General features: G+C 39.1%; 51 protein-coding genes, 3 long non-coding RNA genes, 5 other non-coding genes and 1 pseudogene across 120 annotated transcripts; 30 read left to right on the top strand and 30 right to left on the bottom strand.

Moving 5' to 3' along the window:
- Positions 1–53,087: 53,087 nt before the first annotated feature.
- On the bottom strand, positions 53,088–53,634 carry LOC144005190 (uncharacterized). Its single transcript, XR_013279521.1, has 3 exons — positions 53,492–53,634; positions 53,285–53,381; positions 53,088–53,185 (listed from the first exon to the last, which is right to left on the bottom strand). It is a non-coding gene; the product is annotated as an uncharacterized LOC144005190 (long non-coding RNA).
- LOC144005187 (fascin-2-like) lies at positions 53,157–63,303 on the top strand. Its single transcript, XM_077503195.1, has 7 exons — positions 53,157–53,651; positions 54,662–54,760; positions 55,078–55,804; positions 61,874–62,030; positions 62,164–62,285; positions 62,830–62,997; positions 63,098–63,303. The coding sequence occupies exons 2-7, from the start codon at positions 54,668–54,670 to the stop codon at positions 63,301–63,303; spliced, it is 1,473 nt and encodes a 490-aa protein (XP_077359321.1). The 5' UTR covers positions 53,157–53,651; positions 54,662–54,667.
- A 1,412-nt stretch (positions 63,304–64,715) lies between these two features.
- On the bottom strand, positions 64,716–70,882 carry LOC144005185 (Fanconi anemia core complex-associated protein 100-like). Of its 2 annotated transcripts, none has more exons than XM_077503193.1 (9): positions 70,657–70,882; positions 69,721–69,874; positions 69,482–69,600; positions 68,439–69,295; positions 68,108–68,264; positions 66,369–67,191; positions 66,162–66,287; positions 65,127–65,213; positions 64,716–64,961 (listed from the first exon to the last, which is right to left on the bottom strand). In XM_077503193.1, the coding sequence occupies exons 2-9, from the start codon at positions 69,862–69,864 to the stop codon at positions 64,824–64,826; spliced, it is 2,451 nt and encodes an 816-aa protein (XP_077359319.1). In that variant the 5' UTR covers positions 69,865–69,874; positions 70,657–70,882; the 3' UTR covers positions 64,716–64,823. The 2 variants fall into 2 exon arrangements, with proteins under 2 accessions (XP_077359319.1, XP_077359320.1); XM_077503194.1 differs by lacking the exon at positions 70,657–70,882 and adding an exon at positions 69,981–70,012.
- On the top strand, positions 70,292–71,498 carry LOC144005189 (baculoviral IAP repeat-containing protein 5.2-like). The gene is made up of 4 exons (XM_077503198.1): positions 70,292–70,553; positions 70,773–70,882; positions 71,117–71,234; positions 71,311–71,498. The coding sequence occupies exons 1-4, from the start codon at positions 70,443–70,445 to the stop codon at positions 71,401–71,403; spliced, it is 432 nt and encodes a 143-aa protein (XP_077359324.1). The 5' UTR covers positions 70,292–70,442; the 3' UTR covers positions 71,404–71,498.
- Positions 71,499–74,074: 2,576 nt separating this feature from the next.
- Positions 74,075–77,872, bottom strand: LOC144005188 (uncharacterized protein C16orf52 homolog B-like). Of its 2 annotated transcripts, XM_077503197.1 has the most exons (4): positions 77,795–77,872; positions 77,245–77,587; positions 76,334–76,546; positions 74,075–75,063 (listed from the first exon to the last, which is right to left on the bottom strand). In XM_077503197.1, exons 2-4 carry the CDS (start codon positions 77,348–77,350, stop codon positions 74,879–74,881), a joined length of 504 nt encoding a protein of 167 aa, XP_077359323.1. In that variant the 5' UTR covers positions 77,351–77,587; positions 77,795–77,872; the 3' UTR covers positions 74,075–74,878. The 2 variants fall into 2 exon arrangements, with proteins under 2 accessions (XP_077359323.1, XP_077359322.1); XM_077503196.1 differs by lacking the exon at positions 77,795–77,872 and having other exon boundaries at positions 77,245–77,762.
- A 535-nt stretch (positions 77,873–78,407) lies between these two features.
- On the bottom strand, positions 78,408–83,818 carry LOC144005595 (cytochrome b-c1 complex subunit 2, mitochondrial-like). Of its 2 annotated transcripts, none has more exons than XM_077503918.1 (14): positions 83,677–83,818; positions 83,149–83,235; positions 82,698–82,847; positions 81,995–82,059; positions 81,847–81,903; positions 80,922–81,046; positions 80,742–80,839; positions 80,608–80,665; positions 80,438–80,533; positions 80,155–80,354; positions 79,991–80,071; positions 79,826–79,902; positions 78,860–79,013; positions 78,408–78,734 (listed from the first exon to the last, which is right to left on the bottom strand). In XM_077503918.1, the coding sequence occupies exons 1-14, from the start codon at positions 83,707–83,709 to the stop codon at positions 78,651–78,653; spliced, it is 1,365 nt and encodes a 454-aa protein (XP_077360044.1). In that variant the 5' UTR covers positions 83,710–83,818; the 3' UTR covers positions 78,408–78,650. The 2 variants fall into 2 exon arrangements, with proteins under 2 accessions (XP_077360044.1, XP_077360043.1); XM_077503917.1 differs by lacking the exon at positions 83,149–83,235 and adding an exon at positions 83,011–83,112 and having other exon boundaries at positions 83,677–83,815.
- LOC144005596 (dynein axonemal assembly factor 11 pseudogene) lies at positions 83,730–86,521 on the bottom strand (annotated as a pseudogene). Its single transcript, XR_013279621.1, has 2 exons — positions 84,672–86,521; positions 83,730–83,862 (listed from the first exon to the last, which is right to left on the bottom strand). The product of XR_013279621.1 is annotated as a dynein axonemal assembly factor 11 pseudogene (transcript).
- A 9-nt stretch (positions 86,522–86,530) lies between these two features.
- Positions 86,531–87,666, top strand: LOC144005599 (NHP2-like protein 1). The gene is made up of 3 exons (XM_077503921.1): positions 86,531–86,746; positions 86,920–87,040; positions 87,228–87,666. The coding sequence occupies exons 1-3, from the start codon at positions 86,744–86,746 to the stop codon at positions 87,488–87,490; spliced, it is 387 nt and encodes a 128-aa protein (XP_077360047.1). The 5' UTR covers positions 86,531–86,743; the 3' UTR covers positions 87,491–87,666.
- Positions 87,667–88,718: 1,052 nt separating this feature from the next.
- LOC144005597 (ketimine reductase mu-crystallin-like) lies at positions 88,719–91,525 on the top strand. Its single transcript, XM_077503919.1, has 8 exons — positions 88,719–88,983; positions 89,272–89,422; positions 89,492–89,554; positions 89,623–89,724; positions 90,771–90,954; positions 91,058–91,179; positions 91,274–91,358; positions 91,435–91,525. The coding sequence occupies exons 1-8, from the start codon at positions 88,817–88,819 to the stop codon at positions 91,500–91,502; spliced, it is 942 nt and encodes a 313-aa protein (XP_077360045.1). The 5' UTR covers positions 88,719–88,816; the 3' UTR covers positions 91,503–91,525.
- Positions 91,526–92,183: 658 nt separating this feature from the next.
- LOC144005598 (ras-related C3 botulinum toxin substrate 1-like) lies at positions 92,184–95,855 on the bottom strand. The gene is made up of 6 exons (XM_077503920.1): positions 95,491–95,855; positions 94,282–94,353; positions 94,079–94,196; positions 93,661–93,723; positions 93,413–93,572; positions 92,184–93,256 (listed from the first exon to the last, which is right to left on the bottom strand). The coding sequence occupies exons 1-6, from the start codon at positions 95,523–95,525 to the stop codon at positions 93,126–93,128; spliced, it is 579 nt and encodes a 192-aa protein (XP_077360046.1). The 5' UTR covers positions 95,526–95,855; the 3' UTR covers positions 92,184–93,125.
- A 4,749-nt stretch (positions 95,856–100,604) lies between these two features.
- Positions 100,605–134,207, top strand: LOC144005166 (cytohesin-3-like). Its single transcript, XM_077503159.1, has 13 exons — positions 100,605–100,969; positions 112,902–112,984; positions 114,129–114,193; positions 114,368–114,434; positions 114,567–114,685; positions 116,792–116,872; positions 116,963–117,075; positions 118,562–118,710; positions 118,814–118,925; positions 121,845–121,921; positions 130,238–130,309; positions 130,392–130,546; positions 132,462–134,207. Exons 1-13 carry the CDS (start codon positions 100,948–100,950, stop codon positions 132,532–132,534), a joined length of 1,188 nt encoding a protein of 395 aa, XP_077359285.1. The 5' UTR covers positions 100,605–100,947; the 3' UTR covers positions 132,535–134,207.
- Positions 116,950–133,446, bottom strand: LOC144005167 (uncharacterized). Its single transcript, XR_013279517.1, has 3 exons — positions 133,369–133,446; positions 129,919–130,012; positions 116,950–117,085 (listed from the first exon to the last, which is right to left on the bottom strand). It is a non-coding gene; the product is annotated as an uncharacterized LOC144005167 (long non-coding RNA).
- On the bottom strand, positions 122,042–122,114 carry trnav-uac (transfer RNA valine (anticodon UAC)). Its single transcript has one exon. It is a non-coding gene; the product is annotated as a tRNA-Val (tRNA).
- On the bottom strand, positions 122,764–122,836 carry trnav-uac (transfer RNA valine (anticodon UAC)). Its single transcript has one exon. It is a non-coding gene; the product is annotated as a tRNA-Val (tRNA).
- Positions 134,208–134,998: 791 nt separating the features above from the next.
- On the bottom strand, positions 134,999–144,711 carry LOC144005174 (ubiquitin carboxyl-terminal hydrolase 42-like). 5 transcript variants are annotated; one of them, XM_077503165.1, is made up of 18 exons: positions 144,525–144,711; positions 142,991–143,237; positions 142,479–142,685; positions 142,268–142,378; positions 142,016–142,115; positions 141,833–141,900; positions 141,677–141,747; positions 141,505–141,587; positions 141,321–141,432; positions 141,092–141,232; positions 140,787–140,887; positions 140,456–140,621; positions 139,002–139,643; positions 138,809–138,897; positions 136,789–137,718; positions 135,562–135,851; positions 135,421–135,486; positions 134,999–135,359 (listed from the first exon to the last, which is right to left on the bottom strand). In XM_077503165.1, the coding sequence occupies exons 2-17, from the start codon at positions 143,226–143,228 to the stop codon at positions 135,443–135,445; spliced, it is 3,393 nt and encodes a 1,130-aa protein (XP_077359291.1). In that variant the 5' UTR covers positions 143,229–143,237; positions 144,525–144,711; the 3' UTR covers positions 134,999–135,359; positions 135,421–135,442. The 5 variants fall into 5 exon arrangements, with proteins under 5 accessions (XP_077359291.1, XP_077359294.1, XP_077359292.1 ...); XM_077503168.1 differs by having other exon boundaries at positions 142,991–143,211; XM_077503166.1 differs by having other exon boundaries at positions 144,445–144,530.
- Positions 144,712–145,552: 841 nt separating this feature from the next.
- LOC144004650 (eukaryotic translation initiation factor 2-alpha kinase 1-like) lies at positions 145,553–153,321 on the bottom strand. 2 transcript variants are annotated; one of them, XM_077502018.1, is made up of 15 exons: positions 152,784–153,321; positions 151,158–151,325; positions 150,942–151,078; positions 150,659–150,699; positions 150,250–150,349; positions 150,084–150,164; positions 149,907–150,000; positions 149,779–149,827; positions 148,712–149,108; positions 146,751–146,859; positions 146,512–146,618; positions 146,343–146,451; positions 146,185–146,264; positions 145,891–146,124; positions 145,553–145,812 (listed from the first exon to the last, which is right to left on the bottom strand). In XM_077502018.1, exons 1-15 carry the CDS (start codon positions 152,950–152,952, stop codon positions 145,684–145,686), a joined length of 2,004 nt encoding a protein of 667 aa, XP_077358144.1. In that variant the 5' UTR covers positions 152,953–153,321; the 3' UTR covers positions 145,553–145,683. The 2 variants fall into 2 exon arrangements, with proteins under 2 accessions (XP_077358144.1, XP_077358145.1); XM_077502019.1 differs by lacking the exon at positions 152,784–153,321 and adding an exon at positions 151,612–151,717.
- A 13-nt stretch (positions 153,322–153,334) lies between these two features.
- On the top strand, positions 153,335–158,144 carry LOC144004648 (mismatch repair endonuclease PMS2-like). 4 transcript variants are annotated; one of them, XM_077502009.1, is made up of 16 exons: positions 153,335–153,354; positions 153,941–154,009; positions 154,094–154,236; positions 154,360–154,446; positions 154,514–154,616; positions 154,701–154,884; positions 154,969–155,136; positions 155,205–155,302; positions 155,364–155,463; positions 155,533–155,617; positions 155,969–156,121; positions 156,188–156,941; positions 157,065–157,232; positions 157,302–157,402; positions 157,508–157,677; positions 157,758–158,144. In XM_077502009.1, exons 2-16 carry the CDS (start codon positions 153,996–153,998, stop codon positions 157,899–157,901), a joined length of 2,472 nt encoding a protein of 823 aa, XP_077358135.1. In that variant the 5' UTR covers positions 153,335–153,354; positions 153,941–153,995; the 3' UTR covers positions 157,902–158,144. The 4 variants fall into 4 exon arrangements, with proteins under 4 accessions (XP_077358135.1, XP_077358134.1, XP_077358137.1 ...); XM_077502008.1 differs by lacking the exon at positions 153,335–153,354 and adding an exon at positions 153,432–153,778; XM_077502011.1 differs by lacking the exon at positions 153,335–153,354 and having other exon boundaries at positions 153,432–154,009; positions 154,097–154,236.
- A 775-nt stretch (positions 158,145–158,919) lies between these two features.
- On the top strand, positions 158,920–164,530 carry LOC144004651 (radial spoke head 10 homolog B-like). Its single transcript, XM_077502021.1, has 17 exons — positions 158,920–159,203; positions 159,278–159,353; positions 159,523–159,591; positions 159,699–159,866; positions 159,978–160,063; positions 160,213–160,333; positions 160,448–160,627; positions 161,109–161,211; positions 161,357–161,454; positions 161,651–161,837; positions 162,017–162,125; positions 162,284–162,363; positions 163,491–163,639; positions 163,726–163,830; positions 163,890–163,949; positions 164,055–164,100; positions 164,196–164,530. The coding sequence occupies exons 1-17, from the start codon at positions 159,076–159,078 to the stop codon at positions 164,318–164,320; spliced, it is 1,890 nt and encodes a 629-aa protein (XP_077358147.1). The 5' UTR covers positions 158,920–159,075; the 3' UTR covers positions 164,321–164,530.
- On the bottom strand, positions 163,019–169,711 carry LOC144004649 (disks large-associated protein 5-like). Of its 6 annotated transcripts, none has more exons than XM_077502012.1 (17): positions 169,572–169,711; positions 169,138–169,382; positions 168,835–169,016; positions 168,572–168,631; positions 168,407–168,440; positions 168,210–168,314; positions 168,068–168,139; positions 167,939–167,976; positions 167,509–167,855; positions 166,908–166,996; positions 166,670–166,830; positions 166,497–166,601; positions 166,308–166,425; positions 165,853–165,978; positions 164,979–165,245; positions 164,808–164,860; positions 164,182–164,663 (listed from the first exon to the last, which is right to left on the bottom strand). In XM_077502012.1, exons 2-17 carry the CDS (start codon positions 169,370–169,372, stop codon positions 164,553–164,555), a joined length of 2,103 nt encoding a protein of 700 aa, XP_077358138.1. In that variant the 5' UTR covers positions 169,373–169,382; positions 169,572–169,711; the 3' UTR covers positions 164,182–164,552. The 6 variants fall into 6 exon arrangements, with proteins under 6 accessions (XP_077358142.1, XP_077358143.1, XP_077358138.1 ...); XM_077502014.1 differs by having other exon boundaries at positions 168,407–168,437; XM_077502013.1 differs by having other exon boundaries at positions 164,184–164,663; positions 165,853–165,975.
- A 342-nt stretch (positions 169,712–170,053) lies between these two features.
- Positions 170,054–177,625, bottom strand: LOC144004827 (vacuolar fusion protein CCZ1 homolog). Its single transcript, XM_077502412.1, has 17 exons — positions 177,485–177,625; positions 176,895–176,970; positions 176,716–176,812; positions 176,477–176,574; positions 176,291–176,384; positions 176,110–176,190; positions 175,536–175,583; positions 175,281–175,364; positions 175,029–175,204; positions 174,876–174,957; positions 174,742–174,803; positions 173,612–173,723; positions 172,918–172,951; positions 172,720–172,837; positions 170,724–170,882; positions 170,523–170,650; positions 170,054–170,446 (listed from the first exon to the last, which is right to left on the bottom strand). The coding sequence occupies exons 2-17, from the start codon at positions 176,906–176,908 to the stop codon at positions 170,391–170,393; spliced, it is 1,443 nt and encodes a 480-aa protein (XP_077358538.1). The 5' UTR covers positions 176,909–176,970; positions 177,485–177,625; the 3' UTR covers positions 170,054–170,390.
- A 679-nt stretch (positions 177,626–178,304) lies between these two features.
- LOC144005284 (parvalbumin, thymic CPV3-like) lies at positions 178,305–182,723 on the bottom strand. Its single transcript, XM_077503384.1, has 5 exons — positions 182,557–182,723; positions 181,700–181,767; positions 179,246–179,378; positions 178,844–178,953; positions 178,305–178,535 (listed from the first exon to the last, which is right to left on the bottom strand). Exons 2-5 carry the CDS (start codon positions 181,758–181,760, stop codon positions 178,510–178,512), a joined length of 330 nt encoding a protein of 109 aa, XP_077359510.1. The 5' UTR covers positions 181,761–181,767; positions 182,557–182,723; the 3' UTR covers positions 178,305–178,509.
- Positions 182,724–184,670: 1,947 nt separating this feature from the next.
- LOC144004852 (parvalbumin alpha-like) lies at positions 184,671–199,958 on the bottom strand. 2 transcript variants are annotated; one of them, XM_077502483.1, is made up of 5 exons: positions 199,810–199,958; positions 188,815–188,881; positions 187,109–187,241; positions 186,661–186,770; positions 184,671–185,082 (listed from the first exon to the last, which is right to left on the bottom strand). In XM_077502483.1, exons 2-5 carry the CDS (start codon positions 188,873–188,875, stop codon positions 185,057–185,059), a joined length of 330 nt encoding a protein of 109 aa, XP_077358609.1. In that variant the 5' UTR covers positions 188,876–188,881; positions 199,810–199,958; the 3' UTR covers positions 184,671–185,056. The 2 variants fall into 2 exon arrangements, with proteins under 2 accessions (XP_077358609.1, XP_077358610.1); XM_077502484.1 differs by lacking the exon at positions 199,810–199,958 and adding an exon at positions 189,129–189,539.
- Positions 190,495–194,664, bottom strand: LOC144005184 (parvalbumin, thymic-like). Of its 5 annotated transcripts, none has more exons than XM_077503189.1 (4): positions 194,013–194,664; positions 193,803–193,935; positions 193,612–193,721; positions 190,495–191,681 (listed from the first exon to the last, which is right to left on the bottom strand). In XM_077503189.1, exons 1-4 carry the CDS (start codon positions 194,071–194,073, stop codon positions 191,653–191,655), a joined length of 333 nt encoding a protein of 110 aa, XP_077359315.1. In that variant the 5' UTR covers positions 194,074–194,664; the 3' UTR covers positions 190,495–191,652. The 5 variants fall into 5 exon arrangements, with proteins under 5 accessions (XP_077359315.1, XP_077359316.1, XP_077359317.1 ...); XM_077503190.1 differs by lacking the exon at positions 190,495–191,681 and adding an exon at positions 191,688–193,295; XM_077503191.1 differs by lacking the exon at positions 190,495–191,681 and adding an exon at positions 191,688–192,056.
- LOC144004848 (regulator of G-protein signaling 9-like) lies at positions 198,669–211,295 on the bottom strand. Of its 5 annotated transcripts, XM_077502470.1 has the most exons (19): positions 209,620–211,295; positions 208,753–208,849; positions 208,468–208,518; positions 208,294–208,400; positions 207,372–207,423; positions 207,246–207,304; positions 207,100–207,176; positions 206,903–206,984; positions 205,810–205,872; positions 205,561–205,590; positions 205,413–205,474; positions 205,163–205,276; positions 204,987–205,102; positions 204,824–204,911; positions 203,127–203,265; positions 202,972–203,054; positions 202,775–202,898; positions 201,250–201,647; positions 198,669–199,998 (listed from the first exon to the last, which is right to left on the bottom strand). In XM_077502470.1, the coding sequence occupies exons 1-19, from the start codon at positions 209,686–209,688 to the stop codon at positions 199,836–199,838; spliced, it is 1,974 nt and encodes a 657-aa protein (XP_077358596.1). In that variant the 5' UTR covers positions 209,689–211,295; the 3' UTR covers positions 198,669–199,835. The 5 variants fall into 5 exon arrangements, with proteins under 5 accessions (XP_077358596.1, XP_077358597.1, XP_077358599.1 ...); XM_077502471.1 differs by lacking the exon at positions 209,620–211,295 and having other exon boundaries at positions 208,294–208,398; positions 208,753–208,847; XM_077502472.1 differs by lacking the exons at positions 198,669–199,998; positions 201,250–201,647 and having other exon boundaries at positions 202,573–202,898; positions 209,620–211,254.
- On the top strand, positions 210,273–218,057 carry LOC144004850 (guanine nucleotide-binding protein subunit alpha-13-like). The gene is made up of 5 exons (XM_077502481.1): positions 210,273–210,786; positions 212,042–212,268; positions 215,295–215,345; positions 216,139–216,339; positions 216,472–218,057. The coding sequence occupies exons 1-5, from the start codon at positions 210,504–210,506 to the stop codon at positions 216,841–216,843; spliced, it is 1,134 nt and encodes a 377-aa protein (XP_077358607.1). The 5' UTR covers positions 210,273–210,503; the 3' UTR covers positions 216,844–218,057.
- A 257-nt stretch (positions 218,058–218,314) lies between these two features.
- On the top strand, positions 218,315–223,030 carry LOC144004849 (uncharacterized). Of its 4 annotated transcripts, XM_077502478.1 has the most exons (6): positions 218,326–218,548; positions 218,847–219,668; positions 219,778–219,876; positions 219,964–220,080; positions 220,151–220,187; positions 222,361–223,029. In XM_077502478.1, exons 1-5 carry the CDS (start codon positions 218,539–218,541, stop codon positions 220,177–220,179), a joined length of 1,077 nt encoding a protein of 358 aa, XP_077358604.1. In that variant the 5' UTR covers positions 218,326–218,538; the 3' UTR covers positions 220,180–220,187; positions 222,361–223,029. The 4 variants fall into 4 exon arrangements, with proteins under 4 accessions (XP_077358601.1, XP_077358602.1, XP_077358603.1 ...); XM_077502476.1 differs by having other exon boundaries at positions 218,321–218,548; positions 219,778–220,080; XM_077502477.1 differs by having other exon boundaries at positions 218,324–218,548; positions 219,964–220,187.
- Positions 221,872–228,887, bottom strand: LOC144004847 (BRD4-interacting chromatin-remodeling complex-associated protein-like). 3 transcript variants are annotated; one of them, XM_077502467.1, is made up of 12 exons: positions 227,172–228,585; positions 226,937–227,069; positions 226,785–226,848; positions 226,423–226,468; positions 226,247–226,295; positions 226,074–226,139; positions 224,532–225,656; positions 224,097–224,179; positions 223,824–223,969; positions 223,633–223,727; positions 222,753–222,855; positions 221,872–222,683 (listed from the first exon to the last, which is right to left on the bottom strand). In XM_077502467.1, exons 4-12 carry the CDS (start codon positions 226,461–226,463, stop codon positions 222,349–222,351), a joined length of 2,043 nt encoding a protein of 680 aa, XP_077358593.1. In that variant the 5' UTR covers positions 226,464–226,468; positions 226,785–226,848; positions 226,937–227,069; positions 227,172–228,585; the 3' UTR covers positions 221,872–222,348. The 3 variants fall into 3 exon arrangements, with proteins under 3 accessions (XP_077358593.1, XP_077358594.1, XP_077358592.1); XM_077502468.1 differs by lacking the exons at positions 226,937–227,069; positions 227,172–228,585 and adding an exon at positions 228,629–228,887; XM_077502466.1 differs by having other exon boundaries at positions 226,937–228,585.
- Positions 228,888–229,958: 1,071 nt separating this feature from the next.
- LOC144004851 (tubulin-specific chaperone C-like) lies at positions 229,959–231,166 on the top strand. The gene has a single exon (XM_077502482.1). The coding sequence runs from the start codon at positions 230,004–230,006 to the stop codon at positions 231,027–231,029; it is 1,026 nt and encodes a 341-aa protein (XP_077358608.1). The 5' UTR covers positions 229,959–230,003; the 3' UTR covers positions 231,030–231,166.
- A 1,423-nt stretch (positions 231,167–232,589) lies between these two features.
- Positions 232,590–238,956, top strand: LOC144005230 (peripherin-2-like). The gene is made up of 3 exons (XM_077503258.1): positions 232,590–233,481; positions 235,544–235,790; positions 238,165–238,956. The coding sequence occupies exons 1-3, from the start codon at positions 232,901–232,903 to the stop codon at positions 238,372–238,374; spliced, it is 1,038 nt and encodes a 345-aa protein (XP_077359384.1). The 5' UTR covers positions 232,590–232,900; the 3' UTR covers positions 238,375–238,956.
- A 4,222-nt stretch (positions 238,957–243,178) lies between these two features.
- On the top strand, positions 243,179–263,470 carry LOC144004965 (protein quaking-B-like). Of its 2 annotated transcripts, XM_077502724.1 has the most exons (9): positions 243,179–243,780; positions 244,828–244,976; positions 247,950–248,066; positions 253,013–253,156; positions 255,454–255,541; positions 255,749–256,033; positions 257,418–257,441; positions 259,154–259,231; positions 261,745–263,470. In XM_077502724.1, exons 1-9 carry the CDS (start codon positions 243,639–243,641, stop codon positions 261,765–261,767), a joined length of 1,050 nt encoding a protein of 349 aa, XP_077358850.1. In that variant the 5' UTR covers positions 243,179–243,638; the 3' UTR covers positions 261,768–263,470. The 2 variants fall into 2 exon arrangements, with proteins under 2 accessions (XP_077358850.1, XP_077358851.1); XM_077502725.1 differs by lacking the exon at positions 257,418–257,441 and having other exon boundaries at positions 243,182–243,780; positions 257,442–263,470.
- Positions 263,471–269,927: 6,457 nt separating this feature from the next.
- On the top strand, positions 269,928–272,320 carry LOC144004589 (mitochondrial import inner membrane translocase subunit Tim23-like). The gene is made up of 7 exons (XM_077501902.1): positions 269,928–270,357; positions 270,468–270,526; positions 270,607–270,700; positions 270,783–270,867; positions 271,099–271,157; positions 271,227–271,337; positions 271,457–272,320. The coding sequence occupies exons 1-7, from the start codon at positions 270,252–270,254 to the stop codon at positions 271,579–271,581; spliced, it is 639 nt and encodes a 212-aa protein (XP_077358028.1). The 5' UTR covers positions 269,928–270,251; the 3' UTR covers positions 271,582–272,320.
- LOC144004587 (chymotrypsin-like elastase family member 2A) lies at positions 271,836–275,688 on the bottom strand. Its single transcript, XM_077501894.1, has 6 exons — positions 275,520–275,688; positions 275,331–275,440; positions 274,258–274,352; positions 273,900–274,180; positions 272,124–272,287; positions 271,836–272,057 (listed from the first exon to the last, which is right to left on the bottom strand). The coding sequence occupies exons 1-6, from the start codon at positions 275,620–275,622 to the stop codon at positions 271,878–271,880; spliced, it is 933 nt and encodes a 310-aa protein (XP_077358020.1). The 5' UTR covers positions 275,623–275,688; the 3' UTR covers positions 271,836–271,877.
- LOC144004588 (alpha/beta-tubulin-N-acetyltransferase 9-like) lies at positions 275,122–285,154 on the top strand. 6 transcript variants are annotated; one of them, XM_077501900.1, is made up of 6 exons: positions 275,122–275,679; positions 283,234–283,343; positions 283,443–283,674; positions 283,744–283,803; positions 283,986–284,080; positions 284,425–285,154. In XM_077501900.1, exons 2-6 carry the CDS (start codon positions 283,308–283,310, stop codon positions 284,593–284,595), a joined length of 594 nt encoding a protein of 197 aa, XP_077358026.1. In that variant the 5' UTR covers positions 275,122–275,679; positions 283,234–283,307; the 3' UTR covers positions 284,596–285,154. The 6 variants fall into 6 exon arrangements, with proteins under 6 accessions (XP_077358026.1, XP_077358022.1, XP_077358027.1 ...); XM_077501901.1 differs by lacking the exon at positions 275,122–275,679 and adding an exon at positions 282,002–282,275; XM_077501895.1 differs by lacking the exon at positions 275,122–275,679 and adding an exon at positions 282,005–282,275 and having other exon boundaries at positions 283,534–283,674.
- Positions 277,378–284,601, bottom strand: LOC144004583 (uncharacterized). Of its 7 annotated transcripts, none has more exons than XM_077501887.1 (5): positions 284,457–284,601; positions 283,541–283,650; positions 283,166–283,352; positions 280,849–280,957; positions 277,378–280,146 (listed from the first exon to the last, which is right to left on the bottom strand). In XM_077501887.1, the coding sequence occupies exon 5, from the start codon at positions 280,135–280,137 to the stop codon at positions 278,191–278,193; it is 1,947 nt and encodes a 648-aa protein (XP_077358013.1). In that variant the 5' UTR covers positions 280,138–280,146; positions 280,849–280,957; positions 283,166–283,352; positions 283,541–283,650; positions 284,457–284,601; the 3' UTR covers positions 277,378–278,190. The 7 variants fall into 7 exon arrangements, with proteins under 7 accessions (XP_077358013.1, XP_077358015.1, XP_077358009.1 ...); XM_077501889.1 differs by having other exon boundaries at positions 283,166–283,323; XM_077501883.1 differs by having other exon boundaries at positions 283,541–283,655; positions 284,457–284,591.
- On the bottom strand, positions 284,808–287,858 carry LOC144004586 (leucine-rich repeat-containing protein 59-like). 2 transcript variants are annotated; one of them, XM_077501892.1, is made up of 8 exons: positions 287,688–287,858; positions 287,478–287,588; positions 287,275–287,334; positions 286,947–287,105; positions 286,753–286,857; positions 286,610–286,682; positions 285,244–285,468; positions 284,808–285,129 (listed from the first exon to the last, which is right to left on the bottom strand). In XM_077501892.1, exons 2-8 carry the CDS (start codon positions 287,577–287,579, stop codon positions 284,846–284,848), a joined length of 1,008 nt encoding a protein of 335 aa, XP_077358018.1. In that variant the 5' UTR covers positions 287,580–287,588; positions 287,688–287,858; the 3' UTR covers positions 284,808–284,845. The 2 variants fall into 2 exon arrangements, with proteins under 2 accessions (XP_077358018.1, XP_077358019.1); XM_077501893.1 differs by having other exon boundaries at positions 284,808–285,126; positions 287,688–287,857.
- Positions 287,859–288,377: 519 nt separating this feature from the next.
- Positions 288,378–292,594, bottom strand: LOC144004585 (5-hydroxytryptamine receptor 3A-like). Its single transcript, XM_077501891.1, has 10 exons — positions 292,479–292,594; positions 292,247–292,407; positions 291,585–291,629; positions 291,382–291,491; positions 291,083–291,252; positions 289,577–289,737; positions 289,302–289,512; positions 289,096–289,227; positions 288,871–288,941; positions 288,378–288,794 (listed from the first exon to the last, which is right to left on the bottom strand). The coding sequence occupies exons 1-10, from the start codon at positions 292,519–292,521 to the stop codon at positions 288,561–288,563; spliced, it is 1,338 nt and encodes a 445-aa protein (XP_077358017.1). The 5' UTR covers positions 292,522–292,594; the 3' UTR covers positions 288,378–288,560.
- A 1,526-nt stretch (positions 292,595–294,120) lies between these two features.
- Positions 294,121–302,244, bottom strand: LOC144004498 (5-hydroxytryptamine receptor 3A-like). Its single transcript, XM_077501677.1, has 10 exons — positions 301,589–302,244; positions 300,143–300,309; positions 299,315–299,359; positions 298,920–299,029; positions 298,688–298,857; positions 298,444–298,601; positions 296,167–296,377; positions 295,316–295,489; positions 294,673–294,746; positions 294,121–294,602 (listed from the first exon to the last, which is right to left on the bottom strand). Exons 1-10 carry the CDS (start codon positions 301,623–301,625, stop codon positions 294,387–294,389), a joined length of 1,362 nt encoding a protein of 453 aa, XP_077357803.1. The 5' UTR covers positions 301,626–302,244; the 3' UTR covers positions 294,121–294,386.
- A 319-nt stretch (positions 302,245–302,563) lies between these two features.
- LOC144004497 (5-hydroxytryptamine receptor 3A-like) lies at positions 302,564–311,737 on the bottom strand. The gene is made up of 12 exons (XM_077501675.1): positions 311,694–311,737; positions 311,520–311,615; positions 309,357–309,539; positions 307,885–308,051; positions 307,760–307,804; positions 307,579–307,688; positions 306,033–306,202; positions 305,035–305,195; positions 304,748–304,958; positions 304,498–304,644; positions 304,345–304,427; positions 302,564–303,447 (listed from the first exon to the last, which is right to left on the bottom strand). The coding sequence occupies exons 2-12, from the start codon at positions 311,524–311,526 to the stop codon at positions 303,229–303,231; spliced, it is 1,503 nt and encodes a 500-aa protein (XP_077357801.1). The 5' UTR covers positions 311,527–311,615; positions 311,694–311,737; the 3' UTR covers positions 302,564–303,228.
- LOC144004496 (E3 ubiquitin ligase RNF157-like) lies at positions 310,720–329,876 on the bottom strand. Of its 2 annotated transcripts, none has more exons than XM_077501673.1 (19): positions 328,965–329,876; positions 326,970–327,088; positions 323,886–323,974; positions 323,201–323,350; positions 323,000–323,117; positions 321,765–321,831; positions 321,640–321,683; positions 320,599–320,646; positions 320,453–320,524; positions 320,219–320,378; positions 320,027–320,139; positions 318,276–318,511; positions 318,097–318,199; positions 316,636–316,744; positions 315,999–316,216; positions 315,117–315,167; positions 314,991–315,039; positions 313,481–313,594; positions 310,720–311,984 (listed from the first exon to the last, which is right to left on the bottom strand). In XM_077501673.1, the coding sequence occupies exons 1-19, from the start codon at positions 329,050–329,052 to the stop codon at positions 311,857–311,859; spliced, it is 2,076 nt and encodes a 691-aa protein (XP_077357799.1). In that variant the 5' UTR covers positions 329,053–329,876; the 3' UTR covers positions 310,720–311,856. The 2 variants fall into 2 exon arrangements, with proteins under 2 accessions (XP_077357799.1, XP_077357800.1); XM_077501674.1 differs by having other exon boundaries at positions 318,276–318,508; positions 328,965–329,875.
- Positions 329,877–330,437: 561 nt separating this feature from the next.
- LOC144004499 (serine/arginine-rich splicing factor 2-like) lies at positions 330,438–333,067 on the top strand. Of its 2 annotated transcripts, none has more exons than XM_077501678.1 (3): positions 330,438–331,132; positions 331,436–331,736; positions 332,023–333,067. In XM_077501678.1, the coding sequence occupies exons 1-2, from the start codon at positions 330,798–330,800 to the stop codon at positions 331,710–331,712; spliced, it is 612 nt and encodes a 203-aa protein (XP_077357804.1). In that variant the 5' UTR covers positions 330,438–330,797; the 3' UTR covers positions 331,713–331,736; positions 332,023–333,067. The 2 variants fall into 2 exon arrangements, with proteins under 2 accessions (XP_077357804.1, XP_077357805.1); XM_077501679.1 differs by having other exon boundaries at positions 330,442–331,132; positions 332,507–333,067.
- Positions 333,068–337,371: 4,304 nt separating this feature from the next.
- LOC144005194 (uncharacterized) lies at positions 337,372–339,322 on the bottom strand. The gene is made up of 3 exons (XR_013279522.1): positions 338,826–339,322; positions 338,583–338,757; positions 337,372–337,515 (listed from the first exon to the last, which is right to left on the bottom strand). It is a non-coding gene; the product is annotated as an uncharacterized LOC144005194 (long non-coding RNA).
- On the top strand, positions 337,543–344,014 carry LOC144005193 (alpha-N-acetylgalactosaminide alpha-2,6-sialyltransferase 2-like). Its single transcript, XM_077503204.1, has 11 exons — positions 337,543–338,483; positions 338,647–338,948; positions 339,036–339,183; positions 339,855–340,125; positions 340,211–340,373; positions 340,448–340,610; positions 341,585–341,723; positions 341,794–341,897; positions 343,285–343,368; positions 343,489–343,588; positions 343,704–344,014. The coding sequence occupies exons 3-11, from the start codon at positions 339,047–339,049 to the stop codon at positions 343,938–343,940; spliced, it is 1,398 nt and encodes a 465-aa protein (XP_077359330.1). The 5' UTR covers positions 337,543–338,483; positions 338,647–338,948; positions 339,036–339,046; the 3' UTR covers positions 343,941–344,014.
- Positions 344,015–344,962: 948 nt separating this feature from the next.
- On the top strand, positions 344,963–349,744 carry LOC144005229 (alpha-N-acetylgalactosaminide alpha-2,6-sialyltransferase 1-like). Its single transcript, XM_077503257.1, has 9 exons — positions 344,963–345,060; positions 345,223–345,484; positions 345,550–345,712; positions 347,306–347,468; positions 348,834–348,972; positions 349,036–349,139; positions 349,218–349,301; positions 349,374–349,473; positions 349,550–349,744. Exons 1-9 carry the CDS (start codon positions 344,963–344,965, stop codon positions 349,742–349,744), a joined length of 1,308 nt encoding a protein of 435 aa, XP_077359383.1.
- A 3,453-nt stretch (positions 349,745–353,197) lies between these two features.
- Positions 353,198–359,533, top strand: LOC144005014 (alpha-N-acetylgalactosaminide alpha-2,6-sialyltransferase 2-like). Its single transcript, XM_077502855.1, has 9 exons — positions 353,198–353,370; positions 353,495–353,756; positions 353,824–353,986; positions 354,941–355,097; positions 357,838–357,976; positions 358,040–358,143; positions 358,222–358,305; positions 358,862–358,961; positions 359,038–359,533. The coding sequence occupies exons 1-9, from the start codon at positions 353,273–353,275 to the stop codon at positions 359,233–359,235; spliced, it is 1,305 nt and encodes a 434-aa protein (XP_077358981.1). The 5' UTR covers positions 353,198–353,272; the 3' UTR covers positions 359,236–359,533.
- A 2,752-nt stretch (positions 359,534–362,285) lies between these two features.
- On the top strand, positions 362,286–362,399 carry LOC144005631 (U5 spliceosomal RNA). Its single transcript, XR_013279631.1, has one exon. It is a non-coding gene; the product is annotated as a U5 spliceosomal RNA (small nuclear RNA).
- A 728-nt stretch (positions 362,400–363,127) lies between these two features.
- On the top strand, positions 363,128–376,517 carry LOC144004712 (E3 ubiquitin-protein ligase TRIM8-like). Of its 3 annotated transcripts, none has more exons than XM_077502160.1 (7): positions 363,128–363,274; positions 363,653–363,766; positions 366,216–366,993; positions 371,703–371,798; positions 373,370–373,635; positions 373,696–373,811; positions 374,780–376,517. In XM_077502160.1, exons 3-7 carry the CDS (start codon positions 366,406–366,408, stop codon positions 375,430–375,432), a joined length of 1,719 nt encoding a protein of 572 aa, XP_077358286.1. In that variant the 5' UTR covers positions 363,128–363,274; positions 363,653–363,766; positions 366,216–366,405; the 3' UTR covers positions 375,433–376,517. The 3 variants fall into 3 exon arrangements, with proteins under 3 accessions (XP_077358286.1, XP_077358285.1, XP_077358287.1); XM_077502159.1 differs by having other exon boundaries at positions 364,813–366,993; XM_077502161.1 differs by lacking the exon at positions 363,653–363,766 and having other exon boundaries at positions 363,155–363,274.
- Positions 376,518–376,691: 174 nt separating this feature from the next.
- On the top strand, positions 376,692–389,895 carry LOC144004940 (sideroflexin-2-like). Of its 4 annotated transcripts, XM_077502675.1 has the most exons (17): positions 376,692–376,790; positions 378,292–378,391; positions 380,676–380,775; positions 380,856–380,989; positions 381,720–381,760; positions 383,070–383,114; positions 384,213–384,440; positions 384,507–384,677; positions 385,261–385,359; positions 385,424–385,499; positions 385,599–385,684; positions 387,050–387,110; positions 387,196–387,262; positions 387,341–387,390; positions 387,470–387,519; positions 387,619–387,666; positions 389,279–389,895. In XM_077502675.1, coding segments are annotated over exons 5-17 (1,083 nt in total). In that variant the 5' UTR covers positions 376,692–376,790; positions 378,292–378,391; positions 380,676–380,775; positions 380,856–380,989; positions 381,720–381,758; the 3' UTR covers positions 389,379–389,895. The 4 variants fall into 4 exon arrangements, with proteins under 4 accessions (XP_077358801.1, XP_077358802.1, XP_077358803.1 ...); XM_077502676.1 differs by lacking the exon at positions 383,070–383,114; XM_077502674.1 differs by lacking the exons at positions 376,692–376,790; positions 378,292–378,391; positions 380,676–380,775; positions 380,856–380,989; positions 381,720–381,760 and adding an exon at positions 382,658–382,959.
- On the bottom strand, positions 378,413–381,720 carry LOC144004942 (ADP-ribosylation factor-like protein 3). Its single transcript, XM_077502678.1, has 6 exons — positions 381,491–381,720; positions 380,883–381,026; positions 380,642–380,758; positions 380,516–380,566; positions 379,133–379,318; positions 378,413–379,054 (listed from the first exon to the last, which is right to left on the bottom strand). Exons 1-6 carry the CDS (start codon positions 381,491–381,493, stop codon positions 379,007–379,009), a joined length of 549 nt encoding a protein of 182 aa, XP_077358804.1. The 5' UTR covers positions 381,494–381,720; the 3' UTR covers positions 378,413–379,006.
- A 1,183-nt stretch (positions 389,896–391,078) lies between the features above and the next one.
- LOC144004831 (metalloproteinase inhibitor 2-like) lies at positions 391,079–403,960 on the top strand. The gene is made up of 5 exons (XM_077502424.1): positions 391,079–391,469; positions 399,430–399,530; positions 399,618–399,726; positions 401,110–401,234; positions 402,564–403,960. The coding sequence occupies exons 1-5, from the start codon at positions 391,340–391,342 to the stop codon at positions 402,759–402,761; spliced, it is 663 nt and encodes a 220-aa protein (XP_077358550.1). The 5' UTR covers positions 391,079–391,339; the 3' UTR covers positions 402,762–403,960.
- A 4,269-nt stretch (positions 403,961–408,229) lies between these two features.
- On the top strand, positions 408,230–421,044 carry LOC144004543 (cytohesin-1-like). Of its 4 annotated transcripts, none has more exons than XM_077501776.1 (12): positions 408,233–408,548; positions 415,392–415,474; positions 416,251–416,315; positions 416,905–416,971; positions 417,579–417,697; positions 417,927–418,120; positions 418,197–418,345; positions 419,226–419,338; positions 419,746–419,824; positions 419,896–419,967; positions 420,048–420,202; positions 420,541–421,044. In XM_077501776.1, exons 1-12 carry the CDS (start codon positions 408,452–408,454, stop codon positions 420,617–420,619), a joined length of 1,272 nt encoding a protein of 423 aa, XP_077357902.1. In that variant the 5' UTR covers positions 408,233–408,451; the 3' UTR covers positions 420,620–421,044. The 4 variants fall into 4 exon arrangements, with proteins under 4 accessions (XP_077357904.1, XP_077357902.1, XP_077357903.1 ...); XM_077501777.1 differs by lacking the exon at positions 408,233–408,548 and adding an exon at positions 411,769–411,971; XM_077501779.1 differs by lacking the exon at positions 408,233–408,548 and adding an exon at positions 414,606–414,659.
- Positions 420,990–435,060, bottom strand: LOC144004542 (CDP-diacylglycerol--glycerol-3-phosphate 3-phosphatidyltransferase, mitochondrial-like). 2 transcript variants are annotated; one of them, XM_077501774.1, is made up of 12 exons: positions 434,917–435,060; positions 433,277–433,394; positions 431,292–431,493; positions 430,467–430,544; positions 427,128–427,227; positions 426,850–427,039; positions 425,471–425,649; positions 424,055–424,248; positions 423,485–423,776; positions 422,704–422,852; positions 422,491–422,611; positions 420,990–421,404 (listed from the first exon to the last, which is right to left on the bottom strand). In XM_077501774.1, the coding sequence occupies exons 1-11, from the start codon at positions 434,981–434,983 to the stop codon at positions 422,492–422,494; spliced, it is 1,689 nt and encodes a 562-aa protein (XP_077357900.1). In that variant the 5' UTR covers positions 434,984–435,060; the 3' UTR covers positions 420,990–421,404; position 422,491. The 2 variants fall into 2 exon arrangements, with proteins under 2 accessions (XP_077357900.1, XP_077357901.1); XM_077501775.1 differs by lacking the exon at positions 420,990–421,404 and adding an exon at positions 421,443–422,276.
- Positions 424,819–441,494, top strand: LOC144004544 (suppressor of cytokine signaling 3-like). Of its 4 annotated transcripts, XM_077501784.1 has the most exons (4): positions 424,819–424,856; positions 430,470–430,567; positions 435,762–436,059; positions 438,063–441,494. In XM_077501784.1, the coding sequence occupies exons 3-4, from the start codon at positions 435,931–435,933 to the stop codon at positions 438,570–438,572; spliced, it is 639 nt and encodes a 212-aa protein (XP_077357910.1). In that variant the 5' UTR covers positions 424,819–424,856; positions 430,470–430,567; positions 435,762–435,930; the 3' UTR covers positions 438,573–441,494. The 4 variants fall into 4 exon arrangements, with proteins under 4 accessions (XP_077357910.1, XP_077357908.1, XP_077357906.1 ...); XM_077501782.1 differs by lacking the exons at positions 424,819–424,856; positions 430,470–430,567 and adding an exon at positions 430,606–433,497; XM_077501780.1 differs by lacking the exons at positions 424,819–424,856; positions 430,470–430,567 and adding an exon at positions 434,469–434,849.
- A 9,881-nt stretch (positions 441,495–451,375) lies between these two features.
- LOC144005388 (uncharacterized) lies at positions 451,376–455,927 on the top strand. The gene is made up of 7 exons (XM_077503514.1): positions 451,376–451,938; positions 452,993–453,076; positions 453,165–453,253; positions 453,347–453,532; positions 453,608–453,745; positions 455,141–455,333; positions 455,410–455,927. The coding sequence occupies exons 1-7, from the start codon at positions 451,641–451,643 to the stop codon at positions 455,718–455,720; spliced, it is 1,299 nt and encodes a 432-aa protein (XP_077359640.1). The 5' UTR covers positions 451,376–451,640; the 3' UTR covers positions 455,721–455,927.
- Positions 455,928–456,545: 618 nt separating this feature from the next.
- trnal-uag (transfer RNA leucine (anticodon UAG)) lies at positions 456,546–456,627 on the bottom strand. The gene has a single exon. It is a non-coding gene; the product is annotated as a tRNA-Leu (tRNA).
- A 169-nt stretch (positions 456,628–456,796) lies between these two features.
- LOC144005059 (eukaryotic elongation factor 2 kinase-like) lies at positions 456,797–472,164 on the top strand. 2 transcript variants are annotated; one of them, XM_077502949.1, is made up of 20 exons: positions 456,799–457,054; positions 457,196–457,513; positions 458,224–458,482; positions 459,604–459,660; positions 460,596–460,696; positions 464,579–464,639; positions 464,724–464,761; positions 464,857–465,028; positions 465,098–465,247; positions 466,216–466,348; positions 466,418–466,545; positions 466,619–466,817; positions 468,084–468,142; positions 468,218–468,295; positions 468,417–468,473; positions 470,228–470,359; positions 470,419–470,607; positions 470,682–470,806; positions 470,921–471,099; positions 471,698–472,164. In XM_077502949.1, the coding sequence occupies exons 3-20, from the start codon at positions 458,240–458,242 to the stop codon at positions 471,805–471,807; spliced, it is 2,211 nt and encodes a 736-aa protein (XP_077359075.1). In that variant the 5' UTR covers positions 456,799–457,054; positions 457,196–457,513; positions 458,224–458,239; the 3' UTR covers positions 471,808–472,164. The 2 variants fall into 2 exon arrangements, with proteins under 2 accessions (XP_077359076.1, XP_077359075.1); XM_077502950.1 differs by lacking the exon at positions 468,417–468,473 and having other exon boundaries at positions 456,797–457,054.
- An 810-nt stretch (positions 472,165–472,974) lies between these two features.
- trnal-aag (transfer RNA leucine (anticodon AAG)) lies at positions 472,975–473,056 on the top strand. Its single transcript has one exon. It is a non-coding gene; the product is annotated as a tRNA-Leu (tRNA).
- Positions 473,057–473,058: 2 nt separating this feature from the next.
- LOC144005279 (DNA-directed RNA polymerase III subunit RPC5-like) lies at positions 473,059–482,978 on the top strand. The gene is made up of 21 exons (XM_077503363.1): positions 473,059–473,353; positions 474,334–474,425; positions 474,511–474,561; positions 474,684–474,761; positions 475,281–475,396; positions 476,306–476,388; positions 476,504–476,611; positions 476,715–476,764; positions 476,904–477,023; positions 477,105–477,190; positions 477,286–477,330; positions 477,423–477,514; positions 478,100–478,220; positions 478,290–478,371; positions 478,548–478,607; positions 478,727–478,884; positions 478,968–479,029; positions 480,069–480,532; positions 482,074–482,151; positions 482,279–482,401; positions 482,470–482,978. The coding sequence occupies exons 2-21, from the start codon at positions 474,387–474,389 to the stop codon at positions 482,524–482,526; spliced, it is 2,073 nt and encodes a 690-aa protein (XP_077359489.1). The 5' UTR covers positions 473,059–473,353; positions 474,334–474,386; the 3' UTR covers positions 482,527–482,978.
- Positions 482,979–484,216: 1,238 nt separating this feature from the next.
- On the bottom strand, positions 484,217–490,443 carry LOC144004977 (cerebellar degeneration-related protein 2-like). The gene is made up of 6 exons (XM_077502741.1): positions 490,199–490,443; positions 489,625–489,737; positions 487,979–488,127; positions 487,721–487,870; positions 486,235–486,463; positions 484,217–485,063 (listed from the first exon to the last, which is right to left on the bottom strand). The coding sequence occupies exons 1-6, from the start codon at positions 490,278–490,280 to the stop codon at positions 484,524–484,526; spliced, it is 1,263 nt and encodes a 420-aa protein (XP_077358867.1). The 5' UTR covers positions 490,281–490,443; the 3' UTR covers positions 484,217–484,523.
- A 540-nt stretch (positions 490,444–490,983) lies between these two features.
- Positions 490,984–508,434, top strand: LOC144004976 (neurotrypsin-like). 3 transcript variants are annotated; one of them, XM_077502738.1, is made up of 16 exons: positions 491,071–491,134; positions 491,395–491,478; positions 494,905–495,089; positions 498,290–498,332; positions 500,563–500,805; positions 501,737–501,875; positions 501,953–502,131; positions 502,401–502,548; positions 503,440–503,618; positions 503,814–503,955; positions 504,082–504,302; positions 504,471–504,612; positions 505,322–505,585; positions 505,778–505,900; positions 505,988–506,250; positions 507,070–508,434. In XM_077502738.1, the coding sequence occupies exons 3-16, from the start codon at positions 495,012–495,014 to the stop codon at positions 507,465–507,467; spliced, it is 2,562 nt and encodes an 853-aa protein (XP_077358864.1). In that variant the 5' UTR covers positions 491,071–491,134; positions 491,395–491,478; positions 494,905–495,011; the 3' UTR covers positions 507,468–508,434. The 3 variants fall into 3 exon arrangements, with proteins under 3 accessions (XP_077358863.1, XP_077358864.1, XP_077358865.1); XM_077502739.1 differs by having other exon boundaries at positions 491,113–491,134; positions 494,863–495,089; XM_077502737.1 differs by lacking the exon at positions 494,905–495,089 and having other exon boundaries at positions 490,984–491,134.
- Positions 508,435–508,762: 328 nt separating this feature from the next.
- On the top strand, positions 508,763–511,559 carry LOC144004978 (lymphocyte antigen 75-like). Its single transcript, XM_077502742.1, has 9 exons — positions 508,763–508,947; positions 509,099–509,260; positions 509,374–509,480; positions 510,318–510,447; positions 510,523–510,558; positions 510,627–510,794; positions 510,890–511,006; positions 511,092–511,199; positions 511,277–511,559. Exons 1-9 carry the CDS (start codon positions 508,887–508,889, stop codon positions 511,294–511,296), a joined length of 909 nt encoding a protein of 302 aa, XP_077358868.1. The 5' UTR covers positions 508,763–508,886; the 3' UTR covers positions 511,297–511,559.
- The last annotated feature ends 23,089 nt before the right edge of the window (positions 511,560–534,648 follow it).

The following is a 534,648-nucleotide window of genomic DNA, read 5'->3' as shown; positions in this document are numbered from 1 at the left end:
TGGGAAAAAAAAAGCCTTACTATACATGGTCGTTTTTTTGTGGGAAAAAAAAGCCTTACTATACATGGTCGTTTTTTTGTCGGAAAAAAAAAGCCTTACTATACATGGTCGTTTTTTGTCGGAAAAAAAAAGCCTTATTATACATGGTCATTTTTTTGTCGGGAAAAAAAGCCTTAGTATACATGGTCGTTTTTTCGTCGGAAAAAAAAAGCCTTACTATACATGGTCGTTTTTTTGTCGGAAAAAAAAGCCTTACTATACATGGTCGTTTTTTGTCGGGAAAAAAAGCCTTACTATACATGGTCGTTTTTTGTCGAAAAAAAAAAAGCCTTACTATACATGGTCGTTTTTTGTCGAAAAAAAAAAAGCCTTACTATACATGGTCGTTTTTTTTGTCGGAAAAAAAGCCTTAGTATACATGGTCGTTTTTTTGTCGGAAAAAAAAAGCCTTACTATACATGGTCGTTTTTTTGTCGGAAAAAAAAGCCTTACTATACATGGTCGTTTTGAAGAAAAAAAAACGCCTTACTATACATGGTCGTTTTGAAGGGGAAAAAAAAAGCCTTACTATACATGGTCGTTTTTTTGTCGGAAAAAAAAGCCTTACTATACATGGTCGTTTTTTTGTGGGAAAAAAAAAGCCTTACTATACATGGTCGTTTTTTTGTGGGAAAAAAAAGCCTTACTATACATGGTCGTTTTTTTGTCGGAAAAAAAAAGCCTTACTTTTCATGGTCGTTTTTTTGTCGGGAAAAAAAGCCTTACTATACATGGTCATTTTTTTGTCGGGAAAAAAAGCCTTAGTATACATGGTCGTTTTTTCGTCGGAAAAAAAAAGCCTTACTATACATGGTCGTTTTTTTGTCGGAAAAAAAAGCCTTACTATACATGGTCGTTTTTTTTTTGTCGGAAAAAAAGCCTTACTATACATGGTCGTTTTTTTGTTGGGAAAAAAAAGCCTTAGTATACATGGTTGTTTTTTTGTCGGAAAAAAAAGCCTTACAATACATGGTCGTTTTTTGTCGGAAAAAAAAACCTTATTATACATGGTCGTTTTTTTGTCGGAAAAAAAACCTTATTATACATGGTTGTTTTTTTTGTCGGAAAAAAAAGCCTTACTATACATGGTCGTTTTTTTTGCCGGAAAAAAAAGCCTTAGTATACATGGTCGTTTTTTCGTCGGAAAAAAAAAGCCTTACTATACATGGTCATTTTTTTGTCGGAAAAAAAGCCTTACTATACATGGTCGTTTTTTTGTTGGGAAAAAAAAGCCTTAGTATACATGGTCGTTTTTTTGTCGTAAAAAAAAAGCCTTACTATACATGATCGTTTTTTTTGTCGGAAAAAAAAGCCTTACTATACATGGTCGTTTTTTGTCGGAAAAAAAAACCTTATTATACATGGTCGTTTTTTTGTCGGAAAAAAAACCTTATTATACATGGTCGTTTTTTTTGTCGGAAAAAAAAGCCTTACTATACATGGTCGTTTTTTTTGCCGGAAAAAAAAGCCTTACTATACATGGTCGTTTTTTGTCGGAAAAAAAAGCCTTACTATACATGGTCGTTTTTTTGTCGGAAAAAAAAGCCTTACTATACATGGTCGTTTTTTTGTCGGAAAAAAAAGCCTTACTATACATGGTCATTTTTTGTCGGGAAAAAAAGCCTTAGTATACATGGTCATTTTTTTGTCGGGAAAAAAAGCCTTAGTATACATGGTCGTTTTTTCGTCGGAAAAAAAAAGCCTTACTATACATGGTCGTTTTTTTGTTGGGAAAAAAAAGCCTTAGTATACATGGTCGTTTTTTTGTCGTAAAAAAAAAGCCTTACTATACATGGTCGTTTTTTTGTCGGAAAAAAAAAGCCTTACTATACATGGTCATTTTGAAGAAAAAAAAACGCCTTACTATACATGGTCGTTTTTTTGTCGGAAAAAAAAGCCTTACTATACATGGTCGTTTTTTTGTCGGAAAAAAAAGCCTTACTATACATGGTCGTTTTTTTGTCGGAAAAAAAAGCCTTACTATACATGGTCGTTTTTTTGTTGGGAAAAAAAAGCCTTAGTATACATGGTCGTTTTTTTGTCGGAAAAAAAAAGCCTTACTATACATGGTCGTTTTTTTGTCGGAAAAAAAAGCCTTACTATACATGGTCGTTTTGAAGAAAAAAAAACGCCTTACTATACATGGTCATTTTGAAGGGGAAAAAAAAGCCTTACTATACATGGTCGTTTTTTTGTCGGAAAAAAAAGCCTTACTATACATGGTCGTTTTTTTGTCGGAAAAAAAAGCCTTACTATACATGGTCGTTTTTTTGTCGGAAAAAAAAGCCTTACTATACATGGTCGTTTTTTTGTCGGAAAAAAAAGCCTTACTATACATGGTCGTTTTTATGTCGAAAAAAAAGCCTTACTATACATGGTCGTTTTTTTGTCTGAAAAAAAAGCCTTACTATACATGGTCGTTTTTTTGTCGGAAAAAAAAGCCTTACTATACATGGTCGTTTTTTTTGTCAGAAAAAAAAGCCTTACTATACATGGTCGTTTTTTTGTCGGAAAAAAAAGCCTTACTATACATGGTCGTTTTTTTGTCTGAAAAAAAAGCCTTACTATACATGGTCGTTTTTATGTCGAAAAAAAAAAGCCTTACTATACATGGTCGTTTTTTTGTCGGAAAAAAAAGCCTTACTATACATGGTCGTTTTTTTGTCAGAAAAAAAAGCCTTACTTTACATGGTCGTTTTTTTGTCGAAAAAAAAAGCCTTACTATACATGGTCGTTTTTACGTCGGAAAAAAAAGCCTTACTATACATGGTCGTTTTTATGTCGAAAAAAAAGCCTTACTATACATGGTCGTTTTTTTGTCAGAAAAAAAAGCCTTACTATACATGGTCGTTTTTTTGTCGGAAAAAAAAGCCTTACTATACATGGTCGTTTTTTTTGTCAGAAAAAAAAGCCTTACTATACATGGTCCTTTTTTTGACGGAAAAAAAAGCCTTACTATACATGGTCGTTTTTATGTCGGAAAAAAAAGCCTTACTATACATGGTCGTTTTTTTGTCGGAAAAAAAAGCCTTACTATACATGGTCGTTTTTATGTCGGAAAAAAAAGCCTTACTATACATGGTCGTTTTTTTGTCGGAAAAAAAAGCCTTAATATACATGGTCGTTTTTACGTCGGAAAAAAAAGCCTTACTATACATGGTCGTTTTTTTGTCGGAAAAAAAAGCCTTACTATACATGGTCGTTTTTTTGTCGGAAAAAAAAGCCTCACTATACATGGTCGTTTTTTTGTCGGAAAAAAAAGCCTTACTATACATGGTCGTTTTTTTGTCGGAAAAAAAAGCCTTACTATACATGGTCGTTTTTTTGTCGAAAAAAAAAGCCTTACTATACATGGTCGTTTTTACGTCGGAAAAAAAAGCCTTACTATACATGGTCGTTTTTATGTCGGAAAAAAAAGCCTTACTATACATGGTCGTTTTTTTGTCGGAAAAAAAAGCCTTACTATACATGGTCGTTTTTATGTCGGAAAAAAAAGCCTTACTATACATGGTCGTTTTTTTTGTCAGAAAAAAAAGCCTTACTATACATGGTCGTTTTTTTGTCGGAAAAAAAAGCCTTACTATACATGGTCGTTTTTTTGTCTGAAAAAAAAGCCTTACTATACATGGTCGTTTTTATGTCGAAAAAAAAAAGCCTTACTATACATGGTCGTTTTTTTGTCGGAAAAAAAAGCCTTACTATACATGGTCGTTTTTTTGTCAGAAAAAAAAGCCTTACTATACATGGTCGTTTTTTTGTCGAAAAAAAAAGCCTTACTATACATGGTCGTTTTTACGTCGGAAAAAAAAGCCTTACTATACATGGTCGTTTTTATGTCGAAAAAAAAAGCCTTACTATACATGGTCGTTTTTTTGTCAGAAAAAAAAGCCTTACTATACATGGTCGTTTTTTTTGTCAGAAAAAAAAGCCTTACTATACATGGTCGTTTTTTTGTCGGAAAAAAAAGCCTTACTATACATGGTCGTTTTTTTGTCGGAAAAAAAGCCTTACTATACATGGTCGTTTTTTTGTCGGAAAAAAAAGCCTTACTATACATGGTCGTTTTTTTGTCGGAAAAAAAAGCCTTACTATACATGGTCGTTTTTATGTCGAAAAAAAAGCCTTACTATACATGGTCGTTTTTTTGTCTGAAAAAAAAGCCTTACTATACATGGTCGTTTTTTTGTCGGAAAAAAAAGCCTTACTATACATGGTCGTTTTTTTTGTCAGAAAAAAAAGCCTTACTATACATGGTCGTTTTTTTGTCGGAAAAAAAAGCCTTACTATACATGGTCGTTTTTTTGTCGGAAAAAAAAGCCTTACTATACATGGTCGTTTTTTTGTCGGAAAAAAAAAGCCTTACTATACATGGTCGTTTTTTTTGTCAGAAAAAAAAGCCTTACTATACATGGTCGTTTTTTTGTCGGAAAAAAAAGCCTTACTATACATGGTCGTTTTTTTTGTCAGAAAAAAAAGCCTTACTATACATGGTCGTTTTTTGGTCGGAAAAAAAAGCCTTACTATACATGGTCGTTTTTTTGTCGGAAAAAAAAGCCTTACTATACATGGTCGTTTTTTTGTCTGAAAAAAAAGCCTTACTATACATGGTCGTTTTTTTGTCGGAAAAAAAAGCCTTACTATACATGGTCGTTTTTATGTCGAAAAAAAAGCCTTACTATACATGGTCGTTTTTTTGTCGGAAAAAAAAGCCTTACTATACATGGTCGTTTTTTTGTCGGAAAAAAAAGCCTTACTATACATGGTCGTTTTTTTTGTCAGAAAAAAAAGCCTTACTATACATGGTCGTTTTTTTGTCAAAAAAAAAGCCTTACTATACATGGTCGTTTTTTTGTCGGAAAAAAAAGCCTTACTATACATGGTCGTTTTTTTGTCGGAAAAAAAAGCCTTACTATACATGGTCGTTTTTTTGTCGGAAAAAAAAGCCTTACTATACATGGTCGTTTTTTTGTCGGAAAAAAAAGCCTTACTATACATGGTCGTTTTTTTGTCGGAAAAAAAAGCCTTACTATACATGGTCGTTTTTATGTCGAAAAAAAAGCCTTACTATACATGGTCGTTTTTTTGTCTGAAAAAAAAGCCTTACTATACATGGTCGTTTTTTTGTCGTAAAAAAAAGCCTTACTATACATGGTCGTTTTTTTTGTCAGAAAAAAAAGCCTTACTATACATGGTCGTTTTTTTGTCGGAAAAAAAAGCCTTACTATACATGGTCGTTTTTTTGTCTGAAAAAAAAGCCTTACTATACATGGTCGTTTTTATGTCGAAAAAAAAAAGCCTTACTATACATGGTCGTTTTTTTGTCGGAAAAAAAAGCCTTACTATACATGGTCGTTTTTTTGTCAGAAAAAAAAGCCTTACTTTACATGGTCGTTTTTTTGTCGAAAAAAAAAGCCTTACTATACATGGTCGTTTTTACGTCGGAAAAAAAAGCCTTACTATACATGGTCGTTTTGAAGGGGAAAAAAAAAGCCAAGCCTTACTATACATGGTCGTTTTTATGTCGGGAAAAAAAAGCCTTACTATATATGGTCGTTTGGTTTGACTCGGCCTGGGATCGAACCCACAACCTCAGCGTCAGAGTGTAAACACTCTACCACTAGACCACGGGGCTGTTAGTCAGCTTACTGGAAAGAAGAGCAATGAGTTTAGTAAGTATGACTAGGAATTTAAAAAAAAAAAAAAAAAAAAAAAGCCTTACTATACATGGTCGTTTTTTTGTCGGAAAAAAAAGCCTTACTATACATGGTCGTTTTTTTGTCGGAAAAAAAAGCCTTACTATACATGGTCGTTTTTTTGTCAGAAAAAAAAGCCTTACTATACATGGTCGTTTTTTTGTCGGAAAAAAAAGCCTTACTATACATGGTCGTTTTTATGTCGGAAAAAAAAGCCTTACTATACATGGTCGTTTTTACGTCGGAAAAAAAAGCCTTACTATACATGGTCGTTTTTATGTCGAAAAAAAAAGCCTTACTATACATGGTCGTTTTTTTGTCAGAAAAAAAAGCCTTACTATATACATGGTCGTTTTTTTGTCGGAAAAAAAAGCCTTACTATACATGGTCGTTTTTTTTGTCAGAAAAAAAAGCCTTACTATACATGGTCGTTTTTTTGTCGGAAAAAAAAGCCTTACTATACATGGTCGTTTTTTTTGTCAGAAAAAAAAGCCTTACTATACATGGTCGTTTTTTTGTCGGAAAAAAAAGCCTTACTATACATGGTCGTTTTTTTGTCGGAAAAAAAAGCCTTACTATACATGGTCGTTTTTTTGTCAGAAAAAAAAGCCTTACTATACATGGTCGTTTTTTTGTCGGAAAAAAAAGCCTTACTATACATGGTCGTTTTTATGTCGGAAAAAAAAGCCTTACTATACATGGTCGTTTTTACGTCGGAAAAAAAAGCCTTACTATACATGGTCGTTTTTATGTCGAAAAAAAAGCCTTACTATACATGGTCGTTTTTACGTCGGAAAAAAAAGCCTTACTATACATGGTCGTTTTTATGTCGAAAAAAAAAGCCTTACTATACATGGTCGTTTTTTTGTCAGAAAAAAAAGCCTTACTATATACATGGTCGTTTTTTTGTCGGAAAAAAAAGCCTTACTATACATGGTCGTTTTTTTTGTCAGAAAAAAAAGCCTTACTATACATGGTCGTTTTTTTGTCGGAAAAAAAAGCCTTACTATACATGGTCGTTTTTTTTGTCAGAAAAAAAAGCCTTACTATACATGGTCGTTTTTTTGTCGGAAAAAAAAGCCTTACTATACATGGTCGTTTTTTTGTCTGAAAAAAAAAGCCTTACTATACATGGTTGTTTTTATGTCGGGAAAAAAAAGCCTTACTATATATGGTCGTTTGGTTTGACTCAGCCTGGGATCGAACCCACAACCTCAGCGTCAGAGTGTAAACACTCTACCACTAGACCATGGGCCTGTTAGTCAGCTTACTGGAAAGAAGAGCAATGAGTTTAGTAAGTATGACTAGGAATTTAAAAAAAAAAAAAAAAAAAAAAAAAAAAAAAAAAAAGCCTTACTATACATGGTCGTTTTTTTGTCGGAAAAAAAACCCTTACTATACATGGTCGTTTTTTTGTCGGAAAAAAAAGCCTTACTATACATGGTCGTTTTTTTGTCGGAAAAAAAAGCCTTACTATACTTGGTCGTTTTTACGTCGGAAAAAAAAGCCTTACTATACATGGTCGTTTTTACGTCGGAAAAAAAAGCCTTACTATACATGGTCGTTTTTATGTCGAAAAAAAAGCCTTACTATACATGGTCGTTTTTTTGTCGGAAAAAAAAGCCTTACTATACATGGTCGTTTTTTTTGTCAGAAAAAAAAGCCTTACTATACATGGTCGTTTTTTTGTCGGAAAAAAAAGCCTTACTATACATGGTCGTTTTTTTGTCGGAAAAAAAAAGCCTTACTATACATGGTCGTTTTTTTTGTCGAAAAAAAAAAGCCTTACTATACATGGTCGTTTTTTTGTCGGGAAAAAAAAACCTTACTATACATTGTCGTTTTTTTGTCGAAAAAAAAAGCCTTACTATACATGGTCGTTTTTATGTCGGAAAAAAAAGCCTTACTATACATGGTCGTTTTTTTGTCGAAAAAAAAAGCCTTACTATACATGGTCGTTTTTATGTCGAAAAAAAAAGCCTTACTATACATGGTCGTTTTTTTGTCAGAAAAAAAAGCCTTACTATACATGGTAGTTTTTTTGACGGAAAAAAAAGCCTTACTATACATGGTCGTTTTTTTGTCTGAAAAAAAAGCCTTACTATACATGGTCGTTTTTTTGTCGAAAAAAAAAAAGCCTTACTATACATGGTCGTTTTTTTGTCGGAAAAAAAAGCCTTACTATACATGGTCGTTTTTTTGTCTGAAAAAAAAGCCTTACTATACATGGTCGTTTTTTTGTCGGAAAAAAAAGCCTTACTATACATGGTCGTTTTTTTGTCGGAAAAAAAAGCTTTACTATACATGGTCGTTTTTATGTCGAAGAAAAAAGCCTTACTATACATGGTCGTTTTTTTGACGGAAAAAAAAGCCTTACTATACATGGTCGTTTTTATGTCGGAAAAAAAAGCCTTACTATACATGGTCGTTTTTTTGTCGGAAAAAAAAGCCTTACTATACATGGTCGTTTTTTGCCGGAAAAAAAAGCCTTACTATACATGGTCGTTTTTATGTCGGGAAAAAAAAGCCTTACTATACATGGTCGTTTTTTTGTCGGAAAAAAAAGCCTCACTATACATGGTCGTTTTTTTGTCGGAAAAAAAAGCCTTACTATACATGGTCGTTTTTTTGTCGGGAAAAAAAAGCCTTACTATACATGGTCGTTTTTTTGTCGGGAAAAAAAAGGCTTACTATACATGGTCATTTTTTTGTCTGAAAAAAAGCCTTACTATACATGGTCGTTTTTTTGTCGGAAAAAAAAAGCCTTACTATACATGGGCGTTTTTTTATCGGAAAAAAAAGCCTTACTATACATGGTCGTTTTGAAGAAAAAAAAACGCCTTACTATACATGGTCATTTTGAAGGGGAAAAAAAAAGCCTTACAATACATGGTCGTTTTGAAGAAAAAAAAACGCCTTACTATACATGGTCGTTTTGAAGAAAAAAAAACGCCTTACTATACATGGTCGTTTTGAAGAAAAAAAAACGCCTTACTATACATGGTCATTTTGAAGGGGGAAAAAAAAGCCTTACTATATACATGGTCGTTTTGAAGAAAAAAAAAGCCTTACTATACATGGTCGTTTTGAAGAAAAAAAAACGCCTTACTATACATGGTCGTTTTTTTGTCGGAAAAAAAAGCCTTACTATACATGGTCGTTTTTTTGTCGGAAAAAAAAGCCTTACTATACATGGTCGTTTTTTGTCGGAAAAAAAAGCCTTATTATACATGGTCATTTTTTTGTCGGGAAAAAAAGCCTTAGTATACATGGTCGTTTTTTCGTCGGAAAAAAAAAGCCTTACTATACATGGTCGTTTTTTTGTCGGAAAAAAAAGCCTTACTATACATGGTCATTTTGAAGGGGAAAAAAAAAAGCCTTACTATACATGGTCGTTTTGAAGAAAAAAAAAGCCTTACTATACATGGTCGTTTTGAAGAAAAAAAAACGCCTTACTATACATGGTCGTTTTTTTGTCGGAAAAAAAAGCCTTACTATACATGGTCGTTTTTTTGTCGGAAAAAAAAGCCTTACTATACATGGTCGTTTTTTGTCGGAAAAAAAAGCCTTATTATACATGGTCATTTTTTTGTCGGGAAAAAAAGCCTTAGTATACATGGTCGTTTTTTCGTCGGAAAAAAAAAGCCTTACTATACATGGTCGTTTTTTTGTCGGAAAAAAAAGCCTTACTATACATGGTCGTTTTTTTGTCGGAAAAAAAAGCCTTACTATACATGGTCGTTTTTTTGTCGGAAAAAAAAGCCTTACTATACATGGTCGTTTTTTGTCAGAAAAAAAAGCCTTACTATACATGGTCGTTTTTTGTCGGAAAAAAAAAAGCCTTACTATACATGGTCGTTTTTTTTGTCGGAAAAAAAGCCTTAGTATACATGGTCGTTTTTTTGTCGGAAAAAAAAAGCCTTACTATACATGGTCGTTTTGAAGAAAAAAAAGAGCCTTACTATACATGGTCGTTTTGAAGGGGAAAAAAAAAGCCTTACTATACATGGTCGTTTTGAAGTGAAAAAAAAGCCTTACTTTTCATGGTCGTTTTTTTGTCGGAAAAAAAAGCCTTACTATACATGGTCGTTTTTTTGTCGGGAAAAAAAGCCTTACTATACATGGTCATTTTTTTGTCGGGAAAAAAAGCCTTAGTATACATGGTCGTTTTTTCGTCTGAAAAAAAAAGCCTTACTATACATGGTCGTTTTTTTGTCGGAAAAAAAAAGCCTTACTATACATGGTCGTTTTTTTGTTGGGAAAAAAAAGCCTTAGTATACATGGTCGTTTTTTTGTCGGAAAAAAAAGCCTTACTATACATGGTCGTTTTGAAGAAAAAAAAACGCCTTACTATACATGGTCGTTTTGAAGGGGAAAAAAAGCCTTACTATACATGGTCGTTTTGAAGGGGAAAAAAAAAGCCTTATTATACATGGTCATTTTTTTGTCGGGAAAAAAAGCCTTAGTATACATGGTCGTTTTTTCGTCGGAAAAAAAAAGCCTTACTATACATGGTCGTTTTTTTGTCGGAAAAAAAAGCCTTACTATACATGGTCGTTTTTTTGTCGGAAAAAAAAGCCTTACTATACATGGTCGTTTTTTTGTCGGAAAAAAAAGCCTTACTATACATGGTCGTTTTTTGTCAGAAAAAAAAGCCTTACTATACATGGTCGTTTTTTGTCGGAAAAAAAAAAGCCTTACTATACATGGTCGTTTTTTTTGTCGGAAAAAAAGCCTTAGTATACATGGTCGTTTTTTTGTCGGAAAAAAAAAGCCTTACTATACATGGTCGTTTTGAAGAAAAAAAAAAGCCTTACTATACATGGTCGTTTTGAAGGGGAAAAAAAAAGCCTTACTATACATGGTCATTTTGAAGTGAAAAAAAAGCCTTACTTTTCATGGTCGTTTTTTTGTCGGAAAAAAAAGCCTTACTATACATGGTCGTTTTTTTGTCGGGAAAAAAAGCCTTACTATACATGGTCATTTTTTTGTCGGGAAAAAAAGCCTTAGTATACATGGTCGTTTTTTCGTCTGAAAAAAAAAGCCTTACTATACATGGTCGTTTTGAAGAAAAAAAAAGCCTTACTATACATGGTCGTTTTGAAGAAAAAAAAACGCCTTACTATACATGGTCGTTTTTTTGTCGGAAAAAAAAGCCTTACTATACATGGTCGTTTTTTTGTCGGAAAAAAAAGCCTTACTATACATGGTCGTTTTTTGTCGGAAAAAAAAGCCTTATTATACATGGTCATTTTTTTGTCGGGAAAAAAAGCCTTAGTATACATGGTCGTTTTTTCGTCGGAAAAAAAAAGCCTTACTATACATGGTCGTTTTTTTGTCGGAAAAAAAAGCCTTACTATACATGGTCATTTTGAAGGGGAAAAAAAAAAGCCTTACTATACATGGTCGTTTTGAAGAAAAAAAAAGCCTTACTATACATGGTCGTTTTGAAGAAAAAAAAACGCCTTACTATACATGGTCGTTTTTTTGTCGGAAAAAAAAGCCTTACTATACATGGTCGTTTTTTTGTCGGAAAAAAAAGCCTTACTATACATGGTCGTTTTTTGTCGGAAAAAAAAGCCTTATTATACATGGTCATTTTTTTGTCGGGAAAAAAAGCCTTAGTATACATGGTCGTTTTTTTGTCGGAAAAAAAAGCCTTACTATACATGGTCGTTTTTTGTCAGAAAAAAAAGCCTTACTATACATGGTCGTTTTTTGTCGGAAAAAAAAAAGCCTTACTATACATGGTCGTTTTTTTTGTCGGAAAAAAAGCCTTAGTATACATGGTCGTTTTTTTGTCGGAAAAAAAAAGCCTTACTATACATGGTCGTTTTGAAGAAAAAAAAGAGCCTTACTATACATGGTCGTTTTGAAGGGGAAAAAAAAAGCCTTACTATACATGGTCGTTTTGAAGTGAAAAAAATCCTTACTTTTCATGGTCGTTTTTTTGTCGGAAAAAAAAGCCTTACTATACATGGTCGTTTTTTTGTCGGGAAAAAAAGCCTTACTATACATGGTCATTTTTTTGTCGGGAAAAAAAGCCTTAGTATACATGGTCGTTTTTTCGTCTGAAAAAAAAAGCCTTACTATACATGGTCGTTTTTTTGTCGGAAAAAAAAAGCCTTACTATACATGGTCGTTTTTTTGTTGGGAAAAAAAAGCCTTAGTATACATGGTCGTTTTTTTGTCGGAAAAAAAAGCCTTACTATACATGGTCGTTTTGAAGAAAAAAAAACGCCTTACTATACATGGTCGTTTTGAAGGGGAAAAAAAGCCTTACTATACATGGTCGTTTTGAAGGGGAAAAAAAAAGCCTTATTATACATGGTCATTTTTTTGTCGGGAAAAAAAGCCTTAGTATACATGGTCGTTTTTTCGTCGGAAAAAAAAAGCCTTACTATACATGGTCGTTTTTTTGTCGGAAAAAAAAGCCTTACTATACATGGTCGTTTTTTTGTCGGAAAAAAAAGCCTTACTATACATGGTCGTTTTTTTGTCGGAAAAAAAAGCCTTACTATACATGGTCGTTTTTTGTCAGAAAAAAAAGCCTTACTATACATGGTCGTTTTTTGTCGGAAAAAAAAAAGCCTTACTATACATGGTCGTTTTTTTTGTCGGAAAAAAAGCCTTAGTATACATGGTCGTTTTTTTGTCGGAAAAAAAAAGCCTTACTATACATGGTCGTTTTGAAGAAAAAAAAAAGCCTTACTATACATGGTCGTTTTGAAGGGGAAAAAAAAAGCCTTACTATACATGGTCATTTTGAAGTGAAAAAAAAGCCTTACTTTTCATGGTCGTTTTTTTGTCGGAAAAAAAAGCCTTACTATACATGGTCGTTTTTTTGTCGGGAAAAAAAGCCTTACTATACATGGTCATTTTTTTGTCGGGAAAAAAAGCCTTAGTATACATGGTCGTTTTTTCGTCTGAAAAAAAAAGCCTTACTATACATGGTCGTTTTTTTGTCGGAAAAAAAAAGCCTTACTATACATGGTCGTTTTTTTGTTGGGAAAAAAAAGCCTTAGTATACATGGTCGTTTTTTTGTCGGAAAAAAAAGCCTTACTATACATGGTCGTTTTGAAGAAAAAAAAACGCCTTACTATACATGGTCGTTTTGAAGGGGGAAAAAAAAGCCTTACTATACATGGTCGTTTTGAAGGGGGAAAAAAAAGCCTTACTATACATGGTCGTTTTTTGTCGGAAAAAAAAAAGCCTTACTATACATGGTCGTTTTTTTGTCGGGAAAAAAAAGCCTTAGTATACATGGTCGTTTTTTTGTCGGAAAAAAAAAAGCCTTAGTATACATGGTCGTTTTTTTGTCGGAAAAAAAAAGCCTTACTATACATGGTCGTTTTTTTGTCGGAAAAAAAAGCCTTACTATACATGGTCGTTTTGAAGAAGAAAAAAAACGCCTTACTATACATGGTCGTTTTGAAGGGGAAAAAAAAAGCCTTACTATACATGGTCGTTTTGAAGTGAAAAAAAAGCCTTACTATACATGGTCGTTTTTTTGTCGGAAAAAAAAGCCTTACTATACATGGTCGTTTTTTTTGTCGAAAAAAAAGCCTTACTATACATGGTCGTTTTTTTTGCCGGAAAAAAAAGCCTTACTATACATGGTCGTTTTTTGTCGGAAAAAAAAGCCTTACTATACATGGTCGTTTTTTTTGCCGGAAAAAAAAGCCTTACTATACATGGTCGTTTTTTTTGCCGGAAAAAAAAGCCTTACTATACATGGTCGTTTTTTTGTCGGAAAAAAAAGCCTTACTATACATGGTCGTTTTTTTGTGGGAAAAAAAAAGCCTTACTATACATGGTCGTTTTTTTGTGGGAAAAAAAAGCCTTACTATACATGGTCGTTTTTTTGTCGGAAAAAAAAAGCCTTACTATACATGGTCGTTTTTTGTCGGAAAAAAAAAGCCTTATTATACATGGTCATTTTTTTGTCGGGAAAAAAAGCCTTAGTATACATGGTCGTTTTTTCGTCGGAAAAAAAAAGCCTTACTATACATGGTCGTTTTTTTGTCGGAAAAAAAAGCCTTACTATACATGGTCGTTTTTTGTCGGGAAAAAAAGCCTTACTATACATGGTCGTTTTTTGTCGAAAAAAAAAAAGCCTTACTATACATGGTCGTTTTTTGTCGAAAAAAAAAAAGCCTTACTATACATGGTCGTTTTTTTTGTCGGAAAAAAAGCCTTAGTATACATGGTCGTTTTTTTGTCGGAAAAAAAAAGCCTTACTATACATGGTCGTTTTTTTGTCGGAAAAAAAAGCCTTACTATACATGGTCGTTTTGAAGAAAAAAAAACGCCTTACTATACATGGTCGTTTTGAAGGGGAAAAAAAAAGCCTTACTATACATGGTCGTTTTTTTGTCGGAAAAAAAAGCCTTACTATACATGGTCGTTTTTTTGTGGGAAAAAAAAAGCCTTACTATACATGGTCGTTTTTTTGTGGGAAAAAAAAGCCTTACTATACATGGTCGTTTTTTTGTCGGAAAAAAAAAGCCTTACTTTTCATGGTCGTTTTTTTGTCGGGAAAAAAAGCCTTACTATACATGGTCATTTTTTTGTCGGGAAAAAAAGCCTTAGTATACATGGTCGTTTTTTCGTCGGAAAAAAAAAGCCTTACTATACATGGTCGTTTTTTTGTCGGAAAAAAAAGCCTTACTATACATGGTCGTTTTTTTTTTGTCGGAAAAAAAGCCTTACTATACATGGTCGTTTTTTTGTTGGGAAAAAAAAGCCTTAGTATACATGGTTGTTTTTTTGTCGGAAAAAAAAGCCTTACAATACATGGTCGTTTTTTGTCGGAAAAAAAAACCTTATTATACATGGTCGTTTTTTTGTCGGAAAAAAAACCTTATTATACATGGTTGTTTTTTTTGTCGGAAAAAAAAGCCTTACTATACATGGTCGTTTTTTTTGCCGGAAAAAAAAGCCTTAGTATACATGGTCGTTTTTTCGTCGGAAAAAAAAAGCCTTACTATACATGGTCATTTTTTTGTCGGAAAAAAAGCCTTACTATACATGGTCGTTTTTTTGTTGGGAAAAAAAAGCCTTAGTATACATGGTCGTTTTTTTGTCGTAAAAAAAAAGCCTTACTATACATGATCGTTTTTTTTGTCGGAAAAAAAAGCCTTACTATACATGGTCGTTTTTTGTCGGAAAAAAAAACCTTATTATACATGGTCGTTTTTTTGTCGGAAAAAAAACCTTATTATACATGGTCGTTTTTTTTGTCGGAAAAAAAAGCCTTACTATACATGGTCGTTTTTTTTGCCGGAAAAAAAAGCCTTACTATACATGGTCGTTTTTTGTCGGAAAAAAAAGCCTTACTATACATGGTCGTTTTTTTGTCGGAAAAAAAAGCCTTACTATACATGGTCGTTTTTTTGTCGGAAAAAAAAGCCTTACTATACATGGTCATTTTTTGTCGGGAAAAAAAGCCTTAGTATACATGGTCATTTTTTTGTTGGGAAAAAAAGCCTTAGTATACATGGTCGTTTTTTCGTCGGAAAAAAAAAGCCTTACTATACATGGTCGTTTTTTTGTTGGGAAAAAAAAGCCTTAGTATACATGGTCGTTTTTTTGTCGTAAAAAAAAAGCCTTACTATACATGGTCGTTTTTTTGTCGGAAAAAAAAAGCCTTACTATACATGGTCATTTTGAAGAAAAAAAAACGCCTTACTATACATGGTCGTTTTTTTGTCGGAAAAAAAAGCCTTACTATACATGGTCGTTTTTTTGTCGGAAAAAAAAGCCTTACTATACATGGTCGTTTTTTTGTCGGAAAAAAAAGCCTTACTATACATGGTCGTTTTTTTGTTGGGAAAAAAAAGCCTTAGTATACATGGTCGTTTTTTTGTCGGAAAAAAAAAGCCTTACTATACATGGTCGTTTTTTTGTCGGAAAAAAAAGCCTTACTATACATGGTCGTTTTGAAGAAAAAAAAACGCCTTACTATACATGGTCATTTTGAAGGGGAAAAAAAAGCCTTACTATACATGGTCGTTTTTTTGTCGGAAAAAAAAGCCTTACAATACATGGTCGTTTTTTTGTCGGGAAAAAAAAAAGCCTTACTATACATGGTCGTTTTTTTGTCGGGGAAAAAAAAGCCTTTCTATACATGGTCGTTTTTTTGTCGGGAAAAAAAAGGCTTACTATACATGGTCATTTTTTTGTCTGAAAAAAAGCCTTACTATACATGGTCGTTTTTTTGTCGGAAAAAAAAAGCCTTACTATACATGGGCGTTTTTTTATCGGAAAAAAAAGCCTTACTATACATGGTCGTTTTGAAGAAAAAAAAACGCCTTACTATACATGGTCATTTTGAAGGGGAAAAAAAAAGCCTTACAATACATGGTCGTTTTGAAGAAAAAAAAACGCCTTACTATACATGGTCGTTTTGAAGAAAAAAAAACGCCTTACTATACATGGTCGTTTTGAAGAAAAAAAAACGCCTTACTATACATGGTCATTTTGAAGGGGAAAAAAAAGCCTTACTATACATGGTCATTTTGAAGGGGAAAAAAAAAGCCTTACTATACATGGTCGTGTTGAAGAAAAAAAAAGCCTTACTATACATGGTCGTTTTGAAGAAAAAAAAACGCCTTACTATACATGGTCGTTTTTTTGTCGGAAAAAAAAGCCTTACTATACATGGTCGTTTTTTTGTCGGAAAAAAAAGCCTTACTATACATGGTCGTTTTTTGTCGGAAAAAAAAGCCTTATTATACATGGTCATTTTTTTGTCTGGAAAAAAAGCCTTAGTATACATGGTCGTTTTTTCGTCGGAAAAAAAAAGCCTTACTATACATGGTCGTTTTTTTGTCGGAAAAAAAAGCCTTACTATACATGGTCGTTTTTTTGTCGGAAAAAAAAGCCTTACTATACATGGTCGTTTTTTGTCGGAAAAAAAAGCCTTATTAAACATGGTCATTTTTTTGTCTGGAAAAAAAGCCTTACTATACATGGTCGTTTTTTGTCAGAAAAAAAAGCCTTACTATACATGGTCGTTTTTTGTCGGAAAAAAAAAAGCCTTACTATACATGGTCGTTTTTTTTGTCGGAAAAAAAGCCTTAGTATACATGGTCGTTTTTTTGTCGGAAAAAAAAGCCTTACTATACATGGTTGTTTTTATGTCGGGAAAAAAAAGCCTTACTATATATGGTCGTTTGGTTTGACTCAGCCTGGGATCGAACCCACAACCTCAGCGTCAGAGTGTAAACACTCTACCACTAGACCATGGGCCTGTTAGTCAGCTTACTGGAAAGAAGAGCAATGAGTTTAGTAAGTATGACTAGGAATTTAAAAAAAAAAAAAAAAAAAAAAAAAAAAAAAAAAAAAAAAAAAAAGCCTTACTATACATGGTCGTTTTTTTGTCGGAAAAAAACCCCTTACTATACATGGTCGTTTTTTTGTCGGAAAAAAAAGCCTTACTATACATGGTCGTTTTTTTGTCGGAAAAAAAAGCCTTACTATACATGGTCGTTTCTACGTCGGAAAAAAAAGCCTTACTATACATGGTCGTTTCTACGTCGGAAAAAAAAGCCTTACTATACATGGTCGTTTTTATGTCGAAAAAAAAGCCTTACTATACATGGTCGTTTTTTTGTCGGAAAAAAAAGCCTTACTATACATGGTCGTTTTTTTTGTCAGAAAAAAAAGCCTTACTATACATGGTCGTTTTTTTGTCGGAAAAAAAAGCCTTACTATACATGGTCGTTTTTTTGTCGGAAAAAAAAGCCTTACTATACATGGTCGTTTTTTTTGTCGAAAAAAAAAAGCCTTACTATACATGGTCGTTTTTTTGTCGGGAAAAAAAAACCTTACTATACATTGTCGTTTTTTTGTCGAAAAAAAAAGCCTTACTATACATGGTCGTTTTTATGTCGGAAAAAAAAGCCTTACTATACATGGTCGTTTTTTTGTCGAAAAAAAAAGCCTTACTATACATGGTCGTTTTTATGTCGAAAAAAAAAGCCTTACTATACATGGTCGTTTTTTTGTCAGAAAAAAAAGCCTTACTATACATGGTAGTTTTTTTGACGGAAAAAAAAGCCTTACTATACATGGTCGTTTTTTTGTCTGAAAAAAAAGCCTTACTATACATGGTCGTTTTTTTGTCGAAAAAAAAAAAGCCTTACTATACATGGTCGTTTTTTTGTCGGAAAAAAAAGCCTTACTATACATGGTCGTTTTTTTGTCGGAAAAAAAAGCCTTACTATACATGGTCGTTTTTTTGTCGGAAAAAAAAGCTTTACTATACATGGTCGTTTTTATGTCGAAGAAAAAAGCCTTACTATACATGGTCGTTTTTTTGACGGAAAAAAAAGCCTTACTATACATGGTCGTTTTTATGTCGGAAAAAAAAGCCTTACTATACATGGTCGTTTTTTTGTCGGAAAAAAAAGCCTTACTATACATGGTCGTTTTTTTGCCGGAAAAAAAAGCCTTACTATACATGGTCGTTTTTATGTCGGGAAAAAAAAGCCTTACTATACATGGTCGTTTTTTTGTCGGAAAAAAAAGCCTCACTATACATGGTCGTTTTTTTGTCGGAAAAAAAAGCCTTACTATACATGGTCGTTTTTTTGTCGGGAAAAAAAAAGCCTTACTATACATGGTCGTTTTTTTGTCGGGAAAAAAAAAGCCTTACTATACATGGTCGTTTTTTTGTCGGGAAAAAAAAGGCTTACTATACATGGTCATTTTTTTGTCTGAAAAAAAGCCTTACTATACATGGTCGTTTTTTTGTCGGAAAAAAAAAGCCTTACTATACATGGGCGTTTTTTTATCGGAAAAAAAAGCCTTACTATACATGGTCGTTTTGAAGAAAAAAAAACGCCTTACTATACATGGTCATTTTGAAGGGGAAAAAAAAAGCCTTACAATACATGGTCGTTTTGAAGAAAAAAAAACGCCTTACTATACATGGTCGTTTTGAAGAAAAAAAAACGCCTTACTATACATGGTCGTTTTGAAGAAAAAAAAACGCCTTACTATACATGGTCATTTTGAAGGGGAAAAAAAAAGCCTTACTATACATGGTCGTTTTGAAGAAAAAAAAAGCCTTACTATACATGGTCGTTTTGAAGAAAAAAAAAAGCCTTACTATACATGGTCGTTTTTTTGTCGGAAAAAAAAGCCTTACTATACATGGTCGTTTTTTTGTCGGAAAAAAAAGCCTTACTATACATGGTCGTTTTTTGTCGGAAAAAAAAGCCTTATTATACATGGTCATTTTTTTGTCGGGAAAAAAAGCCTTAGTATACATGGTCGTTTTTTCGTCGGAAAAAAAAAGCCTTACTATACATGGTCGTTTTTTTGTCGGAAAAAAAAGCCTTACTATACATGGTCATTTTGAAGGGGAAAAAAAAAGCCTTACTATACATGGTCGTTTTGAAGAAAAAAAAAGCCTTACTATACATGGTCGTTTTGAAGAAAAAAAAACGCCTTACTATACATGGTCGTTTTTTTGTCGGAAAAAAAAGCCTTACTATACATGGTCGTTTTTTTGTCGGAAAAAAAAGCCTTACTATACATGGTCGTTTTTTGTCGGAAAAAAAAGCCTTATTATACATGGTCATTTTTTTGTCGGGAAAAAAAGCCTTAGTATACATGGTCGTTTTTTCGTCGGAAAAAAAAAGCCTTACTATACATGGTCGTTTTTTTGTCGGAAAAAAAAGCCTTACTATACATGGTCGTTTTTTTGTCGGAAAAAAAAGCCTTACTATACATGGTCGTTTTTTTGTCGGAAAAAAAAGCCTTACTATACATGGTCGTTTTTTGTCAGAAAAAAAAGCCTTACTATACATGGTCGTTTTTTGTCGGAAAAAAAAAAGCCTTACTATACATGGTCGTTTTTTTTGTCGGAAAAAAAGCCTTAGTATACATGGTCGTTTTTTTGTCGGAAAAAAAAAGCCTTACTATACATGGTCGTTTTGAAGAAAAAAAAGAGCCTTACTATACATGGTCGTTTTGAAGGGGGAAAAAAAAGCCTTACTATACATGGTCGTTTTGAAGTGAAAAAAAAGCCTTACTTTTCATGGTCGTTTTTTTGTCGGAAAAAAAAGCCTTACTATACATGGTCGTTTTTTTGTCGGGAAAAAAAGCCTTACTATACATGGTCATTTTTTTGTCGGGAAAAAAAGCCTTAGTATACATGGTCGTTTTTTCGTCTGAAAAAAAAAGCCTTACTATACATGGTCGTTTTTTTGTCGGAAAAAAAAAGCCTTACTATACATGGTCGTTTTTTTGTTGGGAAAAAAAAGCCTTAGTATACATGGTCGTTTTTTTGTCGGAAAAAAAAGCCTTACTATACATGGTCGTTTTGAAGAAAAAAAAACACCTTACTATACATGGTCGTTTTGAAGGGGAAAAAAAAGCCTTACTATACATGGTCGTTTTGAAGGGGAAAAAAAAAGCCTTATTATACATGGTCATTTTTTTGTCGGGAAAAAAAGCCTTAGTATACATGGTCGTTTTTTCGTCGGAAAAAAAAAGCCTTACTATACATGGTCGTTTTTTTGTCGGGAAAAAAAAGCCTTACTATACATGGTCGTTTTTTTGTCGGAAAAAAAAGCCTTACTATACATGGTCGTTTTTTTGTCGGAAAAAAAAGCCTTACTATACATGGTCGTTTTTTGTCAGAAAAAAAAGCCTTACTATACATGGTCGTTTTTTGTCGGAAAAAAAAAAGCCTTACTATACATGGTCGTTTTTTTTGTCGGAAAAAAAGCCTTAGTATACATGGTCGTTTTTTTGTCGGAAAAAAAAAGCCTTACTATACATGGTCGTTTTGAAGAAAAAAAAAAGCCTTACTATACATGGTCGTTTTGAAGGGGGAAAAAAAAGCCTTACTATACATGGTCATTTTGAAGTGAAAAAAAAGCCTTACTTTTCATGGTCGTTTTTTTGTCGGAAAAAAAAGCCTTACTATACATGGTCGTTTTTTTGTCGGGAAAAAAAGCCTTACTATACATGGTCATTTTTTTGTCGGGAAAAAAAGCCTTAGTATACATGGTCGTTTTTTCGTCTGAAAAAAAAAGCCTTACTATACATGGTCGTTTTTTTGTCGGAAAAAAAAAGCCTTACTATACATGGTCGTTTTTTTGTTGGGAAAAAAAAGCCTTAGTATACATGGTCGTTTTTTTGTCGGAAAAAAAAGCCTTACTATACATGGTCGTTTTGAAGAAAAAAAAACGCCTTACTATACATGGTCGTTTTGAAGGGGGAAAAAAAAGCCTTACTATACATGGTCGTTTTGAAGGGGGAAAAAAAAGCCTTACTATACATGGTCGTTTTTTGTCGGAAAAAAAAAAGCCTTACTATACATGGTCGTTTTTTTGTCGGGAAAAAAAAGCCTTAGTATACATGGTCGTTTTTTTGTCGGAAAAAAAAAGCCTTAGTATACATGGTCGTTTTTTTGTCGGAAAAAAAAAGCCTTACTATACATGGTCGTTTTTTTGTCGGAAAAAAAAGCCTTACTATACATGGTCGTTTTGAAGAAGAAAAAAAACGCCTTACTATACATGGTCGTTTTGAAGGGGGAAAAAAAAGCCTTACTATACATGGTCGTTTTGAAGTGAAAAAAAAGCCTTACTATACATGGTCGTTTTTTTGTCGGAAAAAAAAGCCTTACTATACATGGTCGTTTTTTTTGTCGAAAAAAAAGCCTTACTATACATGGTCGTTTTTTTTGCCGGAAAAAAAAGCCTTACTATACATGGTCGTTTTTTGTCGGAAAAAAAAGCCTTACTATACATGGTCGTTTTTTTTGCCGGAAAAAAAAGCCTTACTATACATGGTCGTTTTTTTTGCCGGAAAAAAAAGCCTTACTATACATGGTCGTTTTTTTGTCGGAAAAAAAAGCCTTACTATACATGGTCGTTTTTTTGTGGGGAAAAAAAAGCCTTACTATACATGGTCGTTTTTTTGTGGGAAAAAAAAGCCTTACTATACATGGTCGTTTTTTTGTCGGAAAAAAAAAGCCTTACTATACATGGTCGTTTTTTTGTTGGAAAAAAAAAGCCTTACTATACATGGGCGTTTTTTTATCGGAAAAAAAAGCCTTACTATACATGGTCGTTTTGAAGAAAAAAAAACGCCTTACAATACATGGTCATTTTGAAGGGGAAAAAAAAAGCCTTACAATACATGGTCGTTTTGAAGAAAAAAAAACGCCTTACTATACATGGTCGTTTTGAAGAAAAAAAAACGCCTTACTATACATGGTCGTTTTGAAGAAAAAAAAACGCCTTACTATACATGGTCATTTTGAAGGGGAAAAAAAAAGCCTTACTATACATGGTCGTTTTGAAGAAAAAAAAAGCCTTACTATACATGGTCGTTTTGAAGAAAAAAAAACGCCTTACTATACATGGTCGTTTTTTTGTCGGAAAAAAAAGCCTTACTATACATGGTCGTTTTTTTGTCGGAAAAAAAAGCCTTACTATACATGGTCGTTTTTTGTCGGAAAAAAAAGCCTTATTATACATGGTCATTTTTTTGTCGGGAAAAAAAGCCTTAGTATACATGGTCGTTTTTTCGTCGGAAAAAAAAAGCCTTACTATACATGGTCGTTTTTTTGTCGGAAAAAAAAGCCTTACTATACATGGTCATTTTGAAGGGGAAAAAAAAAAGCCTTACTATACATGGTCGTTTTGAAGAAAAAAAAAGCCTTACTATACATGGTCGTTTTGAAGAAAAAAAAACGCCTTACTATACATGGTCGTTTTTTTGTCGGAAAAAAAAGCCTTACTATACATGGTCGTTTTTTTGTCGGAAAAAAAAGCCTTACTATACATGGTCGTTTTTTGTCGGAAAAAAAAGCCTTATTATACATGGTCATTTTTTTGTCGGGAAAAAAAGCCTTAGTATACATGGTCGTTTTTTCGTCGGAAAAAAAAAGCCTTACTATACATGGTCGTTTTTTTGTCGGAAAAAAAAGCCTTACTATACATGGTCGTTTTTTTGTCGGAAAAAAAAGCCTTACTATACATGGTCGTTTTTTTGTCGGAAAAAAAAGCCTTACTATACATGGTCGTTTTTTGTCAGAAAAAAAAGCCTTACTATACATGGTCGTTTTTTGTCGGAAAAAAAAAAGCCTTACTATACATGGTCGTTTTTTTTGTCGGAAAAAAAGCCTTAGTATACATGGTCGTTTTTTTGTCGGAAAAAAAAAGCCTTACTATACATGGTCGTTTTGAAGAAAAAAAAGAGCCTTACTATACATGGTCGTTTTGAAGGGGAAAAAAAAAGCCTTACTATACATGGTCGTTTTGAAGGGGAAAAAAAAAGCCTTATTATACATGGTCGTTTTTTCGTCTGAAAAAAAAAGCCTTACTATACATGGTCGTTTTTTTGTCGGAAAAAAAAAGCCTTACTATACATGGTCGTTTTTTTGTTGGGAAAAAAAAGCCTTAGTATACATGGTCGTTTTTTTGTCGGAAAAAAAAGCCTTACTATACATGGTCGTTTTGAAGAAAAAAAAACGCCTTACTATACATGGTCGTTTTGAAGGGGAAAAAAAAGCCTTACTATACATGGTCGTTTTGAAGGGGAAAAAAAAAAGCCTTATTATACATGGTCATTTTTTTGTCGGGAAAAAAAGCCTTAGTATACATGGTCGTTTTTTCGTCGGAAAAAAAAAGCCTTACTATACATGGTCGTTTTTTTGTCGGAAAAAAAAGCCTTACTATACATGGTCGTTTTTTTGTCGGAAAAAAAGCCTTACTATACATGGTCGTTTTTTTGTCGGAAAAAAAAGCCTTACTATACATGGTCGTTTTTTGTCAGAAAAAAAAGCCTTACTATACATGGTCGTTTTTTGTCGGAAAAAAAAAAGCCTTACTATACATGGTCGTTTTTTTTGTCGGAAAAAAAAAGCCTTACTATACATGGTCGTTTTGAAGAAAAAAAAAAGCCTTACTATACATGGTCGTTTTGAAGGGGAAAAAAAAAGCCTTACTATACATGGTCATTTTGAAGTGAAAAAAAAGCCTTACTTTTCATGGTCGTTTTTTTGTCGGAAAAAAAAGCCTTACTATACATGGTCGTTTTTTTGTCGGGAAAAAAAGCCTTACTATACATGGTCATTTTTTTGTCGGGAAAAAAAGCCTTAGTATACATGGTCGTTTTTTCGTCTGAAAAAAAAAGCCTTACTATACATGGTCGTTTTTTTGTCGGAAAAAAAAAGCCTTACTATACATGGTCGTTTTTTTGTTGGGAAAAAAAAGCCTTAGTATACATGGTCGTTTTTTTGTCGGAAAAAAAAGCCTTACTATACATGGTCGTTTTGAAGAAAAAAAAACGCCTTACTATACATGGTCGTTTTGAAGGGGGAAAAAAAAGCCTTACTATACATGGTCGTTTTGAAGGGGGAAAAAAAAGCCTTACTATACATGGTCGTTTTTTGTCGGAAAAAAAAAAGCCTTACTATACATGGTCGTTTTTTTGTCGGGAAAAAAAAGCCTTAGTATACATGGTCGTTTTTTTGTCGGAAAAAAAAAGCCTTAGTATACATGGTCGTTTTTTTGTCGGAAAAAAAAAGCCTTACTATACATGGTCGTTTTTTTGTCGGAAAAAAAAGCCTTACTATACATGGTCGTTTTGAAGAAGAAAAAAAACGCCTTACTATACATGGTCGTTTTGAAGGGGAAAAAAAAAGCCTTACTATACATGGTCGTTTTGAAGTGAAAAAAAAGCCTTACTATACATGGTCGTTTTTTTGTCGGAAAAAAAAGCCTTACTATACATGGTCGTTTTTTTTGTCGAAAAAAAAGCCTTACTATACATGGTCGTTTTTTTTGCCGGAAAAAAAAGCCTTACTATACATGGTCGTTTTTTGTCGGAAAAAAAAGCCTTACTATACATGGTCGTTTTTTTTGCCGGAAAAAAAAGCCTTACTATACATGGTCGTTTTTTTTGCCGGAAAAAAAAGCCTTACTATACATGGTCGTTTTTTTGTCGGAAAAAAAAGCCTTACTATACATGGTCGTTTTTTTGTGGGAAAAAAAAAGCCTTACTATACATGGTCGTTTTTTTGTGGGAAAAAAAAGCCTTACTATACATGGTCGTTTTTTTGTCGGAAAAAAAAAGCCTTACTATACATGGTCGTTTTTTGTCGGAAAAAAAAAGCCTTATTATACATGGTCATTTTTTTGTCGGGAAAAAAAGCCTTAGTATACATGGTCGTTTTTTCGTCGGAAAAAAAAAGCCTTACTATACATGGTCGTTTTTTTGTCGGAAAAAAAAGCCTTACTATACATGGTCGTTTTTTGTCGGGAAAAAAAGCCTTACTATACATGGTCGTTTTTTGTCGAAAAAAAAAAAGCCTTACTATACATGGTCGTTTTTTGTCGAAAAAAAAAAAGCCTTACTATACATGGTCGTTTTTTTTGTCGGAAAAAAAGCCTTAGTATACATGGTCGTTTTTTTGTCGGAAAAAAAAAGCCTTACTATACATGGTCGTTTTTTTGTCGGAAAAAAAAGCCTTACTATACATGGTCGTTTTGAAGAAAAAAAAACGCCTTACTATACATGGTCGTTTTGAAGGGGAAAAAAAAAGCCTTACTATACATGGTCGTTTTGAAGTGAAAAAAAAGCCTTACTTTTCATGGTCGTTTTTTTGTCGGGAAAAAAAGCCTTACTATACATGGTCGTTTTTTTGTCGGGAAAAAAAGCCTTACTATACATGGTCGTTTTTTTGTCGGAAAAAAAAGCCTTACTATACATGGTCGTTTTTTTTTGTCGGAAAAAAAGCCTTACTATACATGGTCGTTTTTTTGTTGGGAAAAAAAAGCCTTAGTATACATGGTTGTTTTTTTGTCGGAAAAAAAAGCCTTACTCTACATGGTCGTTTTTTGTCGGAAAAAAAAACCTTATTATACATGGTCGTTTTTTTGTCGGAAAAAAAACCTTATTATACATGGTTGTTTTTTTTGTCGGAAAAAAAAGCCTTACTATACATGGTCGTTTTTTTTGCCGGAAAAAAAAGCCTTAGTATACATGGTCGTTTTTTCGTCGGAAAAAAAAAGCCTTACTATACATGGTCATTTTTTTGTCGGAAAAAAAGCCTTACTATACATGGTCGTTTTTTTGTTGGGAAAAAAAAGCCTTAGTATACATGGTCGTTTTTTTGTCGTAAAAAAAAAGCCTTACTATACATGATCGTTTTTTTTGTCGGAAAAAAAAGCCTTACTATACATGGTCGTTTTTTGTCGGAAAAAAAAACCTTATTATACATGGTCGTTTTTTTGTCGGAAAAAAAACCTTATTATACATGGTCGTTTTTTTTGTCGGAAAAAAAAGCCTTACTATACATGGTCGTTTTTTTTGCCGGAAAAAAAAGCCTTACTATACATGGTCGTTTTTTGTCGGAAAAAAAAGCCTTACTATACATGGTCGTTTTTTTGTCGGAAAAAAAAGCCTTACTATACATGGTCGTTTTTTTGTCGGAAAAAAAAGCCTTACTATACATGGTCATTTTTTGTCGGGAAAAAAAGCCTTAGTATACATGGTCATTTTTTTGTCGGGAAAAAAAGCCTTAGTATACATGGTCGTTTTTTCGTCGGAAAAAAAAAGCCTTACTATACATGGTCGTTTTTTTGTTGGGAAAAAAAAGCCTTAGTATACATGGTCGTTTTTTTGTCGTAAAAAAAAAGCCTTACTATACATGGTCGTTTTTTTGTCGGAAAAAAAAAGCCTTACTATACATGGTCATTTTGAAGAAAAAAAAACGCCTTACTATACATGGTCGTTTTTTTGTCGGAAAAAAAAGCCTTACTATACATGGTCGTTTTTTTGTCGGAAAAAAAAGCCTTACTATACATGGTCGTTTTTTTGTCGGAAAAAAAAGCCTTACTATACATGGTCGTTTTTTTGTTGGGAAAAAAAAGCCTTAGTATACATGGTCGTTTTTTTGTCGGAAAAAAAAAGCCTTACTATACATGGTCGTTTTTTTGTCGGAAAAAAAAGCCTTACTATACATGGTCGTTTTGAAGAAAAAAAAACGCCTTACTATACATGGTCATTTTGAAGGGGAAAAAAAAGCCTTACTATACATGGTCGTTTTTTTGTCGGAAAAAAAAGCCTTACAATACATGGTCGTTTTTTTGTCGGGAAAAAAAAAAGCCTTACTATACATGGTCGTTTTTTTGTCGGGGAAAAAAAAGCCTTTCTATACATGGTCGTTTTTTTGTCGGGAAAAAAAAGGCTTACTATACATGGTCATTTTTTTGTCTGAAAAAAAGCCTTACTATACATGGTCGTTTTTTTGTCGGAAAAAAAAAGCCTTACTATACATGGGCGTTTTTTTATCGGAAAAAAAAGCCTTACTATACATGGTCGTTTTGAAGAAAAAAAAACGCCTTACTATACATGGTCATTTTGAAGGGGAAAAAAAAAGCCTTACAATACATGGTCGTTTTGAAGAAAAAAAAACGCCTTACTATACATGGTCGTTTTGAAGAAAAAAAAACGCCTTACTATACATGGTCGTTTTGAAGAAAAAAAAACGCCTTACTATACATGGTCATTTTGAAGGGGAAAAAAAAAGCCTTACTATACATGGTCATTTTGAAGGGGAAAAAAAAAGCCTTACTATACATGGTCGTTTTGAAGAAAAAAAAAGCCTTACTATACATGGTCGTTTTGAAGAAAAAAAAACGCCTTACTATACATGGTCGTTTTTTTGTCGGAAAAAAAAGCCTTACTATACATGGTCGTTTTTTTGTCGGAAAAAAAAGCCTTACTATACATGGTCGTTTTTTGTCGGAAAAAAAAGCCTTATTATACATGGTCATTTTTTTGTCTGGAAAAAAAGCCTTAGTATACATGGTCGTTTTTTCGTCGGAAAAAAAAAGCCTTACTATACATGGTCGTTTTTTTGTCGGAAAAAAAAGCCTTACTATACATGGTCGTTTTTTTGTCGGAAAAAAAAGCCTTACTATATACATGGTCGTTTTTTTGTCGGAAAAAAAAGCCTTACTATACATGGTCGTTTTTTGTCAGAAAAAAAAGCCTTACTATACATGGTCGTTTTTTGTCGGAAAAAAAAAAGCCTTACTATACATGGTCGTTTTTTTTGTCGGAAAAAAAGCCTTAGTATACATGGTCGTTTTTTTGTCGGAAAAAAAAAGCCTTACTATACATGGTCGTTTTGAAGAAAAAAAAACGCCTTACTATACATGGTCGTTTTTTTGTCGGAAAAAAAAGCCTTACTATACATGGTCGTTTTTTTGTCGGAAAAAAAAGCCTTACTATACATGGTCGTTTTTTGTCGGAAAAAAAAAGCCTTAGTATACATGGTCATTTTTTTGTCGGGAAAAAAAGCCTTAGTATGCATGGTCGTTTTTTCGTCGGAAAAAAAAAGCCTTACTATACATGGTCGTTTTTTTGTCGGAAAAAAAAGCCTTACTATACATGGTCGTTTTTTTGTCGGAAAAAAAAGCCTTACTATACATGGTCGTTTTTTTGTCGGAAAAAAAAGCCTTACTATACATGGTCGTTTTTTGTCGGAAAAAAAAGCCTTACTATACATGGTCGTTTTTTGTCGAAAAAAAAAAAGCCTTACTATACATGGTCGTTTTTTTTGTCGGAAAAAAAGCCTTAGTATACATGGTCGTTTTTTTGTCGGAAAAAAAAAGCCTTACTATACATGGTCGTTTTTTTGTCGAAAAAAAAAGCCTTACTATACATGGTCGTTTTGAAGAAAAAAAAACGCCTTACTTTTCATGGTCGTTTTTTTGTCGGAAAAAAAAGCCTTACTATACATGGTCGTTTTTTTGTCGGGAAAAAAAGCCTTACTATACATGGTCATTTTTTTGTCGGGAAAAAAAGCCTTAGTATACATGGTCGTTTTTTCGTCTGAAAAAAAAAGCCTTACTATACATGGTCGTTTTTTTGTCGGAAAAAAAAAGCCTTACTATACATGGTCGTTTTTTTGTTGGGAAAAAAAAGCCTTAGTATACATGGTCGTTTTTTTGTCGGAAAAAAAAGCCTTACTATACATGGTCGTTTTGAAGAAAAAAAAACGCCTTACTATACATGGTCGTTTTGAAGGGGGAAAAAAAAGCCTTACTATACATGGTCGTTTTGAAGGGGAAAAAAAAAGCCTTATTATACATGGTCATTTTTTTGTCGGGAAAAAAAGCCTTAGTATACATGGTCATTTTTTCGTCGGAAAAAAAAAGCCTTACTATACATGGTCGTTTTTTTGTCGGAAAAAAAAGCCTTACTATACATGGTCGTTTTTTTGTCGGAAAAAAAAGCCTTACTATACATGGTCGTTTTTTTGTCGGAAAAAAAAGCCTTACTATACATGGTCGTTTTTTGTCAGAAAAAAAAGCCTTACTATACATGGTCGTTTTTTGTCGGAAAAAAAAAGCCTTACTATACATGGTCGTTTTTTTTGTCGGAAAAAAAGCCTTAGTATACATGGTCGTTTTTTTGTCGGGAAAAAAAAGCCTTACTATACATGGTCGTTTTGAAGAAAAAAAAAAGCCTTACTATACATGGTCGTTTTGAAGGGGAAAAAAAAAGCCTTACTATACATGGTCGTTTTGAAGTGAAAAAAAAGCCTTACTTTTCATGGTCGTTTTTTTGTCGGAAAAAAAAGCCTTACTATACATGGTCGTTTTTTTGTCGGGAAAAAAAGCCTTACTATACATGGTCATTTTTTTGTCGGGAAAAAAAGCCTTAGTATACATGGTCGTTTTTTCGTCTGAAAAAAAAAGCCTTACTATACATGGTCGTTTTTTTGTCGGAAAAAAAAAGCCTTACTATACATGGTCGTTTTTTTGTTGGGAAAAAAAAGCCTTAGTATACATGGTCGTTTTTTTGTCGGAAAAAAAAGCCTTACTATACATGGTCGTTTTGAAGAAAAAAAAACGCCTTACTATACATGGTCGTTTTGAAGGGGAAAAAAAAAAGCCTTACTATACATGGTCGTTTTGAAGGGGGAAAAAAAAGCCTTACTATACATGGTCGTTTTTTGTCGGAAAAAAAAAAGCCTTACTATACATGGTCGTTTTTTTGTCGGGAAAAAAAAGCCTTAGTATACATGGTCGTTTTTTTGTCGGAAAAAAAAAGCCTTAGTATACATGGTCGTTTTTTTGTCGGAAAAAAAAAGCCTTACTATACATGGTCGTTTTTTTGTCGGAAAAAAAAGCCTTACTATACATGGTCGTTTTGAAGAAGAAAAAAAACGCCTTACTATACATGGTCGTTTTGAAGGGGAAAAAAAAAGCCTTACTATACATGGTCGTTTTGAAGTGAAAAAAAAGCCTTACTATACATGGTCGTTTTTTTGTCGGAAAAAAAAGCCTTACTATACATGGTCGTTTTTTTTGTCGAAAAAAAAGCCTTACTATACATGGTCGTTTTTTTTGCCGGAAAAAAAAGCCTTACTATACATGGTCGTTTTTTGTCGGAAAAAAAAGCCTTACTATACATGGTCGTTTTTTTTGCCGGAAAAAAAAGCCTTACTATACATGGTCGTTTTTTTTGCCGGAAAAAAAAGCCTTACTATACATGGTCGTTTTTTTGTCGGAAAAAAAAGCCTTACTATACATGGTCGTTTTTTTGTGGGAAAAAAAAGCCTTACTATACATGGTCGTTTTTTTGTGGGAAAAAAAAGCCTTACTATACATGGTCGTTTTTTTGTCGGAAAAAAAAAAGCCTTACTATACATGGTCGTTTTTTGTCGGAAAAAAAAAGCCTTATTATACATGGTCATTTTTTTGTCGGGAAAAAAAGCCTTAGTATACATGGTCGTTTTTTCGTCGGAAAAAAAAAGCCTTACTATACATGGTCGTTTTTTTGTCGGAAAAAAAAGCCTTACTATACATGGTCGTTTTTTGTCGAAAAAAAAAAAGCCTTACTATACATGGTAGTTTTTTGTCGAAAAAAAAAAAGCCTTACTATACATGGTCGTTTTTTTTGTCGGAAAAAAAGCCTTAGTATACATGGTCGTTTTTTTGTCGGAAAAAAAAAGCCTTACTATACATGGTCGTTTTTTTGTCGGAAAAAAAAGCCTTACTATACATGGTCGTTTTGAAGAAAAAAAAACGCCTTACTATACATGGTCGTTTTGAAGGGGAAAAAAAAAGCCTTACTATACATGGTCGTTTTGAAGTGAAAAAAAAGCCTTACTTTTCATGGTCGTTTTTTTGTCGGGAAAAAAAGCCTTACTATACATGGTCGTTTTTTTGTCGGGAAAAAAAAGCCTTACTATACATGGTCATTTTTTTGTCGGGAAAAAAAGCCTTAGTATACATGGTCGTTTTTTCGTCGGAAAAAAAAAGCCTTACTATACATGGTCGTTTTTTTGTCGGAAAAAAAAGCCTTACTATACATGGTCGTTTTTTTTTGTCGGAAAAAAAGCCTTACTATACATGGTCGTTTTTTTGTTGGGAAAAAAAAGCCTTAGTATACATGGTTGTTTTTTTGTCGGAAAAAAAAGCCTTACTATACATGGTCGTTTTTTGTCGGAAAAAAAAACCTTATTATACATGATCGTTTTTTTGTCGGAAAAAAAACCTTATTATACATGGTTGTTTTTTTTGTCGGAAAAAAAAGCCTTACTATACATGGTCGTTTTTTTTGCCGGAAAAAAAAGCCTTACTATACATGGTCGTTTTTTTTTGTCGGAAAAAAAAGCCTTACTATACATGGTCGTTTTTTGTCGGAAAAAAAAGCCTTACTATACATGGTCGTTTTTTTGCCGGAAAAAAAAGCCTTACTATACATGGTCGTTTTTTTGTCGGAAAAAAAAGCCATACTATACATGGTCGTTTTTTGTCGGGAAAAAAAGCCTTAGTATACATGGTCATTTTTTTGTCGGGAAAAAAAGCCTTAGTATACATGGTCGTTTTTTCGTCGGAAAAAAAAAGCCTTACTATACATGGTCATTTTTTTGTCGGAAAAAAAGCCTTACTATACATGGTCGTTTTTTTGTTGGGAAAAAAAAGCCTTAGTATACATGGTCGTTTTTTTGTCGTAAAAAAAAAGCCTTACTATACATGATCGTTTTTTTTGTCGGAAAAAAAAGCCTTACTATACATGGTCGTTTTTTGTCGGAAAAAAAAACCTTATTATACATGGTCGTTTTTTTGTCGGAAAAAAAACCTTATTATACATGGTCGTTTTTTTTGTCGGAAAAAAAAGCCTTACTATACATGGTCGTTTTTTTTGCCGGAAAAAAAAGCCTTACTATACATGGTCGTTTTTTGTCGGAAAAAAAAGCCTTACTATACATGGTCGTTTTTTTGTCGGAAAAAAAAGCCTTACTATACATGGTCGTTTTTTTGTCGGAAAAAAAAGCCTTACTATACATGGTCATTTTTTGTCGGGAAAAAAAGCCTTAGTATACATGGTCATTTTTTTGTCGGGAAAAAAAGCCTTAGTATACATGGTCGTTTTTTCGTCGGAAAAAAAAAGCCTTACTATACATGGTCGTTTTTTTGTTGGGAAAAAAAAGCCTTAGTATACATGGTCGTTTTTTTGTCGTAAAAAAAAAGCCTTACTATACATGGTCGTTTTTTTGTCGGAAAAAAAAAGCCTTACTATACATGGTCATTTTGAAGAAAAAAAAACGCCTTACTATACATGGTCGTTTTTTTGTCGGAAAAAAAAGCCTTACTATACATGGTCGTTTTTTTGTCGGAAAAAAAAGCCTGACTATACATGGTCGTTTTTTTGTCGGAAAAAAAAGCCTTACTATACATGGTCGTTTTTTTGTTGGGAAAAAAAAGCCTTAGTATACATGGTCGTTTTTTTGTCGGAAAAAAAAAGCCTTACTATACATGGTCGTTTTTTTGTCGGAAAAAAAAGCCTTACTATACATGGTCGTTTTGAAGAAAAAAAAACGCCTTACTATACATGGTCATTTTGAAGGGGAAAAAAAGCCTTACTATACATGGTCGTTTTTTTGTCGGAAAAAAAAGCCTTACAATACATGGTCGTTTTTTTGTCGGGAAAAAAAAAGCCTTACTATACATGGTCGTTTTTTTGTCGGGGAAAAAAAAGCCTTTCTATACATGGTCGTTTTTTTGTCGGGAAAAAAAAGGCTTACTATACATGGTCATTTTTTTGTCTGAAAAAAAGCCTTACTATACATGGTCGTTTTTTTGTCGGAAAAAAAAAGCCTTACTATACATGGGCGTTTTTTTATCGGAAAAAAAAGCCTTACTATACATGGTCGTTTTGAAGAAAAAAAAACGCCTTACTATACATGGTCATTTTGAAGGGGAAAAAAAAAGCCTTACAATACATGGTCGTTTTGAAGAAAAAAAAACGCCTTACTATACATGGTCGTTTTGAAGAAAAAAAAACGCCTTACTATACATGGTCGTTTTGAAGAAAAAAAAACGCCTTACTATACATGGTCATTTTGAAGGGGAAAAAAAAAGCCTTACTATACATGGTCGTTTTGAAGAAAAAAAAAGCCTTACTATACATGGTCGTTTTGAAGAAAAAAAAACGCCTTACTATACATGGTCGTTTTTTTGTCGGAAAAAAAAGCCTTACTATACATGGTCGTTTTTTTGTCGGAAAAAAAAGCCTTACTATACATGGTCGTTTTTTGTCGGAAAAAAAAAGCCTTATTATACATGGTCATTTTTTTGTCGGGAAAAAAAGCCTTAGTATGCATGGTCGTTTTTTCGTCGGAAAAAAAAAGCCTTACTATACATGGTCGTTTTTTTGTCGGAAAAAAAAGCCTTACTATACATGGTCGTTTTTTTGTCGGAAAAAAAAGCCTTACTATACATGGTCGTTTTTTTGGCGGAAAAAAAAGCCTTACTATACATGGTCGTTTTTTGTCGGAAAAAAAAGCCTTACTATACATGGTCGTTTTTTGTCGAAAAAAAAAAAGCCTTACTATACATGGTCGTTTTTTTTGTCGGAAAAAAAGCCTTAGTATACATGGTCGTTTTTTTGTCGGAAAAAAAAAGCCTTACTATACATGGTCGTTTTTTTGTCGAAAAAAAAAGCCTTACTATACATGGTCGTTTTGAAGAAAAAAAAACGCCTTACTTTTCATGGTCGTTTTTTTGTCGGAAAAAAAAGCCTTACTATACATGGTCGTTTTTTTGTCGGGAAAAAAAGCCTTACTATACATGGTCGTTTTGAAGTGAAAAAAAAGCCTTACTTTTCATGGTCGTTTTTTTGTCTGAAAAAAAAGCCTTAGTATACATGGTCGTTTTTTTGTCGGAAAAAAAAGCCTTACTATACATGGTCGTTTTGAAGAAAAAAAAACGCCTTACTAAACATGGTCGTTTTGAAGGGGAAAAAAAAAGCCTTACTATACATGGTCGTTTTTTGTCGGAAAAAAAACGCCTTACTATACATGGTCGTTTTGAAGGGGAAAAAAAAAGCCTTACTATACATGGTCGTTTTTTGTCGGAAAAAAAAAAGCCTTACTATACATGGGCGTTTTTTTATCGGAAAAAAAAGCCTTACTATACATGGTCGTTTTGAAGAAAAAAAAACGCATTACTATACATGGTCATTTTGAAGGGGAAAAAAAAAGCCTTACAATACATGGTCGTTTTGAAGAAAAAAAAACGCCTTACTATACATGGTCGTTTTGAAGAAAAAAAAAACGCCTTACTATACATGGTCGTTTTGAAGAAAAAAAAACGCCTTACTATACATGGTCATTTTGAAGGGGGAAAAAAAAGCCTTACTATACATGGTCGTTTTGAAGAAAAAAAAAGCCTTACTATACATGGTCGTTTTGAAGAAAAAAAAACGCCTTACTATACATGGTCGTTTTTTTGTCGGAAAAAAAAGCCTTACTATACATGGTCGTTTTTTTGTCGGAAAAAAAAAAGCCTTACTATACATGGTCGTTTTTTGTCGGAAAAAAAAAAGCCTTACTATACATGGTCGTTTTTTTGTCGGGAAAAAAAAGCCTTAGTATACATGGTCGTTTTTTTGTCGGAAAAAAAAAGCCTTAGTATACATGGTCGTTTTTTTGTCGGAAAAAAAAAGCCTTACTATACATGGTCGTTTTTTTGTCGGAAAAAAAAGCCTTACTATACATGGTCGTTTTGAAGAAGAAAAAAAACGCCTTACTATACATGGTCGTTTTGAAGGGAAAAAAAAAAGCCTTACTATACATGGTCGTTTTGAAGTGAAAAAAAAGCCTTACTATACATGGTCGTTTTTTTGTTGGGAAAAAAAAGCCTTAGTATACATGGTTGTTTTTTTGTCGGAAAAAAAAGCCTTACTATACATGGTCGTTTTGAAGAAAAAAAAACGCCTTACTATACATGGTCGTTTTGAAGGGGAAAAAAAAAGCCTTACTATACATGGTCGTTTTTTTGTCGGAAAAAAAAGCCTTACTATACATGGTCGTTTTTTTTTGTCGGAAAAAAAGCCTTACTATACATGGTCGTTTTTTTGTTGGGAAAAAAAAGCCTTAGTATACATGGTCGTTTTTTTGTCGGAAAAAAAAGCCTTACTATACATGGTCGTTTTGAAGAAAAAAAAACGCCTTACTATACATGGTCGTTTTGAAGGGGAAAAAAAAAGCCTTACTATACATGGTCGTTTTTTGTCGGAAAAAAAACGCCTTACTATACATGGTCGTTTTGAAGGGGGAAAAAAAAGCCTTACTATACATGGTCGTTTTTTGTCGGAAAAAAAAAAGCCTTACTATACATGGTCGTTTTTTTGTCGGGAAAAAAAAAGCCTTAGTATACATGGTCGTTTTTTTGTCGGAAAAAAAAGCCTTACTATACATGGTCGTTTTGAAGAAGAAAAAAAACGCCTTACTATACATGGTCGTTTTGAAGGGGAAAAAAAAAGCCTTACTATACATGGTCGTTTTGAAGTGAAAAAAAAGCCTTACTATACATGGTCGTTTTTTTGTCGGAAAAAAAAGCCTTACTATACATGGTCGTTTTTTTTGTCGAAAAAAAAGCCTTACTATACATGGTCGTTTTTTTTGCCGGAAAAAAAAGCCTTACTATATACATGGTCGTTTTTTGTCGGAAAAAAAAGCCTTACTATACATGGTCGTTTTTTTTGCCGGAAAAAAAAGCCTTACTATACATGGTCGTTTTTTTTGCCGGAAAAAAAAGCCTTACTATACATGGTCGTTTTTTTGTCGGAAAAAAAAGCCTTACTATACATGGTCGTTTTTTTGTGGGAAAAAAAAGCCTTACTATACATGGTCGTTTTTTTGTGGGAAAAAAAAGCCTTAATATACATGGTCGTTTTTTTTGTCTGAAAAAAAAGCCTTACTATACATGGTCGTTTTTTGTCGGGAAAAAAAAGCCTTATTATACATGGTCATTTTTTTGTCTGGAAAAAAAGCCTTAGTATACATGGTCGTTTTTTCGTCTGAAAAAAAAAGCCTTACTATACATGGTCGTTTTTTTGTCGGAAAAAAAAGCCTTACTATACATGGTCGTTTTTTGTCGGAAAAAAAAGCCTTACTATACATGGTCGTTTTTGTCGAAAAAAAAAAAGCCTTACTATACATGGTCGTTTTTTGTCGAAAAAAAAAAAAGCCTTACTATACATGGTCGTTTTTTTTGTCGGAAAAAAGCCTTAGTATACATGGTCGTTTTTTTGTCGGAAAAAAAAAGCCTTACTATACATGGTCGTTTTTTTGTCGAAAAAAAAAGCCTTACTATACATGGTCGTTTTGAAGAAAAAAAAACGCCTTACTATACATGGTCGTTTTGAAGGGGGGAAAAAAAAGCCTTACTATACATGGTCGTTTTGAAGTGAAAAAAAAGCCTTACTTTTCATGGTCGTTTTTTTGTCGGAAAAAAAAAGCCTTACTATACATGGTCGTTTTTTTGTCGGGAAAAAAAGCCTTACTATACATGGTCATTTTTTTGTCTGGAAAAAAAGCCTTAGTATACATGGTCGTTTTTTCGTCGGAAAAAAAAAGCTTTACTATACATGGTCGTTTTTTTGTCGGAAAAAAAAGCCTTACTATACATGGTCGTTTTTTTTTGTCGGAAAAAAAGCCTTACTATACATGGTCGTTTTTTTGTTGGGAAAAAAAAGCCTTAGTATACATGGTTGTTTTTTTGTCGGAAAAAAAAGCCTTACTATACATGGTCGTTTTGAAGAAAAAAAAACGCCTTACTATACATGGTCGTTTTGAAGGGGAAAAAAAAGCCTTACTATACATGGTCGTTTTTTTGTCGGAAAAAAAAGCCTTACTATACATGGTCGGTTTTTTTTGTCGGAAAAAAACCCTTACTATACATGGTCGTTTTTTTGTTGGGAAAAAAAAGCCTTAGTATACATGGTCGTTTTTTTGTCGGAAAAAAAAGCCTTACTATACATGGTCGTTTTGAAGAAAAAAAAAACGCCTTACTATACATGGTCGTTTTGAAGGGGAAAAAAAAGCCTTACTATACATGGTCGTTTTTTGTCGGAAAAAAAACGCCTTACTATACATGGTCGTTTTGAAGGGGGAAAAAAAAGCCTTACTATACATGGTCGTTTTTTGTCGGAAAAAAAAGCCTTACTATACATGGTCGTTTTTTTGTCGGGAAAAAAAAAGCCTTAGTATACATGGTCGTTTTTTTGTCGGAAAAAAAAAGCCTTAGTATACATGGTCGTTTTTTTGTCGGAAAAAAAAAGCCTTACTATACATGGTCGTTTTTTTGTCGGAAAAAAAAGCCTTACTATACATGGTCGTTTTGAAGTGAAAAAAAAGCCTTACTATACATGGTCGTTTTTTTGTCGGAAAAAAAAGCCTTACTATACATGGTCGTTTTTTTGTCGGAAAAAAAAGCCTTACTATACATGGTCGTTTTTTTGTCGGAAAAAAAAAGCCTTACTATACATGGTCGTTTTTCTGTCGGGAAAAAAAAAAGCCTTACTATACATGGTCATTTTTTTGTCGGGAAAAAAAAGCCTTACTATAAATGGTCGTTTTTTTGTCGGAAAAAAAAGCCTTACTATACATGGTCGTTTTGAAGAAAAAAAAAACGCCTTACTATACATGGTCGTTTTGAAGGGAAAAAAAACGCCTTACTATAAATGGTCGTTTTGAAGGAAAAAAAACCGCCTTACTATAAATGGTCGTTTTGAAGGGAAAAAAAAACGCCTTACTATACATGGTGGTTTTGAAGGGAAAAAAAAAACGCCTTACTATACATGGTCGTTTTGAAGGTAAAAAAAACGCCTTACTATACATGGTCGTTTTGAAGGGAAAAAAAAACGCCTTACTATACATGGTCGTTTTGAATGGGGAAAAAACGCCTTACTATACATGGTCGTTTTGAAGGAGGAAAAAAAAGGCCTTACTATACATGGTCGTTTTGAAGGAGGAAAAAAAAGGCCTTACTATACATGGTCGTTTTGAAGGGGAAAAAAACGCCTTACTATACATGGTCGTTTTGAAGGGAAAAAAACGCCTTACTATACATGGTCGTTTTGAAGGGAAAAAAAACGCCTTACTATACATGGTTGTTTTGAAGGGGGGAAAAAAAGGCCTTACTATACATGGTCGTTTTGAAGGGAAAAAAAACGCCTTACTATACATGGTCGTTTTGAAGGGAAAAAAACGCCTTACTATACATGGTCGTTTTGAAGGGAAAAAAAACGCCTTACTATACATGGTTGTTTTGAAGGGGGGAAAAAAAACGCCTTACTATACATGGTCGTTTTGGAGGGAAAAAAACCGCCTTACTATACATGGTTGTTTTGAAGGGAAAAAAAAACCGCCTTACTATACATGGTCGTTTTGAAGGGAAAAAAACGCCTTACTATAAATGGTCGTTTTGAAGGGAAAAAACGCCTTACTATAAATGGTCGTTTTGAAGGGAAAAAAACGCCTTACTATAAATGGTCGTTTTGAAGGAAAAAAAACGCCTTACTATACATGGTCGTTTTGAAGGGAAAAAAAACGCCTTACTATAAATGGTCATTTTGAAGGAAAAAAAAAACGCCTTACTATAAATGGTCGTTTTGAAGGAAAAAAAACGCCTTACTATACATGGTTGTTTTGAAGGGAAAAAAACGGCTTACTATACATGGTCGTTTTGAAGGGAAAAAAACGCCTTACTATACATGGTCGTTTTGAAGAAAAAAAACGCCTTACTATACATGGTCGTTTTGAAGGAGGAAAAAAACGCCTTACTATACATGGTCGTTTTGAAGGGAAAAAAACGCCTTACTATACATGGTTGTTTTGAAGGGAAAAAAACGCCTTACTATACATGGTCGTTTTGAAGGGAAAAAAAACGCCTTACTATACATGGTCGTTTTGAAGGGAAAAAAACGCCTTACTATACATGGTCGTTTTGAAGGAGGAAAAAAACGCCTTACTATACATGGTCGTTTTGAAGGGGGAAAAAAAACGCCTTACTATACATGGTCGTTTTGAAGGGAAAAACGCCTTACTATACATGGTCGTTTTGAAGGAAAAAAACGCCTTACTATACATGGTCGTTTTGAAGGAGGAAAAACGCCTTACTATACATGGTCGTTTTGAAGGGGGAAAAAAAACGCCTTACTATACATGGTCGTTTTGAAGGGAAAAAAACGCCTTACTATACATGGTCGTTTTGAAGGGAAAAAAACGCCTTACTATACATGGTCGTTTTGAAGGGAAAAAAAACGCCTTACTATACATGGTCGTTTTGAAGGGAAAAAAAACGCCTTACTATACATGGTCGTTTTTTGAAGGAGGAAAAAAACGCCTTACTATACATGGTCGTTTTGAAGGGGGAAAAAAAAACGCCTTACTATACATGGTCGTTTTGAAGGGAAAAAAACGCCTTACTATACATGGTCGTTTTGAAGGGAAAAAAACGCCTTACTATACATGGTCGTTTTGAAGGGAAAAAAAACGCCTTACTATACATGGTCGTTTTGAAGGGAAAAAAACGCCTTACTATACATGGTCGTTTTGAAGGGAAAAAAAAACGCCTTACTATACATGGTCGTTTTGAAGGGAAAAAAAACGCCTTACTATACATGGTCGTTTTGAAGGGAAAAAACGCCTTACTATACATGGTCGTTTTGAAGGGAAAAAACGCCTTACTATACATGGTCGTTTTGAAGGAAAAAAACGCCTTACTATACATGGTCGTTTTGAAGGAGGAAAAATGCCTTACTATACATGGTCGTTTTGAAGGGAAAAAAACGCCTTACTATACATGGTCGTTTTGAAGGGAAAAAAACGGCTTACTATACATGGTCGTTTTGAAGGAGGAAAAAAACGCCTTACTATACATGGTCGTTTTGAAGGAGGAAAAAAACGCCTTACTATACATGGTCGTTTTGAAGGGGAAAAAAACGCCTTACTATACATGGTCGTTTTGAAGGGAAAAAAACGCCTTACTACACATGGTCGTTTTGAAGGGAAAAAAAACGCCTTACTACACATGGTCGTTTTGAAGGAAAAAAAAAACGCCTTACTATACATGGTCGTTTTGAAGGAAAAAAAAAACGCCTTACTATACATGGTCGTTTTGAAGGAGGAAAAACGCCTTACTATACATGGTCGTTTTGAAGGGAAAAAAAAACGCCTTACTATACATGGTCGTTTTGAAGGGAAAAAAACGCCTTACTATACATGGTCGTTTTGAAGGGAAAAAAACGCCTTACTATACATGGTCGTTTTGAAGGGAAAAAAACGCCTTACTATACATGGTCGTTTTGAAGGGAAAAAAACGCCTTACTATACATGGTCGTTTTGAAGGGAAAAAAACGCCTTACTATACATGGTCGTTTTGAAGGGAAAAAAAACGCCTTACTATACATGGTCGTTTTGAAGGGGAAAAAACGCCTTACTATACATGGTCGTTTTGAAGGGAAAAAACGCCTTACTATACATGGTCGTTTTGAAGGGAAAAAAACGCCTTACTATACATGGTCGTTTTGAAGGGAAAAAAAACGGCTTACTATACATGGTTGTTTTGAAGGGGGAAAAAAAACGCCTTACTATACATGGTCGTTTTGGAGGAAAAAAACCCGCCTTACTATACATGGTCGTTTTGAAGGAAAAAAAAAACGCCTTACTATACATGGTCGTTTTGAAGGGGAAAAAAACGCCTTACTATAAATGGTCGTTTTGAAGGAAAAAAAACGCCTTACTATAAATGGTCGTTTTGAAGGGAAAAAAACGCCTTACTATAAATGGTCGTTTTGAAGGGAAAAAAAACGCCTTACTATACATGGTCGTTTTGAAGGAAAAAAAAAACGCCTTACTATAAATGGTCGTTTTGAAGGAAAAAAAAAACGCCTTACTATACATGGTTGTTTTGAAGGGAAAAAAACGCCTTACTATACATGGTTGTTTTGAAGGGAAAAAAACGGCTTACTATACATGGTCGTTTTGAAGGGAAAAAAACGCCTTACTATACATGGTCGTTTTGAAGGGAAAAAAACGCCTTACTATACATGGTCGTTTTGAAGGGGGAAAAAAAACGCCTTACTATACATGGTCGTTTTGAAGGGGGAAAAAAAACGCCTTACTATACATGGTCGTTTTGAAGGGAAAAAAACGCCTTACTATACATGGTCGTTTTGAAGGGGAAAAAAAACGCCTTACTATACATGGTCGTTTTGAAGGGAAAAAAACGCCTTACTATACATGGTCGTTTTGAAGGGAAAAAACGCCTTACTATACATGGTCGTTTTGAAGGGAAAAAAACGCCTTACTATACATGGTCGTTTTGAAGGGGGAAAAAAAACGCCTTACTATACATGGTCGTTTTGAAGGGGGAAAAAAAACGCCTTACTATACATGGTCGTTTTGAAGGGAAAAAAACGCCTTACTATACATGGTCGTTTTGAAGGGAAAAAAACGCCTTACTATACATGGTCGTTTTGAAGGGAAAAAAAAACGCCTTACTATACATGGTCGTTTTGAAGGAGGAAAAAACGCCTTACTATACATGGTCGTTTTTAAAAAGAAACACCTTACTAAACATAGTCATTAAAAAAAAAATGCCTCACTTTACATTACATGGTCATTTTTAAAAAAGAAACACCTTACTGTACAGTCATTTAAAAAAAAAAAACGTCTTACTATACATGGTCGTTTTTGGGAAAAAAAACAAAAAAACAAAAACAACGACCATGTATAGTAAGAGCCCCCCTCGCACCAAAAAGCAAAAGCCGCCTTACTATACAACATGGTGTCACGGTGGAAGAGCGGTTAGCACGTCCGCCTCCCAGTACTGGGGACGAAAGATTGAGTCCAGGCTTCGACCTTCCTGGGCAGAGTTTGCATGTTTCTCCCCGTGCATTCGCGAGTCTTCTCCGGTCTCGTCCAAAGACATGCATGGCAGGTGGATTGGGCGCTCCGAATTGTCCCTGGGTGTGTTCGTGTGTGTGTGTGTGTGTGTGAATGGTTGTCCGTCTCTGCGTGCCCTGCGATTGGCTGGCAAGCAGTTCAGGGTGTACCCTGCCTACTGCCCAAAGCCAGCTGAGATAGGCGCCAGCACCCCCTGCGACCCTTGTGAGGAGCAAGCGGTTAATTAAGAAAATGGATGGATGGATATACAACATGGTCGTTTTAAAAAAACAAAAAAACAAACAAAAACAAACAAAAAAGCCTTATACATTTTTTTAAAAGCCTTACTATACATTGTCATTAAAAAAAAATACTTACTATACATGGATGTTTAAAAAAACGCCTTACATTTTTTGTAAAAAAAAAAAAAAAAGACAAAAAAAAGCCTTATACATTATTTTTAAAGCCTTACTATACATTGTCATTAAAAAAAAATACTTACTATACATGGATGTTTAAAAAAAACGCCTTACATTTTTGTAAAAAAAAAAAAAAAAAAAAAAAAAGCCTTATACATTTTTTTAAAGCCTTACTATACATTGTCATTAAAAAAAAAAATACTTACTATACATGGATGTTTAAAAAAAACGCCTTACATTTTTGTAAAAAAAAAAAAAAAAGAAAAAAAAAAGCCTTATACATTTTTTTAAAGCCTTACTATACATTGTCATTAAAAACAAAAAAATACTTACTATACATGGATGTTTAAAAAAAACGCCTTACATTTTTGTAAAAAAAAATAAAATAAAAAAAAATAAAAAAAGCCTTATACATTTTTTTAAAGCCTTACTATACATTGTCATTAAAAAAAAAAATACTTACTATACATGGATGTTTAAAAAAAACGCCTTACATTTTTGTAAAAAAAAAAAAAAAAAAAAGCCTTACTATACGTGATCGTTTTAAAAAAAAAAAAAAAAGAAAAAAAAAAAAAGACTTCCTTTTAAAGTATTAACCAAAAGTGCATAGTAAACAGATAAATGAATGTATCATCGCCATGTTATTAATGTCATCAGTCATTCTTCAGACCGCAACCAAGGTCAGGAGGAAAGAAGAATATTGAGACATGTTGACGTTGTTTGTCTCACTTGCGAGTTTCTCTCAGCTCGTCGTGGTAGTTTGCCGCATACTCAGCAGATTCTACACACAAACGAAAATAAACTTTGGCTTGTGTTGACATCTGCAAAAGAATAGAAAAAAAAAAAATCATCTCACGTTAGACTATAGGCATGATCATGAGGATATGTTGGGTTCACATTCACGTATATGGACACACATGTATACACACGCACACACACGCACAGTGCACTGAGAACCTCCGGAGCCCGGGGCCTTGGGGGAGGAATGGTTAGCAACCTGAAAAATGCCCTCATCACAAAGGCCTCTGACACTAATAAATGAAATAGTTGAGGCAAAGGCATTAATCCATGTGGGTGCTTCTTTGTGTGTGTTTATATATACTGTGTATATATATGTATATGTGTGTGTGTTGTCTGGAATACAGATTCTTCCTCATCCATCTATAGAGACTCTTCAGACAGGTTCATACCTTTTTCAAGGTCAAATTCAAGCACATTTCAAGATCCATTTTTTTTTTTTTTTTTACTTTGCCGGCACCTTACAGCGGTGATAAACGAAAAATTTATGCATATATAGAACACAATATAACATCCATTCAATAATTATGATTGTTTCATAATAGCGGGAGATGAAATTAAACTAGACTAAGTGCAATTTCTAGAGAAATTGCGTGGGAATGCTGAAAGCTGAATGCTAAGATTTGAATGCATGTGAAGTAAATTGAGAGATAAATTATGAAATTATCACCTGCAGGTTACTGGACAATGCACTTTACCAACTGTGCCACCAAGCAGTGTCAGACACCTGGTAATGATAATAAGTTATATGTATGGAAGTGGGCGTGGAAAGTGATACTTAGAAAAAGTTCACTGTCTGTCCCATTGAAAATAAATGGGGAAAAGTTTACATTAAATGTCAAATTGTGCAAATACTGTAAGTAATCTGTTAGCAGACAATATATACCTCGGGAGGCGTGAATTTTTGAAGCTAGTTGAAATTTGAGCAATTATGTGGGAATTGTTACGCGGGAAAAAAAGTGTGGAGATTAAAAATCACAATAACATGTATGGGAATGCTGAAGCGTTCCCACAATAAAAACAATTCATGTATTGTTTGAAATTTGGTTTGCATGTTAGTCAGAATTACTTAACAAAATGATACCACTGTTGGAGAGAATTTAAAAAAAAAAACAGTAGTAGCAACTTTAGGTAGTTTTTTTTTTTGCGTACTTTTTGTGCGCTCTTCGGTTCCCAGGATGCATTGCGGTAACCCAATTTGGGCTCCTCTTTTTTTGTCATCTCGTCATTGTCTTTACGGGTTTCGTCTCTGTGTCCAAACAGTTTATATTTGGGTCTGTCTACGGGGAGATGGGGCAGAATTAATCTTGCCCCGAGCTTCAGGCAGCATCTCCCGTTTCGTGTTGCAAAAGAGGTGCGGGAGAATGTTTTGCAAGCGCTCTGCATAAAAGCAGCAAGCAAAGCTTTAAGGTGTGCGAGCATTTTTCAGCGAAGCCAAAGTGCATTTTACCATGATGGATAACGAGACCCCCATCCTTAATGCACACTCACACAAGACAGACCCCCATGAGAAATGAAGGAGAGGTGGGGGGGGGGTTCGAGGGGAGAGTCCCTCTTCCTCCTGAACTCATTAACCGTTGTCCTCTCCGCCCTCCCTCCTGCACTCCCCACAATAGCAAGCGGCGGCGTGCATCAATAACGCCGGTGACAGCGCGAGGGGGGACGGGTCAAGACAAGCAGGCGGCAATCTCCCTGGCAACCGGCGCTATGGCCGCCATAACAATCGGCCAGGACAGACCCTGCGCGGGACGTCGCGCGGCGAGGGCCGCCGCGTCCCGCTGATGCCGGACCAGAAGGCAGGTAAAAGCCGTGGCGCGCGCCTGCTGGCCGGCGGGGGGAGTGTGGGGGGAGGAGTTAGTGCCGATTTGCAGGCAGAGAAGCTAATAAGTTAACACTTATACATATTTTAGTTTGATAAATAAATAATAAAGTTACAGTTAAATAAAGTTTGGGGCCACTTAGTAACATGATATAGTTACATAAGAGTTTTTGATACATTTTTTTTTTTAGCTTTAATTCAGTGGACATGGTCCTGCTCCTTTTGGTGTACGCGCCTTGGCCACACGGGGACAGTATACACATATACAGATATACTGCACATGAAGAATATGGTCTCAATTCCATTTAATTAATTTATAAAACTAATACGTATAAAGCTGAATACAAGTAGAAATATTCTTTTTTGATAGTTTTTTTTATGGCAGTAACATTAAATTAATCATAAATAAATAAATAAATAAATAAACAAACAAACAAGGGCATTTTAATGTGACCCCCAAACCTTTGAATGGTTGCTTCCATTTTTTTTTAATAATATAATTTTTATTTGTATTTATTTTTGTTATAATTTACAGCATTTGAGGTGCCAAAAAAATGTTGATTTGCTAATATATATATATTTTTTTTAACTAAAATTGAGTTTACTCATTCACTCCCAGCCATTTTCACAGAAACAATCCCCTTCGCTCCCGAATGTTTTACTGGATTCTGACTGATTTTGCAAGGCCCACAGAATATTGTGTTCTATTGCTATAAAAATATGGAGTGTATCAAAAGAAAGATTTGAGTCTCTTCTTTCATCAGGGGGAAAAAAAAAAGTATGTTTTATCTGTTTTCGTTTTGCAGCAATTAGCATTACAATATAGCTAAGTTTCATCATTACTCACAAATCTATTTAGAACTGTGAGAAATTGAGCTTTTTTTTCCAACATGGCCCTGGTTGATCTCTTATACTCTGCTGCCACCTGCTGGCAGTTTGTGTAATAACTACCATTTCTTCAACCGTTCTTTGGTGTTGAGAGGCTGCATCAAAGCCTTCTGTATGAGTTAGCCAAAACAAAAACAAAAACGTATAAATACGTCTTTGGGAGACAAAACATTTAAAATAGAACGTATTTATACGTTTTTGGGAGCAAATGAGTTGATTTTTTTTTTTACATTTGTGTTGACTTACAAAATGAACTGTGAAGAAGTCGGGGGGGATCAATTTCACTCAACAAACATCAAAGTAATACTGTATAAAATGCATTTTTCATAAAAATATTTTTATGAATAAGCCATAGAGGACCTAGCATTTTTCTTAAAATAATACAAGGCTTTTCCAAGTAATACAAAAACTTTCATTTTACTACAAACCACACAAACTTGATGGTTTCAGAATCATGATCCCAATCATGTCGGCAAATATGTTGCTCGGTTTATGTTGTGAGGGGCCCCTCCACCCCCATAATGTTGTTGTTTTTATCATGCGTGTACGCAAGCTAATAACTAAAATGCATTCGATTAAAATAGCAATAATGTTTAAGGCCTTTAGGGGCAGTGTAGTCTTGAGAGCGTGCCAACAATAAATATCGAACATAATTGAAACTGGTAAATCTTATAAGGTCAACCATTACAAGGCTTTAGCGCTTAATAGACTTAAATCGAGCCGACTAAATCAGGCGATTAATTTTCATATACTGTAGATGCCGGTGCAGGGGAAGGTTTTTGTCTGCATCCGAGTTGGTGAAATCGGTCATGCTGAAGCTCTCCAGTGAATACCAACACGTACAACTATGATGCACAATTTTCCAAGACGTTTCATTAGCGAATGCTCAAGGTTCTACATATGCATTTTGTTTCATAGCGCATTTTGTTATTTTAATTGCCGGGTCATTGGAATCATCTTAATTCCCTGTTGCAACTGCAAAGTGCTGTGCATGTACACACGCAATACAAACTAAGCGGGAATGCGTTTGTATTCTTTCGCAGACTGAGTTTAGCTATTGACCTATTTGGGTAATAAAATAAAGTCATAACATGCAGAGAACACTTTTGTTTTTAGACAGTAACATCAAGCAATATTACAGTATAGTGCAAAAAGAATGTGACAGTTTGGCTTGTTGAGTGAGTGAGTGAGTGAGTGAGTGAGTGAGTGGATGCGCATGGATGTGAGATGGATGGCCTAAACAAAAGCAATGAATGGATGAATGAATGGAAGCATGCAAAAAGTGCAGGAACAGAAGGATGGACAAATAGGCATGTATTGATCTGAAAAGGAATAAATGAATGTGTATGGATGAACAGATGAATTCATAAATGGATACATGACAGTGTATGGCTAGTTAATGAATGCATGGATGGGCCGATATGGATATTTGAATGATTGGATGAAGCCACAACAAAAGATGAATGAATGATTTAGTTGGTAGTAGAAAGCATGCATGGATGGGCGGATAAATGACAGAATAGATGTTTACGATTACTGATAGGCCTCCACAGTTCAATAAATGAATGAGTTAATAAGTGATGAGTAGAAGACACACATGGATGAATGGATGAGTGCATGGGTGAATGGATACATTTAATCATGGATGCCTATGATGCAAACTTGGATGGATGGTGGATGGGGAGTGAAAAGAATACATGGATGGATGGATGGATGGATGAAATATTGGATGGATGGATGGAATATTTGATGGATGGTCTGAAAATGGATGGATGGATGGATGGATGAAATAATGGGTAATGCAGTTTTTGATAAATGAATGAATGAATTGGTGGATGGTCTGAAATTGGATGGATGGATGGATGGATGGGTGATGCAGGTTTTGATAATGAATGAATGAATGAATGAATGATTTGATGGATGGTCTGAAAATGAATGGATGGATGGATGGAAGGAATAATGGGTGATGCAGGTTTTGATGAATGAATGAATGAATGATTTGATGGATGGTCTGAAAATGGATGCACCGATGGATGAATGAATGAATTTAATCAATACCCATGATGCGGCCTACGGTGGATGATGGACATGTGGATGGATCGTGAAAAGAATACATGGATGAATGAATGAATGAATGATTTCATCGGTGATGCATGTTTTGATAGATGGTTAGATGATAGCCAGGATGAATAGGTAGTTATTAGACAGCACGCATCATGGACGATGGATGGATGGTTCATATAATGCGTGAAAGGATGCCCGAATGGATGGATGCTGTCTGTGGCTATAAAGTCTAATTGGATTAAGTTCTACTGCCTGTTCATCTTTACTAATATAATGACCTCATTAAAGGTTAGCGGTGTCACTCCGCGTGTGTGTCACATCTACATGATGTCACACAGACATAAATCATCCACTAAAACTGCGTGCGCTTCCTCAGGTAAAAGGTGAACATTTGGCGTAACAGACGAAAACGGAGTACCGGGACACGTCGACTCCGTGTTAAATATCACGCCGCAGTCGTGTTTTTCGTACTTTGTCGCCGTTAAAGAGGCTCGCTGTGACATGTTGATAAATGTGAAGCGAGACCGCGGCGGCGGGACGAGGAAGCGCGAGCGAGCCCACGGAGCTCGCGAGAGGGAGATTTCCCTTCCTCGCGGACGGAAAACAAGCAGGGGAGGGGCGCTGTGTGGGGGGACAGCCAATCATGGGCCGAGGTGGGTTTCGGGTTGGGAGTCTTAGCCAATGAACGCTGGGATGAGGGGTCCCAACCCCACGTGGGCTCTGATATGCCACAGGACAATATCGGGCTTTGGACCAATCGCAGCCGAGCAAGGTGTTAATCTTGCCGCCCATTGGCTGTGCGCTTGTCACGGTCTCCCTCACTCGTCACGTTTAGCCGGTTGATATTAACTCTTTCCTGTCACCCAGGAAGGAACCGCTCTGCCCATAAAACACAAGCCCGCACTGTAATAGCCAAATGTGAATTAATGAATGATCCAGAGGCGGTTTGTTTTTAGAAACGCAATGCATCAGTTCATCCGGACTGTTCCAAAAGCCTAGTTTGGGAAGGCGAGAGAACCGTTGGACAAGCAGGACCTTCCCCCTAATCATAATCAAATTAGCATGCAAGAGAAGCAGCGAGATTAAAAGCACATGAGAAATGCAAACGTAGCACTAGTGAAGAATAACCCATAACATTCAATTCACACATATTTTTCGCGGATCAAAACGTGCTTCATGTTGTGCAACCGCGATAGCCTTGTTTTAATTGCACTCATGGTTCAGGTTTGATTTGCTCTTGTAAGAACCCCGCCCCCATTAAAAGCCAAGCGTTAAAAGCAACCATTTAAAAAGGGGCTTCTTCCCTTCTCGGGGCTGTGCAGTCGCACAGGCACCAACAGTAACGAAACAAGCATCAATCTTCTTTCCCAGTTTTTTTCCACCACCACCAAGAGATTGTACAGTACAGTAGTGACCACCTCTCCCCCACCCCCGCACACAACTGCTACAATACAAGGCTGATACCGCCTCTTAGCGGTCGCTGTGGGTACTACAACTGTGAGAACCAAAACGGCAGTTTGAACTTGTTCGAATTTGTTGGACTCGGGAAGACTACAACTGCTAGTAAAAGGGTCAATACAATATTTTGGGAAATGGGAGGTCACTTTCCAGCTCTGTTTTGTCCCAGTGTATGCAAGGTCAATAAAGACATGTTGGTGAATTTAATGAGGAAGAATTCAAGATCATTTATTTAAATACAATGAGCCGCTGATTATTTGCAGTTAGCTATTCACAAATTCACATGATTAGGGGAAACCTATTCAAATGGAAAACTCACCTAGTCGCGACACTGTCGTTTTTGTGCCACAAGATGGCGCTAAGGCTAATCACAAAGTAGTCATTTCTGTCACGTAATTAGCTAAGTTTATCGTGGGTTCTTTGCTTAAACACACAAAAAAAAACTGAATCAAATAAATATCTATTTTTAGATTATCAGATAATGACGATTATATATATATTTTTTAATCTATTAAGATGTTGAAATCGCTCTACCATTTAGGAATGATGGTAATGTTGTGCCTGTCTGCCAATAAAAATATTGAGCATAATTTCTGTTGCCTGTTTTTGTGACATAAATCTGCTTTGCGGCGCAAAAGTCTTCACCCATTGACTTGTTTAAAGGGATGCTTTACTTATTTAGCCATTTTTGGCAGTCAAACATGAATATTTTGTCTATAATTAATTTGACACTTTCATTATTTTTCACATACAATTAGTACCTTTAAAAACACATTTTGCAACTTGACTGAAAATGACATCACAAGGGCTCGGGTAGCCAATCACAGCTCAGTTTGTGAACGTCACATGACCAAACCTAGAAAACAGATGAGCTGTGATTGGTCACGTGAACCCTTGTGATGTCATTTTCAATCGACAGCAAGTTGCAAAATGTGTTTTTAAAGGTACTAATTGTACGTGAAAAATAATGAAAGTATCAAATAAATTATAGACAACTTTTTATTGCTATAATGGGCTAAATAAGTGAAGTATCTCTTTTAAAGTTTGACGTGCACTGTAGCTCTGACCAAGGTGGGGCACAACAAAATAAGTGTTGTTTTGCAGGGAAAGGGCAAAGAAAGAGAAGAAACAACAACAAACAAGCAGCTGATCTTCCGTTCATCCAGTTCAGCGTTCAGGAGTGTGGGGCTATATTGTGCGTGTATGGGGGGGGCCTGCAGAAGTATAACGGGACGCTGCGGGGTGCGAGCCAGCCTCCCGCGGTCCCAAGTAATATCAGAATAGAAGTTAATAGGGGAGAAAAAAGGCCTGTAGGCTGTTAACTCCAAAACGGTCATTTTGAATTCTCCCTCCCGGTCACTCCCACTTCTCCCTCGTCCCGTCTTTCCCGTGCAATTTCATGCCATCATTCCACCATTCACCTTTCAGATTTCCCCCCCCCCCCCTTCTTTCTTCCCCTCTTCCCAGCCTCCCCCTTCTCCTCCCCCACTCGCTGCTCTGTGTCCTCCTTGGAGGAGGTGTAATGATAGCTATTTGAGTGTCATCAGAGGGCCGACGTAATGGCCTCTAAAGCACCATCACACGGTTGCCACGGTGAACCTGGCGCGGCCGCCCCGCACAATAAGAGGGGGAAGAGAGGAGGGGGACGGCAAAAAAAAAAAAAACATCTGGCTGGCTATCGCCAGGCGTCCGTGCACCGACAGCGGCGGGCTCGCCGGCACATCAGCAGACGATGACGCGGCCCCCGGGGGCCACGCGGCCTGAACTAATGGTGCGTGAGATAGAACACACATGAGAGGGAATTACAGTGGAAGCGATAATAGTAACAGTAATGAAAATAATGGCGCTGATGACAATAACGCTGTATGACTTTTTTTTTTTTTTTTTTGATTTGCGAGCCGTGATTTTTGTCACCTCAACCACACACGACAGTGTGAATGTTTGCATTTAATGAAAAGAGGATTCAAAGCATTCAAATGTGCGATGTGTTTCCTAATTAATTGCGGTTGCCATGCAGATCGGTTTACCACAGAGAACCAGAATCCCGTGAGTTGGTGGTTAGCATGTCTGCCTCGCTGTTTTGAGATTTGGGTTTCGAATCATGGCAAAGGTCCAAGACTTTACATTTCGGTCTTTAATCTGACCTACTGAGTATTTACACTATCAGCATTCCTATAATACAGTATTTGTAATTGTTCCATTAATTTAGAAAACACTTCTGTATTTATTTATCTCATTGAACAATTACTTGATTCATTCTAAATAATAAATTTAAAAAAAATAGTAAAATAGACACAATATTTTTAATTAAACAATTGACAAATTAATTTGAATTCGTTAAGTATGTGAAAAAGTCACAAATTATTATTCCATTATTAAAATAAACTATTTTCTGACATGCATATGGGAGATTTTCTTATTTACACTAGATATAAAAAGTCTACACACCCCTGTTTAAATGCCAGGCTTTTGTGATGTGGGGAAATATTTGAACTTTTTGGCTAACAACAACATTCATCACCAAAACGTCATACCTACCAGTTCAGCATGGTGTGGCTGTATCATGCTTTGGTGCGGTTTCTCTTCAGCTGGACCCGGCCCCTTGGAACAGTTCCACATTCCACGTTAGCACCCAACCTTTGCGCTTCTGCGAGAAAGAAAAAGTCGGGGAAAGCCTACTAGAACAGCTGAACTTTATTTGGGGTTAAACAGTCATACTTTAGGTGGTGACAGGTGTGTGCCAACTCCCAATCAACATGAGTTTGAATGTGATTCTGAAATTCTGAAGAGGGTGTGCACACTTTTGCAACTACATTATGTCAGCTGTTTATTTTTATTGTTTTGTTTTGTTTTTGTTTGTTTTTTTACCAATTGAACTGTATAGGTTATAGGTGATATGTAATAATTTACCTTGGTCTAATTTTATTCTATCACAAAACCTGGTATTTGTATAGGGGTGTGTAGACTTTTTTTTATTTCCATTGTAACTATACGATCCAGTAATGATAGGTGATAGGTCTTGATAGGTGCTGTTTTGGAGGCCTGGTCATATTCTACATGCAACAGTTAGTTATATAGGTATATATTAGGAGGCAAGGGCATATACATATATATTAGTAATATCATTATAATTACAATTTCTTACATTCTGCACAATGATTCGAGGTTCACATTCAGGTCAGGAGGAGTAAATCTTAGATGAGTGTTTACTGACCTCACGCACACGTTTCTATGTTTGGTGCGAATGTGCGTTGCCAAATAGCAGGGTGGGGCAGTGCCGGTAGATTAGCCAGGTTGAGATGATTGGGTTGTGGATTAGAAGGATTCGGGAACAGGCACGTCTGTTTACTCGGCGGAGAAGCCTAACAATCGGCTGATTGGCGAGGCTGATTACTCGCAGTGGGGGGGGGGGGGATTCATACACAAAAGTCTGCCTCTTGGTCCTATTAGAGCTGACCCGAAGAGTGTGCAATCAGAGAAGGTGTGTAACCAAACCCTCTGTGTTCGAGGGTAAGGGGAGCTCGAGGAGAGCAGGCACAAGGAGTGCTCTGGTTACTATCAGCTTGTGCATGTGCGTGCGTTGCTTCTACTTACCTGTCTTCATGCGCCACAGAGTGAAGAACAGAGCAAAGTTGAGAAAAAGAGCAGAGGAGTCAGAGCAAAGCAAGATTAAGTCAGGTGGGAACGGTGTCCTTTTGCGATGGACACCTTATGTTCAGGGAAAGGAGTCCTTGGATGGTTGAGGATGTTCTTGGGCACCGGTCAAACTTAAGCAACCTGGATTTCGAGGAGGGAGAAGAACGAGGTCAGAGGGCGCAGGAACAAGAAACGGCAATGTCAGAAAATGAGCAGAAGAAGACGGGAAAAACGGGATACCAAGCGAGTGAACCCTCGGGGTGAAGAAGTCAAGAAGGTGATCCGGGCTGGACGAGAACACGGCGGCGTTCAACAGGCGAGACGGGGGGAGGGCGTGCTGAAGACGAGGAGATAAGCAGTCGAGAGCAAAATTAGTCTACGCGGCACGAGAGACTGACGACAGGCTCTCGACGGAGGAGGTCGACCGAAGCCTCCGCCGCGTCTAACCTGATTAGGCAAGTCGAGGCTGGGAGGGAACGGCAGGACGAGGAGACGTCGAAAACGGAAGGCAGGAATTACAACAGGTCACTTGGCGAGAGAAGCCTCTTAAATCTGGGAGCTGGAACTCGAGCTGCAGAAACAGCAGAGAGGAAGCCACAAAACCACAGTAAGTAAATTAGGAGGCTGTGGCTGGAAAACTGTATCGTGAAAGCCATGGGTGGGGGCAGGAATTTGGCGGTCTCCGGAGTGCTTTATACACTGTACCTTAATGAATTGATTTCCTGTCTTAGCGATGTTTGCATTTCATCACTCCCCATGACATCACCTCCATGCTTTTTTTCTGCCCCTGTTGATTTAGCAGAGTGCTACAAAGAAAGGAATAAATCTAAATTAACTGCTAATTCTCCCCCAACAGCATGAGTCATTGGTAATTTTGTCGAATCGAGGAAATCTACCTTGTCAGCGCGGCAATTAACTGTAACAACTTCCATTAATTTATAAAATGGAACTTTATTTTTCTTTCTCACTATGGACTAAAACAATTATTTTAAGTTCGACAACTGCATCAAACAAAGGGCAGATGTAGACAAATTGGAAATAGCAGCATGAACGACTGACTGGTGTTCCTTAAGCCCATAAAGTTGAATTTAAATGTATCGTGCAGTTTGGACGCTTGCTCCAATCAATCAACTCAACTCTAGAGCGCTTTTAAAACAACCACAGCTGTTTTCTTAAAATGGAACCCAAGGGCAGCCGATACAATGAAAACAAAACAGCAGAGGACCCAGAATTGAACCCTGTGGAACACCGTACGTTCACATTGCACATATTCATCCGACCACTTTCTTTTTTGCTTGACAAAGTATGAAGGGTTACAATAATAAAGAAATTACATGACTTAAAACAACAGCACAAGTGGACCCTCCGCCGAACCCCTGAGACTGACTCACCAAACCCTCGGGGTTTGATCGAACCCAGTTTAAGAACCAATGAGCTAGACAGTCTCGCTATCTGCAAAAGAAGCTAACCCTCCAAGACCACATGCGATAGTCTGCTTCCAACTTTGTGGGAATGTAGGATATGAACTACAACCGAGATTGTTGTCCAAGCCCCTTTCAGAGGTCCGACATCTGACCTTACAAAGCTTGCAAACATCTTTCTTGTGGTTTTCTACAGGTCAAAATGCCGTCCAACGAGAATCACCCTCTGACGCTTCAGTTTGGTCTGATCAACCACGAAGGTCGTTACCTCACTGCGGAGACATTTGGCTTCAAGGTTTGAAAATAATCTTACACAAAACAGCATTTATCTGTTCAGTCTTACGTGCCTTTGAAAAAGCTTAAAAGTGTTCAAGTTCTTGCAAGGTGGAAAAACTATGCGGATCCCAAGGCCAGAGTTGTCCAAACCTTTTGCCACAAGAAAAGACCAGTGGCACAAATGGCCCACAGACTGGATTTTGGACATGTTTGCCTTTGACCATCGATTTCTCCTACATTTAATCTGAGTCAGGAGCTAGCCAACCTGGAGTCCAATCAATTACTAAGGTCCGACCCAAACGACAGGCCTAACACGAAGCTGTTTTTGTGTATCAGGTCAATGCATCAGCTCCAAGCATGAAGAAGAAGCAGATCTGGACCTTGGAGCAAGACTCCCAGGACACCCGGCTGGTCTACCTGCGCAGTCACCTCAGACGCTACCTGGCCTCCGACAAGGACGGCAAGGTGACCTGCGAGGCAGACAACCGCCACTCCGACTGCCGCTTCCTCATCGTGGCCCAGTCGGACGGTCGCTGGGCCCTGCAATCCGAGCAGCACCTCCGCTTCTTCGGTGGCTCCAGGGACCACCTGTCCTGCTTCGCCCAGGGCATCACCGACGGCGAGCTGTGGGCGGTGCACCTGGCACTGCACCCGCAGGCCAACCTGTTGTCGGTGGCTCGCAAGCGCTACGCCCATCTCTCGGTGGAGGACGGCGAGATCTCCGTGGATATGAACATTCCCTGGGGTGTGGTTGCGATCCTTACGCTCGTCTACCAGAACGGGAAGTACTGCCTGAAGACCTGCGACGGTCGCTTCCTCAACAATGATGGGAAGCTCGTGACGCAAAGCGGCAGGACAACAACGTACACGCTGGAGCTCAAGTGTGGAAAGTTGGCTTTCAAGGACTGTGAGGGGAAGTACTTGTCTCCCATGGGCCCCAATGGTACCTTGAGGTCCGGCCGCTGTTCGAAACCAGGCAAGGACGAACTGTTTGACCTGGAGGAGAGCCACCCGCAGGTGGTTCTGATGGCGGCCAATGGGAAATATGTCTCCATGAGGCAAGGTAGGTAAAACACAACAGAATTCCATCCAAATTCCAGAAACATGCACGTTAGGTACATTGAAGAATATACATTTTCCACAAGTGTGAATGAGTGTCGCTGTGATTGGTTGGCGACCAGACCAAGGTGTACCCAGCTTCTTGCCCAAAATCAGCTCAACTCCAGCTGTAGTTACCGAAAGAATCTACTTCAGGGGGCGGCCATTTTGACATTATATTTGTCAACTGAAAATGACATCACAGTGCCGAAGTGCTCAGGTATTGACTGTCACAGCTCACCTGTTTTCTGGGATTGATCATGTGACATTTGCAAAGTGATTTTCAGTCGACAGCAGAGGGCGTTATAAGGGCCGCCCCCTGAGATGGATAATAACAGGTGGATTTATGTGTTTAATTCATATTGCACAAACGCAATATTAATCAGATTGTCATGTTTGGGGTAGTGGGGGCAACATAGAAGGTATTATATTGTAAAGAAAATTTTCCATTTAACAATATGTCCATTAAGATTTGTCTTAGTCATATGCAAACATTATCACAAATCGATTGAAATGATATTTTTCATATTACTGTATAGTACAGCTACTCGTGTAAAATTGTGACTGAGCCCTACCGCAAATAATTGACCGCGTCCTGCCAAGAACGTTAATTAACGTGAACGGAAATCTCAACGAGTACCGCCAATAACGTTAATTGACGTCAACTATGTTTTGCTTTTTTTTTTTTAATGGGCACTGGGCAGCACAACATCATGTGCAGCTCTGGTTTCATGAATGAGTTGAAATCAATTAAAAAAAACAAAAAAACAAAAACAAAAAAACCGGTAACTCTGGCCAGCAGATGGCAGCATTGTATCTCTTTTCAATGGGCTCCTGTGGATCAAATTACATGAGATAACGGATCTTAGGAAATACGTTTTCAATGATGTCGTCAATGATCAATGCGTTACATTAAATCTGTGTTGTTCCAAAGTGTGAAAGCACACCATTGTTTTCCAAATCTTTTACCACATAATCAATCATAAATGTACGGCTTTTCGGGGGGGGGGAAAAAAAAATCTATCGCTTTCCCTGTGCTGGCTTTGCTGGCTAATTCCGTTAACACTCGTTGCTTTTTCCCGCTGGTCTTACTGAAACAGCTGCTTGTAACCTATATTGCGCGTATCAAAATTGTGTTGATGTTGCATTATGTATTTATGCTTTGGTCTTGTCACAGGGCAGTTGAAGTGGGTTATTTGATCAGCACGCGGACATGGCAGCGCGCCGCAACGTTGATGGATTACAGCTGCTCCACATCAGCTTCAAAGTCCATTCTTGACCACAACAAGGCCGCGTTTCTTTGATGCGTGCGCAAAACTCCAAAGATTGCAATTGCGGGGGTCGTTTTACAACCAAGTAGAAGTGCGCTACAAGTGGCTGCTAAGTGTTCCGTCGCTGATGGTTGAAAGGCGCGCGCCGGTCTGATTGGGGACGGATTAGCATATACTGTCAGCATGCTCGGCCGCTGGCTGCAGATTCTTGTCTGCGGGCTCGTGTTACTTGCTGGAACCCAATCTGGCTCCCGCTCATTGTTCCTGGTTAGCAGTGGGAGCAGCCGACAGAAAGCAAATGGCTGGGAGCGCGTTAAATTGATTGGTTGAAGGGAAGGGCCGCGAACGTCGGGAGACGTTAATAAGTGTAAATTTCCATCCTTGCATCATGCCTACAGTACATTTTCCTCTCTTCCTCCTTCCGCTTGTTTCACACAAACAAAAAAGCTTCATCTTTCACGATCACACACGCCCACACACACTAACATAATGTCCCGGTGTGGCGAGTGGGGAGGTGAAGTGTGTTGAATTATTGATGAAGTTAGTCCCCAGTTCCTGGAAGGTAAAGAGAGAGTCTGCTTTCAGAAACACAAGCTTCCCCCCTGGCCAAAAGCTTCTTCCCCTCTTGAGTCACCTAATCTAACCTAACCCACTGACCGCTGATTCCATAATAAAAAAATAAAAAATAAAAAAAATGCTGTGGAAAATCAAGGAAACGCTCAAGAAGTAAATATGGGGGAACAGCTTCCTCCATTTTGATTATTTATACTCAGAGTACTGAAATTGCAAATATATTGCATTGATTTTGTATTTATTAATCATTTATTGTATTTTAATTCATTTATTCATTGGTCAATTAATTTACTGCATATAATAAAAGGTAAAAAAATAAATAAATAAAATAATAATAATAATAATAATAATAATAATAATAATAATAATAATAATAATAATAATAATAGAATAATTATTCAACTTATTGAAATAGTGTATTAATTTAATACACAAAAAAGCAAATACTGAAAATCAATATATAAAAATATATTTTATATACTGTCTGGAATTAAATCATTTTACTTTTTGTTTTTTTGTTTTTTGTTTTTAAAACTTCATCTACGAATGTCCATCCAACCTTTAAAAAATAAATAAATAAATCAAATGTGACCCGGAGCGCAAGTTTTCCCCGCCCTGCATCGCAAACAAATACTTGCTCATAGCCCAGAGTGGTATTCATTTACCAATACAGTCAAGTGGAACGCAGCCCATTCCGCAACGCCGGCCGCATAGGAAATAAAGGAAATGGAAATACAGTTAAATTACAGGGACGACTCAAACTGTCGTGAAATCTGAACTGTGGGATATAAAAAGTGTACACACCCCTGTTTAAATACAAGGCTTTTTGTAGTAGAACAAAAACCTCAATAAAATAGCAAAAAAAAAGCCTACTAGAACATCTGAGTTTAATTGGGGTTAATTAGTGTGAATGTAATTGGACGTCAGTTACACACTTTTGCAATGAATTATTTTGGTCATTTTTACTTTCACTTTTAACAAGATTTTTTTTTTTAAATAAATTTTGAACTTTATGGCTTAGAGAACTCGGATTTGGGTGACTTTGGTACCAAGTGAACAAGGAATTGTTGAGTTAGCAAAGTAGAGCAGGCAAGTATACCTTTGCTGCGAAAGGAGCTGGAGGTTAAAGGGAAAGCGGACGAGAAAGTAGACGACGTGTTGTTGGGGGATTCTCGAAGGACTTAAGAACCGCAGTCACCTGACCTCACTTTGTGCGCCTCGTTGCTATTGGACTCAGTGAGTGCGGTTATATAAGAGGCCAGGCTTGGATGTTATTAAGGTAGATCTTGTAGATGATGATAATACTCAAATCATCTTTTTCTGTTGAAATGAATGGAAATACTGTACCATTCATATTGCAATGTCTGTTCGTTTGTTATTTGAGGAAGGGGCCTGTTGAGTAGGGGTGACGTCAGTTAGAGTGGGCCCAAAAAAAAAAAAAAAGTAAAAAGGAAAGGAGCACCATAAAAAAGCAAGACAGAATGCAGCAGAGAAGGCTAACAGATTGGGAGAAAGATGAAAAAAGGTGGCAGGGGGATAGCGGCATCAGCTTGCCATTAATAATAGATGCCAGAGCCATCCATGGCTGATGGATTAGTTGGGCCTGCTCCACTTTCAGACTGCAGGTAGGACAACGGCGGAAAGCGGAGCCGGTTCTGGGGTCGCATCCAAAACCGATGCAAAGATTCCATCTGAGTGCCAGAGTGTAAACAACCAAACTTAGCTTACCTACTTGAACCCCGATCACGGCTGACGGTGACGACGACGCCTCATTCTGTATGCTTGGCTGGGCCATCAGCACAGGTATTGATATCTTCAGACTGGTTCCTTAGATTTCAGCGTATCCAATCTCTTTCTGCACCCTTCTCCTTTTCCTTCTCCGTCCACGGCGCAGCGGCTGTGAGGTCCAGCTGAGCCCTGACGGAGGATCATTTCTGGCTTGAATTAGTGTGAAATGGACACATGGAATAGGCAGACAAAGCATGACATTGACTCAGGATGGGAGAGACTATACGAGAGGAGTCGCCCCCGGGAACGTCTGCTTTCAAGACGCACTTCATATCGACGATGAGTCACGGCGGCGCGCGACCCTCGCTGACGCCTGATTTATCGCGAGTTAATAAGTTGTGCATTAACGTGTCCAGGTTGCTCAGCTAGCATGACATCTTTGTTACGTGTCGTCGCACTCTCGCTTTTCTCGCCTCCGAATGCAATTGAAATGAGAAGAAAAATCAGAAAACAAATACAATCTGCTGAAGAGCTTTCAAAAGGGGGAAGGCATAGTATGCTATTTGCATCCATAAGGCATTTGTCGACTGCGTGATGGTGACTGTAAAATACAGCAACCTTATGTACACGTATTTTACGTCATAGGTTAATTAGGTACTTTTTGCAATCTATTGGATGAGCATTTAGTTGCTTGCCTGTCAATTGGTGGTGGTTTCTTGCATTTGCATATGTCGCAACCTCAAAATAATTCGGGGCAAAATGCTACGTGAAATGATTTTGACAATAGAAAAGTTTATAACGGTGAATAATAACATTAGAAATGTCATTATGGACAAAAGTTTTCATTTCCTATGAAGGTACGGTTCCACACAACTGCCACCAGGGGGCATTGAATAACAAACCACAGAAGTGGTAATCCACCAGACGTGACAGTTACGGTACAAAATTAAATCTAAGAAGTAATGAAAATTAATAAACAACAAGGTGGGTGAAGACACATAGCAAATACTACTTTCAGAAAGTATTAACAAACAATAAACCCCCAAAAACTATTCACAAAAAAGGCACCTCAACTCCTCCCAACTACACAAGGCTCGAATTAAACGGTTTCATATAGCGGTTAGCAAATGTAAATTAGCATTTTGCGCCTCATCACAACACAATAAATAGCAAAAGTGACAACCACGGATTACGGTCCCAAAAAGATTCGCTGTAGTCGGCAGGTCGAGGCAAGACTGGTGTCAAACCGCAGCAGCTAGCTAGCAACAAGCATCTGCTAGCTAACACAATGTGCTATTTACATTGCGGTTTCGCTTCTATGTCATAGTAAGCTACACTGTTTACAAATATCGTTCTAACAAAAGGGATTAAAAGGAGTAGTTAACAGAGGGAAAGAAAAGACAAGACAAGCCATGCTAATTGCTAAGCTAAGCTAACGCTATGGTCAAACACCGGAATTAAATTATGGTGTATAAGATAAGCAGTCATAGTAGTGTGTTGTATGTACTGTATATATTTTTATAGATTACCTAAAAATAACTATCATGGTACATCATTATCATGATATAAAATGGCCAATATCATAATAGATTTTTTTCCTCAATAGCGCCCAAATCTATCACGCATGTATACTTAGTATATGTTGTACAAATGTTACACAGTATTTTTTTTTTTTTTTTTTTTTTTGCGAAAAAGAAAATCACTCACAAATAATGATTGCATCTTCTAGTTTAAAAATGTCCGAGACCAACATTTGTCAAATAACCATTTTTTTTGCCCTTATATCAAATTTCCACTCTGAATAAATGCAATACATTTATAAATAATATTCCCTTTCAGACTTCCGGAAAGCCATTTTTTCCTTTCCTAAAATAGCTTATTAACGTAAATGCACTTTCATTTTTGCAGCTTGTTCTGCCTACATTTGATCATTCGCTTCTTGAGACTTGAGTGGCGTTGCCAATTATCTGCGCATCCTGCAAAGTGTGGACCTCTAAATCCTGCACTCTTCCGATTTTTTTTTTTTTTTTTTTTTTTGCTTTTATTGAAGGGATTGAGGGGCAGCACTCGAAAGCTGATTATATCCGAACCCAGCTGTGAAAGAGGGCAGATAGGCGGGCCCCAAAGGTGGAGTTACGGGGGCGAAGGTGGGGGTTCGAGGGGGTCAGGGGTGAATGAGGAAGAGAAGATTATTAGAGAAGGATGACCAGAAATAAGCGCGAGATAAGCGGGCCGTTGTTAAGGGATTAGGAATATTCATTGGGGATATTGTGTTATGCATCTAATTAAAGGTTTAGGCCTGCACAATCTGTCTGACTAGTGCTTAAAAAGCTTTGATAGGATCGTCGTGTTTCCAAGTCAGTGATTTTCAAACTTTATATACTGCAGCGCAAAATGTTTGGTCATTGTAACTGTACTGTACTTCATTACTTGCCACCACTTAGTTGCTTTCCCTGTCCCAGGGGTCAGCCTCGCCGCCAACCAGGAAGCTGAGACGGACATGGAGACGTTTCAGATGGAGATGGACAAGGAGAGCAGGAAGTGTACTTTTCGCACCAGTCAAGGGAACTACTGGGCCCTGGTGGCCTACGGAGGCATCCAGAGTACGGCCACACAAGTGTGAGTGACGCTCAACCCGTTTCAATGTCGCGTCTTCATTAAATCAACCAGTGGGCACTTTCAGCTTAGCTTTGTGTTTGTAATAGTCGGTCAGCCAATGGAAAAAACTTACGTTGTGCATTTTAAATTGCAGTTCAGCAAACAGCATGTTTGCAATGGAGTGGCTTGGCCACAAGATGGCGTTAAAAGCAAACAATGGCAAATATATCTGCGCCAAGAAGAATGGACAGTTACTGGCTGTCAGTGATTCCATAGGTGAGACTTTTTTTTATTTTATTTTATTTTTTAAACATACTTATTCCTCACACATACATAAAAATATAACGCAACCGTTCTTTGTAGTTGAGAGGCTGCAGCAATGCATTCTGCATGCTCTAGCATTAAAAAAAAAAAAAAAAAGTACAAAAAAAACGTATTTATATGTTATTGGGAGCAAATGAGTTAAGATGCCATTTCTTCCGGATCAATCAATTGATCAACCTGGAAAATGAGCAGAAAATGGACGACCTTTTTTGCTTATTAGGTTTTTTCACCGTCATGAAGAAAACTTTTGTTACTATTTTACTTAGTAATTAGTTGTCAGTTTCTTTTTTCTTTGCATTTCATTAGCATAGCAAACCCACCAACGTTTGACACTTTTCACGCCCCCTTTTAAAGGAAAGAAAGAAAGAAAGAAGGAAAGAAAGAAAGAAGGAAAAGAAAGAAAGAAAGAAAGAAAAGAAAAGATTATTTTGAGTATATGTTGTCGGCCGGGTAAAATCCCGTTACCTTTTGTAAAGTCTCTGCGGTCTTTTGTCAGGTGAGGACGAGCAGCTCAGTCTAAAACTGATCAACCGGCCCACGTTGATCCTACGCGGGGAGAACGGTTTCATCTGCCACCACAAAAACTCCAACACATTGGACGCCAGCAGATCCGTCTACGCCATTTTCAGCCTGCGATTCAGCAACGGCGCCTACCATATTCAAGGTCAGCACAAAATAAGCCCGACTCAGCAGAATATTTCGTTGTAACGGATGTCTAAAATTCACAATCCACCTCCGTGCGACGTGTTGCGTTTACCTCGCAGGCGCCAACGGCCGCTTCTGGTACGTCAACGGCGCCGGGCTGGTGTGCTCGGACGGCGAGGTCCCCGAGGATTTCGCCGTGGAGCTGCTGGAGCGAGGCCGCCTGGCCATCCGCGGCAGGAACGGCCGCTACCTGCGCGGGGACCAGGGAGGCACGCTGAAAGCAGACGGACTCGGCCTGAGCGCCTCGGCCTTGTGGGAGTATTAATAAAGAGGAGGGGAAAACATACCTGCGACCTCGCTGTTGTCGTGGAGACGGCAGCGTCTAGAAATTGAAGTTTGAAGTACAAGATGGATTTTGCAAATCCAATTAATTCAAATGGTTGCCTCATCATGATGAAACCTTTCGATTTTTTTTTTCCCCTCAAGTGGTGATGAGGTCAGGTTTCGGGAAACTGTAGATGCTACTGTACTGTACTGTAACTAACACTCATAGACTGCACTACATGCGAACAATAGAGTAATTGCAGCCCTCCCTGTTGTAGTTTAGGCAACTCAAACCAGTGTTATGATTACCAATGTCAAAGTGTTACCTTGTGCAATAATCATTTCTGAGGAAAAATGATGGATTTTGCCTTAATAATGTTTGGTTTTCCCTTTTTCTGTCATACAATAGTGCAGCTTTCCTCCTATTTTAGGTATGTGTTTTTTAACAGACTACAATTTGTGTGACCAAAAATGTCCCACAAACATAAGTCATTAGTTTATTAGAATTTATTTTTTTTTTTACTGTTTTTAAGTAAAAAAAAAAAAAAAAAATACATCTAGAGTTGACCAAGGCTATTAGATTTAACAAAAACTAACTATGACCAAAATTGGAGGAAAAAAATATTAACAAAATAAAAACAAAATTGCTTTTAATAAAACAAAAACTAAACTAAAAGTACATCAAACTAACTATAATTCTAGCGAAAATGACCTTTGCTTTCTGGATAATATCATACATTAGCCTTCAGGCTTCATTTTAAATGTATAGATTTCAGTATTGCTGTACATTTGATCTTTTTTTTTTTTTTTTTAATCTTACACTCAAAAAATACTACGCATATTTACAAAATAAAATAAAACTAATACTAAAAAAACTAAACCAAAAGAATTTAAAAAAATATATACAAAATAAAAAATATATAAAATGAAAATAAAAAAAAAACTAGTACGAATAAAACTAACTCAAATTAAATAATAAAAGGTTAAATAAAATACAAACTAAAGAAATTGATACGGTAATCTCTTCAGTCATTTTAGTGTAGTCTAGTAAAAAAATAAAAAATAAAAAAATAAAAAACACGACGTTTTTTTTTTCATGTCATCTTTTTGAAAATCAACTTTAGCATTTCTTCAAAAACAAAAAAAAAACAAAAAATACATTCGCAGTTTTCCACAGCCCGTCATGATTTTTGCTGACTTGACTAAATGGAGAAACCAAATTTACAGTATTATGCTGCCCCCTATTGGAATATCACAGTTTGGACCACCAATGCACTTTGTGTGTCAGTTGGATTTTTAAAATGTCAAGTCAATTTGTTATTTTAACTTTTTTTTTTTTTTTTATTGTGTCTTTTGTAGATACATCTTGCAAGAATTTAGCTGGATTTCTGTATTGAAATGATTGTACTGTAATTAGAAAAAAAAAAACTTTACTGCTGTAATAAAAGTCATGCCACAAACTCTTCCTTACACTCTTGTGCATGTATAAAAGTCAAATTGATGACTCTACTGGGACATCTGTTAAATAATAAGAAGAGAATGTTCATTTCCTCTGAGTTCTTCATAGACACTGAGAAGACATGACGTCACCTTTCCCGTGGACACGCCCTCGCCAAACGTGCAAGAGATTCGAGTTTGCTGGACCTGCTGCAGCATTTTCTGACGTTGGGATGGACAAGAACAGAAAGAATTATTCGGCCTGTCACGATTTGTAGATTTTTGGAGCAAGTTTAGATGGAATTGAATGAATTTCCGTCTAACCTAAAAAGTCAAATTAAGCAAATAATTTGCAAAGGGAGTTAGTTCGTCATAATGAAGTCTTACCTCGGCGCGCTGTAACGCCTCCCTCACACGTAAACTCTGGAGCTCGATTGAGGAAGGAGGCTTTTCCGGCACCTTCTGTAAAAAATTCTGCAAGCGAGTACATGAAACGTTTAAACTTTTTTTTTTTTTCTTTAAATCAACTTCCACATATGACTTTTGATTTGTATCATATTTGATACATCTGGTCACAATGCTTTAAATTTGTAGATTTACAACCGTCAAAAATATAATAATAAAACGGACATATCAAACATATTAGTATTTCCAAAAATCAGAAAGAACATTTCCCACTATTAATAACTCATTCACTCGCAGCCATTTTCACAGAAGCAACCCCGTTTCGTTCCACTGTTTTACCGGATTTTGACTGATTTCGCAAGGCCCACAGAATATTGTGTTCTGTTGCTATAAAAACATGGAACCTAACAAAAGAAAGATTAAAGTTTATTCTTTCATCAGGAAAAAAAAAAAGTATATTTTTATCTGTTTGTTTTGCAGCAATTAGCATTAGAATATAGCTAAGTTTCATCATTATCCACAAATCTATTTAAAACAGTGGGTAAAAAGAGTCGTTTGTAACCTGGCTATGGTTGATCTCATACTCTGCTGCTACCTGCTGGCCGTTTTTGTAATTACTACTGATTTTTTTTCTACCCGTTCTCTGCAGTTGAGAGGCTGCTCCAAGCCTTCTGTATGCTCTAGCATAAAAAAATGAGAAAAAAAAAACAAATACGTCTTTGGTACACTTAATACATTTAAAATAGAACGTATTTATACGTTTTTGGGAGCAAATGATAAGTGTAGGTGTCTCTCCTTCCTCAATTGAGAGAGCCATCATATGGGTGATACTGCCCTCTAATGGATTATCCGTGCAATGCATGTGTCAGATCATATACATCCGGGTTTTAATGGGAAAAAAATATTATAGCGCCAAATCCTATTTGTCGGTTTGACGTTGGATGCCACACATATTGTGTTTGTACTTCCTGCACTCTGTTGTGGGCGTGACCAAAATCCAAAAGAGAGTTATGTAACCTGTACTCGTCGCAGGACCGCATGGTGCATTCCGCAAACAGCTGCCAATGAGGAGCTCTCAACCTGAACCTCCACCAGGTCCTGGGGATCCTCCTGCCTCATCGCACTGTCCTCTGCGTTGTTAACCTGTACGAAAAGCCACACAGTCACAATGACGCTTTTGCCACTATACATATATATTTTTTTTTAATCAATTACGCAGGTGACCTCTTTTGCCGTCAGCTTGATGGTGGACCCGTTCGGAGCTCGTGCATGGACCACCGAGGTGTTGGCGGCCATTTTGTCTCCTTGCATCGTCACGCCCTCGTGGCCTTCACAGAGGAGCCAATCCAGCAGCGAGACGTTCGCAGGCTCTTTCGGGCTTCCCTCCGGAGGTTTCAACACGTCCCTCAGTAACCGCGACGACAGCTTAACGCTCGCCGAATGCCGCGCGTCTGCCGCTGCGTCCCCTCTTTCGCCGCAGCGCGATCTCAAAAACGCCCGGACGGCGTCATCGCGAGGTGGACATTTGGCAGCCGCCGGATCGACCGGCCGCAGGGCGTGCAAGCAGTCCACCATCAGCGTGTTCAACGGCAAACTGACGAGACCGCCTTCTGGCAGCGTTGCCGCCGCTTCCTCTCCGAGGAGACCTGACAGCGAGAAAACGAGAGCGCAGGAAACAGCGCAAGGCAACGGCGAGTCTCCTGAAGCAGCCAGCGGCAGGGAAATCTCAAACTTCTCGCCTGGGTGAAGGTTCTGGAAAGGGAACGAATAATGTGTGGAGGCGGAGTCGCTCATAGAGGACGCGGTGATGTTTAAAGTCCAGCCACGCTCCAGAATATAACAACTTCCATTCTCCAGCACGCAGTTCAAATTCAACGAGTCATTCTGAAGCAATTTGCTCCAGCTGGTAGTGGCGCGACATCGGATTGGTTTCTCCTGAACGGGTGCGAGCGTCTCGTTGTTTAATAAGATGCTGACGTTGAGCACCTGATTCAGGCTTTTCAGCGTTTGGTTTCTGGATTTGATTGACGCTTTCAGCACCGACGCTCTAAAAGAAAAAGAAGGCAATTTGTTAAATGAGAGTTTACACACAGTAGGTTGGCTTACATAGATTTGATTTGATTTTTCATGTCTCTGAGCGGTCATATTAGGGGTGGGAGCCTCTCGGTACCTCACCATAAGATACGCGACACAAGGCTCATAATATGATGATAACACGATTACCGATATATTGGTAATAAGTCCACGACAATCTATGATAAAACTACTCAAGACATCAACTGATGTTTTTTCAATGAGAAAATAGTTTCTTTTTGTACCCACACTGAAACACAATATTAAAACTGGTGACTTCTTCACAATGAGTACTTTAGTGTATTTTTATTTTTTTTTTAATAAATACAAATGTCTTCTGAACAGACAACTTTCTGTGAACAAATTTGTCTTGATTTAATAAATTTAATAATAAATGTAATTAATTTACTTAATTTAATACATTTGTGTGGCACTATTGTCATGCAACATGTCAGTCAAATAGTCAATTGTTTAATTTTATAAACTGACAATTTTTTGTGTAACATTGCGAAAGCAAATAAGTAAATAAAATTACTTAATATTAAATCCAATTATATCAATATTAATATTCTTTAGAAATTGTGCTTCAAAAAGTCGAAACATAAAATGTTTTAAAACTTTAAAATTGAAGATGTACATTTTTCATAAAAGCGAATGCAAAACTAAGTCAGACGCTGGACAGATAAATGTCTTAAAAGTAAGCTCATGAGTCTTCTTCGCCCAAAGACTTGCGTATATTTCCCTGCCACTCTTATGAGGCACTCCCCCTAGTGGCCCGCTAAACAATTGCTCAATAAGTAATGGAAAATGGATGTAAAAAGAACTTACATTATATTTTGAAGGACTCGTATAATATTTTTACATATAAAGGTTTTCAAATCATGACGTACCTTTCATATACATTTCCAATAGCTGACAGGACATCTTTGATGCTGCGGCCAACATGTGAAGAAGGAAGATGGGACACTTCTCCATCTTGCAAGCCAGCAGGCAAGCTAATCCTCTGGAGCTGCCCCCTGCTGGACAGTCCCAGCAGCTGAACTTTACCTGGTACAGAAATAGGAATATTTGACAGAAACGTCTATGCACACATGAAGCATAATATTCAGCGAGACTCACTGGTCATAAAACGTTAGCCATATGTATGTAATATAACCTTCACTTAATTTGACCTTTGGTGGCCCCTGAGTCAAAATTCAATGATTTGCTGAGTTTTCTTACCTTCAGTGTCCCTTGCATGTTCTGCCAAGGCGACAACTCTACACACGTTTAAACTGATGACGTTCTGAGAGGCAGCAGCTCTCTTTTGAGATCCCGCTTCTCCCTCTGCTTCTTTCGTGGAGGCCAGTGACAGATCCAGTACCAGCAGGTCTGAACCAGTGCTGTAGTAAAGGCGCCGTTTATCAAGACAAGCACACACCACAGGTCCGGGGACAGTCATCTCGGTAAAAACAACCCTGGCGCCTGCTCCTTCTGGACCTCCTCGCTTGGATGTCACCAACACAACTTTGCCTTGTTCGCCCAGTGCCACCAAACATTCTGCCGGATCCGTGCGGGTCCCGGCAGAGGCGCCGACAAAAACAACAGGCTGCTCCAGGCTGCGGAGGACTCGGAGCTGTGATCCCGGAACACGATGCGCGGCGAAACACAGACGGCCGTCCGGCAAACCGCAAAAAACAACCGGCGATTTGGCCAGGGCTGCGTCGACCCCAAATAGGAGCTTGAAGAGGACCGGCTCGAGGCAGACGTGACCACTTGGTAAGCTCGATGAGGATGGTGAATCTGCAGAGTGGACACAAAACAGCACCGGCCTCCTCTCGCTCAACTCATCTGTGCTGTGACACGCCGAGTCTGACACCAACGGCACTTTAAATGAACCGAGTGTTTCATAGCTGCTCAATAGTGACTCTGCTGATATTTTATAGTGCGTCAACAGACAGGATGCATTTGCCAGACGAAGGTTCAAGAGCACAGAGTTGAGCAGAAGTAGAGCTAATATCCCATCTTCTTTGATAACAAGATGCTTGGAGGATACTTTCACATGAGGCACAGTAGAAGATGCTTCCAGGCTTTGAACCCTGAGGTGAAGAGAGAGCACTTAACATTAAGGGAGTATTTTTCACCCCTGAATGCACTTCCATGCCACTATAATTACAAACATAACGTTTTGACATGAAACTCAGCACTATGCAACGTGATTAACAGCTCCAGTATTGGTCGTCATTTATGTGCAGGCACATGACAAATATATAAAAATTTCTAACCTGGTAGGCAAAGATGACAAACAGATGCAGTAAACGCCAATGCAGCAAGCCACGTAGAGGGTCTGCTTGCTTTCATTCACAACCAGGTCTCTCACAAGACCAGGAAAGATGAGGATGACCTGGAGGAGTTTAATTGTTAGTAGTAAATCTATAACTGCCTGCGGGGAAAAAAACGGTGGTATTAATCTGAAATTTGAGAAACCTTGCAGTAAAAAATAATAAAAACGTTACAAACTTGCCTTCAACTCTCTGTTTTGACAGTTGAAGACATAAACCTCGTCGCCTCCAATGCAGACGAACACATCAGATTCCACTCTCAGGGTGCTTGACGCCGAAGAAAATGCGAACTCCGTCAGCGTCTCAACCGAACATCTTCCTTCCATAACCGCAACTCTAGGACAATAAACATGTGTGTATTTTTCGACAATATCCAAAATGTTGGATTTAAAAATCAAATTTCTTATCTCTGGTGTCAAAAGTGAACGCAGGATGTTTTCACCGGAAGGGAAACTCGATGAGTTCCGCGCGTCGAATTCTGACCAATAGCAATTGAGAACATTCTTCTTCTCTTAGTATTTAATTGAAGTTGATAGGTGGCGCTTAAGTGCCTTACTGCTCCCTACTGGACGTTTTCTTAACCTTCCGCCAAAGTGCATTTGTTTGCATTTATTTGGAAATTGCCTTAAAATAATAATTTTTTTTAAGACAAAATCCAAAAATGACTATGGTGATTCTATTGCGTTTGCCCGTTGAAGTTAAATGCTTTATTTTGGTTCAACGCTAACCTGGCCAATAAGTCACCGCCAGCTCTTACTGGAGGTGGCGGTAATCGTAATACACTTCCGTGTTTGCGCATTTACGAAGAAGAAAGACGTCCAATCAAAACATGTTGTTGAAAGGCGACTGGAATTTGAAAACCGTAGGAAACAGTCGTTAACAAAAGATCGCAGTTAAATATAAAATGGAGGAGCTGTTTGTCGAAGAAAGCTTTAAAATGTTCATTTATGAGAATAGGCTGAAGACGTTTAAGGGTTGGCCGTTCGACGAAGACTGCAAATGCACACCGGAAAACGTGAGTATGTTGTCGGACCGTGAGCTAACAACGTTAGCTGTCGAATAGCAACACATTTAAAATGGGAATCGTTCAAAATCAGAAGGGTGAATCAGAGCCAAACCTGTTTCGAATAATCTGTTTATCATTTGCTTGATTTGATGATTAAAAGACCAAATCGCCGCGACAGGAATGTAATCAAATTAAAATGTTGATCATTGTGTTTCCATATTTGTCCAGATGGCAAAGGCCGGCTTCATCCACACGCCTTCGGATAACAGCCCAGACGTCGCCATGTGTGTCTTTTGCCTTAAAGAGTTGGAAGGTTGGGAGCCTGACGACGACCCAGCGTAAGATGGACACATTACTAAGCTGCTCCATGTCTACTTTTACACGCCTGTGCAGTTTTTATACTCTTTCTGACCTCTAACACATCAAAAATACTTAAGGAATGTCTACAACATAATCCAATTTATATTGCGTTTGTCCTGAGCTCACAATGTACACTTTTATTTTGTTTTTTAAGTGCCTTCGCTGTTTATTATTGTGTCCTCGACCGCTTATTTGTATCTATTTATTGACAGGAAAGAACACAAATCCCATTCACCTTCCTGCCACTTCATTTCCCTGAAGAAAAGGGTTGAAGATCTGACCGTGGAGGAGTTTATCAAGCTGCAATTGGAGAAGAACATCTGCGAAGTTGTATGTTGTGCAACACTCTTAATGCAATTATTATTTTTTGTCGTTTACTAAAATGTCTGTTTTCTTCTACTTGCAGGGAAAAAAATATAACGAGGCCGTCACAAAGTTTCGCGAGGCAGCCAGTGTGAAACGAGCAAAAATAGTTAAGTTGGCTACGGGTGAAGAGTAGTTAATCAGATTAAACTGTCTTTTATGGATCTGTTTATCCTTTCTTTTGTTGCTCTATGCATACATTTGTGCATTAAAACATTTTTTATTACCTAACCTCTTTGTTTTATGCCTGTTTTACTGCAAAAATGACATTCTGGACTTGTTTCATTGTTGCCATAATGCAGCTCTGTGCCCTTAAAGTGTCAGTCAACTTATTGATTGTGATGCCTATATGTCGTAAATCCATAACATCTTGTACATAAATGAAAGTGAAGGCTTCAATGAGATTGCTGCTGTGTTGTAAACTAACTAGTTAAGATCACAGCTTAAAAAATGCCAAAAAAATACCTTTTCTTTAACTACATGCGAAACTCATAATTCCATCATTTTCAGAAACGTGGCTCCACCAAAGAAAAAAAACTATCGTTGAAAACACATGACCATTAAATAATACTGGCATTCAGAGAAAAATTAAAGAAATAAAATTAATTTTAATGAAAATGTCGATAAATAGGTAGCTAACAAGCATGCCTAAAAAATTCTTGGATTCAGGGTTGAAACCCCTCCAGCCTTCCTTTGTGGGGTTTGTATGTTGGCACTAAAATTATAATTCATTCCAATTTTGTTTTAACCATATATATGATGACTTTAATAACCAGTTAATAAATACAATAAACTGGATTTTTTTTTTTTTAATTTCATTTACAATAAATCAACTAACCAAATGAGATTAAAGGATTAAAAATTCAAAATGAAGCACGTACACAATACAATCATGTTTGTATAATCAATTAAGATTTAGTAAAACAAAAAACGGTGAGTTTGTGTAAAATTATATATTGAGCTATTTTTGTGTTTTAAATTTTATAATGAATCCCTTATTTAATGCGATAACTGAATAACTGGTAGTATTATTGCTGCGGTCTTCGGGTGCCATTTAAAAAAAACAAAAAAACTACTGTGAATAAAATGCCATTCCTGTCCGTTTGTACGGGAATTTGCGCCCCCTTGTGGACTACTCTATATTTGAGATGCCATTTTCAAGCTCAAGCGGGGAACTGCCAATACGGCGTAAATAGGTTTGATTGGGTTATGTCGTTTTAACGTATTGATAAAGCCTTTCAAATGCACTAAAATGCGCAAACGTCCCATAATGCGTCGGGGGGGGGAAGCCGCAATTGCGCATGCGTTCGAACGACACAACTGTTTACCCCACATTGTCAGTTCCACGCTTCCCTCGAGAACAGACAACACTTGAACTTTGAAGCATGTTACAGAAGCTTATTTCCACATTTGCGACAACACATTCTTTCGCCCTACTTTGCTTGTTATTCTAACCAGAGCAACATTTGCAAACAAGAAGTTGCACACATTTGTTGCGCACGTTTTGTTCGTGACGAGGTCTGGGATGTAAAGTCTGTCGCTCGCATTCTTTTTTTTTTTTTTCCCCCCGTCTGCGCCAAACCCAATCAAAGGCTTTGTGTATTTGTCTGCGCCCAAGAAGAGAAGCAAATAAACGAGCAGATAAAGATAAATCCTGCCTCCATGTGCTCTCACTTCATCTCTTGGCTCGCTCGCATGAAACGATCGGCGGGTCTTAAAATAGCCACTTTTTTGTGTGTGTGTGTGTGTGTAGCATTCACGCGGAACGTCAAAGAGAACTTTGAACACACAAACACAACTGGCTTCCTGCTGCTGGATCTTTTCCTAAAGATATACTATTGCCACATCCTATGACGTTCCCATGGCAACCTTTTAAGATCCTGTGCAGACAAAAGGAGGGGGAGTAGGTGTGAGCATGTGGTGATGCTCTTCCTCATTACTGATACAGAAAACATAATAACCATTTTCTACTTGAGTTTGACTGACTCAATTCAGCCTTAGGACTTGCTAGATATATTATTATTATTATTATGGGAATGCTGAAGCTCACATGTTAGTTTTATTCTCCACACTGTTTTGCTGTGTAACAATTCATTATTCATATTTCAACTAGCTTCAAAAATTCACGCCTCCCAGGGTATATATCATCTTATTCCACATTACTTACAGTATTTGCACAATTTAACATTTAATAATATCAACTTTTGTATCACTTTCTACGCCCACTTCCATACACTTGTGCTCGGTGGCACAATTGGTAAAGCGCATTGTCCAGTAACCAGGAGGTTATGTCATAATTTATCTCTCAATTTACTTCATAAGCATTCTGCATGCATTCAAAACTTAGCATTCAGCTTTCAGCATTCCCGCGCAATTTCTCCAGGAAATTGCACTTAGTCTATTTATTATTATACTGTATAATGTAGTGCCGCTTTTATGTTAATGCAATTCCATTATTATTTTTTTTACTTACTGGTCTCCAAATGTGAGTTTATATGTTATATTATTGCTTTCAGCATTCCCACACAATTTCTCCAGAAATTACACTTAGTCTAATTATTATTATACTGTATAATGTAGCGCCGCTTATATGATAATGCAATTCCATTTTTTTTAATTACTGAAAAGTCTCCAAATGTGAGTTTTTATGTAATATATATTATATAAACCAAAATGGAGATTTTTGTTTTCTCCCGAATGACATAAATCAACACCATATAGGTAAAAAAAAAAAAAAAAAAAAAAAAAAAAAAAAAAAAAAAAAGGTGGGGTGGGGGGGGGGGGGGGCAGAGTCACATCAATTATGATACAGAAAAGATGTTTATTTTAGTGTTTAGGGACAGCCACTATTACCTGTAATACAGCGAACCACTACATATTCGTGGTTTGGCATTCGTCAATTCACCTATTTTCACTTGAAGAATTTAAGATTTAATTCTTTACAGTCTATTTAATTAGTGAAATGTCAGAGCATATTTTTATAAAGTACAATATTCTTGTGCTATTTTTTTTAAATGAATTACAAAATGTATTGGGGTTTTTTTTGCACCATATTAGTAGCATATTGGATGTGTTAATTGAGGCACTTCATTTAGACCGTGTCAATTACTCGCAGAATAGCAGTAGTTCACTGTATTCAAGTATTTCTACTACACAAAAAAAACGAACACTAAAATCCTCAAATGAAGCACAAAACTAATGCACATTTTTAAGGCAATTTGATCCCTAGACACGAATGGTGGCTACACACTGGAATATATTAGACCTTTTTACTTAAAAAAAAAAAAAAAAAAAAAAAAAAAGAATTACAAAACATGAAAATAAATACAAAAAAATAAATGAAATCAACATCACCGAATATTTTACAAATTGCATTGTGCTGCTCGCACAAAAAGCTCCTACAATCATACTGGCGTGTTTTCGTCATCTCTTTCCCTCAATAATACAGCCGAGCTCCTCTCAATGCGCTCTCACTCCCTCTGAACAAACAGATGGACGGACGGCTCTCCCGCTCCAATCGGGGGAGCATCGTGCCAAAAAAAAAAAAAAAAAGACAGTTTGCGTCTTGGGCCTCCAAATGGCAAAGAGTTCCCTCCCGCGTGTAAAGTACGTCAGCCGGGTAAGCAAACCTTCCCGGCGAACAGCAGGCCCACGATGGTGAAGAATATGGAAAGGACGAAGAGCACATAGGACGAACCCACCCCGGTGTTGTTGGGCAGCTTGTATGGCTGACCTCCAACCTCGTTGACGTAGAAGCCGATGGGGAAAATGAGGGCGGCCATACAGAACAGGACAACTGCATGGACATAAAATAAAATTAAATCAACATCTTTTTTTTTTTTTTGGTCTCAGGACCTCATATACTAATGCCATTACCACTAAATTAAAAAGTTGCATATTTTAGATTTAAAAAAAAAAAAGAAAAAAAAAAAGGTGACAATACAAAATTCATATTGTTTTGGAGAGAATTCTGGTCACCATATGGAGATATGTCCCTTTTCTAAAATGATCTGCTGATAATTTATTGCAAATTATGTCATGCACCCCAATTTGAGAACCAATGATAATCATATGAAAGGTAATGGCCATTATGAAAAAGTAAAAATAAAAAATAAAAAAATACTCCAAAATATAATTAACACTTTTATAAATCAGTATAATTTGATCAATATTGTTTAATAAAAAAAAAAATCATAGTATATTGTATTTTGACACGGCTTAAAAAAAAAAAAAATAATAATCACTTTTCCTTAATTAAAAAAAAAACAATTTGAAAGTATTTCCATTAGCACTCTAATGCCATTAAATAAATAATAAATTAAATAATTTTAAAAATTAAAAAAAATATCATTGCCCATGTAAATTTCAAACTGTCACCTAATGACAAAATCTGAATTGGGAATCCGGATGGAATCACACATTTATTGGCTTAGATAGCTATTTTTCTACGTTAAACAAAAGGCTTTTCTTTTTTAATTATTACAACCATCATAACAACTCCAAAAATTGAAAGTTGTAAACAAACTAGCCCGAGAAAATGAAATTTCATTACAGTGGCACCTTGACCACCAACAAGTGACTTGATTTCCTGACTTAAATTTGGCTCGGCTGTTTTTCAATGTTGCGAGCAAAAATTCAAGTGATGAGCACAAGATGGTGGCTACAAGACTTCACAAAAATTGTAAATAATTCTTCTTCTTCAAAAAAAAAAAAAAAAAAAAAAAAAGGTGAACTGTTTTCTTCAAGCTCTTTGTTGCTACTCCCAGTTGAAGTTTTCCGTAAAACAACGATAAGTTCACGTGTACTTCATCAAACCACATTAGTTAGAAAAATCAGCTAGCTAAATGCTAACAAAATGTAAAGCATCATAGACGGGCTAACATTGTTCGTAGCAACGTATGTTCTTCATCTTCTGTTAAAATACAAAACAAAACTACTATTACTGCAGCCTACTAAGCTTCTTCTTCATTCGTGGCACAAGATTTGAGTATTTGACTTACTCGCATGGTCACGGAAAGGATTAAACTTGTAGGTGGAAAGCGACGAAAGGTGGACGAGACACTTACGCCCCGTGAAGGCGATCCAGCGCGCGTATCGGATGACCTCACGGCGCCAGTGGGACATGACCAACAGACAGCAAGTGACGGTCAGCGAGAGGACGCCCAGTATGATGAAGAAAAGGGTGGTGACCCACTCCGGGGGCATGTGAGGGGGGATGCAGGTCCGATCTCGGCCGTGAATGGTCTGGCACTGTCGGACCAGACCGACAGTTAGAGAGCCTGAATAGCGAAGAAAAAGTATAGTTCAGTTACAGTTGTGGTTTATTTCATTTAAATTTTACAGTACTGGAAGTGTAACGTAATCAAAAATGTAAACAGATGAAGAATATAGATTTTCAGGGGTGGACTTTGCCAGCAAAAACACATTTTTCTTGCAGTTGTAGTTTGTTTGTAGTTCGATGTACAGTGAGCTAAGATGGCCAAAATAATGACATCATGACTCACATGGCATAGTGCTTTAATACTCCAGGTGGAAGGTCTCACACTCCCAAGAGACCTCATTAAAAGTCACACATCCTCAGTCATTAGACTTCCTGCCTTAATTATATACAGCTAATTAAGCCAAGACAAACGATGGTGAATTACTACTACTCGCGTTTACTGTATAAATGAATAAAATCCCAAACGTTGACATAATTTAAAGGAGGCATTATGCAAATTTTCACAGGGCTTTGGCACTACATTGTGGCATGTTAGGGCGTTTTGGAAAAAGCACAAAAACATCAAAATGGGTCAGTGAATAACCCAGAAAATCCGCGAATAATAATAATAATAGTGGACGTTGTGCGTGGTCAATTTCACACAGTGGTCGTGCATACGCTTCAGAAAAATATGTAAAACTCTTATTATTTCCCATAATCTATTCTCTTTAAACCGTCCTCACGTGGAAGTGGTGAAAGTTTTGCAACATGTCTTACCGGCTGACTCTCCGGTGCTGATCCAGTCCGGATTCGCGATGCTGGCGATGGCGAAGACTTCTGCAGCGAGGAAGAGACATCCTGATATCACGGTCAGTTTATCCATGTCCGCGGACAAACACGGGTGGTGCCGATGCTCCGGTCTTTGTGGGGTCGGTCCCACCTCAAAAGTGCCCACGGCTAGGTGTGGATCACGCTCATGGCGGTGAATCCCGGAGTGCGAAAGTGCTCCATCCGAAACAATCGGGTTTGATTTCTCCAGAGGAGCTTGCCAGCCCTCGCAGGAGGGACTCACCGCCCGGTTTCACGGACCGCCATGCCGGCAACTTTCTCGGGGATATTCCTCAGCAACAAGCGTGGATTAGTCACACAAAGTGGATGCGTTAGCCGCTACAATTATCCAGAAATGATATTAAATCCATGCAGTCGACTTTCCTGAAGCCCCCCCTGAAACACTCTCCCCGTTATGTTACAGAATAGTCGAAAACGAAATACGGTATTACCTCAACTTCTTTATAGCAAATATTTTTCAAAAACAGAAATTAAATACCTCCAAGCGCGAGGACGTTGTGGTTTTCGCCGTGTTCAAGCTGCAAAAAACAAACTCAAATCCAGCAAGCTTGCTTTCTTCGCGTCTGTCATCGGGAAATCTCGCGAGAACACACGGGAGGAGGTGCCCCGCGGCTACTTCAGGTACCTACAGATCTCTCGTTCGATAGGAGTAAACAAGAAAAAATATAAAGTGAAAATAATTGTTTGTAAAAATGAATAAATAAAAACCACTTAAAGCACAAAGTTTTTTTTTAAATTGTTACGTAAGTAGTAGAAAGCACAGATAACCATTTTCAAATGTAGGAAGTAAAAAACAAATAGTCAACAGAAAAATAAGCTCAACTGAAATACAGATAACTGGAAAATCTACTTCCGTATTTGTGACTTACCAGATTTAATGCAAGGTTGATCAACTGGTTGATGAACTGAGTGTCTCCGTAGTCACTTTAATCGAATTACAAAAAATATCGATGAAATATGAAATCAAGGTTATAAAAAGTCCTTTTTTTTTTTTTTTTTTAAATCAATGTTTTTATTTTATCCCTAAAAGTAAATTGTAAAGAGACCACAGACATCACACAAACATGCTTCAGCAAGATAACCCACAACTCTTTCCGGCAGATAGTTTATTCATTATTTTACATGAGCTATACAGCATAATGTAAGTGGGCGAATGAGCAGGAAATAATGTTGCGATGACCCCAAAACAAATCTTACATTAACGAGACCAAGAGGACATAATAGCTCTCAAACCAACAGCACGGAAATTGTCTTCCTATTACAGTGGAGCGAAGCAATTCTGCTTTGCTGCGAAGAGGTGAAACGACAAGCCGAGGAAGGAGGTGGCGGAGGTTTTAGATTTCGTCGACGAAGGGGGTTTTAATAAGGCTCCCGCTGGACGCCATGGTCTTCTTGCCAGACACAAACTTTTTGGCAGCCTGGAAATTAATGCGATAATGAGCATCATTAAAATGTACTTGAGTCGCTGAGGAAGTTAATTGATGTCATAAACAATGCTATGCACTCATTAGGTTCGCTTTCACTTTTTCACTCTGGGTCTTACGTTGGCCACGTCGGTGAGGGAGACGTTGTCGATGTTTTTGGCGAATTCCTCCGGGGATTGGTAGGAACCGCGAGCCAGCGCTTGAGTGCCCATGGCCTCCAGCAGACCTTCTGAAGTCTCCAGAGACATCAGCAAGTCAGACTTCAGCGACAGCCTTTGCAAAGAAAACAATAGTCTGTTAAAAGAGTTACTTTTGTACAGGGACCGGCCGATTAATCGGCCAAAACAATCGGCCAATTGGCTGGTTATTCTCGCCTTAAAACGTCATAGAAGAAAGCTGAAATTTCCGACGCTGTGAAAGTACCCTGAATGCACCATTTTCCCTGCTTAGCTTTAGCAACTAGTAAGTGCGTAGCCTATGTTATTATGGTTATTCTGTTATCCGTCCGCGTCCTTTTAACTTTTTAATGACACCGCAGGTGAAGTAAACTGTAAAAATAAATACACAACGTTAAGAATTACATCCACTGTATATTTAAATACTAAATATGCTTAGTTTTTAATACACTGCTAGCCTAGCGCTATCAGGAAGTTAGTTAATGCTAAAAGGAAGTTAGCATCAACTTCAGGAGTGTTTTTCCTTCAAATAACAAATATCAACACACAAATCTTGTGGGAACACATACCCACAGATGAGATAACACTACGCAAAGGCACAAATTCTTCCCAATGTGTGAAAAACTAACTTAACAACTTTCTTCTGTGCTCACTTTAAGTGTGTACGCCATGGATTCACGGCACCACACTGCCCCCAAGAGGCCAAAACGCACCAGAATAAGATTTGTCCTTACTGTTTTTTCCGTTGCTATTATTTTAGTTTATTCTTATGTTATTCTTACGTTTTTATTTTGTCATTGTCCTTTTAAGTTATATTATTATAAGGATTTATAAAATAAATAAATAAATAACATGTTGGAATGGTACACAATTTAGTGGGATGAATACTTTCATCTCGAGGTTTCTTACTTTGCCTGAGTGAGGTCAGCGGCTGTGATGCCGCCGTCAGCGACAGCCTTCACCTCGGCAACGGCGGCCTTGATGACCTGCGGAGCATGCAAAAATATTATTTATCGAATTCGGGAGGGGGTGGGGGTGGGGGGGTTTGCGCATTAGAGCAACGAATACACTCACGGCGTCGGTAGATCCCACTTGGGAAACTGTGTAGATTCCAAACAGCCCCGAGTCAGAGTAGGTAACGTTATAAGTACTTACCTGTCAAGATTTTTTAAAATTAATTAAAAACGAAAATTGTAGAAAAAAAAAAAAAAAAAAAAACTAATTTTATTCCAACTCACATCAAAGAGGTCAGCAGTTGCCTTGGCAACACCCTGCGTCAGTTTGCTAGTTGCATTGGAGCCCCTCTTGATGCGCGGACCAGCTCCCAGCAGGTGCTGCAGAACGCTGAAGGCGACAGCCTCACCTGTGCCTGACGCTGCCGCCTCGCTCACAACGGCGGAGTGGACCAGGCTGCTGCTGCTCGGCAGGCGGATCTCACCTGGACAGGGTGACAGAAATATCAGTAAAACGACAGCCACAAGATGGCAGCAAACCACATAAAATGTTAAACGTGAGGTTTACCTCCGCGATACCGAGCTTGGGCAGCTGACGTTCCGGCGCCGCCGCGGATGTTAAGGAACTGCTCACCTACTTGCTTCAGAACCGAATGATCCACACCTGAAGACAACAAATGAAGCATTTAGGTCCTTTGGTTTTGATTCATTTCGAATTCCAAGAGGAAATTCCCTTACCAAGTCCAACAAGCGCCATTCTTGCACTTGTGAAATGATTTTGGACAAATTGGTGCAGCTGAAAACAAAAAATGACGAGCAACAAAGTTAGACGTGCGCTTGACACTATGTGGAAGTACAACTACAATACTTACATGTTCAGACTGGAATTTGCCCACCATGTAGTCCGGACAGTACAGAGAGTTGCTTAGAGCGTTCTTGTAGGCGGCTTCATGGAGACTTTCAACCACCGCTGGGACAAAAAGGATGGACAGGAAGCACAATATTTTAATATTTTGTGTGTGAGACGCTTTTGAGGATGTGGACCCGCTCACCTATGTGAGGATTCTGTTCTGCTCGGGCCTTCTCAACCTTCAGCCTGGGTGTGAGCTCGGCCACCTCCCACGGTCGGAACTCTTGCGCCGTTGTCACATTGATCAGATACTCCATCACTGTGTCGCTATTCAACAAGGAGATGAAATTAAGTACAGTTTTTTTAAATGGGGGAAAAAATGTCTGTAGATGAAAAAAATGAATTAAAAAGCATTCATAATAAACTAAAAATCATACCAAAACGGGAAAAAACAAATGCAAAAAAAAAATACTGTGCTGTATAATAAATAAAAAAAACCAAAACAAAACATACTTTTATAGAAAAAATGGCTGTAAATGAAAAAAAAGAAAAAGAAAAAAAGACCATATATGAGGAACGAACATGTATTTACAATAAAGTAAAAATCATACCAAAACAAAAAAACACAAATAATAAAATATGCTGTACTGTGAAATAAGTAAATAAAAAATAACATACCTCTAAAAGGAAAAACTAATAATGTAAATGAAAAACAGATGAATTAAAAAGCATTTATAGTAAAAGTAAAAAAAAAAAAAAAAAGGGAAAAAAGTATACTGTGCTGTAAATAAAGAAAAATACATCCAATGAAAAAAAATGAATTTAAATGAAAAAAGAACATATGAATGAAAACATTTATCATAAAGTAAAAATCATACCAAAACGAAAAAACATACTATATATAAAACTAACGTGATTTTTTTTTTAATTAACGCAAATTTCCATCTATCGCGGGTAGTTCTTAGAACGTAACACCCGCAATAAATGAGGGAACTTACTATATTTGTATAAGAGTGATAAATGGCAGATAAATTGATTTTATTAAATTGAGTTTGTCAGGAATTTCAAAAATGCATGGAAATATGATTTTTTTTTTGGGGGGGGGGGAATGATCGATTCTTCCTCACATATCATCTCTCAAGCAGTCAACAGTGTAGATCATGTTCTCCCTGGTTGAAGACGCACTGCAGAGGCACAAATTAAAAATAAAAAAAATAAAAAATGAATAAATGCCTAAAACATAAACTATCTTGTTTGCTCTTCAATGCTACCTACGTTAGTGTCCCTCCTACTGCTTCGATACCACGGCATATCTTGAAAGCTGAAGCTCCTTTGGTGGTCTGGAAAAGAATAAATATTACTAAATATTATTATTAAGACATTAGATAACTTTAAATGGATCTGAATTTAAACTTAAGACAGTAAAAACATTTGCATAACTGTATTTAACAATACATTGTTCGATATTTTAAACAAATTTTTGGCGCACTTCAGCACCATCGGCTGAAATCTCAGTGTTGTTGGGTTTATTTAATTCAATGATAGTTTTTTCTTTTATAAATAAATGCTGTAATGTGAGTTTTAATAACATTTGTGTCAAGTCAAGGACGCCAAGTCAAACACTCCCATCCACCTTTTTCCAAATCAGTTAATAACTTGCATAATTTAAAATACAAAAAACAAAAAAAAACAACAAAAAAAGATTAATGCCATATTTTTTTGTGATTAATCAATGACTTAGCGCTTTAACTTTGACAGCATTAATACTAATACTGTTAATGATCTTGATGTGAACATCGTTTGTTGAAGAATTTAACTTATGAGCAGCCATTTATGCAATGTTGTTTCATGCTTTATGGTCTTCTAAATTTAGCATCTATAAACAATTACAAGCTTCTTTAGGGTACACCAATTATTCACATATTTCTAAATGTGAACAAATTCATTCTAGCCTGATGGCAGCTATATCACGTCGTACCAGGTTGGCGGCCAGTCGCAGGGTGTGGGTCACACCCTGGTTTTCGAGGGTCTCATAACGACAGCCGGCCTTAACAAACACACCAATCTTGGAAGCTGGTGAGTAGTTTTCCAGGGAGGCGATCACCAGTCCACTGGGCAGTCGGGTCACCTGGAAGGGGACACAAACGGACATTCTAGATCATTTCCATCATGTATGATGAAAGCAGCGTTGGATAAAAACTTTATCCAGAAACAAAGATTATTAGCAAACAAATGAATGTCTCAGAAGGATGTCGTCTGGAGCCAGCCTTCCTCCTCACAACATAACATACATGGACATCCTGGAAGGAGTGGGCAGGCCCTGGAGCGAGCTTGAGGCCAGGCAGGGGCTCCACAAGAGAGCTGCCTGCCCTGGCAGCTGCATAGAAGCGCCTCTGTGGAGAAGAAACACAACATCAACGATCACTGACCTGCACATCTTGAGGTTGAAATTTAACATGTTTGGCAGCCCTGGTGGTCTCCACCTTATGGGCAGCCTGCGCAGCGTAAAGCCTGGTCTGGAAAAACAGGAAATGGAAGGTGGGATAATACAACTAGCTACAAACAACAGTCCTCATATTCTCAAGTAGCCAATCACAAGAACGTTTTTCCTCTCCATCCGTTTTCTGCAGTGTGTGTCCTCATTAGTGGGACGCGTCAAAAACGTGAAGCATACCTTCACTTTTTCAATTCACTGAGTTTGGTGTTATTTTTTTTTGCCTTTTAGCCATCTATCGTCTATAACACATTGCGTTATTACTACAAGTTATATTATAACATTGGTGAAATTAAAGAGGTACTATCCTTCCGAGGTTCAGGTGACAGCGCCAGGCTTTTCCCACCGCTAGTCGGGACGTGTAGTCGGGGGAAATCGCTACACAAACGGCGTAAACAAACAGCGACAGAGAGAAAAGCGTTTCGATTATATTCCGGAGGATTGGTGAATTTATGGTCCTTACCGATAATTGAGTAAAACCCCGAATCCCCTTCATCTCCCCTCTCCTTCAAGACAGGACGACGAAGCAATATGGCGGCGTCAAAGTGCCCTCCTGAGCTCCACTTCTTCTTCTTGGTGTAGGTAGGTTGCATTACTGCCATCTACTGGTGTGGAGTGTGAATCAAGCCCATCGAGAATAATCCAATATCTAACAACAAAAATAGTCATGACTAAATTCTATCAATCAATCTATTGTGAATGACTTGCTTAAACTTAGCAATTCAATTCCAGATCGACAGGTGGCGTAGATGCACCAATAATACAATTACAAAATCAGCATAATCGTTAAAAAATATACTAATTTAATACTAATTTTCGAGTTGTTTAAATTGATACATTTGCATCTTTTTCAAATGGTAAAATAACGAAATTAATACATTTTGTTTCATCCAAATGAACTTGCATAATTATAGTGTTTCAAATAATTTTGTCTTATTATTTTTTTTTATGTTTAAACAGTTGTTTTGTACCAGAAAATCGTCCTGCTGCACTCCAACTTCACGTTTTTGCCAACAAAAATAAATATATATTATTACTATAAATTCAGTAATTGGTCTTAATATTTTTAAAATCTTAAACATTTTTTTGTTTTGTATCAAAAAATAATCGTTTGAATAATTGTGATTTCAATTATTGCCAAAATAATCGTGATGATTATATTTTCCATTATCGAGCAGCTCTATTTGGAACCGTCAAACTACAGGAAGAACCGACTTAAGTATTTATTTTTTTTGTTGTTGTTGTCATCTCGTTTTATTTATTTTTTGTCTGGTTTATTCCAAATCCTTGACAAACAGAAAAGGTGATGTCTTCAACGAATACAAGCAGACAGCCCAGTCAAGTTTGATTGACGAGTCAGAAAAAGACCTTGAGAAGTGTTTCGTGTCCACCAGAGACATCGCGTACTCAAACACAAGGCCAAGCAGACCAAAGTCATTGATTATTTATTTTCTGCACCTTCATATCGTCATCTCAGCATTTTCTTCTTCTCAACTTCTTGATCTTCCTTAAACATGATGTTCCTCAACACCCACACTGAAGTCAGTTCACCATTCTGGGACGAGGTTAGAGGTCAAATGAGTGGCGGGACATCAGGGTTGTCCACAAAACCCTCCGAGTGTTCGTCGTCAAGTGGAGCGACGACGGTCGGATTCCAGCCAGAAGCTTCCAGCGGCCCTTCGATGGTGTGTTGGCGTGTCACAATGTTGGCGATGTCCACGGTTCCACTGGCGTCCACTTCCAGCCTCTCTGGAAGGGAACGCTCTTTTTTCTTGCTGTCAGATGAGCCGCGGCGGCAGCGGTCGTCTTTGGACGGACGTGTGGCGGCTTTTGTCACCTTGATTTCACCTTGAGCCCTGGGCATGAGGAGCAGCAGGTGTCCCGTGGTCTGCGACCTCTGCGCCGTCGAGCTGTCGGGCTTGACCTCAGCCGGCAGGACCAGCTGGAATATTTTCCCTTTGATGGCGACTTTGACGTACGTTGGCTGCACGTCCACGTCCATCAGGGAGGTGTCCATGTGCCTGTACACTGCCAGGTCTAAAACGATCCTGTTGTTGTCGTCGTCTTCCGTCAGCGAGAAGTCCAGCTTGGGCTCATTGATGTTCAGGACTCGTCCATCAGCAGTTATCAGAGTCCTCGGGGGCTTCGCTTTCTTCTCGTTGCCTTTCTCCTTGGTCTTCCTCTTGGCCTCCAGGTGGCGGTGAGCCTCCAGGCGGGATTCCGGAGTGAAGGGACACGGCGTGTGCCAGAACTCCTTCTCCCGTCGCTCCTCATCCGACTCGCTCGCCTGCTCCTGCTTCTCCGAGTCAAGAGCACCACTTCCTGTTTCCTCGGCCCGCTTCCTGTTGACCTCCTCTTCCTTATCGCAGGCGTTCTTGATCAGATATTCGTCCTCCTGCTCCAGGACACGCCTCCTCAAATCCTCCAGGCCCTGATTGGCTGCGATGCACTCGGACCGGGTTACCTCGGTGCCATCCAGACACTTGAGTTGGGGTAGGGTGGCGACGACGTACTCGCGGTAACCTTCAAAGAGTGTGCAGGGGTTCCCCACCAGGAAGAGTTGACGCAAGTGGATGTTTTCTTTCAGGCTCTCCACGCTGCTCAGACGCCCCACGAAGTTCACCGTCAGATCCAGCTTTTGCAGATTCTCGCAGCCTTGCAGGTTTTCAATGACTTGTATGTTGTTTAAAGCCAGGTTCAAATACTCCAGCTTCTTGAGGCGGCCCACGTTCTCGATTCTTGGTATGAGGTTGTTCTGCAGGTAGAGGATCTTCAGATCGCTGCACCAGCGCTCGATGTGCTCGATCTTCTCGATGTCCTGCTGGTGCAGGGAGACCTCCTCCAACGAGAAAATCTCACACTCGTTGTGCTCGGCGCGACGCCGGATCAGATCTTCTGTGATGTGAACCATCTTTCGTCTCCGTTGTCTACGTTGCTATAGCAAGCAACGCCCGTGCTGCGTTCAGGTACACTGGGAAACACGGACACCAAACGGCAACCAACTTCCTCCAACATTTCTAGTCATCTTGCACGCAAATGTGCAATCCTGGTGGCTGCGTATTTTGTTTATAAGTTGCCCCACGATACAGTTGTTTTTACGAATAGCAACACGTAGGGAAACAGCCGAACGTCGCACATTCGCGTAATTATGTCATGTTGTTTCTGTCAACTACCACGTTGCTGCCACACAACAAACCAAAAGAAGTTCAATATCGGATCAATTTCACATCACGACGTTGTTTCACTCTGCAATGGACACGCCGACTAAAACGGGGGGGAAAAAACGAAAAAAAAACAAAAAACGCCCAGAGTAGTACCATTTCCGGTATCCTTCAGCATCGTAACTGCGCATGCGTACCAGCCTACACGTGAAGCCAACGTTTGAGCTCGCGACAAATAGCAACATTTGTAGCGGTGAAACCAAATCTTATTTTCGCGTTTTGTTGTTCCCCTATCCCCAGCAAAAGGGAAATACTCCTCCGTGAAGCATTTCGCCGAGAGGGACGAAATACCAAGAAGAACTTTTCACAATGGTGAGTAGCTTACAGAATGAAACCGAACAAGCTATTAGCATATTATGCTAACTAGTTACTAGCTAGATTCAAACGAGCTAAGATGAGCTCATTTTTAAAATCATAGCGGCACTATTGTTGCATTTGGCTTCATCTGACTGTGTGGTTATATAACGCGTGTATTTTGTGTGCAGTCCGAAGCCCCAGTTAACCCGAAGGCCTACCCGCTAGCCGACGCCACGCTCACCAAAACCATCCTGGACTTGGTGCAGCAAGCCTCCAACTACAAGCAGCTGAGGAAGGGGGCCAATGAAGGTGAGGGTCCTGGAATGATTTTAGGTTAATATAGTTCACATTTATCTCCTTGACAGTGACTTTACACAGTCTCAGTGAATACTTAAAATAAAAAGTAAAAAAAAAAAAAATGCACTCAACCAAGTTTGGAAATCACTGGGTTGCTAACGTTGAATACTAATATTATAACCACTGTTTCTCCCCACAGCTACAAAGACCCTGAACAGAGGAATAGCTGAATTCATCGTCATGGCTGCTGATGCTGAACCACTGGAGATCATCCTCCACCTTCCGTTGCTCTGCGAGGACAAGAACGTCCCGTATGTGTTTGTCCGTTCCAAACAGGCCCTGGGCCGCGCCTGTGGGGTGTCGCGACCCGTCATCGCGACCTCAGTCACCATAAAGGAAGGCTCCCAGCTCAAACCCCAGATCCAGACGGCCCAAATGGCTATTGAGAGACTGCTCGTGTAAAAAAAATAAATGCTTCACCATTCATAATGAAAAGGAAGTTCCACGTTTCAACTTAGATATTTTCAAGTTATGAATCATGTGAGACAAAAAGAGTTTCTAGTTAGGACCATTTATGCTTGTTTGTCAAGGCATTGCATTGCCTGATTCATAATAAATCTTTATTTTAATATTTTCAATTTTTTATTCTTGTTTTGTGACATTGCATGTACTTCATAATCAAATACCTTATGTGAAATACAATAAGTATTTACTTTTCCATTTGATAGTGGACTAAGTTAAAAATACTTAAAACACAGAGGTAAATCAGTCTGCATAAAAATATGAAAGATTTACATCACGAACATTAGTAAAACTACATAACTTTTTGGGTCCAGGATGAGTTTTTTTTAAATTATTATTATTACATCACTTTATCCTTCAATAAAAGATTATTCTTGTAAATGTTGTCCTATACTGAAATCAATTTTTATTAAAAATTTAAAGTGATTTTATCTAAATTGTCAGGAAACGTTTTTTTTTTCTTCTTAAAGAAAATGAAGTACAAAAAGCTGTATTTAATCATTTTTTCTAAAGTATTTCTTTAGGATAAAAAGTAGTGTTATGAAAATTAATTAGTCATGTTTTTTAGATAGTTATAATATATGAAATGTGACCTTAAAAAAAAAAAATACAACTTTGTACTTGTAATATTTTGTCTGGGTGGGAAAACTTTTTATTTTTTTTTAATGTCAAAAATTGCGTCAGTCATCAGCACTTTTAATTTGCTAATTAAGCTCTAAAATCAGTTTAGTTGTATATATTTTATTGGCCACTGCACTTCTTAAAATAACACGATTTACTGCAAATTATTTTGTGGACCCCAAGATACAGCTCAGCGACCTTATAGACCCCCGTTTGAAAACCACTAGGCTATACGCTCGTGTTTCAGCCTTCAGGAAGCAGTTTTTTCGGACCTTTGCCGCACTTGACACTAAAATTGAGCGAATTACTAAAAACGCGCTCCTAAAATGATTCTGTATGGAACGATGGATGATGGGAAACCCCATTCATCGTATTTCACCTCAAACATTAACCGTGTGCGTCCTCTGCTGTGAACATGTGGTACTGCACCCACCTTACTAATTTCTATCTGGATAAGTTTTGCATCGTGGATGTCAAAAGTCAATAATTTAGCTCCACCCACTTCTAGTCCAACCCTGATCTGCATAAAGCCAAGTGCAGTTCTCGAACGCAGCTCGCGCTCCACTCTAGTTTGGCCACGAATACAAAAAAAAAAAAAAAAAAAAAAACTCCCAACACGGCAAGCAGACGCCCTGTCCTGCAGCCATGGCCGAGCCACCAGTTGTCATTTCGGAACAGCAAGTTTCTCGTCTGTTACGCTACGGGGAGCTCGTCCCTCGTCTGGAGGAAGCTTTGGCTAAATTTTCACGAGGTGACTGTTCAGAGGTGATTCAACCTGTCAGGTCTACACTGTCTTTGCAGAAATTTAACGGGTAAGCTAGTATTAGCATGCTATGTATCAGAGTTTTTATTTTATTGACTTTCACCCCCCTTTATTTACTCCTTTCAATAAAAAGACGTGATGACAAACTTGTGAAAAAGTGTCCCTGTAAACACAACCCTCACATTTTCGTAAAACATTTTAAACTTCGACAATGTCACAATTTAGTAATCGTACCTGTCTACAGTGTAAACAAATAATAGGAAAGTAGTAATTATGTTGAGATAGATAAGATCCTAGGGATCTGTTTTCAATTATGAAAAAAAAAATGTCTGAACAGATACATGGGTTTGATGCCAACATACATGGAAAACGACGGAATCTTGTGCACAAAGTTTGTGGGCTTCTACAATAGGAAGAAAGGTTCCGACTTACCCGCGGTTCAAGCCACAGTGGTGCTGCTGGACCCCAAGAGAGGAAGCTTGAAGGCCGTGAGTAGCACTCGGGTGTGTGTGCGACTGCTGCACGTCACTTGGGTTGACATTCGCACCCATGTCCAGGTGATGGAGGGAAACGTCATCACTTGCATGAGGACAGCCGCCGCATCGGCCATCTCTGCTAAGGTTTGCGCTCTCCTTCTCGCGTTTGGCTTTTGAAGTCAGCCACTAAAGTGTGGAAATCATTTGTGCAGTTGCTGATGCCGCCCCAAGCAGAGGTGTTGGCCATCTTGGGAACAGGACAACAAGCTTTGAGCCACTACAGGATCTTCACTGAGATGTTTTCATTTAAAGAGGTACAAGGGCCCGACCGATTAATTTGACAATATGGCTCTTTTAAGATAGGCTGATTTTTTATTTATTTATTTTACACATTATCCCCCCCCCCCCCCCCCCAAAAAAAGAGCATATTTTTGTCTTGTAAAATTAAACAAATAGTAAAGGAAAAAATAAAAGATAAAATTAAACCTTTTTCCCCTTTTTTTTTCTCTACCTTGAAAGGACTGACTCAGCCTTTTTAAAAACCAAACATGACCCTTGAGCACAAGTTTGCCCACTTCCACTGTTGTCACATCAACGCTTGTTTAATAATTTACATCTGTAATAAAATCCAATACAAGAGCTGTAGTTATAAAAAAAAAAAAAAAAAAATGGTGTTGGTCAATATTGTGCATGGACAGTTGTTGATAAAGTTTTTCAGTGTATTTAACCAGCAAGTCATTCACCTTTTTTTTTTTTCTTCTTCTTCTTTTTAAGTCTTATGTTCTGACTCCCATTTATTTTGCATGTAATTCCACTGTCGGCCACTGGATGGTGGCACACAATTATGTCAGACTTTAAATTTGAAAGAAGAAGAGTGAAAATGGGAGTTATTTCAAGATAATTAAAATAATAATAATTATTAAGGATGTTAAGTCCTCTATTATGAGCCACAGCTGTAGGTTCATTTAGTAATGTCAATATTTGGGCATGATTAGTGATGTATTTTGTGAGATTATAAATTTATTTTGGAAAAAATGGGATTTGATTATTCTAAACACAGGGATCCTACACTAATATTTTTGTTCATATCCGTTGCTCTGTGTTTTTTAGAGTTTGTGTAAAGATTAAAAAAATAAATAAGAGCTGTAATTGCTGTAAAAACAGGCCAAAGAAAGTTTTAAAGAGTCGTGGAGAGATTGCTGTAGTAATAACAGAATGTAAGTTTGTTCACCATGATTCACTGCAGCTCTGTCTGATGTGCATGACTTGGGGAAAAAAAAAAATAGTAAATTGTTGTGTTTTTAAGTCAGAGTGGAATGTTTTTGACAAGGTTTACCTTAGCGTTGGATCTTCTTGAAAGGTGCGAGTGTGGGGCCACAGGAAAGAAGGGATGGACAAGTTTCAGAGCTCCATCAGTGGTCCCGTTCTCCTCTGCGACTCAGCGGAAGCGGCTGTTAAGGGAGCTGACGTCATAGTGACGGTAACCTCAAGTCAACAGCCGGTGCTCTTTGGAAAGTGGGTCAAACCGGGAGCCCACGTGGCAGGTGAGCAGCCACGTTAAGTCCTCTTTTTTTTTTTTTTTTTCTTTTCAGTTGCCAACCATAACCATAAAAAAATGTAAAAAAAATCTTGTCACCGATTGTGCAGTGGTAGGAGCTTGCAGGCCAAACTGGCGAGAGGTAGATGACGTGCTGATGAAGGAAGCGGTGGTGTATGTTGACAGCAGGGAGGGAGCCATGGTTGAATCTGGTGACATCATCCTCTCCAAGGTCAGTCAGTCATTTTTTTTTCTCTTTCAATTCAAGGACTTTGTGTTGTCCTTTTTGCTGGTAATGAAGGGGTGACGCCATTGTTGTTTTTCAGGTGGAAGTGTTTGCAGAGATCGGAGAAGTCATCAATGGAGAAAAACCTGCACTGAGAGAGAAGACAACAGTGTTTAAATCCCTTGGTGAGCACTACCTGGTACTTGTATTATTTACTTCTACCCATACAAAAGAACTAAGTGTTTTGTTTTGTTTTAACAGGAATGGCGGTTGAAGATGCAGTAAGTGCCAAGCTGGTGTTTGACCGGTGGAAATCAACAACCAAATAACCATGAAGTTACTTACCTCCAAATGTATTATGCATCCATTTTCTTTATTGTCTTGATTGAGGATCCAGAAGTGGGATACTATGGAGGACCAAAACTGCCAAAATTCAAAATAAATAAATGACTAAATAAATAAGTAAATGACTAAAAGTAAAAATAAAAATGAATATAAAAAAATATAACAAAAAAATTATATCTAAAAAAAATAAATATAAATGGAAATAAGTTTTTATTTTCACTTTTTGTCATTTATTTATTTATTTAGTCATTTATTTATTTTGAATTTTGGCAGTTTTGGGCCGTACTGCCAAGTCGAAATGTTAAATGACCGCCCCCTCATTTGAATAACATGTCGACTTGGCAGTAAGGCCCAAAACTCAAAATAAATAAATGACTAAATAAATATGACTAAAGAAATGACCAAAATAAATAGATAAATGACTAAATAAATGAGTAAAAGTGGAAGTAAAAAACGGATTAATTTCAATATATTGATTTTTTTTAGATAGAATTTTCGAATTATATATTTTTTATATTAATTTTCATTTTCACTTTTAGCCATTTATTTATTTCGAATTTTGGAAGTTTTGGTCCTCCATAGTATACAAGTGTACATTGTCAAACAACCAATCATCATGCTGCAGTACATTATTCAAATAATCCTAAAAATACAAGACACGCATCAAACCTACCATTTTTGTTGACTTTATTTACTTATAAAACATGAAATTATACCATATTAGGCAAAACTGTAAATCCAAGTGGGCACAACGATGCGCCACTGAAACAAGGAGTCCAGACGTCGACTTGATCATTGCTCATTTAGGGGATGGGGGACAATATGTTCAAAACTTACAGCTGACGATCACATTGTACGACACACTTGGCTCCTCATGATACACCGCAACGAGCGGGGATCTCAAGATAATAAAACGAGCTCGTGAAATGTTAATGTTGGGAAAACAACTAAGGTAAAAAGTTCAACTAACAAAATATCTGCATTTTTACCATTAGTATTCAAATACCGAACTTACATGAATGACTTCCATATTTACTCACCTTACGGCTGTTAAAACTACGCTCGTGGCCAAGCATTCAACAGCTTCTTCATAAACAGGATGCATTATGTATCAATTCCAGTAAATTAAAAAAGGAGTCAAGCATTTTTTTTTTTTACTGTTTGCCCACTTTAAAGTCAGTAGGTAAACAATAGGTCCTTCTTTCACAATTCACGCGAACAATAAAAAGAGAAATGACTTCAAATGTTTTCACTAACGCCTGGATGTGGCTTTCGGGAGTGCTGACTGAACCCAATATTTTCCTCTCATGGAGATGTCACGTCATGAAGGCCTCAGGAATTTCGATAAAGTAAAAATGTCCTACAAAAGGTCTCACAATTTACTTCAGAATCCCAACATTGAATAGAAAAGTGTTGCCTTATTTAAGCAGCCAATATGCTCTTGATCTTTTTTTTTTTTTTTTTTTTTTTTTTTAAATAAGGACCTAGTGTGATCTAACGAGCGTTGATATAACAAAAAAAAAAGAAGGGGGAAAAAAAATGAAGAAAACAGGGCTTCCCTCTTGGTGGGCGAGCTTGGGCTGCAACTGTTTCCTGTGCTCCTGCTTTTACAAAACGCTGCACTTCCTTCTCCTCTTCTTGACGGGCGGTGGGCACAGGACCGCCCGGATGGCTTCATCGAAAACTGTTTTAAGGCCGCGCTGCGTCAACGCTGAACACTCCAGATACTTTACGGCACCTGGTGGAAAAAAAAAAAAAAAAAAGTGGGTGGGTAGTGCATGAAAAGGGGGCAATGCTTCAATTAAAAAACAAATATTCAAACTTTTGTGCCTATGAAGATGAGGTAAAAAAATAAAAATAAAATGCAAACTGTACATCTGTGTGCGTCACTCACTTATTTCTTTCGCCATGGCCAAGCCCTGAGGGTAGATGATGGGCGCGAGTTTCTTCTCCTTGAGCTTCTCGATGGTGTCCTTGTCATCCCTCAGGTCCAGCTTGGTGCCCACCAGGATGATGGGGGTGTTGGGGCAGTGGTGTCTCACTTCGGGGTACCACTAATGAGCAAAGACAGCGGACAGTGAGCCGCCTCAAAGACAAACATAAGATGGAAAAGTGTTATTAAACGAGAGGCTGTATTCTCACCTTAGCGCGGACATTTTCAAAAGAGGCGGGACTAACTAGTGAGAAGCAAATCAGGAATACATCCTAGAAGGGGGAAAACAAAGTTAAAAAGTTGACAGTAAGTGTGATGAATGGGGATGGAAAAAAAATAAAAAAAATCAGGAATGTGAAACTTTTGCACAACATTGTAATCCTGCAGAAACGATGTGGTCACTTAAGACTGCCTCCCACTTTCTAAGGCACAGAGGGAGATTTGTAGTGAGGACAAAAGGCAGTAAACAACAGCTCCTTTCTCTAGCTCTAGCTGCTTTTCAGACTGTGTATAGGTACTATGGATACAAGGCTCCAAATTGCTGAGTGTGCACACTCTCGTCCGGGCCTGCGAATGACTCAAGACAGCCGGTGGCGTGCGACAAGCGAACAATGCGAGTCTACGTACGGTCTGTGGGTAGGACAGCGGCCTGAGTCGGTCGTAGTCCTCCTGTCCCGCAGTATCCCAGAGGCCGAGGTTCACTGGCTTGCCGTCCACCATCACATTGGCTGAATAGTTATCGAAGCTGTAAGAAGACATGAAAAAAAAAAATCATTTGGTTGCAAAAAAAAAATAAAAAATTGTTAAGTCTATGTTCTAGTGTGGCTTACACAGTGGGGATGTACTCTCCAGGGAAAGCATTGGTAGTGTAGCTGATGAGCAGGCATGTTTTACCCACAGCCCTGGGGGAGGGAAAAAAAAAAATCATCATCACTAAAGTGTACATGTTCTCCTGTACTCCAGCTTCCTCACACATTCTAAAAACAAGTTTAGTTCATAGAGGAAACTAAATTGTCTATAGATGCGTGTGAAGGTCCAGTAGTCGCTGCCTAATGCTAGATATGTGAAACACCATAGATGAGCTCATGAATTAGCATTGATATATTTGAACACAAACAGCGCAGCAAAATAAAAAGAAAGATGATAACCACAGGCATATTAAATTCTTGTACCCTGGCCCTTATTTTTTTAAACAGTCCAAATGCTAGAGTAAGCATAAGGAAGTAATGTTGTGATATATATATATATATTTTTTTTTTTACCATGACACGCATTTATAACAAGTTCGATAGAGGTTTGTGTTTTTTGTTTGTTTGTTTTTTTAGCAATATTTCATTAAACTTGAAACATGGTGTCACCGCAAGACAAAGGAATGATCAAGTATTGATATAATGTATCAGGAAATGCTTTGGTGAAAAAAAAAATGTCAAAGTGCATTAACCGTAAAGAAAAACATATTTATATTGTCTATTAGATTTGTGGAAGTTCATGCTAGATAATGCTCGGAATAAAAAATAAAAACAAAAACAAAAAATGGACACTAGGTCACAAATCAAAACAAAACAAAGCAAAACTTGTTTTGAATACTATAATATAATGTAATTGTCTTTTAGGGTGAACATGAAAAATCGATTGAAATCAGAGATTTCTGTGTTATTGTTTGTTTTGTTTTTTAAAGCCCTAACGCCCAACCCTAGCAACCCGTCCTGCGTCCAAAGGTTGCTCGATACGTCTGCTTGCTTTGATGAAAAATGCTGACAGCAAAATTAATAGTGACCGTTACACTGTATTGCCGCCCCATCGATAAACCATACATATAAAAATGTAATTGTGTGTCTAATGCATGATATGCTGTGTCAAATTTGTACTCGTGAGGATAAGTGTGCCTGTTGAGTTATCTGGAGCAACAGCTGTCGCAGCCTGTTAGCCGCTAACTGGGTCAACAACGTAAATTTAATAACAAAAACAACAACAACACAAGTAACCCTGTGATCATAGTGGGTTTTGAAGTCACCAAAAACAAATAAAGAAGAACTCACCCGTCACCCACTACCACACACTTAATGGCCTGCATCGGGGAGCGCTCCTCGCTTAGCACAGTTAGCTTAGCCGGCTAACGCCAGTCGAAAATCAACAAGTCCTTTAAAAAAAGAAAAAGTAAAGACGTGAACGTGACAGCGCTTGAATGGAAAAATAGTTGGATATCGAAGGAGATATTGGCACACTCCCGTAGTTTACACGTCAAGACAAAGTGCACAGACACGCCAAAGTTGGAAAAGTGAAGGCAACACCCAAGGACGAAAAAAAACTCTGGAGTCTGGAGTCGAGATTAAAGGGGAAAACAGCCCCAGTTTGTGCAGAGATGAAGCCGGAGAATCCCTGCGAGGCACATCCGGTCAAGCCAGGACAGTGAAATGCTGCCACCTGTTGCTTAGAACTGGGACTGCAGGCTCTGACGCCAATATTGATTTTACCCTCAAATCAAGACTAGATTTTTAGATTTTCTAAAATATTTTTTTGCTTCGTTTATTGACTCTTAAAAAATACAATCAGTTATTTTCATTAGTATTAAATATGTATTCATTTGTCTTTTTTAAACCCTTTAATTTCCTGTTTGTTAGCACAATGTGCAGGTCGGAAAGCATCTTTATTTATTTATTTTTTTTAAATACCACAGAACAAATAAAGCCATTTGTGCTTGGCAGACTAATCGTTTGGTGTTAAACCTAATTATCATGCTTGTTTTGACAATTTTAATTGTAACGCAATGAAAACTCCTACAATACTGTACATTTAAACAGTGTTTTGTATATTGGGGTCCACAGGAAGTCTGTTGTCATCTGATTGAGGAAAAAGTCAACATTTCCAAAGAGCAGCCAGAGATGCAGTACATGCCTGCAATCCATTTCCCCTGTTTCAATGAGCTCATGAAACAGATGGTTGAACCCAGCTGAGGCTGTTGCTGTGGAGCGGCAGTTGTCTCCAGGTCGTGCACAACCAAGAACTACTCCGAGCTAGGGGGTTTAACAAAAAAAAATATGTTTTTGGAGTTGACTATGACTATACTCTGAGCAACTCGGTGGCTCCGAGACTGCTTATGATGCTTTTAAAGGAGAAGTCAACCCCCAAAATGACGTTACAATAATATGTTCGATGCAGCCCCTCTAAACACAGTCTTCTGATTAATATTGTGTTTGTGAAATATGAATTAAGCAGCAAAATCTACTTTTTTTTTTAATCTATCTCAGGGGGCAGCCACTTTACTACTTCCTGTCCAGTGAAAATAACAAAACAGGTCACGACCAATCACGGCTCACCTGTTTTCTTAAGCTGAGCCGTGATTGGTCGTCACTCGAGTAATAACGACGAGATTATTATTATTTCAGTGTAGGCTATTTTTGTGACATTTTTCACATTGAGTTAATTTTTGTATGTTTTATTCCGAACATCCATCCATAAATGTACATTTCTAAACTTGAAACATTTATTCAAATTAATTTTTATTGAAATGAACAATTATTTTCAAGTGTCTTAAATTTGTAACGAACATGAAATGTCATTTGATGATTAATATCCATGAAGAATTATGTTAAAAAATAAAAAACTCTTGGAGCTACCTGAATGTTATTGTTTATTATTATTATTATTAGTATTATTAGTATTTTCTATGTATTTTTTTATTGTATTTCATTTTTTTCCAGGTTTTTAATTATATTTTAATATTTTATTTTATTATGAGACTCATTTATATATATATGCCTGAGTTTTATCATTTCAATCAATGTGTTAATTATCCTGTGAGCAGGAAACAAATGAAAATCTCACAAAGGACGCGCAACATATGCAGATAGTTAGTCATCCCACTGGCGGGAGGGGACTTGTTATGTCCCATGGAGTCACCAAGCTATGTTTATCTGATCAGAAAAGAGACGCGGCATGGTAACAAAAGGGCATGAGTCATCTTGGGGATCCGATTGGATCGGATGTAATGGAGCTGTGAGGTGAGTCACATCACGATGCTGGATTTAATGGCTAACACAACACTCCCAATTGGAAAGATGCTCCACTCATTCATTATCAAGGGCCAAATTTGATTTTGAGATCGGACAAATGGCCTTGATCCTTCATAGATGACATAAAAGGGAGCATGTCCAAGCTGACTTGAAGTGAGACTAAACCCTAGAGTGGTCACAGTGCTCGCAATACTAAACTAGCATTAGCACTGTAAACAAGCCGACGATAGCCTAGCATAGGTAGCATGACTAATTCATAGTAGTCTATAATACATTTATAATTTAAAATTTTAATTTCGGAATGTACAATCAGTTACAAATCAAAAAGAGGTGATAAAGAAACATGCTGAGCAGAAATTTTTGCTAATTTCATCTATTTCCTTCATTAGGTTGTTCTTCCTCAGGCGTGACATGTCATCCAGAACAGTGAGCAGCCTGCTTTAAAAAAGTTGCGAGAGGAATTGGGAAATGTTATTTTCTCTGTTTGTAATGAAATGTTGCATTTGTGGTCATTTTGATCACTTGTTGTTGTTGTCATATGATTGTTTTTGTGTATTCCAGCTCAGCCCCCAGGGAATGCACTCGCCTACATTTCCCAGAAGGCTTGTCAACAACTCGGCATGAAACAAAATCTGAAGATTTCCAATAGCCTTGGGAACGTGTTGACAAGCCTCCCAATACTTTTTGATTCGGCGTGTAGTTTAAATCAAACAACAAATGTGAGCGTTGTCTTCTTTCCCTTTGCATTCAATCAACAGAAGTGGCTTTCATGATCAGAATCATGGCAGGCGAAATGACCGTATCAGTCCGTATGTGTACGCTCGGCCTCGCTGCACACGAACGTGGTCATCTGTAAGCACTCAGCAACTCTCTGGGTCACTTCATCCTCAGCTCCATCGATGTGTGCACGACATATCTTAATGTGGCTGACGTGCTCCCTCGTCGGGGCTCGCTTCAAGCACATCCGTCCAAATTTGTTATTTTCTTCTTAAAATATGACTACGTTTTAGTGCCGGGCTGGGATGGAGTTTATAGGTCAAAAATTAATCAGCAAGGAATGAGTAATAATTTTGGATCTCACGTGATGTTTGCACATCCTCATTCATTTGCAGGACATATGCTTTGTATCTAGATGGAGTGCATATTGTGACATCACATGTATCAAGTTAGTGTTTCATTGATAACAGGACTTTGGCACGACTCAACCGTGGGATTTGGAGAGTAGCAGTCCCATCATATTTAGTCTGGAACTGTCAAACATACATATAATAACATGGAATAACCTAGCGGTACTGTAAGTGTCTGATTTGAAGAAAGCAGTTAGTGGCTTCCTGGCTGCTTCTGAGGTTGGCGCAATTACATGGTCACATGCTTCAAATGACTTGTGGCTGTAGAATTTGTTGATGCCTAAAGGAGGAAAGCAAATTGCAAGCTGGAGAAGAAATCACTTTTTTTTACAGTCACGTCAAAATGTGTTTGTTTTGGAAATTATTTTACAAGGATATATTTCCAAAATTTTACCTTTAACACTAATCCACTATAGACTTCGTTTTTTTGTATTTTCCTCTCCAGCAGTACATCGCCAATTGGAGAAGATTTATGGCTGTCGTCTCACTGCTCCATTGTAGGTTACAATGTCCGCTATTCATGGCAAGTTTCGTGCAGGTTTTACATTTTCATCAGACTTTTGGAACACCTTGTATTTATTTTTACACAACTGTATTACTACGTTCAAATATGCAATGTGGCGCAATAATGTATCAAAAAGGCAAGTCGAGCTGTTTCAAATCTGTCATGTAGCTAAGCACAGAAATAAGTTCCCAAAATATTAGCCACAGCTCTAATTATGATCCGATGCAGTTCCACACGAGCACAATTATACAGGCACATGACGCGAGTTTAGAGCAATACTTCCTGTGTGTCCCTGCCAATGCGAACTCGTGACTCAGCTCACTTTTCCAGGGACGATCCCTGAACCGAGTCCAGGAAGGGGTTGAGGCTGAGGACTCAACTGTGTGACGCCACAGGGGACAATGGAAGAAACTTTGCGAAAAGGAAGCTAAGTGACGGAGACGCCCTCATCCTGCTCGCCTCTGTTTGACGTCCTGATGTCACGCGTGTCATTTTTGTCATTGGAGGGTGTAAATCCTATATTAGGGATGGGTGGAGGGGGGCACAATTTTAAGTTTTGGGGCCAAGCAGAATTTATAATAATAATAATAATAATAAAAATAAAAAAAAATAATAATAATAATAATAATAATAATAATAATAATAATAATAATAATTATTATTATTATTATTATTATTATTATTATTTATTTATTTATTTATGTTGGCAAAAACTTGAAGTTGGAGTGCAGCTTGTTCACTGTGTAGTAGGACGATCATTTGTGTTTTTTTTTTTGTTTTTTGTTTTTTTGGGTACGAAACAAGAAAACGTTCAGATATTTCTAAATATGTGAACCAATTAAAAAAAAAAGAAACACTATAATTATGAAAATTCCTTTTGAACCAAACAGAATTTATAATAAGATTTATTTATTTATTTATTTATTTATGTTGGCAAAAACTTGAAGTTGGGGTGCAGCATGCGCACTGTGCAGTAGGACGATCATTTATTTTTTGGTAACAAGAAAATGTTTAAACGTAAAAAATCAAATAAGAAATATTCAGCCAAATAAAATTATTTGAAACACTATAATTATGCAAGTTCTTTTTGGATGAAACAAAATGTATTAAATTCGTTATTTTAAAATAAACAAAAGCCTCAAATTTATAAAGTTAAATAAAATTAGTATTAATAATCTTTTTTTTTTTTTTTTTTTTTTACAATTAAGCTAGTCAACAGTTTTCACACAAAAATCAACTCACTCTATATTTTTACACTACTGTATGTTTGTCCTTGCCCGTATTATAATTTGTATTTTTTGTAATGAACAATACATACAAGTGAAATGATATATTCCTTTAATCTACTCTGAATACTTGACTGCGTCGCCAATTTTTTGTCAGCATTTCACACAAAACATCCTCATACATTTAACTGGGAATGCGTGTGCTCGCGTCCGCGTGCACGCGCGCGTGTCCATTGTTTGCAGGGGGCGGGGCTTGGTGACGTCGGAGCGGTTGCAGCGAAGCGAATATGAACACACTCGCGGAGGATGAATCAGACGAGAGAGAGAGAGAGAGAGAAGAGGGAGAACAGTCTCGTCGCGGAGACACACTTTTCATTTCACACATCCTTCCTCGCAATTAAGGATCTGATTAACATTTAGACGTGGGCAGATTGCTGCCACTTCGCACTCGTGTGGTGGGCTTCATTTTCGCCATCATCTGCTTTATCTCCCGGCCAGACGTCTGACAGCCTCACACCGGCTTGTCAGCGAGGAGAGAGAGAAAAAAAAATCCCCAATAAGAGAGGAAAAATATATATTTGTGAGGACACACCTTGAGGAGGGCTGTCCTGTCACCACCCCAATCATGATGGATGACGACAATCACGGTAAGGATGTTTTTCCTCCTTTCCCACTCGCTCCCTGCCATGGATGGACGCTTATGTGTACATCCATGCACTACTAAAATAAAAATAATTGCACCTTTATACAAAAACAGCTACTCTCCCCCCTGCAGGTAAATCAATTTCCTTGCTGAAGTCACGTGACCATGTTTGCTCCTTTCAAAACAGAAACATTAATTTGTCCACATTTCCCTCCCTTAATTCCATCAGTTTGAAGCCCTCGTTGCAAATCTTGAAAGTCTCTCTCTCGCTCACAATCTTCTGTTTGAAGTCTGCAAACTGGGTGGAATTGATAAGATAAATGGATGGCAGCCAGACAAACAAGCTCTTTCTCCTTTGTGGTTGGGTGATGAAATCCAGTGCCACCGAATGTCACTTGATGATAAACTGAGGATTAAACAAATACAGTATTGGGAAAAGTGTTTCGCTACCTACACTCATGCCAACACATTAGGAGACTTTCGTTACCAATTTGTGTTATATGTATTTATTGGTGATGCCAAGTTTTGAACTTTATAACAGCATTGGAGCAAAGCCGAACTTTCATACAGTAATTTTATCTCATCTAAAATGTTTGCTCTCCTGCTGCATTTCAAATTATAAATAAGATAAAGTATCAGTCTGAAGTATGAGAACTTGAAGTCCACAAAAAAAAAGCTTAGAATTGATTATAGGCGCCAGAAGATGGCAGCAAATCCCTTTTTTTTTTTTAATTAGGAAAAGCTAAACGATGCTCCTCCCTTCACTTCAACATAGTGCAATAGTTTTATATTAGACATGGTTTTGACAGGTGTACAAAATATAAAATAGGTGAGATTTCAGTGACTAACGGAGGATAGGTTCCACCCCAAAAATCCTTAAATGCCAAATCGCAAAATTACAGTTTCAGCCTATCAACAAATAAGTATTTTTTATTTCCAACATGTTTTTATGTACTTAGTAAGACTCACATGAACTAAACTCCATTTTCAAATCATGGATGGATGATTTACTTCATTTACTACTACAATCTTCCATATTTTAAGACAAACGTACTCATAACCGGTAATAAAATCTCTATTAAAATAATACCTTATTATTAAGATTGCTGATGCTTGAAGCAAGTCAAATAAACATTCTTGATGTGAGTTTTTGCACTGCTGACTGTCAGGTTGACCACAACCACTGTCATCCGTCTGTCTGGCTGATCACACATGCAAGCGTATCCTCCATCAGATAATCCCAACCGCCTTGAACGCAAACGTAAACAGGCTCCGGTCTGACAAGTTTGTCGGTTGAACTGTTGCCGCTTCGCCATCCTCACCCCCAATCTGGATGTGCTGTATAGTAAACCATGAAATTTAGGTCTGAATCGGACTAATTTCATTAAGCCTAACCATACTTGGATTTAAAGATGCGTGGGGAAATGGCCCGTTGCTCATTAAAACCAAGTGACATTTATGGTCTTGGTTGTCTTTACAATCTTGGACCCTCAGTGAGATTAAATGTAGCAGCAAGTGACCATTGAATGTATAATAATATGGATGTTTGTGGGTTTAAATTTAATTCATTAAATATTTAAACAGGAGTTGAACTGGACCACCATAACTTAATAATTTAATCTCAATTCTTTGGGTTCTATTTTCATACCCAGCGCAATTCCAGGAGTTTTCTTTCTTTTGGCATTTTGGTTGACTAGCACAGATAGAGTTGGGCGTGGGATGGAATTCAGCCGACTCCTGGCCAAAGTGAATCAGCTCCCCTCCTTCCCATTAAATTCAGGGCGGTCAACGCGCACATTGCGGAAGCAGAAATTGACTCACTGAGTCTGTATAATGAGATTGGTGTGTGCAAAGTGCGTGTATACAAGTAAACTTCAAGATCTCCCCATGTGAAGCTCCTCAACTCATGTAAACATACAGCAGTTCTTTGGCACCATGAAGCCATAAGATAGCGTATTTATTGTTGCCGTAATGACGATTTCACTCCTGATGAATACAAGTTTGACACCCTAGATGTAGCATAGCGCTGTGCATGCTCATGATGTTTTTAATCCGCGCGCTTACCATTCTAGAGGAACTTCAAACTCTGCTTTATCTGTTTGCGAACGCTCACCCAGGAGGTGGAACTCTGAGCTCTGACATGCGTGCCAAACTGTACTTAAACCCCCCCCCCCCAAAAAAACACTCCACATAACTATAAATGCACACCCTTGTAGTCAGTGTCGATCATGTGACGGGCTGTCAGAGAGCGTCGAGCAAGACGTGCCGTTTGTGATCAGACTGGAAACAGCCCCTGTGCTGAATGAATTATTCAGATAACTTACCATAAATGTGAAACTAATGGTAAGCGTCGCCTGACTCGCACTCGGCTGCTCGCACGGTCACCGCTGCACACGTCACTTAACATTGCTCACATGCACACCTTCATTCCAGGGTATCGCACGCGGGGCGTCGCGAGGCCGATAAAGTTTGTCGCCCCATCCGAGAGAGGAGCCTGTCAGCCGAGAGCAGATACGCGACAATATGTCACATTCCTGCGCATCTCCGTGCCAGATTCAATTCTATCCGATTCACGTGCGCGCCGCGCTTTGCGTATCTGTCAGGCGCCGCTGCTGGCGTCGCAGGCTGCGTTCGTGCAGCACTGCCAACAGATGCCTGTATGTGTGATTTGTGCATTTGGCACTATTTTGGTTATAAGTGCGCAAACTGTGCAACATATGCTCCGATGTGAGAACAAACAGATCTGTATAGCATCAATTCACCAGAATAGTTTGAATGATTTGGATGGGCTAAAAAGCTGAATCTGCCATTTTTTTGTTGTGTTGAAGTTGAAGTCAATTTAATGTAACAACTTTAACGCATTCACTGCCATTGACGGAAAAAGACGTCAAATGATGTGCTGGGTCAAATCCTCAACCCAATGTGTTGGATATAAATAACCCAACATAATTTGGCTCAGTCTCTTTTGGACCCAGCACTGGGTATGCAATTCCATATAATTTGGCTCACTTTTAGAAACGTAAACAATACAGCACCTGGTACCAACATATCCACAATACTCAACTTCATATTCACCCTCAGTACATTTATCAGGCTTAAAGTCAATGCACTTTAAGTTATAAAGAAAAAAGAACATTTTCGTTATGGTCACCATCTAGGAATTTTGTGAGGCGAGCAGTATTTTTAAAGAGTATATCTAGTTTTACCAAATGTCATGCTTGTATTTCCATTTGAACTTTTCGTTCTGCTCCTGTATTTATAAAAACGAAGATCCAGCCAGGACACCTCCCATTTTGTGTTAGTACTAGCGTCTAACATGCATTTTTATTTACCGCAAATAAAAAGTAAATTAGCTCCACAGTAAAAAACACAAAAAAACAACAACACAATTATCCCTTCAAGGGGTGTCATGCTGTCGATAGACAGTCATGTGATTCTGGGAAGTGCACAATCCTCCTACTCTTCGGCCTGCATTTTGTGATCAATTCTTATTTATACGTGAAATAAAACCATCAACTTGTGCTGATGTGTTTTATTTGCACTGACGACTGGCCTTGGTCGTTTTATATTTACTGTTTGCTAAAAAGAACTTGCTGCAGTTTACATAAAGCGCATCCAATGATGCGAGTGGGTAAGCAATTTATGAATGTGTTTTTATCTTATAAGCTGGACGGAGAAATGGAAAAGGAGCACAAATTTGTTGGGTTTTGATTGCCTTTCATTAGTGTTTGATCGTTCAAAAACTGATTTGTTGGGAACATTTACATAAAATATGTTTATTCTGCCCATGTTTATGTTATTTTGAGTACAAAAATGAGATTCCCAGTTTTACAAGGTCAATTTATTTCTGTTTATTTGCGGTGTGGTTAGCAAGTCGCATCTAACTGAAGAGCTGTAATGTCTGGAAGGACCTTTTAATGGGTGCACTTAGCCACGTGCACAATTTTGTGCACCTTTCTTTGCTGCTGTTTTTTTCGAGCTGGGAAAAAAAATAAGTCAACCGAAGGCAGCTTTTGCAAAAACCTGAATCCGCTCACTGTATGTGTGACTTCTTGGCATCTAGCACTGCGCCTCTGAGGGAATTAGTGGGTTAGAAGGGGAAGTCCTGTGATTAGGGTTCGCTCTTTTGTTGTGGCGGTAGTTGGAGTGTGTGGGAGGGCACCAGACAGTCACTTGGGGCAGCTCGACATTGGAGGTGGACTGACTGTGAGAGAATTTGGGATGGCAGAAAACGACGATTTGGCTGCCGTTTTGCTAAATCAAGTCATTTTGTTTTATCTCGTCCCTAGAGGAGAAGCGGTAGTAAAACAGGCCAAAATTAATTTGTTGACGATGTAGCTTGAGAAAAATAAAAACAACATATTTAAATGGACATATTTCAAGTTTCGTTCCCATTGAACAAACTCCAAATTGGCAGATTAATCGCTACAACATCACTGTGTTGTAGGCGTTCAATAACAATAGCTCAAACAAAGAGATTCAAAGGAATCCATAACTCTCCGAAACAAAACACTCAAGTAATGAATTCAGTCTTGTGACTGTCTTTGTTTTCAAGTTGAAGTATTTTTGGCGAAAAAAAAACCCCTCTTGATTTCCTGTTAATGTCTGTTGTTGGTTGGCCCGGCTGCAGGGACGAAAAATACTTTGCTATAAAAGCATTGAGCCAGATTGAATTCACCCCGTCCAAATGTCTTAAAAACAAAATATGTCTCCTTTGTGTGCCTGCGAAGATTGACTGCACAACAATCTTAGCCCAGTTGTGTTGTTTAACGGCTTAAGATCCGATTTTGTAAAGACCGAGAATTGCTTTTTGACTGCCAAGATTACAAGGTATGTGGGGCAACAGTAGAAGATTAAATATACTGTATGTCATGGCACATGCTCCCAGATAGTAATCGCGAGTAAATGTGCCTGAGAGTGAGTGGGAGCTTGTAAAAGACTTTACTATGAAGAGCTGAGAGAGGAGACTACATATGGAGCTGATTAGGAGAGAGACTGCGAAAGCTTCCCTGCGTGTTCCCATCACCATGGTAAGTGTGTGCAAATGTGTGTGTAGGTGGACAGGATGGGTTCGCTAGCGAGGCAACACTCGACAGAGAGGTAGTCTCTCGTGGATTTATTGCTTGGCGAGAGGAGAGGCGCTCAAAGTGTGCAGACGAGAGACGGAAAAGGCACTGCAAAATTTACTGGAGTAGCACAAAGTAGCGCACAGAACTCAGTCGAGGTGAGAATCCTTGATATGCAACTCCTGCTGGTGCTGGTTATCACTTGGGCCCAATGCAAGTGGACTGTAACACTGAAAAGTACATTATTGTACACAGCCCCAGCCCTGCTGCCAATAGCAAAAATCTGCAAGTAACTGACGCCACCCGTCAAAAGGCTCATACAACTGCCTAAATGCCACAGAGTGCGGGAAAGCACTACTTTTGTCTAACTGAAGTTCCTCAACTCGGTTCCTTGGTACCGAGATGCCACGAGAAGGTGACAAAGCACTACTTTTGAGTAACTGAAGCTCCTCAACACGTCAACATCGTTGTTTGGCACCAGGTTACTACCACCAGGTGGTGACATTGCGGTTACTACCACCAGGTGGTGACATTGCACTACTTTTGTATAAATGAAGCTCTTCAATTCACTTCAGGATATTTCCTTGGGACTGAGATGCTACAAGATGGCGGGAAAGCTCTACTTTAGACGAAATGAAGCACCTCAACTCACTCCAATATTGCTCATTGGCACCAAGATTTCATAAGATGGTAGCAAAGTCTAAATATAATAAATATATATCAATAAAGCTGCCTTGTCTAAATGAAGCTCCGTGAGCCTATTATGATGTCATCCAAAAGGTCACTAGTCCACTCTGTCACAGTTGAAGGTGTGTGGATGTGGTGGATGGACCCAAAGGCGGAGAAACAAGGCAGGGAAACAGACCTGAAGGGCCACGTGAGGAACTTTACAGCAAGATGGTGACAGACAGGACGGGATGGAACATGAGTAGACTGATTGCCATGACTGGGCTTGAGTGTGGACAGACTGGGCATGACATGGACAAACTTGGCATGACGTGGACAGACTTGGCAGGACAGACTTGGCAGAACAGACTTGACTTGGACGTGAGAGAGAGAGACACTTGGCTTGGACGAGAGAGAGACACTTGGCTTGGATGAGAGAACACTTGGCTTGACAGCAAACGACACCCACACAGCACGCCACACTTTGACAAGATAATACAATGCTAGCACAACGCGTGAACAAACACCACTAACTAAATACAACACTAATGAGACACTAACAAGACACACCTGGGAAACAGTAGGCAGAGGGCACTAATTAGCAATACATACGGGGAGGGGAGACACACACGGGTGGATGAGGTTAACTAAGACGAGACAAGGGGAGACAAACCAGACAAGAGACAAACACACAAAACTAAACCAAAACACAACCTCCCAAAACCCTCAAAAACAGTTTTTCCCATTAAGAAAAATACATATTTTTAAAATTGTTCTTCTAGAAATAGAGTAAGGTGTTAATCAAAGACAGTAGTAGCTTTCCAGCTGACCTTAAAAAACACAGTGTTTGATTCTACACTTTTTATTTTCTTAGCTGTTTTACTTGTAATGGAGAACTGCGCTAACACCCAGCTCATTCTTAACTTAATAAAACATCCTGGCGCACATTTATTTAATATCCTGCACTTTTTACATGTTCAAGTCCATGTTTTTATTCTTCTCTGTGACAATGTGAGCACATTTGCATTTAACGTGACTTGTTCCATGCAGAAGATAGATGAAGCACAGGTGACACGCCAGCCATGCATAAGCAGTAACCCCGCAGGTAGTACACGGGACTGCACGTCAGCTGTGCATCCTGTCCGGCTCGAGACGATATCAGAGAACTCATTTGCCGTAGAGTTGGCGAACCCATTTCAAAATTGCTTTTCAAGCTGGATACACATCGCAATAATGTCGGCCATCTTATCAGGTGGATTATTACATTCATTCCGCATCCTGTCCGTCACTTGACTGACGCCTGGGGCAGGCAGCAAGAGGTGTGTGTCAGGAAATGACCCTTCAACGTGACAGCGTGACGGCGCAATCACATCTGTGCTTTTTGTTTGCCGTCGCTAAGAATCATTACATCAGTTTGAAAAGCTCACTGGCTGCAATAATAAACTGTTAACCATGTTAAATCAATGCCTCTATCAGAGTCTAAAACCTACATGGTCAGCAATGAATGAACCACAACAGAGATGCTTGGACTGACCCTAACCCTGTCCAGATGCTAGAAGAAAAAAAAACATCAGCGTGTTTCGTTCTCAGGCCGATCGAATCCTCACATGATGATGATTTTGGCCTGCCAACATACGACGGCAAAACCTCTCAGATCCTACCATGGATTCGAATATATTATCACAGCGCTGATGCTGAGCAGATGTGTGATCGAATGAGGACATCATGTGCGGACCACCCCCATTGCAAATGCGTTCTCGGCAGGAGGTCCCCCATCCCCAAAAACGGCAGATTAACCCGAGCAATCAGCTTCTTTGAGCCCCATATCCTCTGTGAGGTAGTTAAAACTAAAACTAGAAGCGCCCCGAATCTTTCCTCTCACGCATAGAGGAGAGATGCTGCTTCTGGGGCGTGGCTCAAATGGACGCAGTACCATGTAATGTTGGGAAACTAAATGCATTATGATGATTTTTGAATATATATCTGATTTTTTTGCTACGATTAGGTGGTTCGGTCCTGTCATGAGCTAGAGGTTGGATCCCAAAGCTCAGACACAAATAAGACTATTAACTATTTATTCACATCGAGAGGCTTGGAACAAACTTGACTAGACGAGAAACAAAGAGAGTTGCACAGAGAGTAATAATCCGACAAAGACACCCACTTCTCAGAACACTACTACAGACAGTGAATCGATCTAATTGGTTGTGACTAGTAAAGAATTGAAGATTGACATCACAAAGCTCATGACATCACATAGCATAAAAACAGTATTCGGCCCCTGCTCCATCATTGACAGCATTGCAAGTCTATGAATAACTTCCAGCTCCTCCATTATGATGACAACCCATCATTTTTGCCCAAACACTCCGAGTACTATCTGCTGCTCCACGTGCTTCCTTTTATCCAGGCGAGGCAAATTAGGTTAGAATCGGGCAGCTGCAACATCTGCGTATAGGCCGGCCATACATCACACTTCCGCTCATATTGGGGCTTTGAGAGGGATGGGGATGGGGAGGGGGCAGTGTGCGGGATTAGTGCCAGCTGGCCTTCCAGTGTGTGTATGTGTGCGTCTCATCACGTCTGTCTGTCTGTCTATACGGCCCGCGTCGTAATGTGAATACTTGTGCAGTGGGAGGCAATGAGGGGGGAAGTGGTGGGTTATAGATTAGAGACCAACTTGTTTGCTGTACTGCCAAGTGGAGCAACAGGGGTCTTTTCTTTTCTTTTTTTTTTTTGAAGCATTACAGTACATTAAATTGCTAAATAAAGCCAAGGGAACCATGGCTCAATCCACTCCCAGTCAACCAGCAGCCCACGTCAAGTGAGCGTGGGATTTTCACTCTCTGGGAGCTCCATGTGCTTGATAACAATGTTTCCCAACCTTTAGTAAGCCAAGGCACATGCTGGATTTTACATTAGAAAACTCTCACAGAATAACGCCAAACAAGAATGTTTCAATAGGTACATAGTAGAGTATTATTATTATTATTATTATTATTATTATTATTATTATTATTATTATTATTATTATTATTATTATTATTATTATTAAATACTAGGACCATTTGATTAAATTGGCCGGCCAATTTAATCATCTGATACTATCACTTTTAAAATCGGAAAATATCGGCCGATTTTTTAAAAAAAAATTTTAAAGAAATATATTAACACATTCCATCCATCCATTATCTGAAATAAGACAAAGATAATGACATTCACCCCCTTCACCGGCTTTATTAATGCTGTTTAATCAGTTATCTGGATTTTTTTTCTGCTTAACATCGGAATCGGCCTCAAAAAATGTATATCTGTCTGCCCCTATTAACTAAAAAAAAAACAAACAAAAAAACAAAAACAAAAAAACCTTGTGCGTCAAATCATCTTTCCCCATTGAAATGAATGGAAATGACATGCTGGCATGGATAGGTGAACAAATACATTTTTTGGTTGTAACTATAATAATATTCAAACCAATTAAGTGAAATTGAAATTCCTGCATGATTCCAGCTGTTGGCTTTGAAGGCAAGTTAAGAAAGTGAAGATTTGGGTGCATTCATTTAAATGAAAGCAGTTAAAGCCGGTGGGTGGTTTCGTTGGGGAACAGTTGTTCGCTTCGGGTGCACAGAGAGGCAGGGGATTTACTCCTAAAAGTAGATTTAGGGGGATTTGTTTTTGGGGGGCTTGCGGGTGAGATTACGATGGGAGCCTCTTGTGTGGTTGGACACATGATGGATGTTAAATCTTCTGGGCTCTCTCAACCCACTGTTACAGTGCAGCCGAAAAAGTATACTTTTTATGTTACAGGTATATAATTGTTTAGGTAATAATTGTATTTTTTATTGAAAATTACACACAACAACATCATTTTGAGGGACAAAAATGTGGTATAAATTTTAGCAGGTTATCAATATAATAGGCCTGTATTGGCGGTATTGTTATTCCCGTGCCTTCTTCTCCGCTTCCTGAAGAAACCCAATTAAGAAATGAGTCATGGAAGGTCACTAATGTAAGTGTGTTAATAATGGAATTGGCAGACCACCTCTGCAGAAAAGCCCCTCCACCATTTCCAAACAAGATTACCCACTGGCGTAAAGATGTGAGTGCTGATTGTACAGTCGAGTTTATGAGTTTGGAGAGACCAATAAGATTCGGGCATGAGAGGCCTGGCCTGGGTTGGAGGATAATGGAAGCAGTCGGATAATAATGGCGGTGGTCTTTTATGGCATGGAGCAATGTCTACCATTCATTAGATTTGGAATGAATCAAGATTGTAATCATGCGTGTTGTGCTGTTGTCGTGAGTAGACATTAGCTCATTAGCTAATGTAGGGCCTCCGGGATGCCTGTTCTTTGCACATCGTTAGTATAAATAATCGCCAAGACATGCGTTTTCATGTTTTGTTTGGTATTTTGCTATTGATTACTAATATAATTTATATTTCTGCCGAAATGAATGTTTTCCACGACACACAAAATGTTACGTGAGCTCACTATAGACAACGAAATACATTCACGAGACATCTTGTCATGAACAAGATGCAAGCGAGGACACAAATGCAACACTCAAAGACAGTTAAAGGCGGGGTCTTCTGTTTTCACTCAGGAAAACGCACTATATAAATACAGGATGTATACCCATGAACTCCTTTTCAATCTACACCTCTGGGCTTTTGTTAATGTGTGGTGGTGATTTTTTCCTACCCCCCCCCAGCCTATATTTTGCCATTTTGTGTTTGTTTTGTCAACAGCGGGACGTTTCTGTGGATAGACAGTTGTTTACCCCTCCAGCCAATCACAGCGCGAGGGGTGGCGGGGGAGGGGGAGGGGGGGTTGAATTTGTCGGCTGAATGACGTCACTCCAGCAGCAACTTGACAGCATGCACTGATTTTTTTTTTCATTGTGTGAGTGAGTGAGTGAGTGAGTGAGTGAGTGAGTGAGTGAGTGAGTGAGTGAAAAAAAAAACAAGCAAACAAAACTGCCTTAGCAATGCCTCTGCTAACTTAACTTAACTTGGCCTGATGATTAGCATCTATAGTTGCTGTTTATATCTCAAGTGACCCCAAACAATTCAACGATACTGTATGTCAAGTATCTGCCTGATTGAATTGACCAGGCCAGAAACGTCTGCACAAAGTTGGAGCAGAAAACCCCCACATAAAACTACAAGCAGCATTGAAAGTTTTTTGATTATGATCCCTTAATTGCCTTTTAATATCCTCCACACTTGTAGTATAGTTGCACAAGTGCCGGCGGTAACAACCACTAATTAACATCTCTATTTTCCTTCCCTCTGTCGTGGTGCTTTGACAGCAGATGGGAATAAAACGAATCATGGCCCCCAAAGTTAAGATGTGTTAAACGCAGGTCCCACACAGGAAATCCCGCAGCTGTTGAAACCCCCCGCAGTTTCCCTGACTCTAAACACAGCGTTTCAGGAATACGGTCAATGAGGTCATTGAAATGTGTGGCAACTCTTCTCCTAACAAGCTGTCAAAGTAAAAGTGGGATGAATGCTTTCCTCTGAGCTGAGTGACCTTGTTTTACTTATCTTGAGGGAGTGATGAAAACTGGTGATTTTTTTTTCTCTTTTTTTCAATATCAGCTCCCTCCGCAACATGTAGGCGATATTAGCCCTGCGGAGAGATTTGTACCACGTTAGCCTAATGAAGCAAGATCAAACATACTTAATGTGCCTTAGTAGGATGGATTGAGATAAAGAAGTGACTCGTCCGTTCTGCTTTCTCCTGGAGCTGGCAGTTAAATCGCAGAATCCAGTGTCGTGGAAAGCTAATCTGGATTGGTTTTATTAATAGAATTATCCCTTGGGCCAAGTGGAGAAGGACGAGTGGGCCAAGTCACTTTGAAGTGGATTAATTAAAACCCGTTCTCTCTTTCTCGAGTTAATTAAGAGTGAATACATCGCCTGGCGACGCGCCTCGCTCCATCTAAACGAGGTGAAACAGTCAGTGAAGCAGCAACGATCGGCAGCAAAACACGTTTTTTTTTGTTTTTTTTTCATGTTTTCCTGATCATTCGCAGCTACGAGGTGCCAGATTGGATTCTTTTATTTCCCTCGACTTCATGCAATCCCTCCATTTGCCTTTTGATCTTGGTGTGTTGTCGCTCGTGTGCACTGGAGGATGTGAACTGTGTACAAATGAGTGTGCGCTTATGCTGTGTTTTCTCCATCATGTGTTTCAGTTCCTGAGGATCTCTCCCTGGAGGAGAGGGGTGAACTGTGCAACATCCGGCGCAGGAAAAGAGAGCTACTCGACGACATTGAGGTGTGTGTGTGAAACTCTACAACAGCTTACATTATTGTTGCAACAGGTCACGAATTCGATTGTGGTCTAGTACAAGAGCTGTACAATATCTACAAAGATAACACACTAAAAAATACTGAGTAAATTGATGAGTAGCTGTGGATTTTGAGCAGATTGGGGTAGTTTTACCCAAGGTTGGGATTTTTGATCCAGCAGATTGGGTCAAAGATTGGATTTGGGCGGTCTGAAGGGCCAAAGCTGGTCAACAGTTGGTGTATTGACATTGAAGTGAAATAATGGAACATTCTTAGAGAACATTTGTGGCAGTTGGAGGGCTCAGTAGGTCAACTGCTGATGTTGGGCACAGGGATCGGGCTTCAAGTCCTGCACCCTTAAAACTGCTTGGTCAAAAATAACACAATTTTAAATAAATAAATAAAAAACAAATTGGACCGACCTGCTACACAGAATTTACTCAGTCCCTTCTAAACTAGCTATTTGACCCAATTTGGATTACTTTTGACCCAACAGTGTTATTAACTCATTCACTGTCAGCCATTTTCACTGAAGCAACTGCCTTCGCTCCCGGCTGTTTTACTGGATTTTGACTGATTTTGCAAGGCCCACATGATATTGCTATAAAAACATGGAACCTACCAAAAGAAAGATTAGAGTCTCTTCTTCTCTTCTCTTCATCAGGAAAAAAAGTATATTTCTATCTTTTTCTGTTTTGCAGCAATTAGCATTAGAAATAGTTAAGTTTCATAATTTTTGAAAAATCTGTTTAGAACTGTGGGGAAATTAGCACGTTTGCAACATGGCCCTGGTTGATCTCTTATACTCTGCTGCCATCTGCTGGCCGTTTTTGAAATTGCTACCATTGCTTCACCCGTTCTCTGCAGTTCAGAGGCTGTATCAAAGTATTCTGTATGCTCTAGCATAAAAAAACATATAAATACGTCTTTGGGACCCTTAAAACATTTAAAATAGAAAGAATTGAAATGTTTTTGGGAGCAAATGAGTTAATTGAACATTACAGTGTCCCCACAGCTACATGTCTTTCGTATAAGTTAATTTGCCCAATAAAAGTACAATAGTATGAATTTGCCTCATTTATTTTCAAATGATGTCGCAACTCATCTGCATCAATATTTCCGTTACGCAGAGGTTGAAGTTTGAGATCGCCGAAGTCATGACAGAAATTGAGCAGCTGACGTGTGTTGGTGAGAGGTAAGATTGCGCAAGACGAGGTCATCTTTCACATTTGTTTGAATTGTGTCAGTATTTGAGCGTGCTTGGTAAGGATCAAGTTTCCATTTCGGTTATTGTAACTATAGTTATATTAGAGTTGTACGCTATTAGCGCCACCTTTTTGCTAACTGTCCATGTCAACAACTCTTCCAGTAAAACATCCCAGAGAAACAAACAGATCGCAATGGGCAGGAAGAAATTCAACATGGACCCTAAAAAGGTACATTTCTTCTTCTTGTTCTTCACTGTCCGCACCTTTTCATCTTCCTCACAGCCTCCAGTGAACCTTGAAGTGGTTCATGTTAGCTCTTTGAGAGGGACTCACCCCTTTCTTCCCCCTGCCTCTCTCCAGGGAATCCAGTTCCTACTGGAGAACGACCTTCTTCAGCACACTCCAGAAGATATTGCCCAGTTCCTTTATAAAGGCGAGGGTCTCAACAAGACCGTCATTGGAGACTACCTCGGCGAACGGTGAGACGGAGTATCTAGCTCTGTAGCTTACTTGAGGCTTATACTTTGCTCCAATGGTCTCGTCTCAACAGTTTCTACGGACTGACTGTATATAAACGTGGACATAGCAAAAGTGCTTGTACCAGTTTGCCTTTGGCAAATTTGACTGGTGCCATCTTGTTATTTTTCATTTTTGGAAAGAGTCCCAAAGGGGTAGAATTGACAAGGGTGCAGATAGGTCGCCATGGTAGCCACTTTACAAGGGCACCACACACTTTTATCATCTTATAGTTTTACAGTAAGGATTCGGGTTCGAGTCCAAGCTCCGGTCTTCCTGGGTGGAGTTTGCATGTTCTCCCCGTGCCCGCGTGGGTCTTCTCCGGGTACTCCGGTCTCCTCCCGCGTTCCAAAGACATGCATGGCAGGTTAATTGGGCGCTCCGAATTGTCCCTAGGTGTGCTTGTGAGTGTGGGTGGTTGTTTGTCTCTGTGTGCCCTGCGATTGGTTGGCAACCAGTCCAGGGTGTCCCCCGCCTACTGCCCAGAGCCAGCTGAGATAGGCGCCAGCAGCCCCCGCGACCCTTGTGAGGAGTAAGAGGTCAAGAAAATGGATGGATGGATGGTTTTAACAGTACTCCAAATGGGATACAAAAATAACATCGGTTTCCTGATTCCATTATGCAATCCGCAATAAAATGGGATTAAAAACTAGATATATGACGACAGTATTTTTTTGGTGGACAAACAATCAATACATAGCTATCAGACCTACAGTATCATCTTTCCTTCGGTCCAAGCAAAACCTCACACCCAGCCTGTTTGTCTGAGTTGAGACAATAAAACGCACGTTTGATAATAGTCTGTGGCGACCCAACCAGGGGGGCCACTGGTTGCCAAAACGCTTCATTCATGGGCCTTCATCAAAGGGGCCACCTACCATACAAAAAGCAGAATGTGGCTTGACACACTCTAATTATCAGTAATTGGGCTTTTGCATGGGGTGGAAACCTATCATTACACGCTGAGGAGGGGAAACAGCAGGGAAACAGACGCCACAACACACGGAAACTCAGTATACTAAGAGGCATGAGAAAATAAATGCAATCAATTTCAAATAATGGATTAAATAATCACATGGATGGGGGACTCTTAATTGGCGCAATCAAGACCTTTATAGACTTTATATTGATATTTCATATAACATTCTTTAGACTCGCAAAGGAGATAATGGGGTTCAAACATTCCCCTCCAAAAACAAGTCGGCAATTAATCAGCTGATTTTTCTCTCTTTGTAATAAAGTTATAAAAATAGATGCCTGTAACAACTCCCACAAAATATTTCCAATTTACATTGTTCAAAATTCAACTAGCTTAAAAAATTCATGCCTCCCGGGGTATATATCGTCTGATTCCACATTACTTACAGTATTTGCACAATTTAACATTGAATATAAACTTTTCCCCATTCATTTTCAATGGGACAGACATTTAACTTTTTCTAAGTACCACTTTCCACACCCACTTCCATACATGTAACTTATCATTACCAGGTGTCTGATACTGCTCGGTGGCACCATTGGTAAAGTGCATTGTCCAGTAACCCGAAGGTTACAATTTCATAATTTATCTCTCAATTTACTTCATAATGATTCCACATGCATTCAAATCTTAGCATTCAGTTATTAGCATTCAGCTTTCAGCATTCCCGCACAATTTCTCCAGAGATTGCACTTAGTCTAGTTGAAGAATGTTATTGTATCAGAACTTATCAGAAGATAAAACTCTGGCTCACGAAAAGACGGTGGAGGATCGTGTAAGCCGGGGACAGGTTTCACCGCAGAACCCACCGACGGCCCAACAAACAAACCGCACTATGTGTGGTTTTGGGCTTAGCTGTTTTTCATCAGTCTGGCACATGCGCCGTATGCCTTCAGGGGGTTGGAAATGCAAAGCGCAGGCCAGCAGTTTAAATTGCTTCCACACGCCAACCTCTCAGCATCTTGTGCGAATAAATTAGTAATCACGACAGGAATGCTGAGGGAAGGCCCATTTCAACACCTGTTTAACTCGGTCGCGTACGGTTTGCGCTTTTGTTTTCCGACATGGAATGTGTCTGCTCGTTCACCAGGGATGACTTCAACATCAAGGTGCTGCAAGCTTTTGTGGAGCTGCACGAGTTTGCTGACCTCAACCTCGTCCAAGCGCTACGGTCAGCGGAAAAAAAAAAATGTCGTTGAACACATCCTGACAGCTCGCGACGCTAGCGGAATCAGCCCCTTACTTCCTGTTGGCCTTCCAGGCAGTTCCTGTGGAGTTTCCGTTTGCCAGGTGAAGCTCAGAAGATCGACCGCATGATGGAGGCCTTTGCGTCGCGCTATTGCCAGTGCAACCCTGGGGTCTTCCAGTCCACAGGTCAGACACACTGCAGTTGCAAGCAAAACGTGAATGTATGTGAACCCTTTGGAACGACCTGGATTTCTTCATAAATTGGTCACAATGTGAGATGAAATTGAGCCAACTCAAGACTTTATCAAAATATAAGATAAAATCATTGTGAATACTTTCTGGATACTTTCAGTCCAATATGCTGCAAAAACTGACAACAGGACTATGAGCAAACACCATTTAGACCACATTTACAACAGCCAGCTGCAAGAGTTGCTGTAACTAAGGCTCAATAAGGATCAAGCAGATTTAAGTAACATCACACAACATCACATCTCCGTGCGGCAGATGAGCAAAGAGCCGCTACATCCATTATTCACAAAGACACAACCTGGCGGAGTGAGAACACAGTCTGGTGACTAACACAGTAACAACAACACACTAGTGAATATTTCAAGATGTTTTATAGAGGGAAAGAGGCTGGTTGTGCATACATGAGGAAGCAAAGCAGAGGAAAGTTGAGCGTTACATATATTAGGCATAGCAATACATAATGTGTATTTGCATGTCTTCATTGGGGTTTGGATTTATAATAACAAACGTGCATCTATCTATCTATCTGGGCAGAACCCTAATTCTGAATTATTTCATCCTCCTTTATGCCATTACCCAAATTATAGTACATCACTTTACATCCAGTACTAAAAAGGCTGTAATACAGAAAGACTATGATACACTTGACTGGTTTCCGACTTGCGATAGACCCGATTGGTGCCGATATTCGGCATTTTGACAAATATCGTCCCTTTAAAAATCTGATGGCTGATAAAAGATCTAATCTAAAACAGTGTTAACCTCAGGAAGCTTCATTTTCAGTTTGTGATTGTTTGAAATTGTAACAAAGGTAATAAGTAAAAATTTCACATTTCAGATATTTCAAAATGTTGGAAAACTTTATTGACTTGATAATTAAATACGGCACTATTAAGTTTTCATTTAAGTTTTCAAAGGCACAAAGATTATCCTGGGAACGCCCTGAACTTTTTGTTAGAATTTCAAAACAAGTCTACCTGCTAATTAAAGCACACTTGTCAAGATCCGGTCCTCGGGGGCCTGAGTCCTGCATGTTTTTGAGATTTCTCTACTCCAACACACCCGATTTAATGATCAGGATCATTATCAGGCTCCTGCAGAGCTTGCTGATGAGCTTAAATATGAATCAGCTGTGTTGAACTTGAATGTGGGGAAACCTCAAAAACATACAGGACTCAGGACCTTGAGGATGGGACTTTGACACCACTGAATTAAAGAATTAAAAAAAAAAAAAAAACATTTTGCAAATATGAAAAGTTGTTCAATACGTTCAAAAACTGTAATTTCTATTTTTTTTTTTTATTTCTCACCAATATTTGTGTGAATATCGGCTTAAAATATCGGTTAGCAACTACTTCGCTACTAATACTAATAATTGGTAGCGCCTTGAAAAAACACATTGGTTTAATCTCAATTTCAGACACTTGCTACGTGCTGTCATTTGCGATCATCATGCTGAACACCAGCCTGCATAACCCCAACGTCAGAGACAAGCCCCCCGTGGAGCGTTTCATCTCCATGAACAGGGGGATCAACGAAGGAGGAGACTTGCCAGAGGAACTTCTCAGGGTGAGGATTTGTTGGTGTGCGACGGTGGCCTCCCTTTGTCATAAATGAACCTTTTCATCGCAGTTTTCTAACTCTGATGAACAGCCCTTGCCTTTTTCTGCAGAACCTTTACGACAGCATCAAAAACGAGCCATTCAAAATCCCGGAAGATGACGGCAATGATCTGACGCACACGTTCTTCAACCCCGACAGAGAAGGCTGGCTTTTAAAGCTTGGTATGTAAAAATGTTCGGACAATTTGACCTGATAACAAAGATGATTGGAAACTATTACGAGCGGTATTATTAACTCATTCACTCCCAGCCATTTTTACAGAAACAATCCCCTTCGTTCCCGGCTGTTTTACTTGATTTTGACCGATTTTACAAGGCACACAGAATATTGTGTTCTATTGCTAAAAAAAACTGGAACCTACCAAAAGAAAGATTCAAATATCTTCTTTCATCGGGAAAAAAAAATGTATATTTATATCTGTTTCCGTTTTGCAGCAATTAGCATTCAAGGGATGCCACAAACGACTATTTTGCTAGTCGACTAATCACCAACAGTAGTCGCTCTTAGTCGACTAATCGGATCCCATTGCCAGACTCCTTAAATAATTGCTCAAAGTCGACGAGCGGTTAAGGCAGTTTTGGAAGAAAAAAACAAATATAAGGCTGATATATAGTATGTAAAACTGACTAGTCGACGATTTAAATTAGCCGTCAACTCTTTTGGTCGTCGACGTAGTCACGACTAGTCGACTAATCTTGGCAGCCCTATTAGCATTACAATATAGCTAAGTTTCATCATTATACACCAATCTACAGTATTTAGAATTCAGAGTAGTAGAGATTTTTTTCAACATGGCCCTGGTTGATGTCCTTTGCTCTGCTGCCACCTGCTGGCCGTTTGTGTAATAACTACGATTTCTTCAACCGTTCTTTGCAGGTGAGAGGCTGCATCAAAGCCTTCTGTATGCTCTAGCATAAATAAAACATAAAAAACGTATAAACACGTCTTTGGGACACTTAAAATATTTAAAATAGAACGTATTTATACGTTTTTGGGAGCAAATGAGTTAAAGTCTACATTAAAAAAAAAAAGGGACAAAGGGTCTTCTGGTTGGGGCATCTCATCTTTTTTTACGATTAGAGACCACCCCACTTGTCAGAACATGTTTTAGAAAATGGACTTGTGGGGAATGTGTGCCCACTGCTGTGTCGCTGCTCATGTAGAGAAATAATGGAGACCTTCTCCCCTTTTTATTATCCTCCCTCTCTGGTCCTGCCCTGCTGGCCTCACTAACTCCCAGCACTCCACTCCACCACCTCCCTCTGCATTCTCTGGCTCTGGCTTTTCAGTCCCCGGCCAGCAGCGCTTGCCAGATCAGCAAGTTAGGCCGCGCTTTTTTTCCCCATCACTGAATTCCATTTTCATTTGAACTGCATCAGAGGGTCCCGCCGCTTGGTTTGGGATTGTTTTGGATGAATGAATGAATGGCTCCGTTTTCCTGTCACTTGCGCCTGTTCAGTACGATAAATACGATCACGGCGCGGGATAGCAGGACTGAGCGTCCTGCTGTGTTTCAATTTATCGGCGAGTGTCCTGTGACAACCAGTAGATTGCAGTTATTCACACTCAACAGTTGTCAACTGCCACCAAAATTGGATTCATAATAAAAAAGTGAAAGGCTACAATGCAAATACATTTCAACCATAATTCATACGAAACATGCTGCATTTCCACGTTTTCGTTGATCTTGTGCAACCAACAACCAGGGCAGACTTTTACTCATATTAATAATGCTGATTTCACACCGCTGTCGAAAAATCTGGGTCAAGTGAACATTACATATTGATTACATCAGTTTAACGGCTGCTTGGTTGCAGTCTGCGGCAGACATGTTACAGACTGTGCATTGTGCTAAGCCATAATGTTGTTTTGTATTATGCAGGTTAATTACATGACTGAATATCCACTAATCCAAATAATCTACTTCTGTTAGACGATGCAGGCAGATGGCGGGATTGTGTCTTGACAAAAGGATATTTTTAAGAGGAAAAATGCAACTCAGCGCTTTTGCCTCCAAGTCCTTTCCATTATATAACGATTATTTGCCAGCTTGACTTGTATATTAAAAATACATGGCTGCTTTTTTATGTGATCAGAACTACAACCATTGACCTTAGTGTGCTATCACACACTAAAAAAATGCAATTCATATATAGTACATTATATTAGAACATTTCAGTATAATTAATGTGTGAGAGGATTTCAGTTGTGAGCATGAGTGTGCGCATTCTAGTACATTATATGAGAACATTTCATTATGAATTGTGAAAGAATTTTAATATGTGTGAAAGGATTCAGTATATTATTAAAAATTTAGAAATGTTAGAATTTTAATATATGAGTGTATTTCAGAATGGAATGTGAGATATGAATATGTATATTACATCGGAGCCATTCAGTATAATGTGAGATCATTCTAAAATAGGAAAGCATTTCATTATGAGAGAATATCAGTGTAGTGTGTGACAGCATTTCAATGGCATATGAGAACATTTTGTAAAAATTGTGAGAGCATTCAGTATATTAAATTAAAAGCATCACAATGTATATTTTAAAAGAACATTTTAGTATGAGTGTGTGAGTATTTCTGTATGTTGTGTGAGAGCATTCAAATATATTAATTTCCCCATATTATAGAAAGCATTTCAGTGTGATGTGTGAGCATTTCTACATAAAATATGAGACTATTTCAGTATCTTAAATTGAGAATTTCAAATATGAGAGTATTTCAATATGTGGGAGCATTTAATTTTATTATATGAGATGAGAGTATTTCAGCACATCATATGAGAGTATTTCATCCATTCATATGAAATCATTTTAGTATGATATGTGAGCAGTGAGCACACATGTTAAATGATAGCATTTAAGTGAGATGAGAGCATTTCAGTGTATTAGAGCATTTCAGGTATTTCATGTTTGAGAGGATTTCAGTTATGTATGGGTTAGTGTTTCATCATAATATGTGAGAGGATTTCATCAGTTTGTGTGAGAGGTAATCGTGACTTGTGTCCCGGGTGATCTACTCAGCTGGAGTTCATACTCGAACCCTTGAACTTGTTTTTTTTCACTGTGTGCAGGTGGCAGGGTGAAGACGTGGAAGAGGAGGTGGTTCATCCTTACTGACAACTGCCTGTATTACTTTGAATACACAACCGTAAGTATACAGTATATGCTATATGTGACTCTGTATGTACAGGATTTAGCTATGGGCAAATGTCTGTGCTCAAGTGTCATATCACATTTGATTATTAAAATGATGAGTTGCAAAAGTGATTGGTTCCACTGGGGATCGAACCCAGGACCTTCTGCGTGTAAAGCAGACGTGCTAACCACTACACTACGGAACCAGATGAAAAGATAAAAGACGGCAGACGCTGTAAACTCATTTACACATTCACTATAGCAAAGCTACAATGATTAAGATAGCAATTAACACACTTCTCGAACATCAATTACACCACGTTTTCCTATTTATCAAGAGGGATGTAACGACATCCAAACATCACGCTAGGATATCACGATATGACGCTCACAATACGATATCACTATATTGTGGGGAGGTTAGTGATATTAAAAAAAAAAGGTCACAATATTAAAAAATATATATATATACATTACAGCAATGCATATAAACCACCTACAATCTCTAATAACACGTAATATTGAGACACTTACTTGCTAGTGCACGCACACATTAAGTTACTCCACTTATTGACTTGCTTCACAAGTATAGTATGTTTCCCTTCATCTGGCCAATAGCATGGATTTTAAACATAGAAGGGCCAAAACATCCCTTATGAAAATTAAAGTGCACTAAGAAAACAAGCCACTAGAGGGTGTTAGAACTGCACAAATGGAAATCAACCTGACTTTTTTAACAGATGCGCTGCTGTTTAATATCGTGACATGACAACAACGATATTGTGGTAGCTTTAATATTGAAATATTATCGCCATTATCGTTACATCATGAAAAACACAATCTGTAACAAAGGGATGGTTCCACTGGGGATCGAACCCAGGACCTTCTGCGTGTAAAGCAGACGTGATGACCACTACACTATAGAACCACATGACATCAAACCCACAATTAGTTGTTCACTTGTCCTATTCAGTGCAGCGGTATATTAAAAAAATGCATAAATAAATAGCTGACATGTAGTGTCAGGTCAGAAGGTTTTGTTTTTTTTTGCCTCCCAGCTTGGCTCTCTGACCGAAATGAACCTCACGCCAACATCAGTCCTCATGGGAAACATCTGTATGCTACACATCACACATCTGGGCCCGCGCAAAGTGCTTCAACCTGCTGAATGTCACTACACACTCAGCATTGTGTGAACAACCCCCTAACACGGACACACATACACACTCCCCTTCCTGTGCCCCCTCATTAGTAGCAAGATGACATGAAGGATGGAGGGCTCCTCCTCAAGGTCCGCACATACACACACACACACACAAACATCTGGCCCTATTGCTATAATGGTGCACGAGCAGGAGGCTAGAGAGCATAACGTTACGTCTCCCTGGGGCGCTGTCCCCTACGTGACCAGGATGAACAAGAAAAATACTCGAATCGCCACCTCGAGGTCTTGCATCGACAAATGAGAAATTTGTACAACCAATTTATTCGTATAGTGACACAGTGAATTTAATTCAAAGTAAATTACACATCTTGATACACACAGTGTTGTGTATACAAGCAAAAATAGAACTCAGTAGACCTAATTGTACATCCATGTGTTGTTTTATTTGGTATTTCCTGTATATTGTTGTTGGCACGCCCATTTTAATCAGCACAAACAATGTTTGTTTGTTTTTTGCCCCAGAGAAAACAAGGTGGTTTTCTTTACATATGAAAAAGTAGTTTTTTGGGGGGGGATTTTTTTTGTTTTTGTTAAATCTTTAATATGGTTCGTATTGGCACTTTATTGGAATATTTTTTTCTGACAAATATATTTTAACGAATCTATCTGTGAAAGAACAAAATTTTTGTAGTTATTTTTTTGCATGTAAAACGAAAGTTACAACTGTAACTACGGTTCTATGAGTCCCGGACGACCGCCAGAAGGCGGTGCTTTAAGCACTGAATGTTCCTTTCGCGCATGCGCAGTTCGAGTAATGCATACCAAATTAGTCACCTGTGACCCCTGGGTGACCCTAGAAGGGTATAAGTTCCGGTGTCACCCAAGGTTCGTTTCCTACGGAATCTTCTCGCGTGAACACGAGGATTCCGAGCGACAGGACGCCCTGGCGGTCGTCCGGGACTCATAGAACCGTAGTTACAGTTGTAACTTTCGTTCTATTTCGTCCCTCCCGACCGCCAGAAGGCGGTGCTTTAAGCACTGAATGACTAATACCGGCGTAGTCGCGAGGGATCTCAGACACAAACCTCACTGAGAAGCCCTAACAGGACCCAAGATCACGCCAAGCGGATGGGGAGAGGCGACATCCACGCTATAAAACCTGGAGAAGGTGCAAGGCGTCGCCCATGAGGCAGCAGCACAGATATCCTCCAGGGAAACACCCCTCAGGGCGGCCCAAGACGTGGCAACGCTCCTGGTGGAGTGACAGCGCACCCCTGACGGCAGGGGGCGGCCAGACAGCGGGTAGGAATGGTGAATGGCATCCACGACCCAGTGAGACAAGCGCTGCTTGGAGAGAGAGCGGAGCCCTTGGTAGGACCACCATAAACAAAAAGCTGGGCAGACGTACAAATGTCCGCCGTAGCGTCAATGTAACACTGCAAGGCTCTCACCGGACACAAGAGCTCCGGCCTGTCCCCGCCATCAGCAGGAGTGGGTACATAACGTTTAAGCCGTAGAGGCTGGTTAGAACGAGAGCCAGACAACACCTTGGGAATGAAGGCAGTGTTCGGCCACAGAGTGACGCCGGCGCCATCCGGGTGCCATCGCAGGCATTCAGGGCTAACCGATAAAGCGTGTAGGTCGCTGACGCGCTTGGCGGAGGCAACGGTGAGCAAGAGTGCAGTCTTGCGCGACACCCACAGAAGGTCCGCCCCCGCCAGGGGCTCGAAGGGAGGCCTGCACAGGCCGTCCAGCACCAACTGCAGATCCCACGCCGGAACCCGAGGAGCCGGGCGGGGACGAAGACGCAGAGCCCCTCTGAGGAACAAGGACACCAGCTCATGGCGCCCCACGGAGCCGCCATCAGCACCAACATGCCGGGCAGAAATAGCTGCCACATACACCTTCAGAGTCGACTGAGACCTGCCCTTATACAGGAGGGACTGCAAGAAATCCAGGATGGTGGGGATGGAACACGAAACAGGGTCCACCCCGCGTTCTCCGCACCACGCCACAAACAACTTTCACCTGTTGGCATACTGTAGCCGAGTGGACGGTGCCCTCGCATTAAGAATGGTCCGCGTGACAGACTCTGTACAGCCGGTCAGCAGCGGTTGGGGCCCCTCAGTGGCCAAACACACCAGCGAAGGCGCCGAGGGTCGGGATGCCAAACCCGACCTCCCTGTTGAGACAACAGGTCCTCCCTGTCGGGGAGACGCCACGGCTCGCCGGAGCAGAGTTGACGGAGCAGGGGGAACCACGTCCGGGCCGGCCAGAAGGGGGCCACCAGCAATAGCGTGTGCCCCTCCTGAAGAACTCTCTGAAGCGTCAGCAATAACAGAGGGAGCGGCGGAAAGGCGTAGAGAAGGCACTCTGGCCACGGCTGCGCCAGTGCATCCAGACCGAGAGGGCTGGTGGCCTCGCTCAGGGAAAACCAAAGTGGGCAGTGGGTCGAGTCCTTGGAGGCAAAGAGATCGACCTCCGCCGTGCCGAAGCTGCTCCAAATCATGCGCACCACCTCTGGGTGGAGGCGCCACTCTCCCGGAGGAGGACCCCGACGGGAGAGAGAGCCCGCGAGCTGGTTCCGAACCCCCGGCAGATAGGTGGCCCGTAGACTGGCCAGACGGGGAGCAGCCCACCTGAGAAGGTGCTGGGAAGTCTCCAACAGACGGGCGGACCTGATGCCGCCCCGATGGTTTATGTGAAACACGGTCGTGGTGTTGTCCGACCGTATGAGAACATGCCGTCCGCTCAGGTATGGCAAGAAGTGCATGAGTGCCAAGTGCACCGCCCGAAGCTCCAGCACATTGATGTGATCGACCCTGTCGCGCACAGACCAACTTCCCTGAGCCGTCCTGTGCTGCCAGACAGCACCCCAGCCCGTGAGGCTGGCATCCGTGGTGACTGTTTCGCGGCGGGCCGGGACCACACCCAGCGGGACGCCGCTCAATAGAAAAGCCCTCTCCTTCCAAGGTGCCAGGGCGAGGAGGCACCGACGGGACGCCCTGAGCCTCCGGTGGCGGTGTCACTTGGCGTCCAAGTGGAAGCCGTTCAGCCACCTCTGTAGTGGGCGCAGTGTCAGCAGACCCAACGGTGTCGAGGTGCGATGGGGACGTGGAAGTAGGCGTCCTTCATGTCTATAGACGTGAACCACTCCCCCTGGGCGAGCGACTGCAAGACGTCGTTCGTGGTTAGCATGTGGAATGGCAATACCTTGAGATGTTTGTTGAGCCCCCTCAGGTCCAGTATCGGTCGGTATCCACCGGTCTTCTTTGGGACAAGGAATTACGTCGAATAGAAGCCCCCGGGCTGTGCCAGGGGGTCCACGGCCTCGATCGCGTCCTTGGCCAGGAGGGCGGACAGCTCCTGGTCCAGAGCTGAGGCTTTTGCCGGGTCGGCGATGAGCGTCACCCTGACCCGACAGGAAGCAGGAGGCCGGCGTCGGAATTGCAGCTCGTACCCGTGTGTCAAGATGGAGACCACCCATGGGTCCGAGGCACGAGCAGCCCAGTAACTGAGCTGCTGGTGGGAAAAATGTCCGACGGCCGGCCCCAAGGCCTCAGTCCCTGGCCCTCCGGCCCCTAGGGGCCCAAGAGGGACGGCGGGTGGGGCCTGCAGCCCGTGGTTGCCCTGAAGGCAAGCGGGCGGAGGAGCGAAAGTCCTCGGCGGGCCTCTGCGGGGGTCGCCGGGTGCCATAAGCCTCGGCAGGCCAGGGCTGAGGAAAGCGATGAAAAGCAGAGCGTGCCCCAGGCCTACCCTGTTGGGGAGGCAGGGCCCTATTGAGGCTGGAAAGCTGCTTCCTGGTCTCATGAGCCTTAACCGTCCTTTCCAGTGCACCCACAGCGGCAGAACCAAAAAGCTCCCCCGGCTCCACAGGAACACCACGGAGGGCCCTCCTAGAGGCCTCCGACAAGGGGGACTGCGCTAGCCACACCTGGCGGCGCGCCTGCACTAGGAAGGACATGAGTCGGCCGTGTTCCCTAGTCATGAGGGCAAAAGCCTGGAGGGCTGCATCACTGAAGGACACAGCAGCCTCCACGCTGTCCGCTTGCAGAGATGTAGATAGAGCAAGCATGAGGTGAGCCAAAGTGTTCCCAATGCGACCAGCACGTGCACCAGCGCCATAGGCCCGTGTGAGAAGGTCGTCAGTCACACGACATTGGGGTCGAGGACATCGCACAGATGGCCGAAGGGTCTCCTCCGGGGACACAATGAGGGATGCGACAGCTGGCTCCACAGCAGGCATCCGGTCCAAGCCAACACTAGCAGCATCGTGCATCGATGCTAAATCACGGCCATCAGCCGAAGGGCGGGAGAGAGCCCCAGGATCCCTCCAGCAAGCATGCAGTTCCCGCAGATAGTCCTCAGATGCGGGGACAGAAAAGGCCGAGGAAGGGCGCCTGCGCCGGAAGAAAGCGCTCTCAGACGCCGATTGAGCCTGTGGAGGCACCTCCAAATGCAGGAGGTCCAAGGCATTGCGCAGGACAGCCCGTATAGAACCATCCCCCGCCTCACTGGACGAACTCTGAGCGGACGCTGGAGAGTTTGGTCCCAAAACCACAGACCCCGGGTCACGGTCGTCGTCATGAAAAAAGGAAGCCGAAGCTGCCAAGGAAATGGCGTCCTCCTCAGGAGGAAGCACTGGCATGGGCGGGGTGGATGGTCGCGGCATGGGCAGGGCAGGTGGTCCCGGCCCCCCCGTAAGTGTGGGAGGGTGACGGTCCTGCAGAAGAGATCTCACCTCTGCCAGTTCAGCCTGAAGGTGCCCAACCTCCGAAGCGAGTCGTCGCTGCGCCGCCCTTTTCCTGGTGGGGGCATGTACAGCAGAGCACACACCGAGACGTTTCCGGCGCCTCTGTTGGGAGGACGACAGATGACCCAGTGGACTGGGGTCACTGACACCAGGACTGCGGGCCCGGACATCACCGGTACGGTCAGAAACAAGACACCTCGGGCAGCGATCGTCCAGGACATCGGAGGCCTCAAAGAGAATACCACAGTCCACGCAGCAACGGGAGTCCTCCATTGTGAACACAAAGAGGCCCAAACAGCGATGAGCGGGAAGCTGAGGGAAAGGGGCGCGAGCGCCACCTGCACAGCAGACCCACACCGAGCAGCCGACGCGTGGGTCGGGGCAAACAGTAAGCCGGTAAAGCAGCGATAAGCCGAGGGAAGGGGGCGCGAACGCCACCTGCACAGCAGACGCACACCGAGCAGCCGACGGAGGGCGGGGGCAGACAGCCAGTTGTCAATAGTAGCGATAAGCTGAGGGAAGGCGCGCGAACGCCACCTGCGCAGCAGACGCACACGGAGCGGCCGACGGGCGGGAGGGGCAGACAGCAGTCACGAAAGCGTCGACAAGCTGAGAGAAGGGGCGCGAACGCCACCTGCACAGCTGAAGCCAGGTGCGCACCGCAGGCGGGACACGCACAAAAGTAAGTAAGACAAACAATCGAGCGAGAAGCGCGACGCCGTAAGCTGGGAGCGGGGACGCTGACGCTGCCCTCACCAGCAAAGGCACAAAAAGAAAAGCAACAACCAAACGGCAACACCGTCGGAGAAAGCGGCGCTAATAAACCGAGAGAAGCGCTAACGCTGCCAAAGCCAGCGGAGGAAAAAATAGGGTAAACCACGAGCCGTGGTAGCCAGGGCGCTAACGCGAGGCTAGCCACACAAAAACTCAAAACACCGCAGTAAACGCGGAAATTAGACGGCAAAGTAGACAAGTAGTCAATAACCTTACCCCACGGGAGGTTAGAATACACGACCACGTCGGGTCACGAACGAAGGAAAGAAAAACACCGTCGCCGCAGCCTTTGGAGGGCGAACAACGCAGCTCCGACCGATCCGGTCACAAGGCTCCAAGCGGCGCGGTCAAGAGGATAAATACAAATCCCAATTCTTACACTCTTCGAAAATGTGTCGTATGCATACGCCACGCGAGAAGAAAAGAGGAAACGAACCTTGGGTGACACCGGAACTTATACCCTTCTAGGGTCACCCAGGGGTCACAGGTGACTAATTTGGTATGCATTACTCGAACTGCGCATGCGCGAAAGGAACATTCAGTGCTTAAAGCACCGCCTTCTGGCGGTCGGGAGGGACGAAATAGAACTTGCATTTTATTAGGTTGGGGTTAAAAGAAAACACACACAACTACAACAAAAAAATCGACATTTTTTTTTCTGAGGAAAAAAAAACAAGAATTTTCTTTATTTTTGAGGGGGGGGCTTTTTTTTCCCTCCAGAAAAAAAAATGTAGATTTTATTGTTATGCTTTTGTTGTTGCTCAGAATGAAAATGGCCATTTTTTTTAGATACAAAAAAAAAAAAAATATTCAGAAGGAAAAGGTGCAATTTTTTTCTCTCCAAAAATATTCAATGAGGAGAAAAACAACAGACTTGAAGAAGAAAATAAAAGTGCGATATTTGTCGGTTAGATGGCACCAAAGTGCTACTTTTGTATCCTCAAATAATAATAATAATAATAATAATAATAATAAGAAAAAAAATAATAAATTATATTTAAAGGCACATTTCTTGGCACTCAAGGACACCGTACAGTGTATTAAGAGAGAGAGCAAAAAAAATAAAATAAGTGAGTTTAGGGTGTGGAAAAGCAGAATGTCATTTAAGTATTTAAGTAAATCACTTCAACAGTTAATTGGCTACAAGATGCCACTAGATAAGAGCAAAATAATATAGTGGTACATCGACTTGTGATTTTTTTTTAATGTATTTATTTATTTATTTTTTAGATACGAGCCATCACTCGGCCCAAATGTTTTGTCTTTAGTTGCAACGAAAACATTTGGAGTGTGAGATGGCGGCAGAAAATTCACTTACCTCACTTCTCGACAAGCAGCAGTTTGGCAGTTAGTGAACAATTCTCCGAAAAAAGAACTTCGGGCTGTTGGTTGCCACTTTCAGTTGAATTCTACTGTGGAATTAAGCACAAAACAACAAGAATTAAACGTTGTCACTGTATTAAATAAACCACTTTATCTTACAAAAGTCCACTAGCTTAATGCTAACACACAATGCAAAACACCATAGACGGGCTTCATGTATTTTACTTTCTAAATCATGATGCATTAACTGTTTAGTTTTTTGCATTCTATTTAATTGTTATTGCTGGCTAGGTAACGCCGATGTTTCTTTCCAGGATAAAGAGCCACGTGGGATTATCCCATTGGAGAACCTGAGCATCCGAGAAGTGGATGAGCCCAGGAAACCGGTAAAGACGCATCCAATTTCTTACATTTTCTTACGTTGAGACCGATTTTCATACGATCTTGGCTTTTTGACACGTCCACTAGAACTGCTTTGAGCTCTACAACCCCAACCACAAAGGCCAGGTCATCAAGGCCTGCAAAACAGAAGCGGACGGGCGCGTAGTGGAGGGCAACCACGTGGTTTACAGGATATCGGCCCCCACACCCGAGGAGAAGGAGGAATGGATCAAATCCATCAAGTGAGCGCGGCTGTGTTTGTGCGGATCCATTTACAACGAGGGGGCACTTAGCCACATCCCATGTGTCGGCTTCTCATGGGTGACCTTGGCGATGAGCTGACACATACGTGTGCGTGTGTGTGTGGCACGAATAACTAATACAAAGACACAATGGAAACACACGTGCACGCTGGTGACCGACCAGGAGTCTGTTTCTCACACTTCTATGCAGATAACACACCGAGTTGACTTCTGCTTTGTCGGATAAGCTCACTTCCCTTTGATTAGTTCAAGCAAACACACACACGTGCACACGCAAGTGGGCTTGATATCAGGAGCGGTTTGAGTTATGTGCGACATTCGATTTGGAAACTGTACAGACGGGCCAGATTGTTCGTAGATGGTTAATTTTAATTTGATTAACTCATTTGCTCCCAAATCCCAAAGGGATCAATAAAGTCAAGTCTAAGTCTAAGTCTAAAAATACGTATGAATACGTTCTATTTTAAATATCCTCCTGACTACAAGCAATTCAAATTTGTCCTCTGTAGTGGACCTTTTTTAAACCTGAATATCTCCCACCCAGTGCATACGATTGGATTAACTCCTTTTGTAGTCTATAGAGGACATTCGGAGCTTTCCAATGAAACCAAATGTGTAGGGGTGGGGCTTTTCTACCTTTGGTTGCATCATGAAAGAAAATGGCTTCCCTCAGTGCAAGCACTTTTTAGGGAAGGGGAAAAGTAAGTGTATAGCACTTTATTTAACAAATTTAGGCATTAAATGTTGTTAGCATGTTTTCTCTAAGACTCTTAAGAACACATTAAAGTATTGTTTGAATTATTTTTAACTGTATTTGAGCCTAGCATTTAAATTTAAACAAAATGTCCTCTGTAGTGGACACATCATAGCTTAAAACTAAAAACTTTTGGGGGGGGGTTCAAAAAATTCTTTTGCAGTATTCCAGTTACCTCACAAAGATTGGGAAACATAAAAAATAAATATGATTGGACAATATTTTTTTTCCTGGTAGTCAGGAGGATATAACCAAAGACATATGTATACGTTTTTTTTATGCTAGAGCATACAGAAGGCTTTGGTGCAGCCTCTGAACTGATTAAAATTCTTGAAGCAATGGTAGTTATTACAAAAACGGTCAGCAGGTGGGAGCAGAGTATAAGAGATCAACCAGGGCCATGTTGCAACAACCTCTTTTGCCCACTGTTTTAAACAGATTTGTGAATAATGATGAAACTTAGCTATATTCTATTGCTAATTGCAAAAACGGATAGAAATATATTATTTTTTTTCCTGATGAAAGAAGAGACTCTCATCTTTCTTTTGGTAGGTTCCATAGCAATAGAACACAATATTCTGTGGGCCTTGCAAAATCAGTCAAAATCCAGTCAAACAGCTGGAAGCGAATGGGAGTTAGTGAAAATGGCTGCTGGGAGTGAATGAGTTAATAAAATGATTCATGTTATTTATGGATGAATGGATGAAATGGGGTTCGAATCTAAGCTCTGGCCTTCCTATGTTGAGTTTGCATGCTTGTGTGGGTTTTTCCAAAGTACTCCGACTCACCCTAATGTGACCCAATTGAGTACAAGTGCAATATAGAAAATGGATGGATGGCATTTCAGGACTCTAAATTTTATTACGGACACCCTGTGTGCTCTCATGGTGCTACAATCCACTTAGCATTGACGTGTATGTAAATGAAACCAGTGCAATTTTTGTACAAGTGTTAGGGTACGCCAAAGATGGAAGTTTCACCTTCACAAAGCACAAACGCCGCAAAGGAAGGTCAGAGCAGAATAAAACATTCTATTACATTAATACAACTCTTGCAGTGGTGCCTATTTTTTTTAACAGAGTTTTTATATTAGATATATCATTAGGTTGCTCAGTAATGTTTTCTCTCCAATCTTCCCAGAGCAAGCATCAGCAGAGATCCATTCTATGACATGTTGGCCACCAGGAAGAGGAGGATAGCCAATAAGAAATAACGAAAGGCTATTTTTATTTTTTCAACGTATCTCCTTTGCATCACTGCCACGTCTGAGGGCAGCAGAATCAAACTTTCACCTGTGGATCAGCTCTGCGTTGAAAGCAATGAACATTTTGATGGGACACGTCTGGAAAGACTTTGGCTCCCTCTGGAGGATATTATATGTACTTCATTCAGCTGGGTACCATTCTCAACAATCATCTCCTGTCCTGATGGGAAGCTTCTAAAGCTAATTAATCAGCTGGTCTGATTTGTATATGCAAAACGCACTGATTTGCTCGTAGCTAAAGACAAACACGCAACCCTAATACACTCAAAAAGATTAGGGATATTGATATTTTGGTGAAATGTTAGGATGGACCTAAAAACACGACAGTGGTGCGTTACGATACGAGTAACGCAGACATAAGTTGAGGTGCTGTAACTTGTAACATTTTAAACAATATCATTTGGATACAAGTGTGTATATTATTTATCCTCGTCGTAAAATGACTAATTTTGAGGGTGGGTGCACACATAACCGTTTTTGTTCCAATTTTTGCCCCTTCTCGACCAAGGACGAAAAACGCTCCACTAAGATGTCTTTGGTCGAGGCTGACAATCTTCAATATTAAACGTGTTCAATATTTACGGCCAAAAATCTTAATGTAATGAAAGCCGACTACCTGTACTCTCGAGCTAGTTTGACTCAGTCTACTGTGACGTAGTGCAACGTAGTCATAGAGGCGGCGGTACTGTGTGTCCTCTCTACCCAATATATTCTTTTTTTAATTCAAAAGTGATATCCCCAGACGTCAGAAAGTGTTTACAAAGCAAGTTTTGTTTTTCTTACCGACACTTTTTCAGTTAACACTTGGCATGGGCAACTATCGGCTCATACCCGGAAGTGCCTGCAAGCTCGACCTCACGTTTGAAACATCACGCGTGATCACGCGAGAGGTGTGCCCACACACAAAAAGACCAAAACATTTAAATGAGTGATTATGAGTCTCTTTGTGAGGGTGTGTCAAAAATCTAAATAAATAAAAAGGCAAATTAAGATTAAAGAGCATTTTAGGTCCACTCTGAAATTCCACCTTAAAGCCGAATACGTACTGTACCTTATTTTTTTTGTGATAGTGTACAGTATTTCATTTGTGAAAAATACATATTCCCATTATAGGAATATTGGTTAGCAGATTGGGAATAATTTGCACTACTGTATTACTATTATTTGGTGTCTTTTGAGTAGCAACACCAGCTGCAGAAACACATTTGATCCATCTTTGTGATCATTTCTTTTGTAATTTATTTCCTTATTTTAACAAAATCACCAATTTACAATCTGCATGTATATAACGTACATATATTTTGTTTTTATGTATTTTGCAAGTATAAGTGGCCATTCGTTGTTCAACACTTTACAATCATGGAGATGTGTCTAAACATTAAAGATGCAAAATGATGGTGGGAGTTTTACAAAAACAAAACAATATATTCCAAGATTTGGAAAAAAAAAAAGTATTCGACCACTGAGCAGTTCTTTGGTTGTTTTCATGTTTGTTTGTTGTTGTTTTATGACGAGAAGTTTGAACAGAAGGTTGCAAGCTTGCATTGATTTAAGTGCTTCTTTACTGTATGGTGTACACATGGATATAACAATCTATTTGGTAAAAAATACTTTTTTTTTTAACCGGGGGGGGGGGTTGAATTCAGCACTTCCATCACTTTCCAGCCATCCGAGTGCAGCTTTTCCACACACAAAGACAACAGTACAATTTCTGACATTAACAAAATGTATTTTAAGGCATTTACCTTGTACAATGTATAAATGCTGACATGCTAAATTAAATGAATACAAGTTTTCAACTTCTATCAAAGAGTTGCAAAACAAAAAACAATCCGTACTCATTGCTGACTGTAATCCAGAGAATATGAGCAGAATTAACAAATTTGTCTAAAAACAAATAAAGCAAAACAACATCTATTTATAGTCCTGATACAGGAGTTTACATTATATATATATATATATATATATATATATATATATATATATATATATATATATATATATATATATACACACACACACACACACATATATATGTGTGTGTGTGTATAAAAGTGATAGTACAGTTCAAAAATTAAATTCACAGTATTCCTTATGATGCTAGAAGACGCAAACTGAATTTTGTCCCCCCTCCCCATTTAGAACTGCAATTACATAATCTTTTTTCCGGTTTCGTTCAGACAGAGAGTGAGCTGAAAGAAAGACAGAAAGGAATGACTCGGAGAACAGAAACAAGTACTAGAGTGTTTAGAAAAAGAAATGAAAACAAACGCCGGGGGAAATGTGCTCAAGTCAGTCCAGGGTATCGTGGAGGTATCAGTGAGTGAAGCCTCGCTTGTTCATTTGTTCATAATTTCGCCCCCCACAAACCCTCCAACCCGCCAACCCTCCAACCCCCCCCCCCCCCCTCCCCCAGCGGTGACGATGAAAGAAACTCTAAATCATCCACGCTTCCAAACGTGTTTTCAGCAGTGCGTGGGTTTCCCTTTAATGTGAAGCGAGTGGATGATGATGAGTTTTCAAGTCCTGAGTTCCACTGAGCAGCAGTCGAGATGTTTTAAGCGCCAGGCTTTGTGTGTTCCATACACGTATATATATTAATATTTGTCATCATTCACGTCCGACAGGGGTAGGAGTTACTGCAACTAAAAATCAATGCTTTAAAAAGTGAACGTTTAAAACACTTGACGTGCGGTAAAAATATTTGTTTTGTTTCCCAACGAAAGCACCAGGTCGTTGAATCATTCCTCCGCTGTATATCTCGGCACAGGGTTCTGAAACAGCAAAGGGAGTATAAGAGGAAATGGGCAAAGTCGTATGTTTTGTGACACTCACAGTCAGTGCTTCATGGTCCTGCTCAGCACAGTGGACCATCAACGTTGGCTTGGCTGAAACCGTTTCCTACGAAACAGGAACAAAAACGCCGTCAGCTTTTATTTTTGACCTTCTGATAACTTGATAATGAGAGTGTCGTACCCGTGTATCCATTAAGGTGGCTGTGAAATGACCCGTTTGCAGGTGCGGCGGGGGATGTGACGTGAGAGGGGGCGGCGCCATCATGGTCGTCGTCGTCGTCGACGCGGCAGCGTTTCTCCGGCGAGCAGTTGTTCTCGTCCTGTGTGGCGTCATTGGAGTGACGCCGTTTGCGGGATTGGCGCTCCTCGCTGCTGCGGCCTTCGTGGTCGCGGCCGTCCGGGCTGCGCTGCTCGCTCTGGTGCCGCCTCTTTTTCTTCTTTTTTACGTCGTAGCCTCGGTCCGAGTCGGCGCTTGTGACAAAGAGATAAAAAAATAAATAAAAATAAAAATTACATTATTGAGAGTACTGCAATTATTTGTTGGATTCATTTAGCTATCTTTTCCTAAAAATTATTAGTTATATAAATAATGGCTGAACTAATTTATTGTAAATAAAATACATTTTTAAAGTCAAAATTTTATTATTATTTTTTTATTAATTTCTACAAAAAAATAAAAATAATTAAAAAAAATCATCCACACTTTTTTTTTTTTTTTTTTTTTTTAAATAAATACCGGAACAAGAAAAAAAATAATTGTAGTTGTGTAACATTTTTCTATTAAATAAATGATTAAACTTAGTTATTTTATATGCATGCACAAAGTTATTACAATTAACAATTATGCATGAAACACGAAATGAATACTGCTTATTTTATTTCAATTAAATTCATACATTATTTTATAATAAATTAGACAACTTCAAAAAAAGAATAAACATTTCTCTATTAAATGTGTTTATAATTAGCATCTATGTAAAATTTTACATAAAATCTAAAATCATCCAAATTAGCTATTTTAAATGTTTTGTAATTTATTAAAATAGTTAATTTGTTACAAATTACATTAAAAAACAATTTTCAAACGAGTAAGTTTTTTTTTCTTAAAAAAAAAAAAATTAAAAATATAGAAAATAATTTAATTATAAACAACAAAAACTAATCTAAATAAAAATTATTAAAACTGTTTTTCATATAAAATATAAAAAGCATTGTTATTCATAGGGAAGTTCAATACCACTTTTTCACTCTTAAATACTCACTGACACCAAGTACCGATGCTACCAATATTTATGCTGCATAAATAATTTTTTTTTTGCTACCAATATTTATGTTGCATAATTTTTTTTTTTTTTTCAACTGGTACCTATGGACCTGGTCCGAAATCAAATGTGGCACAACTCCTCACCCATGGTCCCGGTATCTTTCTTTATCCTTGTTCTTCTTCTTCTTGCTCTTTTTGTGTTTTCTGCTGTGCCGCTCCTCAGGGGTCACAGAGCGACCACTCCTCCGGTGATTTTGGTCCTCCGCCCCCGGGGGAGCGGGCCGATACGCCGACCTGTTCGTCTCCCTTTTGGGCTGGTGGTCCCGTTCCCTGCCGTCGTCTCTCGTCCCGCGAACATCCCGGCCGTCCTGCTGCCACCTCCAGCGGCCGGGAGAATCGTTGCGGTAGGAGTGGCCGTAACTCCTGCTCTGGTAATAGCGGCCTTCCCTGGACCGATGGTAATAAAAGTGGTAGTGGTGCGAGCAGCGATCACGGTCCCGCTCCCTGGGGTGGTTGCCGGTCCGCTCCCAGTGACGCTCGCTGTCCCAATCCCGGTAGTAATAGTCGGGATCCCTGCAGGAGCGGTTGCGCTGGTAATGATGGTCTCTGTAGTCCCGCTTGTAGCGATTCGAGTCCCACTCGTGACTCCTGTCCCTGTAGTGTCTGTCTCTGTCCCTGCTCCAGTCAGACGAGTACGGCCGGTCGCGACACCTTTCCCGCGATGACTTCCTTTCGCAGGCTCTGGGGGGCGGAGCTGGCTGGAGCTGCTTCTTCACATCGGCTGCTGCCGATGAGCCGTTGGTCAGCGGGACATCCGCGACTTCATCGGCACGAACGGGAACCTTCGAGAGAGGCGCGCGAGCGCCGGCGGCGGCGAAAGAGGAGTCGGGCGAGGTGGCAGGACTGACGGACGCAGACTCGCTGGATGCGGATGAATGGGTTTTGTTGGTGGAAGCGGCTGCGGCGTCGCAGGCCGTTTGCTGAGGCGGGGCATCGGACACACATGCAGCCCTTAGGTCGGGAGGGATTTGCTGGCTTTCGCTGGCAGCGGAACTAGCCTGGGACTTTTCTTTCCTGCAACAAAACAGGCAAACAAGGACAAAGTAAAACACAGTTCAGATTCTTCCTTTGAGAACTTATCCTCTTTTATGAAACTACAAATCTTGTCTGTTCCCCCGTCATTGCTTTGATCGTTATTATTGTGTGTAAAAAAGGTAAAAGGTGAGTTTAATGACTTAAACCTAGGAATTTTAAAATGATCAAATTAGGGTTGCTCGTACATGGAAAAAAATAATCACGATTATTTGGACAATAATTGAAATCACGATTTTTTTGGTACAAAACTAAGAAAATGTTTAAGCATTTAAAACTATTAAGACCAATTTAAAAAAAACAAAAACAACATAATTATGTAAATTCCATTTGGAACAAAAATAATTTATATTAATAAATTAATTTACTTATTTATGACAGCAAAACTTGAAGTTAGTGTGCAGCTTGTGCACTGTGCAGTACAGGACGATTTATTTTTTGGTACAAAACAAGAAAATGATTATATATTTAAAAATATTAAGACCAATACACTAATTATGCAAGTTCCTTTCGGACTAAACAGAATTTATAATAATATATATTTATTTATGTTGGCAAAAACTTGAAGGTGGAGTGCAGCACGTGCACTGTGCAGTAGGCTGATTTTTTAGCACAAAACAAGAAAATGTTTAAATGTTTAAAAAAAAATAATAATAATTAAGACAAAATTATTTGAAACACTATAATAAACAAAATGTATTAAATTAGTTACTTTAACATTTAAAAATGGTGCAAATGTATAAAATTAAACAACTCGAAAATTAGTACTGATAATCTTTTTTTGACGGTTATGCTGATTTTGTAATTGTCGAGTATAAATTTAAATTGTAATAGAATTTCTATTAATTGCACAGCCCTAAATTAAATTCAAGACTAAAATTACGATTCAAAGAGCCATTATTGCTTCAAGGTTTTCTTCCTGTGTATTTTTCAACAAATAATATGACAGTCAAATCTACTTTAATTAAAACTATTAACTTCCTAAAAACTTGAATTTGCAGTCTTTTAGACTGTGAACTTTCAAATGCTGGTGAGAGCAACTTTTGACATTCTAGTTATATTGAAAAGCTACCTTGGTTGACAGTGGCCAGTGTCGATTCCATTCACAGTCAAAGTCAAAGTCCTCTCTGATGACAAACTTTCATCACTAGCAACAGGAATCTGAAAGGCAAATTTTAATGATAGCGCAACATGCCATCATTGGTACATCCAATAAAAGCGCCGTACCAAGAAAAAGAAAAAGAAAAAATAAATATACCACTTACCTTCTCAGCACTATTATGTCCATTAACTTTTTGAAGTCCATAATGGTGTCCATTTTGGATGGTTTCAGCTATGCTGTGTGAAATTCCATTTAAACCGTTTCCATGATGGTGCGCGTCAGAGTCCCCGTTGGCAAAGTCATTCCTTGTTCTTTTACTTCCATTCAGGTGACTCTCCCCTGAGCAGCCGTTACCCAGGGATCCACCGTTCTCTTCGTCCGACTCCTCTGACAACTCTTGGCTGTACGGCACCAAGAAGGACGAGCCGCTCCCGCCGCCCTGGTGATCGCCGTTACTGCGCGTCGTGCCGTTGACGTGCTTGAGCTGACGTGGGATGAAGCAAGCATCTGAGGTAGACTGGGAGGAGGACGCTGAAGAGCTGCAGGCCGAGGCGGCGGAGGAGCAGCTGGCTGATGATGACGACGACGACGACGAAGAAGCCAGGCGATTCGGTTTGCCTTGGCCGTTGCAGAATGACAGCTTCAGCCGCTTCTCGTGCTCTGGGATCAGCGAAGGCTGGCCGGCCAAGTGCGACATGGAAGAAGAGGCGGCCGCGCTGTGGTTGGGTGTTCCCGCAACACTGCTGCTGGTGCTGGGCTTGGGGCAATCCCTCAAACACCCGTTCCCATTCATGTGGAGAGAATTCTGCAGAGGCCAAAAACTCGGTCAAACATTGACTACTATTTAGTAGGGATATTACGGTAAAGGCAGTATCGCGATATCATGATATTAAAACTGCCACAATATCGTCGTCGTCGTGTTCACAATATTTAAAAGGAACACATCTATTCAAAAAGTCGGGTTGATTTCCATATATGCAGTTCTAGCACCCTCTGGTGGCTAGTTTTTTAGTGCAATTTAATTTTCATTAGGGATGTTTTGGCCCTTCCATGTTTAAAATCTACGCTAATTGTCAGTCCATTTATATTAAATAAAATAATACAAAATATAAATAAGTAAATAATATAAATAAAAAATATAATATATATAATAAAACAAATAATTTAATTTTGGCCCTTGTATGTTTAAAATCCACGCTATTGGTCAGATGAAGGGCAACGTAATATGCCTGTGAACCGAGTCAATATGTGGAGGAACTCAATGTGTGCGTGCATTAACAAGTAAGCGCCTCAATATTGTTATTGGAGATTGTAGGTGGTTTATATGCATTGCTGTTATGTGCAAAAGCACATTATTGTGCTTTTTTTTCCCTATGAGTTTTTTTTTTTTTTTTTTCACAATATTGTGACCTTTATTAAATATTGCCAACCTCCCCACAATATCGTGATAATTATCATATCGTGAGCTTCATATCGTGAAAATATCGTATTGCGATGTTTGGATATTGTTACATCCCTACTATTTAGTTTACATTTCTTTTAATATTATTATGATAATACTGAAAAATCATCGTCATAAAATCAAATGTTGACATTGTTTTGGGGAATCAGCATTACCTTGGTCATGTGCGGGGGCAGCAGCGGTCCGATGAAGCCCACGTTGTTGAGATGGTTGATGGTGTTGATGCGGGATATCACAATCGGTCTAGGTGACGACTGACCGGGCACAGCTGAGTTATGGGCCATGTACCCATAATCCCCTTCTTTCTGTCTATCACAGGACCTTGATGTGAAAGCAGTAGATTTACTACACTTTTTTTTTTTTTTATAAACTTGCCATTGACATTCACAAAATAGTCAGGTAACAACATTTTGCAATACTTATGACTTGGGAGTAGCAATACTTGATGTCCAACGAGTATTAAAAAGTAATTAGTTGATGACTCACTTGATGTAGAAGAGGACATAAGCCTGCTGGTTAAGAACAGACCTGATGTCACTGACGGTCACCGAGGAATCGTTCATCTGAAACCACTGACCATTGCTTGCCTGGCAGACACAGACGAGATCAAAACGTTGGACCATCATGATTTCGTCATAGTCGACTTTTGGAAATCAGCGTTCAAGTCAATAAATCGGAACTGACCAAATGAATATGATTTCGTAAGACATTTGTGTGAATTCCACATGTATTTGAATGCCCAGTTCGAGCTTGTGGCATCCATAACAATCAGCAAACTGTCGATCCAGTACCTTAATATAGCAGAAGTAGTGTCCAGCGTGGCAGCTGAATCCAGAGTGGACGAGGACAGCAAACAGCCCGTAAAGCTGGGGCTCTCCTTGCGACTGGGACATGAAGGGCCGCAGGTCCAGGTGCTCGGGATATTTCACATCCTGATGCGCAAAGACAAGCTGATGAATATGAAAATAACTTGAAAGAAAAGTGAAAATTCTGTCATCAAAACAAGTTGCTGGACAGTACTTTTGTAATTTTCCCTCCACTGAAATTGGCAAAGCGTTTCAGGGACAGGGTGAGCACGTTGGAACTGCGATGGATAGTGAATCTCTTTGAGGCCGTGACCATTTTTTTGCACCTGGGAGGGGAAAAAATCTTTGTAAAAAGGTAATAAGCAGCTCCCTAAAAATATTTTTGCACAAAAACTTACTTGGAGCACTTGTAGGCATTCTCGCCGTCCAGTTGCTCTGGCTTGACAAACTGCTCAAGGGCCTTTGAGACACTCGGCGCCATCTGTAACAAGAGGCAATCCACAAGTTAAACACCTTTCAAACTTAATTGGACAAAGCACACTGGAAAATAATTCAAATTATTCCAGTTACTTTGATTTCGAGAGTGATGTCCAGAAAGGGGTCGAATGTATCAGAGACTGCTTTGCAGTTTAAACATTTAACTGAAAAAGAGGCATAAACAAAAAGGTCATCAGATTAAACGTCATGCTATAATTATAAAACCGTAAGCTTATGTAGCAAACTCACCTCTGGACCTTAGGTAGCCACCAAATACCTGATGAATGAAAGTGGTTGCCTGCGTTTGCCTGTCCAATCTGCCACACAACACAATAAAAGGGCTTAACTTCCCAAAAAATATTGTCAAATGCTACAACAAATGATTTCCCCTGCGTGTTCGATGCAAATCCTCAACTAAAGTATAAAACTTACTTGGTTCCAGGTAAGCAGGACTTTTGCATAGCATCCACCGTGTACCTAATGAATTCATGGGCATCCTCCTGGCTTCCATAGCGAAAATGCTTCGCGATCCCTTCATTGGGGGAGGAATAAAGCATAGATCAGGATACATGAATAAAATATAAAACTAGTTCCCTCCAAATTCATGATAGTAAACAAATAAACAGCGCCACCTATCTGTCATTGTGGGCAAATGCAAACACCTCAGTTCTCCAAAGCACTTACTTTTCAGCTCATTCAGCACACCAAGTGGCTTAATAACATTCCCAGAGTTGGCAAAAACCTGAATGATGTGGTTTTGCATGGTGCACATCATACAGAAGCCCGGCTCATGACCTGTGGCAGAACCAGATAATAATAATAAGAAGAAAAAAATAATTTAAAAAAAAAAGTCGAAACACAGACGACTTTGATGTGAGCAACTAAGACAACCAACATGTTTTCGAGTGCTCCCGCGACAGCATGTAGGTGGCGAACGGCGGCGTGTAGGTGAGACACTGGAGGGCTGAGTTGAGGAAACAAGTGTTGCCCATGTTCTGCAGGCCGGCGCCTATGCGATGGACCTGGTTCCACTTTAGGCTGAGACGCTCGGGAGAGAAGAGGACCTTCTGCGGCACATCAATGCCATCGCCGCTGCACAACACTAGACGCGCAACAGACTAAAGTTAGCCTGTGTGCATTTCTCAACCAGTTCCTGCAATTGTGCTACATTACCTATCAAGTACATAGAAAGGAAGCTGGCCCATTATGTTCATATATTTAACATGTTCTAATAACAGTGGGATAGAGGAAAACTACTAGAAAACTAAGCATTTTCTTTTCTTCCTAGACTTGTGGCGAATCACCATCACACGAGGTTCATCATCTTGGTTCAGCTTGAATTTTTCTTGTAAATCACAACAGAGATTTGTTCATCTAAAGATCAAAGAATAAGGCACTAAACCTTACCTTGCTCTTTGGGTCTGTCCACAGAGGAAGGCGTGCTGTTGTAGACGACAGCGCCAGGCATCGGGCCCAAGCATCCCCCCGGAACCTTCAATCGCGGAGAGTCACTGGGCAGTGTGGGGCCCACCGCCCAACTGCTGGAACAGCTGCTGTCCATCCCGTCTCCACTGGTGAAGGGGGATCTCTTGCAACCGACTGACTCGTGGTCAGAATTTTCGGAGGATCTGTCAACAATGGTCATAGTTCATTGCTGTGGGCGGGGGGAAACATAAAAGATTTTAGGAGAGGCAAAAATCACAGTTTTGTTCAAATATTCTTTAGAGCACTTGTCCTCTAATGTTTGGTTCATGAGGAAGCTGCCTGGCATGAGGTCGGTTTTGAGTGGTTGCCAACCAATCACAGGGCACATATAGACAACTATTCACATTTTTGAACATTTTAGTGTCTTTTTTTTTTTTTATAATGAGAAAAGATGATGGGGCAAACGCCACACCTTCCAATTGTAAGGCAGCCGTTTTGATACCAACATATACTGAACTACCGTTACAAGTTAACACATTTATTACAAAGGCAAAACTTTGGCTTCTATATATTGTGTGCGTAACAGTTCAAATCAGGTCGTGGAAACTTTCACTAGTAAGTTGTTTAGTGCCACAGAATTACGTCATACACAAAATCAATCGCCAATTACATGACTAGTAATAAATGGTTACCTAATGTCACTTTAATAGTCATTACAAACTATAGCAAAAAGGCTATGCTTAATGTGATCACTTGCACGTAAAAGGCTTCACATCCCGCACAGCAAAAAAAAACGTACTTCTGTCGTCATAAAAAAAAAAAATCACGCGTTACTATTATTTCAGAGTTAGGCGTTAAAAAGCTTTTACTTTTTATTTTCAGTTTGATAAAGTTACCAGGGGGAGGCGAATTTCCTGGTCGGGAAGCAGCTGTTCCCTCCCACTCCTCCGTTACTGACTCACGTTGGCGGCTAGGCCTGTCGCACGCACAGCCGTTCAATTACAATAAAGCATTCCTCAAACATGAGTGGCTTCTTACGGGAACACGACAATGGCTTTTAAACGTAGCTTCGAGCCGCCAAGCGAGTCTAAATAACCGTCCGTGTGAACGTTAAATGGACGAACACCATGGAAACGGCGACCATTACGCAAAAGCTAAGAGCGGAGCTAACACGTCGTGCTAACGTCGTTAGCCGATTTGGCACGATGGACGGAGGCTGACATGGCGGAGGCACAGCGACCCCCGTGGCGATTAAACAACACATTACGGTTTTGATTTAAAAAAAATAAAGAGTTTTATTCTACAGCATGGGCCAAGGCCCATGAACGCGTAGCTAGCATAGAAAAGGAGGGGCTCGACACCGGTACGACAGCCGAGTGTTCACTGCGCCGCTCCAGGAGACATGACAGAACCGGTGTAAGGATGCCACAACAAACCAGAGCGGGTCGGGGGCACCGGAACGCGACGGGCGCGTCGTTGAATCCCCACTCGAACCGAAACGTGTCGAGACACTCACCTGGAATGTTGTTAAATGCACGTTTGTAGCGATTGTAAAGCCATTCCTTATTTCAAAGCGGGTGTCCGGCGGTGAACAATGACGTAGATGAGCTTTCCACGGCAACATCCGGGTACCTGAGATAAAAGGAGGGCCGTGATTGGTTCCTTCTGTCGTTTTGACTGCGTTTACTGAAGATCCGTCGCACGTTCGCGCCGCCGACCTTTGTGTAAATGGACACTCATCATGGTGCGCGTTCCACATACAAATCAATTTATGAATGACGCCAATGGACTTGAAGCACATTTGGACTGACGTAAGCGTATAGTATTTTCGTAATCCAGCGATTCACTTACAGAAGCGCGGGCTCAGCTATTTAAACTTTTAAAGGCTCAAAGTATGGAGTACACTTCGTCATAAACACAACAAATCATATCCAAAAACGCATCAAAAATACTTGTGCAATTGTTTGCAATTAAAAAATGAAATTAATCAGCTAATGGTACATTAGTGTTTTTAGGAGTTTAAAAATTTTATTTGTACATTTCAACTAGTACCTTGATCATGAAAGAGCCATTTTCTACATTGCATGTGATTAGGGTCATGCCCCTGGACTGGTCACCCACCAATCCCAGGGTATATATGGCCAAGCATTTACACCTACATTGAATATATTTATTTAAAAAAAAAAAAAAAAAAAGTCAACACACCCGTGCTCAAATTCCAGGTTGTTGTGTTATAAAAAAAAAAAAAATGACACCAAATTTGGTTTCATGGGATTGGACCAATATCACAAGGTAGGAAAATGCGTTATAGCATAGTGTGCATTCAACTTCCTGAGATTATAATAATGAAATAAAAAATGTAATTTCCACAGATTTGTGTATTGATTTAAATTTGTTAAATTGCAAACTAACTATGAGAATGTTGCCAATGAATTAAGTCATGAACAAAATGAGTTGCAAAAGGTTCTGCTGTACATTTGCTTTTCAAACTGTTGACAAGTTTAAAAAAAATAAATAAATAAAAAATTGCCCAATACCATAAAGCACTGTCAATAATTTAATATGACATACAATTTTTCTAATGCACCTTTCCACACAAATCTCCCAAGAACACAGACACTCACATACAAAAATTAAGTCACTAAATTTGAAATATTTGGTGAACTTTTAAAGTGTCAGGTGTTTTCCCAACTCTGACCATTTTGAAAAGTGCTGTGCGAACACTGGAGCCGCTGGATTTGTTTCCTCAGATGAAGGATTTCTTCCTCTTGTTCTTCAACCTTTTTCTGCAAACCATAGATCACCTGAATGAAGAAAAACACAACATGAATAATTTCATTGAATTCGTAAGATTTGTCGTTTAACTCGACAAAGTTACATACTACATCTTTATTGCGGAAGAGTTCACTCTGTAGAAGCTGGCTGGCTGTGGGCCGCACGCTGGGCTCGGTGCTAGTCAGCTGCAAGATGTAATTGGCTAGGACGGGCCATCTGTTGCTGAAGGAGTCTGGCATTTTGCCCTCTCTCAGGTCCCCGAGTGTCCGGACTCGCTCCATCTCCGTTCCGAATGGCTGGAAAAGCTCAAGAGCGAGCACCCCAATGCTGTACATGTCCGACTAGGGGAGAAAAGACAATATTTTAGCAAAAGAAAAATCTCTTTTTATACACCTCTATACCTTTGAATCATAGTGGGAGCTCCTCAGTTGCTCTGGTGAAGCGTAGACAAATGTACCAACACCAGTAGTATGTGTCAAATCTGAAACGCACACCAGAAACATGATAAATTTAAACAATTTGCTATTCTGGTGTTAAAATGCGGCAAACGATGTATTACCGCTGATGGGAGAAATTTCGTGACTATCTAGTATTAAACCACTGCAGGCCAAGCCGAAGTCGCCAATACGAACGTGACAGTCATGACCGTTGAGGAAAATATTCCTTGGCTGTGAAGAAATTGAAACAATAATTAGCGTAGAGTATCATCATTTTAAACCACCAATTACCTTTAGGTCTCTGTGAATGATTCCACGCGAGTGAATGTATTCCACCCCTTCCAGGATCTTTCTTAGCAGACTGAACGTGTGCTCAGCATTCACACATCCATAAGGACCTGGGAAGGGAAGATGATTGTCGGAAATATTTTACAATAAGTTCAACCAATGTGATACTTCATGCGTGCATATTTTGCTTTTTTTTTTATTGTATTTTTTTTTTTTATATGAAATTGATGCAGAGTGAATACTTCTAGAAGCTTGCTCCTCTTTGGGCTTGGAATTCCTCTCGATCATCCAGTCCTTGAGCGAACGCTCACATAGCTGCATTTGGATGTAGAGCATCAGGTGGAAGTGGACCTGCGCACGCCATATCACACCAACTTTATTCATAAAGCACTCACGGATATCCTTCTGACTACCAGGAAAAAAATATTGTCCAATCATGTTTATTTTGATATTCCATAATCTTTGTGAAGTAACTGGAATACTGCAAAATACATTTTGGGGGGAAAAAAAGTTTTTATTTTTAAGCTATGATGTGTCCACTACAGAGGACATTTTTAAAACTTAAATGTTAGGCTAAAATACAGTTAAAATAATTCAAACAATACTTTAATGTGTTCTTAAGAGTCTTATAGAAAACATGCTAACAACATTTAAAGCCTAAATTTGTTCAATAAAAAGTGTTATACACCTCTTCCCAAAAAAGGGCTTGCAGTGAGGGAAGCCATTTTCTTTTATGATGCATCAAAGGCAGTAAAGCCCCATTGCTACACATTTGGTATCATTGGAAAGCTCTCAATGTCCTCTATAGAGCACATAAAGGAGTTAATTCAATCATATCATCAATCATATGTGAGAGATATTCAGGTTTAAAAAAGGTCCACTGCAGAGGACAAATTTGAATTGCTGGTAGTCAGGAGGTTACTTCAAACAAATTACAGCTGAAATCAGTGATAAAACAATGAAACTAAAAGGTTTAAGCGCTTTAAAATAGACATCAAAAAGGCTTGTGTAATGTGCAAGGCAGATTGGGCCACAGAGACTTTGGTCTTGTTTATTTTTTTTTACTTTAAATCTGCCCTTCAATGTAATGCTTCAAAAAACATTTACCATTTTTAATTCACAAAGTATTGATCCATCAAGCCCGCTTAATTTTAAGGGCAGCAAACGAAAATACAGTGTCCCTTCGGAGCTTTTGTTGAGATCCAAGGAGCAGCTGGCAACAGTGTCCGGGTAAAGCAGCTCAGCGAGATAAGACCATTTACAGATTTAAAAACCAATAAAATCCTTTTAAAATGGACTCTCAAGTGCACAGGCCGCCACTGAAGCTGCGTGCAAAGCTGGAGAAACATATATTGCTAGTTTAGACACAAACTTTGATCCTAAAACTTTTTATTTTATTTTTTTTTAATCCATAGCAGCTCCTTTGGCCACATGGGGGCAGTACGACACAGACAAACACACGAGACTTTTCCCAGATGATAAAGAATATATGCCTATGAATATTGTTATATTATCTATTACTGCACTGTTTGCGTAGAAATAAATAGTGACATTTGAACAGTGATGATATAACACCATCATACATAAGCTACTTGTTCTAGGTTGTTTCCCAATATGCGTTGCTAGCATTAAGCTAGCGGCCTTTCAGGCTTATGAGGCCATTTTAAATTTGAAGTAGTAAACAGCTTGATGACATTTTTAGGGATAGACTGATAATCAGCGATGGGCGTCGATATTGAGTATTTTTGACAAATATCGGTATCAGCCTTTTTTTAAAATCTGACAGCCGATAAAAAGTAAATCTAAGTAAACAAAAATTAAATTGCACTAATAAACTAGCCACTAGAGGGTGCTAGAACCGCACACATGGAAATCAACCTGACTCTTTTAACAGATGTGTTCCTTTTAAATATTGTGAACATGACGACGACGATATTGTGGCAGTTTTAATATCACGATATCACGATATTGCCCTTATCGTTACATCCCTATTCTGGAGTGAGTTACAAAACATAAATAAATAAATTAACCCAAATGATGGCTCATGTATACGCATAGTTCAAGGCACGTGTACTTCCTTGTCCCCAATTACTACGTTCCTATTTCAACAGAAGAAAATGCAAACAGTCCACTGTACTACTCACACAGGACATCTAATCTCCTGAAATGACACTTTTATTTTCTTCCACTTTAGTACACTTACCTCTTTAGAGGGTCTTGCCGCCTGCTTGTTGTTGTTATACTGCTCGCACTTCTTTTCAACACAGGAGGAGTTGTTGTTGTTGACCTCGATGCTGTCGCTGCTCGACTCCTCCTCGAACCGCCCCGACGCGTCCCAACCGATGGCGGGACATTTGGAGGCTTGAACGGACGCCCTCTGTCCCAGGAAGACGCAGGGGACGTAGTTCTCGGGGATCCGTCGCATCATGTTGGGACACACCCCTTGGCCCTTGTCGAGTGTCAGCGCTCGGGCTTGGGCGGGCGGCCCGTGACTTGGAGGGGGCACGGCGGCGTTTGAAGAAGCGTTGGCCTGCGGCTGGCTTTGGCTTTGGAAAACGACAGAGAAACTTGAGCTACTGCTGTCGGGGTCCTCGTCAGAACTGCAACAAAAGGGTCACGCATGTTAGACTCAAATTCTGTTAGCATTTATGTATAAAAAAACAAAAATCTGATAGTTGTGGGAATGCTGAAGCATTCACAAGTTATTGTGATTTTTAATCTCCATACTTTTTTACCGTGTAACAACTCCCAAATAATACTTCCAATTTACACTGTTCAAATTTCAACTAGCTTCATAAATTCACACCTCCCGGGGTATATATCGTCTGATTCCACATTACTGACAGTATTTGCACAATTTAACTTGTAATATAAACTTTTCCCCATTTATTTTCAATGGGACAGACATTTAACTTTTTCTAAGTATCACTTTCCACGCCCACTTCCATACATGTAACTTATCATTACCAGGTGCCTTACACTGCTTGGTGGCACAGTTGGTAAAGTGCATTGCCCAGTAACCAGGAGGTCACAATTTCATAATTTATCTCTCAATTTACTTCATAAGCATTCCACATGCATTCAAATTTTATCATTCAGCGATTAGCATTCAGCTTTCAGCATTCCCACGCAATTTCTCCAGAAATTGCACTTAGTCTAGTTTTTTGAAAAACTGATTTTTTTTTTTTTGCTTGTGTTACAAAAAAATAATCACATATTAAATCACAACTGCAGTATTCAGCCCTGGTATAAATATTTTAGTGATTTTACATGTCTTTTTGAGCAGGTGAGGCCAGTTCAGGTAGGAGATTCTCTGCGCCTGCAAAGCGAGACATTGCGCCATTACCGCTTTGACTTGAGAGGTTATTAAACGAGAAAAATAATCCGAGTTCCCTCACATGTCGCGGGCTGAACGTGTTCCATCCACGCTGTGTGATAGCCGACAACGTTGACATGCTGCAAACTGGACAGCACTTTCACTTCCCTGAGGACCTATTTCGTAACAGGAACATCGCAATTAGGAGCTGATATTTTGGATGCGGAAGCAAAAATCAAAACTTCCGCTGACTTCTCACCTTCATGCAGTCATCCTTTGAGACTTTTTTAATAAGAATCTTCTTCACGGCGTAGCACTGCCCATCCAGTTTGTTCACCACCTTTGTCACAGGTAAGAGAAATTTGGTGGCGGACGTGCAACAGTCAAAATAGCCAAATAATAATTACCGATAATGCAGTAATCACCTTATAAACATTTCCATAAGATCCTTTTCCAATTCTACCAATTTCGTCAAACTCGCTCAGGTAACGTGACGTCTGGGCTTGAAACAGTCCTTCCTTTAGCCTGCGGGAGGACAAACAACATCTCAAAACAGGAGATCATTCTAACAATAATACATTTGACTTGTATGACATTAATTGTGAGATACTTCAAGTATTTATTTATTTATTTATTTTATTTAGCATTTACATCATACAAGCATTAAAATTTACTATGTTTTCTTTATACATATTAAGGCTTAAATGGATACTTCACTTATTTAGCCCATTATAGTATATTTAGTATATATATTTAGTCAGGAGGATATGTGGAAATATATTTATCAAAATGCCCTTTTTTGCTTCAAGAATTTTAATAACAAGAACATTTCACCTTAGTGCAGGATTGTGTGCGTTTATGTCAAGCTGTTGTTCCTACAGAATGAGAACAATAAAAGATACTCAAATCATAAACATTGACATAAAGAAATAAAACTAGAAATTAAAACAATTTTTTTTTTTGTTTTTTTTTGTTTTGTTTTTTAATTGCAATGCAGACCATGTCAAAAGTTATTTTTAGTAAATACAGCAGGCTGCAAATGGCCTCCGGACCATAGTTTATGAAACCACTGATCTAAGATATTGATGAGGACTTAAAAATAAATAAATAAAAATACCTGTGGGTACAGTGAGGAGCTAGCGGCATTTAGCAGCTCGGTGAAGGCCCGGTTGTGTTGGAGTCTGACTGTGCTGAACTCGTCGCTAATGGCCAATGGCGAGAGAAGATTCATTGAAGCCAAGCGCTGGCCAATCACTAAACAGAGACAAAAACAAAATGGCAAAATTTCAGGCGGCAATAGGATTTGACATCATGTCAACGTTGCGCTCTGTACCTTTAAATAGCATTCGCGAGCGTGCTGGGTTACTCTCGTAAACGAAGCACAGGTGCTCCAGCAGGGAGCCCAGGAGGAGGTGGTTGGGGATAGCCGAGGCAAATTCTTGGACGGACGGGTAGCGTCTACCCGCCATGAGCACGTCATGGTGACTGTCAGTGTCAGAAGCTGGAAATACAGAATACGGATTGAGGACGTGGCAATAACACGCGCAGACATGAGCGAAACTTGCGCCATGTTCAAGAAGCTTGTATTTTTTGACCAACGTGTGTCACAATTGCAACACATAATGGCATTACAGTATAAAGTATCACAGACTATTCAAATGCAATTACTTTTACAAGTACTATTTGAGCTTCTATTTAAAAAAACAAAAAAAAAAAAAAAAAACACTGCAGATATGACAACCTCTACTGTTAAAAAAAATGTGATATCAAAAGTAGAATTCTCTTACCTTCCTCGATTACTTTAGCTATTATTTCAACAATGTTTTTTTGTTTTTGTTCCATGCTTCCATAACAACACCCAGAGCAGCACCAATGAAAATTCTATTCAATTTGAAGGCAAATATGCTCATCTAGTTTATACATATGGGGGCGTGCACAGCTGCCCTGCTTATCTTGAAGGGCCAGTGGCCGTCAGACCTCCACCTCACTTGATGAACAGGGAGGCAGCATAAGATGAGATAATATTATAGCAAGAATGATCTTAAAGGACTGTCTGAAATTGTTTTTGAAGCTCCTTCTACCCATAGATAATAATTAAAAAAGGCGGAACTTAGTATTACTGACATACAGTATATGCATTAAGGGAAATGGTAATACCAATATCAAACTAAAAATTCACTCTTTCAAAGCATTTGTTGTACACTAGGCGGTGGCGTCATTAATTCTACATTTAAATAAAGAGGATATTGCTCAACCACTGCGTGTATGTCCTATCACTGTTACAGGAGGGTCCTGTGAGTTTGTTGGCTGATGTGAGTTTTCAGGCTACCAGTGTTCAGTCTAATTTTTAGTAAAATATTTCCTCTCGCCGCAGCCTCAAGCAGTGCTGCTGGTTTCCTCCACCTACCTCACCTGTTTATTTCAGTTAGGTGGCTGTGTTGTTAATGTTGAAACTTGTGAATGCCGATTAAGAGACTTGCACCTTTAATCATCTTTGTAATCTGGGGGGAAAAATGTAAACAAGTGACAGTCTATTATGCAGTGGTGGGGAATAGCTTGCTTTTCCGAATCAGCTGAATCATCATCATCATCATTAATATTCTCTCGTTCCGGTTCTGTCTTAAAAAGGGATCAAAATCTCAATTATGGTATTTATCTATTTATATTTAAATACCTTGTAACGTGGAAAAAATGAAGTGCCATTTACCATTTACATTTCGTTACTTCCCACCACTGACGTCAGTGCTAGTTTCAGCTTGATTATAATCTGTACACTTTAATGTCTTTTTAAAGCGAACATTAACCAACTTTTTTTTCCTGTCTTTTAAGGCTTTACTTAACGTATTGTTCAGGAGGCGACTACTGGCTAACACGAGCTAATACTCAATAGTCACCTGCTGCTACCTTTACGTGTGGAAACGTTACATAACACAAACTATTTAGAAGAAAAGCTGCTTACTGTCAAAGCGTACTTCATCGTCCTCTTGGGTGGCAAGACTTGGCAGGCTACTGCAGTCATGATTACTAACGGCTTTAACCAGACGGCTTCGGGGAACAAGAAGCTTATTACTGCTACTAGAACATTCCTCCGATCGCAAGAGCCTGCTGGCGGACGTTAAACTGTACATGTTACTTTGCCATTATAAATCACAGAGGATCGGAATTAACGTGAGCGAAGGCTACCTGTGTTTGTTAAAACAAACATGGTTACATATATCTGTTATCGGACAGGAACTCTCACTAAGTTTCACTCCAAGTTGGCGGCGGCCATCTTTCTTCAGACTTGGCGGAAGGGACTGTCCGCCAATAGAACGTATTACTACAAACTATTATTTGCTTTCGTTAAAACTATGAAATGCTAAATCAAGCAAACATGAGTTTAAATTGAGATATTGGACATTATAAATACATTTTAAAGAAAAAAAAATAGCTCCCGATGACACTTTATTTCTACGTTCAACACTATCATTTGCATGTGCGCCCTAAAACTACGTACGGACGCTTTGAGTGATGAAACGTTACACTGAGACGTAAACATTATCTATCTATCTATTATCGATCTAATCTATTTATTTAATATATTCGTGTCAATTTCATTAGTATTTTTTTGGGGTGGGATTATGATTTTAAATAATAATAATAATAATAATTTCCTGCCACGGTGGGTATTAGAATGCTAAATTTACACGCAGTAATGACTCTTTACAACAGTCCCTCGATGGTGCCGGGGCACGGTTGGGGCGTCGTGCGTTTGTCGATTAAATGTTGCATTAAGAGGTCACATGTAGAAATTATATCTATATTTGTGTGCGTTTGTAGTGTTTTTATTCTTCAAGTTTTGTCAATTAACAATTACTCTCTATTTCGGTTCTATACTTTTATTATTCGTCTGTCGAAATGCGCACCTAATACGCAGTGATGACTGTTTGCGACACTTCGTCTGCACTGCGCGCGGTACGGTTGGAGAGCTCATTTTTGTTTGTTTACAACATCATGGCGAACTTTCTTTGGCTGTTTTATCATTGAAAACAGTTTAAAAAGATGAAAAGTTAACAATGGGAACAACACTTCGTCTCCCGTGTTCTGCATTTTATAACTAAGCATTTTTCTATTTAGAATTAAAATCTCTGGGCGTTTTAGTAGAGGCTAAATCCTGTAAATTTTCTGAAAGATGTCTGACACTTGGTAAGGTGATTTTTTTATTTTGAAGAAGAAGCAGCACAAAAGGTTTGCAGTCATTGTAAAAGCTTGTTTTGCTTTTGCTTTTAGTAGTTCAGAACCTGCTGGAGCCATCAAGGCCATTGACAAGCACTCAGTGCATCAAATCTGCTCAGGGCAGGTGGTGCTGACCTTGGCCACTGCTGTTAAAGAACTGGTGGAGAACAGCATTGATGCTGGGGCTACCAATATTGGTAAGAAAGGGATCAGAATTGGTAAACACATGCTATACCTGTGTAGAAGAACAGATACTTGAAATTGTATGGATGTCAGCCCCTTCGGCACAATGGCCAGTAGGACTTTACTAAATGTTCCAGATGTCAAGCTGAAGGAGCACGGAATAGAACTGGTGGAAGTATCTGATAACGGAAAAGGCGTCGAGGAGGCCAACTTTGAAGGATTGAGTACGTATATCTGTGAGTTTATCTATCCATTCTACTTGTTACCTGTGAACCTTCATCTGTCCCACAGCATTAAAACATCATACTTCAAAATTGAGGGATTTTTCCGATCTCATCCACGTGGAGACGTTTGGCTTTAGAGGCGAAGCCCTCAGCTCTTTATGTGCTCTCAGGTAAAGTATCACAAAATCATCAAGCTACTTTAAAGTGCTATGTTAAATGAATGTACTTAATTACTTAATTTATTTTTCTCACAGTGACCTAAGTGTGGTGACCTGTCATGAGTCTTGCCCCGTGGGGACCAAGCTGGTCTTTGACCACAAAGGCCACTTGCTTCAGCGGCTACCACATCCGCGGCAGCAAGGCACAACGGTCATCTTGCAGCAGCTCTTCCTAACCCTGCCTGTCAGACACAAAGAATTCCAGCGCAATATTAAGAAGGCCAGTTGAATATTTAATTTGTTTTTGTGTAACTCGGTATGAAGCAGTTAAATCAAGCTAATTGATTTGCCATTTATCCCACAGGAGTTCACCAAAATGGTGCATGTTTTGCAGTCCTACTGCATCATCTCCACAGGAGTGCGTATTACCTGCTCCAACCAAAATGGACAAGGGAAGCGCAACACAGTTGTTAGCACGAGTGGTAGCCAGAATATGAGAGACAACATAGGAGCTATATTTGGGCCCAAACAGGTTGGAAGATAGGATTTTGCAACGCTCATGAGATGTCAGACTTGTTGAACTTCTTGTCATTTCTGCAGCTACAGAACCTTCTCCCCTTTCAGCACGTGCCTCCTAATGAGAAGGTCCTGGAAGAATATGGACTTGAGAATGCAGAACTCCCCAAAAAGCTCTTTAGGTGAGTAACACTGTGGCATTGCGATGGTGATTTTTGTATTAACAATTAGAAATTTTGGCAGCATCACGGGGTTTGTATCACAAGCAGACCATGGTGTGGGAAGAAGTGCCACAGACAGACAATTCTTTTTTATCAACAAGCGACCATGTGATCCCCAAAAGGTATGTGATGGATTTGTTGGTACCGCAACATGGGCTTTTAATTTCAACCTGATTCTTCTCACCTTGCAGGTGACCAAACTTGTGAATGAAGTCTATCATATGTATAACAGACATCAGTATCCATTTGTTGCACTGAACATAGAAGTTGCCTCAGGTAAGGAAACAGACTTGCAACCATGTTACAGCGTTATCGCGACTCTACTAAGTTCTTGGATATTTTTGTAGAACGTATCTGTGGAGGAAATCTTTAAAAATTCACATATTCAGCAAGAAAAGTAGTGCTTCGCCGCCATCTTGGTGCCAAAGAACTATGTTAAAGTGAGTTGAGAAGCTTCATGTAAACAAAAAGTAGTGATTCTGTGGCATCTTGGCCCGAAAGAACTTTGTTGAAGTGGGTTTCAAAGAGTGTCAACTAGATAAAAGTAGTGCTTTGCTGCCATCTAGTGGCATCTATAGGCAGTTTGAAGCATCAACTTGAACTGTATTTTTTTTTTTCCCCTCACAGAGTGCGTTGATGTAAATGTTACCCCAGACAAACGGCAGATTTTCCTTCAGGAGGAGAAACTCTTGTTGGCCATTTTGAAGTCTTGTCTCATCAGCATGTTTGAGGCTGGTGTCAATAAAATCAGTTTGAACAATACGCTCATCCCCAGCAGCAGTAAGTTGACCGAATTTTATTCAGGACTTAGCTATCTGTAACACCATTACTGACTTTATTTTTCAGCGACTCCATCCAAACAATCTGAAGACAACATGCTCGAATCTGGAGATAACACAGGACTAGTGATGGGGAGTCCGAAAGCATCACTGAACCTGGCTGGTCTAAAAGCTGCATTTTCAAGTCAGCATAGCTTTAATTCTGGTGTCAAGTGCAACATAGCAAAAACTGGCCAAGCACAAAAAACCCTCAAGTCTTTCTTCAAGGACACTGTAAAAACTACTGCCTCTCATGCGGGTGGAAAATCTCCTGGTCAACTCACACAGATTTTAAACACAGGCACAGGGAGGTCAGTGTTGGATGGGTTCAAGTATGGCAAGGGGACAGCTTGCACTGTATCCAGTTCGGACACAAGTCCTTCATCAGATAGTCCGAATTGTGACCCACATTCACCTGCTTTTGAAGTGGAACAACCCAGCGTGAAAAAGGAAGCCCTGATAGAGACAACAACCAAAATCCACAAAGATTCTCACTTGCAAACTGAACCAACCACTTACAGTGAGTGCATCGCTGTGAGTCCAGTTTTGAAAAGGGCCAGGAAAGAGAACCCGGGCTGCATGGTGGACGCTCCAGTCAGTTTACAGAAGAGGGCAGTGCCGCTACATTTCTCGTTGCAAGAGCTGACCGGGAAGATTCGGCGGTTACAGGACCAGAAGCAGAAGCAAGAAAACTGTGAGGAGCTTCAATACCGACGCTTCAGAGCCAAAATCAACCCGGGAGAAAGCCAACATGCAGAGGAGGAGCTGAAGAAGGAGATCAGGTAGAAACGTATCGTGAACAAGACTTTCAGTTTTGCTTTTTCAACATATAAACCATCATTTGGACGATTTTTTTCTTTGACTTTCTTAGGTTTGAATTGTGTGTCTCTCTCATTCCCTAACAGCAAAGACATGTTCAAAGAGATGGAGATTCTGGGCCAGTTTAATCTGGGCTTCATCATCACCAAAGTCAACTCGGACATCTTCATGATCGACCAACACGCCACAGATGAGAAATATAACTTTGAGATGCTGCAGCAACACACGGTGCTCCAAGGACAAAAACTCATTGTGTAAGTATCCAAGATGTACTTCTTCCACATAAGAAAAAAAAGGAACTAGTAATTTGTTCTTCTATTCAGCCCTCAAAAACTTCACCTCACCGCAGTCAACGAAAACGTACTCATGGAGAACATCGATGTTTTTCGAAAGAATGGCTTTGAATTTCAGATCGATGAAGAAGGTTTGAACATGATTTTGAGTTTTCAGGTTTAAAAAAAAAACAAAAACAAAAAAACACTTTAATATTTTAGAAAGGTAAACAATTTCCTACTTACCATCAATGTAGCTCAGGTGATGGAAAGGGTCAAGCTGGTATCTCTTCCCACGAGTAAGAACTGGACATTTGGCCCAGCAGACATTGAGGAGCTGATCTTCATGCTGAGTGACAGCCCGGGCGTCATGTGTCGGCCGTCACGCGTCAGGCAGATGTTTGCCTCCAGAGCTTGTCGGAAATCTGTAAGTTTATACATCCAGTTATTTCCACTCTAGTTTTCAGTTTGACATCTGTTGACGGTTTTACCTATGTTCTTCCACAGGTGATGATCGGCACGGCACTGAGCGCAAGCGAGATGAAGAAACTGGTGGCTCACATGGGTGAGATTGAGCAGCCGTGGAACTGTCCTCACGGGAGGCCCACCATGAGACACCTGGTCAACCTGGATATCATCTCACAAGACTGATCAAGAACAAGAGCAATCATACTTCAAGACTAACCAGGCTCTGATTCACCTGATGAATCAAAACCTGACCCTAGTCAGTGGATACTGTATATAGTTTTCTCAAATCCTTCATGTGACTGTTCCATATTATTTTTTTTGCTCTGAAATTCTTTCAACATGTTATCATTTTAAGTGTTTTACATTTACACATTTATTTGTTTTATACACAAACATTATTTTGTCAAATAAACAATGTTTAAAAGAGGTTGTATTTTATTTTACTGTTTTGTGAAATTGGAATTTTACAACCAAGCTACTGCGATTGGTTGGCAACCAGTCCAGGGTGTCCCCCGCCTACTGCCCAGAGCCAGCTGAGATAGGCGCCAGCAGCCCCCGCGACCCTTGTGAGGAATAAGCGGTCAAGAAAATGGATGGATGGATGGACAACCAAGCTAGCACAGGGCACGAGTAGTTAATACTCACAGTTCTGAGGTTACTTCCTGGTTTGAAGAAGAACAGATGGAAGGTGACAATTCTGGTGGGTGGATGGTTCTTTTGGTGAAATAAATGGTAATCATAAAAACAAATCTGGTGGTAGCAGCAGAACACTTTTGCAGTACTGTCGATATGATGTTGGTTAAGCTAACATTTAACTATGAATAGTTTTGATTTTCTGAGGTTATGTCAATTAATATACACGTTTGCCAGAGAGTGGTCGCAGAATTAGATTATAAAACAAAATACAATAAAAATAGTTCACTAATATAATAGTATTAGTAATATAGTCAAAAGAATGCAGCATCTTCTCTCATCGGTACACTTTGCCTCATTCAATATGGCGGCCCCATCGACGTAAATCAGCGCTCAATGCGGCGTTTTGCCAATTCAATATGGCGGTTAGATTAACATAAAATAAATTAGATGAACAAAATAAGTCAGCGCTGAATGCAATTATAAAACGGACTTGCATATGAATGGCCAGACAATATTTCATTATATAAATCTACGGTTGCATCTGGTTGGTTGCCTTGGAAACCAGTTGTTTATTTCCTGTTTCGCGGTCGGGTACTTCCGGCAGAGTCCTCCCACTTTTCACTTTTAGACACAAATTGAAGAGAAAAGTCTCTTTCCTCATAACAACAACATAGCACTTCATGAATATTAACAATTCTAAAAACATAAAATCACATCGAGAATGTTCCACGGGATTACAAATTTAGTAAAATATTCCGCGGCTTCCAAACAGGCGCATCACGATGACGACGAGCATCACGACGATGGCTTATTTGAACTCCCTTCGTTCTTTGTGTTAACTTTTCAGAGGTAAATAAACGTGATTATTATTTTGTGCGTACTGTCACAACAGAAACGTAATGTGGTCATATCGTCTCTGACAGATATGAAGGTGAAAGCAGAGATGGGCTGTTCCATGGGAGAGGGACTGCTAAATTTAAAGGAGGCCATTCTTATACGGTAAAATAAATAATATAAATAAATAATATAAATAAAGCACTTAAACAACATAGCTATTTCATTAAACTTTTACCTAATAATGAAATGAAATTAACACAAACATCTTGTACTTTTTTAAATTGAGCTACAGTGTGACGTTTTCCCCACTTTTATGAAATACATTTTTAAGGGTATGTTTTCCATGGGTGTTATGCATGGAACTGGTGTCTTCACATGGGCTGACAATGTGACATATGAGGTAAGATATGGAGGTAATGATAAATTTTAAAAAAAAACCTGAAGCTCCTAAAAATGTATTTTTTTATTACATTTATAGAAAAGTGTCAATGTATTTCTTGTCAACAGGGAGAATTTGTGCACAACATGCCCATGGGCCAAGGCAAGTACACTTGGCCAGACGGCAGCTCATACGAAGGTGACGTGTGCAATGGCGTCAGGCATGGCATCGGAACCCACAAAAGTGGCAATGCCACGTACAAAGGTCAATGGAATCACAGCAAGAGGCATGGAAAGGTAACACACAGCACTTTTTATATGCTACTACAAAATATGCTATTAATTTTGTGGGTGCAACCATATTAACATTTTTTGCAGGTGGTTTATGTGGTTTGTCCTTGGTTTTAGGGCACTGTGTATTATAACAAAGACGAGACATCTTGGTACAAAGGCAACTGGGTGATGAACAAAAGGGAGGGATGGGGAGTACGACGGTAAGACTGGATGTGTATACAGTATGATGTAATTTAGTGGTAGGGAGTAACAAAATACAAATACTTGGTAATGCTACTGCAGTAGATTTCGCGTGTTTCTGTCTGCTTTATTAAAAAAAAAAAAAAAAAAAAAAACTTTGTCCTAGCAGCTACCCTTCTGGCAACATTTATTTTGGTGAATGGAAGCGTAATTTGAGAAATGGAGAGGGCACCATGAGATGGCTGAACCAGGAACAGCTCCACATTGGGAACTGGCATGATGGAGTCCAGGTATAGAATATGGGAATGTAACATTAGCTGTAATCAGTAAATGTTGTCATGGTCTTGCTCAAAGAATGAATTTGGTACCACTATACAGTAATGACATTTTGTCTTTTCTGGCAGCAAGGCCATGGTACACATGTGTGGCTCATGAAGCGAACTGAACCCGGAGCTGAATTCCGTCCCAGCAATCAGTACACGGGGGATTTTTTCCACGGTTACAGACATGGGCCGGGCATCTTTTACTACGCCGGTGGTGCCACTTATGAGGGTGGATGGCAGGACAATAAAAAACATGGGAAGGTGAATCCGATATGTAGTTTTCTTGTTCTTATTAAATTTCTTTGAATTCCTCCTTATTGCTGCGTTGTGTATTTGTTTTACATTGTTTGTTTCTACATTATTAAATTGAATGTACAGTATATGTGTGGATAATGCTGCAATGCCCATTTATATTCCTCACAGGGTGAATAATCTAGCTAAATCATAAAATAGCTTGCTTGCTAGCTAGCTATTCAGTCATCTAGCTAGCTATTTTATACCTTATTCAAAAACTGTCTAGCTAGCTGAGCTAGCTAGCTAGCTATTCAGCCAGCTAGCTAGCTGTTTTATGCATTATTCAAAAACTATATCTATCTAGCTATTCAGCCATCTAGCTAGCAGCTAGATAACCTTCAGTTTGACTGACAAATGGCGAGATAGCTAGCATCCGTCAAAGTGAAGGTCATGCATATTTACAAAAAGTGATTAAAACAAAAAGTGGCCATTTTGTATTTATCTTTAGGGAAAAGTTACGCTCAAGGATGGCTATGTTTTCCAAGGACAATTCCTTAATGACAAGATGGTGACCCCGAGTATGACAGCAAACCAAGCCCCCGTTTTACATGGTAAACAGCCTTTGCCTTTAAGGATAGGCTCTAGCTTGCCCACAGCCCTAATGAATATATAAATGTTAATGCTATGTAAAAATCATGCTATTGAAAATGGATGAATCATTGTTACAAGTCGCTCTTGTGCAATTTCCCGTATCAGGTATGGATGAATCTTCTCTTGGACCAGACATGACTGTCAACATAGATTGTCTTTTGGAGAAAATGCCTGAGCGAAAACGAGATGTTGAGCACAAACAGGTCAGTTTCCACGCAAAAATTAGTTTTTAATGAAGATGCTAAATAATATTGAGGCATATTATTGTAGTTTTTCTAGTAGGGCTGAGAGATTCATTGATTCAAGTTCACACCCTAATTTGCTTTGGTGTCATCTGAACAAGGTTACTAACCAATGTCCTATTTGTTCACTCCTACTGCTGACATGTTCGTTGAACAGGTGAGGTTTGTTCTGCTGAGGTACAAGACGGAGCTGAGGTCCATCTACCGTTTCTACAGCCGACTGGGCCAACCTCAGATTCCGGGCGGCGCCTTCCTGCTATCCCGCATGCAGCTGTGGCGCCTGTTCAAAGACTGTTACATCCACCAACGCGTTAGCTTGGCCGAGCTCGACCTTTACTTACGAGGTGAGGTGAATTTGTGCATAGTCGTTCATCAAGCAATCGACGTTTTCAACCAAATTATTTAAGCAATTATTTTGTGTATTCTAATTTAGGCTAATGCACAATGTACAATTTTCATTTAAATAGCGCATGACGTTGATAGCTGATCCATGCTTAAATGATTTCCTATCCTTTTGTGTCAGATAATCCAGATCCAGCGGAGGTTCACTCCCCTTTCACCCCCATCACGCTTAGTCGGTTCCTCAGTTGCCTCGTCATCATTGCCTACCACATCTACCGTGACGACATGGAGTAAGCAACCGAGTAATAAACAAAACTTTTACAGACTGAGCAACTTTACACACCCACTGTAAAGTTTTAAATGTACTGTAATAGTAACATGTAGAAAACATCTCTACATCAGAATGTACCACAATTCTGAAATTGTGAGGACTACACTCTCGTTGCAGGTTATCAAATCACCTGCTGGCTAAGTGTTTCACCAATCTGCTGATAGATGACATATTTCCACATGCCAAGAATGTCAAAGGTAGGAAGATAAAGAAGAACTTTTGTTGGTGCCATGTTTGCCTCACAGTCCACAGGTTGAAATTTAATAGTTAAATGTTTATGTAAAAATGTTACAAAATGTATTTTATAGTGATAGCTGATGTTAAGAAAAAAGAAAAGCTATTTTAATTTTATAATTATTTTTATGTTTAAATAGCCACTAGTCGTTAGACTCAAATAGGGTTTTTATTTTTTGCCTTACTATGAAGTGTAATTGCATGTTCACTACAGTAGGTGGCAGTGCCGCTTTTTTGTCAGTGTGCAACAGTACTTTCAACAATTAGACAAATGATACTATTTATAGTCATTGCTAGTTATAATTAAAACTTAATTTAAAACATTGTTAAATGTATACAGTATTTTACAGTATTTCATTTTACAATTTTCAATAAATCATTTTACAAATTATAAACTAAAAAAACTATATGTTAAATAGTTTATTTTAACAAAATAATACACTGCTTTTATTTTATAACTTCAAAGGGATAGTTCAGTTTTTTTTTTTTTAACATGAATCTATTTCATCCTCACCTCCAGTGGTGTGCGATCAGCACTGACTTAACCCTGACAGCGTTCTGTACGTGCCGCGAGTTGGGTCCGGTGTTGGACGAGAGGAAATAGTCCGGCAAGTTGGCTGGGGCCACCTAAATAAACCGTTTTTCTCCTAAAAAAAAATAAATAAAAATAAAAATTGTGTTCAAGAGTAATACATTTGCATCCCAATACTCCCTCCTGAAGAAGAACAAAAAAAAAAAAAAAAAAAAAAAAAAAGTCAGACTCCATTACCGCCGGGCACTATTTTCCTATTCGTTCGTATCACTGCGCGTCGCCCTGTCGACACTGATAGTCACGCCTTCCACCTTCGAAAAGACGACTTGTAGATTAGTGCGCGTCTATCAGCTTTATGCGGGGCACCGCGCAGTGATACGAACAGAAAAATAGTGCCTGAACTCTCTCTTTAGTGATTAATTCGCCAATTATTTAAAAGAATGTTAATATTTTATGATTTCATATTACAAAAAAATAATTGTAAATGCATTAATACATGTTAAATATTTGCATCAGATGGAAGATTGTGCTTATAATTGTTACTTTTTTGTGGCCCAGGCTTCCTGTTCAAGCCACCAGAACGTACGATCGTGGCTGTAGACTTCCTAGCGAAGTGCTGGAAGGTGTATCAGGCCTACTGCAGGGTCAATCCAGCCCCGAGGGATGACAGCACCATGACAAACCGCCACGTACTATGGATGTATGAGGTAACCGTTTATGCCATGAGGAAGTCAAATCTGCATTTAATATTTAATGATGTCACCAAAAATGTCATTTCTGTCTGCCATTCTAGGATCTCAATCTTTACGACAGTGACTTGACCATAGTGAGGGTCATGGACATCATCTCCGCAGAGACCCTCGATCCCAGCAACCGGTCCGTCTGCATGGAACACGAGGTAAACACTGATATAGTGACTGTACTATGTGGATTTTGCTTATTGCTCTTTTGCTACAGATTACATTTCTGGAATTCTATGAGGTACTTCTCGGTTGTGGCGAGGTCAAGTGTCAACAGGTCAGCGTTTTTTGTCCCCCCCCCCCCCCCCCCCCCATTACATTAAAAAAAAAAAAAAAAAAAAAAAAAATCATAGTAACAAGCCAGGCTAAATTTGCTCAACAGATGACAGGTCCTTACCCTAAAATAGGACCATCTCGATCTTCTTCAGGTTTGTGTGCACACAATTACATCATATTTCTTCAATTAATACACAAAAAGGTCATCACGCATACTATAATTTTTTATTTTTTTTTCCCCCTCCAGCATTAGCACGTCAGTGGCAACAAACGCTGGCCCAAGACCGCGAACTAGATGCTTGGAGTCATAAGATCCATCACTTCTTCAAACATATATTTTTCCCTGCTGTTGACCTTCTCCATATATTGTGATCAAGCTGCAATAACACTAGAGGGCGCTCTTACTCCAGTTGTATCCCAGCTAACTGTCTCCAGATCAGAAAGTTTGTTTTGTTTTCTTCGTGTTTCATTATATAATAAAGCCTCCAGGTTCTTTCTTTAACAACAACAACTTTAATGTAAATCCAAACAAGTTTCAATACTTTCAAATAAAATGCCAATCATGTTTTGTTCCCTTACAATAAAACAAGACATTTGACTAAAATTACTGTGGCGGTGGAGTGAAGGACATCAGGTCATTGGGGCATACAGATGGGCGTATCCTGTCCTTGGGGTTCATCGCGAAGATAAACAAGGAGTCCTCTGCTGTCTCAACCTACAAAATATCCACCAAAATAAACATGGTATGAATATTAAGTAAACCTATCAAGAACAAATCATGTTTACTGAAGGCTCGTGTCAATTTGAAAGGTCATAAGAGGGAAGAAGAAAGAAAACAAAGAAAAAATTTTTTTTTAACCTGTTGTGTTTGTGGGACTAACGGGGAAAGTGCAGTGGCGACAGCAAACAAACCTCAAAGAAAAAACACAAAATTTACACTAAAGCAAGAGTGCAGTGCTTCCCCCAACCAGCACACTAGCGTGTCATGAGACATCATCAGGAAATGATTCATGCACCATCATCATCATACCTTCTCTGGGTACTTCTTCCAGCTGGGTGCCGCCTGAAGGTGACAAACAAGTAGACGTGTCGACTTTTGCTCTTTGCGAGCGCTGAGGGGTTCGGTTGGTGGTGCGGAGTGGAGTGAGAGTCGACTGAACCGGAGTCCTGGCGGTCTGTCCCAATGCGAGCGAGCTACGAGTGACTCGTCTTGGCGTTGTCGAATGGTTGGTGAGGGGAGAGGCCTGTGGAGGCGCCGCGGCGGCACTGAGCCGACTGGATCGTCGCCTCACGGAACCTGCGGTTGATTCACGGCATTGCCGTCCAAGAAATATGGAGCATCGCGGGCAGTTTTAGTGTTCGAGAATGTTAGAAAAGTGTGGAACTGTCAATGTGGGGTCATTTTATTTTTGACTGGCAAATACATTTACATATTTGCAAGTACAAGTCAAATGCTAGAAATGTTGCATTTCTTGCGCCATAATGCTAGTTTTATAAAAAAAATCTTTTAGCCTACATTATAATAACATAAAAAAAAATAATTTAAAATGATTTGTCTATAGTACATGATTTATGTGGGATATGCAACAATTCTGTAATGTAGGCCAAATGTTTAATTTTTATTTTTTTTTACTTAGGCAAGTCAATACCCTGTAGCATTATTTGGGGGGCAAAATATTAACGTTTGACTGCCAAAAATGGCAAAATAAGAAAAGTATCCTTTAAGAAAACATTCAGACCTCATTGTCATTTTTTTCCCCGAGCACAGCAAGTTCAAATAGGGCAACTTTTTTTGTTTTTGTTTGCCAAGTTATGAAAATTGTAAACAATCTCACATGTATTAGTACACGAGTACTTTTGCCACTATTTCAACAACACTCAAGGAGAATGTGTGTCAGTATTACCGGGCGTCTTGATTGGGCTCTCCACACGGAAGAAGCCTCCATCGAAGACCACAATGTCAGACCGGCCTTGTGCTCCTTCACAGGATGGGCGGGGCTTATCGGTGGCCTCACCTGCAGCTCGGGCTGCTCGATTATGAAGAAAATATGCATCAGGATTATTGTGGTAATAATTGAAATCACGATAAGTATGATCATTTCTTTTTCGGTACAAAACGAGAAAATGTTTAAAACAAAAATGAAGACAAAATTCTTTGAAACGCTATAATTATGCAAGTTCCTGGTGGATGAAACAAAATGTATTACATTTTGTTATTTTAAATTTGAATAAAAAGGTGCAAATGTATAAATTTAAACAATTCAAACTCAAAATCTGTATTAATATTTTTCTTAACGATTATGCAAATTTTGTAACAATTGAAATTGTAATTGAATTTCGATTAATTGCACAGCCCTACCTGCAGCCTTTGCAGCCTCAGCCGCCTTCTTTTGGGCTCTCATGGCCGCTTTCAGCGCAGCCAGCTCAGACTTGCCGGCCTTAGTTACTGGTGGCTTGGCGGGTGCTGCTGCGGGTTTCTGTTGTGGAATTTTTTTTTGAATGTACTTACTGTGCAAACAAAACTACTGCAACAATGCCGAACAGTCACCTTGATCGCTTTCCTCTGCCGTGGTGGCGGCGGCTTGTGTTCTTCCACCCAGCCTCGTGCCTCTGCCTCCTTGAGGCTGTCAAACTTCCTGTGAACGTCTTTGACCTGACAACCAGTGCTAAGTGTTAAGACATCGTTCAGAAGTAAACAAAGCCCTCGCACGGTGGGTCAACCTGGAAGTAAACCATGTCCCAAAAGCCTTGCAAGTCGCTGAAGGTTGTGATCTTCTCCCCTCGGCGCAGATGGCAGTCATCCACCAGGCCGCTGAATTGCTTGAAACGCTCTTTCATGAGCAGCCTGGCCTGGCCCACCGTTGTACAGATGAGGCCAATCACTGATCAGACATGGAAGAAACGCCGCCAGTGTTTTATTTGCGCCGAAACGAACTCACGGAGCGGCTGCGTCACTCACTTTCTTCAGGAATGGACTCATCGTCAAATCGTGTCTCCCACTGAGCGCAGAGAGATGTCAGTCTGTCTGTCTCGTTGGCCATCTCAGACCTGGGCATCATGAAAGGACATTCACAAATTGACAGATTAATTTTAAAATATTCGCACGGGATATGGACAAAGTCCTGAAGCAAATAAAAATCCACAATGCCACAAGTTGATCTTCAACTTACTACAATATTGTTATCAAACACTGTAAAGTAGACCAGATCCGGGTTTCTACAGGTATCAGAAAATCTAAGATACTAGACTCCTTGAACAATTTTCAGCAGTGAAAAGTTAATATTTTGCCCAAAATGAATTTGATAACGTCATTTTTCATGTATTAATACCTGTAAAAAGTAATTTTCCTACTTTCTGTCGACGACATCACCTGTGCAGAGCAAGTAGGTAACGGCCAATCAGAGCTCACCTGTTTTCTGGGTTTGGTCAGTAAACTGAGCTACCTACTTCCTCAGTGCAGGTGATATCATCAGGTCGACAGCAAGTAAAAATGTTTTGTTTGTTTTTTTTTTTGTTTTTTTTTTAAGTAACACCACGAACACAGCTTTCAGCTAAGTTACCTGAAGTATGCCACATCATGTTTTGTTTCAAGGGGGCTGTTTGGTGTTGGAGAATCCGCACGAAGAGGAGGTGGAGGAGATTTGGGAGCAGAGGATTGCATTGGCTCAGCCTGACGTTCGTCAACTAATACGGCGGCGGCACGGACGTTGATGTGCGCCGGTGTCAAGCACGCCGACCCCGGGGCGAGAAAGCGATCCGCTGAGTGAGGAGTGAGAGCCGCAAAATTGAAGGCTTCCACGCCAGCGGGAGCGTTGAACACAGAGCCCTCGGGAGCGAACGAGGAGGGCTCAACTGGGCCTTGGTCCATTACGTCATTCTCCTCCTCGGAACCAGGCTCCACATTGTCCTGTAAGACGAACCAATTTTGAGACAAACTGCATTACCAGCAAAATTCAAATATTAAAAGCATGATGTGTCAGAAATGCTTGCCTGGGGCACAGGAGGATGGACGTCATGCTCGTCCTTGGCTACACAAAAATGTATAGTAGACCGATTAATTTCATTTGGGAAAAAAGGGAACAAACCAGCAATAGTCGGTCAAATTCCACAATTCTGTACCTGTGCAGTTCTTTTGGCTTGCAGGTCGTGGCGAAGGGGCAACAACGGCTAGTCTCTTTGTGATTCTCTGGTCTAAGTGAAATAATATGCATATTGAAATCATTTAATTTTTATATTTAAAAATCACAAATTTAGTGAGTACCAGGAAGTGTCTCTCTTGTGTCCTTAGGTTGATTTTTCGCTGCAGGGACTGTTGAAACAGGCCTGTTGGCTGATCTGGTCGACGGTCCTCGTACAACAGGCTCCACTACAACACAAATAGGGAAACGACGAAGCACGAAGAGGGGGATTAAAAAGTATTTTATTTGTATATGTACCTTTTAAGAAAATGCAACGCACCTTTCTTTGCTGCCCTATTTGATTTGTGAGTCTTCTGGTGCAGAGGAGAGGGAGATAAAAGAAAGGCACAGTTACACACACAGTTTGGTACTACTCTAATCTGAGAATTTCGAAAATTTGATTTTTATAAATATTTATTTAAATATATATATTTTTGAATCCCACCTGCTGCGCCATTGAACGGGTGACTATGCTGCTCTGTGGTGGTGCTGTGTTTGTTTTGGTCTATAATGAAAAAGTATCATCGCAAGTGAATTTACTGATTAAATCTTTAGATATTAATTACTGGGTTAAAAAAAATAATTAGATAAATATTAGGTAAGGGACAAATGAAACTTCCTGGTACCTTTGCCAAAAGCCTAATCAGTTAAAAAAAAATAATAATGTTCAGCTCAGCTTTTCCACAGTGGATCATGGCTAAAACTTACCACTTTTGCTTTGGTTGATGTCACCGGTACTAGAGGCATTGAGAAAACTGTGTCTTTAGGACGATACAGGCCAGTCTTAAACACTCCCTTCCGTTCCCTCTCTTGCTTTTGCTTCTCTTTCTCAAGGGCCTTTTTCTCTTTCCAGCGTGCAAGCTGTTTGAGTCTCTCTTCTCTGTCCTTCTCTGCAGACAACCATCATTTCAGATTAAACAGTTCAGCAAAACGAGATGCATATTTACACTCAATATGAAGGTTCGTTTTCGTTCACGTGCGAGATGGAGGGGCAAGAAAATACAAAAGTACCTTTTGCTGATTTTTCCTTCAGATTTGTTCGGTCTTTCATTGCTGACGTGTTGGTCGCGACGGAGGAATCCAGATATGATTTATCATCCTCCTGGAGATTGTCCAGCTGTCTTCGAGCATCGACCATCCGTTCTCGATTCTCCTTCTGGTTTTGGCTTTGTCTACGGGACATTTTGACCCTCAGCATGGCGACACTGCTGTCCCGGCGACGCAAGTAAGAAAACTGAGATTCCATGGTGCTGGGCCTGTGGTAAAATGGTGACGGTAAATCGACAGAAAACAGTGTTCGGTGTTCAACACGTCTCAACTGGGTGAGCTAACAACAACACCCAAACCACAGTTAGCTTTATTAAAGGAGGTCACAAACGGCGCGAGAAAACCTTGACAACCAAAGTTTTAAAACTATGTGGTAAATAATTAGAAATCCATCTTACCTTATGGCTAATATCAAAACTAGAGTGTACAAACAACCGCAGAACTCAGCCAGCCAGCATTACCTCAAACGAAATGAGCGGTTGCCAGTTACGCTGTTTGAATTCATCTTAACCATCCGATTGGCTGCACGTCGTTAAACTGCTGACTTTTCATTGGCTCTTCAATTATTCTACTTCCGCTTCAGTTTTTTTTTTATCACATATAAATCTTTATTTAACATTTTGTTGAAAGAAACAGAGAGACATTTTAAAACGGCAGCACAATTTCAAAGTTTTGCGAGTTTTCTTGTTTCTAGTAGCAGATAGTGAAAGTTAATTTAACCGCTTTAGACGCTATAAACATTTAGTTTTTTTTGTAAACACGTTATCTTCGAAGCACATACCTCTAAATTTTAACACAGAAGTGTATATATATTATATATATATATATATATATATATATTATATGTAGGGAAGGAAGGAACAGACTTCTTACTACATAATTTATTCAATTTTTTTTATTAACAAACTACAAGTTTTGACATGATGGGAAAAAAATGAAAGGATGGTGATGAAAGCAAACTGAAATAGTTATAATAGTAGTTTGAAATACAGAAAAAAAAGTGGTCAATGAAGTCACACATTGAAATCTTAACAATGACAAAGTACATTTGTACACTTAATTACAGAAGGAAATGACATTTTAAAGGTTACATTAAAAATGATGGGAAAACGTTTGTTATTTTACAATGCAACTATTGCATTACACTGATGCTGCCGTGATACCCTGCAACACTGACAGTTTTGTAGCGTGGTCAAAGAGTCTCTGTGCTCATTCCATCAGTCCAGGAAGAATATGTTGTTGAATTGTGTCGCACAAAGCCTCTTAACCTCCTCTGCGGAAGACAAAGTACAAGCAAGGTTATTTCTAGAGGACTGGAGGTTTGCGTGACAAGTTTGGTGCAGACGTACCGTTGACTTCGATCAGATTGGCGTTCTTCTGATTTAGGATGACATACAGTTCTCTCTGGTCAGACTTTTTGCCAACAACCCAGTAGTCTGTCATGGCTTTGACGATGATCTCTTCATCTTCATCAACTCTGAAAGCCACGCGAAAATATGATTCTTGTCGTTTTTGCTAACTTTTTAAGGAAGCGATTCCAATTGTTCTACCTGGCGAAGTCGCAGTTGATGTCGCCCAGGATCTTCATGAGGTCAGGATGGACAGACGTGAGGCAGACGCTGGCCGTCTTCCTCATGTGTATCGTGCTTTTCTCTGCTAGGTTCATGTGGTTGAAGTAGATGAATTTAAACTGGGGCTCCTTCTCTGGCCTGGATGGATGCGCAGACATCAGACAGCGGAACAAGTCAAGTCAAGTCAAGTCATCTTTATTTATGTAAAGTCATTGCTGTCAAGCACACCAAAGTGAAATTGTAGTCCCTGCAGTCAGTCAGCTTAACTGCAATGGCGGTTAAAATAGCCAGCGCGGGTCCAGCATGTATGAATTATACACAATGATAAGCCACTCTGGATGATTATAGCCACTGGAACAAGTAAGCTGAGGACGCACGCCGTCACTGACGCAGTTTACTTGACGACGGCAGAAAAAGAAATTCAGGATGTCATTATTTATTCAGTGGCTTCTTGGCTAAAGTCGATGCTTGGATGCTTGGATTACAGTCACGGATGTATCACAAGCAAAGTGCTGGAGCAGATGGACGCTCGACGGCTGTCAATTGGGATGACACTAAGCTACATTAAGCAGCTAATTAAAAATGGGGGGGGGAGGTTCGCTATTGAATAAATTACTAGTGTGGCATTAGCAGCCTCTTGGCCAATTTAGGAGTCATTCCCAAATTATCATGTTTCCTGCAGGATATTATTTGATTTCTCTGAATTGGTTCCAAAACGTTATTTATTTACAATGAAGCCATTCGTTAATTTGGATTTGTTAGATTTCTTGGGGAACTTGTCCTTTAAATTCCTTTTCTTATGCGCCGATCAAAACAATGAACACATTACTTTGGCGCCACCTGGTGGAATGTTCATGTTTTATTATTTTTTTTGCGCTGATTTTGTTTGGCTCAATACAAATTGGAAAACGGTGAAGTAGATAGAATACATTGAAAAACTATTTAAGCTGTTTTCAAAAAGTAAATAAATAAATAAATAGATAGAGAAACGTATGTTATATTATGGAAGCATATTGCATTCACTTGAAAAAATATATATTTCTGACAAATTTTTCGGGGGAGGTTTGATTTTTGTGCATTTTTTTTTATTGTCTGTTATTCAGACTATTATTTTTTCCTGTCAAAAAATAATCTAAAAAAACGGGGTGGGTGGGGGGGGGGGGGGGGGGGGGGATATTCAGAAAAACAGGAGGGAAAAAATAGTCAGAAAAACAAACAAAAAATTATTCCAAAAACTGAACATCAGAAGCTGTTTTTTAAAATAATTTATTTCCCTTTTTTTTTTCTATGTTTAGGAGTATTTTTCCTCCTGTTTTTCTAAATAATTTCCCCTTGCTTTTGATTTTTTTTTTAAGAAAAAATATTCAGTAAAACAGAAAAAAAATCAGAAAAACATAAAATAAAAAAATACACAAAAACATAGCCCCCCCCCCCCAAAAAAAAAAAAAAAAGCCAGAAAAACATTTTTTTTTTTCAAGTGAATGCAGTAGATTCGACTGATTTAAAGATTTTGTTTTTAGAATTTTCAAAAATATATATTTATATAAAAAAATTAATACATTTTTGAAAAAAAAAAATACAGAAATGTTGGTTGGAGATACATTTGCATCAAATACTGCATTCAATGTGGCAATGAGGCGATTAGCCCATAGCATTGTTTTGAATGTTATTGATTCGCTTTGGATTTCAGGTCTGGTGAGTTTGCTAGCCAATCACATGCAATAATTATCACTTAAGCTGTAAGACATAATCACTAAACATAAATAAAGCTTGAAAACATTTCCACGTTTTTAATGAATGCACATATTTAGTTTCAGTATAGATTACTTTTGTGGCATTTTGTGCTGTGAGATTTTTCTAAAGTGAAACGCACGCCTTGGCTCAGTAAAGGTCGTGAAATGTAACACGGTAAGGTCACGATGACATTTTCTGCACCACTTTCAGGTGTCAAAAACATCTGAAGGCGTCAACAAACCCTGAGATCCTGCGGTTGATGGTGAACTGTTCGCATATGTCAGACGCCAGCAAGGTGAGCTGCGGCCCCACCAAGCCGTCCAACTGCTCGCAGAACTCCCTCGTCATCTCCACGGAGGCTGCGTGCAAAGAAAAGCACTTTTTTTTTGGGATGAAGTGATAATCTATGCGAGGGTGTGGGGGGGAATGAGATGCTTACCGTTGACCATAAAACAGGCGGCGGCGCTCATCGCCTGGAAGAGAGCGGGTCAAACGCAGAAACAAGGTCACACCGGTGTGCAGTGACATTGATGTGCTGAGACTCACGGGATGTGCATACTCATTATTTTAAAATGCACGTCTAATCCTCAAAAATCCATATCCTCAGTTAAGGCTTCGCGGCATATTTCACACCGATTTCATCCACTCACACGTGATGAAAGTCATTTTATGATCGTCTCTTTCGTGCAGCAGAAATATGTGGAGGAGAAATAATCAATTCTTAAATGCGGATGCGATTTTGAATCAATTATTACATTTCAAGAATCAATTATTGAGAGAGCAATGCAGCAAATATTAATGTTGCTCATTCTTATACAGGGTGGAGCAAACAATCATATGAACACGGCTTTATTTTATAACATTTTATAACATTTATGCATACTTAGCATAAGTGCATTTATTGAACACAGTTTAATTTGTAAATGCTGAAAATGGCCTCCTTCAACAGTGCAACAGCACCAGCACATACACATAAACACTCTTTTAAAACAGTCACATGGTAAAGGCCAAACAAACAAAAAAAAGCGCATGGAAAAATATGTGTATCAATTGATGATGTATCAATAATTGAATTAAATTTGGACTGCACAACACTAAGTGAGGACTGTATTTAAAAAAAATAATAATGTTACCTTATATACAATCAGATGCAGCTCCTCATGGCCATCTTCTGCGCTGACAAATATTTTGGGAAAACGGAATTTGGCCTCAGGGTCTTTAAGATTGGGCGGTCCTGTCAGAAACCTGAAGACAATATGTAAGTAAGTATGTAAGTTTATAGAATATTTAAAATACAATTTAGTGTTATCAGGCTTGGTAAGGAAGACTCACTTGATGTCAGAATTTTTTTATTTTTTTTTGCCTTATGTATCAGTGACTGGTATCGGCATCCGTGATGAGTACCCGATACCTTGAAATTAGGCCGGTATCAGCCTGATAGAGATACACGATATCAGTAGCCCCCCCCAATTAAAATCTTTATACATTTATCTAACTCATTAAATAATTTGTGAGTTTATTTACTGTGAAAAATACATTAAAAAAAATTGTCAAAAAATAAAATAAAAGTAAATTTAGCATTTTATGTGATTAAATAATTGGTTAATTAATTCTAACTAAATTAATTCATTTATTCATTACTTTTTCTATTTATCTCATTGAATGATTGGTGGAATAAATAATAAAATTAAATTTAAAAAAATCAACATATTTTACAAAGTAATTTTATAAATCGCTTAATTAACTATAATTAATACTAACATTAAAAACGTGGAAATTAAATGTTATCATTAAAATATAAATTTTTAATGTAGGAATTTGACTAAAAACATCTTTACAATAGCCTTTATATTTATCCATTTATGACTCAAACATCTTCTAATTAGCAGATGAAAACACCTTAGCGGTTCACACTGGGTACTCCTGCAACTATTGGCCAATAGCCAATAGTTTTCATATACGAGATTCGGGTTTGAATTTCCCGCCCTCGCAGACATGATGTCATGAACGCATCGTGTACGTGAAAAACAGAGTGTGAAGTTTCATTTTTGGCCACACGCTACAGCATTCAACACATTTAATATAGATTTGAACTTGGATTATTCATCATAATTAAATTACTTATATAAAATAATCATGAAAAAATATTAATACAATTAACTATGTCATATAAACATTTAACTATTAAAATTTTTAAATTAAATGTGCCCTTTGAGCACAAAAAAAAAAAAAAAAATTGCTCAACCATGTTTTCGGAACTCACCTCCCATAATGCAACAAATTTCCTGTGACCTCTGGCCGAAGAGGAGAATCCCTGCCAGCCAACTAGACAGGAACAGAAAGCGCATCTAATGACATCATCATCAGCACCTCAAGCTTGCGCAGCCTCTCCCTTACCTCCGGCTCGGAGTGCCTGGGGAACAGCGAAGTGGTCAGGTACTTGTACAAAATCCTCATGTCATCTTGTTCCAGGCCGCTCCTGCACACACGACGACAAACTTAACACCCGCGGAAGCGGCGCGAGCCGAACAGAAGTGGCGGACTTGTTACCAGATGAGTTGGTCGTTATACAGGAAGGCTGTGTATTTGATGAGGCTGAGACTCTCCTCCACCCGGTTGACGAAGGACTGGATCTTCAGGTATGTCATCTTGTCCAGCGGGAAGAAGCTGATGCCGCCAAATACGTCCAGCAGGTCACAGGACTGCAGGTGGAGAGTCTGCAGATACTGGATAACATAAATGTAAAGTGTTGTGCTAACATTGCAGGGACAAACGGTAAGAATGTGCTGGATCTGGTTTTACCCTGTAGAAGAACTTTTCAAGCTTCTGAGTTAGCAGCTCCACTCCGCCAGCATCCATGGCTCTACCAAATGTACCGTTGAAAAGCTGCAGCATAAGGAAAATAATCACATGCAATGGCAATAAAAAAAAAAAAGAAAAAAAAAAAAGTCTACAAACCCCTGTCAAATGCCTGTTTTTTTTGTGATATAAAAAAAAAAAAAAAAAAATGAGAACTAGAAAAATCATCTCTCTCAATCCAAAAATATCAGTGCTTACCTTATACATACTGTAGCACTGCTTTACCACTGCACCATAGACTGTGTCCTTGAGGAAGTACAGGAAACATGGTTAACTCATTTGCTCCCAATAACGTGTAAATACGTTTTTTTATGTTGTACGTGTCCCAAAGACGTATTTATACGTTTTTCTGTTGTTGTTTTTTGTTGTTGTTGTTTTATGCTAGAGCATACAGAAGGCTTTGATGCAGCCTCTCAACTGCAAAGAACGGTTGCAGAAATGGTAGTTATTACACAAACGGCCAGCAGGTGGCAGCAGAGCAAAGGAGATCAACCAGGGCCATGTCGGAAAAAAGCTAAATTACTTACAATTTTAAATAGATTTGTGAAAACTGATGAAACTTAGCTCTCTTCTAATGCTAATTGCTGCAAAACAGAAACAGATAGAAACATGCTTTTATAGCAATTGAACACAATATTCTGTGGGCCTTGCAAAATCAGTCAAAACCCAGTAAAACAGCTGGGAGCGAACGGGATTGCTTCTGTGAAAATGGCGGCGAGTGAATGAGTTAACAACCAAGCTGATAATATTCAAAGAAAGAACAAACACTCACAAGTATTTCCTCTTCCTGATACTCTATCGTGGGAGGTTTTCCATCTTTGTTTGGTTTTTCAATCATTGGGTTTCGAACCACCTGTGGACACAAAAACAAGGAAGCTATAAAATGAAAATTGAAAATGAATCACATTCGAGAATTTAAAAAAACAAACAAACAAAAAAAAACTAATCATTACCATGACCATCCAGAAATTTTCCTCGGGTTCAAAGAAAAACTGTCGGTTCTTCTGCGTGTGCAGGGATTTTGCTGGTTTTGTTGGGCAGAATGTTCTCGAAAAGAAGACCAAAACCAACATTAGCTACTTGTTCTTTTACCACATTTTCAAAACATCACTATTAGCTTATTGCATTATTATGACTACCTTGTAAATTGGACAATAGCTTCACAAAGGCCCACATTTCGGATCTTTTCATTCTTCTCCACGTCACTGGGGTGATAAAACAGGATTTTTTTCTCTTCCTAATGGGATAAAAAAAAAAAAAAAAAAAAAAAAAAAAAAAAAAAAAAAAAAAAAAACTTTATCAGTAATTCCCAGCATTGAGCTAAAACTATAACAGGGGGACGAATTCAGGTGCAAATCATTTGTGATGTGAAGCTCACCTCGCCTTCCCGTGGTCCAAATGTAGGATTATAAACAAAGAAATTGAGTAGAGATGCTGTGAACTGTTTCTCTTGCATTCCTGAGGCCATTCTGGGGCTGCAATACAAAAAAAGTGGAAATATATTTATTGTTTATAGTTTTGATGCTCACATTTTGAAATAAATGAATTTGTTTTTACCTAATCATCAGCATCAGTGTCACGTTTGTCTGGATTTCCTTTGCATGAATACGTGTGTTGCTAGCATGCCGTTCTCCTGTGGAAGGAAAGAAAAGCACATGGGTAATATATATTTACAAGGTCATTAAAATGTCATTTTTAAAATGTATTTTTGTATGAGTTTAATATTTATTTTGAGCCCTTATGGTAAGAAAATAACTTAGATAAAGTGCAACTGTGCAGAAAGCAGCTATTTTTAAAAGACAGATTGATTTAAAACTATCAACTGAGTATTGCAATTTAAACAAAAATTAAACCCCATTTTATTTTTTAAGTATTGACACTCAGGAGATACTCAACTACAACATAACTTCTATACATACTAGGTTGGGACCAATATATCAGTCGTTTCAACAGTTTTTTTGTTTTTTTTTTGTTTTAAATTCTGTACCCGTTATTATGACGACTACATCAGACATAAATACACCCAAGAGGACGTATAGCAAGTTAGCTTAGCTTAGCTAGCAAGAGTTTCCGGTGTGTTGACAGCCACAACGCGTGAAAAACACACACAAAACGAAAACCGTTAAAGAAAGAGGAAAACCTCTCACCTTACAGAGCATAAATGACCGGGTTCGTGTACACGTCGTTTTGTTACAGCAGGGGGAAATTTGCGATTAAACAAGAGCAGAAAACATCCACATCGTCTACTTCCTGCTTTTGACAGCTAAGTGTCACCTCTAAAGCTGTCCGGCTGGAAAAGTGTAGCTGAAACACAACAACGGGACAAAGCTCAACCTTTTCTGGAATAATAATAATAATAATAATAATAATAATAATAATAATAATAATAATAATAATAATTTCTTTGTAGGTAATGTAAAAATACCAGCTTCCACCTGGGAAAAAAAAAATTAACTATGTTATATTCACTATTAAAATTTATTTATTTTTTCTCAAAATATGCCTTTCACGTGATCCTAAATACATTTACAATTTTTTATTTTTTTTTTAACGTTCAACAATTCATGAGCTGTCATGGTTTGGCTTGACGTGAGTGGAAGAATTTTGCTGTACTCGACACTGTGTCTGTCATTTTTTCAAGAGTTGTACAGGTGAAGCAAGTTGACCTTATTTTTTTCCCCCTTCAATAGTTATGATTATGGTGGTGTAGTGTTTAAATAAATTATAGAGGATATTTGTGATATTACTATAATTAGTATTTTCTAAGATTTCTGAATACTTCCCCAAATAAGAACACCAAAATATTAGTGTTAGACTAACATTTTCATAAAAATAAAAAAGAGACACAAAAAAATAAACAAATTAAGCAGTCAAGAGGGTTTAAATGCTACTTTGGTGGTTTCAACTAACAGCCTGTCTCTACCATAGATACATTAGAACATTAATCAAGATGTCAAGACACTTGACTAGTATTGTTACCAACTTTATTTAATAAAACAGAGGCCACACATTTCATTTCTTTCATTGCCACATATTTGAAGGACAAACTGTGATAATTATTGTCTATCAGTGAGGGTGTGGGACGAAATTAAACAGAATATCCACTGAAAAAAAACAAAAACAAACAAAAAATCAATGGAAATGGAAGCAAGAACTGATCCACTTTCAGGACTCAGGACAGGACCATCATCTGGAACTCTAAACAGCAAGAAAACATTGTGAATAGAACATGTATCTGAAAATACATCGCTCAATTCATAAGCAGTGTTAAACATTGTGAAAAAAAAATCATGCATACTGTAGTCAAAATCATCCACCCAAAATAAAATCTGCATATTTTATTTAAGAAAACAGACAAAACTGTACCGCAAATACAAACTTGTCCAGCATCATAAATAATTTGAAAGCTTTAGTTAAACTCCAGTGCGTCAGGATAGCAACCCGCAGGAAAAAAGTGTTCTCCTCGCATCCGCTGCCTGTTTAGCTGCATGAAATCAGATACTGACCCTCGGCTCCGATCTTGCCATCGCTGTCGTCATCCGCCGCCGAGATGAAGCTTTTGGTTTCAGCCTCGGTCAGCGTTCTGGCTCCGGGGACGAACCGCTGCAGGAAAAACCTGCACAAACACAAATGTCACTCATGCGCGTACAAGATGTGTTGTGTCGATATTTCAAACACAACAAATGTGTTGTCAAATCAGAGCACAGCAAAAGGTGAATTATGTAACACAAAATACCATGATAACACTTATACATTTATAATCCACGTGGATTAGAAAGGGGCGTCTTTAATACAGCTGTGTGAGTTATTAGGTAGACCTTAATCTCTCGGTCATGCGCATTATAACATTTTACTATAAGAGATGTTCAAATAAATAAATACAACTGAAAAGCAATGAGATGTCCCACTTGAGCTCCGCCTCCTCCAGGTAGCCGCTGTTGTCCTCATCGAGGATCTGGAAGACATTCTGGACCTCCTGGGGCGTCTTGGAGGCGAGGCCACAGAGTCCGAAGAACTTCTTGTGGCAGAATGAGTCTGGAGCTGCACATATGCAGTGGCGCCTTGAATTACAAGTTGAATTTGTTCCCTGACCACATTCGTACCTCAAATCAATGAAATAAATGGAGATGCCAAAACAACAACAAACATACAGTAAAATTATTATTAACTCATTCACTCCCAAAAACGTATACCTTTTTTAGGTTTTTGTTTGCTAGAGTTTTTGTATGAAGGCTTTGATGCAGTTTCTGACCTGAAGTGGTCGCTTAAAGTGATAGTAGTTATTACAAAAAAAAAACAAAAAAAAGTGTGCTTCATCTGTTTTATTATGAAACAGATGAAGCACACTTTTTTTTTGTAATAATTACCATCGCTTTCAGCTTCCACTTCAGAAACTGCATCAAAGCATTCATACAAAAACTCTAGCAAACAAAAACCTAAAAAACGTATAAATACGTCTTTGGGAGTGAATGAGTTAAAAACAACGTAAACGATTGATTGCAGTAATAATGTCGGTGTAAAGAGGAAAAACAATATACTTTGTGTTTCGATTTATTCAATGCTAGTCTTAGCCCGTTTATAATTCTTCCTGTTGTGTGTTAGCATTAAGCTAGCTAACTTCATAAGACAAACGAGAGTATTGTTATGTCTCCCTGTATTTGTTGCTAACATTTGTGTTCGAATACAAGTTGTTTCTAGGTTTGGTACTGGAATTTCAATACTAGTTTTGTTAGCCTGTTTGCGTGATTATTGTGTTAGCATTAAGCTAGCTGACTTTCAGAACTCAACTTTATTTTTTTCACAACAGGGCAAAGTTCAGTAACAATAAAATAAAAATTGTTTAGAATATGCATGTGTTGTTATTGGTGTCTGAATATAAGTTGATTTTATATTTATAATTACTGGGATTGTTAACTTGACTTTTATTCTTTCCATTATGTGTTAGCATTAAGCTAGCTGACTTTCAGAACTCAACTTTATTTCACAACATGGCAAAGTCCAGTAACAATAAAATAATATATAAATTGTTGAAGAATATGCACGTGTCGTTATCATTTGTGTCTGAATATCAGTTGTTTAAATGTTGATAATTACTGGGATTTGTTAACTTGACTTATGATTCTTCCCATTATGTGTTAGCATTAAGCTAGCTGACTTTCAGAACTCAACTTTATTTTTTTCACAACAGGGCAAAGTTCAGTAACAATAAAATAAAAATTGTTTAGAATATGCATGTGTTGTTATTGGTGTCTGAATATAAGTTGATTTTATATTTATAATTACTGGGATTGTTAACTTGACTTTTATTCTTTCCGTTATGTGTTAGCATTAAGCTAGCTGACTTTCAGAACTCAACTTTATTTCACAACATGGCAAAGTCCAGTAACAATAAAATAATATATAAATTGTTGAAGAATATGCACGTGTCGTTATCATTTGTGTCTGAATATAAGTTGTTTAAATGTTGATAATTACTGGGATTTGTTAACTTGACTTATGATTCTTCCCATTATGTGTTAGCATTAAGCTAGCTGACTTTCAGAACTCAACTTTATTTATTTCACAACAGGGCAAAGTTCAGGAACAAAAACATTAAATAAAAATCGTTGAAGAAAATGCATGCGTTGTTATCATTTGTGTCTGAAATGTTTATAATTATTGGGATTTGTTAACTTGACTATGATTCTTCCCATTATGTGTTAGCATTAAGCTAGCTGACTTTCAGAACTCAACTTTATTTATTTCACAACAGGGAAAAGTTCAGGAACAAAAACATTAAATAAAAATTGTTGAAGAAAATGCATGCGTTGTTATCATTTGTGTCTGAAATGTTTATAATTATTGGGATTTGTTAACTTGACTATGATTCTTCCCATTATGTGTTAGCATTAAGCTAGCTGACTTTCACAACTCAACTTTATTTATATAGTGCTTTCACAACAGGGCAAAGTTCGGTTAATATCTTAAAAAAACTCATAAATTGGGTTACTTGTAAATCGAGGCACCGCCGTATATTAAATTGTTTGACAGAGTAGGCCTATGAGGTGAGATTAAAAATGCATGTGGCTCCTGGCTTGTGGGAGCTTTTTCCCTTTAACTGTTTTTTTTTTGTTGTTTTTTTTTTTTTTAAGTTCCGCAATGTCATGCAAGCACCAAAACAGGCAGGATGATTGAAAAGCTTTTGCAATCATCTGGAGGTGGAGATAAGAGGCTACTGTACAAAAGTGAAATTAATGCAGCCGGAGAAAAGATTACAAAGCGCGTCTTTACTTCTGTTAGGGGTTAAGGTCATCGCAGATTGATCAGTCACATACTGTATTAAAGTTTGGTCGTATGAGTGTGTGTGTGTGTGTGTGTGTTACCTTGACAGTCTTTCACAGCATTTTCAATGTCTTCAGCCGAGAGGATGGAGGTGAGGGACATGCTGGTTCTGCAGCGTGAAAAAGAAACGCGCTGCAAATTAGACACACTGGGTTTTCTCAACGTTCCCATTTTGGGCCAAAGTTGATGAATTTGATTGTTTTCATGTGGTCTATTGATATTATGACTTAATTATATGCGTAGCTAACCAGGCTAATTGATTAAATTGCCTCCTGGGGTCTTATCTTGTTGAATTGGCTTGGCAAGATAATGGAAAGGTAGAAGGGAGGAGCCTCTCATATAATTATAGACTGTGAAACAATACACGACAATAATATGAAACATTACACTGGGGAAAAAAAGCCTAAAAAGAAGAAATAAATATGAAATGAATCATACAAACAGTACAATATACATATATATTAGGGGTGTGATATATATCTCAATAAATTGATTTCATACAATTCAATGTACTTGCAGCTTTTAAATCAAAACCGATTTATCTGTATTGTCTATTGTGATGCAATAGCTGCAAAGATTATAATACGCCCCTTTTTTTTTTTTTATTGACTGGTGCTAATTTAAGTACGTTTAATATTGTGGGTGTCGTTTGCAGAGGCGGAGGACTGCATTGCATCATGCAGAGGCGAGCGTTCTCCTAAATAGAAACCAAAATATGAGGAAAACCTTCGCCTGTGATCCAATGCAGTGCCTGCAACGGAAATTTGACACTATTAACATGAACGTAATATTGCAGGATTTCAGGAAGAATCTGAAAATATAACATAATAACGTATGCAATGCATATTCTAAATATCTTACCTGGCCCACATCTGCATGATACAGATGTGCGACTCACCTCTGGACTTGGCGTCCTCTCAGGTCCAAAACAACAGCAGATAAAAAAAATTAAAAAAAAAAGTCTTTGCAGTGGCCCTTGGTAGCTGGCTGCCTCACTTTTGTACACTCTGCTTGAATTTCCACTGTGGGATCGGATGTTCCCTCAAGCTCGTGTTGCTCTACCTGCCCGATAAACTTTTTATAGCTGCGCTCACTCTTCCTTTCAGCGTAGGTTTTTTTTTTTTTTTTTTTTTTTTATCCAATCAAGTTTTCCGAGCCCTCGCTTTCGATGCTCTCGCTCTCCCTTCCCCAGCCTCCCTCCCTCGCTGGTGCTTCATGTGCGCATGAGAGATTATACACATATCACATTTAATCACGGCGCTTTCATCTATAGCAGGGATGGGAACTTTTCATGCTCAAGGGCCATGCACTGTAATATGACATCATTATGTTATTTTATTGTGTCATTATATTTTGAGTTCAAGTCCCTTATAATAAAATAAAATTAAGAGAAGAAAAAATATATATGTAGAATATTTTAAATCTAAAGATAAAATGAACGAATGAATGATAATTTCTTTTTATTATTTATAGATAATTTAATTACAATTATATAACTAATTATTTGACTAAATAAATACAATTTCCTGTTTACTGTACTTATTTTTTGTTATTGTTCAATATAAATGAAACACCAAATTCTTTTAAAAAAAATTAAGGTGAATCATGAATAAATTATTTTAATTAATCATTTTACTTTTTTTTTTTTTACAGTGAATTAACTTCCAATTTATTGAGTTAAATAATTTAAATAAATTCATTTTCTTATAAAAAAATTCATATTTTTTTTGTGAATTACCATTAATTTAACTAAATAAATAAATACATACTAATGTTAATTTAAGTCATTTTTTATTATTTACTATAAAAGAATTACCCGATTTTTGTAGAAATTAAAGTGGAACCTGACTAAATTATTGTAATTAAGCAATTTTTTAAATAATTAATTAATAAACATATGTAATGAGTTAAATGATAACATGCATTTATTATTTAATTTAAAAAATCATAATTTTTTAATGTTATGTTATTATTTTTATGTTAATATTTATTTTATTTTGTTATTATTTAGTTTATTTATAATACTGGTACATTAACCAATTATTAAAAAAAAAAAAGCAAACTAAAAAATGTTACATCGGAGACTTGTCTATTTCTAAAAATACTGTTTTTATTTTATTATTTACAATAATCTAATAATTGAGACAAATGGGGGAAAATATTATCTTGAATGAAAGCCGCAGCTCTGACAGGCCTCCACACTGTAAACATTCAGCTTGGATGAATGAGTGGAGTGGGCTGTATGTGGCCCATTCTTTTTCTATCTGCTTTTTCCCAGTATGCTGCTAAACCAGGATGAAATCAGAGGTGCGCAAATGCATTTGGTGCATGTCCCCTATGGATCATGTGAAAGACATTTCCCGCCTCACGACAACATCTGTCAGTCAAACAATGCAATTCGATGGACACTCACCAGTGGACAATGTAATAAAATATACAAATTCACAAATCAATACAAATATATTTCCTTTCAGCTGGGTTGCAGAATAAATTCAAGTTCTTTCCATGGATTTTTTTTTTTTTTTTTTTTTTTAGGGGCCTGATGATTACACCTGGTTACCGTGACGACCAGCTTCTTTCTCACTGATGGCTTTCCTCTGCAAAGGCGGCATCATCTCTGGTGGTTTTAGTCAGCATTTCTGTCAAACGTAGCACAGGCAGGGAGTTTTTTTTTTTTATTTTTTATTTTTTTATAACGAGAACCAAGGGAATAAAAGTCATTATTTCTCCATGTTTCTTCTTCTGAGGCCTGGTGTGTCAGCATTGCTGGTAGCGCTGCACCACTACTATGTGTTCAATTAATTAAGGGTAAGATGTTATTGATATTTAGTTGAAACTATGGCAATTGATTTGATTTGCAAAAACACGTTAGAACTACAGTGCCCCCTAGTGGCACTATTAGCGCCATAACAAAACAAAATATTTCAACGACACATGTAGAAAGACAAAATAACAATATTTTTTACCACTTTGACCCTCTTGAAGAAATAAAAACCAGGGTGAGACGCGGTATTGAAAAAGCACCTTTATTGTTTCCTCATCGTCCGTTTGCCATTCAAGTGCGCCAGCACTGATGTGACAGGAAGCAAAAGTCACAGTACAACGGCGACGTCAGAAGTATTTGAGAGAGAGAGAGAGAAAGAAAGAAAGGAAGACACGAACAAGCACACCACACACTTTAGTCAGCAGCTACATTCATCGTGGGCAGCGCAACCAACAGGGAGGCGGAGAGGCTTGATTTGGCTTCAGAGCTCAAAGGCCAAATGTAAAAAAAAATAAAATTAAAATAAAAAAAAATGAAAATGAAGGGAGAGAGTGAGAGGGAAGAAGAGAAGAGAATCTTGGCTCAAGTTGTTCCTTATGAGTAGTCAAGTAAGATGTTGGTCAGCTTTGTTGGTTTAGGACTTGACCAGAGCAAAAAACTCTGTAGAGAGAATGAGAAAGTTTTTTATTTTTTATTGATTTTTTTTTTTCCTTTTTTTTTTAAGATTCGTCTTATCTTACATATTAGATTGATGGTCCTATAATAATAATAATAATAATAATAATAATAATAATAATAATAATATAATAATAATATAATAAAATATTTCGTTTCTAATGCACTTCCTATTTAGTAAATAAATCTCAAAGTAACAACACAGGCATCATTAAAAGCAAAAAAAAAAACTGATAAAAGTAATAGACTGAACTCTTAAAATAATAATAGTAATAAATAATTGTCATTATTATAATAAATTAATTAATTAATAATAATAATAATAATAATAATAATAATAAAAGCAATCGTAAATAGTCATGACAGCATAAAAAAAAAAAGTTGAACTCAAAATTTCAAGGCAACAACTTCGAAATATTTACGGGTGTCATGCGATTAAAATTTTTAATCATAATTAATCGCATGACTTCAATAGTTACCTCACAACTACGTGCACATTTTATATCTGTTCTAAATGTACAATAACATGTAAATTAAAACATTTTTTCTCATTTGTGGGAAAAAATATGTTAAACTAATAGAAATATGTCTGCATCTTTTAGTCATTGAAACTGTAATTTCATAATAATTCATAAAATTGAGTTAAAATTAAGAATGTGCTGTCCTGTAAAAAAAAGTGTGATCTTGATTTGTTTTGAAGTCATTTTTCTGCCACTAGATGGCATAATTGCATTTTGTAAGACGTTGACAGCCAGCTCAGTGCATTTTTCTTTTCATATTAAGAGCTATGTCTCTCTTAAAAATATATATATATATATGTCTGCATCTTTTAGTCATTCAAACGGTCATTTCATAATGATTCATAAAATTGAGTTAAAATTAAAAACATTTGCTGTCCTGTAAAAAAAAAAAAAAAAAAAAAAAAGTGTGACCTTGATTTGTCTTGAGGTCATATTTCTGCCACTAGATGGCATAATTGCATTTGCAAGACGTTGAAGCCAGCTCAGTGCATTTTTCTTTTCATACGAAGAGCTATTTAATCTTTAACATAGGTTTCATACTCTTATTAACATAAAAGTGGGAAAAAAATGTTAAACTAATAGAAATATGTCTGCATCTTTTAGTCATTGAAACTGTAATTTCATAATAATTCATAAAATTGAGTTAAAATTAAGAATGTGCTGTACTGTAAAAAAAAAAGAAAAAAGTGTGATCATGATTTGATTTTTCTGCCACTAGATGGCATAATTGCATTTGCAAGACGTTGAAGCCAGTTCAGTGCATTTTTCTTCTATCTAATATTTAGTTTGAAGTAACCTGTGAAATTCTGCACATTTTTTTTAAATTGTAAAATACAAATTCAATCCAGTCTCCACAAATATATGCATTATTATTACATTCATTTACAGCTAAATTTTGACGTGGTTGCGTCTGCTGCATTGTGACTGGAATTCCCCCAGTAAAAGCTTTCCAATTAAGGGATGGTCATTCATTAAAATTAACGCACTATTATGTGACATTGATTAATCGTCGTGTCGTTGAGTTGTTGCTCCATGTCCTCACCCTCAACTCCGATCTTGCCGTCGCCATCAGTGTCACCAGCCAACAGAAACGCCTTCGTCTCCTTGTCAGTCAGCGCTCTGGCACTAGCAGAGAAGTTCTGCAGGAAGAGCCTGCAAAAAAAGATGGTCAACGTCAGTGACGTCATTAGAATTTTTAGTTCGGTTTCATGTTGAGTTGTACAAGGAGTCACGCTAATGCGAATCAGATGTTTTCTACGGTGGCAATAAAAAAAAAAAAAAAGTCTACACACCCCTTTGCAAAAAGGGGTGTGTAGACTTTTCATATCGACTTCGTCTTTTGCATGCCAGGCCGTTCAAACCCTCTCGGATGTTGCTCGGCGCTGACATCATTCCGATTTCAGACACATGATCCACGCACGACAAGATTCTGAGAAGTTGAAATCTTAGCCGAGACGTGTGGGGGGGTTATCGGAGGGGTTTTCGCCTACTTGAGCTCATCCTCCTCGATGTAGCCGCTCTTGTCCTGGTCAATGACAGCAAAAGCCTTCTTGATGTCTTCGCCGGACTTGCTGGCCAGACCGACCTTGGCGAAGAACTCCTTGTGCTTGAAGGAGTCGGCAGCTGCGCACGCACGCACATATGCACGACGGACATTAGTCACATGTCATTGGCACCCTCGCTGCTCGACAGGTGCGCCATCATCGCCAACTGCATTCCATGTTGAAGTGTAACACGCAGCTGGGAATCAATGTGCAACATACATATTCTAATACTCCAATTACATGTATGGAATTTTCTATGCAGGGACGTATACCACACATATAATTGGGAGCACTGAAAGCAGTGGAGTTAAAAACTGTGGTCCACTTATGGACTTTTTTCATCCATTATCTGCCATTTAATATTTGCTGCAGTAATTTAGCAAAAATTGCTCAATTAAAATGTATGAATTAATTCATTTACTTGGACTATTTTAATCTCCTAAATAATGCATTTCAGAAAGAAAATACATAAATGTACACTTTTGCATGTAAATTGAGCCTTTGTTTATTTAGTTAATTAATTAATGGTTAATTAACATACAATTTTGCATTTTTAAAAATCTAAACACCCCTTACCCATTTATTTATTTAATAAATTATAAAATAAAAAAAAATACTTAAATAATAACTTTAATACAATAATTTCAGGGTGTCTTGGTTAATTAATTAAATTTCAATAATTTAAAAAATCTAATAAAAATGAGAATAAATTATTTCATAGTTAAAATTAAATATTTTACATACAGATTGTCAATTCTATTTTTTTTTTTTTTTGCCCACACACTAAAGAGATGCAACACAAAAATGAGATAATTTAAAAAGAATTTGAATATTAGGAGTAAGTTTCTATTACAACAGTTAATTGACTTTTTTATTTTATTATGCATGTAAGGAATCCAGGTCTACTGCGACTCTAGAATATGTTATGCTCGCCAATTCATTAGGCACAATGAGGCACAATAAAGCTGCATTTTTTATTTTATTTTATTTTTTAATTTGCCTTTTACAAAATACTTATGTTCATTTTGGAGCAAGAGCCCTCTCAAAAAAAAAAAAAAAAAACAAAAAAAAAAAAAAAAAACTTTTACAGTACCTCCAGCACACCACAGTCACCAAAAACTCACAAATTCCATTTTTAAAATTAAATGTACGTGTTTTTGGAATGTTGTCAATCCTGTCGTTTTGCGACTAATGTTTTCAGTGACATTACCAACAGCATTTTGTCTTTGTTCAATGGAGGCTGAAACAGTGACGAGTTGCAGGATAACAAAATTACACTTGTCAATATCATGTGTGTCGTTGGATATTGTCAATCTTAACGTGTCCACTCTGTCATACTAACTGATGTGAAAAATTTTAAAAATTCCAAATATTTTTGTTAATTAGTACACAGTCAGTTGCTAACCAAATCGTGTTCATTTGATGCTAACATTAGCCTATCAACAAGCTCACATATTGTTAGGTGCACATTACCTACAGCTATTTTGAAAAAAAAAAAAAAAAAGTGGAAAAAAGTGCTATTCGCATTGTAAAGGCAGGATTTTTTTTTTTTTTTGTATTGGATCTCACTGTGCAAGTGTATTGAATCAAGTGTGAATATAATACGCAAAAGAGTTACGTAAGACAAGTGAAGACTTGATCGTTATTTTTACCTTGGCAGGCAGCAAGGGCTGCAGTGATGTCAGAGTTACTCAGAATTCCGGTGAATGCCATCTTTAACTGCGGGAGCAAAGAGGACAAAATAAACAACATAGACAGGATGGACATGCAGATATGTTGCCTTGTAAATCACAATGGCATAACATAATAATATTCATGCAACAAGTTGAATATGAAATGTTCCTCGCAGGAAAGGTAGTCCAATCTTTCCATAGCAAAGCAGCCAAAAAATAATGTAAAAAATCCTATGGTTGGATGGTAGTCCTCGCATGTCTCATCACATCAGCTTGAAGCGGTTGAAACTCACCTCGAGGTTCGATCTGACTGAGGATTCACTGAGAAGAATCTGCTCACTGCAGTGGGGCCCGGCGGCCAAAGCGCCTCAACTTATATACCTGCGCGCCGCCGAAATCCGATGCATAGGCCGAGTAATAGACACGGCGTGCGGCGTGCTCGAAGCAGACGCTAAAAATGTGTCAAGTGGACAGAGCTGATCTATTTATACGTACGTTTAAATGAAGATGCTTAAATGGTAGGCCCACGTGGAGTGCGGAGGCCCGTGTTGAAAAGTGCTGGACGCCGCGCGGGGCTAATTATACACGCTGCTGATTGGGGTGAAACGCGCGCTCGGGCCGTGCCGTCTAACTTGACAGGAGAGCAGGGAAGATTTGAGGGGCGACTTCAGTTGGCGTCGGGCCGTCATGTCGACATATTTGACAGCTCGGCGGGGTTTGTTTGGTTATCGTGGCAACCGGCGCCTTCGTAAGTCAGGATTGTGTGAGGTCTTGTATCGGTGCATCGCAAGATTAGTTCTAATGTCAGCAAAGTATAGATAACTACGAGGGGATATTCCAGAGTAAATATAAGTGCATGTACATGAAAACAGACTACAGTTTTATGAGGACTGTACTTGCAGAGCAGCAAATAATTAAGTTGGGTCTGTTTATTTACACCAGAATCACAGATAACATGTCTGCAATGAGTTTTGGGCCACGGTCTAATTTATGCGTACCTGCCTCTCCTCTCACTCTCTCGAATAGATGGATGGATGATATCTATCTATCTATCTATATGGATGGATGGATGGATGGATGGTTGTTGGATAGCTTGATAGAGGGATGGATGGATGGATGAATGAAATATTTGATGGATGGTCTGAAAATGGATGGATGGATGTTGGATAGCTTGATGGAGGGATGGATGGCTTGATGGATGGCTTGATGGATGGATGGATGGATGGATGGCTTGATGGATGGCTTGATGGATGGATGGATGGATGAATGAAATATTTGATGGATGGTCTGAAAATGGATGGATGGATGGATGGATGGATGGATGGAATCTATTGATCTGACTGGATGGATGGATGATGGATAGCTTGATGGATGGATGGATGGATGGATGGATGGACGATGATGGATGGATGTATAAACGGTATCTATCTAACTGATATTTATTGATCTGAATGGATGGTTGGATGATGGATATTTATCTATCTGGATGGATGGATGATATCTATCTAACTGGATAATGGATGGATGAATGGATGGATATCTATTGAGCTGAATGGATGGATGGATGGATGTCTATCTGGATGGATGGGTGACATCTATCGATCTGGAGGGTGGATGGATGGATGATCAATCAATCAATCTATCTGGATGGATTGATGGATGGATGTATGCTGGTGAATAATAGTTGGATGGACGGATAATATCTATTTCTACTATCTGTAGACAGACAGACGGGCCGTTATGATTTCCTTGTACCCTAAATATTGAGCTATAAAGCACACGGCCATTGTGAGAGCAGAGGGACCGATTTCAACACTCCGATTCAGTCGTACAAACTAGTCCAGCACTTGATTCTTCAGACTTATAGCCCCGCCTCTTACGCCCATTCAGATCATTTCTCCTTATGGTGATGAAACTATTCGGGCGTCTATTTTGGGAAAGCGTGTCATCATCTCGGCATTTCAAGTCTGCATGTCAATGTGAAACGCCGGAATGCCTTCCGGCACCGCTTCGCTTTTCGACGCATGCATGCAGCTTGTTAAATGTTTAAAATACACCAAACTCCAATTCGAGGTCGTCGATGTCTTTACAATGTGAATTTGGCCGTGTTGAAAACGTAGCAACGGTCAAGCGAGGTCCCGTCACCTCGAACGACTCGGGCCTCAGATAGCGGAACTATTCCTGCGCCTCCTTCAATATCCGTGTTACGTTACAAATATCCTCACGGAGCAGCAATTAAAGTCCATCAATATCAGCGGGGATTATCCTCCTCCATTCCAAACCTCATATTTGAGTCAAACGTCCTTTAATAAATGCAGATTCTCAACACGTACGCCGAAAAACGACTTTACTTACTTCTATTCATTCCGTAATTGAACACTTTAGTGGCCTCATGTCCGCCATCTATTTACACTCGTGTGCTTGCAAGTGTGCCGTTTCGAAATAAACGCAAGCAAATGTACTGGCACAGAAAGCGGTCGCAGCTGGCCGGTTGGAGGCCGGGCCAGAATTCAGCGTTTCCTCGTCAAAGCCGTGCCAAATTGTTGCGCTCTCACCTGCACATCACGACGATTACTGTCAAATATGGATACTACGACGACGATGACGACGAGCAGAAAAAAAACAAATAATAATGACAGTGACATCTTTTTTGATAGACAAGTGCCTTTATTTAAAACTAGTATATGCAGAATGACACATAACAGAGAGGATCCATTTATTTGAAAACTTCACTTGGAAAGTTTTTCAACTAACAGTTAGTTAACATCCACCCTGAGATTATTAAGACAGTAAACCACGGAGACATAATTCTCATAATTATGAAGACTTGACCAGGGCAGAAAACTCTGAAATATAGAACAGAGAGGGAAAAGAAATTATCGTATCATCTTATTATGACAGGTTTCATTGGAGTTATATTAATTTAATTTATTACAATTCTTTTATTTTACGTTTGTTAAAACAAATTTTGAACATGTTTAAAATTTCCTTGTGACAAGAAAGACTGTTTGGAAAACATGTAAAGGGATACTTGACTCATATTTAGCCATTTTTGGCAGTCAAACATGAATATTTTGCCTATAATAAATGTGATATTTTCATTATTTTTCATGTTAGTACCTTTAAAAACACATTTTGCAACTTGCTGTCGACTGAAAATGACATCACAAGGGCTCAGGTAGCCAATCACAGCTCAGCTTGTGAATGTCACATGACCAAACCTAGAAAACAGGTACGTAAACTTTCGTTTTCAAGGATTTTTTTCCCACATAACTTTATTGAACAATTCTAAACAGATTACACAAACAAATTGTAGTAGTTGTTTTTTAAAGGTATTTGTTCAATAAAGCATTTAAAAAAAAAAAAAAAAACTTAAGGCATTTTGCCTTTACAGCTGTTATTCCCGGTCCGCCATTTTGGCCCCCGATCCGCCATTTTGGCTCCCCATCCGCCATATAGCCCACAGTGCTTTCCCCATCCACTATTTATGCTGCATTCGAGGATGGTCGGAAGTCGGAAAAATCCGAGTTGTAACTTCCCTGTTCCGACTTTAAAGCATTCGAGGCGAAAGTAATCAACCAAAATGGCGGATAGTGATAAATTGTTTTTTATTTTGGTCCTCAAAACTCAATTTGACCTCCAGAAAACTAACCTTTTTGTTTAAGTAGTTGACTGTATAATTTCATGCAGGGAGATAGCGGCAATACTGTCACGTACGTTGCATTAAGTGAAGTTATGTCAAATATTTATGAATGAAGAAAGCTATCTAGTTTTATACTCGAGTAAATTGTGTTTTGTCATTCAGAGTGACATCAAATTGTAGTCCGCCGGTGAAGTCGGGGTCCTTTTTGTCTTCCGACTTCGCAAGTGGAATTTCCGGGTTCATGGGGGCGTTCCCGTACACACTTCCTGGTTTGAACTCGGAAAAGTCCGACTTCCGACCATCCTCGAATGCAGCATTAGCCTTTAGCTAATGCTAGCACTTCTGCACTTGTGGAAGTATCTTTGGCTTTTTCGCACATGAGTCTCCCCCTCTTCTTTTCCATAATGGTAAGTACAGCATCTTATTTTTTTTTTTTAATGTGTTTTATATTGTTTTTGCAAATTATTTTGATGTAAATCTTGACTTTAATGGGGAAATTCGACTTAAGCCGAAATTCGGGTTACATCGCTAGCATAGGAACGGAACTCCGACCATAACTCAAGGACTGCCCGTAGTCAACAAAATATTATCATCTTACTGTTAACTCATTTGCTCCCAATAACGTGTAAATGTGTTTTTTTTAATGTTTTAAGTGTCCCAAAGACGTATTTATACGTTTTTGTTTTTGTTTTTATGCTAGAGCACACAGAAGGCTTTGATGCAGCCTCTCAGCTGCAAAGAACGGTTGCAGAAATGGTAGTTATTACACAAACGGCCAGCAGGTGGCAGCAGAGCAAAGGAGATCAACCAGGGCCATCTAAAAAAAAAAAAGCTAAATTACTTACAATTTTAAATAGATTTGTGAAAACTGATGAAACTTAGCTCTCTTCTAATGCTAATTGCTGCAAAACGGAAACAGATTTTCTTTCTGATGAAAGAAGAGACTTTAATCTTTCTTTTGATAGGTTCCATGTTTTTATAGCAATCGAACACAATATTCTGTGGGCCTTGCAAAATCAGTCAAAATTCAGTAAAACAGGCGGGAGCGAACGGGATTGCGAAATGTGAAAATGGCGGCGAGTGAATGAGTTAAAAATGGATCAATGAGTCAAGTATCCCTTTGAAGAAACTACCTTCCCATCCAATCTTGCCATCGCCGTCAGAGTCTCCTTCTAGTAGGAAGGCTCTGGTCTCAGCAGCCGTCAGCGTCCTGGCTCCTTTGGAGAAGTTCTGCAGGAAGAGTCTTCATAACGAGATGATCAATGCTAACCGCAATCGATATTAGAAGCCCAACTCAAGTCGGGAGATCGACGATGAACTCAACTGTAACTCATCCTGCTCGATGAAGCCACTTTTGTCCTGGTCCAAGATGTTGAAGACCCTCTCGATCTCTGTTGGAGTCTTTTTGGATAATCCCACAGCTTTGAAAAACAGCTTTGGGTTAAAAGAATCCTTTGCTGGGAGAAGAAGAAAAAAAACAAACACTAATAAAGATTCAAATCTTGTCAAAAAAAAGAAAGTGAAAAGTTGGTACCTTTACACGCGTTAATAGCAGAGGTAATGTCCGAGACGGCGAGGACGTCGGTGATGGCCATGATGATGGAGATTGTTGTGTTTGAGGTGGCAGCCGCCGCGGTTTGATGTACGGGAAGAAACGACGACGAATAGGTTTCACCCCCACCACGCCGGGTGTCACAAACCACCAGCGTCCTTCTGGCCGCTGTCACCCGCAGCTGACCACTTCAGACGTAATTAACGCTAACGGGCTGGCGAACCAACAAGATGGAAGTCATGGCGGAGGTGGGAAGTCGGTCACGTTCAAAAAGGTGCAAGTCAGTTTTTCGACGTCTGAGACGTTTTCCAAACTGTTCTCTAATGGCCACGAATGCGACTGGAGAGGACAATCAAGCAAGAATTACAATTGGCGACACGTACAGCACCGACTAAGGTTATGATAGTTAACGAAAATTAACAAAATAAAACAACATTGAAAAAAAATAGATAAAAAGATGAGTGCTTTTAAAAACAAAACTATGGTAATTGAAGCTACATTTTTTTCATTTAAAAAACTATAATTCTAAGGAAAATGTATTTTAAAAAATGAACACACCTGTTCTGAAAACATACTCAAACTAATCAAAATTGAATTTTGTTAACGAAGTAAAATAAAAACAAGAGTGCTTAAAAAAAAAAAAAAAAAAAGATAACTACAGTTTTCATTTATAAAACTAAATAGAATTAAAATGAATACGTCCTTCATTTTCACCTTTGCTAATTAAAAAATATTTTGTAAAATAAAATTTTGCACTTTCAAAAAAGTGTAAACTATCCTTTTCTAAAATCTTACTCAAACTAATCAAAACTAAAAAAAAAATGTTCATGAAATAATAGAAATGAAATGAAATAATAGAAAAAAAAAACAACAAAAAACCCAACAAAAACAAAAACGCAGACAGAGAGGTTTTGTTTTGTTTTTTTAACGACCATGTATAGTATAGCTTTTTTTTTTTTTTTTGTTAAACGATCATGTACAGTAAATTGTTTTGTTAAAAAAAAAAAAACATGTAAAAGTCGTTTTTTATTTAGTCATTTTTTTAAACGATCATGTACAGTAAGGCGTTTTTTGTTTTTTTGTTTTTTTTAGTAGTATGCAGATTGTACCCCGTCTACTGCCCGAAGCCAGCTGGGATAGGCTCCAGCACCCCTGCGACCCTTGTGAGGAAGAAGCGCTTAAGAAAATGGATGGATGGATATATTAACAGCTCACGAACAAGTCAATCCTCTCCCCACCCTGAATGTAGTTACTCAAGTCATCCACAGGAGGGGAATATTGCATCGTATCTCAGTTGCTTCTCCGTTTTGCTCTAAACTTTCACAACAACTTTGATTGAACACCCACACGGACGATTCTTCTTTTTTGTTGAACTATATTTCCTTGGCGTCTTTAATGGTGCGCGTCTTATAACGGTACGCTTATTGTTTTATCACATTACTGAAAGAAACGAGCCGAAACCCAGATATATTGACCTGAAACGTCACCCTTCCCGCGAGTGCGCCATCTTCTGGGGCCATTTGGTACTGCATCCAAAGCCACTCATTTACACGTGGAGGACTTTTTTTTTTTTTTTTCCCCCCCAAACTAAAACTGGTTCTCAAACTAGGGTCCACAAACTGTAAATTTTTAATTTTTCTTAGAACAAAAGGTGTATTCTTATGGAAAACGTCGCTTTTTTTCTTTTTTTTGTCAAACTCTACATGCTCCACCTACTTCCTTGTCCAGTGTGGGCTTCCTCTACTCCGCCTACATGCTGGCTCTATTCTGATCAAAGCTACTATGGCCATCTGCTGGCAACTACATCTCATTACAATTATTTGTTTTCAGCTCAATACTTGCGGGACACTTCCATGAAGTTCTCCTACGTCTAGTACATTAAATAAAAATAAAAGTAATAATAATTCGTGGACGGCAATGAATGAGTTAATGTGAAACTCAATGTGAAAAATGAGAGAAATATGTTGTGTTCAAAACAAATATCTTTGGCTTAAGTCTGCTAGCTTAATGCTAACTCATAATTGGAATCACCATAGTTGAGCTAACAAATAGCAGTTTATACACCAGTGTACTCTTTGAACACAAATGCTGCAGCGACACAAAGACAGTAATACCCAGAGACATATATTCTTTATCCTCAGCGAAGAGTGACTAATATTACAAAAAATTCATATTAAGCAGTATACATATATAAGTAACACAAGATGAAGTACTTAACCTTTAGTGGATAGCACTGTGACCTACTGGTTAGCACATCTGTCAACTGGAGTGAGGTTCAGGGTTCGAATCCCTAGTGGTTAGCACATCTGTCACATGGCCTGAGATTCAGGGTTCGAGTCCCTACTGGTTAGCACATCTGCCTGTCTGAGGTCTCAGGGTTCGAACCATGAGCATATCTGCCAAATGGTCTGAGGTTCAGGGTTCAAATCCCGACTGGTTAGCACATCTTCCACAAGGTCAAAGGGTCACGATTCTAATCTCAGTTTGCATGTTCACTCATTCTTATGTGAGTTTTCCGAAACGTGCACGATAGGAAGATCAAAATTTATGTAGGTGTGACTATAATAATATATAGCGGACGTTATGGCGTCACACAGGCAGCACGTGAGGCCCTCTGGCTCGGTCACACGGTGACGCGAGCGCCGTTTCCTCAGGATGAGCCCACGGTGAGACCTGCGACAGGCCGAGGAGCGCAGCGACGACAAAAACATCCTCTGCAACCCCCCCACGGCCTTGTGCCTTTCCTTACTAACGCGCTTGTTTTCAGGAAGACCGGGCTTCCTGTGTGATGGACGAGAGGCGGGAAAAAGGGGGATGGGCGTGTTATGAAGCGATGTGAATGAGTTTGTGGTTGCGCAGTATTCAGATGGATTAAAGACGAGACACTTGCTCAATAAGGAGTAATTCACGGCACAGGTCATTTGGAGACTTTGTGTTGGGAGTCATCAGCATGTCGTGGGAACAAGCACAGGTATGAACGCTTGGTTAGTGATGCTGCGGAGAAACTGTGGAGGTTCATGTGCGTTTACTGCAGAGGTGGGCAAACTTTTGAAATCAGCCAATCCGACGACTGTCTTTTTTCCAATTTATTTATTCTTTTTTCCTTGCCTGGTTCGGGGTATTTCAGTCAGTGGATGTGAATAATAAAATAATATATAACCATTTTGTGATCAAGGGCTACATAAATAAACTTTACTATTTATAAAAACATTACTTTTTGTTATAAACTATATCTGGCCATGACCCAAATTTATTTTCCTTTTTACAAGGTAATTTTTAAATGTAGTTTGTCTTGTGAGAAATGTCTTGATGATCTGAAACATGTGAAAAATTCGTGTTTTTTAATTTTTTTAATTTGTTTTGAAATTATTTTTTATATCTTTTTTTATCGTATTTATTTTAGCATTTTATTTACTGGCTTTTATTTTTACATTTGGTTTTATAAGATTTCATGTGTATGATAGTATGTATGCGGATCTCAATGTGCAGCACTTTGGAAACGCTTGTTTATAAAATGTGCTATAGAAATAAAGTGGATTGGTTAAATAACCAAAAACACAAGTCAGGAGAGGAGCAAATTGTTTTTCATGGCACAGTATAGAATCTATAGTGCAGGCGGGTAATAATTAGTCTTCCATGCAGCCAGTCAGACTGAAACCAAATGTGTCTCACTCATCCGTGTGACATTTGGACGCAAGACGCTGTGGAGCTATATCAGATTCTGAGCAACCGAGACGGGACCCATCCATCATGTGAAAATAGAATGTGAACCGCAACGAGAACAAGCCGTATCATGAAGAAACAGAAATACTGCGGGGACAAGCTCTCACTGTGAATTCTTGCTTTCATTGCAGAATCTTTTACTTCCATGGCCCCGTTGCGAACTTCTGACAACAACATCCTGATGCTGTTTGGGTGTGTCAAGCAAGAACTCCAGCATCAGTGATTTTGTTGCCAGAGGGGGGACACGATCAACCCGGTCTGAGAGGTGGGACGGTCACAACCGGGAAGCTTGGAAAACATTACCGTTATGCATTTGTATTTATTATTTATTTAATTCCAGATGTCAAATCCAGGTCCAGAAAGTAAAAAACCTGCCACAGTTTAGCTGGGCTAAAGCATAGATAAAACATAGGGCTAAAGCTACATTGCACCTAGCTAGCTAGCTCTAGCTCCCATGGTGCTTGTTTACCTTTTAGGGAGCTAGCTAGCTAGCACATAGGGCTAAATCTAAACTACACCTAGGTAGCTAGCTAGCTCCCATGGTGCTTGTTTACCTTTTAGGGAGCTAGCTAGCTAGCACATAGGGCTAAAGCTAAACTGCACCTAGCTAGCTAGCTAACCTGCATGGTGCTTGTTTACCTTTTAGGGAGCTAGCTAGCTAGCTAGCACATAGGGCTAAAGCTAAACTACACCTAGCTAGCTAGCTAGCCCCCATGGTGCTTGTTTACCTTTTAGGGAGCTAGCTAGCTAGCACATAGGACTAAAGCTAATCTGCACCTGTGGCATTGTTTATACGTTCTGGACCTGGAATTCCATTTTCATATACCACTAATTTAACCATTCATCCTCTGAATATTTACATCACACATAAAAAATACTCGTGACGTGAATAAAACACATGGGTCCTTAATAACCCTGATTTTAAGACACGTTATTTATTCACGTACTCATCAATGAGGCACTTGACACAAGTAGTGGAATGTACCCGTCCAACGCCACACCATTTCAACAAAAAATTTCCATTCTTGAATCTGTAAACATGTTCAAACAAGCGTCGCTCACGCCGAGCACCAAAACATCGCTATAGTACAAAAAAACGGCGTCACATACAAAACTAGGTTGCTAAAATGACTTTGCCACAAGAACCCATCTCAATGTACAGTTTTGTTTATGTCCAGTGAAAAACGTGTACAGTAAACCCTGCGGTACAACCCTCAATATGGATTCAAATTAAAAAAAAAAAAATCTTAAATTTAATTTTACCCTTCTCACATACTTTATACATAACCATATTTAAACTGAATAAAACACTTGCTAAAACACACTTTTTAAACATGATAAAATGTACAAAATACTGCATTTTGGTGACTGTTAGATCGGTGTGTTCCTTTAAGAGGCGGAGCCTGTTGGTGTGATGTGGTCTGTGGAGAGCTGTGGATGACAGCAGTCTGTGTGCGTGTGCTTTCTGTGTTGTACTGTTCTTCTGGTGCGATAGAAACAGATGAGAAGTCACCGGCTCTCCTTTCCCACATATGAGGGCATTACAGTAAGTAAGTATACTATAAAATCCCATGAAAAGATTGCTTAAAAATCTGTAATATAGCAGGGGAACACTGTATTAATCTTTTCATAATTCATATTAAAAAAAAAAAAAGTTTTAATTTCCATTTCATTTAAACATTTTAGTTATAAGAAGAAAATAAACTCACAAAATGTGCATGTTTTTCACTGGACTGCAACAATTAGAAAACTAAGTTAACACCAAAGGGCTCAGTCCGAATGTCGTCTTTGGCAATTTATAATTGGAGTTTTCCGTCCAAGACAGTATGTTTGCTTTTTCATTGACATTATTAGTCGGCGTAAGGCAAAAACTAAATAAGGCGACTACTAATCAGTAAGGCTGCAGTGGGGCTACTCGGAATGAGGTTTGAATGTGAACGCTACAATTCACTTTGAAAAGCTTTTCAGACGTTCAAACAGCAGATATTAGAGGGTCCCATTTCAGCTGGAATGTTACAAAGAAGGCTGAAAGAAAAAGGAAAAACCCTTTCGGTACCTTTTTTCACTTTTCTTTTCTTTTTTTTAGCCAGCCCCGTTGTGAGGGGTGAGGCTCTCCCAGGGGCAGATGATCTCCTTGGCTCCCAAAGCACCCTGGGAGGTGGCCCGGTTTTCCTCGTCTTCATCCTCGGACTCGATGGGGTAGATCCGACACTCCGGGGGGATGTCCACCTTGATCTGGAAAAAGCTGCCACACGGAAGAGGATTAATTGATCAGTCCTCTCACCAGTAATAAGAGAATAAACACAACAATACTCCCAGTTGAAGTTTACTGTCAAACTAAACACAACACATTTAAACTAAGCACATATGGCAGTTATGCTTTAGATATGTTTGTTTAATGGTAACAAACTGAAAAACGTCATAGAGGAGGTAACGAATAGCATCGGTGTTGTGGTGTTGTAACCCTTTACACAACAGATACTTAAACACAAACAGGGGAGCAAAACAAGTAGACACATAATGCTCAAAAGTATATCTTCTTTATCCTCTGCAAAGAATCATATTTGCGTGTCTTGTTTTATTTTTTTTTCCCCAGAATTTTTTTTTCAAAAATAAATAAATAATATTTTAAATGAAATTTAAATGAAATGAAATGTATATTTTTTATTTTAAATCAATAAATAAAACAAATGTAATAAAGTCAATAGGCAGTTTGTGTTGTTGTTGTTTTTTTTTTATTCTGTTTTTTTTTGGCTGGTCTTTGCGTGTTTTGTTTTGTTTTCCCCCCCAGAATTTTATTTTATTTTTTTTGTGGCACAAAAAATAAATTCATTAATTAAAAAAATAATAAATTAAATTTAAATTAACTTAAAATGTAATTGTTTTTTAAAATTAATAAATTTAAAAAACTGGATAGGCAGTTTGTGGTTTTTTGGGGTTTTTAAAAAAAATAATAAAATATTTTGCATTTTGCCTGGTATTTGCGTTTTTTGGGTTTTCCCCCAGATTTCTTTTGTTTTTTGTTGTTTGGTGGCACAAAAAATAAATTAATTAAAAAATATTTTAAATTAAATTAAAATGTAATTGTTTTTTATTTTGAATAAATAAAAAAATGTAGAATATTCAATAGGCAGTTTGTGTTTTTTCAACATTTTTGGGGGATTTTTTAAAGCACATAATTGGCATCAATTATGCACTGATTTTTGCGATTTGCAGGGCAACCTCTCCCCTAAAATTAGCTAGTGTCTACATTATACTGCCCCCAAGTGGTTAATGCATGAACATCAGAAGACTAGCATAATGTGCATTGAATTGATGCCAAAAAAAGTGGCAAAAATGGTTTCATTCTTTGCATTCAATTTAATTGCCATTCTCCCTTTTAAAAAATACCATTTTAGGCTGGTGCGGATTAATGCTACTTTCTCATCAAAAGTCCAAATCTAGCATATGATAACAAATAATTTGATGATCATCTCTATAAATGATTTCCACTCACTTGCCAATCCTCCTGGACGGAGCCTGGCTGGAGGCGTCCGGACTAATCGGCCGAATGCGTCCGCCGGCCCCGGCGGCCGCGTGGCACCTTGGCGACAGGCTGGCGAAGACGGCGGAGGGAGCGCCGCCCACGCCGCAGCGCCGCCTCAGCAGCCGCCGCAGCGAGAGCGCCACCCGCGACTTGCACGTCGGGCCGGGGGCCCGCGCCGCCTCGCCGCCGTCCCGCTCCGCCTCTCCCCCGGGTTCCGCCCGCCGATCGGAAGCGGAGGTGCTGTCCGGCGCTACGCTGACGGGGGACGGGCACGGGACGGCGAGGGAGGACGAGGCGTTGGCGGTGGGCGAGTCCATGAGGCCGGAGTATACGGCTAGGTGGGGCACCGGGGTGGTGAAGCGGCATAGCTGTGCGAGCGAAACACATAAAGAGATTTCGATGTTGCGATTTAAAAACGGTAGGAATTAGGGCTGAGCATTTTTATTATATTTTTTGAAGCAGATTACATAATTGAAAATTTGTCTGGGACCATATTATCCAGCTCTAGACAAATACCAGCAGAATATGGAACATTACAGGTGCATCACAAATATTTGAAACAAAATAAACATAAAATAAATGGATAAATAATAAAACATATGATTTTTGCTTACGTTTTTTCATCATTAGGCTCCTCAGTTGACAGTACAACTTAATGAGGATGGTCGTCATTGGCCGGATGGACATCGATGGCGGGGGAATGACGGACGGGACAGACAGATAAGGTGCTGCTGGATGTTTTATTAGTCGCCATGACATGCATGTGGCAGACTTTACAAATTGTGTGTGGAATTCATGGATGGGGGGTGGGTGGCAAACAATAAACAGAGGCAACAAACAGAAATATGACGCATGGACATTGTTGTATATGTATATTTTATGCTCATTTTCTTCACACAATGCTTTTATTGTTCTATTTAACAGTCACTAAAGCAACACATATTGGGGCTAAGATCAAATTTATTGAATTGTTTATTTTATTTATTTATTTTTTTAATTCAATAAAATATTAAATAAGCATTTTGCATTTTGTAAATATTTTATCATTTATATTATTTATAATTCATCAATTGATCAATTATTTGATGAGAAATATTTTTTTTAAGTAAACATTATAATAACCAAATTTACAGTACAATCATAATGATGACACGATTAAAGGTTTTACCAATTTAAATCTGTGTGAATTTAAAGGTGATTCATATTTATTTTTTTATTTTTTTTACACAATCTAACAATAATAATGATTACAATCATAATTGTAGTGAATACAGTACACTAACAAAAGTCATGCATGTTATTATTGTCTTTATTTTTTTAATTAATTGATGTTCGTTCTTTACATTTTTGTATTTGCTTTTTGTTTAAGAAAACTGAAAACTATGGATGAAATATTGAAAAAAAGAACTGCCTAAAATGATGAATATGACCTGACGCTGAACAAGCTTACAGATTCACAGCATCATCATTTTGGCTTGCTGAGTTTGCTCATGACCTGCGTGATGTCGACGGGCGCGTTGGCGGCCATCTTGGCGCGCTCCTCCAACTCCTGCTGCCGGAGGATGATGGGACTGAGGCTGGGCCGCCGGTTCTTGGCGTTCTGCTCCAATTGGGCGTCCCTGGGAGAACGCAGGCAACGTTAAAAAATAAATAAATTAAAAAAATAGACTAAAGAAGGCGCCAACCACCTACGTGAACTTGTGCTCCTCGGGACAGATGGCCTTCTTCAACGTGTCCTTGAACACCTGAGATTTCATGTAGCGGCCGTACGAGTCCTGCGATTCCGCACGCAGCGGTGAATTCTTTGAAAGGAGAACGCCGGCAAAGTTGGGTGCGCGCTTACTGACTTTCTTCATGAGCATGTAGATGTGCGTCTGGGCGGCGTCCAGCACGTATCTGTGCGGATGCTTCAGGCCGTTCACCGTGATCTCCATCGTCTTCCCGTCGATGTTGATCCACCTCGGGGCGCCGCGGGCCAGGAAGGTCCTGCGGTAAGAACAGCATACGTACATATTTTCCAGTAATTATTGAATTAACTCATTCACTCGCAGCCATTTTCCCGTTCGCTCCCGCTTCCGGCTGTTTTACTGGATTTTCACTGATTTTACAAGGCCCACAGAATATTGTGTTCTATTGATATAAAAACATGACACCGACCAAAAGAAAAATTAGAGTCTCTTCTTTCATCAGGAAAAAAAAAAAAAGGATTTCGATCTGTTTCCGTTTTGCAGCAATTATCATTTGAAAATAGCTAAGTTTTATCATTATTCACAAACTTGTTCAAAACTGTGGGGAAAACAGCTCGTTGCAACATGGCCCTGGTTGATTTCTTATACTCTGCTGCCACCTGCTGGCCGTTTTTGTAATAACTACCATTGCTTCAACCGTTCTCTTCAGTTCAGAAATCTTCTGTATGCGCTAGCACAGTGGTGTCCAAACTACGGCCCGGGGGCCATTTGCGGCCTGTCGTCCATTTTTCAGTAGCCCGCGACATATGCTAAAAATGGCATTTGACTCAGTTCAGATGTTTGGAGATGGTCAAAGTAAGAAGGGAGGTGCCATTAAAGGTTATTTTAGTTAACTAAAACTAACGAAAAAACTAAAACTAAAATTCAAAGAACAATAGTTACCGAAATTAAATAAAAACAAAACTGTTTTTTAAAAAACTAAAACTAACTGAAACTACTATACATTTTATGTTTACAAAACTAACTATAATTATAGCAAACTTGTCCTCCGTTTTAGTCTTTGGTAATTAATTGAATGCATGAGCCTTTGGGGATGATTTTAAATGTTTAAATTTTTAGTAGATTTATTTTGATATTAACCATAATAATGACGTCTGAAAGTATGTCACACAGAAGTGACGTCATCTAGCAGAAGCCAAGAGAAAAGCACCTTCAGATGACGTTGCTCACATGGTGTTTTTTAAATATTGCGCACAAGTAATACACTTTTTTTTTAAAAACTAATACTAATACTGAAACTAACAAACTAAACTAAAACTAAGCATTTTTTAAAGAACTAAACTAATAAAAACTAACAGAACCACCCTAAAAACTAACTAAAATGAAAAATTCCAAAACTATAATAACCCTACTACCATATTACAAATAAATTGGTTTATATAGTGTAGCATTTTTCTAAATATGCAAAAGAACAAATAAATTAGTTGTCCAATTTTTAGGACTAAACACAATTTCTCTTCATAACATTATGTGGCCCTTGCATCCTTCTGATTTTCTGTATGTGGCCCTCAAATGAAAAAGTTTGGACACCCCTGCTCTAGCATAAAAACAAAAACAAAAAAATATAAATACGTCTTTGGGATACTGTTAATATTTAAAATAGAACGTGTTTATACGTTTTTGGGAGAAAATGAGTTAATTAGTTACATACATTTTGCATATTTTGTTGTACCCCCCAACCCTCTACTAGAAATAATCCATAGAATAAAAAATAAAAAATAATAATAATAAAAAAATAAATAAAATAAAAATAAAAAAAAAAGGAAAAAAAACTCCTGAATGAGTAATTCATTTACTTATAGATCTGCTCGGCTTTCTCCCGCATTGTCGCCGCCGTGCCCCACTTTAAATCCTCGCAGCCTTCCCAGAATGCCAAGTTTTCACCTGCAAAACAGCCACCATTTTGTGTTTCAAAACGTCCCCCGTAATCCTCCGCCGCCGTCGTCATCATCATCATACCGCTGAACTCTTTCTTCAGAAAGCGCCTGAAGTCGTCGCGCCCTCGCGGGTCCAAGAGCAGCTCGCCGAAGCTGAACGTCCAGCGCTCCACGCGCATTTTGGTCGGCGTTTCCACACTGCCGCAAAGAAGTCAAAGTAATGGAGTCGTGCGTCACGTAATGCGATTGTGTACTTACTTAGGCATGTTCAAGGTCCAGTACGTGACGTCGTCGGTGTGCCAGGGGTTGCTGGGAAGACATTTGGACAGGAACGGGTCGTGACTGTTGTAGGTGGCGCAATATTTCACCAACCTGGACAAGAAAAATAAGAAAAAAATTGTCATGCCATCCTTGCAAGTTGTTCATGATAAACCAAATGTGGTAGAATAGAAACAAACAGAACAATTTGAAATAATTCACCAAAGACAATTATGGACAATAAACGTACGCGCCGATGGACACGGACGACTTGACTCTGGGCCTCATGATGGACTGCTGGGTGAAGATCATCTACAAAGTAGAGGATATAACGTATACAAAAAATATAAGACAAAAGAAATCACCTCATAAGACAAAAGCAAATGTGAGAGTCTTACAATTCTCTCATAGTAGTCGGGCGTTTTCACCTGTGAAAAGAAAAAACAACCCAACGTGACGATAGAGATTACCAACTAAGAAACGTATGAAATATGACCACTTGAGAAGAAAGAGAGCAGCAAGAAAGGCCTGCAGGAGATAGAAGACAAGGGAAAGACGAAAACATGCTTAGTAAGAAAAAAAGCATATTAAGAAGTATCACGGAATAATAGCTGACTGATGGAAATTTCCGTCCGCTCACCTGTTACCTCCTCTGCGTTTGGATCGATTCGCCGATCGAGTCCGTAGTCCATGGCGCTCACGGTGCCAGGCTGCACTCGCACACACATATCAACATAAGTCGTAAAAATATGAACACTTTCTATGATTTGGACTTGATATGTCACCCAAAAAACAATAGGAAGAATCCCGATGTGGACGTTCAGCTTTAGAGGTTGCATTAAAATGTATCATGATTGAGCTAATGAAACACACCTTTGTTTATTAGTACCTTTAAAAACACATTTTGCAACTTGCTGTCGACTGAAAATGACATCACAAGGGCCCAGGTAACCAATCACAGCTCAGCTTGTGAATGTCACATGACCAAACCTAGAAAACAGGTGAGCTGTGATTGGTTACCTGAGCCCTCGTGATGTCATCTTCAGTCGACAGCAAGTTGCAAAATGTGTTTTTAAAGGTACTAATTGTCTGTTAAAAAATAATGAAAAATGTCAAATTAATTATAGACAAAATATTATTTTTTTTATTGCTATAATGGGCTAAATAAGTGAAGTATCCCTTTAATTAAAAACAGTTAAAAAAAATGATAATAAACAGCCATTCATTTGAAAAACCTACATTAATACAAAATAAATAATGATTTTTTTTTTTAATTATACTAATTAAATATTAAATTAAATTAAAATATATTAATTAATTAATATCAGCAACTAAAGTTGGAATGTAAATGATTAAAAAAAAAAATTAAAAATACATCTGGTTTATCATTACACATAAGCATCATGAAGAGTTTGTCTTATCAGTTTGGTAGAATTTGACTACTCATTTAAAAAAACATCACTGGCAATTAATAATAGACTTAATACGTGAACTTGACAGTAAATCGACGCGAGTCCAGTGCGGAGGCAAGCGACGTAATTCTCCGATGCGATGTGAAATATTCATCAGCCGTGACCTTTTGGGTCTGACGGGAGATGTGATGGCAACGTGGCATCGTGGGTAGCGATAATGAGATACCCCGGGAAGAAAGGAAGACGCAATTTATTTCCAGCCGTCAAGTGGATGATGTCCACGTAAAGCGTGCAGACATATGTGTACGTGTGTGCGCGTTTGTCTCACCGGGGGTCTGTGGACCACCCAGTAGGCCCTCTCCTGACAGTCAAACACCACGCGGTCCGGTTTCTTCCTCTCCTTGGCGGCCCTAAGGTCACGCACAACACTCTTTTCATTTGATTTTCACATCATTACTCATTTTTGTATCCCCAAACCAAATATGGCTCTGACAAAAACAAACCCCGATTTTGTTCACATCCTACCTGTACTGTTCTTTCGCCTGCATCACTATGAAGTCCCACTTGTGATTCATCCACTTGTGAAGGCGATTGTACTGCTCCTGAGATGACGACACAAGCGTCAACGACCCTCAGCGGCGGCAGTTGGGGTCGCGATCTCGTTCCCTGACCTGCTCGTGCAGCTCCAGGATTCCCTTCTTGCGTATGTTCCTCTTGGCCAGGTAGATGGCTGTGGCACAGAAACACGTATTTGAGCGTGCGGTTGGTTCATATGCAGAAACTTGTCACGCGCTCACCGTAATCCGTGTCCTCCACGGGCCACTGCTGGGCGGGCCAGAAGTATGGTGTCTGGAATGAAAAGTAGTCATCCAGCAGCAGCCAATAGAAAAGCACCTTCAGATGACGTCGCTCCCATGGTGTTTTTTTCAATATTGCGCACAAGTAATACACATTTTAAAAAAACTAAAACTAACACTTAAACTAACAAAAACTAAACATTTAACACAACTAAGCATTTATTAAAAGGATACTTCACTTATGCAGCCCATTTATAGCAATAAAAAGTTAATATTTTGTCCATAATTATTTTTGATATTTTTTTTATTTTTCACGTACAATTAATACTTTTAAAAAAACAATTTTGCCATTTGTTGTCGACTGAAAATGACATCACGTGCTCAGGTAACGACCAATCGCAGCTCATCTGATTTCTAGGTTTGGTCATGTGACATTCACAAGCTGAGCTATGATTGGTCATTACGATGAGACCATGTGTGAGTCAGTGAGTGAGTGATATATAAAAAAAAAAAAAAATAAATAAAAAAAAATAATGCTTTTTTAAAAGAAGCAATTGTACATGAAAAATAATTAAAATATAACATTTATTGACAAGATATTAACTTTTGACTGCCAAAAATGGCTAAATAAGTTAAGTATCCCTTTAAATAACTAAAACTAATAAAAAACACCCTGAAAACTAATTAAAACTAACTAAATAAAAAAAAAACCCTCAAAACTAAATAAAAAATAACTATAATGAAAATTCCAAAACTATAATAACCCTGGTGTCAACATACTATTAGCTTAAATTACATGTGGCTATATATTATGTATTTGCTAATTCTATGCTAAAGCTCACTTAAAGCACATGTGCTATAAAAATGAACTTGCGTTACTTTAAATCAAAAAAGAATTTTCCAACCAATTTTCTTGTGTTACCTGGAAGCGATAGAGGGACGCGTCAGGCTTGAGCAGCAAGCGTTTGTGGTCCTGCAGCGGGTACACGAAGCCCAGCGCCACCAGCATGGAACCCAAACTCCTGGCCTCTGACCACAAGCGACACTCATTCGTCTGGTTGTGTTGACTTTGAAAATGTTAAGTCCTAAAACTCACCTCTCGTGTCTATTTGGAATCTGTCTGCCAGCCACGCAACCACGTCTTCCCCTAGAGACCACATATGCAAATGACATGTCTGATTTTCTTTCACTTCCCTCTCTGTTGTCATTCCGATTCCTTCCTCCTACTTTTTTTCCCCCCCCTCACTTTGACGAGTCCACGGGGTTGTCATGGCGACAAAATCTGCAGCGCTCGAGCGTCTCGGCTATCAGCCGCTGATTACACAATCACTCAGCATCAAGTGCGCGTTACTCATCAGTGTGCGTGCGTGTTTGCGCTCACCAGTAATAGCGTGCGGTATGGTGGTGATGACCAGTCGCTGCGGCTGAGACTTCACTCCCGATTTGGGATCTTGCATCTCCAGCAGTACCTTTTCCACCTGCGGGGGGAGGAAGAGGTTACCGTGACAACCCATGCGGTGGGGGGGGGGGGTGAGGGGGCTAGACGGGTTGCTTTGACAACAGATTGCGAGGGCGGCTTGGGACTGACGTTTTTTTTTTTTCGTGGCACCTTCACATCGTAATAAGTCCTCTGAAAAAAATTGAGCACTTCCTTAAAATGACATCCTACACCCTTGAATCAGTTAACATAATTTCATTTTGCGTGAAATTCTTGAGTATGTTTGATGCTGCTTCATGCTTTGAATAAAGTGTTATATTAGAGCACATTTGCATGGCAGTAAATAAAACTGTCTTGAGATGACATCCGCCAACTTAGAGCTCAAGCAACACAAAAGTGTAAATAAAGGTGCCCACGCCTTCCTCCTCCTCAAGCGTGATGCGGGCGAGATGAGTCAAGCTCCTGTAGCTGGATTAACTTTGTTCTGTATGGGGGCCGCTTCACTGACAATGATCCTGTCTTAATGCTTATTAAACTGCCCGACCTTATTAATATGAGGAGGTGAACACTGAACAGTTCAGTAAGTAGGAGATGACATTCTGATAACATATACATTTCTAATCATGTTTACTGATTTATTGGTTCATAAATTGAAGCAATGCAAACAGCATCATTGCAACTAATCCAAGTAAACAGTCTAGATAAAATAGATGATGCCCCACCATAACAATACATGTTTTGTTTTCCATGCCTATGGATATACTATCATGGAGCCTGAGGGCAGGCTGTGTGTTTTTGTATGAGTCTTACCTTTTTAAGACACGACATCCGTGGCCGATACCTCTGGCCGTGATCCCGCAGAGTGTTTCTAATTGTCATGATGCCAGATGATGATGATAATGTCCACTTACCAAACACACTCGCAACTGCGAGCTCTGTGTCACGTAGGGATGCTGGCTGGAGGGGACTTCAGATAATCAATACCGGTGGTGCCTTCATGTACTCGCCTCAAGCTCGGAAAGGGGAGTGATTTTGCTATTGTTGGCAAATCGACAGAATTACATTGATTGTTTCCTACATGTTTAACAATATATGCTCAGGGGTGCGTTTTTTAATTACAATAAAGCCCTAATTAGTTAATTATATAATAAACGTTAGCATTTGTTTTTAATAACTTTGTCAGTACCGCAGTCCTTGAACGCACCATATCTCAAAACTAACAAGAGTCGACCAATGAGAAGGCGACGGTTTTTTCTACCACAAAAATGACAATAACCACCAGTCCCCTCTAGAGGGCGGTGTTCATTATCAAGAGTTTAAAGTTTAGTTTTATGGCCGTTCCAGTGTTCATATCAAAATAAAATGCTATTTTTTTGGTCGCTTATTAATTGAAATGTGTTAATTAAAATTCACACACCCATGACCTCCGTTTGAGCTAACATGGCGTCCTCCTCCCCCTAGTTTGTGTCATGTGTAAACTAGTCAATATAAATACGTTTTTTCCCGGACGTCTGACCAGCCAGACGATAAGATATGTCAGCTTTTTAACGAGCTAATCGCACCATATCCCCGCACACCGCAGACGGCCGACCAAACAAGTCTACTTCCTGAGTGGAGGGAAGGGGCTTGGTCCCGTGCCTCCTGACGCCGCCGCACAGCGCAGCCAAATTAGCATCGATGAGGCTCTCGCGAACATGGCGGATTTCCTGCCGTCGCGCTCCGTGCTTAAAGTTTGCCTTCCCGTGTGTCTGCTCAACAGCGGCGAGGTGGAGCAGGTCCGCCGCTCCAAGGAGATCGACCGGCGGCTCTCCCGGGAGAAAACCTACGTGAAGCGCCTGGTGAAGATTCTGCTGCTCGGCGCGGGCGAGAGCGGCAAGTCGACGTTCCTCAAACAAATGCGGATCATCCACGGCCAGGACTTCGACCAGAGAGCCCGCGAGGACTTCCGAGCGACCATTTATAGCAACGTAATTAAAGGTAAAATTCGAGTTGTAAAAAATGCATAAAATGGCGGTTTTTCTTAACGTGTGATCGTGTGGCTAGGCCCGCTTTTTGTTGCTTAATAATGGCCGGGAAAAGTTTGCCAGAGAGGCACATAAACAGTTCTCGACACACCCTACACGAGAGCCCCCTTCTGCCTGTTTAAACCTGTTTTTAAGCATACATTATCGTTTGTATCGCCGTTTAGTTTTAAACTAACTTTTTAAAAAGCGACTAAAATAGCTTTAGTGGGAATTATTGATAAACAAGCATCTCAAAATGGGACGGAAGGCGCTCCTGTGTGGCCACTTTTCTCATTGAAAGTATGACTAAGGTCAACGTGCAATACAATAAAATAGACTCAAGTGGAATAAATCATTGCATAGTCAATGTAGTGTGTTTCTAAAGTTAATATTGAGTTTAGTTACAAACTTAGTTACATGGTTATTTAGGCGTGTGACCTTGGCAGTAGTACATTGACATAATCCGGTGTTTCCCAACCGTTGTTGAGTCGAGACAAGTATTTTGCATGATAACAATCTCACGTACGCCACCAAACAAAAAAAATATGTAAATTAGGTTAGTTAAGTGTTCTTTTTTTAAGTGTAGTGGAACAACATAATAGTTATACCTGTCACTAAACGTTGCTAGCATAGATAGATGAGCTCATTTGTAGTGGCGAACCCTAGTAGGGAAAAGCCAAAAGTTTACGTAGTGATTATTTTGCCGTGACAGGCAACTCAAGTACAAATTGTGTGCCGTTTAATGTATACCAGCTCTTGGTGTAGTGGATAGAGCGCTGTCCCCTAAATAACATTCTGTACCATTTTATTTATTTATTTTTTTGATTGTTTACATTTTTTTTGTAGCTAGTATGGCATCGTTTGCTTCAATTGAACAGTTATGCAGTTGGACAATTTGCGAGAAATCTGCAGACAAAATTACCGCTGGAATCGGGAGCGAGTTGAACCGTAACACGTCAGCCTACACATCGCGCTAAAATAACCTATTCACGGCCAACCCGTCCGTAATCACGGCAAAATAGCCATTCGTGATAGGCCAAGAATTCCGATTGACCAATCGGAGCCATTCGCGGCAAAATAACCACCGTCTTAAGTTTAATTCTCTATGGCACAATGGATCGTAATGTACTTTAATTCTTATAAAAAATAAGGGGTATTTATTCCGTGTATTTTTATTTTTTTCTAATTAATATCAAAACATTTTGATGCATAAAATCAACCCTTGCCAGGCATACGCGTGTTGGTGGACGCCCGCGAGAAACTGCACATCCCATGGGGGGACCCGGGCAACCAGCAGCGCGGCGACAAGCTGATGGCGTTCGACACGCGTTCGGCCAAGATGGTCCGCGGGCAGCTGGAGACGCCCGTCTTCCTGCAGTACCTGCCGGCCATCCGAGCCCTGTGGGCCGACGCCGGCATCCAGCACGCCTACGACCGACGACGCGAGTTCCAGCTGGTAGGTGGAAAAAAAAGACATCAATGTTCCTTTTCCTCCCAGCTGACTGTTTGAGTGGACAGTCATGTGACGCGATCAACTTCCTGTTTACAACCTTCCTCCTTGTCGTAAGATGCTGACATTTCGACCAGATGCTCGCGGATTAACGTGACGGCAGATTTCGATCGGCTCGCGTCGTCTTGACACTTCCTCATGTCGCTTTCACATGAAAATCCACTTTTTTTATGTTTCTTTTTTTGAGTTGCACAAGCTTCTCAATGGTGTTTTGTTAACGCCGGCGCACAGACACAAGTGTGATCGGAACTGGAATGTTGATCTGTCGTTAAACTGCTTTATGCTTACAAACCGGGGGCCTTGGCTCGCCCGCTTTGTGTTATTTGCGCATTTAAAGTTCTACTTTTTTAGTTTGCTACCTAAACAGGCAGCCATCGACAAAAGGTATTAAGTTCAAGGCTGCAGAATTTAGTTGAGCATATGGAATGTATGTAAAGGACGGGCAGAAAAGGGGCGTGGTTAAATCAGGCCCTACTAGTTTGCTACTTAAAACAGGCCAACGGTAATGCTTGACTCATTGAGCCATTTCAGCAGTACAAAGTTAATATTTTGTCCAAAATGAATTTGATAACTTATTTTTTTTATGTCTAATACCTTTAAAAGCTACATTTTCCACTTATCGACTGAAGATGACATCACCTGTGCTGAGGAAGTCGGTAGCGACCAATCATGGCTCAGTTTGCTGACCAAACCCAGAAAACAGGTGAGCCGTGATTGGTCGTTACTAGGGACGTAACGATATCCAAACATCACAAGACGATATTAGCACGATATGAAGCGATATTGTAAAAAAAAAAAAAAAAAGCACAATATTGTGCTTTTGTAAATAACAGCAATGCATATAAACCACCTACAATCTCTAATAACAATATTGAGGCACTTATTTGCTAATGCAAGCACACATTTATCGCTTCACAAGAAAATTAGATTCCCCTTCATCCGACAATTAGCATAGATTTTAAACAGAAGGCCAAAACATCCCTAATGAAAATTAAATTGCACTAATAAACTAGCCATTAGGGGGTGCTAGAACTGCAGAAATGGAAATCAATCTGACTTTTTTTTTTAACAGATGTGTTCCTTTTAAATATTGTGAACGTGACGACGACGATATTGTGGCAGTTTTAATATCACGATATTGCCCTTATTGTTACATCCCTAGTCGTTATGTCATCTTCAGTTGACACCAAGTGGAAAAATGTGTTTTAAGGGTATTAATTAGGGGTGTGCTCAAAAAAATCGATACTGCAATATATCGTTGCGGGCCTCATTACAATACATGTATTGATACGCAGGCGTCCGAATCGATATTGCTCGTTAACTTTAAAAAGGCAGTTAACGTTTGCCTTTGCAGCTTGCATTGCACCTAAAAAATAAAACCCAGCAGTGTCTTTGAAGTTAATTGCCTTCAATTAATGCAAAAAATAGCTCACCAGTGATTGGACACTATGTCTTGCTAAGAAAATTTGAAAGCAGAGGAAGAACATGTCTTAATGTACCAATTTTCCTATATTTTGTTTCAAAAACGGAATAGAATGTGTTACATGGAAAAAAAATGCTGTTTTTATTTCCCCAAATATTTCAAATAAGCACATTTTAGAGCTGTAATTTTAATACTTTGATATTTTTGCTCATATCGGCTCATGCCTATTAATAAATTTTCCCAGTGTGTCTGTGAAAACTGCTCCTTGCTCTGCAGTGCGCACACATTTAGACCAGGCATAAACCAGAAGCGCGACTAACAAAAACATTTTTTGTCATGCAGCATAATAAACATAAACATATCCTTTAGGTATACATATGACTGTTATTATAAAATGCAAGTAAATTAATGTAAAATATCGGGATACATATCGCCTTGAAGATAATGTATTGGGATACATATGTATCGCGATACGTATTGTATTGTGACCACTGTATCGTGATACGTATCGTAAGGTTGTAGTATTAATTTTATACAAAAAAATAATGTAGTTATCAAATTAATTCGACAAAATATTAACTTTTTACTGCTTAAAATGGCTCATTGATCCCTTTAATGATGTCATCACCGTTAAAAAAAATAAATATAAAATAATTAATTTAATAAGTTTCAGTTGATGTTTTCGGGCCTGATCTCAATGTTATATTACAATACAATACAATGTGCTACAATGTGAGTTATATAGATATTAAATAATGTTCCAGTTTTGTTTTCACAGCACACGGAAAATCTCACTTCTCGTCTCGCTTCTCCTTTTTTTTTTATTCCCTCTCTCGCCCCGTCTGACTGATTTGTCGACAGTTTTGAAACGTCACCCGGCGCATGTAACTGTTCAACTCGTCACGGACACGCCCTAAATGGTGCCATTTTTCCCTGAAAATTTGATGGTAATTTGCTGACATAGGGGGAAAAAAAACATGTTCTTGAATATTTTTGTTGCTGCTCCACATTTCAGCCCATTTAGTGAAAATGTGAATATACTTCTCAAGTCAATTTGCAACGTGTTCACCTAGGTTGTCTATTTGTGCCTCTAAAATTTTATCTTAGGGGTTACTGTGCAATAATAACAAAAAAAAGTGAGTCTGTAGCCCTGCACACAATACAGGTTCTTCACGTCAGTTTAGTTTTTGAAACGTTTGACAAATGCGTCACTAGGATTGTTTGCATTTTTGCTGTCAAATAGTGAAATTAACACAAAATGCATGCAAAGGTTGTTCTCGTGAGAAGTGGCATAACTAAAAGCCCCAGAGAGACACCAGGAAAAACGATAAGGGAAATTTCTACACGCGCAGATGAAGGAATGCATGTGAGTCTGTGCGGCTTCGTGTTGGGGCTTGCATTAATTGCCCCTTCAGCAGAAGCTACGAGAGGCACACGTTAGTGTCTCCTTTTTTTTTTTTTTTTTTTTACGAGTGCGTTTGTGTGACACGTCCAACTGCATCATTCGCATGCGACTTAACTGTAACGCGCTTCTGTGTGTGTCTTGCAGGGCGAGTCCGTCAAGTATTTCTTGGATAATCTGGATAAGCTTGGCGAGCCGGTAAGTTTTTTTTTTTTGTTTTTTGGGAGATTCCTATGTTGACATGATGTTGAAATCCAGCTCCCCTATTTTTTATTTTTATTTTTTTATTTTTTTGAGGTTATGGTCTCATATCTCGCATGTCTAGACGACATCGTCGCCGCTGGGAGAGACGATAAAATAAACGCTTCACCACCAAGACAATACAGTTTAAAGCAATGGTAGTTATTACAAAAACGGCCAGCAGGTGGCAGCAGCGTATAAGAGATCAACCAGGGCCATGTTGCAACAAGCTCTTTTCCCCAGTGTTTTGCACAGATTTGTGAATAATGATGAAACTTGGCTATATTCGAATGCTAATTACTGCAAAACGGAAACAAATACAAATATATATATTTTTTTTTCCCCCAGATGAAAGAACCTACTGTAGTGGATGTGCAATTACACTTTATTATATTACAGCAAAAAATAAACAAAAGGTAGCTGAGTTTTTTTTTTTTTTTTTAGCATTCAAGTTTTTTTTATTTAAAATTATGTTGTGTAATTCATTTTCTTGTGATTTTTTTTAATTCAAAATTATGTTTTAGCATTGATTTATCTTTTATGTTATTTTTAATAAATGATTTACAAAATTATAAAAATTACATTTCCGATTAAGGGAGTAAAATGCTTTATGTGAAAAAAAAAAAATCAGAAGGTAAACTTAAAAAAACAATCATTGCTGCCCGATTTAAAAAAAAAAAAAAAAAAAAAAAAAAAAGAATCAACACATTTTCCCATAAAAGTCAAATAATCGTGTCTCTGCGTGTTCCAGAATTACCTGCCGAGTCAGCAGGACATCCTGCTGGCGCGAAAGCCCACCAAGGGAATCCACGAGTACGACTTTGAGCTGAAGAACGTCCCCTTCAAGATGGTGGACGTGGGCGGCCAGCGGTCCGAGCGGCGGCGCTGGTTCGAGTGCTTCGACTCGGTCACCTCCATCCTCTTCCTCGTATCCTCCTCCGAGTACGACCAGGTGAGGGAGGGGGCTTCTTTTCAGATCTGAGGGGAGATAACCAAATTAGTTACATGACAGTAACTTTCCTGACGTGGGTTATTTTTAGCACTGTTAATTTGTGTTACGACTGACTTGAATGCTTCCCCGCAGGTTCTGATGGAGGACCGTCTGACCAACCGGCTGTGCGAGTCGCTCAACATCTTTGAGACCATCGTCAACAACCGCGTGTTCGCCAACGTGTCCATCATCCTCTTCCTCAACAAAATGGACCTGCTGGAGGAGAAGGTGAAGAGCGTGCCTCTCAAGGACTACTTCCCCGAGTACAGCGGGCCCGAGCACAGCCTGCCCGACGTGCAGGCCTTCATGGTGGAGTGCTTCCGGGCCAAGCGGCGCGACGCCACCCAGAAGCCGCTCTACCACCACTTCACCACCGCCATCAACACGGAGAACATCCGGCTGGTGTTCCGGGACGTCAAGGACACGATTCTCCACGACAACCTCAAGCAGCTCATGCTCCAATGACCCCCGTACACGACCTTCAAAGGGGACTCTAGAAAAAAAGAAGGCGTCGGCTGCTTTTATGTTAGTCAGTCGTGGTTTGGTAGTTTGTGACGCTGTTGAGACGTCGTTTGGTTACGTTAGAACGTTTCACACGGGGGGGAATCAAGAGGATGCTCAAAGGTTTCATCCGTGTCGTTTTTTTTTGTTTTTTTTTGTCCGAGCACTGAATTTATGCAAATAATACGAGTCGGTTGTTGCACTGTCCCGCGCTACTTTGTGAATAGATAAACAGCAGACACTCCCCCTTCTACCGTTTCTTCCATATCTTCCCAGCTCACGAGTTGGACGTCTGCAGGAGAAACCGACTGAACCTGTGATGCCTTAACAGAGACCAAATTACTGTTTAAAATTCTGCATTTGTGCCAGCAGTTATTTTGCAGCCGGAGTGCCTTGAGAGATCAGGTGTGCTAAAGGAAATTGTGCAGTTTCATAAATTATGCAATATAAATATATTTGTTCTTCTACCTATGCTGTTGCGATGGTGACTAGATGGCAGGATATTCATAAATTGACCCATGTATCCACAAAACGTGTTTCCCAGCTACTTGTAATTGCCTATTGATGGCACAAGATGGCAGCAAAGCACAACTTTTCTATTAGAAAGGGTTATGACACCGAAAACATCTGCGAGGGACACAGTATACTGTCATTTTCATAATAAAAACTGGCATAGATAGATGAACAATAATGCATTATTTGTACTAAATAAAAAAAAAAACAACAACATACAATTAATAAGTGAAATTTGATATTTCCCATGACAGTGCATTAGAGACAACTTTCTAGTAATAGCTAGTGTTTTGCCTAATAACCGACACTTCTCTCAGGGTTGATTTTAAAAAGTAGTCAAGAATCTCCATTAAAGCTCTAGGCTCTCTTTTCCGTTTTATTTTGGCCAAACGCCACACACTCCTTCTTTGAGCTTCCCAGTTTCCCCCCGTTTCAAAAACAAGTTTTTGGTTGTACATAGCCAAATCTGTTTGTGTTGTAAATAATGCCTAGGTTTATCTCATTGTTTGTAAATGGTTGTAGAAACGTTTTTGTTCTAAATCACTGCGTTTTTCAATTGTGTTTTTTTGGGTCATTTGTTTTCTGTCATCTTATTGGAAATTAACTTCCTGTGTCAACTCTCATACCACTCTGACGTTATCAATAAACACACTTTTCTAAAGAAATGTTCAAATTTGATTGAATTTTCGTCATGCCCGTTTACCTAAATAAAAAAAAAAGAGAAAAAAAAAAGTTGAGTTTCTGTTTCGTTTTCAGGGGATTTTCACGCCAAACCGGAAACGCGCCTGAATAAATACGTCAAAATTTCAGCACGCCATAAATTAAAGTAAAGGTATAACAGTTGCTTCGTTTATTTACAGTCTTATAAAAGAGGAGATGCGCTTTAAACGACTAAAGCACTAAACAGACCAACTTTATCCATTTCTGTTCAGGCTTCTGAGTGGCCGCCTAAAAGCAACTGGGGGTCCTTCTTCCACTCGCCTGTCACAACATGACCGTGAAAGCTAGTAGGCGTGTGAATCTTTAATTAATGCAATCTATAACGTATAAACTAAAACGACAAGTTTAATTCACGTTTAGGGCATATTTTAACAAGTTATATGAATTATTGTGTTATCTTTTTTTTTGGTCGTTGGCACGTGCGAAATGAGCTCCGGTAAGTTTCGAAAACGACCGTCACGTGACCTAAACTACATTCTACTACTTACTAATGAATTATTTTGACTAATAATGGATGATAATAGTAAACGATAGTGTTATAAAATCCAATAAATCTTACCAATAACTAAAGGCTAAAGTGCGTATTGATGTTACTAAATGCTGCTTTGTGGGTGCAGAGTAGCAGGAGAGTATTGAAATTTTGAATGCCTGAGGGTAATTGCTACTAATTTCAGCATGTGTAACTATCAACGTGGTGTCTAAAGATTCCATTCATTGTTTGTTTCTCTTCCCAGCGACAGAGGTGTGTCCATATTGTGGGAAGTCCTACAAGAGGTTAAAGAGCCACCTGCCCCACTGCAAGGCAGCCAAACCCACTTTAAGCCACAATGAGCCTGTTGCGTCCCCGCCGTCGGGGCGGCTGGAAGCAAACTCATCTAAAACTAAGGGGAAGAAGACGCCGCCACTCTTGGAGAAGGCGTCACCAGCGGTGTCTGGGAAAAGTGGAAAAGCATCCCCACCGGCGAAGCCAAAGAAAAAGAGCATTCGCGCCACAATAGAAACGGTAAACTCCAGCCACATTTCTCAAGAAATGGATTCAGCTACTCAGAGTCTGGAAACTGTCCCTCCAACAGCCACAATCACAAAGTCCAAATCCAAAGACTACTTGTCCGCAGAGTCCCCAAAGCCCAAAAGTGCCTCTAAGAAGAAATCAGATCAAATCAATCAAGATATCAAATCCCCAACAAAAGAAATAATGGACGATGGGAAAGAGATGCCGAGGATCACGATCCAACACGTTGGCAGCACATTAGGCCGAACCAAGACCAGCAGACCTGTCGTCTTCATAGAAACCACTCAAACGAACACTAAATCCAGCGCAGACTCAAGTCTAGCTAGTACGAGTATCATTTTACAACCAAAACAGTCTCTACTTGTGCTTCAAAATGACTCACGTGGATCCAAAGCGACCTCCCGTAAACCTCCGCTTCTGCCCGACCTCCAAACATCGAAAGTTGCTTTTCAACAGACAGATCTCACTTCAGTGTTGCCAGAACGCCTTTCCAACCTTCAGTGCAGATCCAAAGACACATTAGCAACAATAGACAACTTCTCGGGTTAGTATTTGTTTTTCATTCAAGTTCTGGAGTTATTTTATCACCAAATCTACAAACTAAGTCAAAAGCATTCCACATCCTTGTTAATGGCGTCTATTCTACGATTAAGGACGGAGCCTGGGTCAGGTGACGCTGAGGGAGCTACCTGAGTGGCTGGCCTGCAGGGCGCCGCGTCGCCCGGGAGATGCGGTGGATATGATGCAGAGAGGTGAACAAAATCTAAACATACTCTCATCAGCCTCAACATTAGGTACCCCTCAACAATGGCGTTATCTGCACCGTACGCCTCCTACAGGCTGGCAGTGGTACTACAGAAAGTATATCGACGTGAGGAAAGGCAGCATGGGGGGAATTGCCATGCTGCTGGCCGGATACTGTGTGCTCAGCTACGCCTGGTCTTACCCTCGTCTTAGTAAGCCTACAAGAACACTTGTTTTTATAGTTTCAAAATTGAAAGCGTTTATTTTTTGTTTGTCTTTCAGAGCATGACCGTTGGAGGAAGTACCATTAAGACCAGAGGTATATAAAAATCCCTATGCATAATAACAATAAACAGCGACTACAAATAATCCACTGAGAATAAAATTGTCAGTTTTTCACGATACTTGCCACCAGTCGAAATTTTATTCGAGTCCCACCCTTGAGGAAGTACCACATGACTCCACCGTGTGTCACTGTTGAGTCATGTGCTCAAACGTGAGGCTGATAGTCACGCATCACGTGCTGGCTTTTAAGAGGATTAAAAGGGAACAGGCACATTTTTTAGATGGATAAAATCTTCTAGCTCATATGTAGCGATGGTCCAAATATCCAGACGCGTCTTGTAGTTGTTTTTTTTGTTTTTTTCCAGGCCCCCGCCAAAAGCCGTTATACACTTGACTAGAATAGCAATAGAAGACTAGCTGCTTTTGTATTCAAAATGAATTTATTGTTGCTGTTGTGGGCAACACAATGAACAACTGACGCCAACATAATACAAAATAATTGCCTTTTTTTTTGTTTACATTCTCTTTTTTTCTTCCTCTTCTTCCATACAAAAATTATAAATATTTTTTGTTTTGTTTTGTTTTTATACAAAACGACAAATATACAGATCAAGCCTGACAATACGGATAGAAAGCATGGGCCCCTATGCAATGGCGAAATGGAGCTTCAAAAAACAAAAAAACAAAACAATTCTTGTCAAATACGCAGCAGCAGTTAGAAGACGACGGACTAGCTGTCCGTCCATTTCCTATAGTGACTGTCCTAAGAGTTGCGGATGAGCTGGAGCCTGATTTGGGGCGAGAGGTCAGACACCCTGGACTGGTCACCAGCCAATCGCAGGGCACTTTAGACAACCATTCACACTCATTCCTAAGGGCAATTTTGAGTCATCAATGAACATAAACGAATGTGTTTTGGAAAGTGAGCGGGAGCTGGAGTATGCGAAGAACATACAAATTCCAGGATACTATGAGGCAAACGCACTAACCTCTAGTACACCAATAGTGTTTAAAAAAAAAAACAAAAAAAACTCCAGTCTGCTGTTGAAGCTAACTAAGCAGGTTTAAACTTTGGCATAAATGAATTGAATTTCTTCAGTCTGAATCGTTCAGACTTGATTTTCAATATATAACAAAAAGTTAGTTTGAGTCCCATGTGACATCAACAAAATGTTTTTTGGTTGTGCTGCTGAGAAAAAAAGAAAGAAAACAAGACAAAAGCATACAATCCAGTTTAAAACCAAAGTAAATAGAAACACTGATAAAAAATAAAAATTAAACTTTGTAATTTCCTCAATCTGAGGATTAATCTCCCCTTAGCGCAAACACATTGAAATGATAGGCGAGTGTACGTGTTTGACGTGTAGGGGCTCGCGTACCTTTAAGGTACAAAAGGAAAAAGGGGAAAATGCCAAATAAAAATGGCGCCTCATATGATGCTCGTGTGCAGTCCGATGAAAACGGCTTTTAGTGCAATTCATCGAGGAAATGTAGGATTTTCTTCATGTAAAACCTTCGGAATAAAAGCTGAGGAGTTGCCAAAGTGAGCAAACTGGCCACTGAAAAATAATAATGGATCTTTTAAATTGCACGCATTCCCCACAGCATTGTGGGTAATTCCAAGAAGTGCCTGTCCGACAGTACAGGGGGTCCTCGTTTTTTTTTGTTTGTTTGTTTTGTTTTATGGCACAAGAAGGCACGCTCAGTCACTGCCATAATTACAGTTTGTTGTAGATTTTTTTTTTAAGCTGTGCGTACACAAACATTCAGCAATGATGACATTTCAAGGTTCTGAATGGTACATAATGAACTCAGTTACCACCTACCTCCTGTTTTTGGAAGTGTTTTTCATACATCAACTTACTGTGATGACATTCCGAGGTTATGTACGGCGCAAAATGAATGAGTTTGGGTAGAGGCATAATACGGCGTCACACGGCACAATAAGGCACACTCAGTTAGCGCCGTACGTCATTATCATAGGATTGTTTTACATTTATGGCCTCAAAGTGCTTTTCAAATATTAAATTTTCAGGTTCAGAATCGTGCGAAACGAAATACTTTGCACAGTGGCCTAACACTTCCTGTTTGTCATTGGGTAAACCGAGGACACCCTGTACCTGCCAAAATGAAACAAAAGTAGTGCTACATAAAGAGCAAAACAAATAAACTAGAATGAAACTCCATGTGGTTTGTTAACATTCCAGAATGCTGTTGACGGCCGCCTCCAGAGCCGAGTCCGTGTCCAGGTGTGGGGGCGAGGGCGCCTGTTGGTGCATGTGACCCCCTGCAGCTGTTGCAAAAGACGAGTGGTTACCTTCCTGCCCCAAGTGCTGCTGGGCCCGCTTCAGTTCCAAGACGCTCTTGCTCTCCGCAGGTGAATCTTCAAGTCCGTCGCCGTCGCCGAAGCCAGGCTGGGAGTCTGTCCTGTATGGCGGCTCCTCGGCGTCTGCGTCGGGTGGCGGAGAGGGGACGGCGTCTTGCAAACGTTTGGATTTCAGCCCGCAGCAGAAGTCCTCCAAGAAAGCGTCTGAGAGAACAGAGCGGACAGTGAGGCCGTAAATGGACTCAAAACATGTTGCAAGTGGATGATTGGTACCTGGATCCACCAGTAGCATGCGCTTGTCTTGGGTCAGGCAGTTGCGCTCCTCTTGGTTGAAGGTCCTGTCGATCATCACCATCTCTGACGAAGGACTGCAATGCTGACCACAAGGAAAGATAGACATAAGATAGATTTAAGTTTTATATTCACGTAAAAATGTATTGCAACCACTACACAAAATACATTGAGGTGAAAGATGTGTCACACAGTTTTGTGATTAGGATAAAAAGTCTCAAATAAACAAACACTTTAAAAAAATAAAACCTTTTTTTCTAGGGCTGTGCAATTAATTGAAATTCATTTATTTACACTGCATAATTACAAAATCAGCATAATTGTAAAAAAAAAGATGACTTTTTTTTTATTTAATTTTTTGTTTAAATTTATACATTTGCACCTTTTTTTAAATTTTAAAATAACCAATTTAATAAATTTTGTTTCATCCAAATGGAACTTGCCCAATTAGTGTTTCAAAGAATTTTATTTGTCTTAATATTTTTTTATGCTAAACATTTTTTTGTACCAAAAAAAATTCATCCTACTGCACACGCTGCACTCCAACTTCAACTTTTTGCCAACATAAATATTATAAATACAAATTCTGATAAATTCTGCTTGGTCCAAAAGGAACTTACATAAATTATAGTGTCTAAATTGTTTTTAATTGATCTTAATATTTTTAAATGCTTAAAACATTTTCTTGTTTTGTACCGAAACTAAATAATCACAATTTCAATTATTGCCACAAATAATCGTGATTATTTTTTCCATAATCGAGCAGCCCTATCAGAAAGTGACAAGATGCTAACATTCCTGTCCTTAGCAGTAGCTGTACTGAATGAGGCCACTGGTAACACTGACAGATACAAATGTCAACCTCAGATTCAGCCAGAAGTAGTCGTCTGTATTTATTGATCATGGTCTGCGTCCTCGTCAACACCTGCGTCGCAACTGACTCAAACTCCTCGTCCACTGTCAAGACAAAGAAGAAGATGAGAGTTCTGAATAACCTAAAATGGCAGATTGAAACACCAAATTAGCAGAAAAAAAATGAATCAATCAAGGTACCCTGCGAGAACTCCTCCTGGTTGGGTGGCGTGCCTTGGAACACGTGGTAGGGGAGGAGCCGTTGCAGAGCGTCGCTGAACGATGTAAAGTGTTGCCGGTTGGGAACGCCCACCCGTTCGTGATGTTCCCTTAGCTGCTGTAGAATCCTAAAAAAGACAATTAGAATTTCTAATTGTACTCCTGATAAGTTAGCATAGCAGACTGGTAATCGTCCTGGTTTACGATGTGTGCCGTGAACTTCTTTGTGGATAGTTTCTAGTTGTAGCTACTCACATTCCTCCTTTAGTCAGCGGTGCAGGGGCGGGCCTCTTCTGTGCACTGATCTGCACTTGCTTGACTGCAGCTCCTGAGGCATTCTGGGAAATCAGGAAGTGATTTGTCAGATTGGCTTAGTTTGGAATCGTTCCTTATTCATTATATTGGGATTTTTATTTAGTGGACTATATTGTTGTGCTATCGTCAGTCAAACAATATAAGTCCTGGAAACTAACTGGATTTTTATTTTTTTAATCAGTGCAATGCATTATGGGATATACTACATCAGTTGCTCCTTTTTTCAAGATGCATTGAGACTGAGCGAGGACACAATAATTAATCATTTGTGCACACTACACTTTCAAACATCACTATAAAATGGCAAATTTAGAATATAATAGGCTACATCGTATATAATGACACCAAACACAATCAAAGAAGCAACATTCTCACCTGTCTGTGTTCTTGTACCGGCGTGGCTGCGTTAGGTAAAGGGGACAACGAGGTACAGTTGGCCGTTTGCGTCACCAGGAGGCGCTGCACGGGGCTACCCGAGAGCTGCCCCTGACTGACCAGCGGCAGGCGGCCCGGCGTGCACGTCGCGGGCGCGGCGGCGCTCTTCCACGTCTGCGTTGCGCCGCCACTTGCCGCGCCCTGATTCAAAACGAGCTGCCCGCCGGCTTGCGCCGTGAATTTCTGCCCGGTGACAATCTGCACCGCGCTGTGGCCGGTGATCTGGGCGGGGAGGTCCACGGGGGGCCCGTTGTGGACGGCCAAAGAAGCGGGCAGCAAGAACTGTCCCGCTTGTAAGTTGGTTTGATCCATCGCCATGGAGCCGTTGGCGGCGTACTGCGGTGTCGCGCTGTTCGCCACATTCGCCAACGGGGAGACGGCGGGCTGCAAGCTGAAGACGGTCTGAGCCCCAGCTTGATGCGGTTTCGGCTGGATCGGCCTGACAAGAGTCTGGGTCCCTCCCGGACCTCTTTGAATGATGACATTCTGGAGGGGAATGTTCTTGAAGCCCACCTGGCCGAGGTGCCCTTGGGTAGGGGCGTAGACTTGCCCGCCCGGCGCTGCGGCGGCGACGGGGCCCGCCGGCCTCAGCACAATCTGAGGAGTCCTTTCCAAACCACTCAGAGTCATGACCCCGCCTCCCGCGCCAAACGAGCCCAGCACCTGGATGTGCTGCGTGGAACCGTTCGGCAGCGGGGACACGCCTTGAAGGAACTGCCCGGCCGGTAACGCCGTCGCTGTCGTGGTAACCACGCCCCCTCCGTAGCCCCCAGAGACCAGCTGGGACGGGAAGGGCACGGGGGCCTGCACAAGGGTGGGCGCGGGCTGCGTGTCCAGCAAGGCCTCCTGCGCCAGCGTCTGCTCCGTGATGTCGGCCTCCAGCAGGGATTTCTGGAGGATGTCGAAGGGTTGGTCTTCGCCGAGGTCCACGCCGCCGCCGGGGGGGCTGCCGGCCCCCAGCTGGTCCTCGATGAAGGAGAGGCTGCTGGAGAGCTGGAGGCCGTCTCCAGCCGGATCCCCACCAAACTCCATTGTGGAGGAGCCATCTTTGAGTCCGGCATTTGCCTAAAACGACGCATTTTAGAGAGTTGAGGAAGAATGTTGGAATGTGTATGTGTGTGAATGCAGTGGATTTAAAAAAAAATATATTTGACTTATTTTGTTTATTTCTATTATGCATGATAAATGAGAGTGGGGGGGAATTCATTTATACTTTGAAATAAGGTTGTTAAAAAAAAGTTGGTAGTTATCATGAACAACCTACAAGCAGTGATTGCTTACAGTGAACTTTTTGGACTGTGGATCATTATTGTTCTATTTATTTCTATTGTGCAGAGTACCTGTTGTCAAGAATATCTGGCACGGAAGGAAGGCATTAAACTAATTAAGAGTAATCGTATGACATGTCTACACTCCTACACACACAGTGCAAACCACAATTTCCTTTGAACTGAACACTGAAACAATGACTCGTGTGCTCACAGTGTCACCAGCAAAGAAAGATGCATCTGAGCCGTACGCAGCATTGGCTACATCGTCCTCTTCAATCTGCATGAGGGAGAACACGCATTTACGCCCACCTCAAGGGTTTGAAAGTTGAACGTAAACATGCCAAACGTGTGCGGCTGTAAATCTGTTTTTAAAGAGCCACTCACGGACTTGCTGTTGTTGCCGTGTAGATAGTCATTCAATGCATCCACATCTCTGAAACCACAGAAACTTTGTCAAGATCACTGCTTATTAAAAGTAATTGAACAAAACTGTTGCATTATGCCTGGTTGGTCCTAATAATGCTCGTATCAAATGCGACTGCTGAATGTTTTTATTTTACCCTAAAATATCCAGAAGATGGCGATCATCCTCATCATCCATGACACCTGTAGACCAAGAATAATCAAGGTGAGATGTGTAAGTCACTTTAGATTACTTTGTTGTCATACAATCACTGGTCACTTCATTCGGGATGAACATTGTATTAATATTGCCTTTTAAACATACAATAATGTTCAGGTTTATTAACACAGTGAAAGTGCTATTATGTTTGTTAGTGGAATCAGTACTTCTATTTTTACCAGTTTTAGACAACTCCTGTTGTAATTGGGCCCTATATGAATAAAATCTAACATAATGGTAGTGCAGGGGTACCTAATATGACATCCAATGTGTGTGCATTTGTTACTTTGCTTCACTCACTGATTAGTGCCCGGCCACATGGATCCAGTCATGTAACGCCCTACGTTTCCAGTGACGGGATGGGCTGCAGAGAGGGATGATGAAATGACAGTGGTGTTGAGTTAAAAGCTGACACAGTACAGGACAGTTAAAAAGACGCAGCAATGTATCACCATGGGAGAGCAGTGTGGTCTTTCTTCAGACAACATGGGTACTGTGACACGCTACTCCCACCCACCACCAGCCCCCCTCACATGTTGAAAAAGTGCATTTGCGTGGAAATAACCACACCATGCTCAAAATACCCTAGAGGGGCAGACATAACCGTTGGCTTTATTTTAGCCATCAAGTGTGTTGTGTAGCAAAGAATGGAAAAGGGCAAATAGGCCTATAAATTGATGCCATTACTTGAGTATAAATATTCATGTTGGGATTTCTTGTGCAGGTGAGGAGGAACGTCATTTATTTCAGTGCTAGAATGAAATGCTTAATTTTCCCTATGGAGACTTATGTGGTTGAAGTGACATTTTATACACGAGACAAGCTCAACTGACAAAATGGCTGCTGATAAAGGCAGGCTGTCTTTTATGCACTGCGCCTCGCTCTGACTCCATCTTCGAACCACTCAGATCAGCATTAAAGTTCAAAATAATGTTCGTAGAGCTATGTTCGGAGCAGAAATCATCGTGAAAAGTTAAAATATAACAGAATTTCAATATTAAATCGTGAATGTGGGGAGGATGGGCTTTTAATTAGGTAGAAATATTGTTGTGCCGCCATCGTCATATCACAACGAATGTGAAAACAAAAACAAACGAAAACATTTCGCTGACATGAACTCCACAATACTTAAAAAATGACTACTTTATTTTAAGATAAATGTATTACAAAAAGCTAACGAATCCTTAGAACGAGTTTGTAATGGCGGCGTGGCCGAAGAACAATAGCGTGAAATGGCGTCGTAGCTAGAGGAGGACAAGTGTGGAACGGCTCTTTAAAAAAAAGCGCATTTAAACCAAACAGTACACTAAAAATATCGTTGTTTAGGAACAAAGACAACTATGATCCAGCTTCGGTACAACTAAAGTGCCGTCCAACGCTCGAATTGCCCTTCAAATCTGCCCTAGCTCGTACGCCATGTTGTCCGGGACGTATTGACAAACGTCTAGAAAAAGGAGCCGAGAAAACTCAGCTGAATATGCAGCCTGTGCGTATTTATTTCCAAAAATAGCCCCGGATCGACATAATCACAGTCCGGGGGCCAGTCGACGTAGTTGCCTTGACGCATTTTGTGCAAGCCTTTTCTCACTCGTCCCGAGCGGCTCAAAACGTCACATTCCCCCTAGAAGCCAACGCTGTGCCGGGCGGGTGTTCTCTCTCTCGAACCCGGTCATCGTCCTAGTCGGCTTCATTCGATCCGCAGACATTTAAACGGCCAAACAGCCGACTTTTCGGTTAGCTAGCCTGCCAACGTGTCGTCGACGCCCTCCCCCTTTGAAAGCGCAATTAGCCGTAAAAACGAAATCTATAAATATTTATCCCGATTAGCATAACATAAAGCGTCGCGCAGGCAAACCCTTTTTTTCTTTACTCCCTTCTCCAACTCCACTTGAAACCCAATATCTCCATTTGGCCAACTTTTAATTCGCTCGCCCCCTCCTTCTCCTCCTCCTTCTTCTCCCTCTCTCCCACCACTCGTGTTATTTCGCCTCACTCCTGTCTCCCCTCACTGTACTGCCTCGGCTCCATTTTCAAAGTTGTCTCCCTAACCCTCCCCGAAGGAGGAAGAGGGAAGGAGGCCGTGTGTGTTTTTTCCCTTGCAATTTTTATCCCAAAATGATAATACACTCAAAGGGGGAACTCACCGTCATGAAAAAGCAGTGCCTTGTCAACGGGGTTTCCTCGCCATGGCTGCACGGGCTGTAGGGGCTAGCGCGCGCCGCTGGAAGAGCAAGTTCAAGGAGGGCACAGCAGAACCGGCGGCCCCCCTCCCCCCTGTACGACAATCCTGCTAATGCCATAATAAAAGTTGACATGTTGGGGGAATTAGGGTACAAAAAACGATAAATGAACGTACACTGAATTAAAATGCTACGCCGCATTGCAATTAGTTAACTTTTTCCAACAGTAGAGGGCGGGCCTGTGATGCATGACGTCACTCATGACAAGGACTGTTGTTAAAGGTGTGGCAAGTTACCTGGTAGTAGTGCTCATCTTTCATACACAGGACAAAATATTTTTCATCCACAATTTATCTTTTTTTTTTATTTGTCCGTTTGCAAATGTGCACAGTGCAATCCTAAGGACCACATGAGGCGGTAAAGAAAATGGATTAATGATGAATTTAAAAAAAATTGAATTCCAATGACATGCTGTATTGCAATTTGTCAACTCTTTCCATCAGTAGGGAGCAGCAAAATGCAAAAAGTACAAGTCATTATTTTATTGAATCATAGCATCACTTACCATGGGAGTCTTATTGCTTCTAATATTTTAAAAGCTATACAAATGGGGTCAAAATATTTGGAAAAAAAAAAACTTCCATCCATCCATCCATCAATTCATGGGTAAGACTAAAAGTGAGGGTAACCCTGGACTGGTCGCCATCCACTTGCAGGGCACACAAACATTTACACTCACATTCATACATACATATGAACATTACATTTACCTAACATCCTAGGAAGCCCATTAATATTTATTATTACACAGTATTTTCATGTTGCATCATCTATCACAGGGACCACAGTATTCTGGAATAGTGTACAAATACACACACCAAAAACTATAAATGGGGCCTGCAAATATTAAATAGTTTTTTTTTCTTTTTTCTTTTTTTTTAAGGTTGGGTTTTCTATTAAGTCAGTATCTTTGGACGCTCATGTTGTCCTGATCAAAGAGCATAATTATAATTATGCTTCGTCATCAACAGACATTAAAGTCATATAAGATGTTTATTGCTGTGAAAAAAGTATTTTCAGCTTGCCCCTGCTCCTCTACTGCACTTACAACGGGTTAAGGTATGTTTTCCCACTCTTTTGTACGAGTAGACAAAACAATAACACCCCTCCCCCTGATTATTAGATAATATAACTGACAAAACGGAAACTTTTCAATGCCAAAAATGCCCGGTTTATATTTACTGTTTACGTTGTAGTGCCGCCATCTTTCGCAGGTGGCGCAGGTCGCCATCATAACAAAATCGAAGAAGAATCACTGTCATCATCACAAAGCGACAACATGGAAGCGGCAGATGAAGCGGTTCAGGCGGACGAACTGGAGAGCCGTAACGACACGTTAACAATGAAAGAGCGGCTACTGAAGCGCCAAAAAGCGAGGCTGGAGGACGCGGAGCGGCGGAAAGAAGCCAAAGAGAACCACTCGGTCGCCAAGGAGAGCGTCGACTACTTCTTCAACACCTTCAACGGCGAGCGGGCTGCCGTGGAGGAGCTGCTGTGCGGCTGCTTGGGCGCGGATCAAAAGGCGGTGGCGGAGAGGCTGGAGGAAGCTACGAGCAAAACGGTCCAGTTGCAAAAGTTACTCAACGACAGCATGGTGTTTCTGACTACCTACGACCAGCGGAAGGCCCAGGTGGCTCTCCAGAAACTGCAGACGTACCTCAACGAGACGAGGGAACAGGCCGTGCCTAAGAAGAAATTCGGCTTCCGGGGTCGCACCAAGGCGTCAACAGCCACAATGGAGGACACTGCCGTCTCTCCACCTGCAGATCACAACGCTGTACAAGTGGAAGGAGATCCTGCTGGTGCACAGTGCGGCCTCTCTAACAAGAGCGACATGGTCCTCGTGATGACAGCGGAGGAGATCCAGAAAGAGGATGTGCTTTTGTCCCACCTGTCAAACTGCAAAGTGCGTCTGTACGGCACGCCCAGTACGCTGCACCTGAAGCACATCGATCGCTGCGAGATCCTGTGTGGGCCCGTGTCCACTTCTGTGTTTGTGGACCACTGTGAGAGAAGCACCTTGGCTCTGGCCTGCCAGCAGCTGCGCACCCACAACACCGAAAACACCTGCATCTACCTGCACGTTACCAGCCGCGCTATCGTGGAGGACTGTCATGGCGTCAGCTTTGCGCCGTACTCCTGGGCCTATCCCAACCTGGATGAGGACTTCCACCTGGCCGGCTTGGACCCAAAGCAGAACAACTGGGAGCAGGTGGACGACTTTAACTGGCTCGCTGCGGGAACGCCATCACCCAACTGGACCGTTATTCCCGAAGGAGACCGGAAGACCACATGGGACCCCTAAGATCCCCAGAGTGCCTTTTAAATGACAAACTTTGCCATTACATATTTAACAATGTTGAATGCATTGAAAGGAGGTGTAAACTGTAATAAAGCTTGTCTGATTATCTAATAAATGTTATATACTCTACATGTGTAAAGAGTGTAACCTGAATTATTACTCAGGGGGTTTAATAGGAGTTTTAAATGTAATTTTTGGGGGATGTATGATAGTCTTATTTTAACACGTGCAGCTTTTAAGGGAGTCATGGTCATTTTTTAAGTGATACTATTTACTTCTAGGGAGCCCACATTTAAATTTTGAGGCATTTTTAGTCATTTTGTTTTTTATTTTACGGTAGTCCAATTTAAACAGCACTTTTTGGGGGGATTTATTTATTTATTTATATATTCAACTGCTAACTTTAACTTATTGACCTATTTCACACCCAAATTACTTAGAAAATACACTACTCACAAAGTTAGGAACATTGGGCTTTTTGGGTGAAATTAATGGGTTAATTTAAAATGCATTTTTACCTTTACAGATCAAAGTACAATCTACTTTTTCTCTACTTTTTGCACAACTTGGCTGTTCTTCACAAGGAGCTGAACATCAAAAGGGCGATCCATGAATCAATCAATACATTTATTGTCCACTTGACACTAATGCTGCATTTGAGGAAGGTGGGAAGTTCAACTTTTCTAACCAGGAAGTGTGCACTGGAATGTCCCTTTAAACCGGGAGATCCTGACATCAACGACTGGCTTCAATCTCATGTAGCCACAGTATTTTTCCCTTTAATATTACATTAGTTATCCAAAATAAGTAACGTCAATATACAACCAGAATTCATCAGAATCAGCCATCTTTGTTTACATTAGCCTCAAACTCTTTCAGGTCAGAACTGGGGCAATTCGAATGAGAAAAGTCCGACTTCCTCGAATGCATCATAAGCTCATTGGCCCCTCCCCTCTGACGGTTTGAAGCCTCACAATGGCAAGGTACTGTTGATCAATTTTAGGTGTCTTGCTGACATGATGTAAAATGTGCAAGATAAGGGTGACCATTTTCAAATGAACCAGGAAATGTATTAATCCTGGATCAAACTTGTGAATTTTGATTTTTCTTTGTGCAAATAAAGTTTTAAGAAGGTCAAACTTGTGGAGATATGGTAAATGAGACAAAACCGATTTATATCTTTTACGCTCCACATGAAATTTGACTGGAAACAACAAGCAGGAAGCTTCGCTGTTTCAACCCTTTCATGTCCATCATCCATTTGAACCCAGAAAGATGTTAGCTCCTCTCCCTTAAAGTATATTACTGGCTAGATTGTTTGTTTGTGAGTACTGATGACGTCTTAATGGCCTCCAGCAGTTAAAACATCCGCTTTGTCTTGAACCTGCAGACCTGCGACTGTGAATGACTCCCGGAATAGCGGCGCTTCCATGCTGGCTCGTCTTTGGAGCTCCCATCATGAAGGTAACCGAGGCGACCGCGTGATCACTCAAACCAATTAAGGCACCCGGGGCTGGCGGCTTCAAATCGGGCTCATCTTGTGCGGGGGGATTTTTTTTTTTCCTCGCAAATTGGATCAGGCCGCTTACAGGAGCTTAGCATGACGTACTGCAACTTGGCGAGTTTAGTCATGAAGATCCTTGCAGAAATCCTCCAGGCGAAATCCAAGCAAAGTGAAGGCATCAAACGGGGAAGATTTGGGGCGCAATGGCGGTGGCTTTGAATGAATAACATACTTGGGCTCGAGCAGGGCACGACGGGAATGATCTCCGATGGATTACTGACGCACCAAAGGAGACTGTTCAAACCACGATTGGGTTATTAAAAAAATACCTTCTAGAAGTTCTCCTAGGATCTACGTCTAAGTCTGAACAATGGCTTTGATGAAGGTCAAGTTTGATCTGAAAAAGCGAGTGAAGCTCGCCCAGAGCGTGTGGTTCCTCTTCTGGTTCGCCGTCATGGCCGGCGTGCTGGTCTTCAGCATGGGCCTCTTCTTCAAGATCGAGCTGCAGAAGCGCTCGGAGCTGATGGACAACAACGAGAGCCACTTCCTGCCCAACCTTCTCATCCTGATGGGCCTCGTGGCGTGCGGCATCAACGCGTTCGGTGGCAAGATCTGCTACGACTCCTTGGATCCCACCAAGTTCGTCAAGTGGAAACCCATGCTCAAGAACTTCCTTTTGGGGTGCGTGGTCTTCAACGCTCTACTGGTGGTCACGGCGCTGCTGTGCTTCGTCATGCGCATCCCGCTGCAGTTCACGTTGGCCGAGGGCATACGCAACGGCATGCGCTACTACAAGGACACAGACACGCCGGGACGCTGCTACATGAAGCGGACGCTGGACCTGATGCAGATGGAGTTCCGCTGCTGTGGTAACGACAACTATCGGGACTGGTTCGAGATCCAGTGGGTCAGCAACCGCTACCTGGACTTCAGCGCCAAGGAGGTCAAAGAGTAAGTGGAATGTTTCTATGAATTTGATGTGACATTTGCGTTGTAATTGGTACTTATCATGTCCTTAACCGTCAATACTATACAAAAACACGGAAGCGGTTCAAAAACAATATTTATCTAATAACATGACAAAACATTTAAAAAGTACTGTAAAATACATCGTAATCACCAGAAATGCTGATTATTATGGGAATGCTGGAAGCATTCCCACATATGTTGTTTATAACCTTTATTGTGGGAATACTGGAAGCATGTATGTTATTGGGATTCTTCATTCGTACTTATTATTATTATTATCGCATTTTATTCTCCTCTCATTTTTCAGCTATTAGCATTCAGCTATCTGGCATTCCCACGCAATTTTTTCCAGAAATTGCACTGTCTAGTTAAATGTATTATTGTATGCAGATTCCCACGGATGTTTTGCTAATCAAACATGGCTTGCCTGCCAATCAGAGGACAGAATAATGCTGCGGTCATCAGGGGTCAGCTCGTTGACTTTGAGAGGATGAATTTGAATTTGACTGGTTAAAAAAAAACAGTACCATTGTTTACAGTTTTTAAATTACATCACCCAGGACTATTGCTTCCCAAGGCTCTGGGCAGATTACATTGGCATGGCAATGCATAGAGGCTATAATCTGATTGGACAAAAAAAGTCAAACGTAGCAGTGCAGCTCAGAGAAATGCTATGAAATGAAGATATTAGACTGTTGGGAATAAACTGATACCATTTCATGGAAGAGATGTTACAATTTAGATTGTAAATGTGGGTCAGTGCTTCTGATAGTGTTAATATAGAAATAACAGTGGTTATGTGACCCGAGGGGTATGGAGGTGGCGGTTCTCTGAAACTGAGTTCAGTATAAGTGTATTTGGGGTGAGGGTAGGTCAGGTAGGTCCCTCTACTTCTACAGAATAGTATATATTTGTATTATTTTTTGACTTTAGAAATGACCCCCTAACCATAGGAGGAAGTGCAAAATATGAAAAACACCTGTCACAGGTGTGTACCTAATGTTGTGCCAGTTCTTTGCAGTGTTCCAACCATGACTGGTAAATCGCCGGGATTAGCGCTTCAAGCATCAGTGTCCTGTCCAATCAGTCCCGCTGGGCTCTGGGAAAGCTAATTTGCTGACGTTTTTACGGCTTTGCAGTTACATGGAGAAGAAGGGAAAGTTATTTTGTTGCCGTTTCTGGCATCAAGATGAAATGTTTATTAAACATTTGAAAGTCTTGGTGGATTCTTTTTAGGCCCCAAATCGGTTGCTGTCCTGCGCACTGACCCATATGTCGCGTTTCCTGCGCAATCAAAGAGGTTTACTCGGTTTGATTCTGGATTAAGTGTTTCCGACTCTGACCCACAAACGTCAGTAAGCTGTCGGCGGAACAATTACTACACTTTGCATTGCTTTGTTGACGCTTAACTCGAAGGTTAATCAAGGATGTTCCAATTGCTGAATGTGCTCAACTGTTGAAGTTCAGCGGTCCATAGTGCTTATAATAAATACTGTCAAGATTTTTTTTGCTGAATAAATACAACTTTAAGTGTTTTGTAAAATATTTGTAATATTAATATAAAATTGTATTAAGATTAAAATACAATTGTTTAAAGCCCAATAATAAAAATTAAGATAAATAATCCTTTTATTTACATTTATTGTATTTTTTTAAAATACAAAACACACAACATATCTACTTTTTTCTTTTCTTTTTGTATACGCCATCTAGCGAGTCTGAAAACTATTTTTATGAAACTTGCCTTCATACAGAACTGTAGCATCTTTGTTGTTGCTTTCTCTTACATGGCAAGCTAAATTTGCAAACTAACTACATTAGCAACGACTACAATGTTAGCCTACTAGCATAGTTGCATGTGAGAATCAAAACATGCATTAAAAAAAAACAAAGAAATAGCAAGCAGTTTTGGGGGATATTTGTTGTTGATGTTTTGACACTTAAGTTAAAAATGACTGGCAATAATGTTATTAGGCTCACAACGTAGTACATTACTCCGTATGGCACATTATACACTAATAAAAGTGTAATATTTGGTTCCTAGCCGCATTGGGAGCAACGTGGACGGTCAGTACCTGATGGACGGCGTGCCCTTCAGCTGCTGTAACCCAGGCTCGCCGCGGCCGTGCATCCAGCAGCAGATGACCAACAACTCGGCGCACTACAGCTACGACCACTACACCGAGGACCTCAACGTGTGGAAGAGCGGCTGCCGCGACGCTCTGCTCTCCTACTACGGTGGCATGATGACCACCATCGGCGCCCTGGTGCTGCTGGTCACCATGCTAGAGGTCAGCAGCATATCCTAAGTATGGAGGCCCAGAAATGCCAACATCAATAAATAAATAAATACATACAGACAGACAGACATACATACAGACATACATACAGAAAAGTGAAAATAAATGTAAAAAAAATAAATAAAGCGAGTTTCAACAAAAAAAAATGTGGACATAAATACAAAAATAAATATATAAATAAAATTAAATGTAAATCAATAAATTAAAAGACTCTCTCATTTATTTATTTAATGGTGCAGACGCCGTCAGCATAAAATGCATCATGAAATTTGATTTTTTTATTTTTTTTTTTATTTCCATTTCTATTTATTTTTTTGTATTTAATTATTGAATTATATTTTTATAATATCCATTTTAATTTTCACTTTCATTTATTTTTTGTATTTCTTATTTTGGCATTTTTGGTCCTCCATAAGTATAAACATTAGGGATGTAACGATATCCAAACATCACGATACGATATTATCACAATATGAAGGTCACGATACGATAATTATCACGATATTGTGGGGAGTTTTATTATTAATAAAATTAATAAATTAACTAATCAATTACATTAAATAAGAAATTAATAAATACAATAAATTGAGTTCCTCCACATATTGACTCTGTTCAAAAGCATATTATCTCTTTGACTGCCAAAGACGTTTCATGATGATTAGTAAAATTCCAATGAATGGGATGCGATCTTTCATTTCGTAGCCACATTGTATATGTAGTAAAGGCAAACAATATTCTTTTTGCCTTGAAAGATGAGTTAAAATGCTCCAAAGAGGCTGGCACTGTGGATTTTTTTGTTTTGCTTTTATAACGACTGGCAGTCAAAGAGATAAGTTCCCCTTCATCTGGACATTAGCGTGGATTTTAAACACAGAAGGGCCAAAACCTGCCTTGTGAAAATTAAACTGCACTAAAAAAAAAACTGGCCACCAGAGGGTGCTAAAACTGCACAAGTGGAAATCAACCTGACTTTTTTTTTTTTTACATATGTGCTGCTTTTCATATCGTGACATGACGACGACGATATATTGTGGCAGTTTTAATACGATATCACGATATTACCATTATCGTTACATCCCTAATAAACATACAATTAATTTTCATAAAATAGTGAACATTGTATGAAATTCTTGAGGAAAGTATGACTTTATTGTCCTAATCGCATGGTGCCATGTGAGCAACACTTGACCGAGCTGGCGTTCCCATCACCTACTTCCTTCTTCCTTTTCCTCATTTCCACTTGCTGCTGCCCCCCCACCCCCCTTCCCTAAACAATCTAAAAATAATTCCTCCTTCCCTTCAGTTTTTCGCCTGTAACGGTTCCCAAAAGAGTACAAATCCATCGCCAATCCCTCACCGGACTCAACTTTCTGTGTGTTGTCGTGGTCGACGAAGCTTGTAAACAAGTTGACGTAATATCTGGTGTTTCTTTTGTGGCTGCTTTAAATTGGCTCCGACTTTTCCTGTCTGGGCTGCAGACACTTTTAGGTAATGTCTTAAATCCTAGCAGACGGCGGTTTGCTCTAGAAACCTGGATGGAGGGCGAGTCCCTGGAAGCTGATCCACTTGGAGGAAGCTCAGATTGAAAATGGTTATGCAAGTGAACTATGCTGACACAGATAGTGGAGCAATATTATTGACCGTTTACTGGACAGATTATTTAAAAAAAAAAAAAAAAAAAAGTTAAAACTACACTTCTACTACGTCAGTTGTCAAGAAGATCCAGATGAAAATATTACATCTTTACATGACATTCCTCAACTCAGTCTTACTCATTTTGCTGCTAGCTAACAAACAGCAAAGCTTAATTTTGATTGAGGTTTCCAGAAGACTGTTAATTTACCAAAATGTCAACAATGAGGTTCCGAAAAACAGCTTACAACCGCAATAATAAATGTATTGTTCAATGTATACGTTTCAGACAGCGTCAATCAAAATTGAGCGTTGCTGTTTGTTCGGTAGCTAGCTAACTAGCTACCCAAACAGTTTCTACCAAACAAACTGGATTTATATTGCACTTTATACATAATTTTCAGGAAATCTGGCATGAAGTTACAGTAATTCCCTTTCCCTGAAAAAGTAGGTGCAATCCATTTTGGTTTACTTAAGTTTACTTTGGTCAGAAGTTGTATTGTTCAATGTATACGTTTCAGACAGCGTTAATCAAAATTAAGCGTTGCTGTTTGTTAGCTAGTTAGCTAGCTAGCTACTAAAACAGTTTCTTCCAAACTAACCAGATTTATATTGGACTTTATACATAATTTTCAGGAAATATGACATGGAATTACAGTAATTCCCTGAAAAAAGTGATTGCAATCCATTTTGGTTTACTTAAACCACGTTTCCCCCCCCCGTCCTGTCACAGATCGCCGTGACGGTGGGCCTGCAATACGTCGACACCTCGCTGTCCACTCTGGTCAACCCCGAAGACCCGGAGAGCGAGAGCGAGGGCTGGCTCCTGGAGAAGACGGTCAAGGAGACGTTCACCGACATCATGGCCAAAATGAAGGCCATGGGCAAAGGCGGTAAAGTGGAGGAGGGGGGCGAGGAGGGAGGCGTAGCCACAGTGAGCTGAGCGACCAACCTGTGAGTCCCCTCACACCCTGCCAAAACTGACACCGCCACCACGCCCAAATGGAAATAAAAGGACTTGTGACATGATTGTTTTTTTTTCAATTTACTCTACATTTGTAGTGAATACGGAGACATAGTTAACCAAAATGATGAGGAAATGTAAGACTCCACAACATTATGCAAATGAGATCCATTGAAATCAATTTGGATGGGGATGGTGGTTACTATGCAACCCCCCTGTCGCAGCAACCCGAGACATTCACAGGCCAGCTGAAGAGATAAAGCTATTTATTTTTGTTAATAGGAATGTTATGCCACAAATGAATTTGGCAGCTAAATATTTTGCCCCTCCCCCAAAGCTCTTCAAGTCCCCTGTCAGAAGTTCATTCAGTCTCTGTATATGGGGTGGCGGTCTTTGTACATAGTGTAGAAATGGTGATGAATGACTAAACCTTTTTTTTTAAAAACATATATATAATGTAATCTGTCAATATATATAAATATCAAAATCCATGTAAATGTATGTATATGGGCTGTATGTTTAGAAAAACTAATAAAATCACTTGGTGTTTGTGTGAGAAAATGTGTTAGTCTTGTCGTCTTTTGACTTTGCGTCAAGGAGGCCCAAGACACAGCGAGGGCCACAAGGCTCCAGATTAAGTCGACAACCGGATCAAGGCAATTATGCTCTTTACTGCTTTCACATGCACGGACATGGGATGACTCTGCACATGCCCCGACCTAACAATCATGTGTGTGTGTGTTAATGAGTGGTTTGTGTCTCAACTTTGGATTTGTTATTTAAATATAAATTCACAAAATCTTGAAATTGTGTGCACATTTTCAGGCAATAGTATTGGGATAATATCCACACACATGTGAAGATTGGAGTGTGTCTGTGTGGATTATTTGGCTCCAAATTTATCCAAGCACACATTAATGGACCGTAAATGACTTCTCCGAGCTTTTCCTGCTAAATTTGAAGCATGAACTCACCCAAACTGTCTTGATAAGAATCATCAAGATTATTTAACCCCTGATCAATTAAATCATCATCACATTTATCACTCGTCGCTGTTTAGTTGACATTCATTGCCGATCTCTGGTGCAGTTAGGGTGAAAGAAGCTGTCTCTTCTTTGCACAGTATTTCAGTTGCCTCCAAAGCACATAAAAGCGGGACTGAGTAGATAAGGAGCCTAATCGGATTTGAGATTAGCCTGAGTCCCCCTCAGCCAGGTGAGCGGCTGATGTCCGACCGCCAGCACTTATACGTCACGTACATGCAAGAGTCAGGGAGGGGAAAACAGAGTTGGGTTGAAATAATGCCAACGTCTTATGTCTGTCTATTTCTAAGCCAAACAATCTCATTTAAGTAAATTACTGAACACAATATATTTTTAATATAAATCAAATACATTTTTTTATGTTTAATCCAGAATAACCAAGTGTTTAACTGTTTAGTACAGCTTTTATCGTCAATCAGAGAAAGCTCCTGCCATCACCTTGTTGCTCTGTCGCCCCCTGTATGTGACTGGAGGTAATGCACGGAGACGTTTTTTCTCCCATTTGTTTAAACTGATGTTGTTTTATTAATCATCTGCAAGAATTTGCCACATACAGATTTTGTAACACTCACCTTTCTGTGTTTTCCTCATCTTTGTGTCTTTTTCCACATCTTGACCAGATACAGTTGCACCCATCGTCCACAAGAAGGCGTCTTTTTACAAGCCTTCACTGGTGAATACAAATGTGGAAAAGTAAGTAAACAGCTCATTTCATACACATAATCATATTGGCATTCCTATGACCTCAACATGAGATCGGCAATTAAAATTTTGTCATTTTATCACAAATATCATCACTTATCTCTTACTATTTCAATGGTTGAAAAAGCACCCCCCCTTTTTTCTGAGATATTTGTTATTTGGATAAAAAACTCATAAAGTTAGTCGAAACTGTTTTCCATCCACTTTCCATAGAAACCGTTTTCCATTGGACATGGACAAGAGTTTTGTGACAAATTCCACCTGCTTGAATTGTAAAGTGAATAAAAAGCAGTTTTCTTTCCAATTTTTATTATTCTAAATTGATGCTATTCTGATACAAAAATCACAAAATTTTTAGACATGTATTTCGTGTTTTGGGAGAAATTCTACGTGAGAAATGAAAAGTGAAGGAAATACAGTTGTATCTCCCAGGTTGTTTTTTAATTATTTTTTTCCTGAAATATTTGTTATTAAAAATCTGGTGACAAATTCCACCAACGGAGGTTGAAAAGTGATGAACATGTGAATATATATTTTTATTTTTGTTTTACCTGTTTTATCCCAAATATTTGTTATTCTGATTTAAAAAATCAAAAACATTTTTTTAGGTACTATATATGTTCTAAAAAATGGACACTGTTTGGGGACAAAAAATAAATATTTTAGTTATTCAGAAACAAAAGTGGGAAATACATAATTCAATATGGACAGTGACACCAGCGGGAAGTGAATAGCAAATAATTTTGCATATTTACAATGTTTTTTTCTACACCCTGTTCATCCAAAACATTTATGTTATTTATGCTTTTCAGTGCATATGGACAAATGTTTTAGGACAAATTACTCCAACAGGAAGTAAGTGCAATTGACCAAAAAAAAAAAAATGCCTTGTTGAACTTGTAGACATTTGGAGTGTGTCTGTCAGGATTCACTGGCTCTTTTATTTATGACATACGTAATGTTGACATTCCAATGACTTAAACATTAGATGGACTATCAATCTTTTGGCACTTCATCATAAAATGTCATTAGTTATTTGCACACATACACCACGACGTGAGCCCATTATTTTGAAAAAGGCCTTTCAGAACTGATGAGGAGCTATAAATTATTCAGTGTGTGCATCATGTAATGACGTATGTATGTATGTTGATTTGAAGTATGGCGAGTGGATGGGTGGGAGTGGGTGGCGGCGGGGGGGGGGTCTCTCTAGCTGCTTGACCTTCGCCCAAATGGTCAGGGGCGCCGCGGCTCTCACAACAACCATCGCGTCTCACTTTACGCCTCGCCCCGGCTGAATAAATATGGCCGATGGAAAGCAAAGCAGCGGCGAGAGAGGGTGAGCGAGAGGCCCGTGACTGGTAGATGTGTGGCGAGCTGCTCAGAGGGGCATTGTTGGGGAGCCATGAGAGGACAATGCACAGCCCCCGCCCTGAATACTCGCCATACCAGCTGACCAGCCATTACCATGCTGCCCCGTCACAATTCACACACACACACGCAGACAAGGCCGTATCCCACCCTCCGACACACACACATATTGTCTCACCTACATGTGTGTGTGATTTACAGCAGGTTATGTTTAGACTCTCGCACCTATCTGTTCCTTCGGCGCTGACATTTCAGGCAGCCACCCAGCGAGAACAAGCGCACACTTGGCGCCGCCTTGTTAGTTCAGCAAAGCATCCACCTGGTTGCACAGCCGCAGGATGCCGCCCCACTAGCCTTACTTCGCTGGAAGGAAAACAGAAGATAAAAAGCATTACGGTCAGGTTTTGTCTTTCAAATTCACAAGAGTGACAAACTGAGAGCCACAAAAAGTTGTGGATGTTCTGCTTCAGCTTTTTTTTGTGCTGAAATTGCATGTAAGTCATAATGGTCACAGTGCAAGTGAGAATATGCAGTGTTAGTTTATTATACATAATAAATCCCACTAGGTCAAGCAATTATAATGTTAAATGTCATGGAATACATTATATGACGCGTGGCTTCGGACATGTCTAGTGTAGAGCCTGTGGTTCGAAATTTATCTTATTATCTCTTTGACCGGCAAAAAGTTTAATAACGATTCATAAAATCACAATATATGCCGCCATAAACGTTAAATGACGTCAACTACGTTTTTTTTTGTTTTTTTTAATCAATGAGAAGTGCAACATCTAAGTCCAGCACTGCCTGGTCAATAGGTTGTGGAATCAAAAACACTCACTAACTATGGCCAGCAGATGGCAGACTTTGATCTCTTTTCAATGGACTGCCGGTGTATGAAATTACAATGGAACAAGACAAAATCTGATTAAATCTGATGAAAGTCTGATGAGCTGTAGCCTGTTGCTTGGTTGAGGTTTTGCTGTGGTGCGAGCCAAAATTTCACATTTCAAGTGAGCTCCAGATATTTCGCCCGCCGATTCAAGTGGAAAAAACAAAACAAAACACGAGAGCAACAGTCTCTGCTGTGCACTGAATGGCGCTCACGGTCAAATAAACACAAAATGAAAACACTCACAATGAGCATGGTGAAGGCGCAAAAGCTGAATTATGGCCAGTTGATTGCCTTTTCTGTGCCAGTTGATTGCCTTTTCTGTATTAGGCTATATTAAATTATATAAGGTCTCGTCAAGGCCACGTGTACCCACAATGCTTTGTGTTGAAATCACACTGATAAACTTGATATCTATCTATCTATCTATCTATCTATCTATCGAAAAAGTCTAATTCATGTGAATTACTGGATACATGTGTTAAATTATATATTAAAAATAAAGATACATTTATATTAAAAACAGGAAAAAACAAGCGTTCTAGTTTTATGCTAATCGTTGTGGCAAGCTAGCTAACCTTCGAGCCAAACTCGCCGGCTACACGCATGCGCGCGCCCCAGGTCGAACGGAACCGTTGAGGTGAAGCAACAGATGCGCATACCTTCACGTTGCCTTGTGCGCATTGTTGTGCGTGCGCGTGCGCGAGGCCACAGAGGAGAGAGGAGGAGGCGTTTGTAGTATGCGCGACTCAATGGGGACGAGCACGAGCCTCCACCCCTCCAGGCGTTGGCGGTGACGCGCGGCGCGCTCCCCAGAGCCCCACTCGTGCTCACCCGCACTACTGTAATCATATGATAGCGAGCCCGGGTCCGCGACACCGCAGCCGCCACCAACTTGTTCGCGGTCCACTTCGAACAACTCTCAAGGGAACTTTTTTTTTTTTTTCCTCCCACCCCTCCCTCCAATTTCAAAACAACTTTAGAGTCGCCGGGGGGGTGGTCGAGGAGGGGCTCGCATCATCCGGAGACGAGTCGGGCGGGAGGCGGCTGTGATTTGAAGAGTAGCCGCTTGAGAGACACGCTCGTCGGCCGGAAGACGGTGGTGTCCTGGCATCGCTCCGTTTGGAGACTTTTTTTTTTCTTTCTGTGTTTGTTTTTAACCCCCCCCCCCTACCGCACCACGCAGTATTTTTTTATATTAAATCCAACCAGGGTGCTTTTGCGTCAACGCTTGAGCCATGGTCGGGGAGACAGAGGTGAAGGAGAGACCCAAGTCCAACCCGGACTACTTAATGCAGCTCATGAACGACAGGAAGGTGATGAGTTCCTTGCCCAACTTCAGTGGCATCTTCACACATCTGGAGCGGCTGCTGGATGAAGGTAAGGTGGTGAGGGGGTGGGGAAGAGTTGGGGGTGCTCCCGCATATCACTTTTAAACTGGCCAAATCTGACATTTTTAAAGTTTATATCTCGTACAATACGCCTTTCTCTGTGCTTTATCAGTCCCACACGCGCGCAGAGTGAGTGAGTGAGCGTGTGAGTGAGTGAGATGGTGATGGGAACAAACAGACAGTTGTTAGTCTTTGCCAGTGACCTAATGCGCAGGCTTATGGTGGGAGTGATGCAGCCCATCCCTGCACAGGAACGACACAACATGTCACTGGGCAACTAGTTCCATTCCTCTTCACTGAAGCGCCAATACTCAAAGAATTACATCATTCCGATAGTGTCCTCTCGTCATTTTTAATACTAATTCAAGCTTGGCGCTCATGACTTGAGGTTTTTTTTTTTTTGCACCACATGATAGCGTGACAGTCACGTTTAGAATCGAAGTGTTGTGGCCGAGCCCGAGTTATGTGGACAGGCGCCCGGACCGGCCTTGTAGTCAGAGTTACGTGGACACGTGTTGCGCATCAACTCATGCTAATTGACATGCCAGCTATTCATCTGTTACATGAAGCAAACGCAAGATGACTTGATGATGACAGCATTTTTGCTCCAGCCTCTTTCACTTCTCATTTTCAAAGTGTCGCCATGACCCAAAAGTGGAGGGTCACAATCGGTTGTTAAGGGATTGTAGCTAGCCACCGAGCTTTCTGAGGTCAGACGATATTTGCGCCGCAAGGCAGCCGTTTGCGTGCGGTAAGCACTTATTATTGCGCCGGGGTGTCATTACAGAGGCATTGTGGGACGCCGGGTCGAGCCTAAACAAACATTACAAGCATGACAGTGTTTTTAATGGGGCCTCTGCGCATAACAGCAGACGTTGCACGTGTTTTCAAAATGAGCAATCCTTTCTGTCTGGTTTCATCATTGGGTCACAATGACCTCTGGAGCATATTTGCTGGGTGAAAAGGGAACAGCATGTGTCAACAATAGCAGCAGAAACTGTCATTGTCGTCTCATGTCGTCTTGCTTGTCCGGCAGAGATCGGGCGGGTACGCAAGGACATGTACAACGACACGGTGAACGGCGGCATGTTCAACGGACGCGACATGGAGGAGCTGCCCGAAGCCGTCGGCCCGGTTGCCCAGCTGCAGGAGAAGCTCTTCGTGCCGGTCAAAGAGTACCCCGACGTGAGTTGGGGCCAGTTTTGTGACCTTCGAACTGTTCTGCCAGCTGTTTACTTTTCGCCCTTGTGCCCTTTTATCTACTGGCGGGAGGGAGGGCAAAATGTCAGTTGGGCTTCACTAGACTGTCGATGTCATTAAAGTTCAATACGAATAGCTGTAAGGCCATTTTAGCCAATCAGAAGCCAGAGGAAATACTTTTTCAGAACAAATATGCATTATTATCGTAGGCGTTTTAAGTGGGCTGGAACGCACCGGTACGGAGCTCTGGCACTTCTAAAAATCTCACTTGAGCGTTCAGGTACTTCTGAACGTGCAAAGAACATACTATCAGCGTTCCGGTATGCTCGACAATGCATGTTTTTATTCCCAAAAACTGTTCCGACAAGCGCCGCTCATCCACAGACTTACATATAGTATGGAAGTCCTGCGTTCATCACATTAACATGCGCAAGCATACTCCAGAACTTTTACAGATCTCTGCTTTGTGAGAGAAGCACGCGTACGTCATTCAATTCGGCCGCTGTAAACGTGACGCTAGCGAACCCAAATGCGTGTGATGAACCATAGTTCTTGAGTTAAGAAAATTACATAAAAACGCTACCATGTTGTCTCAGTTCAAAGCTTCAAAAAGACTCCGGTCAGACGGTGGATTCGCAGCCTGATATAGCACAGACGTAAAAATAAACGGCTGCTCATGGTGTAGCGAGAAGTAAAGTCTGCGGCAGCCATCTTGCGTTGCCACACCTATCTGACCTACTGTAAGTTGAACACTGCGTACATTTCACGTTATTTTCTTCCCTTATAAGGAAAATGTGTGGCGTACGGTTGTACCAATAAGTATAAAATAAGTGTGGGAGAAGCTCTAAATGCAGATTTCATCATTAAGAATGTGAATATAAATTTTCTCTCATACGGTATTTTTCGAGTGCTATTCAGATTGGTCTGCATCATCAAAACTAGTGATCAAAACCATCAACAAGGAAATAGAAATCAAAGCACTTAAGAAAAAAAAAAAAAACAATCGCTGTGAAATGTCAACCTAACTTCTGAAAGTCCCGACTCACAATACTGAGATAATACTCTGAAGTTCTTCCTTTCCTTTCATTATCCCATACAGGGATCCTGACGTAAAACGCCCACGTATAATTACTTGTATTAGGAGAGTACCGGCACTTATTTTTTTCCACTTAAAACACTGATTGTAGGTACGAATTTGTGTTAGGATACAGTTTTTGACCAATACACAGTAGTTTAATAATAATATTTTCCTTAATATGATTGTACGCTGCATTATAATAACATATAAACATATAAGATATGTAAATTTATATAAAATATTCAGAGGAGAAAATTAACAAGCCAGAAAAATGAGAAATTAAGCAATCCCTAAAGTCATCACGTTAATAGGAAATGAGGGAGTTAACGGCGATGTCATACAAAGAAGGCAATTTAATACCTGGAATAATGAGAAACAAATGCTTTCTATAAAGACCAGTGATTGTAAAATTCCTCCGGCCAATATGACATGAGCTGTGATGTCACACAAAAGAGACAATTTACATGCCATGATAATGAGAAATTAAACAATTGGTAAAGTCATTGCACCAATTGGAAATGAGGTCATTAAGCGATGTCATATAAAGGACCCAGATTAATTGCTGGAATAAGAAGAAATGAACGATTTACAAAAACTAGCGATTTCGAAATTCATCCTGCCAATAGGAAATGAGCTGTGACATCATACGAGGAAACAATTAATATGCCGGAATAATAAGAAATTAACAGAAAATCAGTGTGCAAAAAGGTATTTAACAGAATAATAAGAAATTAAAGTCATCACACTGATACATAAACTGTGATGTCATACAAATGAGAACATTTAAGTGTCAACAGGAAATGAGCTATCGTGTCATACAAAGGAAATAATTTATTATATGTATTTATAATGTCAGAATGCTAAAAAAAAAAAAAAAAAAATCAATAGGTAATCAAGCAATCTCATTACACCATTAGGAAACGATCCCCTGAAAATTTTGTTGATTTAGTAAAATGAATGATTTCTAAAGTCATCAGGCCAATAGAAAAGAAACTGTGATGTCATCCAAAGGAGACAAGCCTGCCCCCCCCCCCAAAAAAAAACAAAAACAAAACAAAAACAAATGCTAGAAACCAATGTTTAATTAAGTTCATCCTGCAAAGTATGGGGATCAGATTACTGTATTCATGTTTACTGATTTTAATCAGCGTGACGCTGTATCTCATCCATATTTATAGGCGCTTTAAAAAGGTGGATTAAGTCTTTCCCCTGCCCTAAATATAATAAGGCCCTATGAAGTGCACGTGCATCCGGCACATCCTCCCGACTGACTGCCAAGTACAGTTAAGTACTTCAATATGAGTTGTGTTGATCCGGATTGAAGAGCTCCCATGATTTTTTTCCCCAACAATTTTTATTGTTGTTTTTGTTTTTTTTGTTTTTTATTCCCTACCCTTCACCTCCCCTCCACCACCACCACGCATCAGCTCGCCAATCAGCCAAGTACAATGACAGGCTGTCCTCACTCACATGACGGCGGGGCAAACGCTTGAGATCAAGGTTAAATTTAGAGGAGCCGTTCGTCTCTATCGGCGTGTGCGCGCCCATGTGAGGCAGAGGTCAGCGCGCCGGGCGACGTGTAAGCTACCGAGACGGTATTGTGTGTGAGGCGAGGATACGCACACGCGCCCTCAAACACGGGGCAGCTGTCTTGTTAATCACTCAGTCTCCGTGACAGATAAGGTTAAGCGAGTGCCGCCGTCCTCTCATGCCGCCAAGCGCCCCCTATAATGATCTATTTTGGTCCGGCTTGGTAACGCAAACACATCACACAAGCACACCGCCGACCCCAAATGTACTCCTGTCATATGCGACCCCCCTACCCCAACTCCCCCCACTTGTCTATGATATTATTTTTATTCCTTTTCTTTGGTCCACAGTTCAACTTTGTCGGGAGGATCCTGGGCCCGCGCGGACTGACGGCCAAACAGCTGGAGGCGGAGACCGGCTGCAAGATCATGGTTCGCGGGAAAGGGTCAATGCGGGACAAGAAGAAGGTACGCGTCACTCTTTGACGGGCTCCAGGCTTCGTTTGCAGATCTTGTTTTATTGCGTTTACAAAAAAGGGCTCGCCAATTAAAGGAGCTGGGAGGGACAGCTGTAGCTCAAGGGCCCCCCCTTGAGTTGGGAGGTGTCATTTAATTTCAGTTAGCTCACAGTTAGCCCAATTAACATGCTAAGTGCTAAGAGGTGTTTGTTCTTGTCACTCATTGAACCGTTTCTAGTAGTAGAAAAACATTAGTAACATCCCAATGATAAAATAATGGTCTGTATTTATAGTTTCAACTAGCGTGAGTCACTGACCTGAATATATGACTGGATAGCCGGTAGCTCATACATGCACATGCAAACCATTGAAGTCACAGGGCGGCCATCTTGCTCCTCCCAACTCGCAAGCAGACGACTAAACTATACTATAAAAATAAATAAAAAATGAACAAGTGGACGGTATGTGCTGCTTTGAAGACCCCCTTTTTCTTTTATTGCTCAGTTCCTTAGACCTCAATATTAGATTTGGCAGAGGCATCTTTTGTTGAATTACAGTTTTAATTCTTTAATAACAAACAAATATACAAGTTTCCTCCTGAAAACATCATTAATTAAGGATAATTTATACATGTATTTAAGGCAAGTTGTAAAATGTCTGAAGTCCCCTTGTTTATGTTTAACAAATTTAAAACACCATAAATCATGCTGTTTCTACTAAGTACTGTCTCAAATATTCTACAATTTCGATACTATAAATGTATAGGATCGTATGCCGAGAAACATTTCTTGGGAGGAGCAGTATGGCGGCCTCGCAACTTCAAAAGTCTTGGCCTAGTATCGGCTATCCAGTCCTATATTCAGATCAGTGGCGTGAGTATACCCAGGCAGGCTAAACTTTGCTCCTCCCCTTCATACGAAGCTCGCCTCTCCGTCGAGACACTTAAAACTACTTCCTTGACACTTTGCTATAGTGACAGCACTTTTTTTGGCATCTTTGGCATTTCAGAAAGAGTTTTAAAATGTTGAATTAAGAGTTTTTAGGGAATAGCTGAGAAAAAAAAACACAAATTGATGAATTGTGAACAGTGAACTGCGAATATACGGCGTATTAATGTATACAAAAGGGTGGAGGCCTAGATAGCGTATCTGCCACACAGTACTGAGGATTGGATTTTGAATCTCAGTTATTACCTTCTCGTGTCTCACATTCCAAAAACATGCATGCTATGTTGGGTTCATTGAAGTCTCTAGATTGTCAATCGTTGTGAATATGAGAATATGCTTTCCCCGCCTCTTGCCGAAAATGAGCTGGAAAAGACACCAGGTCACTCGTGACACTTATGAGGATAAACGGCAAAGAAAATTGACGGATGGAGAAATCATTAAAGAAGTCGTAAGAAACAGCTGTGGCTGCAGGCTCCACCTAGAGTTGTGCATTTTAAATTGTTAGCTCACAGAAGCTAAACAAACCTGACGACTGATCAAAGCTGTAACAAGATACGTCTGTGATTCTGCGTAATTATTTAAATACATTTACCAAAGGGGATTACAGATGCTAAATAAACCGAGCCAACCAACAAACCTGCTATGAGCTAACAGGACATACTTGCATTTTTGCTATTACCTACATGAGAATTACGTTTCTTGAAAAAATAATTGCTTAAATACACGTAAGGAACATTTGTGGCTCAAATATAAGTCACATTTACTGACAGGAATGATTTTTTCTTTAAAGGGTCAACTCGGAACAGTTGCGAAGCGTCCTTTACAGAAGCTAAAGAATTCAATGAATGTGCTAAATGCTAACGCAACATTTCTGCTTGTGCGGAATGTTTGCACACATTGTTGACTTGAAACGAGTCACTTATTAAAGGAAACTCCACCCGGAGTTGTGACGTGTCATTGACTTTCGATTGATAGCCAGTGAATGAATGTTGTTACCGTTAGCAGAACGCGCCTCATTATGAATCTTATGGTGTATTTACTGAAAGGAACCCCTTGTTAAATTAGCACCAAGGAACAGTTTTGCTCCAGTCTGCAAATTCACTATTGACCAGCCATGCTGGCATGAGTAGCGGCACAGACGCTAGCTTTAACGCAACATGAGATGTGTCCAGGCTGGTCACATATAATCCAGTACGTTATTGGCACTAGCCATTGCAAAAGCAGGAGTCGTAGTAGAATTATAATAAACCAAAGTGGACGGTTTCAAGAGTTAAAGTGACATATTTCTGCTTTAAAGTGGCATCGTGTTAATCAAATCAATGGTGACTGAGGGAAGCCTCACTTCCTGTTTTCACAGGAAGTACTGTTCCTTTGACATGCTCAAAATAATTGAAATGACTAGTGTCAGGAGGCGTCCAGACATCACAAGTCGAGATTGCTCAATAGATGAATGTCGGAAATGGGCGAAACTACAAAAAGTAATGAAATTGGGTGTTGCCTTCTGGGACCGTATGAAATCATAGTTTTCCTCCTAATATCGAGCCAGCTATCTATCGAGCCTACCTATCCACAAAATGCAATTGGGCGTTGCCTTCAGGGGCCGTCTGAAATCAAACAACAGACACCCTCCCTACACATTATCTGTCTCTATATTTCTAAAGAATGTAAATGGGCGTTGCCTTCAGGGTCTGTTTGAAATTATCTATCTATCTATCTATCTATATTCTAATCTATGCCACCCACAATATGTTTTCAGTTTCTCTCCTTGTCCCGCTGCTTCGTCCATCTGTCTTTCCTTCCTCTCCCCTGGTGTCTCCTCCCGTTGGATGGCTCCAGCTTTCCAAACGGCAGGTGGAGCAAGTCCAGCATTCCATGTGACGCCCCCCACCCACCTCTCTTTCTCTCTCTCTCTCTCTCTCTCTCTCTCTAGAACATTCCCTACCCCGCACACCCTCTGAGAGAGACGCACACACAGAGGAAGGAAAACAGAGACACAGTGGGAGTGGGGGGGGGAGGCGAGAGAAAGATGTTGACTTTTAGTGCTCTTCAAAACGATACATCTCACTTGACAAAACATTCGCAAAGCGGGCCAGTCTCTCACCCCTGCGTGCACGCCCCACACTGCGACGGACGCTTTCGTAACTTCGTTTTCCGCCAGCGTGTGGGAGCATCAAATATTCATCTCCCATTACTTTTTTTTTGGGGAGTTATGAAATATGAACTAGAGCTGAGACACTAAAATTGTTCACGATCCCTTTCCCTTGCCTGTGGGCAGGATCGATGGTATGCTGCAGTGCTAATGTTTAGCTTTGGATCTAAGATTTAGCTTTTGCAGTGTAATGCGTCCATTTTTTATATTGCTTATTTTCAATTACGTCAAGTGTTAAGAATTATAGATATTATATCACTGAGGCAGTATTTTATCACCAAAGCGACAAATTGCTCTCAGCTCGTGCATTAATTGAGTGCAATTTGTTGGCAAGCTAACACTGATTACACGGTTCGCTAACCCTAATGCAGCTCAACTTATCCTTTGTCTAAGTGGTCCTTTCGTTCTTCAACTTCATCCATCGGAGTTTAGCGTGGCAGTTAATCAGTAAAGGGGACAGGCCTGATTGAAGCAACATTCAAAAATAAAATTTAGAATAAAAATAAAACTTCAAATGAAATAAAAACTCAACCAGATCTCTTTTACATCACATTAGCGTTTCAAGCTAGCAGCAATGCGGGGAGGCTCCTGGCACTGTTACTGGTCTGTTTTCTCGTTAATTATGCTACGATGAGAGTTCATTTTTACAGATTTCACATTCACCATAAAAAAATGTTTAATATTTCAACAGAAGGCTACTCCCTCAGTTAGCATCGCTATGGCTAACTCAAATAGAAACAGAGAAAACAACTAAATACAGTCGTGATTAGTAAGATAATGATGATGACATAATATACAGTGAAACAATGAGCACATCCAGTCATGTAAAGGTCAACACTCCTGTGACTGATTATACAGAGTAGTTTCATTGTTGCTAGATAAGGCACATAGTCGTGATAAGCGTATTGCAACGATCGTGAGTTGTCAAAAATTGCGGGAAGGTTCGGTGATTTGGAGAGTTTGAGAAAGTTGCACAACCCGTGACAAGTTATTTCTCGAAGCACTGTTTGTTGTAATTAGATCTCATTATTAACCTCCCACCCAAAATTTCTTGACAATAATATATTCTATATTCTATATGAGTTAAGCAGCAAAATCCAGCAATTTTTAAAGCTTGTGAATGTCACATGACGAAAGCTAGAAAATAGGTGAGCTGTGATTGGTTACCTGAGCCCTTGTGATGTCATTTTCAGTCGACAGCAAGTTGCAAAATGCGTTTTTAAAGGTACTAATTGTACGTGAAAAATAATGAAAGCATCAAATTAATGAGACAAAATATTAACTTTTTATTGCTATAATGGGCTAAATCAGTGAAGTATCCCTTTAAATAAATACTTTGCAATTAAATTCTATGAAGTGAAATTAACAATTTACTTGGCATTACAGTTTATTCGTTATCTGACAACTGAATCGTCTTTCGTGGCTGAACATGCTCAAAAAGTCACCTATTTTTGGAAGCATATGAATGAATGAATGAATGAATGGTATGTGAATGTCGGTGAAGCGAAATTGCAAAGATTTTTACCCATGCCATCTCTTGTTGGCAAAGTACGTCATCAAAATGTGATGATTTCACAGGTTTTAAGTACAGTATACAAATTGGCCATTTTTGTTTGAAACAGCCATTTTGGGCAAATGCTAGGACTGATGCTTAAATGAAATCATCCTCTGGATTCCTAAATTCGATTACTTTGACTTTAAAATGGGTCACACTGACCCGTACCTTAACAGGAGGATTAAAAAAAAAAAAAAAACTCCCACAGCGCCACATTACATGTCGCTCGTTGTAGCGCATTGAATGGGAAAGGACCCACGTCGCGCATACAAACTGAGTGTCGCTTGTTGTTGCACTCCCTCCAGGAGGAGATGAACCGAGGCAAGCCCAACTGGGAGCACCTGAGCGAGGACCTTCACGTCCTGATCACGGTGGAGGACACGCACAACCGCGCCAAGATCAAACTGCAGCGGGCCATCAACGAAGTCAAGAAACTCCTCATCCCCGCTGTGAGTATCCCGAAAGAAACGGGGATGAGAGTTTAGCGTTTTGGTATGCGCGGAAGGCGGGGTTGCTGTTGGGGGGGGATTGTCGGTCCAAAAGCGTGTGTATGTGTGCGAGTATGTGTAAGGGGTTAGGGTAATTAGGGAACACGCACAAAAAGGGGTTGCCACGGCAACGCCGGGTTGTTTGAAAGGCTGTGCGAATGAATGGCGAGTCTGTTCACTCGTCCTCCCCACTCCATCACTCCTTTCACTCGTTCACAACTCACTTCATTCCCAACGACCGGCTACAATATTCCTTTTTTTTTTTCTCCTCACTCCTTTTTTGTCGTTGTTGTCCGTGCACAAGGGGACGTTTTGATTGGACTCCTCGGCATCGCTCGCATTCTCCGGCGCCACCTACATACCCTCCCTCCACAGTGCTCACATGTGGAAAATAGCGCACATATTGTGAAACGGCAAGGCTGCTTCCTCTCGCAACAACTGGGTCAGAACGAAAAAGACCAGCAGTCGAGCCGAAAAGGTTAAGGCCGTCAGACGTCGCCGTCGTCGGCACCTGCTCACTCTATGTTGGTGTTGACGTGCAGTGGGCTCCGACTAATGATACGTGTTGGCTTAACCAGTGCAACTTTGCCTTGAAGCCGTAAATCAGCCGAGCTTCTCAGGAGGCGGTAACCGGAGCTAAGGCGCAACTAGCTTGTTGGGCTGGTGCTATGCGTTTAGCTGTTCGCAGTCTCTGACGATGACAGAATGCTTACTTGCAGACCCCGGTGCTTAGTTTTGTTGTGTTTCTTTAAAGCGCTTTGTGACAGCTGAGGCTGTTTGAAAGCGCTATATAAAAAAAGATGACTTGACTTAAACCTCGGAGCTGTTGCCATTGATGTTCTTGTACCTTTTCCCAGAAATGCTTTCTTCGACTCGCCGATTGGCGGAAATGGCTTTTTAGTGTACGATTAGTACGCAAGGCCAAATGTGAGATGAGAAGCAGCAATGTAGTGGACAGTTTGCTGATATGTGCCTCAAACGTCAACAAATAAGTCAAGTCAAGACCTGCAACTGGCTTCCGAATCCGCACTCACACAGTAACACCACTAGGATAAACTTGATTCTATTATTTTATATTATATATCTCACCGTTTCCTTGTCTTTCTTTGCTGATTGCCTATGAGAACTGTCATTGTTCTGGCGGCGGCCATTTTGAGATTACCATTAGGGTGCCAATATTCTGCATTTTGACAAATATCAGTATTGGCCTTAAAAAAAATAATTGATGGCCAATAAAATATCCATTTAAAACTGTGTAAACCTCAGAGTTTTCAGTTAACTTTGTAAGAGATGCTGCTGACCTTGGGAACGCTCTGCACCTTTTGTTATTGTTTGGAATTATTATTGTTACTACAAGGATTAGGGCTGTGCAATTAATCGAACTTCAATTACAATTTCAATAAATTACAAAACCGGCATAAATGTAAACAAAATAAATACTAATTTGGGGTTATTTACATTTATATATTTGCACCTTTTTATTTTAAAATGACTAATTTAATTAATGTTTTTAAATGTTTACATTTTCTTGTTTTGTACCATGTATCGTTTGGATAATCATGATTTCATTTATTACCAAAATAATTGTGATTATTTTTTCCATAATTGAGCAGCCCTAACAAGGATAAGTAAAAATTTAACAATTCAGATATTTTGAAATTTTGGAAAACTTTATTTCCTGCAGAAATTAATACGGAGCTTTTTACTTAAAGAGATACTTGACTCATTGAGCCATTTGCAGCAGTAAAAAGTTAATATTTTGTCTATAATTAATGTGGTAACTTCATTATTTTTTCATGTACAATTAATACATTCAAAAAGTAATTTTTCTACTTGCTGTCTACGGATGATGACATCACCTGTGCTGAGGAAGTAGGTCACAACCAATCATGGCTCACCTGTTTTCTGGGTGTGGTCATTAAACTGCGCCATGATTGGTAGTTTTCATTTAAGTTTATAAAGACACGCTGATGATGTTAGAATTTTAAAACAAGTATGTATATTGTGTAATTAATGAATAATTTTTTTTTTAAAAACCTGCACATTTTGCAAATCTGAAACGGTGTTCAATAAGTTCATGTTAGGAACGGGAATTTGTATTTTTAAAAAGTTTCACACATCGGCCTTCTTCGCTATTAATGATCTGTATCGGCCTTGAAATAAAAACCCACATTGGTCTATCTCTAATTACCATGCAAGATTGTTTGACCTCCGACCTTGGCGTTGACATTGATGGGGGTTGCGTGTGTCTTTGTTAGGCTGAAGGCGAGGACAACTTGAAGAAAATGCAGCTGATGGAGTTGGCCATCCTCAATGGGACCTACAGAGACGCCAATGTCAAGACACGTAAGGATTATAATACAGGATGGGAGGGGTCCGGGGGGAGGATGGTGGGGGGGTCTTTGCACAGGAGACCACTGTATATACAAACAATGCCTCTGTTCCTTGTAACATAGACTGTTTGTCCCTTTTTCGTCCCCTGTCCATTGTGTATACGCTTATGTGTGGGCGCGCACACACAATCATTGTGCATCTTGCGCGTTTTCCCCGCAGCCGCCGCCGGCTTCCCGCTCGGCACCCCGCAGGCCCCTCGCATCATCACCGGCCCCGCGCCCGTCCTGCCGCCCACCCTGCGCAACCCCGCCCCCGTCACCACGCCGACCATCATGCCTCTGATCCGCCAGATCCAGAGCTCCGCCCTCGTGCCGGGCGCCAACCCGCACCCGGCGCTGGTGCAGCAAGGACCCGAGTCGGGGATCATCTACACGCCCTACGAGTACCCCTACACATTGACGCCCTCCATATTGGAATACCCCATCGACTCGACCGGCGTATTAGGTAAATAAGCGCTACGGGTCATCACGTTCCTACATGGACAATGGATGTATTACGAGACCTGGATACTTGGCTCCAAGGCATCAACCCAAAATTTTCAAATTTAGTCCATGTTCTGCATGCAGAAATTGCTCTTTGCTCTTATTTATACGCAAACCTGGCAATAGCCGGATTGATCATTGTGATTCACTCAAGGGAGTTCTTCACATTATCAATCTGGGATTGCTCCACAGCGATTTACTCGGGAAAGGTGGGACATTCTCAATTACTTCGAGCTGATTGGACGATGCGGCATCTTGTGCACGTTTGTTTTGACCAATCACAGAAATGGATGAAAATGTGTCTTCGGTCTTGTCTTAGGAAGAAAAGAAAAAAAATCGAATGGTGCAAGGGAGTGGGACACCTTGAAAATTTTCAACTTTATTAAATGCACCAAAATAATCAATCAAGCAATTGTATATTGTTTTATATATTAGTTAATTTTAGAAAGTTTGAGGCAAATACTTTTTTCAATATATTAGGGTGGTCCAACCCTTTATCTTATTAGAATAAAGCCGCCCCTGCACTAAACTGCATCTTAATCCCAAATCCATATTCAGAACCAAAACGAGAGCAATCTGTTGTAATCTGACCATTTTTTAAGCAGTTAATGAATGATTTTGAAAGCACTATATCAATAACGATGACTTGACTTGAAGTAATTAATGTGATAGGTTCACAATTTGGACATTGACATAGATTCTAAAAAAGAATGATCAATTATTCACCTCAGTGTTATGAAGATAAATGTTACCCTTTTACATGTAAATAGTTCAATTTTATCTTTTTATATGTAGAAAAGCTCTAAAGCATATCAAATTAATTATTAGTTGTAGTTAAGGCTGCTCAGTTACGTAGAAAATATTAATCACAATTAATTGGTAACAATTTAAATTCTTTCAATCTTTTTTTTGGGGGGGGGGGGGGGCAAAACGAGAAAATGTTTCAATATGTAAAAAATATTAAGACAAATGTTTTTGGTATCCATTTTAAAATTAAAAAAAAGGTGCAAATCTAAACCACAACTCAAAATTAGTATTAATCTTTTATTTTTGTTTTTACGATTATGCTGATTTTATAATTGTAGTCTCCATCTCCAATATTGTAGCATATGGTGCGAGACCTCGGAAAAATGGTCGCATGGCCGCAAATGGCCCCCGGGCCATGGTGTGAACACCATTGCTTTAAGGTCTGTGGTGAACCTCAGCTTGACAAGATGCCACGTTTGTCTGCATTTAATACATAACAAGAGACGACGATGGGTGATGGCAGCCACCAGTGTCCAGCTCTCGTAATACATCCGTCCAAATGTACCCCGGCATGCGGAAGCTCATTGTCGGGCTAATAGTCCCTTCGTCCTGTGTTTTCGCAGGTATGGCTTTCCCAACCAAAGGCTAAGCGATTAGCTATCCATCTTAGCGCACACGGACTGGCTTGCAGAGAACCCCCTTTCCCCCTCGCCCCAAAAACCCTCCCCCTTCCAGAACCAACACCCCAACCCCACCACCCTTCCCTCTAAAAACGCTTCCAATATGCTACGGCGCAAAAGCTCACAGCTCGCTCACACTGTAGGACGACAGATTTTTCGCGCTATAGTCGAGTGTCCATGGCTTCTTCTCGCTAGCTGACTAGCGTGTTGGTGTGACGCCTTCAATTCTAACCTTTTCTTTAAAAAAAAAATAGTTCCGCTTGTAATTCTAACACTTTTTTTTTCTAGTGTAGATGTTCTAGCGCGCTGATTGTGATTTAATATATGTTTTAAAAAAAAAAAAACAATTTTATTGATTCCAGTGCCTCATCAGCGTGATTTTGAAGCTAATAGTGAAGCTTTTTTTAATAGAAGGTAGTGGTTTGGATTAATCTTTAGAGAACAGAAGACCACAACACGACAAGATTCTGTCCTCTTTGAATGACTTAACCCTCCTGTTATGTGTGAAGGTGTGCATGTGTATGTGTGATATGAAATATAGTGAACAATGTGTGTATATTATATTTGCAAGGAAAAGAATTAGCCATTTGCGTGTTGCTGCCATGTCGATATATTTGATATGTATGTATGGGAGTGTGGAGGTGTTTGCAAAATTTTATTTTTTAAATATTTAGGGAAAATTATGAAAATAAGGCCAGCAGAAGATTTATTGTAATTTTAATTTTACATTTTTAAACCAATTTAAAAAAAGAAATCCTGTTGTGTTTCGTACCAATGTTCACGGGTCACTGTGACCTACCGTTTAATCAATATATTAATTAAAATAATGAAACTTGTATATTTTTAAATTATTTTTTTAAACCAAAAAGGGAAAAAATAATCTAAATTGATCAAAAAGACAAGGTCTACATTTTCAAAGTGGTCAATTTGACTGGCAACATAACAGGTAGGGATGTAACGATATCCAAACATCACGATACGATATTATCACGATATAAAGGTCACGATACGATAATTATCACGTTATTGTGGGGAGGTTGGCGAGACTAATAAAGGTCACAATATTGTAAAAAAAAAAAATATGAGCTCATATGAAAAAAAATCCCACAAGATTGTGCTTTTGTAAATTACGGCAATATAAACAACCTACATTCTCTAATAAGACTTAATATTGAGGCACTTACTTGCTAATGCATATTAAGTTCTTCCACATATTGACTCGGTTCACAAGCATATTACGTTCCCTTCACCTGACCATTGGCATAGATGCTAAGCATAAAAGGCCAAAACATCCCTAATGAAAATGAAATTGCACTAATAAACTAGCCACCAGAGGGTGCTAGAACTGCACAACTGGAAATCAACCCGACTTTTTAAACAGATGTGTTCCTTTTAAATATTGTGAACACGACGACGACGATATTGTGGCAGTTTTAATATCACGATATTGCCCATATCGTTACATCCCTAATAACAGGAGGGTTAAATCTTCACCCCCCCCACCGCGACCCCCCCACCTCCCCAACCCTCTCACCGTCAGATTTGTGCGCCTTGTCAAATCTCCCGGAAAGTGGCCGCTGACGTTGTGTGATGTGTCTTTTTCTGATGAGTAACCTTCTGTGTTCTGTTTTGGCCAACGCCGTCGCGCTTGTTAGCAGGTGCCATGACGGCTAAGGTACGCCGCCAAGACAAGAGAATCCATCCTTACCAAAGGGTAGTGACCACAGACAGAGGTTAGTTAGCTCACCAGCCACTTTATGTGTACATGTGTGTGTGTGTGTGCGTGCATGCAAACTAAGGGACCAGTTTATGTGCGTGTGTCTTAGCATGGCATGCCGAGCTCGGCGTCAAATGTGAAAACAGTCTCGTTGCAGTAAGAGTGACGTTTGGGGAGGAGCCATGTCAGGAGGGAGGGGGATGGTGGGGTGGGGTTGGGGGCGTTGCGGATGCTCTTATCTCTTGTTCGATAACCCGGGCGGCCCCTCTCAATTTGAGTGAATCACTCCATTCATGTGACTCTCTTCCTTGTGACTCCTGGAGTGGGAGTCCGTGTTTTGTTTTGTTTTTTTTGTTTTATTTCTGCTACTTCTTATCACCCAGCACGTCCTATGGGAACTTTTATTTATACCCGATTTCATTCCACTAGTTCCCGCATTTTGTTGTGAATGATCAAAAAGTGTTGTGCCCGACGACTACACGCCACTTAATCCAATTTTACTACTAAAAACACAGCGTGTGATGACTACTGAAGTCTGTGTTCCAAGCTCTTTTTTTTTTTTTTTTTTTTTTTTTGTATGAAATACTGTTGTTTGTGGTCTTATCAGTCGCCCACTGGACTTTATCATTGGGACTGTTTACATCTTTCATATTCTATTTCCTAGCCAGAGTGGTGCTGTTGCCATGTATTTAGCTGCAAAAAAAGAAAAATACATTTGTATATAGGGATTTTAAAGTGCTTATATGAAGCTAATGGAACAAAATCGCTTGAAAGTATTTGTAGATTTTTTTTATTTTATTTTTTTTTTTAGTTTGTATATTTTTATTTTTACGGTATGCTTTTTATAGATGAAGTGTCTCCATGTCAAACTTCTATTCCGAGTGTGTAGCTCCTACTGTTCCCTGGAAGGCGGCGTTGTTGCTCTTGTGTGTGTGTTTTAGTTTTTTTTGTTTGGATTTTGTTGTTTTTAAAGATGAGGTGACCTTCTCAATGCACAGGCCTCATGACTGTTTTATGCAATATAGATATGGACTAGCTAGCTGCAATATGTATGTGTGTGAGCAGTGGTGCTCCTGTTGTACAAAACGAGCAAAAAAAAAAAAAAAAAAAGGACACTAAAAGGCAATAAAGACGACTATTGAGAACAAAATAAATCTCCAAAGACAACCTAAAGACTCTAAATTCTTGTAGTTAGACTGTCTATTTTCAATTTGTTTCCTCTAAAAAAACAAACAAATCACCATCTTTTAACCTCTCATTGCTGTCTCTTACTATGGCACCTGTCTGCTCACAGTAGCCATTAGCCGCTCTGCTAATACTTCCTAGCCAATGGAGCAAAGCATAATCAACATTAATAATAATCAGTCAGCCTTACTGGCAAATCTAGCTGCTTACAGCGAGAGGGTCACGCTCTCACCCACATGAAACCATGCCGTCCGTGCGTACCCAAAGTGCACGTGGTACTAAATCACAAGCTGGACAAGATACATGCCACAATCACAAAGACGCAAATTTAGATGAGAAAATTATGTTACCAAAAAAAGTAATCTTACATGTATATTTTCTCAAGAAAAGTGAGGCTGAAATTTTCAAATTATACTGTTAGAAAAATTTGGTAATCTTATAAGAATATCTTTTTTATTTTTTTAAGTCTTATTTAAAAAATGGTATCTTGAAAAAACTTTTTGAGTACAGTACAGCAATTTTAATCAAAGAAAAGAAAAACGTGTATATTTTGAGGTGAAAAAAGTTGTATATTATTGACATAAATATTTGAAAAAAAAAAGAAGCTTTTTTCTAGGAAAAACGTTTTTGGAGAAAAATAATCTATATGTTTTCAAATATTTATATATATATTTTTTTTAGAAAAAGTCAAATATTAAAATTAACATTTTTCACATAAAAAACATTTTTAGGAAAATATAAAAAATATAGATTTTTTTTAAAATAAGATTGTTTTTTGAGAAATGTTTTTTTGCAAGGGAAAAAGCTGTATGTTGTAAAGAAAAAAATATTTTCTCAAAAAAAAAATCTTATGTCAAGAGATTTTTATATATATTTTAAAGTTTAAAAAAAAACCTTTTAGGAAAAAGGTCTGACATTTTTAAGAAAAAAGTTGGATATTTTCAAGAACAAAAATATTTCAAATAAAAATGCTTTTCAGGAAAAATCTTGTATTTCCAAGAATTTTTTTTTTTTTCAGAGAAAACGTCTTTATGTATCCCCGTGTGCACTTTGGGTAATCACAGGCTAGTGTCTCCTCCTCTGCCTCATGGTTTCACCGTCTGGTAGCATGAGTAGCGTCACGGTAGCGGCGGTCACATGACGCTGGGGGCTGCCAAGCATCTGCCCCGAGCACCGTGTGCAACCACCGTAGGAAAAAAAAAATGCCTTGTTGTCATCCCGACGCCACTAGCTGAAACTAATCTCTTTTCTATCTTTTGTTTTTCTTTTTATGTCCCCTTCTGTGTGCCCTTTTTTTTTGTTCAATTTCCTTTCCTGGTCTGTCTGTGTCCCGTCTAACTCTAGCTGCCACGGCAACTAACCCATGACACCTTTTCCACCCACTGATGACCCCCCCCCCGCCCGCGACCCCCACCACCCGTCTCATTGGCCAAACACATCCCCCCCACCCCCCGGCCCCGCTGATCTCCTCTCCTTCCCTCCGCGCCCCACCCCCTCCCACCCCTACCCGGCTCAGCCAACCAGAAGCCGGCGCCGGGACCGACCCTTCCGTCTAACCAGCAGCGGACGGCGGCCGCGGCGGTGATAACCCAGCAGGGACCGCTGCCATCGAACTTTTAGCCCACGTGCCTTCGTCTCGCATAATGCCCACCGCCGCCATTGTGGGGGTCAAAATGAGCTCCTGCATTAGCAATAATTACAACTCTTCTTTATAAGTCAACGACTGAAGACGCTAATTGTTCTCACCCTGCACTCAAACCGTCCACAGGGAGAGAAGTGTTGATATTGTGCATTTTACTTCATTTCAACAAGCAATCAACAATCAGTTCTCACGCGTAAACCCTCATCGTCCTGACTCAGCGGGTTTTTTTTGCTATATGTTAGCATACCAACTGTTAGCATGTTAGCAATTTTCATTCAGAATAGCAAAAAAAATATTAATGACCATCCAGAATGCATTCTCTTATAAACAATCTGTTAGCATGCTAGCATTTTGTGAGTCCTCATTTGAAATAGCGCGGATGTAAAAACTTTAATGACCATCCTAAGGGAATTCTCTTCTAATTTCGAAAACGAGCTGATGGCATGTTAGCATTTTCTCATTTGTAATGGTATCATACCACGAGTCGGGATGTCAAATCCCTGTGGACCCGCTGCAGTGCCTTTTGGACTCTGTTTGCTAGCTTGCTATACATTAGCAATGCTAACGGTTAAAATTAATAAACATGCTAAGGTATTTCATCTATTCTCATCATAAATCGTACCCGGTACAGGGTAAGATGTAAAATCCTTATCAGCATGCCTCACCCCTTTCTGTACTCTTGCTATATGCTAGCATAGCAACTGTTAGCATGCTAGCATTTTATCATTCATTTACCAATAGCACCTGATTGAATATTTGAAAAGTTCCTCAAAAGTTTCATTTGATTTGATTTTATTACTTCTTCCTTCCTTCAAACAAAAAAGGGGCAATCAAGGGCTAAAATGTTACTTTTTTTTCTTCTTTTAAATGTCACTGACGTTTTAAAGCGTGCCTTATTGAATTTTGCGCTTCCATTAACCTCGTCAAGTGAAGTAAAATGCCAAGGCGGATCTTCTCCCTCCGCAAAAAAGAAAGTGAAATCCAAAAAGGCCAAAGTATCGCGGTCATCAAGTCGAGCATTCTGATGCTTCTTTCGCAAGTCTGTGAGTCAACACGCATTAAATGCCAAGTGCACACACGTGAAAGGAAGATTGCACAACAACTGAACAAAAGTGCCTTTAAAAAAAAAAATCAGCAGTATTACACTTTTATTACAATTTACCTCTCTTCATTCTACTGCCCAATCCCTGTCTAAGTGCCACACAGTATTACACACTGATCGATAAGATGTCTTTTTATGTATGTCATGAGGATGGAACACTGTTATATGAATATTGTCATAACTTTGCGCGCACATACTATATAAACGAGCACATGCAACACAGCCAACTGAGGCCTTGGTATCAAACATCACGGGGTCCTAACACCTGTAACGAGTTTATATGTATTTTTATATGCCATTTTGTACATTAAATGACCTTTTCAGAGTTGATGCCTTACTATATATCTATACAAAAGTGTGTCCTGAAATACTGGATATGTTTTGTGTGTTAACTGGAGCCTCTGAGATGAGCGCCACCGCTTGCCTCTTGTGCCTTTACATTATTATTATTATTATTTTTTTGTCTTTTTGACAATTAACAGTAGTTCCATATTAATCTGCCCTTCAGCGGCCACTGTATAGGCTGTACTAAACTTTTCTGTGTTTAACCACTTTAATTGTATCTGCTTCTTTGAGGGGGGGTTCTTTAAAAAAAATATATATATCGACATTAAAAAGATGGATATGGGAATGATGGACTCTTTAACATTGTGAGCAGAAATAACGTAATCATTAAACTCTTTGTTGTAAAAACTAACCAACTTTGTTGCTTCTCTCACTCTCTTTGTCGCACTTACTTATGCAAATGGGCTTCCTTTCTGCATACTAATCACCAAAAACAAGACCTAGTTTTCACACATACACACACAAACCCCCCCCCCCAAAAAAAAACACCCCTTTAGATGAAATGTGGGGAAAAGGCCACGAACGTTCCATCCCACTTCTCCCTCTTCCCTGTCTTCTCTCCATCCTGTCTCCCACTTGAAGAGGGCATCACACATATTTGTGCAATAAGAGAGAACAAAACACACCCGGCTCGCCATGGTTTCTGCGAGGCATGCACATGTATAACAAGAAGGTGGGAAGGGAGGGGTGTCAGGTTTGGAGGGCTAAATGTCGAGGGGATATAAGGGAAATTGATTGCGCAAGCTCGCCCTGAAACATCTGCGCAGGATCACAGCGAGTAGTGAAACTCCTACAACAAGCGGACCAAAAGAATCCAGAAGGAGAGATTTGAAGGAAATGGGTGTGTCGGGAGCAACACTATTGCGTGAATATTTTTTTCTGCCAGCGGGCGGCACCTATGAATCTCTTCGGGATGAGACGTTCAACACACACATTTGGTCGAGCTTTGAACTTGTGTAGCTGACTTTTTATGGCGAGTCGTCGAACTTTGCCAACACGTTCCACCCACACAAAAATGTATGTGATAATGTACAGAAAACAAACTCTCTGGGAGTCGCTTATGAAGCAAAAACCTGATGTAAAATGGCCCCTCTAATCCAAAATGGCAGACATCCTGTTTTTTTTATTTTTTTAGACGTGGCTTCTTGAGACTTTTTTGTAGGTCCATTCATGATAGACATGGCTACTAAAGTTCATGTTGCTAAGTGAAGCTAGCTTTGCTAAATTTTCCCAAAATTCTAGGAGCCTAAAAATAACCAACATAACCTAAAAATGGTTGCTTCAAAACAAAATGGTAGACTTCCTGTGTCTTTTTAGGTATGGTTTCTTGAGACATTTTGTTACGGTCAACTCATGATTGACCAAATGTCATGTTGCTAAGTATAACTAGCTTTTGAGGGGGGCTATATTCTCCAAAATTCCCAGGCCCCAAAATGACTGCTTTGATCCAAAATGACCGACTTCCTGTTTCTTTTCAGACGTGGCTCCTTGAGCCTTTTTCGTAGGTACGCACATGATAAACATGAATACCAAATGTTTATGTTGCTAAGTGAAGCTAGCGTTGCTAAATTTTCCCAAAATTCCACGGGCCTGACAATAACCAACATAACCTCAAAATGGCTGCTTTCGAAGCAAAATGGTAGACTTTATGTGTCTTTTCCGCTGTCGTCTCTTCAGACTTTTTTTTTTTTGATGGTCTATTCACGATGGACCAAATTTCATGTTGCTAAGTGGCTAAAGGGGCGAATTTTTCTAAAATTTGCAGGCTCCAAAATGACTGCTTTGATCCAAAATGGCAGTTTTCCTTTTTTTTTATTTTTTTTTTTAAACTCTAAGACTTTTTTTGTGGATTTACTCATTGAAATGAGGCAACAAGATTATTTTTTCTGGTCACACCTTCAACACCTACCAAACAAAATTCGGCGTTATTTCATGACTTTTTTTTTTTTTTTTTTTTTAGTATGGGAAAGCCCTCAAAAGAGGATGAAGTAAACTAAGCACTTTTAAGAGGGGCCCTCTTGGCGAGCAGTGCTCGGGCCCTCAACATAAAAATATAGTCACATCACGCGCGCTTAAAACAAAGTTTCCCTTTAAATCCCAAAGTTAAACAACAACACAGCGTTTTCCACGGTGAATGCAGCCATGGGTGGCTCATTCGTCCTCTGCCTGCCCTTCCTGCTTTCATTGTGGAGTTTTTGTTGGGGTGGGGGGGGCTGGAGAGGGGGAGGCGGGGGCTTGATATTGAACTTCAGGCTTGGAGTTGAGCCTGCTTCACCCCCTCCCCTGATCACTGAGAGAGAAAGAACACAATGTGACCGCCGCTGACAGTCCTCTGGACAGGAAGATAGTAAAGGGAGAGAGTTTTTTTTTTTTTTTTTTAAGGGGGGTGTGTGTGTGTCGTTGGGGAGGGGGTTCATGCATGTGTTTGGATGGGTGTGTTCGCTCTTGTCTGTTTTTCCTGTTTTCAATCAAGTCTTCTAACCTTCTTGTTACGTTTCTCAGGAAGAGCAATAAAGTTCCCCAGTCGATTCGACCTGGCGGGTTGAATTGTCAAAGTGTCCGAAACAAAACATAAAATTGTGTATCCCTTAATTAACGTGTGCAGAAAAACGACATTTTTTTCAAGTTTTTTTAGGTACTGATGAGACTGTATTTTAGTGTCACCAATCAACACAAATTCAACTGCCACGTCTTTAAAAAAAAAAAAAAAAAAAAAGTCTCAATGATCCATTCTCAAAATTGGAACAGGAAGTCAGACATTTTGGTTTGAGGCAGACATTTTTTTGAGAGGGGTGGAATCCAGGGTTCGTACTTACAATTTCAGATTATATGAAGTTTTATTTTATTTTTTATTTTTTTAATTCTATTCTCTTGAGTTCCATGTTCATGTCATTTTCTTCGTTAGGTTTTCATTTCCACCTGTTCTCATTCAATCAGCTCCATCCTCTCTTGTCCAGGTGTGACTCGTGGTCTCATCAGTTTTCTTGTCATCAGTCTTGTTTCTTTGTTACTTTTAAAGGCACGGTCTTCCGTTTTCACTCATGAAAGTGCACTATATAAATAAAGGATTATACCCTTGAACTCCTTCTCACTCTACACCTCTGGGCTTCTGTTAATGTGTGGTGGTGATTTTTCCCTACCCCCCATCCTGCGATTGGCTGGAGGGGTAAACAACTGTCTGTCCGCAGAAACGTCCCACTGTTGACTAAACAAACGCAAAATGGCAAAATATAGGCTGTTTAGGAAAAAATCACCACCACACATTAACAGAAGCCCAGAGGTGTAGATTGAGAAGGAGTTCATGGGTATAAATCCTGTATTCATACAGTATAGTGCATTTTCCTGAGTGAAAAGGGAAGACTGTGCCTTTAAACATATAATTTTTTAGACAGTTAACATTCTGTTATTTTGATTCCTTCACACATCTCGTTTGTCTTTTGATTTTGTTTTTATTTATTTAACCGATATGTTTATTGTGGCAAGACGCACAAAAAAATTGAATGACCCATAGTTAAATTTTGACAAAAAGTCAACCATTTTGGTTTGGAGCAGCCATTTTGTGCTAATTCTATAACGGTAGTCTAAAATGTGCCCAGATGAGCTCCAATCGGAACCAAGTTTTACATATCATACAATGCCTGGCGCCAAAATTTAACATCATGGAAGGATTTTCCGTTAAAAAGGGGCTCCATTAATTGCAGCTTTAATTTGTGTTGCATTTCTTTAAACTTTCAAACGGGTCATTCTGACAAAACTGGAGGGTTAAATCGCTCCACTAATGTATTCTGCAGTCAGCTCCGGCCAAGCGAGCCAACACACATCAAGGCTCCCACCACAATCAAAGTGTGTGTGTGCGCGTGACAGGTTGATTTAGACTGCTATGCATTCTCCACATAATGAACAGCTCTACATTTCCTCCGCTTGGTAAATATTTGATGCGGCGGAATGATTTTTAGGAGTGACGACGGGGTTGGTGGGAGAGATTAAAAAAAAAAGAAAAAAAAAAGTTGTATTTAAAACCTCCAATCCTCGCTCTCACCCTTGTCCTCTTCCCATGTAAATAAGCCCCCCAAAGAAACTCCACACACCCCTTAGTGAGGGCAGTTTAAAGACCCAACACTGTCTCCGCGTCTCCCCGGCAACCAGCATTACACTGGGATCCTGTCGCGGCCTCCCCTTGTCTTTTGTGTTTGGGAGCTCAAAGAGAGAGAGAGAGACAGAAAATGGAAGAAAGACGGGAGGAAAACGAGAGATTGAGAGAGAGTGAGGGGATGAAAACAAAAATAAAACATGACATCACAGCTATTTTGCAAAAATTTGATGATGATTATAGCACCCCCCCCCCCCCTTTTCTCCTAGCGGGTGCAAAAAAGGACGAGAGGGAGAGAGAGAGTGGGAGAGAGCGGCCCCGGGGTCTGAATGGGGCATTGTGGGAAGACAGTGGGCACACTGGGCAGCAACACAGAGAACACTAACTCACAGATGATGCCAGAGAGTCTGAAAAACACCCACACTGGGCGACAATGGCAAACTTCATCGCTCCACTTGGCCCCTTGTGAATACACACACACTGTCACAAACCTACACACACACACAATGGCAGAATACCCGGCTAAGATGCTGTTATTCGGGAAATTCGGCAACGGCACACTGAATTCCTTCAGTGGCGCTTTGAGCCGTAGATGGGCCTCCTGGGGGGGTCCGCGTTTTAAAAAAACGTGCGCGTATGGGAGCGCGCGTGGCCCATCTCACCGTTGCATCATGGGGAAAAATGTCTCCTGACATGTATCGCGCCTGCTCTCGCGTCAAGTTACCATCATCAAGCTGAACTAAATCCTTCAAATCAATTATAAAAAATGTACTTCTTAATTTTTTTTTTTACAAATAGTAAAAATAGCTTTCTAGAGGGCCTACCCATAAAGTGTGGATTTAAAAAACATGTCTCTAAGTAACAGTGGGGAAATTTAACATAACAACCACCCCATACTGGGTTTCTTCACCAATCATAGCTTGGCAGTACAACGTCTCAGTGCCAAAAGGTAAGCAGAGCTGCAGTGTTTGCACAGATTAGCTTCTGATAATGTGTTCAGCTACATTGGGTTGGAAATGTGTTTGGCGAATACCCGCAAGTGTGAATGCAAGATCATCTCTGAAGCGTCCGCTTCTTATGAACAACAATTATTTCATTTCTCCGGTGGTGGAGTGTTTGTGTTTGGTGATGTGTGCATGTACCTCAAAATTGTTTTCTTTGTCTTTGCGATCACTTGTTTTCCACATTCTGCTTCCATTGAGTAGTAGCAAGCAGCCGCCCACAATGAAAGCTGGATTCGTCATTGGCCCAACAGTGTGTGGAGCTGGATAGTGGCTGGAACACTGCATGGGACATATTTACCCCGAAAACAAGCCTGTTTCACCATGGAAAGAAATATTGCTGTAAAAATATGTACATAATCCCTTATTTTGATGAAATAATACCACATACTTGTCGTTTTTTCAAATTGTGGAAAAATTCTTGTGCGCAGAATCAAAAGAATATTACTCTTCATCAGCTGGTCTTAGTTAACTCTTTGCCGACCTCTAGCGAAGTAAATATGAACTACATGCTACGCCCAAATGTCTTTCTTTCGGTAAAAGTCAAGAAATGTCAAATACGTATTCAGAACAACACAACACAACATAGAACTCACATAAATTACTTAAATATACATTGATTTACTTTTCTATAGCTACGCAACCATCCAAAACTTTGGACATACTTCAAAACTGATTGAATGAAACATTGTGTTCAAATCTATGATTGAAGTGAATGTGCGTATGGTTTTAATTTGTTTTATAAAAGAACAGTTACAGGTAAATGAACAGGCGGGTGGATACGGAAAACATACCTTGCTAAAAATTTTTTGTTAAACTTACAATACATGTAAGTGGCAAATCAATTTCCGTTCCGTTCTGTCCGTCACACAAAACAACCCCACCCTGAACTCCCATCGTACATAACGTTCCGTAGGCGAATGCAACAGTATATATAAATTTGTGAGCTATGGCTCCCTCTATTGGCAGATGTCGAGTAAACGAAAAATGCTTTTTGGTTGACGAGTTTCGAGTTTGTACAAGCAATTTTGAAAAATGTGTTTTTTTTTTTTTATGGAATTAAACCTTAAATTAAATTGAATAACTCTCACGATACTATTCTGTTTTTCTGCATCGGGAGTAACTGCCGTAGTTCGTCCTTAACTGGCGTAAAACTGACGGCAGATTTGTAGCTCCTAAAATGACAAACTTTATTTGAAACTGTGTGAACATGCCTTTTCTGATTTACTTTACTTATGGTCGTGAAATTCCAAGACTTACACATATATTTCTTACAACTTTGTTGGCCGCTCTCTCCCTCTCACTTTGGTAGTCCGGTGCCTCTCCTTCAGCGAACTTGTGACGTCGATTGTCAGTATCACTTTACGGCAAGAGCGTGTTTATGCTGCTGCTGTGTGTGTATGTGCTGTGTGGAGGTCAGGGGCATGACAGAACAGCGAGTTCCCGATACAGACATGTTGCTTTTCTTTCGTAAAATACACTTGATGATTTAAAAAATATACACTATCGTCTAATTATATTATTGTAGTTATTATTATATTGGCGTTAATTAGAACAACTCGGCGTGGATCATCTTGATCGTTGCGTCATAATTACAGCTCCTTAGCCGAGGCAAGGACTTTTTTCTTTTCTTTTTTTTTTACTTTTTAAATTGCCACCATCCACCCAGACATGGACAACAACTCACAAGGCACTGGTGGGCTCAAGGCTAGCCTCGGTGGTCTCTTCGGAGGTGGAGCGCCAGAATATTCCAACACGGAGCTCGCCGGTGTTCCATGTAAGCGACCTGGTAGCTCGTGGCTAGCTTAGCGGCTAACCGGCTAGCATGCTGAAGTGAGTTTTCAGTGCTATTCAATGTTGATATTTGTGTCATTTTTCGCATTCTAGTGACTGGAATGAGCCCCCTGTCGCCTTACCTTAACGTCGACCCTCGTTACCTGATTCAGGTAAGGGGGAATTAAAAAAAATAGACAATGTGATATGATGAAAATATCACAGAATAATGTCAATAATTGTGTGTTTTCAGGACACAGACGAGTTCATTCTGCCTACAGGCGCTAATAAGACGAGAGGAAGGTTTGAGTTGGCTTTCTTCACAATTGGAGGTTCATGCATCACAGGTAAGTTTGGATTATTATTTTTTTAATGGTTGCTTGTTTTATTTCATTTTTTCATTTTATTTTATTCTTGTTGTTATCACAGGAGCTTCGTTCGGCGCTTTAAATGGTCTTAGGATGGGCCTGAAGGAAACCAGAGACATGGCTTGGTCCAAACCGCGAAATGTGCAGTGAGTATGGCGTCTACTGTACTAGACTATCTCAGTTTATGCAGCAGACAAGACAAAAATGGAAAAAGTATGGCCTATGGACCTCAATCAGGCCCACTGAACATTTACTGGTTGTTTAAAATGTATGGAGTCATTGATTTTAATTAATAAAATGTTTGATTTAAGATTTGTACGTCTTGCATATCTTACATACTAATTTTTCCTGAGATAAGCTGTTAAAATGCTCCCCAGGATCATCAATATGGTGACAAGGCAAGGAGCTTCGTGGGCCAACACTTTGGGTTCAGTAGGTACGACCAAACACTGACTCATCGCACAAACGCGTTCCTGTGGCGTTGACGTCCGTTGTGCTGCCGCAGCCCTGTTGTACAGCGCGTTCGGCGTGGTGATCGAGAAGGCCCGGGGAGCTGAGGACGACATCAACACAGTAGCAGCCGGCACGCTAACGGGGATGCTCTTCAAGTCAGCCGGTATGTGTCTAGATCAAATGGGGCGGTCAACAAATGATTTCTTTTTTTACATCGTAAAAATCTGACATTTGAACAGGGGTGTGTAGACTTATTCCCATTCACTATCTGTGCTTTGGCAGGCGGCCTGAAAGGTGTGGCTCGTGGGGGTCTGGCTGGTCTAGCCTTGTCCGGTGCCTACGCCGTCTACAACAACTGGGACCACCTGACTGGAACGTCGTCACCGTCCTCCTCGAGGCTTTACTGATTTCCGCCTCCTCATCCTCTGATATTAGGGCCAAATTATTTCAGCAGGCCGTACGCAGACTCTGGAATGGAAGTGCTTGTTGTTTGTGTATGCGTGTGTGGCTGCAGGTCTGCGAGTGGGTCTTTTAATGATGGACTTTGCCTTACAGTCACTGTTACTCTTGTATTTATTTCACGGTGATCATCATCATTAGAAACTGTACTGCAAGAAAAATATGTATGTCCCATCATCTGATGTAATAAATCACGGGGAAATACCGTAAAAAAGGCAAACATTTTATTGTTGTGGAAGCGGCGTCAGTGCAGGAAGAAGTCTCGGATGCGCGTGGCCTCGATCCAAGGGATGTAGGCGCCGGTGCGAGTGAAGACGCTCGGCTTGTTCTCCACCGTGCAGCCAATGGGGCCGAAGCTCACCACGCCGTGGACCTCCCAGCGCTCACGGCCGAGCTGGCACAAAAGCGGGCCGCCCGAGTCCCCCTGGAAAGAGCAACCGTTCTGATGTATGGTATCTGGGAGGGTTAGGAGGAACAGGAGGCAGCGAACCTGACAGGCGGCGGGCGGATCCTCGGTGTCCCGGAAGCCGGCGCAGATCATGGAGTCGCGCACGCGGTCGCCCCAGAATTTCTTCTGCCGACAGGTTTTGAAGTCGATGATGGGGAGGCGGGCTTGGTTGAGCGCCTCGGCCAGGGAAACGTTCTCCTTCCCACCTGGAAGTATTTCAATTAAATATCATGACTGCTTCTCTTGTCTCTTCTTCCCTAAACATTTAGAGAGAGTGCACAATTGGTCAAAATGTCTCACAAAAAAAAAACAGCCATGAGAACTGAACTTTCACCAATTTGCCATTAGGAAAATTGAGCTATTTAACCACACCACGTTGCCGCTGTTGTATGTAGAAATATCCATGTCAATAATTCTCAACAACTTCTGTGATAGATCGTCGTGTCTCTTGAGAAATTATGTCACTTGGTCTGAACTTTTTTTTTTTTTTTTTTTTAAATTAGAACGAAATATGCACCTGTATTGTGTTCAACGAAACAAGCTCATATTTTACTCTGTTAATTAGTACGTCAATTGCAACGTGTGATAGTTTGCCAGGTGTTTCTTAGTGAATTATGTCACGTTACTTGGTCTGAACATTTTTTTATTTTCACCAAAATCTGCACCTATGCTAGTGAGTGTATACTGACTTCCACTAGAGGGCACAAGGTACACTGTATACACCTGTTACGATTCATACAACATAATAGTGTGTTCAACTAAACAGGTTCATATTTTACTCTGTTAATTTGTACGTCAATTGAAACGTGATCATTATTTCACGATATTTTTTGTGCCGTTATTGTTTGGTGAATTTGGGGGGCAACTGGTGTGTCGAATGTGTTTATGCTTCATGAATGCTCTTCACTAAAGCTCGTCAAAAATAAGGTAAGTGTGCATTTATAGCACGGCACAGCTTGAGACAGAGGCTTTTTAAAAAATAATTTGGTAGTGTATAAAATTACAAATAATTACAGTTACAGTATTTTTCGTAATCTTCGCAGACGTTTTTCCGAAAATAATGCGAACTGGTTTGATCCCAAAACCAATATGGCGGCTCATTTTGTGTTATCATGCCCCACTTTGCCCTTTGAAATGGTCGTAAAGTTTTAAACTGACAGACTGTACAGTTAACTCCAAACTAAAGCAACGTTTTAGCATCGTTGAAATTGTCAATTTGCTTAAATGTAGATAAATACTGGTCATTGGTGAAATAATTTTGCTAAGGACGATTCCAATCATCCGGGCATTTCTGATATATTTGCAATGCAAATAATGCACATGAAACTGAAAACAAACGGCGTATTATATTGCTTTTGCCCGTGATTAGCATTAAAAAATAACGGGCAGATTGTTATAGTAGTCAAATGACATTACATTACATTTTGAATGGTACCATTTGTTCTTGCAATATGGTCATTTGTTTGTAGAGATGTTCGATACCAGTATTCACTCCTGAGTACTTGAGTAAATATTGTGAAAAAAAACATCTTTTTCTGCCAATGACGTGTCAATCTGCCGCAGTATTGCACCAACCACTACCGAGGAGGACGTACTTGATGTCACTTTTTTTTTTCTTACGTATAGGTGTCTGGTATCAGCAGCCTCCTCAGTACCTGATGCCGTAATATAAGGCCAGTATCGGCCCAACACCATTACCTGGTATCGGTACACGCCCATCCCAGTAATATTTTGCATCTCTGAAGCTTCCGTATTACTGAAATTCACCAAAAAGTACAGATTTTCTGCTTACTTTGTGTGATGTTCTTTCAGACTCACCCCGGGTGTCGCCCCAGCCGGTCACCCAGCAGTAGTGTCCCGGCTTGAGACTGGTCTGCTTGCGCGGCAGGCAGGCGTAGCGGATGAAGTTGGACGGGAGGATGTCGGTGGCGGCCTTCACCAGGGCGATGTCGTAATCCAGCTCGCTGTGCGCCGGGTAGCGGAAATTCTCGTGCCGGTAGATGCGCTTCACGGGGAAGACCCTCTCGGCCGTTTCGGAGCGCCTCAGCCGATGCTTGCCCAGTACGATCCTCCACGAGCCGGCGTCCTCGGCCTTGCCCCTGGAATGAAGTTATCAACCGCTTCAGTGCCCAAGTGTACTAAAATGTTGTTGTTTTTTTTCCTTTCTTAGGGTTACTTTTGGAAACAATGAGCAGCAGTGAGGATCCAGTTTTTGTGGATCAGAGTTCCTCCACAGACGTGAATGTGATGTTTACTGCCTCTGGGACGAACCTGACAAACAATCACACAGAAGAAGCGTCAGTAAGTAAAATGAAGAGGATAAGGCTGGAATAATATGAGAACAAAAAGTTGTATTATTGACAAGAAATAAAGATAATATAGAAGTAGAAAAAATAAGAGTCAGAAATACAGTTACAAATCTAATTTAGGAGACTAATGTAATTGTACATGTGATTTTATGAGAATAAAGTCCTAGTACAAGAAAAAATAATAATATTAAAGAATATTAGATTGAAGTTTTAAATTTTATGACAGTAAACTCCGTGTTACAAGAAATGTCTGATTTTAATAGAATAATGTTGAATTTTTTCAAGAAAAAAACTTGGGAAATTAAGTGATATTTTTTGCAAACATATAAAACAGTATTACAACAAAATGGTGCAATTTTCCGTGAATAACGTCATAATATTTTACAAAGGAAAAAAAAAAAATGTTCAGATTTTTGGAAAACAAAGTCCTCGTAATACAAAAAAAATTGCATTTTATGAAAAAAAAAAAGTTCTATCAATATTATGTAAAAATCTAATGTACATTTAATGGAACTAATCTGAAATTTTAGGAAAATAACATTTACATTTTTATATTTTCGAAGCTAATATATATTGCATTAATTAATAAATGACTTGCAAATATTGCAATAAAAATATTAACAAAATGTTATATGCAAATATTGGTGGGAAAAAATACATTTGACATTTACCCTTGATTATATTAAATAACCAGACAATTGACGTACGAATACAATGAACATAATAAAATAAACAATTGCTTAATTATAATGAAGTTAATTTTCAATTATAAAAATACCATATCACAATGAACTCTGATTTAATTATTAAAATAAACAATATGACATATTTTCCGTACACATTTACATATGCATGACCTGGCGCATGTGTTCATTTTAAAAATCCAAAACGTGCCCTCCCCCATGGCATTAGCATATATTCTATTTTCTTTTGAATATACCTGCAGAGAAACCTGCCAGGGCCAAGAGTGCGGTCTGGCCTCGTTCCCTGATACGATCCTCTCGGCCATGTGAGGTTTGAAGTAGGCCATCCCGCAGTCTCTGGGCCAGTCTACAAAAAAAAAAGCACAACTCATGTGGTCAACCACGTTATTATTATGACGATGATTCATATGTGTGTGTATTCTCACCCAGGTGCAACACCTTATGCTGCTTGCCAGGCGTGTACGTGTACGCGGCCTCACTCAGCAGGGGCAGCGTCAGCAAACACACGACATGAAGCGCGGCGGCCATCGTCTTCCACGCAAAATGGGCAAGGCCGCGCGCAAGCCGGCGTTTTTATAGCAGCAGGTACGCGCACACACCAACACACAATGAGTTGTATCACAACGAGGCGCTGGATTGTTCTCCCGCAGCGATGACTTTACACAAAATAGGCTTTTCACGCACTCGCATCTGATAGTACACGTTGGTGTACACAAATATCATGTCATGTGACGTACTACAGTGGCATAGTGACCTCCAAATGACATCTGGGGATAAACAACAGTAATGCTTTCAGGTTTATTTGTGTAGTTCAGGGGTGAGCAATTTTTCATACTTAGTTTTTTTATGTATAATAATTAATAATATAATAAATATTTTTTGTGCCTCTCTTCATTTTTTGGACATTTTTGCCATTTATTTATTTTTTATATATTTTTTCTTCCTTTTTTGCTATCAATTTTCTGATATTTTGGGCAATTTTGTGGACATTTGGTAATTTTCAGGATTTTTTTCTTTTGGTTTTGGCCATTTTATAGTTACTTTTTGAACATTTTCTTTTCTGAGTTATTAAAAAATCAATTTTCTGACTTTTTTTTGGTAATTCCAAAACACACTTTATGCATATTTTCTGCACTTTTTTTTAAATGACATTTTATGGTAAATTTTTGATTTTTTTTTTTGCAATTTTGTGGACATTTGGTAATTTTCAGGATTTTTTCTTTTGGTTTTGGATATTTTGTAGTTACTTTTTGAACATTTTTATTTCGGACTTTTTGGTAATTCCAAAAACACATTTTATGCCTATTTTGTACATTTCTTCTTTTCTTTTTTGACATTTTATGGCATTTTTTTTTTTACATTTTTTTGCCCTTTTGTGTTATAAAATTTTTGGCAAATTTGTGGATATCTTATGGTAGCTTTCAGTATTTCTTCTTTTGGTTTTGGACATTTTATAGTTACTTTTTTCATTTCTGACTTATTTAAAATGCATTATCTCACGTTTTTGGTCATTCCAAAGACATTTTATGCTAATTTACTACCTTTATTCTTTTTTTGTGTGTGGACATTTTATGTTTACTTTTTGAACATTTTCTTTTCTGGCGTGATGCCGAAACACTACCATGCCACAATTTGTTAAATTTCAAAAAAAAAAATTCACAAATCTCGACTATTAGTCAGTATGGTTGTTATTTTTACAAATTTTCTGACCAATTTAAGGTGTTGAAGTACTGAGTGAACTAACTTAGAATTACAAGTAGAACATTTGACTCTTTTACAGTATTTTGTCGAAAAAACAAACAAACATGGCAACAGTTGGCAAAAATCAGCCGATTTTTAACTCGGAAGACTGAGGAAGAGCAACAGAATTAAAAAAATCAATGTTTACTTACATGGATAATTATATTGCTATTTTCCGCCTCTACTGTACATGTTATGGTGTGAAATTAAGAGCACACTGGAAGTCACCAGTGCGTTTTTGTTGTTGTTGTTTTTTTAGTCTGAAAGGGAATGTGCATGCTCATCTGAAACACTGAATGGTCGCAGCCCCTCAATGTGGTTCAACAAGTTGACTGTAGCTGAAGAGCAAAATATTAGGTATAGCGCATCATCGAAACCATGTCCTTATTTTTGTGGTCGTAGAAGGCAGTGAAAAGTCTCCTTGGCATATTGTATTAAGCTTGAGTGGTGAATAATTGACACTCTTGGAGTACCTAATGAAATGTCTCAAAATGTTTTTCGTTTCCGTCATTAGATAGAATTAAATCATATGAAAGTAATCCATTATTTTTTATTTTTTTATTAAACATGTGTTCTACCACAAGTCATCAGATTTGATTAAAACAGAATCATAAATAAATACATAATAAATAATTATTTACTGTACAAATGTTATTAAATATAATTATACTCTTATTAAATGAAAAACAGGGAGGGGCAAAATTCCTGACTCACTTGTTATCGGAGTCAGGTTTACATAACTCCATAACGGTAAAAACATACAGTAATGACATTATTAAAAATTATTTATAAAGCTTTAGTCAGGTCATCAGTGCGGCACTAATATTAGTCATGCTTCGCAGAGGATAAAGAATATACGACTGTGATGACTGTCATATTGTAGGATTTTGTTGTTGTTCCTCTGTGCTTGTTAATAAATCCATCTGCAATCAAGTTAGTCAAGAATCCTGACGCATCCTGTAGTAAATAAACATAATACATAAAAGTAAATTGAGTAAATTAATAAAATATTGCAATAAAAATAATAATTTAGGTTTCGTGATTTCAGTTTAAATTGTATGTGCAAAGAGCAGCAATAGAGAAGTAGCCATGTACATTGAGCACAGGTGCTACTCAATTATATTTTGTCTCGCAAAAGGAAGAACAAAATTAAATCCGTCCCTCCAACTGAAATAGTATAATTTGTCTATAAAATGGTTGTATGTTCACTTTTGCAGAGGAGCTAACTCTGTGACAATGACAGCGCTACTGCCACCTATTGTGGTGGATGTGCAATTAAATTTTGTGTATTCTAGTATAGGAGAAAAAAAAAGGTTTTCTGAGGTCGCACTCCCCCACCCGATCTCATCTTTGATCTTAGTCATCTTCGTTTTTCGAGCCCCCGCACCAGCCTGGTCTCAGTGACCTCATCACGCTCCTCTTCCGGATGATCCCGCGTGACAGCGAAGGAGATTTCGGAACGTCGTCATTTGCCGCGGCTCCTTCCTGCGTTCTACTGGCTTCATGAGGCGCCTCCTCGGTTTCGCCTCCCTTGTCTTGCGTCACCTCCGGAGGGGTCTCCTCAGGGGGCGGCGCAGACGGTGGAGCAGGTGGTTTGGGCGCTTTGGTCTTCTTCTTGGAGGGCCGTTTGACAGTTTGGGGGCTGTTGTGGAGCTCCAGGTGTTTGCGAATGGCAGCGGTCAGGACCTCCGGCTCCATGGACGCGCCGTGGACGTCCCAAGTCATGCCGTCCTCGTCCCACTGCACCTGCTTCATGCTGCTCCTCCTCCTCCCCCCCGGCTCGTCCTGCTCCGCTTTAAGACACGACCTCCTCCGCTCCTGAACGACTTTCGGCTTCTCCTCCTCCTCCTCCTCGTCCGCGCTCGGCGAGATCAAGCTGGAGGAGGGCGACGCCAGGTCGGAGTTGGAGGCCTTCAGGTCTAGCCTGGATCCGGGCGGCGAGCCCAGGAGCAAGCGAGAGGCGGAGAGCGTCTGCACGGCGGCGTCCACCATTTCCCGCCTTCGGGCGCCTCCCCTGGAGCATCGGCACCCCTCACGCAGATGCGAGTCACTCAAAGAGGACGCCAGGGGCGATCTCCTCGGCTGCGCTTGCCACGGCAACTGGAGGCGGCATGCCGAAGCCCGTTCGTCCGGTTCTTGCGTTTCATTTTCTGAGCAAGCTCGGGGGTCGGACGTCGGGGGCGTCTCCTCACCGGGGAGGCACCCGTGGAACGGCAACGCGCCTTCCTCGGAGCACACGGATGACGCCATCGGGGAGGGATACTGGAAATAAAGCAAACGGTTACCCGGGAAGGTGTCATCGTCTCTGCCAGTCGGGTGGAAAAGGGGCTCAGGAGGCAGGGTGGCAGATGCCAGAGAGGAGCCTGGGGAGTCTCCCTGCTGGTGGAAGGGCGCAGTGGACTCGGAACAGAGCTCTGGGGAGTCTCCCTGTTGGCTGAAGGGTGCAGTGGACTCGGAACAGACCCCTGGGGAGTCTCCCTGCTGGCTGAAGGGTGCAGTGGACTCGAAACAGAACCCTGGGGAGTCTCTCTGTTGGTTTAAGGGCGCAGTGGACTCAGAACAGACATCTGGGGAGTCTCCCTGCTGGCTGAAAGACGTAGTGGACTCGAAACAGACCCCTGGGGAGTCTCCCTGGTGGCTGAAGGGCGTAGTGGACTCGAAACAGAGCCCTGGGGAGTCTCTCTGTTGGTTTAAGGGCGCAGTGGACTCAGAACAGACATCTGGGGAGTCTCCCTGCTTGGGTAGCAGCGTGGTAGCGGACGCCGGGGACGAGGCGCAGAGATCCCCCGGCGTCAGAGTGGGTGTCAGCAGCGGGGAGATAAACGGCGAGGAGGTGAGAGCGGTGGGAGAGCTCGGCGCGGCGCAGCAGGACCCGTCCCGTGCCAGGCTGCCGGGCCGCGACGTCCCGCCGCCCCACACCACCGTGTCGGGCGTGCTGCTGCGGCTGCCGCCGCCGCTGCAGCGACTCCAGCGCCTCATGTTGGCCACCCAGCGTTCGCCGAGGGCGGGCGGGTTGTGGGCGTCGGGCGACTGCAGGCTGCCGACGCGCCGCCATCCGTGCAGCTGCCGCGGGGGGCCCTGCTCGGCGTTGGCGCTGGAGCTGCGGCGCAGGTCGGCGCCGGTCCAAGCCGGGTCGTGCTTGAAGACGTCCATGGAGCTCTTGGAGACGGAGAAGATGGGCGTGTGGGCGTCGCCATCATCCGCCGGGCCATCAGTCAGGCTGGAGTAGGAAACGGACGGGCTGACGGAACAACACACCGACGGGTAGGTCTCGGAGTGGGGTCGCACAGGCCTCATCGCCATGGCAACAACCTAAAAAACAAAGACACCATACTTTACAGGCGCACCGTGACGTCTGAAATTTGAAATAGTGCAAAAGACTAAGAACAAACTCTTTTTTTTTTTTTTTTTTTAAGTTTTCCTGATTTGTTTGGGGGGCGTGGCTAAAATGGCATCTTGTGTCCACTCCCCCTTTATATAAGAAGTTGAGCACCTGTTGTTAGTATTGTGGTTTTTTGACACAATTGCAAAGCGGTAGCAAGCTAGCTGCGACTACACCCTCAAACAGCTGCTTTAGCGTGCCTCGTTGTACACCATGAGTGTGCGCATGATGAAAAAAAGGAATAGTCAGTAGGTGGAAAGCAGTTTTAAAAAATGTCATATTTAACAGCCAGAATGTAGATCCGGTGATTTTAGAGTGCCTCGTTGTTAGCTGTGAGTGCATGAAGGTCGCAGAGAGAAGACTGAAAAGCCAAACATTTTCCCGCAGAATTTTAGCTCCAAATGCTACAAGTGGCTATGGAAAATGGACGGATGGATATAGTCCCAAATGAAGCTAAGTGGGATTATACAATCCAGATTATGTGATCGTTTAGACGAGATTGATGTTGAGGAAGCACCCGTGCACATCCATGTCATTTTAATAATTCAGGTCGTATAAATTCTTGTCATTTTTGTATATAATTTGTCACATTATACTCCGCCATTGCAATCAGGAAAATCCCCACTTCCTACCTTCACGTGGCGTCCTCTATTTGCCGGCTAAATGGCGTCGCGTTTTCCTCCCGACATTTCAGCTCTCACTTCTTCCAGGTGACCCCTCTGTCGTTATCGAGTGCGTTTCCTGTCAAACAACCTGTAGCATCAATATGGCGCTGATGAATCATGCGAGTGGAGTGCGTGCGTGAGAGAGCGGGTGCCGTGGGTGTGGCGCTTCTTGGCCCCCGAGGATTAACTCGCCACCTGTCATCCCATTAGCTGATGGCCAATCTCTGGACACCGCGTGTGTATGTGTGTGTGGGTAAAGAGTTAAGATCAGGTAAGCTGGCAGGATTTGCATGCATACTTATTCTTGTACTGGATAAGATTAATGAATTGTTCCCAAAAACAATTTTGCCTTTACATTACGCTAGTCGTCCATTTTCAGTACCGCTGATACTGTAAAGTCAAGGTTGTCCAAACTATGGCCCGGGGGGCATTAGCGGCCCGCCATCCATTTTTCAGCGGCCCACAGCATACAAAAAATGACATTTGACACGGCCTACAAGGCTAGTTAAATCTTGAAAAAAAAAAAAAAAACTTTCAACAGCAATTTATAAAATTTAGTTGAAAACAATATATAATTGCTTGCTTGATTGATTTTGCCGTGTTTGATAAATTAAAGCTGAAGAATTTCAAAGTGGATCTTGCATCCTTCCGTTGTTCTGTATGTGACCCTCAAGCGAAAATTTTTGAATACCAAACACAAGATGGAGCCTATCCCAGCTTACATTGGCAAAATTAATGTTTTCAAATTCATTTTTATATAATGTTTTGTATTAATGTATTTAGAAATATATTTTATGTTTTGGTATATTTTTACTTTATGCTATTTTTGTTCTTTATTAGTTAATCAGTTATTTTAATTAATGTATGTATTTTTAGTTTTTTTTTATTTTTATTAGACATTTACTTATTTTTATTGTTTATTATTTAATTTAATTTCTCGACTTTATTTACCTTAATACATAACTTTATTATATTTTTGTAATTCATGTATTTTCATTTCTTTTATTCAGGTATTTTTTTTATGTATTTAGTTATTTTTATTTCATTTTTATTCTATATTGTGTTTATCATTGAATGTAGTTGTATTATTTGTGTTTTAGTTTATTATATTTTGGTATTTTCCTGTATTTTTTTTTTAAATAAATTTAATTTAGGGTTTCACTTGAATCATTATTGTATTTTTCCATTTGTTTTCCGTTCTCATTTAAAGTTGGCTTGATGGCTCAAGTAACATCCAATCACAGCTTAGCTCGTGAACGTCACATGACCAAACTCAAACAGGTGAGTCGTGATTGGTCGTTCCCTGAGCCTGAGCAACTGGGATGTCATTTTCAGTGGACAGCAAGTGACAGATTTCTTCAACATGTTTTGTGTTCCCTGGCGTGTGCGTGCGTGTGCGTTTGCAAATCCACGCTCAAGTGGTGAAAATCAAACATTCGGTGTTGGAAGCGCAAAAATTGATATACCGCGTATGTCCAGTAGGTGTCGCAGTTCGTAATTTGCCACTCAGAGCTAAGGAGCCACTGCATTTGAGCGTAGTGTGAGAACTAACTCAGAAATAAAATGTTAAAATATTCCATTATTGATATTAATATTCTAATTTCGTCTGGGGCGTGTTTCCCGTATGATGCTGCACTGTTGACGGTAGATAAAGCGAGGAATAAAGTTAAAATACTGATTACGTCCAGGGGTGGCGCCGGTCGTCACTTGTGCCGCTGAATTAGTAGCGTAGAGTGAGAATGAACCCGGAAGTCTCCCCTCCCCTTCCCTTCAATGCCAGCGTGTTGACAGAGCGACTTATGTAGATATAAAATACCGATTTTTTTTTCATCATGAAGATAAATGAGAACACATTGTTGGAAGGACACAAAGTCGTGTTGGTGCCTTATAATGCGGAGCATGTGCCAAGGTAATCGCCATCAACGTCATCTCTCAGGCGATGCACTAATATGTTGCAAAAAATAAAATACTGTCTAAGTTATATATGTTGGGTCAAAGATACGTTTACATTGTGAAATTAACGTGTTTATTTTAGTACAGAAACAGTGCGGTGAATAATGGTAAATTAGGTCCAGGATAAATTTAAAGGAAAAATAGTAAAGAATTCCAAGTATTTTTGTCTGAGCACGGTTGAAGGAAAGAGATAAAGATGATAAAATCAGGTCTGAGGTGCAAAGAAAGCAGAAAAGTAGGAAGAATGCATAGATAAAAAAAGTGGGCCCGAGGGAAGGACAAAAAGCATGTAAATGTTCAAAGTTGCACAAAAAAAAAAAAAGTTACCTACTTTTGGTCTGCCCTGAATTTCCTGAAACGTAAATCTCTGTCAATTATTGATTTTCTGGTCTCTGTTAGGTACCACGAGTGGATGAAGTCTGCGGAGCTGCAGCAGCTGACAGCCTCAGAGCCTCTGACGCTGGAGCAAGAATATGACATGCAGCGCAGCTGGAGGGAAGACGCCGACAGTAAGTTGTCTGCATGAGACAGATTCACCTCAATTACAACCATTTCAAAATCTATGCTGAAAAAAAATGTCTATCATTCTTGATCCACACATTCCACAGGCATTGAGAACTACTTTAAAAATGCAGAAACTATGCACATCTCCTCTAAGAGGTGAACCTGGATTATGTTTGATGTCCCCCCCGCCCCCAGAGTGCACCTTCATCATCCTTGACAAGCGGCGCTGGACGGACTCTGGTTCCGAGGAGGCGCAATGCATGATCGGAGACGTCAATTTCTTCCTGAGCGACCCCGAGGATCTTTCCCTGGCTGAGCTAGAGATCATGATAGCAGGTCAACAAACCATCTTGAGATTCTCCACTAGCTTCTTCTCTTTATTTGAGTAGTTTATTTTATTTACAGAGCCCGACTACCGAGGCAAAGGCATCGGGAAGGAGGTGACGCAGATGATGATGCACTATGGTGAGATTTTACTGTATATTCTACACTATGAAGTATTTGTAGGGTTTTTTTTGTGTGTAACAATAAAATCATGTTACGACGGTGGTGGTGTTTTTGTTATGTATTTAAGATGAGAAGTAAACTTTTTTTTTTTTCTTCTTCCCCCTAATCTTTTCACTGATGTTTGCCTTGTGTACCACCAGGGGTCGCCAAACTCGGCATCAACAAATTTCAAGCAAAAATCGGCCTGGACAACGAGGTCAGCATCTCCATGTTCAAGAAGCTACACTTCCACCAGGTAGAAACAATGATTACAAATATGTGTAAGAAAAATAATGTAGACGACAGGAATCGTGGTAATTATACGAGAATTAGTATTTGTGAGATTTGTTTTTTGTCTGAGGGAAAATAGACAATTAAAAGAATAGTTATTCTTTGCGCATCAGAAAACAGGAAAAATGTTTTCTGTAAGCTACCTTCCAAACTTTTAGTTTTTTGAAAATAAAATATAGTTTTAGTTCTTTTTTTTTTTTTTTTTAAAGCAGTTTCATTTTTATTTTATTCCGTTAAAGAATTTTTTTTTTTAATTTTTGTTTTTTCATTAGTTTTAGTTAACCAAAATAACCTTGGCTGATTCCACAGGTGTCCGTGTGTCAGGTGTTCAAGGAAGTCACCTTGGAGACGACGGTGGACGAGTCGCTGCGTCGCAGGTTGCTGCGGCAAGTAGGTCACATGACGGAGCGGGACTACCTGGCGGCCCGCGGCGGAAGACGGCAAGCGGCGTCACAGGCGGCCACGGGCGCTCCGGCGTGAGCTCGCTGGACGCAGGACGCGGTGGAGTCGGCACGTTTATTTCAAGGCGTGATCACGTTGCGAGAAGAACGCCGCAAAGTGGCGTGAGAAAGACAAAGATGCTTTTTAAAAACAGGCCGGTTGTACAAAGAGCGACAACAATTCCATAGGAATTTTCACACGTGTGCCCCTCCCCCCCTTATTTTTTTTTGTGTGAACGAGAAGCGGTGGTGGCCATCTTAATAAGACTTTCTTTAATATCCCACTCAGCTTAGCTTTTGGACGTTTGCATGGATTCCAGGAAGTCCTTGACGGCCGCGGAGAGGTCGCCGAGGAGCTGGCGGACGACGACCTCTTGCTTGCTAGCCCAGGCCCGGCCCCGGTCCAGGGCGACGTCCAGAGGCTCGCACACGTCCCGACGCCGCAGCTCCGTCACCCAGCAGATGGCGAACGTAACGGCCACGGTGAGCAGCAACAACAGGAAGAGCTTGAAGACCACGGCGACGACAGAGCGGCAAGGCTTGGGCGCCGCCCGCGCGACGGGCTTCTTCTCTGCTGACGTGACGCAAACAGAATGTTTTTAAAAACACTTTTGGGACAAAATTCTGCTTTTTTGCAATATATGAAATAAAAATTGTCGAATAGAAACAATAAAGTGTTTTGTGTTACCTGAGGCTTGTCCATTCTTCTTCTTGCTCTTCCTCTCTTCCTTCTTCTTATGCTGTTGTTGCGGCTGCTGCTGCTGCTCCTCCTCCTGGGCGGCGGCGGTGGCGGCCACCTGGGCGTTGTACTCCTTCCGCCGCTTCTCCTTCTCCTCGGCCTTCTCCCGCTTACGGGCTTCCTTCTCACGGGCCTCACGTTCCCGCTTCTTGGCCTCACGCTTTCTCTCCAGCTCTGACGGGATGACAAAAAAAAAAAAAAAAAAAGTTTTTCTTCCCCATGATATTACAAGAATAAACAGTTACCGGTATAAAAAAATTATATTATAAAAATTCCGTTATAAAAATAAAAAAAATAGTGTTTTTCTTCCCCATGATATTACAAGAATAAAGTTTTTTTTTCCCCAGAAAGTTTTTTTTTTTTTTTCAGAAAAGTCTTATCACTTGATTATTTTATGAGAAATAGTCAAAATCCGATGAAAATTGTCTTTTTTTTTTTTTTTTTTTTTAAGAAAACATTATTTCCCCCCTAGAAAACAGTTACCGGTATAAATTCGCGGTATAAAAAGTTAAATTATAAAAATTCCGGTATAAAAAAAAAAAAAAAAAATGAAGAGCCAAACATGACAAATGGTCTTTTTTTTTTTTTTTCTAAATAAGCAAAGTGTGCATTTTAAAATGACAGTATACTTTTTTATTTTAGTAAAATATTAATATTAAAATAAGTATATTTTAGTTTAAAAAAAAATACGTTCCTAATCTCATAATAGTTGGATTTTTTTTCCTTTAATTTGTTTTTAGGGGGAGAAAAAAAAAAAGCCCTAATATAAGATTAAAGTCTGTCTTTTTGTCATAATCTTACATAATTAGTAAAAAAATAAATAATAATTAAAAGTACTCCCCCCACTATCCCGACCAACCAGAAATATTGTCATGTTACAGGAATAAACTTGGATTTTATAACTATATATATTTTTATTTTATTTTTTTGCAATAAAGTCATATTACACCAAATCTAATTATTTTTTCCAAAATGTTCTTCCAGAATTTTTTTTTAAACTTTTTTTCAGAAAAATATTTTTACATTCTTTAAGAAAATAAGGGGAAAAAAACCAAAAACTTTCTGCCATAAACAAAAATTGAGATTTCTTCAAGGAAAGGACTCTTACTTTATAGCAGGAAAAAAAAAAAAAAACATTCTTTGCATTGTATGTAATTGTATTCATCTAGAAAAAAATAGCAATGCTTACAAAAAAAGCTCTCAATAAAAAATGTCAAAGCTTATTAGAATATATATTTTTTGTATATTTTCAACGTCATTTTTTTTTTAATTTATAATTTTACATTTGACATCCAATTTATGAAAGATTCCTGACCTTTTTCCCTCAAGAGTCGCTTCTCTCGTGCACGGTCAGCCTCCTCCTGAAGCGTCAGCATGTACTTGAGCACCTAAAAGAAAAAAATACAATTTTGACTTTGCATCTTTTTTTTTTTTTTTGTTGCTGCGCATCTTTCTTACCCTGGTGGCGCACTGTTTGCACTGCTTCACATCCAGGCAATCTCCCGCCGCCTTGGCCAGGCCCGCGTCCAGAGGATTGTCCTTCAGGTCCAGCCACTTCAAACTCTTGACACCCCAAAAACAAAACCCGTCCTATTAGCTTAACAGCAGCTAGTGTTATACCACTTTTGTTTTTGTGCCGCATTTCCACCGACCCGCAGCTGGGAGAAGCTGACAGGTAGGGTGCTCAGCTTGTTGTTGTACAAGTCCAAGTGCTGTAAAGCGGTCAGGTTCCCCAGGTCATCCGGCAAACAGGTCAGCTGGTTTTTGCTCAGGTCCAGCTTCATCAAGTGCGTTAGGTTGCAGAACTCTGGCTGCCATGTGACGCACAAAGAAAAAAAAATGGCTATGACGTTCTTTTTCTTTAACCCTCCACCAGATAAAAAGGGAAGAAAAAACTAGTTAAAAAGTACAAAATTCCGCCATGTTGCTTCTATAGGACACATAGCAAAAATAATCTACAAAGAAGACTTCTGCACTTACCGGCAGGGAGGTGATGTTGTTGCACGACAAGTCCAAAAAAGTCGCTTTGGTTAAAGGCGCCTGTTGGGAGGAAATGTATTACTATTTGTTATGAAACGAAAGTGGAACGAGCGGACATGTAGTCAACTATTAATGTCACGTAATAAATCTTTTAAATATGAATATCGGTGCATTTTCAAGCTCTCACCACACACGCAACTCACCAGCTCCTTGACGGGCACCTCGGTGAGGTTGCACAGACTCAAATCCAACTCATTGTCGCTTATTTTGTCTCTTAAATTAAGCACTTTGTTGCTTTTACTCATTTTGTCTACCTGTGGAAAACACACACACACAAATGACTCACGTAACGGCCATTCTGTGGCATTTTATTGATATTATTTTTCAACATTTTCATTTATTGATGCACTCACCTGTTTCTTTTACGTCGTGTCAAAGCTGTCTCGACGCGCAGCAAGCGACGAAAACGAAACGAATTTGTTGTAATTGTAATAAAAGTGAAATGAAAAGAGGCGTTGATGCGCCGTGTGTTGACTGTTTTGGAGCTACTCGGACTGAATGAAAATCCACGTCACTGATTTGAGCCGCACAGAGGAGGTGTGGTAGAAAGCAGCGCCCCCTACAAAACCGGAGGACACATTACACACGTGCGCGCGCACACAAGTTGTTGTTTTTTTAAATACTACAAAAATTAGTACAAAAATAGATACAACCACTGAAATGAGTTTTAAAAACGCGATGTCCAGGGGGAAAACGGTTGTGAATTTCGCCACTCACTTCCAAATTAAAAGTCACAGATTAAAAAAAAAAAAAAACGACATTTGGACATTGCTAATGTGGTTTAAAAAAACAACAGCTTTTCTCTTAAAATACGGTGGCCCCACAAACTTTAGAACTGTACTGTATTTATTTTATCACATTTTTACACAATTGCACATATTTTACACCTTTCCTTCTGTTTCTTTTTAACTGTTCATATGGGTGTGCGTGTACTCATTTCATTATATCATTTACATTTAAGCTAACGTTACGTAGCGAGCTAACTGGTTATCTACGTCGTCACTGTATGTACTATATCTAAAGTTATTATCAAGTGTCTTTGAGTGAGCAACAAAAGCAATAAATATTCTTTTTTTATTCTTTCATAGAGTCAGCACGGTGGACGATGAGTTAGCAACTTTTGTTTCAGTTGTGTGTCAACAGCAACCGCATGCGTATACTGTCTAAAGCCTGTTTACTCCGTGGTACTGCCACAGTAACAAATCATAATTGATATTTATGAATTCTCATTCTTGGTGGTTCATCAGCCAAATGAAGCACAACACAGCTAAAAACAAAGACACAGCGGTGAGGTAGATTATGAAAAAGATTGTGTTGATTTTTACGGTGAGTCTTGTCCAATATCCGGGCTTGTCCTCATTTTCCTTCCTGCTGTCCAGAAGTCGCGTTAGGGCCTTTATCAAATCATTTGTTTCGTCGGAGAGTCTCTCCAGGGAGCTGGACTCCGTCAGTCGGCCTTCCTGCAAAGTTTTTTTTTTTTTTTTGAGGATTATTGTGACTAATAAACAATATATGATTATGTAGAGTTGAAGAAACCTTTAGCATTTCAGGTGGATTTTCATCTGTGGGCACTTTGCAGATGCATGAACAACTTTGACTTTTCTTTTCTGTAAGAAAACAAAATGACAGAAATGTTATTTTCGTGGCCATATGTAGCATTGCAAATGTCATGTGACCAAATGCGGACAACAAGTGACGCCCACAATGTGAGCCCGAAGGCACTTTGAGGTCAATTTCCCATTTTGAGTTGTCGTAAAACACCTTTTTCACCACTTTGATCTCCGCTGACTGTCACGTCCTGGCCGCCTTTATCTTTTTCCATCAGGTACATGACGAAGATGGTCTCCAGCAGGCTGAGCATCATCAGAGCAAAGATGCCGATGCAGTAGACGACTGAGGGTGCAGCGGACGGCGTCAATGAGTGCGAGTCCGTTTACATTTGAGGCGTCATTTCACATCTGGCTGACCTATGAGAGGGATTTTGTTGGAGGAGCAGGGCAGGATCTCGTTGAGGATGAGCTGCATGACGGTGACGGCCAGCAGAATGGTCACCTTGAAGCTCAGCTTCTCGCCTCCCCTCTCCGAGATGAAGAAGGAGGCCAAGTCCAGGGCCAGGAAGAAGAGGACGGGCAACAGGAAGTTGATGATGTACAACATCGGCCTCCTCTTCATGCTGATCTGTGACATCGCGAAGAAAGTTTGGAAACAGCTCAAATACAGTCTACAGCATCAAACTACTTACAGTATAAACAATCATATCTTGCTGGATGCCGAACACGCTGCTGGTCTTGTTGACGACGGTCATGCCGACGAAGATCCACTCGTTGCGCGTGCGCATTACTTCCCGCGACCACTTGGTGGCTTGGGCGGAACTGAGCAAGTGAAGTAGCTGCAGTTCCTCAGCTGAGACAGGAAGTGAGTGTCACTGAGTGTAAAATACTTTTTCAGGTATCTGTACTTTACCCAAATATTCGTTAAAAAAATATATAATATTTTTTAACCCAAAAAAATCCTGACTAAGAAGGGGCCATACCCCTCAATAAGCATTTTTCCACAAAAAATCTATTATAATCGCCATTCGCTATTTCACTTTTAAAAAAACAAAAACAAAAACAAAAAAAGTTTAAAAAAAAAAGTTATTGACTATTTTGGTCTAATTCCCCTGTATATTGGGTGCACTGCAATTCCACTTCCGACCATTAGATGGCTGCACGATTATTTCACTTGATACAATAGGAATACGAAAGAAAAAGAACAAAACCGGAAGTACTTAGGCACGTCTTAGATTTTATTGGAAATATTTTCATTTTATCAAACCCTGCTTTTTAAGACTACAAAAAGCGATTGTTGTAGTTTTATGTGTGAATGAAAACACAAGATTATATTGAATGGAAAAAATTTTTAATCTAAGAACAAAAAATTGTCAACTTTGGTTAATTTGTATATTTTATTGTGGAAAATGGCTTATATCCATAAATGTCAATTTCTAAACTTGAAACCTTTATTCAAATTATTTTTGATTGAAATTGACAATTATTTTTAAGTCTCTTAAATTTGTAACGAACAAAAAATGTCATTAAATAATTAATATAGATGCAGAATTATAAAAAAAAAAATACAACTTGGAGCTACCTGAATGTTATTATTTTTTTATCTATTTATTTATTTATTTATTGGTGTTTTTCCCCCTCCTATTTTTTTTAATTTTAATTTATGTGATTCCCGTAAATTGGATTGACTGTTTTTTTTTTGTATTATTCTTCTACATTCAATAAATGATATAATAATAATAATAATAATAATAATAATAATAATAATAATAATAATAATAAATACGTTAAGGTTGTAGTTTATTTATTTTCATAATGTACAACTTTGACCATGATTTTTTTAATGTTTACTGTGAGATAAGTTTGCTAGTTTAGGAAAACAATATTTGTTTACTGTAAACACAAAGAGGGATTGTTACACTGTAAAATACTTTTGTCTGTCTCTCAATGTATTATTATTATTTTTTTTTTTTACATGATTGTATTTTTTTTAAACGTGTTTAAAGACGTTAATGCTACAAAAACAGGTCTATAGAGTATTTAAATATTTTTTTTTCTTGTAAGGGGGTTTACTGTCCTTCCAATTTGACCTGCACTTGTACCTAAGTACGGAGTAGTGTGATTACTCTTGCCACCTGCAAAATGAAGACATGGACAGACGAGCTTTTCCAGTCACGGAGTGTTTTGTTGAGCCTCACACGAGTGGACCACGGACTTGAAGGTGAGGTTGCAGCTCTGCTGGTCAAAGGGGAACAAGTAGATGTGCAGCTTGCACGTGCTGAGCAGCACCTGGTCGTTCTTCACGTACACGCGGCCGTCGCTGAGGATGGTGAGGTAGGGGCTCGGCGGGGCCTTGTCCTTCTCTATCCTGCGCGGCAACAGCACGATGCAGACGTCAGGCTCGAGCAGGCTTGGCAACATTTTATCCTTGGTTTTGTCTTCAAATGTTTGAGGGTTAAGGTTGGGGTTTATTTTGAAGGGATGGATCGATACTTACATTTCTTCAATGGTGAGATCTGGATGCCAAAACAATTCAGTGGGAAGAGAGATGTTCGTAATCCCGCAAAACTGTTCCGGATCCCAAGAGATGTGATCATTCTGCCATCTCTGTGCAGGAAACACAATTAGAAGAGTTACCAAAAAATATTCATAAATTGGCAGGAAAAAAAAGTGGGGGGAAAAAAAGTGCTTTTAAGGGACCGTGAACATCCAAACGTAGGGTACGAAGGTCTGGTCGAGCTCCCTCTGTTGACAAAAAGAAAAGTTACAAATATTAAAATTCAAGTGTAAAACATTATTTATTGTTGAAGGGGAGGATAACCTACCCACAATCTGGCATAAAAAAAAGAACATTAATGGCTTTTCCCAGCCTCGGTTAATTATTCAGTGAATATGATGGAAGTCTCTAATTACTGTTGAGAAAGCCTTCAAGCGGCGTCAGGGTCAGATCGGTTAACCGCAAAAATGATTTGGAAACTTTCCGTCTTGTTTAAGATGACACCTGGCAACCAATGATATGATTTACAGTATTTGTCATTTATTGAATAGACGTCAGCCACATTTTGTTGATTGCAATAAAGATATTGCATACATTTTCATATTCAACCAATATTTTTTTAATGTTATTTTTTTTAATGTATTGTGTTTTTTTATTTGATTTTTTCAAAAATTTTATTTAAAAAAAAAAATTTATTCAAAATTTTTTTAATTTTATTTTTTACATCTAATTATTTTAAAAATTTATTTTTTTATTATGTTTTTCTTATTCTAAATTAATTATACACATATGTGCCAACGTTTTCTAAAAAGCTTCAATTAATACTAATATGTGCACTGCAAAAAATAAAAATAAATAAACTAACCACGTCGAGAATGGCGTAGAGGATGACCTCCAGCGAAACCACAGTCGGCTTTTTGAAGTCTTTGACGGGCCTCGTCATGGAGTACAAACTGCTCTGTGTGCTCATGTTGAGGTGGTCCAACACCTCGTGGTAAGAACACACCCGCTCCGAGCGTGCCGCACCTGCGCAACAGAACATTTGGCCAAATACAATTCGACAACAAACAAACAATTAAAGACAATAGTGAGCTCACCTGTGAAGAGGAGCATGAAGACGAAGCATCCAGGAGGGAGCATCTTGATGCAGTGAGCGTGTTCTTCTCGATCCGTGTGGACGTAAGGAAGAAGAAAAAAGGGGGCTGGGCCACACTTGAATCCCACAAGTCCAAATTGCAAATGCGATCATGGCGCCAGTTGCTGCTCCTCATTTGTGGTCATGTTCATTTGTCTGTCTGACTGACTTGACCACTTTAATGCTCAAATATCACTCCCTGTTTGATAGTCAGATTAAAATATGTTGATGTTGTTGGAAGGAAAGTGTTTTCATTAGTAATTAGATTGTTGACAACCCTAAAGTGCTTTTGGGATTAGGAAAGAAAACATGTTTTTTTTTTTTAGTAAAATATTGCAGCTTTTTTTTGAAGACATCAACATACAGTGTCAGTAGAAATCAAGTCAAACATTTTCTTTACTACATTTTTTATGTGCCCCGCCCAGCGTAAACACTGATTACTATTGTCGTTATGCAATATGAAGCAAACAGCAAAATCCACCCGTTTTTATCCGTCTCAGGGTCGGCCATTTTGACACTACACCGGCTTCTGTCGTCGAGTGAAAATGACATCACAGTGCCTAAAAGCTCAGGTAACGACCAATCAGGACTCACCTGTTTTCTGTGTTTGGTCATGTGACGTTCACAAGCTGAGCCCTTAGGCACATTTGTTGTCGTTTTCAGTCGACAGCATAGCATAGCATAATATCAAAATGGCTGCCCCATGAGATGGATAAAATGTCAATTTTGATAGTCTGTATGATAAAAAAAAAAAAAAAAAGTCATTTAAAAACTTGTGTCCTAGTGTGTGTTTTAATTGAGCAAATAATGTTTTTTGGGGCCATATTCATCATTTTCAGTTCAAAAATTAGAATTGGAATCTTTATTGTCATTGTAGAGTCCAAATAAAATAGGGCTAAACCTGTGTCCAACCGCACCCAACTGAAAGTCATTTTTCATCATACCCCCCCACCCCCACCACCCAGTCATGGTTTCACAAAATAAAATGCGCACATATGCAGAAACATGCCTGACATATTCATAATATAAGTTGGATCAAGTTAAAGTAAAAAGTACCATTTTGTTGAGCTTAATTTACTAGATAACGCTCCGCCCCTGTCTGGATTCTTAAAAGACGTAAAAATACGTCCTTGGCAGTGAATGTCAGTTCTTTTTTTTTTTATTGCTTTTGTTGCTCACTCAAAGACACTTAACAAGTTTAGATACAGTGCATACAGTGACTACATAGATCATTAGTTAGCTCACTACATAATGATGTCTGTGTTAAGCTAGCTAGCTAGCTATTTGTTGCTCACTCAAAGACACTTGATAACAAGTTTAGATACAGTGACTACATAGATAACTAGGTAGCTCACTACATAACAATGTCTATGTATTTAGCTAGCTAGCTAGCTATTTGTTGCTCACTCAAAGACACTTGATAACAAGTATAGATAGTGACTACATAGATAACTAGGTAGCTCACTACATAACAATGTCTATGTATTTAGCTAGCTAGCTAGCTATTGTTGCTCACTCAGACACTTGATAACAAGTATAGATACAGTGACTACATAACTAGTTAGCTCACTACATAACAATGTCTATAGCTAGCTAGCTAGCTAGCTAGATAGATAGATAGATAGATAGATAGATAGATAGATAGATAGATAGATAGATAGATAGATAGATAGATAGATAGATAGATAGATAGATAGATAGATGGATAGATAGATAGATAGATAAAAAGTAATGTATGTATTATACAATCCGTACAAGATTGTTTTCCCACCCCAAACCTTTATTCTGTATGATCATGCTCAGCAAAGACGGCACACACAAACACACGTGGACACCTGATAATGGCAGTAATGTGTGTTAATAATTAGCGCTAGGTCCACTTGGAAAAGAGAATCGTCAAGAAGAGGCTGACCACAGTCAGATAGAAGATGAAGAAGATTCTGTTGACCCTGGCGGCCACTTGTGTCCAGTAACCCAACTTGTCTTTCTCATTCCTGCCGTTGAGCAGCACGGTCAGCGTTTTTTCCATCTGCCTCAACTCGCCCGACAGCTTCTCCAGCGTTTGGCACAGGGCGCCGCTCTGAGCCTTGAAAAAATAAAAAAAAACAATTTGGGGTTAAATCGTACTGTGTGACCTCAGGGATGTTGAGACGCACCTCTTTGGTTAGCGGCATCAGTTCCGTTGGCGTTTCAGGCATGGAATAAAAGACGCCACCTTGCGTCCAAGCTTCTGCAAGCAAAGCAAAGCAAACTAATTTTAAAAAACTCAGCTAAAAACATTTTTAACTCATTAGCTCCCAAAAACGTATAAATACGTCATATTTTAAATGTTTTAAGTGTCCCAAAGACGGATTTATACGTTTTTTAGGTTGTTTTTTTATGCCAGCGCATAGAGAAGGCTTTCATGCAGTCTCTCTACTGCAGAAAATGGTTGAGTGGCAGCAGAGTATAAGAGATCAACCAGGCCATGTTAAAACCAGCTGATTTCCCCACAGTTTGAAGCAGAATTGTGAATAATGATGAAACTTAGCTATGTTCTATTGCAAATTGCTGCACAGCAGAAACAGATAGGAATATACTTTTTTTCCTGATAAAAGAAGAGACTCTAATCTCTCTTTTGGTAGATTCCATATTTTTATAGCAATAGAACATAATATTTCGCGGGCCTTGCAAAATCAGTCAAAATCCAGGAAAACACCAGTGAAAATGGTTGGGAGTGAATGAGTTAATATAAAAAATAATAAAATCTAACAAACCTGCTCTTAAAATTAACTGAAGTCAAAATGGTTCTAATCTCACCTCCGTGTTGTTTGTGGAAGCCGGTTTGCATGTTTCGCTCGTCGCTTCTTCCGTCTCCGTCGGCGTCCGCGTGGTCGCTGTCGCTTTTGTTGTCTTTCTCCAACAGGTGCATCACCAAGATGGTCTCCAGCAGGCTGAGCAGCATCAGCGCGAAGATGCCGATGCAGTACACGGCTGAAGATGGCGTCGTTTATGTTACAATTTATATATAAATTGTAAATTTCCCAGAGGGAGCCATCCCAAAGGGATCAATAAAGTCAAGTCTAAGTCTAAGTCTATATAAAGCGACCACACATCTCAAAACTAGAGGATTTAATCAACCAAAGTTAGCTCTTTTAAAATCAACAACATAATGACGTTAAAATATTCCAATTTAAAAAATCCATGGAAAAAGACTGGTATTTTTCCCTCCATTTTTTTTTTTCTGTTATAAAGTTAAATAAATATGAAAAGACAAAAGTATTGTAACACCAAATAATTTTCTGCTAGTAATTCATATCGTAATAGCCGTCACTTTATGTAGGCATAAAAAGCAGGATTGAAGAGGATTTAACGTTCAATAATCTTCAGCAAAAACTAGACTGAGCTGAAATACTTCCTGTTTTTATTCAAATTAAGTTTCCAAACATAATAGTGAGCTGCCATCTAGTGGTCAACAGCGGAATTATGCAGTAGAAAAGAGATTTCTGTGTCTCAAATCATGGTTCCTCATTGAAATGAATGGAAATGCAATTAATCTGTTCCAGTCTCCAAAAAAAACACCCAAATTAGTTTTTCAAGTGTGTTTTTCATAACAAATACTGTCCTGTGACATTATATTCCCAGATGCTGACAAAATGAAACCTGTGTACCTATGAGAGGGATGGAGTTGGAGGAGGAGGGCAGGATCTCGTTAAGGATGAGCTGCAGCACGGTGACGGCCAGCATGACGGTCACTTTGAAGCTCAGCTTCTCACCGCCCGAGTCCGAGATGAAGAAGGAGGCCAAGTCCAGGGCCAGGAAGAAGAAGACGGGCAGCAGGAAGTTGATGATGTACAGGATGGGCTTTCTCCGCATGCTTATCTGGACAATCAACACAGATTGAACCTGGCTTGAAACCCTAATGTAAAGTGCATTAATAATAAATACAATTGATTACTATTATTATTATTATTATTATTATTATTATTATCTGAAAACAATAACTTTGGCTTGAAACCCCAATTTGGAAACCCTAAACGTACTTGAAACCCCAATTTGAAACATCTAACTCTAGTTAGAAATCAGAACCAACTGTTTAAAAAAACAACAACAAAAAAAACAACTACGAGTTTAAAAACAACAACAACAAATATATGAGTTATTTTGGGTCAAAACTCAATCAAATTGGGTCAAAAAGTGTCCGACACATCTTTTTGGGTTATTCTTTTAACCCCAAAAAATGTACCAAAAAAAAAAAATAAAAATATATAAATATATTTATAAATAACCAAACAAACCAATAATTAGGTTATTGGTTTGTTTGTTTTATTTTTTGTGGGAAATCCTACTTTGAAACCCAGTTGGAGAGATGTTTGTGTACTCTAAAAGTAGTTGGGTCAGACTCAAAACTAACCCAAATTGGGTCAAAAAAAAAAAAAAGGGCCAATACAACTTTTTGGGTTATTCTTTTAACCCCCCCAAAAAACTAAAAAAATAGCCCAATTTTTTTCTTTTCTTTTTTTTTTTTTGCGGTAAACCCTACTTTGAAACCCAGTTGTCAGACTCAAAACTAACACAAATTGGGTAAAAAAAAAAAAAAAAAGAAAAAAAAAAAGGGCAGACGCAACTTTTTGGATTATTCTTTTAAACCCCAAAAATTTACCAAAAAAAATAAAAAAAATAAAAAAATAACCTAATTTTTGTTTTTTTTTTGTTTTTTGTTTTTTTGTGGGAAACCCTACTTTGAAACCCAGTTGGAGAGAAGTTTGTATACTTTAAAAGCAGTTGGGTCAGACACAAAACGAACCTAAATTGGACCAAAAAAGGGCAGACGCAACTTTTTGGATTATTCTTTTAAACCCCAAAAATTTACCAAACAAAAAACAAAAAACAAAAATAACCTAATTATTGTTGTTGTTTTTTTTTTTTTTTTTGTGGGAAACCCTACTTTGAAACCCAGTTGGAGAGAAGTTTGTGTACTTTAAAAGCAGTTGGGTCAGACACAAAACGAACATAAATTGGACCAAAAAAGGGCAGATGCAACTTTTTGGATTATTCTTTTAAACCCCAAAAATTTACCAAAAAACAAAAAACAAAAAACAAAAATAACCTAATTATTGTTTTTTGTTGTTGTTTTTTTTGTGGGAAACCCTACTTTGAAACCCAGTTGGAGAGAAGTTTGTGTACTTTAAAAGCAGTTGGGTCAGACACAAAACGAACCTAAATTGGACCAAAAAAGGGCAGACGCAACTTTTTGGATTATTCTTTTAAACCCCCAAAATTTACCAAACAAAAAACAAAAAATAACCTAATTATTGTTGTTGTTTTTTTTGTTTGTTTTTTGTGGGAAACCCTACTTTGAAACCCAGTTGGAGAGAAGTTTGTATACTTTAAAAGCAGTTGGGTCAGACACAAAACGAACCTAAATTGGACCAAAAAAGGGCAGACACAACTTTTTGGGTTATTCTTTTAAACCCCAAAAATTTACCAAAAAAAACCCAAAAAACTAAAATAACCTAATTATTGTTGTTTTTGTTTTTGGTTTTTTTTGTGGGAAACCCTACTTTGAAACCCAGTTGGAGAGAAGTTTGTATACTTTAAAAGCAGTTGGGTCAGACACAAAACGAACCTAAATTGTACCAAAAAAGGGCAGACACAACTTTTTGGGTTATTAATTTAACCCCAAAAATTGAACCAAACAAGTATTTTTTTTGTGGGTTTTTCATTTGATAAAAAAAGAAGAAAAAATGGTGTTGTAGTTTAGTCATTTTTGGGGTTAAATAAATAACCCAAAAAGTTGGGTCGGTTTTTTTGGCCTTGTTTGGGTTCTTTCGAGCCATCTGTTTTTAACATGCACATTTGTTTGTTCTCCCCTGACAAGACAAATTGAATTTCCGTTTGGCCGTGAAGCCGCGTGGGCGCGTCTCCAGGCGGCAGGCTGGACCGACCGTGTAGACGATGACGTCCTGGTGGTCCGGGCTGCTGGCCTTGATGGAGGTCACGTTCAAGTTGAGGAAGATCCACTCGTACTGCGTGGGCATCAAATCGCGCGACCACTCGGTGGCCTGGGACGAATTGTTGCTGGGCTCCAGCCGCATGTCCTTGGCTGCGGCGGAAGTCGAGTTGATTGAATTCAAAATGGATGTTTCAAAGTGTGTTTGAAAGAAAAATATGTCATTTTGTGCAACTTACACGAGTGTATGATGGACTTGAAGGAGAGGTTACATCGCTGCGTGTCGAAGGGGAACCTGTAAATGTTCATGCGACACATGCTGAACAGCACTTGGTCGTTTGTGACCTCCACAAGGCCGTCGGACCTGATGGTCAGGTAAACGTTCGGGGGCGCTTTGTCCTTCTCGGCCCTGTCGGGAGACATTTGGAGTAACTTTGCGGGCTCGGTGGCGAAGGACGCGTGAGCGCTTACATCTCCTCGATGGTGAGATCCGGCTTCCACAGGATGCCGACGGGAAGAGACACATTATTGATCCCGCAGAACTTTTGGGGATCCCACGAGATGTATTCGTTGTGCCAGCTCTGAAAGCCACCAAAAAAAGAAAAGTTGTTTAATTTATATGCAGGTGTTTTTACCACTTGCGTTCCAATATAAGTAGTTGAAAGGTTTATCGTGACATCGATGCAAGTTTTATTAGCTTGTCTATAGGGTTTTCAATTGCGTGTTAGCATCAAGCTAGCAAGTTAGCAAGCTTTAGTTCAATAACAAGAGAGACCACAGAAGAACAAGGCAGACCAATACATTCGGAACGATCGTGCCATCATCATCATCATCATCATCATCATCATCATCAAAGCGGAACTCACTGTGACGGTCCAGACGTAAGGAACAAACTTCTGCTCCTTCTCCACCTAGAAAGTGGACATATCATTAGATTAATAAAATAAATAAATAAATAAAATATATATATAGTTTTTAAAAATAGTACACTTTTATTTAAAAAATGTAAAATATCTAATTTCTATATAAATATAGAATTTAATTTATATATATATATATATATATATATATATATATATATATATATATATATAGAGAGAGAGAGAGAGAGATTTTAAATAGTACAATTTTATTTAAAAAATGTAAAATATCAAATTTATATATAAATATATAATTTAATTTATATCTAAAAAAATATATATATAGTTTTTAAATAGTACAATTTTATTCAAAAAATGTAAAATATCAAATTTATATATAAATATATCATTTAATTTATATATAAACAAATATATATATATATATATATATATATATATATATATAGATATAGATAGTTTTTAAATAGTACAATTTTATTTAAAAAATGTAAAATAGCTAATTTATATATAAATATATAATTTATATATAAAAATATATATATATATAGTTTTTAAATAGTACAATTTTATTTAAAAAATGTAAAATAGCTAATTTATATATAAATATATAATTTAATTTATATATTTTTTTTAAAAAAGCCCCCAAATCTGGAAGTACCTACTTTAAAATAATTGTACAGTGACAAAAATGCATTGTGACATTACAATACTCGATGAACAGGAGTTATGAAACAGTTTAGCACAGTAAAACAGTTGAAAGTCTCAACCCAATTGCTGATTATAATATATATAATGTACATAAGTATGCTTTACCACGTTGAGGATGGCGTACAGCAGCACCTCCAGGGACACGTGAGTGGGCCTCTTGTAGTACCTGACGGGCCGCGTCATGGAGAAGAGCTCGTTGGTTCGAGTCAGGTTCAGGTGGTTTAAGACATCCTGGTAACTGCAGCCGGTCGGTTCCGACGTCACGCCGTCTGCTACGGTGGATAACACCAGCGACAATCAAACGAGTGACCAGTTGGATTTTTTTTTTTAGATACAAATTTTCGTTCAGATGATTTTTTTATTTATTTTTTTGCTTTGACTTGGGACCAAAAATTTGAGAGGGGGACTATTTTTATTTATTTATTTATTTTTAGTTATTTTTGCCTCCAGAAAGTTTTATCTAATCACGCCACATAATATTTCTCTAAAGTCAGATTTTTTTTTTTTGCTTTGACTTGGGACCCCAAAAATTTGAGAGGGTGACTATTTTTATTTATGTATTTATTTTTAGTTATTTTTACTTCCAGAAAGTTTTATCTCATTATTTAGATTTCTTTCTTTTTTTTTTTTTTTTTTTTTTTTTTGCTTTGACTTGAGACCAGATAAGAGGGGGACAATTTTGTATATATTTATTTATTTAGAGTTATTTTTGCTTTCAGAAAGTTTTATTTTGTCACGCCACATAATATTTCTCTAAAGTCAGATTTTTATTTTTATTTTTTGCTTTGACTTGGGACCAAAAATTTGAGCGGGGGACTTTTTTCTTTTTTTTTTAATTAATTTATTTCTTTTTAATTATTTTTGCTTCCAGAAAGTGTTATCTCGTTACTATTTCTCTAAAAGTCAGTTGTTGTTTTTTTGTTGTTTTTTTTTTATACCATGAATGCCATTATTGCCTCGTGTCTTGCTTAATTGCTCATCCACGAACACGGACCTCAACGGAGGCCAATTTGGACGTCATTCTGGGTTCTTTTTCGCGACTTCCCGGATGAGCCATCATTTGCACTCTTGAAGTGATTTCGGTGTCTGACCACTTCTGGCCGAGGTTCACCACACTCCCCAATTTTCTCCATTAGCGCGTAATGGCTCACTCGAGTCGACTCATCTTCCAAATGACTTCACTTTGATTCTCATTTGTTCTTTAATTACTTTTAATGGCGTGTTTTTGATGAAGATTCAGTTGCTTACTTCAATTTGTCTGACAAGTGCTATCGCGGTAACGTCTTGATTCAATCAATTGCTGGCCTGGGTGTGGCCAATGAAATCTATTTTTCCCCAAAAACTGTTCTGTTAAGTCATGATTTAACAAATACTCGTCTTTACATGTGACCGCCTTTAATACATAAAATCATCATTAAGAAAATGCATCAACTTGTATTTTAAATCGGTTCGACAATTGAACATTTTTCACCATGCACAAACACGCTGCAAATAATCAGTAAAAGTAGATGAAAACAATTCATTCATTCATTGCCGTGCGATGCCGCTTACCCGAGAAGACGAGGAGGGAGACGAAGGCTGCGAACATGATGAAGTTACTGACAGGCAGTAAGTGGTCGCTTCCGCGGTGTCCTTTTATGAAGGAGGAGCGACGAGCGGACGCGGCGTTGCGGCTCTTCTAATGCGATGGTGATGAACTGATGATGTTTTTCTCGTGCCGTGCAGGGCCCTTAAAACTCAAGTGAGACAAATCGAGTTAAACACGCACACGCATGGACATGCACGGTAGGAGCGAAACGATAGCATGAATAATTAATTCATTGTGTATGTTAAGAGACTATTGACGGCGATGTGATGTCCATCGTTAATTTTAGATCGATTAGTTAACTCAATATGAGTTGCTTGAGACATTCACATGCATGCACCTGAGTTGGAATCAGCTTGTGCGCCAAATAGTTTAATTACGAAGAAAAATAACCTAGTTTTTGTTGTAATAATGAGCAAAAGTAATCATGTTTATTATAAGAAAAAATAAACTTATTTTTCTTTATAATGAAAAATTGTATATCATTTAAATGTCAATCTCGTTTTGACTGAATAAACAAATATCTACCAGTAGTTTATAATAAAAAAAGAATCTTGTTTTTGCTATAAACAATACCATCTTGTTTATTTATAATAAACAAAAAAGGTTTACATTATAATTAACAGAAAATAAAGTAATTATAAAAAAAACAACCTGTTTTAATTTAATTAAAAATTCTATTGTTTATCATAAACAAAATGGAACCAATTTTTTATTGCATAAAAAATTTTGAATAATAAAGAAAACAAAACATTTTTTTTTTTTTAAATTACCATTATTGGGTTTATTATATTTGTATCTTATTTCAGGAATAAAACAAAGATAGATGAAGGCTAATACAGTAAGTACTCCTTTTACAAAAAAAATAATAATAATAATAAAAATACAAAAAAAGACATTTGGTATTTAATTATATATACAGTAATAAGATTCCCAACCTTCATTAAATAAAAATAATACCCTTGTTTATATTATAATAAACAGAAAATAAACTCATTCTAAAAAAAACAACATTTTCATTTAATTAAAACTCCATGGCTTATCATAAAGAAAATGAAGCAATTTTTCAATGCATAAAATAAATATTGAATAATAAAGAAAATTAATATATATATTTTTTTAATTACCATTATTGGGTTTATTATATTTGTATCTTATTTCAGGAATAAAATAAAGATAGACGAAGGCTAATAAGTGCTCCTTTTACCCCCAAAATACAACAAAAGACACATTATTTGGTATTTAATGATATATATTATAAGATTTCCGAGCTTTATTAAATCCGTACTGTACATTACACGAGAAAAATCTCATGACACCGCACCACACAAAAATGTCACCAAATGTAATAGACTATATGCTGAAATAATTCGCCTGCTAAGTTGAGTTGGATGTGCAAGTTCATTTTTTGTACCTTCTGCCACCTAGTGGACTACACGTCATTGGCATGGGAAGATTACCAAACATTCATCACTTTACGCTTTGCGCAAAATTAAAGAGAAACTAAGAGAAAAGTGCATTTTCCTGCATGCAACAGCGGTTGGGAATCAATGACGTAATCCATTTTAAAGAAAAAAAAAAGTTACATTAAGAGTATTGGAGATGTTTAACTGGTCCACTCCAGGTACAGAAATGACAGAAAGAGTACGACGGCGGCGAGGTAGACCAAGAAGAAGCCTTTGTTGATCCTGCTGGCCAAGCAAGCACATTTGCGGCTCTCTTCCTTGCAGCTGTGCTGCACGCTCAGCGTCCTCCGCAGCTCCTTCAGCTCGTCCACCACCAGCAGCAACAGGCGAGACTCGGCGCTCAGCGCGCCGTCGTTGACCTACACGCACGTTACACCGCTTTGAAAAAAATTATATTTAACTCATTCACTCCCAGCCATTTTCGCTCACGGCTGTTTTATTGGATTTTGACTGATTTTGCAAGTGTTTTATTGCTATAAAAACATGGAACCTACCAAAAGAAAGATTAGAGTCTCTTCTTTCATCAGGAATTAAAAAAAAAAAAGTATCTTTTTATCTGTTTCCGTTTTTGCAGCAATTTGCAGAAATCAAAATCTGGTGAAAACACTGGCAAAAAGAGCTTGTTGCAACATGGCCCTTGCTGATCTCTTATACTCTGCTGCCACCAGCTCGTCGTTTTTGTAATAACTACCATACCTAGTAGGGCTGGGAATCTTTGACTGTCTCACGATTCGATTCGATTATGATTTTTGTGTCTATGAATCGATTCAGAATCGATTTTCGATTCTCGATTCAAACGATTTTTGATTCAAAATGATTTGATTGACAAATGATTTCTGCTTCAATCTACAGATATGCACAACATTGTCATGATCTACTCCAGTCTGCTTTGCAAGACCAAATGACAGAGACATTAACGTGTCTTTTTTTGTTTAAACATTTAGTAATTTTGTATTGTAAGTGCCTTTTTCCACAAAAACATGTAGGCTACAACTGCCTTTTCCCCTTCTTCATTTCTAATTGAAATAAAATCGATTTTTGGATATTAATATCGATTCGATTAGATTAATAAATGAGAATCTCGATTTTTTGGGCACACCCCTAATACCTAGCATTTAAAAAAAAACATAAACGTATAAATCCGTCTTTGGGACACTAGTAGTATTTAAAATAGAACGGATTTATCCGTTTTTGGGAGCAAATGAGTTAATAGTGCATCCCAATTTTTGTCCACACGTTCCATTGAGTGACTTTACCTGTTCTGGTACAGGTAGCAGCTCGTGTTGTTCCTCTCCGCCCATCACATATGAACACAAAGATCCGGTCTGTTTGATCTCGTCTAAAAACACAAAGCGGGTTAAACGTGACGCTATCAACAATCGTTTCAGCAGTTCCGTATACAGTCGTACCCGTGTCGGATTTATCGGTCGGCTCGTTCTCCCGTCTGCTCCTGGCGTACGTATTCACCAATGATTCCCCGTCCGTCAGGTAGGCCACCATGATGGTCTCCAGCAGGCTGAGAAGCATCAGGGCGAAGATGACGATGCAGTAGGTGGCTAACGGGAGGAAAAATACCTTGTCAAATATTTTCGGTGTTGTAACAGAAAGTAAATGAAAAATGCTGGATTCAAGTGACGATCCCGTGGTCGGTTCGCGTACCGATGAGCGGCGTCTTGTTGGACATGGACGGCAGGATGTCGTTGAGGATGAGCAGCAGCACGGAGATGGCGAGCAGCACGGTGACCTTGAAGCCCAGTTTCTCCCCGTGGCGGTCCGGGATGAAGTAGGTGGCCAGGTCCAGGCACAGGAAGAAGAGGATGGGCAGCAGGAAGTTGATGACGTGCAGCAGGGGGCGCCTCTTGATGACGAACTGGGAGGGGGAGGGGGCACGAGGGTTAAACGGCGGGCTCGCCGTGCTGATGGGAAGGTCGGGAAAATCGGCCTACCGTGTACACGAGACAATCCCACGCTTGGTAGTCGATGGTGATGTTGTCGCTGCTCACCGACAAATGCAGGAAGTCCCACTCTCCCTGGGAAAGCATCAGGGATTTGCTGAACTCGGTAGCCCGCGACGAGTTCACCACTGGGAAGACGCGCATGTCTTGATCTGTGCAGAGAGAGCGGAAAGTAGGACAGGGTCGAAAATATCGATATCGAATCGATATTCCTTTCAATGCTACTTTCAATACATCGCTAGCCTAGCGCTAACAGGAAGTTAGCAAATGCTAACCGAGTTAACTGTAAAACTAAGTACACAACGTTAAGAATTACATCCACTGTATATTTAAAAACAAAACACGCTTCGTTTTTAAAACATTGCTAGCCTAGCGCTAACAGGAAGTTAGCAAATGCTAACCGAGTTAACTGTAAAACTAAGTACACAACGTTAAGAATAACATCCACTGTATATTTAAACACAAAACACGCTTCGTTTTTAAAACATCGCTAGCCTAGCGCTAACAGGAAGTTAGCAAATGCTAACCGAGTTAACTGTAAAACTAAGTACACAACGTGAAGAATTACATCCACTGTATATTTAAAAACAAAACACACTTCGTTTTTAAAACATCGCTAGCCTAGCGCTAACAGGAAGTTAGCAAATGCTAACCGAGTTAACTGTAAAACTAAGTACACAACGTGAAGAATTACATCCACTGTATATTTAAATACAAAACACGCTTCGTTTTTAAAACATCGCTAGCCTAGCGCTAACAAGAAGTTAGCAAATGCTAACCGAGTTAACTGTAAAACTAAGTACACAACGTGAAGAATTACATCCACTGTATATTTAAAAACAAAACACGCTTCGTTTTTAAAACATTGCTAGCCTAGCGCTAACAGGAAGTTAGCAAATGCTAACAGAGTATACATTCTTTTCGTGACCCAAAACATCAATTTAGAAAGGAGTCTTTTTTTGTGTGTGTGTTTGTATGAAAGTGCTTACACTTGAAAGCTGCCGATGCCATCGATATGTTGCAGCGCTGCGTGTCAAAGGGGAACTTGTGCACGTCCATTATGCACATGCTGACGGCCCGGATGTCCTGATCCAGGAAGACGGTCCCGTCGTGCCTGACCAGCATGTAAGGGTTGTGCTGCGAGTTGTCTTTCTCCACCCTGACAAAACACGCGCAATCAACGGGCCGGTTGCGGTACGCCTTGTGTTTATTCGCATATAATGGGACCATAGTGTAGTCATTAACTTTACAATACACAATAGTGAGTCAGCAAACAGCAGGTGACTTGATGGAAACCAACAATCGCTCCATGTTGGCATCCCATTTGTCAGTCCAAACAATAAAGGAAGTGATTTTTTGAAAAAAAAAAATTCAGCACCTATTGAGCTAACAACCGCTTTTTTTTTTCTTTTTTTTTTAACTAGTTTGTATGATTTTTGTGTGTAGCATAAACTTAGACGTTTGACTACCTGACCCAACTGTCTAAAAAAAAAAAAATAATCTAAAAAACAACCCAGAAACTTGGGTAAAATGGCTGCACAGGTTTTAGGGTGTAGATAAAAAAAAAAAAACTCAATTTGGGCTATGAATAAATAAATAAATAAATAAATACATAAATAAATACATAAATAAATACATAAATAAATACATAAATAAAATAAAATAAAAATAGACCACTACTGACCCAAACGTTCCTGGACAAAAGAACCTTTTTTTTTTATAAAGGTTCTTTTGTCCAAGAGAACCCAAATTTGGGTTGTTTTGCACAAAACAATCCTGAAACTTGGGTAAAATTGAGTCAAGTTAGTGGATCGGTCCACATCGGTTATTTTTGACTACACAGTTTTCAACTCAATTTGGGTAAAAAAAAAAAAAAAAAAAACACCACTACTGACCCAAACGACCCAAAACGAAGTTTTTTGTCCCAGACCACCCAAATTTTGGGCTGTTTTGCACAAAACAACCCAGAAAAAAAAATCAATTTGGGTTAAAACAAAACAAAACAAAAACAAAACCTCAATTTGGGTTAAAAAATAAAAAAAATAAAACAATAGACCACAACTGATCCAAACGTTCTTGAACAAAGCACTTTTTTTTTTTTTTTTTTGTTAAAACTGTGTAGTCAAAATTAACCGATGTGTACCGATCCACTAACTCGGCTCATTTTTTAGCCAAGTTTCTGGGTTGTTTTGTACAAAACAACCCAGAAACTTGTGTAAAAATAAAATGCAAAAAATAAAATAAAATAAAATAAAATAAAATATTTTTTATTTTTTTGTCAAATTGACCCAAGTTAGTGGGTCAGTCCACATATTTTTATTTTTGCCTACAGAGTTTTTCGAGTGGAGGTAAAAAATAAATAAATAAATAAATAAATAAATAAATAAATACAATCAATTTGGGTTTAAAAAAAAACACACCATTATTGACCCATACGGCGGCATTTTTCAAAAATTTAGGTCATTTTGCCGACTACAACCCCCAAAAATTGGGTTGTTGTATACAAAATGATTATTGCGTGTAGCATCAACTTACATCTCTAGGATGAAGACGTCGGGTTTCCACAGCACGTCGGTGGGAACGACAATTTCCGCAATCCCGCAAAATTCGTCCGGCTCCCAAAAAATGCGTTCGTCCCTCCAAGACTGCAGACATTTTCCAAACCAAATTACCGTGTGCGGCGAGATCCCGCAAAACAACATCGTCGCCCGCTCACCGTCATCGTCCACAGGAACGGAATAAAGGTTTGCGTTTTCTCGATCTGCATGTGGGACACGCGTGTTGGGAAAACGTCACCAGCAAATTCGTGCTTGCGCGAACTGCGCACATTCAACGACTTACCACGGCCAAGATGGCGTACAGGATGACGTTGATCTCCACCACGGTGGGATGCGTGTGGTCCAGGACGGGCCGCGTCAACTGGAAGGCCCGGTCGCTCCACGTCAGGTTCAGATGGTCCACCACGTCCTGGTAGCTGCACACCTTGGCCGGGGAGGCCCCTCCCACACCTGGGGACGTAGTTAGTTCAATTACAAGTTTTTATATGATTGACGTTTGACCTGTATAGCATTCAAAATTGTCAAAAAAAATGATTCACGTTGGAGTATAGCTCAGTATAAGACCCAATAAGCACAACTAAAACATGTCTGCCATCTAGTGGCGAGTGGTGATAATACAACATAAAAGTACAATCTCCAGCCTTACTTTAAAGGGATTCTTGACTCATTGAACAATTCTCAGCAGTGAAAACTTTATATTTTGTCCACAATTAATTTTATAACTTCATTATTTTTCATCTACAATTAATACATTTCAAAACTATTTTTTTTCCTCTTGCTGTCGACTGATGATGACATCACCTGTGCTGAGGAAGTAGGTAACGATCAATCAGGGCTCACCTGTTTTCTGGGGTTGGTCAGAAAACTGAGCTCTGATTGGTCGTTATCTACTTCCTTAGCCCAGGTGATGTCATCAACAGTCGACAGCAAGTAGAAAAATTAAACTTTTTTAACGTATTAATTTGTGCGTAAAAATAATGACGTTACCACATTAATTATGGCCAAAATATTAACTTTTTACTGTTGAAAATGGCTCACTGAGTCAAGTATCGCTTTAAGGTATCGGATGGTGGGCGATACCAGTATTTGTCGCCCTCTTGTGGCAACTTTATGATTAGGAACTCGAAATTAAAAAATATAATAGAAAATTGCTATTAATTTCATGCCATTTAAAGGAAAAATGCTGTTTAAGTTTTCTTTAAAATAGTTTTTTTTTGGGGGGGGGGGTCATGGACTAGTGGTATCGGTACTCGGTATCGGTAACTACTCATACTGGCACATGCCTTTTTTTTCTTCATAATTTGGATTTTTCCTGGTTTTTCTGGGATTTTCTTCCCAATTTCTAACATTTTTCATATATTGTATGTTAATCCGAATTTTTTAAGATTTTTTTTTTTTTTTTTTTTTTTTTGGTGCGTAAAAATATCAATTTTATCTTTATGAAAATTAATCAAGGAGAGTGTGGTCACCAGTTACCCATCCCTGTTCGACAGAATAACCAAGTTGTTAAAAATGGAAGACATTTTTTTTTTTTTTTTTATGACCATACTTTGGCATATGAATCGATAAAGGCAACTTTTCAAGACTGATATCGATACGGAGAGAAAGATTACTCAAGGAAATGACTAAATGATAAGCAAAGACTAATTAAAATGGCTGGAAAACGCTTGAATGTAATTTCACGTTTACGACGTAATACATAAAAAAAAAAAATAAAAAAAAAAGTTATTGAACCGGCCAACGTTTTGCTCTTACCTGAGAGGATGAGGACAACGGCCAGCACGTTCATCGTCGCTGCGAAGTGAAGCCGAGTGGCGGAAGAGCTTTTTAAAAGCTGACATGAGAAGCCCCTCCCACTGGCTTTTGGAAGGACATTTTGCGCGCTAACGAGGAAACGTCGACGTGCTTCTTGGACGATTTTATCGCTTCCAGGCTGCACTGGGAGAAATAAAAGCAGGTGGCAAAATGGGCGTGTCTGAAAAGAAGCAGGTGATGCGGATTGGAGGAGAAGGGAAAAAAAAAAAAACACAACAGCAAAGCTCCATGCACACGCCCACAAGTCCATTAGCGAGACACTCGATCACCACAATGACATTCTAATGACATTACACACAAAAGCACTTTTTTTTTTTTTTTTTTTTAATCCCAGCTTGCTAATTGTTGTCCAGTGACGGAAATCTCACAACAGGAAGCTGAATCAGTTATGAAAAGTACACTTTCAAGGTTTTAAGAACGTAATTACATTATAAACAAATAGCGTTCCTCGTTGGGTTGTAACTTGTGACTTTCAACTGTTTTACTGTGCTGAATGCAGGAATTATTAAAATGATTCACATTTTTTTTCCTGTGTTAAAACTATTTAATATAACAAAATGAATTATACATTACAATTTTTTTTCTAATTTTCTAATGTCCTACAATTCAAATTCTTTATTTGGGGACTTTTAGCAGATATGAGATTAAAATAGACTAATTATATTAATTAATTAAAAATCCTGTAATTAATTAGATTATTTTTTTAATTGCCTGATGGCACTAATACATATATTAGTGCTGGCAGGCAATTAAAAAAATAATCAAATTAATTACAGGATTTTTTTTATTAATTAATGTACTAATTAATATATTAGTGCTGTCAGGCAATTAAAAAAATAATCAATTACAGGATTTTTTTTTTATTAATTAATGTACTAATTAATATATTAGTGCTGTCAGGCAATTCAAAAAATAATCTAATTAATTACAGGATTTTTAATTCATGAATGTACTTAATCTTTTTATTTGTATTAAAATAGTAAGTATTTAAAATTGTATTTTTTTATTTTATTATATAACATTTCATTACCATTTTAGACTGTTTTTTTGTTTTTTTTATAAAATTGTACTATTTTTACAAACTGTGTGTATATATGCAATTTTATTTTAAAATATATTGAATTTTTATTACAGTTTTAGACTTTTTTTTTTTCCCCATTCTGATTTTTTCCAGTGGTAATAGTGTCCCCAAAAAACTTTACAAAATTTATAAACAAACTTTATAAGCACACACTGATGTGACTGGGACTTTGACCGAAACACCACCACCAAAATATCAAGTCGCCAAAAAGTAACACTTCCAAACTTTGCAAAAAAAAAAACTTTATTGTCCGCCTCACGTTCACGCCTACAATCCTACAAAAGTGGGTTGTTCTTCCAGATTGGGATTGACACATTCAGACTTGTGATCATGTGACAGGCCGAGAAATGGACGCTTAACCAAAAAAAAAAAAAAAAGAAAAGAAAAAAGATAGACGCACGCCCGGACGTAACATGCTCCCCCTTCAGCCTCATGCACCCAAACATTACGTCGCCTAGGAAACGGCTAATAGTGCATTCGTGTCCCTTTATTGACCCGCTACAGTACATGAAGTAGGTGAGTGTGAGTTTGTGTAAACCTTCACAAATGTTTCACATAGTTGAATCCACATTCGAATCGACGACACGGATCAAAACACAAATCGAGACAAAATGAACTAAAAAAAAAAAAAGAATCATCAGGATATGAATGTCTCTTACTAAAAGTCCCTTTACAACAACAACAACAACAACAACAAAAATTTTCTAAATGTAACCGTTCAGTGCAAACTGAGGATAAAAATGAAGCCATTTTTATTGCTGGGTGGCGGCTTCCAGAGTTGCACTGCAACAATACTGACATGCTAACACGGCCGGGCGGTCGGGGGTTCGATTCCTCTAACAAGGTAAGGTAGCCAGGGATGGGCGTCGTCATCGCTGACTGTTGGTTAATCACGTCCCACCGCTATTAATAACTCATTCGCTGCCGTTGACGAGTATGTCCGTCAATGGCAGCGAACGCTTTCGTTTCACATTCAGCGGCGGATTTTGTTTTGAAGCATTTAGCGCGTTAAGGTAGCCCACCTGGCATGGTGATTGCAGGTCACAGTAGCCCCTGACTGATTGGCTGGTGGTGGAGGAGGAGGAGGAGCAGCAGCAACTTGTAACCACAACATGAAACTGTCACGGGGGTAAGTCATAAATAAAAACGGAGCGGGAAATAAAATAAGATATAAAAGTGTTCAGGTAACAGCTCACTGGAGAAGAAACTTGAGGTGATGATGATGATGATGATGATGATGGTGGTGGTGGTGGTGAGGTTCCCTGCTCAGCCGTTATCCAGCGATGAAGCACTGAGTAGGAAGTGCTAGTAGTAAGTAGTAAGTAGTAGCAGTGTTGTTTGGGTGTGGGTGCGAGCGCGCTACACAATGAGGGGTCCACGTCGGGGGTGTTTGGGACTCTGGCCCTCCCGGTTGTTCTCCACTGCCTGCTCCTCCCGCTTGCTGGTGGAGTCCAAAACGGGCCTGTAGCCGCCCAGGTACATCAGACCTGAACAACACATGACAAAAAGGGGAAAGAGATGGTGAACATAAGGGGGAAAAAAAAAAAAAAAAGATGCACAATTACAAACAGAAGTGATTACTTAGGGCTCAAACGATTAATCGGCTGGCTGATATTCGCTCTTTTCATCGCAAATCAGTTAAAAAAAAAAAAAAGACTAACATATTTCAACATAGGATGAAAACAAAGTCATTGAAACATTCCCACCCTTCAAAAATCGGCAATTTTTTTTATTTTTTATTTTTTTTATTAAATTGTCTAATTCCATTTCTTTTATGTCTGTAAAGTTAGATGAATACTAATAAATAAAACACTCAAATGTTCATCCTGTAAATGACTAAAAGTGAAAATAAAAATGAATATAAAAATAGAATTCCAAAATTAAATAAAAATAAATAAATTTAAAAGGAAATTAAAAAAAACAAATATCTTTATCTATCTATCGATATATATATAATAAAATAAATACATTTATTTAATTTTATAATAATTTCATCATAATAAATGTAATTAATTTAATAATTTGTATTTAATTTTTAAATTATATTTTAATATTTTAATATATAATAATATAAATAATGTGAATAATGAGAGTTCAAAAATTAAATAAATATAAAAGGAAATAAAAATTATATATATATATATATATATATATATATATATATATATATATAAATACATTTTTATTTAATTTAATAATAATAAATTGAATTAATTTAATTTGTATTTAATTTTTAAATTACATTTTATATTCATTTGTATATATAATATAAAATATAAATAATCGAAACAATAATAATAAATATAAATAATATATATATAAATAAATGAATGAATTTTTATTTAATTTTATAATCATTTAATAATAATAAATGTAATTAATTTAATAATTTGTATTTAATTTTTAAATTATAGTTTTATATTCATTTTTATTTTCACTTTTACTCATTTAGTTATGTAGTTTTTTTTTTTTTTAATTTTTGGGGAGCAATTTTGGCCCTCCCTAAATTGTGACCATAATAACCGTGGATCCAGATTTCGCCAACGCTGCATACCTAGTTAGTGGTCAACATGTACCCGGACACGCCTCCTCATCTTTCCATCCAAAAGGAGGCGAGAGAAGAGGGCAGAAAAGGGAAGGGAGGAGGAGAAGACGGGATGGGAGCAAATTCACAGGAAGCAGGAAGAGATAACACAAGACATTTTACAACACATAAACACACACAGAGAGAAAGACGCCATTTGAGCGAAAAACGTCAACAAAATGGGGAAGGGAAAGACATGCGCGTGGTTGGAAGGATGGCGGGAGCGCACCATTGGTTACTCGCTACCCAACAAGCCATGAAGCAGCAGCGGCGGGACCAAACGGAAAAAAAACAAAAAAAACAGGTGCTGCTCGTTAGCCCGGCAGCGTTAGCGTTCTTCTTCCCCCTGGTGCTAGCCTAGCGAGCTAACGTCACCTCTGGTCGGCGGCGTCCACTCACCGGCAAATCGGCTGTCGGGAGGAGCCTGCTCATTGTCCAAGCCCAAAGAGGGCGTGTCACACAGGGCTACGCCCTGATTGTTATTGGCCGACTCGGGACACCTGCTCCGCCCACCTGCAAGCGAGGGCACAGGTCAAACAAGAGCAGCCGGGGCACAGCGGGGGGGGGGGGGGGGGGGTCGTTGGCCATGCGAAGGATGAAGAATTGCGCAATGCGTTTGTTTTTGTTTGTTGACAAACAGAATGCAATGTCAGCTAGCACCACCTACAGGACTGGAGTGGAGCTGCATTGAACATGGATTTGATTTGTTGTCATAACTGATTGGTTAGATTTAAAAAAAAAAATGTTTTATAATTTTGCAGCCCATTAAGAGACGGATGTTGTGATATATGTATTTTAATTAATTATTACAATGAAATCAATATGGCCAAAAAATAAAATCGATTTTTTTTTCAATCAGGACGATTACGATTTTAATCTAATAAACATAACAAACAATTATTTAAAGGTGTAATTTATTCAAAAATAAATAAATAATCATCATCATCATCATCATAATAATAATGTATACTGATTCTACAACAGTTATAAAATAAATGTAACTTTCATAGTTAGCAAAATTACAACTCACAATAACATCCGGATGTAACAGAACATAAGAGCTTCTAATAATCCAGAAGACAAAATTCGATTTCACGATTAATCGAATTAATTCGATTTATTGCCCAGCCCTGATGCTAATTCATTTTATTTTTTTTAATTTTAAGAAGTATCAGCACAACACGGATTTAAGAAAGTCATAATTGCTAGGGCCTGACCGATTCATTTCAATTTGACGATTATGGCCCCAGCAAACATGAGCCAAAATGACAATGGACGATGTTTTCCAATTGTTTTTTTTTCTAATTTACAGCAGTTGTATACAAGTAATAATGCTTTCATTATTTATTACATATAAATCTCTATACAATAACCTTGTATCCTTAAATATACATGTCATATATTTACAGTTGACACTCATCAGACCGCAAATAGCGAAAATCCGTGAATAATTGACACCCACTGAAATGCATTGGAGGCGATTTCTTTTTTTTTTTTTATTATATATTCTTTACATTTACCAGACGATTAATCGCTCAAATTAATCGGCAAAATAATCGGTAAAATGAATCGTCTGATTAATTTGACCAATTAATCGGTAATCAGTATTTTTTCTGAGAAATCAGGTGTAGTAAATTCAGCTATTAGGCGTGTTTGTTGGCTCACCACACACACACAAAAAAAAGTTTATTATGGAGCAAATAATGTGGAAGTGTAATTAATATGCATGGCGCGAAGGCATGCAAATGCAAGCTTGAAGTGACTCATGCTCGAGTCGGATCCGTTCAAATGTGACTTTTCGAGCCCCAAAAAATGGGATCAAATTAACGTTACATGGATGCTTTAAAACGATGAGATTTATTCAACCAGGTGACATGTTGTCAACCGTGTAAAGTGTCACCGGAGTTACCTTTGCCATTCGATGGCGAGGAGCGGTCCTCTTCCGTGACATCGTTTCCCTTTAGAAAACAAACAAGAAGAGCTCAAGTCAAATTTCGACATGAAGCGTCGATGCGAGTCATCGTTTGCAAGTCACCTCTGAGTCCTGCTCGTCGACAGCCACCGAATAGTTCAGTTCTATTGACTCCTTGGGAAGAAAAAGAAGCAAAAAAGTCAGTGAGAGTAGTTGAAATGATTCATTGATAAATCGAAAACGAATCGATTATCAAGTTAACAACTATTGTGATCATCAATGAATCGTTTCACATAAAACAGTCCAAACCCTCAGAATTTCAGCATCATAAACTATTCCCATTTTTGCACCGCCCTCCATGACAGCAGACCGATTATCGTTGCGTCGTTATCAGATTCTTCATCAATTTTCTGACATTTTATGGACCACAATCATTGATCATTGTTTTTCAAAAGTCAAAGCAAATGATTCATTTTGGTTCAAAACAAAGATAATCAGTACGCTTTCATGGAGGATGACAGAAATCGGAAAATTTTTACTGTTGAGGAGCTGACATGAAGAGTATTTGGACAATTTTAATTACGATGATCGATTTTTTTGCCGATTAATCGATTATTTGTTGTCCCTTTAAAATAATGTCCCGTATTTAATAAAGGGATGGGAATTATTTATTTTTGAGGAACTGACATGACGAGCATTTGGACAATTTTAATTATGATGATCGATTAGTTGTCGATTAATCTAGTAATTGTTGTACCCCTAAAATAATGCCCTGTATTTAATAAAGGGATGGGAATTAAAAAATTTTGAGGAGCAGACATGACGAGTATTTGGACATTTTTAATTATGATGATCGATGAGTTGTCGATTAATCGAGTAATTGTTGTATTGTCCTGTTTATAATAAAGGGATGGGATTTTTTTAAATTCCATCTTATCATAAAAAAAATAACTGACAGATGTATCTGTATCAAAATAACCGTTACACACCAGCAGCGATATTTACCCCATCCAGTTGAGAGGGTCCTCGGCTCTCCCTGGGGGCGTCCCGGTTCTCCCGGCCCCGGGCGTCAAGCCCCTCCCGGCCCGGCCCGGGCTCGCCATCCGCCCCAGCCAGGTAGGACCCTGACATGGAGGACATGGTGTCAGTGCTGATGTGGGAGTGGCGCGAGTGGGACGAGGCCATGGACATCACTGACTGGGCCAGGCTGCTGCTCACTGCGTCTGGCGGACACACGGAGACACACATCACCGTCCGACGACGTTTCGGAAACAATCGATCGGAGGCCACCGAGCGTCGGCACCGGCTAATCATTTATTCATGTTAAAACGCTCCTTGGACCGGACTGAGAGTTTTGTTTTCCACATCTTGTCGACATTTCACAACGACTGTATGCAACTTGCCCTCGAGACGGGTGCGTTATTATGACTCAAATGTGATTGGTCAATACGACTTGTACTGTAAATGGAAACCGGAACGTGTTCGATCCTGGAATCGTCTTCCCGACAGCGTCTGTCTGCTTTTCGCATGCGCTAAGTATTTGTTGACAGCGACGTCCTTTGGGAGGACCACTGCATGCTATTTAAACAACAAACATTCTTTTTCAAGATGTCTTTGAAAGGATTACACGGTTTTGTGTTACCTTCAGGGGAAGTGATAGTGGAGGAGAGCGGCGTTCCGGTGCACGGCGACTGGTCGATGGCCCCGGAAGAGGACAGAGTCAGGTTCTCGCTGTCGGGCGTGACTCCGCACTGAAGAAAAACAAAACGGAGATGCATTCAAACGGGAGATCACAACCCGACAAAATATCGGGATGAAATCGACAGACACCTGGTATTGGTACTCGCTCACCCTAATAGAAATGGCAAAATCAATCGATTAATCGACAACTGATACAGACACCTGGTATCGGTACTCGCCCATCCTTAATAAAAACATTAAAACTGGCAAAATTAATCCATTAATCGACAACTAATCAATAATCAAATTAATCGACAGCGATACAGAGACCTGGTATCGGTACTCGCCCATACCTAACAAAAATATTAGAGCTGGCAAAATCAATCGACGCCGATATCCACACTCGTCCATTCCTAATAAAAACATTAGACATTTCTAAATTAATTGGCAACTAATCGATTAGCAAATTAATCGATCACCGATAGACAACTGGTAATCGATAATTGCCCATCCCTAAATATACAAACTGGCAAAATTAATCCATGAATCGACAACTAATCAATTATCAAATTAATCGACAGCAATACAGACACCTGGTATCGGTACTCGCCCATACCTAATAAAAATATTAGAGCTGGTAAAATTACTTGAAAAGTAATTGATTATCAAATTAATCGACACATGGTATCGGTACTCGTCCATCTCTAATAAAAAACATTAAAAATGTCAAACTTAATCGATTAATAGACAACTAATCGATTATCAAATTAACCTACACCGATAGACACTCGTCCATCCCTCATAAAAACATTAGAAATGTCAAAATTAATCGATTAATCGACAACTAATCCATTATAAAATTAATCGACACCTCAACACCTGGTATTGGTACTCGCCCATATCTAATACAAATATTAGAACTGGCAAAATTAATCCATTAATGATTAATCGACAAGTAATCAATTATCAAATTAATCGACACCAATACGACACTTGGTATTGGTACTCGTCAATCCCTAATAAAAACATTAGAAATGTCAAAATCAATCGATTAATTGACAACTAATCAATAACCGATACAGACACCTGGTAATCGGTACTCGCCCATCCCTAATAAAAATATTTAATCTGGCAAAATTTATCGATTAATCGACAACTAATCGATTATCAAATTAATCGACACCTCAACACCTGGTATTGGTACTCGCCCATCCCTAGTAAATTTGCAATTCTCATTAATCGACCACTATTTCAATCGAGTAATCGTTTAGAGCCATGGTTTGGCTTAATATCGTCCAAATTTTCCAATTTCATCCTCTCAACAGTCATTCTTGTCTGAAAGCAGCCCGATTACCTTTTGCGTTTCATCAAAAGAAGACAAATGTGCAAACAAATTGTAGAAATATTGGATAATAATACGCACCTCCTGCGGATCGACTGCAAGTTTGTGTCGACGGGCCTCTAATTCACTGCAAGACTTCTCATCGTCCTCCTCGGGAAGCACTGAGGAATTCTGGGAAAGCGACCTATAACATATGCAAACGTGTGGTTTGAAGAAGCTTGAAAACAAAACAAAAACAAAAAAAATGGAATGTGACTGACTTGGAAGCGCTCTTCTTGAGTTTGAGCCCCTGACTTGAGTTGGAGTGGTCGAGCGGGGAGAGGGAACGGGCCGCGGCCGGGTGGGCTTCGCCGGCGTACGGGGGCAGCGCGGCCCCCGACACGTGACTGGGGCCCGAGTGGAGGGGGGCCGCCACGGAGGACGTGGCCAGGGGCCCGTTGAGAGCCTCCAGCAGGGAAACGGCCTCGTAACCTGGGGGGATGTGCTCCGACGCCTGCTAACAACAACGATCGCCGGTGAATTGGATTCATCAATTGAATTGATTCATCGTTGACAATCGTTAATCATTGCAAAATCCGAAAAAAATAAAATAAAATCTTATTAACTCATTCACTCCCAAAAACGTATTTATACGTTTTTTAGGTTTTTGTTTGCTAGAGTTTTTGTATGAAGGCTTTTATGCAGTTTCTGACCTGAAGTGGTTGCTTAAAGCGATGGTAGTTATTACAAAAAAAAAAATGGCCAGCAGGTGGCAGCAAAGAGATCAACCAGGTCCATGTTGCAACAAGCTCCTTTTCCCAGTATTTTCAACAGGTTTGTGAATAATGATGAAACTTAGCTAATTCTAATGCTAATTGCTACAAAACATAAAAACAGATAAAAAAAATGCCGTACTTTTTTTTTTTTTCCCCTGATGAAAGAAGAGACATTTTTCTTTTGGTAGGTTCCATGTTTTTATAGCAATAGAACATGAAAATGGCTGGGAGTGAATGAGTTAATGATGTGCACTCACATTGTTGTATAAGTGCACAACTGTAAGTGCACCTACGAAAGGTCTGCCATCTAGTGGTGAATGGTGATATTACAAATTAAAATAACAGTCGACCCCGACATATTTGTTGGTCTGTAATCGCAGATTTTCATGGATGTTTTTTTTTTTTCCTGATCTTTCCCATTCTTCTAAGGGATTTTTATCCCAATATGCCCCCCATTCTACATTGAATGTTTATCATATCATTTTTTTGGAAGAATATTTTGTGTTTTAAAAAAAAATAAAAAATTCAACTTGGACAATTACTCGATCGAGCCCGAGTTAGCATTAGCTCATACTAGCATTAACCCATATTTAAATTTTTTTTTTAAAAATCAATTTGGACAATTAATCAATCAAGCCCTAGTTAGCATTAGCTCATACTAGCATTAGCTCATGTTATATTTTGGTGTTAAAAAAAAAATCGATTTGACTGATTAATCAATCGATCCCTAGTTAGCATTAGCTCATACTAGCATTAGCTTGCTATATTTTGGTTTAAAAAAATCAATTTGGACAATTAATCGATCGAGCCCTAGTTAGCATTAGCTCATACTAGCATTACCTCATATTTTGGTAAAAAAAAAAAAAAAAAAATCAAATTTGGCCATTTAATTGAACAAGCCCTAATTAGCATTAGCTCATATAATATTTTGGTTTAAAAAAAATAATGGCAGATTAATTGATCGAGCCATAGTTAGCATTAGCTCACACTAGTATTAGCTTGCTATATTTTGGTTTAAAAAAAAAAATCAATTTGGACGATTAATCGATCAAGCCCTCGTTAGCATTAGCTCATACTAGCATTACCTCATATTATATTTTGGATTAAAAAATATATATATATCAATTTGGCCATTTAATTGAACATGCCCTAATTAGCATTAGCTCATATAATATTTTGGTTTAAACAAATAATAATGGCAGATTAATTAATCACGCCCTAGTTAGCATTAGCTCATATTAGCTCCATCAGCGTACCGAGTGTTCCTCTGAGTCAGACGTCTGTGAAGTGATGACGGGGTTAAAGCTGGTCGGCGTCAAAGGGCTGACTTTCTTCCTCATTGCTCGGATCTGCAGCAGGGCTCTGAAGGCTAAAAAAAAACAAAACAAAAAAAACGTGAGCGTTTTCCAAAAGAACACCTCCACGCAATTTGGCGCGCGCGTCCTCACGCAGCCTGCAGATGGGGCAGCAGTTGGCTTGATAGCGCAAGGTGTCGGCGCAGGCGTTGCACAGGCACAGGTGGCGGCACGGCAGGATGAGCGTGTCGCGCACGTCCGACAGACACACCACGCACTCGGCGCTGTTGTCGCTGATCTCGTCGTCGGCGACCTGACGATCGTCAAAACATGCGCGAACGATCGGAACGGGGAAAAAAAAAAAGGCCGATTTTGTCGCGTTTCTACCTTTGATTCTTGACTGTTGTACTTGTTCTCGATCCCGTAGATCTCCTGCAGGAGATAACTCACGCCGTCCACCTGGGAAACAAAAACACGAGATGATGTCACCTAATCGATTGAGCAAATATTTGACAAAAGCGACGTGCGCTCACCACTTGTTTCTGCTTCAGAGGCTTCACGCAGTAGCTGCCGTCCGTGTGCTGCCGTCGAAAAACCACAGCATGACGAATTCAGACTTTTCATCACATTTTGTGCATTTTGAAAATATGGAAGTGTATTGAATTTACTTGAAATAAAAATTCTGACTAACTTTTTGTTGTTTTTCTGAATCATTTCTTTTTGTTATAAAAAAAAAATACTTTAAAAAAATGGGAAAAAAATTATTCCGAAAAACAGAAAAAAAAATATTACTCTGAAAATCATGAGGAAAAACATTATTCAAAAAAACAGAAAAAAAAAATATTGCAAAAAATAGAAAAACAAATATTCCGAAAAACAGAAAAAAAAATTACTCCGAAAAACAGGGGGAAAAACATTATTCAAAAAAACAGAAAAAAAATTTATTCCAAAAAATAGAAAAGAAATTATTCCGAAAAACAGAAAAAAAAATATTACTCAGAAAATCAGGGGGAAAAACATTATTTAAAAAAACAAAAAAAAACAAAAACAAAAAAACAAACAAACCATAAATTAAATATTTTTTTTTCTGTTTTTTGGGATATTTTTTTTTCTGTTTTTTGGAATATTTCTTTTTCTGTTTTTTGGAATAATTTTTTTTGAATAATTTTTTTCTGTTTTTTGGAATAATTTTTGTTCTTTTTTTTTTGGAATATTTTTTTCTGTTTTTTTTTTTAAATAATTTTTGTACTGTTTTTTGGAATATTTTTTTTCTGTTTTTTTGGAATAATTTTTTTTCTGTTCTTTGGAATAATTTTTTTCTGTTTTTTGGAATAATTTTTTTCCCCCCTGTTTTTCTGAGTATTTTTTTTTTCTGTTCTTCGGAATATATATATTTTTTATGACAGAAAAAAAATATTCAGTAAAACAGAAAAAAAAACATTCAGAAAAACAGAAAAAATATTACTCAAAAATACAAAGCTCCCCCCCAAAAAAATAGTCCGAAAAACAGGATCTTTTTTTTCAAGTGACTGCAATATGCTTCCGTATGAAAAGGACCTCAAAATCACGTTTACCTTTTCAAACGTGGCCAGAAGTATGTGAGAGTGGCCCAGGTGCTCTGCGTACAGAAAGCAAAGACATTTATTTATTCACAAAGTCATTTGACGACGCCCTCGTGTCGGTGTGTAAGTGAACTCACCGTCGCCCTCGTCAACCACGGCCTGCACCACCATGGGGAAGATCTCCCTGTCCATGTCAAACAGCAGCTGCGGAGAACAAATAAGTTATTGGCGCCCAAAAACGTATAAATACGTTCTAGTTCAAATATTACCAGTGTCCCAAAGACGTATCTATACGTTTTTTTTTATGTTAGAGCATACAGGGGGCTTTGATGCAGCCTCCGAACTGAAGAGAACGTTTGAAGCAATGGTAGTTAGAACAAAAATGGCCAGCAGGTGGCAGGAGAGTATAACATATATTATGTAAGCCTTGCAAAATCAGTCAAAATCCAGTAAAACAGACGGGAGCGACCGGGGTTGCTTCAGTGGTCGATAACCATCAATGGCAGTGAATGAGTTAAAGGGGAGCACAGTATGGACCTGGAAAAAAATCTGAATATAGAAAAATGCTTTGGTGTCGTTCCATACCCGACCTATTGTGCCTGCAAAACCTGCACCAAACACAGAAACGTGCTATTCGTGTCGTGGTTGGATGTGGATACAGAGACCACACTAATCCAATATTTATTTATACAACTAAAAACTTTCAAATTCAATGAATTGATCAAGTTTAACCACCTTAAAATAATGTATGAAGCACATCGTGAAATTTTACCAGTCAATATAAAAATTACATTAAAAAATATGTACTTTGTGGAACAATCTGGATTACGAAACTAAACCATCTCAGTCCATTTGTATTTTTACTAAAATGTATAAAAACTCAATTAATGGAAAAATATATATAGCACGAGGTCATGCTGTTAAATAATTTTGTTTAATTGTTACCATGAAAGCATCTTTACTGTTTACTGTTATTTATTTTGTGTTGATTATTAATATTATTAGTTTTATTTATTAATTTTAATTTATTAATAGTAATATTTATAATGCATGTAATATATATAATTATAATTTTACATAATTATAATAATATAATTTAATTTATTTTATTTATATTACTATACAAATTTCTTTTTTTAAAGAATGAAATAAATTCTTGAAAAAAAAAAAAGAAAGACTTATCAAGTCACTAGCTTACAAGTCATGCAGCTCAAGTCAAGTCGAGTCTTTCATAAATCGTAGCCAAGCGAGTCCCAAGTCCAAAAATTGGCGCCTTAAATTAAGTGAGGCGCGAATCAAGCCGTCCCTAAATAAAGGTGACTTGACTTGACTTGACTTGACTTCCATACAGCAACTCTTAGGGACGACTCACCTCTTCGTCCGCCCACTCGCTGAGGTTGACGGTGTGCGAGGGCAGACAGAACTGCTGGCTCACCCCCCTCTTGAAGTGCACCGTCTCCGACTGCAGAGAGCCGTCCTGGGGCAGGTACCTACGTAGAACCAATTAAGGTCAACGGGTTCGCTCACACAAAATGGAGAAAAAAAAATCAAGCTGGTTCTCTGGAGAACTTACACTGGCACGCCGTTGTGAAACTCCTCTACGGCCTGGTAGTAGATGGTGATTGCCACCTGCGTGTCGGCGTCGAAGGTGAACTCCACGTTGTAGCAGGCCCGCTGCTTGCCCGCCTCGTCGTCGCCGGGCAACTTCAGGTCCTCGCTGCACCTGCAAGCAGACGCAGTCGTTTGAAAATAGATGTTCTTTTACACAAACGTGCTATTTGTGTCATTTTCGGATGTGGATACAGAGACCACACTAAATCAATTATCATCCAATTAAAAACTTTAAAATTGAATGAACTGATTAAGTTTAACTTTCAACTCAAGGTGTCGGTTTGGGGAACAATCTGGATTCAAAAAAAATCATCTCAGTCGATTTGTATTTTTTTTTTAAATGTATAAAAGCACAATTAATGTAAAAATATATTTAGCAAAAGGTCATGCTATGAAAGCGTCTTGACTGCTGTCATTTATTTTGTGTTGATCTTTTTTTTGCTCTAAAACATTTTTTTATCCATTTTTGTGCACTAAAAATCCAGAATGCTGCTGTCAACTTTCTTCTCCCTAAACCAGGAAGTAGGCTGCTGACTCACACAGACCGACAAACATCCACATTTTTGTCACCGAGCCTGGATTTAGCGGTTGCTGCTCATTCTTTCTTAGTCAGCACTTGTGCGAGTGGGAGTTGTATTACAGCGTACCGTACAAGCCGCAGTGTGTCCTTGCGGATGTTTATAAGGCTCCGTAGGGTCTTCACCGGGTCCTGAGGTGGAGGGGCCGCGTATGGGAACTGAAAGCAAGAAAAAACAACAATGGTTTGGGAACGTTTAATACACGCTAAGAGACAGTCCTCTCGTACCCACCACACCTGGCAAGAATTGATATCACGATTATTCAAACAATTATTTTTTGGTCCAAAACAATAAAATGACGAATTCAAAAAAAAATTGAAACACTACAATTATATAAGTTCCTTTAGGACCAAACAGAATTTATTATATTTATTTATGTTCGCAAAAAACTTGAAGTTGGAGTGCAGAAGTGCGATTTTTTTGTTACAAAACAAGAAAATGTTTAAACGTAAAAAAAAATTAAAAATAAAATTATTTGAAACACTATTCCTTTTGGATGAAAAATACATTTATTAAATTAGTTATTTTAAAATGTAAAAAAATGTGAAACACCGAAAATATATCAATTTAGACAACTCAAAAATTAGTACTAATATTTTTTTTTTCATTACGATTATGCTGATTTTATAATTGTGGAGTGTAATAATTGAAATTTTAATTGAATTTCGATTAACTTGCACAGCCCTATTAACAATAAACAATTTCAATTACTCAACATGAAAACTACATTTATTGAATTTGCTATTTTTACATTTTAAAAAGGTGAAAAAGCAAAAATATGTGCATTTAGACAACTTAAAAATTAGTACTAATAATCTTTTTTTTATGATTATGCTGATTTTATAATTGTGGAGTATAATAATTGAAATTTTAATTGAATTTCGATTAATCTGCACAGCCCTATTAACATTAAACGATTTCAACTACTCAACATGAAAAATAAATTTATGAAATTAGTTATTTTAAAAGTTAAAAAGGTGAAAAACTGAAAATATATTAATTTAGACAACTCAAAAAAATACTACTAGTGTTTTTTTTTTTTTTTAATGTTACAATGTGTAATAATTGAAATTTTTATAATGTGTAATAAAATTTTTTTAATTGAATTTGATGTACTTTCCAAGAAGATAGTTATCAGCTGTGAATTAATATTTGGCCTTGAGGGTCAAGCATCCCTTGTTTACATCGACAAACTTGACCCTGTTTGTGTTTGTCTTCGATTTGATTCCAAGCCACAAGCTGCTGACTGTGCAAAAAAGACCAACCTAGGATGCGGCGGAATAATTCCGCTCACTCCACAAACCTCACTCGAGTGTTTACGCGCCTGCGAACGACAGTAGCGATACACATCTGGGCCTCGGTGGGAGTCGCGCTGGTGCTGAAACGAGTCTTTCATTAGGCAACACTGGAGGTCTTATTAGAAACGTCACAGCGGCCATTCACGCTTGTGTATGTTCAACCAACGTCATTTGAAAACATTCAATTCCTTATGGGAGATTATTGCATGTGGGCAGGGAGGATCTCTAAATATAGCTTGAGCCAGAGCGCAATAACTCAAGCTGGGTTTATGCTTTTACTGCGCCATCTGCTCACAAGCCACCGAGCGTTATATAACGCTGCTTTGAGCGTCTCGTTCAAAGAGAGATGACGAGAGGGAGATTTTTTTTTTTGTGAATTCTGAGCCCGCGGGAGGATTTAAACGCCCACATAATCTGGGAGGAAAACTGCTAATTTTAGCCCGAGTCTAGACATTAACGGAAGAAAGACCACAAGTTTCTTTGCAAAAATTCTCTGCTCGTGAGCTCAACATTCCGGTGACATGATTGAAACGCCGCAGGAGAAAGCCTTTTCATTTTTAATTACTCTGACAGGATGACACGTCCATGTAAATTGCAATCGGGCAGAGTGCGGGAAGGCTGCTAAACGCTGCAGCGGGACGCCGTCAGCTGCAGACGAGCGGGGTTGTGTACAGCACGTCAACACCAAATGAATGCCAGATGATGGAGTCGGCTGTCAAGTAAAAGGAGTAGTTTGACGAAGGTGCTGAAATCATGAAAGAAATTGTAAAAAAATTATTGAACTTTTTAAATACTGTGTTTTTATCCATCCATTTTCTTAACCGTTTATTCCTCAGAAGGGTCGCGGGAGGTGCTGGAGCCTATCCCAGCTGGTTTTGGGCAGTAGGTGAGGTACACCCTGAACTGGTTGCCAGCCAATCGCAGACTGTGTTTTCAAATAGCCATAATTATCAAATAATTCCCTTGTTTTTTAAAAAAAAAAAAAAAAAAAAAAAAAAAAAAAGGAAAAAAGTAATTAAAAAAAAATTCTGTTTTAGTGAATATTTTTTTCTGTTTTTCGGAATATATATATATATTTTAATAGTTTTTTCTACCATTATTTTTTTCCGTAACACAGAAAAACATATACAGAATATTAACAACAACAAAATATGTACAACAAGTATCTTTGGAAATGTTTTCGTGAAAAAGATGCGAGGGATCGAGTAAAAAAATAAATAAATAATAATAAGTGAGGGATCCTAAAAAAAAATACAGAGGTTCCACAAGTAGGTGAATGCAAAAATTATAGCGTTTCATTTTTTCACATTTCGTCTACATTTTTTATTTACTGTTCTTACAATTGAAATTATTAATTTAATTTAACTTCAATTCATTATTTTTTGCTTTAATTAAATGTATTTTTTTATTTTTAATTGCATTATTTTACATTAGAAAATTAAGTATTTTTATTTCAATTTATTTTACTTTAATACAGTAACTCTCGGTTTAAAATGAAGAAATTATTTCAGAATGTAAACTCATAAAAGGTCATTAAAAAATTAAAAGATGGATTAAAAAACTGAATTATCAGTTGTCTTGAGAAAAACAAAAGAGAATCTTCAAAAAACAAAAATACTGGACTGGTTGATTTGTTGTTTTGTGCTGATATGAGTGCAATACAATACCTCCTGATATAGCAGCAAGCTAAACAGTAGAGCTAAGTTAGCTAGCTAAACCTAGCTTAAAAAACAAACAAACAAGGAAACTAGCTAAACTTGGCAGTGAAGCACAATATATTTGTACTTATTCAGCAATAAATTAACTTTCAATTTGTAATTTGATATTAGGGACATGAGTGAATGAGAATATTTACCGCGACTGGTCTGGTCCCGAGGAAGTTAAGGTCTGTGTTTTCTCCAAACAGATAACCTTCAGGGTGGGTGGAGTCAAACTTCTCTCCGCCCATGATGAAGTGGCTGGCAAAGTAACTTCCTGTGGACCCACAAGATTATAAAATGAATTTCCAAATTTGGACCGCAAATTGTTAACAGCAAAAATTGCCATACTTTTTGGCCCAAACTTCACCCCTCCAGAAAAGAAGCTAGGAAAGTTATTTCACAACGAGGAATGACAAGTAATAGTACGCATCCGGATACATATTTGACAGAATGTGGGAGGTGTGAGTCGAGTCTGACACCTTCAAGACTTGTTTTGCACATCCTCGGACTAAAAGAAGACTGAATGACAGCTCCTGAAGCAGGTCGGCGGCTTTGTCACCAGATCCCGCTAACGGGAACTGGGTCTGACAGATCAATTTCATCTGTAACCTTCCTCCTTCTTCCCCTAACACTGACAAGCAATGACATATAAAAATGCCATAAAAAATAGATTTAAACAGGAGAATATTATAGAAATTTTCATTTTATTTTTAGTTGTTCACGAGCCTGGCCACATACCAGGTGTGGAATTAAAAAAACAAAGTAAAAATATTAGCGACCTAATTCTAAAAATGTACATGATAACCGCCACATGTTGATCCAGAACCACTTTCAGGTCTGTCTGAAGCACTATCATGAAGAAATACCCACAAAGCACACAGGTGTGACGATATTGCCATCATATCAAAGTCGAAAAGGTAAGCAGAACTGCAATGAGTTTTGTTAGTTACACAGATTAGCATTAGCTAACAATGTTAGCTTCTGATAAGGGGCAAATACTTGATTGCTCGCTAAACACAGAAAAATAGATCCTTGCATGTTCAATCCCTAACCTCGCCCCGCGGTCGTCATGGTAACAAAATCAGTACTCATTGGCTCCAGGTGATCACATGAATGAGCAAGGCAAGAAGTCTGTGTTTAAGTGCGCTCTCTCAACAGGGTGTTTTGAGACCTGGGATCTTTTGTAAATTGTAAAAAAAATATATATATTTTTTTTGTTTCCTGTAATAACAACAAAGCCACTGGCCTCTCACAATGGATGGTGTTGTTTTTCATTAGTGTGACATCAAAGTGTAATCGCGCAAATTCCGTTTAAAGTGAGACGAAAGCAACGTTTCTTTCAACATCTATCTTTGATCTTTCAAATCAGATTGCAGCTCAACTCCCCTGCGGGCCACGCTGCAATCAAACTGGGATTTGGATTTATACTATGTCGCTTTCAACAGACATATTACTACTTTGGAGAAAAAAAGTATTGCTGTTGTCTTGTTTTTTTCCCCCCATTTCAATTGATTTGTGTTTCCATTTTTTCCCTAAATTCCAACTATTATTTTTTTGTTGCAGTATGTATATTTAAAGTCTATGCTAGTTTTTTTGTATTTCCCATCAGTTCTATGTATGTGCGTGATGAAGGTGAGTGGGGGGGTGAACGGGGGTGTGGTTGTCTCCCAAAGGGTGCCATTCAAGCTAGGACCGCCACTGACTGACGTAAAGGCAACTATTTGGAATATTTTAATGTGAAATGGATCTCTGGAGCTTATGAGGGTGCCATGTTTTGGTTACTTTTACAAAAACACCAGAGGTTCAAGATTAGGAATGGTTCAATAATGTGCTGTTAAATTCATCAAACCCTACTTGTGTTTAATAATAATAATAATAATAATAATAAATCAGCATTATTTTAGTGTTATTTACAGTGACTGTAAAACAATTTTACAGCACAGAAATATGTAATGTTAACCCTGAAGGCCTTTCTGCAGCTCTTTTCCACCTTGTAAGCAGCCTCTGTTGCTTACGTGTATACTACTTTTTCATCATTTTACCGCAAAACACAATCACCTGCAACACAGCGTGAATCCATTACAAACAGCAACACACACTCGAGTACACGCGCGCACACACATTGGGTTTACCTGTTGTTGGCGACTTACCAGATTTCGGTGGGTAACGGTACACCGAATTGGACGGAATATCCACTTCTTCCACGCCTATGTTTTGTCTGCTCGCGAAAGCCCCCATCTCCAGTCAAATGACAAGAATAAAGACAAAATGGACATTCAGCTTCGCTTTGTCAAACCCCCTCGATGATGATTACTTCGACTCATTTAATCCACTTGGTCCTTGTTCGTGTCCATTTCTCGTAAAAAGGGGGATTGAGCTCCCCTTTCTACACGGTGGATGTGACCGTTCCAGGGATTAGTGACTGGTCCTCTGGTTGTTTGTCCTCGCCGGTCAACGGTGGAGCTCGGTTGGTAGGTTGAATGAGGCTGGAGGGGTAAAAGCAGCAGTTGTGGGATTCCCTTTGAAAACAAACAAGCTTAATTTGGACTTTTAAAGCACCAAAAACGTCAATGTACAACAAGGTGGTGGCAGAACGCTGGTCTTTAAGTCAACCTCGGTTCTGTCAGAGGTCTGTGGCTCCCTGTGACGTCACAAATCCGGACCCTGGTTTTGGTGCAGTCCTCTCTCTCTTTCTCTCTACTTAGCAACGAACATAGCCGCCTCATATGTAGCTAACCCCCCCCGCGATGACTGCAATGCAGAGACGGTAACACGCACGTAGTAGCAATACACGACTGGGAGGAAAATAATACAGGTTAATTTCATGAGCTAGCTACGCAAAACATGACATTTCACGCGAGGCCTCGTGGGGCGTAGTGAGGGGTCCATAAAAAAAATAATGACCAAGAAACCTAGCTACCACAACATAGCATGGTAGCTCACTATAGATAATTTTGTAAGGTAAACTGAAACATTTTGAGGTAGACAAAGGAGGAGCGATAGGTGAAGTTGCCAACTATTTTTCAAGAGGTACTGTTACAGGCAGGGTAATTTGTTGCTAAAAGTCGCAAACTGACCTTAACGTTACGTGATGACGTCATTGAGTAATTACGTGTACATGTCGATGGGCATTTAGGGGTTATTAGTTTGTGCATGGATTGGTGAATATATAAAAAGTATATATCCCAGTTCAGAGACACTTAAAAAAAAAAGAAGATAATATTACGTGAAAAAAAAATCACAAATTTACGAGGAAAATCACGAATGTTTGCGAAATAAAGTGGCAAATTTCTGAGAAAATAACTCACAAATTTACGAGAAATTAATTTGGATATATGTCACAAATCTGCATTTCTTTTCTCGGATTATTAAAACAAATATATATGTATACACGGCCCTAATATGCCAATAATTCCCGTACTTTTCACCATTATTGACAATGAGACCTAACCTGCTCAATTAAAAAAACAAAAAAAAGTCAATATTTTAGAGAGGGTAAGCAAAATAAATACACAACTGATATAATGTAGTGCAAGGAAACATCTTTTACAAATTGTTAAAACATTTCTACTCAAATTCAGTGGATAAATTTGTTTCTGGGTGCTTTTGTGGGGGGAAAGTTGCTGGGTAGTCTGAAAATTTGCTAAATCTAGCAGCAAAAGTGGCACGTAATGCCTTGTTATAGCCATGTAACCTCCCCGTCAACAGGGGGCAGTAAAGCATATTTGGGGGAAACGAGCGAGCGCATCAACCAATCAGAAAAGGCCACCACGGGCCGAGAAGAAAGAGGGAGAGGAAGCTTTGTTGCCGCCATTTCGTGTACTGGAAACACGCAGCTTGGGTGGCGCACACGCGTGAGTGTTTCAAAACTGAATCGAGCACGAATTTAATTTAGAACCAGCGTCGTCTTGTGGTTATTTTACAGCCAGGACGAATTAGAAGTATTATTTTTTAGTGTACCATCGTTCGGTTTCGCGGAGAAAATGAGCTACGGTAGGCCGCCGCCGGACGTGGAGGGGATGACTTCCCTCAAAGTGGACAACCTGACGTACCGGACTTCCCCGGAGACGCTTCGCCGCGTCTTCGAGAAGTACGGCCGCGTGGGCGACGTGTACATCCCGCGGGACAGGTACACCAAGGAGAGTCGTGGTTTCGCCTTCGTGCGCTTCCTCGACAAGCGCGACGCCGAAGACGCAATGGACGCCATGGACGGAGCTCTGCTCGACGGACGGGAGCTCCGCGTGCAGATGGCCCGTTATGGCCGGCCGCCAGACTCCCTGTACAGCCGGAGAGGAGCACCGCAGCGTCGGCACGAAGGGTACGTCGGTTAGGGGTTGAAATAATGACAAAAAGCTGTTTAGTTGTGAAACAAAGTTGACACGTGCTTAAATGGTGGTCTACTTGGCCGCCGTTTCCATTTAGAAGTAGTTGGAAAAATGTTTTGCACACGTGAAAAGCAGCCATTTTGTTTTCTTCAACACGTGCATAACTAGTCAACTATATATATTTTATATGGAAGGGAAGGGTTTCACTTTTCTTTTCTTTTGACCCATGTATAAAAGCCACGATTAAAGTGAAATATCAAATATTTACTTGTGACATTCAATGTTTTTCTGTGCAGACGTTCAATGAGCCCCCGCCGCCGCAAACGCAGCCGTTCCAGGAGCAGGAGTGGTTCTCGATCCAGGAGCCGCCGTCGCTACTCCCGCTCCAGGTCCCGCTCCTACTCCCGATCCAGGTCCCGCTCCAAATCTAAGTCCAGGACCCCGAGACGGAGCAAGTCCAAGTCCCCCTCTCGGTCAAGGAGCCGGACTCCCGCCTCCAACCGCGGGTCCAGATCCAGGTCGAAGTCCAAGAGCCGACCCAAGTCTCCAGAGGACAACGGAACGGAGCCTTAGCTCAAAGTTGGACACGACATGACGGTATTTAGCGAGATGGCTGGAATTTCACGTATAAATATGGGAGATGTTTAGTATTCTGCTTTCTTGCGGTTGCTCTTCAATTTGACATAATCAACCAAGTCAGCAGAACCATGACTATTTTAAGCAATAGCTAAGATTAATTTGGTTCAAAAGCATTCATGTTGCCATGATAAACAATATCAAACACGCAAAAAAAAGGGGGGGGGGGTGGAATTGGGTTAATGTGAGTATATATGGGTGTGCTTCACTCCAAACGTTCACTTAATGTGAAATTCTTTCCTCCAAGCTGCTGAGTCCTGTTTGCAAAGAGAGGAGGAGGAGATGGGGGTGTGGCAGTGAGAGAGCAGTTATAGTGTGTGAACCCCGCCCATGTCGCCTGCCCGTTTCCGGGTTGGGGGCGGCGGCAGTTGCTCGGGAGCAGGTCACCCAGGCAACGCTTGGTTGCTCAGGAGCAGGTCGTCATGGCGGCGGTGCGGGGCTGTCAGTTGGTGTTTGAGGCGGTGTGGTGAGGTACGTTCACAGGGATCTCGGGCGGGAAACCCCCCACCCGCCGCCTGCGCTTTGCACTCCCGCCTCTCGACCCAAAGGTTTGTTTGAAAATAAGTGCAAGAGTCCTGTGTAGAGCTAGACTTTGGGAATGTGGTGCCATGGAAGGTGCGTAAAATGTACATGAGGTGTAGTCACGTAATGTCAATACTCGGGTTAGGGGTTAAGATGGCGTCTTTTGGGGTGTCCTTTTGCTGACAATGCTCTGTTCTCTTTCCTTGCAGATCTCTCGGATGTTTGTTTTGTTTTGCCGAGGACATCAGGAGGAGTCTCACCATGTTCAAATGGACTCCACTATTGCCATTGAAAGCGGACTGAAAGGTTATTTGGAACTTGGTCTAAACATTTTCTCAATAGTTAATTCCACTTGTGCTACCTAAAGAATCGTCATGTTGTTTGTTCACAAAGTTGGGCATCTTGAATGAAAGGAATATGTATGTTTTTGTTCCCCCTTTTGAAATTGCTTTATTTCTGAATTTGTGCTTCAATAAACCTTTTTTTTTTTATTTTTTTTTTTTAGTTAATTTCTTGAATGCAAGACCTTGTTATACTCTGTCTCGGCAGGAGGTTGTCAATTACAAATATTGGCTTGTTACCCCACTCAATTGGACAAACGTGCTGTATGTTAATCAGCCTGGCTTTAGTTGTCAAGATGACATTTTTGTTTTTCCTTTTTCTGTTAGCTAAAATTGCCTCGTATGACTCTAACCCTCTTTCTTGTGTATCTTTTGTGCACTAGGCGCAGTTGTGTAGCAGTTGAGTAATGCTGGTTAGCTGTTAAGATGCGGTGCAGTGCAGTGCAGTGCAGTGGTGACATGGTGTGGCGTGTTGCGGTGCCGAGTGCCCGGTCACTGTTCCGGGGCGCTCGACCCTCCGCTGCTGTTTGCCGGTTTGTAAGCTCAAAGGTTTTGCAGATCATCCACCCACCTCCCTCGAATCCTCCTTCCGTCCTTGTCCTCCCCGCCCCCTGTGCCTTCTTTGACTTCCCTCCTGTGTGGTGTACAGCTTTTATCCCTCCTTTGTTGCCTCCTCCCATGTCTGGTTCATCACTTGCTCCTGGGAAGTGGGTCCAGTGTGGCTCACAGTTTAAGGGTTGCCGATTAAAAAAAAAAAAAAAAAAAAGAGGGGAAAAAAAAATGGACAGCTCTGGATGCCTCATCACATCTTTTTGTGCTACGTATTCCCACGTTGACTTCTGTTCTCTTGCATTTTCTTCAGGTGAATGCCAATAAATGTTTGTTGAAAATGGGCTGCTTGTGTGGTTTTTGTTTTCCGGGTGTAAATTTACATTTGAATGTTGCCATATTTACAGCAGGTTTAGGGCTCTGCATCTTCCATAAAATGTGGAGCAATATAGGTTGCAATGAATTGAAAGTTTTACTGAAAAAGTCAACATTTAAATTTTCCACTTAATGTCTTACGTAAACAAAATAGTCTAATTTGTTTTAGTTAGCAGTAGCTCAATCCAAATGAGAAATACCTAAATACACTTAACTGCAAGTTTGTTGTTTAAAAACTGTGTCGGGCCAGTTTATTAAAAAAAAAAATCGAAATATGACCTTTTTGTCCATTTGTTAAAATGTATCGTTTGTTGACACACAACTTGCACAACTACAAGTCATTTATTGTACTTTTCCGCCTTACAAAAACAAACCGGACAACCATACTAGACTATCGTCATGGAAACGAGTCACATGATCACGCCCCCGGAAGTGTTCTTCAGGTCAGGGCGAGCGTCTTTTCGCTGACCTGTGCCTGACTTTCTTTTGTGTAAGTCAAGTCACCCTGTGCCTACACGGGTGCTGTCACAATTGATCCATCTACGGTACATCTGGACACTTCCGCTGATGAGATTAACACCTAGATAGGTGATGAGCCGAGCACGTTGCTGGCGCGCCTGATGAACAGCGGAGGAAGAAGGGGGCGGTGACAGATGGCGTGACGTCACACCCGGACAGAGCCGCCTGCCTTATCCAGTAAACGCCGCTCGTTTAGGCAGCTTGTCTGGGGGAGATTATCCTCAAATCGTCGCTATGGCTGCCGGTGGAACCACGCGGGACAATTAAAAAACAAAAAAACAGCTATGGATTTGACTTTAATCTTATCAGCCGTCATCTTCACGCTACTCGCCCTGGTGGTCGCAACGTCGCTGCTGAACGGCACCTCCCGATCGCTGCCATCTCCGGCCGAGAGTTACCCGGCTGGACCCAGCTCAGACGCCGACAGAGGTGGCAAGACGGCGGCTAAGCAGAACGGCCACATACCGCAGAACAGCAAGCAGGGGAAGGCGGCGGAGGAGGCAGCAGCGGGGGACGCCTGGTGCGAGCTGAGCGGCAGCTCCCACGACCACTGGGACGTGGTCAAATCTGTGCTATCAGTGAGTCTCCATTCACATTTGTTTGTTGTGTTAAAGCTGTGATAGATTACGTCGCCGCCTTAAGCTGTTTACCTTCCCCTCCCACTCTGTCCTGTCAAAGGAGCAAACAAAGTTCGTTGTCAACTTGTAGATGATTTACCCGGCTCAATGCACATTGGAAATCACTTTCTTACTGTTAGTACTCTGCCTATGAGGTACCAAGAGAACCAAACTTCCGATTCACATTTAAAATCACCTTCTTACTCGAAGTCAGTTTGTTGCACAGTACATGACAAATGTGGACATAAGTTAAATGACTTTAGAAATCAATACTTTTCACTGCATTTGTTGTACAAAGCAAACAATAAAATAAATTCACATTTGCAATCAATTATTTACGACAAGTTGTACCATTTATGTCCACAGAAAAACGGCAAAAAAACCTAAGGCCTGATGTACATTAGAAATTACTGTTGTACATAAATGTGGCTGACAATAGAAACAAAGACTTAATGCACAGTAGAAATCATGTTCCTACTGCCATGAAAAACATGTCATTTGAAATAAAAATTTGATGTACATTAGAAATCAATTTACTTATTACTTTAAGTGCATTTCTTGGACATAAACATAGTTATCTCCCAGTACAAAAGAAAATGCAATTCACATTAGAAATCCATCCATCCGTCTTCTTGACCACTTACTCCTCATAAGGGTCGCGGGGGTGCTTGAGCCTATCCTAACTGGCTTTGGGCAGTAGGAGGGGTACACCCTGAACTGGCCGCCAGCCAATCGTACACATAAGAAATAATTTTAAATAAGTCCAAATGTGATTGCCATAGAAACAAAGATTCAATTCACATTAGAAATCATTCTTTAGTGAAAATCCAAATGTGTGCCAATAGAAAGCTTGATGCACATTAGAAATCATTTTCTTAAAGTCTATTTGTTGTACACTTGCAAGTCCGGAAATAAAACTGATGCACATTAGAAATGACTTTTTTTACAGAGAGTCCATTTGTGGTACATAAACATGGATACGAAAATATAAACATGGGTCTGGTTCAGTGCACAATAGAAAAGTCCCAAGGCAATTATCACCACTCCAATGTTTTCAAGTCAACTGTCAAACATCCATTCAAGGTGACGCCTCTGTCTCTTCTCCCACCGGCTCATTCTCCGGCACAGGAGGAGGCGGAAACCCGCCCCGCCAGCGAGGAGCCGGAGCCGGCGGCGGTCGCGGCGGCCCCGGCCGAGCGCTCCTCCTCCTCGTCGGCGGCGTCCAGCCTCTCCGTACCGCGGCCCGACTCCAGGCACGCCAGCTTCGACTCGTCGTCCGAGGCGTCGTCGGGGCGCGGCCGGCGCTCCTTCATCGGGCTCTCTGATCAGGAGCTCCTAAAGTGTGCTTTCTCTTACCCCCAGACCGACGGAGACGCAGAGAGCCCGGAAGTCAACGGTAAGCTGCACCAAATTTGAGCTCGACTGAGAATGTAGTAGGATTCCCTGACCGACATGAGTGCATTTCATGCAGGAGCAGGCAAACTTTTGTACTTGAGGTGCTGCCATTAATCAATTAATCAACCATCAAATTAATTGTAAAAAAAATAATTTTAGAAAATTGCTTAAATAAAATGTTTAAAAGTTATTTCATTATTTTATTATAATTAACTAATTTCAAAAATGAGAAACGCTAAATAAATGTCCTTTTGTTAAAATCTACAATAAATTAACAAGTTCTTTGATCAATAAATTAATGTAAAGTTCAATGTACTTAAATATTTATGAATTTCCTTATTTTACAGATATTTGTATTAATATTATTTTTATTTATTTTATTAATATTATTAGTATACATTATTATATTTAAATATTTTTATTTTATTGTGTAATCTGTACAACAAATTTATTTAATGAAATGAGAAAATATTAAAATATATCTATTTTTTTACTATTTCTTTTTATTTGCAATAATTATTTAATAAAACATTTAAAAATAAAATTATTAAAGGGATACTTTATTTAGCCATTTTTGGCAGCCAAACGTTAATATTTTGCCTATAATGAATTTGATATTTTCATTATTTTTCATGTACAATTAGTACCTTTAAAAACACATTTTGCAAATTCCTGTCGACTGAAAATGACATCACAAGGGCTCAGGTAACCAATCGCAGCTCAGCTTGTGAATGTCACATGACCAAGAAAACAGGTGAGCTGTGATTGGTTATCTGAGCCCTTGTAATGTCATTTTCAGTCGACAGCAAGTTGCAAAATGTGTTTTTTAAAGGTAGTATTTGTATGTGAAAAATAATGAAAGTATCAAATTAATTCTAGACAAAATATTAACTTTTTATTGCTATAATGGGCTAATTAATTGAAGTGTCCCTTTAATAAAATTATCTAATAAAAATTCAAAAATTTTGGGTATATGGATAACATTTATTATTTTTATTATTGTACAATAAATTGTTTGGTAAAATTAATTTAATAATGAAATGTATACATTATTTTAATTACAGTACATTAACAAATTATGTAATATAATTAAAACGTGTTACATTCAACATGTAAATTTATTTTTAATAATTTTTATTTGGAACAAGTACATTGGTTCTTTAAATAAATAAAGTTAGAAATGTTATTTGTAAAATTGTTCATATTACTAATATTTTTTATTAACAATAAATACAAAAATTACTTAATATATTTTTTAAAATGCATATGTATTGTATATTGTGTTTTACTTCATGTTTTTATTAAACGTGTATACTGCTTTTGTTTGCAGATAAATCGGAGTTCCACGCAAACAATTCCTTGAAGTACCTCCCCGGAAAGTCGCGCTCGCACCACATGGAGATGATGATGTCCAAAGAGGAGCTGGAGGAGGAGCAGAGGTCAGTTCAAAACATGCTGTGACCTTCTGCTTGTGTGCTGGCCGCCTTTCCCTTGCAGCTTTCCGCTCTTAAGCTGCCGTGCGATGCGGGCTAGACTGACTTAAGGCCAGATTGAGTCCCTGCCAGCTCGCGGGACAGGACGTTTGACCCGAGGACGTGGCGGAGAGACATATTAGCAAGCAGAGGAAAAGACGCAGGGACTCGCCCTGAGGATTTTGCTTTACAAAGATGTCACATTTCCCTGCACTGTCTTGGTCTATTAAAGGTGCTACTCCCGGGTGTCACGGGTCCAGTTCCAAGTGTTGATTGGCTCTCCTGGCACAGCAGTCACTTGTTCAGATGAGCATAATGAGCTTGTGTGGCCACAATTTTAATTGATTTGTGGCCAGATAATTACAGTCAAAATCTGGATGAAAAATACCTTATTTATGAAGACTAATAATAAATAACCAAAATAGCATCTGCAATCGGACCTTGCTGAAGGTGATAATCAAAACTGAGCATTATTATTACTGTAAAGAGTGTCACTCATAAATTAACAAAAAATAAATTCAATTTTAATTGCACCTGCGCCAGGGAGACCACTAGGGGATGCTATAGCCCCCTTTGAAAACCCATTACTACTTTGGCGATTCACTATGATTTGTCAAAAACTAATTATCATTAGCGAAAAGCTAAGTTTGTAATAAAAGAAGAAATGGAGTGCACCTGTAACACGTATTGGATGTTATGACGACAATTGACAATGAAAGAAGCAAAAATTGTATCAAAGTAAGGTAGCTAGGGTGCATGTGAAGAAGACCAGAAACAAGAATATAAAAAAAGAGAAGGAGGAAGGTTATGGAAGGAGGGCTACAAGGATGAAATGATGGCATTAAAGGGATGGAGGAAGGATAAAAGGGTAGGAAGGAGGCAAGGATTGGAGCTCAATGCCACTTTTAGGGTCTCCAGGTCAACACACAAACCCTAAAATGAATACATTTACATCCTAATGTGTATCAAACTGTGATTAATAAATGTCATTAAGTATAAATGTAATAAAAGTATTACTTTTTTTTAAGCGTATGCTGTTGGCCCAACCTGAATACCGCCATCGTCTCCGTTGTTTTTCCAGGGTACAGCGGGAGCAGCTGGCCGCCATCTTCCAGTTGCTAAAGGACAACACGGAGACGTTCGGCGACGTTTCCGAGGGCGACATGGAGGAGCAGATGCGTCTCTACTCCATCTGAGTGGGGAGAGAGAGAGACATCGATGGCGTCACATGCGCTGCCTTACCTCGCCGACCAAACTCACCAACACATTTGTGTGACAGTATTGCAGCAGCCGCTATTTTGTTATGGCACAAAACAAGTGGTCCATTTGTGTTGTTTTTGCTTTTTGTTGAACGGCTGGACTAACGCAGTACAAAGCTACCATGTGAGCAACTCCCAATATAAACGCATTTTTTTTCCCTCCCCGTGTAATATTCTGCTGTTGTGTAATAAATAAAAACTGAACACGCAGGTGGCGTTTGTATGTTTGTGACCGCATGGTGTTCTCGGCCGGCAGCGATGGTCCTCCACACCGCCAGGATTTTTGCTTGGCTGCTCGTCGGCTCCCTCGGCGTTGTCTTTTTTGTTTTACTTCAGGGAAATCTGTCGGTAAATGTAAGGTAAGTGACATCGGATAACTATTAAACACTGTGTTTATCACAGTAGTAATGGTTTAAACTTTAAAGAAAACAAACAAAAAACTTGAGTGTTTGTGAATGAGTTGACGCCATGTTGTGTTGGGCACGTTGATCTTGACGATCATCCGGGTACTTTATCCGTCGTAAAAGACGTGACCGCCATATTGGTTTTGGGCACCCGGGGATTGTATTTTTATTTTTTTTTTTTTTAAATCAAGTTATTAAAAAAAGAACAGGAAAGTACACATAAAACAAATATTAAAAACCATCAATATTATTATTAAATAATCGTAAAACAAATGTAAGTTTCCAAAAACACAATTTAACATCCTGATAGGAACTGTGAGAAACGAAGTCAAACTTTGAGGAATGCAAAAAATAAAAAATAAGTGGTATATGTCACATCTTCAAAACAAAAGGTTTATCCCACGAATAAGGTAAGTGGCATTTTCTTTTTTTTAAAGCTTTTTTTTGTGTGTGATAATGATACTTAAAATATTGTTTTTTAGTTGGTTTGCTGTACCATCGGTTACACAGCAACAATTTGCTATTGTCTGATGACAAAATGACAGCTCATTTGCTGGGTTTTGTGGTGTTATGCCAATTAGTTTTTTGTATAAATTCTTCTTCTGTTGCACCCTCCTTCGATTCAGCTGGACCAATTTCTCTGAGAAATTTGAACTAGTCGCAGATCACCCATGGAATGAGACTATTGCCACAAAATGGCATCACAAGGAAAACGTCACCACCTCAACAGCCAGCGTCATGTTCAATAAAACATCCACCGAGATGGTGACGTACCTCCCCACGCGTGTTGTCAGCCCAGAGACCCCCATGCCCATTCTTTTGAAGGCAAACTTTTCCAAACTTCCCGTGTGGGATTTTGAGGACTTGTATAACCAGGATGCTGCACCCAGAAACACGGTAAAATGTAGACAACCATGCCATTGGATTGCCGAGTGGTTAATTTGCATAACTGACTCCTTTTGTTTTGCTGTCGCCGACCTAGCTGTGCCAACACTCTCCGAGGAACTCGAAGGACGAGAGCTTCAAGAAGGCCTTCCTTCCCAACATACGTTTATTCCTACACAAGGGCAACATCAACATGAGCGAGTGGAACAGACTCTCACATTTCAACAATCCGTTTGGCTTCATGGGATACTCTTACAAAGGTGGCAAATCCAACCATCTATCCATTCATTTGATAAATCTATTATATATGTTGATTTTAATTGTTGTTTTTCAGATGTAATGTCCTCAGTCAAGTTGATCCCAAAGCCGAAGGAGCCTCTTCTCTCCCCAAAGCCAGGCGGCAACGTTTGCATCCATTGCGCTGTAGTGGGCAACGGCGGTATCCTCAACGACTCCAAAAAGGGAAAAGAAATCGACGGGCATGATTACGTCTTTCGGTAACCTTTTGTTAATTTTTACGCTAGATGAATCTATTATGAGTATAGACCAGGGGTGTCCAAACGTTTTCATTTGAGGGCCACATACAGAAAATCAGAAGGACGCAAGAAGGGCCACATAATGTTATGAAGAGAAATTGTGTTTAGTCCTCAAAATTGCACAAATAATTTATTTGTGCTTTTGCATATTTAGAAAAATGCTACAGTATATAAACCAAATTATTTGTAATATGGCAGTAGGATTATTATAGTTTTGGAATTTTTCCTTTTAGTTAGTTTTGATTAGTTTTCAGGGTGGTTCTGTTAGTTTTTGTTAGTTTAGGTCTTTAAAAATACTTAGTTTTAGTTGAGTTTGTTAGTTTCGATATCAGTAATAGTTTTTGTTTTTTTTAAATGTGTATTACTTGTGCGCGATATTTAAAAAAAACAGCATCGGAGCGACATCATCTTTTGGTGCTTTTCTATTGGCTGCTGCGAGATGACGTCACTTCTGTGTGACATCATTATTCCGGTTGAGATCAAAACAAATCTACTAATATGCACATTTAAAATCATCCCCAAAGGCTCATGCATTAAATTAATTGCATTAAAATAATTACAAAACACTAAAACGAAGGATATGTTTGTTATAATTATAGTTAGCTTTAGTTAGTTTTGTCAACATAAAATGTGGTTTCAGTTAGTTTTCGTTTTTTAAAAAGCATTTTCTTCTATTTCTGTAACAATATTGTTTTTTGAATTTTAGTTTTTTCATTAGTTTTAGTTAACTAAAATAACCTTTAATGGCACCTGTTACTTTGACCATCTCCAAACATTTTTGTTTTTATTTTATTTGAACTGACTCAAATGCCATTTTTAGCATATGTCACGGGCCACTGAAAATTGGACAGCGGGCCGCAAATGGCCCCCGGGCCGTAGTTTGGACACCGCTGGTATAGACACACCTCCAAAGAGATTTTGATGTTTTCCGTCAGGATGAACGGCGCGGTCACCGAGGGTTACGAGGACGACGTGGGGAACAAAACGTCCGTCTACGTCCACACGGCTCACTCCATCACCACGTCTTTGAGTTTGTTCAAGAAATACGGCTACAAGTCGGTCCCGCACGATGAGGTAACCACCACTCATTCAGTGGCGCTTTTCTACGTAACATTATATCATTCGCATGTCTCATATTGTGCAGGGAATCAAGTATGTGATGATTCCAGAAGGCCTCAGGGACTTCCAGTGGCTCGGAGGACTCCTCAGAGGAGAGAGGGTGCCGCTTGGACCGTATAGTAAAAAATGGTAATAAAAATAAATCATGCCAGATAACAGACTATACATCGATTAGGTTATCTTGTGTGTGAAAGAATATTACATTGGCTTACAATAAATATATATCTTAGCAATAAAGTCTCTGGGTTCTATTTGGTTATTTTATTCAAAGAAATTGTTTATTTTTTATGAAAAGCATAAATAATATAAATTAAGTTCTAGGGGTGTCAGGTGATTAAAAATTGTAATTGTAACTAATCGCATTTCTTCAATAGAAGTCAATAAAATCAATAAATGCACGATACATTTTTTCCTGTTTCCACACTCTTGTTAACATAAAAGTGGAACAAAAAAGTAAAACTAATAGAAATATGGCTGCATCTTTTAGTCATTGATACAGAAATTTCATTATAATTCATAATATTGAATTCAAATTAAAAAGATGTGTACTGTAAAAAACGAGTGCGACATTGATTTGTGTTGTTCATTTTTCTGCCACTAGATGGCACAATTGCATTTGTAAGACGGTGACAGCTTAGAGAATTTTTTTTTGATATTAAGAGCTATCTAATCTTTAAAGGGATACTTGACTCATTGAGCTCTTTTCAGCAGTAAAAAGTTCATATTTTGTCTATAATTAATGTGGTAACTTCATTATTTTTCATGTACAATGAATACCTTTAAAAAGTAATTTTTCTACTTGCTGTCGAATGATGATGACATCACCTGTGCTGAGGAAGTAGGTAACGACCAATCACGGCTCATCTGTTTTCTGGGTTTGGTCAGTAAACTGAGCCATGATTGGCTGTTACCTACTTCCTCAGCACAGGTGATGTCATCATCAGTCCACAGCAAGTAGAAAAAATACTTTTTAAAGGTATTAATTGTACATGAAAAATATTGTAGTTATCAAATTCATTCTGGACAAAATATGAACTTTGACTGCTGAAAATGGCTCAATGAGTCAAGTATCCATTTCAAGATTAGATAGTTCTTAATATCAAAAGAAAAATTCTCTAAGATGTCACCGTCTTACAAATGCAATTCTGCCATCTAGTGGCATAAAAATAACCAACACAAACGTTTGTGAAATTCTGCATATTTTTAAAACTGTGAACTACAACTCCACAAATATATGCATTATTATTAAATTTATTACCACTAAATTGTTTTGCTTTGCAACTGGCATTCCCCCAGTAAAGGCTTTCTAAATAACAGTCGTTAATCACGTGTTCAAAAAAAAATTAATGGCGTTAAAGGAACTTTAAATTAACTCAAAATTAACGCTCTAATTTTGACACCCCTCATAATAACGCAGCTCTCACTGATGTTACCAGATTTGGTTCCTTGCCCATAAGAGGGAATTGTAGAATAGCATTTAAACATCTACATCATTTTTACTTGTCCTCCATTGCAGGCCACGGACGTACTATATGGGGCAGTACAACGAGAGCCGCTTTTACGTCCTGCATCAGGACTTCCTGCGATACGTTCGCAACAGGTCCTCCTTGATTTATCAACCTTGGGGAAAAAAATACACGCAGGCACATGTTGCTAGGCAGATTTTGTAGAGATCAAGCGTAGAGCAATTTGAGCATCATGTGGCGTTTATTGCCAACAGGTTCCTGAAGTCTCCACGCCTAAATAAACGTTCCTGGGGGATAGTCCGACCGACTAATGGTGCTTTTACACTCTTCCTGGCTCTTCACACGTGTGACACGGTGAGTTGATGACGGAAATTATTTACCTAATTGCGGTAACTGTTTAAAAAAAATGTGTTTAGCTCACCCTGTATATCAAAACCGTTTTACTCATCCAGTTCTGTCTTTATCCTAGGTGGACGCGTATGGCTTCATAACGAAAGACTACGCCAAATATTCCAATTACTATTTCCAGAGGCACGTAAAAAGCGGCGTGACTTTCTTCGCCAACCACGACTACAAGCTGGAAATGAAAAGCTGGGAGAAACTTCACAACAGCATGATCATTCGTCTGTACCAAAGAAGTGAATCAGAGCACAGCAAAACGAAAAACAAATTGCAAAACAATAATAAGAATAACACTAGTGTCTGAAATGTGTTGAAAGTACAACTGTGACTGTTTTATTTTGAAAGTGCAGGTTAATAAATAAACAAGAGTACATCTAAGTGCATAAGTTAGTCTTCTGTTGACAAACTCAAATATATTTTGGAGCAAACCAACACTGCTTTTCTCTACTCCCGTTCAACAACTAAAACACAATTGGCTGTTAATGACATCACCATTGTTTTGCTCTCAGTTTATGATGCATCCAACTTCGAATACTTGCATTAAAACGGTCACATATCTTGTAAAAATCTATTCAATCTGCTGTGATTGTTTTTTGTTTTTGTTTTTAATTTCTCCAGGCCCCCAGAATTTTCTATAAAATTCAGTCCATTTTTATTAGCCATCAAAATGAAATTTACTGAGAATTTCAATCATTGGTAGACCCACAAAAAGTCTTGTGCCTGGAAAGACACAAGAAGAGAGAATGGATAAACCTGTAAGAAAGAAAAGACTGTGCTGTTACAACAAGTATCCACGGAAAAAGTCAATTTGATCAGTCACGCTCTTCTTTTGCAATTTTTTTTTTTTTGCACCTGTTTTTTTTTCTAAGGAAAGAGACAAATTGTGGTTTCTTTGAGGTTTAGTATGAGGTTACATAATGATGGCCTGCAGTAAGGATTAAAGCAGTGGTGTCCAAACTACAGCCCGGGGGGCCATTTGCGGCCCGCCGTCCATTTTCAATCTTTGCGAGGGAGCGCAAAGATGTTTGCGAGGGAATTCAAAGTTTTTTTTTGTTTTTTTTTCTACCATGTCATCTTAGGGCCTGCGTACATACGTGACTCTTTAGCACTCGAAAAAGTCACCGCTCACCATTGATACATATATGTCACATTTACCGTACTTGGTGCTTGAATTTTTTTTTCAATGTATATGTGGGTGGAAGCGCAGAGCACACGCCCTGTCTATAGGTGTGGTTGCCTCAAAGGTGACGCCCCCGCCCCGCCCCCCCTCACAACCAGCCCCAGCATAGCAGCGATCATTCCAGCCTGGCAGGTCCGAGGTGGAGCATGGCCTTCAACATGTTCAAGATTTTTACTTGGCTACTTGTCATCTCCATCGAAATTGCCGTTTTTCTTCTTTTTCAAAAAACTTTATCCGTGACCAAGTAAGTGTTGTGCTTTTTGGTATTTGAAAAACGTTTTAAAGGGTATATATGGCGTTATTTCTAACAGTTACCCCACACAATTCCTAACATTCAATAAATCTATTCTTTTTGAGTGTTTTTTGAGTATTCATGTCCTTGCTATTGTTTTTCCCTCTGATTCAGCTGGAGAATTTTCTCTGGAAATTTTGAGACGAACACCTCCAAATTGGATAATGAGGAAACCACCGCCACACCTAATGCCATCAATACCAAAGTGCTTGCCACGTCTGTAACCTCAGCACCCGTGACAGAGAGAGAAAACATCTCCACGCGCGCCGCCGTCCCCGAGACCCCCATGCCCATCCTCTTCGAAAAAAATTTCTCCAAACTCCCCGTGTGGGATTTCGAGGACGTGTATAACCAGGATGCTGCACCTGCTAACACAGTAAGTGCGCTCCATGACACTAAAGAAAAAGGAACGCCTGAATTTCATTTCATTTTTTTCTGTAGAGGTGCCAACAATCTTTGAGGAATTCCAAGGATCAGAACTTTAAGAAGGCTTTCCTTCCCAACATACGCTTGTTCCTGCACAAGGATAACATCAACATGAGCGAGTGGAACAGACTCTCGCATTTCAACAATCCTTTTGGCTTCATGGGATACTCTTATAATGGTAGGTCAAGGCATTTCCAGTTATCTTTCACTCCCAGCCATTTTCTCTGAACCAACCCCCTTCACTCCCTGCCGATTTACTGGATGTTGACTGATTTTGCAAGGCCCACAGAATATTGTGTTCTATAGCTATAAAACGGGGAACCTACCAAAAGTAAAGATTAGAGTCTCTTCTTTCATCAGGAAGAAAAAGTATACAGTCAATCCTCGTTTTTTGAACATAATCCGTTCCAGAAGGCTGTTCCAAAAGCGAATTGTTCGAAATCCGAAACAATTTTTCCCATTATAATTAATGTAAATAATTTTAATCCGTTCCAAGTTTAAAATAACTTTTTCCAAGTTTTTTTTTTTTTTTTTAAACTATTTTACACCATAAACTGCACTGTACTGTTTACCAGAAATAGAAAAGGGTAGAAATCGACACTGTTTTATTTTAACTCATTCAAACCCAAAGACGTAAAAATACGTTTTTCAATACTTTGTTCTTCACTCCCAAAAACATATTTATGCGTTTTTTTGGTTTTGTTTTTTAATGCTAAAGCATAAAGATAGAGCTTCTGACATGAAGAGGTCGTTTAAAGCAATGGTAGTTATTGCAAAAAACGGCCAGCAGGTGGTAGAAGAGATCAGCCAGGGCCATTTGCAACAAGCTCTTTTTGCCAGTGTTTTCAACAGGTTTGTGAATAATGATGAAACTTAGCAATATTCTAATGGTAATTGCTGCAAAATGGAAACGGATATGTTTTTATAGCAACAGAACATTTTGGGGACCTTGCAAAGTCAGTCAAAATCCAGTAAAACAGACAGGAGCAAAAGGGGTTGCTTCTGTGAAAATGGCTGGGATTGAAAGAGTTAATAGAAGAATCTAAAATGATGGAGAAAAAAAACAAAAACAAAATGCACTTGCTTTCTTTGGACCCATGATTAGGGGCTAATACACGATGCAAAACTTAAAAACGACTTTTTTCAGTTTGGTCAACAGCCGATTTTTTTGGACGAGTTCTGAGACATAAAATTCTCGAATTTTCTAGTCGAAAACTGATTTGGTCGAGAACAGAAGCGTTCGAAAACCGAGGTTTGACTGTATTTCTATCCATTTGTTTCCATTTTGAAGCAATTAGCTTTAGAATATAGCTAAGTTTTGTCATTATTTACAAACCTGTTGAAAACAGGGGAAAAGAGCTTGTTGCCACATGGCCCTGGTTGATCTCTTATACTCTTCTGCGAGAATTTAGCTTGCTGGCAAGTTTTGCAATTAGCGCTTAACAGCAAACCGCACTCTACAGGTCCTAGATCAGCTAAAACGGCAATGTCAGTAAGCAGGACACCTGTCAGCCAATCACAGGCATCAGGCATCGTCATGTGCATTTGTTGTCGCGGGTTATACTGCACAAGTGGCTAGAAAATAATAATAATAGTAAACCTGCGTTAACCAGAAAAACAAACAAATTATCGGAATCAGCCATCTTTGTTGTTTATATTCACCGCAAACTCTTTGACAATCCGAGTGCAATAAATCCGACTTCCACCTTCCGTGAATGCAGTATAGTAATGTCTTTTTTTTTTTTTTTTTTTTTTCTTTTTTTTTTGCCAGATGTAATGTCCGCAGTCAAGTTGATCCCAGAGCCAAAGGAGCCTCTCCTCTCTCCTAAGCCCGGCGGCGACGGTTGCATTCGTTGTGCTGTGGTGGGCACCGCCGGCATCCTGAACGGCTCCAAAATGGGGAAAGAAATCGACGCACACGATTACGTGTTTCGGTCATAGTTTCTTTTTGTTTAGTTTTGGGGACGCTTGGTTGTTTTATCACCTAGCTGTTTTATGATATATATGTATTACATGTTGTATATGAAAACAAAATATAATTACCCAGAATTACCGGGGGCGGCACGGTGGTTGACTGGCTAGCACGTCCGCCTCCCAGTACTGAGGGCTCGGGTTCGAGTTCAGGCTCCGGCCTTCCTGGGTGGAGTTTGCATGTTCTCCCCGTGCCCGCGTGTTTCTTCTCCGGGTACTCCGGTCTCCTCCCACATTCCAAAGACATGCATGGCAGGTTAATTGGGCGCACCGAATTGTCACTAGGTGTGCTTGTGAGTGTGGATGGTTTTTCGTAGGGATGTAACAATAAAGGCAATATCGTGATATTGTGATATCAAAACTGCCACAATATCGTCGTCGTCAAGTTCACAATATTTAAAAGGAACTCATCTGTTTAAAAAAAAGTCAGGTTGATTTCCATTTGTGCAGTTCTAGCACCCTCTAGTGGCTAGTTTATTAGTGCAGTTTAATTTTCATTAGGGATGTTTTGGCCTTCCATCCATCCATCCATCCATTTTCTTGACCGCTTATTCCTCACAAGGGTCGCGGGGGCTGCTGGCGCCTATCTCAGCTGGCTCTGGGCAGTAGGCGGGGGACACCCTGGACTGGTTGCCAACCAATCGCAGGGCACACAGAGACGAACAACCATCCACACTCACACGCACACCTAGGGACAATTCGGAGCGCCCAATTAACCTGCCATGCATGTCTTTGGAATGTGGGAGGAGACCGGAGTACCCGGAGAAGACCCACGCGGGCACGGGGAGAACATGCAAACTCCACCCAGGAAGGTCCGAGCCTGGACTCGAACCGGAGACCTCAGAACTGGGAAGCGGACGTGCTAACCACTCGACTACCGTGCCGCCGTTTTGGCCTTCTATGTTTAAAATCTATGCTAATTGTCAAATTTAGGGGAACCTAATTTGCTTGTGAAGCGATCAATGTGTGCTTGCATTAGCAAATAAGTGCCTCAATATTGTTATTAAAGATTGTAGGTGGTTTATGTGCATTGTTGTTATGTACAAAAGCACAATATTGCGCTTTTTTTAGTATGAGCTCTTTTTTTACAAGATTGTGATCTTTTTTAAATATTGCCAATATCGTGATAATTATCGTATCGTGATGTTTGGATATCGTTACATCCCTAGTTTTTTGTCTCTGTGTGCCCTTCAATATTTGCTGTTGGTGGACTAGACATGACACTGAACCCCAATATAGCGCGATATAATTACGAGGATGGAGCACGTTGGTAAAGCGACGACTTGGAGAAAAAAAACAAAACACCAATAACTATAATAATGTGACAGGATGAACGGCGCGGTCACCAAGGGTTACGAGGACGACGTGGGGAACAAAACGTCCGTCTACGTCCACACGTCGTACTCCATCATCGTGTCTTTGCGGCAGTACAAGAAATACGGCTTCGAGTCGGCCCCCCACGACGAGGTAAACCCGCCTTCATCTCCATTCGTTGATTATACCGCCACTCATGCTGCTCGTTTCGCGCAGGGCATCAAATATGTGATGATAGCAGAGGGCATGAGGGCCTACCAGTGGCTACAAGGACTCCTCAGAGGAGAGAGGGTGGAGCTTGGCATGCACAAAAACAGACGGTGATGAATTTGATGAAATATTTGATTGTTTACATTTGTATGATTCTTTTTTTTTTTTTTGTAATCTTTCACTTCCAGGCCGCAGACGTACTACATGGGGCAGTACAACGAGAGCCGTTTTTACGTCCTGCACCAAGATTTTCTACGATACGTGCGCAACAGGTAGAGCTTCATTTATTAATTATGTTTCATGATTACAACTCCCATCGAAAGCATGTTTTTGCCACTTTTCAGGTTCCTGAAATCTCCTAACCTGAATAAGAATTTCTGGGCTTTGGTCCGACCAACCTGTGGCGCAGTTGCGCTCTTCCTGGCGCTTCACACGTGTGACATAGTGAGATATCATTGTTGTTTTTAAACAATGACTCAAAAATATAAGCTCCTGATCCAATTATTTCCGTTCTACTCAGGTTGACGCATACGGATTCATGACGAGAGACTACGCTAAATACTCCATCTACTATTTCCATCATGACAAGACCCGCGTGATTTTCCACTTAAATCACGACTACAATCTGGAAATGAAAACCTGGGAAAAATTGCACAAGAGCAAAATCATGCGACTGTATCAAAGAAATGAAAAGAAATCACATCAAAAAACATAACAGGAAGAATATTCAAATGGTTTTACTTGACATTTGAAGGGCTCGTTTTAACACTATTTATGTACAGCAGGGGTGTCCAAACTACGGCCATTTGCGGCCCACCATACATTTTTTGGCGCCCCCGGGCAAATACTAAAAATAATTTTTGAATGCTGTTTTAAAAAAAAAAAAAAAAAAAAAAAGTTTCATCCACTTGTTGCTTAGTGTCAAGGTCCAATGTGTGAAAACATCACATTAGATTAATGGTTCTTAAGTGTGGTCAGTTGACGACGATTGTTCTTGTTGTGGTTCAGAATGACAAGTTGGGATTCAACTGCTGCTCAGTGGAGAGGCGTATCTATTATAGTGGCACACAGGGGTCACTATTTGTCTTGTGACTGTTAGCAGTTTTCAACAAGTAACTGTATATTATATCAACAATTTATAATTGCTTCATTGATTTTTACCATGTTTAACTCATTCACTGCCATTGACGGAAAAAGACGTCAAGTGATGGATTTTTTGCTGGTCTGGCAATGAATGTGTTAATAAATAACTTTTAAAAAAAAAATCAAAAAATCAAAGTGGCCCTTGCAGCTTTCTATTTTTCTGGATGTGGCCCTCAGAGGAAAAAGTTTGGACACCCCTGACGTACAGTGTATTATAGGTAACAAACGGCGATTATGTTTGTTACCAGTCAGTATGGCTGTGATGCTGTGTTTTTGCATCATGTTACTATAGTATACTACCCTCAAATGGCTTTTCCATTTCACGTAATTCTTGGGTGTGGTTGAGTCGATGGACGGGTGACATTCTCGCGGTAAGACGTCGTGCTGATGCTTGTGTCAAAAACAGGCTCGCCTAATTGTATACATTCCTGTCGTGAAGAATTCCGAGCAGAGTTTCGGGCGGCAGAGGCGCTATAAAGACATATAGGTGCGCTTGCGTACTACAAAGTTGTGCATGTATGGGGGGGGGGGGTAAAGGTATAGTAATAGGTATGTTGTCATGGTTTGGGGGTACTTTCTGCTCCAAAAATTGCATGGGGAGTCAGTAAGTAAACCTAATCGAATAAAAGTTATGCAAAGGACTTAAAATATAAACATATCCCAATTTTTCGGGAAGGGTATCGGTACTCTTTTTGCTACAACAGCTCCTCAACATACGCAATTGACATGTTTCTGGAGTAAACCGGTTCCCCACAGTTTACAGTGAGAATTAACAAAAATGGTTTTTACTTGGTTACTTGGTTTTTAAAATTTTCTTCTAAATGAAACACACATGTAATATATGTAAATATAGCAAGAGACAGTGTTTTAAGTGGGCCGGAACGCACTTCTAAAAATCCCCCTTGAGCGTTCAGGTACTTCTCGACGTGCAAAGAACGTCCAATCAGCGTCCCGGTATGCTTGACAAAGCATTTTTTGATTCTCAAAAGCTGTTGGGGCAAACACCGCATTGATGAGAGTAGAAAGGCTGTTCTGGCACAAATCCACCCATAAATGCTCATCAATTTGCAACACCGAGATCCAACTCCCATTTCAAACTAGACTTATGTAAACCTGGTTTTGGACTCTCAGTCATCAACAAGCGATACATTCTCGAAATAAACTTGAGTTGGTTCCCTTCATAAAGAAATTCTTCAATCTTCTTCATAGCAGGTAAAACCAAACCAGGACCCAAGCTCGTCCTCAAAAAATGATCGTATTTGGAGATAACAGAAAAAAAGTCTGGGATTTTTATTAGGTTTTAGGTGAATTAATGAGTAGAAATGTACACGTATTTGCACGCACGCACACATACTCGTTAAAAAAAAAAAAAAAGACAGAGCAATGATGATAAGACGTTGAATCGGTAAGACTACCGAATGAACAATTCTTAGCTCTCTCTTAAAAAAAGAGAGAGAGAGAAAAAAGAAACTTCATCTTTCCGTCATCCATTCATCCGAATGCATCGTTGAGCTGCCAAAACTTAACATAAACCTAAGAATATAACTTCAAAATATATTGAATAAGTATAAAGTAATTGTTTCAGATGTGACAAATGGGCCTATTGTCAATTTAGAATTCAGAGGTGTCAAACTGCATTCCTCGTGGGCCGCAGTCCTGCAGGTTTTCCAGGTATCTCTACTCCAACGCACCTGATTTGATGATCAGGATAATTATCAGGCTCCTGCAGCGCTTGCTGATGAGCTTAAATATGAGTCAGCTGTGTTGAAAGTGGGAATGCAGTTTGACACCTCTGGTTTAGATTGTTAATGTGTTCCTATAATTATAATAATAATAATAATTTGTTTTTGTGATTGATTTGTAAACAGCTAAGAAAGAAACCAAACCGAAGCTAACTTTGTTAGCGCTGCTGTACTGACTTCACCGGCAAGTGCGAAGAAGGCGCTTCAATCTATTTTTTTTCCCACTCTTAAGTATCATGCTTTTATATTTTTAGGCTTATTTACGTTTTTACAATTTTAGTCCATACATTTTGCTATTTTGAACAATTGTAAACGGACAATTTCCAGACAATCCTGTAGCGTGACGTCATCGGCAGGCGACCCCGATACAATCTGGCAGCCCGATCACATCTGGTACCGACACCGGGGCCCCAGAATTTTCTCTACAATTTAGCCACAGAGGTCATTAAGACATTTTCAGATTATTTTGTCCATTTCCAGGGATTTTGAAAGAGGAACTTTTACACTTTGGGGGATTTTGTCCATTTGCTCACAAATGTGAACGTCTACTACATGGGCAACACTAAGAATTTGTCTGTCTGTCCGTTTGTTTGTTTTAATTTTTTCCGATTACCGGAAGTTGTCAGTTGTCACGACAGTAATTCTCATACTGACCAGGAGATGGCGACATTTTCATGGAATTGCAGCCAAAAATTAACCCTTTTTTTTCCGAAATAGTTGGTCTCCGGCGGTTCAGTGTTTTCAGTATTTTTGTACAATACATTTTTAAAATAATTATCTTTTTTGCATACGTCCCTTGTTATATAGGCGTTTCTGGTTATTGACATGGAAGTGTTTGAACAATGTGGAGCAACTAACACTGCATGTGGTCTTGTATTACAGCAAATGTACCTATATATTATTTATTTAGTTCTCATGTTACATATGTATATTCTTAACATAGTGTAAACCTTTCTGCAATGGTGCAAAAAATTTTCCACCTGATATTTGGAAAATCATAAGACTTTTCCTCAATCGTGTTTTGTTGAATGAAATCACTGTTCAGTTGTTACAAGTGTCACTAAAGTAAAAAACATTAGTGTTAATAAGAATCATGTATGACAGACTCTTCCAGGAGCCTTATACAAACCTCTTCTGTTGTGGATGAACTCTAGGAAACGCGCAGCTGGTGCTTGGGTGCTTTGTGCGTAGTGACAAGGCACCATGTGTGTGTTTGTGTCTGAGTGGGCGCAAGCGCCGGGCGCAAGCGCCGAGCGCAAGCCCTGCCCAGGTGCGATTGCCACAAGGTGACACTTCCCCCTCACAACCAGCCCCAGCAGAGCAGCGATCATTCCAGCCTGGCAGGTCCGAGGTGGAGCATGGCCTTCCACATATCCAGGATTTTTACTTGGCTACTCGTCATCTCCATCGGAATTGTATTTTTTGTTGTTTTTCAAGAAAATGTATCAGTGAACAAGTAAGTGTGTGCTTTTTCTTATTTGAAAAACTTTTTGAAGGGTTTGTGTTTGGATGATGGGAACTGTTGTCGAAACGGAGGAATAGGTCATTTAAATATTCTTATGTTTTCTCGTCTGATTCAGCTGGAGCATTTTCTCTGGAAATTTTGAGACGAACGCCTCCAAATTGGATAATGAGGAAACCACCGCCACGCCGAATGCCATCAATACCAAAGTGCTTGCCACGTCTGTAACCTCAGCACCCGTCACAGAGAGAGAAAACGTCTCCACTCGCGCCGCCGTTTCCGAGACGCCCATGCCCATCCTCTTGAGAACAAATTTCTCCAAACTTCCCGTGTGGGATTTCGAGGACGTGTATAACCAGGATGCTGCACCTGCTAACACAGTAAGTGCGCTCCATTACACTAAAGAAAAATGAACGCATGAATTTCATTTCTTTTTTTTCTCTCTAGAGGTGCCAACAATCTTTGAGGAATTCCAAGGATGAGAACTTTAAGAAGGCTTTCCTTCCCAACATACGCTTGTTCCTGCACAAGGATAACATTAACATGAGCGAGTGGAACAGACTCTCGCATTTCAACAATCCTTTTGGCTTCATGGGATTCTCTTATAATGGTGAGTCGGCATTTCCAGTTATCGTCAGAGATTTGTCACATGGTTGCCAAAACGTCGTAAAGTCTCAGGAAGGTTGTCATTTTGCTATCATTCGTAGACCCACAAAAGTCTCGGGCCTGAGAAGACACAGAAAGTCTTCCATTTTGGATCAAAGCGGCCATTTTGGGTGATTTTTCGTTTTCATTTCCAGGCCATCAGAATTTTCTGTAAAATTCACCCCCTGAAGCCATTTTTACATAACGACATGAGACTTTGTACACATAACTAAAATTATCAAGGTTAAGCCTGAGAAGACAGCCATTTTGCATTGAAGCAGCCATTTTAGGATCATTTTGGCCATTTCCAGGACCCCCAAATTTTCTAAAAATTTTCTAAAAATCCAAAGCCACCGCCACTCAGTAACAATACCATTTGCTAGACATATCTATTATGAGTAATCTTACCAGTGCCTCAAAGGAAATCTGACATTTTGTTTTGAAGCAGCCATTTTAGGATCATTTCGACCATTTCCAGGGATCTTAGAAAGACAAACTTTGTAACTTTTAAGGATTTTATCCATTTGCTGACAAATTTGAACAAGAATTACGACACCGATGGATGACACTAAATTGCGAGGAATTTTAATTTTTGTTATTGCATGTGGATGGAAGTATAGCTGTAAATAAAACATGAAACTTACACTGCATTTGGGGAAGGTGGGAAGTCGGACTTTTCCGATCTCATACCACTATTTGCCCCACTATTTGAGAAGCACTGACATAACCCAACGTGATTTAGACTTGCGTTAGCCAGAACAACAAACAATTTATCGGAATCAACCATCTTTGTTGTTTATATTCACCTCAAACGCTTTGACATCAGGAATGGGACAATACAAGTGCGATAAATCCGACATCCACCTTCCTTGAATGCAGTATAATAATGTCTTTTCTTTTCTTTCTTTTTTTTTGCCAGATGTAATGTCCGCAGTCAAGTTGATCCCAGAGCCAAAGGAGCCTCTCCTCTCTCCTAAGCCCGACGGTTGCATTCGTTGTGCTGTGGTGGGCACCGCCGGCATCCTGAACGGCTCCAAAATGGGGGAAGAAATCAACGCACACGATTACGTGTTTCGGTAATAGTTTCTTTCTGTTTAGTTTTGGCGACGTTTGGTTGTTTTATTACCTAGCTGTTTTATAATAAATATGTATTACATGGATATGAAAACAAAATCTAATTGCCTAGTATTACCGGTGCTTAATTAACCTGCACTAATATAACGCTCTATGTAACGCTAATATAATGCTCTATAATTATGAGTTGTCATGCAATATTATTTCAGTCCATTCTTTTTCAAGTCCAAACGTCAGCAGCGTTCATTTGCAATTGACATTCAGTAAGCTTCAGGATGTTTTAAATAAATATGGCTCAAGGCGCGCACACAATAGAGCCTATGGCAAACTGTATACGCAAACCAGTTTGCCCACATGAGTCGTCTTCCAATACAAATAACTTTCATGTGGGTTTGTCCGGAAGCATACAATGGTGTCGCGATCTATTACGGGAGCAACATCCACCCAAATTGTGAATAATAAATGAACGTGTTACAGCCACCTTAACTGCTGTGTTTTACGGTAGGCACGAAGACTGACAGCAGGTTTCCCAATACTTTAGTCCATGTGTGGTATGTGGATGGAGCTGTCTCCAGGTTGTGACAGTTACACGTGCTGGTATGTGTCTCATCTTGTGAGATTAAAAACCACAAAAAACAACACATGTAAAGCGATTGTATCGGAGATCAAGAATTTTTGTTTTCATATAACAGTTTCACAATGCAAGCGGACAAACGTGTTCTGCCCACCAGACAGGAGAAGTGGCATTCTTTCCTACCTAGGTATGACTATCACGGTGGGTGGTTTGAGTGGGTGAGGGGAGATGGACCCAATTGCTGAGAAACATTACAGGGAGACAAACAGGAAGGGCAATAGAAGGACGTGAGAAGACTGGGGACCAAGACTTGACCGGGAAAGGGGAAGCAGGTAGCCATGATGGGGCGGGACGTGAGCGGATTGATCACCATGATTGGACTGAACGTGAGGCGACTTGGCAGGGGCGTGGAAAGACTTAGCTGGGACATGGAAAGACTTGGCTGGGACGTGGGTAGACTTGACTAGGACGTGGAGAGACTTGGCTTGAAAGACTTGGATGGGACGTGGAAAAACTTGGCTGGGACGTGGAGAGACTTGGCTGGAAAGACTTGGCTGGGACATGGGGACAATTGGCTGGGACGTGGGGAGGCTTGGCTGGGACGTGGGGAGACTTGGCTAGGATGTGGGGAGACTTGGCTGGGATGTGAGGAGACTTTTCTGGGACGTGGGGAGACTTGGCTGGTAAGACTTGGCTGGGATGTGGGGAGACTTGGCTGGAAAGACTTGGCTGGGACGTGGGGAGACTTGGCTGGAAAGACTTGGCTGGGACGTGGGCAGACTTGGCTGCGACGTGGAAAGACTTGGCTGGGACGTGGGGAGACTTGGCCGGTAAGACTTGGCTGGGATGTGGGGAGACTGACTTGGCTGGGACGTGGGGAGACTTGGCTGGAAAGACTTGGCTGGGCCTTGGCAGACTTGGCTGCGACGTGGAAAGACTTTGCTGGGACGTGGAAAGACTTGGCTGGGACGTGGGGAGACTTGGCCGGTAAGACTTGGCTGGGATGTGGGGAGACTGACTTGGCTGGGACGTGGGGAGACTTGGCTGGAAAGACTTGGCTGGGCCTTGGCAGACTTGGCTGCGACGTGGAAAGACTTTGCTGGGACGTGGAAAGACTTGGCTGTGACGTGGGGAGACTTGGCTGGGAAGTGGGGAGACTTGGCTGGAAAGACTTGGCTGGGCCTTGGCAGACTTGGCTGCGACGTGGAAAGACTTGGCTGGGACGTGGAAAGACTTGGCTGGGACGTGGGGAGACTTGGATGAAAAAGATTTGGCTGGGATGTGGGGAGACTTGGATGAAAAAGACTTGGCTGGGACATGGGGAGACTTGGCTGGGACGTGGGGAGACGGCTGGGACGTGGGGAGACTTGGCTGGGACGTGGGGAGACCTGGCTGGGACGTGGGGAGACTTGGATGAAAAAAAGACTTGGCTGGGACGTGGAGAGACTTGGATGAAAAAGACTTGGCTGGGACATGGGGAGACTTGACTTGGACATGGGGAGACTTGGCTGGGACGTGGGGAGACTTGGCTTGATGACAACCGACACCAACACAGCACGGCATAACAAGACAAGACAATGCTCCCACATCGCGTGAACAAACACCACTGACTAAATCCACCAACACTAACAAGACACACCTGGGAAACACAATAGGCTGAGGGCACTGATTGGTCACACATAATGGGAAGGGAAGACACACGCAGGTGGACAAGGGTAACGATAACGAGACAAGGAAGACAAACTAGACAAAAGACAACATCAATCCATCCAGCCATTTAAACAAATAAATAAATAAATAAATTTACTGAAGCAACTATCACTTGGCGACATGAAATTTGCTTGGTATGCATGACTGCCATGAGTGGACCCACAAAAAAAATCTCAAGAAGCCACGAAAGCCATGAAAAGACGTAGATATTTTATCCGCCATTTTGTTTGGAAGCGAGTCGTAGTGGGTCAATTTGGCCATTTTTAAGCACCCAGAATTGTTTTTAAATTTCAGCCCCCCGATCCAGTTTCATTTAGTGACATAAAATTTGCTGAACATGTCTAACAAGAGTCAACCCTTAAAAAAATGTCTCGCGTCTGTGTGCGCGATGGAGCACATTGGTAAAGCGATGACTTCACACACAAAAAAAATCACCAATAACTATAATAATGTGACAGGATGAACGGCGCGGTCACCAAGGGTTACGAGGACGACGTGGGGAACAAAACGTCCGTCTACGTCCACACGGCGCACTCTATCACCACGTCTTTGTATCTGTTCAAGAAATACGGCTACAAGTCGGCCCCCCACGACGAGGTAAACCCGTCTTCAATTCCATTCGTTGATTATACTGCCACTCATGCAGCTTGTTTCGCGCAGGGCATCAAATATGTGATGATTCCAGAGGGCATGAGGGACTTCCAGTGGCTACGGGGACTCCTCAGAGGAGAGAGGGTGGAGCTTGGCCCGTACAAAAACAGACGGTGATGAATTTGATTATATATTTGATTGTTTACATTTGTATGATTCTTTTTTTTTTTTTTTTTATCTTTCACTTTCAGGCCCCAGACGTACTACACGGGGCAGTACAACGAGAGCCGTTTTTATGTCCTGCACCAAGATTTTCTACGATATGTGCGCAACAGGTAGACCTTCACTTGTTAACTAATTTGCTCCCAAAAACGTATAAATACGTTCTATTTTAAATGTCTGAGGTGTCTCAAAGACGTATTTATACGTTTTATACTAGAGCATACAGAAGGTTTTGATTCAGCTTCTCAAAGAACGGTTGAAGAAATTGTATTTATTACACAAACGGCGAGCAGGTGGCAGCAGAGTATAAGAGATCAACCAGGGCCATGTTGAAAACAGGCTCATTTCCCCACAGTTTTAAACAGAATTGTGAATATAATGAAACTTAGCTATATTCCACTCCGAATTGCTGCAAAACGGAAACAAGACAGAAATGTACTTTTTTTCTGATGAAAGAAGAGATTTTAAGCTTTCTTTCGGTTAGGTTCCATGTTTTTATAGAACAATCATAGAACACAATATTCTGTGGTCCTTGCAAAATCAGTCCAAATCCAGTAAAACAGCCGGGAGTGAAGGGGACTGCTTCGGTGAAAATGGCAGGGAGTGAATGAGTTAATTATGTTTCATGACTACAACTCCCACTGAAAGCATGTTTTTGCCACTTTTCAGGTTCCTGAAATCTCCTAACCTGAATCGGAAATTCTGGGCAATAGTCCGACCAACCAATGGCGCATTTGCGCTCTTCCTGGCTCTTCACACATGTGACATAGTGAGATATCGTTGTTGTTTTTAAACAATGACGCAAAAATATAAGCTCCTGATCCAATTATTTTCGTTCTACTCAGGTTGACGCATACGGATTCATGACGAGGGACTACGCTAAGTACTCCAACTACTATTTCCAGAAGCATGACAAGAGCCGCGTGATTTTCTACGCAAATCACGACTACATCCTGGAAATGAAAACCTGGGAAAACTTGCACAAAAGCAAAATCATGCGACTGTATCAAAGAAGTGAAACGGAACCCCCTCAAAAAATGTAACGGGAAGAATGTCCGAATGGTTTTACTTGACATTTGAAGGGCTCGTTTTAACACTATTTATGTACAGTGTATTATAGGTAACGCTGATTATGTTACCAGTGATTATGGCTGTTATACTGTGTTTTTGCATAGTATTACTTCAAAGGCTTTTCCATTCCACGTAACGCTTGGGTTTGTGTGGTTGGGTCAATGCACGGGTAACATTCTCACGGTAAGTCGTCGTGCTGATGCTTGGGTCGAAAACAGGCTCGCCCAATTGCACACATTCCTGTAGTGAAGAATTCCGAGTTGAGATGCAGGCGGCGTTGTCTTCATGCATTAGCGTACAAAGATAAAAGGGAAATAACAATGGTCTGTCAAATTATCAAGTTATGCAATGGCTTCAGTTTCAGTTGTGAATCAGAGGTAGCTGGAGTAGTTGTAACAATCATTGTGGGAAATTGCTATATACATGATGTAGGGATGGGCAAGTAATCTTTTTTTTTTTTTTTTTGCCTTTTAATTAAATTGAGTGTATTACTCAGGACATTTTTTTTTTTTTTTGCACCTTTTGACAGCACATCTTTCTAACAGCATGGCTGCAAACAGTATGTCTACAAAAGTCCAGTTGCGAACTTGGTGACTTTTCAGAACTTTCAAGTGACAATTTTTAGAAATGCAACTAGCGACTTAACTTCCTACTTTAGAAACAGACGACAAAAACTGTTTCAAATATTTTTCAGCAAAGCCATGAAGGGAAAAATAAGAAGCAAAATCAGTTTGGATTGTAAAAGCATTTGAGATTCTATTTTAATTTTGTGGATATCATGGTGTACACAGGCTTCTATGGACGACCAAAAGTGCCAACATTAAATAAATAAATACACCATTAAATAATTAAATAAAAGTGTCATTAATTAATTAAATGTGTCATTAATTAATTAATTTCCCTGTGATTATTTATTTATTTATTTATTTATATATTTATTTATTTATTCATTTATTTATTTCTCTATTTAATTATTTCATGGTCGCTGTTTTGCGGTGTTTCGTGAATTTATTTTATCTGTCAAGGTCGCCCGTCAAAGTTAGTGGGCGGGTCCTAACACCTGATTGGTCAACCTGCTCATCAAGTCAAGGCAAATCCATTTCAGAATAGTCAATTGATGCAGTGTTCGTAGCTAGTAAACACAATTGATAGGCTGGGTGGCGCTTTTCACCTAAATAGGTGCGTTTCCATTAGACATTAGATTTACGCTTTCATTAGGTGCTTTTTGAGACGTGCTGCAATGGTAGTTCTTCGCAAAATTTTAACGGAAACACTTTTTTTCCCCCCGCATTTCCTACTAGTCATGTGACTCCGCCCCGTCACGGAGAAAAGGAAGTACAGGATCAGTGGCTCAGCGAGAGGCCACAACGGTGCAAAATGCTCGATTGAACAACTGCTGCAAGTCCAACAACAAACATCACCAAAGCGATCAAAACATTGCAAAAAAAATAAAAATACACACACAAAACAAAATTTGCATTTATGTATGTAAAACGTTACTAACAATAGTAGCAAATTTAAATTCAGCTCAACTTTATTTTGAGAGCACTTAAAAAAATCGCTGCAATGAAAACTGCTGTCGCCAACATGGAATACAAATCAAACATACGAAAACAATTAAAACATTAAATTAACAACATACAAACAGTAAACTCTATCACATTCCAAACGTGTGTACCTAAAAGCCAGCAGATGTCGCTGTTTGACTTGCTGCCCGCGCCACTGCTGTTTCCAGGCATCATAAACAAGACTTCTTAAATCTCCCTGCATCTATCTATAATATTTTTTCTAATAGAATTTGAGATATATTTAAAATCCCTTAAATGTATCAAGTCTAAAACACGCAAACAATTTATTCTCGTGACGTTGCATGATGCGACCGCCTACATGAACTGCGAGATCTCGCGAGAGCTGAGACGGGACATTACGAGAACTACGCCTCAGAAGCAAATTACTCTTCAATGGAAACGCCTACAAGGCAAAATTGTACTTTATCGAAATAAAAGAAATATCGCTTTTATTTTGATGTTGGTTTTGCACAACGACAAGCCTCGATCACTCTATATCAGCAAAAAATCTATCACCATAGCCGCCATGTTGACAACCACTTCAGACCGAAGCAGTCGCTTAGACAAGATTTGAGTGAATCAGGCCTCAGCCCCGCCCACTAACTTTGACGGGCGAGCTTGACAGATAAAATAAATTCACGAAACACCGCAAAACAGCGACCATGAAATAATTAAATAGAGAAATAAATAAATGAATAAATAAATAAATATATAAATAAATACATATATAAATAAATAAATAAATAAATAAATAAATAAATAAATAAATAAATAATCACTGAAATTAATTAATTAATGACACATTCAATTAATTAATGACACATGTAATTAATTAATGACACTTTTATTTAATTATTTAATGGTGTATTTATTTATTTAATGTTGGCACTTTTGGTCTTCCATAGGCTTTAGTTTATTCATTTTTTCCTTTCGGACACATTACAGTTTACATCAATCACATCACATCATTTGCAACATTGACAGGCTTCCACCCATATTCAAAATCATTCTTTTTAGATTCATTGGAAACGGCCCGACTCTGCCACTGACCCCCAAGACAACACAGCATGTGATGTCCAACTCTTCAAACAAGGATAAACACCGCAGAAAATGGAGGGATGAATCTAATCCCACACCGGTCTGACGTTTATTTGCTGTTTGCTACATTCAAATTTAAAGGCGCGTCACTGAGGAGGAGCTAACAGCGAGGATGACGCAGTCAACCAGGAAATGACATTCCTCCCAGCATGCTTTGCGCCGCAAGAATTATTTTAAGGTTTTATACTTCTTATTTCGTAAACTTTGATTATAACCTCATCATATCCGTTTTGTATAAACGTTATTCTATCGAGTACGATGTTTTGAGTGAGTGTTAAAACGTGTCGTAAACACACCGTTAGTTTAAGTTGTATCTATTGCAATGACCTCGCCGTGCCTAAGTCGAAGAAGTCAGTACACTCTTGTTTCTCTTCAGATCGTATAAATCTTTCGCCTTTTACTAAAGATTTCCGTGGGGAGGAACAACAAGAGTTTTTACCAATTTTTTGATGCCCTGCGAAAGCGGGGCTTTCTATCTGGTTAAAAGCAAAATACTGTGTGGCAGAAGACCACATTCATAAGAAGAGTGCTTAGTTGTGAAGCACGAATGTGTTATTTAGGCCAGTGTATCGCTTTCGCCATCTCAAGTTTAACTCTAGTCCTCGAGGCACACTATCCAGACGGTTTTCCATGTCTCCCTAGTCCAGCGTAGCTGATGAGCTGTCGTTGGAATCAGCTGTGTTGGAATAGGGAGACATGAAAACAGGCTTGGTAGTGTGACCCGAGGACCAAGGTTGAGACACACCAGCGGCACCCACCACCACCCCACTCGACTAAAAATAATTCTTACTTTGTTCATTTAATTTGTCTCCATTAAATAATTGGTTTGTTGGTTTAATGTATTTTTTAATTGCACGTTTAACATTTTTATTTAATTATATTTAAATTTATATCGGTTTCATGTAGTTTTTAAAAAGTGCACATTTAACATTTTTATTTCGTTTACATAATTGTTTAACCGATACGTGCATTCATCCATCTTCTGTACTTCTAATCAAATTAATTCTAGATAATACAATCCAAATTTATAGTGCATCACTTTATGATTAAAATTGTAAAATGACATACATTTTAATTGATAATAATAATTATTTTCATTTTCAGAATCGAGTGAGAGACCCAAGCACAAAACTTTTCTTCGGTAAACAAAACTGCTCACCCTCCCCGTCAAAATGTCTTTGTCGCCCCCTGCAGGTTACATTCATTACGACCCACAAAACTTCAAAGCTCATTCGCCATTTTGAGCCGTTCAAATGCTGAGGTTTGTGTTTTTTGGCTGTCAAGCTTGTCAGTAACCTGATGCATACAAGATACAACCAGCAGAAGAAGACGACTATGGAGTAAGGTATGGATTAAGATACAGAAAGAATTGTACCTAATTTACAGTCAAAATGATGATTATTATTTTTTTCATTTGTACTTAAATACATTATATAATCTGTAGGCCTACCATTTTAAAAGGTTGTTATTTAACTAGACCACACAGAACTTTCATATATGTAAACATAGTAAAAAAAAAAAAATTAAAAAAAAGACATTCATTGGCAGACAATATGAAATGTGGGGCCTCTGATAAGGAGTTGAGAAACACAATTAGGTTGGCATGCAATTGATCAGGAAATGGCACATTTTTACTAAGTCTGTCAGGCGTCTTCAAAGTATTTCTCAATTGACTGTTTTGTGCTTTTATGACAATTAGGAATGTCAAACTCTTACTTAACAGGAAGTGAAAAGAATTGTGATTTTCCTGAAGTGACATAAAGAGGGCACTGTGTGATCATGACGTCATCATCCGCCATGTTGGATGTAGCACACAGCTAAAAGCATCATAGGAAAGGTAAGCCAGGATTAACATGGTTCAAAAGGCCGACAACCCGTCGCTCGTTATTATGGTCTGCGTGACCACATACTGATTTTTCTCGGTGTGTAATCAACCTCCATTGTTTACCGGAATCTATAATTAGCACACTGCTGAGTTTCACTGTCGTTAGTACTGCCTGACTGTGCTTTATTTTGAAAAGCTGTCTGCATGCAACCCAAAATACTACCTATACATAATGTTTAACAGAAAACATTATATCTTTTCCACAATAAAACAGTTCCCAGGTGTCTAATAACATGTGCGACCCCCAACATAACAAAAATTAGACATATTTTTCTAGCATATTTCATGCCACGGTCAAAATCAGACCTCATCTTTCCCACACTTACTGCTTTGCTAATAGATTGGAAAACCTGGCTTTCGTTACCTGCCAGCATTTGGGCATCTTCAGCTTGTTATCACCCAAGACCATGAAAACAAACACAATTCTCACATACCACTTTGAGACAACCAAGCAAAACATGACGATGACATTATCATCAGAAGCTAATGCTAATCTGTGCTAATACTGCAGCTCTACTTAATTAAACTTTTGGCTTTGAAATGCTATTGCTTTGACCGATGCGTCAAAGTGGTTCTTTTTACTCTGGAAATTTGACGACTTGTGCCTTTCTGGTTATTGATTGCCATACACTGTGACGTTACAAAACTGCTAGCATACGGAGTAGACATATTTTCAGAAGTAGATAACTAAAAATGTATTTATTCAATTAATTACACACTTAAAGAGTAGACAGTCACTCCAGAAACCCAATAATTGGCATACAAGCAATTAAAAAGTTATATTTTGCAGTGGACTTCTTACATCCGGTTTAATTCTGAAACGCCGGAAGTTCCTGCTTCCACTGTTCGCCTACGTTGATGCTAACCGAAGGAAGCGTCCAGCTCGCCCGCATTCCTCCTCTGTCGACAGCCTGGCTGGGGCAGAGTGAGACACAGGAAGAAAGGAAGCCATTAAAGAAGAAAACGTCAAAAGATTTTTTGTGTGTTTGTCTTCCCAGCAGCCCCAAAGCGACCTGGATTTTTATAAATCAGGAGTCGTCGACTCTTACGGGACCGTGTGACCAAATATGGGCCGTGACTAAATAACTAGCACGTCAGGATTGTGGACTTTTGGACCCGAAGAGAAGAGCGTCATTAAGCAGTAGCAACAACAACAACAACAACAACAAAAAACGGCCGTTTTTATTCCATCTCGTCGGTAATATAGAGTAAAAAGAAGAAAAGCTTCGGTGAAACGACCTCCAACCTTTTCCACCGTGGATATCCTATGTGTGTGTTGTTTTAATATCAAGATGGCTGATGACAGCAGCTAGCCAGTATAACAAGGACAGCGGATCGACGTCGACTTTTAATATCCTCATATTTTTATATTCTATCATTGGAATAGTTACATAAATATATTTAAGAAAATAATGTATTTGTTGTATGCAAGCAAGGGCCGCGTTTGTGACGAAAGTGCGGTTTAAAATGTGTACCTGTGCTACAAAATGGTGAGGTGAGTCGCTTCGCTTTTATTTCCCCCCCCCCTACGATTGTCGTCGAGATAAGTCGATTAAAATATGTTGTTGGTCGACGGCGGCGGAGAGAGCAGGCGAATAAGCAGGACGCCGGAATAAGATTTAAATAATACATAATAATTGTATTTTTTGTGTGTGTGTGGAGGCGGGGGATTATTCGATCGATGGGTGTTGAAGCAACATTCCTGCGGATCCTTAAAGCTAAATAAAAGCTCTTTTGTTCCGTAGCTTCGACTGGAGCCCTTAAAAAGCGACAACTATGCAGTGAAACCGCATCCAAAGCGACGGCCCGGCTATGAATTTATGATTTCTCCATCTAATAAGATTAGTAGGCCCTTTTGTTTTCGAGTGGAAAGTGCCAGAGAGAGCCGCGGCCTTGTCTGTATGTGTGTGAGTGTGTGGATTATTATTCATCTCATGGAAATGGCGTTTCACGTCAAAACGAAACGGAGGCGTTATTAATCGGAGTCTGTTGTGGGTCCGTGGTGCGTTCACGGCCGTTGTGTGCTTAACCGAGCCGAGCCGAACCTCCTGTGCTGCTTCGTTCGTTTTTTTTTCGGCTGAAAAAAAAAGTGACTGTTAAAGGTTCAGAGTCAGGTAGAAAAAAAAAGTGTTAATCAGGGTGTGGGAGCAGGTTAATGAATCAAGCACTAGGCAGCTGTCAGTGCACTTGCAGGAGGTCCTGTGCTCATTTGCATATTGGGCTGCACCAGGTTTAGTTATCTGTGCCTTGTTTGGATTCCAAGGTTTTACCTGCAGGCTGCTGCTTCCTGTAGGCCACACACATAAAAACCCGCCCTGTGTGTGTATGTGCGAGCGCGTGTGTCACAGTTTACAGTAATCTTGTAACGTCAGCCTCACTGTGTGTGTTCTCCTTTGGTCAGTTTTCCGGAACTTGCTGCAGCAATAACTAACAAGTCAGGGTGTCAGCGCAGAGGTAAACGCACACTTTCTGGACAGCGTCAGGTTTTTTTTTTTTCAGAGAAGGGTGGTGTGGGCGGGAGGCTCGGGTTTCGTGAGAACACGCAGACCGAAACCCAGAGAGGCGTCGTCGTACGCCTTTTCCCCGCCGCCATGGCGTCCGACATGGCCGAGACGTGGAAGAACTGCTTCGAGGAGGAGCTCATCTGCCCCATCTGCCTGCACGTCTTCTCCGAGCCCATCCAGCTGCCCTGTAAGCACAATTTCTGCAGGCCGTGCATCAGTGAGGCCTGGGCCAAGGACTCCACGCTGGCCCGCTGCCCCGAGTGCAACCACGCGTACAGCCAGAAGCCCAGCCTGGAGAAGAACCACAAACTGTCCAACATCGTGGAGAAGTACAACGCCCTCAGCGTGGAGAAGGCGTCGGCGCCGCCGCCCCAGTGCATCCTGTGTCGACGCGGCCCGCCGCTGCCCGCCGTCAAGGTGTGCCTGCGCTGCAACGCGCCGTGCTGCCAGTCGCACGTGCAGACGCACCTGCAGCAGCCGTGCTCGGCGCTCGGGCACCTCCTGGTGGAGGCCGAGGCGGTCAAGGCGTGGACTTGCCCGCAGCACGACGAATACCGGCTTTACCACTGCGAGGCCGAGCAGACGGCCGTGTGCCAGTACTGCTGCTTCGCCCGCTGCCACCCCAGCCACGGGCATGCCGTCGCTGACGTGGAGATGCGCCGCAATGACATCAGAGTAAGACGTTCACACGCTCACCACAGACACTTTTAAACTGCTCTTGGCCAGGGCTATTGAGGTTACTGTCAACCTGCTACAATAATATATTATTGTAAAGTTTCTTTACAATAATATATTTTATGCAGCCCCACTAGTATCAACTCGGTATTTTAATAATATTGAATATGAGTTTTATGAGTATTTTAATATGAGAAACTTGGCAACACTCACAGTCAACACGAAAGGTAATTTCTTCAAAATATTTTATATGATTTGTATTTTAGGTCTTTTCATCAATCTTAAAGACTTAACTCATTCGCTCCCATCCATTTTAAGTGAAGCAACCCCTTTGGTCCCGGCTGTTTTACTAGATTTTGACTGATTTTTGCAAGGCCCACACAATATTGAGTTCTATTGCTATAAAAACATGAAACCCTCCAAAAGAAAGATTAGCATCTCTTCTTTCATCAGGGAAAAAATATATTTGTATCTGTTTCCATTTTGTAGCAATTAGCTACAGTAAGTAATAATAATGAGCGACCAACCATGGCTCACCTGTTTTGTGAAGTTGAATCGCCATTGGTTGTTACCTGAGCTACCGCTGACGAGTACCAAAACCAGGAAGTAGGTTGCTAGCTAACTCACAGATTGATAAACAACCACAGTAAACAGTTCATTCTCCGTGATAGATAAGTGCGATATGCCTCCACAACATTAGATGGCGCTAAGGAGCCAAGACTTGCAACACAGCAAAAATATGGAACAATACTAGTTCCTTTTTTTTTTTTTTTTTTTTATAAAGCAATTTATGTTTTTGACTCAGTAAAACGTAGCATATATTGCTAATAATGATACAATGATACAAACAATAATGATTCTTTTTGTACCTTTTTTGACTCGGTGATACGTAGCATATATCGCTAATGATTCTCATTATACCTTATGTTGAGTAGCCATCTGATTCCGACTTTTATCTGCGTCATCTTGAGATGTTTACCATCCGTCTCGCTCTGGTATTCACCCCACAAGGAGCTTTCAAGCACCTGCTTGTCGACTTCAACTGGAATCTTCCATCCAGCTGCTGTTTGTTGTCAAGCCGGCTAGCTAGCTCAGCCTGTGGGTAACGTTAGCTATTCCGCCATTAAAATGGCTTAATAGAGGAAGCACAAAAATATGTAGATAGGTGCTGGTCTGACACGATCAATAAGTGCTTTTGTGCGTTTACGGCTGAATCGCACCCACATAAAAGCTATCACTTTGTGTCGTCGCCAAGCAGCAACAAGCACATTTAAATTGCGGCCTTGAAACGGTCACATTTCATTGACTGAAAGGCCGGAATATGCATCCAGCTTGCTGCGGTCGTCCTTGTCATCTGTCGGAATGCCACACAATGCAGCGACGGAGGGTGCGGGGCTGCGGGTGGCGGGGACAATGAGGGTCCCTCATTGTGAAGGAGGAGGGGCGGGCTTATCTCGCCGGCACAGGTGCATCCTTGCTCGGGGATCGCCAGCGAGAGGATTATAGTGATTCGTCACTCGATTGTGTGGATTTTAAAATTTTTTAAATGACATATCGGTTTCCTGCCGTTTCGAACCCCTCCCCCCTTTACACACGTGCATATTTTTCTAAGGTGTGTGTGTGTGTGTGGGGGGGATTAGTCAGAGGGGGAAACGTGAGGCGTCGACTGACTCATGACACCGGCTTTCGGTGTCAACCCTCTTGTACTTCCTGTCGCTATGAGTCAGCAGGAGGGGTGACGGGGGTTACAGTCGGGGGTGTGGTTGCCCATCTGAACTCTCAAGCCAGGCCCCCCCTCAAAAAAAAATACCCTTTGCCATCTTTTTCCTACATTATTAATAGTCTGGATGGTCTCTAATTAGAACCCACTGAATTATTTAGTGCTGAATATTTACATTGCATTACCGTTCTGCATTCATGCACATTGATATGAGGGTCTACTTAGCATATATTTGCATATTCACCAAATCCGCTATGGTTCTTATATGCCAGCCTTGCCTTTAAGATGAATAACAGTTGATTCGAGCTGTGTCGGCCATCTTTAATATGATTTTGACTCCTCGCTTCGCCGTCCCCATCCCCCTCACCTCCATTAGCCCCGCACATCAAATTCACCTCCCTCCCAGGCGCGGCCAGACCTTCCCCGTGGCCCCCTGCCCCTGATGGAAAAGCCACTGTGCTGAAATGACAGCGAAAGATTGGGACCGCCCAACCCCCCCGCCCCCTCTTGACCCCCACTGCCCGATCCCACCCACCTATCCATAGCTGCAACCTCCTTCTGCTAAGCTTCTTCTACTTCGACCCGGACGTTTTTTCCTGCTCGCGGCCCGACTCAGTCAGTCAGCACAACCAGGTCACAGTCCTGCTTGTAACATGGCAACCGTGTGTGTGTGCGTGCGCGCACGTGATATCTAGGCCAGTGGTTTCCAATCAGGGAACCGATGATAAAATCAGCTGTTTGCTGAGTGGCCAGCCACGTCGCACTCCTGCGATCCTGATTTCCACGCACTGACATGGCTTGTTGTTAGCATGCTAGCGTGCTACACACTGAGGTAGCGAAATAAGAATAAAGATGGGCCCAGGGAACACAGAGGCAGGTCTGTGCGCTGGCATTAGCATTTAGCTGCAAGCGCTAATGTGGCTGCAAAGGGGGGGGGGTTGTTCGCTTGAATCTGGATCAAGTTGATGCCGCTACTATATCTTGTTTCGTTTTTGTTTATTGAATTGACTGAATTTTGTATGAAAATAGTGTAGAACCTTTAAGAGGTGGACTGATTATATCATCACCGATAAATCAACATCAGGTTCAATACACATTTATTTATTTTTTGGGGCTGTGGAGATTCATATGGATGAAAAAAAAATATATAGTTAAATATCCAATTTTAGAATATTTTATTGATTATTTTCCCATTTTGCTTTTAGAAAAATGTACAAAAGTTTTGGTTGCCCTTCTGCAGGGTTTCCCCCAGTGCTTTCAAAGCTTGGTGGACTGCCAGGCTTTTTTTTTTATTTTTATTTTTTTTTATTTAAATAATTTTCAATAATACTACAGTGTAAAAATAAGTAGACACCACTGTTAAATTAACGTTAACGTTCTAGGGCTGTGCAATTAATCAAAATTCAATTACACTTTCAATTATTACACTCCACAGTAGGGGCTGCACGATATTTGAAAATCATGTGATATATTTGCTGAATGTAGTCATTACTGATATTATTGCAATGATAGAATTAAAAAAAAATTTCATGCAGCAAAATAAAACTAAATATATTCTTAGTTATTTAATTGTAATTACCTCTCGATAATGTTCAACTGTTGGATCGCGGTGCACATTTTAGTTAGCGACTGGTCAAATTCAAATAAAAGCATAAAATTCCATATGAAACATTGCATGTCTTTGCGATATGCATATTGCATGGGCTAATAACGTGATATCAATATTTTTTCAAAATATTGTGCAGCCCTACTTCAGTTATAAAATGTGCATAATCGTCAAAAATTAGTAATGTTAATTTTGAGTTGCTTGAATTGTTTCAATTGATAAATTTGCACATTTTTTATTTTTTCGTCAAAATGAACTTGCATAATTAGTGTTTCAAAGAATTTTATTTCTTATTTTTTATTGTAACCAAAATAATTGTGATGAATATTTTCTTCATAATCGAGCAGCCCTATGTTAACCCGTTGTAGACATGTCAAATTACGTTTCTTGCCAGTTATTAACTCATTTGCTCCCAATAACGTGTAAATACGTTTCTGTTTTAAGTGTCCCAAAGACGTATTTATACGTTTTTTTGTTTTTTTGTGTGTTTTTTTTAATGCTAGTGCTACAGAAGGCTTTGATGCAACCTCTCAACTGCAAAGAAAGGTTGCATAAATGGTAGTTATTACACAAACGGCCAGCAGGTGGCAGCAGAGCAAAGGAGATCAACCAGGGCCATGTAGAAAAAAAGCTAAATTACTTACAATTTTAAATAGATTTGTGAAAACTGATGAAACTTAGCTCTCTTCTAATGCTAATTGCTACAAAACGGAAACAGATAGAAACATACTTTTTTTCCTGATGAAAGGAGAGACTTTATTCTTTCTTTTGATAGGTTCCATGCTTTTATAGCAATAAAACACAATACTCTGTGGGCCTTGCAAAATCGGTCAAAATCCAGTAAAACAGCCGGGAGCGAAAGGGATTGCTTCTGTGAAAATGGCGGCGAGTGAATGAGTTAATAATGTCCTCCTCCTTTCAAAATAGAAATAAACAAAAATGTAGAAATACTGTAACCCATCCAATCACACTCGGTCACATTCATAATTTACGCAACTGCTTCTCTCACCGGTTGCTCATGATATCCAGCACCTTGCACAACAACAATAATCAGGACTAGAAATGAAAAGCATTCCATCATCATCGCCTCGCATTCTCTCTCCCATTATGAAAACATGGCCATGTTTTTAGCGGGGCCACTAAAACGGGAGGGGAGCTTTTCCTGCCTGCTTATGTCGCTTCATTTATCAAGTCAAACCCCCAACACACGCACTTATGCAAGCACGAAACAGCTGCTGGTTGCCATGACAGCGTGGTCCTCCCCTCCTGCGGGGATTGTGCGTGTCGGATGGGGACCAACTAAGCCGGGGATGGAGGGAGGGGGAAATGTTGCGGTGTTTAAAGACCTTCTTCCTTCTGTTTTCTTGTGCTGTCACCTTGCAGCAAAGCCTACTGAGGCAGCAGGAGCGCGTGGAGGACCGCGTGCAGGAGATTGAGGAGCAGCTATGCAAGTTGGACTCGGACAAGTGCGTGGTGGAGGTGCGTTTGCACGTGGCGGACAATGCATGTGGAAATGATTGACTTGCCATTTTGAGAACAAAAAAGATATGTATTAATTCATATAGTGTCCTCATAAGTTGAACGAGTCATTTTTAGAATACAGTGTTCCCTCGTTTATTGCGGGTTCATCTTTCGCGGCCTTGCTGGATTTTTTTTATAGCATTTTGTTTTTTTGTTTTTTTTGTTTGTCTTTTTTTTGTTTTTTTTAGCAGCGTGCTTAGCATAAATGATGAATGAAAAAGCATTCACAATAAACTAAAAATCATATCAAAATAAAAAAACATTATATATATATATATATATATATATATATATATATATATATATATATATATATGTATGTGTATATATATATATATATATATATATGTATATGTATATGTATATGTATATATATGTATATATATGTATATATATATATATATATATATATATATATATATATATATATATATATATATGTATGCAGTGTATATATATATACTGTGCTGTGTTACTGTAATAAGTGAATTTTAAAAAAAAAATACTTTTAATGGAAAAAATGACTAAATGAAAAAAAAACAAATGATGAATGAAAAAGTATTCATAATAAACTAAAAATCATACCAAAACAAAAAAACATATAATAAATTAAAAAATATACATATATACTGTGCTGTGTACTGTAATAAGTAAAAAAAAAAAAAAAAAAAAAAAAAAGCTCTTAATAGGAAAAATGACTGTGAATGAAAAAAAAACAAATGATGAATGAAAACGCATTCATTATAAACTAAAAATCATGCCTAAATGAAAAAAACATATATATGAAAAAAAAAAAAAATATATATATATATATATATATATATATATATATATACTGTAATAAGTAAATTAAAAAAACAACACTTTTAATAGAAAAAATGACTGTAAATGAAAAAAAGAAACAGATGAATGTAAAAGCATTCATAACCTAAAAATCATACCAAAATGAAAAATACAAAAAATGAAAAAAAATATATACTGTGCTGTATACTGTAATAAGTAAATTTAAAAAAACATACTTTTAATGGAAAAATGACTGTAAATGAAAAAACAAAAAAAACAAATGATGAATGAAAAGGCATTCATAATAAACTAAAAATCATACCAAAATGGAAAGACATATATAATAAATGGAAAAAATATATATACAGTTCTGTATACTGTAATAAGTACATTAAAAAAAAAAAACAATATACTTTTAATAGGAAAAAAATAATCTAAATGAAAAAGCATTTATAATAAAGTAAAAATATCAAAACAAAAAAGAATAAATTAAAAAAATATATATAATTAACGGGATTTTCTTTTTCTTCTTTTTTTTTTTTTTTAATTAATGTGGATTTCCATTATTGCGGGTAGTTTTTGGAACATAACACCCGCAATAAATGCGGAAACAGTGATGCTGTAGGATAAAATGTGTAAAAAAGAAAAAGAAAAAAAAAGTGAAGCGCTTTCCGATGCATTGGCATTGCGCAACCCAGCCTCCATTTTGCGTTGCCATTCACACTTTGGCCTCCTCCCCCCGCAAGGACCGCGTGCTGGAGCTGAAAGAGGACGTTCGCATGCAGTACCAGCGCATGCACCAACTGCTGGAGGAGGACCTGGGCCGCACGCTGGAGGCGCTGGAGCGGGCACAAGCGCGCTTCTGCCAGGAAAACGCCGCCCAGGTCCTGGCGCTGGGCGAGCAGCGGCACGAGGCGCACAAGCTGCTGAGCGCCATCAACACGGCGTTCGGCAAGGCGGAGGAGCTGGCGTTCATGAAGAACACCAAGCCCGTCAAGATCCTCACCGACAGGTACGAGGGCTTGCGCGTCTTACTGGTGGTCGTCGGGGTCTCATCGGGAATGTTTTGTAGGTCTCAGGCGTGTGTGGGAAGCACTCTGGCCCCCTACAAGGTCGGCAATCTGAACGCCAAGCTCTTCCTCTCGGAGATCTCCAAACGGGAGAAGAGCTTGAAGAGAACGCTGGAAGGTACACGGTCTGATCTTTGTTTTGGTTGCCTTTACCAGGGAGTAATAGTGACATACACTACACAGCACATTCTTACAACTACGACTGTCACAAATATTTTTATCATTGATTGTGCTATCAATTATTCAATCGATTACTTGGGTAGCCCTCCCCCCCCTTTTTTTTTTTTTTTTTCCCTTCTAGAAAATGTCTGATAGTGGTAACGCGCTTCTAAACTGGGGCTGCTCGACCATGAATTTAATCCCAATTAATTTGCTAATAATTGAAATCAATCATTTGTTTTTTGGTACAAAACACAAAAGTGTTTAAACATTTAAAATAAGTTTGTTTGTTTTTAAATACGAATGATGCAGGTTTTTTTTTTTTTTTTTTTTTTTAGCCAAGATTTATTAAATGAGTTATTTTAAAATTTTTAAAAAAGGTGCAAATGTATATGTTTAAGCAACTCAAAATTATTAATAAGCTTTCATTTTTGTTTGCCATTAGGCTACTTTTGTAATACCGTCTAGTTTATACAGTAATCTGCTTGCGGCATGGGAGCATCAAGATGGCCGTCCTGTGACTTCAACGGCTTGCACTAGCGTGTATGGGCTATCGGCTATCCAGTCAGATATACAGGAGAAGTTGGTGCTCTGCTTTTTGGAATTTTTTTTTTTTTTTTTTTTTTTTCCTGTTTTTTTGGGGGGGAATTTTTTTTTTTCTGTTTTTTGTAATAATTTTTTTCCCCCCTGTTTTTCGGAGTAATTTCTCTTTCTGTTTTTCGGAATTTTTATTTTTTTTTTTATGACAGGAAAAAATATTCAATAAACAGAAAAAAATCTACCGATACTCAAAAAAACAAAGCTCCCCCCAAAAATTAGTCAGAAAAACAGGAGTTTTTAATTTTTCTTTCTTTCAAGTGAATGCAATACGCTTCCGTAAAAAAGCAACATATTCTGTGTTGACGTGTTCTCTTGTCTCCCCCTCAGCTCCCCTCACCCCTCCCTCCACCTTCCTGCAGTCCGTCCCGGCCTTCCCAAGCGGCCAGAGTTCGACCTCGGGAACGGAGAAACGGAAACATTCCGCCGCCTTCCCGGACGGAAACTCGGGCAAAACGGGCGCGGCCAATTTCAAAGACGCCTCCTCCTCCTCCTCGTCTTCTTCTTCCTCGAGCAAGCAGCCCTACCTGGGCTCCTCCTCCTCCGGAGAGGGCCAGTCGGCCAACCAGCCGTGCGGCCCGCCTCACATCGCGGACGGCGCCAACCACCATTTCGGCTCCTCGCACTTCCCCCCCGGCGGCGGCGGCGGGGGCGCCACCGGGGGCTCCTCGCACTCCTCCCAGCAGGCGGTGCTGCCGCAGTACGGCGGGCGCAAGATCCTGGTGTGCACCATGGATAACTGCTACTGCTCCGGCGTGCCGTCCGTGTCGGGCCACCGCGGCCACCCGCCGTACCCGCGCTCGGGCTCCTTCCCGTGGGTCAGCGCCCAGGACTACCCCCCGCCGCCCGGACTGGCCTCCGGGGGGCCGTCCATGCAGGGCCTGGCGGTGCGCGACTGGATCGACGCCTCACAGTCGCACAGACACGCCGACTTCTACGGGCTGTACGGGCAGCCGTCAACAAAGCACTACGTCACCAGTTAACACACGCAGCAAAACATATGACAACACCCCTAAAAACATACGGATCGCAGATGACATGATTTGGGGGAAAACACCAATGTACTACTAACCAATACTTTGGCGCCATCTTGTTAAGAAAGAGCGCACAAATTGAATAATTCCATAATGGTGTACCACAAAAATGCAGGTGATTACTTTCGATTGCTTTAAAGCCGTTATAGCCTACACACATTTAAACTACACGGACACCTCTAGAGTACAATGTATACACATTCGGGGGCAGGGTTGATCGCTTTTTATTTTTAATTTTTTTTCGGTCAATGTAAAATGTTTAAAAGAAAACCTTAAAAAAAAAAAAAAAGCATAGCAGCCATTTTAAGAGACTGAGGGAGGAGACAGAAGGGAAGTTGTATTTTTATTTATAGAGCGAAAAATGGAAATTAACTTTAAATGGGTGGGATAAAAAAACAAAAAAGTTTCTCAAATGTTTCTGGTTTCGCGTCCACCAAGGTCAGTTGCCTTACGTCGTCGGATTTTTCATTTTTGAGTCCCCTCCTTCGCTGCACTTGTTACTGCTTCCCAGGCTCTTCCACCCAATACCCACAATGCACTTGGAGGACACTTTTCCATTATTTTTCACCACGGGAAATAAGAGACCAGACTGGCAGGACAGACCAAACCAATCAAGCGTTGACTAGAAGAGGATCCGACGACGCCATCTAACGTACTTCCTTCAGGGCGACGATGTCACTTCCTCTCAATAAGCACACACACTCACATGTACGCGCGCGCAATAGCTCTTGGCTTCCTCTTTGCAGCTGTAAGCGTGCAAAGGAAGAGATTTTTTTTTTTTTTTTTTAAGCACTCAGAAGAAGAGGCAATGTATGCAGTTAAAAAAAAAAAAAGGAGTGTATGATGATCTACTTTTTCTAAAAGAACGAGAATGAACTGGTCAGCCTTCTTGCATAGAAGCCATTAAGGACATTCGATTTTAAGAGAAAGGACAAAAAAAACAACTTGAAAGTATCTTTTTTTGTAAATATTTTGTGAAATGGAAAAATGACACGTGTTTTGGAGAATTCCAATAAAGAAAGGAATTTAAAACGTTTCTGTCTGGTTGATTAAAGTGTACCAAATGATTAAAATCAAAAGAATGTTTCATACAACCGACAAGTATTTATATACTTATCATGAATAGTTTTTCAAAGAAAAAAAAAAAAAGTGAAAATGACAGCGCAGTTACTCAGGTAACGACCAATCACGGCTCAGCTTGTGAACAACAGCTGAGACATGATTGTTCGTTAACTGAGCAAATGTGATGTCATTTTCAGTGGACGGCAAGTGGCAAAATGACCGGCCCCAGAGATGGATAAAAACAAGTAGGTTTTAATGCTTAATTCATATTACAAAAACGCAACATTAATCACAATGTAGTAGTACCATGTCTAGACTAGTGGGGGCGCATGGAACATTGTAAATATAAAGTTGGACTGTCCTTCCGTGAAATTAAGCTGCAGGGTTAGCATTAGCTTCTGATTAAAAATGTTCGACTAAGTTGTCTACGTAGGGGTGGAGCGTTATTACTAACAAATGGCAGTGACTTGGTGATGAAATACTGTGTCCAAGCACTCTTTTTAGATTGTATTTTCATTCAATTTGACAGCATTGTAACAATAACATTCCTCGTTTCCGACTCCACCCTCATTCCGCTCCCACCGTAAGTGTCCCTCCCGAGGCCTCTCACGTGAGCGACCCTCAGCAAACTTAAAAAAAATATTCTTCCCACTCCTTACAGTACACACACATCATACTGTACTGTAAAACACTCCCTCTTTTCCCCCTCCTGACATTCTCCCACGCGTGTACACACGCAGCTGTCGTGCAGCTGTCCAATGCAATGGAAAGTGGAGTGATATGGTCGCTCACGAATCAAATACACGTGTATAAATAAATACATTTGAGTAGGTAGCCCAGGGGTGTCCAAACTTTTTCATTTGAGTGCCACATAATGTTAAGAGAAATTGTGTTTAGTCCTAAAAATTGTACAAATAATTGATTTGTGCTTTTGCATATTTAGAAAAATGCTACAGTGTATGTCCAATTTTATTTGTAATATGGCAGTAGAGTTATTATAGTTTTGGAATTTTAGTTTTTATTAGTTTTCAGTTTGGTTCTGTTAGTTTTTATTAGTTATTTAAAAACGCTTAGTTTTAGTTTGGTTTGTTAGTTTCAGTATTAGTATTATTATTTATTTTTTTCATGTGTATTACTTGGGCGCAATATTTAAAAAAAAACCATGGGAGCAACGTCAACTGAAGGTGCTTTTCTATTGGCTGCTGCTAGATGACGTCACTTCTGTGTGACATACTTTCAAACTCATTATTCCGTTTGATATCAAATCTACTAAAAATCACATTTAAAATCATTCCCAAAGGATCATGCATTAAATTACCAAAGACGAAAACATTGGTTTAGTGGTTAGCACGTCCGCCTCTCAGTTCTGAGGATTCGGGTTCGACTCCAGGCTCGGGCCTTCCTGGGTGGAGTTTGTTTGTTTGGAGTTTTGCAGGCGTGAGTCAGACATTTTAGGTGACAAAAAAGTGTCGTGAATGGTTGGTGGGCTCTAGAAATTTTATTTTATATTATACAGTTTTTAGATTACATTTAAATAACCCAATTCACTCACATTTTTTATTGTATTTTAGAATGGTTGTTCATTAAGCTATGTACATAGTACTGTGTGTGTATGATGAGACAAAGGGATGTTTGTGAGAAAAGATGAGGCCACCGATAATCTTTTCCAACAGCATTTATCTTTTTTCATGCTACACGGCCTGGATTTGTGTTTTGATCCATTCGTGTTTTTTTTGTCTCATTCAGTTGAGCCGTCTCCCGCTCACGCACGCACGCACGCCTGAGACCTCTCCACTGCCACCGACAGCTGCTGAGCTCACCTTGAGGCCGCTTCCACTCACACAAGGTAAACATAAACACTCGTTTTTTTTCCATTTCTTTCTTCTTTTATTCACATACAGTACCTTCACTTCTGCACGGATCACATTCGAGAATATCAAAAGGAATCTAACCCGAAAAAGTGTCGCAAGAAGTGGGACGAGACAGGGGGGGGGGGGGTTCCCACACTATTTACAGTGGATTTAAAAACTCCTGTAATTTATCACTTTTTTTTTCATTTATTTTTTTATACATAACATGTACAGTATCATTCTTGAGCAGGTTTGGGGTGGTGAAAGCACACTCTATTCTCTCTGCCATAAATAAAACACTTAGAAAAATAAAAGACCTCACGTCAAAACGGGGCCATGAAAGCGCGTGGACCGATTACTAAGGAATGACACGCTTTGACCTGATAACGAGGGTGGGTGTTCCAATATTCCTCTTGATAGACAGCAGCTCGACGGGGAACGCGAGTGGCGGAAGTGTGACGGATAGGAATGCGGCGGTGACGTTAAAACCTCCACGTTGGGTTAGTAGTGTGCGCGCGTGTACATTCACAGGTGTACCCCGTATAGTGTTTAAGGCTCGGGAGGCGTCGTCGCACGTCCTTCCCGAGGAGAAGACGACCAGAAACGTCAAGTTATTTCTTCTTGGAGTTGACGCTCTTGCACACCCAGTTCATGCCCTCCTGCAGGAAAGGAGAAATAAAAAAAAAAAATGGGAAAAAAAGCGCAAACTAATTCTTTAAAATAACAAATTGGCGTACCTGGATGCCCTCGCCGGTGAGGGCGGAGCACGACTGGATTTGCCAGATGCGGTCGCGGATGGTGTGCAGGTTGAGGCCCTCGGCGATCTCGGAGGCCGGCGCCGCCGTCAGGAGGTCCTGCTTGTTGGCGAAGATCAACACGGGCACGCCGCTCAGCTTCTCCTCGTCCAGCAGCTCGGCCAGCTCCTGGAAAAAAAAAAAAAAAAAAAAAGCGACAACATGACAGTTATTGATTTATTCATTTTTTTAAAACAAGCTAATTGTTATTATTTTGTTGCAAACTTCTATTTTTTTTAAGTAATTTAATTTTTGTTGTTGTTGTTGTTGCTGAAAACCCTTTTTTTACAGATTTTTTTTTTTTAAATAAATATTTTTAGCTGTTTTTTATTGTTGATATTGAAGCAGAAATCAACATTTAAAAAAAAAAAAAAAGGAATGTTTTTTCCCCCGATTATTTTTTGTTGTTACCTTGGAGGAAACTGAATATTTTTAGCAATGATTTTTCTTTTTTTTTTAACTGCTGATATTGTAGCAGAACTCATCATTAAAAAAAGGAATTGTTTTTTTCCCATTATTTTTTATTACCTTGGACTAAACCAAATATTTTTAGTACTGATTTTTTTTCAATTCATAAAGATGACTATTGAATTTTTATTATTAAATGTTTACTATTTTTATTTATTGTTGATGCTGTAGTTGACTTCAGCATTTGCCATTTTTTTCCAGGTAATTATATTTAACGTGTTGATGATGTAGTTGAAACAAGCATTAAAATAAAAGTTATTTTATTTATTTGATGTTGATGTTGATGATGCTTCAGGAGAAAGCACGTCGTTTTAAAGGTAATTTTTATGTAATTATTTTGTTGTTGTTGCTTTAACACAAACCAGCATTTTTATTTATTTATTTAAAAAACAAGCTAATTATTATTTTGTTGCAAACTGGCATTTTTTTAGTAATCGATTTTTTTTTGTTGATATTGTAGCTGCAAATAAGTTTTTTTTAAAAGAAAAATAACCATTTTTAACTGTTTTTTTTTTATTGCCGTTATTGAAGCATAAATCAATATAAAAAAAATTTAATATGTTTTTTTTCCCCCATTATTTGTTGTCGTTACCTTGGAGGAAACCAAATATTTTTAGTAATGATTTTTTTTAATTTTATTATTAATAAATGACTATTTTTTGCTGTGTCAAACATTCCTATATCATTGTTTCTGTTATATTTACTCATACAAAATTAATGTTCTATTGACTTCATACGTACTGTGCACCTAACAAAACAAATTATGTAACTTTTTTTTTTTTTTTTTTTAAGGTAGGCATCTTCAAAACGTGTAGCATGTTGCAGAAGAATTAATAATGTCTCAGACCGGGTACATACCTGACCCGTCTCCTCAAATCTCTTCCTGTCAGCGCTGTCGATGACATAAATCTGCAAACAAAACGTGACGTTATGATGTCGACTGTGACTTGGTTCCGCAATGTGCCGATAGCGTCACGAGCGTACGAGCACGTCTGTGTTTTCAAAGTAGTTCCTCCAGTAGGGCCTGATCTTCCTCTGGCCGCCGATGTCCCAAACGTTGAGCTTGAAGCCTTGCGACTGAACGCTCTTGATGTTGAAGCCCTGTCGGAGGAACATTTGTGAGTCTCAAACTTAGACCAATCATATTTTCAAAAGCAATACCAATGTGCTTGGTAAAAATTGTGATTTTTTTCTTTAGGTCTGTGTAGAGTGGATCACTGCTTGCCTGGGTGGGAGTGATGTGGCTGATGTCCTCGGAGGCGAGCTGCTTGAGAAGGGTGGTCTTTCCGCCGTTGTCCAGTCCCAGCAGTAGTATCCTCACCTCCTGGTCAGGTGTGCTTTTTAGCTTGCGCAGGATTGACAGCAATCCCTGCACACACAACATTGATTTTTATCACTTTATTTTTATGCAAGAAATATCAGGGATTTTTTTTAATTCAGGTCTTTAGTTTTTCATGGCGCACACAGGAAGGCCGGAGCCCAGATTCGAACCCAGAACCTTCGAACATGTGATGCAGACGTGCAAAACACTAGTCACATTCATTCCGTCTTCTAAACATGTATTCAGTGCATCGAAAACGTTCTTGGTCGTCATCTAAACTGATGTCCCGTTTTCTTGACTGGCTGGTAATTGGGATGCTAAACGCGGCTAATTTGCTAAGCTAATCTCCCCTCCTGGCAACTGAAGCTAACGCAACAGGGCGGCTTTCGCGGTTGGATCGCCCCCGCGAACAAAGTTGACAACTTTGCATCCCTGCCCGTGTTGTAACGGTCACGTTTCGGCCCGCTTTCGCACAGTTAACGATAATTACGAGCGAATTACGGACAACTCACCATCTTGTTGTCTTGTGTCGTGGAGACGCCGCCGCGAAGGGTTACTAAGGACGGTGACGTCACTCGCACAGGCACGCGCGAGTGGCGGATATATTAAGCCGCTGAAGTGCTTGAAAAGCACTTCACGCTGTAAACAGCATGCTGAGGATCTACATAAAGATGGATAACAATGTTGATAAAAAAAAATGGACGTAAGAATTAAATCATTTGTTCTCACTCCCATCGACAGGTGGCGACAGTGAGGCCGAAGTGGCTTGCACCAACAACAATGTAAGATCCTGCCTTTGTCTTTTACTTACATTAACGATATGTATGGGTATAATTTTCTGTGTCACATAATTTTATTCTTTTCAAGTACAAAACCTTTTACCCTAATTTTACTCCACTCCGCACTGTTGATTTTTCTTACTTTTTTTTTTTGTCTTTATTCATTTTATTAACAGATTCGATTCGATTTCTTTCCCCGTTTTTTTCTTAATTCAAAAAACAACATACAATTCAGAAACTGGACACACAAAACAGAACAAGAAAACAATTACTCGCACGCTAACTCTTGCTATATTTACTCGCATAAAAAAAAAAAAAAAACTCGCTTCCGGGTTCTCTACCAATCACAAGCCGCTCTTGGACTCAAGTCTCGCGTCATGTGGCGTTTATGTGTCCCTGTAAATTTCGGAATCTATCATGAATGAAACCGTCTCTAGCGCATAACCCAGTTCGTTACAATACATTTATTCAGATAAATTTCTAACTATTTGTTAGAGACTTCTATAGACATTTTAAAGGCAGGTGAAATGTTTGAAACTTTTATTTTTTTAATTTTTTTTTTTAAAGCAGTCGCTTGACTTGATTTATTTTTTTCTTGTATTGACTGTATGTTTTGTGACTCTGCATTTTATGTTATATTAATAAAATATTACTTTAAGAGTAATTAGGTCGTGGACTCTTTACGATTTAGCAAGCTAGAAGACTAATGTTTTATTCAAGAACGATAAATCTACTCGGGTTTTAGGACCCGGCCGATTTCCTTGCGTCCGGGAGCTGCCCCGCCGCGCCATTGGCGGAGAGCTTGCCACGTGCAACGTTTCTTTACGTTTCTTGACTCTACCTGGCAGCTTTTTACTCACAAGCGTCGGACGACCCACTCAAAGGTGAGTATTGCGTATTGTCGTGCGAGCTAAAGCACAAAAATCTGTTTCTTGGTGTTTTCTTTGCCTCGTTGCGGGCATATCGCCAGTAACACGAGACACAAGTTGCATCACTCTACCGGGCATATGTTTTCTCTGCTCTTTCTGACATAACCATCCACCCAACTCACGAATGCAATTGAATCACACCCTCGTTTATTCTTTAATGCAATTAAATACATTTTCAACGCAACGCCCGGAGTGTCTAGGGACCGCGTGGACTACATCCAGATGCGCTCCGGCTTGTAGATCCAGTTTGTCAAGCTCCAGGTGCACACGGAGGTGCTTCCTTTAACGGCTATAATAAATTGTACTTGAGTTAATTGTGAGTAAAATGCTGTCTAAAGTTGCTCCAGCAACATCACGATCCATGTGTTTGTTTCCTAACGCAGGCAGGCATGTGAGAAAGTAAACATCTGGAAACTTGAACGTTACAAGTTAGTATATAAGCTTTTTTTTTTTTAACGTATTCTACTAATGACCTACTTTCATGCATGTGAATGTCCGTTAGGGGCCTATCAGTTCTAAGTTTGCTGGTAAAAGCTCAGTAAGCATTACGAAAAATATTGACTTTTGACCGTTGCAGGCCCACATTAGAAAGTAAACAGATCCAGAACTATCCAGATAAAGTCAAGCTTGGGTTGCACAAAGTCTCTTAAAAGCAACATCTGTGAATAACTAACTCCTCATGTGAATAATTAGTAAGTTATGTTGTTGTTTTTCTGTGGGAAGCTGGATTCTGCTGGTTCTGGTCGGGGAGCCGAGCGGAGCGCCAGACGAACCTGACGAACCATTCACTAGGCGCCTGTCAATTATTTCTAGCGGGGGACTTGTTTCGAAATTTGTCTCAAGAGGATGCAAAGGGCACATTTGCACCTTAGGAACTTTTCGAGGACAATATAGATTGATGAAGATGGGGGGAAAAAAAAGTACCTGTAACTTAGCTCATTCACTCGCAGGCATTTTCACCGAAGTAACGCCCTTCGCTCCTGGCTGTTTTACTGGATTTTGTCTGATTTTGCAAGGCCCACAGAATATTGTCTTCTATTGCTATAAAACAGGGAACCTATCAAAAGAAAGATTAGATCTCTTCTTTCACCAGGAAAAAAACTATTTCTATTTGTTTCCATTTTGCAGCAATTAGCATTAGATGTCATCATTATTGACAAATCTGTTTAGAACTTTTATACTCTGCTGCCATCTGCTGGCCGTTTGTGTAATTATACCATTATATAATTATAATATATATATATATATTATAATTATACCATACCATTGCTTCACCCGTTCTCTGCCGTTCAGATGCTGCATCAAAGCCTTCTGTATGCTGTAGAATAAAAAAACATTACAAAAAACAAAAACGTGTAAATACGTCTTTGGGACATGTGAAGCATTTAAAATTGAACGTATTTAAACGTTTTTGGGAGCAAATGAGTTAAGATGAACTTTTGTCCGATTGCTATCAAATTTTGAATCTAATCCAATAAATCAACTCAACTCTACTGGCAGAACTGTAATTGCACTCTCTTCCTCAGGTTTTCATCCGAACCTTTTCGGAGGATAAACGTCAACCCTCCCCTACCTACGACTCGCGAATCCTCCGCCATGGCGCTGAGCCCCACGTTCGACATCGACGCCCCGCGATGGGACCAGACCACCTTCGCGGGGCGCCTCTGGCACTTCTTCAACATCACCGACTGGCGGACGGCGCTCCTGCCCGACTCGCGCCTGGACGAGGCCAAAGCCTTGGTGGAGAGCTGCAGGTAGGACACGGTGATGTCGAAAAATGGTTCATGACGACGCGTTCAACTGCACGTTTTGTTTTCCAGGGCGGGCTCGGTCCCCCCGGGTACCACCGAGGAGCAGCTCCACTATGCCAAGAAGCTGTATGACTCCGCCTTCCACCCCGACTCGGGCGACCGCATGAACATCATCGGCCGCATGTCCTTCCAAGTCCCCGGCGGCATGGCCATCACCGGCTGCATGCTGCAGTTCTACAGGTTAGAGTTGTGCAAACGTCACCTTGGACGTGTTCTCCTGCAGAGTTTTGTTTAATTCTATTGCGCAATCTGTGGCTTTATCAAGGCTAACAGGAGAAAGAAGGTGTTGCGTTAATCAGACAAGGTTATGAAAGATAGTTAACGAAACTAAAGAAAAACTAAAACTGAAAAAACATTTTCGTTAACAAAATAAAATACTGTGAAAATAAGTGTTTTTTTTGTTTTGTTTTTAATAAACACATTTAAACAACTTCTTATGTTTGTAAAAATTACTAATTGTAACAAAAATGTCAGTTTTCGTCTTTGTTTAATGCTGTTTTAAATATATTTATATTGGTATTGCTGTAGATTTATAGCTACAAAAAAAGGTCAAACAGTTGTTTAAAAATTGTTGTCTACAAAATAATTAGCGACCTATTTTGACCCTGCACTTAATTAAAAAAAACTAACTAAAACTAAGAAAAACGAAAAAAAAAAATGTTAGTAGTCGACGACACAAATGAGAGAAGCAATTTAATACAAACATGCTCGCCAACCACGATGGCAGCTGCTAAAAAGTGCATCGACGGGTTTGTTATTCCAGAACTGTTCCCGCGGTGGTCTTCTGGCAGTGGGTCAACCAGTCCTTCAACGCGCTGGTCAACTACACCAACCGCAACGCCGCCTCGCCCATCACGCCCAAGTAAGACCTCTTTACGTCCATCGCCATCGCAGGCTTCAAATGACATAATCATTGCGCGCCTCAGGCAGATCGGCGTGGCCTACGCGACCGCCACCAGCACGGCTTTAGCCACGGCGGTGGGACTCAACCTCTACACGAAGGTACGGTTGCCACGGAGACCGGGTAGGCGCTCTTGTGTGTGAAGTTTCTCCCCGTGGCTACACATCACACTCTGCTTCGCCCCCGCCTTCCTCCCGCAGAGAGCGCCTCCACTGGTGGCGCGATGGGTCCCTTTCGCGGCCGTGGCGGCGGCCAACTGTGTCAACATTCCCATGATGAGGCAACAGTGAGTCCCGCATGCGCACTTTTCGGACTTGCGGGATTTATTCATGACAATCCACCAGTTTCCAGTTATCATACTTTGAATGCTAATTCTGAACACAGCCACATGCCCTTTGATGAGGGTGTGCATACTTTTACAACCAAGGCTATGTTGTTCTCAAAAATATAAAAAAAAAAATATTTTATTTTTTTAAAGAAAAAATGAATTTAATTTTATAGTCTATTGATAACATTAATGGAGGAAAACATTTTTTTTAAGTTGACATTTTTCTATCACCAAATCTGGCATTTGAACAGGGGTGTGTAGACTTTCTGTAGGTGTTATTCCGATTTATCGCCCGATTACTTAAAAATGTATATAAAAAAAAAAAAAATCAAAATAATTTTAATTTTTAAAATGTATTTTTTTTTACAAAAATAGATCTGAATTACATGTTGTACTTAAAAATATAATTTATATTTTTTTAATTGTAATTTTAAAAATAGATTTTTACCAAAATAAAGATGAATTACACGTTGTACTTAAATTATATATATTTTTAAATTTCAATTTTTAAAAAAATATTTTTTAAATAAAAATGAATTGCATTGTACTTATAAATGTGTATGTATATTTTTTTATTTTAATTTTTAAAATGTATTTTTACAAAAATGAAGATATGAATTACATGTTGTACTTAAAAATGTAATTAATTTTTTTAATTGTAATTTTTAAAATATATTTTTGCAAAAATAAAGATATGAATTACATGTGCTTAAAAATTTCATTTATAATTTTTTTTATTGTAATTTTTCAAATATATTTTTACAAAAATAAAGATGTGAATTACATGTACTTAAAAATTTTGATATTTTTTTTATTTGAATTTTTAAAACATTTTTACAAAAAAAGATATGAATTATATGTACTTAAAAATGTATATATTTTTTTATTTTAATTTTTATAATGTACTTTAAAAAATAGATATGAATTACATGTTGTTCCATTAATGTTTTACAATATGTTTGTCGTTCAGTTTGCTTAAATTAACAACAGTGAAAAGAAATTTGACAATTTTTTTTTAGATATATATTTAATTATTTTTTGAGGTGTGGTGTGCTAATGTCTTGAAAAAACTAAGAATCTGAAGGAAAAAAAATCGGCTGATTTTTGTCTATTTAAAAAAAAGAGCTAGGACCCTAATGTACACGTCACCAAACAAATACAATTTTACTTGGTTGTTTAATTTGACACTTGATGGTTAGGCAGCCAATTAATCCAAATACCCCCACTATTTATATACAAGCAGTTAAAAAGTCATTTTCCCGTCACGTAATTTAAAAAAAATCTTTTCTCCCAACTGAAAATGTGCCTAAAATGTTCCTTCAGGGAAATCTTGAACGGCATCGCTGTCACCGATGAAAATGGCAACAAGCTCGGCCACTCACAAGTAAGATATGTGATTTGAACATAAATATTGAAACTCAAACCGACCTTTAACCTCCTGCATTCACTTGAAATGTTGTTTGATGCAGAAAGCGGCGGTGAAAGGCATCACGCAGGTGGTCATCTCCAGGATCACCATGGCTGCACCGGGAATGAGTACGTACAGACAAAAAAAAAAACAAAACAACAACCCCGTCTTACAAACGGCTCGTTATTTTGCGCTGTCCTCCGCAGTCATACTCCCCATCATCATGCAGCGGCTGGAAAAATACAAATTCATGCAGGTTCGTTCCTTTTTTTTTTAATTTTCCGCCTTTCTTTGCTGAGTCACCCCGTGGAGACGTGTTTTCTTCTCTTCCGTAGAGAATCACATACCTCCACGGGCCCATTCAAGTGATGATGGTGGGCGTCTTGTAAGTACGACATCTGGCGAGGAGAGGTTGGAAGGAGTTTTAGCGATACAAGTCTCAAGGTGGGGTCAACTCGCTTTTGTTGCGCTTGTCTCCAAACAGTTTGACCTTCATGGTACCGGCAGCCTGCTCGCTGTTCCCGCAAAGATGGTAACTCGTGTCGAATTTGTTGTGGATACTTTCTGTTATTATTAGGGGTGTTTAAAAAAATCGATTCGGCGATATATCGCGATACTACATCGCGCGATTCTCGAATCGATTCAATAATAGGCAAAATCGATTTTTTTTTTATTTTTATTTATTTTTTTTTTTTTTTATTTTTATTTTTTTTTTTTATTTTTTTTTATTTTTTTTATTTTTTTTTATTTTTTATTTTTTAGGATTCACACCTTAAGCATGGAAGAATGTTATATGAACGGAACATTAAGCCTTAATATTTTATTTTAATGCTGTTTAAACATGAAACAGATTACAACCTCTATAAGACTGAAATTTCAGATAAATAAATAATACATTTTCATATAAATCTTACACTCTACAAGCTTACTGATTAGTATTTTCTAAATTTGAATGAAAAAAAATCGCAACAATCGACTTATAAATTCGTATCAGGATTAATCGGTATCGAATCGAATCGTGACCTGTGAATCGTGATACGAATCGAATCGTCAGGTACGAGGCAATTCACACCCCTAGTTATTATTATTATTCCAGAAATATTTTTTTGACTATGAAGAATAATGCATGCATTTTTCTTGCTGTGATTGAGGGGAAAAATAAGTGATGATGCAGAATAAAATATTAATATTTCTAATTAGGTCAATAAATGCTAAAGGCAATTGAAATAGTAGTGGTGTAATGAGCTGTAATAAAAAAAACAACATTTAAATGTATCTAAATGTATATAATTATTTAATTGTTATATAATATTTTTGCACAAATTTTTTTTAAAAGTTAATTTAATGTTCCTAAGTCCGCATCTCTTTTGCTGGCTGAACGGGTTGCACAAAAACTAAATAAAAACATAATATTCATTGTATTTTATTTTTTTTTAAATATTTTATTGTATATATACATATATATTTTTTCTTCAAATATATTTATCAATAGACTAGTATATTAACCCAACTTGATTGCTGTCTTAACAGGTTGCAAAAAAATTCAATCGTAATTATCCTTTTTATAAAATGTATATTAAATTTTTTAAATATAATTGAATAGAACAAGTAATACAAGCCCAACTCATTTATTGCCTTAATAGGATACAAAATAAAATTATAATAATAATAAAAAAAATATAAATATGTTTTCCTGTAACAGGCTACGAAATAAAATAATTAAAAAATTCTATATATTTTCCCTTTGTTCAAATATTTTTTTCTAAGCATATAAATTTTGTATATATTCAATATTTAGCTTTTTTATACCATTTTAGTTACATTTTATCGTTTAACTAAGTAATTCAGGCCTAGAGCTGCAAAAAGGGCTGCAGTCAGTGTGCAAAAAAATCTTCATTTGCTTTTGTTCAAAATCATCTATATATTTTTAAAAATATATAATTGAATAACATTTTTTAGTTAATTAATAAATAATAATAATAATAATAATAATAATGATGATGATGATAATAATAATAAAGGAATTCAAGCCCAACAGTCAACAAATTCCAAATAATTAGGTGAGGACATTTTAATTGCTGAAAGCCATCTGATTGGTTGATGAGTTCTAACCGTATCTGTCGTCTGCCGTCTTTGTGTCCCAGTTCCATTGCCGTGTCGAAGCTGGAGCCCGAACTGCGCGACTCCATTACATCCAAGTGCGGCGATAGCGTGCAGCATGTCTACTTCAACAAAGGCCTCTGAGAACTCCACCCGCAGGACTCACTGCGTACTCACTCTTACTCCTTTCCCCAGTGGTTACTCACATGTTTTAAGAGGTGCTTATTACGTGGAACTTATACCTTATACTGTACGTGGGGAACTTCGATGAATGCTTTTTAATTCTGCTGTGATGATTTCCATTTCTCTCTCAGTACAAACCAAATAATCTCTTCTCAGGAATTTTCTTTTGTTGACTTTGCTAGCTCGGAACTGAGCAAAAGTCCTGGTACTTCTTCTTTTCTTCAAGTGTTTACGTGCCTTGGACAACGTCTCTACAGTAACAAGTTTTTTTTTTTTGGATGTTCTCAAAACACAAATGGACTCCTATGCACGGTTCAAGATGGACAAACACCACCACTGGTTTCAAAAATATGGTAGTGGTGCGCAAAATGGAGGACACAACTCTGGCTCTGATTTGCATGGTTCAAACTGAAGCTGTGTCAAAAGATACCACAATCCTCAGTAGATGTAATAAAAGACCTATGATATTTAAAAATCATTACTGTGCTGTATTCTAATTTGTTTTGTTTGGTCAAGCACCTTCACGGTTTACAGAAACCGAAACGACACGCTAACAGACATTTTCAGAAATAGGGAGCTGACTAAAGCATGGTTGTTTAATTGTGAGATTGACTGGCTACTAGGGATGTAACGATAACGGAAATATCGCAATATCAAAACTGCCACAATATATCGTCGTCATGTCACGATATTAAAAGCAGCACATCTGTTCAAAGTCAGGTTGATTTCCATTTGTGCAGTTCTAGCACCCTCTGGTGGCTTTTTTTAATTTTATTTTTTTAAGTTCAGTTTATTTTTCACAAGGCATGTTTTGGCCCTTATATGTAAAGAGTCAATATGTAACTAAATGTGTGGTTGCATTAGCAAGTAAGTGCCTCAATATTTTATGTAAATACATTTTTTATACATTTATATTTTTATATTTTTCATTGCTATAATGTACAAAAGCACAAATGTTTTTTTTTAAGTAGCAGCTCTTTTTATTATTTTTTTATTTATTTATTTTTTTTACAATATCGTGATAATTATCATATTGTGACTTTCATATCCTGATATATAAGGTATCGGGATGTTTAGATATCGTTACATCTCTTCTGGCAACCAATCCAGGGTGTACCTCATCTTTTTCCCAAAAGTCAGCAGGGATTCGCTTCACCTCGACAAATTAATCGCACCTCCAGGCAAAAATTTCCAACGTGGCTAAATATTGCTTTTACAATACAGAAATAGGCATTTACTTTTGAGGGTGTGCACACTTTTGCTACCATATTATTTCAGTTGTAATTGCTTCATTTTTATATCACACAAACCTGGTATTTGAACAGGGGTGTGTGGACTTTTTATATCCGCTGTATATAGTCACTAAGTTGGCAACACTGAAGCGTGAGGTTGTGTAAACTTTACAGCCATGTTCTACTTGTAAGCAGCAGCGCATATAAGCTAGCAACGACAGATAAATATTGAATTCCATTCAATTTAAATTCGGTAGGTGTTTTTCTGCCATTAATGCTAGTGTTAAAACGTTTTATAAGTAATCGTATGGCTTCAACTTGTAATCGTTACTGCATCTGCAATTGTGTTTCCGGTCTTTTTGGCCTTTCCGACTTGCTGTAGCAGGAAGGGGGCGTGGCCAGTAAACAGCGTCTATAAAAGAGCCGAGCAACGGACGACAACAAGAGTCCTTGAACGGCTCGACCAAACGAACTCGGCTCTGAATGCGACACAACCTGACTTTACCTTTGTGACTTACGCCAACCGTTCGTTCGTCTTGTCGTTGACGTCTTGACTCGCTCATTTAAAAAAAAAAAAAAAAAAGATATCCTTACAGACAAAACGACAGTCACTTCTCGTTGGCGTCTTCACCGCCAACACTGCAGAAAAAAAAAGAGAAAACCCCAAGAGTCGCCTTGTCTGCGTCAACAATGTCGCTGAGCGTGAACGGCGTCCTGTGCACGCTGGCACTGCTGCTCGTGTGGCGGGCGGAGGAGCTGGCCGAGGCGTGCAGCTGCGCCCCGGTGCACCCGCAACAGGCTTTCTGCAACGCCGACGTGGGTAAGTACACCGCCCACACATGCCCAGACACTGTTGTTGTTGTCGTCTGTTCCACATGCCACACCAACTAGCACCCGAATCATCAATCTGTTTAGCGTTCTAGTGGTGTTGTGTGCTGTTCAAGGCCACGACTCGGTTTGCATGCTGATTTTTAAAAGCAGCACCCTCCTGCAGAGCCCCTTCTAGAGCACAACAGACACTGCAAAAACTGGGTTTAACGGGTCCTTAATTGCTCTAATTGTATGAGAAATCAATCAATCAATTTATGTAGAAAGACCTCACAATCAAACAGTAAATTCGGCTTGGTAAGGTTTTCATTTACCCCAAAAAAAAGCATCTAAGAAACATCTGTATTTGTACTACTTGCACTCATGAAATTATAGTCATAATACTTTGAAAATATTTTAAGAGGGGCGACAGTGTTGAACACAAGAGAATTGCCCTTAACACAAAAACTGTCTGGTCTGAAGAAATATCTCATCAGACAAAAGAACAAAAATATTTTGTCTTGATTTAGGATGTTTATTTAACCTTGGCTAGATTTTAGTTACTGTAGTGTCGTGCAGTGGTTCTCATCTGCTGTCATCAAGTCGTGACCTACTTTTAGAATGATTAAAGAAAATGTCATGTTAAAAACACAAAAAGAGTTTTGTTGTATATTTAAACATAACTTTTAGAGCACCACATTCATATTAAATTAAAAAACTGATGACATGACAACTGCATGTACAAAAATATAATCAAACTACCAGTAAATATCATGAAAAACAGCCAGTAATTCAATGTTTATATTTGCTCATACTAATATCTTAAACTTCTTTATACTTCCTTGACACCAATTACTACTTTTCTCTTAGACAGCGCCTTGGTGCCATCTTGTGACATTTTAGGGAGCTACAGAATGAGCTATAAAAAAAATGTGAAAACCACTTTTTTTTTCTTTTCTTTTTTTTCTTTTTTTTTTTTGCAGTTTTCCTTGAAGAATCAAGGACACCTTGGAATTTTTTCAGGTTGGATGGGGAGCATTTATGCTTTGCTGTCTATTCATTACATACAGATTCAGTTGAGACATTAAAGTGTATACATGAGTGTTTCGCAGTCCCAATGTGACCCTCAGGTTGCCAAGGAAACCGCATGCTGAGCATGAAATGCTTTGGGAATATGAATGAATGAATAATCTGAACTAGACTAAGTGCAATTTCCGGAGAAATTGCGCGGGAATGCTAATAAATGCTGATAAACGCTAAGATTTGAATGCATGTGGAATGCTTATGAAGTTAAGTGAGAGATAAATTATAACCTACTGGTTTGACAATGCACTTTACCAACTGTGCCAAAATTCTGAGTTATAAAGTGGGCATGGAAAGTGATACCTAGAAAAAGTTCAATGTCTGTCCCATTGACGATGAATGGGGAAAAGTTGATATTAAATGTGAATTGTACAAATATTGTAAGTAATGTGGAATCAAATATATATCCTGAGAGACGTGAATTTTTGTAGCTAGTTGAAATTTGAACAATGTAAATTGGAAGTAGGGCTACACAATATATCGAAAAAATATCGATATCGCGATATTGGCCCATGCAATATGCATATCGCAAAGGCACGCAATAAGTTTTATATGGAATTTTACGCTTTTTATATGAATTTGACCAGTCAGACGCCAACTAAAATGTGCATCGCCATTCAATAGTTGAAAATTATCAAGACATAATTACAATTAATTAACTAAGATTACATTAAGGTTGCTTATTTTGCCACATGAAAAATGTTTTTCTTTCATTAGGTAATAAAAATGACATTTCTTTAGGTACATGTTAAATATCGCAATAATATCGATATCGCTATGTTCAGCAAGTATATCGCATGTTTTTCCAATATCGTGCAGCCCTAATTGGAAGTATTAAGTGGGAGTTATTACGTGGCAAAAAAAAGTGTGGAGAATACAAATCACAATAACATATGTGGGAATCCAACAATAACGATTTTGTATAATCTTTTTGGCTTTATAGTATAAGCTTCCCTTGAAAATAAATCACGACTTAATATGAAAGCCAATGTAGTTATCTGCTTCAATTAGTTGCTTAAACACTTTAACTTTCATTCTTATTCACTACGACGACTTTATAAAATTCTACCAACAAGTGTGGTGTAAACATAAGTCGCTAATATCTTCAAGCAAGTCCTAAATTTCTGTAGCAAAGATCAAGCAAGTTGAGTCAAGTCCCCACTAAAGCGCATTTTTACACTCTGTCTGTACTTGCATTGGCGACACATTCATAATCGCATTTTTTTTCCTGTCTGTTTTCTTAGTTTTCTGTAAGTGTGTTTAAACGCGCAGTCTGGGAACGAAACGGGGCCTTCGGGATGCCGACGGGGCTCGGCCGGGACAACGTGGCACCGCGCAGGGAAAAAGAGAGAAGCAGTGTGGAAAGGGTCGGTCTCACTTCAGGGTTGGGGGGGGGGAGGCGGGAGCGTTTGAGAAGAAATCGAATCTCAACCACACCGCAAACTTTCCTCTCTAGTGTCCAGTTTGTCCTTTTACTTTGATTTCCACTCCTTTTTGTGAGGAGGGGTGGTGCGAGTTTCGGAATTACAGGAATGCTTCATAAAAGGGACGAGCACTTCAAAACATGCCAAAAAAAACATCGGTAACGCTGGAAGTGAACGCTGCGGCTCGGGTGACATCTGGATGACATCCTGGGTGTGTTTTCAAGCGAGAGGGAAGCAATAAAATTAGCAATGTGTGAGAAAATTGGTGTGAGAAGTTGCACTTGCTTGTCATTGTTTTTGTTTGTGTTATGTCTATTGACTCTGTAGTGAATTTCATATGACGAGTGGGAACGTTTTAGGTGTTTTTACGCAGACTTTGATGTGTCCTGGGCAATATGACTTCGAAATAAAATAGATTTTAAAGTAGGGATGTACAATAAGATCGGTGGCTGATAATTATCGGCAATTATCGACCAATTTGACGTCGTACAGATAAACCAGATGAAGAAATTTGCCAAAAATTATCAGCAATTATCAACCAATTTGATTTCATACAGATAAACCCGACAATAAAGAAATCCGCCGATAATTAATCAGCAATTATCAACCAATTTGACTCATTACAGATAAACCAGATCATAAAGATATTTGCTCAAAACTATCGGTAATTATTAACCAATTTGATTTCATACAATAAACTAGATCATAAAGAAATCGGCTGATAATTATCGGCAATTATCAACCAATTTGATTTCATACAGCTAAACTAAATAAAGAAATCGTCCGATAATTATCGACCAAGTTGACTCATTACAGATAAACCAGATTAAAAAGACATTTGCTGAAAATTATCGGCAATTATCAACCAATTTGATTCCATACAGATGAACTAGATAATAAAGAAATCGGCCGATAATTATCGGCTATTATCGAACTGTTTGATGTCAAACAGATAAACCAGATAATAAAGAAATCGGCCGATAATTATCGGCAATTATCAACCAATTTGACTCATTACAGATAAACCGGATCATAGACATTTGCTGAAAACTATCGGCAATTATTAACCAATTTGATTTCATACAGATAAACTAGATAATAAAGAAATCGGCCGATAATTAGCGGCAATTATCAAACTATTTGACGTCAGATAAACCAGATAATAAAGAAATCGGCCGATAATCGACATGCCACGTTGGTCCATCTGTTGTGGTTGTAGCTCATATCAATCAAATTCAGCTTCATGCTGCTTTACATAAATTGAAACATTGTATAAACTTTACACGTTTCAATGCATTTGTACATGTTAGACTAATAGTAAACTCCACGGTATATTTGTATTGTAGTTAATTTTGCAAACAATTATTGGCTTACCTTATTGATTATCGACATCACCATCGGCACTTTCCAAATTCGGTTATCGACATCCGCACTTTCAAAATTTTTGCTTTATCAGTATCTGTTGAAAATAGCATTATCGTGCATCCCTAATTTTAAGCACACTTTTGAAAAATAGTCACTGTTTGGGGTTGGTTGCTAAATACAGCAACCAAATCACTAATTTGGCAAAACTGACCGTTATTTTGTAAACTAGCCTCTGGTCACAGCCATGTTATTAGTGTAAGCAGTGCATGTCAAGCGGGGATGTGGAAGCTACGAAAAATATATTTAGGGGGGAAAAAATCATCCCAACAAATAAACGTCTTATGCTCCTTTGATTCCATTCCTTGAGAAACAGGATGTCTGTGTTTGGTGAGCCGGTGTGTTTTTTAGACCTTTCGTGAGTCAACAGTCCATTACAGGAAGTCTAAAATGTGGTTTTTGGTTTACGCGTGACCCAGCGGCACAGTCGTTGAGAGCATTTTTGTTTTTAAGCCGTCTGTGTGTGCTTCCTGCAATCGACGTCGTCAAAATGATGCGGTGCGACAATGGGTGTTTATGTAGTGGAAATGGCTTCCATACTGTAAATAACTTGCGTGTATGACAAGCTGTTTTGATGCTCATTGATTCTGCATGGCGGGCCGCAAGCCGCAGCGGTCATGCAGTGTCATGCTCTCGCCGCAAACATCGGCGACAATACGGTTTTAACTTGCTAGTTAGCACAGCAACAATTCTCTTGTGGTTACGCGGCTGCTTGTTGCTAGGCAGAATTAGGGGGACTCGAGCATTTGTGGCCTTATGTCCAATTGTAGACATAAAAAATGCCAGTAATGCTTACTATGCTGTTCCAATTGCAACTCAGGCTGGACATTTTTAGTTAAAAATAACTTTTTTTCAACTCCCAGGATCTCTCACAGTACCCTGGCCAATGGTAGCTAGCTAGCGCTAAGCTAATCGGTCGTCTTTAGTCCAGGCGGTGAAGAAGTGACCAAGCACACTTTAGATGCTGCTGTGACGGCATGAGAGGCTGGCAGCGAAGTAACAAAGACAAATACGTTGAAACACTGCCTAGCTGGGCTATTGACTGACTGCTTAACATTTAAATTTAATGCTCATTAGCCGGCTAAATAAACAGGGAGACATGGCGGAAAATGTTCACTCAGGACACTGAAAGAACTACGAAACATGTTTGTTTATAAACAAACAAATGTACACTAAATACTACAAAAGTTACTCCTATTAGCTTAATCTCACTCTTACTATACTAAGTCCTCAAAGTAGAACTACGAAACATGTTTATCTATAAACAAACAAATGTACACTAAAGACTACTAAACAGTTACTCCTATTAGCTTAATCTCACTCTTACTATAATCGTTCCTCAAAGTATAGTGAAATTAATTGGCAGGAACAGGAAGTCAAACAAATGTACAAAAGATACTATAAACTGCCTCGCAGGGCAGAGAAATAACTTGAAGACGCGGGGAAGTCAAACATGCTGAAGTAAAGGCTAATTCTACTGATGTCTGAAATGATGCAACATCCACCTTTCACAAAGAGGAACTTTTAAGTTTCACCATTTAACTTTAGGTGAGCGTAAGTAGTAAAGGAGGAAGTCCATACCAGGATGGTGTATTTCAAAATAAAGGGGTTTGTTAACACGCTGCTGTTGTACATTAGCATTGCAGATGGCATACAGCTGACATGACAGAAATTACAGCTGACGTTTTAGCTTTAGCGCAGCCTGATGTAATTGGCTCAACATGTGGAAAAGGAAGAGGGTCGTCATGGTGGTGGTGGTGGGCTGATTGGAGGAGGGGGCTGTGGTGCAGTGGGGTGGCGGGGGACTTTGTGCATGGAAAAGTTGTCCAAAATCAAAATCTGAGTCATTCCGCCGCATCCTGAGAACGCTAACAAGCGAAATGTGGGTCACTCGGTGGTTTGCTGTTGGATTGGCGGTGTGGCGCAGATCACATGACCTTGTGGTGTTTGATCTGCAGTCTGTAGACTCCACTGTGACTAGGTCTGTCCAAAGTCCCTCTAAATTCTTGTCTTTTCTACGTATGACTCTTGCTTCGTCTTCTATGACTTGTTTTTGATGGTTTGTGATGTCTTCTGCCGTTCCCATCATCTTTTTCTTCCACGGTTCAGTTCGTGTTCTACAACGTTCATCTTCTGTGGTTCTTCTATGGGTTCTTCATTGTCTATTGAGTCACATCTTATACTGTTTGTGTCCTCTATATTGGGTTTTCTACAGTTGGCGTCATACTATTCTCAACCTAATTCTGGAATTTACGTTTTGCGGAGACTTTCTACCTGGCATAGTTACTCTTCATTAGTTTGCGTCTTCTACATTTTACAGTCTCTCCGTTCACGACGTTGCATCGTCCTGTGCCTCAGTTTGCGTCTTCTACTTCACATTGTTTTGCCCACTTATCTGTGCTTTGTATCATCCTCTTCTACATTGGTGTCTTCTGTTTCACATCTTCTGTTTGTGCAGTTCTTTAGCTTCTTCAGTCTTCGGTTTCTACAGTTCGTATAGTCTTCTACGATTTGCGTTGCTCTCTTCTACAGTTAGTCTTCTAGTTTGCAAAATCTTTGTTGGATTCTGTTGTCTTCTTCTACAATTGCTGCCTGTGGTTTGCTTCTATGGATCACATTGTCATCTTATGTGTCTGACATCTTGTACGGTTTGTCTACCATGATTGTGTCGATTTAGATCTTCTACAGTTCAAGTAGTCATCTTCATCCTCTGTGGTTCGCAATTTAGCGTGGCCAATTCATCTAGTGTACCTGATTAGAACTCATTTGTGTGAATCCCGTTGTCGACGTTCATCCGAGTATGAGCCCCAAAATGGCTGCTTCACGCCAAAATGTCTGACTTCCTTTTCAATTTTGGATATGGATCCTTGAGACATTTTTTTACATGGCTTGGTTGATTATACCATTCAACTACTTATTAGTTTTGGGGGGTTGTGTTCAGGTGCTTCATCTTAAACTTTACACGTGCTGGGCTACTACATTTATCTTGTGTATCTTGCCGACACTGCTAATTTTAACAGCAACTTCCTGTCATCTTAGCACCCCCGTCGTCGATCCTCTGCTCGTTAGAATGCAACTCAAAATGAGGTCAGGAAGTGAGAGCAGGAGGGGGGGAAAAAAAACGGAGAGGAATGCAGGCCGGAGCGCCAGCCAGGTACAACCACACTCGTGTGCTGAATATTTGCGGAGTGGGACTGAAAACGCTGACGGTTCCAAGTATATAAAGTTGAGCATTATTCAACCTGTACAAAATGCTTGAAGGAGCTTGCGGAAAGTTCACATGAAAGCACTTCACAGTGTTGTAAAAATGACATCAATGGATGTAATTTGAACCCTTGCTTACGCTGCTGTTTTGTTTTATATATAATACAGAGTAGTTGTCCTTTCTTTCTCATGTGGGGCAGCGTAGTGAGTGTGATGTTAACAAACTTGAGTGTGGCTCAGTGAATGTCTCTGTGTATTTCATCCACTTCTGATTGTTTTTCCTTGACTCTCTTGCTCACATTTTCCATTGAGAATTTAATGTCGTAAGCATAGTTGAAGCGGGACGTCGTCAAACACGCGCACACTGTGTTCGTATCAGCTTTCAGGTTCTTTAAATAGAGTAGAATGAAAAACCTTTTTTAGTCATCATAGCATCTCCAGTTCAGCTGGTCATGTCTGGAAGCAGGAAGCGTCAGTCATAATGCAATGTTAAAAATCCCACAGCATGATTTTCATGATTAACTCGTTCAATCCCAAAAACGTGTAAAAACGTTTTTAAATACTGTATCCACCCCTCCCAAAACCGTGTTTACACGTTTTTATGAAAGAGCATACCAAAGGCTTTGATGCGGCTCCTGATGTGAATATGTGGCTTAAAGTAATGGTAGTTATTACAAAAAACGGCCATAAGGTGGCAGCAGAGTATAAGAGATCAGCCAGGGCCATGTTGCAACAAGCCCTTTTTGTCAAGTGTTTTCACCAGGAATGTGAATTCTAATGCTAATTGCTGCAAAACGGAAACGGATACAAATGTACTAAACCGTCTGTTTTCTTGAACAGTGATCCGAGCGAAGGTGGTCGGCGAGCGCGAGGTGGACTCTGGAAACGACATCTATGGGAACCCCATCAAGAGGATTCAGTATGACGTCAAGCAGATCAAGGTCGTCGCAAGCCTATTGCGTTTGATGTGTCCTCAAAGCTTCATGTTCAAATTTTTTATTTTTTATTTTTCCTCCCCCCCACCGCAGATGTTCAAGGGACCCAATCAGGACATCGACACCATTTTCACCGCACCCGTGTCGGCCGTGTGCGGCGTCACCCTGGACGCTAGCGGCAAGAAGGAGTACTTGATCTCCGGTGTGTATTTGTTGATTGTAGTGGAGGGAATCACATAATACTGCCAGTAGATCATTATTTTTGGTCTGATTTCAATTGTCCTCAAACATCAAAAACAATGATCAACTTTTTTTCTGTTCTTTTTTTATTTTTTTAATTTTTATTATTATTTTTTTAATTATTTTTGTTTTTTTTATTATTATTTTTTTTTTTTTTCCGTTAATGACCGAACCAGTAAATGAATCATTTGCAGATTTTCTACACTGTTCAATTTGAAAAAGTGACCTGTTTTTGATTAAAGGGGGTAAAATTAAATTTATTTTTATTTATTTATTTTTTTTAAATCCCACTCATCACCAAAATAATCAAAGGATTAATTGATTTATAAAATAATCATTAGTTGAAGCCCTAATTGGTAAGTCATTAAAGTCTGTGTTGGATTTCTTTTTATGCTCAAGGCTTGCATTTGATCTTTGAGTTCAGGTCAATTCATTAAAAAATAAATAAATAAAATAATTAAATAAATAAATAAAAATTATTAAAAAATTCACATTTTGTATCTTATTGCTAATTTCAATATTAACCAAATATTTAATATAGAAATAACTCGTCATTTTATTTACAGTGAGTCAATTAGCAAATGTTATTACACTGAATAAAAAAAAAAAAAACATAAAAAAAGAAAATGATTGCAAATTCCCATTTTGCTAATTTCAATATTAACCAAATATTTAATATAGAAATAACTGATACTGGTAGTTATTTTATTATTTACAGTGAGTCAATTAGCAAATTATTTTATTGCACTGAATAAAACTTAAAAAAAAACAAAGCATCTACCTAATGCTCAACTCAATTTCTTATTTTATTATTTATTAAAAAACGCTAGTGAAAGAATGGTCTGGATGTGGACCCTGGACCAATATTCGCTCACCCCTGATCAATGTTCTTGCACATTAAGCACACCAAAATATGAAACACGAGTACAAAAATACACCTTTCTCTTAAAATTTCATCTTTTTTTTTTTTTTTTTGGCGTTTGCTTTTTTAAATACATTTGAAAGGTTGCGAGCAGTGATGTCTGCTCACCAGAGGCTGAGCTGCACTGTGTTTGTTTACTGAGTACACGTGGCCAGTGCACAAGGCGATGACATTTCCTGTCCCTGACTAAAGAAGGAAGAAAGAATATCACAATGAAAACACGTATACCGTTCCAGACCTAATATTGCTATTTGATGCTGCATGACTCATCCTCGCTGCAGCTGCAAGGAGTGTCGTCCTATGAGAGCAGCAGGCTCCGCAGACGAGAATATTGCAAACTCGGCAGATGTTTCAAAAGCTAAAAAAAAAAATAAAAAAAAATAAAAAAGTTGATTTGTCGTCCGCTCTTGTCCTTTTTTGCAGGAAAGGCCGACGCCGGCGGGCAAATGCACGTGACGCTGTGTGATTACATTATGCTCTGGGACTCCTTGAGCAACACCCAGAAGAAGAGTCTCAGCCAACGCTACCAGATGGGCTGCGAGTGCAAGGTAAGGTTTTTTTTTTTTTTTTTTTTTTTTTTGTTACTCCTCACATCACTCCCAAAAAAAAAAAAAAAAAAATCACTTTTCAGAAGTCCAGAAAACCCACCATGGTTGTCATTAACATTGCATTTTCTATTTCTATCCACTTTAAATTGGTCAGTAATTTGTTTTGTTAAAAAAAAAAAAAAAAAAAAAAAAAAGCAAATCCAATGTGAAATTGGACATATAGGCGTTGATGATATGCTTTTTAACATATGCACTTCTTTTTAAAAATGTTTCACTACAATCATAGTTTAGTCTTCCAAGCTGAAGGTCGTGGGTTCGTTCGTTTTTTTTTTTTTGTTTTTTTTTTTTTGTTTTTTTTTAAATAAACTAGTAAAATGTACTTAGAATTTCAGAGTGAAAGAAAAATCTTTAAGTGTTTTTTCATGGAATAAGCCAATTCTCTCGTACACGCTAAGAATACTTTGAGTAATATTTACTCTGAATATTTTACTGTACTTCCAAATGTAAATTTGACACTTTTTAGAGTGGGACCAAATAGATTCTGTTTAGAATAAAATTTACTTTATAGAATTTACTGTGTATGTACAACTGGAATGATAAATATTAAATTAAATATTAAATGATCGATCAATCAAAAATTTTGCTTTTATCAATAAAACAATGAAAAAATGAAAAATCATTCCAGTATATGATAGTGATCAACAGTATAATCTGAATATGACAATATTATTTTGGCGAAAATAAAAAAAATGAACGTTGCGTCCCTCTGATTTTCTGTAAGTGGCCCTCAAATGAAAAAGTTTGGACACCCCTGGCTTATAATATAATTTTTTAAATACATTTTAGAGTGACTAAATATTTAATAGTAATTTGTTTGTTTCAATAAAAATCTCTTAACACGTTCACTGCCAGCCCAGCAAAAAATGCATCATTGACGTCTTTTTCCGTCAATGGCAGTGAATGAGTTAAGAAAGCTAAATCAATATATAAATTATATTTCAAAAAGAAGATTAATGAAAAATATTATAATTTTGATTTTAAATATATTAATTAATATATAATATATATATATATAATATATATTAATAAATATATAATGTGTATATATATAATATATTTAAAAAAAAAAAAAAAAAAAAAAAAAAAAAAGCTTTAGTCATCTCCAGGACAGGTCTGGGACATACACCAACAATTCATTAAACTCTGGAACTTTTGGAGTTGGATCCCTTTGAACCAAAATTGGCCACACTTCTGTTCTGTGAGACTCGTTCGTGCATGCTAAAAAAAAAATTAAAAAAAAAAAGTGTCCGTTTTGTGGTGGGGCTGCAGATCGTACGCTGCCCCTCGCTTCCCTGCGAGATCTCGGCCCCCGAGGAGTGCCTGTGGACGGACCTGATGATCGAGAAGCAGGTTTACGGGCGCCAGGCCAACCACTACGCCTGCGTCAAGCGCGCCGACGGATCCTGCTCCTGGTACCGCGGCGTGGCCCCGCCCAAGAAGGAGTTCCTGGACGCCGAGGATCCCTAGGGGAGGCCCCGCCGCTCGGGCCTGAAAGTATCAATGCACACCCCGTCACGGAAAAACCAACATCAGGCCATTTTGATTTAGAGGGGGGAGAAAAAAAAAGAATCTGTAGCCTCTCTGTTTCCATTTTAAACCAAAATGAGGGTTATTTGTTGTTGTCGCGTTTGAGGTATGAGACTGGTCAAGTGATGTATATTCCTCCTGAGGCTGGCGTCAGGAGGACACAACTTTTACTTTTTATTTTTATTTTATTGTTTTGTAGCGACTAGCACTTCCTCTAAAGCTTTTTTTTAAAGTCCAAACCAATCGATCGAAAGAAAGATGTTACACATCAATGACCTCGTTGTCCATTTCATCCAAAGCCGAAATTCCAAGTTGCCTTTTTTTTTTTTTTTTTTTTTTTTTTAAAACACATTTTTTGTCCTTTTTAAAGTGCGCCCATGTCAGGCTAGTCTTCTTTCAAAACACGACTCAGCATTTTTGTTTGCTGATAAACAACTCACTGGACCAGTCTATGGTGTGAATGTACATGACCAGACAAGATACAAGTTTGCTTGCTCCCATTTTCCATGAATTACGGTCAACTCGGAATGGAAACGAGTCAAGTCAGCCAAGTCTGCTAATTAGAATCGGTTTACTGATAAATCCGAACCATGTAAGCCTGCAGCATTTCAGCCGAGTCGGTGAACTGATGCAAGTCATCCGGGCCCCAAACTATGCACAGTATCTCCAGCTCGCCAAACATATGGTCTCGTTGCCGTGGAGACGGCTTCGATGAGTCCTGAACAGTATAAACATCCATGAGATACTAGGTATCGGGGCTGGACTGGCCATCTGGTATACAGGGCAGATGCCCGGTGGGCCGGCCTCTTTTGTGGCCGATTCAGTGCTTTTTAATTTTTTTCCCCCTACATTTTAGCCCACAATTTGGAAGGACCAGTCCATTAATCCATTTTGAATATAGATAGCAAAATACATCATCAATAAACATCAATGGCAGAACTATATGTTAGGCAAGAGTCGCGTTGGTGGGCCTAAGTCAAAATGCCAGGGCCCATTTTTTATTTAATTTTTTATTTTTTTTATTTCTTTTTTTTTTTTTGGTGCCAGTGCAGCCCTGCTAGGGATGTAACGATATCCAAACATCACGATATGATAATTAGCACGATATTATGGGGAGGTTGGCGATGCAAAAGGTCAGAATGTTGTAAAAAAACAAAAACACAAAATTATATAATTTATCATATATATATATATATATATATATATATATATATATATAGAGGCACTAATACAAGCATTACAATACATTGAAACCATTTTTTAAATAAAATTAATACAATTAAATGATAAATTAATAAATAGAATAAATTGAGTTCCTCCACATACTGACCAAGTTCTCAACCATATTATACATTCACCTTCATCTGACCATTATCATGGATTTTCAACATAGAAGGGCCAAAACATGCCTTGTGAAAATTAAACTGCGCTAAAAAAAAACTAGCAACCAGAGGGTGCTAGAATTGCACAAATGGAAATCAACCTGACTTGTTTTTTCTTTTTTTTTAACAGATGCGCCTGCTTTTAATATCGTGACATGACGACGACGATATATCGTGGCAGTTTTAATATCACAATATTGCCATTATCGTTACATCCCTATTCGATACAGGCCTTAAAACAAAAATAAGATCTTAAACCTCTCGTTTCATGTTCTGTACTGAAATTCATGTTAAATGGGAACAAGAATTACCGTAGCAAGTGTTATATTTTTGGAGCGTATGAAATCAACTAATGTTCAAATCCGCAGCGCATACGTGTTTTTGTCCTGACTTGACCTATTAGTATTATTTTTATGAATTATTTACTGCATTAGTTAACTAGATTTGCACTTTTCTCGAGAAAGCGTTCACGTACAGAAAGGCCTGAACACTGATGTTACAATTACAAGTATTAGTATCCGTAGTATTATGTTTAATATTGCACGCTTCCCCAGAGCAGAGCCTTGAATTGAGTGACAAAAAAAAAAAAATTCACTGCTAATTTTAATGTCTAAGGTTTTTGATTGTATGTGCATTTTCACCGTTTGCCAAGTTACTCGCCAAAGCTTTCTTACAGCCTTTTAGGACGCAGCGCTGCTTTATATGCAAAGATTTTTTTTTTTTTTTTTTTTTTTTTTTTTTAACAATATTGCAAACAGGTACTTTCCATTTTAAAAGGTACTGCACGCTGAGATAAAAAAACAACAACAATGAAATGGATAAAAAAAATAAATTAAACACAATGTAGTTTAACACCCAATTTGAATATATACAGTGGATCTAAAAAGTCTGCACACCCCTGTTCTAACATCAGGTTTTAGTTCTAAAAATTCTCACCAAGATGAACCATTGCAAAAGCTTGTTTCACTAGTGTGACTAATAACTTGCACAACTCAATTGATATTTGAAGGGGGGGGGTTGCATAAGTGTGCACACCCTTTTATAGCTGTGGAATGCAGGGTTGATTACATTCAAACTTATGGAAAATTAGGAGTCATAACGCAGCTGCTACTATTTGCAGCGCCTCTGATGAAGTAAAGTTCATATGTTCTAGTAGGCTTTTCCTGACATTTTCCATCTTTCCTGACGGTTTTGTGTTGATTGGAGTTTGGAACTGATCATAATTTCCCGTTATAAATCCACTGTATCGCTATAAACGAGCATCAAAGAAAAAAAAAGTAATGCTAAGTTTTTTTGTTTTTTTTTCAAGGCGTACCTGATAAATTGGGAAGTGATTGTTTATATACAGTATATATGTAAAGGAGTATTAGAGGCATAATTTAAATTCAAATTTCCATTCTGTTACTGGTTTTTGTGTGTTTTTGGTAGATTTTTTTTTTTTTTTTACATTTTTTTTTTTTACATTTTTTTTTTATTTCCATTCGTTGTCTTAAATGTGTTTAGCCGTCGAGGCAAGGTCCTCTTGCGCTGGAGCACCGTGAGAGTGAAGAAAGAATATTCTTTTTTTTTTTTCTTTTTTTTTTTTTTTTTTTTTCCTTGTGTGAATAATAATAAAGATGATGATAATAATAATAGACCACCGTGCATGTGTCTGATGCTTTGTGTATGTCCAGTGAAAAAGGACAGAAATATTCCATATTATCAAATAAAAAGATGTATTTGAAAGGATCAATGTCGTTTTGCATATTCTCTCCAGTGTTGGTGAAATCTTAAAATACATGCAACAAAACTGAATAAAATCTCATATTTTGACAACTATTTGAGCAATGTGTTATGTAGCTTTATAAAAATGCATTTTTACCCCAAACATTTGTTTTAAATTGTTTTATTTTTCTAAGAAACAATATATATATTTTTTATTTATTTAAAAACTGACAACAAAAATGAAATGGCAGCTGACAGCAGGTGAATTTAACATCTGTCAACTAAAATATTTTTTCCAATTAAAAATACAATATTTTTTTTTAAATAAAAAAAGCTGCATCATTAATTTGAAAAATACGTGTATATATATATATATAGTGAAAGTGAAGGCAGGTGAAGGTGTAATTCATTTAGAAATTAAAAATGTATAATCTATAGTGTATATACAACTAAATAAAATGTAATGACCGTATTGAAATGTATTTAGCTCTACCTAGCATACACATATGTCCATGCTTCTGTAGTTAATAGCATACTGTTAATACAATATTTCAAGACTCATAACAAAGGAAAAGCCAACACCGTATTCCTCATTTGACATTAAGTGCCGTTTCTAAATTTCTAAGCCTCAGTTGAGAGGTTGCTATAGCAAGAGTGAAAGACATAGCAGACACATCACTTGAGTTACTTGACTCCAGTTGGAAAATATTTGAAAAATGTGCAACCCAGCCCAGGGAGTAGCTTTGTATTTTTTGTCCATTCCTGTCTTTATAACATGATTTTTATTTATTTATTTTTTTTAACAGTAGTTTGTGATTGTGTTTATATGGATGTTAGTGGGTGGGTGCGAGTTTGTGTGGGAGTACCTGACTTTATGTACGTTTGTGCACGCTTGCATTTAATTTCTGTTTTTGACTTTGGCCTCGGATGTTTACTGTACTCTCTGGCTTCACAAACGTTGCAAAATGGGTCAAACCAAACGTCCTGCCCCCCCCCCCCCCCCCCCCCCATTTTTTTAAATTGATCTCTACGCTCAAAACGCTTGTTTATTTCAAAATTGTCATATTTTTTCCCCATACCAGAATGTAAATTTGACATAAACGCCAGTAAAGTTGTTGTTTTTTTTTTAATGTAAAACTTTCAATGGAAAATCTGTGGTCTGTCGCCCTCTAGTGGCTATCCTCAGTCACTTCATCACTGTCAACATTGTGCTAGGGAGGCCATTGAATGACGAACTGTTGTTGCGACACGTGTTTCACAAGCATAAAACAAATAATACGTACCTTAAAATATTTATAGTAAAGTTGATGCATAAATAAGATGTCTTTTAAACCTTAAATGGTGCCGTTCTGTATATTTGTTTTTATTTAATTACGTCTACCAGTATGTGCTGCTTGCATTCATTTATTTGTATTATTAAAATCTTCAATTGGATCGATTTGCAGCCAAAATGGAAGATGAGGATTCTCTTTCACACTCTCTGTGCTTGTTTTTTGACCTTGTCTTTCAACTCTGAATTGCTCCAAGGAGACACTTTGTTAGGCTGATTTTGTTAGGCTGATGAAGAAGTGAAGAAAAATGCTCACTTAGTGTTCACTTCCCCCTCTATACTTTTCCCAATGAGTCACAAAGTTGTTTTGTTGTCTTCAGCTGCATGCAAATGACCAAGCCGAGGCTTGCTTGCATTTCGCCGCCTACACGCATTTTCTCATTTCCATACAGAAGTGGGAAGGGAAAGCGTGCGACTGTGCAAATAAACAGAAAAGAATTTAAAAAAAAAAAAAAAAGCAGAACTGTAAGGGGAAGAGGTGAAACGTCTGGTGGCAGAAAAGTTCAAGAGTGAGAGAAAGAGAGAGGTCAGCAGAACGAGGTCGGCACTAGAGGGGAAAAGGAGAGTTATTATTGGAACAAAATGGAGTGCAAGGGAAAGTGAACGTCAGGATGACACAGAAACTTAGTATATGTTTATTTTATTTTACTTGAGTTTTTTTTTAAGAGAGATACAGTGTTAGTAGTTTTACTTTAGTACTCATTTTATTTAATGTCAATCTTTTTTTTTTTTTTTTTTACATTATATTGACCTTAAGTGAAAATAAATGCTCACATTGACCCAGAGACACAACACAAATTCTTACAAGTAAATTCCTCCACGTCTGAAATGAAAATAGCCGTGTCCATATGTGTGTGTAGGTTTGTGCGTAAGCGTGTATGTATGTTTGCGTGTGCATGGGAGAAACCGTTTGTGTGCATGTGTGCACGCCCATTTGTCACCATCACTTCCAATAATACTTGAGCAACTGTTCAAAGAGTCATATTGGGTGTCTCTGTGATCGTGTTTGTGCGTGGATGTTGAGAGTCAAGTCAAATGTGTGAGCGGTGGTGAGGGAGGAGAGAGAGATGAAGATGAAGATGAAGAAGAAGAAAATCATGCTTCTTTTGTAAGAGTCCATCACAAAGTGCCGGTGTCGGTGGATGGAGGACAAATCGTGATGGTGCTGTGAGCCTCGCACACTTTGGAGTCATCAACCAAGGGGCGACCGCGTTATGGGGAGTGTCAGCGAATTGTGCGCTTCCAGTTTTCAGGCGTTTTTGTGTCCGACGGTGCGAGCTCTGGAATCTCCTGCTGCTCCTGCTACTAAAGGTCAGTGATGATTTACTTTATAGGTAGCTACATAGGCTGACATGAAGATAAGTATTTGAGATGCATGTGGCATATTATGTGTCATTAAACCTGTGTGTGGCATAACAATCACAACTTGGTGGATCAAAACAATTTTCAGGAGTTAAAGCATTTTCAAATGTGTCTTGGTGTAGTCAAAACAATCATTCTAAGATGTTTATGGCATGTAAAATGCTGGTGGTGGCATAATAATCACCTTTTATAGTCAAAACGGTCTTTCGCTGGTGAATCAAAACAATCATTCTCAAATCTCTGGCATAACAATCACACACTGGTGAATCAAAATGCCCACTAGTCAAAAATGATTATTCTCAGTTAAAAAATAAAATAAAATCTTAAAGCAAAGCATGGCATAACAATCCCACGTTATTAAATCGAAACGATCATTCTTCATGTGGCATAGCAAACAAACACGAGTATATCATAACCATCATTCTCAAAGCTGCGTGAGGAAGCAATCACACTTGTAAATCTTTTTTTTTTTGGGGGCCTGTGCTCAAAATGATAATTTTCAACAGGTAAAAAAACAACAAAAAAACTTCAAACCCATGTGTAGCATAACAATCACACACTGGTGAATCAAAACTATCATTCTCATAGCTATATGTGGCATAGCAATCACACACTAGATTATCTAAAACATTCTCAAAGCTACGTATGACATAACACACTGGTAAATCAATAATAATTTTCCATAGCCAAAGCCATCATTAACGCTAGTATGACATAACAATCATACATGTCGTATGAACACAAAGATTCTCAAACCTATGTGCAGCATGACCGTATGCTAGTGTAGTCAAAACATTGTGTGACATAACAATCCGACAACTGGTGAATCAAAACAATCATTCTCAAATCTATGTCTGGCATAACAATCACATCATGGTGGATCAAAATACCCACTAGTAAAAATGATTATTCTCATTAGTTAAAAATAATAATAATCTCAAAGCAAAGTGTGGCATAACAATCCTATGCTATTGAATCAAAACTATCATTCTCAAATGTGGCATAGCAAACACAAGTGAATCATAACCATCATTCTCAAAGCTGCGTGTGACATGGCAATTACACTTGTAATTTTTTTTGCCTATGCTCATAATAATTCTCAATAGTTAAAAAAAAACCCTCCTCAAACCCATGTGTGGCATAACAATGACACACTGGTGAATCAAAACTATCATTCTTAGAGCTGTATGTGGCTTAGAAATCACACACTAGAGTATAAAAATCATTCTCAAAGCTACGTATGACATAGCATACTGGTAAATCAAAAATAATATTCCATAGCCAAAGCCATCATTCCCAACCGTATGTATGGCATAACAATCATACTCGTCGTATGAACACAAACACTCTCAAACCCATGTGTAGCATGACCATATGCTAATGTAGTCAAAAAATTGTGTGACATAACAATCAGACAACTGGTGAATCAAAACAATCATTCTCAAATCTGTCTGGCATAACAATCACACACCGGTGAATCAAAATAATCATGTTAACTAGTCAAAATGGCCATTCTCATTAGTTTAAAAAAATATTCTCAAAGCTTAGTGTGGCATAACAATCACACGATGGTGTAGTTAAAATGTCACAGTCACAATGACACATAATGTAATGTCCATTTGAAAGTTCTACATTACTGAAAAATATGAAAATGAAGGATTAGAAATGTCATGTAAACATTTGATAACGCTATCAGTGTTAATATAAGACTTCATCCCAATTCCTCATGTAAATATCGGTGCAACATGTTGCAGCCGTTGCCGTGGAGATTTCGGAGAGTGCGTGTGCGTGCCATGCTGTGTTTTATTTCATTTATTTATCTGGCATTTTGGTGTACACGCACGCATGAGTCAGGCAAAAAAGCTGCGTGCGCGAGATGGTGGGCTCGATTGGAGAGCGTGACGCACGCTCGTCGCCCTCTCGGGCCCAGATTGGATCCTCCTCTCAAGTGGGTGCCCGAGTGATATCATCTCCACGGCGGCCCACCGCTCTTGCCCTGATCGCCTGCGTGTCATTTTCGCCTCGTTCAAAGTCCATTTGGGACACGCGAGGACAAGAAGAGTTCGAGTGGACCTGAATTGTGTGCAGATTTGTCTTTTGGTCTTGTTTTATTTACTGCACTGTATAATCAACAAAAAGTTTGCTCCACTCAGGGGTTAGATTTGTATCTAATCTCAACTTTTTTTTTGGTCACCATGTTGATTATCTGATTCAGGAAAAGGGCCGTTAAAAGAGTTCCTGAGCTCTTCCTTTTACCCATCCTCAGCATATCCTGTTGTTAGCGTGTCTAAAATGGCTGATTAAAGAGCACAGCTGCGATGATCTTTGGCTTCTTTGCTTCCCAGCACCATCCAATCACGTCCAATACGGCAGCTGCATCCGCCACAGAAAATGACTTTGAAATGATTTGGTTTTACACATTATTCATTGTTACAGAGGGGGACTTCTTTTACTTGAGTGATCTTGATTAGCTACAGTTCAGCAAATTCTACAATTACATTTAATTTCACATTTGAGGGGTGCACAGCACTTACTGACCCAACCATATGTATACAAAATTACAAAGTAAAATCTCCATATGTCCACTAAAAGTATTTAATTCAAATATTGGTAATGTGTTTAATTGGGTCAATACTTAACTAAAAGTACGAAAGTAAAATCTTTTTATCTATTTAAGGTGGCGGCCATTTTGCCACTTGCTCTTGACTGAAAATGGCAGACATCACGGTTGTTCAGAGTTCAGATAACGACCAATCACTGCTCAGCTTAAAAAAAACGGGTGCGCTGTGATTGGTCGTTACCTGAGCCCTGGCAAAATGGCCGCCGCCTGAGATGGCTGGAATGATAATTTAGCAATATTAATCATGAATGTGGTGTTTATGCTAGTGGGGGCACATTCAATATATTATTATTGAACATTTTGGGGTTGACATCCACTTTAAAGGAACAAATGAGTCATTGAATGAATGAAAATGCTATTAAACAAATCCCATGATAGATAGATAGATAGATAGATAGATAGATAGATAGATAGATAGATAGATAGATAGATGGATAGTTTGTTTTTATTTGTTCAACGTTTTATGTAAGAATTCTCTCCTCCAGTCAGATATCGCGATTCGATACCAGCTGCTTTCTGATTGGCTGCTTCCGCTGAAGTCACGCCCACTCCCCCGAGTCCCAACACCGGCTGCTTTCCCTGATGAACACAGTTGTCATTTTTTTCACCCCATCCGAACGCAACCATAAATTCCAATTTTAACCTTTAAAATTACTCAAAGTTGTATATTCTTGCTTCATTTGGGCCTCGTTTCATCTCCGGGCCATTGAACAGCGACGCGAACATGGTTTTAAAGTCGGAAGACGGCGTCGGTAAGTTGCCTTGGGGGTCCTTTTAATTTAAATGAAGCTAACAAAGTTAGCTCAGCGAGTTGGGCTAATTAGCAGCTAACGTGATGTAATTGAATACACCAGTAAGCGCATCATTCGCGTTTTATTTAAGTTAACAAGTAAGTATCTCGTCTCTTACTGTGTCAATAATAGCTCTTTATGGCCACACAAGCGAGCCATTATTAGTCAACTTGGACCGAAGCCACACTTGATGATGTTCCGTGCTCATTTATTAGTCCTTTAAACCAGAGCATTCCCTTTTAAGACTTGTTTTTTTTTTGTCTGTTTTTTTTTTTTTTTTTACGTCGTTAATGGATATTTTAGACATCAGGACCTTGTGTGACGTTTAGTGAATGTTGATATTCTGTTGAGTTTATCGATATTGGTCCAGTTATTTACTCGAGACAGTAGCTAATATTTTATTTATATTATGCTTTCTGACCGCACCTAAGCAATGCATGTGTGATTTATGTCTTAAATTAAATATATTACCTATAGTGCAAAATCTAAATGAGCCTGAAGTTACGAATGAGTGAATTTCTGTTGTTTTCGAAATGTTAGTAAATGATTCAGCAGCAATAGTAAACATAATGTACATTATGCAATTAAAGAGTAATATTGTTTTTGTTGATGTGTCTCCATATTTGGATTGTCACTCCCATCAATTTATGTGTTAACCCATTAAAGATTTGTTTTTGTTTTTTAAATGATTGGTGCAAAATAAAAAGAAATAAGCCTAAAAACAACACACATGCTAGCAGAATTGGTGCAGCTCATTTGGTTTCAAACAGGAAATGTACAAAAAAAAAAAAGTGTACCATTCGCAATAATGTTCATATTGTTCAGTATACAGGAAAGAATATTTGTTGCAGGTGTCTGCGATGTTGCGTCTTCCTGCAGTATAGTTTGTGGCATATGTCCTGCATCCAAAAACAGCTCCAGTTCATTCCTCATTCTTTCTCTCTGGCCACATGTCTGCTGTGCTGAGTTGAACACGTTGGACTTTGTGGTGATGAATGGCTCCCAGTCTCCGTGGGGAGTTCACCGTAACCGCTGGATTATATCATGCCGCGTCGAGCTGGTTAGCCTTGGGGCCAGCTGCCGTGGAGAGAGACAATCCTCGCTTTATGAGTGAAGCGAGACAACCAAACGCATCATTTTCTTTTCTTCCCAAATAAACCCGCTTGGCCTCGGGTCCCTGGTCAGCTGCCTCTGACAGTCCCAATGGGGTAAGGTTGGACGAGACTGGACCGAACTGAGAGGCATGTAATGACCACAACAACATTTTGTCTATCCAGAATCCTCATTCCACTCAAAAGAAATTTCTCGGAAAAAAAAAAGCCGGAATGGAAAGGCAGTGGGGCCTGAGGCTCAGCTAAATTTCAAAGGTTCATGCTGCCATGCAATCAAAATATTTGTTCCCGTTGTATTTTCCGTAACATGGTTTAAGTTCGATGTCTAATTGCGGTTTGTTGTTTGCATGCAATATCCTTTGATAGACAAACACTTGAAACTTGAATTTGAATTTGGCGATTGGCCGGCAACCAGTTCAGGGTGTACCCCGCCTACTGCCCGAAGCCAGCTGGGATAGGCTCCAGCAACCCCCTCGACCCTTGTGAGGAGTAAGCGATCAAGGAATTGAATGGATGGATGGACTGTGAGTGGCGAAAATGTACCTGCCTATTGTACAAAGCTAAAACTTTGCATCACCTGGAAACTTTGATGAGTTGAGGAATAAACTGTTTCAATTTGTCTTAACATTTCGGAACAATAATTCTGCTTTGTTTGGGCACATTTCGTGAAGGTTAGCTTTACACGCGCTAAAAATAAATTTCCAGGTAAATTTTCCTGCTAAGTTTGTGGACTGTTTTAACAGTACCTGTGTTTGACGTGGATGGTTGTTTTAAAAATATTTAAATAATGTGTGTAAAGGTTGCGTTTTTATTACATAATATTTAATGGTAATTTTGGTAAAATAAATAAATAAATGAATAAATAAATACAAAAACTAACAAACAGGCTCTAATGACTAATTAAAACTAAGTAAAAAAAAAAAAGCTGAAAATGAAATAAAAACAAACTACAATGAAAATTTACAAACAAATATATGTTAACCCACTAACTCACTAATCCGGGGAACCTCACCATTCCTCCCCATTCATTTTACATCATTTCATGTTGCAGGTCTAGCAATATTTACTTTTTTACTTGTCACAAGGTCTTTCTGTACTTGAAACGTCACTCATTTGCATCATAGACTGCACTTCCTCTTTCGTTTGCAACCGGTTTCAGCGGCAAACTACCTCTGAACAGTGAAACCCATTATGCATCTGTTGCTACATAAGCAGCTATACGGATGTCAAATAAATCAAATTTCACTTTGCGCTCATGATGCCCAACTCTAAGGTCACACTGTGAGGGAGGAGATAGAAGAGGGAGGGGAGGTATTGGGGGAGGGTGATGTTAAAGGGTCTCACCATTCTCTAGCGCTTGCAGATCGGTCTCTTCTCCCATGCTGAATTGAGCGTCATGAGGCTGGACTGGAGTTCTAACTGGACACCATCTTAATAACTAACAAAGGACCGAAGGCCAAATATGTGGACTTATCAGCTTTAAAGTTTAGACGAGTGGATCAGATTGGATTATTGAGTTTTTATGTAAATATCACTGGTAAGAAGCAGCGGGACACATGTGATAGGTGGCAACTTAAGTGCTAACATTTGTCAAATTCATTTTGTGCATTGTGTGTGAAGTGCGCATATGTCACACATTCCGTGCAGCTGGCCGCTATGACGAGGAGTCTCGTTGCTTGCAAAAATACAGACACAAACTTAGTGGCCTCCACAGCCTCTTGTTGCTGCTGTCTGTATGTGTGTTATAACTTAGGATGTTATTTTAAACGTGCTGATGTCAATCAAGTGTTTGCACTGTTTTCTGCTCACAGTGGTGTGTTTGTTATTCTTGTGCTGGTTTATAATAAGAGCGACTGTAGTCTGGATAAATGCATCTGTCTGGGAGCTTTGCCCTTTTTAGAAGGGATGTAATGCTGCATTTATTTAGCCAACTGTGGACCTCTGGATCACAAGGCAAAACTGTTGTCATAATCATTCTAGTGACCGGATTGAACGCCAAGGCAGGATCAAAGTGACACATACACAATCAAGATGGAGCTAATTTGAGCTCAGTCATGTTGTGTCTTCGGGGGTTTGTCTTACCAGATGGTTAGATAACAACTGCAGTGTTTGTTTTCTATTGAATAAATTTGGAATATGTCGAAAATTTGGAACTTCAGGGGCGGGTGTGGGTGGGGGTCATAATGCATACAAAACTGTTGTTGCCATAGCGACACAGACCAATCTCCTTGTCAGTTTGTTGTATTTACACATTCTTGTTGGCCCTCAGTGCCCGATGACCTCAGTCCAGAGGAGAGACAGGAGCTGGAGTGCATCCGCCGCAGAAAACAGGAGCTGCTGCAGGACATCCAAGTAAACACAAACACAGATGCACAAACGCACAACTCGTGGCAAAACTACCGTCAAGTCTCAATTTTCTGCTAAACTTGATGTTACACACAGACCGGATAATTACAGGAATAGTATCGTTTGAACCTGTTACTTTTCCCCCCCACAGGAAATAATGTAAAATGTTCATTATGAGGCATGACAGAAAAGGGAAACAAAAAAGTAAATTCACCTGCAATTGACATGTTTCTTGGTGTTTTTCGAACCTCACTTGTCTGATTTAAGTGTCCCTTCCACATGCCCTCAGGACAAGTGTGCAATGGGCCGTCAAATATTCCAGTTATGGAGACACGGGTCGGCGTTGCTTTATCAAGAGGAGGGAGGGGGGAGACGCATGTGGAAGAGTCCAGACTTGACTTATTTACTCGTGATGAGGATTGTGTCTGGGCAGTTTCTAATCAGAGACCCATTCCTTGTCCCATTTTTGTTATCATACTCCACCTTCGATCTTTTTATACTTTTTTTTTCTCTTTTTTTTTTCTTTTCTTTTCTTGCTGTTCATCGTCATTGCATTCATCCCTACTTGCACCAGTCTGGGCCAAGTGTGTGTGTGTGTGTTGGGGGGGATGGGGGGTATTTGGCCGAGCAGGCTAGTGAATGTGGGTCAGGGTGTGAGAGGGGAAGCAAGGTCGCCTGGCTGACCCAAGAACAGGTGCTCCGGCTCTCACAGAGATTTGTGGGGATAGAGTTGTAGGCTTTCACTCATCTATATTTTTAATTTTCTTGTTTTATGCTCTTAGAGGCTGAAGAATGAGATAGCAGAGGTCACCAGCGAGATTGATAACCTGGGACTGACTGAAGAAAGGTACGAAGTCTTTCGAGAAACATTTTTGTGTGCGAGTGCAGACTTCCAGCGAGACTATGAAAGATGATCCCAAAAAATTGAGGGCACCGTTATGTCTGCTTTATTTGTCAGCAGGCTAATTCCTGATTCACGGAAGAGGCTGGAATAGACTTTACCTCAACATATCCAGATCTATACTAAAATCAAATGGACTCCTCAGTTTACATCGGACTTTTCAAATGCATGCTCAGTTACTACTGTACTTACTATTTTTTTATGAGGTTGTTTACAGCGAAATGTTTCCGGTTCCATATTCAAATTCACCTATTCCTATTTTTTCCTGTAGAACTCATCCCCAGCTATTCACTGACAAACTCGCCTATTTACATATACTTGTGCTCTTGCTGTAATGATCTAAGATACCTCAAGATGGTGCCAAAACCCTGGCTGGTTATTTGAAAAGTATTTACAGTATTGACATTAATGAGGTATTATGGTGTTCTGAATTACTAATTTGAGTTCTCTGTAGGAACCGAACCGAACCGGGGACGCTGTGTACAGTATTACCTTATGAGGTTTATGTAGCTGATGGTATTTTCTGGTTCAATAGGAAAAGCATGCAGAGGAATAAACAGATGGCCATGGGTCGGAAGAAGTTCAATATGGACCCCAAGAAGGTGAGAGAAATATCCCCCCCCCCCCCCCAAAAAAAAAAACAAAACGTTTTTTTTTTTTTTTTTTTTGAAAGTTAAAGCTTATAACGCTTAATTTTTACAATGTTTTTTTTTTACTGCTTGAAAAACTGCTATGCTTATTCATTCAAACCAAAAAACGCGTAAACATGTTAATACGTTCTCCATAACTCCCAAAACTTTATTTTTACGTTTTTTTTTTTTTTTCTTGGCTTAAAGCAATGGTAGTTATTACAAAAAAATGACAGCAGGTGGCAGCAGAGTATAAGAGATCAGCCAAGGCCATGGTGAAACAAGCTCCTTTTGACAATGTTTTCCCCAGGAATGTGAATATCGGTGAAACTTAGCTGTATTCTAATGCTAATTGATACAAAACGGAAATGGATACAAATGTACATTTTTTCCTGATGAAAGAAGAGACTCTAATCTTTCTTTTGGTAGGCTCCAGGTTTTTATAGTAATGCAACACAATATTCTGTGGTCCTTGCAAAATCAGTCATAATCCAGTATAACAACCGGGTTGCTTCAGTGAAAATGGCTGGGAGTGAATGAGTTAATCATGAATGTATGCATTTGCGACATGTGTCTCAAGGGAATCCAATTCCTGATTGACTGCTCGTTGCTGAAAAACACCAGTGACGACATTGCACGCTTCCTCTACAAGGGCGAGGGCCTGAACAAGACGGCCATCGGCGATTACCTCGGAGAGAGGTCAGTGTTTTTGCAGGCACTCCCTCCAGAGAATTATCCCGAAAATGTCATCTTAAGCACAAATTATACCCTTTTATACCCAGTGATGCCGGTAACGCATTCCTCAATAATGGCTGCTATTTTGAGTAATCTGATTAAAGTTCATATTCAAAGACGAACTGTGTTAATTTATAATATAACAAAGTTGGTCAATTGTTTGTGTGTGTGTGTGTGTGTGTGTGTTTTGCAGAGACGACTTCAATATCGAGGTGCTGCACGCCTTCCTACAGCTGCACGAGTTCTCGGACCTGAACCTGGTCCAGGCCCTGCGGCAGTTCCTGTGGAGCTTCCGTCTTCCCGGCGAGGCCCAGAAGATCGACCGCATGATGGAGGCCTTCGCCCAGCGGTACTGCCACTGCAATCCCGGCGTGTTTCAAAGCACAGGTTGAGTGGGCAATCTTCAGCCGCAGGATTCTGATGGCCGGACTCCTGCAATAATGACTGCTTTTTATTTCCACAGACACGTGTTATGTGTTGTCCTTCGCCGTCATCATGCTAAACACTAGTTTGCACAACCCCAACGTGAAGGACAAGCCCTCCGTTCAGAGATTTACTGCCATGAATCGAGGCATTAACGATGGTGGAGATCTGCCAGATGAGCTTCTCCGAGTGAGAGAATTTTCCTTTACCTAAACTTCCATAATTTGCTTATTTCTATATTGCAAGATGGCTGTTGTCGTGAAAAAAAACCATGACAGGGAAGTACTCACATGAATTATTTGGTTGCACATTAAATGTTCCGGTAAACTGACAAAAGTAGCAATCACATTGCATTGTTCTACACAGTACAGCTTGTACCGAGTTGATGACAGATGGACTTCACCACTGCTTAATGATGATTATAGCTTGATGTTAATCGCCAATCACGTGTTTTGGCATGAACAACACGGGTGCCACCCTCAAATCAAGAGGTGGTCGGGCAACGTGGCAAACTAGCACAGTCACTTGCAAAATATGCAAGTCTAACCTCTAATAAGACAAAAATACAAATGTTACAAACGCACATCTAAAAATGGCAACCATCTGACGCTAGGCTTGAATTCTCACGTCAGCCGTTGACGAATTCAAACCAACGCTCTCCTGTAACAGTGAAACGACCGCTAATAACCTGTAGCGATGACTTTGACGAAATGATGACAAGCGATGGTCTTTCAATAACCTGTAGAATCTGAAAATGAGCGTTTGTCACCAGCAACGAACATTCTGCTCAAGCCTTCATCCCCCAGATTCGTTCATCCATTCATAAATTACACTCACGCAGAGTTAACAAAACTGCAGGTTTGCTTACTGCGTGGTCACTGCAACTGAAAAGTAAATGAGCGGAAGCACAAATAGTTGACAATTGTAAAAAGTACCAATGATGACATTTATTCATCGACATAGACTTGACTTTTTTTGAATGTGTATTTCAACTAGTCTTTTTCTATCACGAATAACTGTCAAACATTGACGAGCCCATGCAGAATCCATCGTCTGACTCTGTGTGTAGAACCTGTTCGAAAGCATCAAGAACGAGCCCTTTAAAATCCCAGAGGATGACGGCAACGACCTCACGCACACTTTTTTCAATCCAGACCGAGAAGGCTGGCTGCTCAAACTAGGTACGTGTTTGCCAAGACCGCCTCCTAGTGGCTTCTCCTAAGGGAGAGCTCTCATTCGTTGATGTAATCGATGTTAACGTTAACAAAATGACTGTTTTCTTCTTTTTGTTTTCTGTTTTATGAAACCAGGAGGTAAGTATACCGTCCAACTCCGCTTCAATGCACCGACCGCTTCGCCGCCTCTCACCGCTCTGTGCACATTACCTTTGAGCTCACGCGCTAGAACGCAAGCCATGTCACGCCTCTTCTCCTACGCTGTGCTTTTAATCTCATAAACGCTGGCTTCTGATCCCCTTACCCAATTTTTTTTTTTTTTTTTTTTTTTTACTGCCACAAATTTTTTTTAACCTGCTTTAACAGAAAAAGTTGCCATCAAGGATCCTGGCCGCTAACCTGTTGTACGTCTACAGGTGGACGGGTAAAGACCTGGAAAAGGCGCTGGTTCATCCTCACAGATAACTGCCTTTATTATTTTGAGTTCACAACAGTAAGTAGAATCCCCAAGAATATTGTGAGCCTTTAAATACCGCAATTGTGAAATGTATTTTCTCTGCAAAGGACAAAGAACCCAGAGGGATCATTCCCCTGGAAAATCTGAGCATCCGCGAAGTCGATGACTCAAAGAAGCCGGTAAACTCTTTGAACTTTTCACGCCGGATGCGGTTTCCAAACGGCTCACTGACGCTCTTTATCCTCGTCTCGTTCCCAAGAACTGCTTCGAGCTCTTCATCCCGGACCACAGAGATCAGGTGATCAAAGCCTGCAAGACAGAGGCGGACGGCCGCGTCGTGGAGGGCAACCACACTTTTTACAGAATCTCCGCCCCCACCGCAGAGGAGAAAGACGAGTGGATCAACAGCATCAAGTCAGTCTTATCGGTTGTGTTTTTTTCAAATTGGGACTGGGGGCCATGGACCCCATTTTAAATAATAGCCATTTATATTGTGTATGGGAGGTAACTGGAGTTAACATTTACACATGTGATCCATGCGAATGAAGCCTAGGAAGATCCCATATTAAATTCTGGTAGCCATTTACATAGGGCAGCTGTTGCCAAAATGGATGGCACACACCTGACAGTAGAATGTGATTTATTTGATATAGAACCTAAAAAGATTACATATTAAATTGGGTTACCCTTTTATACATAATCGCTTAGATTTTGTCCTCTGATATCAAATGTCCTCCATGTGTCTCTTGCAGAGCCGCCATTAGCAAGGACCCCTTCTACGAGATGTTGGCTGCTCGCAAAAAGAAAGTTTCCTCCTTGAAGGGCGTGTAGCGTGCGAAAACAAGCACAGGTTTGACCGATGCGTGCTGCTGGGAAAAAAAAAAATGGAACTCAACTGCTCACGCCAATGAACCACTGTTGCACCTTCATTTCCCCAACTGCAAATTCAACTCATTTCTTTTTTTTTATATATATATATAAATACATACAGTATAATTATGTTTTGAGAAGCACCCTCTATCTGTTTAGAGTTTACTTCTCCGACTGAACAATTGACATCTCATGAAAGACCATGCAGATATTCATTTAAATGAGGCACAAAAAGACAAACTGGATCTCTTCACATTTCATTTCCATATTCTCCCCTTCCCATGCTTTCAAAGCACATTTTCGTGGAAATGAAGGTGATTGAAGGCGTCGCTTGGTATTTATTTGTCCTTATTTATTGTTTTGTCTCATTAAAAGTTTACAACCAATCAAGGTTCTTCCTAAACCTGCATTGTTTCTCTTACACAAAACACTCACACTTTCATTTTTATAATACAAATATATTGGCTCACTTTTCACTGCAAGTACGGTAAGTAGATCTGTAATTGCACGATATGGCACACATTGTCCTTCACTGTTTGCAACATTCTCTCTCTTGAAGTCCCTTTCACTTCTCCAGAGCAGAAGATGCTTTTTGAAATGTAACATGTAAGTAAATCAGTCTGTGTTTCAATTTCTGGATCACACAATTGTAGTTTTGAGATAACCCGGCATGCCAGAGATACTCCAGTGCGTCTTTCACATATGTGCAGTGTCAGCAGAAACGACATCACCTTGATATTCACCACCTGTGCAACAACAACAACACAGACACAACGTCGAGGATAAAATGAGACCCGGCTGGTAGGTTTTCCTCAATAAATATTGAAGTTAAAACCTTGAAAAGATCTGATTGGGCTAACGTCTAAGACCATTCCTGTTTTCACCACTAGAAGGCACACTGCTCCAGCGTGTAGTCAGTTGAACTGTTCCACCCTTGTAGAATCTTAGACAAAGCCTGGAGCGGGTCCAAAAATTAATGTTCTAACAATAACACCGTCCCTCTTCTCAGCAGATGGTAATAATCTTTACAGTACAGTAGTTGTTTTCTGTAATTGTTACGTACAAAGCTATTGTTTGAGTGCTGCTTTTTGTTTTTTCCTGCCAGGAACAGCGAGATAGCGGATGCAAAAATAGAGCTTCTAAAAATGGCTCCTGTTTTGAGGTCAAACAAAGGTAGATTTTTTTTTTTTTTTTGTTCAACTGAATTTTTAAAAATTGTAAATTTAGAAAAAAAGATGCACATTTTTTTTTAGAGGTTTAATCATGATATATTTAGTGGAAAAAAAAAATATCAAAGCTGTATTTTAATGGATTTTTGGTTTTCACAGCTTTTGCCCATTGCCAGTGAGTGGTCACATTCTTATTTCTTAGTTGTCATGCACACCAAACAAAGAGTTATCCACACAACGGAGGTGAACCTCCAAAGATGGTGCTCATAAATAAATGTGAATGAGTCAAGAGCGAGGAGGGGTGAGTCAGTCGTGGCGCTTTTTGGGGGATGCTGCTGGGAAGACGAGGACGGGGGTTCGGGATGGACCACAACGGCTCTAGAAGTTGCTTTAGAAAATTGCCCGTGGTTGCTTCAGAGCTGGGTTCTGGTGACTGCGCCAGTCCAAGACTATTAATCACATCCATGTATGGATGATGTCACAAAAAAAATATAAAAATGTCAAAAACATTCTGGCAAGACAAACTTGACATGACTTTCCAGTGCATTAATCTTTTATGTAGAGGGCAGTGCTGTATATCCTGAAACTGTATACGCACATACAGTACATGTAATCGCCCTGCCAAGCAAAAAGGTAAACAGAGCTGCAAGTTGGTTGCATTACCTCAGAAGAAGTTCTTGATGAACGGCGTGACCAGTTTGACCCAGAGTTTAACATGGCGGTCCGGCTGCTCGAATGTCAGCCGGGACACCTCCGAGGAGCGCTGGTATAACATCTCCTGCTCCTGTTTCATGGCAGAAGACAATTGCAGGCCTAAACAAACCGCCGTCGGCATTACATCTAACTAGGATGAAGGAAAAAAAACAAAAAGCAGACCTCCCGCAGTTGGTCCTGCAACTGCTCGTTCTCCGTGACAATAGCGATCTGGGCCTCCAGGTCACGGTGAACTGAGCGGTAGCCGAAATTGGGGGAGCCGATTAGTGTGAGGCAAGGCCGGTCCTGCCCATGGAGGTAGTACCACAGACCTGGAGGATGACAACACAAAATCGGGGGACAGACATCGTGAAAATATATTTTTGACAGTCACAATTTAGTAATACAATAATCTGGGGGTTTTCCTGGATCAAATCGAGGCAGAGGCTGACTACCAATACCAGCCTTATTTTAAGGTATTAGTACTCGCGGAAACATACCATTATGGACCGTCCATAACGATCTCAAAAACGCTCTTTCCCCAACCGTTTTCAACAAATTTGTGAATAATGATGAAACTTAGCTATATTCTAATTCTAATTGCTGCAAAACGGGAACAGGTAGAAATTTCCTTTTTTTTTTTTCTGATAAAAGAAGAGACTTTACTCTTTCTTTTGGTAGGTTTTTATAGCAATAGAAGACAATATTCTGTGGGCCTTGCAAAATTAGTCAAAATCCAATAAAACATCCAGGAGCGAGTGGCTTGCTTCAGTGAAAATGACTTCTTGGAGTTAAAATGCGTTCCTCTCGAGCTCAATCAACACAGCTGGAGCGCTGTGTTGAGCGATATCAGTGACTCAGGCTGGAGGTGGCTACCTCTTAATTTTGTACACAGGAGAAAACCCTAATCATTTGTATTTCAAACCTGCAATTTCACACATCAACAGATCCAAAATGGAGTCACCTTTGGCGTGGAACGTCCACTTGGGCCTGTGGTACTCGTGCAGTTGGACGCGGCCCTGCTGGCCCAGCTGACGCACGCGCTCGTAGAACTGCCTGGCGATGTGCGTGTACGCGTCGGGGATGGCGCCGGCGACGCCCTTGGCCCCGAAGAAGCCGTTGACCTCCGGCGAAGCGGTGAGGATGCGGTAGCCGGCCCCCGCCCCCAGTACCAGACTCATGTACGCCCGCGTCAGGTTGAAGTAGCCCGACGTCAGGTAGACGGTGGAGTCCGGGCCCGCGTCTCGCAGCAAACGCTGGAGGAAAAACTTGTGAGTGATGATTTTTAGCATTTAGTTATTTTTTATAAGCATGTTTTTAACTGCAGTACAGGACCAATGTGTGAGTTCTAATACATTTTACAAATGAAGCTTGCAGTGTTGATGCACTCGTTTACATTCCATTGCACTGGCGATTGTTTTTTGAGTTAATGCCCAGAAAATGTGACTAACAACAGGCTCAAATATTCCGGCGTTAGTCATGTTTTTACTCCGTGAGTCACACGCAGGATGACAAACACGCCGCTCTCGCCCACCTGCGTGACCTGCTCGTCCACCTGGATGCCGAGGGGCTTCATCTGGACAAGGGGGAACACCCAAGTGTCCTCGTCCTCCTGTCCCTCCTCCTCCTCTCGGTGCTGGCTGAGAAGCAGCTGCTGGCGCACGCGGGCCATGTCCACCACCTCCATGATGCGCTTGCTCGCCGCGGCAGAGAAGTCCTGCCTGTCGCCTGGTTGTCGTGGAGATCCAAAGGAGGTCAAGACAGTTTAGTGTGGGTATTGTTAGTTTATGCACCATACCAGAATTACGCACTTTTTTTTTCTCTATGTTACGATCTTATTCTGAATTTTTTAAAACATTTGCAAAAAGGCTTTTTTAACAAAAAATTGTAGAATTCTGTTAAGGGTAAAAAGAATTCACACCATTTTGGAATAACAAAACGTTCAAAAAGTGAAAGGCTTTTAACTACTTTCCGGATGCTCTGAATAGTCACCATTTGTTTAAAACAACTAATTACAGAGTCATTAGCAGGTTAGTTTTGGCCTTTATAATAGACAGCTTGTTTACTCATTGACTACAATTGTGGCAGCTAATTTTACCCTTGAAAGTGTTTCTACTATGAGGAAATGTTAACGGCATTTTTATCAATTAACCACATGGGTGTGTGTGTGTCAGTATGAATGCGCGTGTTCTTCTAGGGCATATCGCCTTACAGCATCACTGTCACAGCACAACGCTATTCCCAGCGTTTGGTTTCCGCAGTCCGGCAGACATGATGTCATTCACCCCTCAGAACTGGCATCTTGGAATTCTGTACTCCAGTTATGGCTACGCAATGTAAGTAAGTGTGCGTGTGTGTATACATGACGCCCAATGGTAGAAGTAAACGTAAAATTCAGGACCGATTTAGCTTTTTACTTTTGCCATATTTTGTTACAGCCTTATTCTCAAATAAAATAAATCTTAAAAATTCTAAACACCCCATAATGACATGAAAAAGCTTTAGACGTTTTTGCATATTTATTAAAAATCAGAAATCACAGGTACATAATTATTTACAGCCCTTGCGCAATACTTGTCTGGTTTGGCAGTAATTACAGACTCGAGCCTTTGTAAATATGATGCCACAAGCTTGGCACACCTATTTTCGGGCGGAGGAATCTCTTTGCAGCACCTCCCATCAGGTTAGACGTTTGTGTTTTGAGACATTAACCCTTGGGTGTTTATATCAACTAGATTTGAGTCAAGCTTTAGAAAGATCTTAAAGATGTTAAGTACAAACAGGACATGTACAATATGTACATGTGGATTCTTAAGTTTAAAAAATGTTTTTTCATATAAAAATGGGGTGTTGTGAATATAGTCTGGATGCGCTGTTTATCACTGTAGTTGTACATCCAAAATATTAGAAACATTGGCACAATTCCACACAAAAATTTCAAGTTATCAACCTTTGTACGGGTGCACCATGCCATCCCGCATGGCCACCGAGTCATCAGGTCCAAGCTGTAGCGAGACGTCCCCGACCGCCTCTACCAGCTCGGAGAAGAAGTCCGCGAGCTCGCCGCAGTCCTCCAGCAGGACGTAGCGGTCCTGCCGGTTAGTGAAGTAGGAGTCGCTCAGATTGGCCCTGAAAAAAATGACACCCAAGCGTGTTTATTTTTGTTTTAATGCCTGTTCACAAAGTGATAAAGGCAAACTTGAATAGATTTGCTGCGGCAGAAAGATCTAGAATGGCAGGTCAGCAAGCCACAAAATTTTGTGAAACGTTGCCAGAAGAGCTGTTTATAGCTGTATTGCCCTATTTTCAACCTTCTTGTGGGTGCTTCCTTACCATACTACATGCTCTCAATTGGAGGGCTAAAAACTGGGTCATAATTGACTTTTGAAAAGGCAGGAAAATTTATTACTAACTTTTTGTGTAACATTTTTTTTAAGTATTGTCATTTTTGCTCTATTGATTTTTTTTTTACACAAATACAATTGGGTCATAATTGACTTGAAAAGGCAGGAAAAATTACTAACTTTTTGTATGACTTTTCTTTTTCTTTTCTTTTTAAGTATTGTCATTTTTACTTTATTGATTTTTCTTTTAACAAATACAATTGGGTTATAGTTGACTTTTGAAAAGGCAGGAATAATTACTAACTTTTTGTGTACCTATTTATTTTATTTTAAGTATTGTCATTTTTTCTTTATTGATTTTTTATTTATTTTTTTTACACAAATACAATTGGGTCATTGACTTTTGAAAAGGCAGGAAAAATTACCAACTTTTTGTGTACTTTTAAAAAATTTTTTTTTAGGTATTGTCATTTTTGTTTTATTGATTTTGTTTTTTACACAAATGCAATTACAGTTTATCAGTTGGGAAAAAAAGGTGACATGTAAAATTAAAACAATTACATTTAAAATAGTAATACAAAAATATGTATATGGGATAATACAAAATAGGATAGCACAGTGTAGGAGTGGTTAGCACATCTGCCTCGTAGTTCTAAGGTTTAGGGTTTGAATCCTGGCCCTCCTGTGTGGAGGCATTTTCTGTGCTTTCTAACTCAGTCGCAGGCCCAAATGAGATATCTAAAATAGTTATATCAAATAAAGTATAAATAAAATATTGCATGCGCTCCGGCAATTGAATACACGCTTCAAAGGATTTGCATTTGCACTTCCTACGTAATCTATTTGATTTTGCAGTTTGTTTGCATTTTTCATCAGTTTCCAGCAAAGTCTACAAACATAACCTGACAGAAAAAACACACATGACGCTGTTGTTCAAACATTTCCAAGAACTGATCCGAGAAGTCACTTATGAGTCGGCACCTACCCGCTGATGATGAAGCTGTCGTCAAATAGGTAGACCTTGATGTGCTGCACGCCGATGGTCTCGTTGAAGCGCTGCGGCACCAGCAGCCTCAGCAAGCCCCTCAGGTCAGGCGTGTGGTATAGGGAAACGCGCATTTGCGAGGTGAAGCGCCGTAGCAGAGGCAGCAGCATGGTCCTCGAGTTCACCTGCCCTGAGGAGATGAGCAATCGGGGAGTGTTAGCGCACACCTTTTTGCCCCTCTGATAGACATGTTTTCTGTGACGGGGACCGACGCTGACCTCGAGAGCCTCGTGTGTAGTCCAGCAACACAGAGACTTTAAGGTCGGGGGCGTGGCTGTTTTCTTGCGAGCTTTCCAGTGCTTCCTGCAGGCAGTTCACCTGCAACACAACAACAAAAACTGTAGAAATTCATCATAAGCCACGTTTTATGACTGTAATGCATAGATACCTTGGGCTGCTCGATTATGAAGAAAAATATTTATCATTATTATATTGGTAATAATTGAAATTATGCTGAGTACGATCATTTGTTTTTTGGTACAAAACAAGAAATGTTTAATTGGCGGACCTCTACTTGAACTACGTTTTGCTGTCAAGCTAGCTTGCTATCAAACAGGTGGCTATCATTGATAACACTTTGTAGTGCCTTAAAAGGAACAAGATGTTACAGAAAGAGTACAAAAAGATGTGGATTGGAGAAAATGGGTGCATTTTTCTATAAATAGTTTTGCGAACGTTCTATAGACAGTTTCGTTTGGCAAATGGCGATTGATGAGGTGCCGGCAGGTGGTTACTGTGGAAACTGGCCAACTATGTGGCATTTTATAAGACCTTCTAATGGAGGATTTTTAGATTGAAACTTTTTTTTTTTAGTATTAAGTAAGGCCATCATTTTATTTCATGTTGTTGGCAAGCTAAGCCCTTTAGCACTGTGATGTTAGCATGTGCCCACTGAGATGGATAAAAACGGATGGATTTTGCAGCTTAATTCATACAACGCAAACGCAATATTAATCAGAATGCTGTTTAGACTAGTGAGGCTAACGCCAGCCCAGTTGAAACAGATTTTTGGCCGGTATAGCTAAATTATTCACTGCCAGCCTAGTAAAAAAAAAAAAAAAAATGAATCTTTGATGTCTCGAGCCATCAATGGTAGAGAATGAGTTAAGTTGCCTTTGCCCTCGTTGAGCTGACGGAATCTACGCGCACTATCCTGTTCACTCTACGCCCTCGGGAGTTTACCCAAACGCAACAATAAGCTTATTACTAACCGATAATTGCCAGCTGACACTAATGACAGGTTATTAGCGCCTGCTGCTCTTTTAATAGTGCGACAAGCTACATTGTGTGCAATGACGAATCGAGCCATGCCGGTACTCGACATGGCAAGAGCAGAGTTTAACGCTGATGACTCAACTATATGCATCTGGTGCCCAAATGCATGCTTCTTCTTTCTAGAAGTGACACGTAGGTACACTCCCCTGAATGTTAATGCTTTTCATCTTAGCCACATATTTTTGCATGCTTCCAACTTTGTGGGAACAGTTTGGGGAAGGCCGCAAAGGGGAAACGACTCCATATTTTCTCCCTTTCGCGCAAGTCATCTGAGCTGCCTTTTTTTTCCCCCGGTTTGCTGTCCTTCGTTTTAGGCTGTGATTCCTAACCACAAACTAATGTCCCGCGAGACATCATCAGTCTGTCAAACTGTTGTTGTGACTTTTGGCTTGTCCCATCAGGGGTCGTCAGAGGCAGTCACACACGTGATTTGTTTGGCACAGCCTAAATATTTAACCAGGCTTGTGCCATGGCAAACTATCCAATTCCACTTACGGGTAATTGAGCAGAAAATTAACTTATCCATCTTACCTATCTGCAGTGTATTCACAAAATCACCTACCTGTATTCATTTTTTTTTTATGTGGGACCTTGATAAAGGAAAGTCGTAATCAGTATCAAATTAGTTTGTTGAAGTGATTTATCTCAACCAAGGTTATTTTAGTTAACTAAAACTAAGGATAAAACTTAAATTCAAAAAAACAATTTCGTTAAAGAAATAAAAACGAAAATGCTTTCTGAAAAACTAAAACTAACTGAAACTTCATTTTATGTTTACAAAACTAACTATAATTGGCAAAAATGTCCTTCGTTTTAGTTTTGGGGAATTGATTTAATGCATGAGCCTCTGGGGATGATTTTAAATGTGAATTAAAATAATTTATTTTGAGATTAACGGAAGTGATGTCATCTAGCAAAGCACCTTCAGATGACGTCGCTCCCACGGTGTTTTATTTTTTTAATATTGCGCACAAGTAATACACATTTCTTTTAAAAAGTAAAACTAATACTGAAACTAACAAACTAAACTAAAACTAAGCATTTATTAAATAACTTAAACTAACAGAACCACCCTGAAAACTAATAAAAAAAAACTAAATTAAAAACAAAACAAAACTCAAAACGAAGTAAAAACTAACTAAAATGAAAAATTCCAAAATTCTAATAACCTTGATTTCAACTCAGACTAGGATATTTCTAAGTGCATGGGACAAGTGCTCAACTTAGCCAGAAGTCATGGATTGTTTACACTCTGCTGAGTGGCTATTAAAATTCTCAAGCATCTGTAAACCATTTACTATATTTTGAAGGGTAATTGTTAGAAAGATGAGTTTGAAATTATGTACAAGTGTTTTGGAATCATAGTTTGTGGTATATTTGCTGTTTAAATTATTAATATATAGGAAATTGAGTGCGAATTAGCAGAATTTAGTTGTATCTTGTCATTCAGACAACAGAATCATAGCTTGTATTCAACTACAGAGGCATAGATTTCACACTCAGTAAGTAAACCAAGAGAAGGTCATCATTGTTTCTGTATTTTTTGGATGGTGCGCTGTAAGATTTTTCCCAATTAAAAGGTTGGGAAACACTGATGCAAGGTGCCAATGTGGAAATTAGGGGGTTTGAAATTGGCCCGATGTATTAGCGGCAGAACAGATGGAAACTCCCTGGCCACGCCCCTTTCTGTTAAACACACACCACAAATATATTAATTATTTGAATGGAGGTTATGTGGCACCATTCTTATCATGCTTGCGTCTCATCGCAATCAAACATATACACAAAAACAACGACGACGCTTGGGATTTCGACAGAGCCGAGTGACTCATCCTCAAAGACTTTTGGCAGCGACGCCAGCTCACTCGGATGCTTTTCACCGTGTGACTCAGCTTCTCTGTGTGGCGTACTTTTTTGTGTATGTGTTTTTCAAACAAAAACATCAGGCAAAAGAGCTGAATGTGAGCATGGGCCCAGACTGCGGTTTTCATGCTGTTATGCTGGGTTTCCAGGCATGGCGAACAGCACGCCAGCGCAGGCCAGCAATGCCGTCCTTAGACCCGTAAAACCTCAACACTTTGCAGTCATTGCTTTTAGTTGGCGTGGGCAACGTTTTCATTCTGGACCTTTTTTTTTTTTTGCGCCAGAGTGGACCGTGACTCACTTTTTCTGGCATCGTCTTTGGCCGGAGTCCGTTTTTGGTATCGCTCTCACCTGCCCAAACTGAAGATGGCCGTTCTCTCCGAGAACACAAACACAGTAACACTGCATCTTTCTCTCACCAGGTCTTGTTCCAGCTGACCCGTTCCCAGGTACAAGGAGGCCAACACTACTCGTCTCTTTGCGGTCCTGACACGTGCCTGATGGGAAAGGAAAGCTGAAAGTGAGTATGAAGGCGCGGGATGTGAGCGTGATTCCCACAAATGACGACAGCTGTGTCACAGACGCTTGGCCAGCTGGGAACGTTACAAGTTATATTGGATACTTACTCCTTGAAAAAAAGACGCCGATGAGATTTATTCCTTTAAAAAAAAGGTGTCTACAAGATTTATTCAAGTTGCATTTGAAGAGGAAGTCAACCTTAAACATTTCTTGAAAATCATGTTATGTGACCTTACTAGTCTAAACATGAAATTCTGATTAATATTACATTTGTAGAATATGAGATATGAAGCACAATTCAGCCGTTTTTATCCATCTCAGGGGGTGGCCATTTTGCCACTTGCTGTCAACTGATGACATCACAGTTGCTCCGGCAAGACCAATCACAGCTCACCTGTTTTCTGAAGCTAAGCCCTGATTGGTTGTTACCTGAGCAACTTGTGATTTCATTTTCACTCGATAGTAGGGGTGTTAAAGGTGGGGTCTTCCGTTTTCACTCAGGAAAATGCAGGATGTATACCCATGAACACCTTCTCAATATACACCTCTGGGCTTCTGTTAACGTGTGGTGGACATTTTTAAAAAAGGTGTCTACGAGACTTATTCCTTCACAAATTTCCACTCAAAAGCTTCTGTTAATTGTAGAGCGATTAAGCCTACTGGGAATGTAGCACCTCCTGAATTAATTGAAAAAACATGAGGCCAGTATCTGTCTTTGAACTGACCTTTAGCGTCTGGTAGAACTGGTCCGGCGAGGCCAGCACGTGGACACGTGCGCCGTTGACCCGGAAGGCCGGCACGCGCTCCGCCATCCATCGGAAGTGAGCGTGGAGGCTGCGGGGCGCGCCTGGCGCCGTGGCAGCGGGGGCGCACTCTGGAGCAAGCTCGGTTTTGGCCAGCAGGGGCGCCAAAAGCAGAATGGAGGAGCTGCGCCGACGGAAATGTAAAAGTGGGTCAACTGCATTCAAAGAACGTTCAAAGGCCCATGCTGCTGTGCTCAATAACAAAGGCGGGGTTCTCTCAACAATGCAAACGTACATGCCAATAAGGAATGTCAAGACTATTGATTAATCTATTTTTTGTGCGGCATGTGGCCAAAGCAGTTTTTAGTCCTGCCACAAAGAGTTATGAAGCATATACAGTGTCCCATTTGGCTGATGATAAGTCATCCGCTGCTGCGGATTTCCCACAGACACCTGGCAAAATGCTTCCTTACAGCGCACATGCCATGCAAATTAGCAAAATAGCTCACGCCATTGGCTTTGTTAAATTATGCAAATGTGTGGGTGACATGCCAATGGCATTTCCCATCGCTGGTATGAATATCCTCCAGGCCAAGTTTAAAGTTGTGATTTTACAGAAGCAATATGCTTCAGGTTACCATTTGGTAACAGTGAATGCTTTACAGTCCACAAAATAATTTCCAGTAAATTTTTGGATCATGTTTAAAAAAGTGCACACTTGCATACCATTAAAACAAATTTAACCCGTGTCTTCTCCCAAGTTTAGCAATGTGACAATTAAAACACTTTGATGATTGTGATTTATCACATACAGTAAATGTGACATTCCTGCATGAAAAGAGAATAAGATGTATTATTTCAAAAATAATTGTTTCAGTTTACTTTTGAGAATGTAATCTCAAGATTACAATTAACTTTCTGTGTGTCTTTGTCCTTGTAAAAACTTTTTTTTTTTTTTTTTACTGAAAAAATAGGACTTGTTATCAGACCTTTAGAACGTTTTTTCTTGGGGAAATTTTTTTATTGTAACAATAACAGTCAACTTTTTAATTCCTTTGGCATGTAGGCATACACGTGGTACTAAATTAGTTATTAATTGTTGTAAGGATTAGGTGAGGGTTCTTTGAAAATGTCTTTTCTGTAGGGCATCCCTAGAACCAAAACGTTTGCGAACCTGTGGTATATTAAACCGTCAATGAAAGAAGTAAACATAACGTAAAAAAAAAAATTGTACTGAAGAAAATGAGCTAAGATTATGGTAATTATTTTACCTTTTTTTTTTTTTTAGATATATATATACACTTCTATTGAAACAATCAGAAAAACATTACATTTGGAAACATTTATTGCATAATGTTCCAACATTTTTGTTCATTTGAAAGACAATAAGTAGAAAAAAAAATAAACAAATTCACACCATTTTTTTTTTAAATTAATTTTATTTTATTTTATTCACACCACCAAAACAATTTTACCCAATTGGCTGCTATTTGTTTATGTCATAAAGTGGGCGGGACAAACGGCGAAAGCAGCCAATGCCCTCTCAGAACCACCATTCCGGTAGCAGAGCAGCGCAGCACTTGGAGAGCCGATGATTGTCGAGGACAGCCGAAAACTAACGAGCGCCATTGGAAGCATTTTTAAATGGCTCACGAGTTCTCCCGATTAAATCAACTAGCTGAAACGAGGACGATAAAGAGTTCATTTCGTGGCAAACGCCTGAAGTAGTGTTTATTATTACTATTTTTTTTAATAACTCGTGGGAATACTTCCTCGAACGTTGGAAGACTGTAAAGCAAGGGAGAAGGACGTTTCAAGCTCACAGCAGCATTTAAGCGGCACCGACCGTGTTACTACATTAGCATTCGCAGGCTACTACTGTTCCTGTCAACGGGATGCCTATCTTACGACACGAAACGTCGTATTTCACCGTAATTTCCGCGTGTTATTTTAACATCGTCTCTTACCCGCCTCGTCGGTCCCGCGCGCGGAAGAGCCGGTCAGATATTCGCGTGAAAACCCCGGCCAGGGCCGGCGAGTACACGGAGTACACCAGCCTCCTCCAAGACATGGGGGCCGCCATTGCTGCCGCAGCGCCCATTTGAAGGGGGAAAAAAAACAAAACAACCAAAAGCTTTATTGACACAAAGCGTTGGACACGTGACAAGACAACCTGCGGAGGCTTTCAGTGAGTAGAACAAGCTTGGCATCACTCAACGCACATTACGTTCCACAAGAATGATGCCAACCTCAACCTGAAATACACGAACAGATACGGTATTTGCATATCCATTGATAACACTATATATAACAAGCATTCCTCATTGTACCATTATGCACAACACGGAACATCACAGGCACGTTAACCGACAAGATTATCGTGTATTGTTCTTTTTATACACTTAATATGCAAATGAGGGGAAATACTTGCACACAACTTTTTTTTTTTGTTGCTATACACAACGTTGTATTATTATTATTATTATGTTAATATTATTATGTTATGTTTTTAATGCATGCACAATGAGTTCCTCCACATATTGACTTGCTTCACAGGCATGTCATCTGACAATTAGCGTAGATTTTCAGCATAGGAGGGCCAAAACATCCCTAATGAAAATTAATTTGGACTAAAAGACTGGCCACCAGAGGGTCCGAGAACTGCACAAATGGAAATCAACCTTTTTTTTTTAACAGATGTGTTGCTTTTAAATATCATGAACATGACGACTATATTCTGGCAGTTTTAATATCACGATATCACGATATTGCACTTATCGTTACATCCCTATAATGCATACTAAGTGTACTGTGTGTGTATTTTTGTACTCCATATGCGCAAACATTTGATATTTGCTCGAAAATGTGAGGTCACATCTACTAAATATGTCCACATGGGCATGAAAATAAATCTTTAAAAACTGTCTACATGTACTATTTGTTTATATCTGTTTGTACTTCTTACTGAATCAACATCAAAATGTTGAACTAAATCATCGGATCAAATCCACTCACAAGCTAAAAAATTAAAATTGAATTGAATTGCACCCTAAATAATCAAAATTTTACACATTTTTTAGTTAATTAAATAGTTAATTAACTTTAAATGAAAATAACAATGTTATCATTCAAATATATCTTTTTTTTTTTTTTTTTTTTTTTCCCCAACCCTATCAACAAAGGTTGTCCATCCTCTGATGGCGTGTGTAATTAGTTCAAAGTTAATTGCAGGACTTTACCGTGTAACATGCGCATGACTGCGCACAAGTACGCCTGAATCAACCCCGCCCTTCCAAAAAAAAAGCATAAAAAGCATACAATGTGATAAATTATCACAATGAATATTTCATGCCGTGTAAAATGCGCGTGGAATGGCTCGAGCGGTACCAGGAAGCGGACCCTGCTGCAAAGGTCACCGCGATTATTTACTGGCAATCCGCCAGAGCGAGTGCAGCGCATGCGCGTGCGCGAACCCGTGCGTTTACTGGAAGAAGGGGGCGGGGCCTTACGATCGGCTTTACTCACTGGAAACAACCTCCGGTAACCTTCCGCCACACACATACACACACGCGCACACACAAACATAAACACACATACGGTCCGCTACCTCCTTCCCCGCAGACGGCAGCACCGCCGCCGCCGCCGCCGCCGACGAAGACGACCGTCCTCGGCATACTTTTTTGGCGGAATATTCCGGTGGGGGGATTTTAATGCCTGAGCTAATCCTCCTCCATCTAGCACTACTCTCGGGTAGTTTGCCGAGTGTGTCTTTTGGCGACGAGTTGCGGCGCGGGGTTGTATTAATCCGCAAGGTAAGTTCGCAAAGTAGACCGCGGTTAAATGTGTTGAAAATTCAGTACTGGGACTTTCTTAGTTACTTATTAGTCAAAACGGCTGCTAGTTAAACTTAAATGGCGGCGCCGAGCTGGTATAGGGGTCTATATGGGGAACTCCTCTTTTCCAGTACCCCAACGTCCACGCTCCAGCGCGGGCAACATACACGAGGCCCCCCTCACTGTGTGAAACTGGAGAAAGGGGCCAGTGAAGCAGTATTAAAAACTGGAGTGAATAGGAGAGAAAAAGGGGGCAGTGACCCCGTTATTTTTGAACCCCCCATGAACAATCGATAGCAGCTCCAGTTGCTGAATGGGATGCAAGGTGCATTGCAAATGTGTCATTTAACCCTTTGGGTCAAATTTGTTATTTTTCCAGGTGAAAAGTGATGACTTTTTTTTCGAAAAGAGACCCCATTTCTGTGTGTTACATTAAGGATAATAGTGGGAATTTTACAACTGTGACATTGTTGTTTATATGTATGTGTTTATTTTTAAGGGAGAGGGAAATTGAATCAGTGACACGCAATGTGCACCTGTTGGTCTTTAAAGGGTCACGGGGGGAACTCAAAACAAACTGTGCATGCAAAATGAACATTATCATCCATCTACTGTGCAGGTGTGTCTCGGTGGTCTCTCCCAGCCCCTCTCTGGATGCATCCAGCTCCTCTGCCCCCGGGCCCTGGACCCGGTGCGTGACCCCGCCGTCCTCCCCTCTGTCCCCCTCGCCGACCGGCGCCTTCCCGCCGTCGCCCGCCCTCTGCCCGGAGGCGGATGGCCGCGGCGCCATGGTGGCCTCCCGCCGGCGCGAGCCCCTCGCCATGAGCCGCGGGACCCCATCAGAGGGGAGGGTTCCACGGTCCGAATGCAGCCCTCATCACTTCAAGCCCTTCCGCTCGCACGCACACTACCAGCAGGTCAGTCGAATTTCTTTTCTGTTTCTTAGAGACAGCTCCCGGCTGAAGTTTACTGTCAAACTAAACATAAAACTGAAAGAATTATGTTTGTCCAAATTCTGCTAGCTTCACGCTAACACATAATGTGAAACGCCTTAATGAGGTAATAAAACTAGCAAATTACTCCCGCTGCATTGAACAACTTGTATTTTAACCCAGACAGTCGCAATTACTTAGATTTATTCTTGATCCTCTGCAAAAAACAAGTCTTCATCTGTGTTATACTGATCCCTAGTGGCCAAGGCGCACACACCAGAACGAGCAGCACAATGTCAAAAAATACTTTAGCATGAAATCATGATGCACAAACATTTTGAACTGGAACGGATTATCGGCAATGCCAGTCATTTCAATAGGGAAAGATGATTTGAGATATGAATGTTTTGAGTATTGAGCATGGTTACAGAACAAATTTAAATTTATTTGGACTAATATTGATTTATTTTATTTATTTTATTTATTTATTTATTTATTTTTAGGCTTATAACGTTTTCAATATTTGACAGACTAAAATTGCGATAACGGTTGATTAAAGAAATACATCACTTAAATTTCAACATAAATTTTGATCCCTTCGCACTTAGAAAAATAAAGTTATGAATTAGAGGAAGCACATTTAACTGCTTTTTTTGTTTATCCTCTAATATTTGTTTAATTTTACGACTAAGACAAATCTGACATTTTTTAAAAATGTAATGTTAATATGTAAATAAAAAAAAAAAGGCAAAAAAAATTAAATGATTTTTCCCAATTTAAAGGGGATAAAATCGTCCAGCCAATTGAAATTGGTCAGGGCCTAATATGATCTCAACTATTTTGATTCTATTGTCACTTTTTTTCAGTGTCAACATTTTTTTTATTTTTTTTTATTTTTTTTATGTTTTTAAATTGTTCAACTCATAATTATTAACGCCACGACAAATCTTTTCAATAAATATTTGTTTAGGGAATTCCCCTCAAACATGCATCAATGAGAATAGAGCACTCAGTTTTTTTCCTCATTCAAAATGATACATGTTTAAATAGTTTATATGGTACAAATGTGTTCAATTAAACAGTTCACCTGGTAGATTTCACATTGAGCACAATGTTTTGAGTACTTATAAAAAATATAAAAAAAACTTAAAAAAAAGCTTTAAAGCTTTGTAATGGTTCCATTTGATCCAAAGTTATCCACAAGTTTCCAAAACATAAACAAATGTCCCCCAAACATGATTTATATTTAATTATTAACTGTAAAACTAACCGATTCAGTCGATGTTTAATGAACTCACTCACAGATCAAAGTTCAACGACGATAATTCAAAAGATGCATGTTTGTTTGTTTTTATTTGCACAAATATTTGACAAGAAAAACGGGAAAATATATAAATATATATATATATATATATATATATATATATATATATATATATATATATATATATATATATATATGTATATATATATATATATATATATATATAATTTATTTATTATGAATTCCTTTTTCTTTTTTTTCTTATTATTACCATTATTATTATCGTACAAATATACTTTCTTGAATTATATATATATATATATATATATATATATATATATTTATTTATTTATTATTTATTTATTTATTTATTTATTGTTATTATATGTAATATTTTGCAATGGTCAATTTGAGATGGCACACCACAACTATTACTTTCATTTCAAACAATATTTTGTTTATTACCTATCACAGATTGTCTTTAGTGATCATAATTATTTATAAAAAAATATATATAAAAAAAACTCTATATATATATATATATGGTAATGTAAACATAAATAAATAAATATATTTACTTGCAATTTTTTAATATAATTTTTCCCATTTAAAATGGCTTATTTTCAACCCACAACATATGAGTAGCATTGAAACTTGTATTTTGTTTCAACAACCAAATCCCCAAACCCAAAATAAAACCCCAACAACAATTCACCTGTTTCAGGTGATGCGTGCATTGGGTAAGCTCCAGGAGAGTGGCTTCTACTGGGGCGGGGTGGGGGGCCGCGAGGCCAGCTCCCTGCTCCGCTCGGAGCCCCCCGGCACCTTCCTGATCCGGGACTCGTCGGACAACCGCCACTTCTTCACGCTGTCGGTGCAGACGGCGCGCGGCACCAAGAACCTGCGCGTCCACAGCGAGTGCAGCGGCTTCTTCCTGCAGCCCGACGCGCAGTGCGCCCAGGAGCCGCCGCGCTTCGACTGCGTGCTCAAGCTCGTGGCGCACTACATGGGCAAGGGCCCCGCCGAAGCCGGCCCCGGCCCCGGCCGCACCGTCTATCTGATCCACACGGGCGGCGAGCGGATCCCGCTGGAGCTGCGGCGGCCCCTCCTCAACTCCCTGTCGTCCCTGCAGCACATGTGCAGGAGGACCCTCAACAACCAGGGCCTGGGCGGGGCCGAGCGGCTGCCGCACACGCTCAAAGACTTCCTGGAGGAGTACGACGCCCCCATATGACTGACGGGGTGCGCCGGGCTCAGACCAGTTCTCGGCGGCGGGGACGTGAGCGAGAGAAGAGGTAAAACTTTCTCCCGATTGACTGACTTAGACGCCGAGCAAAGCCTCGTAGAAGACTAAACGAGAAGAAGCGTCTTGTGTACGTGTGTTCACACGGGACCAAGCTCGACTTTTGTTTGTTGTTTAATCCAAAATCCGGCTTCAAAAATACACCATGATGATGGAAAAAGAAGAAAAGCAGGAAATGGGATTAAGAAGAAGTCGGGTGACAAAAAAGAGACGCCTCGCGCTTCGAGGAAATGACAGGCGGACGCCCCAGAGCCAAAATGGCGTCAAGTCTTAAAAATTTTTTTTTTTTTTTTTTTTTGTAGTTCTCATCTCATAAAACACGTGGAGTCTAGTCTCAAAAATACGGAGCTACAGAGGGTCCTCGTCTTACGTCGGAAGTCGGAATGCGTCAAATCACTAGTTTAGTAAAGCCATAATTACAGTATTTGTTTGAAAAACATACAACCCTAATGTATCGCGGTAACTGAGTGTGCCTTACAGCAAATTAGCTCCTTCATTGCGCGCCGTACCAACACTGAAAACTTTGTGCTACGTCGGGAACGTTGGAATGCAACGACTGGAAGAAAATCAGATATGGTGCAGTACCACCAGAAACCACATGGGGCAGTGTTGTGATAAGAATAATTTCTTGGTATGGCGGTAATTAAGTGCAAATTGGCCGACGATAATATCAAAATACAGCTGTAATATCCTGGATATCCTTGGTTTAAATTTTAACGCGGGTCTGAATGCACCGTAGCCGATCACTAACCTATGCTAGCGCAGGAGCAAAGTCATTCTTACAAATACGGTGATAACTGAGCGTGCCTTCCATGCATCATGTGACCACATAGTATAACGATTTTCTTGCGTGCCATTCCAAACGTCAAAACCTCGTAGAAGGGGGCATTTGTAAACCGAGGACCTCCCATGTGTTGGCTAGCTAACATTGTAGAAAACGGTGAAAAAAAAGAAAAGAAAAAAGTATGATTTAATATCATGCTTTGAATGGGGTAAAAAGTAGCGCCACGAAAGCGGGTGTCCTCATTTGACAAGTTTCGTTCATACAGCCCAATTTGTCTGAACTAGATCATTAACCTATGCTAGCACAGTTATAATTACAGAAAATACTTTTGTGAAAAATCTCAGCCCCGAAATATAAAACAAACCAATAAAAAAAAAAAAAAACAGGACCCTTGAGACCTTGTATTTCGGGAACCGTAAATCGAGGGACCCCTGTACATGTTTTCATATAACAATATATAAACATAACTTTATATATACACGCGCATAAATAGATGCATGAGTGCTGCCCCGTGAGGTCGGCGCACTCATTTAGCGTCCGTATCATTAATTCATCGCGCCGAGCCGAATGACTTCATCAAAGACGAGCATTGATTAGTCGATTTAATACGGCGTAGTTGTTAAAAGGCCGTATAAAATGTTAATAATGAGTCCTGACGCTTAGCTTTTCACACAAACTAGCCTTTTTTTTCCCCCGAGGAGCAGGTCACTTTGTTTAGTATTACTCGGCACGTTTCAAAGTTTAGTAAGCTAAAAGAGATTTTGACACGTAACGGTCACCAAATTAAAGATGCATTGTGTAATTTTTTTCGCGCTCGGTGGCGCCCCCTGGAAGATTAGCAAAAATTGGTTGATTGGCAAGAAGTTCGGCAGACAAGTATAACATAATTCATGTCGTTATTGAAGTCGGCCATTTTGTTTGGCTAGGTTTCATTCTTTGACAAATTCCTACTAGGGAATTCATGTGGACAGATCGGCCATTTATGATTGCAGCTTTAGTTTTAAGTAACCCAAGAAAAAGTCTCAACAGGTCCAACAGGATGTCGGCCATTTTGTTTCAAAGCAGCCATTTTTAAAGGGACAGCAGGAGAGCGAGGCAACAGTGTGCTGTATTCTTATTTTTTCCCGCTTCCAGTCATGCCTCACGACAACACATCTTCCCCCTCCTCTCCAAAAAAGGGACTTTTTTTTTTTTTTAAATTGCATTCACTTAAAAAAAAAAATCCTGTTTTTCTGACTAATTTTTGGGGGGGAGCTTTTTTTTTGAGTATTTTCTTCTGTTTTATTGAATTTTTGTTTTCACTAGTTTTCTGAGTAATTTTTTTCTGTTTTTTAAAACAATATTTTTTCTGGTTTTTCTGATTTTATTTTCTGTATTTCTTAGTAATTTGTTTTCACTATTTTCCTGAGTATTTTTTTTCTGTTTTTTTATTTTTTATTTTTCCCCGTTTTTCTTTTTTTTTTTTTTTTTTTTTTACTGTTTTATAAAATAATTAGTTTTCTTTTTTTCTGAATACCCCCAGAGTAATTTTTTTTCTCAGTTTTTCTGTTTTTTTCTTTTATGACAGGAACAACTATTCAGAAAAAAAATACTCAAAAAAAACAAGCTCCCCCCAAAAATGGTCAGAAAAAACAGGATATATATATATTTTTTTTCAAGTGAATGGAATACGCTTCCGTACATATTTCCCCCCCCACAAAAAAAAACAAAAAAAAAAAAAAAAACTTTTGGAACGGCGCTAGCTAACCTGTGATCCACTCGGGAGCGGAGGCTTTTTCTGCTGCCGTCCAAAACACTACAAACAAAACAGGAAAACGCGTTTGTGCCGGTGGACCCGTCAACGTCACGTCATGTGTATGTATGTGAAATCATTTTGTCTTTTATAAAGACTCTACTTAACCGCAGCAAGATGGCGGCCACTTAGTGTGGCACGACACAAGCTGTAATCTCTCAACAACAACAACAACAACAACAAAGCAAGAAGAATAAATGAGAAAAAAAATGAAACGTTGCACATATTTATATTTCTAAAATATTTCAATAATTTATATTAAAGAGCACTATTTTTACAAAAGCCAACTGCCTTTGTTTGCCTGTTCCTTTTCGTCCAAGCGGTTTTTTTAGCTTTAGCCGAGTTAAAATTACGACTTGTAACCCCCCCCTCCCTCTCAGCTTCTGCAAAGCATTGTGGGTACATAAAGGCGGGCCTATAGCAAAGGAAAGCCGGGGGATGGAAATCGCGATTCGATTTTTGAATCGCGAATCGATTTTTGAATCGCGAATCGTGAATCGATTTTCTGAATCGCGATTCGATTTCTGAATCGCGAATCGATTTTTTTGAATCGCGATTCGATTTTTGAATCACGATTCGATTTCTGAATCGCGATTAGATTTTTTTGAATCGCGGTTCGATTTCTGAATCGCGGTTCGATTTCTGAATCGCGATTCGATTCGATTTTTGGATCGCGATTCGATTCGCGATTCAAAAAATCGAATCGCGATTCAAAAATCGAATCGCGATTCGAATCGCCAAAAGTCGAATCGCGATTCAAAAATCGATTCGCGATTCAAAAATCGATTTGCGATTCAAAAATCGATTCGCGATTCGCGATTCAAAAATCGATTCGCGATTCAAAAGGGAGGGGGGGGTAACAAAGGGATTACCAGAAGAGCCGTTCCACACTTGGACACAGGCCTTACTGTGCAAAACGCTCACTTTGGGCCGGACCTAACTGGAAAGGAATGCAGTCGGGCTTTTATACATCCTGCCCCAAGGGGTGCACAAGGATGCGTGTGTGGCTGGCTGGGTGGACGTATACACACTATATATACGTGTATGCGCGTGTCGATAGATGTATGCATAGCGCCCGTGAGTGAGGTCAAACACGAGAAAGCTTCCACGCGCGGGTGATTTACGACATTCGCCGCACATAAAAACGTCGGGCTCGAAGGTAAAGCGGTTTCCAAAAAAAAAAAAAAAGTGACATGCTCACGCACGCGCGGTTCCCATTCCCTGCATACCTTGTGTTCTGTGTGTGACTGGCTTCCAGGAAAGAGCCACTTTAATTGAGTTGACTTTTTACGGCTTGCCTGGTGTTAGTGTGTGTGCGCGCGTGCGTGTGTGGAGAGAGGGGGGGGGGGAGTCGAAGTGGAGAAAGAATACATTTTTTTCAGTGACGCAAGAAGAAAAAAAAAAGGCCAAGGCTGCGGAGAAATGATGTAAAAGTAATTATGAGGAGCATTCCTGGCACGACCGCACACACAATCGCACACCCGGTGACATAATAAACACGACATGCTGTCACACAAAAGCACCAGTGTGACTTCCAAGCACGACCATTTAGTTGACTTGCAAATGTTGCGCAAGGTCAATCTGTAAAATGCCAATCGGAAAGCTTGAAGAAAAAGTCAATGTCTGGAAAACAAACATTTGACAGTTAGCAAAACAAAATGTTGCTAAAAAATATTACAGTTTAGCTATAGTTATTAAAAAGGCTTTAAATTTCCATTATTTTCTATCAAGGGCAAAAACAAGTAAAACAAAAAAAATTTGTTCATACAAATAAAAAAAAAACTGCATTAAATGTATTACAATCGAAATTGAAATTAAATGCATAAATACAATCAATTTAAAATATACAACAAAATTTAATGACAAGTGACAAAACAAAGAATTAAAAATTTAAAATATCAAAAAAGACAAATACGATATGAAAAAGTTTTTTTTTTTAAATTACAATTTTCTAAAACTAGAACAAAATTAAATACATTAAAAAAAGAGCCATAAAATTGGATATAAAAACAAAACACCAAATAAACATATAAAAAAAAATACAAAATAAATATAACAAATAAAGCCAGCTCAAAATAATAAACTAGCTTAATTATATAATTAGAATAAAAACTAGGTACATAAAGTACAAATATTACAATTAAAAACAAAAATGATGCCTAACAAACTGTAAATAAGAAATGAATTAATCAAATCAGAAACATAAAATTAAAAGTACAAACAATCACATTTAGATAATACATATAAAGTTGTGGAAAAAATACAAACAAAATAGATGAAATAAAAAAAGAAATTTGAATAATAAAAAAAAAAAAACACAACAAAATTAAATGGCAGTATTAATAACAAATAAAATGAAAATCTAAAAATACAAATAAGATATGTAAAACTATTTTTTAAATTACACTTGTCTAAAAATAAATCAAAATTAAATACAGAAAAAAATACAACCATAAAATTGAATATTAAAGCAAAACACTAAATAAACATGTAAAAAATACAAAATGAATATAACCAATAAAGCCAACTCAAAATAATAAACTAGCTTAATTACAAAATTAAAATAAAAACTGGGCTCATAAAATACAAATCTTAAAATAAATAGATTACAAATAGAAACAGAAATACGATGCCAAACAAACAAAAAACTTTAATTGAATCAATCAAACCAGAAACAAAATTAAAAATACAAACAATCAAATGTAGTTAATACACATAAAATTATGAAAAATACAAATATATGAAAAAAAATTAAACACTAAAAAGAAATTTTAAATCAAATAAATGGCATCAAAATGTATTTTTAACTCATTGACTGCCATTGACGGAAAAAGACGTCAAATAATGCATTTTTGCTGGGCTGGCAGTGAATGTGTTAAACACAATGTGCCAATATATTTTGTGATTATATTGCAGCATCCTTTTTTTCCTTTTTTCTTTTTTAAGGCAAATTTTGCTTAAAAATCCGTCAATTTTGGTTACATCTCATCTTAACTCATTGACTGCCATTTACGGAAAAAGACGTCAAATAAGGCATTTTTGCTGGGCTAGCAGTGAATGTGTTAAAAAAAATATTGAAGAAAACTAAAATAAAGCATAACAAATTTTTCAAATAAATAAAAACTGATGGCGCACAATTAAAAATTAAGATAAAAACACAACATAAACTCTGTGACATTTTGTGAATGACAAAATGCCGCAATGGCTGGAAAAGTATTCGTAGTTTCCTTTCCTCTTTTTTCCTCCCCAAAACTTCCAAAAAGCGGAAGCGCGCATGCAGTCGAATGCACAAAAGAGCTCGGCTGTGACTCAGGTTCCCCACAAACTGTAAATCTTGTGGAATATTTTGCCCTCCATCCTTTTCGGCCCATCTCACACGCCCTACCAGAGTCTTTCCAGCATGATTCATTTTTTTTTGGGAGGTGGGCGAGGGGCGGAACCAGCTCGACATTTGTCAACAAACGCGACGCGTCTGAGCTCCTCCTGTCGTGCATGACCTCAGCGCTGTAACTGGGGCATATTTGATTTTTTCTAAGCATGAATGTAAAATTTTTTGAGCATATACACAGGGCTGGACTGGCCCATCTGGCATACAGGGAAGCTGCCCGGTGGGCAGGAGTCTTTTGGGGATTTTGAATTGTTAGTTACCCCAAGAGGCTGGTCACTAGCCCATTAATCCATTTCGAATATAGACAACAAACGAAACCAACATTAGTCAATATCAGTGCCAGAACTACATGTTAGGCGGGGTAGCCCGGTATATATTAGGGATGTAACGATATCACGATACGATATTATCACTATATGACACTCGTGATACGATAATTATCACGATATTGTGGGGAGGTTGGCGATATTTAAAAAAGGTCACGATATTGTAAAAAATTGAGCTCATACTAAAAAAAAGCACAATATTGTGCTTTTATACATATAAACGACCTACAATCTCTCATATCACTTCATATTGAGGCACTTACTCACCTAATGTAAGCCCACATTGAGTTCCTTCACATATTGACTCGCTACACAAGCATATTACGACGATCATCTAACGATTAGCATAGATTTTAAACATCGAAGGGCCAAAACATCCCTCATGAAAATTAAACTGTACTAAAAAACTAGCCACCAGAGGGTGCTAGAACTGCACACATGGAAATCAATCTGACTTTTTTTTAACAGATGTGTTGCATTTAAAGGGATACTTTACTTATTTAGCCATTTTTTTTTACATATTTTGCCTATAATAAAATTGATATTTTCATTGTTTTTCATGTACAATTAGTACCTTTAAAAACACATTTTGCAACTTGCTGTCGACTGAAAATGACATCACAAGGGCTCAGGTAGCCAATCACAGCTCGGCTTGTGAATGTCACATGACCAAACCTAGAAAACAGGTGAGCTGTGATTGGTTACCTGAGCCCTTGTGATGTCATTTTCAGTCGACAGCAAGTTGCAAAGTGTGTTTTTAGAAGTACTAATTGTACGTGATTAAATATCGTGAACATGACGACGACGATATTGTGGCAGTTTTAATATTGCGATATCACAATATTATCGTTACATCCCGAGCATATATACTTAATGGGCATATGAAAGAATGGAGAATGATTCAATTTACACAAGAATAACATTAAGTGTATAAATTTTGGTAAAATATAGCCTGGACTCGTACCTCAAATTGGTAACGACAAAGGCGTTGATTCACTGCTTAGATGTGCTTTGTTGACAGATTGGGAAACAGATTAATATAATGCTACTTAGCCGGCTAAACATTCCCATGCACGCGCAAATACTTCCGTGAACTCCGAGCTGGTACAACATGCAAAAAGGGGGCTACTCGGAGCGCGCCCCTGCGACGAGCGCTCCGGCGGCGCTCTTCCAGGAAGAGGCTTTGCTGATTGTTTCTTCCAGGAAGGCTTTTTTGTTGGCCGATCAGCGCTTATAGGAAAGCCGTTCGGGGCCGGCCCATCAGCGCCAGTATTGTCACAGCCGCTTCTGATAAAGCCAGAGCGGCTTCCAGGAAAGCAGAGATTTACCCTCCAAGCATTCCATCATTCCTTCAGCGCCATCACTTGCGCGCAGAAAGTGAGGGAGGCGAGTGGGGGTATAATAGGGATGTGGATCAATAAAAACCATATGGTAAGCATGAGCATGCTGTATAGTTGAACGCGCGTGTTGTTGCGCGGCATTCAAAGTGTTGACCTGCAGCTTGCTGCGGTCACTGCGCGGCCGCGCTCGCTCAAACCGCATGATTCCGACTTTATTTGGACTGCGCGCATGCCTTGCTTTATTTTGATGACTCACAATGTTGTGTTATCACAATATTTTGCCGGATATCGCACAATAATTGCTACCAATGCCGATAATGGAACACATCAGTAAAACAAAATAGCGGCGTTTCCGAGATGAGCGGGGGAGGGGCAAGGACAGGTGGCGGTGCCAGTGGGACTTGACCCGTTGCACTTTTGACATGCTTCGACTTCCCCATTTATCGACCGATTTTTCACCATTCCAACTTCAACACGTTCCAAAAATTCACACTTTTCGGGCGATCATTTTTCTTCATCCAAATTTGCATAGTTTTACCGAAATGTAAAATTTTGCACGGTAAAAATGTCCATTCATTCCCAATGAAACACTCAACAAGCAGGCTTCACATCATTCCAATTCAAAATATTCAGCTCCTTCAATTCACCTTTTCAATATTTCTCAACGCTTCAAAATTTCACATGTCCAAAAAATGTCATACTTTTCACAATATTTCTAATATTTGACCAAAATTAGACATATTCAATATCATTTGTATCATTTCCCACATTCTTTTTTTATTCACACCATTCAAATGTCAACATTTTTCTTCAACATATACAAAAATTTTGAAATTTGAAAATTACAAAAATTCCCACATATCCATAATTTTTAAAAATTTTCACAAATAAAATTCTCACCAATCATTCCCAGTACAAACAGATTCACATCGTTTCCATTTAAAATTCAAAACTTTCAACTCATTCATTTCACCTTGAAAACAGTTTTCAACATGACAAAAATTCCCATTCACCAAACATTGTCAACATTAAAATTCCTACCAAAAGTAAAGAAAATCCCTCATCATTCTCAGTGTCACATTCAACAATTAAGATTTACATAATTTCCATTTGAAATGCAAATACCATTTCTAAATTTAAATTCACCATGGGAAAATTTTTCGGCATACCAAAAGTTTTCACGCCCCACAAAAAAAAAATCCTCATTCATTCCTAATGACACATTTGACAAAACAGATTCACATCGTTCCCATTTGAAATTCAATTTAGTTCACAAAAAAAATCAACAATTTCACCTCTAAAATTTCCATGAAAAAAATACCTATTCAATGCCAATTAGAATAAGAAGCTCACAAATTAAGTTTTTTTTTCATCTAATTTCTAAATTATTTTTTTTTTACTAATTCAAACGTGGGCGGCACGGTAGTCGAGTGGTTAGCACGTCCGCTTCCCAGTTCTGAGGTCTCCGGTTCGAGTCCAGGCTCGGACCCTCCTGGGTGGAGTTTGCATGTTCTCCCCGTGCCCGCGTGGGTCTTCTCCGGGTACTCCGGTCTCCTCCCACATTCCAAAGACATGCATGGCAGGTTAATTGGGCGCTCCGAATTGTCCCTAGGTGTGTGTGTGAGTGTGGATGGTTGTTCGTCTCTGTGTGCCCTGCGATTGGTTGGCAACCAGTCCAGGGTGTCCCCCGCCTACTGCCCAGAGCCAGCTGAGATAGGCGCCAGCAGCCCCCGCGACCCTTGTGAGGAATAAGCGGTCAAGAAAATGGATGGATGGATGGATAATTCAAACGTTCCAATTTATCCCTACCACAAGCTGTTTTCAAAATGTTTTTCTACTCTAATTTCATTTATTTATTTATTTTTAACCGATTCAAACCATTCTAACTTCAACATGTTCAATTCATTTCTAGTCATTGTATATCCTTCCACGTCTTTTCATGAAGCCTTTCAGCCTTCACATGCAATTTCTCCAGAAAATGCATTCTTTATTTTTAAACTGGAAGTGGCAAGAAACTACTTGAAGCAAGCATTTGGCTTTTTTTTTTTTTTTTTTTTTTTTTTTCCCTCACACAAACAAACGTGGTCTCCCAGGCAGGGAGGCGAACCCATGCCAAACGGCACCGAATGCCGGTGACGGTTCCACTCCTCCACCCAGAGTCCCCCTCTTTTTCGAAGCATTGTTCAAACTGCTGCTTGTCTAGTTTGCTCTCACCATAGCTAGTAGTCGCAACTCAAGTTTCTATCGAATTACCACTTCGAAGGGTTTTTACGCTTTGGCGGTGGTAATCGTCTTCACTGGCGGCGTTGGCGGAACAATCAAAGAAGCACCGCACATCTCCTACGGACCTGGAATGTTTTGAATCAATTTGTGCGGCTTCGGGTTTGCGAAATATTCTTGTGTGTGAACTTTGGCCGCGACGGGGGTTTCGAGTGGATGAAAATGGGCCGGGATGCTGGGAACGCCGGGAACACTCCACTGAAAACAAACAGCGCTTCCCAGTCCCAGCAAGAATACTTTTATTTACCTCCTCCTCCCTTTCTTCTGCATTAATGCGAGGGGGCCACGCTTCTTGTTCCCGTTAGTCGAAAACAGGGGGTCCTCTGTGTGTGTGCGTAGCATATGAAGAGCCAATCACAGCACGGTACAGACACTGATCCCCCCCCCCCACCCCACAAGTACTGTTGGTTTTATAGGGTTCAGCTTCAGAGAAGTCACGTGACTTCCCAGAGAGAAAGCGAGGGAGGGCGACGATGGGGTGGTAAGACTGATGAAGAAGAGGAGTGAAAAGGAGGTGACAGAAAGGGTGAAGCGAGCGAACGAACGACTGAATGAATGAAGCGCTCAAGGTGACAGACGGCTGAATGAGGGAGGACATTTTGAATGAGTGGCGGCAAACTGCAAGGTCAGGTTCACCTTGGTTCTGGCGGAGGCCCCGGGACACTTCCTGGAAATGGCGCCGTGCTCGTACGAAGATGATTCACGAAATTGCCGCGAAACGCTTTTTCCTCCTGGATTGATGGTTAAGTAGTTGCGAGGAAAACGCTCCGAGGGTTCTGTGGAAACACTTCTCATCCTTTTTCCCTGCTGCAAATGAGCAGCCATTCATCACCATTAAATTGAGGAAAAATGCAGTGTTGCCCAACATTTAGAGTTGAGGCATTAGAAAAGCAAAGCTGTAACAAAAAAAAATACACACAGTACACTGAGCTAATTATTTTAATACTTTATTCAGAAATTTACGTTGTGTGAAATTTGGACCTCTTCAGTAGAATTAACCTGAAAATAGCCAGATGGATATGCACCTCTCCAACATTAATTTCGTCGGGAAAAGGCGGGACATTCTGTACAGCCTACACGTTTGTTTTTAACCAATCACGGCCACGGGTGAAAATTTCGTTTTCGTTCTTGTCCAAGAGGGGAAAATCACGAACATCTTACCAGCTAGAAATGCACGAAGCGCCACTCGCTGTTCAACATTCAACAAGGAAAAGGTGAGTAATTCTGCGAGAACAGAATTAATTGTAGTGTCCATTCGTCCATGTTGGGTTTGTTTGTTAGCGTCGGCGCTGACTTCCTGTTTTCGTCAAAGTTGCATATCCCGCCCCCCAAACACAATGTCGCTCTGTGATTGGTCCGAACCACCAGTTCGAAAATGTGTCATCTAGTGGAATATTTTTGTACTAATTAAGTCAAGTCAAGTAGTCATAAAAGTATTTAAATACGTTGTAACGTTGTTTTGTTGCATGCCTCGAGATAGTTCTCGTAAAATGTGTACCTTTAGTCGCTTGCGCAATAAAGGTTGGGAAACACGGATGTCGACCGACCAATGAGATTGAGTCACATCATCGACCAATCACTGATGCTCTGTGGAATGATTTGAAGTGACGTAACCAACCAACCTCAGGTACCGCGAGTAATGATTGCCGAGGTTGCAAACTGCGGAAATTTTTGTCATGATGTCCCAATACTTTACTGGCCGTGACACATTCTAAAGGGTGGGACACGCTGATTTATGCCACTTTGGGAAGTACCCTGAAAAAATTGTGTGTGTGTGTGAGAGTGAGTGACGTGAATGAGGACGGTTGGTTGTATGGGGACTTAATATGAACCAGATTTCGCAAGCAGTGATGTCACCACCTTTTAAGCAAAGACCATCTTTGCCCCAATGTGTTTGTTTGTGTGCGAAGCCTTCCCATAAACACCTGCTTTTGTGGAACAAGTGATGGCGAAAGAGAAGCAATGAAGGGATAGGAGGGGGTCTATTTCGGGCCCCCGGCGGGCTTTATGGTTATTGGAAAGGCGTTGCCGTCTCCTCGCTGCTTCTTCCCAGAAAGGGCTCAATATTTCTCCTGCTTCATTTCTGCCTTATTCAATATTTCTCTCTCTCTCTCTCTCTCTCTCTCTCTCTCTCTCTCTCTCTCTCTCTCTCTCTCTCTCTCTCTCTCTCTCTCTCTCTCTCTCTCTCTCTCTCTCTGTGTGCCATGGAAGACGCTGGCCACAAAGACTCGAGTGTGTGAGCGTCACGCAGCTGGAAGGCCCCATTACATATTACAAGCAGACACGCTTTACTGGCACTGCACGCGCACGCGCGCTGGCGCGCACGCGCCCTTATCAAGTGATTACAATCACACAAGAGTGGGAAGTTGTGTGCGTGCGCGTGTGACTGGAATTCGATCCAGCAGATTCGCGAATCCGCACGCCAGCTGAAATTTTGACGCGTGCGGTGTCAATGGCAGATGGTCAATAGAGGGCGCTAGGGAGCCTCCCCGCCACGGACGGTGGTCAGCATTACGTTGCTTGAAGACAAAAATAAATACAAAAAAAATTATCATAAATGAAAAGTATTTTGTTACACATGGACTCCAAGCTTTATATATGTATTGACACTTATTTGCATATTTATTTATGTATTTATTTGTTGGACTGAATTATGGGCAATATTATAATCATAATGTATTGTTACATTTAATTATATTTATATTATTTTTATATTCATATAGTATAGTTGTAACCCACAAAACCGTATGTTTATACTTATACAGTACTATACTTTATACATACCGGTACTTGTAATATACAGTACAGTGTTAGGTTTTTGTTTGTTTTTTGTGTTTTTTTTTTTTTCATTATTAGTACTATTATCATTGGGTACTACAATATTTTCTTTTCAAAAATATATTAATTAGTTACAATATTAAGTATACTATACTGTATTACGAATTAAATAACTACAATACTGTGCTGTATAGCTTTATATGTTATATGTATGTGGCGCCATCCAGTGGACAATATTGACACGTGCAATGTTAACCAGCAGTTCGGTCATCCATTAACCGTCCTTCATGCGGTCAAGTCAATGATTATCGATGCAATCGATCCAAAGTTCAATCCCAAACCGATCCGCTACAACAATGTCCCTCAAAGCATTTTGTTCCAAGTTTTATTTTTGGGGTCGGGTCGTCGCTCGACGAGATGCCGGCGGGAAACGAAGTTACCACAAAAGCAGGAGCTCCGGAGTCCCCAAGCCCGGCCAGCTGGAGGCTCATGTTCGGGTTGTGGACCTCCGCAGCGACACGGTGACCAAACCCGGAGCGGCGATGCGCCGGGCCATGGCCGAGGCCGAAGTCGGAGACGATGTGATGGGCGAAGATCCCACAGTGAACGGTAGCGAGTTAGCACGTTAACATGCTAGCAGCTAGCAACAGCTACACTGCATCAATTCATTTTCGGAGCTTGTTGTTTATTTTATTATTTTTTATAAATTGTTTTAATTACATGAAATGATGGAAAAAGAAAAGCTCGAATTAATGTTATTAGTTATTTAAATGATTTTACTCTTAAATTATTGTACGTATTTTAATGAAATAGTTTTTGAAAAGCTAGATAAAAAAATATTTAGCATTTTAGAAACCTGACATTATTAATTTTTATTAAAATCACTACATTTCTTGGATAAAATAAAAACATTTTTTACGGTCAGTTATTAAGTTGTATTATTTACTCCATTTTGAAAATACATTTCAAAATCCCTCATTTTAAATTTGAATAGTATTTATATTAAATACCATTACTCTCGCAAAAGTGTAATTAAATAAATAGATGGAAAACAGCACTTTAGAAACTTTAAATGGTTTGTTAATTTTATTAAGTACAATAATTGTAGCCTGATTGTGTTTTGAAATGAAATCTAAAAAAGTAAAATAATGAAAAACTACTATTTTTTCAAACAAATACAATCATTAAGTCAAGTCTTTTTTTATTTATTTATGTAAAAATACATTTTAATTTTCAAATTTAATTGACAAAAATTACAAAATAGAAACCTATTTAGTGAAATTAGCAAAAAAATATGCAATTTAAAAATTACGCAAAAAACCTAAACTTAAATCCCGAATTAATTGTTTTTGTAATAAATTATAGATTTATTACATTAAAATATATAGAAAAAATAATTATAAGCCTAATAAGTAACACTATTATTTTTTAATTACTGTAATACAAATTAAATATTAAATAATGATTAATGAAAAAGTTTGATTCAAAACAATTGTTACACAATTTAAACTAATTTTTTTTCAAGTGGAAAAAAAAATAAAGTCCATGATCATGATGTAATGGACAAGATCATAAGCTTGAAATAGTGTTTTAGATTTTTGTTCTTAAACCTTTGACCATGTGGTTATTATTGCACATTTGCATTTTCGCCTCTTGGCTGCAGAGTTGCAGAAGATTGCAGCCGACATGTTTGGGATGGAGGCAGCGCTGTTTGTCCCCTCGGGAACTATGAGTAACCTCATCGCAGGTAACTTGAAACACTTTTATCTGAAATATATGTTTTTTTCCGGGGGTGGGGTGAGGTTTAAATGACCGTCGTGCATTGGTCACAATAGTGATGGTGCACTGTAGGGAGCGCGGCGATGAGATCATTGTGGGCGACTTATCTCATTTGCATATCTACGAGCAGGGAGGCAGCGCGCAGGTAAACATATATACAGTATATATATGTAATATATATAAATATATTTTTTTTTTTTGTTTACTGCATGGCTGTTTCATGTTGTTGTTTACATAGCTGGCGGGCGTCCACGCCACCACAGCCAACACCCTTGCCGACGGCACCTTGGACCTGGACCAGCTGGAGTCCAAGATCCGCCACGACTACCCGGACCCGCACTACCCCCGCTCGCGCCTCATCTGCGTGGAGAACACGCACAACATACAGGGAGGGCGAGTCATGCCACTGCACTTCCTGCAGGAGGTGAGCCCAAATCGTGGCTGAGCTGCTGTTTTGGTTAGCAGTTAACCTCCTTGACGTCCGCATGTGCGTCCACAGGTGCGAGCTCTCGCCGACAAACACGGCCTGTTGGTGCACATGGACGGCGCGCGCCTGATGAACGCCGCCGTGGCGCTGGGGGTCCCGGCGGCCGACATACTGCAGCACACACACACTGTCAGTGTGTGTCTCTCCAAGGTGACGCCTTCACAACATGTTTTTGTTGACATTTTTTTTGTTAGTCAACCAGAACTACTTTGTGATAGGGATCGCATCCTTGAATTTTGAGAAAAGAAAGTCTTTGAATCCTATTATCCTTAAAATATCAACTTTAGAATATAATTTGAAAGGACAATGACTAAATTAAACTAAGTGAAATAAGAAGAGAATAAACAAATAATAATAACAACTGAAAAAAACAGTAAGAACAAATTCTGTTACTTTGCGTTTTGGCCGCTTGTTGGCAGTGTGGTGCCGTGCATCTCACATACACACACATTGAAAGTGAATACAGAAGAAAGTTGCGATTCAATTTATTGAAATAACTCATTTTTGACACATTGGAAAGAATTTGTGCCTTTACGTAGTGTTATCTCATCTGTTCCCACTAGTGATAGACCGATATGGCTTTTTCAAGGCCGATACTGATACCGATTATTAGTAGTCAAGGAGAACGATAACCGATATTTCAAGCCGATATTTATTTGCTGTAGAAGAGAAAATATTAGTGTAAAAATTAAAAAGTACTTTTTCTTTTCTTTTTTAAACGATATTGGCAGCTTTGTTTAAAAATTATATTTAAAAAAAATTGCAGGGAGTTTCAACATTTCTTTTTTTTTTTTTTTTTTTTTTTTTTACTTTTTTTTTTTTATTCTTAAAAATAAAACATGTAGGGAATTCCCAGTGTCAGCATCCTTATTTATAAAGTGGAAATTGAAATAGATCCATAAATGAAAAGTTCCTGTATTTCACTGTGCAAAAAAATTAACGCAAACGTAGCAAATTTGGGGTTTTCATCAGGATTCATAAAAAGTTTCAAAAGATTTTTGCAGAAGGTGAACAAATTGTCAGAATGTGTTCAAAATACCCGCTTTATTGGCTTTCAGATTGGTCAAAAGGCCGATACCGATATTTGTCAAACTGCCAAATATCGGCACCGATAATCGGCCCGGCCGATAATCGGTCTATCCCTAGTTCCTACAAGATTTGTGTGTGGATATTCGTTATCTGAAGGAAAAACACTCCCAAAGTCGATGCTAACTTTCTGTTAGCATTAGGCTAGCGATGTTTTAAAATGCATGTTTTGCATTTAAATATACAGTAGATGTAATTCTTAATGTTGTGTATTTATATTTACAGTTAACTTCAACTGCGGTATGATTAAACAACTTAAAAGGACGTTTAGGGACAACAGAATAACATACGCTGCACATTTGCTAGTTGCTAATGCTACGCGAGCAAAATGGTGCATTCAAGGTACGTTCACAGCGTCGGAAGCTTCGCTTTTCTTCGATAAGGGGGGTAAACAATCAGCCACATTGTTATTAGGATTCCAAGAACTGTTGTCCAAATAGTGGCGCGTGTGTTTAACAGGGATTGGGTGCGCCGGTGGGGACCATGCTGGCTGGGCCTAAAGATTTCATTTCCCGGGCGGTGAGGTGCCGTAAAGCTCTGGGCGGCGGGATGCGGCAGGCCGGCATATTAGCGGCGGCGGGGAAACTGTCTTTGCAGGACATGGTCCAGAGACTACAGGAAGACCACAACAATGCCAGAACCTTCGCTCAAGGTGTCTTTTGAGTTCTCGCGCACGATCTTGCCGTTCGTCGGCGTCGTAACAACTTGTCGGTTTCTCCCCGTACCAGCCTTGCAAACGTGCGAGCCGCCTCTGTTTGCCGTGGACATGGCGGCAGTGGAGACAAACATCCTGCGCTTCCAAATCCGAGAACCCGACTTGACTCCAGCGGAATTCTGCGACCGCTTGGCCCGAGTGGGTGACGGGGAGGAGGACGCGCTGGGCCAGGCGGTACAAGTCCTCATGTACCCTCATTTTGGGAATTGTGTGCGAGCCGTGTGGCATCTGGGGATATCGGCCGAAGACACGCAGCTGGCCATCGGGAAATTGCAGTTTGTTGCCCGTCAGTGCTTGGAGAATAAACAGCAAAGGGGATTGTAACATGTTTGCCAAGTGTGAATCTCTTGAAAGACAAGCACAACTGGAGAAAATGGGGATATTTGACAGTGTTATTTTTGATTAATTTATCTCATTCTGTAATTTTCTGATTGATTCTTTGTAAATGATGAAATGTGAATTTAATATTTCAAATTATTTTGTAAAGATTTTACAAAATGTTTTTTAAAAAATGACTAATGAACACAATAAATGAATACGATTACATTTTCTTTGTAGATTTTTATTTTATAAAGTAACTGCATTACAAATTCTCATAAATAATACAATTAAAAAAAAAGAGCTTGTTAATTTGATGCATAACTGAGAAACATTGGTTAGCTAAAACATTTATTCGTAGATTTCCATACATCTCATTTAATAATTTGTTCATTTATGGTTTTGTAAATAGTAAAGAGTAGTAGCACAATAAACGATTTACATATACATTTATGATTAAATTATTAATACAATGCCATTAAATGTTGCATGAGCTGTTATTACCTAAAGGTGGCTAATCAAAATGTATTTATCTAATTAAATTAGACTTTTTTTTTTTTTTTAAAAAGAAGCAACTTACAGATAATTATTTTTTTAATTTATTATAGCTAATAAACTGACTGAATTATTTTATCATTAAAACAGACCTGTTTTACTGTAGAAGGAAACAGTTGAGTTTTTTGGCAGGCTAAAAACGTTTGAACCATTTTTTTCAAAGCACTACAGAAGTGATGTCATATGTTTGCGATTGCCGTGTTCGTTTGCCGAGACTTGTCCCTTTACATATTCATTTATTTTTAATAAGGGATGAATAAAATGAGGAAAACTTACTGGCAGCGGTGGGATTCGAACCCACGCCATCGAAATGACTGGAGCCTAAATCCAGCGCCTTAGACCACTCGGCCACGCTACCGTGCATTACTCCTGGTTGAAAGATTTATAGTTATAGGTATAACCATAAATGTAATGTGTAGAATTAATAGATATCATAAATGAACATATAACACGCATAAATCCTAATCCGAATTGTGACTTTAATACGATACGCCATAACGTGGTTTTATGTGTCGAATCAGCGGATCCGAAATGTAATGAAGCAGCAACAAGCAAGGAGAGAGCAGCAGAAGCAGAGAGAGGCGAATGCAGTTCGTTTGAAAAAAATGACGAGGTCGAGGAGGACCTGTCGTTTGAAGGGGTTTTCTTTAATTTAAAAAAAAAGAAAAAAAAGGCTTTGAAAAGACGTTTATCATTAAAAGGTTGAGTCTGCGGCTTTCAAGTGTTCAAGCGCTAGCATAATCGCTGCAACTTCCGGGTTGTAATTTATACACTTCTCCTTGATGGTGGGTGCTTAAAAGTGTCAGTGTAGCACTAAAATATGTCAATTATGTTTATTTAAGTTTATGTAATTTTACAATGAGTCTATTAACTTTATTTATTTATGTATTTATCTCTGTTTACGTCTCTGTCCTCGGGCCTCCCAGTGGGGCATTTTGTTTTGACATTTCCGACAGCCCGAAAAGGCTGCAGACCACGTGGGGCGGGGCTGCCACGGAAGGCTGTTGTTTGTTACGTGCCGACGGTCCACATCGGTGTGGCGACTGGTGGAACCGTCGCGAGGAACCCTCCCATCGAACCGCTTGCCTCGGGACCCGCAGGGCTCGCTGGAGAGGCGGGGAGTGACCTATCCGGGATAAGCCGTCAAACTGCGTGACATCTCGCCGCCGAGAGAATCGTGTTTTGTTGGACCCAAGAGGAGAGCGCTTGCTCACACGCCTACAAAGTGTCAAGCTACAGGTTTGGTGGGTTCGCTTAGCGCATGCACGAATCTTGAATGAATCTTGATGCTCGTTTTGAGGGGCGGAAGGGGGAGATTCCTTTGCAGTGTGGTGCTGCAATGCAATCGAATGACAAGAATGGGCCACTTTTGTCCCAGCTGCAGCACACCATTGAAAACATGCAGAATCAGCTTGTACCTGACATGCAGAATGGCACAACATGTTGGACTAGTGGTTAGCACGCCTGCGTTACATTTTCAGATGTTCATGTTCGAATCTGGGCTATGTGATCAAACACAGAGTGTCAAACGAGCTCCCAAACTAAGGGCCAAAAAAATCCTCCAAAATTGCTTTAAATATATCCACTTTACTACCCGTATCAAATATGAATTCAATTTTTTAACCCTTAGGTAGGAGAGACTGAGAAAATACTTCTGAAGTTGGACAAAATGGAAACAAATAGAAACTTATTGCTGCATGCTTTGAATGGAGAAAAAGTAGCACACTTTAACTCATTCACTGCCATTGACGGATATACACGTCAATGGGAACGGAATTGACTTAATTCATTCACTGCCATTGACGGATATACACATCAATGGCAGTGAATGGGTTAAATGATAAATCATTTGTAAATGATTAAAATATCATTTCAGTGGCAAGCTGTCCGCTGTTCCGACACTTCCACTCACTCTGTCTTCTGTCATTTTTTTTTTTTTTTTTTTTTCTTTTAGCACACCAGTGGACACAATGGAGGACGAGCTGATGTTTAGCATGGAGGAGGACGGCAGCGCCAGCAGGTCCTCGGACAAAAGGAGCGCGCCCAAGCAGCGGGTGTGCTCGCTCACCGACGACGATGACGGCGACGAGGACGACGGCTTCATCTGCTCCATCTTGGACGACCCCGCCCGAGAGATCTGCCAGTACATGCAGAACCTGGTCAACAACCGGCAGCTTTCGACCTCGCTGCCCAAGACGGAATTTTTGTACAAGGTGAGGAGGCGTCGTCGTCCCCGTCGTTTGTCCCTAATGACAAAAAACTAGGGGTGTCAGGCGATTTAAATTTTCCATCCATCCATCCATTTTTTTGACCACTTAATCCTCACAAGGGTCGCGGGGGGTGCTGGCGCCTATCTCAGCTGGCTCTGGGCAGTAGGCGGGGGACACCCTGGACTGGTTGCCAGCCAATCGCAGAGATTTAAAAATTTTTAATCGTAATTAATCGCATCACTTCCATAGTTAACTCATGATTAATCACAAATTTTATACCTGTTTTAAATGTACAATAAAATATTTAAATTTTCATACTCTTAACATAAAAGTGGGGGCAAAAATGTTGAACTAATAGAAATATGGCTGCATATTTTAGTCGTTAATACAGTAATTTCATAATAATTCATAAAATTGAGTTAAAATTAAAAAGATGTACTGTAAAAAAGACGAGTGAGCTGTCTAATCGTGAAAATTTGTGAAATTCTGCACATTTTTTTAAATTGTAAAATATAACTTGAGCCCAGTATTGTATGTATTTTTGGAGACATATACATGTATATTATTTTAAAAAAAATTCTAGATTTTGACGTGGACCTGTCTGCTATGTTGCATTTGGAATTCCCCCGGTACAGGCTTTCCATATAAGTACGTTAAAATTAATCACGCATTTAAAAAAAAATAGTGGCATTAAAAGAACTTTAAATTAACGCACTAATTTTGACACCCCTACAAAAAAACAAAACATAAAACTATTGGTAATTTTTGTTATTGATTGTAATCACTATAATTTACACAATAAGGCAGTAGAAAGTGTGACATATTTGCTTCATGCTTTGAATATGGTAAAAGTAGCACCATCTGGTGGACAAATCTAAAAACAAAATTGAAATTCACGAATACAAATTGAATTTTGAACGAAAACAGTTTATTTTAAGATAAATCTGTGTTTAAAAATTACATGTGATTTTTTTTTTTTGTCACTAGGAACAAAATTCGCCTTTTTTTTTTTTTGTGTGTGTGTGTGTGCGTGTTGCTTTGCCGAAACATCAAAGTTTGTCTTGTTGCATCATGTGCTGCGCTGATGAAAAGTGGTGCGTTTTCTTCACCTTTCCCCCACATAGAATCAAACAGAGCATTTGGCGGAAGGTTCGTACCAGGTTTTGTCTGAGAGTGCACGGGTATGTTCAACCATTTAAATTATTATCCTGTACCGTCTCTTCACTACTGATCGTCTACCCCACCTTCCTTCACTGCCTTTTTTTTCTTTATCTGTAACCCTTTTCAAAGTTTTCTATTTTCTGTGCTATCCATCTGCATGATTTATGTTTTGGAACATTCGATACACCTGCAGAAGATATTATCCTCACAAGTGAATGTGAACAGCAGCAAGAATAGTCCACAGAATTATTCTATATTTTAGTTTCTTCAGAATTTGAATGTGCACATTCACCTTTTTTTTGCGCTTCCACATGCATCATATTTGGCGAACTCGAGTCCCGACATTTTCACGACAATCCCAAAGAGTTCTAAATTGGTATGAGATGTTTACTAGCTATACGAGGGAGACGCGCGACTGCTCCGAAGGGTTAAGTTACTTGACATGATAGACTACCAAACCCCGCCCGCTGAGGAAGTTATTTTCGGGCACGGCCGCAGATGACTGGCGACGTGACTGCTCGACGTGTCATCCAACTTGCTTCCTCCTTCAATGCAAACAAGTTCACACCAGTGCGAGTTTACATTGGTGTGTCCCTGAGTTCGTTAAGACGATTAATAAAAAAAAAAAATAAAAAAAAGACACAAAACAGGAGGAGCAATTTGGTGTTTTAATGTGCAGATTTTTTTATATTACGAAATCAATTTAAAAAAAAAAAAGATTAAAAAAAATCAGTTGGTTGCAGAAAATTAATGTTGTTGTTTTTTTTTGCTGCATGCTTTGAATGAGGGAAAAAATTTGCACCATCTGGTGAAAATGTTTACAAATTAACAATTAAAATCGATTACTCCTTTTTTTTCCTGAGCACAAGCCCGTTTTACATAAAAAAAAAAAAAAAAAAAAAAAAAAAAAGGTTGTTTCGTTTTATAAATGTATTCAATGTACTTGTTGCAATAGGAGACTTGGAAAAACGCCATCATGAAAGCAAAAGCCATGCCGGACCCCTGGGCCGAGTTTCACTTGGAGGACAAAAAGACCGAACCTTGCTTGCGTTACAGGTGAGAATAACCTCAGGATGCGTTTACATGTGTTTGTGCTTCCAATCAGGTCTAGACATTGGCTTTTATTATCTTGTTTACATGTGCTTATCACCTCTATTGACCTCAAAACGGGAGGATCTGAGGTGTTCTGACCCCTCTCAAGTGAACCAAACTGAGCTTTCACACTAGCAACCATCAGTTTTCTAATCCAAATTAATAGTATGGCTCCACATGATTGTAAACTGATCCTGTTTGAGGTCACTTCAGGTGAAATTCAGTGCTAACTTGGCGAGCTTGAGCATATCATCTGATAGCTGCAGTTTCTTCCCACCTTCTTCCTGTTTACATTCTTGTGAGAAAAAGAAGAGAACAAGTCTTTAGGTGGTTTTGTTGCGTGTCATGTGTGTCTTTACCATGTGAACAGGAAATGAACGGATCAAGTTTACGACTGTGAACACAAAAATAGACTTGATCCACTGACCTACTTCCTTTTTACATTCATACAACTACTATGTGATTAGATTTTCATATGCTTGGACCTTCTTGAGCAGGAAATTAATGGACCACATTTACCAATTTAACAAAAAATGACATAACACTATAATTTTTTAGTGGAGTTTTGTGGAACCCATGCAATATAAACATAAAGTGGCACAGAAGTGGAAGTATTTTGATAACTTTTTTTTCTTTTCTTTTTTTTAAGTTTTTCCTTGCCCTTTTGTGGTTTGATCAGGGGATGTCGTTGCTATTTGTCAACTGTGGGCATGTGAAGCCCTTTGAGACTTTTGTGTGATTAAGGGCTATATAAATAAACTTGACTTGACTTGACTTGACTTGACTTTTGTGAATGGAACAGTCGTGTTGATCCACTTTAATTGGATCTGAATCGGCCTAACTCAGGGGTCTTGAACCTGTGGCTCTTTAGTCCCTCTCCTGTGGATCTCTCTATTTATTTATTTTTATTTTTTGGTAGAAATTATTATTATAATTTTTTCGTACCTATTTATTTTTATTATTTATTATTATCATGTATTTTATTTTTTAGAAAACATATTATTTAAATGAATTAATGGTTTAGATAAAAAAATGAATAATTAAATCTGGAAAAAAAAATGTTAGAATCCAAATTTTCAAGTTGTCAAAAAGAGAGGTGAAAGGTAGATGAAACGTTTATGAAGAATTACCTAAAATGCTTCAAAAAGTGACCATAAATGACGAAAAGGCAGAAAAGAAAACATTCAAAAAGTAACCATAAAATATCCCAAAACAAAAAGGAAGTCAGAAAATTACCATAAGATGTACAGAAAATTCCCCCCAAAAAGTTAGGAACTTTATTTTTAAAAAGGCAGGAAATCAAATGTTCAAAAAGACGATAATGTCAGAAAATTGATAGAAGAAAAAATGTACAAAAAAATAGAGGAAAAAAAAGCGAGAGATAGAAAATTACTATAATATGTCCATAAAATTGCTCAAAATGTCAGAAATTTGACAGAAAAGCACAAAAGTCTAAAAATATAGAAGAACATGAATCTCAACATATTGGATATTTTTCTGTTCTCTGTGCTCTTGGGCCGTCAGTACACTAGACGACTAACACTAACACACAGTTTCCTTCATCACAATGTTCAAATGTTTTGTGGCTCCAGACAGATTTTTAAAAAAATTTATTTGGCCTAACTGGGCTCTTTTAACAGGAACGGTTGCTGACCCCTGGCCTAATTATACCCGACAGCGATGATAATCCCTGCTAATAACTGTAACCCCGATGTAACCTCATGTTCTCATTAGCATTTAGCTCCACTGAGTCCAACAACCTTTTCCACTTGAACCCAGTGTTGAACCCGCGGTCCGGTTTTCGGTCAAAAAAAAACATCAGCTCAACGGGGGCCTGTGTGCGCCTGCTGACTGCCGCGTTTCGTTTGGACACAGAAACCCAGCGAGCTTAAGCGCTCGCTCACATCTGGCTCGGACACGTTAGCGCCACGGAACGCGCCGTTGGCCCACGCACAATGCGGGAGGGGTTTATTTCGCTGAGTGCACTGTTCGCATTCAATCTCTTATATAAGCCACACACGGAGCGAGAAACGGAGGGAGTGGCGGCTATTCATGTGCTCATTTTAATCTCCTCCTCCTCCTCCTCCTTCTTTATACCCACTTTAGTGTCATGGAGCCAAAAAGTACATTGTGTTCCCAGCCTGAAGTGGTTTGTAAAACCAAAACGAGACTTTCCTGAAAATATGTGTCGACTTGAGCGGCGCTTCTGCATTCTGAACACTGTTGACTATTTCCACGAGTAGGGCCAAGACAAACAGGCACACTAACCAGGTGGTATGCGTACACGGAGGGGGGGGGGGGGAAACATTAACTTGGGGATAATGCAGTGCTTTTGTGTTTTATGGGGAGCATAACAAATGATGACTGATTTGTGATGGGTTGAGGATAAAAAACAAACTGAACTCAGTTGTGGGTCAAAGGTTACGTCAGTGCGATCGCGTGATTTTCAGGAAAAGACGTTTGACATGTTTATGACTGGAGAGCATTACGTTTGGGATTTGTTGTCGTCTTGCGCAGCTGTTGTGCATTCGAGGCACTGGCAGCCATTTTCTGCATTTTTTGGAAATTATATTGAACGTCTAATTTTCTCTATTATAGTCATTGAAAGCATCTGCTGAACAAAAAGCGTTACATTTTTCCATTGTAGTCATCTTTTTTCATTATATGTATGCTTAAAAAGATGCATATGGATTGAAAGTTGTTTTTTTTCCATTAGTCATCCATTTTCAGTATCCGCTTTATTTTTTTATTTTTTAATAGACTGCAGCTGTTTTGCCTTCCAGGAATGTTCTGCATTTAAAAAGAATACATTGGATGCATCATTTTCTAATATAGTCAGGCATTTACCGCAACTGCTTAACTCACTCAAGTCCAAAAACGTGTAAAAATGTTTTCAATACTTTGTTATTCACTCCCAAAAACGTGTTTCGGCGTTTTTGTTTTTTACAAGTAAATACATTATACATCAGTGAACAACGCAATATTCTGTGGGCCTTGCAAAATCTGTCAAAAGAGGGTTTCTTCAATGAAAATGGCTGGGAGTCAATGAGTTAAAAATATTGAATTCACATCTTCTGCATATACTTTTGATAGCATGTTTTTTTTTAAAATCTGCATTAAAAAAAATGCATTTCACTATTAGTTTTACGTTGGGTTCTTAAACTGTAATTTATCAAGCACACCAAACTCAGTCAACTAAACAATTGGGGAAAAAAACTTGCAAGCTGATCAACTTTCTACAAGGAAAAATTGTTTTGAACAGCAGTCAAATCTCTCTACATTCATAAACTAAACAGGAGCAATCTGCATTTCTAATTGGAAGTCATTCATGTCATATTTTCACAATGTGTACCTTGACACAGAGCAAAAGGAGGAGGAATTCATTTTTGTTATTTATTCAACATAGTGTTATGAAAAGAAACGGTGTTACTTGTTTAATTGTAAATGCAGTGGTTAATTTGCATCTTTACATATTGAGAAAAGCTCTACAGTATATAAGTTAAATTCGTAGAGGGTGTTATTTTTTAAATTTTTTTAATATATGCTACAGTTTGAAAATAAGTGTTATTTTTCCAATGTAGTCAACTATTTTCAGCATCAACTATTTTTAAATATTGAAAGCAGTTTTCCCCATTTAAAACATTTTTTAAAAATAATTTTTAGATTTTATTTTTTTTTTGCAAAATAAGTGCAGTGTAATGAGAAACAAGAAAAATGACAATAAAGAAATAATAATAAAAATGTGTCAATAAATAATCCAATATTTTTCACACAAGTTTCATGACATCATATTTATATTCACAAACATTTGCATATACTAAAATGGGCAATCTGAATGCATTGCAGGTATAGCGCGATCACGGGCGAGTGGGCCCAAGACCGGGTCCACATCAAAATGGCTGCACAGGTATCATCACGTAATAAATAAACACAAAAAAAACACATGTATATTCTATTTACCACTGACTGACTATCTTTATGTCTATCACAGCCGTTTGGGAGAGGGGCCATGAGGGAGTGCTTCAGAACGTAAGTAGAACTATTTCCACATAGTGTTCCAATGTAATGCATAAAATGGTGGCAAAAAATAGATTATGATGGACGGGCCCCCGTCTTGTTCACAGGAAGAAGCTGTCCAGCTTCTCGCACAGCCACAACTGGAAGTCGGCCTCCAACTACGTGGCCAAGCGCTACATGGAGACGGTGGAGCGGAGCGTCTACTTTGAGGACGTGCGTCTGCAGATGGAGGCCAAGCTTTGGGGCGAGGAGTTCAATCGCCACAGGCCCCCCAAGCAGGTAGACCACGTCGCATGAATCTGCTTTGAGACAGAGTAAAAAGGATGTTTTGAAACGCTCTGCGGCCAGGTGGACATCGTGCAGATGTGCGTGGTGGAGATGACCGACAGGCCGGGCAAGCCGCTCTTCCATCTGGAGCATTACATCGAGGGCAAGTACATCAAGTACAACTCCAACTCGGGCTTCGTGCGGGACGACAACATCAGGCTGACGCCGCAGGTGAGTTGTACGGAGGACACAAAATGCCAAAATAAAAACAAAATCAATAATTTATGTTTTATCTTACTGTATTGTTAGTTTTTTTTTTCACTATGTTGTATGGCGACCTTGAGTGTCGCCTATAAAGTAAATGTATTATCCATCCATCCATCCATCCATTTTCTTGACCGCTTATTCCTCACAAGGGTCGCGGGGGCTGCTGGCGCCTATCTCAGCTGGCTCTGGGCAGTAGGCGGGGGACACCCTGGACTGGTTGCCAACCAATCGCAGGGCTAAATGTATTATTATTATTATTATTATTATTTAAAATTGAAAATAAAAACTGATTTAAAATTTAATTCAAAAATAAAATGCAAAAACAATTCATATAAATGGAACTAAAAACAACCAAGAAAAAAAAATCATAGATATATTTAGTAAAAATAAAAATGGATATAAAAATATAATTCAAAAATTAAATACAAAAAAATGACGTCAAATATCCATTTTAAAATATCCATTTTTTTACTGGGCTTGCAGTGAATGAGTTAATGAATAACATTTCATAATACATAAATAATTATGAGAGCAAGGTGTTTTTATGTATTGATTGACATTTAATTCTATTTATATATTTTTACATTTATTTCATTTTTTTATCTCATTTTTGTATTTATTTCTTTTATTTTTTTTTATTTCCATTTAGATTTATTTTATGTATTTAACTTTTTAATTCTATTTTTATATCCTTTTTTTGTATTTTTTTTATTTTATATATCTGTTTTTATTTCCATTTATATGAATTTTTTTTATTTAATTTTTTAATTACCTTTTTTATATCGTTTTTTAATTTTCTTTTTTTTTTTATTTAGTTTTTTATTAAGGCATTTTTCATCCTCCATAAAGTTGATGATTAATTTGTTGTTCATCTAAATATGACTCCTAACATTTCATCAATTCTTAGATCTGTTGTCTTTTGTCCCTATCAGGCCTTCAGTCACTTCAGCTTTGAGCGTTCTGGCCACCAGCTGATCGTGGTGGACATCCAAGGCGTTGGCGATCTCTACACCGACCCTCAAATTCACACGGAAAAGGGAACGGACTTTGGCGACGGGAATTTGGGTGCGCGTCTCCCACTTCTCGTGTTGACGACATCATGCACGGTGAATTCAGGAGTCTTTGTGTGCTCAGGCGTGCGAGGTATGGCGCTCTTCTTCCACTCCCACATGTGCAACAAGATCTGCAAGAGCATGGGGCTGACGCCGTTCGACCTGTCCCCGGCCGAGAGGCAGCAGCTGGACTGCACCAACAAACTCCTGGTCGGCTACCACCCCCGTCACATCCGCCTTCCATCACATCAGCGCTCCTTATGTTTCCCTTCTCTCCTGTTAGAAATCGGCAAATACGGTGCTGAGAGGCTGCGAGGAGCAGTGCGGTTCCCCCCGCGTCCGAACCATATCCGGGAGCCGGGCACCGCCGCTGCTGTCACGCCTGTCCGAGACGTCGTCGGCGGACGAGAGCATGAGCGACGTGGACTCGGTGCCTTGCTCCCCCCTGGTGGTGCCTGCGTGCATTGCAAGGTCTCCTGCCGGTGTGTATGCTTAGCTAATCAGTGACGACGGTAACGCGTTATAAAGTAACTTGTAATCTAACTTACTTTTGAAATCAAGTAATCAGGAAAGTAACTAAGTAACTTAAACTCAAGTAATCCGGAAAGTAATTAGGTTACTTTTTAAAGGTAACTGTGACATCACTGTTGCTAACTAGAGATATTGAAGTCCAAAAATTGGGGGTAAAATTTTTATGGATGTTCACTATAACTATTTTTAGACCGATACCAGTACGTTTGAGTAGTCCGCTAGTACTGTTGACACATAAAATTTACAAAAAAAAACAACAAAACAGATAATTTTAAAGAAGCCCTATACAACCCAATATAGTTTTTTTTCCTTAAAATTGTATTAAATTGATGTAATTTTTCTATTCTAATCATTTCTAATTCCGTCGCAAGTACTGATACATAATATAATCAAGATCTCTTTAAAAAAAAAAAAAGACGCAAAATAAAAAAAAAAAGACCTGTATATCTCAATATCGCATTTTTCCTAAACTCATTTGATTCCAAAAATTGTCTAAATATGTTCTTTAAATATTACTAGTGTCCCGAAGACGCATTTATACGTTTTTTTTACTTTTTTTTTTTTTTTATCCTGGAGCATACAGAAGGCTTTGTTGCAGCCTCTGAACTGAATATAACGGTTGAAGCATTGGTTGTTATTACAAAAATGGCCATCAGGTGGCAGCAGAGTATAAGAGATCAACCAGGGCCTTGTTCCAACAAGATGTTTTAAACAGATTTGTGAATAATGATGAAACTTAGCTATATTCTAATGCTAATTGCTGAATAATGGAAAGAGATAGAAATATTTTTTTTTTCCTGATGAAAGAAGAGACTCTAATCTTTCTTTTGGTAGGTTCCATGTTTTTATAGCAATAGAACACAAAATGTTATGGGCCTTGCAAAATCAGTCCAGTAAAGCAGCCGGGAGCGAAGGGGGTTGCTTCAGTGAAAATGGCGGCGAGTGAATGAGTTAAAATTGCATGAAATTTATGAAAATTTTCTATTATTTTTATTTCTAATTTTTGATTGTAAAATGGCCACTAGAGGGTGGCCATTACTGGTATTGGTTGTCCTCATGAGTACCAATACTTTCAAACAAGGCCGAGTATCAACCTGATCCTCGCCCTAAAAATTTTTAATTTTATTTTAATAAATATCCTCTAGCAAATTCGACATTATCATTCAACAACAATGTCCCAAAATGTCCCCAGAGACTTTAGTGTTCAATTTTTACAGGCTTATCCTTCACGGGGATGTACGAACAAGAACGACTGGACAACGCAGGGGAGCACAGGGTACGAAATACAACTTTTGAACTTGTGGAGTCCAGTAGAGCTGAAGTGTCACATTTTGGACTTTTGCGTGTGTAGGAGTCGGACAGCGGAGGGGACAGCGGCTGCCCCAGCGAGAGGAGGAGTGAGGGAGACGCCAACGACCACCCGGACGGGGTAAACAATCCGATGTTGACGTTTTTTTTGCTATGCTGAAGCCTGTTAGCTTCTCCTGCTGCTGTTTTGTATTTGACTGCTTTTGTTTTTATGATGCATGTCTTATCTGGAAACGCTGTAGGCCCGCCACCACTACCAAAGACATTATTCCGAGTCGGACGAGGACAGTGTCAGACGGGTAAAGCAACATACGAGACGCCGGTGTGCCACATTTAATCTATTAATCATCACTATTAGGGGGTCAAACTACCTCCACCGTTGCATCTCTTTCCCACTCATTCCTTTGTCTTCCCTCACGTTTCACCCATATGTGCACTAGAGGGCGCTGGTTGCTATTCCAAAATTATATTATATAACATTTTTCTTGCAAATATGCCACTTTATGTCACAAATTTGTGATGTTATTTCTGGTAAATTTGCGTGTTTTTTTTCTCGCAAATCTGCCACTAATAATGTTGCAAATATGCAAGTTTTTTCTTGTAAATTTCTGAGTTTTTTTGCTTGCAAATTTACCACTTTATGTCGCAAATTTGTGAGATTATTTCTAGTAAAGATGTGATTTTTTTTTCTCTCAAATTTGTCACTTTATACTGTAGCAAATATATGAGTTGTTTTCTTGTAAATTTGTGAGTTTTATTTTCTTGCAAATTTGCCACTTTATGTCACAGTTTTTTGAGTTCCACCTATCCATCCATTTTCTTGACCGCCTATTCCTCACAAGGGTCGCCGTTTGTGAGTTCCTTTCTGGTAAATTTGTGAGGTTTTTTTTCTTGCAAATTTTCCACTTTATATCACAAATTTGTGAGGTTATTTCTAGTAAAAATTTTTTTTTTTTTTTCGCACTTTAATAATGTTGCAAATATACAAGTTCTTTCTTGCAACTTTGTCACTTTTTTCTGGTAAATTTGTGAGATTTTTTTCTCGCAAATTTGCCACTTTATGTCATAAATTTGTGAGGTTATTTCTGGTAAATTTGTGAGTTTTTTTCTCGCAAATTTAGCACTTTGTCACAAATTTGAGAGGTTATTACTGGTATATATGAGTTCTTTTCCTCTCAAATTTGTCACTTTATAATGTTGCAAATATATGAGTTGTTTTCTTGTAAATTTTCGAGTTTTTTTTCTTGCAAATTTGCCACTTCATGCCAGAAATTTGTGAGGTTATTTCTGGTAAATTCGTGAGTTTTATTCTCACAAATTTGCCACTTTAATAATGTTGCAAATATACAAGTTGTTTTCTTGTAAATATGAGGGTTTTTTTTCTTGCAAATTTGCACTTTATGTCACAAATTTGTGAGTTTATTTTTGGTAAATTTGTGAGGGGTTTTTTTCTCACAAATTTGCCACTTTACAATGTTGAAAATATACGAGTTGTTTTTTTTTTCTCTGAAATTTGTGTTTTTTTCTCAGAATATCACCCATCACTAAAAATAAAAAAAATATTTGTGGCCTTAATAGGCCGTCGTAATTTTATCGGTGCATAAAGGCTCAAAAAGCAGGACATCTCACTTGAGGCTGAATACACAATACGGACAAAAGTTTTGGGTCAGCGTTACTTACAACATCTACTGAGGTCGTGTTTGAGATCAGGATGCTCAGGCTCGTCTGCAGCACACAAATACACATGTAAGAAGTTTGAGGAGGGGGGGTCCAACATGTCTAATTAATAAAAACCTGTCCCAAGACTTTTGATCCAATATGAGAGATTTGCTTCCAATTGCAACATGCAGAAAAATCAACCATCTGCCTCTTCTGTTTATGGAATTGAGTGTGCTTCCGAACCCGCCTCTTATGTGATTTTTTATTTATTCACGCCCCCCCATTCCTCCAAACAGGGATGTACTCCTCAAGTTAATCAAGTTGAGGGGTACAACCCAGCACAATGAGTCTTCAAGTCGCCGATAAAGTGTTTGCGCGTGTATTTTCCACACAGCTGACAGAAGAGAAGTGGAGCTTCTTCCACTCGACCCGCGCTCACGTGCACAGATCCTCCTGCGTGGCCACCGAAGTGGAGCGACTCAGTTCGCTGATGCAGAAGCGCATCGGGCAGTCCATCCTGGGGAAGGTAAAAAGACAGCAGAATCTCGAGTTGAGTGTTGTGATTTGAACATTTCTGTTTTCCAGGTTCACCTGGCCATGGTGCGCTACCACGAGGCGGGCCGCTTCTGCGAGAAGGACGAGCAGTGGGACGAGGAGTCGGCCATGTTTCACCTGGAGCGAGCCGCCCAGTGCGGCGAGCTGGAGGCCATCGTGGCCATCGGGCAGTGCTGCCTGCAGTTGCCCCACCACATCCTGCCTAACATGGAGATGGAGGTGCCGCGTCCTTCTTCCCGTGCCTTCTTTCTGGCCTCGCTTGACTGTTGACGTCATTGCGTCTTTTTTTCCAGGAAAACGCGGGAAACAAATTGAAAGGCTTCAAGTATCTCATGCAGGCTGCCGAAGCCGGCGACAGATCTTCGATGATCACCGTGGCCCGAGCTTTTGACACGGGAGTTAATCTGTCAGCAGACAAGTGAGGCCTTTGCGTCTATGTATGATGGGCTAATACTGCCCCCTGGAGGAAATTCTCTGCCATTCTCAGTTCGATGCCATTTTTATATCACTTTTCATTTTCTTAACATAACAGACAGCAGGACTGGGAGGAGGCGATCCGCTGGTACGACAGCGCGTTGAACATGGACGAACACGACGAGGGCGGCGAGTTTGACGGCATACAGGACGAGCCTCGTTACCTCCTGCTGGCCAGAGAGGCCGAGATGTTCATGGTGGGCGGCTACAAGCTCGCGGCGGACCCACAGAAAGCAGGTAGAGCCACATTACAAATCTGACATAATAGTGGCGGTATTAACTCATTTGCTCCCAATAACGTATAAATACGTTTTTTTTTAAATGTTCTAAGTGTCCCAAAGACATATTTATACGTTTTTTTTGTTTTTGTTTTTTTTATGCTATACAGAAGGCTTTGATGCCGCCTCCCAACTGCAAAGAACGGTTGCAGAAATGGTAGTTATTACACAAACGGCCAGCAGGTGGCAGCAGAGCAAAGGAGATCAACCAGGACCATGTAGAAAAAAAGCTCAATTACTTACAATTTTAAATGGATTTGTGAAAACTGATGAAACTTAGCTCTCTTCTAATGCTAATTGCTGCAAAACGGAAACAGATAGAAACATACTTTTTTTCCCTGATGAAAGAAGAGACTTTTATCTTTCTTTTGATAGGTTCCATGCTTTTATAGCAAAAGAACACAATATTCTGTGGGCCTTGCAATATCAGTCAAAATCCAGTAAAACAGCCGGGAGCGAACGGGACTGCTCTGTGAAAATGGCTGGGAGTGAATGAGTTAAGAGTTGGATTAAAATCTCCGAATATCAAATGCATCTTCATCCATGTCTCCTTACAGGCGACCTATTTACAGAAGCCGCCGAAGCGGCCATGGAGGCCATGAAAGGGCGCTCAGCAAACCAGTACTACATGAAAGCCGAGGAGGCGTGGGCACTGATGGAGGAGTAACTTCGCTTGTGCACACCAAAAAAAAAAAAAAAAAAAAAGGGCTTCAAGTGTCCCCGCCAGACCCTAAACGAGTTGCGTTTACATTATTTTTTTTATATAACAGGTTTTTAGCTAAAGGTGCTTTGCATTTTTGCATGTTTGCCTTCCAGCATTTAAGCTTCATCGAGTTTTCTGCGCAAGATTCTCTTTTATCGGAAAGTTGCTATTTCACTGTTAAGTTTGTCTATTGTGAATGTGGTCCGTGGAGCCAAAACCAATACAATTGTTTACTTAACAGATTTCTATTGGAAGAGTGTGTATTAAAAAATGATTACATTAGGTGACTGTAAAAAAATAAAAAAATAAGTTTGCATTGAATTTCATGAGGAAACAATTATTCCAGTTTTTGGAAAAATTGTTGTTTGTGTGGCTGTAGTCTGTTCCACTCATCTCGATCAGGCATGTGGGTGAAGACGACACCTGTGGCAGGTAAACCTTATATTGATTAAATATTAATTAAAATCTAACTTCATTACTTTAAATAGGTTAAAGAGGTTTTAGGGTTATCATTTAAACTGGAGTGCTCGCTTTGATTTAAAACAAAACAAAACACGTATGCACTCAACAGCCTTCAGGCTCATAGTAAAAGAAAGATAAAAGAACAAAGGAAGATAAAAGAAAACAAAACATTACACATCACTGAGTACATATCTCTCAACAATGTTGTCTTAAAAATTAACGGCCAGTTTATTTTACAGTTGACTAATAGGCCATGATGATAATCTTTGATTATCGTAAAATATTTGGAAAAATACCGCTCACATAAGGTACCGGTACATACAGTTTAGAAACTGTTACATAAACATTTTAGAAACTTGTTACATAACTTTGCATAGTGACAATGTCAAAATGGCTAACGATATGGTTCTCTCTCCTTTTTTCCTAACATTTAAACAAAAATTGAATAACTCACCATAACGCAATAATGAAAGAAAACCAAAATTAGAAATTTTGTAAACATTGTAATACATCTGGGAAAATATATAATTATATAAAAGACATGAGACAAAGAGCAAATAAGACAATACAATGCAGTAAAGTACAACGTCACTCAGCCTATTTTAAAAAAAAAATAAATAAATAAAATTAAACATTCATTTAAATATATTGTTCTACACTTTATATATCGGTAGCGTGGCCGAGCGGTCTAAGGCGCTGGATTAAGGCTCCAGTCTCTTCGGAGGCGTGGGTTCGAATCCCACCGCTGCCAGTACTTTTGGACAATATGTGCAGCAAACATACATTTCACTTTCAAGCTTTGATAATTCCCCGACTTCACAGCAAACAAAAACGACGATGAGCAAAACTAAGAAAGTACATTGTCTATTTTATAACCCGCCTTGCATTGTGGGCTCGGCCTCGCTTCCCACGTGTCCGATGTGGATCGGACTGGAGTCAACATGGTGTCTACTTCATGTGTGTTCGTGCTCCTTCTTCCACTTCGCCGTCGGCTTCGGTGGACAAATGTCACGCTGCTGAGATAGCTCGCACACTCGGCTAATTGCAGGTAAAGTATATAATATAGCTGTAATTTTCTGTAGGGCTAATTTTGCGCTTAATAGCAGGCCCCGTTCGCTCGCCCAGTTATTTCTACCGGCATGTGTGAATCAAAGCTAGGTAGCTATGCTAAAGTTGCTAACCTGCCGCTACTTCAACGTTAGCCCACTTCGTCACCTTTACGTTTGTAATAGAACATATTGTCCTTTGCATGGGCTTCGTGGAGCTCGTTTTATAATGCAGGCTGTGTGTACGGTTTTTTTGTATAGTTTGGCGGAGTTTAACACAGGCCTGCCTGACAATTTGCTGTGTGTTTTGCTAATGTGCTAACACACCTCGAAAATGCTTATTTTTGAGAGTAATGATTCGAAAATGCATTAGAATCAATACTAATCACTGCCTAGTGGCGTGAGTTAGTTTGTGTCACTGTGTTCAAACCTTGGAAAGCAATTTGAATTCGATTTCGCGTTCTTGCATCACCTGCTTGACCTCATCATAATCAGTGTTTACCTGCTTCTATCAGCATTATGAGCACATGAATGTTGTGCGACATGAAAATGAAATTTTCCAACATATAACAATTGTATTTCTTGCAGTTGACACATTGTTTGGGTTGCCACTGTTCACAGAATTATTATTGTAATTATTTTTGGTAAATTCAGTTTTTAATCACTATGTAAATAAACCGTTCTCTGTAGTACCTGTCCACCTTTTAAGGGTAAAATTAAACAGCCAAGTAAAACTTTTATCTCCCTATTTCCGAATAAATGTCTGTGCTAACAGTCTTGCGCCTCAGGCCCAATAATGAACATAACCATCACACAAAGTTTTTCAACAATGATGTGGCATCTAGGCTGGACAAATTTTCAAGTTTGGTTTTAGTGTCTCTTAAATGACACCCAATTGCCCCAGTTGTCGTGGGGCAAGACATTTTAGATAACTGATATAAATTGTTGGAAAATAAGTACACAATATGTCTCCTTTTGAAAGGTTGGTTTCACTCTCTACACCATCTTCCCCCTCCTCACTCCGCTTCCTAAAATATGGCCAGCGGGGATGACGACGACCCCATTATAGAGGAGGTATGCGCTCGCGGGAAGATCAAAGATACTTGTCGTCGAATTAATCAGCACTGATTATTATTATTATTATTTTTTGCACCCGTAGATTGACGTCTATCTCGCCAAAAGCCTTGCAGAGAAGCTTTATCTACTCCAGGTGGGTGGTTTGTGTTGCTTTCAATGCAAATTAGTTGCCAGTATGTTTGTTAACCAAATTAATAACATTTTCGTGTCTGAGTAAGGCAGTCCCTAGCATCCGCTAATTTTCTCCTGTTGCAGTACCCCGTGCGACCATCCACCATGACCTACGACAACATCAATCTTTTGGCTGCTAAGATCAAACCCAAACAGCAGCGGGTAAAAAGAAAACCTTTTAACTCATTGACTCCCAGCCATTTTCACAGAAGCAGTCCCGTTCGCTGTTTTCCTGGATTTTGACTGATTTTGCAAGGCCCACAGAATATTGTGTTCAATTGCTATAAAAGAAAAGAAACATTAAAGTCTCTTCTTTCATCAGGAAAAAAAAAAGTATGTTTCTATCTGTTTCCGTTTTGCAGCAATTAGCATTAGAAGAGAGCTAAGTTTCATCAGATGGCCCTGGTTGATCTCCTTTGCTCTGCTGCCACCTGCTGGCCGTTTGTGTAATAACTACCATTTCCGCAACCGTTCTTTGCAGTTGAGAGGCTGCATCAAAGCCTTCTGTATGCTCTAGCATAAAAAAAACAACAAAAACGTATAAATACGTCTTTGGGACACGTAGAACATAAAAAAAAACCGTATTTATACGTTATTGGGAGTAAATGAGTTAATATGTTCTTACTTTATCCTAAAACTATTTGAGAAAGTTGTGATTGTGGCGCCCGTCCTTGTGACCAGGTGGAGCTGCAGATGGCCATGGACACCACCAGCCCCAACTACTGTCGCAGCAAGGGCGAGCAGATAGCGCTGAATGTGGACGGGACCGGCTACGAGGAGAACAACACCTATTCAGTGTATGTTTTGCGGCGAAACGAGCTTGCGATACATTTTGACCGTACGTGTGTTATGCTGGGATAGCTTCACTAGATGTCGCTGTGTCTTCATAGTGCACGATTTATTGGCCCTTCCAAGCATGAATAGTCGGAAGCAAAAAACAACGCATTTTTTCACTCTTCTTGAAGAAAATCTCTAGCAATCTTATGTTTTTAATGCTATATCAGCTCTCAATCAACGACAATTATTTTTCCTATTGTTTTCAGTAAACAAAATACAGAAAGTAAATAAACACGTAAAAAATATTATAAATAAATATATAAATATTGTATTTTAATGTTAAGGGTGTGCAGGTGTGTTCCATACAAATGAAGATCAAGATAGTAAAAAATAGTCATATTTAATATTTTTGGCATCATTTCTATAGGGAAAAACAAAACTTGTAAGAACCTTTTTTAAAAAAAAAAATAAAATAAAAAAAAAAATAATAATTTAGTATTTAAAATGTATTATTATGTAAGTATAATCATGTATTGTCTTTTTTTTCAATATATAGTTTTACTTTTGTTTTTTTAATATTTAAACTAGTAAAATTATTTTTGTTAACTAGTTTTAAAATGTATCATTCGTCTATCTTGGAAATAAATTTCACTTTTATAATATACATTAAAAAAAAAAATCAGTGTGATCCTTTTTTATTATTATTTTTTAAATTTTATTTTGTTATTATTATTATTATTTAAAGTGACATCGCAACCGTTTTGTCTTTTTTTTTGTGTGTGTGTTGTGCGTTTTTTGATTGATTGATTTTTTACCTCAGTGACATCGCAACTGTTTTATTAAGTGGCTCGTTTTAAAAAGTAGATGGACATGAAGGTTGTTAACTGTAGCATGTTAAAGTGACACAGGATCCGATGACTTTTGTACAGGAAAATGATGGACAATCAGAGCTTCTCGTCTATCCAGGCCACCACCAACACCGCCCGATACGCCGCTGCCATCTTTCGAAAAGGTCCCAAGTTGTATTTCTTTTTCTTGAAAAAAAATTGTAAACAGTGACGTGTGATCAAAATGTTGAAGTATACATTATGGAAATGATCCATTTTTTTGGTTGATGTTGTCCACAGGTGAGCTTCACGTGACACCGCTGACGGGAATCCTGCAGATGAGGCCCAGTTTTACGTACCTGGACAAGGCCGACAACAAAACGAGGGAGCGAGAGGCGGCCAACGAAGGTCCCAGTTTGCTTCTTTTTTTTTTTTTTTTTTTTTTCTCACATATTTATATTTTCTTCTGTTTGTTGTATTGCATGCATCTGATTGCTTCCCTTCCACACAGGTGGAGACTCGTCCCAAGATGAAGGTGAGGAAGAAGCCAAGGCCATTTCGGTAAGTAATCGCTTTCCTCACACATTGCATGTTATTTGTTTTTATTATATCATATGAAATAAAAATAGAGGAATAATCTTCAGCGTCAAATAGAATATAAAGCTGTGGACGCTCACATCGACCCTGTTTTGTTTTGCAGGTGAGGTTCGCTCGGCCCGAGTCGGAGCAAGCGCGCCAGAGGAGGATCCAGTCGTACGAGTTCCTCCAGAAGAAGCAGGCCGAAGAGCCCTGGATCCACTTGCAGCACCACAACGTCAAGGTAACTCGTCACGACGAGTGCCCCGCTCACCATTGTAATGGCTGGTGCTCGTGTAAGACCGCCATTTTGTTTTGGCCTCAGGACGGGCGCTCGGAACACGAAAGGCAGTATTTGTTCTGTCAGAATGTGGACGTGTCCGACAACTCCGAGCTTGTTAAAACGCCCAAGTGAGTTCTTGAACGCATCTCCAAGTTGGAGGCGGGATTTCCTCAAATTGTGGACGTTTATTTAATTATGATGGCTTGTTCTTTGTCCTGACAAGGGAGTACCTGACGATGCTGATGCCGCCGCTGGCGGAGGAAAAATTGTAAGTGTTCATCTTTTTTTTTTCTTTTTTTTTTCTTTCTCACCATAGTTTTGACGTATTTTAATAAACGAGGTTCCAACCGTCTGTCGTAGCGTGAAGCCCATCGGCCCGAGCAACGTGCTCTCCATGGCCCAGCTGCGCACGTTGCCGCTTGGCGAGCAGATCAAGACGCTGATGAGGAACGGTAAGTGAACGTTATAGCTTACATTATTAAAAGAAGAATAAGGCCTTTTTTTTTTTTTTTTTGATAGCTGTTTATTTTTGTCAGAAAATTGCTTCCCTAAATTGTATTTATTCGTTTTTCATTTGTTTTGTACACATTTATCTCATTTAAAAGTTGCTTGATTTACTATAAAAAAAAATAGGAAAAATCTTTTTATTTTACTTATAGTGCCGCCCATAGCCAGCTGGGATAGGCTCCAGCACCCCTCCACGACCCTTGAGAGGAGCAAGCGGTTCAGAAAATGGATGGATGGATATATATGAAAATTAAAACAGATATAAAAATATAATTCAAAAAATTAATAAAAAATAAATATAAATAAAAACAGCAAAGAATATATAAATAAATAAACAAAAGTAAAAATCATACAAAAATAAAAAATGAGTCTTAAAAAAAAATATATATATACATGTATGTGACAATAAATAAAAAACTGACTATATATTTACTTTAATTTCTAAATATATCTAAATTCTCCATACACAATATTTTTTGTTCATCTGCATGTTTTGTGCGTTAAAATAGCATGTTTGTCCCTCCCTGCAGTCAAAGTGATCCAGTTCGCCAGCCTGATGGGTCTGCTGGCCTCAGGCACCGACTCCACCGCCGTGCTGCGTTGCATCCAGCAGGTGGCGCTGCTAGTCCAGGGCAACTGGGTGGTGAAGAGGTATGAAGCCCTCTCAGCGCCAGTTGGACCCAGCCAGCTGAGTTTAATGGTCGCTTTTTGCCGTTTCAGTGACGTTCTGTATCCCAAAAACACGTGCAGTCCTCACAGCGGCGTTCCGGCTGATGTGCTGTGTCGGGGGAGGGATTTTGTGGTGAGCACAAATGAGGGAAATTGATGCATTTTGATATTGTTGACATGTTTCTTTTGGTTTTTGTAAGAACTGGATTTCTTCTTAATTTGGTCATAAAATGTGATCTGATCTTTATCCAAGTCACAACAATTTTTTTACTTTGACTGTTTTCTTTTTTCATATTTGCCACTGTGCAGATGTGGAGGTTTACGCTGGAACGCTCCCTGATGAGGAAGGAAGTGGCGGCCGTGATCAAAGTGAGCCTCTGTTGTTTAATGAGCCTCATGTTGACACCTTTAAAAGCCCCCAAGCAACAAAACAAAAAGATGCTCGAACTTAATAATTCAGGCGAGCGACTTGTTCCTCCTCTTTTCAGCTTCCTCCTGAGGATGTGAAGGATTTCCTGGAGCAGGTGGCGGTGCCGCGGGTCAACCGCGGCTGGGAATTCCTGCTTCCCGCCGACGCCGACTTTGTCAAGAAGCACGCCGACGTGGCCCACCGGCAGCACATGCTGTGGATGGGCATCCAGAACAAGTGGGTGGGGCCGCAAGTTTCACCAAAGAAACAACTACTGACAATTTACATTTTTTTTGTTTTTGTTTTTTTGCATTTGGAAGGTTGGAAAAAGTCTTCAATTTCTCAAAGGACGACTTAATGCCAAAGAATTCTCCGCAGCCTGGTATGTAATGAGCGGCTTAAGTCAGTAGGGGATAGTAATACATCATCATTGGGAAGTAGTAAAAATTAAACGCTGCCCCGAAAAAATGCTTCCTCCATGCTGGACCTTCAGAGTAAAAATGATCATAATAGAATATTATATGTTTTTTAAGTAAGGTATAATAATTAAGGCTCTCACGAAGAAGATTTAATTGCCGGAATTAAAGCAATTTCAACACCATCTTTGGCTTCGGCCCTAGTCATGACAATAATAATAAGTTAGCAGAATGCTCATAATAAATATCATAATAAGAATGCTTTTCACAGTAATAATAATGCAATTTAGTTCTTTAAGTCGAAGAAGACCACTTTTAGGCCTCAAAATAATAATGTTCATAACTATTATGACTGCTTGTAATAATGCTAATGCTAATAACAATAACAGAAATAATTAAAGCCTCCAAAAATAATAATTTAGGTACACTAATTGAAGCAGTTTCAATCCCACCTCTGTGCACAGACACTAATAATGATAAAAGCCTTTAAAATAATAATAATTAAAGCCCCCCAATTTTTTTATTTTGATTTATTTGCTGTAATTGAAGTGATTTCAATACTACCTCAATACTTGGTCCCTATAATAATAATAATAATAATAATAATAATAATAATAACAATAACGCTCACATTAAAAATGAATTCAAATTAAGTACTTTGTTAAAAAAATAAATAAATAATTTATCTAACTATAAAGAAAGATTTCCAAACTATAGCCCTGGTAGGAACCTCACAAAGATGCAATTGTTTTTTCCAATTTTTATGTAAGAGCGTTTAGTTTACCAGCTATTTAGAATACATTTCTGGCAGCGTTGCCAGGTAAAAACGAATTAATCATCATGTATATAAAATGTAGATTTTGTCATAGTGGCTTGTTTACTGTAATACTGGAAGTGGCTCAAACTACCGGTGATGAATTCCTTGTATGTTTAACATACTGTACTTGGCCAGTACTGATGTTGATTCTGATGTCATTTGAAAAATCAATGTTTGTGGCCCTGCAGATCCGGTGCACATCAGTGGCGAGCAGCGTCTGAAGTTGGCGCAGGATCGAGCTCAGGCGAAGCAGGCCTCTCTCCAAAAAGATCTGGACGCCAAGCGAGCAGGAAGCGGCGGCGGCGGCGCCCGCGTCAAACAGGAGCCCGTTAGCGACGGCGAGGCCGAACCCATGGACACGTCCTCTCCTACGCCGTCCTTGTCGGGCATCCCCAACGGCTCCGTCAACGGCTACGCCGGCGCCGAGCACGCCAACGGCGGCGGCCCCGCCGGCGCGCCCTCGCCGCAGCTGCTGGACTTTGTGACAAAGACCTTCGGGAAGAATCCCGTGTTGACGCTCAACGAGCTCAAGAGGCTCGTCAGCCTCCACCTGGCCACCATGCCGGCGGGGCACATCCCCTTCGGACCCGTGTCGGACCACATGCTGCAGGACGCTGTGCTGCTCAGCCGCTGCAAGCAGATCATGGTGCCTGTGAGTAGTCGCACGTGTCACTTCCTGGTATAGAACAGGGATGGAACCTTATTTGGTAACCCGAGTGCAACTGTTATAATGTAAGTGGAATCATATTTGGTATTTATGTGGAAGATTTGTGATTTTTGTCAGACGGTGACGCAATCTCGGCTCTGTGTGCTCCAAATGTGATTGACAGGTGTCAATCAATGTGTGCTTTGACTGCGCTGCAGCTTATTTTGAATTTTGCCGGATTTACCGCCATCTCTGGGTGTCGCAGTTTTGTGTTCCAGGTTGTGAGTTAAGTCTTATCCCAACTGCAGCCTTGAGAGGATTGGTGGGGGCCACGGAGGCACGCCACATTTATTAGGCAACCGACGATTAGCTTCAGCGCTAAGCTCATTATGTCTGCGAGAGCCGCTAGACCGGCAGGGTGGCGGACCTGGAAGGAGCCGAGCTGCCTCCTGTCAGGAACCACAATGTCTGCCATTTTGCTGTCTGGTGGCTTTTTTTTTTTTTTTGGCTCATTTTTTGACTTCCTGTGGATTCCTTTAAAGACAAACTTTGTCTGACTACTAATATACTAGGCTAGAATATATTCTTGTGTTAATTTTATCAGACATTTTCAAATTTAGTCTGTTTTAGTCCAGTTTCCATCACGTTCGTTAAATTTAGTCAGTCTTATCCTATTTTTATTAGTCAGCTTTGTCTGATATAAATTTAGCATTTTAGTCTTTATCTTAGTCCAAGAAAACAATTTGTCTAGTCAACTGTCAACATTTTTGTCTACTTTTAGTCAGGAGAATCATTTTACCCCCGTATATTTTTTTTGTCAGCAGATAATGTTGAGCATTTCGGATCTAAAACTATTTCACATAAAATTTTCTCTCATCTTTTTGATGAAAAACAACTTGACACACAATTACAGTATATCAACAAGTGGCTACGATGGTCCCATGCTACAAACTAGTAATTAGTTAGAGGTCAGATGAATGTTACGGTATAACTATAATATATATTTTTGTTTTCTTTTTTTTTTCTTTTTCCTTTTTTTTTTCACCTCTCCCCGTGAATCCATCTCCTGTTTGTGCGTGTTGCACTCTGCAGATTTGTGTCACAGTGACAGATTAGTAGAGACAGGATTTTACAAAATCATATAATTTTCGTCTCGTGTTCATGAAATAAAATGTCCACAGATATTAGTCCAGTTTTTATTACGTCAAGTACGTTTGTCTCGTCTTCATTAGTCGACGAAAATGCATACTGATTTCGTCCCAGTTATTGTTTATTAATGAGGGTTTTAGTCTAGTTAAGTTTTCGTCCAGTGAAAAACGTGTGTTAGCGTAAATATTTTTGTATAGTTGGAACCATATTTGGTCACATTTGGAAACCTGAGCAGAACCGTACCATTTGGTCACCAAAGCCCCAAAAAGTGGTACAATATTTGGTAATCTTAGAAATGGAACCAAATATGTTTCCACTTTGCGTATTTGTTTGGCATGTTTTTTTTTTTTTTTGTATGTCCACACAATCAAGACCAAAACTTTCTCCTCTAAATGTAGTTCCCCGCCCTGACCACGGCTTCTGCCGACGTGCAAAAGGTGTTCGGCCTGTGGGAGACCGGAGAGGACTGTGACAAGGTGAACCAGGAAAAAAAAAAATAGCGCAGTAAAATGGAGAGTTCTGCTCCATTGTAAAAAATAAAAGAAAAACAGTCACTTATATTTATGCTAAGCTAATTTTAATATTTCTCCTGGGGGGGCACAGCACCGGCACCTGCTCTACGATATGTTCACCAAAACTTATCGCCTGAAACGGACCGCGGTGCAAGCCCGGCTCAACGAAGAGTTCGGCGACGTCCCCAAGGCCGACGTGGACCGCTTGCTCAAGGTGAGCACTCGACGGGGAATCAAATCAAAAATGATAACAGACCATTTATTTCAATTTCCCCCCTATAGGAATGCTGCACCAGCCATGCCGGCATGTGGTACCTAAAAGGAACCACCCAGTCCTGACCCAAGCAGCCCGCCCCCGGGGGCACCCTTAGCCAATCACAGTGTCCCAAGGGAGCGCGGCCGAGGTGAGAGCCGGTCGCGGCCGGTCACGACGACCACGTTGTCGTCTGCCGCTGGGAACGTTGAGAAATGGGTCTTTGAAGGAGAATCGTTCAAAACAAATGCCTCATTATTATTATTTTTTTTCTGATGGACCTTTTTGGAAGGCGAGACGGCCGCCATTTTATGTTCATCCATTAACATTAAGACACAAGTAGCCTCAATCATCATATCACCTGATGGCACTTTTCTTTAAACAGTAACCAAAAAACACGCAAGACCTAAAAACTGAAAGTTCATTTCAGATTTCATCTCGTGTTGGGAACGACAAACTTCTGACTGCTGCATTTTGTTTGCTTTTTACTCGAATGTACAAAAACGGTTGTGGATGATCAATAAAAACAAAACATTTAGATGAACGTTCGTCATGTTTGATCACCGTTTAGCCTGAGTCTCAATCAGAATATGTTTGAGGGATGTCATGCGCCACACCTCGAGATTAATTGACAAGTGTACTTCCGTGTCGTTATGCAATAGAATCTCAACACTTTCCCCAAGTGGATTTTATTTTTTATTTTTTTATTGTGACACTGATTCAATAAATATGCATAATTGGATATTATGACATACTAAGCAATGTAAACAATAATTCTGGCTCAAAACAGCAACATTAGCATCTTTAACACGATTTACCCGTTCGCACACTCCTGTTAGAACAAAATAAGGACACAAGACAACTGACCTTGATAGTGATCAAAACGTTCACTCAGTCATCCGACAAAGCGAAGTAATCAAGTATCGGTCCAGGGATTTTTTTTTTTTTTGCATAAAATTCAGCACCATCCCTTTTTCCTCTTATTTCACTAAGACACATTCAGAGTTGCTACATATCATATAGAAGTGAGATATGGTAAGAATTACAGGTTTCACATTGGAATAAATAGCCATACAGCCATAAATAGACTCGCAATTGCAGTGAATTAGAGGAAAAAGTGCGAGAAATAATAAATAGGGCTGGGCGATTAAACAGGTTTATTTATTTATATATATTTTTTTTAGTAGCTTCTGAAGTAGTTCAAAGTCCGCGCTGACATGCACCACTGCCACTAAAAAACTAGATGCAAATAGTCACTAGTCGACAAAAGCAGTTTGTTGCCAACTTAACGAAAAGTTTTATGTTAAGGCCATATCGCCCAGCCTGATAGAAATAGTAATAAATAAATGTTCCCAATGAAATGAATTGGAGAGAAGTGCTGGACATAATTTACTAATTAGAAAACATCACTGCCGGCCTCTCCTTCAATATACAGTGTTCCCTTGTTTATCGTGGGTGTTATGTTCCAAAAACTACCCACGATAATTGGCAATCAGTTTAAAAAAAATTAAATTCCCATTAATTATATATATATATATATTTGTTTGTGTTTTCGTTTTGGTATGATTTTTACTTTATTATAAAAAAAAATTCATTCGTCATGTTCTTTTTTTAGTTACATTAATTTTTCCATTAAAAGTATATTTGTGTTTTTAATTTACTTATACAGCACAGTACATATTTTTCATTTATGTTTTTTCATTTTGGTATGCTTTTTTTTGTTTTTTGTTTATTTTGAATACTTTTTCATTCTTTTTTTTTTTTTTTTTTTCAATTTACAGTCATTTTTTCCAATTAAAAGTATTTTTTTTTTATTTACTTATTATACAGAATAGTATATATTTTCTAACTCCAGAATGCAATGTCGTGGAGCGACGGGACAGACACCTTTGGTATTGTCTCATCGAGATGAATTTGCGGGCGCCTGTATGTCCCCGGTCGGATGTCGGGTTCGAGAGATACGGCCGCGCAAAGCCCAAAAAAATAAACAAACCAAAAAGTACGCCCTGTAAAAAAAATCCGCGAAATGGCGAGGGCGCGAAAGACGAACCCGCGATAAATGAGGGAACACTGCATTGCATCATCAGATGCAGGATGGCCTGGCCCTGTTCTGCAGGTCCGTTTTGGTTTTGTGAATGCGAGTGAAAATCTCTCGGAACAGCTCCTTGTACTCGGGCTGCTGCAAGCCGCCGCCGTCGTACTCGACGGTCTGAACGGCCTTGTGGCTCAGCGTCTCCTCTTCCTGCTCTCGTTGACGCTGCTGTAAGCCAACGTGCCTGAGCAGCTGCTCGTATTTGACCTGCAAGGCGCTGTACTGCGCGTCCACCTCGTTGAGCAGCGAGACGCCGCCGCGCTCCGCCTTCCCGGCCCGCCGGCCGCACCAGCACTCGTGCTCGCCGGCGGGGTCGGCGCCGCCGCGCTTGCTTTTCAGGAGACGTTCGCTGGCCCAGCGCTTGAGGGGCCGCCGGCTTCGGGGGGACGACCCGCTGGGCTCGGCTTCCGCGTCATGCTCTTCGTCTTCCTCCTCGGGGAGAGCATACGCCACGCTGAGCCGGGAGAAGGATTCGGACTTCCAGAGGTGGCGAAGCTCCTCGACCTCTCGCTCCAACTCAGACACTCGCATCTGCAAACACAAAACAAGTAAGTGTATACATCCATGTCCATATATACAGTGTTCCTTCGTTGCGGGTGTTGTTTAAAAAAACTACCTGTGATAATGGAAATCCTCGTTAATTAAAAAAAATATAAAATAAATCTGTTATGTTGATTTTTTCGTTTTGGTATGACTTTTACTTTATTATAAATCCTTTTCCATTCATGTTTTTTTTCCACATTCATTTTTTCCAATTTTTGTTTTTGTTTTTGTTTTTTTAATTATACAGCACAGTATATATTTTTTTTCATTTTGTTTTGGTCGGATTTTTAGTTTATAGATGCGTTTTCACTCATATGTTCTTTTTTTCATTTACATTCATTTTTTTCCCATTAAAAGTATGTTGTTGTTTTTAATTTACTTATACAGTCAAGTCAACTATTTATACAACATATATTTTCATCTATTATGTTTTTTTTTTCATTTTGGTATGACTTTTACTTTATTATAAATCCTTTTCCATTCATGTTTTTTTTCCACATTCATTTTTTCCAATTTTTTTTTTTTTATTATACAGCACAGTATACATTTTTTTCATTTTGTTTTGGTCGGATTTTTAGTTTATAGATGCGTTTTCACTCATGTTCTTTTTTTCATTTACATTCATTTTTTTCCCATTAAAAGTATGTTGTTGTTTTAATTTACTTATACAGTCAAGTCAACTATTTATACAACATATATTTTCATCTATTATGTTTTTTTTTCATTTTGGTATGATTATTAGTTTATTATAAATGCTTTTTCATTCATTTTTTTCCTTTACATTAATTTTTTCCATTAAGTTTTTTTTTTTCTTTTTTTTTTTTTTAAAACAGCTCAGTCAGTATATATTTTTTTTCATTTATTTTTTGTTTTGGTATGATTTTTAGTTTATTATGAATGCTTTTTCATTCATTTTTTTTCATCTACATTCAATTTCTTCTATTAAGTTTATTTATTATTTTTTTTATTTGCTTATTATACAGCACAGGATATTTTTTCCTCGTATGTTCCAGGTCGGACGTAAGGGTTCGAGTGATACGGCCACGCAAAGACACCAAAAAAATAAATAAATAAAAAAGCATGCTGTAAATAATCTGCGAAACAGCGATAAACGAGGGAACACTGTAACTGTAAAAGCATAAATTCCCAATCTTCCTACCCTGCACGTCTCCATGCCAGCTAGCTGCTGCTGGAGCGCCGCGTTCTCCCTGCTCAGTAGCCCCGCCTCCCGCTCGGCCTCCTCCCGCCGCGCGCGTTCTCCCGCGTACTGAGCCTGGAGGCTGCGGAGCGAGCGGCGCAGGAACGTCTGCTGCTCCTCGTGCCACCGCTGCACGCCGTCGGGCTGCTCAACGCCGAGACGAGTTTCTTTGGGATCGCCGTCATGCCGCCTGCACGGTCACAGTGTAGAACAAATCAAAAGAACACACGCAGGTACAGAAATATGTTATTAAAGAGGAAGTCAACAATATTTTCTTTCCAATATGTTCTAAGCAGCCCCTGCATTTGTGGAATGTGAATAAAGCAAAATCCACCTGTTTTTATCCATCTCGGCGGCCATTTTGCTACTTTGACTGGTGAAAATGACATCACAGTTGCTCAGGTAACGACCAATCACGGTGCATCTGGTCAACGGCACATGACCAAACTCGGAAACTGATCAAAGCAAGTGACAAAATGGCCGCCTATTAGATGGATAAAATTGGGTGGCTTTTGCTGCTTAATTCATATTCCATAAACTCAATATCCATCAGAATACTGTATTGAGAAGGGACGCATACAATATATTAATATAAAGAAAATTTGTGGTTTGACATCCCTTTTAAAGCAATATGTAATATATTTATAAAATACTGAAATTTGCAAATTACTAACTTTGTGCTAATACTTTCGTGACCTTATTCAAATTGATTTGAATGTCAAAATAAAAACGTAAAATAACTACACAAAAACAAAATAATTTTTTTTGTTAATTATGCCATTTCTTTTTTCGACATTCAGCTAAAATAAAAAAATAAACAGCATTTTTTTTTAAGGTAGAATTAGTGATTCATTTTTGTTGCAATATTCATCTTCATGAAAATCTGAAATGTGTAATATAGTAACTGATTGTTAAAAAAAAAAAGAGTTAATTTATCTAAATTTGTAACCTCATTTACACCTCAAATTTGATAAAAAAAAAAAAAAACTGATACAGGAATATTAAAAATTATATTTGTAAAACACTTTTAGCTTTGCAAATTTGCTCAGCTAAAAATATCAATGATTATTACAAAAAAGGTCACATCACGTTCAAAATTTCAAACATAACAAAATTAATAAAAATCTAACTTACAAAAATATGAATATTTTGATTTTATAGCTGAAAAGTCCAGTGTGGCGATGAATGATGTACTTTGCACTCTTGAGGTAACAACATTCTCACTTATGTCACCCTTATTATACGGCATATTAGTCATCATATTTACGTTTTATCTTCAGGCACAGCATGTTCTAACAAGCAGGAGGTGATAAGCTGATGTAACATTTACAGCGCACCTGTCTGCTTTTAGTCGGTGATTACTCTCACAGCTGATTAGCGAGACGCGCCCATAGACTCTGCTGGCGCGCTTAAAACAGGGCAGCCAGAAGCCGAGTTGGGCTCAAACCTGAGTTTTTGCAGCTCCTCCAGACTCTGCGCGCCGCGCGACCTCCGCCGGCCCCCCTGACCGAGCTGCGAGGGTCCCAGCTTCATGTCGTCCACCTGCCGCTGCAGCTCGTCCACGCGCGTCTGCAGCACATCCACCGTTTCCGTCAGCCTGCGCCGACAAAAAAAAACAAAAAACAAAACAAAAAACGCACACTCTCGGAAGTCAGATTTGAGTGATTTAATTTCTCATGATGATGATGTTGTGTTGTGTTCGAACCCGCGGATCTTGTGCTGGGCTGTGCGATTGTCCTGAGTCAGCTTGTGGTTGCTCTGCTCCAGCTCGCGGGACGCCACGTCCAGCTGCTCGTACACTTTGGCGTGCTGGTCGTTCACCTGCCGCAGGAGCTCCACTTGCTTGCCCAGGTACTGGACCACAAAAAATAAAAATAAATAAATACAATCACTCTCTGCAAATTTAGTGTTCAAATAGTGTTTAATTGGTAAAATGAAAAAAGTAACGTATTCCTTGTTTTGTTTTTTAAATTTACTTTTAAATGAAAAAAAATAAATAAAATAAAAAATAAATAAAATGCTCAATTTTAGTTTAATATTAGTTAGTTTCAGTATTATTATTATTATTTTTTAATTACTTGGTAAAATGCATTTCGGTTCAACGAAAAAGCAGGCGAGCCAAAAGTCAAGCACACAAAATTGTCGCCGAGGAGCGACATCATCTGAAGGTGCTTTTCTATTGGCTGCTGCTCGATGATGTCGCTTCTGTGCGACGGACACCCTTTCAAACGTCCTTATTCCACTTAATATCGAAATAAATATACTTAAATCACATTTAAAATCAATCCCAAAGGCTCATGTATTAAATTCATTACTGAACTAAATGTATCTTGGTCTCGTCAGACCACATGGCATGGTTCTGCATCTGGTATCTGCAGAAATGTGAGGTGTGTAATACTGTGTATTTTTTTGTCTTGAGATGCTCTTTAAAGAGTAACTATGTAAATTACAACTGCATTCGCCCGTCTTTACCACTTTTTAACAACTGCACCGTTACTACAGAAGCAATAGCATCATGTTAGGACACATGATTAGGTACATAAGTATATCTAATATTAGAAATAGCTCTGTGTATTATCTCCAGAGCGACCCAAGTGACAATAGATGGATGAACTTTTTATCTTATCAGAGCAGCAATTCGAACCTGTTGTCAATGAACATTGCCTTCACTCTGACAACAACACAACCTCAATGCGTGTTTGTGTGCCATGACGTCAACATTGAGAACTTGTGGATTAAGTCAACATGTCAGCGCCGAGAAGGCCTCGCCGGTCAGACAAAGCAGATTTAAGGACATTAAAGTAATCCAGAACAGTCCACTTCCGCCTTCACGCAGGGGGGGGTCCCTCTGCTCTTGTTGTTTTTCACTGGAAAGTTGCTTCAGTGATGATGATGCAAACTTCAAGTAAATGTGAGAAAGCCAACATAGTTTGATTGGGGTTAAATTCGGCAAATTTTAAGGCCATTTTCAAGGTTTTACAGTTGCGGGCTTGACCCTTTTTAATGGGTGGGGCGGAGTGATGGATTTTTCAAGTCCGATGTCAATTCTAATATTTAGTAATAAAATTCCAGTAACTGATATTTTTACTGATTTTTAGAGTTAATATCATCCGATTTTTTGTTAAATATAAACTGCATTTGTTTTATAGTGTATAATCTGAATCAATATAATTATTCTGTATGGTTTTAAAAATTGCTTAATAAAGTGACATCTTTTTTTTTTTTTTTTTTTTTTTCAATGTCTTGTTTTTCCCAAAGCTTAAAATATGTTGAAGTCAAGAGACATCCCAAAGACCTTGACTGATGAGCGTAACCACGGCAACCTGGTTGTCAAGGTCCCGGGGGTCTTACCTCGATTTCTTGCACTTGCTCCTGATTGGTGGAATACATCTGCTGCAGGCCCTGTTCAAGCTCGTGGTTCCTTTCCAGCAACGACTTTCCCAGCTCAGCGGCCAGCTGAAGGTCTGCAGGAGAGGAGACGCATGCGGTTCAGATACGGGCAATGATAGAACCGAGGACGGCATTATTTTGGTGATTGATTGTCGTTTTGAGGCATTACGCTTTTTTTTTTTTAAGACTGTCCACATGGTTTGGAATCTGTATGACCCAAGTACAGTTTAGAAATTGAACACAATTTGCAAACCGTGTGTTGTGATCCATTGACCCACTTGTGTTGATGTGCAGGGCCTAATTGGGCTCATTGACAGCTTTCCTCCAATTAAGTTCCAAGTAAATCAATAATGTAAAACAAATAAAAAAATATAAAAAAAAACGTTTTGACGTCTTCTGGCATCCTTTTCGAATTAAAACACCATAACATCCCCATTGAATAATAAAACGGAATTTTATTTGAAATTGAAAATGCGACTAATTAAATAAGACTCACTTGTATATGAATTGGTTCAAGAAAGGTTGCAAAGGTTACCGTGTTCGAGGTCTTGCTTGTCGTACCAGGGCTCGTCCTCCTTCAGCTCGAACTCCTCTTCTACGCTCATGTCCGTCAACATCTCCGCGGCTGGGTCGAAAAGAATACTCCAGTTCGTTTAGCGTCAAATGCTTTGCTTATTTAACATGACGAAGCAGGCTTCCGGGTTATTGTTGTTATTATTAAAGACTGGCCATTTAATAGGAGCGCTTGTTATACTGGCAAGCAGCCGGTATACCGGCGGCATCACAGGATAACGCTAATAGGAAATTCTTATGTGTCAAGTGACTTCTTGTTCGGCGGCTTCAAAATAAAAGTTTATGATAATACACAGCGCTTAAAACGGTGTGGCAAATCACTTAAATCAATTTTAAAGCGCAATCTTTACGATTAAACATATAAAACAGAACAACATATTAATGAACTAACGTTTTTAAGTGCGCAGTTCATATGGTTATTTAAGAAGATGATTTCACGTTGAAGGTTTCGTGTTTCCGGCGCGGTCGTGCTTGTACATCAACTTAACGGTTGGCGCTCTGGCACCTGCAGTTTTGTAGGTACATAACTGTGCGCTGACTGTCCACAAGAGGACGCTGTTGCAAAACCAAACGAAATTCAGCAGGAATCGCAAGTCGACGACAACCTGGCTGCAACGTCCAACCAAGGTGAAAATGGGAAGCGGCCGCGAATATGGTGAGCAGTTCACTATGAAACATAAAATAGCAGAGAAACACAATGAAAAGTGCAATCTAAGCCCCTTTGTTCATGTGATTCACTTTGAATAGCAACATGACAGGCCACCGGGTGGCGCAAGTGGGCAAAACAAAAGCGCCGTTCAACAAGCAGAAGAAGCCAGGTTGTCTTTGATTGGTGTTTGACTTGAAGCTCATTTGGAGACAGGTGTGCGCGAGGAGATTCATGAAATGCCGTACACAGGTGAGGCAAGATGTCGCCTGTCAGCTTAGCGTTTGTAGTTTTGTTTTTTAAACATTTTGTTTGTTGTAGGATTTGAGCACTTGAACACAACACCATTTGAACTTTGAGCCACGTCTAATTTGCTTGATTTGTTTGCTTTATTTAACGTTGTGTCGCCCCGAGTATTTGAAGTGTTTTTGGTTTGTTTGTTGTTAATGGCAACAAAACACATGGTAATTAATAAACGAGTGGCACGACTACAATTTTTGTTGTTGTTGCAGGGCTCAGATGGAGCGGAATGGACGAGGAAAAGGAGGAATTACCCAAATCAAATAAAGTATCTAGCGGCCTGTCTGCAGAGTGAGGTAAATGGTGAACAGAAAGTTTTCTAACTAATCATTTGTAGTGTTTTAGTTGAATATTGTGCGGTGCCTTTTTTTCTTGAATTAAAAAAAAAAAAAATCCCAAAATGTATAAATATTAAAACAGGCAAATACTATAATAATTAGTACTAAGAATAAAATACAGTAAAAAACAAACAAACAAAAATAAACAAACCACAAAAATAAAGTCAATTTGAAAGATTTCAGTAAATATAACTGAAGCCAAATTGGTTGCAAACAAGTCAGGCCAATGAACGCTACACAATCAGTGACCTTTACTTTTCATTATAAATAATAGTTAACCGAGTCCAAACCTTTAAACTACCCTTTGAATGGAACATGAGGCTAATAATAAACAGCACGGCACTGAACCGAATCAAACTACTCGCAGCGGTGGGACGCCAGCTCCCATTTGCGCGTCCTCATCCATCTTCTGTCCTCCTCCATGTGTGCTTTGAGACACATGAGAGGGGACGGCAGAGAGGAGAGTGAGGCGAGGCACATCTCTGATCTGCAAACGCTTCCTTGTTTCAAGGCAAATCGACAAAGTCATCGACAACAAGCCTTCTTTATTTGATTTGTGTATATGAGAGAGAGAGCAAGAGAATGGTATCTGAAGGTTCTTCAAGGGAGAGGAAGTCAGATAAACGCCAGGGAAGGAAATTGAAACATTACAAGAGCACAGGGGGTGACATCGTGTGTGTGTGTGTGTGTGTCACAATGTGTACCCCTCACGCATTGTTCCGCTCACCGACATGAACGGTTATGGCCGAATTTGCTGCGTCGCCGTGCCGGTTGCCGTGGCAACGAACATCAGGGACGAGGAGCGTGTAACGAGATTGGCGATTAAAAAGGCTCCTGGCGACAACTTTAGCACAAATGCATCTGCGTGCGCGCGCGCGCGCGCGCGTTTGTAATAATGTAATTTATATATATTTTTTGAAGATATACACTACAGCTTCATTGTGAGGGGAGGCTGGCGTGTTGTCATGGCAACCAGCCATTTTTGGGGGGTATGACATGAAAGAGACAAAGGCAGAGGGAAACACAATAGTGTGTTTTATTAAGAAAATATAGATTCATATGTATGTGTATGATACAGTAAATATATACAAATATACATTCATACACAGTATAAACATAATATGCTATTAAAATACATACAAACACATACTGAAAAAGTGTACATTATGTGTTTGGAATGGCCCTGCATTAGGTACACCTGCTATTTTGCAATATGTTAGCATTTCATTAGATGCACCTGCTATTTTCCAATATGTTAGCATATTTTACAGTTAGCATGCTGAAATTCCATTCATTATCATTAGAAATAAAACCAGACTACCGGGCAGAATGTCAAATCCTTATCAAGTTGCTAGTCAGGTTGCTATCTTGTTGCCTTGTACTGTTAGCAGTTTGTCATTAGCATATTAGCGTTTTAGCAATCCTTGTTAGAATTAATACCTGATGACAGTGGAAACAAGGTTGCTATCTTGCTGTATGTTAGCATAGTAACTACTAGCATGTTAGTGTTTTATTCATTTGGATAAGAAATTGTTTATTGTATCCCTCTTCCTCAGCAGTTTCTGTACTTAAATGGCTATCATGTTAGCATGCCGCTATTAGCATGCCAGCAGTTCTTGTTTGAAATGGCACCCAAATAAGTATTTGTTCTTTTTTTCTTTCTTAGCCAGAAGAAATGGTAAAAATATTAGAAATAGCACTAAAATCACCCAGCCGAGCTAATCAAAGTAAGGAAGATGACACAAACAATTTGGGCGAAAAGATAGCAGGCCGCGCTTGATTGCGCTGGCAGGGGAAAAAGCATGAAACTTAAAAGGGAAATCCAAAAATGTTAATCTCCCAGCCTGCAGCGAGAGGGTACAAGTAAAGTGTGTGTGAAACGCAGGAGTTGAGTTAAGCTCATATCTCCAAGGCATCGCGGCATGCAGAAAGAGAGATAAGAAAAATAGAACAACAAAGATGTCGCTTCTGAATATGGATGAGTTCAACTGTTTTTGACCTACTAACCACCTGAAGGAAGCGGCGGGAGGAGGTTGATAGTTTGACGGCACACATTTCACCTGAAAAAGACACAACAGGACACAAATATGAAAACTCTTGCTCCTTTCATGACAGTCTTGTTAAAAAAAAAAAATACAAAATTAAAAAAAAAAAAAAAAAAAAATCAGATTTTTGCAAATGCTAGACCACAAATGTCGGATAATGCAACATTGCATGGAAAATGTTCGACTCTTAGAACTTTAATTTTTTCTTTCTTTGCTTCCAAATGTCTGTAACGCTTTTAAATGTTGTACTTTTGATTATGTGAAGCACATCGAGTTATCCCGTGTCTATGAAATGCATTATAAAACTAAAGCGACCTTGCCATGCGCACAGTGTTATGCATCCAGCTAGTCAAAAGCTGTGCAAAAATAATATTTTGTAGCACAGGCAAAATGAAACAAGAACCAGAAATCTATATTTAAAAATTAGAATTCAGTCAGACTTTAGTATTCGTTGAGGGGCAGGCACTGGGCGAGGCCACGAATAACAAAAATTCATAATTGTCAACCATTGAAATGCATTGGGGGGGGGGAATAGTTTTTAAAAATCCTCCAAAAACACTGATAAAAATTCAATATATATTTTTCCACAGAAATTTGGGAGAAAATAAATGAATAGAAATATTTAAAGAAAAAAAAAAACGAACTATGAGTATGCGCAGAGGTCCCGACTGCATGTTAAAACACAGAAAATAATACAATAAATAAAAAAGTTAAAATAATAAAACAGAAGGTGGAAAAATAATTTAGAAAAAATATATAATTATAAAAAGCACAGCACATTTCCTGCCATTGAAATAGACTGACTGATTGTTTACAAGTTTGAAGACGCCTGTGTTGCTAATTAGAGGACACACCTTGGTTTAAAGTTTTCTTTTTTTCTTTTTAATAATTCTGTTGAATCCATAAGCACTGTCGGATTTCCATTGTTTAATTTTCCTAGTGTTATTTTTTTGTCAGATTGCTTTGACCACTGACAATTCGAGTCGCCTCATTTTTTTGTTACACGTATTTGATGTAAAATGCGCCATATAGTACTCATGAATGAGTGTCCATTAAGTGGCTATTTACAGTACCAAAGCTCAGCCCCTTCAACTCAGCCATTTTGGTTTAATGAATGCAAATATATTCAGGGTCATAAATTACATGTTTTATATAGTGAAGTGACAAGTCCTCGTCTCCCACTAAAAGCACACGTACACACAAGAGGGGGGGAGAGAGAGAGAAAGACGTAGGGGGGAGAGGGTGTTTTCTGCAGAGCTCAACACAATTCCCATCCAGATTGGATGTGTGTGCGCAGTCTTGCATCCCCTTCTGGTGCCGCACCCTCTGCTCGCTTTAGACTTCTCCCCAAGCAGCCCCACCACCACCAGCATCCTCATCCTCCTCCTCATCGTCACTCGCCGCGCGTTGTTGTGTGCCTGCCGCGGACACGCCAGGCAGGAAAAGATGTCACCGATCAGCCGCTGGTTCTTGTGCCTGATCGGCGCAGCCTGCCTCGGGCTGCCCTTGCCGATGCGTGCGCAGGTACGATCGCCACCCTTTGATCACATTTACATGCACTTGTGTTCATTATGTGTATATATGTCAATTGAGGATGATGATGATGATGATGATGCTTGTTCTGTCAAATGAATGGAGAGAATGAGGAACAGAGGATAATTATCTTCTGTATTGATCTACTGTATGACTCTACTTTCTATGTATTTTGTTACATTATTGATCTTTTTTTCCTGTTTGTATGGAGATAGTGGATTTTTTTTAGTCTGCACAAAATGGCTATTTTCTTCCATATTTCCATGCACACTATAGTTTTTTTTTGTTTTGTTTTTTCCATGTTGTATTTTTGTTGACAATTTTTAGCCATGTCTCTCAGCTGTTTTTTGCCCCATCATGTGTATATAGACAATATTTATTTTCTTTTGTTTCTTTATTTTTTTCTCAGAACATGTGGTCTATTTTTTTCAGTTTTTTTTTTTTTTTTTTTTTTTTTTTTTTTTTTTTACAGTGAATTTCTTCTGTCTTAATGCATATTGCCTATTACCTTATTTTGTTATGTTCTTCTGTTTCTGAATGTATTCTATTTTCTTCTATTTCTGAAAGCATGCTGTTCATTTTCTGGTATTTTTTTTTCCAGGCAGACTGACAATTTTTCTGATACTGAAGCTGGCGTATTAAAAAAGAAAACATACTTTGCGCCGTTGTGGGTGTGTACAGCAACGCAGTTTCTCTCATTGCCTTTAAATGTGGCGCAACGTGTCTAACAAATTCACCAACATTCGCGTTAAACTACCTGCGCCAACAGTTGGACGTGTTTCCAGCAGGCGTGCTTGTCGACTTTCAGCCACCAAATTGTCTTTCCTCCTGACGTATATTCACAGAATGCCCAGCGTGGTGCAGAGCAATCTGCCAAATTGTGAAACGAGCCTTGTGACCGAATTTGTCAATGAAAACAGAACTCTTCCTTTTTTTTTTTTTCCTTTGATTTTCCGTTCTTATTTTCTTCAGTTTTTTTTTTGTTTTGTTTTTTATTTTTAAGTACGTGCTACAGTAGTTTCTCACCTTGTCCTCATGTATTCTGCACGTGGGCCAATTAAGGTGACATTTACGCTTTTGAACGCTCTCGGTTGGAGATCCTCCTCCTCCTCCTCCTCCTCCTCCCGGTTGACCCCATTGTTGTGATGCGAGCGGTAGCAAATGACACAAGTCAGTCACAGTCTGTCACCTTCTGCTCCAAAATGTTTGACTTTGCTTTTGAGACGGCATGAAAAAATGATCAAGGAATCAATTAATCAGGAGATAACATTCATTTGCGCTTTGCTGCTCGTGTTGTACAAGTGTGTATGTGTGTGCGTTGAATCATTAGCGGAGAACAGGGTGCGGGGAATTAATGATACTCGCCAAATAGAAGCCGGCAGACGAGCAGATTTCCACATCGAAGTTAATGAAGACAACAGCAGCACAACACAGCCGAGATGTTTCGACAAATGAACGCACATTAGTTTGACTTTCAACATGCTTTGCCTCCTCATATTTCATTTCAAGAGACTTTATTGAGTCATTTTGATTTATTGAGTCTTTATTTGACCAAGTAAATCGAACAATTTATTTACAATACCGACCTGGAGCAATTTTGGGTTTAGTGTCTTGCCCAAGGACACTTCAAAAGTCAAAGGCAGTCAAACCACCAACTTATCAGTCAGTGGGCGAGCCGCTCAACCAACTGAGACACATATCACGACTACTTAAAATGTAATTATTTTCTTTAAATTATGTATTTTAAGGGTGGTATGGAAATTCATTATTTTTATTTTTCTGTGCTATTAATTGCCATTTTTATTTCAAGTGTGTATATATAAATAGTCATAATTGTCTTTTAAAGGGATACTTATTTACTGGTAGCCATTTTTGGCAGTCAAACATTGTTTTGCCTGTAATAAATTTGATATTTTCATTATTTTTCATGTACAATTAGTACCTTTGAAAGCACATTTTGCAACTTGCTGTCGACTGAAAAGGACATCACAAGGGCTCAGATAATCAATCACAGCTCACCTGTTTTCTAGGTTTGGTCATGTGACATTCACAAGCTGAGCTGTGATTGGTTACCTGAGCCCTTGTGATATCATTTTCAGTCGACAGCAAGTTGCAAAATGTGTTTTTAAAGGTACTAATTGTACATGAAAAATAATGAAAATGTCAAACTTATTATAGGCAAAATATTAATGTTTGACTGCAAAAAATGGCTAAGTAAGTAAACGGTCCCTTTTAAGTGTATTTTTTCTATTTAATAAATATATGCAACACTTTTTGGGGTAATGTGCAAATATCTTACTTAATTTGAATATTTTTATTGTAAATTCGTATGATTAAAATAGTTAAAGTACGTAATTGACACTTAAATATAGCTTTGGGAGGAATGTCTTTTTTTTATTTTATTTTTTTTAAATAAAAATGTAAATCATGATTTAAAAATCAAATGTTATCAAAATATTTTTAAGGTCTCAATTTCGTTTTACTTTTTTTTATTTTTTATTATTAATTCAGTCATTTTAAATGTAAAATAATTCAATTCACTTGAGTCAGTAAAAATAGTTTTGGTGATTAAGTTTACTTTATTTTTAATTTGCTTTTAAATGTCATGTCAATTTATTTTTTGTTCTTGTTTAGATGCAAGTGCACAAAATATTTTTAACTTATATTTAAATGATCATAATACATGAATGCAATATTCATAGTAATTAATCTAAATTAAATCAATTTAATTTTAATTATGTTCTCTTTTTATTTTATGTTAAATTCAGTCTAGCTCCCCTGTGGGACCTTGTTGAAGTTGAACTTGAATCAGGTGCTTTCGCGTGCCTGGAGGTAGCAGGTGCAAGCGCATCACAGCGCATTAGGTTGGTAACGGAGGCGTGCGGTTGACATGATTGGCGAAATTGCCGCCTGTGTTCGCACCAGCACGGGTCACATGTTCCTGCCCCCGTGCTATTAGAGCTGCGCTGGTATGCGTGTGCAGGTGTGCATTGTATTGGAATGATACGCCAATGTACTTTGTGGTTTGAGTACTTTTGAGAAATTACAACATAAAAATGAAAAAATAAAATACAAATTAAAAGATTAAAAACGACAAAAAAATAAATGTGGACTCGTCAGACCACAGCACATTTTTCCACTTCTATACAAATGGTGTATTTTTCACTCTAATTTCTTGTCTGTGTGTTCAGGTGGTGGCTGACGACACGTACTTAAACGAGGTGCAGAACTCAGGTACGTGAGCGGACGCATCCCATGATGCTCTCTGTAACCCCCCCCAATTCACCTCGCCGCCATTTCCTATTCTTGCTTTGTTTGGGCACGAGGAAGCTCTTCTTTCTCCTTCCCCTGCAGCTGGAAGCCTGCCACCATTTTTTAATTTATCTCTTCCCTTTGAGAGGGGGTGTGTTAGGGAAGGGGGGGCATGACGTACGTTGAAAAGGGGGAGGGGGGGTGACGGGAGTAGGGCAAGGAGCTCGTGAAGGCTTTCACACGCAGTTTGCTGTACACCTGCAGGTATTTGCCACTGCAGCTGTTAATACACATTTTGGTTATTGGTGTGTGGTGGATAAACACCCTCAAATACAACGCATCCCCCAAACTAAATACCCCCCCTTAATAGAGCAAGTGTGGAGCGTGTCAAATGTGCTTTGTGGCGGGGAAATGGATTATACGAGCAGGGAGGCTGAGTGTTCCCATGGCGATGGAGGAGAGGGCTGTTGTCGTGGCGATGATGGAGAGCGAGACTGTTTGGTAGAATGGGGGAGGTGGAAGATTTTCTTTTTTTTTTTTTTTTTTTTTTTTTAAAAGTCTGTTAATCAAGAAAAAAATATGGGCTTTAATCTAAAAATTCATTACCCACAGTTGCGTAAATGAATGCACAAAAATGAAAGCATAATAAAACATGTTAATGCATTTATATTATTTTAATGTATTTTGTTTATAATTTAGTAGGATTTCAAATACCTTAGACTGTAGTATTAGAAAAAAATATTTTGATATTTTTTTTGTTTAAATTAAGGTTATAGTAGTAAATGCATTTTTTTTATGTATTTTTTTTAATTCACTGTAATTTGATTTTAAATGCAAATTTCATGTACAAGAAAAATGTTTTTTTTTCCCGTAGGATTTTTTTAATACAAATTTTCAACTACAATTATTACATAATAATAATAATAATAATAATAACAATAATAATAATAATAATTTGAAAAATTTGAATAATTTGAATTTCATGAAAAAAAAGAGCCTTAAGCAAAAAAATTTGACCCGGATTTGAAAAGGGCTTCTTTTTGTCGTCGTCGTCGTTGTTGTTGTTGTTGTTGTTATTATTATTATTACTAATATATTACATTTTGTTTAATTTGTTTTACAAAAAATACGCTTTAATTAGTATAAAATGTCATTTAAATTGCACTTTCAAATGAATAGATGGTTAGATGATCACACGTTTTGTTTTTTTGTTTTTTAATTGAATGGGATAATTTCATGAACAAGTTTGCCATAGTTAGTAGAAAAATGATTCTTTATTTTTTGGTCATTAGTTGTATTAACAGTAAAGGGACATGTAAAATTATATAACTATTTAAAAATAATTGATAAACAATTATGCTATACATTTAAAAAAAAAAAAAAAAATTCTGAGCTAAATTACTAATTCCTATCCCCCGACACCCCCCACCCCCACATCTGATTGTGTCATTGGGTGTGAAAGTCAGCGTGGCGTTGGTCGTTATGCTAATGCGCTGCATTGTTACATCACAGTGGGTCGGATGTGCAAGACTTGGATTCCTTTCACACTCTTTTGGTTAGCCAGGCATTCCACACACACAATTATTTGTCCCCTTTAAAGTCAGAGTGAAGCACAGCTTGAAATCTAAAACAAGAATAGTTTCTTTTTTTTTTACCACTTAAAAGTTGCGCTCACACTGTACTTTGTTATTGGAGCAGCCTGACATGAATTAATGATGAAGTACAAGAAGATAGCCGAGTGATACGCAAACGGTCGTATTCTAACGGGACACAAGCTGCTGCCAAAATCAGAACAGTGTTACGTGTCTGCGCTACAACAACAAATGGTCGCAAAACCTTTTGTGGAGTTCTTCACTAAATCCTCGTTAACTTTGCACCCCAAAACGATTCTTTCTATTGATGTTCGCTTTTGGTTCTTCTTTTCTTGTTTCGCTCCGATTCGCTTCCGTCCCCCTTCTGTGCTTCGTCTTATCTTGTGTGTGCGTGAATATGATAAGACTGCTGCTGGTTAGCGAAGCGCGTCCGCCATTAATCACAGTTTCGCTGCAGTCTGGCCTCAGAACAAAAAAACAAAAACAAAACACTGCAAGAAACACCAAAGAGCAAGGTCACATGAAGAAGATTGTCAAAAAGGTTTTCACGTGTATTCATATTGGAGCTCATTCAAAAATATTAGAGCTCACTTTTCATGTCTTCATCCACCCCTCCCCAGTCCCTCTGTCCTGCTCCGAGGGTTTCACCGAGCTGGGCTACTACAACGGCACCGTGTCCCAGACGGACTCGGGCGCCCCGTGCCTCAAGTGGACCGAGTTCCCCGACTATGTGGTGCAGTACCCGGGCCGCGGCCTCGGCGAGCACAGCTACTGCCGGAACCCGGACCGCGAGTCCAACCCCTGGTGCTTTTTCCGGCAGAACTCTGGCGCCATCGGATGGGCCTACTGCGACTGTCACCAGGGTACGGCAACCGCAACGCTTCTGTTTTGAGTTAGCGTCAACGGAGACTAGAAATTGTCCTTGAAAAATATATCATCACTGGACGCAAAGAATTGTCTTTGATGCTTACAAAAAACATTATGTAGTTTTTCCACAAAGGTTTGAATAAGTGATGCTTTTTGTAAACATCAAAGACACCAAAACTCTTTGATGTTAACAAATATGTCGCTTTCAGTCGTCTTTGATTTTTACAATAATGTGTTGATTCAGATTACAAAAATTCAATTGTTAGATTTTGATGGTCTTTGATACGAGAAGATGGTCTTTTAAGTTTGAAGACTTAATTCATCATTTATTTTCAAAGATTATTTATGAAACATACTTCTTTCATTAGTCTTTGATCTTTTCAAAAGACTTTACCGTTTCCTCAAAGACTGTAATTCTTTGGACTGTAAATTGTCTTTGATGTTCAAACAGATGTTACGTTTGAGCTCTAAATTGTCTTTGATGTTTACAAAAAGACAGTCCTTTATGTTTTAAAAAGCTGTCAGATTAAGCATTAAATTGTCTTTGATTTCAAAAACACCGGTTGTTTGAAGGTTGTAAACTCCTTTAAAAAAAAAAAAAAAGGCTGTAATGTTTAAGATGTTCGTTCCATCACAGGATTTAAAATCTTTGATGTTTACAAAAAAAAAGTCTTTGAAGTATTAAAAAGCCTGTCAGTTTAAGCTTTAAACAGTCTTTGATGTTCCCAAAACGACCGGTTGTTTGAAGGCTCTAAATGCCTAAAAAAAAGAATATAATAAAATATGAAGGCAGTATATTGTCAATGTTTGTGAAAAGATTTTAGTTCCATCAAAGGATTTAAGTTGCCTTTGATGTTTTACCAAAAAACATTGAAGTTTGTAATTGTCTTTGACGTTTACATACCTTCACACCTCCCTGTCGGTTAGGTGCCGCCAGGCTGGTCGGCGGCTCATCGTCCAACAGCGGGCGCGTTGAAGTGTACCTGAACGGCCAGTGGGGGGCGGTGTGCGACTCTCACTGGACCGATCGGGACGCCGGCGTGGTCTGCCGGCAGGTGGGCTTAAGGTAAGACCCGCCGGTCTCGTAGCATCCACACCCGGGACGCCGTTCTCACCGTGTGGGGTTTTTCGTCGGGGGTGCAGCGACATCGGCACGGCGTTGCGGCACTCCCAGCTCGCCTCGGGTTCCGGCCTCTTCCACTTTGAGCGTCTGGGTTGCCGTGGCGACGAGAACGGCGTGAGCGCCTGCAGGAGCAGGACGTTCGTCACCGGGGACTGTAACCATGGAAACGAGGCGGCCGTCCTGTGTGCGCCTCCTGAAGGTCAGACAGATTTACACACACAAATACATTATCGAATAATTAAATCGTGTTTGATGTTTCATACGCAAGTTTCATTGGAGACTTTAAATTGACATTGATGTTTGCAAACTTTCACTGACTTTTTTTTTTTTTTTTTTTAAATATGATTTCCATTTCCAAATGTACACCAATGCAAATTTGATTTTCGAAATAAAAGACACCAAACAAAAAACATTGTTATACTTGCAAAAGACTGTTAGGTGTGATACGTCTAACGTGTCATTTACTAGGCAGCGGATCTCCGCTACGCCTGGTCGGAGGTGAGGAAGACTTTGAAGGACGCGTGGAGGTCTTCCACGGCGGGAGGTGGGGCTCCGTGTGCGACGACCAATGGGACGACAGAGACGCGGAGGTGGTGTGCCGGCAGTTGGGCTTCAGGTACATTAAGAATCTTGCAATATTTGCTACTTTCATTTAACGATTCAAATACATTTATTTATTTTTTTTAAATAAAACGGCTGGGTTTCAAAGCAACCCAAATCGTAACCGAGCATTGGGGTCCAAAAGGAACTGAACCAATGCTGGGTTATTTATTAAAAAAATAAATAAAAAAATCTATGGACCAAAACTGACAAAATTAAAAATAAATAAATAAAAATAGATTTATAAATAAATAAATAAATAAATAAAAATAGATTTATAAATAAATAAATAAATAAATAAATATATACTGTATATAAATCAAACATTAATATAAAAATAAAAAAAAATCTGATTTACAAAAAATAAATGTAGAAATAAATACAAAAATAAATAAAGTGAAATAACAGACAATAAATAACAATGCTCTGCGCTCACATTTATTTGATTGGATTTGTTGTCGAGCAACTCTAGTCGCAAGTTGTGGTGACGTGGCAGTGGACAAGATAGTAGTCCATTGCTGGAGCTCTCCATGCAAGCCGGCGAGACTTCCTTGTTCGCCGACCAGCTCAATTGAACGTTTAGAACCGCCCCCTCATTTGAATAATATTTCATCTTGACAGAGCTTCTGCAGCATGTAATAAATGTGAGAGCAGAGCGTTTTTATTTGATTAATTCTATGTATATATTTTTGTATTTTTATTTCCATATTTATTTTTACTTTTTGAATCTTTTTTTTTTTGTATTTTTACTTGTATTTTTTTTATGGATATGAGTTTTTATTATTATTATTATTATTATTTATTTTTTTTATTATTATTTAGTTATTTATTTATTTATTTATTTTTTTTAATTTAAAACAACCCAACAATATTTAGTGTGTGTTGATTGTGATTGTGTGCATGCAAGCGGCGTGGCCAAGGCGTGGTCATGGGCTCACTTCGGTCAGGGTTCGGGTCCCATCCTGCTGGACGCCGTCAAGTGCACGGGAAACGAACTGTTCCTGGATCAGTGTCCGCACGGACACTGGGAGCAGCACAACTGCGACCACATGGAGGACGCCGGAGTTTCCTGCAGCCCTTACACAGGCATGACGCACACACACACACTCAGCCTTAAAAGTTTCTATTTATATCCTGCGCACATCAATAAATCATTACTCAGCGGAAAAACAGCTGTGGTGATGGACTGGTACAGTTAACAATGTACGCTTATAAAATCGCAACAAAAACATGGTCATTAATGTTGAAAGTGGGCTAAATGTGGTGGTTTGACACTTTCAGATGGGGTGGTGCGTCTGGTGGGGGGCGACAGTCCCTGGGAGGGCCGCGTGGAGGTGCTCCACAACGGCGACTGGGGGACGGTGTGTGACGACCACTGGACGCAACAGCACGCCCAGGTGGTGTGTGGACAACTCGGATACAGGTAGACTACAAATTAAAACTTAAAAAGGAAGAGAGATAGAAAAAAACCTCAGCAAACAGCCACATAAATAATAATGGCAGGAGTTAACTTTAATACAATATACTAAGTTTTTTTCTCTCTACTAAGGGGTCACGCCGAGGTGGTGTCGGACGGTTTGTTCGGCGAGGGCGCTGGTCTCATCCTGCTGGACGACGTCCACTGCGACGGCTCCGAGACGTCCCTGCTGGACTGCCGCCACGGCATCTGGGGCCGCACTGACTGCTCCCACGCCGAGGACGTCGGCGTGCGCTGCAGAGGAAAGCCTGAAGAGGAGTCCAACGACGTGCCCGTCGTCGCGCCGTCCACAGGTGAGGAGGGTCGGTTGTGTACGGGACACTTCAATAGGTACACTCAATTGAAAACTAAAGCCACCAAACAAAAGAGAAGTCATGAAAAATACAAACAAAATAGGTTGGTTGCATGCTTCTTTGCCCTTCTACAAACAAAGCTCATGATATTTTTCTGAATATTGTCAGGTCCACTGCTGCGTCTCGCCGGGGGCGTCAACAGGAAGGAGGGGCGCGTGGAGGTCTATCTCCATGGCGACTGGGGGACGATCTGTGACTCGGGGTGGAACGACCTCAACGCCGTCGTAGTGTGCAGGCAGCTGGGCCACAGGTGACAAGCAATATAGCAGATGAAGTTTCAAATGCTAGCTTTCAGCTTTAGCTTTCAATGTTAGCTTGCAAAACTAACTTCATAATCTAACATACAAAGCTAACAATGAAGTCAATATAGAGGCTAACTAAAGAAAAAGCTAATGTTGAACTTGATACTAGTGTTGAAGCTAACGGTTCCCCTCAAGCTTACAAGCTAACAGTTAAAGCTAACGTGAGAGGTAACAGAAGCTAACTTTAGACTCATGTTGGCAGCTAATGTTGAAGCTATCTTTGTTATTCTTAACGCTAACAACGTTGGAAGCTAACATTACCAGTAAAGTTGGAAGCTGAAATATCTCAAATAAAAATGTTTAAAAAGGGAAGCTAACATTTGAATGTAAAGTTGGAAGCTACTCTGCAACAATTTGGCCAAAAATCTTTACAATAGCCTTTTTTATTTGACCATTTATGATTGAAACATATTCAAATTGGTAGATTAGCGGTTCACAGTGGGCACTCCTGCAAGCCTCTAGCCAATAGTTTTCAGACTGGATTCAGGTTTGAATTTTTCTGTGTGTGGACTTGAGGTCATGTGCACATTCAGAATTTAATTTTCTGCATTCAATAGCTTGAAGAATCTTATTTTTTGAAGTCTTGGACGTTCAGTCTTGCTTAGCTCTCTGGCTAGGTCACATTGGAAGCTAACGTTGATCTTCCTTCTTCACCAGTGGCGGAGCTCTGGCGGCTGGTGGCTTCGGGCAGGGCAAAGGGCCGGTCCACCTGGACCAAGTGAGGTGCACTGGCAAGGAGGAGTTCCTTGGCGAGTGTCCCTCTCTGGGCCTTAACATCCTGGGCTGCAAGCGCGGGCAAGCAGCCGGGGTCAAGTGTGACGCCTCGACGCACGAGCTGACAGTTCGAGTCCACCGCCTGGAGGCCAGCTGCGGGGTCAGGAAAGTTCAAGAGGAGGGTGGGGAGACCAGCAACATGCTTAGGTGAGTGGAATAACCACTAGTTTGCAGTTTGGCTCCATCTGGTGGATCCTAACTGCAACTGTAACCAATACAGGATATAAAATGAAATGTTTCTTTATGACCTTACTTTGCTGCATTTGACAGTTTAAAAAGAACAAAAAAATCTGGATGAAAAAAAAAAAAAAAAAAAATCTACTCTATATAATGTTGCAGGTCGTCGTGGCCTTGGCAGGCGTCTGTGTGGCTTCAGTCCCAAAGTCAAGATGGCGGCCCTCTCTGCAGCGCCACTCTAATTGGCTCCTGCTGGGCGCTCACATCCGCCACCTGTTTCGCCAGGTAACACACACACACACCCGCACCAAAAAGTATCAGCAAAAATACTTGTGATAAACATCATCTTCCTGCTTTTGTAATGTACATCAGATTTGGAACGGAGCCGTCCAAGTACGTGTTGCGGTTAGGGGCTTCTGAGCGGGCCCTGACCCCGGAGCGCGTGGTGGTCCACAAGAAGTTCAAAGGTCAAAGCGGAGGTCACGACTTGGCCTTGCTCAAGCTGCCCGGCGCCCAGAAGGGTCACTGCTTCACCTTTGACCCCCACGTGAACGCTGCTTGCCTGCCTGATGACGACCACACCAGCACACCTGCTGCCTGTGTTGTCATGGTGACCACACGGTGGAGCACACCGGGTGGGTTTCACAGGGGATCAGGTGGGATGGTGATGATTTTAATGCTAATGTCGGAAGCTAATGTTCGCCGCCTGGCCCCCAATGATAGCGTCAAAATTAGCTTCCAGCGTTAGCTTTTGATGTTGGCTATCAAAGTTAGTGCAAATGATGGCTTCAAATATTAGCTTTAATATTAGCTCCTGAAGTGTAATGTAGTGGTAATGGTGAGACTAACTTCAGAAACACAAGCTAATGTTGGTAGCTCACGTCAGCTTGACGTTAACTTAAGACGATAATGTTGACAGCTAATGCTATAGCTAACTTTGAAAGCCAAGCTAATATTGGTCTTCCTTAATTATGTGAGTGAATCTTGAAAGCTAACATTGGAATCTAAAATTTATGCCAATTTTGGAAACTACTGTTGGTCTTCTTTTGAGCTAACATTGCTAATCCCGAAAGCTAATGTTGGAAGCTAATAGTGGAAACTTACTTAACTAACTCAAATCAAAAGCTAGTGTGAGAAGCTAATGTTAGATGTAATGCTGACGCTATCCTCAAAAGCTAACATAGACAGCTAACAGTGAGAGCTAATTTTAAAGATAACCTTGTACGATAATATTGCTCATCCTCAATTTCATTAGTGGTAACCTTTGAATTGAATCTTGAAATCTAACGGAAAATGTTGCTAATTTTGAAAGCTAAAGTTGGTCTTTCTTAGCTCTAATGTTGGAAGCTAATCTCAAAAGCTAATGTTTGAAGCTAATGTTGGGTAACTTTGGAAGGTCTTTTTTTTTTTTTTAATGATATTTCTATAATTGTATTGATGTTTCTCTGTCCTAGACTCTGTCCTGGCGTCGTGGGTTCCCGTCATGTCGTCATGGCAATGCAAGAAGCGTCACGGTGACAGCTTCTCCAGCCACGGCACCGTTTGCGCCGGCAGCCCCCCGGACACCAGCCTGCTCCACGGCAGCGGTGACGGTTGCCGTGGCAACTCCGGGGGCGGCCTGCTGTGTCAGGGCGAGGCCGGGCGGTGGGCGCTGGCGGGAGTTGTCGCCGGGAGCTACGGCTGCGCGGACCCGTCCTCACCTGCCCTTTACACACGCGTCAGCCGCTTCCGTAGCTGGATCGACAATGTCACCCGGGTCGATTCGCAAAACGTCCGACGAGGGGAGGAAAGCAACGACATCGGACATCACACACAAGCAAAACACACACACCATTCGCAGGTAACGGTTTGATTGAGGCCTCGTTGGCTTACCACCTGTGCCATGGGACCACCGGAGAAAATGTGAACTCTGATTGGTGGATGCCTTGCTTCCCAACAAAAGGCCAAATTAAAGATGGCCGATCAGCATGTGCAAAATTTTGGTAAATTATGTGGCAGGGTGCTCAATTAAGACAACAATTTAGTATCGGCGCTAACTGCTAATTAATGTACAGCTGATAAACATGCAACAATGTCAACCAAAAAAGGGCTTTTCTTGGTAGGCTCATAACAGATGACTGAGCTATAGTTTCAAACTGGACCGTACTAGTGTTTCAATCTGTCTCTTAAAGCTGACACAATTGGAATATTTGTGGTTAATAAACAAACAAAAAAAAAAGTCATTAGAGCATATCATGGTGACATGGCTGTTATTTCATGTTTATATTAACTAATAAAAATTAACTGCACCCTATAAGATTTATGAATGACAATCATTTGGCTTTGCCTCACCTTTAAGTTGGTGATCCACCAAGCAGGAAGGTGTGAATGTTGTAATTATCAATGAAAACACTGGTACGGTCCTTAAATGTAAAGAATCTGACAAAAAGCCATTGAAAGTCTTGATTTTGATGGTGCCGATAGAGGTAGTGTGTGAACATTTCAGTGACAATATTGCTTCTAACCACTAGATGGCGCGATCGCGCAGTTCTCCTTTTTATTTATTTATTTTATTTTCAGTGTACTGTAATTGTTTGGACAGTGTCTTGTGTTGTGGCTCATGATGTCGTTCAACATCTTGTCACCGGATATCACCGGTGCTGTTTGTGTAGACATAATCAACATTAAAGCTTCTAACAGCGGGTCAAGTGACATTCTGTAGTGTACATGATAAAAGTTACAACAGCAGGCCGGAAAAGCGCTTCCTGGTTCTGTCCTGTAACATAATCAACATTTCACTTCTTCTGAACATAACATTAAATCTTCCTTCAGCAGTTCAACACAGACTGATGGCATTTGATTCTGTCCAATCATTACATCCAATAGTTAATATAAGCAGGACTGATGGAGAGTTTTTATTTTTTTATTTTTTTTTAACCTATCCATTTACGTAAATATTGCGATAAGGCATCACATGCTGGCCAAAAGTTATGACGTTACAGTTTAAACTTTCATGACGTCATTGGTCCGTTAATGCGTCATGTCTATTACATTTTATTTATTTATTTATTTTTTAAAAGGGCAACGTTATGGGCCGTCATTCCTTTATTTGCCCTCATAGGTGGGCTTCTACAACTTTGACATAAAGGCCACGAGAGCGCAACGACGTTGACGTAAGCGAACACGCCGTTCTCGCTGAAACTCGCCTTCCTGTTCGGTGAACCGCAAACGAATCACCTCTCTCGCCATATGCCGAACTGGTCCCATTAGCCGCCACCAGGGGACGCTGAAGATGGACGCATTACGATGGCTTGTGCAGGCGCTGCTCGCCCTTTACGCATGCGCGACTTCTGGTGAGTCAACGTTCATTTGTGATGGGCTATTTTATTTTCATAACAGTTGAATTCCGACTTATTTATTTTTTTAAAGTTGAAGTCCTTGAGTCAACCTGCACTGATGCTCTACTTTTCTGTCCCGCCGTGATTTTCTCATTACGACCGTTAGATTCCGGCTGCGACCCTGATGAAGTGTCATACCGTGGTTTTTGCTATTACTTTGACAATAAAACCGAGAAAAAAGTGTGGCAGGATGCCGAGGATTTTTGCATCAGAAGGAAAAGTCACCTGATCAGCATCCACTCGTGGGGCGAGTACAAATTCTTGACAGGTAAGCGCCAAGACTAAAATGTCGCTTTGACTTTCCCGCACAAGCTGCACAACATCCACAAATTCGGTTGCTGTTCTTGTACTAATTAAAGCTCATGTTCTCCTTGCGTGAAGATCACGTGGTCTCAGTGCGTGAAGGAGGTCACAGACACAAATGGTATTGGATTGGATTGACGGGTTCTAATGGACAGAAGAATACATTTAGTGATGGAACAGCTCTAGTAAGTGAAACATTTACAGCAGGATCAATCAAGTTGTCATTTGATTCGGAGTCTTTGTTCTTTTTTTTTTTTTTTTTTTTTCATTCCATTCCGCCATGGCTGTTTGACGTTACTGGTGCTAATGTTAAAACTTTATTTTTCCAATGTTAAAAAGGAAATGTATCATGTTTCAACTATTTTGTCATAGGAATGTTTTCTTGCCAACGTTAAATGTCAATGTTCTTTCTTCCCACCATTTAACTCATTCACTCGCCGCCGTTTTCACAGAAGCAATCCCGTTCGCTCCGGCTGTTTTACTGGATTTTGACTGATTTTGCAAGGCCCACAGAATATTGTGTTGAATTGCTATAAAAGCAAAAGAAAGATTAAAGTCTTTTCTTTCATCAGGAAAAAAAAGTATGTTTCTATCTGTTTCCGTGTTGCAGCAATTAGCATTAGAAGAGAGCTAAGTTTCATCAGTTTTCACAAATCTATTTAAAATTGTAAGTAATTCAGCTTTTTTTTCTACATGGCCCTGGTTGATCTCCTTTGCTCTGCTGCCACCTGCTGGCCGTTTGTGTAATAACTACCATTTCTGCAACCGTTCTTTGCAGTTGAAAGGCTGCATCAAAGCCTTCTGTATGAGTTCGCCAAAGGGGGAAAAAAACGTATAAATACGTCTTTGGGAGACTTAAAACATTTAAAATAGAACGTATTTATACGTGTTTGGGAGCAAATGAGTTAAGTGGTCATTTTACAGTGCAGAAATTATAGTATTTAAAAAAAAAAAAGTAATATAATTTTACCATACTCTAATGTGAAAAGTCACCTTTTCAAGTGTATGTTAATGATGAACAGGACGAAAACCCTCGACGCCCTTTCAGCTTGTCGGCCTTGAACATCTCCCAGTGTTTGAAGATGCATGACATCAATGGAGGCATGTGTATTGCCAACTGCAATGCGGCAAGCAACTTCATCTGTAAAAAAGGTCTGGAAGTTATTATCGCTTTCATTATTCTCCCAATGTGCTCATATTTGATATGCATTGTGTCCGTTTTTACAGCCAGGGGCTCGGCGCCCGTTCCTCCACAAAAACCAGGTGACGTGACACACAACAGCAGACACGCGTACAGTATATGACTTTGTCAAATGGCGTTTTGATTGCAGTTTGGACTGACGACTGCGGCTGGTGGGCGGGCAACCCCTCCGACGACTTCTGTTACCTTTTCAACAACAATTACTGGATAACTTGGGACGACGCGCGTCGGGTATGCACGGCCAAGGGCGGGGACCTGCTCAGAATCGCCGACTTCAAGGAGCAGACCTTCCTGCAAGGTAACGCGACCAGTCGCTTAGCTTCACTTTGCCTTTTGGGAGCAAAACCGATCTTAAGTTGGCACGGCGGGGACAAAATTGACTTTTGTCCGTAGACTCCCTTCAGGGGTGCTGGAACGAGACCTCCCTGTGGATGGACGGCAACTCCTGGACCCCCAACTCCTGGCAGTGGAGCGACGGATCCCGGATGGCGTACATGCGCTGGAGCGCAGGTTCTTGCTAGCTAACGCATGTCTGAAGGCGACAACGTGGAGAAATGGGGCGCTTAAGATTCCGATTTCTTCCTGTCTTCTTCAGACGGCCTTCATTACGACGGCGTCGAACGCTGTCTTTCCTTCCTCGCCGTCAACGGCCAATGGGAGGAGGACGACTGTGAAGTGAAGAAAGGCTTCATCTGCAAGAAAAGTAAGATGCGATGTTTGCACTTTGTTCTCGTTGCGTTAGTGACTCACCCACGTCCATCTTTGAATTTCCTCTGGCAGGAAAGCGAGCAAAGAATTGATTGGCTCGTCACCGTAAGTCACCTTGAATGAGATGAACGAGAAAAAAAAAAATGTTCTGAATGAAACTTTGTGTTGTGACCTGCCTGGTACGGGGACGAAGTGTTCATCACAAACACTTTAATTCTTCTTCAATAAGATACTTTGATTCTGGAATAATACACTTTTTCTTTCCCTTTTGAACAAAATGTATATCAACTCATATTTCCTTAGTTATGTATAATTCTTCGTTTTCAACAACTGTTCAATAAAATAACAAAGACAACTGGTTGTGTGAAGTTTCCATGGCAACGTAGTGGTGCAATTTTATTGCCATTTACACACATATGGATGAAGAAATTGGAAGCAAATACATCTACAGGGCACACATGAAGGTTATAGTACCAAATATTTACAATAAAATAATGCAACAAGCAAAATAAGGAAAGTGCTGTCTTGGTAACAATACTGCAGCGTTCCAAGAATATTGCACAGTAGTGTATGTACATGTCTTGTATATGTGGAAGGATACTAACAAATACAAAACCATGAAATAATTTGACTTTTAGAGACAAATTGTACTCTTTCTAGTGGCGGTGGAGAGTTGAGAGGGCACACGCTACCTGTGTCGTCATGGTGACCGCGTGGGAATTGACCATTGTGATGATTTTGAAAACAATGTCGGGAGCTAATGTTCACCATGTGGCCCCAATGATAGCTTCAAAATTAGCTTCCAATGTTAGCTTTTGATGTTGGCTTGTAAAGTGAGCTATCAAACTTACTGCTAATGATGGCTTCAAATGTTAGCTTCAATATTAGCTCCTGAAGTGTATTGTGGTAATGGTGAGGCTAACTAATGGAAAGCTAATGTTGGAAGCTATTGTAATCATTAACTTCAGAAGATAACGTTGATAGCTAATGCTATAGCTAACTTTCAAAGCCAGGATAATATTGGTCTTCCTTATTTATAATATTGGAGTGAATCTTGAAAGTGCAATTGCCAAGTTTTCTCTATGTATTTTATTTTATTTTCAGTGTACGGTAATTGTTTGGACTTTGTCTTGTGTAGTGGCTCATTATGTCGTCCATTTTGTCGAAGAAATTGGAAGCAAATGAATCTCCAGCGCAGACATGTAGGCTACACATGATCATAATTTTTTATGTGCCAGATCAACGCTAACTGTTCCAACAGTCAGTTGCATCCAGCCTCCGTCCTGCCTTTGTTTCGACTCGTGTTCTGATCACGACTCGCTGCCGAGATATCCCGCACCTGCAAAAGCCACATACTCGCCTGTATACCGGAGCCCACCGGCCTGGATCATCCACTTCCCGCTTGGACTCTCCTCGCCTTGCCTTGCTCTGCTTACTTCTACGTTGCTTGATTAAAGACTCTCCAAGTGACTCTGCCTGCCTCACGTATTTGCACTCGGGTCCACAGGCTCCCACGTCCCGGATCGTAACCGTCATGGTCGTTTAGAAGGAAAAAAAAAAACCTTACTATACATGGTCGTTTTTGTTAAAAAGAAAAACGGCTTACTATACATGGTAGTTAAAAAAAAAAAAAAAAAACGCCTAACAATACATGGTCATGTTTTTAAAAAAAAAACGCCTTACTATACATGGTCGTTTTTTTGTCGGGGAAAAAAAAGCCTTACTATACATGGTCGTTTTTTTGTCGGGAAAAAAAAGCCTTACTATACATGGTCGTTTTTTTGTCAGAAAAAAAAGCCTTACTATACATGGTCGTTTTTTTGTCGGAAAAAAAAGCCTTACTATACATGGTCGTTTTTTTGTCAGAAAAAAAAGCCTTACTATACATGGTCGTTTTATTGTCAGAAAAAAAATCCTTACTATATACATGGTCGTTTTTTTGTCAGAAAAAAAAGCCTTACTATACATGGTCGTTTTTTTGTCGGAAAAAAAAGCCTTACTATACATGGTCGTTTTTTTGTCGAGAAAAAAAGCCTTACTATACTTGGTCGTTTTTATGTCGGGAAAAAAAAGCCTTACTATACATGGTCGTTTTTTTGTCGGAAAAAAAAGCCTTACTATACATGGTCGTTTTTTTGTCGGAAAAAAAAGCCTTACTATACATGGTCGTTTTTTTGTCGAGAAAAAAAGCCTTACTATACATGGTCGTTTTTTTGTCGGAAAAAAAAGCCTTACTATACATGGTCGTTTTTTTGTCGGAAAAAAAAGCCTTACTATACATGGTCGTTTTTTTTGTCAGAAAAAAAAGCCTTACTATACATGGTCGTTTTTTTTGTCGAGAAAAAAAAGCCTTACTATACATGGTCGTTTTTTTGTCAGAAAAAAAAGCCTTACTATACATGGTCGTTTTTTTGTCAGAAAAAAAAGCCTTACTATACATGGTCGTTTTTTGGTCGAAAAAAAAAGCCTTACTATATACATGGTCCTTTTTTTGTCGGAAAAAAAAACCTTTCTATACATGGTCGTTTTTTTGTCGAGAAAAAAAGCCTTACTATACATGGTCGTTTTTTTGTCGGGAAAAAAAAGCCTTACTATACATGGTCGTTTTTTTGTCGGAACAAAAAGCCTTACTATACATGGTCGTTTTTTTGTCGAGAAAAAAAAGCCTTACTATACATGGTCGTTTTTTTGTCAGAAAAAAAAGCCTTACTATACATGGTCGTTTTTTTTGCCGGAAAAAAAAAAGCCTTACTATACATGGTCGTTTTTTGTCGGAAAAAAAAGCCTTACTATACATGGTCGTTTTTTTGTCGGAAAAAAAAGCCTTACTATACATGGTCGTTTTTTTTGCCGGAAAAAAAAGCCTTACTATACATGGTCGTTTTTTCGTCGAAAAAAAAAGCCTTACTATATACATGGTCCTTTTTTTGTCGGAAAAAAAAACCTTTCTATACATGGTCGTTTTTTTGTCGAGAAAAAAAGCCTTACTATACATGGTCGTTTTTTTGTCGGGAAAAAAAAGCCTTACTATACATGGTCGTTTTTTTGTCGGAACAAAAAGCCTTACTATACATGGTCGTTTTTTTGTCGAGAAAAAAAAGCCTTACTATACATGGTCGTTTTTTTGTCAGAAAAAAAAGCCTTACTATACATGGTCGGTTTTTTTGCCGGAAAAAAAAAAGGCTTACTATACATGGTCGTTTTTTGTCGGGAAAAAAAAGCCTTACTATACATGGTCGTTTTTTTGTCGGAAAAAAAAGCCTTACTATACATGGTCGTTTTTTTGTCGGAAAAAAAAGCCTTACTATACATGGTCGTTTTTTTGTCGGAAAAAAAAGCCTTACTATACATGGTCGTTTTTTTTGCCGGAAAAAAAAGCCTTACTATACATGGTCGTTTTTTGGTCGAAAAAAAAAGCCTTACTATATACATGGTCCTTTTTTTGTCGAAAAAAAAAACCTTTCTATACATGGTCGTTTTTTTGTCGAGAAAAAAAGCCTTACTATACATGGTCGTTTTTTTGTCGGGAAAAAAAAGCCTTACTATACATGGTCGTTTTTTTGTCGGAACAAAAAGCCTTACTATACATGGTCGTTTTTTTGTCGAGAAAAAAAAGCCTTACTATACATGGTCGTTTTTTTGTCAGAAAAAAAAGCCTTACTATACATGGTCGGTTTTTTTGCCGGAAAAAAAAAAGGCTTACTATACATGGTCGTTTTTTGTCGGAAAAAAAAGCCTTACTATACATGGTCGTTTTTTTGTCGGAAAAAAAAGCCTTACTATACATGGTCGTTTTTTTTGCCGGAAAAAAAAGCCTTACTATACATGGTCGTTTTTTCGTCGGAAAAAAAAGCCTTACTATACATGGTCGTTTTTTTGTCGGAAAAAAAAGCCTTACTATACATGGTCGTTTTTTTGTCGAGAAAAAAAGGCCTTACTATACATGGTCGTTTTTTTGTCAGAAAAAAAAGCCTTACTATACATGGTCGTTTTTTTGTCAGAAAAAAAAGCCTTACTATACATGGTCGTTTTTTTGTCGGAAAAAAAAAAGCCTAACTATACATGGTCGTTTTTTTGTCGGAAAAAAAAGCCTTACTATACATGGTCGTTTTTTTGTCGGAAAAAAAAGCCTTACTATACATGGTCGTGTTTTTGTCGGAAAAAAAGCCTTACTATACATGGTCGTTTTTTTGTCGGAAAAAAAAGCCTTACTATACATGGTCGTTTTTTTGTCGAAAAAAAAAAGCCTTACTATACATGGTCGTTTTTTTGTCAGAAAAAAAAGCCTTACTATACATGGTCGTTTTTTTGTCGAAAAAAAAAAGCCTTACTATACATGGTCGTTTTTTTGTCAAGAAAAAAAAGCCTTACTATACATGGTCGTTTTTTTGTCGAGAAAAAAAAGCCTTACTATACATGGTCATTTTTTTGTCGGAAAAAAAAAGCCTTACTATACATGGTCGTTTTTTTGTCGGAAAAAAAAGCCTTACAATACATGGTCGTTTTTTTGTCGGAAAAAAAGCCTTACTATACATGGTCGTTTTTTTGTCGGAAAAAAAAAGCCTTACTATACATGGTCGTTTTTTTGTCGGAAAAAAAAGCCTTAGTCGTTTTTTTTGTCGGAAAAAAAAGCCTTACTATACATGGTCGTTTTTTTGTCGGAAAAAAAAGCCTTACTATACATGGTCGTTTTTTTGTCGGAAAAAAAAGCCTTATATACATGGTCGTTTTTTTGTCGGAAAAAAAAGCCTTACTATACATGGTCGTTTTTTTGTCGGGAAAAAAAAGCCTTAGTATACATGGTCGTTTTTTGTCGGAAAAAAAAGCCTTACTATACATGGTCGTTTTTTTGTCGGAAAAAATAGCCTTAGTCGTTTTTTTTGTCGGAAAAAAAAGCCTTACTATACATGGTCGTTTTTTTGTCGGAAAAAAAAGCCTTACTATACATGGTCGTTTTTTTGTCGAGAAAAAAAGGCCTTACTATACATGGTCGTTTTAGGTCAGAAAAAAAAGCCTTACTATACATGGTCGTTTTTTTGTCAGAAAAAAAAGCCTTACTATACATGGTCGTTTTTTTGTCGGAAAAAAAAAGCCTTACTATACATGGTCGTTTTTTTGTCGGAAAAAAAAGCCTTACTATACATGGTCGTTTTTTTGTCGGAAAAAAAAGCCTTACTATACATGGTCGTTTTTTTGTCGGAAAAAAAGCCTTACTATACATGGTCGTTTTTTTGTCGGAAAAAAAGCCTTACTATACATGGTCGTTTTTTTGTCAGAAAAAAAAGCCTTACTATACATGGTCGTTTTTTTGTCGGAAAAAAAAAGCCTTACTGTACATGGTCGTTTTTTTGTCGGAAAAAAAAGCCTTACTATACATGGTTGTTTTTTTGTCGGAAAAAAAAAGCCTTACTATACATGGTCGTTTTTTTGTCGAGAAAAAAAAGCCTTACTATACATGGTCGTTTTTTTGTCAGAAAAAAAAGCCTTACTATACATGGTCGTTTTTTTGTCAGAAAAAAAAGCCTTACTATACATGGTCGTTTTTTTGTCGGAAAAAAAAGCCTTACTATACATGGTCGTTTTTTTGTCGGAAAAAAAAGCCTTACTATACATGGTCGTTTTTTTGTCAGAAAAAAAAGCCTTACTATACATAGTCGTTTTTTTGTCAGAAAAAAAAAGCCTTACTATACATGGTCGTTTTTTTGTCAGAAAAAAAAAGCCTTACTATACATGGTCGTTTTTTTGTTGGAAAAAAAAGCCTTACTATACATGGTCGTTTTTATGTCGGGAAAAAAAAGCCTTACTATACATGGTCGTTTTTTTGTCGGAAAAAAAAGCCTTACTATACATGGTCGTTTTTTTGTCGAGAAAAAAAGCCTTACTATACATGGTCGTTTTTATGTCGGGAAAAAAAAGCCTTACTATACATGGTCGTTTTTTTGTCGGAAAAAAAAGCCTTACTATACATGGTCGTTTTTTTGTCGGAAAAAAAAGCCTTACTATACATGGTCGTTTTTTTGTCGGAAAAAAAAGCCTTACTATACATGGTTCTTTTTTTGTCAGAAAAAAAAGCCTTACTATACATGGTCGTTTTTTTGTCGAAAAAAAAAAGCCTTATATACATGGTCGTTTTTTTGTCGAGAAAAAATAAGCCTTACTATACATGGTCGTTTTTTTGTCGAGAAAAAAAAGCCTTACTATACATGGTCGTTTTTTTGTCGGAAAAAAAAGCCTTACTATACATGGTCGTTTTTTTGTCAGAAAAAAAAGCCTTACTATACATGGTCGTTTTTTTGTCAGAAAAAAAAAGCCTTACTATACATGGTCGTTTTTTTGTCGAGAAAAAAAGCCTTACTATACATGGTCGTTTTTATGTCGGGAAAAAAAAGCCTTACTATACATGGTCATTTTTTTGTCGGGAAAAAAAAGCCTTACTATACATGGTCGTTTTTTTGTCGGGAAAAAAAAGCCTTACTATACATGGTCGTTTTTTTGTCAGAAAAAAAAAGCCTTACTATACATGGTCGTTTTTTTGTCGAGAAAAAAAAGCCTTACTATACATGGTCGTTTTTATGTCGGGAAAAAAAAGCCTTACTATACATGGTCATTTTTTTGTCGGGAAAAAAAACCCTTACTATACATGGTCGTTTTTTTGTCAGAAAAAAAAGCCTTACTATACATGGTCGTTTTTTTGTCAGAAAAAAAAGCCTTACTATACATGGTCGTTTTTTTGTCAGAAAAAAAAGCCTTACTATACATGGTCGTTTTTTTGTCGAGAAAAAAAGCCTTACTATACATGGTCGTTTTTATGTCGGGAAAAAAAAGCCTTACTATACATGGTCGTTTTTTTGTCGGAAAAAAAAGCCTTACTATACATGGTCGTTTTTTTGTCGGAAAAAAAAGCCTTACTATACATGGTCGTTTTTTTGTCGAGAAAAAAAAGCCTTACTATACATGGTCGTTTTTTTGTCGGAAAAAAAAGCCTTACTATACATGGTCGTTTTTTTGTCGGAAAAAAAAGTCTTACTATACATGGTCGTTTTTTTGTCGGAAAAAAAAGCCTTACTATACATGGTCGTTTTTTTGTCAGAAAAAAAAGCCTTACTATACATGGTCGTTTTTTTGTCAGAAAAAAAAGCCTTACTATGCATGGTCGTTTTTTTGTCAGAAAAAAAAAGCCTTACTATACATGGTCCTTTTTTTGTCGGAAAAAAAAGCCTTTCTATACATGGTCGTTTTTTTGTCGAGAAAAAAAGCCTTACTATACATGGTCGTTTTTTTGTCGGGAAAAAAAGCCTTACTATACATGGTCGTTTTTTTGTCGAGAAAAAAAAGCCTTACTATACATGGTCGTTTTTTTGTCGGGAAAAAAAGCCTTACTATACATGGTCGTTTTTTTGTCGAGAAAAAAAAGCCTTACTATACATGGTCGTTTTTTTGTCGGAAAAAAAAGCCTTACTATACATGGTCGTTTTTATGTCGAAAAAAAAGCCTTACTATACATGGTCGTTTTTTTGTCTGAAAAAAAAGCCTTACTATACATGGTCGTTTTTTTGTCGGAACAAAAAGCCTTACTATACATGGTCGTTTTTTTGTCGAGAAAAAAAAGCCTTACTATACATGGTCCTTTTTTTGTCGGAAAAAAAAGCCTTTCTATACATGGTCGTTTTTTTGTCGAGAAAAAAAGCCTTACTATACATGGTCGTTTTTTTGTCGGGAAAAAAAAGCCTTACTATACATGGTCGTTTTTTTGTCGGAACAAAAAGCCTTACTATACATGGTCGTTTTTTTGTCGAGAAAAAAAAGCCTTACTATACATGGTCGTTTTTTTGTCAGAAAAAAAAGCCTTACTATACATGGTTGTTTTTTTTGCCGGAAAAAAAAAGCCTTACTATACATGGTCGTTTTTTTGTCGGAAAAAAACGCCTTACTATACATGGTCGTTTTTTTTTTTTTTTAAATGCCTTGCTATACATGGTCGTTTTTTTGTCTGAAAAAAAAGCCTTACTATACATGGTCGTTTTTTTGTAGGGAAAAAAAAGCCTTACTATATACATGGTCGTTTTTTTGTCAGAAAAAAAAGCCTTACTATACATGGTCGTTTTTTTGTCGGAAAAAAAAGCCTTACTATACATGGTCGTTTTTTTGTCGAGAAAAAAAGCCTTACTATACATGGTCGTTTTTTTGTCGGGAAAAAAAAGCCTTACTATACATGGTCGTTTTTTTGTCGGAAAAAAAAGCCTTACTATACATGGTCGTTTTTTTGTCGGAAAAAAAAGCCTTACTATACATGGTCGTTTTTTTGTCGGAAAAAAAAGCCTTACTATACATGGTCGTTTTTTTGTCGAGAAAAAAAGCCTTACTATACATGGTCGTTTTTTTGTCGGAAAAAAAAGCCTTACTATACATGGTCGTTTTTTTTGTCAGAAAAAAAAGCCTTACTATACATGGTCGTTTTTTGGTCGGAAAAAAAAGCCTTACTATATACATGGTCCTTTTTTTGTCGGAAAAAAAAGCCTTTCTATACATGGTCGTTTTTTTGTCGAGAAAAAAAGCCTTACTATACATGGTCGTTTTTTTGTCGGGAAAAAAAAGCCTTACTATACATGGTCGTTTTTTTGTCGGAACAAAAAGCCTTACTATACATGGTCGTTTTTTTGTCGGAAAAAAAAGCCTTACTATACATGGTCGTTTTTTTGTCGAGAAAAAAAGCCTTACTATACATGGTCGTTTTTTTGTCGGAAAAAAAAGCCTTACTATACATGGTCGTTTTTTTTGTCAGAAAAAAAAGCCTTACTATACATGGTCGTTTTTTTTGTCGAGAAAAAAAGCCTTACTATACATGGTCGTTTTTTTGTCGGAAAAAAAAGCCTTACTATACATGGTCGTTTTTTTTGTCAGAAAAAAAAGCCTTACTATACATGGTCGTTTTTTGGTCGGAAAAAAAAGCCTTACTATATACATGGTCCTTTTTTTGTCGGAAAAAAAAGCCTTTCTATACATGGTCGTTTTTTTGTCGAGAAAAAAAGCCTTACTATACATGGTCGTTTTTTTGTCGGGAAAAAAAAGCCTTACTATACATGGTCGTTTTTTTGTCGGAACAAAAAGCCTTACTATACATGGTCGTTTTTTTGTCGAGAAAAAAAAGCCTTACTATACATGGTCGTTTTTTTGTCAGAAAAAAAAGCCTTACTATACATGGTCGTTTTTTTTGCCGGAAAAAAAAAGCCTTACTATACATGGTCGTTTTTTGTCGGAAAAAAAAGCCTTACTATACATGGTCGTTTTTTTGTCGGAAAAAAAAGCCTTACTATACATGGTCGTTTTTTTTGCCGGAAAAAAAAGCCTTACTATACATGGTCGTTTTTTGTCGGAAAAAAAAGCCTTACTATACATGGTCGTTTTTTCGTCGGAAAAAAAAGCCTTACTATACATGGTCGTTTTTTTGTCGGAAAAAAAAGCCTTACTATACATGGTCGTTTTTTTGTCGAGAAAAAAAGGCCTTACTATACATGGTCGTTTTTTTGTCAGAAAAAAAAGCCTTACTATACATGGTCGTTTTTTTGTCAGAAAAAAAAGCCTTACTATACATGGTCGTTTTTTTGTCGGAAAAAAAAAGCCTTACTATACATGGTCGTTTTTTTGTCAGAAAAAAAAGCCTTACTATACATGGTCGTTTTTTTGTCAGAAAAAAAAAGCCTTACTATACATGGTCGTTTTTTTGTCGGAACAAAAAGCCTTACTATACATGGTCGTTTTTTTGTCGAGAAAAAAAAGCCTTACTATACATGGTCGTTTTTTTGTCAGAAAAAAAAGCCTTACTATACATGGTCGTTTTTTTTTTTTTTTAAATGCCTTGCTATACATGGTCGTTTTTTTGTCTGAAAAAAAAGCCTTACTATACATGGTCGTTTTTTTGTCGGGAAAAAAAAGCCTTACTATATACATGGTCGTTTTTTTGTCAGAAAAAAAAGCCTTACTATACATGGTCGTTTTTTTGTCGGGAAAAAAAAGCCTTACTATACATGGTCGTTTTTTTGTCAGAAAAAAAAGCCTTACTATACATGGTCGTTTTTTTTGCCGGAAAAAAAAAGCCTTACTATACATGGTCGTTTTTTTGTCGGAAAAAAACGCCTTACTATACATGGTCGTTTTTTTTTTTTTTTAAATGCCTTGCTATACATGGTCGTTTTTTTGTCTGAAAAAAAAGCCTTACTATACATGGTCGTTTTTTTGTCGGGAAAAAAAAGCCTTACTATATACATGGTCGTTTTTTTGTCAGAAAAAAAAGCCTTACTATACATGGTCGTTTTTTTGTCGGAAAAAAAAGCCTTACTATACATGGTCGTTTTTTTGTCGAGAAAAAAAGCCTTACTATACATGGTCGTTTTTTTGTCGGGAAAAAAAAGCCTTACTATACATGGTCGTTTTTTTGTCGGAAAAAAAAGCCTTACTATACATGGTCGTTTTTTTGTCGGAAAAAAAAGCCTTACTATACATGGTCGTTTTTTTGTCGGAAAAAAAAGCCTTACTATACATGGTCGTTTTTTTGTCGGAAAAAAAAAGCCTTACTATACATGGTCGTTTTTTTGTCAGAAAAAAAAGCCTTACTATACATGGTCGTTTTTTTGTCGGGAAAAAAAAGCCTTACTATACATGGTCGTTTTTTTGTCGGAACAAAAAGCCTTACTATACATGGTCGTTTTTTTGTCGAGAAAAAAAAGCCTTACTATACATGGTCGTTTTTTTGTCAGAAAAAAAAGCCTTACTATACATGGTCGTTTTTTTTGCCGGAAAAAAAAAGCCTTACTATACATGGTCGTTTTTTTGTCGGAAAAAAAAAGCCTTACTATACATGGTCGTTTTTTTGTCGGAAAAAAACGCCTTACTATACATGGTCGTTTTTTTTTTTTTTTAAATGCCTTGCTATACATGGTCGTTTTTTTGTCTGAAAAAAAAGCCTTACTATACATGGTCGTTTTTTTGTCGGGGAAAAAAAAGCCTTACTATATACATGGTCGTTTTTTTGTCAGAAAAAAAAGCCTTACTATACATGGTCGTTCTTTTGTCGGAAAAAAAAGCCTTACTATACATGGTCGTTTTTTTGTCGAGAAAAAAAGCCTTACTATACATGGTCGTTTTTTTGTCGGGAAAAAAAAGCCTTACTATACATGGTCGTTTTTTTGTCGGAAAAAAAAGCCTTACTATACATGGTCGTTTTTTTGTCGGAAAAAAAAGCCTTACTATACATGGTCGTTTTTTTGTCGGAAAAAAAAGCCTTACTATACATGGTCGTTTTTTTGTCGAGAAAAAAAGCCTTACTATACATGGTCGTTTTTTTGTCGGAAAAAAAAGCCTTACTATACATGGTCGTTTTTTTGTCGGAAAAAAAAAGCCTTACTATACATGGTCGTTTTTTTGTCAGAAAAAAAAGCCTTACTATACATGGTCGTTTTTTTGTCGGGAAAAAAAAGCCTTACTATACATGGTCGTTTTTTTGTCGGAAAAAAACGCCTTACTATACATGGTCGTTTTTTTTTTTTTTTAAATGCCTTGCTATACATGGTCGTTTTTTTGTCGGAAAAAAAAGCCTTACTATACATGGTCGTTTTTTTGTCGGGGAAAAAAAAGCCTTACTATATACATGGTCGTTTTTTTGTCAGAAAAAAAAGCCTTACTATACATGGTCGTTTTTTTGTCGGAAAAAAAAGCCTTACTATACATGGTCGTTTTTTTGTCGAGAAAAAAAGCCTTACTATACATGGTCGTTTTTTTGTCGGGAAAAAAAAGCCTTACTATACATGGTCGTTTTTTTGTCGGAAAAAAAAGCCTTACTATACATGGTCGTTTTTTTGTCGGAAAAAAAAGCCTTACTATACATGGTCGTTTTTTTGTCGGAAAAAAAAGCCTTACTATACATGGTCGTTTTTTTGTCGAGAAAAAAAGCCTTACTATACATGGTCGTTTTTTTGTCGGAAAAAAAAGCCTTACTATACATGGTCGTTTTTTTGTCGGAAAAAAAAAGCCTTACTATACATGGTCGTTTTTTTGTCAGAAAAAAAAGCCTTACTATACATGGTCGTTTTTTTGTCGGGAAAAAAAAGCCTTACTATACATGGTCGTTTTTTTGTCGGAACAAAAAGCCTTACTATACATGGTCGTTTTTTTGTCGAGAAAAAAAAGCCTTACTATACATGGTCGTTTTTTTGTCAGAAAAAAAAGCCTTACTATACATGGTCGTTTTTTTTGCCGGAAAAAAAAAGCCTTACTATACATGGTCGTTTTTTTGTCGGAAAAAAACGCCTTACTATACATGGTCGTTTTTTTTTTTTTTTAAATGCCTTGCTATACATGGTCGTTTTTTTGTCTGAAAAAAAAGCCTTACTATACATGGTCGTTTTTTTGTCGGGAAAAAAAAGCCTTACTATATACATGGTCGTTTTTTTGTCAGAAAAAAAAGCCTTACTATACATGGTCGTTTTTTTGTCGGAAAAAAAAGCCTTACTATACATGGTCGTTTTTTTGTCGAGAAAAAAAGCCTTACTATACATGGTCGTTTTTTTGTCGGGAAAAAAAAGCCTTACTATACATGGTCGTTTTTTTGTCGGAAAAAAAAGCCTTACTATACATGGTCGTTTTTTTGTCGGAAAAAAAAGCCTTACTATACATGGTCGTTTTTTTGTCGGAAAAAAAAGCCTTACTATACATGGTCGTTTTTTTGTCGAGAAAAAAAGCCTTACTATACATGGTCGTTTTTTTGTCGGAAAAAAAAGCCTTACTATACATGGTCGTTTTTTTTTGTCGGAACAAAAAGCCTTACTATACATGGTCGTTTTTTTGTCGAGAAAAAAAAGCCTTACTATACATGGTCGTTTTTTTGCCGGAAAAAAAAAAGCCTTACTATACATGGTCGTTTTTTTGTCGGAAAAAAAAGCCTTACTATACATGGTCGTTTTTTGTCGGAAAAAAAAGCTTTACTATACATGGTCGTTTTTTTGTCAGAAAAAAAGCCTTACTATACATGGTCGTTTTTTTGTCAGAAAAAAAAAGCCTTACTATACATGGTCGTTTTTTTGTCGGAACAAAAAGCCTTACTATACATGGTCGTTTTTTTGTCGAGAAAAAAAAGCCTTACTATACATGGTCGTTTTTTTGTCAGAAAAAAAAGCCTTACTATACATGGTCGTTTTTTTTGCCGAAAAAAAAAAGCCTTACTATACATGGTCGTTTTTTTGTCGGAAAAAAACGCCTTACTATACATGGTCGTTTTTTTTTTTTTTTAAATGCCTTGCTATACATGGTCGTTTTTTTGTCTGAAAAAAAAGCATTACTATACATGGTCGTTTTTTTGTCAGAAAAAAAAGCCTTACTATACATGGTCGTTTTTTTGTCGGAAAAAAAAGCCTTACTATACATGGTCGTTTTTTTGTCGAGAAAAAAAGCCTTACTATACATGGTCGTTTTTTTGTCGGGATAAAAAAGCCTTACTATACATGGTCGTTTTTTTGTCGGAAAAAAAAGCCTTACTATACATGGTCGTTTTTTTGTCGGAAAAAAAAGCCTTACTATACATGGTCGTTTTTTTGTCGGAAAAAAAAGCCTTACTATACATGGTCGTTTTTTTGTCGGAAAAAAAAAGCCTTACTATACATGGTCGTTTTTTTGTCAGAAAAAAAAGCCTTACTATACATGGTCGTTTTTTTGTCGGGAAAAAAAAGCCTTACTATACATGGTCGTTTTTTTGTCGGAACAAAAAGCCTTACTATACATGGTCGTTTTTTTGTCGAGAAAAAAAAGCCTTACTATACATGGTCGTTTTTTTGTCAGAAAAAAAAGCCTTACTATACATGGTCGTTTTTTTTGCCGGAAAAAAAAAGCCTTACTATACATGGTCGTTTTTTTGTCGGAAAAAAACGCCTTACTATACATGGTCGTTTTTTTTTTTTTTTAAATGCCTTGCTATACATGGTCGTTTTTTTGTCTGAAAAAAAAGCCTTACTATACATGGTCGTTTTTTTGTCGGGAAAAAAAAGCCTTACTATATACATGGTCGTTTTTTTGTCAGAAAAAAAAGCCTTACTATACATGGTCGTTTTTTTGTCGGAAAAAAAAGCCTTACTATACATGGTCGTTTTTTTGTCGAGAAAAAAAGCCTTACTATACATGGTCGTTTTTTTGTCGGGAAAAAAAAGCCTTACTATACATGGTCGTTTTTTTGTCGGAAAAAAAAGCCTTACTATACATGGTCGTTTTTTTGTCGGAAAAAAAAGCCTTACTATACATGGTCGTTTTTTTGTCGGAAAAAAAAGCCTTACTATACATGGTCGTTTTTTTGTCGAGAAAAAAAGCCTTACTATACATGGTCGTTTTTTTGTCGGAAAAAAAAGCCTTACTATACATGGTCGTTTTTTTGTCAGAAAAAAAAGCCTTACTATACATGGTCGTTTTTTGTCAGAAAAAAAAGCCTTACTATACATGGTCGTTTTTTTTGCCGGAAAAAAAAAGCCTTACTATACATGGTCGTTTTTTTGTCGGAAAAAAACGCCTTACTATACATGGTCGTTTTTTTTTTTTTTTAAATGCCTTGCTATACATGGTCGTTTTTTTGTCTGAAAAAAAAGCCTTACTATACATGGTCGTTTTTTTGTCGGGAAAAAAAAGCCTTACTATATACATGGTCGTTTTTTTGTCAGAAAAAAAAGCCTTACTATACATGGTCGTTTTTTTGTCGGAAAAAAAAGCCTTACTATACATGGTCGTTTTTTTGTCGAGAAAAAAAGCCTTACTATACATGGTCGTTTTTTTGTCGGGAAAAAAAAGCCTTACTATACATGGTCGTTTTTTTGTCGGAAAAAAAAGCCTTACTATACATGGTCGTTTTTTTGTCGGAAAAAAAAGCCTTACTATACATGGTCGTTTTTTTGTCGGAAAAAAAAGCCTTACTATACATGGTCGTTTTTTTGTCGAGAAAAAAAGCCTTACTATACATGGTCGTTTTTTTGTCGGAAAAAAAAGCCTTACTATACATGGTCGTTTTTTTTTGTCGGAACAAAAAGCCTTACTATACATGGTCGTTTTTTTGTCGAGAAAAAAAAGCCTTACTATACATGGTCGTTTTTTTGCCGGAAAAAAAAAAGCCTTACTATACATGGTCGTTTTTTTGTCGGAAAAAAAAGCCTTACTATACATGGTCGTTTTTTGTCGGAAAAAAAAGCTTTACTATACATGGTCGTTTTTTTGTCAGAAAAAAAGCCTTACTATACATGGTCGTTTTTTTGTCAGAAAAAAAAAGCCTTACTATACATGGTCGTTTTTTTGTCGGAACAAAAAGCCTTACTATACATGGTCGTTTTTTTGTCGAGAAAAAAAAGCCTTACTATACATGGTCGTTTTTTTGTCAGAAAAAAAAGCCTTACTATACATGGTCGTTTTTTTTGCCGAAAAAAAAAAGCCTTACTATACATGGTCGTTTTTTTGTCGGAAAAAAACGCCTTACTATACATGGTCGTTTTTTTTTTTTTTTAAATGCCTTGCTATACATGGTCGTTTTTTTGTCTGAAAAAAAAGCCTTACTATACATGGTCGTTTTTTTGTCAGAAAAAAAAGCCTTACTATACATGGTCGTTTTTTTGTCGGAAAAAAAAGCCTTACTATACATGGTCGTTTTTTTGTCGAGAAAAAAAGCCTTACTATACATGGTCGTTTTTTTGTCGGGATAAAAAAGCCTTACTATACATGGTCGTTTTTTTGTCGGAAAAAAAAGCCTTACTATACATGGTCGTTTTTTTGTCGGAAAAAAAAGCCTTACTATACATGGTCGTTTTTTTGTCGGAAAAAAAAGCCTTACTATACATGGTCGTTTTTTTGTCGGAAAAAAAAAGCCTTACTATACATGGTCGTTTTTTTGTCAGAAAAAAAAGCCTTACTATACATGGTCGTTTTTTTGTCGGGAAAAAAAAGCCTTACTATACATGGTCGTTTTTTTGTCGGAACAAAAAGCCTTACTATACATGGTCGTTTTTTTGTCGAGAAAAAAAAGCCTTACTATACATGGTCGTTTTTTTGTCAGAAAAAAAAGCCTTACTATACATGGTCGTTTTTTTTGCCGGAAAAAAAAAGCCTTACTATACATGGTCGTTTTTTTGTCGGAAAAAAACGCCTTACTATACATGGTCGTTTTTTTTTTTTTTTAAATGCCTTGCTATACATGGTCGTTTTTTTGTCTGAAAAAAAAGCCTTACTATACATGGTCGTTTTTTTGTCGGGAAAAAAAAGCCTTACTATATACATGGTCGTTTTTTTGTCAGAAAAAAAAGCCTTACTATACATGGTCGTTTTTTTGTCGGAAAAAAAAGCCTTACTATACATGGTCGTTTTTTTGTCGAGAAAAAAAGCCTTACTATACATGGTCGTTTTTTTGTCGGGAAAAAAAAGCCTTACTATACATGGTCGTTTTTTTGTCGGAAAAAAAAGCCTTACTATACATGGTCGTTTTTTTGTCGGAAAAAAAAGCCTTACTATACATGGTCGTTTTTTTGTCGGAAAAAAAAGCCTTACTATACATGGTCGTTTTTTTGTCGAGAAAAAAAGCCTTACTATACATGGTCGTTTTTTTGTCGGAAAAAAAAGCCTTACTATACATGGTCGTTTTTTTGTCAGAAAAAAAAGCCTTACTATACATGGTCGTTTTTTGTCAGAAAAAAAAGCCTTACTATACATGGTCGTTTTTTTTGCCGGAAAAAAAAAGCCTTACTATACATGGTCGTTTTTTTGTCGGAAAAAAACGCCTTACTATACATGGTCGTTTTTTTTTTTTTTAAATGCCTTGCTATACATGGTCGTTTTTTTGTCTGAAAAAAAAGCCTTACTATACATGGTCGTTTTTTTGTCGGGAAAAAAAAGCCTTACTATATACATGGTCGTTTTTTTGTCAGAAAAAAAAGCCTTACTATACATGGTCGTTTTTTTGTCGGAAAAAAAAGCCTTACTATACATGGTCGTTTTTTTGTCGAGAAAAAAAGCCTTACTATACATGGTCGTTTTTTTGTCGGGAAAAAAAAGCCTTACTATACATGGTCGTTTTTTTGTCGGAAAAAAAAGCCTTACTATACATGGTCGTTTTTTTGTCGGAAAAAAAAGCCTTACTATACATGGTCGTTTTTTTGTCGGAAAAAAAAGCCTTACTATACATGGTCGTTTTTTTGTCGAGAAAAAAAGCCTTACTATACATGGTCGTTTTTTTGTCGGAAAAAAAAGCCTTACTATACATGGTCGTTTTTTTTTGTCGGAACAAAAAGCCTTACTATACATGGTCGTTTTTTTGTCGAGAAAAAAAAGCCTTACTATACATGGTCGTTTTTTTGTCGGAAAAAAAAAAGCCTTACTATACATGGTCGTTTTTTTGTCGGAAAAAAAAGCCTTACTATACATGGTCGTTTTTTGTCGGAAAAAAAAGCTTTACTATACATGGTCGTTTTTTTGTCAGAAAAAAAGCCTTACTATACATGGTCGTTTTTTTGTCAGAAAAAAAAAGCCTTACTATACATGGTCGTTTTTTTGTCGGAACAAAAAGCCTTACTATACATGGTCGTTTTTTTGTCGAGAAAAAAAAGCCTTACTATACATGGTCGTTTTTTTGTCAGAAAAAAAAGCCTTACTATACATGGTCGTTTTTTTTGCCGAAAAAAAAAAGCCTTACTATACATGGTCGTTTTTTTGTCGGAAAAAAACGCCTTACTATACATGGTCGTTTTTTTTTTTTTTTTAAATGCCTTGCTATACATGGTCGTTTTTTTGTCTGAAAAAAAAGCCTTACTATACATGGTCGTTTTTTTGTCAGAAAAAAAAGCCTTACTATACATGGTCGTTTTTTTGTCGGAAAAAAAAGCCTTACTATACATGGTCGTTTTTTTGTCGAGAAAAAAAGCCTTACTATACATGGTCGTTTTTTTGTCGGGATAAAAAAGCCTTACTATACATGGTCGTTTTTTTGTCGGAAAAAAAAGCCTTACTATACATGGTCGTTTTTTTGTCGGAAAAAAAAGCCTTACTATACATGGTCGTTTTTTTGTCGGAAAAAAAAGCCTTACTATACATGGTCGTTTTTTTGTCGGAAAAAAAAAGCCTTACTATACATGGTCGTTTTTTTGTCAGAAAAAAAAGCCTTACTATACATGGTCGTTTTTTTGTCGGGAAAAAAAAGCCTTACTATACATGGTCGTTTTTTTGTCGGAACAAAAAGCCTTACTATACATGGTCGTTTTTTTGTCGAGAAAAAAAAGCCTTACTATACATGGTCGTTTTTTTGTCAGAAAAAAAAGCCTTACTATACATGGTCGTTTTTTTTGCCGGAAAAAAAAAGCCTTACTATACATGGTCGTTTTTTTGTCGGAAAAAAACGCCTTACTATACATGGTCGTTTTTTTTTTTTTTTAAATGCCTTGCTATACATGGTCGTTTTTTTGTCTGAAAAAAAAGCCTTACTATACATGGTCGTTTTTTTGTCGGGAAAAAAAAGCCTTACTATATACATGGTCGTTTTTTTGTCAGAAAAAAAAGCCTTACTATACATGGTCGTTTTTTTGTCGGAAAAAAAAGCCTTACTATACATGGTCGTTTTTTTGTCGAGAAAAAAAGCCTTACTATACATGGTCGTTTTTTTGTCGGGAAAAAAAAGCCTTACTATACATGGTCGTTTTTTTGTCGGAAAAAAAAGCCTTACTATACATGGTCGTTTTTTTGTCGGAAAAAAAAGCCTTACTATACATGGTCGTTTTTTTGTCGGAAAAAAAAGCCTTACTATACATGGTCGTTTTTTTGTCGAGAAAAAAAGCCTTACTATACATGGTCGTTTTTTTGTCGGAAAAAAAAGCCTTACTATACATGGTCGTTTTTTTGTCGGAAAAAAAAAGCCTTACTATACATGGTCGTTTTTTTGTCAGAAAAAAAAGCCTTACTATACATGGTCGTTTTTTTGTCGGGAAAAAAAAGCCTTACTATACATGGTCGTTTTTTTGTCGGAACAAAAAGCCTTACTATACATGGTCGTTTTTTTGTCGAGAAAAAAAAGCCTTACTATACATGGTCGTTTTTTTGTCAGAAAAAAAAGCCTTACTATACATGGTCGTTTTTTTTGCCGGAAAAAAAAAGCCTTACTATACATGGTCGTTTTTTTGTCGGAAAAAAACGCCTTACTATACATGGTCGTTTTTTTTTTTTTTAAATGCCTTGCTATACATGGTCGTTTTTTTGTCTGAAAAAAAAGCCTTACTATACATGGTCGTTTTTTTGTCGGGAAAAAAAAGCCTTACTATATACATGGTCGTTTTTTTGTCAGAAAAAAAAGCCTTACTATACATGGTCGTTTTTTTGTCGGAAAAAAAAGCCTTACTATACATGGTCGTTTTTTTGTCGAGAAAAAAAGCCTTACTATACATGGTCGTTTTTTTGTCGGGAAAAAAAAGCCTTACTATACATGGTCGTTTTTTTGTCGGAAAAAAAAGCCTTACTATACATGGTCGTTTTTTTGTCGGAAAAAAAAGCCTTACTATACATGGTCGTTTTTTTGTCGGAAAAAAAAGCCTTACTATACATGGTCGTTTTTTTGTCGAGAAAAAAAGCCTTACTATACATGGTCGTTTTTTTGTCGGAAAAAAAAGCCTTACTATACATGGTCGTTTTTTTTGTCAGAAAAAAAAGCCTTACTATACATGGTCGTTTTTTTTGTCGAGAAAAAAAAGCCTTACTATACATGGTCGTTTTTTTGTCAGAAAAAAAAGCCTTACTATACATGGTCGTTTTTTTGTCAGAAAAAAAAGCCTTACTATACATGGTCGTTTTTTGGTCGGAAAAAAAAGCCTTACTATATACATGGTCCTTTTTTTGTCGGAAAAAAAAGCCTTTCTATACATGGTCGTTTTTTTGTCGAGAAAAAAAGCCTTACTATACATGGTCGTTTTTTTGTCGGGAAAAAAAAGCCTTACTATACATGGTCGTTTTTTTGTCGGAACAAAAAGCCTTACTATACATGGTCGTTTTTTTGTCGAGAAAAAAAAGCCTTACTATACATGGTCGTTTTTTTGTCAGAAAAAAAAGCCTTACTATACATGGTCGTTTTTTTTGCCGGAAAAAAAAAGCCTTACTATACATGGTCGTTTTTTGTCGGAAAAAAAAGCCTTACTATACATGGTCGTTTTTTTGTCGGAAAAAAAAGCCTTACTATACATGGTCGTTTTTTTTGCCGGAAAAAAAAGCCTTACTATACATGGTCGTTTTTTTGTCGGAAAAAAAAGCCTTACTATACATGGTCGTTTTTTTGTCGAGAAAAAAAGGCCTTACTATACATGGTCGTTTTTTTGTCAGAAAAAAAAGCCTTACTATACATGGTCGTTTTTTTGTCAGAAAAAAAAGCCTTACTATACATGGTTGTTTTTTTGTCGGAAAAAAAAAAGCCTTACTATACATGGTCGTTTTTTTGTCGGAAAAAAAAGCCTTACTATACATGGTCGTTTTTTTGTCGGAAAAAAAAGCCTTACTATACATGGTCGTTTTTTTGTCGGAAAAAAAGCCTTACTATACATGGTCGTTTTTTTGTCGGAAAAAAAAGCCTTACTATACATGGTCGTTTTTTTGTCGAAAAAAAAAAGCCTTACTATACATGGTCGTTTTTTTGTCAGAAAAAAAAGCCTTACTATACATGGTCGTTTTTTTGTCGAAAAAAAAAAGCCTTACTATACATGGTCGTTTTTTTGTCGAGAAAAAAAAGCCTTACTATACATGGTCGTTTTTTTGTCGAGAAAAAAAAGCCTTACTATACATGGTCGTTTTTTTTGTCGGAAAAAAAAAGCCTTACTATACATGGTCGTTTTTTTGTCGGAAAAAAAAGCCTTACAATACATGGTCGTTTTTTTGTCGGAAAAAAAGCCTTACTATACATGGTCGTTTTTTTGTCGGAAAAAAAAGCCTTACTATACATGGTCGTTTTTTTGTCGGAAAAAAAAGCCTTAGTCGTTTTTTTTGTCGGAAAAAAAAGCCTTACTATACATGGTCGTTTTTTTGTCGGAAAAAAAAGCCTTACTATACATGGTCGTTTTTTTGTCGGAAAAAAAAGCCTTACTATACATGGTCGTTTTTTTGTCGGAAAAAAAAGCCTTACTATACATGGTCGTTTTTTTGTCGGGAAAAAAAAGCCTTAGTATACATGGTCGTTTTTTGTCGGAAAAAAAAAGCCTTACTATACATGGTCGTTTTTTTGTCGGAAAAAATAGCCTTAGTCGTTTTTTTTGTCGGAAAAAAAAGCCTTACTATACATGGTCGTCTTTTTGTCGGAAAAAAAAGCCTTACTATACATGGTCGTTTTTTTGTCGAGAAAAAAAGGCCTTACTATACATGGTCGTTTTTTTGTCAGAAAAAAAAGCCTTACTATACATGGTCGTTTTTTTGTCAGAAAAAAAAGCCTTACTATACATGGTCGTTTTTTTGTCGGAAAAAAAAAGCCTTACTATACATGGTCGTTTTTTTGTCGAGAAAAAAAAGCCTTACTATACATGGTCGTTTTTTTGTCAGAAAAAAAAGCCTTACTATACATGGTCGTTTTTTTTGCCGGAAAAAAAAAGCCTTACTATACATGGTCGTTTTTTTGTCGGAAAAAAAAGCCTTACTATACATGGTCGTTTTTTGTCGGAAAAAAAAGCTTTACTATACATGGTCGTTTTTTTGTCAGAAAAAAAGCCTTACTATACATGGTCGTTTTTTTGTCAGAAAAAAAAAGCCTTACTATACATGGTCGTTTTTTTGTCGGAACAAAAAGCCTTACTATACATGGTCGTTTTTTTGTCGAGAAAAAAAAGCCTTACTATACATGGTCGTTTTTTTGTCAGAAAAAAAAGCCTTACTATACATGGTCGTTTTTTTGTCGGGAAAAAAAAGCCTTACTATACATGGTCGTTTTTTTGTCGGAACAAAAAGCCTTACTATACATGGTCGTTTTTTTGTCGAGAAAAAAAAGCCTTACTATACATGGTCGTTTTTTTGTCAGAAAAAAAAGCCTTACTATACATGGTCGTTTTTTTTGCCGGAAAAAAAAAGCCTTACTATACATGGTCGTTTTTTTGTCGGAAAAAAAAAGCCTTACTATACATGGTCGTTTTTTTGTCGGAAAAAAACGCCTTACTATACATGGTCGTTTTTTTTTTTTTTTAAATGCCTTGCTATACATGGTCGTTTTTTTGTCTGAAAAAAAAGCCTTACTATACATGGTCGTTTTTTTGTCGGGGAAAAAAAAGCCTTACTATATACATGGTCGTTTTTTTGTCAGAAAAAAAAGCCTTACTATACATGGTCGTTCTTTTGTCGGAAAAAAAAGCCTTACTATACATGGTCGTTTTTTTGTCGAGAAAAAAAGCCTTACTATACATGGTCGTTTTTTTGTCGGGAAAAAAAAGCCTTACTATACATGGTCGTTCTTTTGTCGGAAAAAAAAGCCTTACTATACATGGTCGTTTTTTTGTCGAGAAAAAAAGCCTTACTATACATGGTCGTTTTTTTGTCGGGAAAAAAAAGCCTTACTATACATGGTCGTTTTTTTGTCGGAAAAAAAAGCCTTACTATACATGGTCGTTTTTTTGTCGGAAAAAAAAGCCTTACTATACATGGTCGTTTTTTTGTCGGAAAAAAAAGCCTTACTATACATGGTCGTTTTTTTGTCGGAAAAAAACGCCTTACTATACATGGTCGTTTTTTTTTTTTTTAAATGCCTTGCTATACATGGTCGTTTTTTTGTCTGAAAAAAAAGCCTTACTATACATGGTCGTTTTTTTGTCGGGGAAAAAAAAGCCTTACTATATACATGGTCGTTTTTTTGTCAGAAAAAAAAGCCTTACTATACATGGTCGTTCTTTTGTCGGAAAAAAAAGCCTTACTATACATGGTCGTTTTTTTGTCGAGAAAAAAAGCCTTACTATACATGGTCGTTTTTTTGTCGGGAAAAAAAAGCCTTACTATACATGGTCGTTTTTTTGTCGGAAAAAAAAGCCTTACTATACATGGTCGTTTTTTTGTCGGAAAAAAAAGCCTTACTATACATGGTCGTTTTTTTGTCGGAAAAAAAAGCCTTACTATACATGGTCGTTTTTTTGTCGAGAAAAAAAGCCTTACTATACATGGTCGTTTTTTTGTCGGAAAAAAAAGCCTTACTATACATGGTCGTTTTTTTGTCGGAAAAAAAAAGCCTTACTATACATGGTCGTTTTTTTGTCAGAAAAAAAAGCCTTACTATACATGGTCGTTTTTTTGTCGGGAAAAAAAAGCCTTACTATACATGGTCGTTTTTTTGTCGGAACAAAAAGCCTTACTATACATGGTCGTTTTTTTGTCGAGAAAAAAAAGCCTTACTATACATGGTCGTTTTTTTGTCAGAAAAAAAAAGCCTTACTATACATGGTCGT

Source organism: Festucalex cinctus, chromosome 17 (genome assembly GCF_051991245.1).
Source record: "Festucalex cinctus isolate MCC-2025b chromosome 17, RoL_Fcin_1.0, whole genome shotgun sequence".
NCBI classification, from domain to species: domain Eukaryota; kingdom Metazoa; phylum Chordata; class Actinopteri; order Syngnathiformes; family Syngnathidae; genus Festucalex; species Festucalex cinctus.
This window is presented reverse-complemented; position numbering and strand designations above follow the sequence as displayed.

Excerpts from the sequence above, each read along its gene's own strand:
- LOC144005185 (XM_077503193.1), bottom strand. The coding sequence starts at position 69,864 with ATGGAAGGAAGATGTTCGGTTGAGACGCTGACGGAGTTCGCATTTTCT. Across the intron at positions 69,601-69,720 it reads GTCAAAACAGAGAGTTGAAG|GTCATCCTCATCTTTCCTGG; the intron begins GCAAGTTTGTAA and ends AAACTCCTCCAG. Across the intron at positions 69,296-69,481 it reads TTGTCATCTTTGCCTACCAG|GGTTCAAAGCCTGGAAGCAT; the intron begins GTTAGAAATTTT and ends TCTTCACCTCAG.
- LOC144004852 (XM_077502483.1), bottom strand. The coding sequence starts at position 188,875 with ATGGCATTCACCGGAATTCTGAGTAACTCTGACATCACTGCAGCCCTT. Across the intron at positions 187,242-188,814 it reads AGCCCTTGCTGCCTGCCAAG|CTGCCGACTCCTTCAAGCAC; the intron begins GTAAAAATAACG and ends GTGCGTGCGCAG. Across the intron at positions 185,083-186,660 it reads CGGCAAGATCGGAGTTGAGG|AGTTTTTTGCTCTGGTCAAG; the intron begins GTGAGGACATGG and ends TTCTCTCTACAG.
- LOC144004498 (XM_077501677.1), bottom strand. The coding sequence starts at position 301,625 with ATGTTCGCAGCCTTCGTCTCCCTCCTCGTCTTCTCGG. Across the intron at positions 298,602-298,687 it reads CAAGTCCATCATACACTCGT|CCAAGGACATGCGGCTGGAG; the intron begins GTAAGTTGCACA and ends CTTCCGCCGCAG. Across the intron at positions 295,490-296,166 it reads CAACTCCATCCCTCTCATAG|CCGTGTACTGCATCGGCATC; the intron begins GTACACAGGTTT and ends CGCCATCTTCAG.
- LOC144004587 (XM_077501894.1), bottom strand. The coding sequence starts at position 275,622 with ATGGCCGCCGCGCTTCATGTCGTGTGTTTGCTGACGCTGCCCCTGCTG. Across the intron at positions 275,441-275,519 it reads GCATAAGGTGTTGCACCTGG|ACTGGCCCAGAGACTGCGGG; the intron begins GTGAGAATACAC and ends TTTTTTTTGTAG. Across the intron at positions 272,288-273,899 it reads CGGCTGGGGCGACACCCGGG|GTGGGAAGGAGAACGTTTCC; the intron begins GTGAGTCTGAAA and ends AAATACTTCCAG.
- LOC144005230 (XM_077503258.1), top strand. The coding sequence starts at position 232,901 with ATGGCTTTGATGAAGGTCAAGTTTGATCTGAAAAAGCGAGTGAAGCTC. Across the intron at positions 233,482-235,543 it reads AGCGCCAAGGAGGTCAAAGA|CCGCATTGGGAGCAACGTGG; the intron begins GTAAGTGGAATG and ends TTTGGTTCCTAG. Across the intron at positions 235,791-238,164 it reads TGCTGGTCACCATGCTAGAG|ATCGCCGTGACGGTGGGCCT; the intron begins GTCAGCAGCATA and ends GTCCTGTCACAG.
- LOC144005187 (XM_077503195.1), top strand. The coding sequence starts at position 54,668 with ATGCCGTCCAACGAGAATCACCCTCTGACGCTTCAGTTTGGTCTGATC. Across the intron at positions 54,761-55,077 it reads CGGAGACATTTGGCTTCAAG|GTCAATGCATCAGCTCCAAG; the intron begins GTTTGAAAATAA and ends TTTGTGTATCAG. Across the intron at positions 62,998-63,097 it reads CGGCGCCTACCATATTCAAG|GCGCCAACGGCCGCTTCTGG; the intron begins GTCAGCACAAAA and ends TTTACCTCGCAG.
- LOC144004977 (XM_077502741.1), bottom strand. The coding sequence starts at position 490,280 with ATGTTGACGGACATGAGCGTAGAAGAGGAGTTCGAGCTGAAGGAGGAC. Across the intron at positions 488,128-489,624 it reads AGCAAGTGCAAGAAATCGAG|TACCTGGGCAAGCAAGTGGA; the intron begins GTAAGACCCCCG and ends TTTGTGGTCCAG. Across the intron at positions 486,464-487,720 it reads GAGGAGCTGCAAAAACTCAG|GCGGCATGACGGCGATCCCA; the intron begins GTTTGAGCCCAA and ends GTGACCGTGCAG.
- LOC144004499 (XM_077501678.1), top strand. The coding sequence starts at position 330,798 with ATGAGCTACGGTAGGCCGCCGCCGGACGTGGAGGGGATGACTTCCCTC. Across the intron at positions 331,133-331,435 it reads CCGCAGCGTCGGCACGAAGG|ACGTTCAATGAGCCCCCGCC; the intron begins GTACGTCGGTTA and ends TTTTCTGTGCAG.
- LOC144005229 (XM_077503257.1), top strand. The coding sequence starts at position 344,963 with ATGGCCTTCAACATGTTCAAGATTTTTACTTGGCTACTTGTCATCTCC. Across the intron at positions 347,469-348,833 it reads GCACACGATTACGTGTTTCG|GATGAACGGCGCGGTCACCA; the intron begins GTCATAGTTTCT and ends ATAATGTGACAG. Across the intron at positions 349,302-349,373 it reads CTACGATACGTGCGCAACAG|GTTCCTGAAATCTCCTAACC; the intron begins GTAGAGCTTCAT and ends GCCACTTTTCAG.
- LOC144004543 (XM_077501776.1), top strand. The coding sequence starts at position 408,452 with ATGGGGAGTGTCAGCGAATTGTGCGCTTCCAGTTTTCAGGCGTTTTTG. Across the intron at positions 417,698-417,926 it reads GGCGATTACCTCGGAGAGAG|AGACGACTTCAATATCGAGG; the intron begins GTCAGTGTTTTT and ends TGTGTTTTGCAG. Across the intron at positions 419,968-420,047 it reads TCGATGACTCAAAGAAGCCG|AACTGCTTCGAGCTCTTCAT; the intron begins GTAAACTCTTTG and ends CTCGTTCCCAAG.
- LOC144005189 (XM_077503198.1), top strand. The coding sequence starts at position 70,443 with ATGGAGGAGCTGTTTGTCGAAGAAAGCTTTAAAATGTTCATTTATGAG. Across the intron at positions 70,554-70,772 it reads GCAAATGCACACCGGAAAAC|ATGGCAAAGGCCGGCTTCAT; the intron begins GTGAGTATGTTG and ends ATATTTGTCCAG. Across the intron at positions 70,883-71,116 it reads GAGCCTGACGACGACCCAGC|GAAAGAACACAAATCCCATT; the intron begins GTAAGATGGACA and ends ATTTATTGACAG.
- LOC144004848 (XM_077502470.1), bottom strand. The coding sequence starts at position 209,688 with ATGACAATTAGAAACACTCTGCGGGATCACGGCCAGAGGTATCGGCCA. Across the intron at positions 205,277-205,412 it reads TCGTCCGTGTCCATCGGCGC|GTTGGTGAAATATTGCGCCA; the intron begins GTACGTTTATTG and ends TTTCTTGTCCAG. Across the intron at positions 205,103-205,162 it reads TGGACCTTGAACATGCCTAA|TGTGGAAACGCCGACCAAAA; the intron begins GTAAGTACACAA and ends TCTTTGCGGCAG.
- LOC144005595 (XM_077503917.1), bottom strand. The coding sequence starts at position 83,709 with ATGAAGGGGATTCGGGGTTTTACTCAATTATCG. Across the intron at positions 80,840-80,921 it reads AGAACAGAATCCTCACATAG|CGGTGGTTGAAAGTCTCCAT; the intron begins GTGAGCGGGTCC and ends TTTTTGTCCCAG. Across the intron at positions 79,014-79,825 it reads GCTGACCTCACTCAGGCAAA|GCTGTCGCTGAAGTCTGACT; the intron begins GTAAGAAACCTC and ends TTCTTTGCAAAG.
- LOC144004650 (XM_077502018.1), bottom strand. The coding sequence starts at position 152,952 with ATGTACAGTTTAACGTCCGCCAGCAGGCTCTTGCGATCGGAGGAATGT. Across the intron at positions 149,109-149,778 it reads TCACCTGCTCAAAAAGACAT|TTCTGACGAGGACCCCGACA; the intron begins GTAAAATCACTA and ends CTTTTGTTGCAG. Across the intron at positions 146,452-146,511 it reads TCATTCACAGAGACCTAAAG|CCAAGGAATATTTTCCTCAA; the intron begins GTAATTGGTGGT and ends ATTTCTTCACAG.
- LOC144005188 (XM_077503197.1), bottom strand. The coding sequence starts at position 77,350 with ATGGATAAACTGACCGTGATATCAGGATGTCTCTTCCTCGCTGCAGAA. Across the intron at positions 76,547-77,244 it reads CAGCACCGGAGAGTCAGCCG|GCTCTCTAACTGTCGGTCTG; the intron begins GTAAGACATGTT and ends TTCGCTATTCAG. Across the intron at positions 75,064-76,333 it reads CTGGATCGCCTTCACGGGGC|TTGTCCTGTTCTGTATGGCC; the intron begins GTAAGTGTCTCG and ends ATGTCCATGCAG.
- LOC144004712 (XM_077502160.1), top strand. The coding sequence starts at position 366,406 with ATGGCGTCCGACATGGCCGAGACGTGGAAGAACTGCTTCGAGGAGGAG. Across the intron at positions 371,799-373,369 it reads CGGACAAGTGCGTGGTGGAG|GACCGCGTGCTGGAGCTGAA; the intron begins GTGCGTTTGCAC and ends TCCCCCCGCAAG. Across the intron at positions 373,636-373,695 it reads GTCAAGATCCTCACCGACAG|GTCTCAGGCGTGTGTGGGAA; the intron begins GTACGAGGGCTT and ends AATGTTTTGTAG.
- LOC144005166 (XM_077503159.1), top strand. The coding sequence starts at position 100,948 with ATGATGGATGACGACAATCACG. Across the intron at positions 114,194-114,367 it reads CTGACGTGTGTTGGTGAGAG|TAAAACATCCCAGAGAAACA; the intron begins GTAAGATTGCGC and ends CAACTCTTCCAG. Across the intron at positions 117,076-118,561 it reads TGGGGTCTTCCAGTCCACAG|ACACTTGCTACGTGCTGTCA; the intron begins GTCAGACACACT and ends TCTCAATTTCAG.
- LOC144004831 (XM_077502424.1), top strand. The coding sequence starts at position 391,340 with ATGTCGCTGAGCGTGAACGGCGTCCTGTGCACGCTGGCACTGCTGCTC. Across the intron at positions 391,470-399,429 it reads TTTCTGCAACGCCGACGTGG|TGATCCGAGCGAAGGTGGTC; the intron begins GTAAGTACACCG and ends TTTCTTGAACAG. Across the intron at positions 399,531-399,617 it reads ATGACGTCAAGCAGATCAAG|ATGTTCAAGGGACCCAATCA; the intron begins GTCGTCGCAAGC and ends CCCCCACCGCAG.
- LOC144004978 (XM_077502742.1), top strand. The coding sequence starts at position 508,887 with ATGGACGCATTACGATGGCTTGTGCAGGCGCTGCTCGCCCTTTACGCA. Across the intron at positions 510,559-510,626 it reads CGTTCCTCCACAAAAACCAG|TTTGGACTGACGACTGCGGC; the intron begins GTGACGTGACAC and ends TTTTGATTGCAG. Across the intron at positions 511,200-511,276 it reads AGGCTTCATCTGCAAGAAAA|GAAAGCGAGCAAAGAATTGA; the intron begins GTAAGATGCGAT and ends TTCCTCTGGCAG.
- LOC144004588 (XM_077501895.1), top strand. The coding sequence starts at position 282,100 with ATGGCTCAAGTAACATCCAATCACAGCTTAGCTCGTGAACGTCACATG. Across the intron at positions 283,675-283,743 it reads GCTAGAGATCATGATAGCAG|AGCCCGACTACCGAGGCAAA; the intron begins GTCAACAAACCA and ends TTTTATTTACAG. Across the intron at positions 284,081-284,424 it reads AGAAGCTACACTTCCACCAG|GTGTCCGTGTGTCAGGTGTT; the intron begins GTAGAAACAATG and ends CTGATTCCACAG.
- LOC144005174 (XM_077503165.1), bottom strand. The coding sequence starts at position 143,228 with ATGACCATTGTTGACAGATCCTCCGAAAATTCTGACCACGAGTCAGTC. Across the intron at positions 141,433-141,504 it reads AATGCCTACAAGTGCTCCAA|GTGCAAAAAAATGGTCACGG; the intron begins GTAAGTTTTTGT and ends TTCCCCTCCCAG. Across the intron at positions 141,233-141,320 it reads GTGGAGGGAAAATTACAAAA|GATGTGAAATATCCCGAGCA; the intron begins GTACTGTCCAGC and ends TTTGCGCATCAG.
- LOC144004940 (XM_077502674.1), top strand. The coding sequence starts at position 382,811 with ATGCAATTGAATCACACCCTCGTTTATTCTTTAATGCAATTAAATACA. Across the intron at positions 387,391-387,469 it reads AAAAATACAAATTCATGCAG|AGAATCACATACCTCCACGG; the intron begins GTTCGTTCCTTT and ends TCTCTTCCGTAG. Across the intron at positions 387,520-387,618 it reads GTGATGATGGTGGGCGTCTT|TTTGACCTTCATGGTACCGG; the intron begins GTAAGTACGACA and ends GTCTCCAAACAG.
- LOC144004542 (XM_077501774.1), bottom strand. The coding sequence starts at position 434,983 with ATGCCGAGGACGGTCGTCTTCGTCGGCGGCGGCGGCGGCGGCGGTGCT. Across the intron at positions 425,650-426,849 it reads GACAGCTTCATCATCAGCGG|GGCCAATCTGAGCGACTCCT; the intron begins GTAGGTGCCGAC and ends CATTTTTTTCAG. Across the intron at positions 422,853-423,484 it reads GTGGACGTTCCACGCCAAAG|GTCTGTGGTACTACCTCCAT; the intron begins GTGACTCCATTT and ends GTCATCCTCCAG.
- LOC144004583 (XM_077501887.1), bottom strand. The coding sequence starts at position 280,137 with ATGGCGATGAGGCCTGTGCGACCCCACTCCGAGACCTACCCGTCGGTG.
- LOC144005388 (XM_077503514.1), top strand. The coding sequence starts at position 451,641 with ATGCAATCGATCCAAAGTTCAATCCCAAACCGATCCGCTACAACAATG. Across the intron at positions 451,939-452,992 it reads CGAAGATCCCACAGTGAACG|AGTTGCAGAAGATTGCAGCC; the intron begins GTAGCGAGTTAG and ends TCTTGGCTGCAG. Across the intron at positions 453,077-453,164 it reads TATGAGTAACCTCATCGCAG|TGATGGTGCACTGTAGGGAG; the intron begins GTAACTTGAAAC and ends TGGTCACAATAG.
- LOC144005059 (XM_077502949.1), top strand. The coding sequence starts at position 458,240 with ATGGAGGACGAGCTGATGTTTAGCATGGAGGAGGACGGCAGCGCCAGC. Across the intron at positions 466,349-466,417 it reads CTTTGGCGACGGGAATTTGG|GCGTGCGAGGTATGGCGCTC; the intron begins GTGCGCGTCTCC and ends TTGTGTGCTCAG. Across the intron at positions 466,546-466,618 it reads ACTGCACCAACAAACTCCTG|AAATCGGCAAATACGGTGCT; the intron begins GTCGGCTACCAC and ends CTCTCCTGTTAG.
- LOC144004827 (XM_077502412.1), bottom strand. Across the intron at positions 176,385-176,476 it reads GCTATTGTCCAATTTACAAG|AACATTCTGCCCAACAAAAC; the intron begins GTAGTCATAATA and ends CTTCTTTTCGAG. Across the intron at positions 176,191-176,290 it reads AAAATTTCTGGATGGTCATG|GTGGTTCGAAACCCAATGAT; the intron begins GTAATGATTAGT and ends TTGTGTCCACAG.
- LOC144004589 (XM_077501902.1), top strand. The coding sequence starts at position 270,252 with ATGGACAACAACTCACAAGGCACTGGTGGGCTCAAGGCTAGCCTCGGT. Across the intron at positions 270,358-270,467 it reads GGAGCTCGCCGGTGTTCCAT|TGACTGGAATGAGCCCCCTG; the intron begins GTAAGCGACCTG and ends TTCGCATTCTAG. Across the intron at positions 271,338-271,456 it reads GATGCTCTTCAAGTCAGCCG|GCGGCCTGAAAGGTGTGGCT; the intron begins GTATGTGTCTAG and ends GTGCTTTGGCAG.
- LOC144004847 (XM_077502468.1), bottom strand. The coding sequence starts at position 226,463 with ATGGATGATGAGGATGATCGCCATCTTCTGGATATTTTAGG. Across the intron at positions 226,296-226,422 it reads CATCTTCTGGATATTTTAGG|AGATGTGGATGCATTGAATG; the intron begins GTAAAATAAAAA and ends CTGTGGTTTCAG. Across the intron at positions 225,657-226,073 it reads CTTTCTTTGCTGGTGACACT|GCAAATGCCGGACTCAAAGA; the intron begins GTGAGCACACGA and ends GCGTCGTTTTAG.
- LOC144004851 (XM_077502482.1), top strand. The coding sequence starts at position 230,004 with ATGGAAGCGGCAGATGAAGCGGTTCAGGCGGACGAACTGGAGAGCCGT.
- LOC144005014 (XM_077502855.1), top strand. The coding sequence starts at position 353,273 with ATGGCCTTCCACATATCCAGGATTTTTACTTGGCTACTCGTCATCTCC. Across the intron at positions 358,144-358,221 it reads GGCCCGTACAAAAACAGACG|GCCCCAGACGTACTACACGG; the intron begins GTGATGAATTTG and ends TTTCACTTTCAG. Across the intron at positions 358,306-358,861 it reads CTACGATATGTGCGCAACAG|GTTCCTGAAATCTCCTAACC; the intron begins GTAGACCTTCAC and ends GCCACTTTTCAG.
- LOC144004648 (XM_077502009.1), top strand. Across the intron at positions 154,885-154,968 it reads TCCAGCGCAATATTAAGAAG|GAGTTCACCAAAATGGTGCA; the intron begins GCCAGTTGAATA and ends TTTATCCCACAG. Across the intron at positions 157,678-157,757 it reads CCAGAGCTTGTCGGAAATCT|GTGATGATCGGCACGGCACT; the intron begins GTAAGTTTATAC and ends GTTCTTCCACAG.
- LOC144004649 (XM_077502012.1), bottom strand. The coding sequence starts at position 169,372 with ATGGAATCTCAGTTTTCTTACTTGCGTCGCCGGGACAGCAGTGTCGCC. Across the intron at positions 166,831-166,907 it reads TGAGTCCATTCCTGAAGAAA|TGATTGGCCTCATCTGTACA; the intron begins GTGAGTGACGCA and ends ATGTCTGATCAG. Across the intron at positions 165,246-165,852 it reads GAGCCCAATCAAGACGCCCG|GTTCCGTGAGGCGACGATCC; the intron begins GTAATACTGACA and ends AATCAACCGCAG.
- LOC144004497 (XM_077501675.1), bottom strand. Across the intron at positions 306,203-307,578 it reads GACGTCTTCATCCTAGAGAT|GGTGGAGAAAGACAACTCGC; the intron begins GTAAGTTGATGC and ends GTGTTTTGTCAG. Across the intron at positions 303,448-304,344 it reads TGCTACCTGTACCAGAACAG|GTCAACGACGGCGCGCTGAG; the intron begins GTAAAGTCACTC and ends ACGTGCGTGTAG.
- LOC144004849 (XM_077502475.1), top strand. Across the intron at positions 219,669-219,777 it reads AACAATAGACAACTTCTCGG|GACGGAGCCTGGGTCAGGTG; the intron begins GTTAGTATTTGT and ends TCTACGATTAAG.
- LOC144005599 (XM_077503921.1), top strand. Across the intron at positions 87,041-87,227 it reads GAGGAAGGGGGCCAATGAAG|CTACAAAGACCCTGAACAGA; the intron begins GTGAGGGTCCTG and ends TTCTCCCCACAG.
- LOC144004942 (XM_077502678.1), bottom strand. Across the intron at positions 380,759-380,882 it reads GCCACATCACTCCCACCCAG|GGCTTCAACATCAAGAGCGT; the intron begins GCAAGCAGTGAT and ends TTCCTCCGACAG. Across the intron at positions 379,319-380,515 it reads GATTTGAGGAGACGGGTCAG|GAGCTGGCCGAGCTGCTGGA; the intron begins GTATGTACCCGG and ends TTTTTTTTCCAG.
- LOC144004651 (XM_077502021.1), top strand. The coding sequence starts at position 159,076 with ATGTTCCACGGGATTACAAATTTAGTAAAATATTCCGCGGCTTCCAAA. Across the intron at positions 160,628-161,108 it reads ACAATAAAAAACATGGGAAG|GGAAAAGTTACGCTCAAGGA; the intron begins GTGAATCCGATA and ends ATTTATCTTTAG. Across the intron at positions 163,640-163,725 it reads ACGTACTATGGATGTATGAG|GATCTCAATCTTTACGACAG; the intron begins GTAACCGTTTAT and ends CTGCCATTCTAG.
- LOC144004965 (XM_077502724.1), top strand. The coding sequence starts at position 243,639 with ATGGTCGGGGAGACAGAGGTGAAGGAGAGACCCAAGTCCAACCCGGAC. Across the intron at positions 257,442-259,153 it reads TTCGTCCTGTGTTTTCGCAG|CAGGTGCCATGACGGCTAAG; the intron begins GTATGGCTTTCC and ends CGCGCTTGTTAG. Across the intron at positions 259,232-261,744 it reads GGTAGTGACCACAGACAGAG|CTGCCACGGCAACTAACCCA; the intron begins GTTAGTTAGCTC and ends GTCTAACTCTAG.
- LOC144005598 (XM_077503920.1), bottom strand. The coding sequence starts at position 95,525 with ATGCAGGCCATTAAGTGTGTGGTAGTGGGTGACGG. Across the intron at positions 93,724-94,078 it reads CGCTGTCCTACCCACAGACC|GATGTATTCCTGATTTGCTT; the intron begins GTACGTAGACTC and ends TCCCCCTTCTAG. Across the intron at positions 93,573-93,660 it reads TTGAAAATGTCCGCGCTAAG|TGGTACCCCGAAGTGAGACA; the intron begins GTGAGAATACAG and ends TTTGCTCATTAG.
- LOC144005597 (XM_077503919.1), top strand. The coding sequence starts at position 88,817 with ATGGCCGAGCCACCAGTTGTCATTTCGGAACAGCAAGTTTCTCGTCTG. Across the intron at positions 90,955-91,057 it reads ACCGGGAGCCCACGTGGCAG|TGGTAGGAGCTTGCAGGCCA; the intron begins GTGAGCAGCCAC and ends CCGATTGTGCAG. Across the intron at positions 91,359-91,434 it reads AACAGTGTTTAAATCCCTTG|GAATGGCGGTTGAAGATGCA; the intron begins GTGAGCACTACC and ends TTGTTTTAACAG.
- LOC144005193 (XM_077503204.1), top strand. The coding sequence starts at position 339,047 with ATGTTTGTGACCGCATGGTGTTCTCGGCCGGCAGCGATGGTCCTCCAC. Across the intron at positions 341,898-343,284 it reads GGACCGTATAGTAAAAAATG|GCCACGGACGTACTATATGG; the intron begins GTAATAAAAATA and ends CCTCCATTGCAG. Across the intron at positions 343,589-343,703 it reads CTCTTCACACGTGTGACACG|GTGGACGCGTATGGCTTCAT; the intron begins GTGAGTTGATGA and ends TCTTTATCCTAG.
- LOC144005184 (XM_077503188.1), bottom strand. The coding sequence starts at position 194,073 with ATGGCCATCACCGACGTCCTCGCCGTCTCGGACATTACCTCTGCTATT. Across the intron at positions 193,936-194,012 it reads TGCTATTAACGCGTGTAAAG|CAAAGGATTCTTTTAACCCA; the intron begins GTACCAACTTTT and ends TTCTTCTCCCAG. Across the intron at positions 193,722-193,802 it reads ATCGAGCAGGATGAGTTACA|ACTCTTCCTGCAGAACTTCT; the intron begins GTTGAGTTCATC and ends CTCGTTATGAAG.
- LOC144004976 (XM_077502737.1), top strand. Across the intron at positions 501,876-501,952 it reads TGCCGGCAGGTGGGCTTAAG|CGACATCGGCACGGCGTTGC; the intron begins GTAAGACCCGCC and ends TCGGGGGTGCAG. Across the intron at positions 502,549-503,439 it reads TGCCGGCAGTTGGGCTTCAG|CGGCGTGGCCAAGGCGTGGT; the intron begins GTACATTAAGAA and ends TGTGCATGCAAG.
- LOC144004850 (XM_077502481.1), top strand. The coding sequence starts at position 210,504 with ATGGCGGATTTCCTGCCGTCGCGCTCCGTGCTTAAAGTTTGCCTTCCC. Across the intron at positions 210,787-212,041 it reads TTATAGCAACGTAATTAAAG|GCATACGCGTGTTGGTGGAC; the intron begins GTAAAATTCGAG and ends AACCCTTGCCAG. Across the intron at positions 215,346-216,138 it reads TGGATAAGCTTGGCGAGCCG|AATTACCTGCCGAGTCAGCA; the intron begins GTAAGTTTTTTT and ends TGCGTGTTCCAG.
- LOC144004586 (XM_077501892.1), bottom strand. The coding sequence starts at position 287,579 with ATGAGTAAAAGCAACAAAGTGCTTAATTTAAGAGACAAAATAAGCGAC. Across the intron at positions 287,335-287,477 it reads AGGTGCCCGTCAAGGAGCTG|GCGCCTTTAACCAAAGCGAC; the intron begins GTGAGTTGCGTG and ends TCCTCCCAACAG. Across the intron at positions 286,683-286,752 it reads GCAAACAGTGCGCCACCAGG|GTGCTCAAGTACATGCTGAC; the intron begins GTAAGAAAGATG and ends TTTTTCTTTTAG.
- LOC144004544 (XM_077501780.1), top strand. The coding sequence starts at position 434,647 with ATGAATATTTCATGCCGTGTAAAATGCGCGTGGAATGGCTCGAGCGGT. Across the intron at positions 434,850-435,761 it reads CTCACTGGAAACAACCTCCG|GTGTGTCTCGGTGGTCTCTC; the intron begins GTAACCTTCCGC and ends TCTACTGTGCAG. Across the intron at positions 436,060-438,062 it reads CGCACGCACACTACCAGCAG|GTGATGCGTGCATTGGGTAA; the intron begins GTCAGTCGAATT and ends CACCTGTTTCAG.
- LOC144004496 (XM_077501673.1), bottom strand. The coding sequence starts at position 329,052 with ATGGGGGCTTTCGCGAGCAGACAAAACATAGGCGTGGAAGAAGTGGAT. Across the intron at positions 320,647-321,639 it reads TTCTGGCCACGTTTGAAAAG|CACACGGACGGCAGCTACTG; the intron begins GTAAACGTGATT and ends TTTCGACGGCAG. Across the intron at positions 313,595-314,990 it reads CTCGCCATCGAATGGCAAAG|GTGGGCGGAGCAGGTGTCCC; the intron begins GTAACTCCGGTG and ends CCTCGCTTGCAG.
- LOC144004585 (XM_077501891.1), bottom strand. The coding sequence starts at position 292,521 with ATGCTCCCTCCTGGATGCTTCGTCTTCATGCTCCTCTTCACAG. Across the intron at positions 291,630-292,246 it reads TCTACGCCATTCTCGACGTG|AGGGAGCTCGACCAGACCTT; the intron begins GTTAGTTTATTT and ends TTTTGTCAACAG. Across the intron at positions 291,492-291,584 it reads CCTACGTTTGGATGTTCACG|AGATGGCAGAATGATCACAT; the intron begins GTCCCTTAAAAG and ends TTTCCTGCACAG.
- LOC144005279 (XM_077503363.1), top strand. The coding sequence starts at position 474,387 with ATGGCCAGCGGGGATGACGACGACCCCATTATAGAGGAG. Across the intron at positions 478,885-478,967 it reads TGGATGGGCATCCAGAACAA|GTTGGAAAAAGTCTTCAATT; the intron begins GTGGGTGGGGCC and ends TGCATTTGGAAG. Across the intron at positions 479,030-480,068 it reads AAAGAATTCTCCGCAGCCTG|ATCCGGTGCACATCAGTGGC; the intron begins GTATGTAATGAG and ends GTGGCCCTGCAG.
- LOC144005284 (XM_077503384.1), bottom strand. The coding sequence starts at position 181,760 with ATGTCCCTCACCTCCATCCTCTCGGCTGAAGACATTGAAAATGCTGTG. Across the intron at positions 179,379-181,699 it reads TGCTGTGAAAGACTGTCAAG|CTCCAGACTCATTCTGCCAC; the intron begins GTAACACACACA and ends GCATATGTGCAG. Across the intron at positions 178,954-179,245 it reads CTGGAGGAGGCGGAGCTCAA|GTTTTTCCTGCAGCGGTTCG; the intron begins GTGGGACATCTC and ends GTGTTTGTGCAG.